This window comes from Leiobunum rupestre, chromosome 1 (genome assembly GCF_980474605.1).
Source record: "Leiobunum rupestre chromosome 1, qqLeiRupe1.1.hap1, whole genome shotgun sequence".
NCBI lineage: Eukaryota > Metazoa > Arthropoda > Arachnida > Opiliones > Sclerosomatidae > Leiobunum > Leiobunum rupestre.
The window spans coordinates 35,419,335-35,906,229 of NC_143384.1; the positions used below are offsets into that span (position 1 = coordinate 35,419,335).

General features: G+C 35.4%; 9 protein-coding genes and 1 long non-coding RNA gene across 16 annotated transcripts; 5 read left to right on the forward strand and 5 right to left on the reverse strand.

The window, feature by feature from the left end:
* Nucleotides 1-24,101: 24,101 nt before the first annotated feature.
* On the forward strand, nucleotides 24,102-25,241 carry LOC149962215 (uncharacterized). Its single transcript, XM_090164433.1, has 3 exons — nucleotides 24,102-24,165; nucleotides 24,215-24,546; nucleotides 24,678-25,241. The coding sequence occupies exons 1-3, from the start codon at nucleotides 24,102-24,104 to the stop codon at nucleotides 25,239-25,241; spliced, it is 960 nt and encodes a 319-aa protein (XP_090020559.1).
* A 43,179-nt stretch (nucleotides 25,242-68,420) lies between these two features.
* On the forward strand, nucleotides 68,421-114,767 carry LOC149962216 (ATP-binding cassette sub-family C member 3-like). The gene is made up of 8 exons (XM_090164434.1): nucleotides 68,421-68,517; nucleotides 81,592-81,768; nucleotides 91,270-91,383; nucleotides 91,932-92,069; nucleotides 106,977-107,117; nucleotides 108,832-108,893; nucleotides 109,371-109,511; nucleotides 114,410-114,767. Exons 1-8 carry the CDS (start codon nucleotides 68,470-68,472, stop codon nucleotides 114,765-114,767), a joined length of 1,179 nt encoding a protein of 392 aa, XP_090020560.1. The 5' UTR covers nucleotides 68,421-68,469.
* Nucleotides 114,768-145,429: 30,662 nt separating this feature from the next.
* Nucleotides 145,430-194,748, forward strand: LOC149962217 (ATP-binding cassette sub-family C member 3-like). 3 transcript variants are annotated; one of them, XM_090179091.1, is made up of 21 exons: nucleotides 145,468-145,533; nucleotides 145,599-145,823; nucleotides 145,872-145,911; nucleotides 145,988-146,124; nucleotides 147,042-147,296; nucleotides 147,592-147,795; nucleotides 149,775-149,921; nucleotides 149,986-150,082; nucleotides 150,313-150,500; nucleotides 151,604-151,780; nucleotides 161,009-161,176; nucleotides 161,615-161,841; nucleotides 168,546-168,624; nucleotides 170,966-171,499; nucleotides 175,284-175,483; nucleotides 176,186-176,312; nucleotides 180,321-180,422; nucleotides 181,340-181,486; nucleotides 181,833-182,158; nucleotides 192,390-192,584; nucleotides 194,121-194,748. In XM_090179091.1, exons 4-21 carry the CDS (start codon nucleotides 146,002-146,004, stop codon nucleotides 194,263-194,265), a joined length of 3,441 nt encoding a protein of 1,146 aa, XP_090035217.1. In that variant the 5' UTR covers nucleotides 145,468-145,533; nucleotides 145,599-145,823; nucleotides 145,872-145,911; nucleotides 145,988-146,001; the 3' UTR covers nucleotides 194,266-194,748. The 3 variants fall into 3 exon arrangements, with proteins under 3 accessions (XP_090035211.1, XP_090035217.1, XP_090035212.1); XM_090179086.1 differs by lacking the exon at nucleotides 145,468-145,533 and having other exon boundaries at nucleotides 145,539-145,823; nucleotides 145,887-145,911; XM_090179085.1 differs by lacking the exons at nucleotides 145,599-145,823; nucleotides 145,872-145,911; nucleotides 145,988-146,124 and having other exon boundaries at nucleotides 145,430-145,598.
* Nucleotides 194,749-200,595: 5,847 nt separating this feature from the next.
* Nucleotides 200,596-201,351, forward strand: LOC149962218 (uncharacterized). Its single transcript, XM_090164435.1, has one exon. The coding sequence runs from the start codon at nucleotides 200,596-200,598 to the stop codon at nucleotides 201,349-201,351; it is 756 nt and encodes a 251-aa protein (XP_090020561.1).
* A 28,130-nt stretch (nucleotides 201,352-229,481) lies between these two features.
* On the reverse strand, nucleotides 229,482-230,066 carry LOC149962219 (uncharacterized). Its single transcript, XM_090164437.1, has one exon. The coding sequence runs from the start codon at nucleotides 230,064-230,066 to the stop codon at nucleotides 229,482-229,484; it is 585 nt and encodes a 194-aa protein (XP_090020563.1).
* Nucleotides 230,067-242,166: 12,100 nt separating this feature from the next.
* On the reverse strand, nucleotides 242,167-486,312 carry LOC149962220 (multidrug resistance-associated protein 1-like). Of its 5 annotated transcripts, none has more exons than XM_090179128.1 (28): nucleotides 486,229-486,312; nucleotides 486,033-486,117; nucleotides 485,666-485,775; nucleotides 470,881-471,057; nucleotides 468,474-468,587; nucleotides 467,832-467,969; nucleotides 463,488-463,628; nucleotides 462,826-462,887; nucleotides 462,220-462,360; nucleotides 458,005-458,154; nucleotides 453,825-453,999; nucleotides 451,696-451,950; nucleotides 451,184-451,387; nucleotides 414,012-414,158; nucleotides 413,852-413,948; nucleotides 412,423-412,610; nucleotides 393,694-393,870; nucleotides 392,332-392,499; nucleotides 391,626-391,852; nucleotides 379,068-379,146; nucleotides 376,996-377,529; nucleotides 373,115-373,314; nucleotides 372,259-372,385; nucleotides 371,420-371,521; nucleotides 360,397-360,543; nucleotides 249,417-249,742; nucleotides 244,201-244,395; nucleotides 242,167-242,690 (listed from the first exon to the last, which is right to left on the reverse strand). In XM_090179128.1, the coding sequence occupies exons 3-28, from the start codon at nucleotides 485,711-485,713 to the stop codon at nucleotides 242,570-242,572; spliced, it is 4,440 nt and encodes a 1,479-aa protein (XP_090035254.1). In that variant the 5' UTR covers nucleotides 485,714-485,775; nucleotides 486,033-486,117; nucleotides 486,229-486,312; the 3' UTR covers nucleotides 242,167-242,569. The 5 variants fall into 5 exon arrangements, with proteins under 5 accessions (XP_090035254.1, XP_090035267.1, XP_090035258.1 ...); XM_090179135.1 differs by lacking the exons at nucleotides 242,167-242,690; nucleotides 244,201-244,395; nucleotides 249,417-249,742 and adding exons at nucleotides 354,033-354,237; nucleotides 357,497-357,691; nucleotides 358,788-359,113; XM_090179141.1 differs by lacking the exon at nucleotides 463,488-463,628.
* On the reverse strand, nucleotides 259,136-283,190 carry LOC149962221 (ATP-binding cassette sub-family C member 1-like). The gene is made up of 11 exons (XM_090179154.1): nucleotides 282,936-283,190; nucleotides 278,438-278,641; nucleotides 272,692-272,838; nucleotides 272,529-272,625; nucleotides 270,331-270,518; nucleotides 269,533-269,709; nucleotides 265,110-265,277; nucleotides 264,422-264,648; nucleotides 264,040-264,139; nucleotides 260,775-260,853; nucleotides 259,136-259,220 (listed from the first exon to the last, which is right to left on the reverse strand). Exons 1-10 carry the CDS (start codon nucleotides 283,128-283,130, stop codon nucleotides 260,827-260,829), a joined length of 1,530 nt encoding a protein of 509 aa, XP_090035280.1. The 5' UTR covers nucleotides 283,131-283,190; the 3' UTR covers nucleotides 259,136-259,220; nucleotides 260,775-260,826.
* Nucleotides 273,488-275,765, reverse strand: LOC149962222 (uncharacterized). The gene is made up of 3 exons (XR_016481363.1): nucleotides 275,712-275,765; nucleotides 275,408-275,640; nucleotides 273,488-274,184 (listed from the first exon to the last, which is right to left on the reverse strand). It is a non-coding gene; the product is annotated as an uncharacterized LOC149962222 (long non-coding RNA).
* Nucleotides 289,893-321,776, reverse strand: LOC149962223 (ATP-binding cassette sub-family C member 3-like). The gene is made up of 10 exons (XM_090155766.1): nucleotides 321,671-321,776; nucleotides 317,807-317,983; nucleotides 315,489-315,602; nucleotides 315,041-315,178; nucleotides 304,117-304,257; nucleotides 300,336-300,397; nucleotides 299,713-299,853; nucleotides 296,682-296,831; nucleotides 292,259-292,433; nucleotides 289,893-290,291 (listed from the first exon to the last, which is right to left on the reverse strand). The coding sequence occupies exons 1-10, from the start codon at nucleotides 321,716-321,718 to the stop codon at nucleotides 289,893-289,895; spliced, it is 1,545 nt and encodes a 514-aa protein (XP_090011892.1). The 5' UTR covers nucleotides 321,719-321,776.
* LOC149962224 (uncharacterized) lies at nucleotides 439,715-442,073 on the forward strand. Its single transcript, XM_090155777.1, has 8 exons — nucleotides 439,715-439,723; nucleotides 439,771-439,990; nucleotides 440,719-440,778; nucleotides 441,232-441,308; nucleotides 441,382-441,510; nucleotides 441,591-441,757; nucleotides 441,823-441,970; nucleotides 442,014-442,073. The coding sequence occupies exons 1-8, from the start codon at nucleotides 439,715-439,717 to the stop codon at nucleotides 442,071-442,073; spliced, it is 870 nt and encodes a 289-aa protein (XP_090011903.1).
* Nucleotides 486,313-486,895: the final 583 nt, after the last annotated feature.

Here is a 486,895-nt window from a genome sequence, read left to right on the forward strand (position 1 = left end):
AACAATTAAAAGTTACCAATTCTAAAATTTCGGAACAAACTATTTTATGGTTTAAAATTCTATTTAAAATTTCAATATTATATTGAATTATAGCTCTTTTCACTAAATTTAAGTTATATTGACATAAGAATTCTTCATAATTTATTTTTAAATTAGGGCTTGACAAACACTGAAATAAATGAAAATATTTTCTCTGTTGCTTTCCTAATTTAGATAAGTTAGTTTCGCAAGAATTACTAAATTGAGCACATCCGTACAGCAAAGAAGATTTAACTCATGACACAAAAAACGCTCGAAGGCATCTGGCAGACTTGAACTGCTGTGAAATTTTGTACGCGCAACCAAGAATTTTGTTACATTTCGCTAGGGTTTGATTAATATGAGAACCATAGTTGAGTATACTATCAAAGTAAACTCCTAGGTAATGACAAAATGGTAAAAAAGACCGTATAAAAATAATTTAATTAACAAATCACTGTACTTCGGCAAATATGCCTTCTTGGCGGTACGAGATTTACAACAAAAATACGCGCGAACGGATGAGCTAAAAACGCGAGCAAAGGCAAAGAGCTAGAAAGGAGTAATTCAAATGCAAAAACGGAGAAAAAGGGGGGGTTTAACAAAATAACAACAAAAATAACAAAGAGTTTTTCGTTTAGGCCAGCGGGAGATAAAGTTCCAAAATTGTGAATAAGCCTGTTTTCTTCGGCCACGCGGTGAACCCGATCGCCATTAAAGACATTTAAAACGTTAATCGAAATATATATATATATATATATATATATGTATATATATTTAATAATAATAATAATAATAATAATCAGCTAGGCTACTACCCAAGGCACCACCCTAGGCCTAAGTCATCAAGCGACTTTTGAAGCCTTTTTAATTCAGGTGGCCGGGTTACACTGCGTAGGAGGGTGGTGGCAAGCCCTGCATGCCACGTGATCGAGCCAACAGCTCCCTACACTAACTATTACCGTTAACCTCAACAAGTTTTTATGGAAGGGGAAACCGAAGAGCTCGGGGGGAAACCCCTTAAACCAGTGGGGAGAGAACTTGCAAACTCAACGCGGAAGGAGTTGTTCCGAGTTTTCACCCAGTGCCACAAACTGGGATCGAACCCGGCTCCTCTTGCTGCGAGGCGAAAGTGCTATTCTATTCTATTCTATTATATTCTATATGTAGATATATATATATATATATATAATATATATACACACACATATATTGGCTAAGGTTATTAATGTTTGGTCTGATTGTTTACAGTTACAGAATGACCTTTTGAATTTAAACAATTGGTGCACTGAAAATAACATACCTATTGAAAACGAAAAAACCGTTATTCTCACTTGTACATGTCAAACAAATCCTCTTCATTTTAGATATAACTTAAACGGTACTATTTTAAATAGGGAAAACTGTATTAAAGATCTTGGGGTTTACTTCGATAGTAAACTTATTTTCAAAGATCATATTCAGAGTATTAAAGTTAAGGCTAATAAGATAATGGGCGCCTCCTATCGCATCTTTAGACAAATAAAATCTCCCTTATTATGCTTTTAACTCTTTTCAAATGTCGAGTAATACCCTCAATTTTGTATGGTTCATTATTGTTTTTCAGTGCTAGTAAAACTAATTTACAATCCCTTGAGAATTTGCAAAAGAAATTTTTATATTTATATAAAAGCTTGAATATTACATTTTTTAACTATGATTACGAGTACGCTTTAAAAATCCTTAAACTGGACACTATTTACAACTGTTTAGTAAAAACAGATATTAAATTTCTTAGTCGAGTTATAAATAAGAAAATAGATAGCTCTGATAATATTGAACTATTGAACTTTCACGGTAGTGGTTAAATCTTTTAGGAAGCCTAATTTATTTTATCCTTCTACACAAAGTAGTGCAATTTTTACTAGAATAATGAATAATTTTAATCATTACGGTACAAACGTAAATTCCCGTACAAAAATATGTCTAAAGAAAACCCACGTTTTATCTCCAAAGCTTTTCCTTGGTTTTTCAATGGGTTTTCTTTAGAAATTTGGGTCAATTTTCTGTAAAAAAAACCCTTTTAAAGTTTTCTCTATAGAATTATCTGATTGGTTTTTGAGGAAACAAACACTTTTGCACTGGAAAATATAGTTAAATTTCTATAGAATTTACCGAATGTTTTTTGTTTGAAAATAGAAAATTTTCAATTTTAAATAGTGGCATTTCTATAGAAGGGTCTGATTTGTGTTTTAGAAAACACCAATTTTTTACTGTTCATTATAGTAGAAAATCTATAGAATTTACCGAATGTTATTTCAGAAAACATTATAACCCATCGAAAGATGTTCTTAACAATATCTTAGAACAGTAAAGGTTTTTATTGGTTGTTTTTATAGAAAAACTGTATAGAATATCTATAGTATAACTTTCGAATTTTATTAGAGTTCTTATAGATTTATTTATAGAATTAAATTGGATAATTGGAGTGTGTTAGAGAAATCTTTGTATATTATAATATCCTTTTACGAAAACTCTTAACAGCTTGCAGAGGAGCTCAGATTGACTTGGGGTAGATGCCACAACAAATAACATCCAAGTGAACCTCATTAAGAGTATTTAGAACACTGATACTACACTTTGGTGCTAACGTTGAGTTCGAGATATAAATATTCATAACAAATGATTCAATTTATGCAAACGGTAAAATGCAAATGAAATCAAAAATTACGACAGATGTGGCGAACCGTAGCATCCACATTTCATACGAAATGCTAGGCCTGAACAATCTCCTTCGCCGGCTTGATTTTTAAGAAGATCCAAAGTCTATTAGTAATCGAAACGGTTTCAAATATTAAATTAAATTTCACTTAGAAAAACAATTATTGAAAAACCGGAAACCAAGACTTTCAGTTAAGACGAAAGACCGGAGACTTGTTACCAAAACAAAGTGGAAATTATATATCAGAAACCGTCAGAAGATGATCTTCCTGGCGACCAGATTTTCCGGCAGAGACCTGCAGAACAGAAATTCCATCGGAGACCTGGAGACGAGACCTACCGACGTAGACCTAGTGGCCAGACCTTCCGACGGAGATCTGAATACCCGGAGATAAGATCTTTCGGCAAAGACCTGGAGAGTAGTTCTTCCGCCGGCGATTTGGAGACCCAAGTGACCCAATCTTCCGGCGGAGACCTTGAGACCATATATTCCGAATGAGACCTTGAGACTTGTATATCATATCTTTCGGTAGAGACCGAAAACTTGTATTCAAAGACTATTTATACGCTATGACCGGTAACACTGTGCATAGTCAATTAACTGCACCTTATTTCTGATACACGACAAGCTGCTTAATTACGTAAAGTTGAGGGTATTTTCTTAAAAAGCATCACACTGTCTGCAACATAATAAGTCCCAGGTCTTTGCTATTAATTATCGTTTCTTCCGTTTGTTTTGATACATGTAAATAGGCGAATAATGTGTTTAAAGGATGATGCTCATACAGTTTATGCGATGTATATTTCAACAAGCCAAATCTGTAACCCGCTACCCGGTTACTTATGCTGTTTTCTAAAAAAAACAATTGGTAAATCGTGTAGAAATTCCACTAAATTTACAAATGAATAATTGCTGTTTAAAAAAACAGCCAATTCTACGGAAATTCCACTATATACCAGTGAAAAACTGGTGTTTTAACAACAAAAAACACAATAAATTCTATAGTAATTGACTAAAATTACCAGTGAAGTTTTTTCAAAACATTTGGTAAATCTATATAAATAACTTTAATAAAAGGTTCAGAAATTAACTCAAGTATCGAAATAAAATCTACTAAAAAGCCAAAGATAAAACATTAAAATAACCTAGGAAAAGTATTAAAAACCAAGGAAAACTATAGAGATAAAACTCGGGTTTTCAATAGACATATTTTTGTAAGGGCTTGATGGAATAGCTCGAAAACCTATAGAGTACTTTGGGAATATCTATAGACATTTGAAGTTTTTAAAACCATAAACATTTCCCAAAAAAAAGTTAGTGGTATTTTCTTCGAAAATTGTATTGAAAAAGATATTCCTATGGTGTCCCATAGCCTTTCTAAAAACTTCTATATATTTCTATAGATATTCTATACACGATTTTTGAACTGGTTTGTTTGACAACAAAACTACTTACAAGTAAAAATATTATTTTAAAAGACTTATTTGTATTTTAAATAATTAAGATTATTACCTTTGTATATTTAGCATTTTTGTTTTGTTTTGTTTTCTTTTTCTTATACTACCTTCTAATTGGAAGTTGTTTTTCTTAGTTTACAATTCACGTTATTACAATAGTGTAGTCTTACTTTTAATTTAATTCTGTTTTTTGTCCAAGGAAACAATTGCTAAATCGCCATTTGTTTCATTAAAATGATGAATTGTGTCCTTTATAATGTTTAAATTGTCATCGAGTCTTCTATTTGTTATTGAACATGTTTTATCTTCCTGAATAATCTTCATAGTTAACCCCTTAAATCTAAAAACAAAGGCTTTCGCAACCATTTTTTGATCGCAGTTTAAAAGTGAGATTCCACGCCAGTTATTTAAGTTCGTATGATCGCCTTTTTTTAAAAAAATTAGAGTAATGATTGCTTCGCCAAATGATTTCGGAAGTTGGTTTACAATATTTGAAGCATCGAACACATTGAAGAGGGTTTTACCCAGAACAGACCAAAAGCTCTTGTAAAATTCAAAGGTGAGGCCGTCTCTACCTAGTGATTTGTTGTTTAAAGACTGATATAATTTAAGTAGAGTTATCGGTGAATTAAATTTTTCGCTGTCTTCGATATTAAGTTGAGGTAAAATTGATACATAGTCCGCTTGATATTGTTCTTTAAATACCAAAGGCTTAAAAAGATCTTCGAAATAGAGTCTTGATTCCTTTAGAATTTCTAAAGGGTCAGTGGTAAGTAGACCATTACTTTTTTTTTAAATATTAAGATTGTTAATGCCTTTTTTATTTTCAGGGTTCATCAGACTGTGACTTGGCATACTAGAGTCAACATTCCATTCTTGCTTGGCCCCTTTTTGTTGAAGTAGATCGAGTTCGGTAAGTATTTTGATGCGTGTTACTTCAGGTATAAATTATCTTTTTTAAAAGGTCTTCTATATATATCATTAATTCTTTTGTTTTCATTAGTTTTGGATTTAAAGGTAAATTCTTTTACTAACTGCTTAATCTTTAGTGTTATTTTATACCACCAGGATAGAAGCAAATCTGGGCACTCAGGTTTGAATATAATTCAAGTTATAGGACATCATTTTTACAAACTTCTTATCATGTAGTAAACTATTATTGAAACACCACATGTCCGAGACACTTGGTAGTCTGGTGTCTAAATTTATCTCTAAGTATAGCACGATTGGTAAGTGATCGGAGGATGAACTAGAACAGTAAGTTTGAACTCCTGACACCATTGGAGCAAGCGAAGAGGAAACGTAAAATCTATCTAATCTGGCTTTTTGGTTTTTATTAGCCGCATTACTCCAAGTCATATTGCTCCCAACACTAGTGACAAGATCTAAAGGATCATGCATATTAAATTTAATAATAATCGATGTTAATTTTCTTTTAAGGCGTCCTCTATGTTCGATGCAATTTACTCGGTCTTTATCTGGGTTCAGGGTGCAATTAAAATCACCCATTATGATTATATTTTTTGTTGATGAGATTTTAAAAGATCTTCGTTCAAAATGTTTAACAAATCTATCGCTTCTTGGTCTGTTGTAGGCGGTAATTTTAAAATCTGGCAAATTAAAATTAATATAAAATTTTTGTAAAAAACCCGGTATTAGGGTATTAAAAGTGACGTTGACGTTGTATCTAAAAAATTTCACAGCTTTGTATCCAACAGATACGCCAGCCCGAGGATTTGATAAAAAAGAGTAATCTATGACGTATGGGTTTGGGATTGTGCGTGGTAAAGGTGATCTGTTAATAAAAGTCTCTTGCAATCCAAAAAATGAAATATTTATGTTTGTGAGTAAGGTTAGTTCCTTTAAAAATTCCATTTAAGCCTCTAGTGTTATGAGACAAAAATGAGACTTTCATAGAAAAGTATTAAAAAATAAAAGCGATTAACGTTTGTTGCTTCTTAAATTTTTTGCGAGTAATTTAAAGCGGCTTCTATCTTGTTGATTTTTTGTGTTATCAGCTAGTTCGGTAACTTGTTGTATAAGAGCATCAAGGTTTGTTTTACCAATAGTTCTTACTTTTCTATGATGTTTTACAGCAATTAAAAAACGTTCCAAATTAGCAGGATTGAGAGTACCATTACATTTCACAATGTCTTTAGGTAGGGCATCTTTAATTGATTGCGTACTTTCGTCGGAATCATAATGTAAATCTGGTTCTTCTTGAGATATGTTTTTAGACGGTACAATAGGAGTTGCAAAAGCATTCTCAGATTTATCTGATTGACTAAATAATTTTTTTTTATAAATTATGGGTTGTTGTCGAGTTATTAAAAAATGGTACTGCCTCCGAAAGCTTGAGCCTCTTGTTTGCATGAGTTTCTTGAGGGGGTGGTGACAAAGCTTTGTTTTTTTGGAGGGCTTGTTTAAGGCCTGGTGGCATATCAGAAAAAGGCGGGATTCTATCGGTTATCTCTTGTATATTGTTAATACTAGTTGAAGGAAGTAAGGGGAAATTGAATGCGTCAACTTTTCCTGGTGATCGTTCATTCTGATTTTTTGGGGTAGTATAATTTAAAAGCGAATCTTTATCTGATCTATTCTGATCGTTCACTGCCTCGGATGTTTCTACATCAGCTCTCTTTTTGTAACATCGGTCTTCTACATGTCCCCTCTTTTGACAATATTCGCAAAATGTAACGCCTTTTTCTAGGTACACGATGTGATTTCGCTTTCCATGTTTGATTAAAAACGAATTACGCATATCTTCTTCAAATAACACATAGACTTGTCTTTTAAACGAAAACATCGCTCCTAATAACGGGTCGTTATCTGTGTTTAATTCTATATATTAAATATTTGACGTAATTTTTCCGAACTTTGTTATCTCGTTAATAAGGACATCATTTTCAATATCCGGTGGACAATTTGTAATTACTAATCGTTCAGAAGCTCTAATTAATTTAGTGCAATCTACATGAATTCCGTCTATGTCGAACCCATCCATGGCTAAAGAATCAGCCATGTCTGCAGTTGCGACGTACGCGCAGATACGTCCTTTGGATATTCGAGAAATGTAGAACGTTTTACCTGCACCGATGACAGTGTTGATAGCTCTGGCGTAGTCTAAAGTTGGGGTTAGTGGCATCGCTGTGAAAATAATAGCTTGTTCAGCGGTAACATCTGGTGGTGGGTTTCATTTCTTAGGCAGATCTTTACCGGACTTAATACCGTTAGTAGTATCTAACATAGCGGCAACGACTCCGTTACAAAAAAAAGTGATCGAACTAAAATACAACAAAGGCTTAAAAACTGACAAACACGGAGCTAAAAAAAGTGCGACCTTTCACATCGAGCGCTAAACCTCATATATATATATATATATATATATATATATATATATATATGTATATTGAATTGAATTGAATTTATTGTGTCATAAAACAGTACATACTATACCAGCAAGTTATAACACAGGGTTGTCAGAAAACAAAGAAAAACATAGCATTATTCATAAAAAGAATAAAATAAATAAAAAAATAGAAACATAGTAGATGATAACAGCGTTGGTCATTGTAAGTTATATTAAATGTAGTTACAAGAGGAATTCATACACTAGATATGTTATACAAATTTAAAACTTAAAAATTTAAAAATTTGAAATCTAAAAAAAAGAATGATTGAATAATGAGTCTAATCCAGTTACTTTAATTTAATATTTTTGCTGGTCAAGAGAACTCCATTAAAAATATCGTTAAGTGATCCATGATTATTATAATTATTAGTTATGCGGCTTGTAGAGAGACTGCAATTTCTTGAGGTATAAAAAGTAATGCTGTTTCTGGTTGTACGTTTCGGACAGTTTAAGGAAAATGATTCTAGAATTTCGGGACAGTTTATCTTATTAATGAAAATTATATTTAAGAGTTTTATGTCATTTTTGTGTAGACTTTCGGATATATAGTCCAGTTTGAATTCGCTCAGAAATTTGTCATATTTAATATGTTTTTCTGAAATCGAATTATAAAGGTAATAGAATTTATTTGAAGAATATCTAGTTTCTTCAAACTACTCTCGCAAACATTTCCATAGACAATATATCCATACAACAATGATGATTTTACTAAGGACTTATACAGCGTTAGTAAACATTTTGCTGAGTTTAGTAAACAGGAGATTTTGTAGGAACAACCTAATATTTTGTGACATTTTACAAGCGTCTGTTCAATGTGATGAGTAAATAATAGTTTTTCATCAAAGTAGAAACCCAAATCCTTCATTTTACTCTCGCGTTTTATTTTAATATTATTTAATTCGTAAGTATTTAAATCGGGCTTGTCTGTCCGAGTGAAGGTCACCACCACTGTTTTTTGTTAGTTTATTGGGATGTTATTTTTAATGCACCAAACATACAGATTCTACAAGTCAGCTTGCAGGCTGACACAATCGGTTGAAGTTAAGATATTTTTAGATATTTTATGGTCGTCTGCGAATTGGTAAAGTTTCGAATTGTCTATTACACTAGGAATATCGTAAGTATAAATATGGAATAGGAGCGGTCCCAACGATGAACCCTGCGGGACTCCACATGAAACCTTATAATGTACATTGCCAATTTCTCTATTGCATTTAATATAATTTGTGCGGTTTGACAGGTAACTCTTGCACCAATTAAGTAGATTACCTGAGAGGTCATATAGTTCTAGTTTCTTGATTAAACGAGTACGGGAGACCCGATCAAAGGCCTTTGAGAGGTCCACATGAATCGTATCTACTTGACCTCGAGACGAAACTATAGGTTCAATATAGTTTGTGAAGGCTAGGAGGTTTGTATCAACAGACCTTCCTCTGACAAATCCGTGCTGGCACTCCGGAATAGATAACTTAAACCAGTTATAAAAGTAGGTGTGGGCGGTAAAGTTAAAGACCATACTAACAAGGAGACGACCCGAGGTGTTACACACCGATTTAGTTGAAATCGGGGGATTGGTAGACCTTCATGTAACTTGAAAAATCCTAAAGGGAATTTATTCAATGGGCAACGGTTTTGCCATGGCAACGAAAAATGTTTTTGACAACATAAAATGGAAATTTTCCCATTAAAAATAACATGGGATTTGGACCAATTCCAAGGGTCCCCCCAGTAAAAGAATTTCAAAAATTGAAAAAATTTTAAAACACCAAAATTATAAAAAAAAATTGTTAAAAATAGACGAAAAAAATTAAAATTGATCACATTTTGATCAATTTGAACCAAATGGGTGAAAATGAACCGATATGGCTTAAACAGGAAAAATTTCCGTTTTATGTTTTCAAAAACATTTTTCGATGCCATGGCAAAACCGTTGCCCATTGAATAAATTTCCATTATGATTTTTCAAGTTAAATGAAGGCCTACCAATCCCCCGAGTTTGAACAAAATCGGTGTGTAACACCTCGGGTCGTCTCCTTGTAAGTGAGTTTAAAACCGTTATTGGTCTGAGTTTCCACTAAACCCTTTCTTTAGTATTGGAGAAATGAGTTTCGATTTCCAGTTATTAGGATAGGTACCAGTTTTGAAGAACAAATTAATCAAGATATCTCTACATCCTTTCAGTATGAAGTTCAGTATCCGATCCAGTCCGGAGGTAGTTGTTGGTTTTAATTTATTAATGGAGTCTTTGACATCGTCTTCTGTAATTGTTAATTTAAAAAATATTTGTAATCATATTTAGTTGGTTGCTAGCAGTCAGGATTGGCGCGGAGGTATCAATAGCGATACTTGAAAAGGTTTTTGCAAATTCGTTAGCTATTTCAGAATTATTAGTTATAAGGGAACCTTCTTTCATCAGAGTAATAGCGGTGATCGAACAGGATTTGGTCTTATTTACAAATCCTCAAAATTGTTTTGGATCTTTTATAACTGTTTCTCCAAAATTTTTTAAATAGACAGATTTGTCTCTCCTAAGTAGTCGTTTGGTCAGTGATCGTTGGAGGTTATATTCATCGAGAACTGATTGAGTATGGAGCCTTTTTATTTTCTTATGTAAGTATTTTTTTCGTTTCAGGGCCTTTTTCAATTCGGGAGTAAACCAATCCGGGAATTTCCCGAAAGATTTCATAGAGCGCGAGTAGAGAAAGTTGTTCTTCGTTTGTTTAGGAATATTTTTATCCATGGCAGCCTGTAAAGCGTTGTTTAAGTGATCGACAGCTATGTTAACGTCATTTGAATTAATTAATGGTGACCAGTACGTCATTGTACAGGTGTAGATAGTTACCTTTCTTAAAAAGGTAAGGGAAACTAGTTAATGATGAGTAATATTTCATTTTTAAACTTTTAAAAAGAGTTTCCCTAATAGATGGATGGTATGCATCTTCACGGACCATAAAATCTGATGGTTAGGGTGTTGTTTGTAAAACAAAGGTCCAAACAATTTCCATTAAAATTTTTGACAACGTTAATTTGACGAAGGTTTGAAAATTAAGCCAGTTCAAATATTATTTCAGCTTTAGCCTTGACATAAAAAGGACAGTCGGAATTGTCGTACATAGCCTAGTTGACTTTAGGCAGGTTAAAATCGCCGAAAAATTTAATTTATCCTTCATAAGTTGCCAAATGATGCTTTAAAAGACAGCTCAATTCTTCGTACTGTTCCACTGAGGCTCTTGGCGATAGGTAAATATTTCCCAGTAGAAGCTTGACTTTAGAATCAAACCCAATTTCAACCCTGACTGCGTCGAAATTTCCTTCCAAGTCAGGACGTCGTATGCTATAAATTTCTTTGTTTACGGCAACTAAAGCGCTGCTACCAGCATTTGCGCGGACATGACTATATGTGACGAAATTATCGGGGAAGTAGTTTGAATTAAATCTGAGATAGTCAAGGTTTGTTTCTGTTATACAATATATTGGCCAATTTGTGGATAATATGTTTTCAAAATATACATATATATATATATATATACATACATACATATAAATATATATATACATACATACATATATATATATATATATATATGTGCGTGTGTGTTTATGTATATATACATACATATATATATATATATGTGTGTGTATATGTATGTATATATATATTTATATATATATATATATATATATATATTTATATGTGAAATCGTCTCCTCGACACAGCGAGCCTCTCTCTTAAAGCCCGGACGCGGAAAAGCAGTCACCCACTTCACTGGCCTGCCGCTAAAACTAGACGCTTGACGTCCACGTTATGGTAAACGCCTCGTCTGAAGTTGAATCTATCCGATAACCACATCGCGTTACATCCGAAACTACAGGATTCTCAGAAATGAAATATTTTGCTATTAATCAAGGTTTAATTCCGTATGTTTAAAATAAATTGTTCCTCACTCAACCTAATTTTCTAATTAAAAATTGAAAATAAGTGTCAAGGGGGTGAATTTATTTAGAAAATTAAAAGTTTGATGAACAATTTTAATATAGCTATATGTGTATTGCGACAAAATTCACGAGAATTGGAGAAGAATATCGAAAACGCTCCTCATTCGAAATTCGTAAAATGGTTTTCGTAATACCAGCACCCTTTACGGGTTGATTTGGGTACATTTGTTCGAATTTCATTCGTCCGAACGGTGGTACAAATGTCCGATTTATCACTTGTCCGAATGCCGGAAAACAGGATCGTATGTTCGAAAACAAATTTCATTTTCCCGAAAAATTTTACAGCACTTTTGTTGGTGATTTAGTCGTTCAATTTATGTTAACTTTACTGGCGAATTTCATTTGTTCGAGTAATCGTTGGTCCATTTTTTCAAACATTAGGAATTAGTTGTTTTTTTTTTAAATATTGTTAATATAAGAAAATAGTAACATTAACGTGAACCTAAAATATCCACAACATTCAACGCAATTCCCACTTACTATATCGGCCAAAGGAGCCAGATCGGGCGACCTTGCTGGCCAGTGTACGGGACCGATTCTCCCTATCCCTCGTTGTGGAAATTCGTTGTTTAGGTAATCTCTCACGACTCTGTGGTAATGAAGCGGGGCATCGTCTTGCTGAAACCACGGCAGTTCGTCAAGTTGTTGTTCTAGCTCATTGCTCAAGAAATCTACATAACTCTGGCCATTTAAATTTTGTGGTAAGAATACTGGACCAATTAACTGGTTTCCAACAGGACCAATCCAAACATTCAAGCGCCCAAATTGAAATTGGTGACGGTGTTAATATCCCCAGTGTGGATTTGTGTCTTCTAAAACATTATTATTTTGGTGATTCTAAGGGTCGTCTCTTGCAAACGAGGATTCATCCGAGAATAGCATGTTGTGGAGGAATTGTGGGTCGTCGTGCACGGAAATTAGCAGCCAGTTGCAAAAATCCAGCCGTTGTTGAGCGTCTCCATCTCGTAAACCGTGGTGAAGCGTTGCACTGTAAAGATGGTACTTATGCCTATGTAAAATTTCCCAAATGCGAGTTTTACTGCAAGCCAAATCCTTACTCGCCGCGACACAACTATTACGTGGGTATGCGGCAAAATAGGCTAAAACGTGGGTATGTCCAAATCCCGCTGACCAGGCCCACGAAATCGAGGTTGTACGTTACCATACTGGTGAAAGTCATTTACAGCTCGCCTTACAGTAGTAATGGATGGTCTCTTATCTAGATGTCGTTGCTCAAAGATCTCACTCACTCGTCGTAGATTTCTTACACCTTCCGCGTAGTAAATGACCACTAGTTCGGTACGATCAGCTCTGGAATATAGAGGCATGATTGATAAGATTGATAACGACAATAATGTTACACAGTATGTATTACAGTTATTTAGATGCTGGCCATTTAAATTTTGTGGTAAGAATACTGGACCAATTAACTGGTTTCCAACAGGACCAATCCAAACATTCAAGCGCCCAAATTGAAATTGGTGACGGTGTTAATATCCCCAGTGTGGATTTGTGTCTTCTAAAACATTATTATTTTGGTGATTCTAAGGGTCGTCTCTTGCAAACGAGGATTCATCCGAGAATAGCATGTTGTGGAGGAATTGTGGGTCGTCGTGCACGGAAATTAGCAGCCAGTTGCAAAAATCCAGCCGTTGTTGAGCGTCTCCATCTCGTAAACCGTGGTGAAGCGTTGCACTGTAAAGATGGTACTTATGCCTATGTAAAATTTCCCAAATGCGAGTTTTACTGCAAGCCAAATCCTTACTCGCCGCGACACAACTATTACGTGGGTATGCGGCAAAATAGGCTAAAACGTGGGTATGTCCAAATCCCGCTGACCAGGCCCACGAAATCGAGGTTGTACGTTACCATACTGGTGAAAGTCATTTACAGCTCGCCTTACAGTAGTAATGGATGGTCTCTTATCTAGATGTCGTTGCTCAAAGATCTCACTCACTCGTCGTAGATTTCTTACACCTTCCCCGTAGTAAATGACCACTAGTTCGGTACGATCAGCTCTGGAATATAGAGGCATGATTGATAAGATTGATAACGACAATAATGTTACACAGTATGTATTACAGTTATTTAGATGCTAAATAAATTTAAGGTTTTTACTGACCTTTAAACCTGTGGTCTTGTTATCTTCTCGCCTATCAGAGTTAAAATAGGTTTCGAATACGACTAGATGCAAACACAGGCCTATTAGATTAAAAAAAAATGAATAGGAAAAGTCAATAGCTAAATGAGCCAGATTGTGGTTTCAACAAGTTGGCAAGCCAAAATATACCTCTCCTCGGAAGAATGGTCCCTAGTGGTATTAATTTCTCGAGACGGCCCTCGAGGATATCTCCGCAATTCAGAGTTATTTACGAAAAACGTATTCTCGGTTCAATCCCTGCCCGGTATAAAATTTTTATTTTAATTTAAATAATTGAGACGAGTTTGATTTATTCAGAATATTATAAATTAAGTAGTTACAACAACGAGTTAGACTTACTAAAACAATGCACAATTGAATTTAACCCTTTTTACAGTACATGTTTATCAGTTGAATATAATACGAAGCAAATTTTAATGAAAGAAATATCTACAGATGGTATTTGTATTTTTGTCGCTTACGAAATATTTGCCGCATAGTTAACGCTCATTTTATTTCAACGTTCGCCCGATCAAGATACCGTAGATATCTGGTAGTGGACGACTCGTAGACTGTCGGAACCATCCTGTTGACGTTGGGACACATACCGCATGAAAAAGACCAAAACCGTCCAATTTCCAATATCATATAATGACTCGCACACCCAGGATATCAATGACTGCATTAGGAATCGTAGATATCCAAATATCCACACCACCAAAAAACTTATTAACATGAAGCGAAAAACTTACCATTCACCAAGCACAGAAAGCCACTTGACTAAACGTATATCAATAAATGACCGTAGAGGGAATAGTTAGGGTTCTTTATAAATAAACACAAACGAACCCAATTGATGAACTGCATTAAACATCTTAATCAGCCGAGAAAACGTTTAAAATAAATTACGACCGAGTTGAAAACCAGACCAATTCGATATGTTGTTAATAAATGAATTATTAAGCTTGAAAACCAATACGCTAAACCTAATAGATAAGAATATACGACTGAAAAAACTAAATAAATTACAAAAAACTAACGGGTTCTACCCTTTATCTTATCTGCTGACTGCGCTAAAACAAGATTTGACCATTAAATTTTTTGAAAATGCGACGTATACACTTTGAAGGTTCCGTCAAAAATTATCCTTTCCCAAACGTAAAGGTTCTCAAAACATTAATACACAAAAAATAAGTAAAAAGGTTCCTCCAAAAAATGAACCATTTTGCGGAAGAAGTAAATAATTTTAAAAGAATAAAAGATAAAACAAATATACAACCGCAAAAATAAAACGTCAAATAATAGAAGAAAACAATCTTTAACTCCATTCATTAAAAAAACCCTAAACAAAAGTACCAAATTGAAATAAAGCAACTTATTATATTAAACAAGATTAAGTCTTTATAATTTTTTCGTAAAAAAACCACATTAGGCCTTCACAATTTCATTCGTAAAAAAATTCAAGACTTTGTTAACTATTATGCTTACAATGAGTGTCTTATTTGCAGTATAGCTTGAAGTTATCGTTGGTTCTGTGGTAGAGCGCTCGACTGCCTAACTGAACGGCCCGGGTTCGAAACCTGGGTGACGCATTTGTTTTTAATCAAATGAGAAATCGCTAAATTAGAATTTCTTCGATGCAATAATTTAAATCTTTCACGAAATTTTGCTCTATTTCAATTAAACCAAAATTTCATGCTCTATTAAATAAGCTTTTGATAAAGCTGAAGGTCTAATTTTCAATGAAACGTAATAAGTGTCGGTGGTTCTGTGGTAGAACGTCCGCCTGTCAAACAGGCGGTCTCGGGTTCGAAACCCGCCCGATGCGATCGCAAATTGATACTAAGACGAATACCGTGAACAATTGGTAAAAAAGTAGCTATAATAGAAGTCGTTTCGGCTATTTTCAACAGTGTGTCAGAACTTAAAGCCTGGTGTACCTAGTAACAGAGACCATACCAGTGGTGGTCTATCATCATAGTGCCCTAAGCCAGCGTTCACCTAGGCTGGACAGGTCACAAATTCAGCATGAGTAGCAGTACCCTTCTACTGATGGTTGAACCTTTGACGCTAGCCCCTCAACCCAGCAGAAGGTGGGCTATTTTGAACAATAACCTCGCCACATTTTTTCCACTTTTTAGTTCCCCCTTACCAACGTAGGCATTAAGGCCCAGGGGAACCTAATGGTGCAAAAATTATTAGCCGGAAATAAAAATTTTAAAGATATACTAATTTTAAAGATGTACGAACCGAACGGCTCGGGGCGTAGAATTCACTACGCGGCGAAGAGAGCTCGCCGTCGCGCCGTTTTTGCCCTTCGAAAATCAGCCTTTCTTTATTTGTTCAGAGTGGTAATGGCGCCAGTAGTACCACAATATTCGCGAAAGTTGCTGCTGTAGTAGATGTGGGGTCTAAGGATTAAAATGACGGTGCCCGAAACAAAGCATTTGTTAAAGGATTAAAACATTTCACAAACAGAGTCCGTGAGGTGTCAAACCGAAGTTTAATTCGGAAAAATTCATTTTTTTTTCAAACCACCACCTCGATTTGCCGAAAATTCTTTTAATGGTGTACTTTTACGTAAAAATTTGTGCCGTAGTTAAATAATTTTTGCAGAGAAGTAGCTAACTATTCAGCACATTTCGCTAGATTTTGTTTAGTTTTTTAATGCGAAACATAATTTTTCGGGAATTAATACTTATGGAGATATAGTTAATGGGGTTTATATATGGGGAATGCGTCAGAGCGTATAATAACAGAAATTATAAAAAAAAATCCATCAGAAAAATAAAACTTGAATCCAGTTATTAGGTATAAAATCATTATGTATAAATTCATAAAAATAAATATACACAAAGTATAAACACAAATTCGCCAGTCAATCAAAAAATGTAAAAATTAACTAGCAAAATTAAGTAATGTATAAAAAATAATTTATATGGTATAAAATAAATTGAACTACATGGCGACCTTCATTTATTTAGATTGTAGTCATGGAAGTGATAGAAGGGGGCACGAATCAGATCTCATATTTTTGTTTTCGATAATTACGCCGCTTTACGCGTATCGCAAAAATTCTACTAGAACTGGGACCTTGTATTTAATTTGTAGACGTGGCGCTCAGCTCAGTGTGATGGACGGGGTATTTTAGTTATTGAAGTGTTTAGATTAACGAAACGGCATAACCATGATGATGACAAGGTAGAAATACTTAGAATAAAGTTTTTAGCTGATTGCAAAGGTAAGTCATCCGTAAATTTCGCAACGTATCAACGTCAAGTTTATAATCAAGTCGCTGATAGTTATTTAATTTAAAACGTATGAATTTCTGAAATATAGTTCATTTTTAATAATTTGCCTAGGAATCCAAGGGTTAGAGATATCGGGTTTGGTCAAACTTCGAGATATCGAAAACGACCAATTTGCAGATTTTGAACGCGTTTCAAATATAACCAGAATTTGACGAAAAAGGAAACCTGTCAGAAGGATCAGAGAGGCAACCGATAATATGGACAAAGGATATATCACAATTAAAGAATTCATGATGTTAACAAGTCACGGTGTTCCTAATTTCGACGAACCAGACCAGAGACACTTTGATATTAAGCGTTCTGACTATGCCGCTACATGTGCACCCATGATGATATAAAGAACGGGGCTGGGGGGGGGGGGGGCATCATGCGCCAATGTAAAGTCTTTGGGCAATTTTTATATAACTTTTTAAATAATGTTTGGCGGGGAATAATTCCTGCACTCCTTAAAAAGTACTTTAAGGGGGGTCGAGAAAGGGGAACAAAGGGAGTGGCGGGGCTTTTGTTCTAATTTACCGTCCTTTCCACACTTATGCAGAGGTGGGCATTTTCCGAAATGGTTCGTTTTGAAAAATTTTCGCTCACTGAATCTGAAGCGCATTATAACGTTCTACGGCAGTCGTTCGCGAGCGAGAACTGATTTACAACGGCGATTTCCGAACAATAGCACGAGCTTTGGAATAAAAGTTCGATAAGCGAACGTCTCTAGAACGAATTTTGGAAGAATAGTTTGATAAGTGAGCTTGTCTCTAGAATGAGTTCTGAGTAATAGTTCGGTAAGCGAACGTCTCTAGAACGAATTTTGGAAGAATAGCTCGAGAAGCGAACTTGTTTCTAGAATGAGTTTTGAGTAATAGTTCGGTAAGCGAACGTCCCTAGAACGAATTTTGGAAGAATAGCTCGAGAAGTGAACTTGTCTCTAGAATGAGTTCTGAGTAATAGTTCGATAAGCGAACGTCTCTAGAAATAATTTTGGAAGAATAGTTCGATAAGTGAACTTGTCTCTAGAATAAGTTCTGAGTAATAGTTCGATAAGCGAACGTCTCTAGAACGAATTTTGGAAGAATAGTTCGATAAGTGAGCTTGTCTTTAGAATGAGTTCTGAGTAATAGTTCGGTAAGCGAACGTCTCTAGAACGAATTTTGGAAGAATAGCTCGAGAAGCGAACTTGTTTCTAGAATGAGTTTTGAGTAATAGTTCGGTAAGCGAACGTCCCTAGAACGAATTTTGGAAGAATAGCTCGAGAAGCGAAATTGTTTCTAGAATGAGTTTTGAGTAATAGTTCGGTAAGCGAACGTCTCTAGAACGAATTTTGGAAGAATAGTTCGAGAAGCGAACTTGTCTCTAGAATGAGTTCTGAGTAATAGTTCGGTAAGCGAACGTCCCTAGAACGAATTTTGGAAGAATAGTTCGAGAAGTGAACTTGTCTCTAGAATGAGTTCTGAGTAATAGTTCGATAAGCGAACGTCTCTAGAACGAATTTTGGAAGAATAGCTCGAGAAGCGAACTTGTTTCTAGAATGAGTTTTGAGTAATATTTCGGTAAGCGAACGTCTCTAGAACGAATTTTGGAAGAATAGTTCGAGAAGTGAACTTGTCTCTAGAATGAGTTCTGAGTAATAGTTCGATAAGCGAACGTCTCTAGAACGAATTTTGGAAGAATAGCTCGAGAAGCGAACTTGTTTCTAGAATGAGTTTTGAGTAATAGTTCGGTAAGCGAACGTCTCTAGAACAAATTTTGGAAGAATAGTTCGAGAAGCGAACTTGTCTCTAGAAAGAGTTTTGAATAATATTTCGGTAAGCGAACGTCTCTAGAACGAATTTTGGAAGAATAGTTCGAGAAGTGAACTTGTCTCTAGAATGAGTTCTGAGTAATAGTTCGATAAGCGAACGTCTCTAGAACGAATTTTGGAAGAATAGCTCGAGAAGCGAACTTGTTTCTAGAATGAGTTTTGAGTAATATTTCGGTAAGCGAACGTCTCTAGAACGAATTTTGGAAGAATAGTTCGAGAAGTGAACTTGTCTCTAGAATGAGTTCTGAGTAATAGTTCGATAAGCGAACGTCTCTAGAACGAATTTTGGAAGAATAGTTCGATAAGTGAGCTTGTCTCTAAAATGAGTTCTGAGTAATAGTTCGATAAGCGAACGTCCCTAGAACGAATTTTGGAAAAATAATTCGATAACCGAAACAATCTTTTAGCCGTGAGATCTCATTCAATTCTAACCTAGAATTTTTGTACGAATAGAGCGAACACCCTCTAAAAATTTCGAGAGCCGGTTTTTCAGGAGTTGTTCGGAATCAACTTTTCTGTAGAATCGTTCGCTCTCATTTATCGTCAGAAAACGAAATTTTGAGCTAGTTTAAATTTCCTTAAATAAAATGCTATTCTTCAGACTTAAAAAGGTGGGCATTATTCGAAATGGTTCGTTTTGAAAAATCTCGCTAACTGAATCTAAAGCGCGTTCTAATGTTTTAGTTGCTTATTTATTTTAATTACTTATTTAGTTTCTTTTTTGTTTAAGACATTTTAACTAAAAAAGTCCATAATAATACTTGGTACGTCTTAAATAAATTAATTAACGTTAATTTGGGAGTTTTATTGGTTTATTTACCTCGGGTAAAAGGTAATTTGACTTAAAAACCTTGGTGGGCCTTTTTCTAATTGGAACCATTATCTTATTCCTAATGGTTCTCTTGGAAAGTATCAGTTTTAGAGAAAGTTGCCACAACCCCCAACTTTCTCGCCAAATATTGATAAGAATGAAAAATCATTATTTCTTCTAATGCTAAAATATAGGGAATTTTCAAGCTCATTGAGCTATCTCTAAATTTTGTTCAATTTAACCCAAATTTGTATACCCGAGAAGTGTGCATATCCCGATAATCCTAAGGTTATTAGCTTTATAGGCAGACTCCCTCTAGATTTTCAAAATATTTAAATATGTAAATTCATTTCACAGTGGGATTAATGTTTCCGTCAGGTGCCAATTTTTCATCATTTTATTTTAGACTAGCCGAAACGCTTTCAGCTAGGTGTTCATTAGACTAAAGGCAAAGTCCGAAAATCATGTCACACTTATATTTTACTTCTGAATATGCGCAAAATGACATAAAAACCCACGTAGGACTATGCAACTACAACTTATAACGCGTTCAAAGCTACCCCGGTCCGGGGAGCGAGAGAATTACGACAATTATCTTGGGCGTGCATAAAGAGCAACAAACAAAGAATTACCATACCACTGACCATGGAACCACAAACGTTTCGTGTCACACGTATTAGTTAATGCCGGTAATACGTGGCTTCGAAAAAGTGTCCCACTTATTAAGTTCCATATTATTAGTCGCTTATGATCATACGTTGTTTTATGAATATATATTATAAGGACCGCTTGGTACGTCGGTCGTCGTCGTCGTCGTACGTCCGAGCTTTCAGGAATGTTTGCTTAGTCTGTCACGAAACCAAAGGCGGGGCGGCGAGGAAAAAGCGACCCACGTTACTGAGGTGGTTCGACTATCTATTTTCTCAAAATCTGTCGCCCCTGAGAGTTGGGCCGTGTTTGTTCCAACACGCAATACACTCGAAATTTTCTCTTTCCGCCGCGAATTTCGGAGGGGAAGGGGATCGTATCGGGTAGTTTCGGAAATGGGGAGGTGGGAGGGGGGGGGTTTCGGGGTCGTTCCGATTTGAATGTCCCGTGGCGCTCTCGGCGTACGTTAGTCCCGTGGCCTTTATGCGTCAGCCATTGGGTACAGGGGGTTTAAAGGGGTACAGGGTTGAGTTATTTGTGCTGGAAAAAGGGTACCACGGAAATTCTCGCATTGGAAAGGAAGGGGAGTACTACGGAAATTCTCGCATGGGAAAAGCGGAGAGGGGATACCACGGTAATTATCACATGGGAAAAGGGGGAGGAAGGGCCTTACTGGGGTGGTTCTACTATGGGGAAAAGGGTGACACGGAAATTATCCCATGGGAAAAAAGGGGTTGGGGGGCGTACTGGGGTAGAGTGCCTCGAAACATACAACTAGCAGAGGGCCCGCCTGTAAGGCGGGCTTCTCGGCTAGTGTATTTATATACATTCATGGTTGTATCGATAAGTATAACACTTATTTGTTCATGTTGGTAATACGATATGTTCCGAGTACTGCTATATTATTTCGAGAGTTACCCTTATTAGTTAACTCTGGTCATACACGGCAAAATCGAACTAAAAGCAAAAAAACACTAAAGGGATAATAGTACCACTTCTCAGGCTTAGTTCGGGTCCTACGTTAATTATGGTTGTAACTAACTTAAATTTAATTTTTTTTCATACGCGACTGCAGCCGAGAATTAAACGAAACTAGGATTTAGTATAACACTTATTTGTTCATTTTGGGAATACGATGACACACTTTTAGTTACTTCTTGTCGTACATATGGTCTCGATAAGCGTCACAGTTTTTGTAACGTCTGGTCAAACATTGTTTCGATAAATGTGACGCTTATTAGTTACTTTTGATCATACATTGTTAGAGAGTTACACTTATTAGTTAACTTCTGGTCATACACGGCCAATCACTAGGGTTTACGGTGTCGCATATGTTGTGCTTAAAATACAGTCGCACTTCTCGGGCTCTACTTCTGGATATATGTTGTGCGTAAATTACAGTCCCACTTCTCAATCCCACTTCTCGGGCTCACTACTGGTCATACGTTATTGTTTTTTAATCCACCTATGACGCGAAAAGGCTATGTAACCCACTTAAACTTATTTTTTTTTGCTACGCGACTGCAGCCCAAGGTAGGATTCGCCGATAATTAAAGGAAATTATGATTTACGGTGTCACACTTATATTTTACTTCTGGATATATGTTGAGCGTAAAATGGGCTTAAAAATCCACGTAGGACAATTGACCGCGTTTACATGGTCGCACTTTACGCGACAAACAGAGCGATCGTTTTTTGGTTCGTCATGTAAACGCAAAAATTTGACAGAACGTATCGTTCCATTTTTGGTAGAAAGGTGCGACAGCATGAGGTATACTTTTTCAATTGGAGCGACCTGAAATCGCTATAAAGACGCTGTCGAACCCTTTCCTAGAGGTTTTTCCCTAAAAAAGCATCCGCAAAAGATTTTCCGATTCGGAAATTAAAGCTTTGATTAATGTTATTCATGAAAAAAAGCTGCTTAGTATTTTAGAAGGGAAAAGGCAGAATAATGCAGACGTTTTTAAAAATATCGAAAAAGAGTTGAAAAAATTAGGGTTTTAAAATAAGGATTGTCAACAAATTAGAAATAAATGGAAAAATTTAAAACGGAATTTATTAAAGAAAAATCTTTAGAAGTGATCGAAATCGGGATCAGGCTTCAAGTAATTCGAAGAAATGAACGAAATTTTAGGCTCAAGAACGATAGCCAAAGCGCAAGAAGATGGACTCGAAAGCGAACCTTAAGATATTTACAGTAAGTTCCATATTTGTTATAATCAGTTTCTAGCTATTGGTCCGTCGAGCCGGATCCTCGTTACATCAGTGAGCCGCTACAACTCAAACTGAGGGATCTGGTCTTCTAATCCTGGCGTGTGGGACAGTTCGGTTCGTAATAGTCATCTAATTCAACGAAGTATGGATAATCTGATCAACAAACGATGTGGCATCAAGGGACAGTTAACAAGACTTGAAGGCATCGTCACCAGTCACGCAACTTAACCACTCACGGACACCACAGTAAAACTATACCAAGGCATGAGTTGGAAATGCTTCAAACGTCTATTATATTAGCCAGTACTGCCATAGATTTCGACACAAATGAAACTGAGTTCAACGAACTGATCGGAAGGGCAGATACACTTAGCATATTATTTAACGATCCTTTGGCTCAGCGAACAGCCGCAACAGCACAACAAACCCAGCCAGTCTGAAGAGTCATCAATGAATTCTAATGGAGTCAATTGTTTGGTATCAAGAGAATCTTGGACATCATCAAAGGTTGTCTTAGCCACGGCAGTAATCGAGGTTGAACTCTCAGACGGGCAACTACGATCAATACGAGCATTGTTAGATTCAGGCTCACAAGCCAGTTTTATCTCTGAACAATGATGCAAAAAACAATCGATGACCAATTGTCTAGAATCTGGGAGCTAGAAGAGATATGTCCGAAAAGAACACTCACTGTCTACGAACTTCAATGCGAAGAAAGCTTCTCAAAATTCACCACCCGCAACAAGGACGGAAGATACGTAGTTCGTCTTTCATTAAAGGGTCATCAAGAACTTGGAGAATCCCGACACATGGCGGTACGAAGATTTACGAACCAAGAGAGATGACTACAAACAAATCCTGGTGTATACGAACAATATCGGACATTCGTGAAATAATATATCGACCTCAGACACATGTCCTTGCTCTATGAAGAAGAAAGAACTGCTCATAAGGGATTCTATTTACCACATCACGCCATTGTCAACGAGAGCAGTACTACTACAAAATTAAGAGTAATTTTCGATGCGTCAGCTAAATCTAGAAACGACCTCATGCTTGTCAGGTCCAAAATTCAAGACGACTTAATATTATTATGGATTCGTTTCAGGCTACACGCTGTCGTAATGACGGCAGACATTGAGAAAATGTACAGACAAATCTTAGTCCATTCACAGGACACGAATCTACAACGAATTGTCTGGCGCACAAGTTCATCAGAGCAATTACGGACTATAAGTTACTAACAGTCACGTATGGTACTGCGTCTGCTCCGTTCCTTGCGACACGAACGCTCAAGCAACTAGCGATAGACGTTAAACAACAATATCCTAAAGCAGCACTGGCTCCAACTGAAGACTTCTATGTCGATGATTTGATGACCAGAGCCTAGAGGTCGGCGTTTGGATGAAAATTACCCGTTTATTTGGATAATATCCATAAACAGAAATTATCCAAAAAATAATCAGTAATTTTTGGCTTTTTCCCATATTAAATTGTTTCTTTCCATGGATAAACGGTTAACCGCAATTTTTATGATTAATCAAAATTTTGCCAATTAATTTATCTGCTCCGCCGATCTCTACCAGAGCCGATAACACCGAATGCGTCAAAACACTCGGTCTTCTATGGACACCAGCAACAGATACATTCTAGTTCTCAGTCACGGTAAATACAGACAAACCAATTATAACTAAACGAGTCATTATTTCTGAAGTAGCTAAGATCTTGGATCCGATGGGACTCTTAGACCCGATAATCATCAAAACGAAACTCTTACTTCAAGGTTTATGGAAACTTAAGTTGGATTGGGACGATCATCTCCATGAAGGTGTTAACCAGAATTGGAAGGCGTTTCAGATAGACCTGAAGGAGATCAAACGATTAAACATTCAGCGTCACATCTCGCAACAGCGAGCTCAAGAATTCAGCCTCCAAGGTTTCTGCGATGCGTCCGAGAAGGCTTACGCTGCGTCAGTATACTTACGGACCAGAAATCAGGATGGTAAAGTACATGTACAAACGCATTTGATCGCAGCAAAAACCAAGGTAGAACCCCTGAAACAAGTGTCATTACCCGGCCACCTGAATTAATGGCTTCAAAAGTCGCTTGATGACTAAGGCCTAAGCTGGTGCCTTGGGTATTAGCCTAGCTGATTATAATTATTATTTTTATTAAGCTCGAACTTTGTGGCGCTGTGCTTCTCATTCGTCTAGTCAAGACAATCCATGACGCACTTAAGAAAATCACCTTAGAAACTTACTGTTGGACAGACTCGATGACGGTCTTTGGATGGCTTGCTTCACCACCACAACGTTGGAAGACGTTTATCGCTAACCGAGTATCAGAGATCCAAGGTTCGGTCACTGGAGTACAATGGCATCATGTCAAAGGTGAACACAACCCAGCTGATTGCGCCTCTAGGGCTATGTCCGCCGTTGAACTCCACAATTATTCATTATGGTGGAATGGGCCGTCTTGGCTCAATCAGGCTACGGAATCCCACCATCAAGTCATTTCAGACGAAACTGAAGAGTGCCTACTCGAAGCTCGACCTATTCATGCACTTTCTACGCTGGGTAAGGTAGATGCGTCCTTACTTGATAATTACTCATCATTGTCCGTGTTACTTCGAGTTACGGCGTACATCCATCGATTCCTTAAAAACACTCGAACGTCCAAACCTAACAGGACAACTGGTCCGTTATCTGCAACCGAAATCGACTCCGCACTCAAATATTGAGTAAAGACTGTTCAACCACAAAATTTCAGTGAAGAAATAAGATGTCTAAAGACATCTTCACCAATTCCGTCAAAAAGTAAATTACTGTCATTAAATGCATTTCTTGATCCCGATGAATTACTTCAAGTTGGAGATCGGATTCGAAAAGGCAAAAATGAATAATAATAATAATAATAATAATAATAATAATAATAATAATAATAATAATAATAATCAGCAAGGCTAATACCCAAGGCACCACCTTAGGCCTAAGTCATCAAGCGACTTTTGAAGCCTTTAATTCAGGTGGCCGGGTTACAATGCGTAGAAGGGTGGTGGCAAGCCCTGCATGCCACGCGTACGAGCCAACAGCTCCCTACACTAACTATTACCGTTAATCTCAACAAGTTTTTATGGAAGGGGAAACCGAAGATCTCGGGGGAAAACCCCTTAAACCAGTGGGGAGAGAACTTGCAAACTCTATGCAGAAGGAGTTGTTCCGAATTTTCACCCAGTGCCACAAGCTGGGATCGAACTCGGCTCCTCTTGCTGCGAGGTGAAAGTGCTAACCACTCCGCCACCCCACCTACCGATCGACTCCATCGAATGATCTTACCACGAAGAAACAAATTAACAGATCTGATACTTGTCCATGAATATTTAAGCCATTTACATGCCGGATCGCAGCTGCTTATATCAGTCATTTGACCAGTGGCGTAGCGAAGGGGGGTGGAGGGGCGGACCACCCGGGGCGCCACCATTAGGAGGGCGGCAAAATTTCCCCTTTTTACAAGGATGATTTTGGCGCGTTCATCCCTTCTACTTCGCCTCTCTTCCTATCCTACTTGGAATTATGATTCCGCCCCGGGCGACAATGGCCCACGCTACGCCACTGCATTCGACGACGCTTCTGGGTATTCGGCATTCGAGATGCGGTCAAATTCCATGTTCGACGTTGCGTGCCAACAGTCCGACAGAAAGCGACCACCCTCCAGCAAAAAATGGCAGATTTAACAGCAGCACGCGTTAACCCAGCTAGAGCGTTCTTACGATGCGGTGTGGACTACGCCGGACCATTTCCCCTCAAGGTCATGAAAAATCGTGGACAGAGGACTTTCAAGGTGTACGTAGCTCTCTTCGTTTGTTTTGTAACCCGAGCGATTCACTTTTAAATTGTCAGCGACATGACTGCAGATGCCTTCCTAGCTGCCTTGAGACGATTCACAGGTCGAAGAGGATAGAGCTCCGACATTTATAGCGTTTGTGGGTCCAACTTCCACGGTGAAAATCAAGAACTAAAGGTGTTTTTAAAGTTCACGACAACACGGAGTAGTCGCGGTGAAATTTCACGGTCGACATCGAATGAAGGTATTCGCTGGCATTTTAATCCACCCAGCGCGCCAACCTTTGGAGGTCTCATCTAAGGCGAATCGTGGGACTGACTGCTTTGACTGCTTACTATGCCAAGTCGAAGCGTGCCTGAATTATAGACCCTTGTCAGCATTATCAACTGATCCCGACAGCCTTGTGGCCTTCACACCCGGACATTTCCTGATTGGTGACGCCTTGACCGCAATTCCAGAACCTGACCTAACGACTACCTAAACAAACCATCTCATACGATGGCAGTTGGGACAACAACTCCTTCGGCCATTCTTATTTAAGGGGTCAGGGCGATTTCCTATGGCTAAAATTAATACAGCCAAGTCAATAGTCGGGTCGCTAAAAATTTTAAGACTTTATTTTAAGCGATTTTCATGCCCAAGATTCAGTATTGGGGATGCCTAGCGGGATTATTCTTACTGTCAACAATTATTGTCTGGAAGTACTACAATGAATATTAATGAATCAGCGTTGGTATACAGTACAGAGATATCCATACGGATTTGTTGCTACAGTCAACTTCAGCGAGAAACTTATTAGAATCCCGTCATTTAACGAAAGTTAGGTACAATTATAGTATAAGGTATCCGCCGTCATTTTGTTGTTTATTTAATTTTTTTTAAACAATCGCTGAACTAATACAATTTTATTTAAAATAAACCACCGCTTTTCGAGAAACATTGAGAATTTAAATTGTATTTTCAATTTCCAAAAATTACGTTATACTCTCCAATATAGGTAGTATATATAGTAGAGTACACGACGTTAGTTTTAATACTTTTGGACCTATCTACTATTTGAAATTTTTGTAATAATGCGATTAGGTGTATTTGGGTTGGGTAAGAAGTCCCATTATAATTATTTTCTTTAAAATAATATTCTTTTCGGCAACAGAGTAGATGCAAACCGAGTAGATGCGAAACAGAGTAGATATAAGCCGAATAAAAGCAAACAATTTTACTCGTTTGAGGCTCCTCAATGTGTAGGGAAGTTTTAGGCTTATTTCACGAAATATTAAGTTTATTTCGGGTTGTTTGTAGTTGGGTTAGGTTGGCTTAGTGTACCATTTTTGACATGGAAGGCCAACTGATCATCTCGTAGCCAGTTTTGCGGAAAAATGAAAAAATCTAATTTTGTCCGTCTTCGAGTTAACGTTGTTTTTCGCACTTTATTCAAGAAATAATAAACAATTTCTTATGGATATTTTATTTAAATATCATTATTTATACGTAATAAAGTATTTTTTAGGTAAAAATTATCACTATCATAATTAATTTCACTGCAGTTAATAATAATTAACATTTAACCGTTAAGCCTTTGCTTCGTAGGGAAAATTATCCCGTAGCCGTTCATATATTTTAGGTTAAAAATAATGTATTTAGTAGAACCAGAAATAATTTTGTGGAAAGTGAAATTTAGTTTAAAGTTAATTTTGTTTTATCTCTTCCATAAGTTTTTTTTTACCCAGCTTATTTTTTACAGAGTTAAAAAAATTAATCATTGAATTTTGATTTAGGTGTATCCATCTAGCATTGTGTAAATAATTTTGGGAATTTTAATTACAGTAATGAAGTATGGTAAATATTTGAATAATTTTTCATAACAATAAACGTTTTGGGCATTCAAACTTAATCCTCTATGTTAAGGCGTCTTAATTATTCAAAAGCTTAAAGAGTGAGTAGACTGAAATTATTGTTATTTGAGGATCAATAGTGTACGAGCCATAGCGTTGTAAGGTAGTACAGCCAGAACAGGACTGGAGACCCACCATTCAAGTACTGTTGATTAATTACACTAAGCGCGTTAGAATTTTTTTTAGTTTTTTATTAAAACATATATTCATATTAATTGCCTTTGTGGCTATTTTCATTTACAATGTATGTGTACTGTACGTACGTGAAAGTTTTACCAAAATTAGCATATTTCACTTGCTTACTAGAACCAGTTATACACCTATTATCTTGTTATCTAAGTCTTAATGGGAAATTAAAACTCAATTTGACATAACCAATTATCATCATTATTTCCAAATGTTAAGTAAAATATTGAAGATAATATTCAATATTTTAAATTACATTCAAAAATATAATAATGTCTGTTCAAAATATATTTAAAAATAAAACCTATTTATTTTCTAACTTATGGCTTTTATTTTCAATTATAAATTTTAGGCAAAATATGCCCTGTGAGTTAGAGCAAAGGGACAGCTATTAAATAAAAAATGCTTTTATCAAAGCCGTTGGAAGGTTGATTTAAGGGATAGTTCGGATCTATGAAGACGCAGATATTGGAAATGTTTTAGAATTAAAGAGTTATTTTTTGGAATAATTTTAAAAAGCAAAATATATTTCTAAAATAATTTCCATCAATTTTTGCTCACCTTTTATTTATTTTAAAACCCTTTCCTTAAAAACTTGTTGAGGTTAACGGTAATAGTTAGTGTAGGGAGCTGTTGGCTCGCGTGGCTTGCAGGGCTTGCCACCACCCTCCTACGCATTATAACCCGGCCACCTGAATTAAAAGGCTTTAAAAGTCGCTCGATGACTTAGGCCTAGGGTGGTGCCTTGGGTATTAGCCTAGCTGATTATTATTATTATTATTAACTGTAACAGTAAACTGAGAAAATTTTAAATTTTAAAGGAGTACGTGTAAAATTACAGCATTTAAATTTCTGAAACTCATTATAGAACCTAAACTAAAAAAAAGTCATCAATAAAAGATATTGGCAATCAATTTAATCAAGAGAGTTATTAAAGTTCACAGAAAATTTGGGTGCAGCTAGCCTCTATTTTCACACTGAACACTAAATTCCAAAAGTTCCCTGCCCCTTCTCGTTTAAAATCCCTTTCTATACAGCCCATCCATATTCGCCACAAAATTATTAATTTATGTCTACTCCACATATTTTTCTATAACGGCCTCGATAGTATCTTTAATGATTTATTTTTTCTTAAATGTGGGGTCCACGACGCCAGAAATACATGAACCGAAATTATCAGCGACCGCCTTTTTTAAGAGACTCTTTCCCTTAGCTCAACAGAGGGGTGTAGGGAAAGAGTTCCGAAATTTACACCCGCCCGCAGCCGATGAATAAATCTGAGTGTATGACGGGTAGAGTAGTCTGCCATCTAGTGAGCGAAATAATTAAAAAGTGTTTTCTGTCGAGCCAAAGGTAACCTATCGAACGTCGTCTACTTATAGTCTTCAAACCTAGGCTTACGATATGCGAGATTGTGAAGTTAAGAGCCCAGCGGTTGTAAACTAAATTAATTATTTAAATAATGGAAGGAAACGTAAGCTAACGCGATGAACTAGTTGGATATTTAAGTAATATAAAACTACCCATAAGACAATTCAGAAGAAAAGTGAAGTTCTAATGCTTTAATAACTTCTTCAAATAGAGGTGACCAGCTGTAAATTACAGTTTGTGTGCATGCGACTTTTATTTCAAGCTTGGGTGGGTCCACAGTATTTGTAAATTTATTAATGTTTTGCACTGAGTTGCCACACTTGAGTATTTTGACAAAGGCTTAACAACCATAGTTTGTGAAGCTGTTAATTCTTTTGAATTTCTATCACTTTTAATTAAATTACAACCCACAGATTTATCCTTCCGCTTAGGCCTATTCATTTTGATGCCTAAATTCGAACGAAATTGATAACCGAGCTAACTGTATTTGGAACTTGTTACACCGACCAAAAATTATACTTTCCTAGAATATATATTTAGTCCGTGGTTTTTTAACGCTTCTCACGGAAATCACCTAGGGAGACAGCATTCCGAGTAGGGAGGTGGTTTATACCGCGGTCAGGAGGTGCGAGGACTGGGAAAGCGTCTCTAGCGTTAGCGGGATAGCTCGCTGATAATTTCGGTTCATGTATTTCGACGACGCGTGGTAATCCCCTTAAATTAATTAAACCAAGAGCAAAAACTGCATTTAGACATAATTATTTTCCCATAGTGTAATTAATCATTGGAACTCTCTCCCAACGCAAATCGTTACTGAAAAACACTTCTAAATTTAACTCTAGTAGAAATTTTTTTAATTCGGATATTTAATCTTTATCTCCCTTATCTTATTTTACGTCTTGTTCTGATTTTGTAATTGTTACTGTCCTTGCCCCATTTTGTATTGAATTACATTGTGTTTTGTACCATTTCACCTGTAAAAGATTGGAAGCCTGCATATAAGCCTTGTACGGCTTTGTGGGCACAACTTGTGATGATAAATAAATAAATAAATAAAATTCTCTACCTATAGAGAGAGAGCCTGCAAGTGCAAAGAGAGCCATGTATCTTGTCCTTTAGCTTAGAAAAGATGAGTCATGAATTTTCTTTTATTAAAGAGACTTTCAAGAGACCCTCTAGTCAATTTAAAATACGTAATTCAGTTGCCGTACATTGTGAACCCAAAGTTACGACTGAATGACTTATATTCAACTAGGTCTTTCTTGAACGTCCCTTTAACAATTCAAACTGGCTACTGCAGTGTAACTGCACACATTTCATCAGGCCTTTCTAGAAAGAAATGTGGTCATTTTAATGTAACTCTAATGTCACTCTTTTTTACTACCAGCGGGTACTTGACTGGTGAGGATCTTCAGTTTTTTATGATGCTTGCCAAATTTAAATACTGAAGTATAATTCTACTTTAAACCAGAAGTTTAAAATAATAAGTGCAGACTTGAATAGATAGATTAAGAGAATTAGCTTAAATAGAAAGTTGCAAACTCCTTTGACCGTTTAATTTCATATGTATTTATACAAAATTTTAATTTAACATATAAAACAGCATATTAATTAAGGTTATAATATTTTGCGAGTAGTAGTTTGAAACAAAACACTGCAGAATCCAGTTACGACAGCATAGCAGACGTCTATACAGGGCTTCCACATTTGATATCTAACATTTTCCTCTTGCGAAAATTTAATTAAATGAAAAAAATTTGTTTTTCGCGTTTTTGACCTAGAAATTTCCATTTTGTATCCCTCGCTCTTAATACTAATTTATATAAATATTCAGATTAATTCTGAAAATGAATCCAAATTTAAAGTTTTATTTATTATAAAATTACTGACATTTGAATAATTTTGCATAAACATATCCTCAAAAGTTGCTTTAGATATTTAGATCGTGACTTTCATTACTTTTATAATGACCCTTTATTAAATTTTAATCGTTTTCCCCGTTTTCCCTCCTAAATTGCATTATTCCCTTTTAGCGTTTTTTAAGGTTGAAAAATTCCCCGCATATGGAAGCACGGCGTCTATAGCATTGAAAATGAATGCCAGAAATAAGCGTTTCAAAAATATGGTGAATTATCAAGCAACATAACTCAGCTCGTAGTATGTCTTTTTCTTTCGAATTTTTTATCCCACAGCCTTATTTTATATCCATGGCGGCCGATTTTAAAATTAATTTTAAATATTTCCATTAGAATATACATAATTCTGAACTAAACACGCGTACTCCTTTACAATTTAAAATTTTCTCAGTTTACTGTTACAGTTTCAAGGCTCAAATTTAAGGAAAGGGTTTTAAAATATATTAAAGGTGAGAAAAAATTTATGGAAATTATTTTAGAAATATATTTTGCTTTTTAAAATAATTCCAAAAAAATAACTCTTTAATTCTTAAACATTTCTCATATCTGTGCCTTCATAGATCCGAACTACCCCTTTAATCAACCTTCCAACTGCTATGATAAAAGCATTTTTTATTTAATATATATTTTGCTCATATACAGTTCTTTACCTTAAATTTTGATTGTTGCGAGGTCAGATTAAAGTTTTGAAGAGTGAAAGGGTTGAAGAAAATACCCGATGACCGAATAGTTGATTTTATGAAATGTCTTTACGCTTGCCCAACTTGTTGAAATGTTGCCCTTGAATAGCTCAGCCAATGCCTAAGAATGAGTTCATAAACTCTTTAGAGGGAGAGAAAACGGATCCACTGCTGAAGCGGGGAGGCAACATTTCAACAAGATGGCCAAAGTTATTTTATAAAAAGAACTATTCCAGATTTTAGGGAAAACCATTGGAAAAATGATATTTCCTATACGAAAAACCTAGCGATACGTCTTCGCTGAAGAATCCTTTCACCTTATCAATTTTTATATACTTGTCAATTAAATTATTCTGACAAGATTCCTTAACTAAACTCGATTGGTGAAACTGGCCACAAATGAAGCTATTTCCCAAATTCGGGTAAGATTTATTTATTTATCTAGCTTCTCGGGTAGCAAGCGAAATTAAGACGTTCCCCCAATTCAGTGGCGTAGCTAGCATTGGTGACACCCGTGGCGGATATCATGGTGTGCTACTTACTAGTCTCTAGTTTTTTAAAGTTTTTTTTTTTCACGGTCGGGTGTAACCCCCAAATCACGCCCAAATGCGTGGCAGCCGGGGCGGACCGCCCCCACCGCCCCCCTAGCTACGCCACTGCCCCAATTGTCGCTCTATTTTAAAATTCACAGAAGTTTCGTTCATTTATCGAACTTCTCGGAGAGCGATAGAAAATAACACGTTTTCCCAATTGTCGCTCTATTTTAAAATTCACAGATGATTCGTTCATTTATCGAACTTCTCGGAGAAAATAACACGTTTCCCAATTGTCGCTCTATTTTAAAATTTACAGAAGTTTCGTTCATTTATCGAACTTCTCGGAGAGCGATCGAAAATAACACGTTCCCCCAATTGTCGCTCTATTTAAAAATTCACGAAAGCTTCGTTCATTAATCGAACTTTTCGCAGAGTAACCGCAATTAAAACATTCACCCAATTTTCGCTCTCACCGAAGAACCTTAGTACCAAGGCTCGATTGAAAAAAACTTCTTTGCGGGAGAGATTTTTTCAAACTTAAGTGTCGCCGAATTCATGCTGAGAGTGATAAGGAGTACGTTTGGGTCTAATTTATTCATGCAGTGAACTTTGGGCGAACGAACTAAAAAAAGTTCGAGAGAGGTGAACTAAATGTCAGTTTTGCCCAGCTCTGCACTTATGTGTATCAAATTCCACCAAGGAAACCCCTGTGCTCCTTCAGGGAAAGTAACTTCACCGCTAGGGGTCGCACCCAAAAACTTTTGGTGCTGCGTCACTCTCCATTATTTCCTTATTACAAATATTATTTGTAACGTATCATTTTTCAATACTTTGCGTTCGCCTGAACAACTAGTAAACGTCAAAAAGACCAACTTCTTTTATTTGGAAATAATACTTTATTTAAGATTATACGAAAAATACCACTTAGCACTCATTAGGTGGTTAAGAAGTCTATTCATATCGCATTAAAAAATATTCAAAATTGAAAAGGAATCGATGAACGTTTTTCTTAAAACACTTCTGGGCATTCTCATAATTTTATATTTTTTTACTAAAATTTAGATTGCAAATGTTGCACTTTTAGTCGTTAATGTGCTGAAAATAGGCTACGACGTTCACCAGAAACAACCTTTCCTGATACATAGTCTTCCTTCATTAATCAAACTTTTGACAGAAGTAAGTTAATATTTTTTGTTCTGAATAAGCAGAATTTTAAGCAAGGTTCAATGCACTTATGATCAAATAAAAAACAATGGTTCATTGGAGCAAGATAAAAACTCGTCTAATAAATTTTTCAAAATTTCCCATTTATAAGTTCCTGGCATTTTACAAAACATAATCAAATATTTATTTGAAATTGTAATACAATGTGAAATATTTCAAAATTTGTTGTAGTCCATACAGTTACAATGCATGAATTTGTTGTATTCGATCCGAACAATAATTTTATCAAACTCGTAGTGTCATCATATTTGACAATATTATTATTATTGAAATAATATTAAATAATCGATAGATAGTCGGTTTTCATCATTGGAGGAAGATAATTTACCTTGGACCTTTCAAATTTTAAATAAAATTGTCTTTATGTAGTTGACTTGTTTCTATGTATGTTTTTTATCCTTAAGTTCTTACAGACGGGGTGTAAGATCAAAAAAATTCTTAAATCTGTTCAGCAATTTGCTTTCAGTTGAAATATATCTTTTAACGATCTTGAATTGTATGGCACTTATTCTTTTTTTCGGTTTAGCATTTTCTCTGATGTTATCGGGGCGTGCGCGTGGCATTCGACGCTCAGGACTTCTATTTGTATATTGGTGCCTCTCAACATTGACCGGGATAATTTCAATCAGATCAATCGTTTCCTCAACGTTAAATGAGGTTGGGCTATTTCTGATTATTGACAAAACGCAACATTTTCATAATTATCATAGCAACATGAGTATAGCTGTAGCACCGTTAGACCGTTAGACCGTTTTTGCAGAAAAACCAAAACCAATAGTATCTGGCTCACTTGAATTAATAAAATAAATTAATTTTTTGTAACCAGCTGTTCAATTACAAAAGCTAAAACAATTTAAGAGAAAAAGGAACTTTAATAATTCAATTTTTCCAACAATAGGTTTAAACGTTTGATAAATACAACGAATAATTGCAACGGAATTTCGAATAAACAAAAAACACAAGGAAATTAAAAACAGCGACAAAAATCCCAATTCCAAAACTAGTTCAGTAACTCGTGGAAAAATATCAACCAAACTTCGGAAAAAATGCCCTCGGGCGGAATTTTTGCATACTACTTTATTTAGTATCAAAATGCCCCATCATGGGCTGTATAGAATTTTTTTGGCGGGAAAATTATCTTCGTTACTATTAATTTTACAGCTTTATTGTCAATTACAAATATAAATATAATTATTAGATAACAATCATTCTTAAGGAATATATACCTGCGTCGCAGAAGCCTATGGGGCGCCCTTAAATTCACGCCTTGGCCATTCCAATTTCTAGCACATAAAATGCGGTTTCAAATGAAAAGCTTATTTCTGGGCTTCTGGCGTTGATTTTCAATCCGATAGACGTCTGTTACGTTGTTGTAACTAGCTCGTGCAGATTTATTTTGCAAATTAGTACTCGTAATGAGTTTTAACCTAATTAATTTACTTTTTATGTTGAATTAAAAATGTTGTATGAATATAAAAGAAATTAAACGGTTAAAGGAGTTGGCAACGTTTTATGTTATCTAGTTATCTTGATGAATTAAATTGATGTTATATATGTCATATACGTATTTCTATCTATCATAGTCTGCATTTTTCAACTTTTCGTTTAAAGTAGAATCATGAATAGAGTAATATCGGCGTGACGTATGTCGCCGTCACCCATGCTTTTTCCTATAGATAAAAACTGTCCTCAAAATGGCGGACATAGCCCAAAGCTACAGAGCGATACTACTCTATTAATTAACCTCATTAATCCATGGTAGAATTACACATAACAACACGGAGCTTTATACAGTTTTGGCATGCCTAATGAAAATCTGAAGCTCCACACAAGTCGAGTAAGCGCTGGTAGTAAAAAAAGAGACTTAAGAGTTACATTAAAACGCCATGTTTCTTTCAAGAAAGGCCTATTAGAATTTATTGTTATTGGAAGAAAAACAATGACTTATCTTTTCTAAGCCGCAGGGCAAGCCACACGGCTCTCTTTGCACTTGCAGGCTCTCTATAGGAAGAGAATGTCATCTGTTGATTGTGAAAATAGAAGCTATAGTTACATCTAAATTTTCTGTTAACTTGAACACCGTCTTGATTAAAATTATTGCAAATATCTTTTATTTATGACTTTTTCTAGTTCAGTTTCTGTTATATATGTATTTATACAGTGATTTCAGTGTCACGTGATACGATGTCACCCATGCTTTTTGAGTGAAACTACTCTATATGTGTATATAGAAGTTAAATGCTGTCATTTTACACGTAATCCTTTACAATTTAAAATTTTCTCAGATTACTGTTACAGTTTCAAGGCTCAAATTTAAGGGAAGGGTTTTAAAATATATAAAAGGTGAGGAAAATCGATGAAAATTATTTTAGAAATATATTTCGCTTTTGAAATTTCCAAAAACAAAACTCTTTAAACCTAAAACATTTTCAATATCTGCGCCTTCATAGATCTCAACTACTCCCCCTTAATTCAACCTTTCAACTGCTTTGATAAAAGCATTTTTTATTTAATATACATACGACTTCCACGAGATACCTCAGGGCTACTACAAAAAACCTCATTAACTTTTGGCTGTACTTAATGAAAGTATTAAAAGTTTTAACCTTGGTTTACCGGAAAGTGCTAATTCAGAGTTCGATAATGATTCATTAGGAAAATTTGAATATAGTTTAGAAAGTGGACACGTACAATACACTTCCTATAGTAAACATTATTGCAAACTCGAGTTAACGTCGGTGTTGAAGAAAATTTTAGGATTTAGAGATAATTTTACTAATATTTCACCCACGCTAGCAATCAGATCAGATACCCCTATGCAATTAAACTTATTCGTCCCCGATCTTATGTTCGTGTATTCCGATTTGGTTGGATATGAAATGGTGGGGGATACATTAGCCCCCCTTTTGCGAACAATTGTTGTAGACCAAAACGCGCCCCATGGATCAACCGTTTCAAAAACTTTCGATTATCCGCATTACCTTAAACTGAGTAGAAATTATTTTGACAGTATCGGCATTAATATAAGAATTAGTTTAGGTGAATTCGTGCCATTTCAGTTTGGTACAGTCACCTGTAAAGTACATTTACGACGAGCTCCGTAAAAAATCAGTACGCTGATAGAAATTGTCCATACATGCAATATTATTTAAATCAGGCGGGGGAAGGAGTAGATTTACCTTATTTCTCTGGGTTTGCGGGACAAAAAGGACACGGAATTGGTAGCTTTTTTTCAGGGCCGCGAATTACCCTTATCGGGCGTATATCGAAACCTTGCTCAACTTTGGAAACGATGCGAAAAACACTCACCTAGCGACATCTGGATGGTACAATGACACGGCCGGAAGTATGGACCTCCTGACGAACGCCGGATTCACCAAGCGTCAAACCATCGCCGCGGATTCGAAAGAAATTGAACTTTACGGGAACATTTTTTGTGACATTTTTAATTTCAACAAATATTTAATTAATGGCGTACAACTTAAGGTTTCACTAACTAGAAATAGCGATAATTTTACCCTTTTTAGCGACACTGTCGACGCGTATAAAGTCGAATTTATAGACGCAGCTCTAATTGTACGTAAAGTTAAAATTATGCCTAAAATTTTATTAGCCCATCAGCAAGGATTATTACGTAGCAATGCCAAATATCCCTTTACTCGTACCGAAATTAAAGCTTAAACATTGGCTAGTTCGATTCAGAACGATATTTTTGACAATATATTCTTAGGTCCAATGCCCAACAGAGTCATTATTGGTTTAGCCACCAACAAAGCGTATAAGGGTTCTGTTAAGTCTAATCCTTATAATTTAGAAAATTTCGACCTAAATTATTTGGCTCTATACGTCGATAACGAACAAGTCCCTTCGAAAGCGTTGACCCCTAATTTTAATAGTAAACAATTTACGCTAGCCTATCATTCGCTATTCTCGGGAACTGGGATACACTACAAAGACGAGGGAAACCACATCGCGTTGGCTCACTTTCCTCTAGGCTATCCTTATATGCTTTTGATTTAACCCCTGACAATTCGGGGAGTGACGTCACGTTTTGGAACCCCGTAAAGAGAGGGCAACTACGTTTAGATTTAGGATTTGGTACCCCTTTAAAAGATTCTACGGTCATTATCGTGTACGCCGAATTTCAATCTTGTTTACAGATAGATAAAAATAGGAACATTATTCGAGACTATTAAAATGACTACGACAAACGTTGACTTATCTCAGGCACTGTATAAAACACCGAACTTTTTATGCGTTTTTTCTTCCGATAATTTAAAACCCGTCGCGAAATATCCCCAATCGCTTATCATTAATTTTGATAAAAGGGGCGAAACAGGTTCTCATTGGATTTGCGTCTACGTCGATGGCCGAAAACGAGGATTCTACTTTGATTCAATGGGGCTTCCCCCGTTTTTACCCTCAATCAGAAAATATTTAAATTCAATGTGTAAGACGTGGACATTTAGTAAAAGACGATTGCAAGGACTAACTAGTAACGTTTGCGGCGAATATTGCGTAATGTATATTTTACATAGAGCTAAAGGACAGAGTACAAAAACGTACTACCAAAAGTTTTCAAAAAATTGGGAAAAAAACGACCACAAGATATTTTTATCTTTCGCAAATCATGCTAGAAAAATCAACACATCGAATTTGGCGATTCCATTAGCTAGAGAGAGAGGTATGGTGACTGACTGAAAAAAAAACCGGTTCCAGAGGATAACACAATATATTCCCACGCCATCTGGTATCTTTTAGAGATAAGACTCAACCCTCTCGAAAACATGCGCGCGCTACTACGAGCGCCAAAACCATTTACTTTCGAATAAAATAAACCAGCTAAAAACAAAAAAAATGCAAATAGAATCAGGAAGTATTGGTATAATAGTTAGGACAACGGGGTGGTTTACGCAATCTAGCATGAAAACAAAACATTGGTAGAAATATATTATTGCATTATTCTCGCACGTTCTATTTAAAGTACTTTCTAAAAGTCATTGAAATCTGTTACCGTCATGAACCATTGAAAGATGTTTTCTACCCGTCATTAATAAAATATCTTTAGTACGCGCAAAATAAGATTGGTGAAAAAAATATTGCCTTAGATAATTTAATTGAGATTTATTTAGCTTTGGGCCGTGTAATGATAAAAAAGATTGAAATTTGACTCGGCCATTTTATTTAATAATATAAACTTTTGTACGCGAAAAAACAATTGTAAACAATTTTTCCTATGTAACTTTTTTCACTCTTAATAAATACTTTAAAATGTAAAAAAAAGACTCTTTATTGAAAAAACATAACACTTACCCATTTTTTAGCAATCTTCTACGTCGCTCAATTTTCCAAGAGGATTATTTCCGTAAACATTTTCAAGTGAGAGCTCGATTTTGATATCGTCAACGTGGTATTTCCAAAACTCTCCTTCGAGTAGCAAAGGGTTTTTTTCCAAATACTCAAGTGGATTAATATGTGACGACAATCATTAAAGGCAGTTTAAACTCTCAGAGAGAGACAGCCAATACAATTTGAGGGTTATTTGAAGTTCAGATCACGTGATGAATTATTCTCAACAAGATAGGAACTGATTAATTTCCCACGCGTCTTTTCTCTTCGGAGCATTGACGAGTAAAGACCTGCTATCGGATTGCTCCGTCTTTTTCTACAGCTCGACAAAGGATTTCCAACCGTAAAAAAGTAACTATTTTTTTCTTTGTAATAGACTATATTTTTAGACATATTTAAAACAATTTGCATATTGAAAAAAGCGTTTTATATTGAGAATTTTAGCGTAGAAATTTAACCATATTGATAAAATTAGGTTTAGTGTGAAAATTACGCATGTAGGCTTAGAGAATGTATCATTTGAAACTATAGAACAAATTTTTGTCTAGATCAACTATGGACATCGAAGCGTATCGACTTGAAACGTTTCGTCACTGGAAAAATCCACATGTTTCCAAAGAAAAACTAGCGGAGGTCGGATTCTACTATATTCAACGCGGAGATGAAGTACGATGTTACAAGTGCCACGCAATCTTAGAACACTGGGAATCAGGAGACGTACCAGAATGGGAACATGCCAGATTATTTCCACACTGTCCGTCGAGGGATAATTCAGCATCGGAAAAAAAGTACATCTCGCAAGAATGGGAGATCCCGGCACCACCAAGGTCAGCGGCACTGGAGGAGGACGATTTCATCTCTATTTCGGTCAGACGTGGTGAGGTAGAACTTTTAATTAAATTATTTATACAAGCTGCACTTGCAGAAGGTAGTTCGTTTCAACCCTTTAAATGAAATTGTTAATATCCCTTACGAAGATCGAATTAATTACAATTATATAGATAAATTACGATTTAAACGGATTATATATAATATCGGATTAGTCATAGAACCAATTTTACGTAATCATGTAAACAAAAGTTCTAAAATAAAATAATTAAATTTAAATAACTTGTTATTATTGCTTATATCCTAGAGATTAGAAGCGTTTAAGAAATTATGGTTAACGAGGGGGGAGGGGAAGCAGAGAGAGAGAGAGTCTACTGATTGCGATACGGTTAACGAAGATAACAGCGCTGGGGAAAACGTTCTGGGGAGTATGGTTAACGGGGGAAAGGAGGGAGTGGCAGAGAGAGTCTACTGATTGCGGTAAGGTTAACGAAGATAACAGCGCTGGGAAAAACGTTCTGGGGATTATGGTTAACGGGGGAGCAGAGAGAGTCTACTGATTGCTATATGGTTAACGAAGATAACAGCGCTGGAAAAAACGTTCTGGGGATTATGGTTAACGGGGGAGCAGAGAGAGTCTACTGATTGCTATATGGTTAACGAAGATAACAGCGCTGGAAAAAACTTTCTGGGGATTATGGCTAACAGGGGGAGGAAAGGGGGAGGGTGGAGCAGAGAGAGACTACTGATGATGATATGGTTCATGAGATAAGATATCAGACTGATAATCTAATTAACCATGTCATCATCCTTCTCTCTATTGTTTGATTTAAATATAATTTCAGGGGTAAACTTTAAAAAACGCTTCAAAGTTAATATCTTGGCCCAATGAAGAGATTGAATCTCCTGATTTACCTTTTGTAAAAATAAGTTTTAAATGCTTAATTTCGAATGTTTTTCTATATTTTTATTCTTTTTGAACAGCTTTGTTTAGAAATAAATTAAGGCTAGAGGTCGGCGGAACGAATAAATTAACCGGCAAAATTTCGATTAACCATAAAAAGTTTGGTTAACTGTTTTTATGAACATTTTATACGAATTAACAACGATTTAACATGCAAATATAATCGGTTTTTTCGTATATTTTTGGATAATTATGAATAAAAAGAAATAATGGGATAATTTCTTATTCAAACGCCGATCTCTAATTAAGGCAAATCCAATAAAAAATGATGACAAATGAAGCATTCCATTAGGCTTAGTTGTCCATATTTACAATTGAAGGCACCAACGTTATTAATAAACTTCGCTACAATTTCAATTTAACCCAACTTATAATTAAAGATGATTTGTGATAGTTATTACGTAATTTCATTAATTCACGTTAAATAAACTCGTAAATTTAAATAATAATATTCTTAATAAAATTAATATTTTGTGGTTCATTAATCATTATCAGCTCAAATACAAATACAGGTGAAAATAATTAAAATTAATTGCTGATAAACGCACCTCTAGATAGCATTGATGGACGAAACATTTCGGACGAATAGAGGAGATCCATACGACGTCGATTGGGCTGAATATCGGATGTCGCGAAATTGGTCCTACGAGGACTAAAATGGGACGTTCGTTATTCGTCCCGTAGGACGAAATTTGAACGGGACCAAGCTGGGCTCTATGGACCATGCTGGGACGTCCCAGGGACGATTTGTGTTTGCTGGGATAGTTGTCCATATTTACAAAATTACAATTGAAGGCACCAACGGCCACGTTATTAATAAACTTCGCTACAATTTCAATTTAATCAACTTATGATTAAAGATTATTTGTGATAGTTCAAATCAAACTTGGTCGAAACCTCGGGCCTCGTCCTAAAGTCCCGATTTTTTTTTGGTTGTTTAGCCTGCCAGCAGCCAGCACCGAACTCGGATACGAGATTTAAAACTGAACTGAACTGAATTTTTCAGACTTTTTACCCCCACGCTATAACATTTCCCCCCGCATCTAGGGAATCGCGTGGTTAGACTGGAGCCCGTAGGAATCTCTCCGCATTTCCAATCTAGGGTACGTAGTCTAGATTATCTTTGATCTAACCAAGACCTGGGGATACGTATTAAGTACTATGTTGAGCATAGCCATCAGCATTGGGATGAGGGACTGCCATTATTTTTGATGTCTCAAAGATCAGCAAAAAATGCATCGACAAATTCTCACCAGCATGTTTGAACTTTGGCATAGAAATTTGTGAAGTAACCATAATGAATGTCGATAGTTCACAAATAAGCGATAGCTGCACCAAGGTGACTCCTTTTGCAAGGGCGGAAATTATTAGGAACGCCATTGAAAAGACAAACAAAGATCGAGAATTAGCTCAAACAGAACGCCAAACATTATAATCGGAAAAGGGTGGATTTTAGGATTAAGGAAGGTGATGTAGTCTTAAAGCGGACCTACTACCAGTCTAAAGCGGGCGAAAAATATTGCGCCAAGCTAGTTAAGACGTTTGAGGGGCTCTATCGAATTGATAAAGCTACACCCCATTCTTACAAGCTTTGCACAATGAAAAAGGGGGAACCTTTCAAGGGCACATATGGTGTAGGTCAGCTCAAGCCATATCATATGCGTGAAGAGACTGACGAAGAAGCGATTATGAGCCTAGTAGCCAAACGCGTAGGCGAAAGCCAAAAATCGTAAGGCCCCCACGTGGCGATGATTTCCAAATGTTGCTTCGGTCACAAAAAAATGTAGACCACCATTAGCTGTTTAGAATACCAGGAAATTGCAAGGAATTTAGTTTTCGTACGGAATACAGATCTAGGTTTTGGCCTGCCCTGTTCTAAGTTCAATCCTTCACATTTTCGGTGGTTCCTGTAGTAAACGTTTCTCGTAATAAAATTGTATTTAAGCTTGTATGTAAGCATATATTTTCCATGTCACTGTGCTCGAAGTATTTTTTTAGGTTTTTTTTACATATTTAGGGAAATTTAAGATGGTGATCTGCCTCTGGAGGACGATCGGCTCTAAGAGGGAGCAATTTGTGTATTGCTGGATGACTTCCTTGATAGGGCATTAGATATTCCAGAGCTGCTTTAACTTGAGGTGAAAAAAGAGCAATCGCCTGGCTTACGCTCGTCATCTCAATATTTGTTGGGTAAACAGCTATTCTAGTGAGGCATCGAACTGGTTTGATATTTTCGTTCGTACAGGTACAAGACGTATTTCCCAGAGACATCCGACGAACCTTCTGCACTCTCAGTTTCTAGAAACTTGTTTTTGATATTCTTCAATACATGACTAGCTTCGAAACTCAGATGCAAGACTCTCTTTTCATCATAAGGGTGTGGTATTACTGGCTTAAGTTTGGTACGGGAACCATCACCCATCAAACGCACCAGCGTGCAGTTAGTCTTGTGGTTGACAGTTACAACTCTGATGACAAAAAAAAATCCGCAATCTTTTACTTCCTTGATGACAAAAAGGGTTAATTTGTGGAGCTCTACACCTGTGAGTTGTTTTGAAAAAATATACGCCGCTGGTATATTAAAGAGATAACAACCCACATATTAAGAAACACAACAGTTGATTTGCAATCACGGGGTCATTGGTTTCTTTAGCTGGAGCTCATCGTATGTACAAACACCTGCAGAAGTTGTCCCTTCGCTGTGTTTTGTAGTATCTTTCAAGCCAAAGATTCGGTCTAATTTCCTGTCAAAAATTAGTTGGGTCTTTTTAGACATTTCATCAATAATCAAGGAGAAAAATCTTTGATGAGCATCAAGATGGCTGGCTTTTTATCTGGGTCGTTCATTGAAGGGTGACGAGACCTCTGTTTCCCCGTTGATACCCCCTACAAATATCCGCTATGTTTTCTTAAAATTCAAAAAAGGATTCAATTTCTTCGGGGATAGTTATACCCTTTTGGAGATGAATAGTTCCATAAAGCGCATTGTCTCGCAACAGCATCACTCTTCGAAGGGTGCTTTTTCCGGTAAATGAGTATTATGTTTAAGAAGAAAATAACCTCATTGTTTTCCTCATCCGCATCAGCCATTAATTCTTGGAACTTCTTTACCGGAGGTTTCTTAAGTCTATTTTGTCTTAGAGACCCTGCAGTTTGTAATTTTCACGGTACACTTTGTAGAAACATTTCTGGAGGTTGATTCTCTGAAAGATTATTCTCTATTGTTTCTTCAACTTCCTCGTCATTTTCTGCTACGGACTCATCGTGTACTAAATGATCTTCGTTGTTATAAGTATTGTGATTGTCTCTGGCTTCTCTTAAAGTTGAAGTCGATGCGCCTTTAAAGATCTTAGATAAGCGAGTTTCTAGATTTTGGTATCTGTTAGCGTTCCTGGTATATGATTGTTTTGGTTGCGTATATTAAGGATAACCAGTTAATTTGGTGGAAATCCCTCCCTTTTGAGCTTACGGATTTTGAGACCTTCGCAATAATCAGATTCTTGAAATTGTAAACTACAAACCAATACTTTGCTTGTTTTATAAGCTTCATTAGTGTCAAAGTCTTTCTAAGAAATGTTCTAAAGCCAAAATTTGCATAAATTCTCGTAAGATGGAAATTGATTCTTTTGATCAGTAACAGATTTGCTAGAATGGAACACAACAATTATCCCTCATTTTAACTGCCAATGATTTCCAAAGTTAATGAAATCCAAGAGTCTATATCTGAAAATTAAATAAGGGGATATTTAAAATCAAAAGGATTCAAAATAATTCGATAATATTGCAAACACTAACAAATACTCTAAGCCTTAAAAGTCAGTATACAACCTTAAAATATAGGCTAACAATAGATAAAACTTGTTGACTTATATTTTAAGCCTAGGCTTACGATTGAGATACTGATACTAAAAATATAAGCAATATTTCTGTAAAATAAATTTAACAAGTTGGCAAGCCAAAATATACCTCTCCTCGGAATAGTTGTCCCTAGTGGTATTAATTTCTCGAGATAACCCTTTAAGATATATCTCCGCAATTTTAGAGTTATTTGTTAAAAATGTTATCCCAGTGCTATCCCGCCCGGTATAAAATTTAATTATAATTAACATAATTGAGGCGAAACGACCAATTTTAATTTATTCAGAATATCACAAGTTAAGTAGATACAACAGTGAGTTAGATGTACTATAACACTGCACAATTGAATTTATCCCTTTTTTACAGTACACGTTTATAAGTTGAATACATATATAATACGAAGCAAATTTGAATGAAAGAAATATCTACAGAGGGTATTATAACGACCGTTCGCTTTTTGGTTTATAATTTTAACGGACTCGGGCCGATTTTAATTAAACGTTAGATTATCGAAATTTTGTTAAAAGAATATTCCCTAAGTCTGCGCGATAAATTTACGATAATAATTTCCCGTCGGCGTTATATCGCAAATTTAGTTGATTCGGGATTACCAGAACTTTAATGTTGTGGGCGAGTGATTAGAAAATAAAATGGCAACCAGAATTATGCAAAATTATAAATGTTTATTTTTATTCAGAACAGTCTATGTAACGTTCTAGATTTAACTTTCATCAATAACCCCACAATATAAGTAGATGGTAAGTCCCTTTAAACATGTAATCCAAGATGGCGGCCGAAAGCTTTGAACAGTGCTTATGTTCCCCCCTGGTTTTTTCCTTGTGGCCACACCCTTGTTTGGAATGTGGTTACACCATGATTGTTCGGAGAGACCTTGGTTAACCCCATTCACCAATGATGGCATCAATTTTTTTTGAAAAACCGGTTTTGACCTTGGGAAAAAACATATTTTAGTTTTAACCCTAAATTTGGCCTTGAAGATTACCTTTGACCTCGACGCTTGAACCTGTCCACAACCCCTAAGCCTCGGTCTATCACCCCAACAAGTTTGGACACGATCGAACAAGCTCGGACCGAGATATCGGCGGTAATGGTTGACCCCCAAATTACTTTCGTTCATTCACTTCTGGTTATACTTTTTCCATTTTTTAGCAATTTAAAATGCTAATTAGTTAATTACGAGATAGGGAAACAAATTCGCAACCTTCGCTTTATAGCCTTGACAACTTTGTCTGTCACGTGCTATCTAACTTACCCCTGTTGAAATAAAATACATATTTTAAAACACAACAAATTGCAATAGGCCTGATTCGTCAATATTCGCCCAGTAACTTATGTTTTACCCCTGTTGAAATGAAACTTCAAATTATTTACTTTTGGAGAAAAATAAATAATACAATAACGACATAATAAACAATCAATACATATTTTAAAAACCCAACAAATTACAATGGCGCTGATTGGTCCATATCCGCCTGAGATATAGCCACTTATGTTTTACCCCGGTCGAAATAAAATGTATTTACTTTTGGAGATACAATGTTTTAGCGATTCAAAAGTATAATTTTATCCACCTACAATAAAAACGTACTACTTTATCAATGTAAAATAACTCTTTCAGTTATTTATTTTTGAAGATACAATGTTGTTTTTATTGTTACTTTCACTAGTGTTCGGAATTGTTTATTCATTATCCACAAAATGGCTTAAATTATTATTTACTAATTAGACGACATGTTCTACAACCTGTATCATATAACCGTTTTATTTATGGATTTCAGTTTAAACAGCAGACCAGTTATCATATTCACAATCACAAAGACAATTCAACTGTTAAGTACATAGAACTCAAAATATAAATATTAATTGCAGAAGCATGTTCCTTAAAAAAACAGAGGATATTTAAATCGATTATTTTTTGAATTTTAAACCTTAATTAACGTGCCATTATTAATTCTGTTTAATTTAAAATGTGCGTCTGATTTGATTTGTTTGTATTTAAAATTTAAATATTCCGATTTTTATGTTTGCAAAGCAAATTTTGCCAAATAAAATTAAAAAAATACTGGTAGAGATAAAAATATTAAATTAAAACTGATAAAAAAGTAAATTAAATCTTATAAAGAATCTGGAGACTTTAGTTGATTGAAGAGTAGGTTGATTTCTTCGTATTACACCTCTGACAGGTGGCTCAAAATTTCTTCCTCTTATAGCAAAACGTATTCAATTAATATTTCACACATGCTTTTCAATATTAATATAAAATTACTCTTTCGTGTTAATAATTTCATTTCTTAAATTACACCACTTAACAATAAAGAACCGATATCATATTAGTGTTATCTTCGGAAATGTGGTACCGTAGAGCTCAGGATTAAACTTTTTAAAGGTTTAGACTACACTACAGTAAAGCCCAAATTTATTAATAGGGTGTGAATCACCAGATGTTATCTATCACACAGATAACACTTCTATTTTTTCGAGTTAAAAGTATAAGAAATGAAAGGTAATTGTCATGGTACATACATAAGTCTTATTTTATTTATTATTTATTTATTTATGTTCATTTACTGTTTATTGCTTTGAAAAGCAAGTTTTCTAAAACCACCTCAATTTGTCAACCATTGGATAAAATATTTATTTGAACCGTGTTGTATTTAATAACATTTTTACATAATTTCACCGCTAGGTTTAATTATGGATTCATATTGTACCCGATTAATGTTTTTATTGCATTTATCAGAATTACGTTAACATAACATGAAATATTTGACTTTATTCCATATTGTCTTCACGCGTACGGATATTTTTTTAGTATAACAAATTTGTATTTGTATTATTTTTGTTTAAAACATTTGCAGTGACACTTTCTGTTATAAAGTGAAGAATGCAAAGCGTTCGATTTCTTGAGATATTTATTTAAACAGAATGCTTGTGATGTTGGCTAAAGCACTACTTTGGTATAAAGACACTTAATGATATTAAAGGGAGTTTATAATTAATTTGATTCACTTTAACAAAACACTTGTGGCGTAGTAGAGAGCAGAAAACTAGAAAGCGTGTTTACAAAAGGTTCTTTTAAACGTAACTTAGTACATTAATTAAGTATTTTTAAATATTTGAATATCGGAATTGTATTTTGTTGCATTAAAAGTAGAGTTTAGCTGTTTTCTAGTATTTTTCTATGTATTTGGATATCTGAAATATATTTTTACCGATTTAAAGTAGAGTTAAGACGTTTTTGTAATATTTTCTATGTATTTGCGTATTGGAAAAGTATTTTAACGTATTAAACGCCAAATTTAAGTGTTTTTGTACTATTGTTCCACCTATATTTGCGCATTAAAATATATTCTAACGTAATGAACGTAGAGTATTTTCCGACCTTTATTTACACATTGGAAAGTTAAATTTATCGTATTAAAGTTGAATAAAGAGTTTTTATAGTATCTTTCTGACTATATTTGTGTATAAAAATTGAATTTTACCGTATTTAAAATATAGATAAGTGGTTTTTGTCTTATTTTTATACCTATATTTACATATTATATGTTTTTTTTTTATTTTAATTTTCCTATTTACAACACTGTCTTTAATATATAAGTTTATTCCTAAATTTATAAGCTTATTACAATTGACATATCATTTTCGACTAATCTTACAAAAATTCATTAAGAAATAATATTTGTAATAGGAAAATCGTGGATGTTAAATTACTTGAAATACCGTAAGCATATGAAGTATTTTTCTACCTATATTGGCATTTCGGAAATATATTTTAACGTATTGAATGTAGAGTATAGATGTTGTTGCAGTATTTTTCTTCCTGCGTGACTTCACCAGAAACGTCAATGTTATTCTCTTCAAATGTTTTACACTTTGTTCTACGACGTTTTAACATACACCATTTCAATACATTCTTAGCTTATTCCAAACGCTATTTAAAACACATGAGATAAAGATAACGAGGAAACAAGTTGAAGGATGTTGAAAGATTAAATTCATAATGGTTAAATTTTGTGGTATTTCTTTATCTATATATGTGTATCGGAAATGTATTTTAAAGAATCGAACGTAGAGTAAAGAGTTTTTTTGCATTTTCTGTCTATATTTGCGTATCGGAGTTGTGGTATGTCGTATTTAAAGTAGAAAAAGAAGGGATTTTTATATCATTATTCTACCTATTAACATATCTGAAATTTATTTTATCAAATTTAAAAGGGATTTTAGTAGTATTTTTCTATCTATATTTTCATATTTGAAATGTATTTTAAAGTATTAAAAGCAGAATAAAGTTGCATAAGAATTCATCTTTCTGACAAGAGTCTTACCAATCATACATACATCATCTAATCTGGAATTTATGTTTAACAAATGGATGAATTCGTGTTTACAAAAGGTTCTTTTAAACGTAACTTAGTGCATTAATTAAGTATTTTTTTAATTTGAATATGAGAGTTTTAAATTTTAAAGTGTGATACCTAGAAGGATGTAAGACAATTTTTCCGAAAAATAATAACAATTTTACAAGTATATTTAATTTAAGGTTCCGAGTTGAAAATTATCTTATAACATTGTATTATTCATTTTGAATTTTTGGTTAAAAACCAAATTTGGAAAAAAGTTTTCATATCAATTTTATTCAAATAAGCAGCACTCGTTAGTCTTAAACTAGATTAAGTGTTAAAAACTAAAACCCAAAATTTGATAGTAAACCATGATTTCCAAAATTTACATATTAACCTCACAGAATGCAAAGCTTATCAGACAGTAAAGTGAGTCATAAAATCGATTGATTTAAAATGTATTATAAATCAGACAAAATAAAGGTGTTTCGGGTAGTTAAATTGTTCTCTTGGTAATTTGTATGATTGCTTAAATGTATCGACTCCATTTTTTAAATTTCAATTAATTTAGTTTTCCATGATATTTATTATAAAGAAAAAAATATCCAAAATAATGCAATAAAAACTTTAAATTAATTTTACCTCCGCTAATCTCGTAATGAGATTTTATCAAACCGCAAAATCTTCGTCACCAAATTTTAAAAAATATATAAAATTTGAGACCACTAAACTAAGTAACAATTTCCATTTGAAGTTAAGTATTAAGAAATGAAACATCTACATTTTAAGCAAAAAAATAAAATATTGTATCTATCTTCGGGTTAAACGTTTCTAATATTACGCAAACATTTAAAATTTTTCTTGTGGTTTCGGGATACTATTTTTCATATTGTAACACATTTTTTCTTATACAGTACCTGTTTATTATTAAGACTTTAAATTTTATTAAAAATGGTGTCCTAGGTAAAAAAACACCCTTAGATAAATTTTATTTAATTTAAAAATATAAACTTTATTATAACAGATTTGACATATTATATATTACATAGAGTTGAAATCTTTGAAAGATGATATAATTATTTATAGTGTTTTTAATGAAAATTATAATAAAATATCGCATTAAGAAACATTTTCATAGAGTAGGTTTTTAATGGAATATGCAATTATCAATATAAAACTATTATTTGATATTATAGGTTATGTTGTTGCAAATGTGATTATTAAATTTTATTCCACGTGAAATCATTTTTTAGTTATTACAACTACTTTAACACTAACACAACTTTGTTTATTTTAAATAATGTTTGGAATATAGACTATTTTCTAAATCTTCCAGGTTTTACTGGTTTTATTAAAAAATCTATTGCTTTTGGTCCCAGTTTATTAATATTTTGGTAAAGAATATTTTTTCACATACAACGAGACAACCCGAGGTGGTTCTCACTGGTTTTGTTCAAAGTTGGGGAATAAAGTCCGAAATGTAACACGAAAACAATAAAGGGAAAATTACGCTTGGCTTCCGTTTTGTTATGGAAACCAAAAAATGCTTCTGACAACTTAAAAAGAAAAGTTCAACGTAAAATAACATGGGAATATAACAATGTTTAATTATCTGACCGAGTAAAAAAATCATATTTATTTTGAAAGAAATCTTGTTTCGTTTTGCAAATAAGCGCATATTAATGTATATCTTTGTGTGATAAATTCAATATTATCATTGTTATTAAAAATTATGTTAAATTCATATTAAACGAGTAAATTTGAATACATTTGGGCAAATTAAAATAATATTGGGTAACTTCTTATACTATTGAATTAACTTAAATAGTTTTTACTTGAATTCGTATTAAATTGGGAAATTTCGAATACATTTAGGTAAGTTCTTGTATCTTGGCTAAATATAAAAATATTTTGTATATTTGATTAATATTGAATAAATTCAAATAATACTAGGTCGATTCAAATATTCTAGTTAACATTTAAACAGTTTTGAGTAAATTCCAATAGTATTGTGTCAATTGATATAAAGATAAGTAAATAAAACGTTGATTATATTTATATTTTTATTAGATTCCAATTATATTGGGTTATTTGAATTCTTATTTGTATATTCGAATAATATTGTGTGAATTCCAATAATATTAGAACAATTCAAATATTGTTTTTTATATTTTGATTAAAATCACATAAAATTGTGTTAATCGATATAATGATAGGAAGCGTCTCCGATAAGACGTCATTTTCTAAAACTATAAACGTTCTTCAAACTACTGCCAAGGTTTAAATGTTTAGGATCCCACAATTTCGAGCCATTACAAAAAGTTGAAGACCTAAAAAGCAATTAAACGTTCTAAATTACCGCCTAACAAACAATGTGAACTAATTGTATCCTTAAACGTAACGATTCGGCTCGATTCGTGAGTTTTCTAATGCCCTTCTTTTTTTCTGAAATTATCCTCGCTTGATAGAGAAAACAATTTAAACTACAAAATATCATTAAGTTTTGAAAGACGTACAATTATATGCCGTATTCATTTAGGTAAAATATAGACACTCGGTGCAGTTCCTGTACACAATTTGATAATTTTCTGTATAAAACCCGGTTGCAAAGGTTTTGTCTTAAGCCCATTTTGGGTTTTAGAGCTGTTCAAACGTTGGTCAAAATATAACGCTAGTTAGGTATTTTTTGGTATTTTGTTGCTTTTTTAAACATCCTTCAACTTGTTTCCTCGTTATCTTTATCTCATCTGTTTTAAATAGCGTTTGGAATAAGCTAAGAATGTATTGAAATGGTGTATGTTAAAACGTCGTAGAACAAAGTGTAAAACATTTGAAGAGAATAACATTGACGTTTCTGGTGAAGTCACGCAGGAAGAAAAATACTGCAACAACATCTATACTCTACATTCAATACGTTAAAATATATTTCCGAAATGCCAATATAGGTAGAAAAATACTTCATATGCTTACGGTATTTCAAGTAATTTAACATCCACGATTTTCCTATTACAAATATTATTTCTTAATGAATTTTTGTAAGATTAGTCGAAAATGATATGTCAATTGTAATAAGCTTATAAATTTAGGAATAAACTTATATATTAAAGACAGTGTTGTAAATAGGAAAATTAAAATAAAAAAAACATATAATATGTAAATATAGGTATAAAAATAAGACAAAAACCACTTATCTATATTTTAAATACGGTAAAATTCAATTTTTATACACAAATATAGTCAGAAAGATACTATAAAAACTCTTTATTCAACTTTAATACGATAAATTTAACTTTCCAATGTGTAAATAAAGGTCGGAAAATACTCTACGTTCATTACGTTAGAATATATTTTAATGCGCAAATATAGGTGGAACAATAGTACAAAAACACTTAAATTTGGCGTTTAATACGTTAAAATACTTTTCCAATACGCAAATACATAGAAAATATTACAAAAACGTCTTAACTCTACTTTAAATCGGTAAAAATATATTTCAGATATCCAAATACATAGAAAAATACTAGAAAACAGCTAAACTCTACTTTTAATGCAACAAAATACAATTCCGATATTCAAATATTTAAAAATACTTAATTAATGTACTAAGTTACGTTTAAAAGAACCTTTTGTAAACACGCTTTCTAGTTTTCTGCTCTCTACTACGCCACAAGTGTTTTGTTAAAGTGAATCAAATTAATTATAAACTCCCTTTAATATCATTAAGTGTCTTTATACCAAAGTAGTGCTTTAGCCAACATCACAAGCATTCTGTTTAAATAAATATCTCAAGAAATCGAACGCTTTGCATTCTTCACTTTATAACAGAAAGTGTCACTGCAAATGTTTTAAACAAAAATAATACAAATACAAATTTGTTATACTAAAAAAATATCCGTACGCGTGAAGACAATATGGAATAAAGTCAAATATTTCATGTTATGTTAACGTAATTCTGATAAATGCAATAAAAACATTAATCGGGTACAATATGAATCCATAATTAAACCTAGCGGTGAAATTATGTAAAAATGTTATTAAATACAACACGGTTCAAATAAATATTTTATCCAATGGTTGACAAATTGAGGTGGTTTTAGAAAACTTGCTTTTCAAAGCAATAAACAGTAAATGAACATAAATAAATAAAATAAGACGTATGTATGTACCATGACAATTACCTTTCATTTCTTATACTTTTAACTCGAAAAAATAGAAGTGTTATCTGTGTGATAGATAACATCTGGTGATTCACACCCTATTAATAAATTTGGGCTTTACTGTAGTGTAGTCTAAACCTTTAAAAAGTTTAATCCTGAGCTCTACGGTACCACATTTCCGAAGATAACACTAATATGATATCGGTTCTTTATTGTTAAGTGGTGTAATTTAAGAAATGAAATTATTAACACGAAAGAGTAATTTTATATTAATATTGAAAAGCATGTGTGAAATATTAATTGAATACGTTTTGCTATAAGAGGAAGAAATTTTGAGCCACCTGTCAGAGGTGTAATACGAAGAAATCAACCTACTCTTCAATCAACTAAAGTCTCCAGATTCTTTATAAGATTTAATTTACTTTATCAATTTTAATTTAATATTTTTATCTCTACCAGTATTTTTTTAATTTTATTTGGCAAAATTTGCTTTGCAAACATAAAAATCGGAATATTTAAATTTTAAATACAAACAAATCAAATCAGACGCACATTTTAAATTAAACAGAATTAATAATGGCACGTTAATTAAGGTTTAAAATTCAAAAAATAATCGATTTAAATATCCTCTGTTTTTTTAAGGAACATGCTTCTGCAATTAATATTTCTATTTTGAGTTCTATGTACTTAACAGTTGAATTGTCTTTGTGATTGTGAATATGATAACTGGTCTGCTGTTTAAACTGAAATCCATAAATAAAACGGTTATATGATACAGGTTGTAGAACATGTCGTCTAATTAGTAAATAATAATTTAAGCTAAATTGTTCGAAATCTGATACCTTGGATTGAAAACAGAATATAATTTGTGTTAATTAATGTTTAGTTTTTATCTTTTATTAGAAAAACAAAATCTAAGACCGTTGCGCCCGTACGTTCGAAAAAGCACACAAGTTCAACAAGTGACGTTGCCTGAGAAAATTCACTTTATTCTAGTGAGACATTCCAAATCTGGCTATTTTTTAATAATGATTCTTATATATTTTATCTTAAATTATAATAAAAGCTTTTACAGATAATTTATTTATAGAAACTACGCTTACAATATAAAATACAAAAATGATACTGTTTTTATTTATTTTTACGAATTTAATAATTACATTTTAAAACATGTTTTTTTATATTCAAAAACCAAAGCCATTCCATTATTAGCAATGATGCTGTTGTTCAAATGTAATGTGTAGGGGGAATTCAGCATAAACAGCGCTCTTTTAACTACGTAAACACATTACAACAGCATAAAATCAAATAATTTGTTAGTTAATATTTATCATTTTATTCATTAAATTATACTAATTAACAATTACGAGTTTTAGCCCGAATTTCAAACCTGTTACCTAATTTCGTAGTAAAGAAATATCTTCTACGAATTAAGGTAAATATAACTATATTTAATTGTATCCTTATAATATTAATATTTTTTTAATGTTCTATTTTTACAACCTTTAATTTTTTCATTTTACTAATTATCTCTTAATTAAATAGGTTATTTTGTACATATTTTAAGATTGTCTTATTTTTAAAATGCTTATTAATTGTATTATTTAATTTGCAATTGTTTAAAAAATAATTTTATTGGTGTAAAAAATTTTTTTTTTTATTTATTACACTATCCTGTAGCCAATACATTTAGTATTTTGCGAAAGAAGTATTATTATTATTATTATTATTACTATTATTATTAATAGTTGTTAAGTATTATAAACGATTATTCTTCAAAAAGTAAATTGTTAATAAGCTTTGTTTTTAAAACAATTAATTTTTATTTACAATTTTTTTCAAATTAGAGGATTTATTAATTGATATTTTATTAATATCTAGCGTTTGTTTGTAAAAACCAGTTTTTTCTTCTCACTGACTCTGTGAAATGTCTCCTGGCGAAACGTGATCTGCGTTTATAATTTTATCGTTTTACCGCGGAGATGTGTTACAATGTAAGTGACAAGATAAGGGTAAAATCGATTTTTATAAACATTTTTGCGTTTGAAAGTGTGATATCGTTAGTAAATTGTTGAAAAATCCCAAGTAGTTTTACAAGGTTGTAATGAGTGGATAAACTCTACACGTGACAATAATTAAGGGGTGGTTATCAAATCAGTTTTACAAGGTTACAATGTTGAACTAGTACTATTCTAGAGGTAATTATAATTTATGAATTTAAAGATATAGCTCACAATCCGGCAGAATTTCATAGAGCGTGCTTCTGGTAACGCTGTTCAACAGAAAGTTAAAATTATAAATCAAATAAAATAAGTCATATTTAATTTAAAAATAATTAAAATTATAAAACTTAATTTTGTTTTAATTTAGCCACCAATAAACGGCCGTTCGTTTATTGTGTATAGTCAGAGAAAATTATATCTACGTGTATTCACAATATTGCTATTTTTAATTTAAAAGTTAATTATTTTTTATTTATTTTAAATAAATGGTTTTTGGAATTTTTATTGATTATGAAACTTAAAATGTTTTTCCAACTTTTGAATATAATATTTTACTATTGAAAATTAACCAGACATCCATTTGGGTAAAATTATAGGCTTTTGAGTTGCAAAAGTTAGTGCTCGGCCAGTCGATTAATTTTTATCCATAAATAAAATAAGCTCGGCTATTTTTAAATAATATTTTTTTAAATAACCAATAGTTAAATACAAATTGTTAAATGTTTAAATAATCGAAAGTGAATAAGCCTATTATTTAAATAAAACAAACAATTATTTAAATAAATACCACTTTTTTTAAATAAATACCATTTTAATTCAAATAAATGCTTGGTTGCGTAAAAAAACATAATTAAATAAGTTAAAATTATATCCTTTTTCCCAACGTTTTTAAAATAAATCGCCGTTTTGTGGATAATGAATAAACAATTCCGAACACTAGTGAAAGTAACAATAAAAACAACATTGTATCTTCAAAAATAAATAAATGAAAGAGTTATTTTACATTGATAAAGTAGTACGTTTTTATTGTAGGTGGATAAAATTATACTTTTGAATCGCTAAAACATTGTATCTCCAAAAGTAAATACATTTTATTTCGACCGGGGTAAAACATAAGTGGCTATATCTCAGGCGGATATGGACCAATCAGCGCCATTGTAATTTGTTGGGTTTTTAAAATATGTATTGATTGTTTATTATGTCGTTATTGTATTATTTATTTATCTCCAAAAGTAAATAATTTGAAGTTTCATTTCAACAGGGGTAAAACATAAGTTACTGGGCGAATATTGACGAATCAGGCCTATTGCAATTTGTTGTGTTTTAAAATATGTATTTTATTTCAACAGGGGTAAGTTAGATAGCACGTGACAGACAAACTTGTCAAGGCTATAAAGCGAAGGTTGCGAATTTGTTTCCCTATCTCGTAATTAACTAATTAGCATTTTAAATTGCTAAAAAATGGAAAAAGTATAACCAGAAGTGAATGAACGAAAGTAATTTGGGGGTCAACCATTACCGCCGATATCTCGGTCCGAGCTTGTCCGATCGTGTCCAAACTTGTTGGGGTGATAGACCGAGGCTTAGGGGTTGTGGACAGGTTCAAGCGTCGAGGTCAAAGGTAATCTTCAAGGCCAAATTTAGGGTGTTGTTTTTTCCCAAGGTCAAAACCGGTTTTTCAAAAAAAATTGATGTCATCATTGGTGAATGGGGTTAACCAAGGTCTCTCCGAACAATCATGGTGTAACCACATTCCAAACAAGGGTGTGGCCACAAGGAAAAAACCAGGGGGGAACATAAGCACTGTTCAAAGCTTTCGGCCGCCATCTTGGATTACATGTTTAAAGGGACTTACCATCTACTAATATATATCCCTCCTACGTTATTGTACAGAACTGGTACTCAAGTGTCCAAGACTAGATTTGTCTTAGTTCATCGTGATTGAAAAATAAACCAAAACACACTTACACTTACACTAAATATCATAAATTATACTGAGTAATTTTAACTAAATTCAAACTACCTTACTATAAACTCTTGTCTTAATTAACAGCTGAGAGCTGTTCGCTACAAATTACTTCCAATCTACTTAATTAGCCTCACAGGTTGAGTAGCTAATTTCAAGGGTATAATTAGGTTATTCCAATTCAAAAAATAAAAACAATCAATTTTATCTTACAGCTGACTTGAGTTAGTTCACAATTACTTTAACACATTCAGTCTTAAACACGCACTGTTCATACACTTAAGTCCACTCACTCACGTTCCAAACGCGAAACACAATTTAACTCTTTCCTTGACCGAAGACCGAACATACTAATTAAATCGCAAAGTTACCTCATAACTTTTGACCGACACCAGGACCCCGACCTGTAGTAGTTCGTCTGACAGCCAAGAACTAAGAAAGACTAAATCTTCCATATTGACGGCAACGGCTTTATATACGTTTATTTGGTGTTTTTTAGACCCGTTATGATTTGACTAAAGTTCGAAAAATTGAAGAGATTATATTTTTTACCCGGTTTGATTGAGAGTTCTCCACACGGTGGCGCTATATTATTACTTTTATATAGTTTTTGCAGGAGCTTTGAATAATTATCCTTTATCTAAGCGTTATTAAAAGGTAAAACACAACCTTATCATAATGGTTTCTTTACTTTTTATTTTTTCTAAAGGAAGTCAATGGCTCGGCGGTAAACAATCTGCATTGTAACGATGCGACCCGAGTTCAATTCCTGAACACGATCAAATAAATTAAATGAATCAGATATTTAAATAAATATAATATTAATATAATTTATAAATATTTAATTAAATAAAAGATTAATATAATTTATAAATATTTAATAAAATATAAGATTAATATAATTTATAAATATTTCATTAAATATAAGATTAATATAATTTATTAATATTTAATTAAATATAAGATTAATATAATTTATAAATATTTCATTAAATATAAGATTAATATAATTTCTAAATATTTAAAATGTAGAATAAATTATAGTACCTAACGTTATAACTTTGTAAATGACATTCGCCAAAGCTGTTTTTTAGAAAAACACCGTAACTTAACAAGCGTTAGTGGCTGAGTGGTTAGAGTAAATCTCTTGCACGAGGCAGACCCGGGTTCGATTCCCGGCCGGCGCCAATAAATCGCAAATTGATACTAAGACGAATACCGTGAACAATTGGTGGAAATCCTGCCATTGGACGTTGAGAGGTTGCCTAACACTCAAAATTCGGTCCGTCCTAAGGTCAATAAGTAGAAGCTGGAGAGGAAACGCCCGTAGAAACACAACATACTCAACATCTACAACCATTATAACACAGACACACCACAATCTCTACATCCACACGAACTCAACATGCACAATCATCAAAATACAAACACAACAAACTCAACACTCACAACCGTCGTAACACGAACTCAACATTCACAACCTACGCATAAACATTACAAAAACTGAATACACCAAACCGTCACGACGGTGAGCGAAAAAACACCATCCAAACCAAACCGCAAATGAATCCGTTAACGCTCACCGTCACACGGTAGTTTTGCCAACCTTTCGAGAAACTGCGTACGCAATGATTAACCTTTGCACGGAAAACGCGTTCGCAGGACAGACAGACACGGTGATTGTAATACCCCTCCAGGGTACAAAGTCCCCTCGGAGAGGCAAAATAAAAACTTACATATTCGTGGTGAAATCCTACGTTTTGTTTGTTAAACTTCATAAAATTATTAGAAAAAGAATTGAAAAACGTTTCGAATTGCCTCGCTGTACCGCCGTCTTTTTAGTTTAATAACATGTAAATTTTCCCGCCTTTACTCGCAGAAATGCCGGTGCGGCGAGCGCCTCTAGCGGCAGGAAGCGGTGGTCGGATAAATACTTGGGAGAGGAATTCTTTGTCCCGGCCGCTATGGGCGCGAGCAGCAGCGCGAGCGATCTCCAGGGGCCGTGGTTTGGCTAAGATAGTTTCTAAATAAAGCCATTTTGTATGGAGTCATGTCGGGCATCCTAACTTTATGCTTAGAAGCCACCGGCGCGAGATTTGAAATATGTATTTTGCGCGAGCGAAGTAAAATCTTTCAGAAGATGATAAGCCTAAAAATCCGAAAAACGACTCTTCAGAAAATTAACCGTCAAGATAAACGGTCCTAAAACCGAAAATATCGGTTTATTCGCGACTAGAGGTCTGCATTTTTCTATTCATAATCCAAAAATTGGGAGATTATATAAAAAATAATTATGCTTGTAGACAATTTATCCATTTTATATCTTGTGGGTAGCGCAATTCTCCACGAATTTGGCAATTATTTGAAAAGAAAAATTAATATTTTTGACTAATTTAAATCGGTTATTTTATTCAAAATTTATTCATTTTTCCCTTACGTATACTTTAATTAATCAAAAAAATGTTTAAAGAAAGTATGTGAGTTTTATCAATGGATAATTAGTATCCGAACGCTGACCTCTATTCGCTACAAACCTTATATCATAGATGGAACCTTCACGAATCGGATGTAAATTTAAATTAAGCCTGTACGGCACTTTAAACTCAATTGATTCTCAAACATACGGGAGCGATTTAAAGCCAAGATTCGGCCACGTCATACAATAATGACGGATCTTACATAAATTTACGATGCAATGGTCGAATAAGAATTCCGTTGTATGGTAGAACCCCAAAAAAGCCGTTTACGTTTACGGAGAGAAGGGTACTGAAATTTAAATAATTTAAAAATCATATTATATAAAAAAAAACTAATTTTCTCAAAAATCGTGTTTGAAAAAATACACAAACCAAAACAAGTATGGACTAGTCTAAAAACTTAACCCAATATAAACCCAACCCAAGCTAGAGGTCGGCGTTTGAATATTAATTATCCATTGATAAAACTCACATAATTTCATTAAATTTTTTTTGTTTAATTAAAGTATACGTAAGATATAAATGATATATTTTGAATAAAATAACTGATTTATCAAATAAAATAATTTTTTTTCAAATAATCGCTAAATTCCGTGGATAATTAATAGAAAAATGCCGAGCTCTAACCCAGCCCGATCTAAACTTAACTAAACTAACCTAACCTAACCCTTAACCTTAAGACTTAAACCTAAGCCCAAACTATACATAATCCTAATCTAACACAACGCTAACTTTTATGGATAAATTAAGACCCCTCTACATAATTCCAACCCAGTCTTTTGTCAACGGACCGAATCAAAATATTTTTTTAAACTCAAACCCAATATGTATTTGTAACATTATTATTATTATTATTATTATTATTCGGTTGAATGGGACCCAGCCAACTTGATGCTATTTTTATAAATATATTGACTATATATTAATTCGGTCGAATGATAATTCGGTTGCAAGGAAGAACACCGAAACAAGTTACTTTTATAACCGCAATTTGGTAGAATGGGTAAAAAAACGGTACTTGAATCTAGGGGTACGTTCAGTAACAGTCAACGAAAAAAAACCCGATGGATTTAAATTTTCCACCGATGAGCTTTTTCGTCATAATGACGTCGTAAGTTACTGAACGCTTTTATTCAGTCATCGGTGTTTTTCAAATGGCGTAGCATTTATGGTAGTTTTACATCAGTAATGACGTCAGTCATCGGAAAAACCGACTCTTCCAGCCGATGACTTCGGTGAGTAACCGATGACTATCGTGACGTCAAAACCGGAAACGCGAAAAAGCGTACAGTAGGAAACCGATGTCACCGATTACTAATCGGTGAGTCCGATGAGAGTTGTTGAACGTACCCAATATATCAATTAGAAAAAAACACGGTTAATTTAAATGTTTTATAATATTGTAAAGCACCGTAGAAGCGTAACAAACCTAAACGACCGAAATTTAATTTTGTCGATGCATTACTTTGAGAGCATAATTTCAATGATTCCATATCAATCACATTTTTAACTCTCCGAGGGGACAAAGCCCCCTAGGAGGGGTTATACAACCACCGTGTCTGTCTGTGGGTCTGTGGGTCTGTGGGTCTGTGGGTCTGTCAGGCCTGCGAACGCGTTCGCATTTTCGGTGCAAAGTGTAATCACTGCGTACGTAGTTTCTCAAAGGGTTGGCAAAACCACCGTGTGACGGTGAGCGTTAACGGATGCATTTGCGGTTTGGTTGACGTTTTTGTAATGTTTATGCGTAGGTTGTGAGTGTTGAATTTGTTGTGTTTGTGTTCTGATGGTTGTGCATGTTGAGTCTGTTGTGTTTATATGGCCGTTTTCCCTCCAACTTCTTCTTAATGACTTTGGGACGGACCGAGTGCTGAGTGTAATGCTACCTCTCAACGTCCAATGGTAGGGTTTCCACCAGTTGTACACGGTATTCGTCTTAGTACCAATTTGCGATCGCATCGGGCGGGATTTGAACCCGAGATCTCCTGATTGACAGGCGGACGTTCTACCACAGAACCACCGACACTTGTTACGCCTTATTGAAAATTAGACCTAGAGCTTTATCGGAAGCGTATTTAATAGAGTATGAAATTTTGGTTTAATTGAAATAGAATTGAAATTGAAATTATTGCATCGAAGAAATTCTAATTTAGCGTTTCTCTATTGATTAAAAACAAATGCGCTACCCAGGTTTCGAACCAAGACCATTCTGCTTGGCAGTCGAGCGCTCTACCACAGAACCACCGATAGCTGCTTAGGTTCACTGAAATTAAGACAGGCATCGTAAGCATAATAGGTAATAAAGTCTTTTTTTATTAATGAATTTATGAAGGCCTAATCTGTTTTTTTTAAAGGTTAAATCTTGTTTTAGCGCAGTCAGCCGAGATTAGAGGGTTAAAGGGTAGACCCTGTGGGTGGTCCACTTTGTTAGTTTTTTTTGTTATTTAACGACCTATATATAGTTGTGTTAATTCAAAGGAGATAATTTAACGTTAATTGCTTTAAGAGCTGGCGGTTAGTCAAGTGGCTCTCTGTGCTTTGTTGATGGTAAGGTTTTTGCTTCTTGTAAATATATTTGGTGTGGATATTTGGATATCTACGATTTCTAACGCAGTCAATGATTTCTTGGGTGTGCGAGTCATTATATGATATTGGAAATTGGACGGCATTGGTCTTTTTCATGCGGTATGTGTCACAACGTCAACTGGAAGTTGAAATAAAATGAGCGGTAAAGATGCGGCAAGTATTTCGTAAGCGAGAAAAATACAAATACCATCTGTAGATGTTTCTTTCATTAAAAATTGCTTAGTATTATATTCAACTGATAAACATGTACTGTAAAAAGGGTTAAATTCAATTGTGCATTGTTTTAGTGAATCTAACTCGCTGTTGTAACTACTTAATTTATAATATTCTGAATAAATTAAACTCGATTGTTTCGTCTCAATTATTTAAATTAAGATTAAAATTTTATACCGGGCTGGGTTTGAACCGAGAATACGTTTTTCGTAAATAACTCTGAATTGCGGAGATATCTTTGGGGGTCGTATCGAGAAATTAATACCACTAGGGACCATACTTCCGAGGAGAGGTATATTTTGGCTTGCCAACTTGTTTTATTTACCTTCCAAAAAATGGTCCATATTGAAACATGGACAAGTACATTTAATAATAATAATAATAATAATAATAATAATAATAATAATAATAATAAATAGCTTTATTAGGATATCCAACTCAGTTTTTTAACTGCTTTCCAGTTGGGTCCTCATGAACAACAATACATTTTAAAAATATACACAGATAATTTTAAATAAGAAAAACCAAAAAAATAATTAAACTATTGGAGTAAATTTACTATAGAAGTACGAAACTGATTTAAAGTAGCAGAGTTGTCAATAATCACACGAGAAAGATCATTCCACAGTTTAATACCGCGGCATCGCACGCTAGAATTTCGAAGCGTAGGGGCCATGAGAGGAACTTGGTAGCCATATTTGGATACTTTTGTATTGTATTGATGACGGTTAGATATCAGTTGAAAATGATCACGGAGATATTCAGGAACTAGATTATTTTGTATTTTATACATAAAAATGTACATGTGAAGTAGATACTCTTGTTTGAGGGTTAGCCAGTTAACTGAATGACGAGCTTCAAGTAACGAATGCACCATAGTCTCTGATTAACTTTGTTTGAAAGATAATCCACATGATTAGACCATGAAAGACCCCCATCCAGTTGAATGCCAAGGTCTTTCATTTGAGCAACACGGTCGACTTTAGATCGCGGAAGTGAGTGTATATTTTCAAATGGTCGAAGCTTGAGTTTAGAGCCAAATAACATGAAGGTCGATTTCTTAGGTTGAAGATAAAGTTTGATTTCATCGTACCCGGCAATAATATTACAAACATCATTGTCCATAGATGTTATTAGTGATAAAGGGTCATCAGCTATTGTGAGCGTTGCCATGTCGTCAGCAAATAGGTGAGCCAAGCTATTAGTAAGGCAATCTGGGATGTCGTTGATATGGGCTGAGAAGAGAAGGGGCCGAGGACACTGCCTTGAGGAACACCGATATTAATGGTACCCAAAGATGACCAAGCACCATCAACTACCACAGATTGAGTTCAATTTAAAAGATAGAATAATAATAATAATAATAATCAGCTAGGCTAATACCCGAGGCACCACCTTAGGACTAAATCATCATGCGACTTTTGAAGCCCTTAATTCAGGTGGCTGGGTTACAATGCGTAGGAGGGTGGTGGCAAGCCCTGCACGCCACGATATCTAGCCAACAGCTCCCTATACTAGATATTACCGTTAACCTAGACAAGGTTTTATGGAAGGGGAAACCGAAGAACTTGAGGGAAAACCCCTTAAACCAGTGGGGAAAGAACTTGCTAACTCAACGCAGAAGGAGTTGTTCCGAGTTTTAACCCAGTGCCACAAGCTGGGATAGAACCCAGCTCCTCTTGCTGCGAGGCGAAAGTGCTAACCACTCCGCCACCCCACTTAAGACTGATTCCAGTTTAACGCATCAGTAGAAAATGAAAGTCCACGGAGGGTAGAAAGGAGAGTGGTAAGATCAACCGAGTCAAAGGCTTTGGCGATATCCATGAATACCACTCCAACAAATTTTCCCCGTGAGATAGCATCTAGGATTTGCTCAACTGGATTAACAATACAGGTAATGGTGGAATGCTTTGGTCTAAATCCAGACTGCAGGTGGTACAGTAGGTCATAATCAAAAAGAAAAGTTAAGACTTGCTTATGTATTTTAGAGACGGATTGAAGAACAGCAAGTTGACGATAGTTGCTAGGGTCTGACTTGCATCCTTTACCTTTATTTAAAGGTAAAGAATGAATTTCAAATGCTTTAAAACTTTAGGGCCTTTGCGTACACAAATAACAAGGTCATGATCTGAAATTCCAACAGGAACTACAGAAGTCATCATTATCTTTGTCGGATGCGTCACATACACATGATCAATAACAGTACGAGAAGTGAGTGTGGTGCGAGTCGGCGTAGTGATTAATTGTTTCAGCCCTTCAGTTGCAGTGCGAAGGAGGCGGCCACGACGACCAAGTGGTTTAAGAGCATCGACATTAAAGTCTCCCAAAAGCACAACTTCACTAGATTCGTTTTCAAGAATTAAAGCGAGTGTTTGAGAGAGATCTTCAAAGTGAGAAGGATCCACATCAGGCGGAAAGTAGGTCACCCCAATGTAGATAGGAGTGGAAAATGGATGCTGTAAGCGGCAAAACAACAATTCAGTATCAGACTTAGGAATGGTCACTGTAGACAGTGGAAGATGATACTTATAAAAAATTAGTACTCCACCGCCACGCCGACCCTGCCTATCACGGCGTAATACTAAGTATCCACGTAACGATAAGATATAATCAGGAACAGTGTCATCAAGCCAAGTTTCCGAAAGGCATAAAATATCCAGGTCATAAAGAGTCAATAAATGATGAGTTGAAAGCAATTGAGCTCGTAAAGATCGAATATTAACATGCGCTATAGTTAGTCCGCGAGGAAGAGAGACAACAACAGGAGGCACCAATGGCAAAGGCGATAAAAGTGGCGAGGGTGACAGTGATAGCGAGGAAGAAGGTAATGTAGACAGTGACCGCGGGAGAATGGTTGACGGCGAGAAAGTAGATGACGGCGAGCGAATGGTTGACGGCGAGCGAATGGTTGACGGCGAATGAATGGTTGACGGCGAGCGAATGGTTGACGGCGAGCGAATGGTTGACGGCGAGCGAATGTTTGACGGCGAGCGAATGGTTGACGGCGAGTGAATTAAATGTCTCGCAGGTACAAAGAATGAGTTTATATACATATGATCAAAATAACAAAAATTTAAATTTATATATAAACAGCTATAGGAAAAAATATTTACAATATATACAAAAATGAAACAAATTTTTAATGGAAGCCCGGTGAATTTTGAGAACTATTTGAAAATACGTACGTTACCCCAATTAAGGAGTAAGTTTTTCGTGGGGTTAATTAGTTCATATTGCAGATCACTGTCGGGGTTTAAGGCATGAACTCTTCATCAGAAAAATCCAACTCTCTGGGAGCGTGCCATTGATTCAAATTTGGACATTTCACTATGATGTGGGCAATATCCGTGACAGAGTAGCCACACACGGGACACTCGGGGTTTTCTCCAAATACATCCACTCGACGACTGGCCGTTGGGAGTCAGCCTGTCCTCGCTAGGAAGAATAAGTAACTTCGACGGTCATTCTGATAAAAAGGTTCGAGCGATGGAAGAGGCTTCTTCGTGTACCACCCCAAACTTGGATGAGAGGCTACTTCGCCCTTCCAGAAGGAATCAGATCTTTCCCGAACCGCGTCGTCCACCACCCGTTGCCAATCTCAGGTTCGTGACACCCGTTCTTGTAACGGCTGACCCGAACAACCCGTCTAAATAGGTGGCGCGTGTACCCACTTTGCGCGAAGACCCGTCAAGCGAACATATTGATATACCCCGTCAGGAAGTTTCCACCTAACGCTAGTTTCCCGTCTGTATTTTTGGCATGGTCACACGTTTTCAGGATGTTGGGGGAGAAGTGGAGAACTTCATTGCCCTAGGCGAAGCTGGGGACGGCAATCGTTTTCTAAAGACTTTGCGTCACTGAATACGCGTTGTTGGAGTGGGCTCCTTTGTTTTTGACGGCTCCCACTAAAGTTGTCGCGCGTCTTCGTATTTTATCTTCGTGGCTCCCGAGGTATTGGTCTTCTCTTGATTTTGTTATTCCTAAGTAGTCTTTTCAACTACCGGTACGCTTTGACCTTGAATACTTATCACCAGCAACTGTGGTTCCTTTATTTCGTTAAATTCAATTATTCCACATTTTGTAGCGTTAAATTCAAGGCCGTTGTCAAGAGCGTACTGGAAACATATACGCAGTAGGTCTTGGAGTTCTTAAGAAGATTCCGACGCAGTAAATATATCGTCTGCGAAAAAGAGTGGCGGGATTGTGACGTCAATGTTATGGTACGTTGGATGTCGAAGGCGGAAGCCAAGGCCGGAAGAGCGAAGGTGGTTTTCCAGCAGCTGCAGATAGAAAGCGAATAAGACGGGGGACATCTGGCAACCTGGTTTAAGTCCTACTGCGCAATGGATAAATTCAGTGGTCGTATTCCCAAACCAATATCGATAAGACACTTTGTCGTATAGAAACTGAATGTGGCAAACGAATTTTTCCGGAATTCCAAATTCCAGCATTGTCTGCCACAATTTTGGGCGACATACCTAGTCGTAAGCTTTACTTAGATTTAGAAACGCCACGTAAAGCGATCTCTTTTCCAAGCGGGTAATTTCTATTATTTGTGTACATCAGGACACAGAGGTTATCGGTCACCCGTCTCTCTTGGCGAAAACCATTTCGCAGCTCTCCTAGAATCAAATGTTCACTGATGAAGCGTTGGAACTTGACGGCCAAGCTATTACAATTTATAACGTTGTTGAAAAGAGTGTAACCCTAAGATGAAAGGTCCAGCTTCTGTCACTACTTCTGCTGCCGGCATTTTTCTCACAACAATTCTTCTAGACACTTCGCTAATAATAACTGACTAAATAATATAATTTTGAAATTTTATTATCCACTCAATATTGCAAGCAATGAGCGATAAACAAATCCACATTGGTTACCTTTACATTATGTCTGCCTCGTACTAAAAGCGTCATAGCTTGATCTACTACATACTTCTGCCATTGGTCATAGTTTGATTGATGTCACAAGTGTTACCGAGCATGAAGCTCCATATGGCTTGAAAAATTGTAAACGACACTCTAGCCGTTATCTTCTACGCGTACAGCGTTCAGTGAAGCTTTAGAAGTTAAAAACACCTCTTTTTGGTTTTACCGTAAGTAAAAACAACTTGGTTTTAATGTTTCATTGGTTTCTTGAAATAAATATAGTAAACAAAATTATATTGTCTGTATGCCTGTAATTTATTTGTTCCTACATGCAAAGGTGACCTTCGTGATTAAATAATTCTGACCGTAATTTTATAAGAAATCAAATCCAATCTTTCTACCAAAACTTAAATATTCGCCATTTAAACTTGCTCTGTTCCTTTCATAAAATATTGAAGATATTGCGGCCTCTTCAGGGTTATTTAATTTCAGAGATAAGGATAAACATGTACATTGGGGTAGTAAATGTGAAAATATAAAAATCTCACTCTATCATCAAACAATTATCAACAAAGATAATACGAAAAGAGGTCATTTCTAGCTCTCTCTAATATCTATCTTTATATTGCAGTAACTGTCTCGTTAATATATAGTTTACAAATGTCTGGAAGGATTTGAACCTAGTTTCTTGCAATGGAGGAAGCTAATGGTTTTTATGGTTTGTGCGAAACAGTATTCTGGGTAAGTTCCGAAAGCTTGCCTAAGCCCATTTTATTCGTATTTCACTCATTTCAGTATAATTTACGATATTGTACGAAATGTTTCTGATCCTAGCCTCCCTAATTAGTTCCAATATATAAGAGATTATTTAACGATAAATGTACCAAGAGCTGAATTAGTTTAAGAGAACTGACAACAACTACCGTTGAAATATAAAAAAATCGAAGAGGTAAAAGATATCAAATATTTTTGAGACATTAATCTATATTAGGGAAAAGGTTAAGATATTTAAACGGTTCATTATATAATTGACCAATTGCTTCAATAAAATATCTACCTATCTCGACCTAGAAAGTAATATCTCCACCTTTAAAAATATCAATTTAAAAATTTTGCGAATATTTCTAAGTATAAGGTACTTTAGACATTAAACAATTGGGAATCTACACTTCGATAAATATATGTGGTTTTTGTAAGAAAAAAAAATAAAGTCGTTTTAACTATACACTGTGAAGGTCTGTAACTTTCATCAGTGGGACTGTACTTCTTACTTTTTCCTGTAAGATGATTTATACTGTTAATATCTGAGAAATGTGTTTCAGGCCAACTATAGTTTTTATAATACACTGCAATCATGACAGATCCCACCTCGGAAATCCATGACACGCTGTTATTCTGTAATATTGATATGGTTTATCTCAATTACTCTGGTATGGCACCACACCCAGTGGTATTCCTTGTTTTAAATGAAACTTCTAATTAATTAATTCCTGCGTAATAACAAAAATAAATTATCATTAATATTAACTAGAGGTGTGCAAATACCATTTTTTGGGGATCGAATCGAATATCAAATATTTTTTTCAAAGCACGGCAAATACCAAATCGAATATTTAAAACGTCAAATAATTTGGTCGAATATTTTAGGGCAAAAATTTAGACCAGTTAACTGATCAAATACCAAATAGCATTTCGAATATCAAATTATTTGACGTATTTGGTTTTCAAATAGCCAAATAGTTTGAATATTTGTCAAAAAAAGTAATTGAAATCACTGTTCGTTATACTTGAAAATAGTAAAATATTAAACCAAATACAGTATAGCCTAGAACAAAGTTCTCTGGGCAAACTTGGTAAATTAGTGGTATAATGACGGGCCCGTCCTAAAAGATGGCCTTTTAAATTTTTAATTTTACTATTTACTTAGCCTTCTTTAAGGCTCTTAATAAAAAAACACTGAAGGGGGTCCATTGTCTCAGGCTGCAGGCTGGCCCAGAATTTTATATTACGCCACTGTGGTAAACTCTAACTTACCATTCAAATAAATTCTAATTGTTTTTCAAAATTTCTTTATTTTCAACCTTCCTTCGAACAATTTTTTCGATTTGATCAAATTGAGTTAATCGTAACCTACAAAAATATACTGCATAATGCATATCAACTTATCAATTATCATACATATTTTAATTGGGTACCATGGCAAAATAATAATAATAATAATTAACTAGGCTAATACCCTATGTACCACTCCAGGACCAAGTCTTCTAGCGACATTTAACCTTTAGTAACTACTAACTACAATTAAAATCAAAGGACATGCTACATACTTCATAGTTTGCAAACACTTAATAAAAATTTCAAGTTTTTAAATATATGTAAAACGCGAGGGAGCAGATCTTTTGTTACAAATTAAAAAATTGCATTTATTTAATTTTAAATCAATAATTATTAAATTAATTAACTCAAAAATTCTAAACAGAAAAATCCATAAAGTTACTTACTTCAACTTTCCTCCCGGTTTTTAGTTTTGGTTTGGACTTGTATTGGTTTACGTTTTAGACTCAATTTTAGTTTTACTTTGCTATTCTAGAAAATTCCATAACAAAAGAGAACACGCGAGTAATCTAGCCAATAGGCGCTAGAATACACAGCTTCTGCCTTTCGCTAAGAAGTTTTAATACAAACTACTCTTTATAAGGTCCTTGGCGCTGCGGCCTAAAGAGAGGTGCCAGATATAAGGACTAGCTCGGAAATTTCACTACGCTCTCCTGGGATGGCCTTGAACTTCAACAAATTAGAAAAAGACCCGCGGTTATTCGACCAGTTTGCAAACTATTTGAAAATACCAAATACTTTTCCCTATCTTTTCGAATATTTGACTGTTTGATCAAAAATTCGATTATTCGCGAACTTTTCCAAGCGCTATTCGACTCGACGAATCGAATATTCGATTTGGTATTCGATCGAATTATTTGGTCTGACCAAATATTTTGCACACCCCTAATATTTACAGAATGTTTTTTGTAATTATATTGCAGTAATAATACGTATTATATTATATATATATTTCTATATACAGATTGTTAACTAAAAAACGATACCGAGCCAATTACTCAAAATGTGTTTTATGTAAGAATTTGAAATTTGTAGGTTACATAGAGGGTGCAGGGGGACAAATGAAAATGAAATTTCAATGACCTTGAACCAGGTCTTCAAGGTCAATAAAATTTTATCTCAAGAAACATTAGGATTAGAAGAATGGTTCCAACTAGAAATGGGTTATACTTTTGAGTTTAAGGCTAAACAGCTTTGACCAATGGGAAGCCGAGAAACGTTAGACCAAAAACCCTTAGGTCATGTGTGGTATTCTAATCATGACACGACATTAAAGTGCTTTTCAATCGAAAACTACCATATCTAATGGATCAAAATTTTCATGACACTCTAAACTGAGTGAAGGAGTTCGAAATTTGTAACTTCTGATGACATCGACACATTAGTTTAAGGTCATTCAAAATTTATCTCGAGAACTAATAGGATTAGAAGAATGGTTCCAATTAGCAAAATGCCAGCTTTTATGTTTGTTTGTTAAAGTAAATGAATGCACTTATGTTAAGAATAAAATATAGTTTAATTACTAAGGATCTAATACTAAGCTCTTTACATTGTGAGTCCTTCCTCTAGAATGCCTATTTCTCAAGGCCACCACATTTTACCCAGTCCGTGCTTCCCCCTAGCGGTGGTAATGTTAACTTATCATATTAAATACTTTTATACCCCTCCAATACAAATAGTATGTTGTTACATTTACAATCAGTTATTTAAGTATGTAATCATTAAAATTCTTGGGCAAATGTTTTTAATGTTTTGGACGGTTAAGCACTTCGTAGTCAGGATTTTTAGGAACATTTGGCAATTTCATTGGTCTTGCTGGGATTATGCTCGATGTTGTTGATATCAGATCCTGTGGCTTTGGAGTAAGGAAATCCAAGTGTATTTGAATAGTACGTTCCATATTTTTGTTGCTCATTTCAGGTATCTGGATTTTACTAGTTGATTGATTTGACCTTTGAGCTTCGTTTATATTTTCGTTGCTCATTTCAGGTACCTGGATTTGACTGGTTGATTGAGTTGATCTTTGAACTTCTTGATTGAGTTATTGCGATTGTGACTTATTCTGTCCCGTAGCTGCAATTATGGTTTTAGTAGCTGGTCTTGTAATAACTGGAGTCTGGATTGGATATGAATGTTGTTTTTGACTTGATAATTTATTTTGGTATAACTTGTTTCCTGGACGTATTTGATTAATATGCCTTTTTACTTTTCCATGAGACGTTTCCATTTCGAACATCATGTTTCCCAAAGGAACCTGGATTTTTCCACTGATCCACTTTGGGCCTTTACCAAAGTTGCGTAGCATTACTTCTTCTCCCATCTTATAACGATGTTGGTTTGTACTATCTTTATTCTCATCCTTTCTTGTGGACTGAAAATTCATTGGGTTGCATAGGTCGATTCGTGATAATATGTTTCTTCCTAACATGCATTCTGCCGGTGATTTTCCGGAAACATTAGGTGTACGTCGATAATTTATCAAGATGCATGCTATTCTTTCTTCCAATGTACCTTTTTGGAATTGCTTTAAGCCTTTATTTATAGCGTCAATTTCATCCGACTGGCCCCCTTGTACTTTTTTGAGTGTAGTTTTCACTGTTCTCACTGACAGTTCAGCCTGGCCATTTGATGCAGGATGGTATGGTGCCGTCTTAATGTGATTGATGCCATTGCGTTGTGTGAAATCACTGGATACCATGCTAGTAAAACACGTACCATTGTCTGAAACCAATGTGGGCATAATGCCCAATCTTGCAATGTGTTTGCGAAGGTTCAATATGACTTCAGCTGAGGTTGTGGATTTGGTGATGTCCACCTCCAACCATTTTGTATAAGAATCAACGGTGACTAAAAGATATTTATCTTCAACTGGTCCCGCAAAATCACAGTGTACTCTTTTCCAAGGTCCATCGGCAGTGGGCCAAGTCTGGTACTTTGCTGCAGGCATTGGTGCATTTTCTTGACAAATTTTGCAATTTCGTGCTGTGAAGAGAGGCTAAAATATCTCCTTCTCCGGAAGGCGCGAGACAGTTGTCACAGTACATTTTTTTATAGATATAAAATCTTAATTTCAATGTTTCCCATATATATTTTCCAATAAAAACTATAATAACCCCTCCCCCCCCCCCGGCGAGTCGCGAAAGGGCGAGTGGGTCCTGTTCCTGGAATTTCGTATGGGGTCGCGCGGCTCTGAGTGGTCGCCTTACCCCCCCCCCCTTGTTATTGAATGGCCCTCGGGATGCTTAAGATAGCTTGAGTCGGCTCCGCGCAAAGGATATCGTGCCAATGGATTCTTCTTTTCTAAGAAAGTTCGGGCTTGTCATGACTATTGTCACTATTTTTATTTATAACCTTGTTTTGAACATTTTGAAATTTTGGGGGAAAACGTTAAAAGTATTGGTAGGAGAGTTTGCATTTCTTCTTATATCGCCGCTGCCAATTACCGTAAAAGCCCAGATATGCCACCATAAAATGCCATAGTTCTAAGCCAACTGCCAGCCATGACGACTGAGCCATAAAGCCATTCGAAGTAACTTATAAAATAAGATCTTGACTTTCTACGCAACCCGGCTCACTTTTTGGATTGGCTAAATATAACTCCACCTCTGTGTGTGATTGGTATGACCCTTAACTATAACCCCACGTGACCAAAGGATCTAGAAGAACAAAACCAGAGAACATTGCTTTTTTCAGAGGTGTGGGACCAAAAGACTAACTAGAGTAGGGAGGCAGAGAGATCCTCTACTCGACAAAAAAAAATAGAAGGTCTGAACTTAACTCGGGAGTTGAAATATTGGCGTTCGTGAATATTGTACAATTTACCAGTTAGAAAATAATAATAAACAAAAAAAGCATAACCAAATCCGTTCGAGTCGGGAAGGTGTGAAAGGCTGATTCCGAGCCGACGTCTACCGCTAACTTCTGTCCGCTAATCTTAATCTGTGGCCATCTATTCTCATCTCTTCGTCTTTCGTTTTCCGGAGGTGTGCGTTGATACCGGCAGCTATACCAGTGATAAGTACTTTACGAGATATATGGCTTGGCATTAGTTGTAAATATTAATTGGCATAGAAATCTGGCAGCGGCAACGGTTAGGTTGTAAACTATTTGTTGATTGGAAGTGTCGGGGTATTATTTGTTGTCATTTAAAGTATTTGAGTGTGGTGTCGGGGTCTATATAACTTAGTGGGTGGGTATTCGATAAGGGATAAGGGATTGAGGTAGTCAGGTGACTAGAATTTTTGTAGTAAATGTTACGAAATAAACGACCATTGGCACGATATTCTGAGAGTACTGGTTTGAGGACCCTCCGACTTTTAGTTCTAAGCTAAAATATTTCAGGAGATCTGAGACCTTTCCTCTTCATTGTTATCGCTAGGGGGAAACTCAAGGTAAATAATACAACTCGAATAAATTAGCGTGACAAACTGGGGGTCCGTCCGGGATCACGACAAGGTCCATACGCTACTATAGAAACCTTGGTCAATAAAAAGGAGTTTCCCAAAGGAGAGGGTCTCGTGAAATAATATGATTAAAATTTGGGCATATATGAGTGACTCGGATAGTAGTGAACCCTTTCAACCCTCCTTGGACTCGCTCCAGTTCTGCTCCGATTGCGTACCCGGTCTTGGAAAATACCATAGTTGTGCTGAATGCCTTCGAGCTTTTCAAACATTAGAACGGGAAAATAGGCTAATTAAATTAAATCAAACACGCGAATTAGATTCCTTTAAGAAACCAATTACCCCGACCCCAAACCAGGCTCACGACATTACCACATTAACCCCCATAGTGGAAAATAAGCTACCCAATAGCTCCTTTTTAGTCCCCATCGATATGATTATTCATCAGGATCCCAATTATATAGAACCCAATATGGCCAATGTTAATGCAGACCTGATCAACGCCCTCGTCGCTCAATTGCAAGCTCTTACTGGAAACATGGCGGTTGCGCAAGCCACCCAACCCAGTGCGTGGGTGCCAAAGGTAGAAACCCCGACCTTCCATGGTCAAGCCGATGAAAAGATGTCTCTCAAAGAATTTTTAATTAAAGCAAAAGCTTTCAAGCAGAGTCGAGCGATTCCAGGCCATGTATTCTTAGATTCATGGATTCCCGTTATTTTGAAAGGCCCCGCGTTAGATTGGTGGGTTGAGAGTAGCTTTCATCTAACAACCTGGGATGAATTCGTCACCGCTATCAAAGACGAATTTGAAAGCGAAGACGAAGATGATCGCGTGCTAGAGAAACTCCATAGTAAAATTCAGGGTTTAGAATCTACCCTGGATTACATCAATAGTATGCAAGAACTCATGCGCCGCAAGGGTTAGGTTGTAAACTATTTGTTGATTGGAAGTGTCGGGGTATTATTTGTTGTCATTTAAAGTATTTGAGTGTGGTGTCGGGGTCTATATAACTTAGTGGGTGGGTATTCGATAAGGGATAAGGGATTGAGGTAGTCAGGTGACTAGAATTTTTGTAGTAAATGTTACAAAATAAACGACCATTGGCACGATATTCTGAGAGTACTGATTTGAGGACCCTCCGACTTTTAGTTCTAAGCTAAAATATTTCAGGAGATCTGAGAACTTTCCTCTTCATTGTTATCGCTAGGGGGAAACTCAAGGTAAATAATACAACTCGAATAAATTAGCGTGACACAGTTTAGTTCGCTCCCGCACAGAATTCTATCATGCGATTGATACGCCTTCCAAGCTGTTCTACGGGTTGGAAAAGACGGTTCGCGCTTCTTCCGTGGTTCACGGACTATACGATCCCTCGGGTGTCCTTATTTGTGACGCCGGTTATATGCGCGACATTGTCGTGGATTTTTACTCGACTTTATACACCCCACCCAATTCCTCACCCACTGCCGAGAGCTCGGAGACTGATCTTTTCCGCGATCTTCCCACTCTCGACGCCACTGACATCGCCCGTCTTAAATTTCAAATTACGGCCTCTGAAATCGCCGACCCAGCATCATCCCTGCCGCGGGGCAAGGCTGTTGGCATCGATGGCCTACCTGTAGAATTTTACAATCTATATCAAGACATTCTTGCACCGATATTACTGCACGTTTACAGTGACTTACAAGACAATCCGAATTTTGGCCCCGCCTTCGCGGAATCAGTTGTGTCGCTTCTCCCAAAAAAGGGCGACGTTTACAATCTCCTCAACTGGCGTCCCATTTCCATCTCGAACGCCGACTACAAGATTTATGCGAAAGTTTTAACTGTCCGTTTGAAGCCTGCCGCTACATCCGTCATTCACGATTCCCAAACCTACGCGCTACCCAAGCGTTCAATATACGACACGTTATCTGTTCTTCGAGATCTCATAACTCTCGCCAATAGCCTAGATGAGCCGCTCGCCATCGTCAACATTGACTTCGAGAAGGCTTTTGATCGGGTCGGCCACGAATATCTTTTTCGTATGCTCTCTCGTTTCGGCTTTACGGAGTCCTTCGTCGACTCATTACGCGTGATCTACACCAACGTGGTTTTCCGCGTTCGTTTTAATAACGCTCTTACAGATTTAATCCCTTTTCATCGAGGCATTCGCCATGGATGTCCGCTCTCGGGAGTGCTTTTCGCTCTTGCACTCGAACCACTCATGTGCCTCCTTCGTCAACGAATCGGGCAACGCATCGGACCCGCGCACCATCGAATCACTAACGGTACCTTCGCCGACGATTTCAACTCATTTCTGCGTAATAACTCTGAATTCGACATTCTCCAACGGTGCCTTAACCAATACAGTGACGCTTCGGGAGCCGTCATTAACCCCATGAAGTCTTTCACACTTTGGTCTGGCTCGTGGAAAGGCCGCGCCGACACGCCACTCGGCATCCCTTCTCGTTCGGACGGAGGTCTTTTTCTCGGCACTTTCTTGGGTAACTCCAAGACTTTCGACGCCCAGAACTGGCCCGACCTCCTTGTTCGTCTACGGAACGTCTTAGGACGCTGGATCAAACATCGCCACTTGTGTTCCCTCGAAGGGAGGACTCTAATCGCCAACTCTCTAGCTGCGAGCGTCTTGTGGCATAGACTCAAAGTGCTACAGCCACCCGCCGATTTCCTCAATGCTGCTCAAAGGTTGCTGGTCAATTTCCTTTGGGACGGCACTCACTGGGTCCCCAACACTACGCTCTATCTTGGTAAACGTGACGGTGGCCTCGGCCTCGTTGACGTTGCTGCAAAGATTAAGGCTTTCTGCGTCGTCGAGGCGTTCTCTCTCGCTAACGGTCCGAGTGCTACGATGCCGCGGGCGCTGATGGCCACGGCCGTTCTCCGCGAGTGCATTCCGGCCTTTGGGTCCCTCAATGATCAACTACTTCGAACGGTTTTTATAACTCGGTTTACCTCGGCTGGCACTCCTCCGCTGTACAGTACTCGCCATCTGAGGTCACTTGCGACACGCTCAAGTCCCTTCCGCTTTTCGACTCTCCATTCGTTAAATCGGTCCATAGCTTTTTTGTCCGTGCGGGTCGTGTTCGTCTCTCGGATTTTCTGCACCAACGCGATGGTTCTTGGGTTACGCCCCACACCGTGTTTCGTGACTCTTGGCCCTCTCGCGGAACGCTGTTAGCCTTTCGGGGCATCCACGCTGCCGCCACTCGTTCGTTTCCGGGTGTGTTCGACTCAACCGGCTTGACTCGTACTTTCCAGTTCGGTACATCCCCGACTCACAAATTCTTTCTTGAAAGCTCCTCGTGTCGGGGTATCTCTCGATTTTCCCTCGACGACGACGTCACTACAAGGACAATCTACCAAGGTCTGGTGTCGAAAACCTACTCAGTTTTACGTCCCGTCACTGTCGGCCCCTTATCTACTCCGGAAGTGAGGGCTTCGTGGCGTGTCTCAAAACTATCGCCTTTCACGACAAAATTAGAGAACGGTGTGCAGTGGCATGCGCTTCACGGTGCACTCGCCAACCCTTCACGCCTGTTTAATTTCGTCTTGGAAGTCCTCGAGCCGCACTGTCCTTTTTGCCCTGCAGTTTTATTCACATGTACTTTGATTGCCCCATTGTCTCTCTAGTCCTCGCAGGTCTCTTGGACTGGATTCAGTGTCATAACGGTCACACGCACACTCGCGTTGAAGCGTTTTATCTGGTAAGCACCCCTGGTAATCATTGCTTCTGTAACCTGGTTTTCGTCATCTTTAAATGTATACTCCAAGATCGCTACTATAATCTAGCCAAAATAAACTTCTCCGTCCTAAACTGTAATTTTTTCACACGTTGGTTGCAGAATCGAGTAAAAATCCGGGTGCTTGCCAGGTACCGTGCGTCTATGGCCTACGCCACTCAAACGGACACTGTCGACAATTTTAATTCCCTTTGGAGTGTCCCAAAGATGTCGGAAAAGGATATGTTTATTTTTGTAAAACAATTTTAAATACTGCTTTCTATTAACTAGACTGTAAAGTTCCTCTTTTATGTATTTGGACGCCAATAAAGGCCATTTTTGAAACAAAAACTCTCTCTCTTTCTTGGACACCAGTTTCAATCCGAAAGAAAAAAATAAAGGGAGCATTTTAAAATTCTTCCCAACTATTAATACTAAAATTGTTTTGAATGTATGTATAATTTGAATGTTACACCAATCAAAAACCCAGAAAGTGATTGGTCGGTCAGGAAGTCCAATAATTCGGTAAGGGCATTAATTATCCCCGTGAAACTCATTTTAACTGTCTGTCGGGGTCCGGGACAAAATCGTGATTCTTTCTGGCAAAAACAATGATATTGCGAAAAGGGGAGCAGGAAATTTAATGTAGTAATCTCGGACATGCAAACTTCCGCGTGAATAGGGGGTCCATCCAAAAAAGAAGAGCAAACAAAGAGAACACAACTGAGACCATGGAATTTCCTGTTAAATCTGAGAGTCCTGTCGCGGACGCCATATATAACCCTCGACGGTCGGCGCGTTTTGGTGATTAGATGGCAAGTAATCAAATGATGTTAATAGTCCGGTGTTATACGCTCCCACCGAAAATGATTAGAAAAGGGGAAAGGGTAAGGGGAGGTTGTGGAATCTCAGACCGAAAAACAGTATGATCTCAATAAAAATTCTTTTTATTAATCCTTTTTAACAAAAATGAACTCTTAAAAGTAATAGGGGGACATGAATCAACATTATAAAATAACATATAATAAGGCGAGGAGACTTAGGGTTTTAAACGGGACTTACTATCTCGTCTTTTCGGGTGTTTTCTAGTATGGTATTCTCTTCGGGACTCCACAGGAAAATGTGGGTTTTACTAGGGGGTCTACGCTATCTCCCGGTATTGGTTATTAGGAGGAAACTCTAGATTTGGGGCGAATTTTGTCAGTTTGAGGGTGGGTGACTTAACTTGACTCGTTCAAACGCACGCGGAAGGGTTGCATGTTCCCCGAACGGCAAGGGATGAATCCAGGCAGCAGATCGCAGCGGCTCCCAGAGCAATCTTTCTCTCCTGATTCACAATGCGTCGCTTGGCTTGAAGTTGCAATGGAAGGCTGGGGACTCTTTCTCTGGAATTTGACGACTGTGCTGTATTCTCTTCGGTTTTTGAGGTTCCGGGTTACGGGATTTCCGGATTACGCAAATTGGCTCCCAGCAGTCTTCGTCGGGATAACTCTTTCGGACCTGAACGGGACTCTCGAACTCTGGATTGGATTTACGTCTCTCGCTCTATTGGGATTTTGGATTAGCCTTCTTCCTGGATTCATTGATTTTAGTAGCTGGATACGTCTGGGGACTCACTGAAGGTCGTTATTTATGAATGTTAAATGATAGGGGACCGCATGATTTCATTTCGACTGCAAGTCTCTTGGAGTTCTCTTCTGGTTTCGAGGGTGCGGGATCTTTTTTATACTCTCGGTCACCCATATCTTAATGATGGTGCTCTTTTTGGGCATTGGCTCCCTAGGACTTAGGGGGAGACCTTACGCCTTTGATTATGCTTTTTGGGGGTCTACGTGACTTGACGAATTTGAGATCGTTGGGGAGTTAGGGGTCCTTTCATCCTATCGCGTCTTTGGTAACCTAAGCCTAGTTGCTGAGGGATCCAATGCAGGATTTATACTATGACTATTTTGACAAGTTTATCTCAAACTGACAATAAAACTCTCCTCCTCGTCTATTCTATTGAATTAATTATTTAATATTTGACTAAAATTTAATGGGGATCACACTTAAATTACATTTCTAATCTGGGGCCATCAGGTCATATAGTTCCTTAGGGACTTTATATTTTAGAAATTACTAAGGGGCCAACCGTTATTATATACATGACTTAAACTTAAAGACTATATAGTTATTCTTCATTTGACTTTTTACTATTTTATTTTTAAATCTCATAAAATAGTAAAAGGTCAAATTGGGGTATTTTAATAATTTTGTTAAATAATTATATCATTGATAAGTAAAGGGTCCATTCAAATTGCGCTGCCGCATGACAACACTGCTAAAGGTAGCCTTAAGTTAATTTCTAACTTAAAATAGTTAACGTTTGATAGATTTAGATATTTCAATATTATACCTGGTTTACTTTTAAAAATAGAATTATTGCATAGGAAAATAATTTATTATAGCGATATTATGTTAGTTACGTCAGCTTAACCTTAAACACATACTGACGAAAAGTTCGAGGGACATTCATAAAGACTTACTTCGCATACCGGATTTCAAAACAAGATGAGGAGTACGCAAAACCTAGAAACACTCGGGGACTTTACATAAAATATAAAATGGAATGAAAATCAAAAAATATTACATAGCAAGACAAGGGCGCACCACTGAGGCGGTTACATTGTGAAACGTTCTATAGGTATTTTTAGTGATATTTTTTTTTACAAAAGTGACTTTGGAATATTAAGCCTTGGAAAAATTAATGTATATTTAATCCATATTTGAGAAAATAAAATCAAAGTTGAATTATGGCTATTCCATTACTTAACTACGAATGAATCACTATCTTGAACAAATAGTCGACATTAGTCGACATAAATATTGTCTACGCCACTGCCTCACAGAACGAAGGGGAGAACGAGTCAGTGGCTCAATGAAGGGGAATGGATATCCAAAGCAAAGAGTGCGATCAAATGATGGTTTATAGAGAACAGGTCATTGAATAAGAGCCCTATTGAAAAGTAATGTCCTAATTTTATCTCATTCTTCAACCAAAGTGTCAAAAGAACATACCGTTTTAAATGCAAATACAAGTTTGTGCTGTAAATATTGTACTTCTGCAATGAACCTCAAGCCACATCATCTCAGCGATTTTAAGCATTTGATTTAAAATGGTACTCCTTTACACAGCGAATAACAGTTTAATTACGAAACATATTTTACATTCACAGTTATTAAAATATATTTTTTCCAATTTCTCTTTGAAAACAGTGTTCTTATTCAAATTATTATTTAATTTTTATTCAATAAATAAACAATGTTTTTTGGGCTGGAGGAGAGACTTTCCCTTTAAAGAAAATAATCGATATAGGTACGAGCATAAGTAACATTAAGAAATACGTATGATACTCCCTTTACAGCCGACGCAATTTTTTTAATGCCCGTGAACATTTAAATCAGCTCTCAGTAAGCTATTCAAGTCAATGCATGTTGAAAATTTAAACGCGCTTAGAGCTTCAAATAACGTTTATTCGGTAAATTATTGGATATGTAGTTATTTTCGAAAAGTAACGCCAATTCATTTTTGCAGGATTCAAATTTGACTTGGTATACTTCTAATCCGGACTTCACGCCATGTTTCCAACGAACCGTTCTGGTTTGGGTTCCTTGCGCATTTCTGTGGATTTTCCTTCTCCCGGAAATTCAATCGTTCAGGCGATCGGAAAGAATTCATATTCCATGGACATTTCTGAATATTACTAAAATAGTAAGTGGTGCGTTTTTCCTAAGTATGGTTGAACTGCTTTACAGATAATTCCTAATGTTAAAGGTAATGATTTGTGTTTTGAGTGTAAAATCTTAATATTAAATAGAATTTGTTGGTGGTGCAGAGGACTCGTTAAATACGCTTTTATTATTAAATCAAATCAGCATACGCTTGGGCGCTATAAACCCGGAAAAAGGCGATAATTATCTAGGGTACCACAATAAAATATTTTCGTTTTAAAGTTTCACGCTAATCTTAAATTGGGATTGGTAACGACTTTCAACCGATCAGCTTTTCCATGATAAAGATTGATACATTGTGTATAAAGGCGGGTTTATAAAGGAGCGAGAAAATCCAAAGAAGCTTGTGCATGAAGCCGAAAGCTGATCGACGCTATCGGAAAAAGCTTTCGGAATCTGCCTCTGCACCGTAAGCTACTGTTTACAAAAGCGCTTGTCGTGCTGAGCCCGTTGCTCAACTTGACGTGATCACGTGGTTTTTTTTAGTATAAATGGCGGCTACAAAAAAGTCGAAAAATTGTGGTGCTGAATGCAGTTTTTTATTATTGCTTCAAAAACGAAAATTGTGAATTTTTAAAAAGATAAATAAATAAAATTTAAAAAAAAACAATAATTCCACGAAGATCATAGAACGGGTTGCCTTATTATTGGTTAAATACGACCACGTGATTACAAGCGATAGCCGAGAACCTAGAAAAACACGCGAGAATATCAAACGGAGTTTGATGCCGCCAGCGTCGGAATTCGGCGTAAGCTGTCTGCTACAGCAAGTAGGAAATCGGCTCTCACTTCTTTGTAAACGCTTACGCGGGAGCCGACGTTGACGAAAAAGTTTCAGTTTCTACAAAAAGCTTCAGCTTTTCGCTTGCTTATAAACCCGCCTTAATGCTTCAAACTTAATTTAGCTTATTTCAATAAATAACATGTTTTTAAAGGGTTTCCTACATTTTCAGCAATCTACCTTATATTGTACTTTTAATGACGCCTGTAGCCATGAAAGCCAAATAGAAAGGCAAAGCGCAAATTGTTTGAAGGTGAATTCCAGTGGTGTCGTGCGGACCTTTTTGGGTGTGGCCATGGTTGGTATTTACCACCCCCTCATCAAACAAATTTACCAAGGTCAACTCAAAAATTAAAAGTAAACCCTTCAAAAATAAACAATTACAAATGGTTAAGGATAATAAGTTAATATAGACTTTCAAGTGTATACCAATATCTTTCCACAACTACCTTGCCAATCAGTGGTGATGATGTCTAGACATTCGTAAAAATAAATAAAACAATGGTGATGGGACCGTTCAATTTAATAAGAAAAAAAAACAGCTATAATAGAAATCGTTTCCACACTCATGCAGCTAAAGTCACAAAGATTTTGTCGCTCACTCGGACAAAAAGATAATCATAATATAAATTATGCGTCCCCATAGTTAAACTACAAAATGCATAACACAAACTTCCATCGGGGGTCCGAGATTACGCTTCCGTCATAAAATGTTGGCCCAAAACAGCCCCCCAAACATAGTACGGATTTCTGGAAAAAAAGCTCTTTGATTGCCAGCCTTTTCATTTACGCGACGAGGGCGTTCAAAGTCTAAATAGCCGTTTACGAGAAACACATTTAATGGGCTTAAGAATGCTTATGCTCACTAAACTGATAAAGCTAAACTTAAAAATGAGGTCTTTATGACCATTGACCACCATGTGCTAGAAAAGTGGAAATCAATGTGGAATTAGACCGTTGATAACATAACTAATCAGTTTTGGTATTCATCGGTTGCATATACAGATTATCTAAGAAAGTTAATTTGACTTACAGCTCATTTGATCATGTCTTCACATTCAATTTGTTCTTAACTGGTTCAGTATTATCTCGATTAACCATATTGGTTCGGATTTGGTCCATTGGATCGTTTTCTAAGTGATTGACAAGGGGCCCTTTTGATCGATATGCATTTTATCCGTAATGTGGTTTCATTTTATCTACACATTTATTAAGATGACCTCCACTAGTTGGCCTCCTTGTTTTCCGGAAAATTTATATTTAAAAATTAATAATAATTTTAATAATAATAATAATCAGCTAGGCAAATACCCAAGGCACCACCTTAAGCTCAAGTCATCAAGTGACTTTTAAAGCCATTAATTCAGGTGACCGGGTTACAATGCGTAGGAGGGTGGTGGTAAGCCCTTCATGCCACGCGAGCCAACAGCTCCCTTCACTCACTATTACCGTTAACCTCTACAAGTTTTTTATGGAAGGGGAAACCGAAGAGCTCGGGGAGAACCCTTTAATCTTATGCACTCACAATGCGACAAAATGCGACTTAACCATTAACTAGATAAAATTAAATTGAAAGGGAGCGCTGAGTTAACGACAGCCCAAATAATTTCGTTAAACAACAAGGACACATTATCCTAGACAATACACATCTATGCGAAGAAATGTGACACATTTAATTTTGAATGCGAAAAAATAGTTTTTGAGAAATTAAGTGGAAAAAGAATGGGGCTAACTTAACGTTAGACCCCACAAAATAGTTAATTTATTTTTAATCATCCTTACTTTAATGAGACGTCCATTTAATCGAATTATAATTGATTGGCAAGGGGTCCTTTTGAGCGACCACTGAAAATCAGTTTCCACTAGATCCAAATGTTTATAATGAAAGCCCAAATGATCGACAAATCACGGATTAAATTTTTTTCAGTCTTCAAGGTCATCCAATTTTACAATTTTGAAAAACTCCCACCATTAATGAGTTTTTCTAGCAAATTTCGATGTTACACGAATTGGTTTCGAGTTATGTACGTTTTCTTTCAATTTTCATTTTAACGACCTTTGTGATTTTGAAAAACAGTTCCTCGATTTCCTATTGGTCAAATTCGATAATATCAAAGCTAATTAGACTTTAAATGTGACATGGAACACTTTTCTAATTGAAACCAACTTTCTAACAATCGCGTTAGTTTTTGGATGACCTTGAAGACATGGTTCAACGTCATTGAAATTTTAAAACTAACGACCCTCAATTCTGATGAGGATGTGTAGCAAATTTCAGAACTCTAACACGAGTATCTTTAGGGTTATCAAGTCCCGAACCTCGCTTTCGACACGTTATCAACTTAACGAACTTCTTGTTTTTCATCAAGCATTTCTCGGCTTCCTATTGGTCAAATCCAAGCAGGTCAAAGCTATTGGTACTTAGAAAGTCACGTGGAACACTTTTCAAATTGGAACTAACTTTGTAACACTTTTGGTTCTCGAGTTAGTTTTTGGATAACCTTGAAGAAATGGTTCAAGGTCATCGACATTTTCGCATTAGGTTTCCCCCTACATCTTGTATACGACTTGAAAATTTCAAAATCATACCTAAAACAGATTTTGCGATATTCACCCTGGTTCATTTTTTTGTGGACACCCTGTATAATAATAACAAAATAAAACAACAAAGTAATTCAAATACTTAGAAATCCAGAAGATCACATTCCATATACCCACGGTAATGAAAATTGTAATAGAAAAAAACCCCAAAAACACCTTACCGTTAACAATTCCCGGCTTACAACGTACACAAAAACACCCTTAACTGAATAGTAAGGCTTAAAATAGCGCATATCTCAAAATGAATAAAACCAACGAAAACACATTAATGAAAATGTGTAACACATTTAAAGCCGATAAGAAAACACGTAAAATAAATTACGAAGTTACGAGTAAAGTAAGCAAAACGAAAAAAAGCGCGTTGTATACCACTAGAAATTGTATTCATAAATGACCCTTAAAGGTTCATAAGTACCGATAGACAAAAACCTATCTAACAAGGAGACTACCCGAGGTGTAACCTATCGATTTTGTTTAAATTCAGGGATTAAGTTGACCTTCATGTAACTTAATAACCCCAAAGGGAAAAAATGCGATGGGCTTTAGTTTTACCATGGCAACCGAAAACGTTTTTGACAACTTATATATTATATTTCTCTATGTAAATTAACATGGAAAAATCGAAGATTCTAATTTAAGTATTTACCTGAAATAAAATATTTACCAAAATTAAAATAATTATCCAAATCTAAATACCCAAAATTGGACATTATTCAAAATTTCAAAGATTTTTTTTAAACAAGGGTGGTTAAATTTGGGAAAATATCTAATTTTGGGAAAATATCTAACTCTGGGTAAATATCTCATTTTGGGTAAATGTTTAATTTTTGGTAAATGTCTATTTTTGGGTAAATGTCCAATTTTGGGTAAATGTCCAATTTTGGGTAAATGTCCAATTTTGGGTAAATGTCTAATTTGGTGTAAATGTCTATTTTTGGGTAAATGTCTATTTTTGGGTAAATGTCTATTTTTGGGTAAATGTCTATTTTTGGGTAAATATCTAAATTTGGGTATTTAAATTTGGATAATTATTTTAATTTTGGTAAATATTTTAATTCAGGTAAATACTTAAATTGAATTTAGGTAAGAATTTAAATTCAGGTAAGTATTTAAATTTGAGTATGTATTTAAAATTAGGTATTTAAATTTGGGTAAATATTTTAATAGGGGTAAATATCAGAATTCGGGTAAATATCAGAATTAGGGTAAATATCTAAACTTTGGTGTAAACTTCTAAATTTGGAGTCACTCCACGACAAATCGACCAAATGTTTTGGAATTTCCCACCCTACCTTTTTTAATTTGGACAAAGATTAGTCTTAGGGTTATTCTGGTCTATAAAGCTGAATAAATTTGGGTAAAAATCTAAATTAAAATGGGTAAATGGGGTAAATTCATATGAGATGTCTAAATTTGGGTAGATTGATAAGGTACTGTAAATTGGGTAAATTCATATCTAATGTCTAAATAAGATATTTACCCTAAATTAAAGCGTTTCGAATTAAATAACCTGATAAAATTTCATACAATTTACAGTACCTGATAAATCTACCCAGATTTAGATATTTGATATGAATTTACCCATTTTACCCAATTTACCCATTTGAATTTAGATTTTTACCCAAATTTATTCGGCTTTATCGCCCAGAATAACCCTAGCTTATGACTAATTTTTATCCAAGTCTAAAATGGTAGGGTGGAAAATTCCAAAACATTGGGTCAATTTGTCGTGGAATGACCCCAAATTTAGAATTTTTCCAAAATTTAGAATTTTACCAAAATTAAGAATTTTACCAAAATTAAGAATTTTACCAAAATTTAGAATTTTACTAAAATTTAGAATTTTACCAAAATTAAGATATTTACCCAAATTTAAATATTTACCCAAATTTAAATACTTGCCCAAATTTAAATATTTACCCAAATTTAAATACTTTCCCAAATTTAAATACTTACCTAAATTCAATTTAAATATTTACCTTAATTAAAATATTTACCCAAAATAGGACATTTACCCAAATTTAGACATTTACCAAAATTTAGACATTTACTCAAAATTAGACATTTACTCAAAAATTTAAATTTACCAAAAATTAGACATTCACTTAAAATTAGACATTTACAAAAAATTAGACATTTACCCAAAATTAGAAATTTACCCAAAAATGGACATTTACCCAAAATACGACATTTACCCAAAATACGACATTAACCCAAAATACGACATTTACCCAAAATACGACATTTACCCAAAATTGAACATTTACCCAAAATTAGACATTTATCCAAAATTGGACATTTACCCAAAATTGGACATTTACCCAAAATTAAACATTTACCCAAAATTAGAAATTTACCCAAAAATGGACATTTACCCAAAATACGACATTTACCCAAAATACGACATTAACCCAAAATACGACATTTACCCAAAATACGACATTTACCCAAAATTGAACATTTACCCAAAATTAGACATTTATCCAAAATTGGACATTTACCCAAAATTAAACATTTTCCCAAAATTAGATATTTTCCCAAAATTAGATATTTTCCCAAAATTAGATATTTTCCCAAAATTAGATATTTTCCCAAAATTAGATATTTTCCCAAAATTAGATATTTTCCCAAAATTATATATTTTCCCAAAATTATATATTTTCCCAAAATTATATATTTTCCCAAAATTATATATTTTCCCAAAATTATATATTTTCCCAAAATTAGATATTTTCCCAAAATTAGATATTTTCCCAAAATTAGATATTTTCCCAAAATTAGATATTTTCCCAAAATTAGATATTTTCCCAAAATTAGATATTTTCCCAAAATTATATATTTTCCCAAAATTATATATTTTCCCAAAATTATATATTTTCCCAAAATTATATATTTTCCCAAAATTATATATTTTCCCAAAATTAGATATTTTCCCAAAATTAGATATTTTCCCAAAATTAGATATTTTCCCAAAATTAGATATTTTCCCAAAATTAGATATTTACCTAAATTTAACCACCCTTGTTTAAAAAAATCTTTGAAATTTTGAATAATTTCATAAGGAGGACCCTTAGAATCTTCGATTTTTCCATGTTAATTTACATAGATAAATATAATATTTAAGTTTGCAAAAACGTCTTCGGTTGCCATGGTGGAACTAAAGCCAATCGCATTTTTTCCCTTTGGGGTTTTTTAAGTTACATGAAGGTCTACTTAATCCCTGAATTTAATCAAAATCGATGAGTTACACCTCGGGTAGTCTCCTTGTAAGTGGACCAAACACGGGTTCTACGCTGCTGACTGCGCTTAAACAAGATTTGACCTTAATAATTCCATACGTATAAAATTTAAGACTTTAAAAACTATTAATATACTCTTCCGCTTAAGTTGAGTTTATAATTTTCAGTCACACGTAATATGAATCGTTAGTTCTGTGGTCGAACACCCGTTTGTCATGCAGGAGGGCTCGGGTTCGAAACCCGCCCGATGCATTCGCAAAATGATAGTATGACGTATACCGTGAACATTTGGTGGGAACCCGGCCATTTCGACGTTGAGACGTTAACCGTGACCCCCAGCACTCTGTCCGTCCCAAATGTCAAAGATTCGTCACGTACAATCGCAATTCGCAAAAGAAAATTTTACTACACCCAATAACCAAATTTTACTTGTATTTTTCCAACACTATGTAAAGTCGCATTAATCACTCCAATGTTTAAGGCAGGTGTTTCAATGCTGCTATCCAATTACAGACCGATTTCGGTATTTAACTGTTTACCGAAAATTATCAAAAAATGCATTAAATTCCAACATATTTAAATTTAACTTATTTTCAAAAATCAATTTGGATTTCAAAAAAGGTTAAGTATTAACGAAGCCTTATTTTAATTTTTTTTGTAAACGCACTGAACAGTAATACTAAAGTCTTTACTATTTTCCTGTATATGGCGAAGGCTTTCGACAACGTGAGTCACCAGCGAATGTTCGAAAACCTAGAGCGACTCGGTTTAAATGGACATGCTTTACAGTGGTTTAAAAGTTACCTTAATAACAGAAATGCTAGAGTAAAATAAAATATAATTGGTCTTATATTGAAATATACCACTTTGGCCTCCCTCAAGCGACATAACTATATTATTAACGATTTACCTAAACGGTTTTTTTAGAAAGTGGCATATCTGATCATACCGTTGCGCTCTAATATGTTGGGGTGGTGCTTACAACTGTCCTTTAAAGTTATTGAAGTGATATAAAAACGGTGTGTTATACTATGCCTAAGTAACCAATCTTTTATATGAAAATCTAAATATATTACCTTTAAAACAACTAAAAAAACCGTAAGCGAAAGTCATCATTATGCAAATTTTATTCACGCCGAGTCGACAAGATTTAAGACTCAGCTAAAAAGAAAAGTTCCGCTATGTAAAAAACAAAAACCCAAAGAAATGCTGAATTTTTAGGACCAACACCCTATAATAACTTAAATATTAAACTAAGAAACTAAGATACTTTTGAAAAATTTCGTAGAGCTATAAACGAACTTTTGAAGTCTCCTCTATACGTGAACGTTATTGGAAATCTAATTGTATAAAGTGAAACTAATCAAAGGACTTCCGCATATGATGTAATTACCGATAACTATAACTAGATTTAAATGTATATTATATATTAACATTTGTTATAAAACCCCTCCTAAAAACAAACATTGTGCTTAGTTAAGAGGGGTCACACGCTAATTAATTTTTTATTGTATTTATTGAATAATGTTTAGTGAGATATATTAAAAAAATTCACGTCGATCAAAAGAACGCCTTGTCAATCATTTGTAAGTCAATCAAAAGTCGCATGATGACTTAGGCCTAAGGTGGTGCCTTGGGTATTAGCCTAGCTGATTATTATTTAATACACTCAATGCAACCTGAATTTTTAACGTTTGGCTATTGATGTACTTCACCGTGGATGACCAAGAGCTCCACATGAAGTGGTCTTCCTAAAAGCGCCATCGTTGGCCTGAACAACTAATTAACGTCAAAAAGACCAACTACTTTTGTTTGGAAAGAAAATTTTATTTGAAATTGTACACTCTGTTAAATAAGTCTTCGGCCGTTGGGGTTTTGGCACTTATTTGCGATTATCTCAAAAACTATGAATGATAGTAAGTTGAAAACAATTTTATTTTTAATATTTTACTAATATCTTTCATATTAACGTGTAGCATTTCCATATCCGCCGGAAACGCCAAATATCGTTTTTGACAACTTTTTTAATAATGATGTTACGCCCCTGAAACCGGCATTTTTGGATTCACAAGGGTCGATTCATATTTAGAAAGTGCCATTGTTATCCGGCTACGTCGAACGGCTGCTAAGATATGGCCTATCGAAAATTCGGGTCTCATTCGGAAAATTCTAAAATGCCTAATTAATCAATATTATTAATCCGGCATATAACCACAACGTTCCAACAACTCGTTAAATCAATATATATATGCTTATTGTGTTACCCGCAATGAAACGACGAAAGTTGTTTTTACCTCAACAATGAGATATTATTTCTCGGTCGCCTCGAGCATTTTAGAATTTTCCGAATGAGACCCGAATTTTCGATAGGCCATATCTTAGCAGCCGTTCGACGTAGCCAGATAACAATGGCACTTTCTAAATATGAATTGACCCTTGTGAATCCAAAAATGCAGATTTCAGGGGCGTAACATCATTATTAAAAAATTTGTCAAAAACGATATTTGGCGTTTCCGGCGGATATGGAAATGCTACACGTTAATCAAGACATAGATATGAAAGATATTAGTAAAATATTAAAAATAAAATTGTTTTCAACTTACTATCATTCATAGTTTTTGAGATAATCGCAAATAAGTGCCAAAACCCCAACGGCCGAAGACTTATTTAACAGAGTGTACGTGGTACCTTAGCTGAAATGCTTTTAGGTGAAAAAAAAACCACTTAGCACTCATTAGGTGGGCAAAAAGTTTATTCAGGACACATTAACAATAAATTTATAATTGACGAGGAATCGTTGAACGCTTTCCTTAAAAACCTTCTTGGCATTCTCGTAATTTTATCTTTTAATTAAATATAGATTGCAAATGTTGCACTTTTAGTCGTTAATGTGCTGAAAATAGCCTACCACGTTTACCAGAAGCAGCCTTTCCTGATATATTGTCTTCCTTCATTAATCAAACTTTTGACAGAAGTAAGTTATTAATTTTGGTTCGGAATAAGCAAAATTTCAATTCAATGCAATTATGATTAAATAAAAAGAAAACAGTGCTTCACTGGAGCAGGAGAAATAATTTTTAAGTTCCTGGCATTTTACAGAAAATAATTAATAGTTATTTGAGATTGGAATAAAAAGTCATATTTTCAAAATTGTGTTGTAGTTCATCCAATTGCAATGCATGAATTGGTTTTATTCGATGCAAACCAAATTTTGATCAAACTCGTGGTGTCGTGATTAAAACCGTTATTATTTGCAATATTTATTATTTTTGAAATAATATGAAAAAATCGCTTGATAGTCCGTTTTCATCATTGGAGAAAGAAATTTTAACTAAAATTTAAGTTAAACAGTCTTTCTGTAGTTGACTTGTTTTCATGTTTGTCTTTTACCCTTAAGTTCTCACAGACGGGGTTTGCGGTCAGAAAAATGCTTAAATCTGTTCAGAAATTTGCTTTTAGTTGAAATATATCTTTTATTTATATTGAATTGTATGACACTTATACTTTTTTTTTTCGTTTTAGGGTTTAGCATTGTCTCTCGTGTTATCGGGGCGTGTGCGTGGCATTCGACGCTCAGGGCTTCTATTTGTATATTGGGGTCTCTCAACATTGACCGGGATAATTTCAATCAGATCAATCATTTCCTCAACGTTAAATGAGGTAGGGCTATTTTCTGATTATTGACAAAACGCAACATTTTCATTATTATCATAGCAACATGAGTATAGCCATAGCAACTTTAGACCGTCTTTGCAGAACAGCTAATCAAATGTTTAAAAAGTTTAAATTTTTATCTGGCTCACTTGTACACAGATATAATTCGTGATTATTAATAAAACACATTCAAAATTTTGTTAAAAGCATTCATTTATTACAGCAGCAGAGGTTAACAAAATTTTAAGCGAAAATTAAACTTTAATCATTTACATTTTTCTTTTGATAAATACAACGAATGACAACAAGGGAATTTCGAATAAAACAAAAACTCAAGGAAATTAAAACCAGTGACAAAATTTAAATTGCAATACGTAGTCACTTATCATATAAGGGTTGACAAATTTTTTAAAGATAAGACACTGTTCAGGCAGAAGCTCACTTAGATGATTTAGCAACAGGCTTTGGGAGCTCATTTTTCTAAAAAAAATTATTAACGTAATTATCTTTCATGGCTAGGAAAATTAATCAAACGTATTGCCACATGACTTTGTTACGGGGACATTTGAAAAAATGTGGAAGTTAGATTTTAAAATAATGAAATTGAAATTTAGAGGAAACCCGTGTACACCGGTAAAATATGGCCAATTTAATGAACCCTAATCAAAAGAAAAAAGGGTCAAATTTCAAATATCACAGCCTGAAACTGGTCCTACTGATGGAACCTCGTTATTTTACTTCGAAAATTCTAAGCAAGTGTGTTTAACAGGGTTCGTTAAAAATTTCCACAATCAAATTTTCTTTGACCATTAATTTTGTAGAATAAATTAGTAGTTTGAGGTAAAATCTTGAAAAATATTTATGATGTATTTTAAATTTATCTTTAAAAAATTTATTTCCCTGATTTTATTAGGTCATTTTCAAATTCCCTTGATTTTCCCTAACCTTTTGGAATCAATTTCTAATTATCTGACTTTTCCCTGACCGTTTTTAATCCTTTTCAAATTCCCTTATATTTTGGGGTAATTTAAAAATTCCCGACTTTTCCAGATTTTCCAAGTCGTGTAAAAACCCTGTTAAAAGGTTCGATGCTGCGGTTAATATATTAGGTTTTACGTCGTTGGCTTCCTATATTGCGCGTGTTTTTCGCCTATCGGACACCCTATCGCTAAACGTGGGGTGGCGGAGTTGTAAGCACTCTCGCCTCGTAACAAGAGAAACCGAGTTCGATCCCATCTTGTGGCACTGGGTGATCACTCGTAACCACTCCTTCTGCATTGAGTTTGTAAGTTCTCTCCCTGCTGGTAAGATAGGTTTTCCACCGAGTTCTTTGGTTTCGTTCTTTCCATAAAAACTGTCTGATATTAATAATAAGTGTAGGGAGCTGTTGGCTCGCTTGGCATTATATCCCAGTTACCTCGGATAAAGGCGTTAAGAGTAGCTCCATTACTTGGGCCTAAGGTGTTTGTCTTGGTATTAAGCTAGCTAATTATAATTATTGTTATTGGCTTAAAGCGTATGTGGGCTTCGATTTTTTTTAAATGTTAGCTTTAACTTCTTTAAAACTGCTCATTTTAATTCGGTCAACTGCACTAAAGAATTTACACGGTAAAATACATTAGATAATGTAGTTACTCTTGAGGGCTTTCCACCACCCTCATACGCAATTTCATACGGCCACCGGGAACTGGCTTCACAAGTCATAGTTAATTGAGGTTCGTTCCAGAGACATTTTCAAAAGTTAGCAAGACGGGTTTCAGAGTAATTTTAACGAGCCTTTGTCAAATCCCTCTCTCGTTATTGATTTTCAGAGCGAAAGATGTTTAACATTTTAGATATAAAGCGAGTTTTTAATTATATGTTTTTATTCTTTTTATATTTTATATTAAAATTCATATTTTCCATTACATTACATATTTTTATATCAATTTTACATTTGAATTATTTACAATGTGAAAAATAAAAGTAAATCTGGGCAATAATGTGAGCAAAAGCAAAATAAATTCAGTGGTTGGGAAGTAGAAGCTCAGCAACTCTTGTAGCAGGACTAGAGGCCAGATTTGGGTTAGTTAACTGGGAAACGGGGAAAGGGGAAAATATGAGATCCCCTTTACGAAAGGAAAGCTTGGGACGAAATTGCGAAGGAAGTTTCGGCAGTCGGAATGGGTGTGATAAGAACAGGCCCTTAATTAAGAACCAAATGATCTGGTTTCAAAAGTGAAGTGAAGAAGACGGCACAAAACAATATTAGGTCAACAAAAGCGACTGGGAGTGATCCAGTTACTTAGGATGAGCTGGCACTACTTGCGGTTAGGATGGTGAAGCTGCTTGGTGAATCTGCGATTCTCGTTATAGCAGGTGTTGACAATCGCATTGATACAACAGCAATGAAGAAACCGTTACATCAAACTGTACTTCATTTACCTAAAATATAAAATTTGAATTTTAATTTTATATATACCAAACCGCTTACCTTCTACAAGCGCCAGCAGTTTTCACACACTACCAGCATCAACAAATGATGTTGTTATTGGTATGCCATGCTAAGTCTGGGGCGTTTTAACGTTACTCATATGAGTAAACCACTCTTAAATTGGCTAAAATGAGAAATTGATTATTATTTCTAGAAAGTAGAGGGTAAAATTATTTAATTGAAATGTAATTAAGCTTGCCATATTGATGACAACATATTGGCAAAAAAAAAACAGATTTACCACGCAAGATATTGTAAAATTAAATGATTATATTTAGAAAGACTCGGTTTAGATATACTACTTACTAGCAGATAAAGATCAGTTACATTTTTTAATCAGACCCAAGGGCTTAAAACCCACTTCCAGATCCGATTCGCCTGAGCCAAAGGTAGAAGAAAAATTCTAAAGCAGTATTGTTAACTTTGCTCTTTTCCTAGATTCCCTCAAAACCGATTCACATAAATTAACATATAAAAAATAATTTGGTGATAAAAGAAGCCATTAAAATATCATACATAACCTGTGACCTCCGAACATATTGCTACTATAGTCGGGGCCATAGTGTAGTAAAATATGAACAACGATTGTATGGGATTTAGGAAATTATTTCCTAACGAAATGGAAGCCCAAAGAGAACAAATTGCTCAATTTTTTCTTGCCTTTTCGAGTCATTATAACAAAACCAATAATATTCTGGTGGCTATACACAACTCTCCTGTTCGGGCTGAAAGGGCTATAGTGCTGGCGTTGTTGTCAAAAAAGGGCTCCGCTTTGATGCTCTGTAAAAAGCGATTTAACTCTAGACTATAATAGAAGGGTCATTAACAAAAAAATAAACCAATGTTACCACTTTGGGATGTCCGTTAAAGGGGGTAAAAATGGGGGATGAAATTTCACTTTTTGTAAAATTAATTTTTATTTCTTTTAAAGCAACTAATTAACAAAGCTTCTAACCGCCTCGTAACTTCCCGGGTTGTTATTATTTAGTTTCCATCCTGAGCTTTCTGGAAGTGATAAGCGCGGGTGATTGACTCGCGAACCTTTCCAAACGCAGCACAGTAATGCGCTTCTAATATATGAAGTTTCATTGCGCCCCTGGTAGGGGGAAGGTTTTCACCGTGAAAACTACGCGAAGAATAAAGCTGCCAAAGTAGCATTTCGTGGGTCTCAGCCTGCTTCTTCGGGCTGTACAGTGAGCATACATATTTCAAAAGATTGTCCTCGATTGCTTGGTTCGGTAGCGTTTCCGGCTCTCCCAAAGAAGAAAAGGCTTTCAAGATGGAATCATTGCTGTTCAGTAATACTTTGAAAGACTTCTCTTTGGAATATCCAAAATTTTTTTCCGTTATATTCGATCCTGTAAATGTATGGTAACCAAGTATTGCCCGTGCCCGATCTTCTCCTAGGGCGCTATACATGGAAGCGACATTTAGTTTGGTGTCACCCTTTTTTAAGAACAATGTGGTCTTAGGTAATAGCGGGGGGAAATATATAAGAAGAGGCAAAACATCGGTGTCCGGAGATTCGACAAAGATATTGGCTGTTTTCTTAACATAGATAGCGTGTAATACTAGTAGAGTGTCGGCTTCTTCGTGCGAGTGTTCTTCGATATGTGGGTCGACAGGGTCTTGGTAACAGAGCCATACGTAACAAAAAACATTGTTAATTTATTCGACGGACTGCCACTGTGTGCTAATATATAATATCCCAAGTATCTTGTTAGCTCTGCTTTCGTTTTAATTGAAGGCAACAACTCCTTGAGAGGAACGTGAGTGTCATTAGTCCTGCCGTTGATGTGATAATAGTTCGAGCTATTATTTGTGCGTTTATTTCTTGTTTGTGTTTTGAGGGACCCATCCTTGTAGGTATCAAAAACCATGAAATGGCCATCTTCTGTATTGTGAGAGTAAATAAGTTTCCTAAATCTTCGCAGGTTTTAATTTGTTATTTTTTTTTAAATTGACTGCACTAATTCGAGGGTGCGACCGTCAGTAGTAGGGTTCTGCTACCCATGCTGGTTTTGCAGACGCTGGCGTAGGGCATTATGATGACGGACCTCCGGTGGTGTGGTTTCAATCTTACCGGTACACCGGGCTATAAATCTGATGCATGCCATACCATCAATAAGCAGGACGTTAAGCGACCCTATCTCGGAATCGTTCATCTCAGAGTATCCGTATAGCTTCCTTTTTGCAAGTGAATTAATTTCCTCCGCAGTGGCAAAGCTTAGGGTTATTAAGTCATTTTCAAGCTTAAAATGGTTAGTTTTTCAATCTGGCTTTGTCAGTTGGTAAGATTAACAATCCATCTCCGGAGAAAAGCCCTCTTGAACCATCTTTTGAAATATGTATGATCACTGTACAGCCCGATGAAGTAGGCTGAGACGCACGAAATGCTACGTTTTCAGCTTTATTCTTCACGTAGTTTTCACGGTGAAAACCTTCCCCCTACCAGGGGCGCATTGAAACTTCATATATTAGAAGCGCATTACCTGTGCTGCGTTTGGAAAGGTTCGCGAGAAAATCACCCGCGCGTATCACTTCCAGAAAGCTCAGGATGGAAACTAAATAATAACAACCCGGGAAGTTACGAGGCGGTTAGAAGCTTCGAGTTACCGGCACCCGAAGCTATCTTAGAGCTTATAAAATGCGGGTGTAAAAGGGGCTGTAAAGGCAACTGTTCTTGTCGAAAAAATGACCTGCATTGCACAGACGCCTGCATTTGTGCTGATCATTGCCAAAATGTTCCAATATTGAATTTTGAGATATCTAACGACGAAGAAGAATAGATATTTTCTTGATGTTTCTCGACTTAAACAAATTTCCTTTTTTAAAGTGTTTTTCCCCCCCAAAATGATCACAATATATGTAAATAGTCAATCGCGTTACATACCTGATACAAATTAAAAATTACTTTATGTGATGTTAATTATTTTTTATTAATTTCTACATCTCGATTAGAATTGGTTATTTACTATATTTATTTGATACTGCATAATATAACTCAATAGTATTAAAAAAAGCTAAAACAAAATAAATTATTTATCATGAGTGGCGAAATTTATGATTTGAGGGGGTATCTTAAACAAATTCTAGAAACGTTATTAATAGGCCTAAAGAGTAATACCATATGTTTTTGAAAGCTTCAAAAACTATTTTAAGTAAATATTACAAGCATGTTTTTTTTTAAATATATATAATTGTCACCACCGGCCCTGAATGAGATTTAAGAAAAGGGGGGGGGTGAGAGGTATGACGCGCCCCTCCTAATCGACACCACTGAGCGATTTTAAAAAATTACCATGAATGCGCCACACGTTTAGTAAACAAATGCCATTTAGAACAAATTTCTTAGTTAATTAGTTGCTTTAAAAGAAATTGAAAACCATTTTCCTAAAAGTGAAATTTCATACCCCATTTTCACCCCCTTAAACGTACCTTTCAAAAAGGTAACATTGGTTTTATTTTTGTTAATAACCCTTTTATTATAATCTAGAGTTAAATCGCTTTTTACAGAGCATCAACGCGGAATTACAATTTCGCTTGTACTATTATTGAAATTTTATTTCCGTGATCTTCCCTTTATCAACTAATAAATAATAATAATAAAAATTATAAAATTTACCAGCAGTATGTCTACTCCTTTAAAATAAATTTAATGAGTAATACTTATTACCTTTTCACTAGCTTTCAGATGTAGAAACTTCCCACAACAGTGAAACTATTGCTTTAATAGCGTCAGCTGAACAAAGCTTTTGTTATTTCAAACCGGAGCTGTCTCAATCTTTATGCTTGTTTTTCTCTTAATATCAGTTTATTGGTAGTTTTTAATTTCATTTGAATATTTTTCAAAGGTGGTTATAGTCATTCTGTAATGTTTTACCTATAAAAGCAGTTTGGGGTTCACTAAACATTTCATTAAATATATAAGTTTTTTATAATTGGGTATCAAGTCAAAAAAATGTGTTCCCATTTTTCTTTAAATTATAACTTTAATAATAAATACATATTGAAATAATTTTTATTATAGTGGAGCACATGAAAAAAAACAAAGTGCAATAAAAAAATAATTTGACTCAACTTCTTTGTCGATAATCATTCGCCGTCTTTCCAAAACAAATACAGTATATGATATCGTTGATCTGCAATAAGATTACATTATAAATTAATTGCTCCAAAAGTGACATTGTAAATATATTAAAACGAAAAGGTCCTTTTTTCTTCGTTCTTCTTTTCGTTTTATTATTAGATAAAAGTAAGTCTAAAGGAATTCTTACCTGCGTAGCAGAATCTATGTGGCGTCCTTTCATTCGAGCCTTGGCCATTCTCATTTGTAGTTCATAAAACGCGGATTCTGGTTAATGTCAGATTGCTAGTGACAAAAAGCTTCTATAGTCAAATCATATTATTGGGTCACTCACAAGAAATGATTTTCAACAGCACATTTGTTTCGATATTGTTAACACCTTAATTTATCACGTTAGCTCGAAGAAACTCCTCCGCCATTTACCCAGAGCTCTCATCCAAAATACTAGCTTTTTGGCCAGTAGCGGCGACAGGATTTTTGGGGAGGCAGGCCAACCATTTGGAGGCCCCCCAAAATTATGTAGGCCCCCACCACAATTTTTTCAAATCCGTCGACGTGGATTATTTAATTTTTTTTAAGCAAGTGGTGCAATTATTGGGTAAAATGGGTACGCGACGACACAATTAGAACTAATAACTCTAAACAAATGAGTGTTTATTTACTTATTTTTACGACTGAATTCAAGTCTATCAACTTACATTCATTCCTTCGGTACTTCAAATGTACATCCCTTACATCAGATTTAACAACTTTACGAAAATGAATGTACCTAGGTACACTAAGTTAAGTAAGTTTAGGAACCATTTATTTGTAAAGATTAAATTAAAGATACAGTTTGGATATAGTAGCGCACTCGCCAAAAGTTAAATCTAAAAAATAAACTCCTGTCAAAAAAAAGTTACTCGTACCTTTGAAAGGAATAACAAGTTGGAAAGCCAAAATATACCTATCCTCGGAAGAATTGTCCCTAGTGGTATTAATTTCTCGAGACGTCCCTTAAAGATATCTCAACAGTTCAGAGTTATTTACTAAAAACGTAATCCCGGTTCAATCCCGCCCGGTATATAATTTTAATTTTAACTAAAATAATTGAGAAGAAACAACCGAGTTTAATTTATTCAGAATAATATAATTTAAGTAGCTACAACAGTGAATTAGACGTACTAAAACAATGCACAATTGAATTTAACCCTATTTACAGGACACGTTTATCAGTTAAATATACTACGAAGCAAATTTTAATGAAAGAGATATCTACAGAGGGTATTTGTATTTTTCTCGCTTACGACAAACTTGCCATATCTTTAACGCTCATTTTATTTCAACACTCGCCGATGATGAAGTTACCGTATAATAGCTATATTCGACATCTGGTAGTGGACGACTCGTAGACTAACTGTTGACGTTGTGACACATACCGCATGAAAAAGACCAATACCGTCCAATTTCCAAATCTCGCAAACCTAGGAAATCAATGACTGCATTAGGAATCGTAGATGTCCAAATATCCACACCAACAAAATGTATTAACAAGAAGCGAAAAACTTAACATTCACAAAGCACAGAAAGCCACTTGACTAAACGACAGCTCGTATATCAACAAATGACCGTAGACGGAATAGTTAGGGTTCTTTATAAATAAAAACAAACGAACCCAATTGATGAACTGCATTAAACATCTTAAAATTAATTACGAAGTAATGACGACCCAGTTAAACACCAGACTAACATAAGTGTAAGAGCACGATGTAAACAACACGAAATTTTCTTCATAAATAAACGATTACGCATGAAAACTAAATTACGCTAAACACACCATAGATAAAATTATACGACTGAAAAACTAAGTGAATTACAAGAACCTAACTAGGTGAACCACCCACGGGTTCTACCCTTTAACCATCTTATCTGCTGACTGCGCTAAAACAAGATTTGACCTTTAAATTTTCATACGTAAATAATTTACACTTTAAAAACTATTATTATTTTCTTCCGCTTAAGCTGAGCTTTTAATTGATCGTAACAGGTATAGGTGATAGAACACTCGCCTTGTTATGGAGAAGGGCTCGGGTTCGAATCCCTCCCGATGCGATCGCAAATTGAGACTTAGACGAATAACGTTAACAATTGGTGGAAACCCAGCCATCTGGACGTTGAGACGTTTATCGTAACCCTCAGCACTCGATCCGTCCCAAAAGTCAATAAGAAGAAGTTGGAGAGATAACACCCATACATTAAAACGCATACACAACAAACTCATCCACCATAACAATCTCAACATTCCCACACTACACATAAACATTACAATAAACAAACCTTCGAATAAAACTGTGTTGAAACCATCGCGACGGTGAGCGTTAACGAAAAAAAAACAACCGCACCCAACCCAACCGCAAATTTATCCGTCACATGGTGATTTTGCCTCCCTTTAAACTGCAATCACGGGTTATTGACTTTGCCTCGGTAACGCGTTTCGGACTTTGCCCCGGTAACTCGTTCGCAGCACACAGACACACAGACACGGTGATTGTAAAACCCCTCCGAGAGGACATGGTCCCCGCAGAAAGTTAAAACAGCAGTGTCGTTAAGCGAATCACTCGCATTAAATATTGAAAAATTAATTAAGAAATAAATTAATTTATTAAATAATTTGGGGACCCTTATATTAAATTTTGGGGGCCCCTTAAGACGACCTTTGGAGGCCCCTGGGCCATTTCACGTCAATTCACCCAATGATGTTACCATGGGTCAAGTGATTTTTGTAAAATTGTGCACACAGTTTGGTCGGTATTAGGAACGACTGATTCTGAGGTTTTAGCTAAATATTCTTAGTAGTTATTGAAATACGCCTTAACAACCATTAGCCCCGGTTTTTAATGTGGCATGTTTACGTAATTCGCCCCCCTGAATAAAAGTTGAATATCTTTATATCTAACCATTAGAAATCAATGCCAATTTAGTTACTAGGGTAAAATGCGGTACAGAACGCAGTAGTCGTGTTAATATTTTTGTAGATAGAAATGTTTATGAGTTAAAGGCGAAAAAGTTGAAAATATTGTTTTCTTCAGGGTAACGTACAAAACACTATAAGATGATGTGGAAATGTGATAAGTTAACATTTTAAAAAATACTTAGAGAGCTTACGATGGGAGCTTTCCAGTTATACCATAAAACATACACTTATTGGATTTTGACATAATTTTCCAAAAGAAATACCGATTTTTGATATATGGGTCATTCTATGTGAAATCAACACACAAAAAAAAACCTGGATATATAGATAGTGTCTAGGGATTTCAAAGTTTTATTGAATTATCTCAAACGGTTTTCAAAATACGGCTGTTTAAAATTTTCATCAAATGGCCCAAATGACATGACTGGTATATTTTCTAATCCCTATAGCGCCTGTTATAATTACGCTACAGAGTTGCTAATGGTGTCATTTTACTCACCTATGCATGCCTTTTCCAACAATATTTACCATAAACATTTTTTAAACATATTTTTCAAATTTCAAATTATTTTTTAATTTGATTTTTTAAAAAAGTGCCTCATCAAAATTAAAAAAAATTAGTGAATAGTTTGTATCTACGTTAAATTATTGACCAAATTTCAAAGTGGGAGGTTCATGGGTTCATAGTTTAACATTATTTAAAAAAAGGTTTTTAAAAATGATAGCCTTTAATATGTGTATATATATATATATATATATTCATATGTATATATATATATATATTCATATGTATATATATATATATATATATTCATATATATAAATATTATGTATACATATACGCATGTGTACCTATATAATATTTACGTATAATATGTTTACATATTTGCATATATATACGTAAATTATAATATATACATATATGATTATAATTTATACAGCATGTCCACTAATAATGACCCAGAGTAAATAATTTAAAAGCTATTTTTACGGGGTATTTGATAGCACGCGCAGGAACCATTAGATGAAACCAAACTGTCTGGAGAACCATAGGGCTAAGAGACTCAGTTCCAAATAGAAAGGTGTGCGCCCTCGTATTTTATGCCCAAGTGACTCTGAACCGATGTAAATTGCCCAAAAGGAACCCAAGAAAATAAACACCAAAAACAAGCAGGCCCGAAATAAAAATCTCTAAGAGATCACAATTAGGTGTTAATCATTTAGAAAATACTTGTGCTACGTTATCAACATTTTGAGGACAAATTAAATGCTATTAAAATTCGGTTTACCCTGAACCATGTCTTCAAGGTCATTCATAATGTATCTCGAAAACCATTAGGTTTGGAAGGTTGGTTCCGATTCGAAGTGTTCGCCATCACTTTTTAGGTCCAAATTTATTTTAACCGACCTAATCTAAGCTTAATTTAAATAAATTTTAATTGAACATTTGTATTCATGATCTTTTGGTTTTCGGTGTTAGTTTTCTTAGCTTCCTATTAACAAATTTACATGACCCCTCCGTGTACTATGCGATCTGAAAATATCAAATTCATCGGTTCAGAGTCACTTGGGCATAAAATACGAGGGCGCACACCTTTCTATTTGGAACTGAGTCTCTTAGCCCTATGGTTCTCCAGACAGTTTGGTTTCATCTAATGGTTCCTGCGCGTGCTATCAAATACCCCGTAAAAATAGCTTTTCAATTATTTACTCTGGGTCATTTTAGTGGACATGCTGTATAAATTATATATATTATATTATATGTATTTATTATACAGGGTGTCTCAATTTGCTCGATCAGGCCATTTTTCTCAAAATTTATTTATTCTAAGGTTCTGAAATTTTCAGGGTTTATTTGTTAGGTATGGAAGGCTTTGATTACTAAATTGCAGAACAATCGAACGATTTTGTGCCGTTTTGAAAAATTTATTTTTTCACCGGTAGGTGTCACGCAAAATGTTTCAATATAAAAGTTGTAGGGCATAGTCGAAAGTGTAAAAATAATTTTGGTTCGGTTGAAAAGGACCTATTTTTCACTGAGTTTGGAGGTCGGGGGGAAAAACAAGTTGTACTAGCCGGCAATAGCCTTTAACGTAAACAATCGTACATAATCACAACACACATGTACATTTATTTCAGGGAACTTATGCTTTCAGCTATGTAGTTAATAATCAGATCTGCAAAAAGTTATTGTTAAAGAAAATTATTACGTTCAACACCTAATTAGACAAAGTAGACAAAGACCGCGTCTTCCATTTCGACGTGGTTACGAGTAAGATCATCAAACAAAGATTTGTAGACCAAAAATTACGCTTATTTTTCTTTTGTTGTTTTTGAACGTGAAATATCAATTGTCCGAGTAGTATTTAAAGCGTTTACATTTCAAAGCTAAAACATTATCTCAGCTTGGCCGATTTTTGTCCAGTATGCCTCTTTACACTCGAGATCAGCGCGCTCATATGCTAGAATTATTTTACGGAGAAGGTCGTCGTAATGCTACTCTAGTAAGTCAGTTATTTAGACGAAGATTTCCCAATTGCAGACCAAGTCATACGACGGTTCTTAGAGTGGTCCGCGACTTCGACAACTGGGGTAATATCAATCCGAGGTTTCGTGGTCGTGGTCTCCAGGACATCGACATGGAAAACACCATACTTGCCTAGTTCGTCGCCTATCCTCGAGCGAGCGTCAGGACTGCCAGCTTTGACTTAGGGTTGGATCGAAACTACGTTTGGAGAACACTCAAAAGACACCATTTTCATCCTTATCGTGCGACACTTGACTAAGGACTGCATGACGGTGATAGACAGCGCCGACTCGACTTCTGCAATTGGTTTTGCCTCATGGCTGACGCACACCAGGATTTTCACGATCAACTACTGATGTCCGACGAATGTTCATTCGGAAGAGATGGGCCTTTCAACCGTCAAAACCAACATATGTGGGACTACGAGAATCCACACTGGGGATTTCCTCACAGCCACCAAGTGCAGTTTCGCTTAAATGTGTGGGCTGGTCTGTTAGGTGACCGAATTATTGGCCCATTCTTCCTGCCAAATCGTCTGAACGGTCAAAACTACTTGAAGTTCCTTCAAAATGAAATATCCAACTTGTTGGACGACATTCCTCTGGCCGAGTACAGACGCATCTGGTTCCAGCAAGATGGGGGGCCAGCTCACCAATATCGTGACGTGTTTGCATATATATCTAAACGACAAGTTTCGTGGAAGATGGATCGGAAGAACTGGTCCTGTTCGTTGGCCTGCTAGATCCCCTGATCTAACACCACTCGACTTTTTTCTTCAACGAGCGTTGAAGATTTACGACAAAGAATCATCGGAGCATGTCGTCGGGTGACTCCAGAAATGGTTCGGGGAGCATTTCGCAATATGCAACATCGTGCATATTTGTGCATTGCATCAGAAGGTGGCATTTTAGAAAACATTTTGTAGAAGTCATTAAAAAACATTTGTCACTTGGGATAATTATTATTTGTTTATTTTTCGAAATCTTATAACTGAAATGCATGTTACCTACAATTCGTTAAAGGCTATTGCCTGCTAGTACAACTTGTTTTTCCCCCGACCTCCAAACTCAGTGAAAAATAGGTCTTTTTCAACCGAACCCAAATTATTTTTACAATTTCGACTATGCCCTACAACTTTTCTATTGAAACATTTTGCGTGACACCTACCGGTGAAAAAATAAATTTTCCAAAACGGCCCAAAATCGTTTGATTTTTCTGAAATTTAGTAACCAAAGCCTTCCATACCTATCCAATAAACCCTGAAAATTTCAGAGCCCTAGCATAAATACATTTTGAGAAACATGGCCTGATCGAGCAAATTGAGACACCCTGTATATGAATATATGTATTTATTATAAATGAATATATGTATTTATTATAAATGAATATATGTATTTATTATAAATGAATATATGTATTTATTATATATGAATATATATATATTTTTACAAACCTTTTTTAAATAATGTTTGACTATGGACCCATGAACCTCCCCTCCCACTACGGCCAATCATTTAACGTAGATACAAACTATTCACTGTATTTTTTTAATTTTGATGACGCACTTTTAAAAAAAAATCAAATTCAAAAAATAATTTGAAATTTGAAATTTTTTTAAATGTATATGGTGTATATCGTTGGAAAGGGCATACATAGCTGAGTAAAATGACACCATTAGCAACTCTTTAGCTTAATTATAACAGCTGCTATGGGGATTATTAAATATACCAGTCATGTCATTTTTGCCATTTTATGAAATTTTGAACAGCCGTAATTTGAAAACCGTTTGATATTATTCAATATAGCCTGGCATTTTCCTTGATATCTCTAGACACTATCTATATCCAAAATTTCATTAAAATCCGAGATGGTCAGGTTTTTTTGTGTGTTGATTTCACATAGAATGACCCAAATATCAAAAATCGGTATTTATTTTGGAAAATTATGTCAAAATCCAATAAGTGTATGTTTTATGGTATAACTGGAAAGCTCCCCTCGTAAGCTCTCTAAGTATTTTTTAAAATGTTAACTTATCACATTTCCACATCATCTTATAGTGTTTTGTACGTTACCCCTGAAGAAAACAATATTTTCAACTTTTTCGCCTTAACTCATAAACATTTCTATCTACAAAAATATTAACACGACTACTGCATTCTGTACCCGAATTTACCCTAGAAACTAAATTCGCATTGATTTCTAATGGTTAGATAGAAAGATATTCAACTTTTATTCAAGGGGGGTGAATTACGTAAACGCGCCACATGAAAAACCGGGGCTAATGGTTGTAAGGGCGTATTTCAATAACTACTAAGAATTGTTAGCTTAAAACACAGACTTAGTCGTTCGTAATACTGACCAAACAGTGTTAAAAATTAAAAAAAAATCGCTTGACCCATGGCAACATCATTGGGTGAATTGACGTGGACAGGCCTACCCCGGCCTGTTGCTGGCGCCGCTACTGTTTTGGTCCCGTTAAAATGTCTTTGACACGCGTTTTGGAAAATTCTCGTTATTCTACGAGACAAGGCCTCTTTCTCGTTATTTGTCGATTCGTTTTCGTCTCTAAACTGTTGTGGTTCCGGAGGTGTTAGCTAAGCTGATTAGTATTACTGTTACTATTATAACCTCATTCAAACATTTTAATTTTTTGGGTACACTTCAATTCACTTTAAATATTGCTAAATCTGATAATATTTAATATAAATGTTTTAAATATATTTAAAGAAGTAACTAACATTAAAAGAGCAAAAAGAAACATTACTATAATTAAATTTCTTATAGAATTTTATTTCATTAAACGATATTTAATTTTGTTTATTATTACGTGTAAATTACACTCTAATCTAATTTTTATTTATTTATATTTTTAGGGGCATATAGAGAATGTTATAACATTTTTATTATTTATTGCTGAATTTTCTTCAGTAGCGTTGCTATTTTTTCTGTCTTCATTGTTAGATGCAAAACCTAAATACGAAAAAGCGCCAAACACAGACTTTCTTCCTGATAAGGTAGATATAATTATCTTCTTAATAGATTTATGTTGTGTTGTTTTCCATTTACCAATTCCGGCCATCGTTTTACTACAAATACGTTTTAAAATTGTGGCGTTTCTCTTATTAAAAATCTCTACGAGCTGTCTTTCGGACTTTGTGGGCTTAATTATGTAAGCGTTGACAGAAGCCCCATTGAACATTTAATGTTAAGTTCTGGTTATAAAATAAACATCTCTTGTCCCATTTATATGAATATAATATTATTTAATTTTTGTTATCAAGCTTAGTTCGTGTTAAAAATATAAAGGTATGTATTTATTTACGGTACGGGGGTATATAAATCTTAAGAGCGTGTCCCACCCAAGTGCGAATAGGTCCCTTTTTCCATTCCTGAGTAAGTTTTATTTTTGAGTTGAACATAATGTATAAAACAAGCCGTCCGATGTAGGCCAAGCCTCGAGAGTCCAAAATCGCAACATAGAATCCACTTAAGGCGGTCGCACACTATACTATTTTTCGTATCATTAACAGTTGCCGGTACCAAATCGGGCACTGCTATCTGCGTCTAAAATCGCTAACTATCAAGACAGAGAGTGAAGCCGACACCGGGGACCGACTTGGTTCTCGGTACCGACTTCAACTAACCGGAGCTGTTGGTCGCTGCTCTCGGCAACGGGCTCTGACGTCACAGCATTCTTCTTTTATCTAGCCAATAGGAGTTGAGTTTTTTCTAGTAAATACTACACCACGTGTGAAACCACGCCGATGATTACTAATATAAAATACAATATAATAAAACAAATTAAAGGAAAATTAAATAAAATTATAATTAAATAAATAAAGAATAATAAAATATAATAAAAATGTAATTAAATAAAGTAAAGGAGAATAAAATAAAATTATCTTATAATATAATATAATATAATATAGTATATTATATTATAAGATATTATATAATAATAAATATATAAAAAATTCAATAGAAGATAACAGTGGCGTAACGAAAATTTCGTTACGGGGTGGTGGGCATACTATGTATACAATTTAAAAAGGGGAATGAAGAAGAGGCTAATACTATACCACAGTCAACGTTAAACCCACGGAAACATGCTTGTCTACGCCACTGTTATTGATTTCATAACTTATAACCACGGGAAACCCAAAATTTGGAAATTGAATTAGCACCTAATAAAACGAAATGGATATAAACAATTCCGTTTGTTAACTTTACGGTTGAAAAATGAAGATAATAAAAAAAAACGAAAAATCAAAACAAACCGATGCGCACGGGATCTCATAGTTTCTTGTTTTGGTGTCAGTGCTTCTTCCCAATGCGTGACAAAGAATAATATCGCCGGGAGCGGTGCCAATTTGATTTTGACGCAGTTGTTGCAAACATTTAAAATCAAATTTAAAATTTGATGCCAGCGTCAACTTCCACTTTTAATTTTAATAGTGTGCGACTGACTTTAGAGTTTCTATCCATATAAAGGGCAAAGCAATTTGATAAATTTCGAATACGCATAAGTTTCCGTAAGGAACGCATTCTATTCAATTGGATAAACTGATGCTTCAAGCAAACCTTCGTGATTGAACTGTTTTAGGTTTGTGTGTGGTGTTTTGTTTCTATTTATTAATGATTTACATTAAGCATGGTCATAAAAATGTTGTATTGTTTCTGTTTATAAATTTAACACGGTCATAAAAATGATACGTTTATTTGAAACAGACTGAATCTCCCGAAGAGCACGCTTCATTCATTTCACAGTTGTCTTTTTCATGGATGAGCAAGTAGGTGTACCGTTTTTGATTTAGCAGAAACCTAGTAGGATTTTTTGTACCAACAGCTGTCTTAAAACTTCGGTTAGGAGCTTAAGATGAGCACTGGCAGTGGTAATTTAAATATAGCTCTATACATTCCGAATATCAAGAAAAGCCTGATAAAAGTTGTTTAACGCTTATACATCATGCTAAATTTTAAAATCATCGCTAGTGTTGGACTCCAAATTGCTCTATAAAATGGCTTATCTTTAGGTAGAAATTAAAATTAATAAACAAATTGGATGTCTTAACTTGGTAATGATTAAATTAAAGAAGCAAGTACCAAAAGTTTCCATGAAACCCTACCATAAAATAATCAATTTAATACAGCAAAGTTCATGAAAAACGTTTTTATCGCACATCAATAAAAAATTTCTATTTTGATATAAAAAAGAGGTATTGCCTTTTGGGAAACCCTTTATCAGTTAATTATTGTTTTCCATTTAGGTTAATAAATATCGGATATAGAAGAGAAATTAAAAGCTCCGATATACCCAAATTGCAACGAAATCTTAATGTTAAGAAGACAAATTTTCAACTGGAGAAATATATGTCCAATCATTCGCTAAGTTCCAAAGGAACAAAAAAGTAAGAGCAGCTAATGTCATTTTCTAATTTTTTTTGCAGAAAAGTATTTCTTGTTTATGCTATATATTTGTGCACATCTGAGATTAATACTTTTTGGACGATTACGACTGAACTATTCATCGCATTGGCGTAACGGTTTGCAATGATAATAGAAGTTTCAATAAGATTAACAAAAATCTAGTTTACGACATAATTAAATTAAATTTTTCATGTTTAATCATGAAGCAGAAGTTTACAATGTTACAATTCCTTGTGGATATAGAATCTAGACAATTTTAATCCAAAGATACTGCAGAGTGATCTTGTTTGTTACTAATGTTCCGACACAAAATCTAAATAACCCGCTGTTTTCCATTAATTTTATTTTATTTGAAAAATAATTAAATTATTTGAGACAGTTGTCCCTAAAAACGTCATGCGGTTGTTGTTATGGCCGCAAAAGGTTTTGAAATTTTAATAAACTGATGTGTTCGACAAATGTTTTGTTCGCATACTGTAATTACCCGCATTTTCTCTAGCAGATATTTTCTTAGAACTATCTACTACAGACTGAAAGTGAACAAAGGCGGTCTCGCGTGTTGCTTGCAATGAAATTTCTCTGTACCTGGCAGGTTAAGCGTTTACATCAAGCATTTTTACAAACGCACTTTTCTAGAATACGTTTGTCTCGCATAGAGGATACTGATACTTGTTTAAACTTGTTTGACGGAAGTTGTTGAAAAATTCAAAAAAAATTAGGAAATCAGCAATCATGCAATTTTAAGGTCGTACAATACATGAATTTATTTTATATTAAGCCTTGAAACTAAACAGTTATAACAGCATCTAAAAATAAACCTTAGATATACTTAACTTAGCTTAACACAGTTTTATACGATTAACTCATCCTTTTGAAATTACAAATAAAATGAAAATAAAAATTGAAATTAGTATAACATCCCCCATGCCTTTTTCTGGGTATATGTCTCGTCCGATCTTCTCGTTGTTGCAATGAGATTATTTTGTCACTCCAGAAGAAAATAGGGGAAGAGGAGCACTAGCGTCAAATAGCGAGGCGCCATTAAACGAATTTTTCGCGCCATTTTACTACCCCCGGGGGTTGGCAGACATTCGGGATTTGAACGCGCATTAATACACGATTGCCGTTTCGTCTGCTAGGAGGTTAAAGCACTGGCAGTGGCAGAAAAAAAGAGTAAGTAGTATCATTTTCCTTATTAGATTTATATCTTCTAATAATTAATTTGGTATTTGGGTCATTCCATGACAAAACGCCTGACGCTGAACACCCGACCCCTTTCGATTTCGCCCAAAATTTGCTTATATGGTTTATTGGGCTACAAAAACAATTTTTAAAGTTTTATAAAGATCGGTAGAGCCGTTTACGAGATACAGCATACGCGTTTTTTCAAAAGTACACCTTGACCCCCTAAATATTTTATCCTATATCTTATTAAGTAATTATCGCAAAATCACAAATAATATCTCATTTTGAAGAGAATGCGTACTCTAATATGAATATTTAATCAAGGTTGTTATGTGACGTAACGTTCATTAAAATCTGGGCCTTTACATAATTTCACCTTTGACCTCGCCCACACACCTCAATCGTAGATCAACGTTTTTAGCATTTTAAAAATCTGCGCTATCAAATACATATTAATCACTCAAAATCCCAAAGTAATATTTGTAGTTTTCGAGATATTAATTTTTGAAATTCACCCCACCACACACAAAATTAAATATCAAAACCATTTATGCTTACAGTTTACACACGAATCAATTTTAGCTCGATTTTTAGGTTACACGAAACAGCTGGCACTTCTTTATACTTTGAAAAGGCTTTGGTAATTTTATTTTTATTGTCTTATTTTAATTGATAACCTTTTGATAACCTCTGAAATACCTGACGGCGAAAAGGTTTATAATACTGCACCGAACGACTCCGGCTCAAAGTAATATTTCTAGTTTTCGTGATATTAATTATTGAAATTTAACCCTCCAATTAACGAAAATTCTATTTTTTATACTTGAAACTAGTTGACCTACGTAATAAATTAATATTATTATGATTCTAGTAATTTAGAGTTTAGAATATCAAAAACTCTACTTCTTACATTACGATTAGGTATTTATATATTTGTTTTGGTTTTTCATGTTATCTACAGATGATGCAACTAAATTGCTTGTCCAGGATAGTATAGTCTGGGCGTTCAATATTAAATTAGCATATATTACTTCAAGACATCAGACTTTGAAATAGTGATATTTTTAACGGGAGCCCGTAGATTCCCCGACTAACTTATTTTTTTTTATTGAGGACCACTGGCCCAGGAAGAGGGAAGGTAAAATAGGGGGAAAATTACTCAGTAACGCTAGATTTAGCTCTCGTCTAAGGTAGGAAACCACCGTTATTATTTTCCACAAATTTCCGTTAAATGTTTCAAAAAGATTTATTAAATAATTTTGGCAACCAAGGTTCGAATGATTTACTTTAAGGGCTCTAGAACTTCAGCTATTTCCAAGTCTACTACAAATCACAAGGAAACCCGACAGAGTAGCTAGGAACAAGAAAACTCGTAACCCTGGAATAAAAACGGGCATTCCCCCATTACGGCAACAGAATACCAGCCAGAATCGTGGACATAAGTGCTTAGCGACCCATTTTATCTAAATTTTTTTTAAAACTCGTCTGTTAATTTTCGAATATCAAGAGCTGACTGCGATTACATTTAATAATATAAATTTTTTGTGTGAAACGTCTGTTCGATTTCAACTCATTCCATTGCAGACTCCATTTCACGTAAATGTCCGACCACTCAAATGTTTGAACGGATACACGGTCTTTATTTACTACCGCTAATTGCGCCATCTACTCTGAAACATAACTTTCTAAAAAGCAACTTGAAAAATAAAAGACAATTATAATGATGTGTTAAATTAAAGAATGTGTATCACAACAAATGTAAGGATTTGTCACGTTATACGAAGAACCGATAGACGTACTAAAACACGCAATTATAGCTTTAGGCCGTCGCGTCGTGGAGCCTCCTAATCTATATTTCAAAATGAGCTCCGCCTTTTTCTTTGTCTCCTTTCGTAACTCCTTCCGCGCCATCTACTTTGCCAGAATATTAAAAGTTCTGGCAAAAATAAAAGGTCGCTTATTAAGGAACAAAGCATGAGCCTTCTTACAGAACTAACTTCGTAATCAGTTTTAATAGCAATACAATTAACAATAGTGGTAGAAGCTAGACTATAGCTTCGCCTCCTAAAAATTATAGATTAGGAGTCGATTTAGGAAAATCCCCATTCCTTTGTTCTTAGTATGTCTATGGGTTCTTCATTATACTGATTCAATTGATTTAGAATAATTTCACAATGTAAAATTTTTCGATTTCAAAGAGTAACTCCGTATCTTAATTAGTTAGTTTATTCTATATACACGAAATTGCCAGTCTCATTTAAAAACCAATATCTTTTAAAAAATGCGTTGGAGCCGGCTCCTGAAGCCGGTTTATACACCTTGGAGCCGAAGCCGTAGCTCCAAATACGTCTCCGAAATATCTTGGAGCTGGAACCGAATTGGGCAAAACCGGAGACGTGCGGCGCACTATTATAAACCTTTTGCCACCCCCCCCCCCTGGTATTTCTGACAAATACACATGGGCCAGAAGGATCGATAGCTGTTGGGTATCAAGTTAAAATGTTCTTTGTGCAATTGAAATTTTTGTTGGTTTACCAAATTCAAAAGGTTATCAATTAAAATAAGATAATAAAAATAAAAATACCAAAGCCTTTTCAAAGTATAAAGAAGTGCCAGCTGTTTCGTGTAACCTAAAAATCGAGCCAAAATTGATTCGTGTGTAAACTGTAAGCATAAATGGCTTTGGTATTTAATTTTGTGTGTGGTGGGGTGAATTTCAAAAATTAATATCTCGAAAACTACAAATATTACTTTGGGATTTTGAGTGATTAATATGTATTTGATAGAGCAGATTTTTAAAATGCTAAAAACGTTGATCAACGATTGAGGTCAAAGGTCCAATTATTTAAAGGCCCAGATTTTAATGAAAGTTACGTCACATAACAACCTTGATTAAATATTCATATTAGAGTACGCATTCTCTTCAAAATGATATATTAAATGTAATTTGGCGATAATTACTTAATAAGATATAGGAGAAAACATTTAGGGGGTCAAGGTGTACTTTTGAAAAAACGCGTATGCTGTGGCCGCGTTCAGTGACTGCAAACGGTTTAACGGTTGAATGTGCATTCGCTACTGAACGACTTTTTTCACTTCCGGGATTGACGTCACGTTTGCAATTGAATAGCAATCGAAATAAGCGGCTGGAAGAGCAGCTTATTTTGTTGATAAACCTAATCGTGACGTTGCAGGCATGGCGACTTCTAATCTGCCTAGTAGTTTTAAACAAATTGATTTGTCAGATAATGAAGGAAATATTTATGACGATTATGACAGAATACGAATTGGTAAGTGTTGTTTCATTATTTTTTCAGCTATTAAGTTACCAAATTTATTCAAAATACTGAAATTAGCATAAGCCTCGGTCAAAATAACTTATTTGAGCTTTTAAGATGTAGAAAAAAATAGCAGACGACTCAACCTAAAATTCATTCAATTTGCCTGGAGCCGTTCAGTAGAATAGTACGTCACGTTAGCAATCGCAACTCAACGGTTGATAAACTGTTTACTCTCCGATTTCGGTTACTGAACGCAGCCTGTATCTCGTAAACGGCTCTACCGATCTCTATGAAACTTTTAAAATCGTTTTCTTAGGCCCAAAACACTCTATACGCAAATTGTGGTCGAAATCGAAAGGGCTCAGGTGTTAAAAAAAAACTAGGCGTTTTGTCATGGAATGACCCATTTCTAGGTTAAAAATTGACTTGTCAGACGTTTTGAACCATGAAAGGGAAGAGTTGAAGGCAATACAGTTATATCCAACAAGGGGTGAATTGTTGCAAAGGCTTGAAGAAACTGGAAATATAAAATTTGTGTTTAAAAGCATGACTATGAAATTCAACTCATTAAAAGAAAGTGAAAAATCTAGTGAAACAGATAAGAAGGTAGGAGGCTATGGATGTTTTCTAAATACCTGGCAAAACTGGATTACAAGTATTGCAGCGAAAGCGATGGAAGTACAAATTGAAGTTGCAGGCTTTTTTGCAGCATCACCAGACGTAGATTTGATAGCTGCTATAATTAAAAAAATATTTAAATTCAAAGTCTGATGGTTTAATAGAGGATATCGTTGTCTTAGGACATTTCATATTAGATTGTCATAATAAGCGTGAAATAGAGTTGCCAAAAGCTTGTTATGAATCGCAACAGTACCCTGCGTATTGTTTAGGAGGTGGTTCATTAGGGGAAATTATTAATGTGAATCGGCGTAGATTTACGAATAAAAATTTATCCTTGACCCAAAGGAACGAATCCAACTCTCTTCTACAAATTAGTCTTTCACTGAGAGATACCGAAAAGAACGTGAAATCTATCCCAGAAGCTTTAAAAAACGTGATACAGCAGGCCATCACTTCCTTCATGAGAAGCTATTTCCCTACGTGAGGAATGTTTATGTTTGTGTTGGTCTATCTTACCAGAGATTCGAAAAAACAGATTAAGTTAATGTGATAAAAAAAATATGGCCCTTTTACTCCCAGATGAATATTTGAAGAAACAATTTTACACTGCATTGCAGATAATACCACAATTCTCAAGTCAGAATTTTGAAAAAGAGTTAGTTGAAAAATTCCGCTCTACGTATTTGAGAAAAATGGGGCATGCGTTCTCAAATGACCTACTTTTTGGGAAGAGCCAACAGAAAAATATGAAGTATAATTCACGGGGACAAGGTGGACCGCTTCTTCTGGATAAACTGTTTCAACTGGGTGGAGAAAGAAAAAGTAAAAAACTGAATAGCCCGGAGACAACAAACACTGTTGGTGGTGAGACCCGTAAAATTACCCCAATGAACTTAAAAGAAGCTTCAAAATTACCAAATGTCAAAATTCTGCAAGTAACACATGAAACTCTAAATTTAGCCAATCACATTTGTTCAGAATCTCTAACCAATGCAGTCAGCCAACCAATTTGTCCCCTAAAGCCAATACAAAAATAAAACCAAAAAGTTCCTTAAAACTAGGTCGAATTGAATTAAAAACTTCTAGTCAAGTTTGGTACCTGCGAAAGATGATAACAATGTGATACCCCCCCCCACACCAACGTCTTCTCGAGGAAGAGTGATAAAAAAACAATTATCGAAATGATTTTTATTATACATGACTACCAGAAGAACTATGCTAAAGTGTCAATTCTATGAATATAAGTATTAATAGAAAAGTACAAATTTTTATAAACCAAGTTTTATTTAGTGTAAATTGTATTTTTTCAATTACTAAAACATTAAGAAATAAAATCAAAGGAGATTTAATATTTATTTCCCAAATTTATTTTTCACCTGTTTTAACTTCAGTTTTCATTTCGGAATTAATAAGGAAAGATCTTCTAGTCGGTTTGAAATTAGAACCTGTTAATTTCCCTGCTGTAATGAAACGTAATCAGTCAGTCTTTTAGATAACGAATACTAAGCAAATAATTTGGGTTAAATGGTTAATAGAATAATTATTTAATTCGGACAGTGAGATTTTGAGAATGTGAAGCCTAGTGGATCTCAAATAGAAAACGTGTAGCTGAAAGTTTCAAGAGAGAACAGGAAACTTTAGAAAAGGTTCCCAAAATAGGTTCTTTTTTACGACAATTTCGACAAAGAAAGACGAATTTAAGGAAATATCTGATTTAAACGAAACAACGTCATTTTTGACCTTCCTAAACTTGAAAACCATGAAATAAAATCAGGTTCTAAAATAATAAGAGATTATTACCCCAAAGATATTGAACCTGAACTTTTTCACGAACTTCTTCAGTTTAAGGGATTACTTTCTGCATTAGAAATAAAAACTGAATATTTAAATGCGCAAGAACTATTAAAAATGTTAACTGACAAGAAATTAGATTGCGCATTTCCTAATATCGAGATAGTGTTACGGTTATATCTTTGCTTGCCGTGTTCTAACTGTTCTGGGGAGCGGTCTTTTTCCGCTCTTAAAAGAGTTAAAAACTACTTGCGTTCAACTATTTCGGAAGAGTTTTTAATTTTCAGTGAAGTGTAAGTGTATCCGTGGTTCTGCGGTAGAATGCTCACCTATCGTACAAGAGGGCTCGGGTTCGAATCCCGGCCGATTAAAAAATTATACTACACCCAATGACAAAAGAGGGCGCTTTTGGAAAAACCTTTTCCCTGATTCTAAGAAACTGGGTACGCAGTGATTACCCTTTGCCCCGAAAATGCGAACGCGTTCGCAGGCCTGACAGACAGACCCACAGACAGACAGACACGGTGTTTGTATAACCCCTCCTAGGGTACAAAGTCCCCTCGCAGAGGTAAAAATCTTTGATATTAAATTAGTCTATCAAACACAGGGGCGTACCGAAGAGGGTCGGTTGGGGGGGGAGCTGGGGGTTTTGCCAACCCTATTTGAAGGGTTTCTCAGATAAATTTCCAAGGAGGGGGGGAGTGCTGATGAAGGGTTCACGGAGATTATTTTCCAGGGGGGGGTTGCTGACAGAGGTCCTCGCTGTTTTGCCAAGGGGGCCTCGCTTTGCCAACTCTCCAAATTATTTGGGGGGGGGGGGAGCTCCCCCCTTGTCCCCCACAAGGGTACGCCTCAAACATGCTACTTCAATTGGTATCGAAGCGGTTTCACTCAGAACATAAACGAAATGCTAAGTTTTGCACCGTCACCCCTTCGCTCCTCGGGTTCCAGTGGGCGCCCACTCGGAAATTGCCCCCGGGCGAAAGTCGGCTTAATCCGGCCCTGCGCGCATACAAAAAGTCATAACAAGCTGTAACTTCTTGTCTATCCTTTGGTGGGTCACCTGAGAGTGGATGGGTGTAATTGTAGAGTTCACTAAGAAATGGTAATTCTTGGAGTATTTTAGCTGGCGTCGCGTTTAATTTCGTCCAAACATCTCTGACAATATATGAATCGCGTAACCACTTTACTTGTGACAATTCCTTACTCTCTCGCCTTTGTATCTCTCTGGCTTCAACTTCTTCTATTTGTTTCCAACCGAAACAGTGTCCATTTTTTAAAGTCCCTTGTTCCCCCTTCCTTGGAATGGCTCAAACCATTTATCAAATTCTTCATTTGGTGAGTAGGGCAGACCACGTAGTGAATCCATCTGTCAGGTAGTAAAGGGTAACGGAACTTTGGTGAAACAGAAATGTCAAAAGTGCCATCCTCTCTTTGCTTGAATTCGTATTGACCTGAAACACTGTTGACTATTTTTTATCATAGTGAGGTTGGAGCTGGCCCCATCGCAGACAATCGCAGACAGCATAAATCGAACAGATTGAAATGAGAATACGACCCTTGAGTTATGGCTGTGAGTAATTCGTGAGTGAAAGGCACATTACTTGGGAAATATGGGCCTACTACATCAAAGAGTTCTCGCGCACATCGCCAAATATACTGAAGAACATATTCAGCTTTAAGGCAATTGTCCACAGATTTTGTCTTTTAGAAATTAAATAAGGAAGGTAATTCATCTTGGTTCATCGCTAAGCCAATAAATTCGTTGTTGCTAGCGTTCCAGACCATTTTTCCTATTACTTTCACTTCGTCCATAACCAAAAAACCGTCTTGGGGTGGTGGGGTTTCCAAGGAACTAAAAGTTGCTTTGAATCTGGCACTTTCTTTTTTTAAATGATCAATGTCAATTCCCGGGTCACACTTGATGTTTTGTTATTTCCTTTTCACAGTGGCAACGCTTGGCAAATTGAATATTTTTAAACCTTGTAAGGTTCTGTATGATTCCGGTGATCTAGAATATAGGCTCAGCGCCAAGCGAAAAGTTAGCGGACCAAAGCGGTTTCCATTGCTAGTTACTGGGTTTTTATCTTGATCGTTTAAAAACTGCAAGTTTCGTGTTTTTAGAGTCTGTCTCCCAACTTGTTCGAAAAGCGTGAGCGAGCAACGGGTTTCTTTTCTTAAATTCCAAAATGATCTTGTTTACGTCGTCTTTATGGTTTTCATTCATTTCTTTTATAATTTGAAACATTTCATGGCTTTGTTCAGGGTTAGAGTAATGGAATTATCTTTCAGTTCTTTTTCCATTTTTGCGATTGTTTTCTTTTGTCGGTATCTGAGGTTACTAATGTTTTTAATACGTACACGCCTGCTTTTTGGTGTTAAATTTTCTATTGGAAAATTTGAGCTGGTATGTTGTCTTCTCAGCTTCGTCCTCGGTGTCCCTTCCATCTCTTTTTCTCTTCGTTTAAGATACCTTATAAGATACAAATAAACAGTTCTAATAATTTTATAACGGCTAAGAAATAACTCCGTAACTTGGAGGCAAGTTGATCATAATCTTAAATTAAACGATTTGTACTAATCGCTCATAAATATATCAGATAAACATACTTCGCTAACAATGAACAGCTGGGACAAAGTAAGGTCAGTTCCCCGAGTATTCCGATATTTACTCTTGGAGTACTTTCTACGCGTAGTACCGAACTTTCACTAGAAATTGTACTATGCGATTCATTATTACCAAGTGCAAGGCCCAAGCCCAGTTCGTCTGTTGCTGTGGATTTATTTTTAACTACGGTTTTATTTTCAACTATACCAGTTTAGTTTGAACAGATTTAACATATCCTTTGAACACAGCCTGAGTGTTCTTATTTCTAGTATCTTTGTAAGTGACAAAACACTGTGTAGATACATCCAATTTTGATTTGAACCCGCAAGCCGCAACAGCTAAATTGTTATGAAAACTAATCATCCAAATTGTAGCAGACGACCATCTGATGCTTCTATTGAAGTTCTATAAAACGCCACACAGTAGAGAATGGCGTTCGATTTTAAAAAGGTGGTTTGACTGGACATACTTTCACCCTCTCCCGATTGGTCAGATTCAAATTTTAGGGGTGGTGGGGGGATTATTCAGAGCTATGGGTCGACTTGTATGGCTCAAAGCTACAGTGCTCCTCTTCCTCTATTTTCTTCTGGTCACACCTAAATTGAAATAAATCAATAGTTCAACTTGTGGCTGCTATTTCTATGGAACTTGGAGTATCTTAATTTTGATAACACGTTTAATATTAAAGTAACTGGTCTCAGTCAAATGCTTATATACACTTAAACGTAATAATATATTTTAAAACCTGCTTGACTGAAAATGGTTTTTTCTATTAACAGTGAATATAAAAGAGAAGAATTAAAAAATAATACATCAACTTTCAATATAGAAAGCGCTCTTTTGAAAATGTTTGGACCATCGTTGATATATACTGCTTTGGTACAAATCGGTGCTAACATTCTTACTTTGATCTTACCATTAATTATCAAGTAGGTGTTTGTTTTATTAAATTGCATGATATTTTATTATATAAATGTATTAACATTTTACAGGGTGGAAAAGATGAGACTTAAAATTTATTTGACTAAAAATGTCAAAATTGTGACTCTCAAAACTGGCGACGAAATAAATAGGTATACGAAACTACAGACTTATGTAACATGGTTAAAAATTAGAAATAAGAAAGATGCCTTTGGATTTCACTAATTTATAGTTATTAAGTATCATCTAATTGGATAATGAGTAATTAGAGATAAGATGTAATTATCAATAAGAGGACAACGCTTTAATGTTACAAACTGTGTGTTTCTTGAAACTTGGCCTTATGAAAATAATCAACCTTCGGTTAGAGGAAACATCAGCGTAAATTTGTCTACCGTCTTCGTTTTGGCACTGTTCAAGACGACTTTCCATTTGTTGAAGTACAGTTTGAAGCCTACGAAAAGATATTCTGGGCACGGCGGTTCGAATTCTGTCCTTCAAGTCATCTAAATGTAAGAGATCCGTTTCGGAAACCTCGCCCTTCACATAGCCTCGTAGGAAAATTCGAGTGGGGTAAAATAGAGAGACCTTGGCAGCTACGGAATTTGTTGGCCTCTACCAATCTAGCGCTTAGGATATTGGTGGTTGAGCCATTCACGAACATTGACTACAAGCGGCAGCCCTTTATGCCGAATGGTTCCCATGCAGTAGGCATACAGTTCGAAGCACTAGCATAAAAGACAACCTTCGTGTTCTAGCACGTCTGACGCTAATCCTCACTTCAGCGGTAGATCGGTTGCTGAAGAGTTGGAAGTATGCCATCCGACTTTCTTTACCAAATTACATCAGAACCAATACCACCCCTACCACATCCACCTCCATCAAGCATTAAACGATGAAGATTTCCTCAGACTTCAAAACTTCGGTCGTAATATACGTCGTCTTATTAAAGAATATCCCTCCTTCAAATTAGATGAAAAATAAATATTTAACCACTGAAAATATTAATTATTCTATCGCGTCACTAAGGGCGTCACGCAGAAAGTCCAGGTTAATTGAAGAAAAAATGTACAATAATTCTGTTTCCAATAATTCCAACCTTAAAATTTGTCTTGCATGTTATTTGATGGTAATTATGTCTATACCAATGGGATTCGTGCTGGGACCAGTAATGTTAATATTGAGTGTTAACAGTACCATCCCTTTGAAATGTAGCCTCGTCAGAAAAAGTACCTGGCTTAAGAATAAGGGATTGTTTTCAATATGATGACATATGTTACGACAGAAGTCTTGCGGTGTCAGTAAATCTTCATCGTTTATTGCTTGATTGAGGTGGATATGGTAGGGGTGGTATTAACGCCGATGTAAATTGGTTACAATAGTCGAATGGCTTAAAAGTTCTTCGAACTCTTTAGTAACCGATCTACCGCTAGAGTAAGGATTGCTGTGAAAAAGTGCTAGAACAAGTAATTTTTCTTTTATTCAAATGGTTATTTAATAATAATAATAATCAGCTAGGCTAATACCCAAGGCACCACCTTAGGCCTAAGTCATCAAGCGACTTTTGAAGCCATTAATGCAGGTGGCAGGGTTACAATGCGTAGGAGGGTGGTGGCCAGCCCTGCATCCCACGAGATCGAGCCAACAGCTCCCTACACTAACTATTACCTTAAACCTCGACAAGTTTTTATGGAAGGGGTTCATCTTTGACAAGGAAAGAACCCAGAAAGTTTATTTCACTGAGTCTGGCCTAGGACGAGCAGTTACCAGTAGTGGCGACATAGTTCATGAAAACCATTTGCACAACCATCTACCACGAGCTGGAAGAGTAGGAGCAGCAAAGGTCGTAGGAAATACCGTGTGACGTCTGATACAATTCTGACAAAGGAACGCTATGGTGTAAATGACATATATCTATGCGGACTTGCCCAACGTTTCGATATTCAATAGCATAAAATGGACGATTTCTAATTATGTTTAATCAATAAATTTTGATTGCATTTATGTTTATTTATTTATATTTTGCTGTCGTTTCGATGAAATGGTCGTTGATGAAAATGCCTTGTCTTTGAAAGGGTTGTCAATGAAATGGTGGTCGATGAAATGGTTGCGTCGATGAAGATTCTGTCGATGGTCCTTCATGGAATCTCCTGATCTTACCGCAACTGATTTTTTCCCATGGGGCTATGTGGAGAGCATGGTTTACGAAACGAAACTGTTACATATAGATTTGAACCACCATGACCAGAATAGCTCCTCGAATGCTTCAAACTGTCCGCTAAGAAATCTAGTCAGCTTGAACCGTTCCGCCACGAAGATGGTAGACACATCGAGCACTAACGCTGATGTTTTCTCTAACCGAAGAATGTTATAAACAAAAGGCTTACGTTCCGAGCAGCACAAATTTTGTGACATTAAAGCGTTGACCCCTTATTGAAACTTGGGTCTTATCGCTAATAACTCATTATCCAATTAGATAATTCTTAATAACTATTAGTGAAATCAAAAAGCATCTTGCTTATTTCTAATTTTACATTGATGTACATAACACTGTAGTTTCGTATCAAAAGGGACGGTAGTCCCTATGCAAGGTCCGGTAGAGTAGAGCACCTACCCGGGCACTTGCTATATTATCTCGAGTCAGAATGAAGCCGATTGTACCCCCTCGTATCTCAAAACCTATAGGTCGTATCAACACAAGTGATGTATCGTTTGAAAGGTTACAGGCATGCAACAAAAATATACGAATTCCATCGAACAGGGTTGAGGCGACGTTTCGTAGTAATGGGGCAAAGTAAGGCTTAATGTTTCTTCTTCTTCTTCCATCTTCTCCTCGCAGACCGCTCTACAGCAAACATTACTGAACCGATTTAAATTAAATTTGGTATACAGTTTCAAATTAAGCTCCCATTGTGTCCTGCCAAAGGATAAGTTCATATCTAGTATAGTTCTTGAGCTATGGTGACAAATGTACAGTTCTGCGAGTCGGTAACGAAACCATGGAGTAATAAACACATAAGAAGTTCTAAACCGAAGTGACCAGCAATTTAAAACAAAATAATGCAAAAGGTTTGATGGTTGATTCTTGGTGAAAAAGTGGCGCTGTGTTCCAAAAAATAGTCTTAAAGGTTAAAATGCCCGTTATGACGGATATACTTGGAAACTATGTATGCAATATATTTATAGTAGTAGAGAATAACTAAATATGAACATGAGAATCCAAGATGGCCACCAAAACACCCCCAAAATATTTTCCAAAAACAAAAATTTTTGTCCTTGGAAAAAATCAACATAATATTTTAATTTAAATCTCAAATTTCACCTTGAAGATGATCTTTGACCCCGACGCCTGACACCTGTCCACAACCACTAAGCCTCGGTCTATACTCCCAACAAGTTTGGTCACGATCGGACAAGGTCGAACCGAGATATCGGCAGTAATATGTAACCCCACCAAATACTTTCACTTATTTACCTTTGGTGTTACTTTTTTCGTTTTTTCGTTTTTTCGCCGTTTAAAATGCTAATTAGTTATTTGCGAGATGGGGAAACGTATTCGCGACCTTCGCTTTATATCCTTGACAACTTTTGGCCCCACCCAAAATACTTTAATCAACTAAACTAATATAAATGAATTTTTCATTTTTTTCGCAAATATTTTATTATTTTAAAAACAATGCTAGTTTAAGTAATCAAAAAAACACAATTAGTTATTGTAATATTTAATAACTATGATATTTCAATATATTTTTTAAACACTTACCAACATATGAATCACTACAAATAAAACTAAAATCTAACAAATTAAATTAATAAATAATAAAGAATTATAGAAGGTTGTATAAATAATTTGAAGACTGAAAAATATAAAAACACAATGTTAAAAATATTTTAAGTGTATAATTAAAAATAATTATAATTACATCAATTCGTAGAAGGTATTTTTCCTCTTCGGTACAAAACGACATGTCGGGTTGGAAATTCGGGCTAGAATTTATAAATATAAATAAATTAACCTATTAAAAACGAATATATTTAAATAAATATTTACCACAAGAATTCTTTTTGTTGCTCTACCATCGCACGAATAAAACACTGGTTTTGGTCTTAATCACTTCGGAAGTATATAGTTCGAGACTGTCTGAATTAAAACAGATCGAACGGTATGTTGTACAATGCCAACATGATGAATTTGATCTAACACACGAAGTTCAGACTCAAAATGATTTAAATTCTTGTGATTCCACCACGAAATTTGACTACAAAGATTTTACATTCTTACTACTCGAAGAGAGAGAAATTTTAAAGATCGCGGCAAAGAAAGTACAGGCTTTAGATATAATTCGAGAGTACAGGTTTTAGATGTAATTCACCAGACATCTTGATTCTAGATTTCTCCTGGTAAAAATCCTTTACATTGAGATTTTATAGTTTAAGCCCGACCTTTATTTTAAAAATTTAAAAATATTGTCTTTGGGAATAATTATTAATTTTTTAATACAACTAAGGTTAACTAATTATCCCTATCCTTCTTAAACAAGTTTTTATAAATTAATAAAAACAATTATATTCAATTTTTAAAAACAACCTAGTACAAAATGTACTTATACAATTTTCAGTTAATATACTAATCAATTACCAAAAATAAATCATAAAACATTAAAGTTTAACCGATATTAGTATAAAAAAGTACATAGAGTACATGAAAAAAATTAAAAAGAATAATAAATAATCAATGGGTTCTTTGAAACGAGCGATAGATTGTATCCCAGATGAACTTTGTTTAAATCAGTTTTAAACAAGAAATTTTCAAGAAATTTTTTAAATAATCATTATAATAATAATAATAATAATAATAAATATAAAAAAATTAATATTAATAAAAAACAAAAAGACATTTATATCAGACAATTAATTTAACCAAAAAAATTTGATACCTGACAAAAAAGATAAGAATATCATTTCTTGAAAACTTATTGGATAAAAAAGATGAAAACAAAGAATGTTTGCTATAGAAAAGAAATGTTAATAATCTCAGGTAAACTTTTAAGGTTTCGGTTAGGCTCAAGTGTATATAGCGCAAGAGATTAAAAAAGCAAAGAGATTAATAATAATAATAATAATAGAAAAACATCAAATCTAGCACAAAGCGTACTAATCAAATTTCAGTTAATAAAATCTAATACTATAAATTAAATTAATAAAGCTAGTTAAAAAAAGAAAAAATAGAGTATGAACCATTAAAAAGAACCTCCACCGCCTGAATTAAATTAATAAAGCTAGTTGATTTGGAAAACATATTTAAAAAACACTTAAACTTTTTAAAATAAGAACATTTAAAATAAAAAATATAAAACATATCAAAAATTATCACTTTCACCAAATAAAAAAAACCAATAAAAAAATAAAAACACAAAAAAGTCTTTAAATAAAAAATGTCTAAGAACTATTCCTCAAAAAATTAAAACTTTATAAGGTTTGAGTCCTATTTCAAAAAATAAATAGTTTTAGTTTTTTAAAAAAATAAATAAAATATTGTAAATACCTTGAGTCGCAGTTGGAAAAGTTGCAGACGATCGTTTAAATTTTGAGCTGTTCGAGATAATTTGCAACTAAATAAAAATATTTATTTTAATTATTGTAATTATTTTTTAAAATTAAGTATTCCTTACTCTAAAGTTGTAACTATTTTAACTTCCTGTTTATCCAAATCATTAATAAAAAATAAAACTATCATTCCTATCTCCAAACGGATGGTATATCTCGTTAGGCGAAAGTCAGTTGTAATTGATAATTGTTTTTTTCGAAAAAAGGAAACTTGTTGTAATTGAAACAGTAACAAAAGGTCACGTTGAAGGCTCCTACGATTTTTGTGTTGGCGAAACCATGGGATCTTATTAAAATTTTGATAAATGCGCATATGTTTTCCAATTAAGCGTAAAATTTCGTAAGAAAACCAGCCTTCAAGAGTGGATTGAGTGTGGAACAATAAGCCGTCAAACTCAAAAGCCTCGTGGGGACAGACAAAATTAATAGAATGAACGTCAAATAGACAAGAATTGTTATTGATTCTTCTAGAAAAAACCGAAGCGAAAACAGCTGGCGATAATTTGAAAGAATTTTTTATAAAGGGACAGGCAAAAACAATTTTTTTAAAGGGTTCTATTAATGCTTTACACTCAAGAAAGACAGTTCTCATACAGTAATTTTCAACTCTAATTGAAATATCGTTAATTTTAAAAAGGTTATAATTCCTAACTTTACGTAAAGCTAAATATTTTAGTGAAAAAGGGTTAATAGCGAGAGGATGAGAAATCTTACCAGAAACAGTCAAAACTTCGCGAGAGCCCATGGTTTATAAAAGGAATACGTTGAAAAACACGCTTTTATAAGAAAAAATTTCAGAATATTTAATTTTTACATCCTGATTTTAACCTGTTTTAAAATCAAGTCAAAAGACAATTTTTTATCAAATACACCCTGCAGAAATATAATTTTATCCCTTCGTTTAAATTTTATACCTCGCAGAAATATATTTCTTCCCATAGAATTTTAAATCATCTAACCCTGTAATTACCAAAATTCTTACATCTATAATCGATTTTTAAAGCAAAAATATTAAAAATCTTAGGGCGTTGTCTTTTTGTCACGAAATTAAATATAAAGTCCTTCAAAAAAATAATTAATAATTTAAATTTTTATACATGTCTATATTTAAATTAACATTCACAAACAATTTTAAATACCATTTACCTACTGATAAATTATAACTAGTTTCTATCCTTGTAGTATTAATCACTTTAATATTCAAGGTTTTATATTTTTAAAAAAATTAATGAAAAAATAAATTACTTTTGGTATAAAAGGGCAAAATTTTACTACTGAAACATAACAGGCTAAAATGGCTTCCACAAGTAATAGTCAAATCTCCGCGAGTCAGGTAGTTTCAGTTTTTGATAGGCCCGAAGAGGAGATGTTATTAGAGTCGGACGAATCGGATGGGGACTATATTCAAGAGGTCCGTAGAATGTCAAACATCGAAGAAGTTGGAATCGAACAATCAGTGAAAGTCAAGAAAGCTGGAGTGTCTTACGAAACTAAAACTCCGAGAAAAAAAGCGAGCGACAAGGGGGGTGTATCTAGATATTCAGATATATTCATATAAAAACATCAAACATCTTCCCCAAGATGAGATATGGAAGGGTGATTATAAAAGGGTGAAATTCTTAGCTAACACCCTATCCATGGATGTTATTCGAATCATAAACTCAACAAACAGGCTGAAAAAATTAATTGAGCAGACGGAAGGAAAAATTGTTGTTCCACCCACGAAGGCAAGTTAAACTCATTAATTAATTATTCGTAATAGTAATTAGAATAATATTTTAGACCTGGAAACGAAATTAGAATATGGAAGACTCCAATGATTACTATTCGGACAGTGAATTAGACTTTTCATCGTTAAACAGTTTTAATTATAAAAAGTTTTATAAAATTAAAAAATTAAGCCCTAGAAATTCAAAAAAGTGGAAATGTAAACAATTGGATATTGATCTAGAACTAATAGACTTAAACGAAATCCCCACACATTTATTTTTTACAGTATTTGAAAAGATTCTGTCTAAAATTATCAAATACGTAAGACAACAAGCACCCGGTTTCGATTTCCTCAGATTTGCAATTCAATCGGAAAATTTAGAACATCCAATTAACATTAAATATATTAAAATTGATCAGTTAACTGTTTCTCGAATATTTAACCATATAGCTCGCGTTGCTCAATCGAAAAAAGATTTCTTACTAGATGGAGAAATTAAATTTAGTATAATTCTTTTGAAACCCCCACAGAAAATGGGGAAAAAAATTTTAGCTCTAAAAAACAGAGATATTATCGATCTTGATGCTTTTTTGAAAACTAAAACCAATTTTTACTATATCAACAACATCGATAATTTGTGCGTGGCGAGAGCTCTTGTGGTCGGAATAAAACTTTGTGAAATTGCCGAGTACAAAAAGAAAAAACTTCCATTAACAAGATTTCTTAAAGAATATAGAGCCTTAACATTCTTTCGTAGTAAATTACAAACTAAAACCGCTAAGAAATTACATGATGATGTAGGAATTGCTCAAGGAGCTGTAGAAATTGGTGATATAGCCAAATTTCAATCATATTTAGCACCAAAGTATCAGATAATAATATTTAACGCCACGGAAAATTTTCAAATTTATTTCAAGGGTTTTCCCCCTGCAGAGAACAAAATTCTACTTGTAAAAATTGGCACGCACGTTCATTTAGCTAAAAATCTACATTCCATTTGGGGCGGTGTAGCTTCGTGCTTGGATTGTGAAAAAAAATTTTATTCAACCACACATAGAAACAAACACCACTGTTTTGACACTAGAAATATTAAATGTAAAAGGTGTTTAGGTCGAGATTTTCACGAAATTTTAGAAATTCCTTTAATTCGTTGTAAACTTTGTAATAGATATTTAAAACAAGGGGAATGTTATAGTTTAAAAATGAAACTTGCAAGCTTTTCCACAGATGTGAAAAATGCTGTGTTCAATTTGAAACTTTGAAACCTCACAAATGTGAAACAGCTTGCGAGTCTTGTAAAATTGATCATCCTCCAAACCAGCATTATGTTAAACAGTCGACATTTAAAAAAGAACCAAGATCCTATGTATATTTCGATATTGAGACTATAATCGAGAATATTATACATAAACCTGTTCTGCTAGTGGCCCAAAGCGAAATTTTAAATCAGCCTGTGGAAACCACGGTTTTTGAAGGACAATATTGTGTAAATAACTTTCTCAATTTTTTGTTTCAACATGAAACTATTTTACTTACGGATGGGAAACGGAAGAGAAAAACAATTAGGCCGAAATTTACCAACCTCATCGTAATGGCCCATAATCTAAGATCTTTCGACGGAATGTTTATTATTTCTAAATTAATTAATCATGTCATTCCCGAGGTTATTTACGATGGAGCCAAGATACTTACTATTTATATTAAAGGGGTAGATATTAGATTTGTAGATTCTTTGAACTATGTTAGTGCTCCACTAAGACATTTTCCTAAAATGTTTTCTTTGCCTCAAGCTAAAGGATATTTTCCCTATATTTTTTGGACGAAAGACACTTTGAACTATTCAGGTAAAATTCCGGACGAAAAATACTTTGAACCCAATAAAATGAAAGAATTTGAAAACCGAGAATTTAAAAAATGGTATTCACACAAACAGCTCGAACCGGTCTATTGTATTAAATCAGAATCCAGAGCGTATTGTCTTTTAGATTGTAATTTATTACGCTTAGCTATGCAGAAATTTCGCATCTTATATAAAGAACTAATTGAAATTGATATCAGTAATTATGGGGGTATTTCTCTTTCCGGGGCACTTAATAATGTATTTATCGACAAGTTTTTAGAACCATATACACTATGTACTATACCGGCTATAGGTTTGGCAAGTAGACAGAATCAAAGCGAGATTGCATTAAAATATTTATCTTGGTATGAAAAGGAAAATAATTTAATTTTGCAAACTGTCAGAAGTTCAGGGGGAGAACAGTCTGTAGGTCCGTATTTTGTAGATGGTTACTGTGAAAATCCGCCCATAGTAATTGATGTAATGGTGATTTCTGGCACGGTTGTCCAAAACATTTTTCTGGCTCGAGCTTTAATTCAATTGTCGGAAAATCATTCAAAGAAATTAGAGAAAGAGAATTAGATCGAAAAGAATTAATTGAACAAAATTTACCAAACCACACATATATTAAAATTTTTGAATGTGAGATATTAGAACTGTTGAGAAAGAATGCCGAGGCGAACGCATTTTTTAATACAATTAAAATTATTCCTAAAATTAACCCTAGAGATTCGCTAGTGGGTGGCCGTGTAGAAACAATTAAGCTGTACCATGAAGTAGAGCCCTTACTTGGAGAACAAATCCGATATTTTGACTTTGGTAGTCTGTATGCGTATTGCTTACAAAAAATGGAATACGGTTGTAAAAATGTTAAAGTTATCACACAAAACTTTGATTATGCACAGGACGCCTATTTTGGAATAATTAGTTGTAGAATCCTCCCCCCCCAGAAACCTCTACTTACCCGTTCTTCCATACCGTTTTAATAAGAAACTTTATTATCCTTTATGCGGAAGTTGTGTAATAAAAAATGATGACAAATGTACACACAGTATTGACGAACGAGCTATAACGGTAATCTTACCCTCGGTGGAAATCTACTACTCAATAAAAGAATGTAACTACAAACTGTTAGAAATTTTCGAAGTGTACCATTACAATATTACAACAAATTTTTTCAAACCATATATGGACTTTTTTTTTAAAGCAAAAGTTAAAAATTCAGGATTTCCACCCAATATTAAAACATATCAAGAGCAAAAAGAGTATTTAGACGCGATATACGAAGCTGATGGAGTAAGGTTAGAGCCTGAGGAAATTGTTGATAACCCATCCTTAAGAACTTCCGCGAAATTGGCGCAAAATTAGTTATATGGCAGAATGGCGTTAAGAATGGATAAATCATCAACTAAAATTATACATAGATACTCCCAATTAACCGAGATTATAGCAGACACATCCAATAAATTAACAGACTTTCATTTAATCAACAACGATGTTGCCATGGTAAGCTATAAAAAAAGTGAGCTAGCCCCAACGTTTCCCAAAGGTAATGTTATTGTTGCTTCCTTTGTCACCAGTTACGGTCGTATTCATCTGCATAAGTTAATTAATAGGTTGGGAAAGCGTGTTATTTATTATGACACTGACGGAATAAAATTGACACATAAACCAAACGAGTGGCTACCCCCCCTCGGTGGTAATTTAGGTGAACTTACGTGCGAGACTCCGAATTCATATATCACAAAATTCGTATCAACTGGACCAAAAAACTACAGCTATAAACTTGAAAATAATCAGACAATTATAAAACTTAAAGGAATAACTCTTACCAGGGAGAATTCAGACATCATACATTTCGACGCTTTCAAACAAATGATTTTTGTGCCAAATACCGAGTTTAAGGTGAAAATTCCCTTTAACGTAATAAAAGATAAGTACAAAATGCTTTTACGTGTTGGCAACTTAAGTAAAACTTTCAAAAAGACTTTTTGTAAACGTGTTCTAAAAGATAATATTTCTAGTGTCCCCTATGGTTATTTAGAATGTGAAAATGATGAATTGTAAAATAAAGTTGTCTTTTAATTATAAATCTAAAAAACATGTAACAAAAAAACTTGCAAAACAGGTGTCATTTAACAACATAGTTATCGTAAATGAAATCTCTTCCGAAAATCGAGTAAATACTTTATTTTTAAATAACCTAAGATTTAAACTTTTAACTTCCAAAAAAAAACGGGAATTAATAATTTTTTTGGTGAAGGAATTGTTATGATTTATTTTTTATTCAAAAATGTTATTTTTGTATGTTATTATGAAGTTTATATAACTGGTGAAGGAATGTTTTTGATAAGAAACATTATTCTTTAATAAAATAATTTTTTAAATTTAAAAATGTGTTTGTTTATTTTTTCATATATTCTATAAAACAGTCAATTTACTAACAAAATACGTAGTATGTTGTCTTTGTTTAAACAGTAATGTCTTATATAAAATTTCTTTCACCATTTCGAATGATGGTGTCAGGCCCTACTATGTCGGGTAAGTCAGCATGGACGAACTCACTAATTAGATGGAAGAATGAATTAATTGATAAACCTCCTATTAAAATTATTTATTGTTATTCGGTTTGGCAATCAGGTTACCACGATTTATCTCAGTTTTTAACCGATATAGAGTTTATTCAAGGACTTCCTCCAATGGACAGCGAGTTCTGGGAATCAAATAGAAATTCTTTACTTATTATTGATGACTTAGCAGAAGAACTTTACAAAAATGATCAAATTGCGAAATTGATTACCGTAGACAGTCATCATTATGAAATTTCAGTCGTATTAATCTCACAAACCCTATTTCCTCGAGGCAAACAATCTCGTTTAATCTCTCTTAATATGTCATATCTAAATCTGTTTAAATCTCCTCGAGATCTAAGTCAAATTCAATATCTGGCCAATCAAATATCTCCAAATAATACAAAAATAATTAAAATAGCCTACGATATGGCTACTAGAGAACCTTACAATTCACTATTTATAGACACATCTGTCACTACTCCAGATAGCTTACGTCTAAGATCGTACACATTTAATCAAAACGGACCACAAATGGTAGTTTTTTCCAATAATAAATAATTTACTATATTATTTTCAAGTTCATTAAAGAAAATGGCACCAAAAACGACAGTACGTAAAAAAACGACTCCTATTGCAAATCCCTCTGACAGGTTTAAAACACACTATCCATATTTAAATTTATTGTATAAATCTAAAGGAGGGATACGTAAAAATTTATTAGCTAACAGTTCTCCAACGCAATTAAAAGCCTTACAGACCGTTTGCAAAAACTTGAAAGGGGTGGAATTATATTATCTAAAGCCAAAAAAACAACTTTCAAATATAAAAAAACAATACGGTTCTTAGCCAGTCCGAAAATTTCGCAAAAAAAGAAGCGTGCTCTAATAATTCAGAAAGGTACGGGATTCTTCATACCGGCTTTATTAGGCTCTATTGTTCCTTTAATTGCCAATTTATTCAATAAAAGATAAAATGAAAAAAATGATTTTAGTTCCCGCATCGAGTGTCGGACAAATATCTCAAGAAAATAAACAACTTGTTTCTCCCCAGGAAACGTATTATAACTTATTAGATAATAAGATGCAAAATATATTAACTTCTAATTTAAAAAGTCGCTCTAAATTACGAGAATTTCTAAAAATACTGAGCGAGGCCCTGGAAATGAGGAAAGCGATTCCGGTACCTAAGGTTGAAATTACAAACCTTCAAGCACCCGTACCTGTTGGCTCATTAAATTCCCCGTTCACCTCGCAAATTTATTCACCCTTCAAAACACCCGAGGGAGTTAACGCTGGCGACGCTGCGGAGCTGCGTTTAAATACTATGACACGCAAAATGAAAAACTATCTCAGCGAGAGAGAAAACGAGCAGAGTAGAAAATTCCCGAGTCTCTTAAAAAATGTAGAATCTTGGAAACGGAAAGCATCTACGCCGATTGTTAAGCAACAAAAGACAATTACCGATGATAGAATGCATAAACGATTAAATCGAGAAAATGAAATATTTGAAGAATACTTAGAAAATACCGATATTGGAAGTCAATTAAGCAAGGAAGATGATTGGGATCGAGGGCTATCTTTGGAGGGTGCTGTTGGTGGCGTTCCAATATCGCCGCAAAGAAAATTAAAATTACCATCCCCCAAAAAATCGCCAAGGCCCAAAAGACAGACCCGCCCTTCTTCTCGTTGGCAAGAATAATAAAAATGTGTAAAAATAATTATGTGTGAAATAAATAAACATTTTTTTATTTTAAACAAATTGATTTATTTCGTTTCCACTCTTTCATCAAATGAATACATATATTCAACAACGCTAAACTATCATTTCTTTTTAAATCGAAATTATACAATTCGATAATTATTTTACTGTAAGTAATCCCCACACATCTCGAGGTTATAAAATAAATTACATGTGGTCCGCAGTTTTGGCTTTTATTTGATTGAAATTTATGAGTATTGTGTCGAATACGCTTGCTATATCGTTCTAGCAAAAATCCATAGTCACGATGTGATCTTCCTAGAGAACAAAAAAAATCCAGAGTGTCGCCCGATTTGTAAACAGCCGTCCAATGAGACCCTGGAAGCGTATCAGGATCGGTGTTGATTAAGAAACAATATGATTTTTTTAATTGGAACTTTTGGTAATCTATTAGCGGGAAACACTCCGATAAATTTATCTCTCGAGCGGGGGTCACACTTAAGTATAGATTGGATTTGATTAGTGTTCATCTTTCACGTCACTGTCTCATATTGATCTTTTGTTAAGTTGATTCCCCTGATAGACGGCTTCAAACTTCCGTCTTCTTTTTTGAAATGTCGCACGTCGAAAGTCTCGTTACATTTTACGAGGTACGTGTCTCTTCCTAGATCGTAGGCTTTGTCACAAACTCCAATATCTAAGCTGTATTCGGGACTTCTTTTTTTAAATTTCATCGCGGATGTTACTATTGTTGCACTCACGCCAAATATTACAATCGCGAGACCAAGGAGAATGTGTACTTAACCCATGGTTAACAAAATGTTGAATAAAGACTTTAGCGCTCTACACTTGAATTTTAACTAATTCTTGATCGTAAAACGCACCTTTAATTATATTGCCGGTTAAATCTTTCACAATATACATACAGGGATCTCTCGTAATTACTCTATGAATTTCAAATATTTCGGCTGTAAACGTTCCCTTGTATGCTTTATCAAATGTTGCTTTTGCAACGGCTAATCGAACTTTATCCCCATTTTTTAAATTTGGCTTTCCAATCATACTAAGGTTGCCATAGTTTTTTCCCAAATTGCCGATTCATTGTTTTTATTGACATCTTTAGGGGCGATTCCCGTTGTTGAATGTTTTCGAGCGTTATAAGATTTTGCAATTAATGGTAGTTTATTAAGATAGTGTAAATCGCCGGTCTTGGTAATTATTTTAAAAATTTTAGATTTTACCGTGCGAACGAGTCTCTCAACCATAGAAGCCTTTTTCTCAGAGTACGTGAGGTAATGGTGGATGTTATAACGCTTTAAGAGAGCGCGAAATGGGGCGTTTCGAAATTCTGTCCCTGCGTCGGTACATAAATTAAGGGGTACCCGTTTTTTGAAAATCTCTCTAAAGGCCTTCACAATCTCGCTCGAGGTTTTATTTTTAATTGGCAGAATAAAAACGAATTTGCTTAATATATCCTGAACTAATAACGTATAGCGGTAATTTTTATTAAAAGTTTGTAAAATAGGGAGGTCAATAAATCGGCCATAAATGTCTCATCAATCGTCGTTACATATAATTTGGTACGTTTAAAATTTAACCTCCTAGCTCTGTGTTGTGTGTAGGTTGGTTGTTTACTGAGAAAATTTTTAATTTCTTTTTCCGAAATTTTGGGAAATTTTTTTCTTAAAGTAACACTGTCAGAATAACTGTATGGGCTTTCAACATCGTAATAAACTTTACTTAATTGTTTGTCTGTTTTTGACAACACCATCTTTAAATGTGTGAATATAAATAATAAAAACAAACTATAGTAAAAGTTTTTATTTTAATAAATTAAATCACATTTTAAGTTTGACACATTTTGAACAATATCAAAATATAATTGACTTTCTACTATTAAGGGATCAAGACCAAATTCCTTTTGGAATCTTACAACAATATGATCGTAGTTTAATTGGGGGATAGCTATTAATATCATATTTTCCACTCGGTCTTCAAAATTTGTGCTAAATCCTAGTTTACAAGAGACATCGTGAGCAATCGAAGATTTACAATGTGGATTCTCACAATTTTCGGTAATTTCAAACATTTTATCCGTGAGCTCATGTACAATTATGTCACGCATAATATTTTTTGCCGACAAAATTAAATTAATCTCCTGATCAATTGTATGTTTACAATGTTTTAATCTTTTCCACCCTGCTTGGTTGAGATTAAAACCATAATTTGTTGAATAAAAAAGATGATACAAATGGTTTTTTCCTCTGGCACAAGCGCGTACATCCACGAGTTTTTCCTTTTGTCCCTTGAAACAGTCGATTTTTATCTTTGAACCTTCAAGAGGCAGCCAGGTGTGAAAACTAGCAACTTGGTCTTCAAAAAAATCAGTTATTTCCTTTTCGAATGTGAATAGAGATTGCCAGGCTTCCAAATTCAGTTCAAATTCGGCGCAAGTGTCTAGTCGGTAAATTTTGATGGATGGATTTACTTAACCTAGCACCGTTACTTCTTGTTTAGGTGAGAGACTGTGAGTTCGAGACATCTTTACAACTACGATTTCACGAAGCAACTAAACAATCTTTGCCCTCGTTGATTCATTTTATTCCGTAATATACGTAACTTGACGCTCTTGGTTAATGACAAATCGGTTTTCGTATTCTCCAATAATAATTATGTTTTGAATATTAGTTAAGGGGGAAGAAAACTTCATTACCATCCGTAAACTACCATTTCGTTGAATTGAGAGATTGTTAGAGTTTGCCGAGGAATCGTAAGTTAAATCAAACGCGAATAATGTATTACCGTTTTTATAATTTTCGTAATCAATACAATTACCAGAGTTATTTCCGATTAAATCCATTGCCGAGAATAGTGAATAATATGACCTAGTGTAGAGATTTTTATTAAAATCTTGAGTTAGAGCAGTTTCTGGTATATTCTGGTCGTCTAATGAAAGTTGTAAGAACGAGAGATTATTATGGTTAAATTGAAAGGGATTTTCTCGACTAGATCCATTGTAAGCTGAATTGTTTACCATTCCGATTATTACACGATTTGGAATTTTACCTAAAAAAATATTTGACTTCACGAAATCGCTCGCGCCTGCTGAAATTGTCAGAGTTTTAACAACAGTTTGTGTTAGATCGTACAAAGCCCTCTGTTTGTGTAATATCGCATTATGTGCCAGCTGGAGATCTGGATTTACGAGAATATGTTTAGCAGTAAGAACCGCTTCTTCGATACATAATCTTTATTTGATATTAACATCTTCTTGTGAAATAATTATAAATTCATCGGAATTTTTCAAGAGTCGAATTCTTAAATTCACTTTGTTTAAAAGAAATTTGTATATTTTACAAGAGTCTACATGAAGTCTACCCATATATTCACAAAGTTTCGATCCAGCTATATCTTTACTTCTTTTTAAAATTCCATTGTTTTTTTATCTTTATGAACATCGTTAAACGCTAGCGTTGGGTCGCAAAACCCGTCTTCGTAATAACCCTCGGCGGTTTTGTAAGATTGTTTGGCGCCTTTATCAAAATTTAAAACTGTTGCTAAATATGCTAAATATGGGTAGCAGTTGTTGCTAGATTGTACTAAAGTCTCATTCATAAACACGTCTATTTGGCTAAAAATAGAATGCAATGGAAGATTACATAGTGATACTTTTTTTTCGGCTGCTGGAATATCTATTAAAACACCGTTTTGTTCTTTTTTAACCCGAATTCGAATTTTAAGCATCAAGTTTGACATGTCAATATAATAATCTCCCCCGGGGATAGAAAAATCAATCTGTGTAGCATTAGACAAGGGAGCTATAGGGAAATAGTCTACAAATTTATTCCCCTCAATATTGCCATTAATCAGGGGTTCGTTAAAAAGCTCCAACTCTGAACACATAGATTCAAATTGAGGCATAATGCTTTAGTCAAGAAAATCGGTTTTTGTTCTCTTGCTTTTTCTTTGCTTATTGCGTAATTTTGATTTGCGCTTCTTTACTCTCCGAGCTCCAGAGCCTTTCTGTGTATTTAATATGGTATCACCGAGACTATTTAAAAGATTTGTTCCAGCAATTTTACTATTTTTTTTAACGACTCCTTAAAATTTTGACCCGCAACGACATCGTCCATAATTCTCTTCCCCATAACCAACCCTTGAATACCGAGTGATTTAGCTACGGGTCGAAAAAGAGGTGTTACGAATCTTGCTAAACTTTTAAAAATTGAGCCAAATCCACGACCAGTCTGATATTGACTTCCTCGAAAGATGTTATATCCGCGTCCTGTTTGTACATAATGATGATAATATCTTTCCATGATGAGCTTGTTTTAAGTGTACTTTAGACTAAGCATCCAGTCTTTTAAATATTAGTTTAATAATAGTCTTGCCTGTTTTATATGGCAGGAGTTCACCGTAATCCGACCTTAAAGAAATTTCTATAGTCTGTATTTGATCGTAGAGAACTGGAAAATAGTCTAAAAAATGAAATCTTTCAACCTGTGCTCGATTTTTATTTTCGTTTAATTTGATAATTCTCAGCAGGGGTGTATTAGTGTGTCCTGTGATTATAGGTTGTATAATATTTGTATAGACATAAATTCCAGATATTCCGTGGTTGAGATCTGCGGGGTACATACCTATTTCGTTAAAAAGAGGTCTTTCAATTTGATTGTTTGAAAAACCTAACATTCGACCTAGTTTGGGGTTATCTATTGGAAAGGTTAAAAAACTGTTTCCACCCAAACCTTTAACTGAAACTGTCGAATCTGAATTAAAATTAAACTCGAATTTAGCCCGACTCTTATGTGGCAATGCTTGTTTCATCGCTAATAAAATATCATCAATAGTGTGGTACACACCAGTTGGAATTCGACAATGGAATTTGTCTACAACATTTAGTTTATTATTTTTACCATGTTCGTAATTGTGGAAATCAATATCACGTTTTTGTCGTCGACTATTCTCAACTCTGTTTAAATCGTTTCGAAAAATTATATAATTAGCCGTATTATCTAATTCTAATCTAATTTGAAGTGGGTCTAATGCTTTGCTTTTATAAACTGAGGATATATAATCTACTTTGTACTCAATTTGTAAGAGGTCTGCTAGAGGACCGAATATTTTAATTTCCAACCCACTCATTAACTCAATTTGAAAATAATAATTTCCATTTTCTTTGCAAATAAAAAATCCAGCCTTAAGTGAGATATGCGAATCAAAATATTTTTGAAGTTCATTTAAAATTTTGAAATGAAGAGATAACGGTATAAAATTCCCGCTTAAATCTTTATCAGACTCGTAATAGTTGCGTTCAAACGTATAACTGTCATTTTCCCAGTTAGGTGGTTCAATTGGAAAATTTTTATTGTACCTAAAATCTATAACAGATTCTTCATCTGACATAAATTTTTCCTCATACACTTTTAAAGGATTTTGACTGCTAATTACACCATTTTGAAATTCTGGCGCGTTTATATTAAAAATATTTGCTAATCTCCCCGTGAAGGCCATCTTTAGATCTTTAGGGAATGAAATTCTTAAGTAATGACCTCGATTTATTTCTTCTATTGCGTAACTAATTTCGTACCGATTCAAAGGGGGAAGTTAGTCGCCTGTTGAATCTCGTTTTTTAATTGTCTATGCAAAGATAATGGAATAATATTTCGAAAATCATCTCTCTGACGTTCAAATAAACAAGTTGGCAAGCCAAAATATACCTCTCCTCGGTAGAATTGTCCCTAGTGGTATTAATTTCTCGAGATAACCCTTAAAGATATATCTCCGCAATTTAGAGTTATTTGTTAAAAATATTAACCCATTTCTATCCCGCCCGGTATAAAATTTTAATTATAATTAAAATAATTGAGACGAAACGACCAATTTTAATTTATTCAGAATATCATAAGTTAAGTAGTTACAACAGTAAGTTAGACGTACTATAACAATGCACAATTGAATTAAACCCTTTTACAGAACAAGTTTATCAGTTAAATATAATACGACGCAAATTTTAATGAAAGAAATATCTACAGAGGCTTTTTGGAATTACTCGCTTACGAAATACTTGCCGCATCTTTAACGCTCATTTTATTTCAACACTCGCCCTTGATGAAGATACCGTAGATATCTGGTAGTGGACGACTCGTTCACTTCCTGTTGACGTTGTGACGCATACCACATGAAAAAGACCAATGCCGTCCAATTTCCAATATCATATAATGACTCGCACACCCAAGAAATCGTAGATATCCAAATATCCACACCAAATGTATTTACAAGAAGCAAAAACCTTACCATCAACAAAGCACAGAGAGCCACTTGACTAACCGCCAGCTTTTAAAGCAATTAACGTTAAATTATCTCCTTTGAATTAACAGAACTATATATAGGTCGTTAAGAAAGTGGACCACCCACAGGGTCTACCCTTTAACCCTCTAATCTCGGCTGACTGCGCTAAAACAAGATTTAACCTTTAAAAAATACCAGATTAGGCCTTCATAAATTCATTAATAAAAAAAGACTTTATTACCTATTATGCTTACGATGCCTGTCTTAATTTCAGTGAATCTAAGCAGCTATCGGTGGTTCTGTGGTAGAGCGCTCGACTGCCAAGCCGAATGGTCTGGGTTCGAAACCTGGGTGGCGCATTTGTTTTTAATCAATAGAGAAACGCTAAATTAGAATTTCTTCGATGCAATAATTTCAATTTCAATTCTATTTCAATTAAACCAAAATTTCGTACTCTATTAAATACGCTTCCGATAAAGCTGAAGGTCTAATTTTCAATAAGGCGTAACAAGTGTCGGTGGTTCTGTGGTAGAACGTCCGCCTGTCAATCAGGAGGTCTCGGGTTCAAATCCCGCCCGATGCGATCGCAAATTGATACTAAGACGAATACCGTGTACAACTGGTGGAAACCCTGCCATTGGACGTTGAGAGGTAGCATTACACTCAGCACTCGGTCCGTCCCAAAGTCATTAAGAAGACGTTGGAGAGAAAACGCCCATATAAACACAACAGACTCAACATGCACATCCATCAGAACACAAACACAACAAGTTCAACACTCACAACCTACGCACAAACATTACAAAAACGTAATACACCAAACCATCACGACGGTGAGCGAAAAAACACCATCCAAACCAAACCGCAAATGCATCCGTTAACGCTCACCGTCACACGGTGGTTTTGCCAACCCTTTGAGAAACTGCGTACGCAGTGATTACACTTTGCACCGAAAATGCGAACGCGTTCGCAGTCCTGACAGACAGACACACCCACAGACCCACCCACAGACCCACCCACAGACCCACCCACAGACCCACCCACAGACAGACACGGTCGTTGTATAACCCCTCCTAGGGGACTTTGTCCCCTCGGAGAGGTAAAAAGGCTGGATAATTGATACGGAATTGAAAGCACAATCTTCCTGCTCAAATTGCGGTATTTTTGTAGTTTCAATACGTATGTCGATAAAATTGTTGCGCGAATTAAAAGTAATATTATTTAAATTATTTAACGGGCCAAATTTTTGAATACCCGTAAAATAAGTGTCTGTTGGAATTTTAAAAAGATCTGCTAATGGATTTTGAAATTTAATTTCCATCCCTACCGGTATTTCTAAATTAAAATATAAATTATCTTCATCATCGGAAGATATTGCGGTTTTTAATCCATCAAACTGTCTTGGTTTACATCGTTCTAATAAATCGCGTATAATTAAGTGTAATGTGAACGGTTGAATTTCATTATTATATTGTCTTTCTCCCTCATATCTGTCCGCTTCAAAAACAATCGCGTAATTATTCCATTGTATTTGTTTAATAACAGGCTGAGATGGTGGATTAACTGGTATTGGGAGATAACTTGGTAAATTATTTTCTTCGGAAGGATTTAAAACTTTTGGTTGGTTGACGTCTTCATTAATATTTAGAATTAAAGGTTCTGTTGGTAAAATGTTGTTTAGATTTTCTTCTGGTTTCAAATTTGGCTTTTCTTCTAAATTTGTTTTTGGTTCAAGTTTTGGTTTTTCTTCTTGTTTCACTTCTAGTTTTAGTTTCGGTTTCTTGTTAATTTTCTGTTTTTTTTCTCCTGGATTGTGATTGTATTTCTTCCACGGGAATTTGTCGTGGTAAATATTTTTGTTGATATTTATTCACAACTAACGCTTTTTTAATTCGTACTTCTATAAAATTTGTTGCGTAAGTTAAAGAAATAGTTTTGGCGTGATTCGAGAGAGCTTAATTAGAAAGATAATCACTGTCGACAAAATCATTTTCTCGAAATTCCAGAACAGACGCTAGGGGCGATGCTTGAGGTATTAATACTTGCACATCTTTTTGTAACTTTATTTTTAATTTTGAACTGTCTTCGTTTTCATCTGCTTTTACCGTATTCATATGTATTTTTCCTTTAAGTGTTTGATTGGCCTCAATAGTTTTAGCAAACTCGTTGAGTATATTATTTTGAAGAGATTTTGGAATATTATTCTTATTTCTGTCTAGATCACCCTCGTAACGTTTGGGTGGAATTTCAATTTTAATATAATCCCATTGATTTTCTTCGGGTGAAATAACATCTGACACGTGCCCTACTTGGAAATGCGAATACTCATTTGATATATTCGAATAAGTTTCAGGAAGAATTATTTCTGCTAATGCACAAGACCATTTTTCATTGTTAAAATTTAAAGGTTTTGATAACTGTACTTTAAAGTTAGAAGGCGTATTTTCCGGGTAAATATCGGGTGATGCGTTCGAAGGTAGAAATACTACGAAACTTGACATCTTTATAATGACAGTTTCAGTTGGGCGACATCTCGTTTTATACTAATAAAAGATTTAGCGTGATAGCTCGAAAGGATTGGGATTTGAACTTGAGACTGTTTGAATAACATCCTGCAACGCTACCGATCTACCACGCTAAACCTTAACACGAAAGAGTTAAAATATCTATTTTACGTAGGAAAAAATAAGCACAATATATTAGAAAAACATATTTATTCACATATTTTCAATCATTTGACAAGTTTGTTCAAGATTTTCCAAAACCTCAATGGGTGTTTCAACTTGATTAAGAGTTAAAATTTGATTATTTTTACAATATTCTTGAAAAAAAATAATAGCTTCCATCTGCTCATCAGATGGCATGACAAAGTCCGGTGGAAATACAATATTTGATTTCATTGTTGAATTTAAAGTTTCTTCACTCTTAATACCAGTTGTCTTTTTTTTACGATGAATTTTCTTTGGAGTTCCAGTACCGTTAACAAACTTGTCGAGCCATTCTTGATTTTTTACGCTAAACTCGTTCAAATAATCAATAATTTGGTCGTCTAATATTTCTTCTTCGCTTGTGTATTTCGGTTGATTTGAATGAAGACAATCGCAAACATCAATATTAAGAAGTGTTTTATTAGAATAACTAGATGTCAAATGGTTCAGCAGATGCATCTTAAAAACTCTTCGTTCCAGAAATAAAGCTTGACAAATCCAGCATTTAACACTAAAGTTTAAATTATCAAAGAAATTAAAAGCGTGTTTGCGACATGCTTCCTCGTAATAACAAGGATTCTCGGTAGGAGATTTGCATATAACATCTGGTTTTCCCATAAATAACTTCGTTTTTTTAACCTTTAAAGAGCTCGATTTTTGAGACGTCTTACGCTTACACATATCCTTTGACTTTTAAATGTAAAAACAATTATTATTTATAGAAATAGTTATTATCGCAAGTTTAGACACGTTTATTAGCTGTTTAAAGTTTTTTGGGTGGGGCCAAAACCGCCAAGGATATAAAGCGAAGGTCGCGAATTCGTCTCCCCATCTCGCAAATAACTAATTAGCATTTTAAACGGCGAAAAAACGAAAAAACGAAAAAAATGACACCAAAAGTAAATAAGTGAAAGTATTTGGTGGGGTTACATATTACCGCCGATATCTCGGTTCGACCTTGTCCGATCGTGACCAAACTTGTTGGGAGTATAGACCGAGGCTTAGTGGTTGTGGACAGGTGTCAGGCGTCGGGGTCAAAGATTATCTTCAAGGTGAAATTTGAGATTTAAATTAAAATATTATGTTGATTTTTTCCAAGGACAAAAATTTTGGTTTTTGGAAAATATTTTGGGGGTGTTTTGGTGGCCATCTTGGATTTACATGTTCATATTTAGTTATTCTCTACTTATAGTCTTGCGAGTGTCAGGGCTTGTCGATAAATAAGTCCAGTTTATGACGTTTATGGGAATATAATTACAGATCTTGTCCTAGGGAAATAGATTAAACATTCGAATGCTACTGATTTATAGGTTGTTTCCAAGTGAAAGAGGTGCAGTGAGTTCGAAGTGTCTCGCCAGTGTCAGGGTGGGCAGTGTGCCACCAGAGGGCGGTAAACGATGCCAATGAGTAATAAACACAGTTCAAAACGTGTAAAGTTGAAAACAATCGTACAAGCTTATTTTTTAACATTAAAAAATGAATTAAAGAGCAAAATGACGTCACGTTTTCAAAAACTTTACGTAAACAATATCTAAACGTACACAATGTTGGCGAAAGAACTAGGCAGTTCTCAATATTCCAAATAGGTGAAAGTTCACTTTCCAATTATCTTTGAAATGTTTTATGGTTGTACAAAGGATTTTAACTCAGTAAAACACTTAGGACGCGCAAGGTCTAGCATATTACTTCAGAGCACATCACTTGTCGATAAATAAGTCCAGTTTATGACGTTTATGGGAATATAATTACAGATCTTGCCCATTATTTGATTTCACTACTTTTATGGCCTAAAGTAATATAGGACGTGACGTTTTTGTTTAAAAGGACCTTGCAATTTTTAACCGAATGGTTTTTGGGTGGTATCAAATTATTCCGCCAACAAGTTTTTAGATACACAATTTTGAAATTTAGTCAAATTAAGTGTTGGTCTGACCTTTTAGCATTTCAAATGTTCATTTATTTGCTTTAACGCTTAAATCAATACAATATTACAATTTATTTTAATTGGCAAGCCACTACCAAGTTTTGAAATTTCTTAAAAAAGTTACTTAAAATATGAGATTTATTGAAAAGGCTTTGTGAAAATGATGAGCTATTTTGAGAAACACTTACACAGCAATTTAAAGTACCAATTCAATACCCAAAATTTGTATTTTGACCTGAAATTGCGCTTCGAACTTATCACTCCTGATATGATCAGACGCTCGTTTCAAAACATGCTTCATCGTGCCCAATCGTGTATCGCAGCAAACGGAGGTATCATAGAACCTCACTTGTAAAATGCTTATGTTTATTCAAATAAAATCTTCAATTAAATCTTTCAGACATTTCTTTCATTTAAGTACCAAAATGCGAAGGCTATTGGCCCCTATGGAAATCTTATTTTTTTCATCAGCTTCGTGAAAAAGTATTCTTTTCCAATGAAACCAATTTCTTTGAAAATTTTCGACAGCATTCTACAACTTTCTCATTGAAACGTTTTTTCTAGCACCTACTGGTAAAAAAATATTTTTCACAAAAACCCGAAATTATTTCCGATTTCCCTGAAATTAAGGATTTAAAGCAATCTCACACTAGGAAAATTTTGAACTCGAACTCTTGCAGTTTCTGAAAATAAGAAAAGCCTAGTCTAAATAATTCAAAACACCCTGTATATGTTGTTATTATACCACAAAGCTGCATAATCCTACCCTCATCGTACATTACTGTGCTGAGCGATAAGGTTGACTTATAAATTATATCTATAAATAACCAATGATATTTTACGTTTATTATTTCTTCTGTCCGTTTGATTGCGGTATTCAATTGTTATTTAAAAACAATTTCGATAAACGTAAAGTAATGAAAAAATATTAAAACTTCAATTGCATATTAATATCGAGATTATGCAAATGTTTGAAATTGCCCGAACTAGGTGCAAAATAAATATTCTGAACACTATAAACCATGGTACAATTTTGCTTGATGTGGTATTTTTAAATGGGCGGCATTGACGTTTTGATGCCAAATATTTTAATATCAAATGTTAAGAAAGTGATAGGATTGTTTTACTTTCTAGGGTGCTCATTGAATTCGCCTCATCTGATTCGCCAATGTGGCATGGGATATTATTCGTCCTTCTTCTTACTTTTACATCTTTGATGAAAAATATAATATCCGAATATAGATGTAAACTTGCTCTTACATTATCATCCGCATTACGATCTTCTATTGTTAGTTCTTTATATAAAAAGGTAAGCAAAACCTACAACTTGCAGCCAAGAGCACCGATCCACGGGAGCAAATGGGGGAGGCAGAAAAGAAAGAGGCGCTTCCTCAGATACCCACCTTAATGGAGGATTGCAACTGTCTGGCTTTCTCAGGCCGGGTTTTGGAAAATTGCTGAAACCAAATATATCATTTCAGTTCTTAATAATGCTATTTTAGATGATACAAAAACTGCGCACAATGCCTGAAAGGTATTCAACAGCGTTGAATTTTTATTCGCTACTATAGCGTTGTGATAGATATGTTTACATAAGCTAGGTTTTCATGGGAGATTTTAAGGTGAAACGATTAGCTGAAACACAAACTCAAGTGGATTTTGAGAACGCTTCTTCCACACTTTTCCGCTTTATCTTAGGCTTTGCAATTTTCATGGAATATGTTTTGGACTGGCGCATTGGCGGTATTTCAAATACTGTAGGTGAAACGAAATCAAGCCGATTACAACAAGATGTCGTTAATTTACCACGACGAAAATGGATATCTACGAACCAAGTAACATAATGTTAAGCATTAAATGAAAGAACTGTTTATTTAATTGCAACTAAGAAAACCTAACAAATTAAAAAACAAAGACGGTTCTGCTTGTACTTACGCCAAAACGATGCTTAATATTTCTAAAAATGACGAAATTTTACGGCTCAGATTCGATCTTATTGGATATCCAATAGCAACCCAACCACAGAGAGTATAATTTTTTTAATATAGAAAACCATTCCATCCACCACTTAGGGCATTTCCTGGGGTAGATGTTATCACTTTCCCTAATTTATAATTTATCTCAACTTCCGCAAGTTCTTATGGAATAAAATCCAGAAGGAGACAAAATTTAAGTGTAATCAGTTCCGATTTCATTATCACCTATAGTTGGAATCTTCTTAGACTAACCAATGAAACTCAACAATTTGTTTATTTTTCTTATTTAAGTGTGAGGTAAGAAATTCAATAAATTTAAATTTAATAATCCACATCCGTCAACATAACAGGAAATGCTTCGGATATGATTAAGTTGCATAAGACCCCACAGAATAAAAAATCTTTGAAACCATTTTTGTCCAAAGCAATCGATATTTTTTTTTGTTAAGACAATGCAATGTTGTTTTAGCTCTAACGAGTCAGCAAACGATATTTATTTGTTTCATAAATGAATCTAATCAATTACACTAAGCAAACAAAAAACTTTGCAACGTGAAATTTTCATTTTTATGCGATGTTAGTCATCGTAAGTTTTGAGAAATCGGCAAACAGATTCACTTGACTTATAATGCCTGTACGCCTACAGCATATTTACGTTTATTTTTAACTAAAGTTATTACTAGATTTTTGGATAATTTCAAATACATTTGTATAACTCAATTCAATTCAAATAAACTGAATCGCTAATGAAAATTTATTATTATTTTTGTTTTCAGTGTCTGCGACTCTCTCATAAAAGTCGAAATGATTTTGCCAGTGGTACCATACTTAACTGCATGTCCGTCGATTTAGTACGATTTCAGATTCTGGCAGTTTCTTACCATCTAATAATCGGCTTTCCCGTTACAATTGTAATCGCAACCTATCTTCTGTGGACGTTATTGGGAGTATCAGCGTTAGTTGGGATCATTAGTGTCATTTTATCGGTTCCATTCCTTCAACTACTAGCGAATACTTCCAAAAAATACCAGGTAATTAAATGGGCTTTGAATATCACTACAATACTCAGATCAGCGATTGAAATTGCTGTTAATCTTCCTAAGTTTTCTCATTAATTTGTATTGTTGACCAAATTTATAAAATTATTTTATGTATGATGCACTGTGACACCTTCGTAAGACGAGTGTAATTTATTAAGTGATCTATTGTGAGAAATGTGAGAATTAATAAGCTGTTATTAAGGCGAAAAATAAGCAGATATAAATTAAGGAAGTTATAAGAGCAGATAAATACAGATACTTATAATCTTTGTTATTCTTTATTTAGCGCCATGTAATAAATTGCAAAGACAAACGAATAAAACTGATGAGCGAGATTTTGAACGGAGCTCGTGTTCTGAAGATGTACGCTTGGGAGAAGTCGTTTCAGGCGAAAGTTGATGAGCTAAGGGATCAGGAAGTTATATTTATGAAAAAAGCAGCGATTTTACAAGCTATAAGTCAACGCGTTATTCCTATAAGTCCCTACTTGGTAAGACGATTTTGACCTAACGATAAGAATAATCAACCAGGCTTATACCTGAAACACCATCTTGGGCTCAAGTCACCTAGCTACTTTTATGGCGATTAAATCCGGTGACAGGGTTACAATGCGTAGGAGGCTGGTGGCAAGCCATTAATTATACGCGATCCCATACATCTCTTACGTTACTAAAACCGTTTACAAGATTGGTTCATGTAACTAGCATATTACTTTCTAAGATGAGCCAGGATCAAAATAACACATTTTAGCCCCGAACAAAGTCTCATTGGTGCCCTCAAATCCTTCGTTGATGCAAACTTTGATAACATAAAAAATATGGATTTTTAATCACTTTTTCTGGCAGTCGATCAAATTCTATCATGGCGTTCTAGAGTTGATATTTTCTTACCTAAGGTTAAAAATAACGTTAAATTTTCAAGGAGATTAACATTAATACGACACAAGAACTTAATTATCCCGAAGCAACTTGTAACTTATCAACCACTCATAATAGCGAGACACGTGATAAAACACTGGAAAGCCCACACGCATACGACAAACATTTATTTAAACTATCACTCTGGGATTATTATGCTAATAATGGGAATTAGTCAAAGATAGACAAATTGTAAAAATATTAATCTTCTTCTTTTTACTACTTCTCCTTGCAGACCGCTCTAGAGCAAAAACGACTTATTCGATTTGCCTCAGGAACTAAACATAATTTTGTTAATGAAGAAACTCTTTTGCCCCACAACGTCAAGACACAAAAATGTGGTGTTTAAAAAATTATTATATCTATCTTTACACTTCGTTTTGACATTACAAATGAGTGGTGGCCAAATGCTGTTTTTCGAATTGACTTACCCCATTTCATTACGTCTCTTTTATCGAGTATTCAGATAATAGTTATGGAACTACAAAAAAATAATAATCTGACCAAAACCTTTCCAACGTGTATATTATAGTATCAACTTGACCAGCCAGAGCCTGAACTGCCGCGAGTATAGAATTCCATCTTGTTTCGTCTACTCTTTTAACTCTAATTGGGTCTTTTGTAGTCAATACATCCCATTAACGCGTAGACTTTGAAAACAATGTGTATAACCCTTCAGGAGTTTCTAAGAATGTTATTGAGTTAGCGCATGCACTAGCTGCATGTACGCCAGCTGAATTCAACGAATGATTGAGGTTTTTTTCTTGTGAAACCTGTTTGTTTATTACGTGGATTTTTTGTATTTAACCGTTATTTTTCATCCCATTTTATATTTAGTCTCAAATTCTGCATATTCTAGAGCAGCGCCCCCAAATATACTTAAAATAATGTCTGAATAAAGGTCGATTTGTAATTGCAATTCCCAAATACTTGAGATACATTGAAATTATTGGGTGGGGTGTGACAAAAGTTGTCAGATTCGCCGTTTGCCTCCCTTTTGTATATTAAGCCGATGTTTTAAAGAAAGCACATGCTTATTGGTCCCGTCAGTCTGTGACGTAATCAGTCTGATATGACGTACGCCCCCACTTTCTTCATCTGACTCGACACTTCCTTTTTATATGCATATAAGGCTAATAGATGACGCGTGTTATTATATAATAATCAGCTATGCTAATACCCAATGCACCACCTTAGGCCTAAGTCATCAAGCGACTTTTGAAGCCATTAATTCAGGTGACCGGGTTACAATGCGCCGGAGGGTGGTGGCCAGCCCTTCATGCGACGCGATCGAGCCAACAGCTCCCTACACTGTTTCAGCAGTGTACTTATGACATGCTTAATGGGTCTCCGGTTATTTATGATCACTATATGAAAACAGCATGCTTGAGAGATAAAATCCCGGATTGGCAATAGTTTAGTTTTAATCGAGAGTTGAAGCTAAAAATTCGTTAATAAATGTTTATTGGTGTACATAAGTAACTTTGAATAAAAACGATTAAACTATTTACAAAGTTAAATTTTTGTCTAATTGTAAACAACATATTTGCAGGGAGCGTTTCTTTCTTTCACGATGTTCGTTTTGTTGGATGATGAAAATGTCTTGTCACCTTCAATTGCGTTTACAACTTTGCAAATATTAGGGGCAGTCTCTGCAAATTCTTTCCATTTGCCAAGTTTTATAAATGATCTATTAATGGTAAACCTAATTCTAGAGTAATTTTATAATGTTTAAAATATTAATTTATTAGCTTCCTTTTAAGTTAAGGGTTTCATTGAAACGAATTAACGGAGTTCTGAACGGCAGTGAAATAAAATCATACGTTCAAACTGGCCATTCGAAACATAAAAAGAGCACGGGTAAGACAATTTTTATTTTACGTTAATAATTGCTTTTCTTTCAAGAGATTCTAGCATGGTTACAGAAAATAGTGAGATAATTTAAAACGGAAAAAATACTATTAAGTGAGCTGCCTATTATTTAAAAGCATTTTATCTATTAATATTTTCCTTTTCTTAAGGTGGAACTGGGTATATGGGTTTTCTTTAATATGAATTATTTATGCGCTATTTACTGATTTCTTTTGAAGCAATCGAATTTAGTGACGGATATTTCACTTGGGATTCTTCGTACGAGCCCGTTGTCCACGGTATAAGTGTGGAATTTGAAAGAGGAATTTTGGCTGCTGTTGTGGGAAAAGTCGGTTCTGGAAAATCATCTCTGCTGTCGTCTGTTCTTGGTGAGACGGAGAAATGCCGCGGAGAGATCACAGTGAACGTAAGATAAAAAATGCAATCCTTATTTACCTCATGGTCATTCCCTGACACAATACTGCACAGTGTCACCCCAATCTTATTAGATTTTATTGAGAATTGTTTAATTCTATGACTAGTCTTACTTTTTTATCTATTTTCCGACTATAGACTAGCTGCTTGAGTGTGCCTCAAAGTGGTATCATGCCAGTTAAAAGAAATATACATGATATGGGTTCGGCATGTAACTAATGCAACATGCCTACGGTTGTTTTTCCTTCGTAAGCTCGCAAAAGAGCTTCTTCAGTTGTGCGGCTACAAGGGAGTTAACCTTTAATGAAATTAAAGAGAGTCTACAAGTGGCATAAACGAGATATCAAAAAAAATATCTTTAAATTTTGGCACCACCACTCCGTCTAATTTTGTTGAAATAATATAAACTCTCTTCGGTAACGCCACACCTTCAATCAGTTTAAGAGTTGTGAATTGTCTGTTTCCGTCTAGAAAGACAAAATTTATTATGACAAATTCAAGCGTTGGTAAAAATGAGATTGGTGGGTAGCGTGAGGGTTTGGTAAAACCGGCCACTTATGTGGTTTTGGTTGTGATTCAATCTATCCCTAATGAAGTGAGTCTAGACGATAATTCCTTGGGTAAAACGCAAACTTTCAAATAACCAGTGGCAAATCCTTATGCATCGTAGTTAATACTATCATCGTTTTAATAACATATACTTTTAAATTAGTTAAGGTTTAATGCGCGTTTAGCCGTCTTTGCGTGCAAAGTAATGCCTGGTATCTTACTAACCATTTAAATATTTGCAATATATAATAGAGTGGAATTTCATTTAAATTAAATTAAGGTTCATATGCTTGTTATCCACGACGAAGGCTTGAGTTAAGCTATTTAAGTTAAACCACTTTGTGTGCAGCTCCCAAACGAAAAAAGTTAAATGGTTAATCCTTAGGACATTTTAATTCAGTCCGTTAACTTATCACTTAGAGTTCCCTAGTTTCACCCTTTTTATTTATATCATATTATTCAAATGAGTTGAAATAGTGAAAATTTGGGATTATTCTGGGTTTCACTTGCCATTGTATATTTACTGGTTGAATTTAATCATTGAAGGGAACTGTGGCTTATTGTCCCCAACAAGCTTGGATTCAGAATGCATCTTTGAAGAACAACATTTTGTTTCACCGCGAAATGGACCGAGAAAAGTACGAGAGGATTCTGGAGGCGTGCGCTTTAGAAGAAGACATTGACATTCTTCCAGCTTACGACGAAACGGAAATTGGCGAAAAAGTAATTGAATTCCATTTGGGTTCATTAACAATTCCTTTCAACATTGCATTGAGCGATTCAATTTAACCATAATAATAATAATAATAATAATAATAAAAATAATAATAATAATAATAATAATAATAATAATAATAATAATAATTCAAGGTGTTAACTAAATAAATGGACCAGGGCGAATATCTCAAAATGTGTTTTAGCTACGATTTAGAAATTTTAGGGTATTATAGAGCGCTCAGGGGGTCAACCGACTATGAAAAGTTAAATGACATTGATCCATGTCTTTAAGGTCATTCGAAAGTTATCTTGAGAACCGTAAGAGTTACGAAATGGTTCCAATTCGAAAAGTGTTCCCCCAGCACATTTTTTAGCTAACTAGATTTGACCCGATATGATTTGCGAAATAGGAAGTCAAGATCAAAGACAACTAGCCCTAAAGTTAATTGCGTCAAAGACCGGGTTGAACGGCTAATAACCTAAAAGATTTTGCGTTTGACATGCTTACGTACAATTTCCATTAAATAGAATTGGTCGGATGGCATTTCCACTTGCTTTTTCTCACGCTTGTTACGCTGTAGCACGGTCACCATGGCAGCCACTTCGAAATAAAATTTTAAATTCGCTTAGTCCTAACGGCATTAGGTTTTTATGTTGAATAGTTGTTAAAAACCAATTAGGTTAGGTATTCTCAATAGTCAGAAATGCATTCTTCCCAAGAAAAGGTGGAAATGGTTCGACTTTATTTCAAGAATGGTAATACGTCATCCACAATTTTGACCAAATCACGCAAAATTTTCAGAGTTGTTAAGCTATTTCTACTTACCGGAAATGTCAATGGAAACATCCAAGAACGTAACCAAGGTGGCCAAAATTACGATATCGGCATTTTGGCTTATTTTAACGCTTATCCTCGCAGCAGTATAAGAAGTGCTCAATTTGAATTGGGATATGCTTAACACGATTACCTCCAATAAGGATGAAAAGCAGGTGACGAGGACAAGCGACTAGATTATTCAAACTGGTTACTGACTCAAATAGACGTTGAATCAATTTCCACCGGAACATTCTCTTCACCCAAAACCCTCGTTTTACCATGTCGACCAACCATCAAGACCGATGTAGCTTTAACGTATGGGCAGGAATTTTAAATAACCGTATTATTGGTCCTGTTTTCATTCCGGACTGGTTAAATGGTGAGACGTACTTGCGTTTACTCCAAAATGAAGTCAACGATTTTTTAGAAAATCGTACAATCGCTTAGTACCGCAGAGTTTGGTTCCAACATGACGGTGCTGGGCCACTCAGAAATCGAGTTGTGAAAGACTATCTTGACGAACATTTTCACAACAAACGAATCGGAAACAACGAGCCAATATAATGGTCACCACGTTCTCCGGATTTAACTTCATAATTTTTATTTCTGTTGGGTTTTATTAAGGACAAAGTTTACTATAATCAGTTGCAGGCTAAGAGAGACCAAATATATAGTACAATCGGCGCAATGATGCCTCAGATCGTTTCCGGTCATTCCACCGCGCGAAATTCGAATTTTGCTATTTTCGTCTTCTAGCGCCATCTAGAAACCAAAATTGGAATCTTTTTTAAATTTCATAATTGTGGTGGCGAGCAAATTTAAAAGATAAGGCATTCCTATCATTCTTAAATTTAAAATAGTAGGTACAATTATTTAATTTTGTAAATTTATTTCTACGTATTACCAGTTAAATTGGCAGTTAATTTTAAAATAGTTACCACGGTTTCTTGGGGCTAACGTTGTCTTAATGAGCTATAAACGTTTAAAATTATGTTTTTCTCTTTACTTGTTAACAATAAACCTTTATCGTGCTTTTTATAGTAACGTCTTGGGCTATTTAAAATATTTGGAGCTTCCATTATCGAAATTAGCAAATTAATTCGGCTGTATTCACTATTCAGTAATTAAACTCACGACAACATGAAAATAAAAAATAGATTCCAATTTCGGTTCCTAGATGGCGCGAAAAGACGATGAAAATCACGAAATTTTAAATTGACCATAAAGTGGTCAAATTCAAGCTTCACACGGTCGACTGTACTATATATTTTGTCTTTCTTAGCCTGCAACTCACTATACAATCCAGTTCAGAACGTTGCGATTCTACGTGAAAGAAAAGAACGTGTACTTCGCGAGGTGACTGTAGAAAATTTGGAGAACACAATAAAGACGATAGTTACGAGAGCTCAAGTTTGCGTAGTGGCCGACGGTGGAGTTTTCGAACAGTTTTTAAAATGATCTTGAAGAACTTGTTTCATTTCAGATTATTTATTTCAATACGTTCGTTATGTATCTAACTTATTTTAAATTAAAATTGTTAAATAAAAATTTTATAACACTTTCTACGACCAATTTTATTTAAAGGAAATTGTACGTTACCTTCGCAAACGCAAAATCTTTTAGGTTATTAGCCTTTCAACCTGGTCTCTGACGCAATTCATTTTAGACCTATTTGTCTTTGATCTCGACTTCCTATTTCGCAAATCCGATCAGGTCAAAGCTTGTCAGCCATAAAATGTGACGGTTAACACTTTGCGAATTGGAACCAACTTAGTAACTCTAACAGTTCTCAAGATAATTTTAAAATTACCTTAAAGACATGGTTCAAGTAAATTAAAAATTACAAAATCCGTTGACCCCTGAGCGCTCTGAAACCCCCTAAAATTTCAAAATCGTAGCTAAAACACATTTTGAGATAATAGCCCTGGTCCATTTTAAAGTTAACACCCTGTATAGTAAAATAACAAAGAAAACCATTTGATAGCGTACATAAAATTGCGATTTAAAACAAAACTCCATTAATTATGCATTAGGACTTTAAAAATAGTAGAAAATGGTTTTTTAACATATTTTTTATCATTAAGGTTTAGATTTCAAAGGTTTTTCAAAATATTCTATCAATGCAACTGTTTTGATCATGTTATTTTTAGGGAGATTTTCTACGTTAATGGAGATTTTTTAGAAAGTACAAAAAGCTCTTAGTAAGTTTTTGAGGTTACTAAATTCTTTAAAAAAATCGAAATTTGAAAAAACGTTCAATCTTATCTGACGGCTTCTGTGTAAAACAATTTTGACCACGGCCTTTGAATGGAACCGTATCACATAAACAAGTTGTATATATTCTATATATATATACTCCATTCTATTAAACGGCGTTAGCTCGATAGTTGCATAGTGTTCCAAAAGCCCGATATTTTGGCTAATTTTCTAGAGAATGCGTATAATAAATATTTTAACATATTTTATTTATGCAGAATACATTGTTACTAATTGTATGTGCGGACTATCTTGTACAGGTGTTACTAAATTAAAACCATGGAGACCACTGTTGTACAATAAAAAAAATTCTTTTATTAAAAATTATTTTTAATAAAATAATTTTTTTTATTGTACAACAGTGGTCTCCGTGGTTTTAATTTAGTCAGAATACATTGATTTGTGAAATATAAACATATTTTTCATGCGACCCCTAGTGGCCAAGTTAGCTTCCCGTTGCTTTTTGGCCAATTGTGACTTCGGCATTGGAAAGATTAAGCTATTCATATCACTTAGTATTTTTTGGATGGTGATGTATTTTGTGCAAATAAAGATACGAAGCGAAAACTATCTCAAAATGCACAAATCAGCCATCTTTGGCTGGCTTTAACTCCAAACGATTCAAGCCAATTTCATAGATCTTCTTACTATGGGTAGACAAGAAGTAATATAATGTAATTACGGTTAAAAATCGTTGCGATCTCTGTTAGTTCGGCAACCATTGATGATAAAACAATGTCTTAAATATAGCCCAAATCTCGCCAAAATTTGGGCCGTTTTAGGGCTGGAAAAATTAAATGTTAAAAAACAATTTCAAAACTTTAATTTGCTCAAAAATAGTATTTCCCCCCCCTTTTCAAGAATAACAACCTATGTAAGATACATAAGGCTGAGTTCAGATTTTTCAACACTATTCGCCAAAATTTGAATCGTTATTTTTGGGAATTATATGATTTTATTACACAATTAACACTGTTTATTCATGGCACAAATTTACGATTTGCCATTCTGGAAATGATTGTTGATCCTCGAATTCCTCATCATCGCTCGGAAAGCTAAAAGAATGACTAATATTTGCTTCTTCCGGTTTTTGGAGTGAATCAATTGCTACTTTCGGAATGGGTAGACGATAACGCCTAGTTTGACACGTTTGGATCTAAGCTCGACCAAAAACATCAGTTAGATTGTCCTTTCGACTGGTGTCACGAGCGTGCATTTCCCTATCGCGACGATATACCTTGTTCCTGGATTCCCCAGCTTGCTTACTTAACATTCATACCAGAAATGCCGATGTTTTTATAATAGCCTCTCCATGAACGAGAATCTTGTGAAGAGTAACAGGCATATAGAACCATTTGTACACCTCAACAAATTGTTCTGCAAGACACCAAATTTGGTGGCATCTACGGGGAGAGCCGACGAAATGACGCGGATAATGACGTGAAAATTTTGAATGAACCATTTTTCTATTCCGAGTATACAGTCTTTTTCGCGCCTATATTTGAGCCCTCTTACTTGCCTCCCGCTCGTCGGCCATTGCCTCTGCCCTCAGTGGGGAGTCTAGCATCCAATCTGTGGGTTCTCGTAAAGGAGGATGAGGCTGAAAGGGAGAAAACCAAAGATGGACGCGCCCAGGAAAATACTGCGAACAAGAGTGTACATCCGAAAAAACTTCCTGGTTCTCTGTCGAAAAGGCTCTTCTATAGTGGTATTCCCATCGTTTCTTGTCCCAGCGCCACCTGGATTCGGATAATCAACTCTATGCGATAGTTTTTCCACATAAAAGTTTGGATTCTTTGTTTTCTTTGAATTAAGACTGGATTGTTTACACCGCCTTTAATTCGCCATGTTTTTAAACCTCCAACGTTATGATACCCCAAATGAAGGCAAAATTCAAAAAATCTAATCCAGTCGTGAAGTGGACTAATTCCGTAATTAAGTTGGCTATCGTCTTGTTTGGAGGTTTATTTGATTAAATTGTGTCGGGGTGGCACCGCATATCGACCTGGTTTGCATAGATTTTGCTCCGGAAATTAAACTTAACACTTTTCCATCAATTACCGTCAAATAAAGACTATATTTGATCGATACATTTAGATTGGTGGAAATTGTTGAATTAAGCTACTGAATATCTTAAATCTGTTGTTCAACCCAAACCTTTTTTTTTCATAACGGAGAATTTGCACTCTTTTAAAAATTGCATTCCCAGAGGCCTACAAAATCTATTAGACTGTGGAGAAGGATTATTCCAAATGGTATGTCCCGCGCTTGAACACATTCCTAAGGGAATCACTGTTGTCACAAATAAAGCCGCGTCTGAGAAATCTTCTGAACTGACAAAATTTTGCTTATATAGGGATTGAGCGGTGCTTCCGTCGAAACCCCACGACGCTATCATAGTATGAGCGAGGTTTTTAATGTGTTATGTTTCTGCGTAACTTTGTAAAACTTCACTTTGAAGCTTCAGAATTCGCAGAGTAGTGGGATCTTAAAGATCTTGTAATAAAACTGACGTGGTAGTTTCTGACACCTCAATCGGTTTTGGTCTACAAAGTGACTTGGCTTTGACGATTTTATAATAAGGAGGAAATAGATGAGATCCATGGGATGTGGCTGTTTGGCGTAGCATTTTATAAGTTGAAACCTATAAATTTCCATCCATAATCTGGGCTAAAGCTTCTTCAGCAGTACAAGTAGTTGGAGTCTGTTTCGAATTTTTAGTAAGCTGCTTGATTCTTTTAGGCCTATTTGGACTTTTTAATAATTCTTTCAAGATGTGAGACTGCTGGTTTTTGCCTTGATATTTTAAAGCAAGTTCCGTGGATTTTAAAATTTCTTCTGTTGAGTTCCCCGCTAACGCTGTCGCTAGATCATTGTGGCCTTTTCGTTCTAGACGACACCGAGTTAGTAGTCGTTCCGGGGCCTCCCAACATTTGAAGATTCTACATTCGAAAAGGATCCAGGTACATCAAGTATTGGTTTACTTCTTGGTGACTTCAGTATCTCTTTGGGAATAGTAAAGTCCGAATCCGGTCATAAAGCGTGAGCCATCTTAAAGTTTTTCATACTTCGGGAAGCGTCTTTCCACCACTTATCGAAACGTGACTTTTCCTTACGCAAAGATATTTTAAGTATTTGAAAGTCATCATTTGAACAATAACCTTTTAAGTTGTCTCCTAGCAAAGAAAGTGTTTTCTGGGCGCACACGTATCTATCTTTTTCGGATATAAATATAGTGACTAAATCTAACTTTTTCATGGAGATACTCGATTCCAACTGCACCTGTGTATTAACATTTTTATATTCAGGCGTACGTTTCCCAGTCTGAGTTGGCATAGTTGACCATCAACTACAATTTTTACGTCTTTAAAAACAATCGTCTTGCCTGCTTTCGGCGGTCTATGAAGACCTAAAGGATTGCATTATATAAAACCAAAAGTAAATATTTAGATAAAGTCTAATACCTTCGCCTCGACCTGCGACGTCGTATTTGAAGGGTAAAAAATTCTTGGATTTGGTGATGCCTTCCCCCTCGCCACTTTTCAGGAACATTAAGTGTATCGATGTACTCCTCCGCAGTAAAAATAGTTCTCTTTAAAATACGCGTATATTAAACTTTCGCTTGCGATAATTTGATAATTTCTTTTTCAAATTGAAGTATATAAAGTAGATACATGATTGAACCTAAAATACGACATTTTAAAAACAATTATACAACTTTTTAAAATAGATACACATGTAACTTAAATCAGTGCTTTTAGTAAGCCTAATATGACGTGATATCATATATATTATAAGAAAACAAATATTTAAACAGATTTAAAACTTAAAAAGGTTAGAGTTTTAAGTGACATTAAAATAGGCGAAACTATAATGAAAAAATGGGACTCACGTAACTAATTGTCGTCATTAACTCGTGGATGCCTTTTTAAAAACAGTGATTATATTAGTTTCATCAGTGCATATTTTTTCTTTCAGAGTGCTAGTGCGAACATGCACGAGCTTCTTTATGAAGTAGAGTAGCTATCTCACGTTGTTTTTCTTTCCATTTCAACAGGTTGGGCAAGACCAAAAGAACTGTATAGTTTAGCCTGTTAGACTTTTTTCATGGTTTTTATTTAGTTGACATTCAATTCTATAGCCAGAAAAGGAACATATTAATTGGTTTCATAAAAAAATGACTAGCCAAGGGTTAATTATTGAAGCATTATTGAAGAATTATGAAGATGATTTTTTTCAAACTGGATGTAACCTATAAAGCTATTTGCGAGCCATTGTTGATGAATGTAAGTCTTGACTTAATTAAAATCTTTAAAAGAGGTTTAAACAAAACCGAGTGCGAAATAAAATATTAGGCTAGCGTTTCTGAAACAGAAGCGCGGACAATTCGAGATGTCGAAAGCGTGGACCGAAACAATGTGTCCCAAAATTCCCGGAATGCACTACTTTTCGGGGGAAAATATGTTGAATAAAGTGCTTTTCTATTGGTGGAAAAAACCACGTGAGCGATAGCTCTTTAAAAAGGATGTCAAGCATGGTGGAAGGTCAAATCTGAAAGCACTATAAGACTTTATCTAAATATTTACTTTTGATAAAACCAGGCAAGGAAAAAGTGCGCACTTAATCGGAAACTTCTGTAATATAGATTTAAAATTAATGTACAACGATAGCTTTTTTTTGACTCCCACACATCGGTGTCTACCCAAGGCCTTAGACTCCAGCACACAATAACTGATTAATCAGGGTGAGATATGTGTAACGGCCACGCCAACGGGGGGATACGTGGGGACACCCGCGGCGGAAGTATCCCGTTTACCTGTTGGGGGATTGGCAGTCTGCCTCCTAGACGCTTGGGATTACAGGAGTCCGCCACGACTCCCGGCTGTACAACGTTAGCTTAAAAAGTTCAAGGTTGTGTCTTACATAGGTTGCTATTCCTAAAAAGGGCCAAAAATACAATTTTTGAGCGAATTTATGTTTCGAAATTGTTTTTTAACATTTAATTTTTCTAGCCCAAAAACCGGCCAAATTTTGGCGAGATTTGAACTATATTAAATAAATTGTTTTTTCAAAGATAAACGTCAATGGTTGCCGAACTAACAGAGATCACTACGATTTTTCACCGTAATTACATTTGACATCTTGTCTACCCATATTGAATAGATCTATGAAATTGACTAGCAACGTTTGGAGTTAAAACCAGTCAAAAATTGCTGATTTTGTGCATTTTGAGATGGTTTTCGTTTCATACCTTTATTTGAGACATCACCGTCCATAAAATATACCAAGTTATATGAATAGCTTAATCTATCAAATTCCAATGTCAAAATTGTCCAAAACCAAACAGGAGGCTAACTTGGTCGATAGGGGTTGCTCGAAAAAAATATTTAGATTTAACAAATCCATGTATTCTACATAAATGAAATATGTAATAATATTTATTATACGCATTCTCTGGAATTTTAGCCAAAATATCGAGCTTTTGGAACATTGTGAGTTAACAGTTTGTCAAATCAATAATAGACAAACAATATATGTCAAAAGACCACACATATTTGTGGAAATAAAATGTTATGCCTGCAATTTTTTTAATTTAACGTTAAAATATAAGGATAGATTTTTTCTCCAACAACGTAACCTTAAATGAGGTAGCCAATTATTTGTATACATGAAGTACATTTTGTTATATCAGTGCAGTTTTAAACTTTGAATATTTGCCACTGATATCAATAAATTAATCGCTAATATCGTAGATGAAATGTGCAAATTTGAATCTTTATAGGGTGTAAATTTTGAGTTGGTAGGTTCAAAATGAAATCGTTTATATGTATAATTATATATCTTTGTAACCAAAGGAATATATTAAGTTGAACATTAAAAGGAACAAAGTATAACCAGCGAGCGCCAAATCCTTGTAAATTAAGTGCAGAAAAACTTCAATGTAAATTTGGTATTGACTTTGGAAGTATTCTGTCAATTTAAATGAAAAACTTATCAATATCAATTTTTCAATTAACTGTACTTAAAATATCGGCAAAATATGTTTAATTTAAAGTATGTGCATTTTGGCAATATATTTCTAATAACATTGTTCAAAAACTAACAGGTTAACTCTACAGGGATCGCTTGAAATGATTGTTAATCTTTAAATATTTCTGCAGGGAATTAACCTTAGTGGGGGGCAAAAGCAACGAGTGAGCTTAGCCAGAGCCGTTTACTTGGATCGAGACATCTACTTGTTGGACGATCCTTTGGGTGCGGTAGACACTCACACCGCGGACCATTTATTCGGGAGGGTGATTGGACCTAATGGACTACTTCAAAATAAAGTAAGTAAAAAATTTGTCAGTTATTATGCTACGTTAAGACTCATATTGAAGACACCGTTTATGCATTCAATTAGTTTTAATCCCGCATACACCTGAGGGAAACAACTCTTTAACTAAGTCTGAAATTCCGCAAGGATTAAACTTTGTAAGCTCTAAAAATCTATTTTGTCAAGTGAAAAGCAACTCTACAATTAATATTTTCATCAAATTCGCAATAGCCCAGAAAATGACCTTAAGCTTAAATTAATGCCTGTAGTCGAATACCTCATAAGAGAGTGTTAATTTTAAAGTACCCACTTCCGAAACTCAGCATGAGTTAGAATTAAACTTTAGATGATTAGCACCTAAGTAAAACGACAATTTTTCGGGTAAAATTTCATTATGATAACAAGATTGTTTAAACTTCCATAATAAACTTAATTTTTAAACTTTTTTTAGACAAGAATAGTGGTAACCCACAATTTGTCACTTCTTCCGCATTTCGATGTTGTGTACGTAATGGAAAATGGTAAAATTGTAGGCAAAGGGACATACGAAGAAATGCTAGAGAAAGAGGGTCCATTCAAAGATCTCTTAAACGAGTTAAACAAAGAAGCAACTAAAAATACAGGGATGGTTCAGAAAGAAAAATCGAAGGCAGACCTAACGAAATATACTTCAAAAAGGTAATTCCAATGTTCTGTTCTGTTGTTAAAAGACTACGGCGATCTTCAACGTTTTCCAGCAACTTCCTTAAGAGTAGGCATACTGCTACACTTTTCAATGAATTATTTGCTTCTATGCTGTTAGAAACACCGAACAAAGCAAAGATGATCCAGAAACCAACCGACCATATATCAATGGGTTTAAAATTATATGCTATAGCAAAGAAAAACTCCATTTAAGTTTTTAACCTTGTTAAAGCGTCTAACCCTCGTTTAAGCGCTTGGATCATAATACAAAATTTAAGATAACTAGACGAAGTATTTAAACTTCTTCTAATTTTATTGGTAACTGATCAGTCCCATTAAAAAGTTAAATATTTTAATAATCTATAAATTAAACACGAATGAAATGTTAATGTTTAATTATGTTGACACTAAATTTAACTTGGATAAAGTATTCGGTTAGACCCTGAATCTAATTCTAGAATTCTAGTCATTTATTAACCCATATACTTCTTATTAAAAGTGAAAACATTTTAAAACATATACTGTTCATAAAGTAAAGGTTTAACATATAAACGATTTAAAATTCAGAGGTGGTACCTGATGATCGATTGGCATGGCTTTTAAAGGTTCAATGGGATTAAAGTCAGGTGATACCAGTGCTAGAACAGGGTAGCATCAAGACATTTTTTTGTAAACAGAAAATTTACCTAATACGGTACCTCTAATTCGGTCTCCTGTATATTGAAAAGCTAGAACAATGCTTTTTTTCTGAAATGATAACAAGTTGGCAAGCCAAAATAAACCTCTCATCGGAAGAATAGTCCCTAAAGTGGTATTCATTTCTCGAGATGACCCTGAAAGAGATTTCCGCAATTCAGAGTTATTTACTAAAAACGTAATCCCGGTTCAATCCCGCCCGGTATAAAATTTTAATTATAATTAAAATAATTGAGACGAAACAACCGAGTTTAATTTATTCAGAATAATATAAATTCAGTAGTTACAACAGTGAGTTAATTGAATTAACCCCATTATCAGTATAAGTTCATCAGTTAAATATAATACGAAGCCAATTTTAATGAAAGAAATATCTACAGAGAGTATTTGTATTTTCTCGCTTACAAAATACTTGCCGCATTTTTCACGCTCATTTTATTTCAACACTCGCCCTTTATGAAGATACCGTAGAATATCTGTATTGGACATCTGGTAGTGGACGACTAGTAGAGTTAATGTTGACGTTGTGACACATGCCGATGAAAAAGACCAATGTCGTCCAATTTCCAATACCATATAATGACTCGTACACCCAGGAAATCAATGACTGCATTAGGAATCGTAGGAATCCAAATATCAACACCAATAGAAAATGTGTTAACAAGAAGCGAAAACCTTACCATTAACAATGCACAAAAAGCCACTTGACCAAACGACCGCTCGTATATCAATAAACGTCAAACCAACGCTACGGCATTAATACAACTATATCTAAGTCGATAAGAAAACCCGTAAATAAATTACAAAAAACTAACTAAGTGGACCACCCACGGGTTCTACCCTTTAACCATCTTATCTCTGCTGACTGCGCTAAAACAAGATTTGACCTATAAAATTTCATACGTAAACAGGTTCACCAAAATAAAAAAACTAGCCTTATCATAATGGTTCTTTTACTTCAATATTTTGCCTGTGATGTCTTTTGTTTTCAGGGAAGTCAATGGCTCGGCGGTAGAACATCCGCTTAGTAACCCTACGACCCAAGTTCGATTCCTGAACAGGATCGTATTTTACGTTAAAATTATCAATTAATTATTATTATAAATTTAATTCATAAATATTTAAAATGTTATATAATAAATTGACGTCAGTAGCTCAATTAGTAGAGCGCCCGTCTGTCATTGCAGGCGACCCGGGTTCGAATCCTGCCCGGAGCAAATTTATTACGAGACGTATGCCGTGAACATTCGGTGGTAACCCGGCCATCTGAATGCCAAGACGTTTAACGTAACCCTTAGCGCTCGGTCCGTCACAAACACGTCACGCACAATTATAATACGAAGGAGATATTATACAACACCCAATGACGAAAAGAGGGGTTTTTGGAAAAACCTTTTCCCTAATTTCAAGCAACCGCGAACGCAGTGCTTTTGAGAATCTGCGTACGCAGCGATTACGCTTTGTTCCGAAAATGCGAACGCGTTCGCAGCCCGGACACACACACACTCACGTGCACCCACACACCCTCACCGACAGACACGGTGATTGTAATACCCCTCCTAGGGGGCTATATCCCCTAGGGAAGGTAACAATTACAAAAACTGATAATAGAAATTTTGTTATCGATTAAGCACATTTTTTAATTTAAAAAAAACTAAGAAAATGGTCGTTGACCTCGTCCCCTGCAGCAAATTAGAGCCAAGGGTGAATTATTCGTTCGACCGATCTTAAATGTACAATGCACCTTTGACCTGACTCTACATGTTGTTGGGCCGACTTTTAAGTCTCCACTTAATTGCCATTGTGAATTTCTGATAGCTTAACTTTTAAGTCGCCAGCATATGACAGTCTTTTAACTGATACCACATATAAATCTTCAACACGAACTAAATAGGCCGTTACTATTTGCCCCTGATTTTCGGTGCAAACTAGTCTCGATCGCGCGGCGCTTGTTAAATGCCACCGAAATTCCTGAGCCCCGACTTTCGGTGGCCAATAACATTGGCCGCACTGTGGCGCTATTCACCAACGATTTTCGGTGGTAAATAGATACAGGCTATTTACCACCGAAAATCTGGGGTAAATAGACATGGTGAACTAAATAGCCCTCAGAATTGTCATTTACTGTCGCTTCTTAACCAATGTAACTGCAAAACAAACTTAGGACTGAATATGTGAACTTTTTCATAACAGGATAATTTAAATAAGAAATTATTTACAAAAAATCAATATTTTCTTATATCAAATTTTTTGCCTTTAAAGGGCAAATGTAAGGTCAGGCGGCTGCTGTTTGGAATCAACGCAAAATACATAATATTCAAACCTAAAAAACCACCGACAAACGATTGCGAATATTTTTTCTGTTAATTTTTATTTTGTAAAGATAACGAAGACAAAGGCTGCCATTTCAACAATGACGCTGATTCAGGTGTTTCAACTCGAAAACTTTTATCCCTGATATTTCTCAACTATATAAATTTTACTACAATAATGGTATTAACAATAACTGGTCCAAAATATTTCCTTCACATACTCTTTGCCGAAGTTTACGTATCATTGGGCAACAGATCAGTTACTACAGGTCCTCAATAGAGCTCGGGGAAACGGATAAATTAACCGCCAAAATTTCGATTTATCATGAAAAATTCGATTACCTGTTTATTTGTTTATATTATTCACGACTATTTTACGATTTAATATGCAACAAATAAGTTATATTCGGATAATTTTCGGAAATGGATATAAAAGGAATGAACGCAAAATTTCTTATCCGAACGCCGATCCCTAGTTCTCAACAGCACCCTTACAATAACATGATTCAAACGCTCTTGACATATGGTGGACCAGCCAAGGAAAGATTCTTAACTACGTCTATAAAGGCAATGCTGGGAAATTTGACAAAAAGTTCGATTGACGCCAGAGTTTATGATATTCTACGCTTAATCTTAGGAGCTTGCCACAATTAAATATCCCATCACCCGTAAACGGAATGTAATTTTTCAAATTCACAAGGGAACAAAATATGTGTCAAAGACCACTTATATTAAACATTAAAAATTAAGAGACACGATACTGCATGACTCAATTTTTTTCCCTTTTATTAAATAATTTTTTTAAATATTTTGTCAAATAAATAATAAAATAAAATAAAAAAATTTAGTCTTGAAGTATCGTGACTTTTAAAACTGGAAATGTCAACTACCGAGTAATGCGGTTATCATTTTTGTTGGAGACTTCAAAATGTCTCCTCGTAACTTTAAAAATATTTTGCCAAGTCAAATTGCCCTATATCTAGACGGTAGTAGCGTTCCAGCAAAACCGTTCAACAATTATTTCAAATAGAAGCTATTTATGCGATCCTACGCTAACCCCTTTCGTCAAACCGGTCAATGGAATATCGCCGAAGGATATTATATTGACCGTGAAGAATTCGCCAATAGAAATGTCCTATTCGTATTCGATTTAACCCCCGACCTTAACGGAAGTTCGACTGATGTTTCAAACCTGAAAAGAACGGGAGTGTTCGTTTTGAATTAATATTCGGATAATCATTGCTGTCTACAATTAGCGTAATTTACTTTTCCGAATACCAATCTTTGATTGACTTCGAGAAAATGAGAGCAGTTTTATTCGATAAGTGCTCTTTATAGGCTAACATCAGCTTGTAAAAATACCAAATAACGACCCGTACACCAAATATCTGTTCAGAGGAGTTTTGTCTGCGGATAAACTTTCCAAGAATGTTAAAACGGATCCATCAGTTTACATCGTGAACACTGATACGTCGAAAGGAGAAGGAGTACATTGGTGTATGATAAATCTCTCAAGGTTTCTCAATTGTACATTCTTCGACAGTTTTCGGAACCACCCTGATTTCTTTAAATTTAACTATTTTATCGAGCGGAACAGCTTAACTGTGAGGTATAATGCTGTTCAATTGCAAGGATATTCAAGTAAGACTTGCGGTGGCTTTTGCGTATATTTTGCGTTTAAATTGTGTCGAAGGATAAAATGGTTTATTATACCGAAAAGATTTTCTGAAAACCCAAATGTAAATGATTGTATGAGTTCCGAATTGATGTATAAAAAATACTCAATAAATTTGTCATAATTTTTTTTATTTTGCTTTATTACGATAATGCTCAAGGGTGAGCGTCAAAAATATAACGTTTGTCCTCACAAGGTTTAAGGCACAATTTGTTCTGACGCACATTTGTCACTAGAAGTTTATTACTGACAATCCTTTTCATGTACTCGACTGTTAGTTTAATAGAGACAGTCGCTGTACTCTGCGTGCTGGACCCGCTTCCGCACGTCTTTCTATCACCTTCAAATGAACAAAGAATTTGAATATTCTAAACATTGCTTTTTATTCATTCTCCAATTGTGCATTTACAAGATGGATATTGTTATATAACCGCTCGGCATATAGCGGACGAATATTTTTAATTGAAATAGTTCGTTTTATGCGGGAACGAAAACAAGGGTCCGTCTTCATCTAGTTCAGCCGTTTAGGGGCATCCCACGCCATTTAAGTCAATAACTTCGCGTTTTAAAAGTTCCAATAAAAATATACTTTTCTCCTTCCTTTACAAAAAACTTTTAAGTAGCCTCGGGTAGCCTTTTTCACACATGCTTACAGTTTGTTGTCGAACGTAAATCCCTGACGCAGTGTTTTTGCACCACAGCACTAACATTCACGACCGTAATTTGCGTATTACAATGTTGTTTATTTCTCATTTCGTAATTAACACGATCTTCGTGTACAATATATTGTCAATCAGGATTTAAACTCTTCATTTCGGCTGGTGAGGAAAAAACTGACCTTCTATTTTTATGGAGAAAGGCTGCTGCCTTCGATAAGCCTTTAATTGAGCGGATAACCGTTTTTAACTTTTCACCACTAACTTTACACGTGCACCACTAGTGATGGTTTAGCTTTGCTAGTTCACCACTTAACGAAAAGCGGGGACTGTCAATCGGGATTATTCTACCGGTGGGAAAACATTAATACATAGAAAGGCAGCTGCCTTCTACAAGCCTATAAATTTACCACCAATGGCTATCTAGCTTTGTATGTTCACCAGCCAGAATGACCCGGTGGTGTAGCCTTGGTCATTTACTACTGGGTGGTGGCCTTCCACCGCGCTGGTTGAGACTGGCCACTCGTTCTTCACCCGGTGGTGTAGCCTTGGTAGTTTCCCAATGGGTATAGAACTCCACAGCGCTGGCTGGGACCGGCACGAAGACCACACTGACAAGTTTTGTTTTTACGTATTACATGTGTTAAGAAAAGTTTTCATTTTAGATTCATAATTTTTGTTGTCTCACAATCTTAATTTTGCAATTAATCTTGGAGATAATTGCATAGTTTTTCTAACAGCGTAATTTCGATGATTTTGTGCATATGGACTGGCTTATTAGTCGCCATTTTAACGAAGAAACAATAAAACTGGTAGGGCCAGGAGACATGACTAGGAGTTCACAGACGGGCGCTTTTTCCAAAGCGCGCGGGCAACGAATGACGCGTCTTTCCCTTCTCAAACTTTTACCCCCCAAACCGTGGTATCTCCAGTCTCGGAGACGGACCCGAGATGAAACATTTTAGTGACGCTCTCTAGCGAGGATTGTGGGAACTACCGCTGAAGAAAAAACCAGTTCTGACTGGGTTGTAGAGCCGCCTCAGCGTGAGCCTGCGAGAAGGGTTTTTTTTTCTCCCAGAGGGCGCAAAGTTGATAGTACAGTATCTCACGCGACGGCCGAGAAAAAATAGTACGCTAGAGAGAAAATTCGAGGGGTGGGTAGAAAGCGGGAATTATTCTGAAAAACGGGATTTGTGTTCACGACGCCGGGGCCCTTTCACCGCGGCAACCGCTGTCAACTCCTAGTCATGTCTCCTGGTAGGGTGACAAAGAGGATTTATCAAGGTTATTCATCCGATTGCTTTATATTTATTTTATACTAACCTGATTTTAAAAAATAAAAATTCTTGACAAATTCAGGGAAAAATCTTTTGGAACAAATGGTGAGGAAATCGTTGGAAAAAAGATAATTTCAGACGAAAAAAATATTCAAAGTAGCGTAAGTATTTAGTTAACATTATTTACCGACCATTTATTTCTTATACAATTTTGTTCACCGTCACTTCGGAAGTTCTCTGCCACATTTAAATTATCTTGAAACAAATTTGATCAGAATGCTTGTCTAATGAAGACTATCAATTTGGTTAGTTGGTAGACATTTTTGCTGAAAGCCAATCGTTAAGGCTTTTTTGAAACAATAAAATTTATAGCCTTCTTATTGTGCACATCAATTCGTCAATCTTTCAAATCTGAATAAGATAAAAGAACTGGCCCTCCAGATTCTAAAACAATTTTCTAACTCACGGTTTTGAAACAAAGCCAGTATCCACTTCCGGCATGATTCCTCGGAATTCCAGTCGGAAGTGGGTAAATGCTGTTGAATTCGAACAAGGCAGTTATTTCGAATTTACGGTAGGATGTCTATATATCCAGGGCCGTGCAGAGGGGGGGCAGGGGGGCAATATCCCCAGGGCCTGGGCGAAAAGAGCCCACGAGGAGGGCCCGTAGCTGTAGGGCCCATCGAAGAAGCTCAAGGGGGGGGGGGTGCAAATCAAGGTAACTTGGGAAAAGTTTTCAGCGCTCAAGGGGGGGGGGTGCAAATCGAAGGGGCTCGCGAGTAAGTTTGCCCCGGGCCCCAGGATACCTTTGCACGGCCCTGTATATCCTTTGATTTATAACACAACTTCGAAGCTTAGGAGTAGAATCTTATAATTGATGGAATTTTGTAAATACAGAAGGGAATATAATTTTATATTAGGCTGGATGAGTTTTTATTTACTATATCTCCTTTACTGATAACTCGGTAAAAATACTAGTATTCTGCTTCTATTGTCGAAGTTTCTATTTGCTCGTCGGCAAGTTTTAAACGAATATTTTCAGAATCCTCTTGGCAAACACGCTAAATTAGAAATTAACTGCTACACTTCTAGTTGGAAATAATATTTTTATGCTCTAAGTAGCAGCAAAGATGTGGACTTTTTTATTGCTATTAGCGAACGTGATAAGTGAGCTAAAGGAATACCTATAAACGTTTTTTGGCTTATGCATAAACTAAAAACACAGGATCAACAATGGACTTTAAATCAAAAGTATGTTTTGAATTATCAAGTACGGATATTAAATACATTCTGAAGGATGAGGTTCGTCGTTGTGCAAGAATAGATATTATTGATTTTGGTTTTATGAATAACGAGTTGAATCTATAGCGTATGTACATATTCAAAGGCATAGCGAGGGTAGGGCAGGCGGAGCATCTGCACCGGGCGCCGACGGTCAGAGGGGCGCCAATGAGGCACCCAAAGTATTAAAACGGATATTGTAGTATATATTACACTCATTATTGCTGAAAATTAAAAAGTTGAATTGGGAGTGTGGGATTTTCTGCCATTCGGTAGTCAGTTTTACGGGCGTTTGAAGAAACATAAAAATTTCGATTTTTTAGATATTAAACTACAATAATTGTTCCGGGTTTTCTAGGAAGCTTATTTTTGATTAACCAAATCAATTTAAAAGTTCTCGAACATGATTGAAGGCTTAAATTAGCGATATTTGTCAATTTTACGGGCAGTTTTGTTAGAGAATGTTAAAACTGATTTTATTTTGTTAAATATAATAACAATTATCTGTTTGTCATACTTCGTAATTTAAGTCTGACCGGGCGAAGTTGGGGGCAAGCCTGATAATGGGTATATAATGGGTAGCCGGAGGGGGCGGGGGCGCAAATTTGGGAGTTTTGTCCTTGGGCGCCAAATATACTCGCTGCGGAACTGCAAGTATTTTATAACGAAAACTATTGATGTTGGACGAAAAAAGCTGGTGGCTTTGGAAACCAACCTAAAGTAGTGAAATTGCGGAAAAACTCACTTTGTGTTCTGGTGGTCTCAACAGTCACAAATAATAATTGGATCTTTCAAAATTTCATTCATTTGATTTTGAATCTCTTACAGTTTAAAGTTAATTCGTAAGATATTTCATCATTTCCTGTACTCGCATTTTGTATAATTATTTACGTTCAACAACCATTTAAATATTTTTTTTTCAGAAAATGTAAAATATCCATAAATAGAATTTTGCTGAAGATTTTGCATGTACATAAAAAAAGAAACAAGTTACACCACCGTTGCAAAGTTAAATCGTTATTTACAAAGCTTTGAAAGTCTCAACTCAAACTCGTGATCTGTGAAAACTTAAGTAGCCTTGTTAATAAAGGTTTCAACTGTGCAACCGTGCTTTTTCTTTTCATCTTACAGATATCAAATGTGTCCTATGTTTAATACACAAAAATATTGACTTTATATCAACGTTTTCCGGTATAAACTATTTTTATTTTTATTTTTCAGGGACTTGTTTCAGTGGCATGGCAATATATCAACCTAATTGGTTTAATGAGCTGTTTGGCCATTTTCTTGGGCTTTTCTGGCGCTTATGCTTTATCTGTGTTTTCAAATTACTGGTTGGTGCTTTGGACTACAGATATTCAGTCTTCATATGCGGATCAGAGCAATAACACTATGTCCAAAATTAAGAGACTCTCAATATTTGGGGCAATTAATCTGGGGCATATTAGTATGACCTTAGTATCAGGAATATTTTTATTGATTTTTATGTTAAACGCCGCGGTTGAAATGAATCGGAAACTACTAGAGTCAGTTCTTCGATCACCGTTAGCCTTCTTCGATACCACTCCAGTTGGACGTATCCTCAATCGCTTTACATCTGACACCCACGAAGCCGATCAAGGAATGAACTATAATTTGCTGTTGAGTATCACATTTGCATTTCAGACAGTATCTGTATTAATATCTGTAACGGCTGAAATTCCATTCTTTGCGTTGGCGATTCTACTTTGCCTGGTGCCTTTCATGTTTATTAAAGTAAGAACAGATTTAAATCTAATAAATACAAAAATTTTACCCATAGCCTTCACCCTCTTAAGTTTAGTGTTTGGCAATGTAGATAACAAAAAAGTAGTTTTTAGGTAAAATAGTAAATTTTTTAAACCATATCTTTAGTTATAATTAGGTTGCGTTTACAAAAATAAAGGATTAATTTTAATAATAGTTGATGTCGGATGTAATAGGATGTCTACCTAATTTTGCTCATAGGAAATCGACCAACGTTGTTGCTCGATAGTGGCGGATTTCTACCAAACTTTTTTTCGTGGTTAATCTACCTAAATTATAAAGATTACTGGAGTTTGGCGGCGTAATTTCAAAAATTTGAAAAGTTATGAATTTTTGAAATTTACCGCTTTTAGGCTTAATTTTGCGGACTTATTTTAATTTTGTTTTAATATCGCAACCGGAAATGACTATTTACTTATGAAAAATAGCAATCCTAGCTAGAAACGTTTGCTGGTTCCGAATTTGGTATCTATATTTCTGTATCTGCTCAAGTTTTCAATGTAGACGCTCGATTGGGGGGTTGCACTCAACGTTATATTTACCAGGAGGTCCACCTTGAAATTTAATGAAACTTAAACCTTAACATATCCTTATAGATAGAACAATTTGCATTAAATTTGGTTTTGGAGAAACATTTATTTCTTTCAAAACTATTTTTTTTTGAAATTTTCGATTTTTCAACATTTGCATTGAACTCTTTTCCAGTAGCTCCTTAGGGGGTAGACGTTATCGTTCTATTTAAAAAAAGCGTAAACTCGGAATTTAATCATATTTTAAGCTATGCATCGACTGAGAGATAGAAAAGCCTCCCTTAAATTTCATGTTAGAGAAATTATTATTTCTATCGTAACGGAATTTTTAAAATTTTCCATTTTTTTCACTTTTTCATAAGACTTAATATTAAGAGTTCATTATTGAAATGGAAATAAAAATTTAATTTACAAAAAGGGTTGGTTACAAACTATTTTTAGTTTGAATTGTAAAAAATTTGGCAAAAAATAATATTAAAAACGTTAATGTATTTTATGTAATACGTTTAATCCTAATTTAGGAACAGTGCTTTGACTTTTTTATACATTCGTCAGAAAAGTAATAATGCCTCCCCTATGTGTTGTTGGACGTGTACCCTCGCAGAGTTTTTCACTTTCCGGAATCCAATGTTCATCTTTTCTATTTGGCCAGTTATAAGAACTTGAAATTCCGTGGGGATGAACGACACTGATAAGCCATTCCCTACATTCTTCATCTCATTCCACAATAACACCAAAATATAGTTTATTGTCCAAAGTGGCGGCGACATACTGCCCAGGCGTAAAATTGTGCCAGTCTACAGAAAATTGTCGATAACCAGATTCTCACACCTTTGGATTTGTTTAACTGTCATCACTCTATTATTCCAATTTGCAAAACCAAATTAAAAATATCTCGATCTCAGGTGACGAATCTTTTTTTTATAGTTAAGGTCTCTGATGATAACCTAGCATCGGGCATACAATTCTATTTTACGCCTGGGCAGTATGTCGCCGCCACTTTGGACAATACACTATATTTTGGTGTTATTGTGGAATCAGATGAAGAATGTAGGGAATGGCTTATCAGTTTCGTTCATCACCACGGAATTTCAAGTTCAAAGTTTAATCACTGTTCCTAAATTAGGATTAAACGTATTTAATATTATTTTTAATATTATTATTAAAACACAATTAAAATAAATCCGCAAAATTAAGCCTAAAAGCGGTAAATTTCAAAAATTCATAACTTTTAAAATTTTTGAAATTATGCCGCCAAACTCCACTAATCTTTATAATTTAGGTAGATAAACCACGAAAAAGAGTTTGGTAGAAATCCGCCACTATCGAGCAACAACATTGGTCGATTTCGTATGGAATGACCCCAACGTTTCTTGTGTAAAGAATCTACTTTCAATCAACATCATTGTTACTTTTTAGTACTTACAAGGACAGTTTCTTTTCCATTTGGAATTTGATTAGTTTTATTTCACGTTCCCTTTATGACGCATATGCCAATATTTAAAATCTCGTGCTTTTAAATTTATAAAAGTTGTCATGAAATAAAGGTTCGATAAAAGACCTCGGCTAGAAACGTCTCCAATTTCAAAAAAAATTATTTATCAGTTGTATTTCTATTGTGTGCAAAGTTTCGCAGAAATCAAAATAAATTAATTTCTTCTGTTTCACTGGAAAAAGAAAGTTCAATGAGTTAATCTATCTTACTCTTCATTTTTCCAAATAAGTTAAATTTACTCCACTCATTCGCTTTACCTCAGTTTTTTAAATTTAATCAGTTAATTAAATGCAGTGTATTATACGTTCAGGTCTACCCAATCCTTTAGTGGAATTCAAATCGGCGAGATATATGTGCACAATAAACTTGATTTTCTAAACCAGCTTGACGGACCTCCTCTGAAAAGATTTAAAGCGAGAAACGAGTCTATTTCGGTTTTGAACCACCTCCAAAGGTCATTCAACCTTTAGCTTCGAAACCAAAGAATCAATTTGATCAGTATAGCGTATAGCCAGAAATTCATCAAGGAACTGCAGACTACGTAAAATTTCAGAATAGTTCGAGGACAAAATAATAATTAAGTCCGAACCAAGGAAAGGTCTGATAAGAACTCGAGCTCACGCAGTCCCTGCTGATAAACGAAACTCAAATTTTTACTTAAGGTGTTTTTATACAATATGGGAGGTCATTTGACAAAGTTTTGTATACGTCACTTAGCTGTATCTCTTGAAGGTAGAGAGCACGCGCTGCAGTCACGAGACCCTTCGGAATCAAAAAACCGCGTGCAAAATTCACATTCAAGTTAAGCACTGATATAAGTGTCGATCGTGCCGCGAATCAGAACATTTTATATTTCTAATTTTTTATTATTGTATTTTATAGAAACACCTATTCCTTATCGTCGATGAACTTAACCCATATAAAATTTTCCGGTTATATGAGAAATATTGTTTTAAAATTTTAAGAGAGTATGGAATAAATTAGGCACTTGCGTTATAGAAAAATGATATCTTTCCGAATATCTGAGATAACAAACTAGTGTGTTCACCACTGATATCAAAATTCTTTGGAAAATTCAATTATATATTTAAAGCCACAGAAAAGTTCAAGTTACTTGATGTTGGTTTTCAGGCGGAAAATGAAATCAACCCCTTCTATGTTAAATTACGTGGAAAGGTAGACAAGTCCATAATATAAAGGGACAAAATGCTAAGCCCTAACAAAATTTAACTAATGATAAAATTTACGAAATACTCGGACCAATAGGTCCTTGAGAATAAAATTTTATTCAAGTTTAAGTAATGGAAATCTGATATAAAAATGGCTAGTTTGGTGCTATTCTAGATGATATTAATAATGTTTATCATAACCTATAAAGAATATAGTCCAACAAAATTATATTTGGGATAAAAGTTCTATTGTATTTACAGTTCAAAAAGCGAAATTATAAAAAAACGTTACACAAGGCTTAGCGGTGTTTCAACCACCAGGCCACTTGGCATAAAGGCATTTAATGTCGCTAGATGACTTGGGCCTTTAATGGTGCCCTGGGTATAAAACCAGCTTATGATTATTTTATTCTTGATACATCGTACAATCATTGATAATATAAATACGGATATTGTTAAGACAAATTATGTGTGTTTCATCTGAAACTTTTCAAAAGCATTCCTATTTTAAAATATATTTTATTGTAAAATTAAACTTCGATGAAACTTCATGCTTTTAGGTGTATTACTCGAAAGCTCATCGACAGTTGAAGAACCTTTACGTCAACTCAAATTCCCCTCTGTTCACTCATTTTGCTGATACTTTGGCCGGTGCCAGCGTCATTAGATCTCTGAAAGCTACAGACATATTCACCGAGAAAGCCTTTTCACTCATTGAGGATAACGAGGCGAAATATTATTCATGGTCAATGAGTGTGAGGTTAGAAACTTTCATTTATTTAAAATATACAAATTGTTATCACGTGTAGTGTACAATTGTTTTATTTATTTTACTTATATGTTTATATATATAAATTCAATTTCACTCTAAACCTTTTTACGTTATTTTTATTATAAATGTTCTTGGTGCGTTAAATAATTTTAATATCCTTTTTATGGCGTTAGAATTTGGACAACAGTTAACAATATTATTAAAATTTATTTCTTGTTTTGCGTAATGCCCAGCGAAGTCACTCATGCTAGTTTAAAGCTTTTGCGTTTCAATTTCTGTAAATACGTTTTTCCTCGCTATAATAATAATGCATCATTATTTTTTTTAATTCCTCAAAGAAATTTCGTATTGAAATGGAAATTACGTTAATGTTTCATGATTGCTAAAATCCGAACGATATTTCCAAGTACATTATTTTGATAAAAAGTAAATTTTTCTAATAAAGCTTAGTTTATCCTTATCTTTAGCCTTTATTTTGCAATATCGCTTTCATAAATAATTCATATTTGACACCAAACGTATTAATAAGGCCGGAATAACTTACACGAGAAGCCACCCCTTTTATATAGGAGAATAGATCGTACTCCATAAATCCTCGTCTACATTTCCACAAATATCACATACACGTTTTAGAGATAATGATTAATCTGTTTCATAGCGACTTCGAAACTAAAATAACTTTATTTCCAGATGGCTGTCCTTCCGGGTAAATTTGTTACTTAGTGTGCTGTTACTCATAGCTTATCTAGGGGCAATACTGTCAAAAGATTTCCTCTCACCTGGAATTGTTGGATACATTCTTAACAACTTGAACACGGTTTGTGTTATTTAATTATTACCTTAAGTAGTAAAACGAGTCCAGTTCATTTTTCTCCTGGTGCTTTAAGAAATTTTTTCAGTAATTAAATGGAAATTATTAAATTCATTTATGAATATGACCACGTTAAAAATGCCTAAGAACATAAAATTTCACTCGATATTACTTCAGTAAAATTATTTTTCATGGAATTACAATTGTGCACCAAAATTTTAGTTCAGATATACGAATAACGTTCAAAACGTGACAAATAAATATAGTAAATTAGGAAATATGAAAAAAATAATTTTAATCCAAGCAATATATTACAAAGTGATATTATTGCAAAATAGGATAGAATGTCTGAACTTAATGTAAATTTTTTCTGTCGAGGCCAAATTTTCCTGACATTTTCTGGAAATTAAACATTTTGTAAATTACCATACCTTTTTGGACCAGCCGTCCCCAAATAATATCTTTCAACAATTGTTTTTATTTAAGTAACAGCTAAGAAATATGGGGGTTGTAAGAACCTATGGCGCTTTTTGGGGTTTCTTAAGCAAATTTGTACTACGGGTTCAGTGGGTACTTGTGGTACTGCGGGAAGGACTGATACTTGATAAAAAGTTATTTATATACCCAAAGCACCACCAGTCATCTAATTTATATAGTTATCTGATTTCAAACAGCTTTGTTTCTATACAGGGTGGTATTTAGCTCGGAAAAGTGGTTTGGTCTAAATTCTATGTTCTATAGAATATAGAAAATTTAAGTGTACGTTATATTTATCGGGGGACACTCGTTAGCGAAATTTCACAGAAATCGTAAAATGTTTTCCCATTTTTTAAAAATTTTATTTTTACCGCTAGGTGTTACATTAAAAATGTCAACTCTAAACTTGTAGAACGTCATCGAAAACTTAGAAATATCGTTGGCACGAAAACAAAAAAGGAATTTTTCACCGAAATAACACCGACTCGAAAAAGTGAAAAGTTAAGCAAGCTAAAATGAATGTAAAGAAGAATTTTATAAAATTATGCAATACTCATGACGATTTGAGAAATTTATTAAACACTTGACAAAGAACCTCGTAAGGTTTGAAACTTTTAGCTTAAATTTTAAATTGTGAAAATTTGTTAGAGATTTTTTTAATTCATCATGAGTATTCCTTAATTTTATTAAATTATTCTATACATGTATCTTCACCATGACAAAAATTAGCTCCACTATAAGTTAATACGAATTTTCTCAATTTCCGTAAGTAAAGTAGGAAAACTTTATAAAAGTCAAAAGTTGGCAAACATTTCTTCAATTCAATAAACCCCACAATAAAAACGAGGAGACCATGATGAAAGAAGGCATTTATTTACATGTTTTAAATTACGTACATGTATTATGGAAAATATAAGAATTTTCATGAAAACGCCAATTGTTATTTATCTAATTACAAACAAAATTTATAACGTGGTTCGAAAACCCGACCATCGACTGCAATGCAGGCTTGGGCGCGAACATTCTTGTTGAAAGCACGTTGAACCATTTCCGGGGTTACTTCCCGGCATGCGTTAAGAATTCGTTGACGTTGTTCTTTGATTGTTTCAACAGAAGTGGCATATACTCTGTCTTAAATGAAGCCCCAAAGAAAAAGGTCCAACGGCGACAGATCTGGTAACCTTGCTGGCCAGTGAACCGGATCGTTTCTCCCTATCCAGCGTTGTGGCAATTCATTGTTTAGGAAAAGTGTCTGTAGTAATGAGGCGGGGCAACGTCTTGTTGAAACCACAATCTGGCTCGTTGACTAACGGCAGTTCGTCAAGTTGATCTTCCAGTTTGTTTCGCAAGAAATCCAAATAATTCTGGCCATTCGGATTTTAAGGGAAAAATACTGGGCTTATTAAATGGTTTCCTACGAGACCAATCCAAACGTTTAAGCGCCCGAATTGAAATTGGTGACGGTGATCAAAACCCCAGTGCGGGTTTTCGTCTTGCCAAAAGTAATTGTAAGGCCCGTCTCTAGAAAGGAAGATTCATCCGAGAATAACACGTTGCGGATAAATTGAGGGTCCTCAGCCACCGAATTCAGCAGCCAGTTGCCCAAATCCAGCCGTCTTTCAGCGTCACCATCTACTAAAACTTGGTGAAGTGTTGCTCTATAAGGATGGTACAGCTCGCCTCACTGTATTTATAGACGGTCTTCTATCCGGGTGTCGTTGTTTGAAGATCTCGCTCACTCGTCTAAGATTTCTTCCACCTTCTTTGTAGTAAATGGCAATAAGTTTCGTATGATCTGCTCTGGAATAAAATTGCAAAATTATTTTAATGATAAATTACCACAATGATGTGAAACACAGTGTACATTGCTTTTTTATACTAAATTAGTTTTAGTTTTTGTACGGACCTTTAAACCTAAGTTATATTAAACTACCAGCTGGGTAGCCCGTCCTTCGGCCTGGCCCCAGCTAGAACTAAAATCTCGTGAAGACTGAGTCATAAACAAAACCTTATCTCCCCCCCTCAGCCCAGCCGCTAAATTGACTGAGGCAGAAAATGTTGGTTGTATAGGTGTATGTAGGTTGCAGGATTCACGGCACCTTTCCAGGGGAAAAATACATAGATTTTGACTCGCTTTTTAACATTAATTAATTAATTAACTTAACCCATATTGGAAATCGATGAAAATAGCGCGATTCGCTGCCTTTGCGCCATAAGAATAGCTGTGAGAAATTTGGAGGTCCTAGGTTGAACGGCTCGGACGTCTATAAAGAAACAGACGCAAGACAGACAGAAGACACTTAGGAATATAGTATAGATATAGATAGAGATAGATAGATTGACATCTCCAGACGGTTTTGCATCTATACTAATTCTTATGCGGAACAATTTTAACCTTGAAAGGAAAGAAGAGAAAGACATTTTGAAAAGGTGAACCTCACCGTTGAAAACTTTCAAATTGCTCCAACAAAATGTATTCTTTGGAGAATAGCTTTCGCGCCAATGACGTGGGGTTAGCTTAGCAATGCTATATAGCATAAGACCTCGTTCATTTACGGGTGGTCGTCGACATGTCGTAGATTATCAGTGCAATGAAACTCGTGGCTAGTGCGCGAGCAGTTTGCGCAGTATTTTCATTCCTGACATAATTTAATATCACGATTATTTTTAAATATTACGATTATTTTCAAATATCATGATTATTTTTAAATATCACGAATATTTTTAAGTATTACGATAATTTTTAAATATCACGAATATTTTTAAGTATTACGATAATTTTTAAATATCACGAATATTTTTAAGTATTACGATAATTTTTAAATATCACGAATATTTTTAAGTATTACGATAATTTTTAAATATCACGATTATTTTTAAGTATTACGATAATTTTTAAATATCACGAATATTTTTAAGTATTACGATAATTTTTAAATATCACGAATATTTTTAAGTATTACGATAATTTTTAAATATCACGAATATTTTTAAGTATTACGATAATTTTTAAATATCACGAATATTTTTAAGTATTACGATAATTTTTAAATATCACGAATATTTTTAAGTATTACGATAATTTTTAAATATCACGATTATTTTTAAATCTCACAATTATTTTCAAATATCACGATTTTAATGAAATATCACGATTGAAAATAAATAATAAATTATTTTAAATATCACTTTTTATTTAAATATAACCATTATAATTAAATATAATGATTATAATGAATATAATGATTATAATGAATATAATGATTATAATGAATATAATGATGATAATGAAATATAATGATTATAATGAAATATAATGATGATAATGAAATATAATGATTATAATGAAATATAATGATTATAATGAAATATAATGATTATAATGACAATAATCTGTTTTTTTTTCTATGCCATTGATCGTTTTTCGCGAGTTTTACATCGATCATCCTGTAATTTCAGTTTCCAATGGCGATTAATGTAAAGCTCCCAATGTTATTTTTTGAAATCGTTCATCGTTCAATTTTCCAACTTTTGCAGGTTGCCCCTTTTGTTTGGCTCATATTATATAATGGAACACTTGTTGAGGCTTCTTTTGTGAGTCTGGAGAGGATATTTGAATACTTCAATCTTAATCCTGAAGTGAGCAAAGTTTATATCGACACATTTTTCATTTTTTGTGAAAATATAATTCAAGTTTATTAAATTAGTTTATGCTCGTTTACTTATTGGAATGTTATTTGAATCACTATGTGAGTGAATTATTTAAAGTTAATTGGATGCTTTGGTATTATTGTACGGTAAGATGTTACTCGGGCCCGCAACGGAATTAGATGTAATGGTGCTAGATAATTAATAGAACGGGTAACAATACCAAATGAAAACAAGGGTCTCTATCGATGGTAAATTCATTCTAGGGTTGGCAACGAAGGTAAAAGTGAAACTAAATTAGCCAACTGATTAAGAATAGCGATTGCGGTCTCTTGATCATTTATTTTCGTTTCATAAAATTAATACAGACTAGATAAGTTTTACTCGCTAAATATTACTCTATATTATTTCGATTTGTAAAAAGGTGGTCATCGTCTTCAAGAAATTAATCATATTTAATTCACATAAATGGAAATGCTCCCTTATTAATCCGCATAATTGGACTCTTAAATTAAAAAAGTACACAATTTTTTTATCTTTGGATAAGGTACCCAAACTCTTGAAATGTGGGCAAAATACTTAAGCAAGGAGCACTCCATTTCTTTTTGTATTCAATGCGAAAACAGTTAAGGGTATTCTATTTAAAATTTATTTATATTTATTTTATGTTTAGCTCTATTAAGAACAATTGAAAAGCCTGGGAAAAAAATCGTACTAGAAACTGAAACTAATTGTACATTTTAATGGTTCATCACTAATGTTGAAAATGCGCGTGATTTGAAAGGAAAAATTTTTATGTTAGAAAAGAAGAAGTTAAGTACAAAAAAAAATAAGTCATGTGCAAAGCCAAAGCGTCACAAAGTGTATTATTGCCTGTATCATTTCATCAACATTTTTCTCACAAACAGGCAGATTGGAACAAACCAGAAGCGCATCTACCGAAGCAATGGCCTGAGAAAGGTCAAATAATATTTCGGAATTATTCAACTCGCTACCGTGAAGGATTGGACCTAGTTTTAAAAAACATATCTTTCGTTGTAAATCCAATGGAAAAAGTAAGAAATTTGGTAGTTATATAAATATTATTTAAATTTAATATTCATGGTCTAATACAGAAGAACTGAAAGCCGGAAATGTTGGAATTAATTTTTATTAAAACTAAAACTTTACATTATCCGTCAAAATTCCAAAAATAACGGTCTTCGGTCCTTTTTTAAGAAGTTGCTTTTTTTAACCTAACAAAACTTCAAATATAAAATAAAAGTTAACCCAAAATAATATTGAAATATAAGTGGTTGATTTTGCTGTAAAAATTAATATTTGTTTTTCACTTTGTTGTGGCCTTTATTATAAAAATTACCAAGATGATAAGCATTTTAAATTAATATTTTAATTAAATAGGTTGGTGTGGTAGGAAGAACAGGCGCTGGAAAATCTTCTTTGGCATTGGCTCTGTTTCGGATGATTGAGCCAGCAAACGGACAAATCATTATCGACGGACAAGATATCAGCAAACTCGGTCTACACGATCTAAGATCCAGAATCACCATCATTCCGCAGGATCCTGTTCTCTACTCCGGAACCCTCAGATTCAACTTGGACCCTTTCCACTTAAACAGTGACGACGAGCTCTGGATAGCTCTAGAATTAGCTCATTTGAAACCTCTCGTGAAGACGTACACAAATGGGTTAAGTCACGAAATGATGGAAGGTGGACAGAATTTCAGGTCAGATTTTATCAGAATTTTTAACTGTGTGAATAAAAATTTTGAAACGGATCTGCAGTTTGGGAATACTTTTAAACAAGTCGGCCCAGGCCGTAATATTAGTTCCACATCATTGTATTCGAGTGGGCAAACCCATACACCCTTAGTAGACACAGGTAGACAAACTAATACAAAAACTGTTGAGGCTACGTGATTTCTTATCGTTTGATATATAAATTGCCATCCTAAGTTAAAGAGTGGGTGCCGCCCACCCTCAGGATACCCGGGTGGGCAAACCAAATTAAGCAATACAGTGGGTGGGCAAACCAATACAAAAGCTGTTGAGGCCATGTGTTTTCCTATCTTTTGATATATAATTTACCATCCTATGTTTCAGAGTGGCCACCGCCCACCCTCAGGATACGCGGGTGGGCAAACCTATTTAAAAGCTGTTGAGGCCATGTTATTTCCTATCGTTTGATATATCATTTACCATCCTATGTTAAAGAGTGGCCACCGCCCACCCTCAGGATACGCGGGTGGGCAAACCAATACAAAATCTGTTGAGGCCATGTGATTTCCTATCTTTTGATATATAATTTACCATCCTATGTTTAAGAGTGGCCACCGCCCATCCTCAGGATACCCGGGTGGGCAAACCAATACAAAAGCTGTTCAGGCCGTGTGATTTTATATTATCTCGGTGATTAAATTAGTATTTTCTTAGAGCAGATATTTAATATGGATTATTAACAACTGCATAAATCATATTATTGCAAGAATGTATTTATGTACTACAAATATGGCAAGACGGAGATTCTGTCCCCATGGTCGCATACTTTTCAGCTTAAAGGCCTATTGCCAAAGTGCTAGGCCAAAGAATTTAGACCCCAGGAATGGAAACTGCAGCTCTATCTAGTATAATTTGCTTGTCTCTAGCCTCCAAGGGCAAACTTAGGTTGACGGGCTTATTTCCGGTTCTATTGATTCGCCTAGCCGGAAGCTCACCCGTCAACTCGAGAGCCGAGACATTAACGGTTTTTCTTTCCATTCCTGGGGCCTAAATTCTTCGGCTAGGCAAAGTGCTAGCCCATTGAATTTAACATGGACTATGTTTTCATGGAGGTAGGAAATACGGATTTCCTAAATCCGTATTTCTAAATCCGTGCTACGCTGAATGAAAACGCTCGTATTTGAGAAAACACGTATTTTCTGAAATACGGGAAACGCACCTGTATTTCCTTGGTAAATCTGGATTTTCTTCGAATGAAAACGCACGAACACGTGTTTGATACACTGGGGGTTTATTTAGTTGGAAATGTAGTTACTAATAAGTAGTGCTCGGACTTTTTTTTATTCACGAATAAATACTTTTAGCCTTAATTTAAATAGTAATATTTCAAGATGAAATAGCTGAATAAAAGAAAGTGGATACACCTAAAACTTAATAATTATTTATTTGAATAAGTAGAATGAGTAGTAGATTAACGAAATCGTTGGTTACATAACAAGTTTATTTCTTCAATACGATGAGGAAAAAAAATATCGCAATTTATGATAATGAATAAATAATTCCGAGCACTACTAAAAAGTTGTGGTTTTACATGTTTTAACCTAGGTTTTACCGACACTTTTTAAATTAAAAAATAAATGTAAGCAGAAATATAAAGATATAAACAATACATTTAATTGTTGACGTGATTAAATTAGTAAATTTTGCGAATAGGTTTTTGTAATCGTACGCGAACATTTCAATGTTTAAATTTTTAATTTTTATTTAAAATAAGCCGCGGAAAAGGGGCGTTAACCTGGTAAATTCCCAGTGACGTAAACTACAGATAAGAACTCGAAAGGGCTCAGTTAACTTGCCCTCCCCCCCAAACGCTGTGTTCAAAAATTAACAAGTTGATTGAAAGGCACCCATTATACACCATTTTGCACCATCCGTAAACCATTACGCACCCCCCATGGTGTTCAGTAAGAAATTGCAATCTCAAAGGGGGGCCAACTTTATCCTAAAACTTGTTAACCAATCAAACGCACCCATAACGCACCATTATGCACCACAGTCGAATCATTACGCACCCTTATCCCTATAGCATTACATCAAATATTAATTGGGGGGGGGGCTAGGTTAACCCCAGCCCCCCCCCCTTTCACCGTCTGTTTTCTAAAATTTAGGATAGATCAAAATGTAAAAATTGAGTTATTTCCTTAACTAGTATGGTGCGTAACGATTCGACTGTGGTACATAATGGTGCGTAATGGGTGCGTTTGAATGGCACCATTTACGATGCCAATGGTGAATGGGGGGGGGGCTGGGGTTAACCTAGCCCCCACTTTTTAATCGACTGTGGTACATAATGGTGCGTAATGGGTGCGTTTGAATGGCACCATTTACGATGCCAATGGTGAATGGGGGGGGGGGCTGGGGTTAACCTAGCCCCCACTTTTTAATCGACTGTGGTGCATAATGGTGCGTTTGATTGGTTAACAAGTTTTAGGGAAAAATGGAAGTGGGGGGGGCTCGGATAAAGTTGCCTCCCCTTTGAAATTGAAATTTCTTACTGAACACCATGGGTGCGTAATGGTTTACTGATGGTGCAAAATGGGTGCCTTTCAATCAACTTGTTAATTTTTGAACACTTGAAAGTAGGATTGGGCTCATTTGAAGAAGTTAGTGCTTAGTGGAACCTAATTCTGAATATAGCTTATTTTAGTAATGGCCAACGAAAGAATGCTTCTCCTTCTTAGGATTGAGTTTTGTGTTCGTTGACGTATTAATTTTCCTAAGCTAATAAATTGGGAAATTAATAAAGCTAAAGCAGTTTTTAGCATTAAACTGGGATCGATTTGCTTGGAGTTTACAGTAATCACGCGCTACTGCAAAATTAAACGACCGGCCAGCTGCCCTTATCCGAAGGAAGTCGAGAGAGTAGTAAGAACTTTCCAAGTGTAGAGGTTTCTGGGGTGTGAAACCCGTTTGAAAGTAAAGAGTGGACTTCCATGAAAACGTCCAAATACGAGTTTCTTAAAAAGCTCCTCAAATCCGCATTTCCTACCTTCATGAAAACATAGTCATGTTTGATTCTAGCAAAGCAGACTTTTGCAACACGCCCTAAGTTCGACTGCTTTGGATTTTTTGGTCTCACTCTTTCAAGTAGACGCGAGCGTAGACCATTCCAATCTTTTACTTTTATTGTTTTATAGAAAATTTGGTTTTTTCGATCACTCTCCCTGTAAGGGGGTTGTTCGGAGGGGGCGGAAATTAACGGCACTGCGTGCGCGTCAAAGATTTCTATCGAATGAGACCAAATCTCTGAACCAACTATACAAATTATACAAGCTGGCTAAGAAGGCGATAATATTATTTTGTGCCACACATAAACGACTTCGATAAGAAAGTGCCACACTTATTTATTACTTCTGAATATACACGGTTTCGATAAGAAAGTGCCACACTTATTTATTACTTCTGACCATACACGGTTTCGATAAGAAAGTGCCACACTTATTTATTACTTCTGACCATACACGGTTTCGATAAGAAAGTGCCACACTTACTTATTACTTCTGACCATACACGGTTTCGATAAAAAGTGCCACACTTATTTGTTACTTCTGACAATACACGGTTTCGATAAGAAAGTGCCACACTTATTTGTTACTTCTGACCACACACCGTTTCGATAAGAAAGTGCCACACTTATTTATTATTTCTGAGCATACACGTTTTCGATAAGGGGTGTCTAAATCGTGCCCCCTGTTTACCTGGCAGACCTGAAATTGGCCATCGGGAAACGTTGTGTAGTCCCACACTGTAATACAAACTTCCCGCCACGCCCGCCGTGTCACCCTTCGTGGAAATCCACTGGGTGGGGGACGGGGGGAGGCGAAGTTTGAGGTTAACTTGACCCTAAAACGCCGTAAATATACGTAAAATAACCCGGAAAAAGGAACGGGAATTGCGACAACTTAACTTGACAAATCCCCCCGCTTTGCATAGAAAGACTAGAAATTCCGAGTAAGATTGTGCAGAGCATCGTGTCTCGGTTGGTTAATTCGTCGGTATTAAAGATTACGCGGATCGCGGCTATCTGGATTCGTGTCCCAGCGCCGGGCCAACGAAATAATTTATAAAATTTATTTTTCGCAGCTCCATCTACCGTGTCGTTGCTTTTCCTTGACAAACACTTAACGACAATCCATCCATAGCAATAGTCCCACTTCGATATATATATATATATATATATATATATATATATATATATATATATATATATATATCTCGATGTGGAACTAAAAAGGGATGTTACGGCGTTAGAACTCATTCAGTGAAATTTCACCAGTTCTAACCAGCAATCTTTTCAACCAGAATTATTTTGAATGAAAAATGGGCGTAGAGTAGTGGTTTTTCTTTCCCATTTCAACAGGCTGGGCAAGACTAAATAAACTTTATTGTTTCGCCTATATGACCAAATCTAATTTTTTGGATTCCATTTGTTAAAGTATATTTTTCTATATCATTCTTTTAAAATTTTCTTAAGACCTGGCAACCACAATGTGAAGGCTTTGCAAAGTTGGTGTTTGTGAACTTATTATTAATATTAATAACTATTAATTAACTATTTTATTTCAAATACAGAGCTTAATAATAATAATAATAATAATAATAATAATCAGCTAGGCTAATACCCAAGGCACCACCCTAGGCCTAAGTCATCGAGCGACTTTTAAAGCCTTTTTAATTCAGGTGGCTGGGTTACAATGCGTAGGAGGGTGGTGGCAAGCCCTGCAAGCCCAGCGAGCCAACAGCTCCCTACACTAACTATTACCGTTAACCTCAACAAGTTTTTATGGAAGGGGAAACCGAAGATCTCGGGGGGAAAACCCCTTAAACCAGTGGGGAGAGAACTTGCAAACTCAACGCAGAAGGAGTTGTTCCGAGTTTTCACCCAGTGCTTTTAACCAACGATCATTAATTTACATTATCCTCTCTTAAGAAAATAATAAAAATAGAATTGGGCTCTCGAGGCTAAGTTGGCATGGCTACGCCTAAAGTCGTCTATTGTCCATGATGATTCACAGTTGTTTTGAATTATCTTTATTATAAGTAGCACTTGGTACGTTGGTCGTTCGTTCCAGCTTAATTTGAGTCAGTAAGGACGCCGAAAACGGGGGGCGGTGAAGAGTAGCGGCCCTCAGAACAGAGGGAAACCGAAACTAGCTTTCGCTTCGTTACTGAGGTGGCTTAAGACAGCGTGGACAGCGGGACCGAGTTAAACATAGACTGCCTTTCGCTTCGTTACTGAGGTGGCTTGGCTTTAGACAGAATGCTCCGAGGGACCAAACGAAACCAATACTTCCTTTCGCAGAACGGAGGGAAAACGAGACTGACTTTCGCTTAGTTACTAAGGTGGTTCGTATTAACACAGCGTGTTCTGCAGGAATGAGGGGAAAATATACCTCCTTTCGCTTCGTAACTGAGGTGGCTCGGATTTGGACAGCGTGGCCCACGGAACCAAGGGAAACCTACATTCCCTTTCGATTCGTTACTGAGCTGGCTCGGCTGAAGACAGTGTGTTCTGCGGGACTGAAAGAAACCGATACTTCCTTTCGCTTCGTTACTGAGGTGGCTCGGGTTTGGACAGCGTGGCCCGCAGAACGAAGGAAAAACGAGATTACCTTTTGCTAAGTTAATGAGGTGGCTCGGCTTAAGACAGCGTGTTCTGTGGGAGCGAGGGAAACCGAAACTGCCTTTTACTTCGTTACTGAGGTGGCTCGGCTTTATACAGCGTGTTCCTCGTGACCGAGGGAAACCGAGTCTGCCTTTCGTTACTGATGTGGCTCGGCCTTAGACAGCGTGTTCCGTGGGATTGAGGGTAACCGATACTTCCTTTCGCTTCGCTACCGAGGTGGCTCGGGTTTGGACAGCTTGGCCCGCGGGACCAAGGGAACCCGAGACTCCCTTTCGCTTCTTTACGGAGGTGGCTTTGTTTTAGACATCGTGGTCCTCAGAACGCAGTGAAAACGAGACTGCCTTTTGCTTAGTTACTGAGGTATCTCGGCTTAAGACAGCGTGGCCCACAGAACGGAGGGAAACCGAGACTTCGTTGCTGAGCTGGCTCGGATGAACAAAGCATGTACCGCAGGACTGAGTTAAACCGAGGCAGCCTTTCACTTAGTTAATGCTGTGGCTCGGTTTAAGTTAGCGTGTTTTGCGGGACTGAGGGAAACCAAGACTTCCTTTCGCACCATTACGGATTTTGCTAGGGTTTGGGCAGCGTGGCCCGCAGAACGGAGCGAAATCGAGGTACCTTTTCGCTTCATTACTGAGGTGGCTCGTAATAAGGCAGCGTAAGTCACAGGGCCGAGTGAAACCAAGACTACCATTCGCTTCGCTACTGAGGTGGCCAGGCTTTAGACCGCGTGTTCCGCGGGACCAAGGGAAACCGAGACTACCTTTCGCTTCGTAACAGAGGTGGCTTGGTTTAAGACCGCGTGTTCCTAGGGACCGAGGGAAACCGAGACTACCTTTCGCTTCGTAACAGAGGTGGCTTGGTTTAAGACAGCGTGTTTTACTAGGGACCGAGGGAAACCGAGACTACCTTTCGCTTCGTAACAGAGGTGGCTTGGTTTAAGACCGCGTGTTCCTAGGGACCGAGGGAAACCGAGACTACCTTTCGCTTCGTAACAGAGGTGGCTTGGTTTAAGACCGCGTGTTCCTAGGGACCGAGGGAAACCGAGAGTGCCTTTGGCTTCGTTACTGAAGTAACTCGTCTTAACACAGTGTGGCCTACAAAACGGAGGGAAACTGAGACTGCTTTCTCTTCGTTTCTGAAGAGGCTTGGGTTAAGACGGCGTGCTCCACGGGACCAAGGGAAACCGAGACTGCCTTTCGCTTCATAAGTGAGGTGGCTTGTTTTAAGATAGCGTGTTCCGCAAGACCGAGAGAAAACGAGACTGCCTTGTGCTTCGTTACTGAGGTGGCTCGGATTAACACAGCGTGACCCGAAGGACCGAGTGAAACCCAGACTGCCTTTCGTTTCGTTACTAAGGTGGCTCGGCTTAAGAAAGCGTGATCCGCAGGACGGAGGAAAACTGAGACTGCCTTTCACTTCAATACTGAGGTCGCTCGGCTTATGACAGCGTGTTCTGCGGGACCAAGGGAACCCGAGACTTCATTTCGCTTCGTTACTGAGGTGCCTTAGTTTAAGACAGAGTGGCCCGCGGGACCGGAGGAAACCGAGTTTACCTTTCACTTAGTTACTGAGGTGGTTTGGTTTTAGACATCGAGGTCCGCAGAACGGGGGGAAACGAGACTTCCTTTTCGCTTCGTTACTGAGGTGGCTCGGATTAAGACAGCGTGACCCGCAGGACCGAGTGAAACCAAGACTGCCTTTCGCTTCGCTACTGAGTAGGCTAGTCTTTAGACAGCGTGTTCCGCGGGCCTAACGGAAACCGAGACTGCCTTTCGCTTCGATACTGAGGCGGCTTGGCTGAAGAAAGCGTTATCCGTGGGACCGAGAGAAACCGAGACTGCCTTGCGCTTCGTTACTGAGTAGGTTCGGCTTAAGATAGCGAGGCCCGCAGGACGGAGGGAAACCGAGGTTGCCTTTCGCTTCGATACTGAGGTGTCTCTAATCAGCGTGTTCTTTGGGACTGAGGGAACCCGAGACTTCCTTTCGCTTCGTTACTGAGGTGGCTCGGGCTTAGACAGCGTTATCCGCGGGACCTAGAGAAACCGAGACTTGCCTGCGCTTCGTAACTGAGTAGGTTCGGCTTAAGACAGCGTAACCCGCAGTACCGAGTGAAACCCAGACTGCCTTTCGCTTCGCTACTGAGGTGGCTGGGATTTAGACTGTGTGTTCCGCGGTTCCCACTGTCCCTATCTAGTGGTGTGATGGGGTCACTGGAGCCTGTGGGGGCTCCATACCCAGCTCTCAAGGTCATGTGATCAGGGCGCTGGGTCACTGGAACATCATGGGTGTTCCACACTTGTCATTCTGTGACCTACTAAGGAGGGTAGTTTGCAGTGGAAGAGGAAGTCACTCTACTCCTCAGCTGTGCGAGGGTGGGTCTCGGGTAGTCCATGGTGTCGCCTTTTGTTGGGCCATGATGAGGGCGTTTGTTTGCTATATGTGTGGCAGTCTCGATGGCTGTCTCACTGGCCGAACGTTGTTTCGCAAAGCGCACTTTTGTCCGGGGCTGGTTGTTTAAGTAGGCCGCTGTAGTGCTTAAGGCGGAGAAGCGGGGTACAAATACATATACTTATGTGTGTTCTGCGGAACCAAGGGAGCCCGAGCCTGCCTTTCGCTTCGTTTCTGAGGTAGCTTGGCTTAAGATAGCGTGGCCCGCAGGTCGTAGGGAAACTGAGACTGCCTTTCACTTCGATACTGAGGTGGCTCGGCTTAAGACCGCGTGTTCTGCGGAACCAAGGGAGCCCGAGCCTGCCTTTCGCTTCGTTTCTGAGGTAGCTTGGCTTAAGATAGCGTGGCCCGCAGGTCGTAGGGAAACTGAGACTGCCTTTCACTTCGATACTGAGGTGGCTCGGCTTAAGACCGCGTGTTCTGCGGAACCAAGGGAGCCCGAGCCTGCCTTTCGCTTCGTTTCTGAGGTAGCTTGGCTTAAGATAGCGTGGCCCGAAGGTCGTAGGGAAACTGAGACTGCCTTTCACTTCGATACTGAGGTGGCTCGGCTTAAGACCGCGTGTTCTGCGGAACCAAGGGAGCCCGAGCCTGCCTTTCGCTTCGTTTCTGAGGTAGCTTGGCTTAAGATAGCGTGGCCCGCAGGTCGTAGGGAAACTGAGACTGCCTTTCACTTCGATACTGAGGTGGCTCGGCTTAAGACCGCGTGTTCTGCGGAACCAAGGGAGCCCGAGCCTGCCTTTCGCTTCGTTTCTGAGGTAGCTTGGCTTAAGATAGCGTGGCCCGCAGGTCGTAGGGAAACTGAGACTGCCTTTCACTTCGATACTGAGGTGGCTCGGCTTAAGACCGCGTGTTCTGCGGAACCAAGGGAGCCCGAGCCTGCCTTTCGCTTCGTTTCTGAGGTAGCTTGGCTTAAGATAGCGTGGCCCGCAGGTCGTAGGGAAACTGAGACTGCCTTTCACTTCGATACTGAGGTGGCTCGGCTTAAGACCGCGTGTTCTGCGGAACCAAGGGAGCCCGAGCCTGCCTTTCGCTTCGTTTCTGAGGTAGCTTGGCTTAAGATAGCGTGGCCCGAAGGTCGTAGGGAAACTGAGACTGCCTTTCACTTCGATACTGAGGTGGCTCGGCTTAAGACCGCGTGTTCTGCGGAACCAAGGGAGCCCGAGCCTGCCTTTCGCTTCGTTTCTGAGGTAGCTTGGCTTAAGATAGCGTGGCCCGCAGGTCGTAGGGAAACTGAGACTGCCTTTCACTTCGATACTGAGGTGGCTCGGCTTAAGACCGCGTGTTCTGCGGAACCAAGGGAGCCCGAGCCTGCCTTTCGCTTCGTTTCTGAGGTAGCTTGGCTTAAGATAGCGTGGCCCGCAGGTCGTAGGGAAACTGAGACTGCCTTTCACTTCGATACTGTGGTGGCTCGGCTTAAGACCGCGTGTTCTGCGGAACCAAGGGAGCCCGAGCCTGCCTTTCGCTTCGTTTCTGAGGTAGCTTGGCTTAAGATAGCGTGGCCCGCAGGTCGTAGGGAAACTGAGACTGCCTTTCACTTCGATACTGAGGTGGCTCGGCTTAAGACCGCGTGTTCTGCGGAACCAAGGGAGCCCGAGCCTGCCTTTCGCTTCGTTTCTGAGGTGAATCGCCTATAGGGCAAAGGTCGCATTGGAATATGAGTATCGCTTCGTCTGTGTTACAATTGGCGGAATGCGCCCTTCTTTCTTTGCTATTGTGAAAGGGTGAAATGCGCGCTTCTTTGGAAAATAAAGCAGCTCAAAGTTTGTTTTGAAACAAAGAAGTTATTGGCGTTTTTAGTTCTCTAATATATGTACACGGTATCTTACAATAACGCTCTTTTTCAAATAAAGCATTTTTTTCCCTTCAATGAGTTTTGTCATTATGACTTCTTTTCATTTTAACATTAAGGTCCTTTTCTGAAATACAATAACTTTAAATTATATAATAAAATTATAAAAATCATGATAAACTCTTTTGTCTTTCATTTTATGAAATAGTTTTTCAGATGATGCATAACGTCATGAACTATTAATGACTTGTATTTATATTGGCAGCATCGAACTAGTAATTATTAATGAGGAAAGCTTTAATTATTTGTTTAGCGTTGGTCAGCGCCAACTGGTCTGTTTGGCAAGAGCGCTTATCAGGAAGACGAATATTTTGGTGATGGATGAAGCGACGGCTTCTGTGGACATGGAAACGGACGATCTCATTCAAGCCACAATTCGGGAACAATTTAAATCTTGCACAATAATCACCATTGCGCATAGAATAAACACTATCATGGACTACGACAGGTAAAAATACGCGCAATTGACTTATTTCTATGTTTTTCGAATATCCTAAAAACAAACACCGACACTTTATTTCAAGAAATGCTATCTGAAAGATTTCTAAGACATATTGGCCCACGGCACCTTGAATTAGCAAAAGATATTACACATAATCTCCTGAGAGTGAACGGGGATAAGTAGCGAGTCTCCACAATTAGCAAAATTATTGTTTCATAACGAGTTTCCTCTCCGCCTATACGAAAAAATTTAAATTGTCATATCACAAAACAAACTAACCTAACTAATAATAATCGTTATCATTAGTTCGGTAACTACTCGAGCCATAACTCTTGGCCAAAGTCACCTAGCCACATTTATTGCCTTTATCCCTGTTGGTCGGGTTAACTAAATGCTGATATTGGTTCGCGGAATGCACGCGGTGTACAAACGGCTCCAATCAAAGCACGGCCGTAGCCAATTTGTCTGGTGCTGGCCATACTGAAACCAGGGCGTTGATTCTCCGGCGATTCGAGGAACCCACTTCGTTATGAAATTTTGTATTTCCAAAACCGGCAGCTTAGCCGCATTTTGCGAGAAGGCAAAAGTCTTTCCTCGCGCTTTTACTATTTACACAATTTGCCAACTCAAATAAATATTCTGGGGTAACTTGGAGACATTCTTCAAAATGTAAAATACCACCTGGCTTAATGAAACTATTAGATAGGAGCTTTACTCCCAGTGCAAAAGACGATACAAGGGTTTGAACTGCGACTTTCCCAAGCAACCGAGAGCTATTCAATTTTGCGTCATCCGGCCAAATGCTAGCGACTTACTCCAAAAGGGCTAATTTCATTTTTGAGGTGGTTTTCATTTGTGATATTTCCAAGTTGAAGTATCTTTATAATCTATAAAATTAAAATTATAAGGTTTGAATTTATTAGAAATTATATGTTCGGTTACCGATCAGGCACGAAATGATTTAAAATATTATTTAAAGATTTTTGACTGTGGCTCCATTATCTAGAAAATAGCCCATTCAAACATATTAATCACAGGAACTGCAATAGACTTCGACAAGGTTTTGAAACCAAATATGTTTAAGCAATTTTCATTTTCACTAATTAAACGCCAAAATAAATAATAATAAAATACAAAATGTTTGTTTGTGCGGCTTTAGAGATGAAATGATTTTTCCAAGTGAAATATTTTTACCCACTTCCTCCATGAATCGTAGGTCAATATCCAATAAGGCTACAAAACCAAATTAGAAGGTAATAATGTTTTAATATCTGACTTTTTAACTGCTATTCATTTTACAGTTGAATCTTGCATTTTGACAGTTAAAATATTTGAGCTAACTTCCGCTTTTCTTTCTGAAAAAATTCAGTTTTTTCCTTCGGTTGGAGGTTGATTTGGGCAAGAAACATATGATTCCAAAACCACCATGTTCTCTGTTTAAAATGGTTAAGAAAAGACGGAAGGTTAAGACCAGTCAACTCGGATTTTAAAACATATTGTTGTACTCCATTTATTTTTAATTATATATGAATTTATTTTCAGGGTGTTGGTTCTCTCTCAAGGGAAAATCGCAGAATTCGGCGCTCCTCATGATCTTAAAAGAGATAGCAAGTCGTGGTTTTCTGAACTATCAAAACATGCGGAACTTCAAAGCAATAGCTATATGGAAAAGTCTATAAAACTGTAACATTCTGCCAAAAATATTTTCAATATAGCCAAATGGTTAATAATTGGGTGTTTTATATTATGTTATTATTCTTATTAAACCAATTATCGAAACCTCTATAAAATATTTCTTGAATTTAGAATATCAGTTGAGTCTTTTTCCATAAACATTCACCGAAGATATACCTTCTGAAGAAACCCTGCCGAACGGGGTTTACTGTTTTCTTTTAAGTTAATTGGGAGAGTCTAGGGCTCGGAATTTGTATAATATAAGCTATTTGCATAATTATATCTGTCACATGAATAAATAAGATTATCTATGAGTATATATAAAATATATAACTTTCTCATAAAATGTATTTATAAACAATTATCTATAACTATGCAAATGGGAGTATATATATATACAATTTACTGCCGTAAATAATTATGTTATAATATTTCTTATCAGTTAATCAATCGCGAATTAATACATTTTATATCACCAAAGAAAAAAATCAATTGCTTCTATAAATATTACTTTGCCGCGACCTTTTGTATATGGGTTTTTTGTGAATAAAATGAAGTAAGGGCTTTTTTTATATTCAAAAACACAACAAAGAAAAATTAATAGGTTTATTATCAATAGTTTTTTTTAAAGAATATAGAGTTTTGAATAATATTTGGAGTTATTTACAGTAAAGTTCATAAATTTTACGGAGTCATCGTGTAGCGCAATCTTTGGTCAAGTTACTACAAGCTAGCAACATCGCGACCATGGCAGAAGCTCATAATTTAACGCACCTTCCGCGTACTCATAGTGAGGTTTGGCACCATTTTAATATACCAAGTGAAATGTCAGATGGTAAAGCGAAACGGGTCGCGAAATTCAAATATTGTGACCAGTGAGTGTGTTTATAGATGCACAGTGTTCAAGCGTTGTCGTTCTCTGATCGTATCTTGTGGTACGCTTCAATTTGGGATTAATTGAACACCAAAATACGGACTTGCAACAAGAGGCTCTAATTTTAAGCCGGACGGACGTTTTCCAATACCAAGTTTGTATACTTATTTACCAATGAAACTCTACATGGTTTATTGATTTCAGTGTGAAGTAAGTAATTCAATTATTTTAAATTTAATAAACCACACCAATCAACATAACATAAAATGCTTCGGACAAGATTAAGTTGCATAAAACCCTACAAATTAAAAAAATCTTTGAAACCATTTTTGTCCCGAAGAAATTGAGACAATTTTGTGACATGCAAAATCAAATTAATTGTTTAGAGATTACTTTGTTGTTTTAGTTCTTACTAATCAGCAAACGATATTTATTTATTTCAAGAATAACTCTACGCAACTAAAAGCTTTGCAAAGTTAAAATTTCATTTACATGCGATATTAATCAACGTAAGTTTTGAGAAATTGGCTAACAGCTTCGGTTGAGGTATAAAGTTTGTACGATAAGTTAAGTTAGAAGAGACCACCTATGGACTGTGAGAAGGATGATAAAATACGCGAAAAAGTAGATTAGTCCATAATTAAAAGGGATAATATATCTAAATCCTAAACAAATTTGAAGAAATTAAAAAACTTACTAATAACTCGTACCGATAGGTCTTCGAGCGAATATCGGATCAAATAGATCTTCGAGTAATAAACTACATAAAAACTAAATAAAATAGCCAGAAATTCCAACGGTAGACCGGTTTCGTTCTATTTGGAACTCATCGAGTTATTAGTAAGTTTTTTAATTTCTTCAAATTTGTTTAGGATTTAGATATATTATATCCCTTTTAATTATGGACTAATCTACTTTTTCGCGTATTTTATAAAGTTTGTACTCCAACAGTGAATTTCCTTTTTTTATAAGGAAAATAATTACTTGATTTTGGGATTATTTTTATTATGATTGTATAATTCAATTCAATTTAAATAAAATGGAGTGCTATTGAAATTTTATTATTATTTTGTGGTTATTGCCAGTGGTACCATACTAAACTGCATGTCAGTCGACTCAGTACGATTTGGGATGGTGGCTGTTTCTTACCATCTAATTATCTGTTTTCCCGTGACAATTGTAATCGCAACCTATCTTCTGTGGACGTTATTGGGAGTCTCAGCGTTAGTTGGCATCATTGGTGTCATTTTATCTGTGCCATTCCTTCAACTACTAGCGAACACTTTCAAAGTACACCAGGTAATCAAATGTGCTTTGAGTTTCTCTACAATATGGTCATTCCACACAGAATCGGTCAACGAGTTTACCATCGATCAACAGATTTCAATGAAAATTGGCACAAATGATACTTTGCCAATAACAACACTACGAATAAAGTGATTTCTCAAAATATTTTATGGGTAATGTTTTATTTTGAATTTTCTTACACCCCAGAGAAATCGTACTCTTGAAAGCTCATTTTGGTACCCCTGGGACAATTGTCTAGTTAACAGCTTACTTTCTTTAATAATTCAACCAAAATAGCCTATAATACTCAATATGGGGTGGAAAAATCCCAAAAACGTTAAGCTTCTCAAAATTGCGGTCGCGATTTTTCATTCTGAGTTATAAACCATTCAGGGTCCAGCTCTCAAGCTTATAGCAAAAATCTCCTAACTTGAATTATTTGTTAAATTCCATTGCAAGGTAGTTCCTATACAGACCTTTCGAACTATTAATTTAGCTTTTTCCTTTTTGGATTCCTTAGCGTCGAAAATTGCTTAAACTCCAATTGACCCAAAAGGTGCGACGTAAAATTACCTCTCACGTTGATTGGCTCGTTTGTAAACTTAAATTATTGTATTTTTTAACAATATATTTTATATGGGATATATAATTTTGGTAAAGTGCACTAAGTAGAGTATAAGTTGTCTAAATATAATATTCTACAATGCTTTTCTGACCACGTAATCGTTAAGCTATTTGGAATTTTAGCTTCTTGTGTTATTTATAAATGGCACCACGCTCTCAACTTCAGTCGTTTTTTCGAAGAATTCCCTTTATTCATTGCTCGCTAGCTTATTGTTTATAAGTGGGTATTACATGTATGTTTCGTTCGGTTTTTACTAAACCAATGAATGAATGAATATTTAATTTAATTTGCGTACAGTACGCACCCTTTAGTAGGGGGATAAGTAATTTTTATCGAGTAAAGTCCAACGTAGTTAGTATTTTTTTAAACAAGCATCTAAAGGGATAAAACCTCAGTTTTTGCCAGTCGAGCCGAGCTATAAAAAGCTCGCTCAGCTCGTCTCGCGAACAGTCCTTGTCAGAGAAGCATTGTAGAATATTATATTTAGACAACTTATATTGTACTTAGTGTTGCCTTTAACATAATTATATATCCCATATAAAATATATTGTTAAAAAATACAATAATTTACATTGTCGTCAAGTTTACAAACGAGACAATCAACGTGAGGGGTACATTTATGTCCCACCTTTTGGGTCCAAATGTAGCTAAAGCATCTTGTTTTATGTCGAAATCTGTTGAACGAAAAGAGCTAGTACACGTTGAGCTGACACTTACTTTAAGATAAATGATGCTCGTTACCATGCAAAATAATTATTTTGCATGGTAACGAGCATCATTTATCTAAACACTAAATTTCAGTATTTAAAAAAGCCACTTAATATTAAGTGGCTTTTTTAAATACTGAAATTTAGTTTTTCTTTGAAAATGAAGTTTTGACGCTAAGGAATCAAAATCGGAAATAGCTAAATACATAGTTCTAAATGTCTGGTTAGCGGCTATTTTTCAATGGAATAATTCAAGTTGGGTGGTTTTTACTATTAGCTTGAGAGTGGTACCCCCCGACAGACGTTTTTCCAAACGTATGGTCTTTTTTTTTCAAGATGTAAAATCGTTACACCAAATTCGAGTAATTAAACGTTTTGGTCACCCTATATTGAGTATAAAGGGCCATTTTCGTTGAATATTTAAAGAAAATAAACATTGTAGTAGACAATTGTCCGAGGGGTACCAAAATGAGCAAACAAGGGTACGATTGTTATTGGGGTGTAAGAAAATTCCAATTAAAACATTAACCGTAAAATATTTTGAAAAATCACTCAATTTACAGCGTTTTTATTGTCATAGTATCATTTGTGAAAATTTTCATTGAAATCTGTTGATCCATGGTAAAATCGTTGATCGATTCTGTGTGGAATGACCTATACGCAGATCAGCGATTGAAATTGCTGTTAATCTTTCTAAGTTTTCAAATTAATTTGTTTTATGGTGCAAATGTATACAATTATTTTATGTTTAACAAACTGGGATACCTTGGTAACACTATTTAAAACAATATAGTGAGGTATTGTTAGAAAAGTGAGCACAAATAAGCAGATATGAAATAAAGAAATATTAGAACGGCTTAGAAAAGAACGTTATAAATAAAGGTAATTTTCATCTTTGTTTTTCTTAATTTAGCGCCATGTAATAAATTGCAAAGAAAAACGAATAAAACTGATTTTTGTACAGATTTTCCATAAATATATGAAAATAAAAAGGGTGTCCAATTTAAAAACGATCCATGGCGATAACATCAAAACGGTTTCCTGTACTAATTTCAAATTTTTGTGGCACTTAACACGTGTTGGGGAACAATTAAAAATGATAATATTGATGACCTTGAACCGTTTCTTCAAAGTCATTGGAAAATTATCTCGAGAACCGTTAGATTTAGAAACTTCGTTCCAATTAGAAACGTGTTCGTCACCATATTTAATGTCTGGAAAACACTAGCCCGAATTCATTTGATCAATTGAAAGCCGACAAATTGCACACTAAAACCAGTTTTTCATCAAGTAAATAATGCTAAACTGGCTGCAGGAAAGTTTATTATGAATCGGACATAACATACGTTCTGTTCACGAAAATTCGATTTATTCAAATTTATGTTGATAACCATAATGGATATTCAAAAAAATTCAATTAGAAAAGTGTACTTCGCCTTATTTTATGCTAAATGGGCTTTGATATGATTCAATTTGTAAAAAAGAAAGCCAAGTAATCGAAAATTTATTTTATTTACAGTTCATCGATTCAACTTTAAACTATGCTAAGTCACTATGATAAATTCTTTTACGTAATTTTTGGATTTATTAAATTTTTATGGTAAACAGTTTAGCATTGTTAACTTGATCAGCAACTTGTTTTCCGGCTTTCAATTGTTCAAATGAATTCGGGCTAAAGTTATTCAGACATTAAATATGATGAGGAACAAATTTCTAATTGAAACGAAGTTTCTAAATCTAACGATTCTTGAGATGATTTTTCAATGACGTTAAAGACATGGTTCAAGGTCATCGAAAAATTTGGAACTGTTTTTGAGATATTAATTTTGACCAGGTTTGGGCTCAGTTTGCCCCACTGTTCGACGGTGGACAAAAATCAAGATCTGAGTAAGGCAGAAAAGTTTATTTACTTAACGTCCTACTTAGAAGGTGACGCTTTAAGAGCGGTAGCCGGTTAAGAAGAAACGGACGGTTCGTACGACGAGGCCATTGAATTTTCTTATAAATTTATAGATTTGATAAACCCGACCTAGCTATGGACTCGCAGCAATCGCGTTTACTAGAAATTCAGCCCATAAATGATTCTAGGAATTTAAGAGAGTTACGTAAGATGTTAGACACTTGCAAAATTAGTTTATGAAGTCTCAAAGTATTTAAAGTAGAAACGAAGGAAAAATTATCTTATTTATGTCCTCACCTTTTAAAATGCTTACCCGTAGATATTAGAACGGAATTTTGTGTCCGTAGACAATCGACCAAAACAAGCCCAGGAGATTGGGATGCGGACAATTTCGTCAAATTCCTTAGAGAACAGGTAGGAAGTAGAGAGATGGCAGACTCGCTTAGTTACGCCTCAAATAGGAAGTTAAGTTATCACAACCACGATAAAGAACGTGAAAAAGATAGATTGAAGAGTCAATTCAGGTCCGAATCCTATAAAAAGAGCCCATCAGCCGCGGTTTTAAATACAAATGTTAGAAATGCAAATGACGTTTATTGTTTATTTGGTGATAAAATCACCCACAAAACCGTAAACTGCTCTGGTCACACGCTTGAAAAAAAAAGATTAATTGTAAAAAATTCCGGTAGATGCTTCAATTGCCTCCGTAGAGGTCACGAGGTTAGAGGTTGCGAGTCTAAATTTAAAACATGTTTAAAATGCCGAAAATGCCATCATTTCGCCGTCTGCGAAAATAACCCTGTCAATCAAAGTCAGATATGAAAGAAAATAAAATCGAAGAGGCAATTGTATCATCTACCGTAGCGTGCATTTAATGCAATGGCAATGTTGTTCTGTTAAAAACCGCGACCGCCTTGTTAAGAAATCCATCCCAACCACAAAGCCGAAAAATGATCAGGTGCATGCTCGATGGGGGGTCCCAGGTTAGTTTTGTCAAAGAGGAACTGTCTAGAAAATTGGGACTTCCGGTTGTGGGCGAAGAATATTTAGAAGTTTATAGTTTTGAGAACAAAAGTCCCTTGTACCAGTTACGTAAAAAAGTAAAGTTGAGATCAGAAAGTAATGAAAATCCCCACGAATTTGTAGAAATGATTGCGGTTGAAGTACCATTTTTGTGTTGCACTAATAATAGCGCCGAAATTGGCGAGATCGAAACCATTATGAAAACAAAGGGAATGCAATTAGCCGATGACTATAGGGGTCCCGAAGTGAACACGGATTTAGACATTTTAATAGGTGGTGATTATTTTTGGAATGTCACCACAGACAAAATAGAAAGGTTTACCTCGTCCTTAGTAGCCCAACACACCAAATTAGGGTGGACATTGCAGGGACCGATTAAATTCAAAGTGAGACACCACAAATCATTAAAAACCAAGTTAATTAATTTAGGCCAAAAGAAAGTAAATGTCACGCTAAAAACATTTTGGGATTTAGAGAGTTTGGGAATAAGCAGCAAGGAAATACCTGAAAGTTCCGATGACCCCACCCTAGAAACATTTTTCAATGAAATATCCTATCAAGAGGGAAGGTATTGCGTAAAGTTCCCTTGGAAGATTAGTAAAGAATGCCTACCTAATAATCATCCCGTAGCGGTGAAGATATTAAATGGGTTAATCAAAAAATTCCAAAATGATACTCAGTAATATTTAGAATACATAAAAGGTATTGATGAACAAATTGAACATGGTATCGTAGAAAAGGTCCCCTTATCAGAATTTCATTCCTCCCCCCAGGCCCCTACTATGTTCCACACCAGGGGTTGCTTCGGGCGAGCGCCGCAACTACGAAGCTTCGATGCCTCCGCGCACGCTACCCGGGCACCTTCCCTAAATGACTGCCTCTCACCTGGGCCCAGATTAAACCCCGACATTTTACCGCTTCTTATCCGATTCTGAAATAATTCCATCGCCATTGTCACGGATATAGAAAAGGCCTTTTTACAGGTCGCGTTAGATAAGCCCGACAAAGATTCAGTCAGGTTTTTATGGGTTGGAGATTTAATGACCCGGTCCCCTTTAAGGTCACAGCCTCACCTTTCCTATTAGCGGGGACAATAAAATACCACGTCCAAAATAGCCCAGAAATTAACCAAATTGTCAAAGAAAAATTATCCCAAGATATCTACGTGGACGATTTCTTATAGGGAATGCGGGGAAAGAAGGAGGCTTATGAACTTTCGGCTGAATGTATGCTAAAGGCCGGCATGCGATTTAGAAAGTGGGGGTGCAACTCCCAAGAGCTAAAAGACTTATGGGACCACCACTCTGAAAATTTAGAAGGGGAAAATATATTTGAAAATAATATTGAACAAAAGGAAACTGAAGTCTTAGGTATACAATGGAATCCCCGTAGTTACACCTTCTCCTTCGATCTTACAAATTTAATCAAAATCAAATCCGGATTAAAAAATACAAAAAGGGAACCCCTTAGTTTTGTTTCGCAAATATTTGATTCTTTGGGTATTTTGTCACCTTTCGTAATCCGGGCCAAACTACTCTTCCAAAATTTGTGGCGCGTAAAAGATTTAGACTGGGATAGCGATTTACCTCCGGAAATCGGAAGCAAGTTCAAAGACTGGATTTCCGAGCTTTCAATCATTAACGAGATTAGAGTTAATAGAAACAAGTTGGCCAGCCAAAATATACCTCTCCTCGGAAGAATAGTCACTAGTGGTATTAATTTCTCGAGATAACTCTTTAAGATATATCTCCGCAATTTAGAGTTATTTGTTAAAAAATATTATCCCAGTTCTATCCCGTCCGGTGTAAAATTTTAATTATAATTAAAATAATTGAGACGAAACGACCAATTTTAATTTATTCAGAATATCATAAGTTAGTTGTTACAACAATGAGTTAGACGTACCATAACACTGCACAATTGAATTTAACCTTTTTTTACAGTACACGTTTATAAGTTGAATACATGTATAATACGAAGCAAATTTTAATGAAAGAAATATCTACAGAGGGTATTATAACGACCGTTCGCTTTTTGGTTTATAATTTTAACGGAATCGGGCTGATTTTAATTAAACGATAGTTTATCGAAATTTTGTTCAAAGAATATTCGCTAAGGCCGCGCGATAAATTTACGAGAATAATTTCCCGTCGCCGTTATATCGAAAATTTATTTGATTTGGGATTGCCAGAACTGTAATGTTGTGGGCGAGTGATTAGAAAATGAAATGGCAACCAGAATTATATAAAATTATAAATGTTTATTTTTATTCAAAACAGTCTATGGAACGTTCTTGATTTAACTTTCATCAATAGCACAACAATATATATCCCTTCTACGTAATTGTACAGAACTGGTACTTAAGTGTCTAAGACTAGATTTGTCTTAGTTCATCGTGATTGAAACATAAACAAAAACACACTTACACTTAAGTAAATATTATAATTTATACTGAGTAATTTTAACTAAATTCAAACTACCTAACTATAAACTCCGTCTTAATTAACAGCTGAGAGCTGTTCGCTACTAATTACTTCCAATCTACTTAATTAGCCTCACAGGTTGAGTTGACAATTTAAAGGGTATAATTAGGTTATTCCGAGGGGCTAACTACACTGCGAAAATGTGTACACCAGATTTCGGACTTCAAATGACTTTGTTTTAAAAATTTCAGACTTCGCAAGATTTTTTTTATAAATGAGACTTTGCGAGACTTTCCGGGATTTCGTAAGATTTCATTATTAGTAAAAGACTTCGCAAGACTTCGCGAGATTTCTTTAAAAAAAATTAAGATTTCGCGAGATTTCGTTAATGAAGTTGAAGACTTCGCGAGATTTCATTTCAAAAATTTAAGACTTCGCGAGACTTCGTTTAAAAGATAGACTTTGCTAGATTTCGTTTGAAATGTTATTTTTAAACTTGAGGTGGACGCTAAATAAATGATTTAAATGATGATCAACACATTCAACAGAGCACTCGAAATAGAGTAACTCTTTTAGAGTGAAAATATTAAGAAACTTTTTTTTAATATTTCTAATTGAAAGGAACGCTTGTGGGGTGGCAATATTAAGAAACTTATTTTAATATTTATAATTGAAAAGAAAATGAGAAATATTAATATCAAACATTTTAATAATGAAATTAAAATAAAAGATTACACTTTTCCATTACAGTTATTTTCGTCTCGATTTTCGGTTTGGTCGAGTTCCTTTTTTTTCGGAGAGGTTTTTTAACAAGACTATGTTTTTAGCCGGAGCTTTTTTGGTTGAGGTTCTTTTAGTCTTAAAATTTTTAATTCCACCTAGTACAATGTCAGATAACATCAAAACGTTGTTTTTTATTACTGGCCTAGATATGGTATACATGTAATGTTTCAAATTATAAAAAAGATGAAAAGGCATATGTGTCGCGTACAATTTACCATCACTAGCGATGTCAAACCAGTTACAAAGTACTCCGATCCCTCTAGCATTTTTCGTTGGAGGTTTAACGGGGACAGTTTCTTTTGAAAATTCTTTGGCCTTTCCCTTGCCTGTAAGGTAAGAGAATCCGAGAACTAATCCTACAAGACACCCTTTTTCACCACTTTTACTAAAAACTACCCATTCACCAATTTGTATTTGTTTTTTCTTCACGAAAGGAATTTCGGGTTGGCCTTTTTCTTTTTGAATGCTTATTAAAGTCGTATCGTTTTGTTCAACGCGTTTCAATCGATCACTGCTTAATTTTAAACTTGATTCCTATAAAAGCCAACATAAAGAAGTTTTTCTTACTATAATTGTGCGTCCGCATTTTGTCGTGACAACTACAAATCGACTAGTCTTTGGGAGAGTTTCTTTGTTATATTCTTTAGAATGGTCTTTTAAATTTAACCCACCACAAGACTGAAGCAGGGTTAGCTCCTCCCTCGAAAACCCACCGATATCGTTGTTTTCTAAATACTCGTCATCAATCGCAATGGAATTTCCGATATTCACCTCGCTTTCTTCATCAAATGTTTCTTGGTAGTGATTCTCTTCAGAAGTAATTTTCACTGGAGGGAGTTTACATCTTCAGTTGTCTTCATTCCCAATTTAGCTGCATCTTTTATAGCAGTGTCTTTTGCTCGTAGGACAACTACATTGATTTCATTGCTATCAGGTAGAGAATAAACACTTCGTACACTATCACCCTTCGGTTGATTTCTCGGAAATTTGATTAAATATCGAGAATCGTTATTGCAGACATTGACAATATCACTTTGTAGTTGTATTCGTTTAAGTCTATTTAAAATATCCAACATGCTAAAGTTTACTACAGTGGAGAAAGTACTAGTCATTGACCTAGTGGCTCGGAAAAAGCTTTCACAAACTTGACTACTAAAAAACCATGGTAAAAACAGTTCTTCTTCGCTGGTTTCACGAAGTCTTTCTATGACGACAATTAAAGCATGTCCATTCAGTCCCAGACAAGTGTAACAGTTGTATGTTATAAAGTTTTCTTTGAGCGTGTACTCGTCGCTTTCTAATATCCACGATCTCCAAATTCGCAGGAAAAAGATTACATACCACAGGGAGAATATTCGTTCGGTTGGTGTTAGATCCTTGTCCAGAATTGCCTCCAAGGACCTTTGCATAAGCAATAAGTATTGCGCAGTAGCTTGACTTTCTGGCACACTGTTTAATAGAGATACGACTCTTGGATGACAAATTTTTATAACAGCATCGAAGTTCATCTTATCTTTTCCCTCCATGTCACTTTTGGAAAGTCCATGTCTGTCTTTTGAAAAACTTTCCATAACAACATTTAGGTGCGTTAATGATATTACCTTATTCCCACAGGGCATAATGGAAGAGCATTTGAGGAGACGTGTTCTTAATTTGGTTCCAATGTGAACGGTATCTTGAATACATACTATACTCTGATTAACATCTTCTTGAAACCAGTCTCTATCTGAAATAGCGTGAGGCAGTTTTGAAGTGATCCTCATACTCTTTAGTAAGCGACTGTCACCATCCGAAGACACGCCTAAAACTTCAATACCAACCTCTTTGGCTTCTTTCAAAATAGTACGCCATCTCAAAAGTACTTCATCGGCAGTGAACTTGTTATGTGTACCGTAGATAGCCAAACAGAACGAAGGAGCATTGAGACTGAGAAGTTGTGCCATAATAACATAGGCCAAAGACGGAACGTGATTGCTCGTGATGAAGTTTTCAATTTGGGATGCTGATTCGGCAGGATAAGAAAATGTATCTGGAAAACCAGTGAGACTGCTGGTAGTTTGCACCAAACCAACGATTTGATTCGTGCTAGCATCGTATTGTATGCGGGCTGTTATCCTTGTGGCATCCTCACTTATCCAAACTTTTAGTGGAAGATTTTTGTCAACTAGAAACGCCTTTAATTCTGACATTCTCAACTGCCCTTCTACTATTTTTGCACCTTTTTCTTTTAAACACCTCTGAATAGTGGAAACCGAAGGTATAGGAAGATTTGCACTTAGAGTTTCATACGTCAGACGACCTCCGATTAAAAAAAGGTACGTAGAAAACAATTTGATAGTGTCGTTGTAGCGTTTTCCGGAATCACCGTTTCTGTTTTGGTTTTCTGATGCAGATTTCATTAGACCTGATAGAAACGAGTCCAAATGTTTCTCCTTTTCCAAAGAAGATTCGTAAATTCTTGAATTTCTATTAAAGAAAAGCGAAATCCGTTGGTGAAGTTCTTTATTACTTTTTATCAGTAGTTGAACTTTGTTTAAAACCGGAAAAAACCGAGTTATTAAAGTTTGGTTAGAAATGTCTCTTTCAAATGCACGTTTCTTACGTTCACGTCTACTGTATTTACTCTCTTTCCATTTACTAGGTAGGACCACGTTTGATGGTAAATTTTTCGTGTGAATGGCATGTGGGGTCCTTACAACATGCCATTCTGTACTTCCCCCGAATTTTCGAGTCTTGATTCTTTAGTTTTCGGCTCTTCAGGTGTTTCACTGTCACCATCGTCTTGAATTTCGAAACAAGTTTTATCCTTGGTTGTAATAGAAAAACTACTTGGTGTGCCATCATTTTTTGGAAAATGGGAAAGTAGCGTGTTTATCCGCCTTTTGTGAACTGATTTATCGTTTCCATTCAGTGAGTGAGTTGTTGTAATGTGCGAGTCTTTTATGTGCCTGGTATAGTTTGAGGTGATCCACCGTCTAGTACCATTCTTGTTATTCGTTGTAGTTAGTTTTATGTTTTTATCACAAATGGAGCAAGTGACATTTGCACAGTCGATGGGTCGTCCGTTGTTGAAATTTGCTAGCGATATTGTAAAATTGGAAAATTTCCCGTATATTTCATGATCCGATCCACAACTGGTCTTAATAGCGCTTAATAGAACTGTGCGTAGTTTTTTTTTCTTCAAAATCAACTTGACCTTTTGACTCACTTACGTTACTACTTTCTTCAATAACTGTAGTCACGCTTTTGGAACTATGTATAGACGACTTCTTGGTACCTTTTCCAGGTGCAGAATTTTTGAGCTCAGCAAATTTAGCAAAATAACCAACCGACTTATCCTTCACGTAGTCTCTTAATCCTTCCAAAAGCTTTTTCTCGCCAATTTGTAGTTAAAACTTTTCCGGGTTGTTACAGTATATTCCATAAAATTCTTCTTTTCTGTCATTTGGTCCTAAAGCATCTTTCATTTCTTCTTTGACGAATTTTTCAAGTGCCAATATGTCATCTGAATTTAATGAGCGAAGTGATAATGGGTTATCCAGACAAACCATCTTTAAAATGTTTTTTAAATGCAAAGGAACGGTAACTCCTAAATCGGCTTTTATCACTTTCCAAAAACTCGAATCCTCAGAGTCAGCAAAAGTCGACGCAAAAGTTGAAAATCCATAACTCTACAATAAATAATTATTGTTATTTTGATTATATTGAAATTAGTACTTATATTGGGTTAATTTTAAGTGTATTTGATAAATTAATATTTTTAAGTAACTCATTAAAATTACACCCAGACAGATACCAAGCTTTGTGCCCACTCCCCCCTCGAATACGTCACTGAAGCAAACGGAAAATTTAAACTATGCACAGTGTTTATATAAGAGGTTTGACCGTTAAACAATTCTTTGCACCAGACTTGGAAATAGTGATTTTTTAACGGAGGCCCTTCGGGCTCCCGACCCCCTTAAATTTATTGTAATTGAGGGCCACTAGCCAGGGGGGCGGGGGGTAAATAGCGAGAAAGGTGAAAAATTGGGAGGGAAAATAGAAGAATAAAAATTTGTTACGTTACTTACGTAAACATTTATTGACTTTAAAACGCTCGCTCTCGAAAACAGCATTTCAGAAACAGCGAAAACAATATTTTGAAGAAATTTCCGTGAAATGTTAATAAATATTTTTATTTTGAAGGCCCCGGTCGGCCGCAACCCCCGTTCGAATGATTTATTTTAAGGGCCCCTTGATTTTTTAAGGGCCATAGGCCCCTGGACTACCGATATTTCCAAGTCTGCTTTGCACCGATCTTTGCACTTCTAAAAAGTTAATGAAATTTAATTTATCAAAAACGTTTCTATATTTTAATTCATTCTTAGATTTATTCGTAATCCGTTTGATTGTCGAAAAATTCGACAAATAATCCACAAACTAAACACGTCTAATAAACGGATGAAACCAAATAAGCGGTCCACATAATGTATAATAATTTTTACGTTTATTTTAAAAGGAGACGACTAGTTTCGCCATACCCGTTCGGGGGCTTCGTCAGGTCTAATTAAGGCGTACACAATAAGCATTGTAAGAAACCTCCGTTAGGGGGACCATAGATAAGAAAGTACAAATAAAAAACTTAAAATTTATAAACAAGTTGGGAATATAATGAACGTAAAAAATTAAAATTATAAACAGGTTGGCAACATAATGAACGTAAAAAGAGTGTCTATTTTATCTTTTATAGGTGTTAAACAATTTTTAATTTTATTAATTGGTTTATAGATCGGGGTGACGTCACAACTACTGAATGCATTATCAATAGCGTTCGAAATATTATTAATATATGGTAAAACTGTAAACATTTTTCTTTTGAAATCTCTTTTGATTAGAGTATTTTTTTCTATTAAATTTCTGTTGGTAATGCGGTCAATTCCATATTATACATTATGTGGACCACTTATTTTGTTTTATCCGTATTTATATGTATAAGTGCCGTCGCTATTTTTATTACGTCTAATATAATTACCCTTAAAATAAAAATATATAATAATAGGTGTACTTACATTGCTTTTACTTTGGTTCGAGATTTCCTTCGATGGTGTTTCCTCGAGTTTTTTATCAGAGGCTTTATCCACCTTCACTTCCATGTTTAACTCGATATGAGATTAATTCCAGTATTAAAAAAACGAATAAAATAACTTCGCACTAATTTATTTGTACGTAACTAGGCGAGGAATTTGTATATAGTCCCACTACACGCTCGGTACTACGACTCAGCAACTAAGCTCGTTCTCAAATCGGACCGTACGAAAGGGACTACTGTCCGAAAATTCCAGGAATCCTCTGCAAAACCCGAGGCAAAACCCAAAAATGAATTTCCCAGAAATTGCATACTTCTAACCACTATTGCGTGTTGAACGGGTATTGAAGTTTAACCCCTTGATTGAAAGAAAGAGTTGAGCGACAGGCGCAGCAGGACAGAGAGATAAGGATTTAAAAAAACGTTCGAAGATGAATATTTCTGAGAATTCGATATAAGAATATGCGAGATTAAATATTGTTAGTTTAAAATTTTGAGGACTTTCAGAGACTTTGCTGAGATTTTCCGAAGATTCTATAAGACTTTGCAATGACTTCGCTGGACTTTGCAATGACTTCGCTTGATTTTGCAATGACTTCGCTTGATTTTGCAATGACTTCGCTGGACTTTGCAATGACTTCGCTGGACTTTGCAATGACTTCGCTGGACTTTGCAATGACTTCGCTGGACTTCGCCATATTTCGGGGGATAGATAATGTTTTTAAACTTCGCTAAAACATTTAGATACTTCAAAAGACTTCGTAATTTTTTTAAAGACTTTGCTTGTAAAATTAAGATTTTTTTAACGACTTCGTAAAATGTGTACACCAGATTTCGCGAGTGACTAGCCCCTCGGGTTATTCCAATTCAAAAAATAATAACAATCAATTTTATCTTACAGCTGACTTGAGTTAGTTCACAATTACTTTAACACTTTCAGTCTTAAGCACGCACTTCTCATACACTTAAGTCCATTCACTCACGTTCCAAACGCGAAACACAATTTAACTCTTTTCTTGACCGAAGACCGAACATACTAATTAAAACCGCAAAGTTACCTCATAACTTTTGACCGGCACCAGGACCCCGTCCTGTAGTATTTCGTCTGACAGCCAAGAACTAAGAAAGACTAAATCTTCTAAATTGACGGCAACGGCCTTATATACCTTTATTTCGTGTTTTTTTGACCCCTCGAGATTTAACTAAAGTTCGAAAAATTGAAGAGATTATATTTTTCCCCCGGTTTGATTGATAGTTCTCCACACGGTGGCGCTATATAATTACTTTTATATAGTTTCAGAGGGAGTTTTTAATAATTATCCTTTTTCTAAGCGTTATTAAAAGGTAAAAAACCCGCCTTATCATAATGGTTTCTTTACTTCTTATATTCCAAAAGGAAGTCAATGGCTCGGCGGTAAACTATCTGCATTGTAACGATGCGACCCGAGTTCAATTCCTGAACACGATCAAATAAATTAAAATACTCCGATATTTAATTAAATATAATATAAATATCATTTATAAATATTTAATTAAATATAAGATTAATATAATTTATTAATATTTAATTAAATATAAGTTTAATGTAATTTATAAATATTTAATGAAATATAAGATTCATATAATTTATAAATATTTCATTAAATATAATATTAATATAATTTATAAATATTTAAAATGATGTAGAATAAATTATAGTACCTAACGTTATAACTTTGTAAATGACATTCGACAAAGCTGTTTTTTAGAAAAACACCGTAACTTAACAAGCGTTGATGGCTGAGTGGTTAGAGTAAATCTCTGGCACGAGGCAGACCCGGGTTCGATTCCCGGCCGGCGCCAATAAATCGCAAATTGATACGAAGAGGAATAGCGTGTACAATTGGTGGAAACCCTGCCATTGGACGTTGAGAGGTTGCATAACACTCAGCACTCGGTCCGTCCTAAAGTCATTAAGAAGAAGTTGGAGATAAAACGCCCGTACACTCAACCAACACAAATATAACTCAACCAACACTAACATAACACCCTCAACACCCACAGCCGTCATAACACAAACTAAACATACACACCCTACACATAAACATTAAAATAACGTTATATCAGAGAAAGGAGTGGTCATCCGGTGAATGAGAATTTCATTCTCATTCCCCGGAAGGACACAAAACTGTTGCGCTCCCCCTTTCATCCTTCTCGTTCACCAGCTGCTTTCCCCCGTTGCTACCCCATTCACTGGATACCTTATCTCTTGTTCAAAAGCTGCTATCCCCATTGCTATCCCCATTCACTGGATACTCTCTCTCGTTCACCAGCTGCTTTCCCCCATTGCTACCCCCATTCACTGGAAGGACATAAAGCTCTTTCCACCATTCACTGGTTCCGTCCCTCTTCCATTCACTGGCTCCTTTTCCCCCTTTCCACCCTCCCCCCAGCGTAATCGCTTAAGCGCTTCTAATCTCTAGACAATAATAACAAGTTATTTAAATTTAATTTTTTATTTTAGAACTTTTGTTTACATGGTTAAGTAAAATTGGTTCTATGACTAATCCGATATTATATATATATAATCCGTTTAAATCGTATTTTATCTATATAATTGTAATTAATTCGAAACGGATATAAACAATTTAATTTAAAGAGGTGAAACGATCTCCTGCAACTTAATTTAATTAAAAGTTCTAACTCACGTATTTGTAGTGTTTAGCAGCAGTATCGTCTGACATACGAGGGACAGTCACAAACCTCGTCTTCTTGAGGTGCAGGTGAGATGCATTTGTCAGCGACCGTAGTTACTTTTGGCGTAGGTGGAATGTCCCATTCTAGCGATATGTACTTTTTTTCCGATGGTTAATTATCCCTCGACGGACAGTTTGGAAAAAATCTAGCATGTTCCCATTCTGGTACGTCTCCTGATTCCCAGTGTTCTAAGATTCCAAGACACTTGTAACATCGTACTTCATCGCCCCGTTGAATATAGTAGAATCCGGCCTTTGCTAGTTTTTCTTTAGCAACATGTGGATTTTTCCAGTGGTGAAAAGTTTCAAGTCGATACGCTTCGATGTCCATACTGTAAACTGATAGTTTCTATAAGCTATTGCCGACATTCTTAAGCCTAATTGGTTAAGCCTAAATTTCAATAAATTATGTTTTTCTATTTATTTTGGTTAGACTCTAAGACTATTTGGCTAGAATCTAAGTATATTTACTTCAAATACGCTACATTTTAAATTAAAAAAAACCTAGTTTCCCAATACAGTAAAATAATAAAGTCACTTACTATTACGGAAATCCTTAAGCCTTTGCCTGTAAATAGAGTCGAGAGGTCGGCGTACGGAGCGCGAAAATCTACGTGTCTCTTCTCGAGGGGGTCCAGGAACTAAAAGAATGCTGTGTCGTATATCTAGAGATCAAATAACACTCGAAACTACAAGTAAATCCTGATTTCCCCTTGGTTGAAACAAATTGACGTCACGGGAGATTGTAATTAGATTAGCTCAAAATACATTGCGCTTACTTCGTCCAAATTTACTTCTGATACAACTTTGATAAAAATTAATCCTGTTTCGGGGCTCCCGCTAGATGAAATCTTAGAGACTATTAACTCGGCAGAATACACTATTTTAGCAATTGCAGATATATACTGAAATGATTATTGTTGGATATGAAATAAAAGAATCGTGCTACGTGTCTCTTCTCGAGGGGGTCCGGGAACTAAAAGAACGCATAAAATGAACTCAAATAAGAAAATTGTAATTATCATTTTTAACCCTAATTCAGATTCCTACCTGGTAATCCTAAATTTAATATACTAAGTATAATATGCCTTAAAGTTCAAATACTGTCTAATACAATAAACATTACTTTGTAAGTACAATGAACGCTCCAAATGTAACATGGAACAAGACAGAATTTCTACTCAAACCTTTCCGGATGTAGCGTCGAATAAAACAAAGATCTCACTAAGTCAAAGTTCAGTTATCTTATTAAACGTGAGCGCGCACAGAAAAATGAGCGAGTCACGTGAGAATTGGTACGTCACCGGAAATAGGGGAAGTGCCATCACTTGAGCCCTTTTATCAATATATTTAATTAATGATTATTTCAAAGTTTAGATGGTGCCATGGTACTAAATACAGTAACCCCAAACTAAAATATGGTAATAGTATGCAATAAAGAACGCAAAACGTATTTAAAGGCTTTATTATTTTCGATCGCGTTGGTTCTTTTCCTCTGATCTCCTAGTTTCTGCCTCTGTCTTTAGTATTTATAAATATTTTCCTATCCATAAACCTTTTCCTAACTGGTGGACTTTGATAAGACTAAACTTTTACTTACAATAATACGCTGAAATACATTTTCCAATACGTAAAAAAATTAAAGCTAGACCTAAAAACCCGTAAAGTGTAAATAGCTAAGACTAACCCATGAAAGTACATTTTCCATAAATTATATCCAAGAAAAAACCTGAGGACGGCTATAATATGAACATATACCTAAAAAAATCGGGAAATAAACAAAAACCACATTAAGTTTACTATTTTTATATTCACACGTCCTCAATTATGCAAATTTTATATTAACATTTCTACTATACATATTTCATAAATTAAATTTACATAAATAATTAGTTTTTATATAAAATGGTACAATTCTATCAGAACTTAAACCGGAAGATTCAGGCATATAATTTCCAAATACACAAATTACATTATATTATATTTCGTACTAACAATTTCACCATCTTTTAAATTTTCAAATACTGCCAAGTGTTCGTCGCATATTTTTGTACTTCTCAAGGTGTTAAAGAAAAAGTGGTTCGCACCAGAGCAAACTTTTTTCAATTGAAAAAGCATTTCACACCCCGAAACTGTCACTTGCTGCCAATGTGTAAAATTGGGCTTTCGGGATTTCAAGTAATTTAACATCCCCGATTTTCCTTCCTTTCCATCTTTTCCTATTACAAATATTCTTTTTCGGTCTGAGAGAATTAAATGTTCCAATAAACTTTTCTGCCATGGTCTAAGTTCTATATATTTGTTTATTCGTTTAGTGGTTTTCATTTGTTCCACCCAAGCACTTGTCAAATTTCCAAAGAGATGCGATGCGATGGTAGTCCAGATCGAGCAACGGCTTCTGCGCGGACTCGTTGTTTATCAATTTCCGCTTCTACTTTGCCTAAGTTTACTTTGTGAGGGTTTAGACTGCAACGTCTAATATGTCGACTCAGTTGTGATTTAAACGATTTATTGCACGTTGTACACGATGTACGTTTACATTTATGTTTTCTTAATCTATAGCTACGTATTCGTTTCTCGCAACTTGGACACTGTACAATTCCCTTATTCTTTACATCATCCCAAATTTAGTCTAATTCATTCACGGGCGTTGATCTTCTGAAATGGATATTCCAATAAAACCTTTTTCTTATATCATCGCTTCTGATTAATCTGAATGTTGTCAATATAAAAAACATCATATGTTATATTTAAATATAAAGGAAAAACACCGCTTAGGTTAAGGATAGATTGAAATGGAATATTTAAGTAAATAAGCATAAATTTCTGAGGGCCTTTTCCTCCAAAATATCTAAAAGGGCAAGTACATTCTCGATAAAAATACAAGTTCTTTGGAATAAGAGACGTTTTTATCAAAGAAAAGCCAAGTTTATACCTTATTGTCATTAGTACCATAACAAGAACCACGTTGTAACGTGATAATGGCTACCCCTATCGATAATTTTCGGCACTAAGAAATTCTACGTTTCTATGTACGGGTTTTGACAGATTGATATTTTAAATATCCGTGAAACGTAAACTTATCAGAATAAGAAATGGCATACAATGAGATTAGATAACTAGATAACGATCATTGATAATAAAATTCTAATCGTGTAAATCTAACATATAATTTTTTACTAATAATAAAAATATTTAAGAAACATGCTATTATTTTTAACATATATAAGACAATTTTTTTTTATTCACTATAAAATCCATTTTTCTTTCAAACTTAGAAGTTAGTTTGTATGAAATACTTACTAATACCTGAAAAATAGACTTTAGAGTGGATAATTAAGTATTTTTTCAATCCTTTTACCTATATTTACATATTGGAATTGTTACAAAAGGTTCTTTTAAACGTAACTTAGTACATTAATTTATTTTGGAAGTTCAAAACGTATTAAGAGCCCTTCAGAGTACTATAATAGGATTTAATTTACAAACTAAATTAATATTTTCTTCAAACTTTCAATTTGTTATAATTTGAATTTAAATGAAAACATCATGGATTATAGGTGCGTAATCTACTATTAGACCGAACGGATTAAAAATACTTAAAGTAAGTGGTTTTACTGATAAACTCTAAAGGAATTTTGGAATTTTCTAGAATAGCAAAGTAAAACTAAAACGTAAACCAAGATTAAAACGAAACTAATAACTGGGAGAAAGGTTGCAGTAAGTATTTTTTTTGATTTTTCGTTTTTTATTTTTTGAGTTCCCTATATTATTATAAACTAAATTAAATATAATTTTTGAAAATTTGTGATAAAAGATCTGCTCCTTCGTGTTTTACATATATTTAAAAACTCGAGATTTTAATGAATTGTTTTCAAAGCATGAAAAATATAGCAGATCCTTTGATTTTAATTGTAGTTAGTAGTTACTTAAAAAAAGTCGCTAGCTGACTTGGAGCTGGTGTAGTTAAATTTTAAAAATGTGTATTTTAAATTTTGTTTGTAAAAGTTTTTTTTTGAAAAAGTTTAGTATTATAGTTTAAATTTATTAAATAAAATAAAATGCAAATTATAAATTTGGTTTAGTATTTTACTATTGCAAGTAAAATTAACAGTAATTTCAATTACTTTTTTAGTTTTTTTTTGACAAATATGCAAACTATTTAGTTATTTCAAAAACAAATACGTCGAATTATTTGGTATTCGAAATACTATTGGTTAGTTTTTATATCTTTAATTTTATTTTTCAGAACAATTTCTCTTTGTCTAGCTTCTTCTAACTTTAATTTAGATGGCCTTAAAGCCAAGTATTTAACAAATTTTGTAACCAAGTAGATGGACCTTTAAACAATTTTTCAGTCATGTAGTCAAGGAAATGTTCAAATATACGTGTATTTGGTCATTTTGATGGTGAAATAGCCCAGTATGGAACTGCCAGATGATAGTCAGACGTTGAGACGCGGGTGGCGCCCGTGCCCCAGCGTCCGCGCCAGCCCCGTCGGTGCCCCATTTCAGACGTCGACGGGGGCTTGTATATTTATCGAGAATGTACTTGTCCTTTTAGATATTTTGGAGGAAAAGGCCCTCAGAAATTTATGCTTATTTACTTAAATATTCCATTTCAATCTATCCTTAACCTAAGCAGCGTTTATCCTTTATATTTAAATATAGCATATGATGTTTTTTATATTGACAACATTCAGATTAATCAGAAGCGATGATATAAGAAAAAGGTTTTATTGGAATATCCATTTCAGAAGATCAACAACCGTGAATGAATTAGACTAAATTTGGAATGATGTAAAGAATAAGGGAATTGTACATAGCATAAAACTGAATTGTAGGAAGATACAAGGTTATATCAAATTAATGTGAAAAAATGGATGGAAGGTGCGGAATAAGTAAACGTTATCTGAAACACTTAACTTGGAAGAAAATCAAAATAGGGCTGATATTATTTCTACCCTCAGAACACACATTTTAAACTTTATATACGGAGATCCCCCAAAAATCGAGAACAGTTTATGAATAGACTCGGTTCGAGTAAAAAGTACGTGTTTGTCTCCTTTGAATATATTCCAAATGGGTCGAAACAAATATATTCAGTGTCCAAGTTGCGAGAAACGAATACGAAGCTATAGATTAAGAACCTATAAATGTAAACGTACATCGTGTACAACGTGCAATAAATCGTTTAAATCACAACTGAGTCGACATATTAGACGTTGCAGTCTTAACCCTCACAAAGTAAACTTAGGCAAAGTAGAAGCGGAAATTGATAAACAACGAGCCCGCGCAGAAGCCGTTGCTCGATCTGGACTACCATCGCATCGCATCTCTTTGGAAATTTGACAAGTGCTTGGGTGGAACAAATGAAAACCACTAAACGAATAAACAAATATATAGAACTTAGACCATGGCAGAAAAGTTTATTGGAACATTTAATTCTCTCAGACCGAAAAAGAATATTTGTAATAGGAAAAGATGAAAATGAAGGAAAATCGTGGATGTTAAATTACTTGAAATCCCGTAAGCCCAATTTCACACATTGTCAGCAAGTGACAGTTTCGGGGAGTGAAATGCTTTTTCAATTGAAAAAGGTTTGCTCTGGTGCGAACCACTTTTTCTTTAACACCTTGAGAAGTACAAAAATATGCGACGGACACTTGGCAGTATTTGAATGTTTAAAAGATGGTGAAATTGTTAGTACGAAATATAATTGTGTGAGTATAAATATTAGTACTCCAAATGTAGTTTGTGTATTTGGAAATTATATGCCTGAATCTTCCAGTTTAAGTTCTGATAGAATTGTACGATTTTATAAAAAAAAATAATTATTTATGTAAATATAATTTATGAAATATGTATAGTAGAAATGTTAATATAAAATTTGCATAATTGAGGACGTGTGAATATAAAAATAGTAAGCTTAAGGTTGTTTTTGTTTAATTCCCGATTTTTTTAGGTATATGTTCATATTATAGCCGTCCTCGGGTTTTTTCTTGGATATAATTTATGGAAAATGTACTTTCGTGGGTTAGGCTTAGAAATTTAGTCTAAGCTATTTACACTTTACGGGTTTTTAGGTCTAGCTTTAATTTTTTACGTATTGGAAAATGTATTTCAGCGTATTATTATAAGTAAAAGTTTAGTCTTAACAAAGTCCACCAGTTAGGAAATGATTTATGGATAGGAAAATATTTATAAATACTAAAGACAGAGGCAGAAACTAGGAGATCAGAGGAAAAAGAACCAACGCGATCGAAAATAATAATAATAAAGCCTTTAAATACGTTTTGCGTTCTTTATTGCATACTATTACCATATTTTAGTTTGATGTTACTGTATTTAGTACCATGGCGCCATCTAAACTTTGAAATAATCCTTAATTAAATATATTGATAAAAGGGCTCAAGTGATGGCACTTCCCCTATTTCCGGTGACGTACCAATTCTCACGTGACTCGCTCATTTTTCTGTGCGCGCTCACGTTTAATAAGATAACTGAACTTTGACTTAGTGAGATCTTTGTTTTATTCGACGCTACATCCGGAAAGGTTTGAGTAGAAATTCTGTCTTGTTCCATGTTACATTTTCAGCCTTTTGGAGCGTTTATTGTACATAAAAAGTAAGTATTTTTCATTAATGTTTATTGTATTAGACAGTATTTGAACTTTAAGGCATATTATACTTAGTATATTAAATTTAGGCTTACCAGGTAGGAATCTGAATTAGGGTTAAGAATGATAATTACAATTTTCTTATTTGAGTTCATTTTATGCGTTCTTTTAGTTCCCGGACCCCCTCGAGAAGAGACACGTAGCACGATTCTTTTATTTCCTATCCAACAATAATCATTTCAGTATATATCTGCAATTGCTAAAATAGTGTATTCTGCCGATTTAATAGTCTCTAAGATTTCATCTAGCGGGAGCCCCGAAACAGGATTAATTTTTATCAAAGTTGTATCAGAAGTAAATTTGGGCGAAGTAAGCGCAATGTATTTTGAGCTATTCTAATTACAATCTCCCGTGACGTCAATTTGTTTCAACCAAGGGGAAATCAGGATTTACTTGTAGTTTCGAGTGTTATTTGATCTCTAGATATACGACACAGCGTTCTTTTAGTTCCTGGACCCCCTCGAGAAGAGACACGTAGATTTTCGCGCTCCGTACGCCGACCTCTCGACTCTATTTACAGGCAAAGGCTTAAGGATTTCAGTAAAAAGAAGTGATTAATTTACTGTAGAGGGTAATTAGCCTTTTTTTAAATTGAAAATGTAGCGTATTTGAAGTAAATAGACTTAGATTCTAGCCAAATACACTGCAAATTTCAATTTCACTTTGAGATCACATAAAATTCACTTATAGATCATAAAAATCTGTCCTTATTTTAGATCACTAGTACACAGTTGGATCACTATATGTGTATGTGCTGATAGCGATCTAAAGGTGTTATGGTGTGATCCAAAGGTAATTCCCAAGTGTGCTTTATGCGTTTTAAAGCGATCAAATATGAGTGATCTGTTAGCGTTTTTAAGTGCACTTAAAGATTACTTTTGTCTCAATTTTAGATCGCTTGTGCATATAAGAACGCAACAAGAACACTCCTAAGTAAACTAGGTAGAACGTATTCAGACCACTACAAGAAAACTATAGGTAAAAGATAATTTATGCAAAACAACCCAAAAAATTAACTTCAAAATACATAATTTCAGTTTCCAATTTTACAGCTTTGGTTCCCAGTTTGCAATAACTGTGCTTTAAAACAAACTTGCCCATAAGGCCCATAGCTTGAAGAAATTGCTTCGGGTAATCAATTTCTAAAGCATAATGGTATGCTACTAAAATGTGTAAAATGTTCGCTAGGTCTAAATTTTGTTCCATGAGTGGAACAATGTTGCCCAGACCAACAATGGTGGCCTCCTTCAGATTGTCATTTTGGAAACTAATAATGGCCATTATGTCACCCTGTTTGAAAACATCTATTTCGCCTTGAAATTTTTCTGGCTATATTAAAAATACATAACAGGAATATTACAAAAAATATTAATTTTTAAAGTAATTGTTAAACAAATTAGAAAGAAAAATTTTAAATTGTTAACTATAGGTATTTTATAAATACATAGTGTAAATTTTGACCTAAATGGTTTATAAAAATATGAATTTTACGAAAAGAAAAAGGGGATATTTTTTTCAACACATAGGTGAATATTTTTGTTCTTAATTTTGACCAGGATGGCTTGCCATAGTATTTTTCAATTCATTAAAAAAAATTACACCATACCAAAAAGACCGATATAAATAAGCAATTGATAAATTGGGAAACCTAAAAAATGCTTTATATTATGGAAAAAATGAAGTTAAGACTTACAGATACTTCTTTTATTATTGGTTCTGATTTCGTCCCTTTAGTGTTAGTTATGGCTACTTTTTTTTTCGAAAGCACTCCATGCTTCAAAAGGTTTTCTTTCGCACTAAAATGATTAGTAATAAATCCAAAATAAGACAGGCAAAATTATACACCTATATACAATTATATAAAATACCTTTGTTGTGATATCGGAATTTGTAACTTCAACAATAACTTTCACAAATTGTTCCACGTTTTTCAAAAAGCTATCGTAACGTGGTGCACCTAAGGTTAATCTGAGTTCAATCACAAACTGAAAATAATATATAAAAATAATTATTCATGATTAAAAAAGGTTAATAACTGCTTTTGTATGGTCGAAGCATGGGTAATATTTTAAAAATTTAATCATGTCCAGATTTTTCATGCTTTTCAGAAATATTGATCGATTCGGGAAAGTTTGACGAAGCAAAGCTCGAATGGAACCCCAATCAATTTTTGGTTTTTGATATTCCTTCTTCAATTTTAAAAGAGCTTCTTCAAATTTTTCTTCTGATAGAAGTTCTCCTTTAAAGTTGTCTCTTGAGTAACTAAATTTTATAAGTGAAATATTATCAACCCAAATTAAGACAGTTTATAAAGCATTAAAAATTTTGACACATTATATATACCAGTTAATAGCAGCTCTCTTTTTAAATGGCGGTTCAGTATTTGAAGCTGATTGCCCAGGTGAAGAGTTTCCGGAAACATTGGCTAATTTCAAAAAACCTTTTGGATCTTTAGAATTGTCATTTTTAAGTTTTCCTCGTTCCTTCCTGATTCTCAGACATAAAGCAGAAGAAAAATTAGTCTGAAATTTTTTTTTTCAAATTTAAGAGTTAAGGTAAAAGTAACTAAATTACTTGCCCAAGCTTTAGTTCCTGGTGCTTTAATACATGGATATTTGGCTGTCATCTCCATTCCAATTTCCCCATAGACAGTTTGAGTACGCACATTTGGAAAACTAACAAAATGTGCAGCGCATTCATGAATGAATGCATTCCAATAATCATGTGTAATACTCAGAATACCATTTTCCAATGCACTCAATATTAACGGAGAAAATTTGGGAAAGAAAACATCTATTTAAAAAAAAAAATTGTTTAACCAAAATATATCAGGTTTAAGAATTTAAAATAGATTTACCCTGCAATTATTTGTTTCAGTTAGCATTTGAATATCATTTCCTAAATTTGGACTTATTGAGAGTTCAGTGTTAATAACCTTATTTTGAGGCTCATTTTCCCTTTGTTGAGAAGTGTGTTCATCAGATGGCTTTTCCGTGTGAACTAGTTTATCTTTCTGTTTTTGTACATCATCACCCTCACATTTCTCCATATTTGTGACTTCTCCTGAACAATTCCCTTTAATTGGGGCGTTTCCCTTACATTTTTCATTTGGGGAAGTTGTGATATTGGAGGTCTTCCCATGTTCAGTGTTAACTGTTCATATAATTCAAAATTAAAACATTTAACGTAACAACTAATACCGTAATTTCAGTTAGAAAAACCACTCTACAAGTTTGCGCATTAATTACGCACTCATGATTGTTTCTTTTATTAAAAAAGTTAGTCAATAGAAACACCACTGTGGATGACAAGCCACGATACCATTCAACTTTGAATACTTTATGAACTGTGGCGTTTTAACCAGAAAATACGGTATTAAAAATATAAACACCTTTATGCTTGGTTGGTGGGCAGCCGCAATTAAAACAGTTTGAATTATCAGTCGATTTTGGCATTTCATAATCCAGACATTCTCCTACATATTATTTACACTCTCCACGATAACAGCCTCTGGTATCTAACATTTTTTAAACTGGTGCTTGTATAATGAAAATAGAATAAAGTTTTAAGATAGCAACAGTTTTGTAATTTCGAAAAAATTAATTTTTTTTTGTGTTCAAAAGTTAAAGAATTTTTATTTCTAATCAATCTTTATGTAAAAAAATGCACTTAATTTGACAAAAAACCCTTTAGATAAGCCGAATTGCACTAAAATTAAAACCATTTAATGAGTAATTTGCTCTTATAAAAAAATAACAATGAAGATGTAGAAAATGCAATGTGGTTTGAAACAATGGTGAAATTATGATAAAGTATTAAAGTATTAGAACTATATGTTGGGAATGTTTGATTTGAAACCAAGTTTCTAGGGAAAAATAACTATTAAGAGAGTGAAATTAGCTCAAATCATATTAGCAACAATATGAGGACAGCTAATTTAGTCTAAATTCCAAAGGTCAGACGCAAAAATTTAAATTTGATTGAACAAAAGGGAGAAATTCTGATAAAATATTAAAGCATCGCAAATGTACATCATAATGAGATTGAAATAAATTTAAAAGTAGCTGTGCAATATAAATTTTAAAGCAAATAGGTAAAAATCAATCGTTTACGCATTATCACAACCAAAGAAACCAATTTTCTAGGGAAAAATTACTATTAAGAGAGTGAATCCCTTACCAAAAAATAAGTGGTCTAAGAACTATTTAAGTTGGTTCTAAGTTTGTATTTGAGACAAATACCAACTAAATACCAACTAAAAACCAACTTAAAACCAACTAAAAACTTACTTAAAATGTTACTTAATAAAGACCACATAAAGCCAACTTAAAACTTACTTAAAATGTTACTTAATAAAGACCACTTATCACAATTGAAGAACCAACTTATAACCAACTTAAAAAATAATATGTAATTTTCTGACCACTAAAAACCAACTAAATACCAACTTAAAGAAAAAGGCATTTTCCCACCAACTTAAAACCCACTTATTACCAACTTAACTAGTTTACTGAAATATGCTGACCACTTAAAACCAACTTAATATCAACTTAAATGTGAATACCAACTAAATACCAACTAAAAACCAACTTATTTTTTGGTAAGGGAAATTTGCTCAAATCCTATTGGCAACAATATGAGGACAGCTAATTTAATCTAAATTCCAAAGGTCAGATGCAAAAATTAAAATTTTTGAAAAAAGGGAGAAATTCTGATAAAATATTAAAGCATCGCAAATGTACATCATAATGAGATTGAAATAAATTTAAAAGTAGCTGTGCAATATAAATTTTAAAGCAAATAGGTAAAAATCACTCGTTAACGCATTATCACAACCTAAGAAACCAATTTGCTAGGAAAAAATAACTATTAAGAGAGTGAAATTTGCTCAAATACTATTAGCAACAATATGAGGACAGCTAATTTAATCTAAATTCCAAAGGTCAGATGCAAAAATTTAAATATTTGAAAAAAGGGAGAAATTCTGACAAAATATTAAAGCATCGCAAATGTCCCTTACCAAAAAATAAGTTGGTTTTTAGTTGGTATTTAGTTGGTATTCACATTTAAGTTGATATTAAGTTGGTTTTAAGTGGTCAGCATATTTCAGTAAACTAGTTAAGTTGGTAATAAGTGGGTTTTAAGTTGGTGGGAAAATGCCTTTTTCTGTAAGTTGGTATTTAGTTGGTTTTTAGTGGTCAGAAAATTACATATTATTTTTTAAGTTGGTTATAAGTTGGTTCTTCAATTCTGATAAGTGGTCTTTATTAAGTAACATTTTAAGTAACATTTTAAGTACGTTTTTAGTTGGTTTTAAGTTGGTGTTAAGTTGTTTTTAAGTAGGTTTTTAGTTGGTATTTGTCTCAAATACCAACTTAAAACCAACTTAAATAGTTCTTAGACCACTTATTTTTTGGTAAGGGGTACATCATAATGAGATTGAAATAAATTTAAAAGTAGCTGTGCAATATAAATTTTAAAGGAAATAGGTAAAAATCACTCGTTAACGCATTATCACAACCTAAGAAACCAATTTGCTAGGAAAAAATAACTATTAAGAGAGTGAAATTTGCTCAAATCCTATTAGCAACAATGTGCCCTTACCAAAAAATAAGTGGTCTAAGAACTATATAAGTTGGTTTTAAGTTTGTATTTGAGACAAATACCAACTATAAACCTACTTAAAAACAACTTAACACCAACTTAAAACCAACTAAAAATTTACTTAAACTGTTACTTAAAATGTTACTTAATAAAGACCACTTAAAGCCAACTTAAAACTTACTTAAAATGTTACTTAATAAAGATCACTTATCAGAATTGAAGAACCAACTTATAACCAAATTAAAAAATAATATGTAATTTTCTGACCACTAAAAACCAACTAAATACCAACTTAAAGAAAAAGTCATTTTCCCACCAATTTAAAACCCACTTATTACCAACTTAACTAGTTTACTGAAATATGCTGACCACTTAAAACCAACTTAATATCAACTTAAATGTGAATACCAACTAAATACCAACTAAAAACCAACTTATTTTTTGGTAAGGGAAATTTGCTCAAATCCTATTAGCAACAATATGAGGACAGCTAATTTAATCTAAATTCCAAAGGTCAGATGCAAAAATTTAAATTTGATTGAAAAAAGGGAGAAATTCTAATAAAATATTAAAGCATCGCAAATGTACACCATAATGAGATTGAAATAAAATTTAACAGTAGCTGTGCAATATAAATTTTAAAGCAAATAGGTAAAAATCACTCGTTAACGCATTATCACAACCTAAGAAACCAATTTGCTAGGAAAAAATAACTATTAAGAGAGTGAAATTTGCTCAAATACTATTAGCAACAATATGAGGACAGCTAATTTAATCCAAATTCCAAAGGTCAGATGCAAAAATTTAAATATTTGAAAAAAGGGAGAAATTCTGATAAAATATTAAAGCATCGCAAATGTCCCTTACCAAAATATAAGTTGGTTTTTAGTTGGTATTTAGTTGGTATTCACATTTAAGTTGGTTTTAAGTGGTCAGCATATTTCAGTAAACTAGTTAAGTTGGTAATAAGTGGGTTTTAAGTTAGTTGGAAAATGCCTTTTTCTTTAAGTTGGTATTTAGTTGGTTTTTAGTGGTCAGAAAATTACATATTAATTTTTTAAGTTGGTTATAAGTTGGTTCTTCAATTCTGATAAGTGGTCTTTATTCAAGTTATTAGTAGCCGAATTATATTTATTTTTTACCATGCGTTGTAATCCACGAGAATTGAGTCCTTCTGTAAATTTAACCAATTACTCTTTTAAGTGAAGAGTAGTATAAAAGCAATTAAGAGTCAATTCGACGAAGGGAATTTTTTTTATTTTTTTGCCTATGGTAGTAAACGCTTTTTTGTAGTTGCTACTGATTTTTCCTTAAAATTCGGATCTAATTGAGAAAAACTTCAAAACTCTTACTTACTTTTTTTAATTGGTGATTTTTCAAGTAAGGATAGCGTAGCATTAACTTTGTCCTGTTGCACTTCTTTATCAATTAAAGCGCAAATGGGAGTCAAAGTAAGTTGTGGTGTAGAAGGTTCTACACTTATTTGAGAATTTGAAGGACAAGTGGGTTCATTCAAATTAAGTATTTCACGAAATTTACAAAAACATTGAACACAAAGTTTCTTGCCAGGTACAACTCCTTCAATAAATCCTTTGCTTCGTTTGTATTCTTCAAAATTAATTACAGATAGTCCCTTTTTACGAGGTTTCTTGTGATGATTAAAGATATTTGAACATTTAAATTGCTTATGCAAATATTTATTTAAATGCAATTCAGCATGATGCGAACATATAGTTTTAATAGATTTTCTGATAACACCCGTACGTAAGCTAAGGATAGTTTTTTCGGTTTGATTAGGCACTTTTAAATCGACATTCTTAGTAAAAGATTGTCGATGACAACTATCCGGAACTTGAAAAAAGGAACACACATCCATCGCGTGTCGTAGAATCCTAAATATGACCGACGTTGAAGCAGACAACTTTCGTAAAAATCAATATTGAAATATAGGGGCTGTACATAATTCTAAATATCTCGAGAACATATACGGGGGTAAAATGTAAAAATATATATCTCGATAACCAAAAATATGCATTTAGGGTTTGAATCTTTTTGGGTAAACCGCAGGCGGGGAATTAAAAAAAAATTGTTATTTTAAATTTAAAACCGTGGTTATAGCCAAAGGTCAAAGGTCAAATTGTTTAATCGCAATTTATAGTATTTAATATGATGAACTTTAAATCATATTCAGGTATTAATAAAGGTACAGCGCATTGTCTTTAAAATGACGTTCCAATAATTAAAATCGGTTAAGAATTGACGAAGATATGCATTGTAATCCGTTAACGCTCACCGTCAAACGGTGGTTTTGCCATCCGTTAGACTTCGCTCCCTAATTCCTAGCAACTGCGAACGCAAAGAGCCCTAGCAACTGCGAACGCGGTGATTTCAACACAAAGCGTACGCAGTGATTACACTTTGCCCCGAAAATGCGTACGCGTTCGCAGGACACACCCACCCACAGACACGGTGATTGTATAACCCCTCCAGGGTACAAAGTACCCTCGGAGAGGTAATTACTATCGCGAGGCCGACGACCAAATAGTTTCACGCGAATTACACTGACGTTATTACTACGTTTGTAAATTTCAATAGATTCAAAATTATGTTCATCAATAATTTTATGTTCTATAAAAATTTAAAGCATGCTCTGTATTTTTGACATGATCGGCAACGGCTGATTTTCCCATTCAGCTCTTCTAATATGGCCTTTGTGTTCATTAATACGAGTTTATAGTGATCTTTTGGTTTGGCCTATATCAGTTTTATTGCAATTGTTACAAGGAATCTCATTGATGCCTTCTTTTAAGAGTATATCTGTTTTAGCTTTGCCGTTATTAAGTTTGTTGATAATTAAATTACGAGGTTTAAAAGCAATATTGATTTTTTTAGTTTTTAGTTTTTAAAAAATTTCTTTTTTTTTCAGAGACTTTCCCATTGTAATTTAAAGGGACATATTTTTTTAATTAGTATCTCTTTCCGGGAGTAGGGTAGAACTAGTTACATTTTCTTTTTGTTTATCAATTTTATTGAAAATATTGTCAATGATATGGGGTTTGAAACGACGATTAATTGCTATTTTTTAAGGAAGGTAACTTCTTCGGTTATAGAGAGTTTTCATTAAATACGTTTTTAAAATTGAATGACGTCACGTTTTTTTATCTCGGTATGGTTCAAAGCGCCATCTCTCCTCATAAAAGTATTATAAAAAAAGGTAAAACAAGCGGCCATATTTGTTACTGGGTTTAAAAGTTCGGAATGGTTCCCCAACATGCTAAAAAGACGAGAAAGGTTTGATCTGGGGCTGAGTATTTTGAAACATTAAAGCCTGAAATTAAAAAACGTTATTTAGAGAAGATCAATAAGTATTGTGACAATCAAGATCCCTATCAAATGGCTGAAGATGACTTTTTGGTCGTCCACGACAAAAAAGGCTTAGGTGAAGGGTCGCAAATCATACCAGCAGTTTTGTTTCCGGATTTATATATGTATTTTATTCACATTAAGTCGGCTTACACTAATGATGAATTGAAAAACTACAAAAGCTTGCAAGCTTATGACCAATTTATCTGTGGTTTTGTCCGAGATGTTAAGGTTAAAAAAATGCCGGAATCATCCAACGTAATAATTAAATGCCTGGTAGGTTGATTATGAATACTAGTCACGTTAATTAAATAAATTTAATGAAATTATTTTCAATAGGTCATGCACTCACAGCGGTTAAATGAAAAGCCACTTCATACATGGACTGTCGTGTCTGAAAAGGGCACAATTCTTGCGAGTCATTGCGATTGTATGGCGGGCTTAGACGAATGCTGTACGCATGTTGGGGCATTATTGTTCTACATAGAATGTGGAGTTCGGTACCGCGAAAGTGTCACAGTTACTGGGGTGAAAGCTTACTGGGCTGCTCCCGTTACTAAAAAAGTTAGTTACGCACCAGTCCACAAATTAAATTTGACCTCTGCTAAAGCTCGGATGGCCCAGTTTGATGCTTTAATTGAAAATGGAACTCCACCGCCTGCCACAAAAACCACAGTTATGAAAAAAACCGATGTACCGCTGTCTAGTAATGGAGAGTGGTTTAGCTTTACTCAAAAACTATTCAATATTAATCCGGATGTAGGGCTTTTGAAAGTTCTTCCAGGTTTTCAGGACCACTTCAAAACCTAAAAAAATTAAGTACCCACCTATTTTAACTGATCTTTTTAGGAACCCAAATCTCCCATTCAATGAACTTTTGGAACATTGTGAAACCATAGAAATAGTTTTAACAAAAGAAGAAGGTAAGAATTTAGAAATAGATACGAAAGCCCAATCAAAAAGCAAGCAGCTGTGGCATAGATACAGAGCTGGAAGAATTACTGCTTCCAACATGAAAAAAGCGTGCCATTCGAATCCAGTTCAGCCGTCATTATCTTTGATATCACATATATGCTACCCTGCTAGCCATTTATTCGAAACTTGGGCTACAAAATGGGGTATTACCAAAGAAAGTACAATGGCAAAAATTTATTTCAATGAGTTGGGGAAAAACCACCAAAATTTCAAGTTTGAAAAGGCTGGTTTGTTTTTAAACCCATCTTTTCCTCATCTTGGCGCATCACCGGATGGACTTGTAGATTGCTCTTGTTGTGGAAAAGGAGTTGTCGAAATTAAATGTCCCTTCAATTTAAAAGATAAAACTTCAAGAACAATTTATTCGAAAAACTGCCTGGAAAACATTGGAAACTCTTTTCAATTAAAAATAGATCACGCATATTATCAAATCCAGGTTCAAATGTTCTTGACAGAAAGGAGTTATAGCGATTTTTGTGTTTGGACCCCGATTGACCATTTTATAGAAAGAATATACGCTGACCAAAAATTCTGGGATGAAGCATTAGAGAAGTCTAAAGTTTTTTTAAAATGGCAATTCTTTCGGAACTTTGTGGCAAATATTTCTCGACTTCAAACTCCCATAGCCCACAACTATCATCAAAGAGATCACCATCGTCACCTGCAAAGCAGCAACCTAAGAAGGTAGGACCAGAACCCAAGACATTACCCCAAATAACTCCAACATTGTCTTTCAAAATTCCATCAATGTTGGAGAGAGTACCATTATCACCTTTAAAGCAGCAACCCAATGAAACAGCAGACCCTCAAACATTGCCTTTCCACATTCCTTCAACATCAAAGAGACCAATAACACCACCTCTGAAACAAGGATCAAGAATACCTAACACGGGACCTCAAACAACTTTAACATTTTTGTCGCCAAATAAAACAATTAACAACCCAAAACTATGGTGCTATTGTAAACAGGAAGAAGGTGATGATCTTATGATAGGCTGTGATCGAGATGACTGTAAAATTCAATGGTTCCATGCATTGTGCTTAAAAATTGATGTGATAAAGCGTGGAAAATGGTGTTGTCCCGATTGTGCAAAACAAAACAAATTAGATAGATTCAAAAAAATGTCGCTTAAGAAATTAAAATTTTAAAAAAATTAGTCTTGCTTTTTTATTGACTCAATTTAAATTCAATCCATTGGGACGACAGAAGGGCAGAGATTTGTTAATGCACAAGCAACAATGGCTATTTTATCTATAGTAGAAACTTCTTCGTCGATGACGCTGTCCAATAATTCAATGGGTATTTTTGAGTGTAAAATTGCATACTTCTGCCTAAGGCAACCAATTACCCTCTCAACGTGAATCCTTACATTGGCTAATTTTCTAGTAGCTTCAATGGCGAAAGGATCTAACTGAGCTGCGTTCTTAGTAAAAGCTGGGATTTTAATGGATGCGCAATAGAAACCTACTTCTTCTCCGATATCAAAGCCTCTGTCAGCTAAAATTAAGTCACCGGGTACAAGTTTCTCTTGTATTCCTGAGTTTATCGTAAGCATTTGGTCGCTTGCACGTCCACCCCACCCCTTTGAAATAAAACTTACAGTCCCTTTTGGCGTAATTCCAATTAAAAATTTCACTGTGTTGTTATGTTTGTAATTTGGCCAAGTTTCCGCACGACTTAAGACACTTGATGGTTTCTCGGTGAATACTTCGAAGCAATCTATTATTACTGCAACTTGTTTTCCAAAATGTTCTCTAAAGCAACGAGGCATTGTGGCTTGCAAGTTTTCTCTTTCTGGCCAATGTATACACCGTGATAGACGTGTATACAGCGCATTTAGACAGTTATAAAATAATCTACTAATTGTACTTTCACATACGTCAAATAGATATGATAAGTGCCTATTTGATAGAGCGAGTCTGAGTTTCATTAAAGTCAAAATATACTGCTGAAACTCTGAGAGTTTCGATCGCTGAAATAAGTATGGCTTCACTTCTTCAAATATCACTTTTAGATAACCAAAACTTTCAATTCCACTGAAAAATTTAACCCGTTCATCGTCTCCTTCAAATGATTGATCACGATAAGATTTAATTTTTAGAGATTCTTCGACTTTCAGCAATTTATCTTTTTCCGATTGGAGTAGCTATTTTATTGATTCTATTTCTGCATTTGCCGATTTGATACGCAAACTTGATTTATATAGCTCTGTTTGAAGTTTTTGAATTTCAAACTCTCCAGCTTCTAACTCAAACTTATAGGAAACTCGGAACATAGTTTGTGTTTCTACAGTATTTTTGGCTACTACGTCTGTTTGTGTTTCACGTGTTATTAACCTGCTGGCGTTCTCAGTTTGAATTTCACGATCAACACCAGGCATCTTTGTTTGGATTGATCGATTGCGGAGATTCACCTCAGTTTGTATTTCTTGATTAATTCTATGGTTTTCGGTTAATGACTCTTGATTAGTTCCAATGTTTTCGATTTGTGTTTCTTGATCACTGGCCTTCTCCATTTCGACTTCCTGATCAATGGCCTTCTCCATTTCAACCTCATGATCAGTGGACCGCAAATTATCTTGGTTATGTATGCCTGTATCTTGCGATACTTCCATTAGTTGTTCACTCCCAGTAGTATCGTCTGTTTCCAGAGAATAAGTCGCAAAACTCAAGCTGGTACAATTGGACAAATCTGCATTAACATTTGCAGTAGGAGAAAAAAGCCTTGTTTGTTCTTCTTGAAATGTTTCACCTCTAATTCCTGTCTGTTTATGTTGCCGAATGGGAGTTGACGTCAAAATACAATTGGTTTCCAAAGCAATGTTTGGTATCCAATCTGGGTTTTTATCTTCGAATAATCGTGAAGGACTTCCTTAAAAGACAGTAAAGCTTATCAATTGGGAGAAAAATACTACATTGTATAAGATTAACTTACCAGATATAAAATGGCTTGAGCATACTCTTGGTTTTTTACAACGCTTGGACTAGGGCTTAAAATATTTAACCATTGTCTACGTTCAATGGACAAAAGTGTAGTTTTCTGGCATTGATACGTTATTTCCGCCGGTATATTGAAAAATCTAAGGTGAGGGTGGTTTTTGCTGCTCATACGACAATTTTTTACGCAACAAACTCTACCCATAGCTAACTATTTTAAGTAAACACGACTGGTAACAGTAATGGCGACAAATATGCGGTTTTTTACCTTTTTGGTTACTATCTTCGCTACGAGATGGCGCTGTAATATGAGCTAAAACAATTTAGTTCAAGACCAGATGAAAAGTGACGTAGAATCCATCGAGCTTAAAACACTCTATAGACTCAATTATTCAAAATTGAAGCTGTAATTAACACCAAGTAATCGTCCGCGCTTCACCAGGAGGCCTTCGGAAGTAAAAAAAATTTTGTAAAGGAATTAATCAGACCTTAATAATTTCGTATCAAAATATTATCTTGTCTAATAAACCACTGCATGAAGCTTTCAAAACCGAAGAAATGCGTCATGGTCAGCATTGCATATAGAAGAAGCAGATCAACAAATAATTCTACACGCGTTAATGGTGGCTAGGAAAAATAAACAGACCCGGCTTGATGTATACTCTCTGGATACCGATGTTCTTATTCTGTTGGTGGGTTTCTTTGAACAAATACCACCAAAGACGTCCATGATTAGATATAAAGATAACAATAAAATAAATGATATTTATTTTCGACTTGGACCACATTGATCAAAGGCCTTGATTGGCCGGTATGTCTTTAAAGGCTGTGATAGCACTGGGTGTTTCGCGACAAAAGTTAAATTTAAAAGCGTTTCTCGCAATTGACGAACATATTTTGGATGTTTTTTCACGCTTTGGGAGCACTTCACTGCCTGTTTCAGACGAAAGATACGTTTGCCAACTTTATAAAAATCGTGACGTTAAAAGAACTTCGTTGGGAAATGTTTTCAAAATTAGTTAAAGAAGGCAAACAGCTTCCACCAACAATCGCCACATTAGTTCCTCACACAAATCGTGCCTATTGCCATGTTTTTTCTTTTTAAAAAATCAAGTGAACAAATGCCTTGTTTACGAGACGCCACTGATTTTGGTTGGATTTATTTGGAAAATATCTACAAACCAAAAACAATGCCCATTGCCTCCCGTGCCTGAAGCTTTATTAGAACTCAGAAAATGTAATTGCACCAAGGGATGTAAAAGTAGAGCATGCGGGCAGCGGGTGTAACAAGCACAATCGTGAGCCGACCTTTGTGGCTGCAGATATTGAAATTTCCTCGGAAGATTATGTAATTTTAACTCTGATTGTTTATAAGTTTAATATTAACTATATGTAAATGTAGAATATTACGGCAACATATGTTTCGATAATTTAAATCGTTAAAACTAATGAAATCAGCCAAAGAATTTTTAAGACAAGGCCCATTATTTAGGTTAGGATGCATTTAAGCCATTTCAGTTGAAAAATTAAACTTGGCAAATTTTTCAAAGTAGAAAACATTACTCCCTGACTAACTGCTAAATACTTTTTTGTTAATTGTCCAAAAACAAAAACCCCGGCTACACGATTAAAAATATAACTTTGTCTTTCAACTTTGACAATTAACCAGATAAATAACTAATAATTGATTACACAATAAATAATTTTTTTTAAACATTGAAAACTGATGTCTATAAAAATACTACCAAACCTTTACATGTATACTTTCTCTTAAGTAATAAAACTTTAAATAGTAAATTTATGAAATGATTAAGGTTTTATCGTGATTAAAAGTGAAATAGTTATGGGGGAAGAGTACAGTTGCCTTTGCCTTATTTGGTTTTTCTTCAAGTTAAACTCTTAACGTGGTTTCGCATACTCTCTCCTCTAGTACTTAAAATAAATTTGGATATTTTTGACTGCTTTGTTTTTTAGTTTTTACATAATAAAGCGAAATAAGCTGGATTAGCATAAAACTAGGCTCACGACGTAATATTATATCTAATTAAAGAATCAACTTAAAGTCACCAACTATATTTCAAGTACTAGAGCAGGGTTGGCCAACCTTTTCGGCTTGAGGGCCAAATTCTAAAATTCGAAATATGTTTTGGGCCTGAAGTTTAAAATTTTTTATTGACATCAATGACATTAAGAACAAAGCTACCTTTTTATTAAAATTAAATATTCAAAATATCGGACCTATCTGAAATATAACTTTTAAATAGGAACATGTGTAGACAATGATAATGAGATATCTAGCACTAGTTACCAGATTTTAGAATTTAGGTTAGCGGGCCGTAATACATTGAACTACGATTTAGGCTCGAGGGCCGCAATTCCCTTTACTAGAGGAATGTTTGGTTTTTACATAGAAGAATAGCTAATTGTAGGGACAATTGTGAAATGAGAGTAGTTGAACGAAAAAGCCCATTTTACAGTACTCTTCCAAATTAACGTTAGTAGTTTACCGTAGTTTGACATCTTCATAATGAAGTAAGTATGCAATACCTGACACCACTCATCACAGGCACTTTCACTTAAGGGGGAAGACTACAGTGGGCATTGTTTACTTTCGCGCTATATCAAGCTGAACTCTTTTCATTTTGTTTTTTAACTTATAAAATTAAATTTTAAGTGTATAACAGCCTCTTGTTTAGTGCTTAAAATGATTTTGACAATTTTAAAACGTAATAACTTAATTATTTTAAAATTTAATTCATACCCCCGAAGCTAAAAAAGTTGGGCAAGCGTGCAAACTACCCTTTAGTTAGGAACTTATATCTCGTTAACTATTAATATTAGAATTATCAAAATTATTTTAAGCACTAGAGAAAAGTTCAGCCAGCCTAATAAGAAAAATATAATTCAATTATGTAATTGTTAAAAGAGAAACGTTCAACTTAACCGAAAAAGAGGCTTTTACTGTATTCTTCCCCTTTAAGCCCAGAAACTATACATGTATACACTTGGAATGCCTAAGGTTCCATTGCCACCATGATACGAATATGTGCCCAGGGAAATTGGCGCTGCTTTTATTGTTCATAACTTTTCAAATTCTAGCTTCTAGCTCTCGTCGAGTGTAGACGCTCGATTTTTGGCTCCGTGTTTTCCGGTTTTCTGTTTCGCGCAAGGCTTAACCGATGTCCGACTTGGAGTTCGACGACTTGGGGATATCTCACTCTGGAAAGGACCCTCCGGACCGTCCACCCAAAAAGGTTAGAACCCCTCCACCAACGGTGACAAGGGAACAAGCGATTGTTTTTGAGGCAGTCCCCCAAGTCTCTGCCAAAATGTATGCTAAGGCTATCAACAAGGTCATCGGCGCAGGTAATACTCAATATATATCAAGAATTCCTAGATCAAGAATTTGCGCGTACGTCGCAACAATAGACATGGTAGATGTTTTATGTACTGAGGGCTTTGAGTTTGAAGGCCAACAAATTTGCTGCGAGAGGCGTAAAAGGCCATCAGAGAAAATAACTATTTCAAACTGTCCACCCGAAATTCCAAATACCGAAATCCTGTCTAAAATGCAAAAATACGGAAAAATTACTTCTGATGTCATTTTTATTGATGTCAACAACGAAAATGACCCAGAGCTTCAAACCATTTATAATTTTAAACGGGTGATCTATATGTTGCCTAAAAGCGACATCCCTAAAAGCATAAATATGCGATACGAGGACGAAAGCGTCATATTATTTCTAGAAAGAGGCAACCAAGTTTGCGAAGGGTGTGGAAAACGCGGTCATACTCTTGATCGCTGCCACGCTAGGCCTAAAGGAATAGTAGCAGAAGGAGAAAAATCTGGCGAAAATAGCCAAAGTCGGAATGACGACACCGAAAAAGAAGTGGATAAAGATTTAAATACATCCAATTTGCATAAACGATCATACGCGGAAACCATGGATAACAGCGCTCATTTTTCTTCAGAGGATTTTCCAGACCTACAATCAGCAGAAAAAAACAATAAAAGGGCAAAAAATAGTCAACCAGAGAATTCCAATACCCCGAGTAAAAAAACTGCAAATCCTGTAAATATAACCGTTTTATCACCCGATAACACAGTTAAAAAAACTCCAGAAGTCAAAATAAACCAAGAGAAATCATCAAATAGCAAAAGTATTAGGAACCAAACCGAAATAAGTAGGCAAACCAGTGTTTCCTCAATAAACACGGACATAACCAGCTCTAGCGACAGCGAAAGCGAGTCGAATGATCTACCAAGTACTCAAACTCCAATAGTATCGTCTGCACCATTGGAGGCAGAACGGTTTCAACATTTCTTGGAATCGGTGCGAGCCAAAAAAAATCCTAAAAAGTTTGCGCAATTAAATTATACTACAGATATAAAAGCACTAATCGAACAACTAGACGCAGAAATAAACAAGGTCACAGATACATACGAAATTAGACGACTCGAAATCTTACTGAAAAATCTTAAGAAACCTAATAAATCGGCTAAGAGAGGAAGAAAGAAGGTTAAACATTAAAAATAAAAAAAATAATAATAAAAAAATAAAATCACCTGTACATTAATCTACAAACTTACAACCTTTTACCCATTTTATTTACTTATGGTTATATTCGTATCTCATAATATAAGAGGGCTAAATGCACCCATTGAAATTATAAAAGAAATCAACTTGTTAAAGGATAGTGGCGCCACCTTTTGTTTCTGGCAGGAAACTCTTCTTACCAAAACACCTATAATAGTAAATAACCCTTATATTATCAATTTTAGCAAGAGTGTTTCAAGTCATCAAGGTGGTGTTGCCACCGGTTTTAAACAATCGTACTATTTAAATAATAATATCTATTTCAAAGTCACCACGTTAGCCGAGTCCTTTCTGCAACGAACCGAAATCCTCTTCAAAAATACTAATCTTCGTATTGGAGTTTACAATTGTTATATTTCCCAGTCTAACATCAAGGCAATCGATTTACTTGAAACAATTAAACTAGATATACAAAGGTCCAATTTTTCAAATATAATAATAGTGGGTGACTTCAACTGTGCCCTCGACCCAAAACTCGACCGCTGTAATACTAAGGAGACTCGGTTTCCTGTCAGCGATAAACTCAAAGAATTGGTTAGTTTCTATAATTTATACGACGTCCATAGAACACTTTTCCCATATAAACGCGACTACACTTGGACTCAGAGTGCCGATCCTGGTAAAAAAGCGCGCCTCGACAGATTTTACGTTTCTCCCGCTATTATTCCGATGGTCAATAGAAGCTTTTACCATCCTGGTGGTTCTAGATCTGATCACGCGCCTATTTTTCTCGATCTAAATATTAAAACTGATAGCTGGAGTACCTACCGAAGCGAAACGTGGTGTTTCAACAATTCCTTGCTCTTGGATAAGACTTTCGAAGAGCTTTTTATATATCTTTGGAATACCAGAGTAAACGTTTTACCAGAGAACGACGAAAGTCTGTTGCCCTGGTGGCAAAAAACAAAATCAATTATAAAAGACCTTTGTAAAGACTACACCTATAGATCGACAACAAAAATGTCAAATGAGATTTCCCAAATCCATTCTAGGCTATCTGCTGTACCGTTTATTCCTGAAAAAGAAAAAGAAAAATTAGAAGAGAAACTAAAGGTCCTAGAAGAAAAGAAAGCTGAAGGTATACTTACCAGGGCGAAAGTTGATTTTGCGCTAGCGGCCAAACATCCATCCGAACGTCTTGTTCTAGAAGATAACTTCAGGGCTATAAATAGAATAAACTGCGTTACCAAGCAAGACGGAAACGAAACTAAATCAAATCGGGAAGTTATAAGGGAAGTAAGGGATTACTACCAAAATTTATTCAAGTACGAGCCTGTTGATCCAAATGATCCATACCATGAGATTTTACCAAAGAAGACAAATTAATGTGTGAAGCTGATCTTAAAAAAATGAATTCGATGCAGTAATAAAACAACTACCAACACGTAAATCGCCGGGCCGTGATGGCCTAACATATGAATTTTACCGACACTTTTGGCCTATTATCGGCACAATTTTATTCCGCGTCTTCTGCTCTATTATCAATCTAAACCATATTCCAAGTTCGTTTTCAATAGCTACTATAATATTGCTGTTCAAAAAGGGAGATCCAAAAATTCTTGGAAACTGGCGGCCAATCTCCCTTTTAAACACGGACTACAAAATTATAGCCAAAGTACTGAGCAATAGAATTCGGAAGGTCATTGGTACTATTATTACTGAAGATCAGACGGCTAGTATTCCTGACCGAACTATAGGATCCAATATTTCCATAGTGCGTGATCTAATTCACCACTACAACAAAACAAATGATCAAATGGCTATAATTTCACTCCACCAAAGGAAAGCTTTCGACCGAGTAAACCATACTTACCTGTTAAAAATATTGGAGCATGTAAATTTTGGATCTCGCATTATAAATTTTATAAGAGCAACTTACGCTTCCGCAGAATCTAGCATAAAATTCAACAAAGTTGTAACCGCCAAGTTCAAAATTCTAAAAGGTATAAGACAGGGTGACCCCCTTTCATCCTACCTATTTAACCTCTCGATCGAACCATTTCTATGCCACATGAGACAAAAAAAAAGCCAATTTTCGATTAATCTACCGTTCCTACCGAAGCCGCTCTCAGTTATGGCGTTCATGGATGACACTAGCAACTTCGTGACGTCAGACCAAGCCTTCCCAATCATTAAAAATGAATGTATCAAATATGGAAAGGCCAGTAACGCTAGTTTCAACCTAGAAAAAAGCAGCGGGCTATGGCTCGGACTTTGGAAAAATCGAAAAGACTCGCCAATGGGACTGACCTGGAGTAACAAATCAATAAACATTTTAGGCGTTTTATTCATAACCGATACAAACTGCTGCGAAAAGCACCTCGCAAATACGACAAAAGAAACTGTTTTATCACTGGAAAACTTTAAATCGATAGTTCCAAGATTATCGTATAAGAGTCGTGCACAAGTTTGAAATATAAGCTTATCGAAACTCTACTATATTCTGCCGTTAAGTTATCCCAACAAGTGCTAAGTAAATGCTTAGAAGTTATATGGTGGGGAGAGAATAAACACTGGTGTAATGAAAAAAATACTACGCTAGCAGTCCGCGATGGAGGTCTGGGCTTGCAAACGCTGCACACCCAGTGGAAGAAGTTCGCGTTTAATAGGTTAAAAAAATTAATTCAAGGTCAGGGTCATAGTGTTGAACTGAGCTTTGTAACCTACTATTTAACTTCAACTAACAATATGAACCTAGGAGCATTAATTTTATCGTACGAAAACGTAGATTTAATAGTTGACCACTTACCGCGTTATTATCAATTTCTGTTTAAGCTTTGGAAGTCACTAAAATTAACTTTGTCTAAACCAACAAACTTCAAAAGCTTATTGCTAATCCCAATTTGGAAGTGTCCCTTCCTGCAAATAACCCTTTATCACCCTAAATGGAAAGCGGAGGGTTTCCGCTTTTTCGGAGATATCTTCGACCAAGTTAGACAAGAGTTCGGTTTTAACCTTCGGGGAAAAACATTAAGTGCAGCCACAGAAAGGGCTATGGTATCCCAGACCCAAAAAATCAAAGACGAACTAAATCGAAACTTTCCAAAAGAGTTTTTCAGCAAAGAAAATATAGGGGTCGCTGAATGCTCTGAAAAGCTTTTACAGTTGAGAGTTAGCGAGAATAAGTCTACGCAAGTGGTAGATATTGAAAACTTTATGTTACAGACGTTTTTTAACCCTGCCCCCTGCGATTACAAAAACAAACCGATAAGAATAATCGAAGATGAAATAGACAGTGAAACAGAGTATGATATAGATTCTAGAGTAATTTGGAGAACATCATTTACTCCACACGAAAATAATATTTTATGGCGGTTGTTATACAGCACTGTGGTTACACCTAGTCTGGCTTCAAAAATTTTTGGGGTACGTTCTGAGTGCCCCTTTTGCAACAGTACTACCAGTGACACTAAACATATGTTTTTTAACTGTAATATAACACAAGCGTTTTTAAATAGTGTAAATAATTTTATCTGTAATTATAGCAAAAATTTTAAAATGGAAAAAACAAATTATTGGTTGTACGATGTTAAGTCAGACCACTCCGCAAACGTATCCAAAATTATAATTGCCATTAGTAAGCTGTCTATATATTTCACCTATAATAAAAAAATGAATAATTCTAATGATGATAGCTTGAAATTGCTTAAAGAATATTTTAATAATCGTTTGTTAAACATCGTGGTTATGGAGAGGGAGTGCCACAAAAAATATAAAATTTCGTGGTATCCCAATTTTTTGGCAACCGGTTTATTCATTGAAAAAAATGGAAAAATGTTTTTTATGTAAACCATGTAAAAACTTACGTTTCGATACCTATATATTTTTATTTGTTTGAAAAAAAAAAACATTGTTTTCTTTTATTGTAAATAGTATTTCTGTATTTTAACCACAAATAAACGTTTATCTGTTTTGCAGATAAACTTAAACACAAAAAAAAATCATAAATGGCAACTTTCAAAAGGTAGGTTTTTCGATAAATAGCACATGACCCAATGATATCATGCTCTTAACTTTTGCGCATCCATTAGAGCTCCAAGACGTTAAATTGCGCTCGGTGGTTCAGCTATATTTCTTTGCATTTTTTTGAAACTAAGATTATTCCTTCCTAAACACACCGTTGGAATATTCCATGACAACGGCCTTAAACAGGTAACGTGACTCAAGACCTTCGTATTTCTTGTTCTTCCAAACCTCCGCCTGGGTAGCGGCCCATTGAGGCGCTGAGGAAGTTGAAGCCAAGTAGGAGGGTGCGTCTTTTTCGTCTATTTTCTGGGCCGGCTAAATTTATTCCTGCCATTACGCGAACAAGTAAAAAGACAATAGATGTCGCTAAGGCGTTGCCATCACAAGATTGAAAATATCGTACAGTAGCTTCTGATGCTATAATGCTCTTCTATGTTTAAAAAATTGCGTACAACTGCGACTGACGTCACGATGGACATCAGTCAATTCGCAATCCGGATTTTGTCGACATCGATGTTTATCAGTTTAGAGTAACTGAACGTACTCTATGTATGCAACATATTTATAGGTGGATTGTAGGTAAAAAGGGGCGCTGAGTTCGAAAACAATAGTCTCGCGAGTGTTAGGGTGGGTGTTGTCCGCCATAGGGCGGTCAAGGTCTAAATCGCCGATACTAGGGAAATAGATTAAACATTCGAATGCTACTGATTTATAGGTGGTTTCTAACATTGTAAGTGAAACAACTAGGTGCAGTGGGTTCGAAGTGTCTCGCCTGTGTCAGGGTGGGCAGTGTGGTTCACTTCTATTATTATAACAAAAAGGCGTAAAATCCATACAAAAACCATTCGGTTAAAAATGGCAAGGTCCTTTAAATAAAAACGTCACGTCTTATATTACTCAAGGCCATAAAAGTCGTGAAATCAAATAACGGGCAAGATCTGTAATTATATTCCATAAACGTCATAAACTGGACATATTTGTCGACAAGTGATGTGCTCTGAAGTAATATGCTAGACCTTGCGTGTTCTAAGTGTTTTACTGAGTTAAAATACTTTGTACAACCATAAAGCATTTCAAAGAGAATGGCTTATATTATAATCGTATTGTATCAAATACACCGTTAAATAAATTGGTTTGAAAATTTTCAACGGTTCTTGGGATGTTCGCAAAGCATTCTGGGAAAGAAAGAAACACACTATTGGCTGAAAATGCTATCTCTCGCTCATGCGCTAGCACGTATTTTCGGCTCGATGGCCGAGACAAGTTTTCGTAGCTTCGCTGTAACGATTCTAATGACCCAAAATAAGTAAAATAATTCATCAAGAAAAAGCTCAATATAAGATAAAGCGTTTTCTTAAGAATGTATAAAGAGTGAAAAAAATCATAAAATTTACAATGTAGCGGACGAAAGGCAAACATAAATATCAAGAATAAGTTCCTTAAAACGATGTAGATGGCAGCATTACCTAATCACCTCGCGACTGTAAAGTTTTCTTTCGTTCTCGCAAAACGTGGCCCGGCTTGTTTATTTTATTTATAGATTTAGATCGAAATATATTATATACTCTGTTTAAATTTACTCGTTTACCTTAAAAGCATAGTAAGAGAGTTTCAATAAACAGAGTCAACATAACTTGGCAGTGACATTAACGTTGGCACGTGTTTAATTCTTGTCTCGCTCAAAGTATCACCTTGGCCAACCTAGACAAATTAAAAACACTCGATAAAATTACTGACGCTGTCCGTACTCGAACATTTCTGTACATTATCGATAGGTGGCGGTGCGACTATTGATACTGGCAAATTACTTAAAGCAGACAAGTTGTTGACTGCAGTGACGTAATAACTGAAGTCAACAACTTGTTTGCTTATTTAATTATGCTTTTAAGGTAAAAGAGTAAATTTAAACGGAGTAGATAATATGTTTCGATCTAAACAATATATTTGATACAATGCGATTCTAATATTAGCCATTCTCTACATGTATATTAACTCAGTAAAACACTTAGGACACACAAGGTCAAGCATATTACTTCAGAGCACATCACTTGTCGACAAATAAGTCTAGTTTATGACGTTTATGGGAATATAATTACAGATCTTGCCCGTTATTTGATTTCAAGACTTTTATGGCCTAGAGTAATATAGGACGTGACCTTTTTGTTTAAAGGACCTGCCATTTTTACCGAATGTTTTTTAGTGAATAAAATCTTCCTAAAGAATTTCGAATGCATTTCATAACCACAGTGGCCTTATGTTTCTCACGCAAAACGAGCTTATATTCAAAGGAATATATCGCTATATCTTTCATATTTTTGAAAAACAAATTATATAATATTAAGAATAAAATAAACCATACCAAGAACGTATATATGGATAAGAACGTTGAACGATCAAATTGGCACCTGGTGCCATGATGCAATCGGTTACAGAATAAATCCGCCCAACTTACCGCGTGCGGCGCGCGCTAAAGGTTAAAACCGTTTCTAGCTCAAGCGCGCTCTGCACGCGGATTTTAGGGCAGAGTTAATCTGAAACCGATTAAATCATGGCCCAAGCGATGCCTTTTGTATACATATATATACGTTCTTGACCATACAAATAATTTTAATTGGCTTTAAAATGCATACATAAGCATCCTACACGATTTTCGATAATTTGTTTAATCAGAAAAATAACATAATCTAAAACACCCAATTATTAACCATTTCGCTATACCTATTGAAATTGAAATTATTTTTGACAGAATGTTACAGTTTTATAGACTTTCCCATTTAGCTATAGCTTTGAAGTTCGGCATATTTAGATAGTGCAGAAAACCACGACTTGCTATCTCTTTTAAGATCATGAGGAGCGCCAAATTCTACGATTTTCCCTTGAGAGAGAACCAACACCCTGAAAATAAATGAATATTTTATTCAACTATAAAACGAATTTCTAAAAGTAAAATAATCAGATGTTATATCATAATTACCCTCTGATAAGGTTTTGTAATTTGAATTGATATTGGCCTACGATTCACGGAGTGCGCGTGTGAACTTCCCTCACTTTTTTTAAATTAAAGGAAAAGTCCAGGTTGGGTAAAACTTGGGTCTATTTGAAAGATCATGTTTAAATATACTCAAAAATATCAGTCGTAAAATTGTATCTTTTTTTAATGACGAGAAATTAATTTTTAAACGAGCGAAATTTACCCGCCAAGCGAGCTGTCATTTTCTTTCGCCTTCCCTCCGCAGACCGCACGCGGAGCAAGCTAGCGCAATTAACAGTCCTAAAACGTCACCGCGAAACAAAATGGCAGATCACTTGGCGGGTAAATTTGGCTCGTTTAAAAATTAATTTCTCGTCATTAAAAAAAGATACAATTTTACGACTGATATTTTTGATTTTATTTAAACATGTTCTTTCAAATAAATCCAAATCTTACCCAACCTGAACTTTTCCTTTAATAATTTTGAAAATTTCTTAAACGTGTTTAGTTTTAAAACCTGGTCGATGTCTTTTGCAGTTCATCTGATTAATTTGTGTCAATGGGTAATTTTCCAGGTAATGGAGCCCATGGTCTAAAAATCTAAAAATGATATTTTAAATAATTATTTCTCGAATCATGCCTGATCGTTTTTCAAATATATCACTTCTATCCAATTCAAACCTTATATTTTTAATTTCATCGATTATAAAATTACTTCAACTTGGAAAAGACATGTTAAAAAATTTTACTTTTTCTCTGAAAAATCACAAATTAAAATCAAAAATTTCGATAAACTTAATATCTGAAACACCTCAAAAATGAAATCAGCCCTTTCGGCGTAAATAGCACTTGGCCAGATGACGCATTGTGGTAATTAACTTTTTAACGAATGTCTCCAAGTTATTCCAGAAAATTATTTACGTTGGAAAATTTCAAAATTCGGCTGAACTGCAGGTTTTGGAAATACAGAATATTATTACAAAGTGGGTTCCTCAAACCGCCGGAGAACCTTCGCCCTGGTATCAGTATGGCCAGCACCAGAAACATTGGCTAGGGCCGTGCTTTGACCTGAGAAGCTTGACCACGGCGTGCCTTTCGCGAACCAATATCAGCATTTAGTTTACCCCACCATAAATGTTGCTCAGTGACTTTGGCCTAGTGTAGTGCCTAACGTAGTAACAAAGCTGATGAAATGAATCTTATTTGTTTGGAAGTTGGTTTGGCGATATGATAATTTTAATTTATTTTTATAGGCCAATAGGCAAGTCGTTGTTATGAAACGTTTGTTTTGCTAATTGTTGAGCCTCGCTCAAAGTGCCGCGCAGTAAGATGTCTAAGTGATGTTAGAGATTGTGTGTCTTGATATTTAGTGTCAGTCTTCGTTTTTATTATTTTTGAAGAACATAATAATTAGTCAATTGCGTGTATTTTTACCTGTCGTAATCCATTATAGTATTTATTCTATGCGCAATGGTGATTATTGTGCAAGATTTAAATTGTTCCCGAATTGTGGCTTGAATGAGATCGTCCGTTTCCATGTCCACAGAAGCCGTCGCTTCATCCATCACCAAAATCTTCGTCTTCCTGATAAGCGCTCTTGCCAAACAGACCAGTTGACGCTGGCCAACGCTAAACAATTAAATAAAGCTATCCTTATTAATAATTACTATTTCGTTGTTCCCAAAATAGCTAAAACAATCAATCAAACCAGTAAATATAATTTAATGACGTTATGACAAACGATTTAATTAAATGAGAGACAGAAGAGTTTATCATGATTTTTATAATAGAAAATTTAAAACAACTGTATATCATCAAGGACTATAGACGACTTTCGGCAAAGCCACACCAACTAAGCCTCTAGAGACAAATTATATTTTTATATTTTTCTTAAAAGTAAGATTAAATAAATTGATGAGTGTTGGGTTAAAACTTTGTATTATAAATAAAATTATAATTATAATAAAATTGAAATTGATAAAAATTGGAATATTAATATTAAGTTCGCAAAACCAACTTTGCGTAGCCTGTACATTGTGGTTGCTGGACGAAACTAAGCATTAAAATAATTAAATAGATAAGTATAATTATGTAAATAAAATGCAAAATAAATTTTGTGTAATATGTGAAACTATATAAAACTATTTTAATCTTTCCCAACCTGTCAAAATCGAAAAGAAAAACCACGTGAGCTTGCTAGTCTACGGGCATTTTTGCACTCGTTCCCTGAATGAACAAGGTATGAATAGTGTAGCGTTGTACACAGTGGCGTATCTACCGGGGGAGGGGCGAGGGCCCCGGGCGAATATTTTCAAGGGGGCGCAGATTATCATTATACTTATATCCCTTGTATTACAGAAAAATAAGGTTTACTATTATTTTCCATATTCAAATAAATGAAATAATATCTGTATTAGATCGAGATTTCTATTTGAATGACACCTTTCAGACTTCCATGTATACTCATGTCTAACAATAACAGAAGTTTATTTGGTCCCACTGTATCTCGATATGATGATTTATATTAGATAAAGCAGGGTACATGACGAATTGACAATTCTAAATCTGGTAGGTAAATAGCGTTTTGTTTTGTTTCCAGGCTGTGCCGTATAACTTCTTTAGTCCCTGCTAGGCTACTAGGCAAATTCATTTCCCTCAATTTCATACCACCATTGAAGATTAATTAAATCATTAAGTAACATTTGGAACGAAGCATAAACCTTTCATCGTATACAGCTGCGGTTCTTTAGACAGTTATACTTTGCTTTATATTGTTCAAGACAGTTCAACCATTTGTTCTTCACGGTTGTATAAATACCAAACAACGTAGCTCGCAACGTAGAAAGTGCTACTAGTTATTAAAAATATTTTTATTCAATAACATTGCCAACATGTCGAAAGAAAGTGGAGCACAAAGCAGAAAAAGGCGAGTAAAAGAAATTGAAAGCTTGCGAGCTATGGCGGGGAGTATGGCGAAATTTGTCCGAACTGTGACGAATTCCGAATCATTGAAGGTCGGTAAGCCTGGGGAAAGTTCCAGTGAAATTACAATAGCTACACAGGCTTCAGTAGACGAAGATATATCGGGGAGCAGTATTTTGGAAACTGAAAATTCCCAGGCTCAGGTATCAACCCTGGAACAGTTAGAAGATGAAATAAAACCGTGTCTCGTTAACGTTGATGATAATTTTTCTTTATCTCTTCCAAATTATTTCATTGATGTGGGTTATTGACCAGATGTAATTAAAGCCAGCTTAAGAAATCAACTAATTGAAAGAGGACCTTCGGCTGTTCGGAATAGCAATGGGCCATTCTTAAAAGATAGCCATAACAGATCATTTTCTAACGATTCGTTTTACAAAATATTCAAAAACAACGAAAAGGTTGAACGATCATGGCTAGTGTTTTCCCCCGTTAAAAACGCAGCATTTTGTTTTCCCTGCCGTATATTCCACAACGATAAAAGTGCTTTTGGGAAGGCAATGGGTTTCACTGACTGGCAAAAGCTAAACCCAAAAGTAGAACAACATGAAAATGGTCTCGGTCATGTAGTCTTTTATGGAATGGAAGGAATTAGATATGAGACTTCAAACGCAAACGACTATTGATTCTGCGTTACAAATCGAACGCCGTAAAGTATACGAACGGTGGTGAGATATCTTAAAGATAATTCTAGATTCTGTGCTCTTTTTGGCTCAACAAAATTTAGCTCTTCGGGGTCATAGAGAATCAATGGACCCTAAAGACACCAAGTCTGGAAATTTCCTACAATTGATGAAAATGCTTTCAAAGTATGATTCTGTGACGTCTTTTTATATGAATAGGCTTACAGAAACACACCCTGAAAGACAAAGAGTCTCATATCTCTCGCCAATAATTCAAAATGAGTTCATTGGTTTATTGGGGAATCAGGTGCGTTTTGCTCTACTGGAAAAAAATAAAAAAAGCGAAGTACTTTTCTATTATATTTGATAGCACCCCAGATTCATCACATATCGACCAGATATGTAGATATTGATGATGATAAAGTAGCTGTTTTAGAGTCGTTCATTGATTTCTTTCCATTAGATGGGAAAACTGCTGAAGAAATGACGAAACAGATTTGCACGAAACTGCTCGCAGATGGTCTCGATGTCCAGAATTGTTATGGTCAAGGGTATGACAATGCAGCAACAATGGAAGGACATATTAGTGGTGTACCAAAGCGTATAACACAAATAAATCCTAGAGCCTTTTTCATCCCATGCAACAATCATTCTCTGAATTTAGCTGGCGTACATGCCGCTAGTACATCGGCAAATTCTTCGGTACACTTGAAAGGATATACACGTTTTTTTCAAAATCAACTCATAGATGGGACGTACTTACCTCTCGTATTCCTGTTCGAGTCAAAAGAGTAGCAGAAACTCGGTGGAGCTCCAGACACGATGCAGTTCATGCGCTTTCTAATTACATTGACGATATTATCGACACATTAGAAGTTAATAGAGATGGTTCTAAGGAAACGACGGATACCAGAAACGACGCCGGGTGCATCATTGCAAGTTTTTTTAATAACTCTTTCTTTGCAAACTTGTACTTATGGAGCCCTATATTAAATGATATCAATGATGCTCAATTGTATTTGCAAAAGCCAGGCCTAGCCTTGGATATGTGTCATCAAAAAAATGGACAGTTTGGCGAATTTGATTGTCAGAAACCGTGACACTTTGACGAAAGACGCCTAGGAAATGGCTCAATCAAGTTGCCGTGTCAATAACATATCGTGGGAGAGACGAATTCGCCGAAGGAAACAAATGCCTGGGGAAAATGCGAGAGACACAGGTCTTACGTTGCTTGAAGAAATTTAGCGAGCATAACTGGAAGCAATTGACAAACTTCATTCCGACATCGAAAGACGGACACAACAGTTAAAAGAAAACAACAAACGATTTGGATTTTTGCGAGTTTCTGTTCTGCTTAGTATCAACGAAGATCAGTATATTCGCGATCAAATAGCCAATGTGTCCTCTATTTACCCAGAGCTCAACGCAACTGAAATGCTGGAAGAAATTAAACGATTACGAAGACCGCTTGGAACGTTTCCGAGGGCTAAACCAGAACTGGAAAATGAAATTAGAGGGTGGGGCGTTTTGGACCTTTTAAATTTCATTGTTAAGTGGCGCTTAGTTGAAAGTTTTACCATCATAGTTGTCGTCCTTAGAATATTTTTAACAGTTCTGTAGCCAGTTGCGAACGGAGTATTTCAAAGCTCAAACTAATTAAATCATATTTACGTTCTACAATGGGTCAAACTATATTATCAAACTTAGCCATACTATCGATAGAAAAAGAGGGTTCGTCAAAAATTGATTTTGATCAAGTTATTGACCGCTTTGCCGCTGAAAAATCTCGCAAACTTAAAATATTGTCGAAATAAATTTTTATTTTATTTGAAGGTCTTGATTCAAATGAATTTAATTCCTTGTGGGAGGGGGCGCAAATTCGATGTTCCGCCCCGGGCGAACATAAGTCTGGATGCGCCACTGGTTGTACATCAAGCAAAACGGGCCATTTAGTGAAATTGTCCTCGTAGGAAAATATTTATACTTAAGGCAAAAGCTGAAACTCACAACAGTTTTATATTATTTATTAAAATTATCTCATACTTAAGCCACTATCTTATGAAACCACAGGCATAGTTATGTTTTCGTTTATTCGAGCAGATTATGCATAAGTGGAGTCCACACGCCCAGTCTTTCCATAAACATTCAGTATACAACTGCAGAAGCGTGAAAATTGAGATCAGATATACACGTAAGCAGTTCTTGTAAAGTTAACTTCGTAAAATATCAAGAACCGTAAAAAGCAAGGTTTCGTTTCTATGTAGTTCTTCCTCAAATGCCGCCATCTTTTGAGCAAAATCGAAAGTAATAAAAAGGCAAACGTCTACAGTAAAACTATTAATAATGGGATTAATGATAAAATTAATAATAAAAGACGCCGTTGATACTTAAAATTAAAAAAACAATTTGCTAGCTTTCGGGTCCAAGACGATTTCATCCCGTGGTAAGATGGCGCTACAGTCAGCGTAAAAAAAATTATCTCCATCTCACCAAGGAGGATAATACTTGTATTATTGGGCAAATGACCAATTTCTTAGCACCCGATTAAAAAATAATTGGGTTTTCTAAGTCTAATCGACCGACGTATCGTTTGATTTTCTATTGCAAACGGTTCGATAGTAATCGTCTAATCGAACTAACGGCGGCGGCGGCGGACTACACTGTATATGAACATAATACACTACAATCCCTATGAACATTTAGAGATTGTGTGTAAAAAAATGAGTTTTTAAAGGCGAATCATCCAGTGAACTTCAGTTAGTATGTCTGCCGAGTACATTAGTTCATATAATCGCTTAATTGTACGTCGCTGTCTTGAAGAATTTTATAAGCGTCAAAAGATTACTATGAAATAGTATGCGGCTAAAGATGAAGATATTTAAGTCGTTTGCCACGCGGAATATCAAAAAGATTTCTGGTAAGAACTGGTGAAATTTCGCTGAATGAGTTCCAACGCTATAATATCCTTTTTTTTAAGGATTCCCAAACTGCAGACCCGTATTGAAATCGGTATTCACAAAATTTATAATTCTAATAAAATCTGACCTTAAATTCTGTCCACCTTCCATCATTTCGTGATTTAAGCCATTTTTGTACGTCTTCACGAGAGTTTTTAAATGAGCTAATTCTAGAGCTGTCCAGAGTTCGTCGTCACTGTTTAAGTGGAAAGGGTCCAAGTTGAATCTGAGGGTTCCGGAGTAGAGAACAGGATCCTGCGGAATGATGGTGATTCTGGATCTCAGATCGTGTAGACCCAGTTTGCTGATGTCTTGTCCGTCGATAATGATTTCTCCGTTTGCTGGCTCAATCATCCGAAACAGAGCCAAGGCCAAAGAAGATTTTCCAGCGCCTGTTCTTCCTACCACACCAACCTAATATATTATATAGAAATTACTTTGACTTTCTTGAAAATGGTTACTATCTTTGTAATTTATATAAAAAATGCCACAACAATGTAAACACAAATGCGAAATTATATAACAAAATAAACCATTTATATTTCAATATCATTTTGGGTTAACTATTATTGTATATTTATAGTTGTGTTTGGTTATTATAATGAACTACTTAAATAATGAACCAAAGACAATTATTTTTAATGGTTTTAGAAGGTTGACGGAAAATGTAAAGTTTTTGTTTCAAATAAAAATTAATTCCAACATTTCCGGCTTTTAATGTTTCTGTAGACCATGAATCTTAATTGTTAATCATATTTTGAAAACCACCTTATTACTTACTTTTTCCATTTTATTAACAACGAAAGATATGTTATTTAAAACCAGGTCCAATCCTTCCCGGTAGCGAGTTGAATAATTCCAAAATATAATTTGACCTTCCTCAGGCCACTGCTTCGGTAGATGCGCTTCTGGTTTATTCCAATCTGCCTGTTTGGGAGAAACACGTTCATGAAATGAAACAGGCATTTATACACTTCGTGACGCTTGTGCACAAGACTAATTCTTTGTTGAGTACTTAACTTCTTCTTTTCTAACATACAAATTTTTCAAGTGAAACCAATTCGAAATAGAATACCCTAAATAGTTTTCGCATTAATTATAAAAATAAATGTATTTTATTTTATTCAAGAGCTCGGTTACCTTAACCAAAGATGAAACACTTTGTACCTTTTTTTAATTAAGAGGCGAATAATGCGGATTAATTAAACAGCATTGCCCTTAATCTGGATAAAAGTCGATTAATTTATTGAAGACGATGACCTCCTTTTTATAATTCAAAACAATATAGAAGAAAATTTACGATTTAAAAAATTATCTAGTCTGTATTAATTTTATGGAATGAAAATAAATGATAAAGAGACAACAATTGTTATTTTCAATCAGTTGGTTACTTTTGTAAACTAACAATTTGCAAACCCTCGTCTGAATTTGGCATGATTACAGACCCTTGTCTTCATTCGGTGTAGTTAAAATTTCGATTCATTATCTAGCACCAATACGAATACTAGGCATCTTATTTAATCCCGGACTCTAGACATGGCATATAATTTTCTTAGGGTCCCTGAAAACAAATGAACCTAGGAAAGGGCCATTCAAAGTACATAGCATCGTTCCGGGCCCTAGACATCATCTTATTTGTTAGGAGCTAAAATATAATCAAATCCTCTAAAGTGTTCTAGACCAAATTAAACACCTAACGTCGCAGGTGTCTAAGCCATCGTGAAGTCTAATTTGTCAATCCTGTTCGTCACAAGTTGATCAAATATTTTAGGGCCCATCAAAATTGCGAATTGTTAAATTTTTTCTAAGTACGGGCACCAATAAAGTTTTGCCTTGAAGCAAATCTCTTTTTTGGAGAGTGAATTTTTCTTATAATTAAATTAAACAAAACCTCCGAGTTTTATATGTTAAACTTTTTTTTAAACATTAGTTGACATGGCCTACTTCATTAAATGATTGACTTCGGCTCTCTTCTTAACTAAACCATTTTTCACATTTGAAAAATATTTTAGCCGCATAGCTTAATTTACAGCGGATTTCAGAAACTACTTAATTTGCAGATATTTTTGCAGTGCCGGATTTTCATTATGAACTTTTTTGGAAGTTAAAATAATCGTGATAAATTTGTAAATTGAAATATGTAATAAATATGTAAACCGTACAATAAAAACATAGCATCAAGTTAATTGCAAATAATTCACTCACTTAGATATTCATATAGCATTCGTTTTAGTAAAGGTGCACAAAATAGCTTAATAACCTTGGATTATAATTTTACGAAAATGAAAATTGTGCCTATAAAAATTTTACTCACTTCAGGATTTAATTTGAAATATTCAAATATCCTCTCCAGACTCACCAAAGAAGCCTCAACATATGTTCCGTAAAGTAATATGCGCCACACCAAAGGTGCAATCTGCAAAAGTTAGAAAAATAAACGATGAAAGATTATAAAAAATAACTTTAATTACAATTGTGTTATTTAATTATAAACGGGTTATTTAATAATAATCGTGTTATTTAATAATAATCGTGTTATTGTATTATAACCATGTTATTTAATTTTAATCGTGATCTTAAATTATAATCGTGTTATTTAATTATAATATGATATAAAATTTTAATCGTGATCTTAAATTATAATCGTGTTATTTAATTATAATATGATATAAAATTATAATCAGGTACTTAATAATAATCGTTATATTATTTAAAATCGTGTTATTTAATTATAATCGTGTTATTTAATTATAATCGTGTTATTTAATTATAATCGTGTTATTTATTTTTAATCGTGTTATTTAATTATAATCATGTTATTTAATTATAATCGTGTTATTTAATTATAATCGTGTAATTTAATTAATAATCATGTAATTATATTTCAATCGTGTTATTAAATTAAAATATGTCATTTAATTATAATATGTCATTTAATTATAATATGTTATTTAATTATAATCTGTTATATAAATATAATTTGTTATTTAAATATAATCGTGTAAATTAAATTAAATCGTGTTATTTAATTATAATCTGTTATATAAATATAATTTGTTATTTAAATATAATCGTGTAAATTAAATTAAATCGTGTTATTTAATTATAATCTGTTATATAAATATAATTTGTTATTTAAATATAATCGTGTAAATTAAATTAAATCGGGTTATTTAATTATAATCTGTTATATAAATATAATTTGTTATTTAAATATAATCGTGTAAATTAAATTAAATCGTGTTATTTAATTATAATCTGTTATATAAATATAATTTGTTATTTAAATATAATCGTGTAAATTCAATTAAATCGTGTTATTTAATTATAATCTGTTATATAAATATAATTTGTTATTTAAATATAATCGTGTAAATTAAATTAAATCGTGTTATTTAATTATAATCTGTTATATAAATATAATTTGTTATTTAAATATAATCGTGTAAATTAAATTAAATCGGGTTATTTAATTATAATCGTGTAAATTAAATAAAATCGTGCTATTTAAATTAAACCGTGTAAATGAATTATAATCGTAAGATTTTATTGTGATCGTGTAATCTATTTCTAATCATGATATTTAATTGAAACAGTGAAAAAAAAATCAATTGTGATATTTAATTTTAAGTATGATATTTAATTTTGATTAGTATATTTAATTTTGATTAGTATATTTAATTTTGATTAGTATATTTAATTTTGATTAGTATATTTAATTTTGATTAGTATATTTAATTTTGATTAGAATATTTAATTTTGATTAGTATATTTAATTTTGATTAGAATATTTAATTTTGATTAGTATATTTAATTTTGATTAGTATATTTAATTTTGATTAGTATATTTAATTTTGATTAGAATATTTAATTTTGATTAGTATATTTAATTTTGATTAGTATATTTAATTTTGATTAGTATATTTAATTTTGATTAGTATATTTAATTTTGATTAGTATATTTAATTTTGATTAGTATATTTAATTTTGATTAGTATATTTAATTTTGATTAGTATATTTAATTTTGATTAGTATATTTAATTTTGATTAGTATATTTAATTTTGATTAGAATATTTAATTTTGATTAGTATATTTAATTTTGATTAGTATATTTAATTTTGATTAGTATATTTAATTTTGATTAGAATATTTAATTTTGATTAGTATATTTAATTTTGATTAGTATATTTAATTTTGATTAGTATATTTAATTTTGATTAGTATATTTAATTTTGATTAGTATATTTAATTTTGATTAGTATATTTAATTTTGATTAGTATATTTAATTTTGATTAGTATATTTAATTTTGATTAGTATATTTAATTTTGATTAGTATATTTAATTTTGATTAGAATATTTAATTTTGATTAGTATATTTAATTTTGATTAGTATATTTAATTTTGATTAGTATATTTAATTTTGATTTGTATATTTAATAAAAACGTAATATTTCATTATAATCGTCATATTATTATTTTTGCAAGTTTAAATCTATTTCGTACATCTTTTTCAGAACTGGCTACTGAAACATTTGTCAAACGGCTACAAACCATAGATCGGAGTTCCAGAGGGAACGCCTAAAAACTCCGCAACTCCAGAGAACTTCCAAAAGTTAGGAGAGCCTGAGAAATACCTCCAATTTTACAGAGTGACAAGGGATTTATTAGAGGAGTGAACGATTACTCCGGAGGGATGAAGGGAAAAACAATACCACTACGATTGGAGGGTGGAGGGACGGAGGGAAAAAGGCTGGAGTGATAGTCTTCAGGCGAAGGGAAAAAGAGTGCCACTATGACTGGAGGGAAGAGGGGTGGAGGGAGAAGTGCTGGAGGTTTTGCGATTCCCTCCAGAACTTAGTTATGTGGTTTCCAAGAAATCAATTTCCCAAATGTAAGGGACCCCGAGGGCCCTAATGAGTATCACCCATAAATGGACATATCGTTCATATTTGTCTTATCAAGGGCCCAAAATTAAGAACCCCAATGGCTATCGTGATGGCGTAGTTTTTAAATTTGAAATTTAAATAATGATAATCAACTAGGCTAATACCCAAGGCACCACCTTCAAGCGACTTTTGAAGCCATTAATTCAGGTGGCCAGGTTACAATGCGTATTATTTAAAATAAATTTAATATCATGTTAACCAAAGAAATAGTTTATTCTAGTGAATTATACACGGAAAATGTCAGAACAATTTAGACCAGTCAGATTTTTTTTTATAAAGTTCGGACATTCAGTCCTATTTAACATAAATATAACTTTGGAAAATATTACTTGGATTAATATTCATTTTTTTCTTATTTCTTAATTTACTATTTTTATTTCTCAAGTTTTGATAATATCTGTAATTGGTACGTCTGAACTAAAGATTTTCCTGCGTAGGTGTAATAGGTTCCATCGAAAAATAATTTTATTTTATTAAGCTCGAGTGAAGTTCCAAAATGTATTTCATATACTTAGGCATTTTCTATGTGGTCATGTTCATAAATGTGTTTAATACTTTTCCATCTAATTAGTTAAATAAATTTTCTAAAGGCGCCAAGTAAAAATAGAATTGGAATCATTTTACTGAGGTGATAAATAAAAAACACAAACCGTGTTCAAGTTGTTAAGAATATATCCAACTATTCCAGGTGAGAGGAAATCTTTGGACAGTATTGCCGATAGATAAGCAATGAGTAACAGCACAATTAGTAACAAATTTGCCCGGAAGGACATCCATCTGAAAATTAAGTTATTGTAGTTTCGGAGTTGTTATTAAACAGATTAATCATTATCTCTAAAAGAAAGATACATTATTTATAAAAGCGATTGTGCAAAATATAGGCCAAACGTAAGAATAAACTAAGCTTTTTTCGAGAAAGTAACTTGATATCCAATTAATTTAATTGTAAATATGGATATTCCGGATTTTGCAATCATTAAACATTAACGTATTTTAATAAGAAATATCTTTAAGGAAAAAAAACTACTAATACATTTTTATTATAGCCTTTAAAATAAGTAAATCAGTGTTCGAAAATGTACCGGATTTCAAAAAACATGACATCTAACTAATATCAACCTGGATATATTGTCTTGAAAAACTTTTCTTATTTGTGTTTACTGGTATAATATACTTTATTCTACTGTTTTCCGAATTCAAGCGCCAAAAAAGATATTAAAATTGTTCAACGAACCAAGAATATATATAATAAAAACACAGAACAGGCTTAAAGTTAAATATAATTTATATAAGTAAAATAAATAAAACATATTATAAACTACACGTTATAACACTTTGTTTAATTAAAAAATATGAAAATTTCTAACCTCACACTCATTGACCAGGAATAATATTTCGCTTCGTTATCCTCAATGAGTGAAAATGCTTTCTCGGTGAATATGTCTGTAGCTTTCAGAGATCTAATGACGCTGGCACCGGCCAAAGTATCAGCAAAATGAGTGAACAGAGGAGAGTTTGAGTTGACGTAAAGGTTCTTCAACTGTCGATGAGCTTTCGAGTAATACACCTAAAATAATTTAGTTTCCTCGAATTTAATTTAGTTTCCTATAATATATTTTAAAATAAGAATGCTTTTGACAGTTTTCAGATGAAAAAGAGATAATTTGTCTTAGCAATATTCGTATTCATACTCACTAGGCTTATACGTAAGGCACCACCCTAGGCCCAAGTCATCAAGCGACTTTTAATGCCTTTATACCCAAAAGGTCTAACGTACCGCTTAGCCTTGTGTGATTCTATTTATAATTATGCTTTTTGAAACGTATAGACGATAGAACCCTTATCCCAAATATAATTTTGTTGCAGTAAATTCTTCATACGTTATGATATCCATCATCAATATCATCTAGAATATCATCAAACTAGACATTTTTTATTGAGGCTTTCAATATTTAAACTTGAATAAAATTTTATTCTAAAAGACTTATTGGTTCGAGTATTCCTTAAGTCTTATCATTACTTTAAATCGGTTGGGGATAATCGTTCTACCTTTGCAACGCTAATTTCTGGATGACGTATAAACGTGGCTATTGGTTTCCCTAGCGTTAGCAAAGTAGAAGGAATCTCGTGAAAAACAACCTTAACGTTAAGTAACCGGGTTCAAGAATGTCTAGGGGTATGATATAGGTAAATATATAACGAGAGTACGGGTGTCCAAACGGTTTTATATATCATAAACCAAAATAATAATAACAATACAAATAACAATAAAATACTTAAACACTTAATAATAATAACAATAAGCATGCAAAAACACGAAATACGCGGGGGGGGGGATACGCGGGCTCTCTCTCTCTTTATAGCAATAGTTTGAAGCCTGTGGCTTTCGCTCACCGATTGATGAACCGGTCTGGAATCTTCTGGCTGGTGGTCCAACTTTCCAAAGACTGGCTATTCGGCGTGGCTAGCTAGCTCCTTTTCCTGGACTTCGTCCTCGATCGATATGTCGCTCGTTTTGGGTCTCCTTAACCCTTTGGCTCTGTCCGCTCTTAAACTCGGTCCACTCTTTGGCTCGATTCGAACTCTGGCTCGATTCGGTCTTTGGCTCGATTCGGTCACTGGCTCTGTCCGCTCTCTGGCTCTGTCCGCTCTCTGGCTCTGTCCGCTCTCTGGCTCTGTCCGGTCTCTGTCTCTTCCGTCACTCAGGATGAGTCAAGATGTGCGCGCTTTCCCAGCACCGAACGCTGGTTAGGGGAGAGCCACATGTAGAGGGGATACGATATTTTACACGGACAACAATAATACATTTTACAAGAAAAATACTAACGATACCCTTTTACGACTTGGACACCCGTAAGAAATTGAAAAATATAAAAGGGACTTAAAAACTAAATGTCATAATTTTTAAATAACACTAATCTAAATAGGAAATATTTTAAAAGCAATAATATTTAAATAACACTAATCTTTAAATAACACTTTTAAAAATGAGCGTTACACCTTCCTGCGAAATTTAACAGAGAAGTAGTTGATTTCATTTACCGCCTGAAAACAAAAATCAAGTTACTTGAATTTTTTGTGCCTTAAAAATATTATTAAATTAACGAAGAATAATGATATTTGGAAACACTAGTCTGTTATCACAAATATTCGGAAAGATATCAATTTTCTATCATGCAAGTGCCTAAACTATCCCAAACTCAGATCTTTTACAAATTTAAAACAATATTTCTCAATATAACCGCAAAATTGTTATATGGTTTTAGTTCATTGACGATATCGAAAAGGTGTTTATTTATTATAAAACAATTAAAAATTAGAATTATTAAATCTTCTTATTAGAGTCACGCCAGTAATTAAAGAGTTATACTTGCATGTGGGTTTATTTATTTATTTAGTAAGAATACACAGCTGCTAAGCTAGATGTAGCTTATATCGGGCCATTGTGAGGAGAGAAAAAAACATAATTGTTAACAATGAATTGGATATAATATAGTAGCTTAAACAAAAATTTAAAAAAGGTATATTTTAAACATTATAGTTTATAATAAATTTTTTAGAGGAGTGTAAAAATTAAGTTAAAGGAAAAGGGGAATGATTCAAAAATTAAATAATTCAGGGTAATTGAGGTTTAATGGGGAATTTTGAGACGGATGTGCTCTCGAACGTCAGAAGAAATAGTTTCTTTTTCGGCACGAGGTTTTCAGATTCCAATGAATTTCGTGACTGCAGCGCGTGCTCTCTACACTCAAAAGCTTAAGCTAAGTGACGTAGATAAAACATTGGCACATGACCTCCCGCATTGTTTAAAAACACCTTTTGTTCTAATCAGACCTTTCCTTGGTTTGGAATAAATTATTAATTTCAATTCGATCTCTTCTTAAATTTTCGGTATTCTGCAGTTCTTTGAACAATTTCTGGCTATACGCTATACTGATAAAATTGATTCTTTGGTCCGTTTCACTAGAAAACTATAGCCTATTTGAAAGCTATCATTTCGGCATTTTGAAATTATATGTCTACTGAATCTTGAGGTTTTCACAAATCGGTGACAAACACTTAGGCTTATCGTATTGTATGCGTTTGGCATTTAACATTTAATAAACGTTCACCGAAATTCAATCTTTGGTCAGGAGATGTCGTTTCGTTGTTCTAACTGACCTTTGTTAGTACTAAGAAGTAATATTGATGTTGATTTTACGTGGATTCTTTACACAAAATCAACTATTATTAAAATAAATCTTTCATTTTAGTAAACGCCACCTGATTAAAATCAAAGAACTGGTTTAAAAATTAACTATTATACCTCAAAACTACTTTTCTTGTAATCTTCATTGCCAAGAACTACTCTTTTAATGGGGTGAATGTTTCTGTTCAAATGTTGTGTACTAATTAGAATAAAATTGGTTCTTACTTTAATAATTATGAAAGGCACCAGGCAAACCACAATCGCTAACGCAAAGAATGGAATTTCAACCATTACAGCTATTAATAAAGATGCCGTCTGAAATACATATGCGATAAACATCAGCAAATTTAAGTTCATTCCTTGATCGGCTTCCTGGGTGTCCGATGTAAAGCGATTAAGGATACGTCCAACTGGAGTGGTGTCGAAGAAGGCTAACGGTGATCGAAGAACTGACTCTAGTAGTTTTCTATTCATTTTAACCGCGGCGTTTAACATTAAAATCAATAAAAATATTCCTGATAATAAGGCAATGCTAAAATGGGCCAGATTAATTGCACCAAATATTGAGAGTCTCTTAATTTTGGACATAGTGCTCTGATCCGCATATAAAGACTGAATATCTGCAGTCCAAAGCACCAACCAGTAATTGGAAAACACAGATAAAGCATAGGCGCCAGAAAAGCCCAAGAAAATGGCCAAACAGCTCTTGAAACCAATTAGGTTGATATATTGCCATGCCACCGAAAAAACTCCCTGAAAAACAAAAGGAAAAAATAGTTTATACATGAAAACGTTAAGAAAGCGTGATTATTTTCGGGTTATTAAACAAAAGACACATTTGATACCTGCAAGATGAAAAGAAAAACCACTGTCGCACAGTTGCAAAATTAATTAACAACGCTAGGTACGTTCTCACAGATGAGTTGAGATGTTCAAAGCCTTTCAAATAATGATTTAACTTTGCAACGGTTTACTTTCATTTTAATCATGTATATGCAAAAACGTAGGAAAAATTCTACTCATGGAAATATTAAATTATCTAATAATATAATATATTTTTAATGGTTGTTAAACATTCATTATAATAAAAAATGCGGGTATAGGAAAGGTTGAGATATCTTACGAAATCTCTTTTAACTATAAGAGATTCAATACAAAATGAATGAAATTTTTAAAAATCTACTTAGTTTTTGGGACCAGAACATATAGTGAGTTTTGCCGCAATTTCACCAGGCTAGGTTGGTTTCCAAAGCAACCAGCTCGGTTCGTCAAACATCAATAGTTTTCGTTATTAAAAATGTGCATGATACGCTAGTTTCAACGCGTTATTCACCACCCCAAATCAATCATTATTATCCTTGGGCAACATCGCCAAATCTTGTAAAGAATACGATACATTTCACTATGGAAATCGATGATCGTATCATTGAAAGTTTACTTAATATCCATTTTTGATCATTCAGAACATAATGTCTATAGAAATGGAGTGACATTTCTAAAAATCATCGATTTAGAGGTACCGCCAGAAAGCCGCTCACACCATTTGAAGTCCATTGTTGATACTGTGTTTCTAAATATTGCATAAGCCAAAAAACGTTTATAGGAATTCCGTGAGCTCCATTATCACGCTCGCTAGCAGCAATAAAAAACGTTCACAGCTTTTGCTGTTACTTACGAGGATTAAAATATTCTTTCCAGCCAGAATTGTAGCAATTAATTTCGAATTTAGCGTGAATGCAGAGAGGATTCTGAAAATTTTGGTGGAAATCCAATCGACAAAGAAAATAAAATATAAGTATTTTTACAGAATTATCTAATCGTAGATATAAAAAAAAATCTCTTTCAACCGAAATAAAAATTATATTTCCTACTGACGTTAGTCATAGTCTTAAGAAGACACAAATGCAAAACTTGATCAATTATTAGTTTCTACTCCTAAGTTCCGACGTTGTATCTTAAATCAAAGGTAATAAAAACATCGTCCATGCCGGAAGAAGATAATCACTTTGTTACAAAACCGTGAGTTAGAAAACTCTAATTTGGAAACTAGCGGACCAGTTCTTTAATCTTTGCAGAAGTGAAAGTTAACGAATTGATCTGCACAATATGAAGACTATCAAGTTTGTTGTTTCAAAAGAGGTTTAATGATTGTCTTCCACCAATAATGACTACCAACTAACCAAATTGATTCGTCTACATTAGTAAGGCATTCTGCTGAAAATATGTTTCAAGACAATTTAAATTTAGCAGAGAACTTCTGAAGTGACGGAAGTCAAAAATCTCTATGAAATAAATAAAATTACTTACCCTACTTTGAATATTGTTTTCCTCTGAAATTATCTTTTTTCCAACGATTTCATCACCTTTTTTTTCCAAATTTCCTTCCCTGAATTTGCAAATAATTTTATTTTTAAAAATCAGGTTAGTATAAAATAAATATATATAGCAATAAAATTTATATGTCAGAGTGGACATCAGCGTGTCGTGGTCTACGGATCAATGTGCTTGAACGAGTGGCTGGTTCTAGCCAGCGCAGTGGAAGGCCACAACCCGGTGGTGAACTACCAAGGCTACACCACCGGATGGTGAACTAGCAAAGCTAAGCCATCACTGGAAGTGCACTAGTAAACTTAGTGGTCAAACGATTCAGACTGCACTCCGCTAAATGAAAGGCTTATAGAAGGCAGCAGCCTACTCTGTATTATTGATAGAACGTCAGAACTGAAGAGTTACAATCCTGATTGCAGTCCCCGCTTGTTCACCAATTGTATGAAGCGCGGTCGTTTCTCTAAAACTATTGTACACGTTATACCGTACGAAGACCATGTTTTTTATGAATATAGAAATAAAAAACATTTTATTAAGCAAATTAGACTTAAATTGTAACCACTGATATCCTCGGATTGATTTAAGTGGGAAATGGGGTGGGCAATGTTGCAGCGGTTTGGCAAAAACCCTGCGTTTACCCACTTTGAACGTACACTCTGTTTAAAAGTCTTCGACAGTTGATATTTTTGCCCTATTTTTAGTTCTGCTAGAAAACTTTAATAGATAGATCGATGAAACCAATTGCAACTATTATTTATTTTCCAATATCTTTCGTTATTTATCGGTTTCATCCGCCAAAAATTAACAGTTTGGCGGGAACCGTCAAAACTCATTTTTGACAACTTTTTAAAAATTGGTTCTACGGCACTGACTCACGCGTTTTTGAATTAACAGTGGTTGGTTCATATTTAGAAAGTGGAAAACTTATCCCTTTACAACCAACGGTTGATAAGTTATCGCGTTTACAAACTTTCGTCGAAAATAGGAAACACCTAAAATGCATCAAGCGATTATTGTTATCGCAACTTCGACAGCGATCCAAAAACATTGAAAATATATTTAATTAAAGGCCGGTTTAAAAAAAAATCCTAGGACAACTTGGCAAGTGGTTTTAAGAATATCCTTTTTTATACGCTTAAAGCTTTGAAAAAGCTATTTGCGTTATAAATGGTTTATAATAATTGTTACCACAATTTTAAACCAGCCTTTAATTAAATATATGTGGTTGGATCGCTGTCGAAGTTGCGTTATTAATAATCCATTGATGTAATTTAGGTGTTTCCTAGTTTCGACGAAAGTGTGTTAACGCGATAACTTCTCAACCGTTGGTTGTAGAGGGATAATTTTTCCACTTTCTAAATATGAACCGACCACTGTTAATTCAAAAACGCGTGAGTCAGTGCCGTAGAACCAATATTTAAAAAGTTGTCAAAAATGAGTTTTGACGGTTCCCGCCAAACTATTAATTTTTGGCTGACGAAACCAATAAATAACGAAAGATATTGGAAAATAAATAATAGCTGCAATTGGTTTCATCGATCTATCTATTATAGTTTACTAGCAGAATTAAAAAGAGGGCAAAAATTTCACCTGTCGAAGACTTTTTAAACAGAGTGAACAATGCTATGGTGACGTAAAATATAATGACACAATAACTTGGTATATCAAGTCGAATTCGAAGAAGTTTCATGTCAAGAAGAATAACCGGACAAGAATAATGTATGTATAATCCCTTTTAGTATTTAAGTTATCTTCCTCTGGGGATAATGTGTTTATTTTACTTTTGATTTGCAGGTATTAGAAATAGATAGTCTATGATATTGAATTCTTTGACGGGCGGAACAAAGATTTATTCATGATCCTGAAAACTATGGAATATGAAAATCATTAGGTAAAAATAGTTCTGCTAAATATTTTAAATATTAGGCGTGGAATATCACTCTTTGCTTCGCGGAACTTATAGTTGGCCATATGAAAAAGAACTATCGCACCAAAAAAATATATTTCTAAATACCATTATTGTTGTAGAATTTGCATTGGTAAGAATTGTCAGGAATAAATGTTTTTGAGTTGAAACACCCCAATCAACGTCATTGTTGAAATGGCGGCCTTTGTCGGCTTCATCTTGTCATGATAACAATTAACAGAAAAAAATAAGTCGCAAACGATTGTCGATAGTTTTTGAGGTACAAAAATTGGATCAAAAGAAACTAATAATGATTTGTTTCAGATAAGTATTGATTTAAATTAAACTTTTACGGAAAAGTTCAAATATTCATTCCCAAGTTTGTTTTTTCTTTTACAAAAACCGCTCCAGTCGAGTAGGTATTATTTATGTAGTTACATTCGTTAAGGGCTATTAATAACCTGTACAAGTTTTATGCGTAGAACCAGTTCAAAGACTGTCATATGCTGGTGACTTTAGAGACAATCTATCAGAAATTTACGATGGCAAAATTTATATCTTTAGGTATGTCATTTTGAAAAAATGAAGTTAGATTTCGATCCTTTTAAATTTTGAAATTTAGTCGAGAATTTGAAACACAGCCAACAACATTAAAGAGTCAGGTCAAAGGTCCATTGGATATTTAAGATCGGTTGACCGGATAAATCACCCTTGGCCCTAATTTGCTGCAGGGGTCGAGGTCAACGACCATTTTTTTATAAATCAGAAAATGCCTTTAATGGATAACAAAGTTGGAACTATCAGTTTTTAAAGTTTTTATCATTTGCAAACCCAGTAAAAAAACATTATTCTAGCTTTTCTTTATGCAGAAAACATTTTTAAATTTATCGAGTTAGGTTAATCTGTTCTCCATAAAAGTAATGCATAAATGCTACCCTGTTTTAGCAAGGGTATCACCTGATTTCATTCCATTAAAACTTTATAAGGCATGCCAAACGCTCATCTTGTACCACCACTGATTTTTGAATGGTTTGTATGTTAAACCTTATCTTTATTAACAGTATATTTTTTATAATTTTAACTACAAGTATATCGGTTATTTAATTTCTAGGATTAGTTTCATGGTCCAACCGAATTATTTAAGCAAGTAAAATTTAGTGCCATCATATTTAAACATTAAAAGCATTAACATTTCATTTATTAGTGTGTATCTAATAAATATTAAAAATATTTCACTTTAAATGGGACTGATCGGCTACCAATCAAATTTTAACAAGTAAAAATTATAGTTATCTTATAATTTGTATAGCAAGTGGCGAGATCCGTTCCGTCGAGTACCTCAAGCAACGGATTGATATCGCAATCCAACGCGGAAACACGGCTTCGGTGCTGAACACGATCACTCCCGGGGCCTCCTCGAGCACTTGCTATCATCTTTCTAAATTTCATGAAATCACTTAACGATTGGTCGAATAAAATATTTTATGCTTTGTATAAAGTAAAAACCTTCTTATTCACTATCATTATAGCACTCAACTGCGGTTTTTATTGCCATACCGTTGTATTTCATACCCATTGATATCGGTTGTGAGTGTGTGTCTAAGCTTTGTTCAGTGTTTCTAACAGCACAGAAGCAAATAATGCCTTGAAAAATGTAGTTGCTCGAAATCGTTAGAGATCACCGTAGACATTTAAATACAGAAAAGAACATTAGAATTACCTTTTTGAAGTATATTTCTTTATGTCTGCTTTCAATTTTTCTTTCTGAACCATCCCTTTGTTGTTAATTCCTTCTTTGTTTAACTCGTTTAAAAGATCTTTGAACGGACCCTCTTTCTTCAGCAATTCTTCGTAGGTCCCTTTGCCTTCAATTTTACCATTATCCATCACATAAACAACATCGAAATGCGGAAGAAGGGTCAAATTGTGGGTAACCACTATTCTTGTCTATAATTAAATTTAAAATTAAGTTATTCCATGGAAGTTTAAACACTCTTGTTATCATTGATAAACTAATCACATCGAAATGTTTTCGCAATAATTGCCGTTTTACTTAGGTGCTGATTACCTTAAGATTAATTCAAAATAATGCTTAGTTTCGGAAGTGGGTACATTGAAAATACCCCTCTCGTATAATTTTTCGACCATGGGCATTTACACAGCTATAATTCATTTCCTTGGCTTGGACTAATTTGATGAAAATATCAATATAAATTGACAAATACAGTGAGAGTCGACACCGCTTAGCAAAATAATTTTTTGAGAGCTTACAAAGTTTAGTCTTTGCGGAATTTCAGTTTAAGTATTACATAATTTTCCCTCAGGTGTATCTGGGAACCAAATTATTTCAATGGTGTCTGCAATATAAGCCTAAACGTAGCATAAAAACTGAAAAATGCGTAACTTACTTTATTTTTAAGAAGTCCATTCGGTCCAATCACCCTCTCGAATAAATGGGTCGCGGTGTGAGTGTCTACCGCGCCCAAAGGGTCGTCCAACAAGTAGATGTCTCGATCCAAGTAAACGGCTCTGGCTAAGCTTACTCGTTGCTTTTGCCCCCCACTAAGGTTAATTCCCTGCAGAATAATTTAAAGATTAACAATTATTTCAAGCGACTTCTGTAGAGTTAAGCTGTAAGGTTTTGAACATTGTTATTATACAGATATTACCATAATGCACATACTTTATATTAAAGATATTCTGCCGATATTCTAAGTAAAGATATTTTTATAATTAATTTTGATAAGCTACAAATTTTGTATTTAAAATGACACAATATTTCAAAAGTCAATACGAAATTGTAACATAAAATAATGGACTTATTGCATTTAGCCGTTACATTAAAAAGTTCTTAGCTCTCGTTAGATATATTTCAAAAACCCTAATTATTATTCCGCGGAATTCAGTTTTTTTTTCTCCAGGGAGTGTTTCCGCATGTGGGGTAGTTTACGAAGCTCGCGCGGGACGCGAGTGGAGTAATTGACTCCATATTCGACCATTCCCTAAGATTCCCATTGTGTGTAGGGGAGTGATGACTCCGTAGGCCTAGTGGTCCCGCTTCCCCGCTTTCTTCGCACCGAAGTCGTTCACTATTGTCCGCTTAAAGCGATAGCAGCTGCTGTCTCCCCCCCCCGCCCCCTTGCGTAAAAAGTAATGCCATTGTTTTTTTAAAGTATTTCTACCGTAAAATGAAGGTCACACGTGGCCATCTCCTTATCTTTCCTTAACCCCGCGAATACTTGTTCTTTCTTTAACTTTTCTAAATATGGTTTGCCAGCGGATTTATAAATGTATCCCACATGTTGAAAAGTGTCGCGTATGTTTCCCAAATGTTGAAGGTGTACCGATGGTACTGGGTTCCCCATATGCCAAGAGATTTTCCACGTGTGTGTCCCAGGTGTAAGGGGTGTGACCCCTTCACCAATTGGGTAATAAAAGGTCAGCCCCTTGCCGACGATTTGGTATTGAAAACAATGACGCTCCGTTGATGGACAGGAGGCTCGAACAAAACTAAGCTGCAGAGCCGATAACCCTAAGTTTTTCCTGAGTCATGCTTGGAACTCGACTTTTACTCGGAGCTGAAAGCTTGCCTACTACGATCGCGCCAAATGACATAACTTTTGTCCTAATATCAGTTGTGCTCGGTTTACGGCTAAACTTAGCTGCGGACTCTCTCATAAAAACCTAACTCGCTGAGTCCGAGGATCCGACCGTGTGTCGGCCCAAGCTGTTGCGCGGGCAGGTAACGCTGGTGCGTGAGCGTGTGATCCAACTGTGTCCAACAAGATCTCCAATGAGTGCGCTGCCGCAGTGAACCAATGCAAAGGGACTGATAACTAGGTATAAAAACCGTTGACTTTTAATGTAAATATTGTGGGAATAGATGTATGGGAAATTGTTTATGTTGAGTTATTTATTTTATGTTTGAGTGTTTAATTACTGTTTGTTTCGCCCTATTAAACCCTGGTAAAACCATTTAAATCTAAATTTAATGATAGTTGTAAGCTTACCATTTTCTAGACCAGCAGCTACGCTATCTCCAATAGTTTCACCCGGGACGAACTTAATTGTAACGGCACAATAGGTAAGTTAGACATGGTGCGATCAACCCTTTATTGCGAATAGAAGGTTGCGTGTAAAAGTTACGTAAGTTACGTTACAAAATTTGAAATAATTTTTTCTGCAATTAATTATAAATGATTAAGTGGTCGCTGTGAGTTTGTTTAACTAAATAGATTTGTTTTCATTTCAATAATATATATTCGATACCAATTTTGAATCTACCACTTCCAAATTCACACCCTATAATGATTCAAATTCGCACAATTCATCTACGATATTTGCGAAATATTTATTGATATCCGTGGTGTTAACGTCGTATAATAAAATGGATCACACATATACAGTGTTTTTTTGCTCAAAAAAGTGATTTTGTTCAAAAACTATGTTTTCTAGAAAGTTGAAATTTGTACTGTACAATATCCATGCCTTGGGACACTTTCTACCGAAATTAAATCTAAATCGAAAAATATTTTCACGTTTTTTGAAAATTTTCAATGAGAAAATTGTAGAGCGTCACCGAAAACGTACAATTAGCCTGGGCGCGAAAACAATAGACGTCTTTTTCACTCAAAAACTACGACTTGAAAAAGTGACAAGTTGGGCGAGCTAAATTAACTTTTTTGAAATCCATTGGGTGGGTAGTGTAACTTTATGAAAGTAAGAAATTTTTTAATCTGGTGTTTAATGCAATAAACACTGCTAAAATCGAGGAGACAATGGCGAAGAAGGTATTACACGATTTAATTTCGTAGGATAAAAAATGCGAATGTTTTGAAAAAACAAAGAGACATTTTATTTATCTACTTACATAAGTATATGTATTTGTACCCCGCTGCTCCGCCTTAAGCACTACAGCGGCCACCTTAAACAACCAGCCCTGGACAAAAGTGCGCTTTGCGAAACAACGTTCGGCCAGTGAGACAGCCATTTTGACCGCCTCACATATAGCAAACAAACGCCCTCATCACGGCCCAACAAAAGGCGACACCATGGGCTGCCCGAGACCCACCCTCGCACAGCTGAGGACTAGAGTGGCTTCCTCTTCCACTGCAAACTACCCTCCTTAGTAGGTCACAGAATGACGAGTGTGGAACACCCATGAGGTTCCAGTGACCCAGCGCCCCGATCACATGACCTTGAGAGCCAGGTATGGAGCCCCCCACAGGCTCCAGTGACCCCATCACACCACTAGATAGGGACAGTGGGAAAGATAGGGACAGTGGGAATGATAGGGACTTACAAACAAAATTTATAAGTACGTTTCGAAAATACCACCTTCGGCTACGATGCATACAAGCTTGGGCGTGAACAATCATATTGTCGAAGGCCGCTTGAATCATTTCCGGGGTTACATCCCAGAAAGCGCTTACAATTCGTTAACGCAGCTCTTCAAGCGTCTTAACCGGAGTGACGTACACCTTGTCCTTGACGAAGACCCAAAAAAGAAATCAAACGGAGTCAGATCGGGAGATCTTGCTGGCCAGTGTACGGGACCGTTCCTCCCTATCCATCGTAGTGGAAATTCGTGGTTTAGGTTATCTCTCACGGCTCTGTGGTAATGAGGCGGGGCACCGTCTTGCTGAAACCACAGTCTTACTCGTTGCGCCAACGGCAGTTCGTCAAGTTGTTGGTCTAGCTCATTTATCAAGAAATCTAAGTAACTCTGGCCATTTAGATTTTGCAGTAAGAATACTGGACCAATTAACCGGTTTACAACAAGACCAATCCAAACATTCAAGCGTCCAAATTGAAATTGGTGACGGTGTTCATATCCCCAGTGTGGATTTGTATCTTCCCAAACATGATTATTTTGATGATTGTAAGGACTGTCTCTTGCAAACGAGGATTATTCCGAAAATAGCATGTTGCGGAGGAATTGTGGGTCGTCGTGCGCGGCAATTAGCAGCCAGTTACAAAAATCCAGCATTCAACACCAGATTAACAAATTTCTGACTTTCATAAAGTAACACTACTCTCCCAATGGAATTCAAAAAAAGGTATTTTAGCTTGCCCAACTTCTCACTTTTTCAAGTCGTATTTTTTCGCGCGAATGCTATTTGTACGTTTTCGGTGACGCTCTACAATTTTCTCATATACAATTATCTTTAAATTTTAAAATTTAAATTTTCAAAAAACGTGAAAATATTTTAAGATTTAGATGCAATTTTCGTAGAAGGGGTCCCCCGGTACGTATAATGCACAGTTCAAATTTAAACTTTCTAGAAAACATAGTTTTTGAAAAAAAAAACTTTTTCGAGCAAAAAAAAACACCCTGTATATAATATCACAAATTGTTTAAGTTATTCAAAGGCCGTGGTCAAAATCCTTTTACAGAGAAACTGTCAGATGTGATTGAACGTTATTTCAACTTACTCTAAATTTCAATTTCGAAAATTTGCCTTGTTCACATTAAAGAATTCAGTAACCTTTAAAACTAACTAAGAGCTTTTCGTATTTTCAAAATACCATCCATTAAGGTATAAAATTTGCTTTAATATAACATGATCGGAACACTTGCGATGATAGAAAATGTTCAATAATCTCTGAAATCTAAACCTTAATAATAAGAATTATATTTTAAGCAAAATTTTCCACACTATTTAAAGTCGTAATGCATAATTAATGAAGTTCTATTTTTTTATTCACAATATTATGTACGCTATCCAATTGTTTTCCTTATTATTTTAGTATATTTTTATTTTTGTTGTTATATTGCTAAATACAATGTTTGTAAAGATTTGTACATTAACCCAAATTGAATAAAATTACTTTTTCGCCAATTTCTGTTTCGTCGTAAGCTGGAAGAATGTCAATGTCTTCTTCTAAAGCGCACGCCTCCAGAATTGTCTCGTACTTTTCTCGCTCCATTTCGCTGTGAAACAAAATGTTGTTCTTCAAAGATGCATTCTGAATCCAAGCTTGTTGAGGACAATAAGCCACAGTTCCCTTCGGTGATTCAATTCAACCAGTAAATATACAATGGAAAGTGATACCCAGTGTACTATATAATTTTAACTATTCTAAAGCATATCTATAATATTAAGGAAAAAATATGGTGACAGGGAACTCTACGTTATGAGTTATAGGACTGAAATAAAAGGTCCTATGGATATGACATTTAACTGTTATAATAATTTTTGTCATTCCCAGTGGAAACACACGTAGTGTTGGGCCAAAATTGTAAGATTGTTTTTTATTTCTTATATCTCGTGTATGCCCCCTGTAGACTTCGTTAAATTCCATTAAAGGTAAATTGCCTTATGGGCAAAGAAGTTAAGAAGCTCTGTTGTGACCTTTCCAAGGAAAATTAAACCAAGAAATGTAGCATTAATTTTGTGCCGAAACCATAACATGTATATTTCGTTAAAATGACATAAAACTTCATTGGGGTACACTCAAGCAGCTAATTAAATTGTCGTGATCATATGGTTCCGTTGATAGAGGCCGGCAAAATGGGAAGGCAAGCCATAAATAATTCTGAATAAAATCTTATGAGTTTGTTTGCCACTGTGCGACATTCAGTTTGGGAATGACCATGAAACATAAGAATCGAATTTCTTATCTTACGTTTACTGTGATCTCTCCGCGGCATTTCTCCGTCTCACCAAGAACAGACGACAGCAGAGAGGATTTCCCAGATCCGACTTTTCCCACAACAGCAGCTAAAATTCCTCGTTCAAATTCCACACTTATACCGTGGACAACGGGCTCGTGCGAAGAATCCCAAGTGAAATATCCGTCAATAAATTCGATTGCTTCAAAAGAAAACAGTAAATAGCGTCAAAACATAAATATGATATGAAACCCATAAACCCAGTTGGACCGCATCAAAGGAATATTTGAATAGAAAAAACGCTTTTAAATAACAGGCAGTTCACTATATTTCCTCGAATTCAGGTAACACGAACAGGTTAACTGAAATTCACGATTCGGCAACCGATCAATTTCAAATAGAGACTTAATTAACATGTAAAAAAATATATTCGATGTATGGAACGAGATAAAAGTTAAAATTAATTGCGATATATTAAAACTAAATAAAGTGGGGGAGAAATGAAACCGCTGCCTCCCCCCACCTGACGCTACTGCATCCACGAAAAAAATTGCATCAAGTACCTTAATGCTCATAATTATAATTCCGCTAAGATTTCTTTTATTAAGTAAGTAGTTCATTAGATAAAAATTAAAATGTAAAAAGGGGGCGTGTCCACTTCCACCCCCTCCCCCGGCCGATTCTGGGGCGTCATTCTACTCTTATCGTTAGGAGTTAACGAAAGAAAATTTTCGTTGGCTCCATTGAAATGATATTAGCTAACGAATAATTATTTTCGTTAAGTAGCTAACGATAAGAGTAGAATCACGCCCCAGGCCTCTAAAATTCGGGCAACATTTTTTTTCTTACTCTCCGGGATCAATATTATGGGTTTGTAAAAAAAAATCGCTTTTTACAAGCAACGCAAGCGACAATTTATTTTTGGACAATTCAAACCCCACTATTGTCAATTTCTTTTAAATAATCTGATATAATTTTGTTAAAAGTTAACTTAGGGCTTAAGACTTATTTCCCTCCATTAGGAAAAATTTCAGCTCCTTTAAATGCAAGCGTATAAAAATGCGGAATATCACTTATTTCTTGTATAAACCGTGAAAAATAAAATCTTTGTGGGATAAACTGAGTAGCAAAGACGGTAATTTCATGGGAGTATTATTTTTAATTTTAGCATATTTAGATTCTTCAACCGAATCGCATCCTAAAACAGGCCTTGTTTTGGAAGAAGAAGTCGATACTTTGGACCTGGGGTTTCCTACCCTATTGTTAGGAAGTGACTCGTCAATTCAAACCAGGACCTCCCGATGTACATCCCTGACTTAAAAAAGAAAGTGTAGGCACACTTAAAGGCCCCCTTCTAATTATCAACAACAAGTACTTTTTGTAGTAAATGATGACAAACATTTGGAAAACGGCCAATTTCATACCCTTAAGATAAAATCTAACGCCTAGCAAGTAGACGATTTTAAACGAAATCGATAAACCTAACTTGCACAATATAAAAATGTATACATTTTGTAAATCCTGAACAATGAATTTATATTATAATTATAATTTTTGACCCGTATAATAGCCTTTCCCATACAATTTCGTATGTTTTTTTAAGAATAAATCTGTATTATTGCCGTGTAATTGGTTTCGCCGTTTATTTATTGTTTTTTTAACCAAAAGAATAAAATAACCACGTTGGGTAATAATAATAATAATAATCAGCTAGGCTAATACTCAAGGCACCACCTTAGGCCCAAGTCATATAGCGACTTATAATGCCTTTAAACAGGTGGCCGGGTTTCAATGCGTAGGAGGGTGGTAGCAAGCCCTTCATGCCACGCGAGCCAACAGCTCCCTTCACTAACTATTACCGTTAACCTACACAAGTTTTTACCAATATGATTTTTTTCCTTTGATAACCATTTTCTGATTACAAATTTTTGTATATTTTCAATAGAGCACACTCTTTGGTTTTTCAAATATCATTCGAATTTATTTACATTTACGACTTGAATAACTTTAATCAACAAATTTAATTATTTAAACAAACCTCACACTTCAAACTTTAATTTTTGGCGTTTCTATGGTTTTATCACTGGGTAGCTTTAGCCTGTACGTAGAAATAACATTTGTAACATAACATATTATCTTACTATTTTCTGTAACCATGCTAGAACCTCTTGATAGAAAAGCAATTATTAGTGGAAAAATAACAATTTTTTACCAGTGCTCTTTTTATGTTTCGAATGGCCCGTTTGAACGTATGATTTTATTTCACTGCCGTTCAGAATTCCATTAATCCGTTTGAATGAAACCCTTAACTAAAAAGGAAGCCAACAAATTTATATTTTAAACATACTAAAAACGTACTCTACAATTAGGTTTACCAATGATAGTTCATTTAAAAAACCTGGCAAAAGGAAAGAATTTGCAGTGACTGCTGCTAATATCTGCAAAGTTGTAAACGCAATTGAAGGTGACAAGACATTATCATCATTCAAGAAAACGAACATCGTGAAAGAAAGAAATGATCCCTGCAAAATATGTTGCTTACAGTTAGACAAAAAAACCTTGATAAATAGTTCAATCGTTTTTATTCAAAGATACTTAGGTACATCAATACTCATTAATTCACGAATTTTTAAATTAAACTCTCGATTAAAATTAAATTATAATACAATACAAAAGTCCATCTGGTGTTTTCTCTTACAAGCATGATGTTTTCCAATATCGATAAAAAAAACGAATATTAACTTAATAAAAAATTAACAAAGCTCACAGAATTAAATTATGTTGCTAATTGTTGGGGTTACACACTTATAAGCCGATAAATTAATATCTGATAATACGGATTCATTGTATATTAAAAATTAACTTTAAGTTTTATGTTTTCAAATATTGTGTTATCATCTTATCTTAACTTTGATAGATATCGTTTTTAATACCTTAAACATGTTTATATTTAAGGAGATATTCATTAATCTTATCGATAGTGTGTGTTCATTGAAGGTGGTTAAATTCCTTTTTGTTACTTTAAAGTTTTTTTGGGTCATGGTAGAAATTAATTTAACTATATAAGATTAAAACTCGGCTTGAGTAGGGGCTCAGGTTCGAAAGCTTGCCACGAATAATTATATGTAAATTTATTTAGATATAATTAAATATTTTAAACATGCCATGAAGTATCTTTTCTTTCTAGATTATAGTTTTATATAGTAAAAATAAATTCATACCTATTTCCTTGTATCCATAGTTAAATTTGTATTAAACTTTGGCGGTCTATTATTTCAGGAATGGTGGCTACACTCGAACACATATGAGTTATCTTACATCTGGTAAAAAACCTGAAGCCTAAAATTCGTAAGGTCCTCCGCATTGAAGAAAAATGTGTCGTCCGCTTTAATTTATCCACCAGTACACGTTGTCAAATTAGAAATATAAACAAGTTCTTTACGGGTCTGTCCATAAATGTCGTTAAACAATGCCCGCATTTCAGGCTACTGGGCATCAAATATGCTGGACCTTGTGCTGAATGTTTTATAAATGAGTTGTTTAAAGGGATAATGAAATCCCTATTAAACCTATATTTATTATTTTTCTAACTCGAAAATACATGTAAGTACGAAAATGGTACTTACAAAATTTTATTGATTTAATTCAATTTTTAATTAAATAAAAACTTCAGTGAAAACTGGCTGTAGCAGACGTCAGCCGATTTCCACTGTATTTTGCCGCCGTCAAGATTCATATAGGGTGACCAATCGCCGCTCTTTTCGCCCCTCGAGCCTAGCCGTCAATAAGAGATCTCAATTCCCAAAACCGGATTTTGGCATTCTTCACTCGCTTATTGTCCTAAGCCTACTTCAAGCAACTTCAGAATCTTCGCTTATAAACGTAATAAGTGCTTTTAAAAAGGTTATTAAATAGTAATTCGAGGCAAAGATGAAGATGGAAGGAAAATTTAGGTGCGCAGCCATATATGTTTGAGCCTAGAGCAGCCGAATATAGAAATAGAGATGTTGACGCTGATGAAGAGCCTGAGGTTGAGAATGAAGTTGGTGTGAACCAAAATAACGAACGAATTGGGAATACTAACTGGTTAGTAGTCTAATCTATTGTTATGCCTTAAGCCTATTTAATTCTTTGCTACCAGGAATTAACAAAAAAATAGGTGCAGATGTAACAACTGTGTTATAATGCCAACTGTGTCAGAATGTTTTTGCTGCCAGGAGGTAAGTCAAATCCGAGAAAAGGCTCTTGGTCATACATGTATACAGACCATTCGTAAATTTTTGGTTAATTGTACCGACATGGATGTCCTAGAAAACAATTACCTATATCATGATTTTTCGATGTACTCTCTTCAATTGGAAGTAGGCTGACTGCATAGCATATGTGACTTACAACCAACCTACTTCCAGTTCAAGACAGAGTAAACCGAAAATTAATGTAGGTGCCTTTTAAGCTACCATCAAATATTTTATTTATATTCCAAATCTATGCCCCCCTGATGATTTGGGGGCACTCTGAAGGCTTGTGCCTGTGCATTGTGGAGGAACTGCGGCTAGAGTATTAGGAGCAGTGATAATAGGCAATATATTTTGATATGTGATGAATTCTGCATATGAAATAATACTTAATTGGATTAAATTATATAAAAGGGGTTTTATGGGACATAAGGAGTAACAAGAATGGATTTATTTATACCTAGGGAGAATGTCAATGTTGAGCCGTTTTTTAAGGTTTCGCTCACCCGTTGCGCTCCTCCCCTTAAAATAAACCCGATCGTCCCATTAATTCATTTGCTCCGTAAAATTTACATCACCCGATGCGGTAGAATCAAAGACGGTGACGTTTTGTCTTTCACTCCCCAAGGCATACCCTCCATTCTCCCCTCCCAACTTGTATTTCGCTTGTAGCATTCATTATGAAAAGGTTCGAATCAGTGGAGTAGCCAGGATTTCGCTTCAGGAGGGGCACACAATGAAAATAAATAAAAAAGTAAAACATTTGTACCCCCTGTGCCCTCCCCTAGCTACGCCACTGGTTCGAATATCACACTTTGGTAATTATGCTACTTTTGGTATAACATATATTTCTTACCTCTGCTTAACCAATATCTCTCATCCTCAGTGGGTATCTCATCATGCAGACAATTTGGAAATTCTTTGGTGTGACCCTTATATATGGTTAATTAGGGAAATCCATTTACCAATCCGTCCATCCTTGGTTTCTGACGAGCGAGCTACCCAATACACGTAATTGATAATCGACTATATCCAAAACTCAAGGTCTTCACAACCCTTTATTTTCAATACTGCCCTTAGTTTCTTAGTCTAAAAAAGTATAAATTGTCAAAAATCACTTAATAATGGTTGAAAACTTGAAACTAATGAAAAATATCTACTTCTAGCCACATGCCAGTTGTCAAATTCATGGGTAATTTCTGGGTGTTTTTTCCTTATATATGCTGTAATTGCAATGTGTCGATCTGTTCCAATTTTAACACCTTTGTCACTGAAAAATGTTAAGCCTCTAATTAGGCCTTCAATTTCCATAGCGTTAGAGCTCTTGACTTCAGTTGATTGTACAAGCTCAATATGAATGATTTTTCTAGTTTCTCCAATCATAAAGTTTTACAACTCGTACTTAGCAGGGAAACCTAAATGTACAATTTAAACATTTATATTTTAAGGTTCATTTTATCAAAGAATTAAATTATTTAATAATTAACTACCTGGCGAATCTGCCCTTCCATCTGCGCAGACATTTAGAGGTGTTTCTTTGACTTTTTCTAACAGTTTCTCCTGTTCACTATGCCATAGCTATGCAATTTAAAAAGCAAAATTCATATAAAAATAAAATAAAATTAAATTAAATTTAAAAGAATAGATAGCTTATACTTTTTCTATTAAAGGATGAAAAATTCTCTGGTAATAGAAATACATTATCTAACTGAAGCACTGCAATTTAAATTGTTTCAAAAACATCAAAAATTTAGTGGGCAAAGCTACAGAATATAATATGCATGCAGCGAGTAAATAATTTCCCTAAGCTGTTTCACCAAATTTTGGTTGGCTTGACCATTTAAAATGTGACCATCCAAGAATTGTGTCTCAATGCTCAGAAAAGAACCAGAAATTCTTCGTTTGTTTAAAATTTGATACTGGACTTCTATGGCATACATGGCAAATTTTTAAAAGTGCGAAGATACATGATGAAAAGACAATAAACTTATCCTCAAGATGAGGATCAAGTTCAGATGGAAAGGTCTCTCCATATATAAAAAGAAATATAATACCTTAAAACATTCATTCAAATTTAATATCATTTCAAATAAATTACTCTGAAAATTCAATGTCCTCATCAGTCTCTTAGCTACCAGTTAAAGTCTCACTGTTCGCTTCGTAAGTAGGATCATTAAGGTGTGGCTAACGTTTAGTTGATAGAGTTCCTTGGGAAAAAGTAATAGGCTTTGGGAAAGGTTCTTCGGGAAAATCTTCTACTTTTTCGGACTCGTATTTATCAGGTTGATCCACAATTGGAGTAGAAAAACATAATGGGGTAGGGAAATGGTTCTATAAAACCTAAAATCTAAACAAACGAAGTTGTTATGAAGTGTACGTTCCAAGTTAACTTTATTTTACCAATTGTAAGGACCATGGTTCCTATGTCTCTTCTCTTTGGTTCTGAGGTTTGAACAGCCATCGATTTATTAGTTTTCTAAAATTAATTCCATTTATATCTTAAATAAATTTTACAATAGAGAAGAAAAAATTTCTTACCCTAGAGGCATAGGAATGAAACTCTAAAGCCTGCACTGAACTTTCACCATCGTGACAACTCAAGTCCAATCCGTGTGAAAGCAAAGGCAGTGGAACATATACTTTCTTCTACATTTAATGCTTTTGGATTTTCCATTGGTTCGGGGATTGGAGCCTCCACAAAGCTAGGTCCAGCATCAGGGTCTCAATCATTTAGACTGGTTAAGATCATTATTTACATGTGGTACTGATCTACGTTTAAGACGTTTTTTTCACCAGCAGCATTGAAGTTATAACAGTGATCAGGGAAGTGATTGGAACATACTGTTAAATTTACTGGAGGAACCCAATCGTCAGATCTCCCTAATATTATACTCCACTGACATTTAATAGTAGGATCATTGGGAAATCTATGGAACATTACATTATGTCCTTTTGTGTTCTGGCGAGAATTATTACAGTCAAAAACTGCACATCTATCTCTAGCAGACATCTGTATGTGTAGAAAGTTACTGTTAGACTGATTTGTTCGGCCACTTAAATAATGCTCAAAAAATTATTCTCTTACCGATGAAATTGAACTGAAACAGCTTTAATTACTATTCAATAAAAATTATAAGCTTTTAAAAGCACTTATTACGTTTATAAATTACAATTTGGCAAAAATTCTAAGTTCCTTGAAGTAGCCTTAGCAAAATAAGCGAGTGAAGAATGCCCAAATTATGGTTTTGGGAATTGATATCTCATAAAGAGAGGCGACTGCTTCCCCTATATGAAACTTGGCGGCGCGGCGGAAAAATACAGTGGAAATCGGCCGACGTCTGCTACCGCCAGTTTTTATTTAATTAAAAATTGAATTTAATCAATAAAATTTTGTAAGTACCATTTTCGTACTTATTTTCGAATTAGAAAAAGAATAAATATAGGTTTCATTGGGATTTCATTATCCGTTTAAGACCCATATATAACTTGACCACATTTATGAATGGACAACGTGTATTGGCGACCCATAATTTGATTGCAAAACAGTCATGGGCTGAAACATCAAGCGACACAATTTTTATTTATTTGTGGAGGACTTTACGTATTTAAACCCGAAGATTTTTGGCCAGATTATATATTTTTTGTAGTTCCATCACTTTTGGCTAAATACTCGATAAAATATACTTTAAAAATAAATATGCCAGTTTCATGAACCAATCTTGTTAACGGTATTAGTTAGGTTAGAGATCAAGTGGAATAAATGGCTTGCCACCCGCTCCCCACCTGATTTAAAAGCAATAACAGTCGCTAGGTGACTTGATGCCAAGATTGTGCTCTACCTATTAGCCCAGTTGCTTATTGTTATCGTAAGTCAATATCTACTTACCAAGTAGGGAGTAAAGGGAATAACGCGTAGACTGATAGCTTGTAAAATGGCTGCTTTTCTCATAAGTATCACTTCTTGATCCCTGAGCTCATCAACTCTCGCCTGAAACGACTTCTCCCAAGCGTACATCTTCAGAACACGAGCTCCGTTCAAAATCTCGCTCATCAGTTTTATTCGTTTGTCTTTGCAATTTATAACATGGCGCTAAATATATAATAACAAAGATTAAATATATCTTTATTTATAATGTTCTTTTCTTAGCCGTTCTAATAATTTCCTTACTTCATATCTGCTTATTTTCGCATTAATAACAGCTTATATGCGAGGGGCTAACCACTCAGCTAAAAAGTGTACACCAGATTTCAGACTTCACTGACAAGATTGTGAGATTCGAGAGACTTCACTACGCCTTGAGAGACTTCACGGCCTTAAGAGACTTCACTAGGCCTTTAGAGACTTCACTGAACTTTTGGGACTTCACTAAAACTTTAAAGACTTCACTTCGGACTACACTGTATTTTATCGTTTATCAAGACTTCACAATAATTTTGCATCGTTATAAATTTTTATTTTTTATCTATAGTATTTTCAACTTAAGCTCGCTTAGTTTTTTGTATACGTATGGGTATAGACGTTGGCTATGTATCCTAAATACACTCATCCAAGGCCGGATTGGGCAGATTTTACAAATTTTTGGGCGACCCCATATTTAAAAAAAAAACGCTGCGAAGTTCTTATTATAATTTCCCAAACAAAATCTTCTGATTTTTTGGGCGCCCTTATTTGTCGGCCAGTGGCCCTTCTGACGAATATCTTTTGTAAGACTGTATTTTAATGTAATTTAAATTTCTTTGGTTAAAATACAGAGTTCAAAGAATGTACTCGAATGTTATGCCCAAAGGTGACGTAAAGCTTTTAACTTTAAATTTAAGTACAGAACAATGGTAGAGCATTATGGCCAAGTTCAACTTATATTTGTTTCGTATTTGTTTACAGAAAACCCGATAATATCTAAGTATTAAATACATTCTAGGTATTAGTTTTCTTTTCAATATATAACAAATACTTTAAATGGAACCAATTCCTTTGACAATTAATTATTTTATTTATTAACTATTGGCTTGTCTAATTCTAAATATTAATACAATTTTTGGTTATGATTTAAAACATTTAATCTCGCTAGCTATAATTATAAATCTTTAAATGAGACTAAATAAAAATTATGATAATACTATTGTTTTAAATAAGAAGGCAAACAAAAGAACATACGAAAATTAAACTGAACTTAATTACTTTAATGCGTGGTTTAATTAACATTTTAAGGTGAAGTTCAGGCAAAATTTTACAATACATGTAGCTATATTACCTAGAACGATTCTATATATTCCTAGATTTGAACACGTTTTGGTTAAAGTAGGGGTGATGACGAAAGATATACAATTGAAATGCAAAACATTACTAACTTCGTACCAACTGAAATAATACGAACCTAATTTTTTCCGAAAAACCCGAATGTTTCCCTAAAATCTCAATTTAAAAAACGCCTAATCTCAAGACAACTCGCTGTATCCCAACAAAATGGAGATGAAAATTAAACATTATGTAAAAAAAGGGCCTTACGAGAACCAATAGACTCGCAAACTAAGTATTGGCGCCTTACAGCACATTCGCTGCGATCTCGTGCTGGGGGTGCGCGGTGACTACCAGACCCATTCTTATATTATATCGTTGGGACATCTGGAACCGTACCTAGTGATATCGTAATTAGTAAAATTGTGTCATACGCCGAAGACTAGGTAGATCAGTGTCATACTTAATTGTTACTTCTGGTCATACGTTGAAAGCGCGGCCCACTCTGAACGGCCTTGAAAAACGCAAGAGGGAAACGGGCGCGTAGACATCTATAAACACGCGGATTTACAATGTTGGAAATTGCGGGGGTCCGTATACGCTGCCCAAAAAACCTTACTTAGAATTAAATTTGAGGAACGTTTTTGCAATTCTAGCTTAAATGTAAACCACAGCTATTCGCAGCGAATGTGCCGTAAGGCGCCAATACTTAGTTTGCGAGTCTATTGGTTCTCGTAAGGCCCTTTTTTTACATAACTTTCATGAAAATCGGAGTTAAATTAAGGAACTGTATGTTGATTTTTAGGTGATAATATAAAAACACGAAAATTGGGGTCCCGTTAATTACCCTGAAAACTATACTTAAATTAATATTTACTGATATAACCGAAGTTGTAGGTCCACTGAATCCCAACCTATCCAATAAATGTTTTTTAAACGTTATCGGACTTAATTTTAATGAAAATATCTACCACATAAAGCGAAATCACCGAAAATAGTAAATTGGGCAAATGCCCAACTTCTTGGGCTCCGATTTGAAAACTGTATGAAAGGCTATCAATGGCAATGTATGTACATTCGAACGAGATAAAATTGACTCTTTTAGTTATAACCGTTGAAGAGGTATGCGCGACACGGCGGCATCGGCGGCAACGGCTACACTGTACGTGAGACTAATACACACAAATCCTTAGGATTGTGTGTAAAAACGGCTAAAAAGATTTGAGAAACGGCCAAAAGGGTTAAAAAAACGGCTGAAAGGGTTTAAGAAACGGCTAATGGACACGCATCTCAAACGGTCCATTTTTGCCCACTATGAACACACCCAACCCAAACTAACTATTTTTGACCGTCGTGACCACTACTGGTTCAAACTGGCCATTTTTGTACATTTCGGGTATTCCCATCGCAAACTATCCATTTTTGCCTATTGTGGACGCTCCCAACCCAAACTGACCATGTTTGACCATCTTGACCCCTCCCAGTTCAAACTGACTATTTTTATCCATTTAGGGTATTCCCATCTAAAACTGAACATTTTTGACTACTAGGAATGCTCCCAACCCAAACTGACCATTTTTGACCATCTTGACCACTATCGGTTCACACTGTCCGGTTTGGTCCATTTTAACCAATTTTATCTTCGAATGACCACTTTTAACCATGTATGGCATGGGCATGACATAAGCCCATGAAATTAGCATGTAGAATTCCATAGGAAATTTCAGGATCTACCAAGCTCAAAATTTCAAAAGGTCATAAAACATGACCTTTTGACTGTGCTCACAGCGAGGCTCAATAAACCGGCCGGCTGATACCTTCCTGGGGCATGGTCTAGATGTTCCCATACCGTTTTCTCGGATTCCAGACTTACAGTCGAAAGCCTTCCCTTGTCAGTAATTAAAAATAGTCTAAATAGAATTAATGGCACTTACATGGCTTTCCTCGAGGCTTTCGTCTCCAGACATTATTAAAAATTTATTTCACACTATGTATTAGATGCTACTCAAACTACTCCAAACTGATCAAGCTAGCGGGTCATTGTGGAAACTAGAAGCTCTTAGAAGACATAATTATTATTGCAATGACTAGCCCAAGTGAATTCAAGACGAAGGGACTATCGAGCGTCCTTCTTTTCCCGCCAAACTGTAAGCCTTTGTAAGGGAAACGCTTGTGACGTGCGTCTCAATTTTATCGCCTTTTGGGTTCGTACGCTGTATGGCACCGCCATCTGTCAACGTAATAATTGCTGAAGAGTGCACAACCTGGTCGCTACTGCGCAATAAGAAGGCATTTAATGTAGATGTGAGATTTATCGGACTACACTAAGGTTAGACGGGACTACGTGGGAATACGAGTAGATTTTTAAGACTTCACTCTATTTTTATACGAATTAGCAGAGACTTCGTCGGACTTCAGTTTAGTTTTACCAATTTTTTTAGGATTTCACGAGACTTCAGGTAGTTTTACAAGAAATTCACAGACTTCATTTGGGAATTCAAAATTTCTAAGACTTCATGAAATAAGTGAGATTTCAGAAGACTTCATAAGAGAGTTCAGACATTTTGTACACCAGATTTCACGAGTGGTTAGCCCCTCGCTTATATGTGCTCACTTTTATCCCAATAGCTCACTTATAGTTTTAACTCGTCTTACGAAGGTATCACACTTCGTAATCATTGAGTGGGGAATATTAATCTAGAGATCCAATCAAATCTGCTCCCCGCGAAACAAGTTTTTGAAAATTACGAATGTGCCGTCTCCTCTAAAATGACGATAAAACGTTATCATATGACCCGTGGCGCCATCCATTATTTTTGAAAATAAATCTTTTTGCCGGAAAACGTGTCTTATTTGAACGAACGATTGAGAGATAGACGGCGCCACGGGTAGAATGATAAAGTTTTCTCTTCATTTAGGAGCAGACGGCTGTATTCTTATTTTTTTAAAACTTGTTTTGCGAAATACTAAAATCCGACGTTTTGATTGGACCCCTAGATTAATATTCCCAACTCAATGTTCGTAATACATAAAATAATATTATACATTTTCCCCATAAAACAATTTTATTGGTAAACAAAGGAAGATTAAAAGTAATTTCAATCCCTGATCTGAGTATTGTTGTGAAATTCAAAGCACATTTGATTACCTGGTATTCTTTGGAAGTGTTCGCTAGCAGTTGAAGGAATGGCACAGATAAAATGGCACTTATGATGCCAACTAGCGCTGACACTCCCAGTAACGTCCACAGAAGATAGGTTGCGATTACAATTGTAACGGGAAAACAGATAAAAAGATGGTAAGAAACAGCCAGATTCCTAAATCGTCCTAAGTCAGCTGACATACAGTTTAGTATGGTACCACTGGCAAAATCAATTCGACTTTTATGAGACAGTCGCAGACACTATAAACAAAAAATTCATTAGCGCTCCATTTTATTTAAATTAATTGATTTATAACCAAGTGATCGAAATTATCCCAATTTCTAGTTATTACTGCCCCAAAAACCCCTATAGCATTAGGGTGTCGGTCAAGAGTCGGGTATGGGTCTAAAAGTCGTTTTCAGGTCGACGACCGTATGCCGACTCAAATTGTTCAATTTTTTCAAACCCCAAAAATTACAAATTTCCATTTTGAGACTTTATAAAGTCGGCAAGTCGACTTTAATGTACAGTCGATATGCCGACTTGATAAGGACCACACATGTTTTTTTTTCATATTTTTAAAATAATTGTATTTTATTGTATAATTATACTTGAAGTTAATTTTTACTAATTATGATTAATTAATTTTGAGAAATTAGTTTGCATAAGAAGTTACTTCCCCTGTAGCAAATTAGAGTCGGGCCGACGTCGGCAAAAGGTACTAAACACTAAAGTCGGCCGACCTTTGGATTGAGGGTCAAAATGTCGTAGGGGTAAAATGGTCGGCCGACTACAAAACGTCGACTCTTTACCGCCAATTAATAGACCTAAGAACCGACTCCGAAACGACGTCGGGCCGACTTTATGTTAATGCTTATTTCCGACCCAAAACTGATCTCATTATTAGATTTTCGAATACAAATAAGTTTGAAGAAAAATTAAAAGTGAATAAAAAATTCATCATCATCAAATAGTCAGAAAATAATTAAAATATCCCCTTTTCCTAAATAAATATGGTCGGTTTCATAAAGTTAATGTCGAATCCAATAATTAAATGTAAGGTCTATTTTAAGTTGGATAATGGTCGGCATACCAACCATAAATAGTCCCAAAAAAGGATTTACGGTTTTAGTGTCGAAAAACGTTTCGACGTTTTTAGGTCGGCATTTGGTCGTCGACTATAAACCATTGAATTGGGAATAATACTGCTAGAATTAAAATTACGATTTCAGTTGCCATGGTTACGCGGGACCTAGTCTGATAAGACTGTACGAAATTCATCTCTATAATTAGGCGGCCATCTATATTTTGTAAAGTTATATGGCTAAAATAAATTATTTTATTATATTAATTATAATAACTCATCGTAACTTGAGTTAAAAAGAAACGTGTTGACAGAATAAAATTATTTTTAAACAACTTCAAAGGTTTGTTTGTTACGAGAAATCATACATTCCAATTTCGCAACAGATTCGTGAAAAAATTCAATTGCAATAGTTGCCACCAATAGAGACAGATGCCCCCACGGTAGAACGATAAAGTTGATAAAGTCTCTTTATGGAACTAAATTGATCCCGCGCCAGCCAGGTTTAGTTGTACCTCTATTTATTCCCAACTCAATGCTATAAACCGACTTTTCGACGGTACCCCGACTCTAAACCAAAGACTATATATAAATAGACTGGCGTGTTCAATGGCTCAACTTGCATACGATAGCAGACGCTGGTCAAAATTTTCCCCGCGGTTCAGAGTGCTACTAGTGGCGCCTCTAACGGCTGGTTAAAGGCTTCTCCCGTGTTTCGAAAGTGTTAACAGGTTTTTTGTATAGAGACGCCTGTCTAGTAAGCGAAGTATATACAGTCTTTGCTCTAAACCGACTTCATGTGTTACAGGGGTTTGCGATTTACGATATTATTTCAAAATATAAATTCCTGATTTTTATTGATATTGATTAATTATACTCTAAATAGATTAAAAAATTTAAAATGTATTAATAAATAGGCCTATTGATACGAGCACAAACGTTTTTCAAACGCTTCATAGTTTAAAAAATTCAAAAGCAGGCGCCAGTTGATACTTTCGCAGCGCCATCTCCGGACTAGCAGCATGTTAGACGCTTATTGGCGAACTCGCTTGAGATGAGAGGTGTAATTGTTGACTTGTGCGCTTAATTTTCTATTAAAAATTAATGGAAAAATCATTGAAATCTTGAGAAATACATTAAATCGAAACTAACAAAGTAAGTTTTTCAATAATATATCAATATAAATAATATCTATATCAATTAATTATACCTTTGTGAATAATGTTTTGCATGAGTGGTTAGGCCTTGGCAATTACAAGGTCATGTGTTTTATAAATAACATATAAAATAGACTACAACATTAAAAGATAATGATATTTGTTAAAAGTATTTGAATTGTAATTGTTTTTACGTATTAAAATCTATAAGCTTAATTAAAATGTTTCTTTTCTATATCACTACTATATTAATTCTATGTACTTCGCCAAAAGATTTTCAGTCTTATATATTGTTTGGATTAGTTCTATTAATATAAATAGCTCATTTTTGTTTACAAAATAATTGAAAATTATTATCGATTCAATATCAGCTAAATTACTGTTAAGGCATCAAATTGGTATTAATTGGGAGTTCCGAAGTGCGATTTCATTTGACGTCGGCACAACGTCGTTTCCGAGTCGGAAATATGCCTTTGTGAAGTCGGCCCATAGTCATTTCTGAGTCGGCCTATAGTCATTTCTGAGTCGGCCCATAGTCATTTCTGAGTGGGCCCATAGTCATTTCTGAGTCGGCCCATAGTCATTTCTGAGTCGGTCCATAGTCATTTCTGAGTCGGTCCATAGTCCTTTCTGAGTCGAATTTTTTTGTCGATCGACGGTCGGCCGACTACTTTTTTACTAGGACATTTCGACCTTTCAGAGTGGGGTGGCCCGACAGTAGGCCGACCTTTCTGTTTTAAGACACTAGCCGACGTCGGCTCGACTCTAAAATGCTACAGGGGAAAATATATATATTTTCTGTAGGCGTACAGGCACCATGGAGAAAAGGGGGTGGAGAGGAAGCGACCGCGTTTTCTTAGTAAGAGGCTTGACCCCATCACCCCACAAGCAGGCGGAGCAAGGGGTCGAAAAAAAGGGGGACGCGGTTCTCTTTCTCAGCGCTATCGGTTGCCAGTTCCTGCCTCTAGTTCGAACCTTTCACTAACGCCATCTTCCGAAGAATTTAGTAGACTTATTTAAAAAAAAAAAAAAGTCGTTACAATTATGGCGGTCTTAATTGTAATGATTTAGTATTTTATAACAAAGGAGTATAATTAATTAGGAAAATGGTGAGATATTGCATGTACCGTAGCTGTAAGAGTCATAAAAACACTAAAATGAAAAAATGTGCTTCACAAACTTTGAACTCCGAAACAATTCGGTTTTTTTCCTGTCCCTAAACCAACCACGGAATACGATAGATGTGTAAGAGGGTTACATGCAGTTTATAGGCCTGAAATACAAACAACCAATATTAAAAAACATCATTATGTCTGCGCTAATCATTTTTTTGGCGGAATTGGACCAACAACTGACCATCCTGACCCTATATCTGACTATGAAATATGTTCGAAGCTTGACCATCAGGTGAGTTGAATCATTATATTTCAAAAAATTATTATTCTAATTGCCGACCCATTAATTTTACTTAGCCATTAGTTACTAACATCCCTTGCGAAGAAATAGCGACACTGACTGTAAATAATGGAGAATCTGAAGCAGATCCAAAAACCCTGGTTGAAGAAAATATAGTGAGTCACACATAAGTCCTCAATGCTCAAATATAAATAAAAATAATGTATTTTTAATATTAGGTCATCGAGGGTACTGATGAAAATTTTGTACTTCAAGAAATTCCGATTCCAGTTATTCGGGCTCTCGAAAACAGAGAAACACCATTTCAGCCTATTGAATCTCTTGAACACCTTGCCAAAGAATTTTTAAATTACCAATCAAAAAATGTGGAATCTATTAAACGGAGCATGGAATTAAAGCGTGGAACTATCCAAAATTCCAACAATATAACAAGCTTAGTTTTGACAAATGGGGATTTGACAAAAATCATTTTGAAGTCAACTATGATTGTTACACTAATATTTTGCGATAGGGAAATTACTGATTGCCATGCTGTTCTTAACAGCTCTTCATGTAATTTCCGAGGTAAAATGAAGTTGCTATGTGATTTAATGGAAATTATGCTTGAAGTAGAAAGTTGGAATTGTTGCCAAGGTATTCAGGGTGAATTGTTTGATTCTTTTAAAGACGGTTACCTTAAATCAATTTACGTTTGCTCATCAAGTAAATCTTTAAGAGCTGATAAATGTCAAAACCTTTTCCTGGATGAAAATGATCTGTGTAAGAACTGTCGTCTGTCAAAGAAGGTATTATAGAGAAGAAAACAACGAGAAAAAAACGTCTAATAACTCCAAACCATAACAGCAAATTTATAAACATAAGATTCCTAAATGCGAAACGCATTCGAGAAAAATATGACTCTTTATACACCGTAAGCTCTACACAAAAAAAGAAAAATCCAACATTTGGAAGAGAAGATTAAGAAAAGCTACCAGAAAAATTGAATTTTTATGTCTCAAGAAGAAAGCAACGAATTCGAAGAAATTTTAAATAAAAATAATTTTCATAGCAAAACGGTTTTCCAGAAGTTGTTATTACGGGAGCAAATGAAACTGAATGCCTCAAATAAATCAAGGCCCCGTAAATGGCATCCTGCCATTATACAGTGGTGCCTTTCAATAAAAGCCAAGTCGCCAACAACATATGAAGCTTTAAGGCAGGCTATTCAATTGCCTTCAAAAAGGACTTTGTTTAATTACATCGAAAAGTGGTTTTGACCAGGCTAATCTATTAGAAATGACTAAGAAAATTGATTTGGACTCTCTAGACGAACACCAAAAATATTTATCATTAATATTTGATGAAATACAAGTAAAACAAGACCTAGTATTCCGGAGTAATACTGGTGAACTCGTAGGTGCCACCAATTTGAATATGTTCAGAAACAAAGTAGCAGAAACTGAGAAGAAAATAAAAAACACGACTGAAGATGGGAATAGCCATGTAGATCTAGCCACTCACATATTACAACTTATGTTCAGAGGTATAACTACAAACTTCAAATATGCCTACGCATATTTTCCTTGCGATAAACTAACAGCCGAAGACTTATACTATATACTATGGGAAGCAATTGAGCATTTGCAAGGAGTGGGATTTAAAATTATTTCAGTTGTATGCGATAAGGCTGCAACTAATCAGAAACTAATAAAGTTTTGTACTGAGAAGGAAGAAACTTTGCAGAAAGATGAAGTAGGCTATCGCTGCAAAAATCCCTTCAACAATTTTGAACCACTATACTTTGCCACTGTGTTAAGACAGCCAAAAATGGCTTAGCCAACAGTGGTAAAATGAAAAAGCACAAAGACGGAGTTCTAAGACAAATCAGGCTACTGAGAAAAAATGGAAAGTATTTGCTATGGAAGCATGTTGTTAATACTTTTGAGCGAGATTCATCTACGTTATTAAGGCTGGCACCCAAACTCACATAAAATCATGTTTACCCCAATGCCTTCAGCTGTATGAAAGTTAAATTATGCGTCCAAGTAATGAGCATCACCACAGCTAATGCCATGGAACAAGTCGAACAACTTGTAGGAGATGAAGCCTACGAGACTATTAAATTTCTACGGATGTGTGATCAGTTTTTTGACATACTTAATGAATCTAATTTTTTTGATTCGAAAAGAAAACGAAAGCCAGCCTTAGCTCCCTTTAATTGTTTGGATGATGGGTGTTTTGAGGTAAAAAAAATTAAAATCTTAAAATGTTTAAGAAATTATTTATTTTTTATTTTTTTAATATTTAAGGGGTTGAGAAAAACCTTTCTTGGGTATCTGAATGAATGGGAGGAAGAAATTAATCAGATGGACGTAGATGATGACTCTACCCGCTCTAAAATGCTCCTCAGCCGAGAAACATTAGAGGGATTTCGTATCACTGGTAAGATTATTTAGCGACTATTTAATTTAAAGTAAATTATATAATAACTCTTCGTCGTGCAATTCTTTTTAGTTCATTCCACAATAGATGTTATTAGATATATGTTGGAGAAGGGGGCACCGTTCGTATTAACAGCGATATTCAATCAAGACCCTGTCGAACAATACTTCAGCAAGCAACGGGCGGCCTCGGGAGCTGGAGAAAATCCCACTGTCCGTCAATATGGACAAGGGGTAAAGAGGATAAAATTGATGAAATCCCTTATTCCAAAAACTAAAAATGAAAATTGTTCTAAAACTGTCCAAAAAAAAGAGCTTGAAGAAAAAAACCGCTCGTGAAGCCTTTCGTTTTTAAATTTTTATTGATATAAAACTGATCATTTACTGCTTATTTACATTAAAAGCAATTTTATTTTGGGTTATAACTTTTAATTCCTTCCGTATTCCGCTGCTATTCAAGGTATCTCGTTTCTGGTACTGAAAATATGTTTTGCTTTTTCTTGTTAGGCTTTTCAAATGGCAGTTAATTAGTATTTGAAAGTACCTAAGTTTGGCATTCTTCGAATTTTCTAAATCACTGCCCCATAATTTTTCCCACAATTCACTAATAATAGACTCCTTATCCAGCTCCCCTTTTATGTTAATATTTCTCGTTGTATTTAGCCGTAATGGATCTTTAAAGTCAACAAATATGCAAATATTATCACAGGCTTTCTTGAAAAAACTATAGGCATTCTCCGATAAATACAATAAACCCCCTCTATCTTGTTTCTGAGTCCACGCTTGATATTCTTGGTTGGCGTCCAATTTTTTGATTAGACAGTTCCTCCAAAATTCTTCACAATCATAAAAGCCAATAATTTTGTCTAACGTATATCCAGCCACTTAATGTAACGTATTTGCTTCTTTTGCCTTCAAATCTGAGGCACTGAGTTGGCACGCAAATACATTTAGATTTTTAACTGTTTTACTAGTTGCAGTTGTATTTTGACTATTTTCGATTTCATTATAGTGGTTAGAAAGTTCATCAAAAAAGCGAACTAGGAATATTGCAATAACAAGGTCTTGATCCTCGTTATTTAATTCTTTGAAATTTTTTAGTGGAACGAATGACACTTTTAGCTGGCCATAGAAGCTTCTTGAAGACATCAAATTATTTCGGTTAAAAGTAAACCTCTGTTTGTCTAGCATGCCATTAACAGGGTCAGCAAATGCGTCTAAAAAGTTTATCGCCTCTTCAGTTAACTCGCAAATATTTTCCTCTTGTATTTGTTTTAAGGCATTCTATTTTGAGGAATGTGAAAAAAGTCGGTAATTTATCGAAGATTTATTGAAATTAAAATATATCTAATCTTTTCGCTTTTTAATTTTACAATAATTATGGTCTATGACCAAGCCCCCGTCTCTTTTATCCATATCTTTCAGAATCTAGCACTCACTCCACGGTGACACACAAAGCATGGAGAAACGCGTTTTAAACCATGTTTTAGCCATTACAAAAATACCGCCCATGGTCCGCCTAAAAAATAGTTGTAGATGGCGCGATATACCACGAAAAAAAAACGCAAAAATTCGTTGCCATAGTAACCGATAGCGCTGAGCAAGAGAACCGCGTCCCCCTTATTTTCGACCCCTTGCTCCGCCTGCTTGTGGGGTGATGGGGTCAAGCCTCTTACTAAGAAAACGCGGTCACTTCCTCTCCACCCCCTTTTCTCCATGCAGGTACTATATGTCAAGGCAAACTGTTTGCCAATTTCTCAAAACTTGCGTTGATAAACATCGCATGAAAGTGAAATTTTAATTTTGCAAATTTTATTGTTGCTTAGTGTAAGCAAGAATGTATTTATTTATACTCAGGGAGAATGAATATGTCGAGACTATCGACGGACACGTTGAGGCCCTAACCTCGTCGCGCTAAGGGGGGGGAGGAAAAAAGAGGCGGTCTTATTTTTTGCGTCCTCGCAGCAGAGTTAATCGCGTCGAAAAACGTAATTTTTAAGAACCAATGAGATTGCAGTATTATTTGATTTTATTAAAGTGGAGGAGCATATACCGGTGGCCCCAACGGGTGGAATTGGAGAAACGCTAAAAATAATCTCGACATATTCATTTTCCCTGAGTATAAATAAATACATTCTTGGTGTAAGTGAATAGAATCATTGTTAAAACAAATAAATGGGGTTTGCTGACTAGAAAGAGCTAAAACCACATAGAATTGTCTTAACAATAAACTTGATGTTGCATGTTACAAAAATGTCTCGATTTCTTCGAAACATAAATGGTTTCAAAGATTTTTTGATATGTTGGGTTTTTGCAACTTAATCTTGTCCGAAGCATGTTTACTGACGTGGTTTATTAAATTTAAAATAATTAATTACTTTCTTCACTTTGCAATCAATAAATAACCAAATGTGGAGTTTCATTGGTTAGCAAAAGAAGATACAAACTGGGTGATAGCCGTTTAATTTTGTTACTATCTTGATTTTTTCAAAAAGAAATTGCGGAAGTTGAGATAAATTAGAAATTAGGGATAAAGATAACAAAAACTACAGTGATGGATGGAATGGTGTTCAATATTACAAAAATTGATATACTCGGGGCTTAGTTTGCTATTGGATATTCAAAAAGATCGAATCTAAGCCGTAAAATTTCATTATTTTTATTGATATAAAGGAGTAAAAACGCGAACAAGTAAAGAGACCAAGAAGTGGGGGAGAAAACTAAGCTTATCCTTATTGATATAAAGCTTTCTTTGTGCGTAAGTACAAGCAGCACCAACTTTGTTTTTTTTTAATTTTCGCTAGGTTTTCTTTACAGTTCTTTGATTAAATGCTTCCCATTAAGTCACTTGTGCCGTAGATATCCAATTTCGTCGTTGAATAAATGGTCTGCTAGAAATTCTCAACAAATTTACGTTGTGCTTAGCCCAATCAATTCCCCTGAAATCGAAGCTTAAAAAAAGAAAATATCACAACGACAGTTGGTTGGTAGTGACTTAAATTTTAATGCTGTTGGAAACCTTTCAAGCATTGTGTGCAATTTTTGGTATCATCTTATATAGCCTCATAAAGAACTGAGGAGAGAACTTGGGTTCGATGTTTTAGCGAATTTCCAAAACCAGGTCTGAGAAAACCAGACCGTGGCGATCCTCCATTTAGGCGCGTATCTGGGAAGTGCCTCTTTCTTTTCTGCCTCCCCCATTTGCTACCGTGGATCGTTGCTCTTGGCTGCAAGTTGTAGGTTTTGCTTACCTTTTTATATAAACAACTGACAGTTGATGATCGTAATGCTGATGCTAATGTAAGAGCAAGTTTACATCTATATTCGGAGATTATATTTCTAATGAAAGATGTAACAGTAAGAAGAATGACGAAGAGTATTCCATGCCACATTGGAGAATCAGATGAGGCGAATTCAATGAGCCACCTAGAACATAAAACAGTCCTTTCATTTTCTTAACATATGCTATTCAAATATTTTGCATCAAAACGTCGAAGCCGCCCATTAAAAAAAAACAACAAGCAAAATTGTACCATGGTAGTAAGTGTTCAGAATATTTATCTTGCATCTAGTTACGGCAAAGAAAAATATTTGAGGAATCTCGATATTCATAATCAATTGCAGTTTTAATATTATTTCATTACTTACGTTTTTGAAATAGCTTTTAAATAACAATAGAATACCGTAATCAGAGTGACCGATAAAATATAAAACGTAAATATCGGTTGTTTACTATAGTTATACAGGGTCTTTTTTTTTGCTCGGAAAAGTGTTTTTTTTCAAAAACTATTTATAGTACCGATTTCAAATTTGGAAGGTCAATTCTCTATACCGGGGGACATCAGTTTGAGAAATTTGAGCGTTTTCGGTAATGTTTTTCACCAATTTTGAAAAATTATTTTTCGACCACTAGGTGCGAGATAAAAAATTTCTATTATAAAGTTGTAGGCCGTCATCGAAAACCCTTAAAAATTGTTCACTCGACGAAAAACAATTTATTTATCAGTGAAAATTCGAGCTTGAAAAATTTACAAGTTGGTGAAGCCAAATTACGATTGTTTGAAACGATAATTGAAACCGAATTACCTAATCCAGTTGAAACTTTGGTTAAAAAAAACGACCGGATTTAAAAAACACGAGGCTATAGGTCAATCCTAAACATGCATTGGGTATTTAAAGGAAAACTTTGGGAGATTATTATCAGTGTTTGATAATATTTCGAACAATGCCTCGTTATTCAGTAGCTGAGCGTACCGAGATAGTTGCCATTTACTATGGAGAAGCAGCGCAAAACCTTAGAAGAGTGACTGAAATCTTCGCAGAAAGACATCCAAATGGAGCACCATCTGTAAATACAGTAAGACGAGCAATTCACGATTTCAATCAATTAGGTAACTTGCAACCTAGGTTTCGCGGATTGGGTCAACCGGATTTAGACTTCGAGAACAATGTACTCGCGTACTTTGTGGCATATCCTCGTCACAGTTGCGCTAACGCCGCTGCTGATTTGGGTTGTTCTGCAAATCGTGTGTGGAAAATTCTTCGTAAGAATCGCTATCACCCATACAGAGCTACGCTCCACCAAGGACTAATTGACGGAGACCATCAAAGACGTTATGAATTTAGCAACTGGTTACTAAATGCTGTCCAAGAAGATAGACAATTTTTGCGCCATGTTTTGTTCTCCGACGAAGCGTCATTTTCTAGAGATGGGCCCTTTAATCATCAAAACAGCCATCTTTGGTCTGACATCAACCCACATTGGGGTTTTGAATATCATCACCAGGTTCAATTTGAACGGGTCAATGTTTGGGTTGGACTTGTTGGAAACCGTTTGATTGGTCCCTTTTTCCTGCCGACGAACCTCAACGGCCAAAGGTATTTACATTTTCTACAGAACGAACTGAGTGACGCAATCGACGACCTTCCATTGGCTGAAAGACGTCAGTTGTGGTTTCAGCAAGATGGCGCCCCTCCGCATTTTTTCCCGGCAAGTAACTGAGCACCTCAACAACGAGTTTCCTGAAAGGTGGATAGGGAGAAATGGTCCAGTGCATTGGCCAGCAAGGTCACCTGACCTAACACCGCTGGATTATTTTCTCTGGGGATTCGTTAAAGCAACGGTATACGCCACGCCCATTGAAACTAGGGAGGAACTCATTAGACGAATAATCAGTGCTTGCCGAGACGTCACACCAGAAATGGTAGAGAAAGCGTTTGAGAACTTAATTGTCCGCGCACAAACCTGTGTTGCAGCCAATGGTGATATTATTGAAAATGTTTTGTTAAAATTTATGTGAATAAAATATCTGCATTTAAAAATCAAACGTGTACATTTTTTCAAGTGTGAAAACTCTACTACGTTTGTATTAGACTTGTTCCCTTTTCAATTATCGTTTCAAACAATCGTAATTTGGCTTCACCAACTTGTAAATTTTTCAAGCTCGAATTTTCACTGATAAATAAGTTGTTTTTCGTCGAGTGAACAATTTTTAAGGGTTTTCGATGACGGCCTACAACTTCATAATAGAAATTTTTTATCTCGCACCTAGTGGTCGAAAAATAATTTTTCAAAATTGGTGAAAAACATTACCGAAAACGCTCAAATTTCTCAAACTGATGTCCCCCGGTATAGAGAATTGACCTTCCAAATTTGAAATCGGTACTATAAATAGTTTTTGAAAAAAAAAACACTTTTCCGAGCAAAAAAAAGACCCTGTATAACATAAGACAACCTAATCGCTTAACAACTGGAATTGTCACAGTAATGCAGGGTAACGGTAGGGTTATGTAGCTTTGCGGTATAATAACGGTATATATAATCACAACTACTCTCCCAATAGTGAACAGTGATAACTTCGTTTATTAGTTTATTTTACTTTATCCAAAACTTTTTTAACTCTTGTAATGAACTCTCTTCTACGTAGCGAGTATTACAATAAATTACTTAGATTTTTAAATATAAGAGACGCCTGCGTTTGGTTAAACAACATAAATTACTATTTATTAGAACTCACTAGTTTACTCAACGATCCTTTCTTACGCTTAATTGTTCCGCCGCTTGTCTCATACCTTCCCTTCTCTAGTCTCGTCTTCATCTATATCTATTTCTCCTGCACCTCTGGTATTTAACCACTAGAGGTGTTGGAGTTTGCCCCCTCCTGGGGCGCCCTCTATGGCGCCCTCTATGGCGGTCCTTACACTCTAAAATGTTTAAATAAGAGTTTCTTAAATCGCTGCTTTTTCGCTTCGTATGCAGCTTCTTCAAACCTCTTCACGTTATTAAATTTCTACAATTTGGCTTAGAAATAAAAATTATCCCAAAAATGGCCGTTGGTTTATCAGACGTTTAGCTAATTGTTCGACGGCCTAATCGGTATTTGAGATTCGATGACGTCAAATATGATATCAAATATGACGTCAAATATAACGTAGGGTACGGATGACCAATATCTGTGAAACAAATCATTAGTGAAGAAATAGAGCTAGTGGTATACTTATGAATAATTACGTTACATATGCTATTATGTATGGGCTTTTGATTTTCGAATATATGCCCGCAATTTGAAGAAACGCCATAGCGTTAAAGCAATTAAAGTAGCAATATAAATTTCATTGAAATGCTGAAACATACAGAGTGGAAAAGATCCGATCAACACTAAATTGTACTTAAAATCTCAAAATTGTGTATCTTCAAACTGCTGACGAAATAAATCGGTATACGAAACTACAGACTTATGTAACTGGATGTAAAATTACAGAGAAGCAAGACGCTTTTAGATTTCACTTGTAGTTATTAAGTATCATCTAATTGGATTATGAGTAATTAGAAATAAGACGAAAGTGTCAAGAAGAAGACAACGCTGTAATGTAAAAGCAAATTGGTTAACTCGGAACATAGGCCGTACTTAAATGAACACCCTTGGGTTAGAGGAAACATCGGCGTAAATGCTCAATGTATCTACCATCTTCGTATCGGCACTGTTAAATACGATTTTTTTTATCTTTGCGTACAGTTTGAAGCATTCTAGGAGCTATAATCTTGAACTTTCTGCGTGACGCCTTTAGTGACGCGATAAAAATACCATTAGCAGTGATTAAATATTTCTTTCCCATCTAATTTGATGGGGGGATCGTTTTCAATAAGATGACGAATGTTATGACATAAGTCTTGCGGTCTAATTAAATTTTCATCGTTTTATGCTTGAAGGTGGTGGATGTGGTAAGGGTAGTATTGCTGCCGATGTAAATTTTTAAGAATAGTCGAATGGCTTACTTCCAACTCTTCACTAACCGATCTACCGCTAGAGTGAGGATTGGAGTTTAAACGTGCTAGAACCTCCTCTACTAAGGCTTCATCCCCGACGTTCCGAGCCGCACAAAGTTTGTAACATTACCGCGTGGTCGCTTTATTGAAACTTTCGTCTTATCTCTAATTACTCATTATCCAATTAGATGGTACTTTATATCTATTGGTGAAATACAAAGAAGTCTAGCTTATTTCTAATTTTATACCCAGTAACATACGTCTGTACTTTCGTATGCCGATTTATTCCGTCGTAAATTTTGAGATTTTAAGTCAAATTAAGTATTGGTCTGATCTTATCCACCCTGTATAATGTTAGTAAATTGATATAATAAAATATCATGTAATTTATTAAAATCGAAACCTACTTGATAATTAATGGTAAGATCAAGGAAATAATATCAGCACCCATTTGTACAAAAGCAGTAAATATCAAAGACGGCCCAAACGCCTTCAATAGAGCGCTTTCTATATTGAAAATTGATGTGTTATTTTTTAATTCTTCTCTTCCATCGGCACTGTTAATATAAAAAACATTATCAGTCAAGCGTTGCTATTCCATGTAAGCTTCAACTCTATTAAGCACGCCGAGATTTTGAAGCAGTTGTTGGTGTTAGGGAACTAGTGCTTAGCTGTGGCAGGGCTGGCCCCAAACCTTTCAATTCCACTGTCCAGTAGTGACAAAGACCGCCTTTGTGTTGCAATTGCAGCTTTTATAATATATTATTACGTTTCAATGTAAATATGCATTTGATCATGAATAGTAACCTTAATACTAAACGCGTTATCATAATTAAGAAATTCCAAGTTTCATAGATATACAGCCAGAATTTGTGCAATTGATTTATTTCCATTTAGGTGTGTCACAATAATATGATTGCAACAGCGATACGATCAGACGAGACATATACCTAGGAAAAGGCAGGGGATGAAATACTTCCTGGAATTTCAATTGTATGGGTAAATCGTATTAAACCGAGTTTAGCTAGGTAAAAAATACCCAAAGTTAATATTTTGACCTTAAAATTGCATGCAACACCTTATGTTTTTTTAAATTTTCCAACAACTTCCGCCGACAAATTAATACAAGTATCAGTATCCACTAAGCAAAACAATAAATGTACGTTTGTAAAAATACTTGATGTTAACGCTGAACCTCCCAGCCCCAAAGAGATTTCATTGCAAGCACCACGCGAGACACTTTTTTTAGCTTTTAGTCTGTTATAGATATAGTTCCAAGGAACGATGTGCTATGGAAAATGAGGAGAATTTTCGTAATTATTTTATTATTATTACAAACGTATCAGTTGTTTGAAAGTTCAAAATACTTGTGCGGCAATAGGTGTCATGTGACAATGTTTTGTCTTTGTCACTTACGAGGAGTGTACCCGAGGTGTTAATCACCAATTTTGATAAAACTCGGGGGGCATGTAGACCTTGGGGTAACCTGAATTTTCATTAAGGGAAAAGTTACGCTGGGCATCCGTTTTGCTATGGCAACCGAAAATGTTTTTGACAACTTTAAATGAAAAAAATCGACATTTAAAAAAGCATGGGATTTTCTCGGAATTTTTCGAAAAATCAAAAAAAAATAAAATTTTCAAATCTTAACTAAAATGCTAAATTTGAAATATATTGGGTGAAATTCATCAGGTTGGGGTAAACTTCATCCAAATTTGGGTGAAATTGAGAAAATTTCAATGAATTTGATAAATGAAGGACAGATTTATTTTAGTCAATTTCAATTGATTTAAGACGATTGTAGTCGAAACTTATTTATTTTAAGTAAATACTGCTCTCCAATTCCGTTTGTTTAATAACCAAATTTCATTCATTTTATTCAATTTTAATCATTTTTAGCCACGTTTATGGCTGTTTTACCCAAATTTTGTCTTTCTATAATTTTACCCAATTGTAGCGGATATTAGTTGTTTTAACACCATTTTACCCAATTTTTGTCATTTGGACGAATTTTGATTATTTTACCCAAATTTTATCGTTTTACTCCATTTTAGACGATATTAGTTGGCTTACCACGATTTATCCATTTTTAAACATTTTAGGTCATTTTACCCAATTTTGGTTAACTTTTCCAATTTTTGTCGATTCCAAAAAAAAATATTTGACAAAACCCTTTTAAGGTAAAATTTTGCAAATATTCCTTCATTTATCAAATTCATTGAAATTTTCTCAATTTTACCCAAATTTGAATGAAGTTTACCCAAACTTGATGAATTTCACCCAAAATAGTTCAAATTTAGCATTTTAGTTGAGATTTGATAATTTTATTTTTTATTTGATTTTTCGATAATTTTTCACAGTGAAACCGAGAAAATCCAATGCTTTTTTAAATGTAGATTTTTTCATTTAAAGTTGTAAAAAACATTTTCAGTTGCCATAGCAAAACGGAAGCTCAGCGTAACTTTTCCTTTGGTGAAAATTCATGTTACCCCAAGGTCTACATACCTCCCGAGTTTCATCAAAATCGGTGATTAACACCTCAGGTACACTCCTCGTTAGCTGTAGCTCTTGAAGGTAGAGAGCACGCGCGTACAAATAAAGTACTAAAAAGCTTAATACTAATAATCAGCTAGGCTAATACCCAAGGCACCACCTTAGGCCCAAGTCATCTAGCGACTAATAATGCCTTTAAACAGGTGGTCGGGTTACAATGCGTAGGAGGGTGGTGGCAAGCCCTTCATGCCACGCGAGCCAACCGCTCCCTACACTAACTATTACCGTTAACCTCGACAAGTTTTTATGGGAAGGGGAAACCGAAGAACTCTTTAAAAACCTCTTTAACCAGTTAGGAGAGAACTTGCAAACTGATCGCAGAAAGAGTAGTTCCGAGTTTTCACGAAGTGCCACAAGTTGGGATCGAATCCTGCTCCTCTTGCTGCAAGGCGAAAGCGCTAACCACTCCGCCACCCCTTGTAACGCAGATAAAAACATTTTAAACTTATATTTTTTTGTTGTTTTTTAAGGAAACACCTATTACAACGCCAGCATTACTATTTTTAGTGACACCTGTCTCAAATAATTTTATTCATTTTCGAATAAAATTAAAGTTTAAATGAATTTCGGTAAATGGAAAACAGTGGGTTATTTCGCTTTTGTGGCGGATCATTAAAAACAATCCAGGTCTTCTTGCTGTATCTTCGGATTAAAAATCGGAGGAATTGTAACAAGAAAAATGAAATTTTATTTCGTAAAAAAACTAGATTATTGTTAAACTTATAGAAATTTATATTATAATATAAAACGTTACGCCAATACGATGAATAGACCCAGTCGTAATCGTCCAAAAAGTATAAATCTCAGATTTGCATAAATATATTGCACAAACAAGGAACATTTATCCACATAAAAATTTAGAAAATGATATTTAGTTGCTCTCACTTTTTTGTTTCTTTGGAAATAAGCGAATGCTTCGACATATATTTCTCCAGTTGAAAACTTGTGTTCTTAACGTTTAGATTTCGTTGCAATTTGGGTATGTCGGAGCTTTTTATTTCTCTTTTATATCCGATATATATTAACCTAAATGGAAAATGATAATTTACTGATAAAAGATTTTCCAAAGGGCAATATCTCCATTTATTGAAAACTTCGATTGATGTGCTATAAAAACGTATTTCATGAATTTCGCAGAATTAATTCATTAATTATTTAATGGTAGGGTTTAATGGACACATTTGTGCTTGCTACTTAAATTTAATCATTACAGAGTTAAGAAATAAAATTTGTTATTGAAATCTTATTAAGAGTCAAGATTCTACCTAAAGATATGATATTTTAAATGACTATTTGGAGTTCAACATAAGCGATGAGTTTAAAATTTAACCTGACTTATCAGCTTTAAACATTTTAGTTTAAGGTTTTCTTGCTTTTCGGAAATCATAGATCTATATCTAAATGATCACTACTAATGGTCATCTCAAGCTCCTCGCAGAAGGTTGAAGCCGGCTGTTGGTACAAGAAAGCCTACTTGGTCTCTGCTAACTCAAAAACGGCACACGTACTTGTTTATCCATGAAAAAGAACACTGTGAAATGAATGAAGCGTGCTCTTCGGGAGATTCCGTCTGTTCCAAATAAATGAACCATTTATATAACCGCGCGTATTATAAATCATTAAAAATTGAAACAAAACACCACTAATTTATACCGAATAAAAGCCGTTAATAGTTCTATACACAGCAAAACGAAGCCGGAAAAATATATCTGGCCAGACCCCTTAAGGTTAAAATTCGCAAGGTCCTCTGCCCAACACTACGTCCTAATGTCTCAGCCCATGAACGTAGTGAAATAAAACCGTGGGCGAGGTCTTCAATTAGAAATATGGACTAATTCTATATGGGCCTGTTCATAACTCTTGGTAAAGGAAAGCCCGCATATCACGCTACTTGACATCTAATACGCTAGACCTTACTCGGCCTTTTTTCCATTATTTGTAAGATATATTTTAATCATGAAAAAAAAAGGCCGCGCAAGGTCTATCGTATTTGATTTCACTACGTTCATGGGCTGAGACATTAGGACGTAGTGTTGGGCAGAGGACCTTGCTAATTTTAACCTTAAGGTTTTTCGTCAGATTTCATATATTTTTGTAGTTCCAGAACTATTAACCACTCTGCCCCCCCCCCCCCAACTTAAGCACTATTCCACCCCCGTAGATTTATAGTTAAAATTATACTATAATTATTTGTGTCGGGAAATTTAGTTGAAAAAATCACAAATTCCCGTAAGAAACTACAAACAATCATCCCGACACTTTGGGAAATTGGGACTTAGACCTCTCTAATACTTAATTGGCACCTCTAGAAAAGAATAAGACAAAGTGAGAGAATTTTCTTACGGTTTGGAAATCTGATCCTAAAACTTCCTCATTTCAAATTAAATAATTTTGAGACAATAGAGAGTTTAAGCTAACCCCTCCCCCCTCCTAAACAAACTTGTAGGGGAAAATTGTATGATTTTAGATTCTAAAAGTACGCTAACCATTTTACAATTTCTTACCTGGCACGTCTTGTAGTACTTCAATAATAATATTGAATATTCAAATTATTAAGCTAAATAAATATAGTGGGAGTTATGACAAGCTTTTCTTATTATATGAGAATGTATATTAAATACAAAATCGTAAATACTATTTTAAATTGAAACGTGACGAAGCGTTCTATAGTTTAGGTCTAAATAGTTATGATACTACATTTGTAGATATAGCGGAGACACGAAACCACGGAAACAAACATTTTCTGTTTGGACGCAATTCAAAATTTTAAAAAAAAATTGTGGTGGGGCTAAAGTTTTTCCTCATCAACTCGACGACGGTTAGTCACTGAGACTTATCCTTCGGCACTTCACAACAGAAAAGCAGGTGGAAGGTGACCAAAAATTTTAAGCAAATCGGATAAGTAGTTTTTGCTCGAGAGCGGTCTGCAAGAAGAAGATGAAAGTTTTTTTTGACATTTTGGCTATCTTTGAACTACGTCGCATTATTAGCATAACAGCCCTAGATTTATAGTTTTATTGTATGTTTCTCGTATGCGCCTGGTCTTTCTAATGGTATATTTCTTGTCTCGCTACTCTGAGTGGTTGAGGAGATACAAGGGGCGGAAATCGGCCCTTAGTTGCTTCGGGATAATACTAGCTCGGTCTCGAAAAGCTAGTCACTTTCCCGGACCTTGCTGTGGAGACTACAGTCCCTTCTCATTTGGGAAGCCATAAAATTTTAGGAAAACTTTGCCCCTCATCATATATTATTTTAATTAAGTAATATAGTTTGAATAAATAACTTTTCTTATCACTACCTTTTTCTGCATTATAATATAGTAATATCATTTTAATTACCTGTTTCATACATTTAAAAAAAATCATCGCAAGCTCTATTTCGATAATTGTCAAACCGTTTGTCCCATATTTCAGAGAGAAATGTTTTACCTTTTAAAAAAAATTGTTCTTTTTTAAATTTTGCCCATTTTGCTGCAGCTTTTTTCTTTTAATAGTTCTTTCTTTGTTAATGGTTTGGTTGGTATAAGAAAACACGATCAACACAAACCGAGACAAAAACTGCGGAATTTAAAAAAAAAATACAACGCAAATAATATATTGTTTGTACTACGCGACGCAAAATCTTTCGATTTAGGTTGGTGAACTTTCATTGGCTGAAGCCTATCACGTTATAATTCACGTGAACAACGTATCGCTAAAATCGCCCAGTGAGACGCGAAAAGTCTACTCTGGTTAGAAGAGAGTTATTTTCGCAGAATCGCGCTCGCTCGGAGGTTTTTCTCTACCCGCTTCCAAATATCGCGATCATAAAAACACCAAGAAATGTTATCGCGCAAATTTTTAACATATCTCTCGCAAATCGCTTGTCTTTTTCTCGCAAATCGCTCTCATGGAAACGGGCCTTAAGAGGATTCTCGTGGAAACGGGCCTTAAGAGGATTCTCATGGAAACGGGCCTTAAGAGGATTCTCATGGAAACGGGCCTTAAGAGGATTCTCATGGAAACGGGCCTTAAGAGGATTCTCGTGGAAACGGGCCTTAAGAGGATTCTCGTGGAAACGGGCCTTAAGAGGATTCTCATGGAAACGGGCCTTAAGAGGATTCTCGTGGAAACGGGCCTTAAGAGGATTCTCGTGGAAACGGGCCTTAAGAGGATTCTCGTGGAAACGGGCCTTAAGAGGATTCTCATGGAAACGGGCCTTAAGAGGATTCTCATGGAAACGGGCCTTAAGAGGATTCTCATGGAAACGGGCCTTAAGAGGATTCTCATGGAAACGGGCCTTAAGAGGATTCTCATGGAAACGGGCCTTAAGAGGATTCTCATGGAAACGGGCCTTAAGAGGATTCTCATGGAAACGGGCCTTAAGAGGATTCTCATGGAAACGGGCCTTAAGAGGATTCTCATGGAAACGGGCCTTAAGAGGATTCTCATGGAAACGGGCCTTAAGAGGATTCTCATGGAAACGGGCCTTAAGAGGATTCTCATGGAAACGGGCCTTAAGAGGATTCTCATGGAAACGGGCCTTAAGAGGATTCTCATGGAAACGGGCCTTAAGAGGATTCTCATGGAAACGGGCCTTAAGAGGATTCTCATGGAAACGGGCCTTAAGAGGATTCGCTGTTACGATTTTGAACTCTGGAGGCATGGCCTGCATCTGATAGCTCGTTTTAAGTGTTCTGCTCAAATAAAAAATATAACTTGCTAAGGAATGGAAAACGGAATCTAGGTGCTCTTGAGTGGGAGCGAGAAATTGTGGTCCGAAAATAAAATCAACACTAGTGTGCTGTGAAGACGATAGGCAAACTATAGCTTCCATTTTTGGATTGTATTTGTTTTGGTACAAGGGGTTCGAATTCATTTCTTAACTTTGTTAAGAAATGAAACAGAAGCTAAGATCACAGCGAAAATTCAAATGTACGCATCTGTTCACATCTTAAATGAGAGGCAACTAGCATATGTTCTTTAAACCTATTTCAAAAAATAGTATTTGAATTTTTTCTACTAAAGATTTAACAAAACGTATATTTTTAACACGAACTAGGCTTTACTATAAAAATTAAATTCTATTGATATAAATGGAATAGGTGATGTGTATCTTATTACCATAAGTAAACATTTAATGTTCAATAAAGTTACTGTTAACGCTAACATAATTTAGAGACAGATCGTAGAGATTTTAAATACAAGGAACGCTACAATTTCAATACGTATTTTGAGTAAAATGATGGCAGGAATTGGTAAATACAAACCAACACAACTTAAATCTGTTAAATAGATTATTATAACGTACCTCATCAGGAAGAAAGTCGGTGTTTGGCGGTTTTTCGTATTGAGGTTTTGCATCTAACAATGAAGACAGAAAAAATAGCAACGCTACTGAAGAAAATTCGGCAATCAATAATGAAAATGTAATAACATTTTCGATATGCCCCTAAAAATGAACAGAACTCCATATTAGTTCAGAATGTAATTTAATTCAAAAATTACAATAACTTTTAATCAAATAAAATTCTATAAGAAATTTATTTACAGCAATGTTTCTTCTTGCTTTTTTAAAGTTTGTTACTTCTTTAAAAATACTTAAAACCCGTATTTTTTAGAAATATTATAAGATTTAGCAATATATAAAGTTTAATGAAGTGTACCCAAAAAATTAAAAAGTATAAAAGGGCTATTTTAATATTTCTATATAAGGTTAAAATAATAACAGTTATACTAATCAGCAAGCCATTCTTAAGAAACCACAACGGTTCACAGACGGAAAAGTATCGTTTAATAACGAAAATGGCGGGAAAGTTTCTTCGAGCTAATGTGATGAATCAATGTCCCGCTGAAAATAACAATACCATGAATTGACTAAAAAAATATTTTGGTAACACCAATCTAGCATTTACCCGAAACTGATATGTGCTACAAATGGGAATGGCCAAGGCCCGAATTGAAAAGTGTCCCATAGATACTGCTACGCAGGTTAAAATTACTTTAGAATTATTATTACCTATAATAAAACGAAGATAAGAACGAAGAAAAAACGATCTATTTGATTCTTTATCAGATCCTCATAATCATATACATATACTATATTTGTTATTGAAAAAAAATATACTTAATGAAATGTTTATTGAACCCCGAACTGCTCATAAGGGTAAAACATCATAGGAAGACTATAACCAGTTTTGAAAAATAACCAAATGAAAATAAAATCTACCGCCAAATTAATATTAACAAGCATGAAGATGTTGACATCTCCGTTAGAAAATAACAATGACTTTGGTCAGCTGACAATATTGAAGAAATAGTTTCACACTGAATAGCGTAAAAACTGAATAGCGTGAAAACTGAATAGCATGGAAACTGAATAACGCGCACCCTGATTTACGTGGAAAAGTAAGTGAAACCTGAATAACGTGGAAACTGAATAACGCGCATCCTGATTTACGTGGAAAAGTAATTAAAACCTGAATAGCGTGGAAACTGAATAGCGTGGAAACTGAATAACGTGGAATCTGAATATCGTGCAAACTGAATAACGTGGAAACTGAATAGCGTGGAAACTGAATAAAGGGGAAACTGAATAATGTGGAAACTTAATATTAACAAAACTTAGGAACGCGCATCCTGATTTACGTGGAAAAGTAAGTAAAACCTGAATAACGTGGAAACTGAATAGCGAGGAAACTGAATAACGTGGAATCTGAATAGCGCGGAAACTGAATAACGTGGAAACTGAATAGCGTGGAAACTGAATAACGTGGTAACTGAATAGCGTCAAAACTGAGTAACGCGCATCCTGATTTACGTGGAAAAGTAAGTAAAACCTGAATAACGTGGAAACTAGATAACGCGCATCCTAATTTACGTGGAAAAGTAAGTAAAACCTGAATAACGTGGAAACTGAATAACGTGGAAACTGAAAAGCGTGGAAACTGAATAGCGTGGAAACTTAATAGCAAGGAAACTAAATAGAGTAGAAACTGAGTAACGCGCATCCTGATTTACGTGGAAAGGTAAGTAAAACCTGAATAACGTGGAAACTGAATAGCGTGGAAACTGAAAAGCGTGGAAACTGAATAGCGTGGAAACTGAATAGCAAGGAAACTAAATAGAGTAGAAATTGAATAGCGTGGAAACTGAATAGCGTGGACACTGAATAGCGTAAAAACTGAATAGCGTGGAAACTGAATAGCGTAAAAACTGAATAGCGTGGAAACTGAATAGCGTTGAAACTGAGTAACGTGGAAACCGAATAACGTGGAAACTCAATATCGCGCATCCTGATTTACGTGGAAAAGTAAGTAAAACCCGAATAACGTGGAAACTGAATAGCGTGGAAACTGAATAAAGTGGAAACTGAATAACGTGGAAATTTAATAGCGTGGAAACTGAATACGGTAAAAACTGAATAGCGTGGACACTGAATAGCGTGGAAACTGAATAACGTGGAAACCGAATAACGTGGAAACTGAATAACGCGCATCCTGATTTACGTGGAAAAGTAAGTAAAACCTGAATAACGTGGAAACTGAATAGCGTGGAAACTGAATAGCGTGGAAATGGAATAGCGTTGAAACTGAATAGCGTGGAAATTGAATATCGTAAAAACTGAATAGCGTGGAAACTGAATACAGTGGAATCTGAATAACGTGGAACCTGAATAACGTCGAAACTGAATAACGCGCATCCTGATTTACACACAGAAAAATATTATTGTAAATTTTACTGTAATCTGCGGTCAGCATAGATGCCAGCAGAATGCTGTTAATTTCACAACCAACTCTGACTTTTTTTTCTATTGTCATGCTTCCTGTTAAATTTACTGGACACTCTGCTGTTTAAAAATACAGCAAAATAAAGTTATATTTACAGAGTATTGCTGTTTATTTAACCTTCATTCTAAACGTATTTAATACGGTAAATGCATGCAGTGTTTACAGTAAAATCCAATGTTTGTAAAATTCCAGTGTTAACCGTAGTTTTATTTAGCAAACGCATTTAGTACACAACTTATTCACAACCTTAAAATTTCATCATACATTTTACGGATCAAACCATTATCACGTTACCTTAGGCCTAATTAAAAAATTTCAAATATTTTATTAATCAATTCATGATAGAAATACATAAAATTTTTATTAATTACTATAACAAAAACTTTGACAAAATATTTTCATATTTCAATAGATAAACTTAATCGATAATATCAGAAATGACTACAACTCTAGTTAATCATATTTTGCTCGAGCCTTTGTAGTTTAGAGCTATAGGGAAACCAAAGGAAAGTAAACTATTAACTTGGTTTCAAATTATTAAGCACACGATGAACAAGGGTTGTAATTCATATAGCATTTTGCGTGGGGTGCTACTTATACAAAAGAGTATATAAACATATTTTTATCGGATATTATTATATTTAAAACTAAAAGGAATCTTGCGCGATTTTAAAAAATGTTTTGACAACTCAATAATAATTAGTTGTTTTATATACTAGCGCTTGCCGTTTATAACAGAAAAAACAGTAACGTGTGGTAAATTTTACGCATTTTTGAAGTAAAACGTCAACCACGGTTTCATATTGTTAATTTTAATATAACTGTCATTTTTAAAACAGTACGAATATACATTTTTACAGTCGCTACGGTTTTCTTCAAAATACAGCAGAAAGCTGTAAATTTTACGACAAACTGCTGTTAACCCACTTCAACTGCACCTTGCTGTAAATTATAAACCATATTTGCTGTTTTTTCAACAGTAAGTTTTGAGTGTGTACATGGAAAAGTAAATAAAACCTGAATAACGTGGAAACTGAATAACGCGCATCCTGATTTACGTGGAAAAGTAAGTAAAACCTGAATAACGTGGAAACTGAATAACGTGGAAACTGAATAGCGTGGAAACTGAACAACGTGGAAACTGAATAACGTGGAAAAGTTTCCCCTTGTTGTTGCTAAAAGTCGCCACTGACTGAATTTTAAAGCCTTCGTTTTCCATTTAAACAAGTTGGGCAAAATAGTACAAAGTTTCACTTGCTGATTTATTTAGTGAAACATTTATTATTGCTTCTTCTCTTTTCTCGAAATTATTTTTTGTTTGATAAATATAGGGACTCCTTATGCATCAGGTTAGAACGGGGATATAGCCCCAGGGCGGTAATCGCTTAATGGTGGCTGTTGTTTCAATATTGAACCGAAAAGAATTACGATTTTGTATAAATAAAAGGGGGGCAGATTTGTGGGCGGCAGAAGTATAAAGATGGCCCTGGCTATATTTTTAAATTAAAAATCAATAAATTATATAAAATATTCAGATGTTCTATTTCGAAATTTAAAAAAAGGTTAATTAACAAAGAAATATAAATTAAATATTATTCTTATATCAATTGTCTAAGAACGAGTGATACTTTCTTTAGAAAAGTAAATTTAAGACTAGAAATGAAGTTTATGAGTGAACGGGTGGAACACTTTTTACCAAAGGAAATTACGTTGTAGCAAATTAGGTTTCAATACTCACTATATGAGGTAACATTTATGTAGTCACAGATTTTTTTAATGAAATATAAAGAATTATAGTAAAGTTGCACTTGAAAAATAAACGACTTGAGTTTTGGTCTGCAAATGACCGGAAATCGTCTATGCATGTGTTTTGAAAATCATTTTGCATCTTCCCAAAGGTCAATCGCAAGATAACCTCACTGTTTTACCAAATAATTATGGTCTTTCTCTCGACAATATATAGTTCTTAAAAACTTTGTATAAATAGTTATTAATTGATTATTGCACCTCTTACCCAAATGATTACTTATGGCTATTATTTACAGTAATAAATTATACACAAAATATACCTTGTGAGACAGAGAAAAGAGACAGCTTTTATATAAAAAATGGTTCTATCAAAGCAGTTGAAAGGTTGAATTAAAGGGGAGTAGCTGAGTTCTATGAAGTCGCGGATATTTGAAATGTGTAAGAGATATTTTTTGAATTATTTTAAAAATCAATATACAGGGTGTCTAAATATGCTCGATCAGGCCATTTTTCTCAAAATGTATTTATGCTAGGGTTCTGGAATTTTCAGTGTTTATTTGTTACTCAATTTCAGAAAAATCGAACGATTTTGTGCCGTTTTGGAAAATTTATTTTTTCACCGGTAGGTGTCACGCAAAATGTTTCAATAGAAAAGTTGTAGGGCATAGTCGAAAGTGTAAAAATAATTTTGGTTCGGTTGAAAAAGACCTATTTTTCACTGAGTTTGGAGGTCGGGGGAAAAAACAAGTTGTACTAGCAGGCAAGAGCCTTTAACGTAAACAATCGTACATAATCACAACACACATGTACATTTATTTTAGGGAACTTATGCTTTCAGCTATGTAGTTAATAATCAGATCTGCAAAAAGTTATTGTTAAAGAAAATTATTACGTTCAACACCTAATTAGACAAAGTAGACAAGACCGCGTCTTCCATTTCGACGTGGTTACGAGTAAGATCATCAAACAAAGATTTGTAGACCAAAAATTACGCTTATTTTTCTTTTGTTGTTTTTTAACGCGAAATATCAATTGTCCGAATAGTATTTAAAGCGTTTACATTTCAAAGTTAAAACATTATCTCAGCTTGGCCGATTGTTGTCCAGTATGCCTCTTTTCACTCGAGATCAGCGCGCTCATATGCTAGAATTATTTTACGGAGAAGGTCGTCGTAATGCTACTCTAGTAAGTCAGTTATTTAGACGAAGATTTGCCAATTGCAGACCAAGTCATACGACGGTTCTTAGAGTGGTCCGCGACTTCGACAACTGGGGTAATATCAATCCGAGGTTTCGTGGTCGTGGTCTCCAGGACATCGACATGGAAAACACCATACTTGCCTACTTCGTCGCCTATCCTCGAGCGAGCGTCAGGACTGCCAGCTTTGACTTAGGGTTGGATCGAAACTACGTTTGGAGAACACTCAAAAGACACCATTTTCATCCTTATCGAGCGACACTTCACCAAGGACTGCATGACGGTGATAGACAGCGCCGACTCGACTTCTGCAATTGGTTTTGCCTCATGGCTGACGCACACCAGGATTTTCACGATCAACTGCTGATGTCCGACGAATGTTCATTCGGAAGAGATGGGCCTTTCAACCGTCAAAACCAACATATGTGGGACTACGAGAATCCACACTGGTGATTTCCTTACCGCCACCAAGTGCAGTTTCGCTTAAATGTGTGGGCTGGTCTGTTAGTTGACAGAATTATTGGCCCGTTCTTCCTGCCAAATCGTCTGAACGGTCAAAACTACTTGGAGTTCCTTCAAAATGAAATATCCAACCGGAAAATATTTTCAGAAAATAACAAAATGTATCCTACAGGTATTTCTTCCCTGGGTCGTAGACAGCTCCGTCACCATTGTGATGTGTGCAGATTAAGTCAAATAATCATTTTCATCCAAACTACAAATATATTTAATCATTGATTTTTAATCTATTTAAAGTCATGGCGTTATAATTACAAAATTTAAAATAATAAAGAGTCGTGTTTATTTTAATTGTAAATAAATTTTAAAACTTTAGTCATGAAGTATCTCGACTCTTTATTATTTTAAATTTTGTACAAAAATATTTATTAACAGATAGGTACAAGTTTTAAACCCGGTGTGTTCACTGCAGTTCGTTTGTTATAAAACAGGGCAGGAAATACGGGATAATATTTAGAGGCAGAACACTACAGAGAGAGGAATATTAGGAATTTTTTAAGTTAGTGTGGTATAAAGTGCACGTGTTTTAACCTATGGTTGAAATTATTTTCTTCAAATTAACAACAAAATTGAAGAAAGTAAATTAAGCTAACGGTAAGTCAATATTTTTTATCGCTGAAAAAAATTGTTTATAAAATACGTTATACTTTGTTTAGATTACAATTTTTGGAAACGAATCTGACATCTATCTAAGCCTTTGCTAGTTAGTTATTGTTAATTTAACTTAAGAAGTTGGAATTTTTAACCCAAAATGGCCCCTCGAGGACCTTAAGTGTCTACAAGACAACGTCTAATGATATTAGACTATTTAGAGCAACACCCTGAACATTCAAACTGCACTGGAAGAAAGAAATGTAATTGAACATGAAAAAGCTAGCTCTTTGGATAGAATAGCTTCAGCTTTTGAGTCTATAGCTGACAACTGTAACTTTCTTAAAGAATTAAGTGTAAACTACTTTCAAAACAAATAATTTTATTGAGCATTATGAATTAAAATTTGACTAGTGGAATTGATTGGCATTTATACAAAGTAAATAAAACATTATTTCAGCGAAAGCGCCTGACAAGGTGTTCTCTTTAAGCTTGACCACCACGTAGCCAATTTTCATTAGGTTGAGGTTGATAGTTTGGAACATCAACAACTCAGGCCCTGCGCTCCCAACGAGTTTGCCTCCTCTGCCTCCTTCTTGCATCTAAAACTTTATCATCGCTATCGCTAGATGTCTTTGTAAATTCATCATCCGAGTCTCTGTGGTTAGCATCTCTCCGCATATTATGTAGAGTGCAGCATGCCACAATTATTAGAGCTGCCGCAGTTGGATGATAGTGTAGGGTGCGGTGCAAAAGGAGACATCTAAACACCTGCTTTAATATTCCTATTGTGCATTCCACTAATTGCCTTGTTTTAGTTAGAGCTTCATCAAATCTTTCTTCCGGGCTTCCATTGGGGGTGTGCGTTATTGGCGTCATTAGCCAAGGTCTCAGAGGGTAGCCACTGTCCCCTTTAATAATTACACAATGGTAAACAGTAAAATCAACAAGTAAACTAAGTTCAAATATTAAATATCATCAAGAGTTATTTCGTCCATTTAAAGAAGCGTCATCCGAAATACATGAGAATCATGGGATGATCCAGGAAATTTGGCATTAATATTCAAAATTTTCTTAGTATAGTCACAAATCTATAAATAAAGTTAAAACATACATTTTCTAGAAATTTTAGAATATAACATATTTATATTATTGTAACCTTACAATTTGAACGTTCAAAGAGTGAAATCCTTTCCGGTTGACATACAAATATTCTCTAAAATGCTCATCATTGCTGGCTGGGGCTAAGATGAGTACCATCAATCGCTCCAATAACCCCAAGAAAGACAGCAACTTTACTTAAACTAGACAAATAAAAAATAATTAAAATTCATTTTAAAGATTTTTTTAAAATTAGACAAACCCAACTTTGTTTTCCAATTCCTCTTTGTCGGTAATAGGGAATTTTATTACTACTGGCGTAAAAATGTCAATGATTGCCTGACCTACGCTAGAAACACATCGACTCACAGTTGATTGGCTCACTGCAAGAAAAAGGTCTTGCCCAATTGCCATTTGATAACACCCTACTGCGTAAAACCTCAATGCTATTAAAACCTAGAATATTTTAATATACGAATGTTAAAATAAAGCAATACTATGGTAATAATTTGGGTTATAGCTTACCTTAATATTAGGCGGGTGCATTTTGAGAAGATAGACGTTCCTCCATTCTATCGCATAAAGTTAAAGCAAGCTCTTTCCTTATTCGAAAAAGTCTTTTGAAACGATAAGCATCTAATTCAAACGGCTGTGCTCTATCTCTAAATACTCGCTGTCGCCTTAAATCACGACGAGGAAGTGCATCTTCAGCAGCAGCTGAACGCAAAATTTCGAGTCGTAGTACATAGGCCGCCATTTTAGAAGTCATTTTTTGTTCGATAGCCATACTAACGACAGCTACAACCCTTTCGTTAGCGTAACGAACGTTTTTGGGAGTGTTTACCGATAAAATTTTCTGCCGAACGCCTCAGAATCGCGACTTTTGCTCTTAACGAAAATGTTTTTCCTTGCCGACAATTTTTGTTCGGTACGGGTCGTAACGATAACCTCAGAATAGGGCCCCTGAATAACAAAAGTGGGAATTTGTGTGTATGGCGGTTAGTCTTCACACCAAGCTGAAATGGTTCAGTATCGAATGGCACTAGTGGCAGAAATTACCTCTGCTTGCGTGAATTCCACTCAGAGTCGCTTAATATCAATTTTTTATTTGTACTACCAAAACCGATGTTCGCCGTTAGATGGCGTGCATCGTAGGACAATAATGAAGGTCACGTTTTGGAACGTGTAATATAGTCAAATAATTCATTCATACAAGGTTTAACGTTAGCCGATAGCGGACGATTCGACCCTGGTTTTCGAGAACCACCGAAAGGGGTATCGTAGCCAGAAATCTTTCAAGGGGGACGGGGGCTAAACTAAAAATCATGCGGGGGGAGGAAAGGGGGACGGAAATTTAGTACAGGGGAAGGAAAGGGGGACGGAAATTTAGTACAGGGGAAGGTAGGCTCAAGGGGGGTTTGAACCCTGAAACCCTCCTTGTCTACGCCCCAAAATCTAAATTTGACAAAAAAAGTGGTTTGATCCACCACACAATAGATAATCAGTCTTTCGATTTAAGAAATACATACAGAAAAAATTAAAATTTACTCTCAAATATTCTCTACTTTTTAAAATTTTTATATCATTTATAAAAATTCCTATAAATTTTTTACTATGTTTTTTGCTTTCAGTCAACGCTTATCACTTACGAGGAGTGTACCAGAGATGTTAATGACCGATTTTTGGGGGGGCATGTAGACCTTGGGGTAACATGAATTTTTACCAAGGGAAAAGTTAAGCTGGGCTTCCTCCGTTTTGCTATGGCGACCGAAAATGTTTTGGAAAACTTTAAATGAAAAAATCGACATTTAAAAAAGCATGGGATTTTCTCGTTTTCACAGGGTACTTACTGAGAAAAATTTTCATCAAGTTTTAATAAAATTTTCTCGATTTAACCCAAACAAGAAATTGCAGTTAATCTGTTGTGTGTAACAGATAACGAGTTCCGTTAGAAGCACTATTTAAACTGAGGGTTAAAATATCGACGCTCCCTGCAAAGTTTGAAATTATATGATAAACCATTTGTCCTTTCCCATTTCGGTTAAGTTCATTCTCATAGGTTGAAATTTCAAAATTCAAACTTGAAATTTTGCTTAAAATTTAAAATTTAAATATAATCCAATGATAATGAACTTATCAAAAAGTGGAAATGGTTCTTCATATAATTAAAATATAGCAGATATGGTCGATATTTTCACCCACCTTTGCATTCTGATAAAAGTTTGGGTAAAACAGAGTATTAAAGAAAAACTAATAATTTTTGACCAAACTAATGCAATGTTGCTGGAAAACTCAACTCAGAATGAATAGTTACGTTTTTTTACTCCGTGCAACAAGATAGGATCGAACCCGGCTTCTCTTGATGCGAGGCGAGAATGTTTACCATTTCACCACCCCCATTTTTAATGATAGGGTGGTTAATAGTCAAAAAACACGTCCGCAATGTATGAAGCAAACGACGTAAGGGCTAATAAATTAACCACCGCATTGAACCTTTAACACACTTGCTTTGAATTTGGGAAGTAAAATTAAGAAGTTATCTCAGTGGGACCACTAGAGTGCTATGCTATTTGAAAATTGGGTTTTTTTTTTATTTGGGTAAATTGTTTAATTTGACCATATTTTACCGGTGTAAACGGGTTTTCTAAAAAGTTCTACTTGATTATTTAAAAATGTTACTTCCACATTTTTTCAAATGTCCCCTAAACTACGTCCTGTGGCAATTAAGTTGATTCAATTTTCAGAGCAATCGAAGATTATTATGTTAATATAATATTTTAGTATCTGTTTTAGATAAATTGGCTACCAATGCCAGTTCCTAATTCGTCTAAGCCAGCTTCTGCTTTGTCAGTGTCTTATCTTTAAAACACTTGATAACTCTTATTTGATAAGTGACTACGTATTGGAATTTAGGTTTTGTCGCTATTTTAAAATTTACTTGTGAGTTTGTTTTTTTGAAATTACCTTGTTGTCATTCGTTGTATTTATCAAAAGTATAAATCTTTTCTTGGAAAAGAATGAATTATTAAAGTTCCTCTTTCGCTTAAAATTTTATTAACATCGAAAAAACTCTGGTGGTGAATAAATGAATGGTTTTAATATCTAAATATTAAATTTGTTGATTAATATCCACGAATTATAACTGTGTGAGCCAGATAAATATTTACATTTTTAAAATATTTTGCTTGTTTTTCTGCCAAAACGGTCTTATGGAGCTACGGCTATAAGCATGTTGCTTTGATAATAATGAAAATGCTGCGTTTGGTCAATAATAAAAAGTACCCATACCTCATTTAACGTGAATGAAATGATTGATCTGGTTGAAATTATCCCGGTCAATGTTGAGAGGCACCAGTATACAAATAGAAGTCCTGAGCGTCGAATGCCACGCTCACGCCCCGATAACATGAGAGAAAATGCTAAGCCCTAAAATGAAAAGAAAGTATTAGTGTCATGCAATTCAATATAAATAAAAGATATATTTCAAGTGAAGGAAAATTGTTGAACAGTCTTAAAACTTTTTCTGGACTCACACACCGTCTGTAAGAACTTCAGGAAAAAATATGGAAACAATTAAGTCAACTACAGAAAGAGTTAAACTTAATTGGGAATTTTGAAAAAATATTTAGACGAGTTTTTATCCTGCTACAATGAACCATTGTATTTTTTAATTTAAAAAATTGAATTGAATATTACTTAAAATTTTGCTTACTCGGAACAAAAAATAATAACTTACTTCTGTCAAAAGTTTGATTAACGAAGGAAGACTATGTATCAGGAAAGGTTGTTTCTGGTAAACGTCGTAGGCTATTTTCAGTGCATTGACGACTAAAAGTGCAACATTTGCAATCTACATATAATTAAAAAACATAAAATTAGGAGAATGCCATGAAGTTTTTTATAGAAAGACGTTCAACGATTCTTTGACAAATTTATATAAATGTATTGCTAATTTGTCATTAATAAAGTTCTTACCCACCTTACGAGTGCTAAGTGTTATTTTTCGCCTAAAAGCATTTCGGCTAAGCTACCACGTCTAATCTCAAATAAAATTTTCTTTCCAAACAAAAGAAGTTGGTCTTTAAAGGTTAACTAGTTGCTCGGGTCAACGGTTGCCCTTATAGTTACAATAGGAAGACCACTTCATATGGAGCTGAAAGTCATCTGCAGTGAATTTCATCAATAGCCAAACGTTAACATTTTGTGTTGCATTGAGTTTATTACTGCTGGACTAGCCATATTTTAAAGTAACGGACCAATGGCATAGTCCATTTGATTGACTTACAAATGATCGACAAGGGGTTCTTTTAGTCGACGTGCATTTGATCGACACTGTGCTTTCATATTATCTACACGTTTTTTAAAGAACACCATTTAATCGACAAAAGTAACAGTAGTTTTTTAAGGGGGAAAAGGTCATAAGTCTAAGGTTTTATGAGGTGAGTGTCTTGTAAATAAAAGTTTCAGAAAATTAATGTTTATTTTGAAATAGTCGCTGCTTGACATCGGTTTTTCAGCAATCTGATTATGTTAGTTTGGGTTATAAGATGTTAGGTTGGATTAGATGAGGTAAGTTGGGTTTATTTTACGACTTCACTGTGTTTTTTGAATATCAAAATATAACAAATACACTGAGAAAAAATTAAAACCGTTATTTGGTTGGTCATCATGGCTTTCAATATAAACATTTCGATTATGTGGAAACGGCTTTTCAGCTGTCGATCAAGACGCGCCCTTGTCAATCACATTGAATTCGATCAAATGGACAAAATCCGGACCAATATGTTTAATCGGTATAATACTGAACAGGTTTTAAACTACTTTATTGTGAATCAAATTAAGTATCTCAGATAATTTGCATATGCCACCGATAAATACCAGAATTGACCAGTTTTGTTCTCAACTGCCTAAGTCCGTATTTATTTCCCTTCTCTAACACTTGGTGGTCATAAAGACCTCATTTTGAAGTTCAGCATCACTTAAGTGCGCATAAGTGTGTATCTCTTAAACAGCTATTTAGACTTTTAACGCCCTTGTCGTCTTAATGATAAGGCAGGCAATCAAATAACTTTTTTTTCCAGAAATCAGTGCTACATTTGGGGGGCTGTTTTGGGCGAACATTTTTATGATGGATGCGTTATCTCGAACCACCGACTGCAGAAGATTGTGTTATGCATATTGTATTTTAACTACATAGGGATGCATAATTAGTATTATGATTTATCTTTATGTCCTTGTGACCGACAAACAGTTTTGTGACTTTAGCTGGATAAGTGTGAAAACAACTTCTTTTAGAGCTGCGTTTTCTTTATTTAAGTGAAAGGTCCTAGCACTCTTATTTTATTTATTATTACGAATGGCTAATCATAATTACCACTGATTGGCGAAGGTGTTGCGGAAAGATACGTGTATACACTTGCAAGTCTATATTAACTTATTATCCTACGCCATTTTATTAAAGAAAGTTTCAATTGGTTGTATTCTTTATTTTTGAAGAGCTACTTTTAATTTTCTGAGAGGATCTTGGTCAATTTGTTTGATGAGAGGGTGGTAAATTCGAACTATGGCCCCACCTTAAAAGGGCCTAATAACAACACTCGAATTAATCTTCAAACAATTTGCCATTAATTGCTTTCATGGCTTAAGGTGGATTGCTGAAAATGTGGGGCAACACTTTAGGAAAAAACACCTTCTCTATTGAAATAACCTAAATAGATTGACATATTTTGTTTATTGCTATAAGCTTTCAGTTTTATCATGGAAAAGCTGATCGGTTGAAATCGCTACCAATCCTTTTAAGGTACGCGCTTAACTTTAAAACGAGACTATTTAAACGCGGTACCCTAGATAATTATCGCACTTTCTCTGGATTATAGTGCAAAAGTTGATGCAGATCTGATTAATATTTTCAAGCGGTTTTAACGAGTCCTCTGCACCACTCTCAACTTAAATTTAATATTAAGATGGTAAACTCTAAACATAAATCATTATCTTTAACATCGGGAATTATCTGCAAAACAGTTCCACCACACTAAGGAAAAACACACCAATTACCATTTTAGAAATATTCAGAAATGTCCATGGAATTTGAGTTCTTTTCGATCGCCTGAACGTTTGAATTTCCGGGAGAAGGAAAATCCACAGAAATGCGCAAGGAACCCAAACCAGAACGGTGCGTTGGAAACATGGCGTGAAGTCCGGATTGGAAGTATACCAAGTCAAATTTGAATCCTGCAAAAATGAATTCGCGTTGCTTTTCCATCCAGTTCGAACTTGATAAAGCTGTATAATACCATAACTAACATAACAAACTGTGATGGTGATAAAGTCGAACAAAAAACGTTCAGAATTCATATTAAAAAAGAACTACTGATTCAATAATTAATCAGCATTTACCAAATAAACGTTATTTTAAGCTTTAAGCGCGTTTCAATTTTCAACAGGCATTGGCTTTAAGGAAACAGCTTACGGAGAACTGATTTAAATGGTCTGATGGTCATGGCCTTTACAAAAATTACATCGGCAGCAAAGGGAATATCTTAAATATTTCTTTATGTTACTTATGCTCGTACCTATATTGGTTATTTATTTAATAGTTATTAATTATTAATTTGAATAAGAAGATATTTCAACGTAAAATTGAAAATATATATATAAGCACGTTCAATGTGGAATCTTTGTCTAGAAAATGTGATGTCACAACTTGTCTCTTCGATTCCCGCAAAAATTAAAAAAAAATAAAAAAAAAACCCTTTAATTGAGCCCACGCCTCGTGCTCTCCTTTGTTGTGTCAGGCAGTGGCGTTGACAAAGAGGTTCCGGGTCCCAACCTTCTTCTTGTTCGTAGTTTTAACTGAATTAAAATTTCAATTTCTTCTACCACTCTGCACCTTTACATAGATTGTCCACCTTCTTAACGAAATTCTGACTTCATCAAGAGTGTAATTACTTGATAAATGGGTGTATATGCTTTAAGGCATCCCAAAAAAATCACTTTTACATATCTCAAGGTACATATATATTCGTTAATAACAATAAAATCTATAATACCATAATCATCTTAATTTAATCAGTGTAATGTTACCATAATGAATATGGTCTGAAGCAGTGAAACCCTAGTGAATCTCGTCTTTAACTGTGTAATACTACCGAATCTCGTCTGTAGCAGTGTAATCCTAGTTAAACTCGTCTGAAGCAGTGCGACCCTAATTAATGTCGTTTGTAGCAGTTTAGTCCTTGTAAAGCTATTCTGCAGCAGTGTCAGCCTCTAGAATCTCATCGGTAGCAGGGTTGGCTTAAGGTAAAAATTTCACCCGGCAAGTTAGGCTTTTGGTGCCCTCACGCCCTTACCAGGATCTGACTTACCATAAGGCACAGTGTCTAGGGCCTACGAAGGAATTTAAGGGCTTAAATACTACGAATATTTGTTGAAGAAATGACACTTTATTTTAAGAAATATGGGAATATAAATCTGAGACCGAAGATATAATACATACTCAATAACTTAGGAACAAAACATTACGGTTTTAATCAAGACACCAAGAGTTTGATCAACATTTTCTTTGGATAAAATAAAACAAATTCGTGCATTGTTATTGGATGGACTACAACACATTTTGGAAAATATAACTTTGTATTTCAATATCAAAAACTATTAATGTGTTGAGCTACAGCCGACTCCAGTTGGAGAAAAACACACCAATTGATCAAAATCAAATTGTTTCTAAAATAATTTGAAGTTACTTTTTGTGAGTGTATTTTGCTTTCAACCTGGAAAAAATCAATAACTATCAGACCTTAAAAACTGCAATATAATATTTTTAATACACTTTTTAATGAATTATCGCAATGGTGTTAGCTAGCCCTTTTATTTAACTAAGAACTTAAAAAATCTTCCTTTAATATAAACGATTATTTGGGCTATTTATTTTTAGTTTTCCTTGGTTTATTTTTCTAAAAAACCCAGATTAGCGTCCATATTAAAATAATATTACCAAGATGGAACAAAATTAATTTCAATAAAATATTTTTGTAAACAAATTAGATGCAAATTGCTTTGAATCAAAGTGAGATTTATTACACTGGAATCAGCCGTGTCTGTACTAAATAATACTTTTTCCAAATGGAATCGAAAGCGATTGAAGCGTTTATTTTTAATTGAAATCCATTTTTATTAAAAAATATAAAACAATAGGTTAAATAATAAGCTTTAAGGTTTATCCATTTACAATATACGATAGTCAAATTTATTTCGATTCGATCCCAATTATTCCAGAAATGAGAACAGTAGTAAAGTGGATACAGTTGTGAGGTACATGTAGATAAGGAAAGTTAAGTGAATATGGATTATTAAAACAAGCAGAACTATTTTTTCCGCTCTGCTTATCTAGCTTAGCACGCGCCTCGTGAAAACGAGAATTGTTTTCCTGGCTGGGTGGTGAAAAAGAGTAAGTTAATGGAACATTTAGGAGCTCAAAATTCAAAGCGTAACTCCACTTCGAAAATGAAGCAAAAATTATATAAAGCATCACACATTTTTGATTAATATTGCGCCAAATATTATCCACATTAATGAATTTTCCTCTCCTCCAAACGTGTTTGATGTTTTTTGTAAAAAGGAAGGGGATTCGTCTTACAGCGGTCGTAAAAACGTTCAATATCAGTTATGAACACGTACAATATCAACTTTTTACAATGTCTAATATTGAGATAGATATTTTCTCCACAGTATCACTGCAGGCACATTAAAGGTACTTTACAATTCCAATAGATCCCTATAACAGTTATTTTGTAGTACAGAGTTTCAAATAAAATAATGGTAATTGCACTTATTTCATGAACAACACTGGACTCGCGTTTCACTGAAGAAATATTACATATTTGTACAGAAGTGTATTCATGAGAGATAAAACAGTTTAAAAAAGACACATATTTCTGATTAAACTATATTTGATGAGACAATTTCCAAAACGAGCTCTCTAAAGATGTATTTACCCTCACAATCCGATAAATGACATTTAAAGATACCATTTATTGGCTGTTTATGCAGCTATAGTTTAGACGAATGCAGTTACAAATGAGCATTTAAAGAAAAGGAAAAAGGTTATATTGGGTTTTAATTTACTATAAAAACAACTAAGAGACAATTACCCAGAAGAGACTTCGAGAGACTTTAAGTGCCATAATTAAACGCTAGTGTACAGATTTAAAAAAATCACCGCCGACAGAGTTAAATATGGATCTTCGTTCCAAACCTAGAAAATTGTTCTATTTCGAAGATTTGTACGCAATTTTGTACTATGTTTGCACACTTTGTTTTGAGAGTGTAGAGGAATGTAATCGAATTCCGAAAAGGTCATTTAAATTTTTTCAAATTTCCTCTTCGACAAATAATATTTGTCAATTCTAAAAACGTTGATCCCTCGTGCCATCTAGTTTGTTTCTTTTGTGATCCTTTCATTTAAATTTGGAATTAAACCAGGTGACTTTGATTTTGTAACTTATGTTTGATTTAAATTTGAAGGTCAAGTTTGCCCTTTTTCGAGATCAATATAACTCAAGATCGCCCAGTTGGGCAACCCTATAATGAACCGTTTAATTATCCTAACCTATTTCATAATAAACTTTAGTGTTTTAGAAATATTTGACCTTTTTTACTTCGAATATTTTATATTTCAACGGTATTTGTTGTCAGTTCTCTGAAACTGATTCAGCTCTTGGTAAATTTATCTTTAAATAATCTCTTATATATTGGAACTTATAAAGACGGCTAAGATCTGAGACATTTCAAATTTCAAATAAAACCTAATGAGTACCACTCTTAAAGATTAAAATCGGTTGAAGGGACAAAGTAACTTACATTATACTGAAATGAGTCATATACGATTAAAATGGTCTAAGGGAAGCATTCGGAACTTACCCAAAATACCGTTTCGCACAGACCATAGAAACCATTATCTTCCTCCATTGCCAGAAACTGGGTTCAAATCCTTCCAGACATTTGTGAACTATATATTAACGAGACAGTTACTGCAATATAAAGATAGATATTAGAGAGAGCTAGAAATGACCTATTTTCGAATTATCTTTGTTGATAATTGTAAGATGATAGAGTGAGATTTTAACGTTTACACATTTACTAACACAATGTACATGTTTCTCCTTATCTTTGCAAATAAATTGAATTTAATGTTATAAATAACCCTGAAGATGCGGTTATACCTCTTATATTTTATGGAAGAAACAGAGAAAGTTTAAATGTCTAATATTTACGTTTTGGTAGACAGATATGATTGATTCTTTGATTTCGTATGAAATAACGCCTATGCTCCGGACCGTTTAATCTCGAAGGTCACCTTGGTACGAAGGAACAAATATATTACAGGCAGACATACGATTTAATTTGTGTTTTCTTTATTTCAAGAAACCAACGAAACATTAAAACCAAGTTTTTTTTACTTACGGTAAAACGTAGAAGAGGTGTTTTTACTTCGAAAGCTTCACTGAACGCTGTACGCGTAGAAGGGAATGGCTAGAGTGCCGTTTAATATTTACCAAGTCATATGGAGCTACATGATCGGTAACACTTGTGACATTAACAAAACTATGCCCAATGGCAGAAGTATGTAGTAGTAATACTTCAAGCTATGACGCGTTTAGTATAAGCCAGGCATTATGTAAAGGTAACCAATGTGGATTTGTTTTTCCAATGATTCACTCTCATCGCTCATTGCTGGCAATATTGAGTAGATAATAAAATTCAAAATATTATTTTATTTCGTCAGTTATTAGTCGTTGCGTGACTAACTAGAACGTAGTTAAGTGTTTAAAATTATTATAGCCGGCCGCAGAATTTTTTATTATGTTTTAGAGTAGTGTCAGAAGCTTGATATTTCATCTCAGGGCTGCACTCTTTCTTATAAAGTTATACATTGTTATAGCTTTGCCGTCGAGTTCTTAAATATAATGCGATAAATATTGCATTGCTTAAATTACGCTATCAAATTAATGTAATAGGTTCTAAAAACCGCCGGGAGACAATCTCTCAGTGGTGGCTGACCCCCTGATGACGTCATCAGAATTTTGTGTCTGTTTAAAGCAATTACCGTTAGTCCTATCGAAAATATGCATAGCGATGTTGTAGAGTATATTCAAGAAAATTGAATCGAAAACGAAAACGAAAAATCCAGGTCATCAATACCCGTAACTATAATGTACAAACATTTTGGGAATGAAATGGGTTCCAGATCTTGACCTTTTTACATTGGACATTCAAGCGCTTATCACCGACCTCAAAGGGCTGAAACCAACAAACCGAAGCATTCTCTCTTCCGCAGCGCGGATATTTGATTCACTCGGGATTATAACCCCCTCCACGATCTGAATTAAACTGATATTTCAACAGATCTGGGTGAAAACCCGCGAGAACAATTGGAACGATATTTTTCCCCTAGAATTAGTAAAACTTTGGCAAAAATGGTGCACCGAACCACCAGACGTAAGTCACGTAAGAGTCATTTCGACGCCGAGATATTGGTTTTCAGACGTGAGCGAGTCAAACGTCAAACATATCGAACTTCACGGTTTTTCGGACGCGAGTGAGATCTCTTACGGAGCGAATATCATCTTAAAAGGAACGAGCGCGTACGGTTAAGTCACAACATGAATGTTATTGTCGACAGCGCGGGTTTCCGCCAGCGAAGATAAAGAGTTTACCTCGCTGGAATTGATGGGAGCGCTTCTAGCGGCAAAGCTGACCACCAGAGTCAACGAAATTCTCAAGCTCCCCGGCGGCAAGATTAATCTATGGACTGATTCACGAATCACTCTTGATAGGATCATATTGGTTTCAAGAAAATTAAAGCTATTCGTAGCGAATCGTGTGCGGGACATTCACGATCTCAGCGAACCGTCTGCACTACGTCACGAGGCGGAGTCTAGTCAGCTGTAAACATTACTATATATTTTCCGTGTGTTTCTGTTGAGCTTCACAAGGCGCAAAGGCCTAATTTATTTAAATTTTTTTAAATAGTTTTAAGTTTAGCTTATGAATAATTATGTACAATGCTATATATATTATATTATACTTATTTGTTTGGTCATCTACTGTTTTTAAAATTTTAACGGATATTTTTCATGTGTAAGGCTTAGGTAGGTTAGGGCAAATTAAATTATTTAATATATATATATATATAACCATTATAATTAAAATCTAAATCAGCAATTTAATTTGCCCTAACCTACCTAAGCCTTACACATGAAAAAATATCCGTTAAAATTTTAAAAACAGTACGCAGTAGATGACCAAACAAATAAGTTGTACTAAAGAGCATTGAATACGGACATTCAGATCAATAACATAAGGTAGGATGCGCGTGAGGGTTGCGCAAACGAAACTTGATGCCGGGTAAACGTATGGGGGGAATGAACAAAAAGGGGAATTTCTAAAGCTTTTTGCGACAGGTTTTTTAACATGACGCCGCCGTTCCTTCTCTACTTCTTCCATGGTTTAACTAGCAGTATGAACTCTTGTGTCTTGTGCCAGGATAATTAACTGAAGATATATATTCCAAAGTAGTAGTAGCAGTAGTTTTCATCGTGCCTACTAACATCTGCCTCATTTGCCACTACTTGTTCAGTCAACAACTGAATAAAAACCTCTTCTCTTCGACGTTTTTCAGCCGCCGGTCTTTTGATTGTCTCTCGCTCGGATTGATTATAAACAAAAAGTGTGTGCGCATTTTTTGTTTTTAGGTTGAGAAGCCTGTTGCCAGTTAATCCAATGGATAACAATAATTGAGCGCTACTACTTGGTTCAAACATTCCTTTTCAAAATATAAATGGTATACTCGTGGAGACGCGGTTCGTTTAATATTAGCAGAAGAAAATAGGGGAAGTACGTATCTGTAGCTTTGAGCCATAGAAGTCGTCGTGTGACCCACGAAAATGCCTTTTTACGCATAATAAACCAAACTGAAAAAGTAGTTCCACTTTTGTTTTGATTCAACTCGGCTATAAACGACGAAAGCAAATACGCCTTAGCTCAATTAGCAGAGAATGAGAAGGACATTATGTTACAATTGTTCTATTTAAGAAAAATTGATTTTTTAAACGATGTATTCATCCGCGATTTCCCGCCAAACCGTTTTGGCGCGAAAATTCGTGAAAAGTGACGCCTTTCCAAAGCTGACTAGAAGCGTACTTCCCCCTATTTTCTTCTGATATTAGCAATCCATTTCTTTAATGACACTTGATTATCAAGGGGAAACCGAAAAACAAAACTATTTCCAGGCGGCGAGCTTAAAGATATTTCGGCATAGGAAGAACTATAATAAATTTCATTCAATATAAATTAATCTAACGACGATGCTGACACCCCTTGCGGATTCTAATGGCGGAATTGTGATTCTAAGGATGTTCATACCAAGTTTCCCCATTAAGAACTCCCGGAATTCGAAGGCGAAAAGTATAATGTTAATATTGACATTTAACAAGTTGGCAAGCCAAAATATACCTCTCCTCGGAAGAATGGTCCCTAGTGGTATTAATTTCTCGACATGAGCCCCAAAGATATCTCCGCAATTCAGAGTTATTTACGAAAAACGTATTCTCGGTTCAAACCCTGCCCGGTATAAAATTTTAATTTTAATTTAAATAATTGAGTCGAAACAATCGAGTTCAATTTATTCAGAATATTATAAATTAAGTAGTTACAACAGCGAGTTATACTTACTAAAACAATGCACAACTGAATTTAACCCTTTTTACAGTACATGTTTATCAGTTGAATATAATACTAAGCAAATTTTAATGAAAGAAATATCTACAGATGGTATTTGTATTTTTCTCGCTTACGAAATACTTGCCGCATCTTTAACGCTCATTTTATTTCAACACTCGTACATGTAGACTTCCAGTTGACGTTGTGACACATACCGCATGAAAAAGACCAATGCCGTCCAATTTCCAATATCATATAATGACTCGCACACCCAGGAAATCATTGACTGCGTTAGAAATCGTAGATATCCAAATATCCACACCAAATATATTTACAAGAAGCAAAAACCTTACCATCAACAAAGCACAGAGAGCCACTTGACTAACCGCCAGCTCTTAAAGCAATAAACTTTAAATTATCAACTTTGAATTAACACAACTATATATAGGTCGTTAATAATACCCGTAAATAAATAACAAAAAACTAACAAAGTGGACCACCCACAGGGTCTACCCTTTAACCCTCTAATCTCGGCTGACTGCGCTAAAACAAGATTTAACCTTTAAAATTTCATTCGTAAAAAAACCAGATTAGGCCTTCATAAATTCATTAATAAAAAAAGACTTTATTACCTATTATGCTTACGATGCGTGTCTTAATTTCAGTGAACCTAAGCAGCTATCGGTGGTTCTGTGGTAGAGCGCTCGACTGCCAAGCCAAGTGGCCTGGGTTCGAAACCTGGGTGGCGCATTTGTTTTTAATCAATAGAGAAACGCTAAATTAGAATTTCTTCGATGCAAAAATTTCAATTTCAATTCTATTTCAATTAAACCAAAATTTCGTAATATTAAATAAGCTTCCGATAAAGCTGAAGGTCTAATTTTCAATAATGCGTATCAAGTGTCGGTGGTTCTGTGGTAGAACGTCCGCCTGTCAAGCAGGAGGTCTCGGGTTCAAATCCCGCCCGATGCGATCGCAAATTGATACTAAGACAAATACCGTGTACAACTGGTGGAAACCCTGCCATTGGACGTTGAGAGGTAGAATTACACTCAGCACTCGGTCCGTCCCAAAGTCATTAAGAAGAAGTTGGAGAGAAAACGCCCATATAAACACAACAGACTCAACATGCACAACCATCAGAACACAAACTCAACACTCACAACCTACGCATAAACATTACAAAAACTTAACACACCAACCGTCACGACGGTGAGCGAAAAAACACCATCCAAACCAAACCGCAAATGAATCCGTTAACGCTCACCGTCACACGGTGGTTTTGCCAACCCTTCGAAAAACTGCGAACGAAGAGGTCTCGAGAAACTGCGTACGCAGTTATTACCCTTTGCCCCAAAAATGCGAACGCGTTCGCAGGCCTGACAGACCCACAGACAGACACGGTGATTGTATAACCCCTCCTAGGGGACTTTGTCCCCTCGGAGAGGTAAAAATAACACCGGTATTAGGGATCTCCAAACCGGACAAAATCGAACTTCGTTTGCGCGCTTTGATTTTCTCTTTCGCGGGTGTCGAGTCTTTTTCGCGCGCTTCGAGTCTATTTCGCGCGCTTCGAGTCTTTTTCGCGCGCTTCGAGACTATTTCGAGCGCTTCGAGTTACTTCATGTTTAATCCTTTCACATAGCGCTGCTGTCAATTTTCGCTAAAATATATGAAAAATGTTTCTATATACGTCTTAAAAACTTTTGTCTTAAATTTAAATCTAACCAACAGCATGGTTTTATGCCCAAAAAAAACACCGAAACTGCAGTTAATAGACTGTACAAAAAATACTAGATAGTGTTGATAAGGAAGTAGTTTTTCTAGACTTTAAAAAAGCCTTTGATCTCGTAAATCACAAAAAAACTAGTATATAAACTTGAGTATAATGGGATTCGTGGTGTAGCTCTCAATTGGATAAAATCTTACCTAGAAAATCGTAAAATATGTACAGGAATTGGTTAAATTTATTCAGATCCCTTTATTCTGAAAACTGGAATACCCCAAGATTCAATTTTATCCCCCATACTGTTCAATTTATTTGTAAACGACATCACGAAAGCGATAGTAGATCCTAGTGATCTAAACTTATATGCAGATGACACTAAGATATTTGAAACTAATAAGCATTTAAAATTAGTAGTTGAAAACATTAATATAAAACTTGTTAAAATAGGAACGTGGCTAGATACTAATGAAGTCTACTTAAACACCGCAAAAACTTAATAAATTATCTTCACTCATAGAAATCGAAATGTAGATTTAACCATGTACGTAATTTCCATTTATGATACGCCACTAAAACAAGTATCTAAATACAAATACTTGGGTAATTGGCTAGACACGAATTTGTGCTTTAATGAGCACGTCAACAAATTATGTAATAAAATAGCAAGATATTCTTACTTTCTTAACTACCATAAAAATTTATTTGATAAAAAAACTATGAGAACTATATATTTCGCTTTAATCTACTCGAATCTAATTTATTGTATAACAGTATGAGGGAATTCTTCTCAATCTAACTCCAATAGAATACTAATGCTGCAGAAACGCTTTGTTCGTATAATTAGTAAAAAACCTTATAGAGCGCCCTTTTTAACAACTGTAATACCTAAATTGGACAACCAAAATAAAATAATAATAAAAATAATAATGATAAGTAAAAAAAGGCCCCCAGTCTCCATTCTCTAAGCGACGATGACGAAGCCGCGAAATTCCGGGTCCCAGCTAGAAGTAAAATCCCGTGTAGACTGAGTTATAAACCAAACCTTATTTCCGTGCCCCTCGTCTCCATTCTCTTAGTGACGATGACGGAGCCGCGAAATTCCGGGTCCCAGCTAGAAGTAAAATCCCGTGTAGACTGAGTTATAAACAAAACCTTATTTCCGTTTCCCCCGTCTCCATTCTCTAAGCGACGATGACGCAGCCGCGAAATTCCGGGTCCCAGCTAGAAGTAAAATCCCGTGTAGACTGAGTTATAAACCAAACCTTATTTCCGTGCCCCTCGTCTCCATTCTCTTAGTGACGATGACGGAGCCGCGAAATTCCGGGTCCCAGCTAGAAGTAAAATCCCGTGTAGACTGAGTTATAAACCAAACCTTATTTCCGTGCCCCTCGTCTCCATTCTCTTAGTGACGATGACGGAGCCGCGAAATTCCGGGTCCCAGCTAGAAGTAAAATCCCTTGTAGACTGAGTTATAAACCAAACCTTATTTCCGTGCCCCTCGTCTCCATTCTCTTAGTGACGATGACGGAGCCGCGAAATTCCGGGTCCCAGCTAGAAGTAAAATCCCTTGTAGACTGAGTTATAAACCAAACCTTATTTCCGTGCCCCTCGTCTCCATTCTCTAAGCGACGATGACGCAGCCGCGAAATTCCGGGTCCCAGCTAGAAGTAAAATCCCTTGTAGACTGAGTTATAAACCAAACCTTATTTCCGTGCCCCTCGTCTCCATTCTCTTAGTGACGATGACGGAGCCGCGAAATTCCGGGTCCCAGCTAGAAGTAAAATCCCGTGTAGAATGAGTTATAAACAAAACCTTATTTCCGTTTCCCCCGTCTCCATTCTCTAAGCGACGATGACGCAGCCGCGAAATTCCGGGTCCCAGCTAGAAGTAAAATCCCGTGTAGACTGAGTTATAAACCAAACCTTATTTCCGTGCCCCTCGTCTCCATTCTCTTAGTGACGATGACGGAGCCGCGAAATTCCGGGTCCCAGCTAGAAGTAAAATCCCGTGTAGACTGAGTTATAAACAAAACCTTATTTCCGTTTCCCCCGTCTCCATTCTCTAAGCGACGATGACGCAGCCGCGAAATTCCGGGTCCCAGCTAGAAGTAAAATCCCGTGTAGACTGAGTTATAAACCAAACCTTATTTCCGTGCCCCTCGTCTCCATTCTCTAAGTGACGATGACGGAGCCGCGAAATTCCGGGTCCCAGCTAGAAGTAAAATCCCGTGTAGACTGAGTTATAAACCAAACCTTATTTCCGTGCCCCTCGTCTCCATTCTCTAAGTGACAATGACGGAGCCGCGAAATTCCGGGTCCCAGCTAGAAGTAAAATCCCGTGTAGACTGAGTTATAAACAAAACCTTATTTCCGTTTCCCCCGTCTCCATTCTCTAAGCGACGATGACGCAGCCGCGAAATTCCGGGTCCCAGCTAGAAGTAAAATCCCGTGTAGACTGAGTTATAAACCAAACCTTATTTCCGTGCCCCTCGTCTCCATTCTCTAAGTGACGATGACGGAGCCGCGAAATTCCGGGTCCCAGCGAGAAGTAAAATCCCGTGTACACTGAGTTATAAACAAAACCTTATTTCCGTTTCCCCCGTCTCCATTCTCTAAGCGACGATGACGCAGCCGCGAAATTCCGGGTCCCAGCTAGAAGTAAAATCCCGTGTAGACTGAGTTATAAACAAAACCTTATTTCCGTTTCCCCCGTCTCCATTCTCTAAGCGACGATGACGCAGCCGCGAAATTCCGGGTCCCAGCTAGAAGTAAAATCCCGTGTACACTGAGTTATAAACAAAACCTTATTTCCGTGCCCCCCGTCTCCATTCTCTAAGTGTCGATGACGGAGCCGCGAAATTCCGGGTCCCAGCTAGAAGTAAAATCCCGTGTAGACTGAGTTATAAACAAAACCTTATTTCCGTTTCCCCCGTCTCCATTCTCTAAGCGACGATGACGGAGCCGCGAAACTCCGGGTCCCAGCTAGAAGTAAAATCCCGTGTAGACTGAGTTATAAACAAAACCTTATTTCCGTGCCCCCCTTCTCCATTCTCTAAGCGACGATGACGCAGCCGCGAAATTCCGGGTCCCAGCTAGAAGTAAATTCCCGTGTAGACTGAGTTATAAACCAAACCTTATTTCCGTGCCCCTCGTCTCCATTCTCTAAGTGACGATGACGGAGCCGCGAAATTCCGGGTCCCAGCTAGAAGTAAAATCCCGTGTAGACTGAGTTATAAACAAAACCTTATTTCCGTGCCCCCCGTCTCCATTCTCTAAGCGACGATGACGGAGCCGCGAATTTCCGGGTCCCAGCTAGAAGTAAAATCCCGTGTACACTGAGTTATAAACAAAACCTTATTTCCGTGCCCCCCGTCTCCATTCTCTAAGCGACGATGACGCAGCCGCGAAATTCCGGGTCCCAGCTAGAAGTAAAATCCCGTGTACACTGAGTTATAAACAAAACCTTATTTCCGTTTCCCCCGTCTCCATTCTCTAAGCGACGATGACGCAGCCGCGAAATTCCGGGTCCCAGCTAGAAGTAAAATCCCGTGTACACTGAGTTATAAACAAAACCTTATTTCCGTGCCCCCCGTCTCCATTCTCTAAGCGACGATGACGGAGCCGCGAAATTCCGGGTCCCAGCTAGAAGTAAAATCCCGTGTACACTGAGTTATAAACAAAACCTTATTTCCGTGCCCCCCGTCTCCATTCTCTAAGCGACGATGACGGAGCCGCAAAATTCCGGGTCCCAGCTAGAAGTAAAATCCCGTGTAGACTGAGTTATAAACAAAACCTTAATTCCGTTTCCCCCGTCTCCATTCTCTAAGCGACGATGACGGAGCCGCGAAATTCCGGGTCCCAGCTAGAAGTAAAATCCCGTGTAGACTGAGTTATAAACAAAACCTTATTTCCGTTTCCCCCATCTCCATTCTCTAAGCGACGATGACGCAGCCGCGAAATTCCGGGTCCCAGCTAGAAGTAAAATCCCTTGTAGACTGAGTTATAAACAAAACCTTATTTCCGTTTCCCCCGTCTCCATTCTCTAAGCGACGATGACGGAGCCGCGAAATTCCGGGTCCCAGCTAGAAGTAAAATCCCGTGTAGACTGAGTTATAAACAAAACCTTATTTCCGTTTCCCCCGTCTCCATTCTCTAAGCGACGATGACGGAGCCGCGAAATTTCGGGTCCCAGCTAGAAGTAAAATCCCGTGTAGACTGAGTTATAAACAAAACCTTATTTCCGTTTCCCCCGTCTCCATTCTCTAAGCGACGATGACGCAGCCGCGAAATAACGGGTCCCAGCTAGAAGTAAAATCCCGTGTACACTGAGTTATAAACAAAACCTTATTTCCGTGCCCCCCGTCTCCATTCTCTAAGCGACGATGACGCAGCCGCGAAATTCCGGGTCCCAGCTAGAAGTAAAATCCCGTGTACACTGAGTTATAAACAAAACCTTATTTCCGTTTCCCCCGTCTCCATTCTCTAAGCGACGATGACGGAGCCGCGAAATTCCGGGTCCCAGCTAGAAGTAAAATCCCGTGTAGACTGAGTTATAAACAAAACCTTATTTCCGTTTCCCCCGTCTCCATTCTCTAAGCGACGATGACGGAGCCACGAAATTCCGGGTCCCAGCTAGAAGTAAAATCCCGTGTAGACTGAGTTATAAACAAAACCTTATTTCCGTTTCCCCCGTCTCCATTCTCTAAGCGACGATGACGCAGCCTTGAAATTCCGGGTCCCAGCTAGAAGTAAAATCCCCTGTAGACTGAGTTATAAACAAAACCTTATTTCCGTTTCCCCCGTCTCCATTCTCTAAGCGACGATGACGGAGCCGCGAAATTCCGGGTCCCAGCTAGAAGTAAAATCCCGTGTAGACTGAGTTATAAACAAAACCTTATTTCCGTTTCCCCCGTCTCCATTCTCTAAGCGACGATGACGGAGCCGCGAAATTCCGGGTCCCAGCTAGAAGTAAAATCCCGTGTAGACTGAGTTATAAACAAAACCTTATTTCCGTTTCCCCCGTCTCCATTCTCTAAGCGACGATGACGGAGCCGCAAAATTCCGGGTCCCAGCTAGAAGTAAAATCCCGTGTAGACTGAGTTATAAACAAAACCTTATTTCCGTTTCCCCCGTCTCCATTCTCTAAGCGACGATGACGCAGCCGCGAAATTCCGGGTCCCAGCTAGAAGTAAAATCCCTTGTAGACTGAGTTATAAACAAAACCTTATTTCCGTTTCCCCCGTCTCCATTCTCTAAGCGACGATGACGGAGCCGCGAAATTCCGGGTCCCAGCTAGAAGTAAAATCCCGTGTAGACTGAGTTATAAACAAAACCTTATTTCCGTTTCCCCCGTCTCCATTCTCTAAGCGACGATGACGGAGCCGCGAAATTCCGGGTCCCAGCTAGAAGTAAAATCCCGTGTAGACTGAGTTATAAACAAAACCTTATTTCCGTTTCCCCCGTCTCCATTCTCTAAGCGACGATGACGCAGCCGCGAAATAACGGGTCCCAGCTAGAAGTAAAATCCCGTGTACACTGAGTTATAAACAAAACCTTATTTCCGTGCCCCCCGTCTCCATTCTCTAAGCGACGATGACGCAGCCGCGAAATTCCGGGTCCCAGCTAGAAGAAAAATCCCGTGTACACTGAGTTATAAACAAAACCTTATTTCCGTTTCCCCCGTCTCCATTCTCTAAGCGACGATGACGCAGCCGCGAAATTCCGGGTCCCAGCTAGAAGTAAAATCCCGTGTAGACTGAGTTATAAACAAAACCTTATTTCCGTTTCTCCCGTCTCCATTCTCTAAGCGACGATGACGGAGCCGCGAAATTCCGGGTCCCAGCTAGAAGTAAAATCCCGTGTAGACTGAGTTATAAACAAAACCTTATTTCCGTTTCCCCCGTCTCCATTCTCTAAGCGACGATGACGCAGCCGCGAAATTCCGGGTCCCAGCTAGAAGTAAAATCCCGTGTAGACTGAGTTATAAACAAAACCTTATTTCCGTTTCCCCCGTCTCCATTCTCTAAGCGACGATGACGGAGCCGCGAAATTCCGGGTCCCAGCTAGAAGTAAAATCCCGTGTAGACTGAGTTATAAACAAAACCTTATTTTCGTTTCCCCCGTCTCCATTCTCTAAGCGACGATGACGCAGCCGCGAAATTCCGGGTCCCAGCTAGAAGTAAAATCCCTTGTAGACTGAGTTATAAACAAAACCTTATTTTCGTTTCCCCCGTCTCCATTCTCTAAGCGACGATGACGGAGCCGCGAAATTCCGGGTCCCAGCTAGAAGTAAAATCCCGTGTAGACTGAGTTATAAACAAAACCTTATTTCCGTTTCCCCCGTCTCCATTCTCTAAGCGACGATGACGGAGCCGCGAAATTCCGGGTCCCAGCTAGAAGTAAAATCCCGTGTAGACTGAGTTATAAACAAAACCTTATTTCCGTTTCCCCCGTCTCCATTCTCTAAGCGACGATGACGCAGCCGCGAAATTCCGGGTCCCAGCTAGAAGTAAAATCCCGTGTAGACTAAGTTATAAACAAAACCTTATTTCCGTGCGCCCCGTCTCCATTCTCTAAGCGACGATGACGCAGCCGCGAAATTCCGGGTCCCAGCTAGAAGTAAAATCCCGTGTAGACTAAGTTATAAACAAAACCTTATTTCCGTTTCCCCCGTCTCCATTCTCTAAGCGACGATGACGGAGCCGCGAAATTCCGGGTCCCAGCTAGAAGTAAAATCCCGTGTAGACTGAGTTTTAAACAAAACCTTATTTCCGTTTCCCCCGTCTCCATTCTCTAAGCGACGATGACGCAGCCGCGAAATTCCGGGTCCCAGCTAGAAGTAAAATCCCGTGTACACTGAGTTATAAACAAAACCTTATTTCCGTGCCCCCCGTCTCCATTCTCTAAGCGACGATGACGGAGCCGCGAAATTCCGGGTCCCAGCTAGAAGTAAAATCCCGTGTAGACTGAGTTATAAACAAAACCTTATTTCCGTTTCCCCCGTCTCCATTCTCTAAGCGACGATGACGCAGCCGCGAAATTCCGGGTCCCAGCTAGAAGTAAAATCCCGTGTACACTGAGTTATAAACAAAACCTTATTTCCGTGCCCCCCGTCTCCATTCTCTAAGCGACGATGACGGAGCCGCGAAATTCCGGGTCCCAGCTAGAAGTAAAATCCCGTGTAGACTGAGTTATAAACAAAACCTTATTTCCGTTTCCCCCGTCTCCATTCTCTAAGCGACGATGACGGAGCCGCGAAATTCCGGGTCCCAGCTAGAAGTAAAATCCCGTGTAGACTGAGTTATAAACCAAACCTTATTTCCGTTTCCCCCGTCTCCATTCTCTAAGCGACGATGACGGAGCCGCGAAATTCCGGGTCCCAGCTAGAAGTAAAATCCCGTGTAGACTGAGTTATAAACAAAACCTTATTTCCGTGCGCCCCGTCTCCATTCTCTAAGCGACGATGACGCAGCCGCGAAATTCCGGGTCCCAGCTAGAAGTAAAATCCCGTGTAGACTAAGTTATAAACAAAACCTTATTTCCGTTTCCCCCGTCTCCATTCTCTAAGCGACGATGACGGAGCCGCGAAATTCCGGGTCCCAGCTAGAAGTAAAATCCCGTGTAGACTGAGTTTTAAACAAAACCTTATTTCCGTTTCCCCCGTCTCCATTCTCTAAGCGACGATGACGGAGCCGCGAAATTCCGGGTCCCAGCTAGAAGTAAAATGCCGTGTAGACTGAGTTATAAACAAAACCTTATTTCCGTTTCCCCCGTCTCCATTCTCTAAGCGACGATGACGCAGCCGCGAAATTCCGGGTCCCAGCTAGAAGTAAAATCCCGTGTACACTGAGTTATAAACAAAACCTTATTTCCGTGCCCCCCGTCTCCATTCTCTAAGCGACGATGACGGAGCCGCGAAATTCCGGGTCCCAGCTAGAAGTAAAATCCCGTGTAGACTGAGTTATAAACAAAACCTTATTTCCGTTTCCCCCGTCTCCATTCTCTAAGCGACGATGACGGAGCCGCGAAATTCCGGGTCCCAGCTAGAAGTAAAATCCCGTGTAGACTGAGTTATAAACAAAACTTTATTTCCGTTTCCCCCGTCTCCATTCTCTAAGCGACGATGACGGAGCCGCGAAATTCCGGGTCCCAGCTAGAAGTAAAATCCCGTGTAGACTGAGTTATAAACAAAACCTTATTTCCGTTTCCCCCGTCTCCATTCTCTAAGCGACGATGACGCAGCCGCGAAATTCCGGGTCCCAGCTAGAAGTAAAATCCCGTGTAGACTGAGTTATAAACCAAACCTTATTTCCGTTTCCCCCGTCTCCATTCTCTAAGCGACGATGACGGAGCCGCGAAATTCCGGGTCCCAGCTAGAAGTAAAATCCCGTGTAGACTGAGTTATAAACAAAACCTTATTTCCGTGCGCCCCGCCTCCATTCTCTAAGCGACGATGACGCAGCCGCGAAATTCCGGGTCCCAGCTAGAAGTAAAATCCCGTGTAGACTAAGTTATAAACAAAACCTTATTTCCGTTTCCCCCGTCTCCATTCTCTAAGCGACGATGACGGAGCCGCGAAATTCCGGGTCCCAGCTAGAAGTAAAATCCCGTGTAGACTGAGTTTTAAACAAAACCTTATTTCCGTTTCCCCCGTCTCCATTCTCTAAGCGACGATGACGCAGCCGCGAAATTCCGGGTCCCAGCTAGAAGTAAAATCCCGTGTACACTGAGTTATAAACAAAACCTTATTTCCGTGCCCCCCGTCTCCATTCTCTAAGCGACGATGACGGAGCCGCGAAATTCCGGGTCCCAGCTAGAAGTAAAATCCCGTTTAGACTGAGTTATAAAAAAAACCTTATTTCCGTTTCCCCCGTCTCCATTCTCTAAGCGACGATGACGCAGCCGCGAAATTCCGGGTCCCAGCTAGAAGTAAAATCCCGTGTACACTGAGTTATAAACAAAACCTTATTTCCGTGCCCCCCGTCTCCATTCTCTAAGCGACGATGACGGAGCCGCGAAATTCCGGGTCCCAGCTAGAAGTAAAATCCCGTGTAGACTGAGTTATAAACAAAACCTTATTTCCGTTTCCCCCGTCTCCATTCTCTAAGCGACGATGACGGAGCCGCGAAATTCCGGGTCCCAGCTAGAAGTAAAATCCCGTGTAGACTGAGTTATAAACAAAACTTTATTTCCGTTTCCCCCGTCTCCATTCTCTAAGCGACGATGACGGAGCCGCGAAATTCCTGGTCCCAGCTAGAAGTAAAATCCCGTGTAGACTGAGTTATAAACAAAACCTTATTTCCGTTTCCCCCGTCTCCATTCTCTAAGCGACGATGACGCAGCAGCGAAATTCCGGGTCCCAGCTAGAAGTAAAATCCCGTGTAGACTGAGTTATAAACCAAACCTTATTTCCGTTTCCCCCGTCTCCATTCTCTAAGCGACGATGACGGAGCCGCGAAATTCCGGGTCCCAGCTAGAAGTAAAATCCCGTGTAGACTGAGTTATAAACAAAACCTTATTTCCGTGCCCCCTTTCTCCATTCTCTAAGCGACGATGACTTAGCCGCGAAATTCCGGGTCCCAGCTAGAAGTAACATCCCGTGTACACTGAGTTATAAACAAAACCTTATTTCCGTGCCCCCCGTCTCCATTCTCTAAGTGTCGAAGACGCAGCCACGAAATTCCATGCTTCTGCTAGAAGTAAAATCCAGTGAAGACTGAATTAAAATAAACCCTATTTCCGCGCCCCCCCCCCCCCCCAGTCTTTATTATCTAAGTGACGATGACGCAGCCGCGAAATTCCGGGTCCCAGCTAGAAGTAAAATCCCTTGTAGACTGAGTTATAAACAAAACCTTATTTCCGTTTCCCCCGTCTCCATTCTCTAAGTGACGATGACGCAGCCGCGAAATTCCGGGTCCCAGCTAGAAGTGAAATCCCGTGTAGACTGAGTTATAAACAAAACCTTATTTCCGTGCCCCCCTTCTCCATTCTCTAAGCGACGATGACGCAGCCAAGAAAATTCCGGGTCCCAGCTAGAAGTAAAATCCCTTGTAGACTGAGTTATAAACAAAACCTTATTTCCGTTTCCCCCGTCTCCATTCTCTAAGCGACGATGTCGGAGCTGCGAAATTCCGGGTCCCAGCTAGAAGTAAAATCCCGTGTAGACTGAGTTATAAACAAAACCTTATTTCCGTTTCCCCCGTCTCCATTCTCTAAGCGACGATGACGGATCCGCGAAATTCCGGGTCCCAGCTAGAAGTAAAATCCCGTGTAGACTGAGTTATAAACCAAACCTTATTTCCGTGCCCCTCGTCTCCATTCTCTAAGTGACGATGACGCAGCCGCGAAATTCCGGGTCCCAGCTAGAAGTTAAATCCCTTGTACACTGAGTTTTAAACAAAACCTTATTTCCGTGCCCCCCGTCTCCATTCTCTAAGTGTCGAAGACGCAGCCACGAAATTCCATGCTCCTTCTAGAAGTAAAATCCAGTGAAGACTGAATTAAAATAAACCCTATTTCCGCCTCCCCCCCCCAGTCTTTATTATCTAAGTGACGATGACGCAGCCGCGAAATTCCGGGTCCCAGCTAGAAGTAAAATCCCTTGTAGACTGAGTTATAAACAAAACCTTATTTCCGTTTCCCCCGTCTCCATTCTCTAAGTGACGATGACGCAGCCGCGAAATTCTGGGTCCCAGCTAGAAGTGAAATCCGTGTAGACTGAGTTATAAACAAAACCTTATTTCCGTGCCCCCCTTCTCCATTCTCTAAGCGACGATGACGCAGCCGCGAAATTCCGGGTCCCAGCTAGAAGTAAAATCCCGTGTAGACTGAGTTATAAACCAAACCTTATTTCCGTTTCCCCCGTCTCCATTCTCTAAGCGACGATGACGGAGCCGCGAAATTCCGGGTCCCAGCTAGAAGTAAAATCCCGTGTAGACTGAGTTATAAACAAAACCTTATTTCCGTTTCCCCCGTCTCCATTCTCTAAGCGACGATGACGCAGCCGCGAAATTCCGGGTCCCAGCTAGAAGTAAAATCCCGTGTAGACTGAGTTATAAACAAAACCTTATTTCCGTGCGCCCCGTCTCCATTCTCTAAGCGACGATGACGCAGCCGCGAAATTCCGGGTCCCAGCTAGAAGTAAAATCCCGTGTAGACTAAGTTATAAACAAAACCTTATTTCCGTTTCCCCCGTCTCCATTCTCTAAGCGACGATGACGGAGCCGCGAAATTCCGGGTCCCAGCTAGAAGTAAAATCCCGTGTAGACTGAGTTTTAAACAAAACCTTATTTCCGTTTCCCCCGTCTCCATTCTCTAAGCGACGATGACGCAGCCGCGAAATTCCGGGTCCCAGCTAGAAGTAAAATCCCGTGTACACTGAGTTATAAACAAAACCTTATTTCCGTGCCCCCCGTCTCCATTCTCTAAGCGACGATGACGGAGCCGCGAAATTCCGGGTCCCAGCTAGAAGTAAAATCCCGTGTAGACTGAGTTATAAACAAAACCTTATTTCCGTTTCCCCCGTCTCCATTCTCTAAGCGACGATGACGCAGCCGCGAAATTCCGGGTCCCAGCTAGAAGTAAAATCCCGTGTACACTGAGTTATAAACAAAACCTTATTTCCGTGCCCCCCGTCTCCATTCTCTAAGCGACGATGACGGAGCCGCGAAATTCCGGGTCCCAGCTAGAAGTAAAATCCCGTGTAGACTGAGTTATAAACAAAACCTTATTTCCGTTTCCCCCGTCTCCATTCTCTAAGCGACGATGACGGAGCCGCGAAATTCCGGGTCCCAGCTAGAAGTAAAATCCCGTGTAGACTGAGTTATAAACAAAACTTTATTTCCGTTTCCCCCGTCTCCATTCTCTAAGCGACGATGACGGAGCCGCGAAATTCCGGGTCCTAGCTAGAAGTAAAATCCCGTGTAGACTGAGTTATAAACAAAACCTTATTTCCGTTTCCCCCGTCTCCATTCTCTAAGCGACGATGACGCAGCCGCGAAATTCCGGGTCCCAGCTAGAAGTAAAATCCCGTGTAGACTGAGTTATAAACCAAACCTTATTTCCGTTTCCCCCGTCTCCATTCTCTAAGCGACGATGACGGAGCCGCGAAATTCCGGGTCCCAGCTAGAAGTAAAATCCCGTGTAGACTGAGTTATAAACAAAACCTTATTTCCGTGCCCCCTTTCTCCATTCTCTAAGCGACGATGACTTAGCCGCGAAATTCCGGGTCCCAGCTAGAAGTAACATCCCGTGTACACTGAGTTATAAACAAAACCTTATTTCCGTGCCCCCCGTCTCCATTCTCTAAGTGTCGAAGACGCAGCCACGAAATTCCATGCTTCTGCTAGAAGTAAAATCCAGTGAAGACTGAATTAAAATAAACCCTATTTCCGCACCCCCCCCCCCCCCAGTCTTTATTATCTAAGTGACGATGACGCAGCCGCGAAATTCCGGGTCCCAGCTAGAAGTAAAATCCCTTGTAGACTGAGTTATAAACAAAACCTTATTTCCGTGCCCCCCTTCTCCATTCTCTAAGCGACGATGACGCAGCCAAGAAAATTCCGGGTCCCAGCTAGAAGTAAAATCCCTTGTAGACTGAGTTATAAACAAAACCTTATTTCCGTTTCCCCCGTCTCCATTCTCTAAGCGACGATGTCGGAGCCGCGAAATTCCGGGTCCCAGCTAGAAGTAAAATCCCGTGTAGACTGAGTTATAAACAAAACCTTATTTCCGTTTCCCTCGTCTCCATTCTCTAAGTGACGATGACGCAGCCGCGAAATTCCGGGTCCCAGCTAGAAGTGAAATCCCGTGTAGACTGAGTTATAAACAAAACCTTATTTCCGTGCCCCCCTTCTCCATTCTCTAAGCGACGATGACGCAGCCAAGAAAATTCCGGGTCCCAGCTAGAAGTAAAATCCCGTGTAGACTGAGTTTTAAACAAAACCTTATTTCCGTGCCCCCCGTCTCCATTCTCTAAGTGTCGAAGACGCAGCCACGAAATTCCATGCTCCTGCTAGAAGTAAAATCCAGTGAAGACTGAATTAAAATAAACCCTATTTCCGCGCCCCCCCCCCAGTCTTTATTATCTAAGTGACGATGACGCAGCCGCGAAATTCCGGGTCCCAGCTAGAAGTAAAATCCCTTGTAGACTGAGTTATAAACAAAACCTTATTTCCGTTTCCCCCGTCTCCATTCTCTAAGTGACGATGACGCAGCCGCGAAATTCCGGGTCCCAGCTAGAAGTGAAATCCCGTGTAGACTGAGTTATAAACAAAACCTTATTTCCGTGCCCCCCTTCTCCATTCTCTAAGCGACGATGACGCAGCCAAGAAAATTCCGGGTCCCAGCTAGAAATAAAATCCCGTGTAGACTGAGTTATAAACCAAACCTTATTTCCGTGCCCCTCGTCTCCATTCTCTAAGTGACGATGACGCAGCCGCGAAATTCCGGGTTCCAGCTAGAAGTAAAATCCCGTGTAGACTGAGTTATAAACAAAACCTTATTTCCGTGCCCCCCGTCTCCATTCTCTAAGTGTTGAAGACGCAGCCACGAAATTCCATGCTCCTGCTAGAAGTAAAATCCAGTGAAGACTGAATTAAAATAAACCCTATTTCCGCGCCCCCCCCCAGTCTTTATTATCTAAGTGACGATGACGCAGCCGCGAAATTCCGGGTCCCAGCTAGAAGTAAAATCCCTTGTAGACTGAGTTATAAACAAAACCTTATTTCCGTTTCCCCCGTCTCCATTCTCTAAGTGACGATGACGCAGCCGCGAAATTCCGGGTCCCAGCTAGAAGTGAAATCCCGTGTAGACTGAGTTATAAACAAAACCTTATTTCCGTGCCCCCTTCTCCATTCTCTAAGCGACGATGACGCAGCCAAGAAAATTCCGGGTCCCAGCTAGAAGTAAAATCCCTTGTAGACTGAGTTATAAACAAAACCTTATTTCCGTTTCCCCCGTCTCCATTCTCTAAGCGACGATGACGGAGGCGCGAAATTCCGGGTCCCAGCTAGAAGTAAAATCCCGTGTAGACTGAGTTATAAACCAAACCTTATTTCCGTGCCCCTCGTCTCCATTCTCTAAGTGACGATGACGCAGCCGCGAAATTCCGGGTCCCAGCTAGAAGTTAAATCCCTTGTACACTGAGTTATAAACAAAACCTTATTTCCGTGCCCCCCGTCTCCATTCTCTAAGTGTCGAAGACGCAGCCACGAAATTCCATGCTCCTGCTAGAAGTAAAATCCAGTGAAGACTGAATTAAAATAAACCCTATTTCCGCGCCCCCCCCCCCCAGTCTTTATTATCTAAGTGACGATGACGCAGCCGCGAAATTCCGGGTCCCAGCTAGAAGTAAAATCCCTTGTAGACTGAGTTATAAACAAAACCTTATTTCCGTTTCCCCCGTCTCCATTCTCTAAGTGACGATGACGCAGCCGCGAAATTCCGGGTCCCAGCTAGAAGTGAAATCCCGTGTAGACTGAGTTATAAACAAAACCTTATTTCCGTGCCCCCCTTCTCCATTCTCTAAGCGACGATGACGCAGCCAAGAAAATTCCGGGTCCCAGCTAGAAGTAAAATCCCGTGTAGACTGAGTTATAAACCAAACCTTATTTCCGTGCCCCTCGTCTCCATTCTCTAAGTGACGATGACGCAGCCGCGAAATTCCGGGTCCCAGCTAGAAGTAAAATCCCGTGTAGACTGAGTTATAAACAAAACCTTATTTCCGTGCCCCCCGTCTCCATTCTCTAAGTGTCGAAGACGCAGCCACGAAATTTCATGCTCCTGCTAGAAGTAAAATCCAGTGAAGACTGAATTAAAATAAACCCTATTTCCGCGCCCCCCCCCCCAGTCTTTATTATCTAAGTGACGATGACGCAGCCGCGAAATTCCGGGTCCCAGCTAGAAGTAAAATCCCTTGTAGACTGAGTTATAAACAAAACCTTATTTCCGTTTCCCCCGTCTCCATTCTCTAAGTGACGGTGACGCAGCCGCGAAATTCCGGGTCCCAGCTAGAAGTGAAATCCCGTGTAGACTGAGTTATAAACAAAACCTTATTTCCGTGCCCCCCTTCTCCATTCTCTAAGCGACGATGACGCAGCCAAGAAAATTCCGGCCCCAGCTAGAAGTAAAATCCCTTGTAGACTGAGTTATAAACAAAACCTTATTTCCGTTTCCCCCGTCTCCATTCTCTAAGTGACGATGACGCAGCCGCGAAATTCCGGGTCCCAGCTAGAAGTGAAATCCCGTGTAGACTGAGTTATAAACAAAACCTTATTTCCGTTTCCCCCGTCTCCATTCTCTAAGTGACGATGACGCAGCCGCGAAATTCCGGGTCCCAGCTAGAAGTGAAATCCCGTGTAGACTGAGTTATAAACAAAACCTTATTTCCGTGCCCCCCTTCTCCATTCTCTAAGCGACGATGACGCAGCCAAGAAAATTCCGGGTCCCAGCTAGAAGTAAAATCCCGTGTAGACTGAGTTATAAACAAAACCTTATTTCCGTGCCCCCCGTCTCCATTCTCTAAGTGTCGAAGACGCAGCCACGAAATTCCATGCTCCTGCTAGAAGTAAAGTCCAGTGAAGACTGAATTAAAATAAACCCTATTTCCGCGCCCCCCCCCCCCCAGTCTTTATTATCTTAGTGACGATGACGCAGCCGCGAAATTCCGGGTCCCAGCTAGAAGTAAAATCCCTTGTAGACTGAGTTATAAACAAAACCTTATTTCCGTTTCCCCCGTCTCCATTCTCTAAGTGACGATGACGCAGCCGCGAAATTCCGGGTCCCAGCTAGAAGTGAAATCCCGTGTAGACTGAGTTATAAACAAAACCTTTTTTCAGTGCCCCCCTTCTCCATTCTCTAAGCGACGATGACGCAGCCGCGAAATTCCGGGTCCCAGCTAGAAGTGAAATCCCGTGTAGACTGAGTTATAAACCAAACCTTATTTCCGTGCCCCCCCTTCTCCATTCTCTAAGCGACGATGACGCAGCCGCGAAATTCCGGGTCCCAGCTAGAAGTAAAATCCCGTGTAGACTGAGTTATAAACAAAACCTTATTTCCGTGCCCCCCGTCTCCATTCTCTAAGTGTCGAAGACGCAGCCACGAAATTCCATGCTCCTGCTAGAAGTAAAATCCAGTGAAGACTGAATTAAAATAAACCCTATTTCCGCGCCCCCCCCCCCCCAGTCTTTATTATCTTAGTGACGATGACGCAGCCGCGAAATTCCGGGTCCCAGCTAGATCCCTTGTAGACTGAGTTATAAACAAAACCTTATTTTCGTTTCCCCCGTCTCCATTCTCTAAGTGACGATGACGCAGCCGCGAAATTCCGGGTCCCAGCTAGAAGTGAAATCCCGTGTAGACTGAGTTATAAACAAAACCTTTTTTCAGTGCCCCCCTTCTCCATTCTCTAAGCGACGATGACGCAGCCGCGAAATTCCGGGCTCCAGCTAGAAACATAATCCCGTGAAAACCAAGTTATAAACAAAATCCTATAGACCGGGAGCTACCAGTGTTTTAAAAAAAAATAGTGCAAAACGTTTGAGGGTTGTTTCTAGGTGAAAAAGTGGCGCTGAATTCGGAAAAAAATAGTCTTGCAAGTCACTGACTGGGCAGTTAGCCGCCAGAGGGCGTTCAAGGTCAAAATGACCGCTATGTCAGAAATACATGTAAACTTTGAATGCAACAGATTAATAGGGAGTTTATAGGTGAAAAAGTGGTGCGGAGTTCGAAAAAAATAATCTTGCGAGTCACAGACTGGGCAGTTAGACGCCAGAGGGCGTTCAAGGTCAAAATGACCGCGATGACAGAAATCAAAGATAATTTAAACTTCGTACCCTAGATTCGAATACTGAGAGCTTTCCCATTCACGGTTTTGTTACGAAGCGTTTACCCTCTTCCGGCACGTGACCTCAGAAAAATCGGCTCCATCGGTTGCGGTAAGGCGCCATATTTAGGCCTAGATTTGTTTTATTTAAAACAAGAGTATTTATAGAAACACGCTTAATTGTAAATCATATATTTCCAATAAAAACTTACTTTAACAAATGGTAATTCTGGTGCTTGTATATCTTCTTTCGGTAATGATGCCAATCTTGAAGAATTTCTAAAATTTCAGGCAAATATTCCTTAAGAATGTCGATGTTAAACACGAACCCTATTAAAATGGTAAATGAAATTGAATGAACTATTAAGTTTAGTCAAATTATGCTTGAATCGCTTGTAAGATTATATTACTCACCTTTAGTAAGTCTAGGTTTTTTCTTTCGATTTGAAACTTTTTTAGTGCTATAATTGTGGTCCATCATGTTTTAAAACTTCGAGTTGAACGCAAAACGCGTCAAATTACACACCGCAACTTCCAAAAAAAAATTAGTTTCTATCCCTAGATGGCAGTAGTGCGAATTTTTTCTGAGTTCCGGCGGGAAGTGGGTAAACGCTATCGGCAACGCGCGAGAGAGTGATTTCGAATCTAGGGTACGAAGTTTAAATTATCTTTGCAGAAATACATACAGCTTTTTAAGTGGTTTTTATTTGAAAATGTGGTACCGAGTTTAGTCTGCCATCTGGTGATCTTAACAGACTAACTAAATTAAATATTTCAGTAAAAATAATTATAAATACGAAACTTTTTCCGCTATATTGTGGTTTATGCTCAAATTTACCCTTAATGTAAATTTGAAAAGTATAATCTTTGTGCGAATCTGATAATTTTACGATAGATGGCGAAAGTAGATTAGATCTCTCTCCGATATTTTTGAAGGTCATAAATGATACGTGTTTTGACAGTTTGAACCCCATACATCATGTGGCGGGAAACTACAGAAAGTGCATCAATTAGTCGCGTAGGAATATTTAGCTTGTAATCTTATTGTTAAGAACACCTTTTGTCAAAGTTGATTTAATTTTAACTAATTATAAAATGAGCAGTAAGACATGCATCTTACATTTGAAGTCGAATGATGTAAAGGAGGAAATATCTTCATTCCCCGAAGTAACATGGATCAAATCGTGTATTGGAAACAGCCGAAGTAAGAAAGAACAAGTACCAAACATCCAAATATTCCGAAATTTTCCACTCGATTCCACAACATGGCGGTTTCTAAACAAAAATGTATTAATTTTTCAAAATTGACTTTGATCGAGAGACCCTTGCTTCGTTCTGAAGTTAACCACAGTCAAGCGAGTAGTTCCGGTATTTTGGAACCAGTATGTCTGTTTTGTTCAAAGGAAAGGAAAAATTCAACAAAAGGCTCAAAGGAACTTCTGGGGGCTTGTGAATTCCAAGTTGCCGAGGATAAAATCAAAGAAGCAGCCCGTGCTCTTAATGACCAAAACATGCTAAGCCGCATAAACGGTATTGACTTTGTCGCCAAAGAAGTACGATATCATCATTCGTGTAGAAAAAAATACTTATCAACAGCGGAACGAATCAAAACTGAGCACAATACTAACAATAAAAAAAGCTCTCTCGAAGTAGTTTTCAAAAAAATTGTTGATTATGTCGAAAATGAAAGCGGAACTTTTAAAATCTGTTTACGCCAGTTACAAATGTTTTCTCTCCGATGAAGGCATTCCTAGTTCATCGACAAAACACAGCCCTCAGTACCTAGTGGACAAGTTACTCGTACACTTTAATGGAAAATTGAAAACGGGGTATGTATCTAAAAAGCAAGGAAATATCTTATATTCACACACACTCGAAAAAGGCGAAGGATTGAAATTAGCTTTCGAAATGGCAATTTCACCGAGGGCGCGCTTAAAGGAATCTGCCTTGCATCTCCGTTCGGTACTTTTGGACTTAAAGAGAATTTCTCAAAAACTTCCTTTTCCATTATCAACAACCGATCTAGAAAAGGGCGAAGGAATAGTTCCTGAAGATCTACTAATGTTTTATCGCGTTTTATACACTGGATCAAGCGACGCTTACCATCAAACTGAACGCGTGGAAAGATACTTTAGTTCAGCTTCAAGTGACGCCATTTTTGCAGTTACACGTGGAGTTTTAAAGCCTGCAAAGCATCTGTGCCTTGGCCTTAGTTTAAAGAGCATGACTGGTAGCAAGAAAATATTGAATAATTTAAACAGATTGGGTCATTCGATATGCTACCACGTGGCAGAGGAACTAGAAACTGACCTGTCACTATCTATAACGGAACGAGGTCGTATCACACCATATTCACTAGAATGTCAGTTGGATTTGGCAACAGGTCTTGCTTGGGACAATTACGATGAGAATACAGAGACACTGTCAGGACTAGGTACAATTCACGACACTTTTGGAATTTGCGTTCAAAACATACCCGAAGAAACAACGTCTCGAGAAGTTACATCGCTGACTCCAAGGGTTTTAAAGCGGCGCTCGCTGAATGAAAGCAGTTATGTTGAACTTCCACCCTATCTCGTCAAACCGAAAATATCCACTTTCGATTTTCCAATCAAGCAATCAAATATTCCGGAAAATGTGTTTAAAATGAAGAAGAGGGATATAATTTGGATGATGTTGACAAACGAATTTAACGATACACCAATGTGGGTAGGCTGGAACAGTCTTTTTACAATAGACCATTTGCCAATACAAAAAGTTGCTTACATGCCAAACCTCAGACTACCACCTACAAGGCTAGACGTAGTGGCAGAAACGATGCGTATTTCTCAACAGGTTGCGAAAGAATGTGGCGAGAAATTCATACCAGTCACGTATGACCTTGCAGTTGCGAAATTAGCAAGGCAAATTCAACAGCAAGAAACGCCTTTGTATGACAACATTTTTGTATGCTTCGGGGCATTTCACACCGCTTTGGCATACTTTGCTGCATTGGGATACATTATTGACGGTTCCGGCGCAAATCACTTATTGTCTGAAACACAGGTTTTAGCTTCGGGTTCGCTAAATGGTTTCATAAGTGGAAAGTATTATAATCGATGCAAGAGAGTTCACGTACTTCTAGCCACAGAATTTGAAACTTTACACTTCAGAAGTTTCTTAGAGGAAAAAGGCGGCTTACCTGTAAACCTCAAAGTATTACTGTCTAGTGTTAAAGAAAATAGTTGTGCAAAAAAACTTAAAATTTTAGAAGAATCAGATGATTTAACGTTCTTTATTTTAGACTACGAAACGTTTACAAACGAAACGTTATCCGGGAAACACGGAAAAACGGCTTTGTTTTGGATCCAATACGTAGAGCTTGTAGAGCTTTATAGGATGTTCAGTAGGGCTACTAGAACCAGTGACCTTGACTTGTATATTTACTGTCTTGAGAAAATGTGTCCAATCTTTTTCGCAACAAGCAGAGTTAATTACGCGAGATGGATTACTCGTTATCATCTATGCTTGCTAAATATTGATGAAACTCATCCTGGTCTCAGAAAGGTGTTAAACCATGGAGGTCTCTCAGTCAAGCGATCCGAAAATGCATTTTCCCGTGTACCTGTTGACATGTCGTTAGAACAAACAGTTAATGCCGACGCTGCGTCTCGCTTAACCGGAATTACGGCCTTTGCTCAATCTTTCGGGGCAACTACACGATGGATGACCACAAGAACTGCCAGAAGTCAAATAGTTGGTCACCTTCTCAATATGACTGGAATAAAGAGTCACGAAACACCTAATCAAGAACTCAAGCCGTACAGAATTGCTCGTGATAATTCCGACCGTATAAAACTTATTGAAAGTATCCAGTCAAATTTGAATCCATTTTTGCGAGACTCTCAAGATGAACATCTTCGATGCCTTACCACTGGCAAAGCGCTAGCTTTCAAAGTTACCGGGGAACTAACAAAAGTACGAGAAATTGGTTTAACGTGGTATAATGACTTCAGGGGCAAATGTTTTAGCGATGGTAAACATTTCGAAAAGGCTATTCCTCGTAAAAAAATCTGTAATTTCACAGTTAACGAAATTAAGACCTCGATCCTTTCAAAGTTCAAAAAGTTACTAGAACTAAAAGGAACAAGAGATTTGTTTGGCCGACTATTATATTTAGTGTCCAAAAAAGGTATTGATCTGTTGACGGTGTTTCACTACCCTTTGACACCAGTTCCTTTGTCACTTTCGCAAGTCGACGGCACCATGACCAAAACAGTAAAATCAACGCAGACGAAGTCATTGGAACTGAGAATTGAAACTTATGCACCAATTAGAAAATATGTTGTTATTGTTGATGCCATGTTTCTTATACAGTCTTTGACAAATATTCCAGACACTTTCGGTAACCTCGCTAAAATGGTACTAGGCTGCTTGACAAAACTGGCCAACGAAGTTCACTTCGTTTGTGACATGTACAAACACCCGTCCATTAAAGACCTGGAAAGACAAAATCGAGCACAAACGAACTAAATTTAGTGGTATCTGGCCGTAATCAGAAGTGTCCCCGTGATTTTCACAAAAGCCTTCATTCTTCTATCTTCATTGTTCTAGCTATTCCTAACTACATGTATTTCTGTAAAATATGTATACTGATAAGCCCTTAGCAGGAAACTAAAACGTTTGGTCATTTACAACATATTTTATTTCGAGTTCAACGTTCGTAACGGCCATTTTGACCTTGAACGCCCTCTGGCGGCTAACTGCCCAGTCTGTCACTCGCACGACTATTTTATTCGAACTCAGCACTACTTTTTCACCTAGAAACCTCCTATTTATCTGTCGCATTCAAAGTTTCCATGTGTTTCTGTCATAGCGGTCATTTGGAACTTGAACGCGCTCTGGCGGCTTACTGCCCAGTCTGTGACTCGCAAGACTATTTTCTTTAAACTCAGCACTATTTTTTCACCTAGAAACCCCCTATTAATCTGTTGCATTCAAAGTTTCCATGAATTTCCGTCATTGCGGTCATTTTGACCTTGAACGCCCTCTGGCGGCTAACTGCCCAGTCTGTGACTTGCAAGACTATTTTTTTCGAACTCAGCGTCAATTTTTCAACTAGAATCAACCCTCAAACCTTTTGCACTCATTTTTTTTTTTAAATCGGTGGTAGCTCCCGGTCTATTACCACGGTGGCTCAGTGGTTATAATAAATCTCTTGCACGTAGCAGACCCGGGTTCGATTTTCGGCCGGCGAAAATTAATCGCAAAGTGACACTTAGACGAATACCGTGAACAATTGGTGGAAACCCTGCCATTGGACATTGAGAGGTTGCCATAACACTCAGCACTCGGTCCGTCCCAAAAGTCAATAAGAAGAAGTTTACGAGGAAACGCCCGCACAAACACAACAAACACAAACACAAACACAACAGACTCATCAAACACAAACACAAACAATACAGACTCAACACCCACAACCGTCATAACACAAACACAACAAACTCAACACCCACAACAATAACTAAATGTCCAATCAAACTTGAGTTAAAACTGTCGCGACGGGGAGCGTTAACAAAAAAAACCATTCAAACCAAATTCAACTTCAAATTAATCCGTTAACGCTCACCGTCACACGGTGGTTTGGCCAACCCTTTGAGAAACTGCGTACGCAATGATTATGCAAACGCGTATTGTCAGTTGCAGACTAAGAAAGACAAAATATATAGTACAATCGGCGCAAGGATGCCTCAGATCGTTTCCGGTCATTCCACCGCGCGAAATTCGAATTTTGCTCTTTTCGCCTTTTAGCGCCATCTATAAACCAAAATTGGAATCTTTATTTTTAAATTTCATAAATGTGGTGGTGAGCAAATTTAAAAGATAAGGCATTTCTTAAATTTAAAATAGTATTTATCATTATTTAATTTTGTAAATTTATTTCTACGTCTAACCAGTTAAATTGGCAGTTTCTTTTAAAATTGTTACCACGCTTTCTTTAACGTTGTCTTAATGAGCTATAAACGTTTAAAATTATGTTTTTCTCTTTACTTATTAACAATTAACCTTTATCGTGCTTTTTATAGTAACCTCTTGGGCTATTTAAAATATTTAGAGCTTCCATCATTATTAAACTCATGACAACATGAAATTAAAAAATAGATTCCAATTTCGGTTCCTAGATGGCGCGAAAAGACGATGAAAATCACGAAATTTTTAATTAACCGTAAAGTAATCAAATTCAAGCTTCGCGCGGTCGACTGGTTGGAAATGGTCTGAGGAATCCTTGCGCCGACTGTACTATATACTTTGTCTTTCTTAGCCTGCAACTGCCTATAGCAGGACAGACACACGGACAGTCAGACAGACACGGTGATTGTGTAGCCCCTCCTAGAGGACTTTGTTGTGTTTAAGTGATGATGGTTGTGGATGTGGAGTCTGTTGTGTTTGTACGGGCGTTTTCTCTCCAACTTATTCTTAATGATTTTGGGACGGACCGAGTGCTGAGTGTTATGCAACCTCTCAACGTCCAATGGCAGGGTTTCCACCAATTGTACACGGTATTCGTCTTGCTATAAATTTGCGATTTTTTTGGCGCCGGCCGAGAATCGAACCCGGGTCTGCCTCGTGCAAGAGATTTACTCTAACCACTCAGCCACAAACGCTTGTTAAATTACGGTGTTTTTTTCCAAAAAACAGCTTTGGCGAATGTCCTTTACAAAGTTATAACGTTAGGTACTATAATTTATTCTACATCATTTTAAATATTTGTAAGTTATATTAATCTTATATTTAATTAAATATTTATAAATTATATTAATCTTATATTTAATTAAATATTTTAGTATTTTAATGTAAAATTTGATCGTGATCAGGAATTGAACTGGGGTCGCATTGTAACAATGCGGATAGTTCACCGCTGAGCCATTGACTTCCTTAGGGAAAATATTAAAGTAAAGAAACCATTATGATAAGGCGGGTTTTTTTGACTAAACGGACTAATACAATTGCTGTATATATTGTTTATTGAACTTTGTTTGTTTATTTTTTGGTACGGTTTTTTGTTTTGTTTTAAATTTATGTTAAATTCTTAACAAAATTTCGTTAAAACACAAAACGTAGTTCATTGTGACCTTTTAATAACGCTTAGAAAAATGATAATTATTCAAAACTCCCGCGGAAACTATATCAAAGTAATAATATAGCGCCACCGTGTGGAGAACTATCAATCAAACCGGGTAAAAAATATAATCTTTTCAATTTTTCGAACTTAAGTCAAATCTCGACGGGTCAAGATATAGAAGATATAGTATTTCTTAGTTCTTGGCTGTTAAACGAACTACTACAGGACGGGGTCCTGGTGTCGGTCAAAAGTTATGAGGTAACTTTGCGGTTTTAATTAGTATGTTCGGTCTTCAGTCAAGAAAAGAGTTAAAATGTGTTTCGCGTTTGGAACGTGAGTGAATGGACTTAAGTGTATGAACAGTGCGTGTTTAAGACTGAAAGTGTTAAAGTAATTGTGAACTAACTCAAGTCAGCTGTAAGATAAAATTGATTGTTATTATTTTTTGAATTTGAATAACCTAATTATACCCTTCAAATTATCAACTCAACCTGTGACGCTAATTAAGTAGATTGGAAGTAATTAGTAGCGAACAGCTCTCAGCTGTTAATTAAGACAGTTTATAGTTAGGTAGTTTGAATTTAGTTAAAATTACTTAGTATTATTTATTATATTTACTTAAGTGTAAGTGTGTTTGGGTTTATTTTTCAATCACGATGAACTAAGACAAATCTAGTCTTAGACACTTGAGTACCAGTTCTGTACAATTACGTAGAAGGGATATATATTGTTGCGTTATTGATGAAAGTTAAATCTAGAACGTTCCATAGACTTTTCGGAATAAAAATAAACATTTATAATTTTGCATAATTCTGGTGGCCATTTTATTTTCTAATCACTCGCCCACAACATTACAGTTCTGGCAATCCCGAATCAAATAAATTTTCGATATAACGGAGACGGGAAATTATTCTCGTAAATTTATCGCGCGGCCTTATTGAATATTCTTTAAACAAAATTTCGATAAACTATCGTTTAATTAAAATCGGGCCGATTCCGTTAAAATTATAAACCAAAAAGCGAACGGTCGTTATAATACCCTCTGTAGATATTTCTTTCATTAAAATTTGCTTCGCATTATATTCAACTGATAAACTTGTACTGTAAAAAGAGTTTAATTCAATTGTGCATTGTTATAGTACGTCTAACTCACTGTTGTAACTACTTAACTTATGATATTCTGAATAAATTAAAATTGGTCGTTTCGTCTCAATTATTTTAATTATAATTAAAATTTTATACCGGTCGGGATAGAACTGGGATAACATTTTTAACAAATAACTCTAAATTGCGGAGATATCTTTAAGGGTTATCTCGAGAAATTAATACCACTAGGGACAATTCTTCCGAGGAAAGGTATATTTTGGCATGCCAACTTGTTTTACAATTGTTCTGTTTTAAATTTGTTATTATATAATTAACTATTATCTCCTATTAACACTTGGGGCACAAGTCGCTCGCGGACTTAGCCCTACCTATCAAGTAAGCTACCAAATGATAGAAATCGCGAAAAAATATTCGCCGACACGCCGGGGCTTAAAAAACTGACATTTTTCCACGATTTTTCTTAAAAAGTAAGTACAATCAAAGGATTAACATTATTATTTCGGTGAGAGTAGGGCAACCGCCCGAGGGAAACCTACTACGACCACGGGTTTTTTTTTAAAAAGAAGGGGTAGTGAATGGATATATCAAACCATATTGACTGTACTGTCTCGAGCGAATGCATGCGAAACTGGTGGTATTTCGTGAAATACGGAATTTTCCATGAATCCGGCAGGGAGCAGCGTTGCCAGACGTACCAGAATTATCGTACACGTACGCGAAATTCATTTCATATATAGTCAGTAAATAATTTTAAACCTTTGTGAGGTACAATTATAACGTTTAGATGTAAGAATTTTGAACCGTATATGGTACAATTTTGCACTATTTAAGGGAATGGTTCCAAACCTAAAGTAGGAACGATTTTGTACCTTTAAATGGTACGATTTTTAACCTCTTGAGGGTACAATTATCACCCCTCTTCGAAGGTTCAAAATTCAACTTTACATAATGGTACATTTTTGTTCTAAAAGAGGTACATAATGGGTTGTGAAACTTTGAACCTCAAAAGGTACAATTTACAATCTTTTTTATTAACAGTGTAGGGTAATAATCACGTATTACGGTGGGGAGTGTTAAAACTCTACATGTCTTATGAGATAAATGTAATTAAATTTCAATTAGTTTTCCAGTAAATGTGTAGCAGTTTAATTGTATTCTTCTAAATAGACATTTAGGCCAAAAAAGGCAAAAGTCGTAAAAATGGAATGTTAGCGGACGCGTGGATTGTCCTAAATGAACTCATTCACGTAAACTCGTGCCCCGAGCGAAGCCAAGCCCTAGTTATGGATCTTGGAAAATTTCGATACATTACTTCAAAAAATATCCATCAGTGGTGCAATGACATTCTTCAACCACCCTTGTTAACGCGCGTAAGGAGACACGTTATAAAAGCTTCGAGCACCTGTTGAAGACTAGAGTTGGACGAGGAAACATCCTCACTTTGTAACCCCGCATTCTTTATGTTCTTTTTAATAAATAGTTATTGTTTTCACCTAGTCTCTTAATTTAATTAAACAAGAATAACCCGTAAAGAGTAACCCAGAAACACGAATTGAGAAGGAATTGTTAGATTTCAGTCGCTAGCATTTCTAGACTAGGACTCTCCTTATTAACTCAATAGAAAAAAAGTTAACCCCGTTCGGCAGGGTTTCTTCCGAAGGTATCTTGGATGAATGTTAAAGGAAAAAGTATCAATTCATATTCTAAATTGATTCTTCAGATGACACATATTTCAAGAAATATTTTATAGATTTTTCGATAATTGGTTTTAATTAGAAAAATTACATTATCTAAACACACAATTATTAATCATTTGGTTAAAGCGCTTGAAATTGAAAATATTTTTTTGTTTTTTTAGAATGATGCAGTGTCATAGACTTTCCCATTTAACTATTGCTCTGGAGATCCGCATATTTAGATAAGTTAAAAAACCATGATTCGCTATCTCTTTTAAGATCATGAGGAGCGCCAAATTCTGCGATTTTCCCTTCAGAGAGAACCATGACCCTGAAAATGAATTTATATTTAATTTAAAGTTTAAAATATAAATGGAGTACATAAAAATGTCTTAAAAGCCGAGTTTACTGTCGACAAGAGTCAAATATAAAATGAATTTCTATCAGTTAAATAGTCAGATATTAAAACATAATAACCCTCTGATTTGGTTTTATATTTTTAAATGATACTGGCCTACGATTCACGGAGGAAGTGGGTGAAATTATATCACTTCGAAATATCACGCAACCTCTATAGCCACACTACTATAAATTTTTTATTTTATTATTATTTATTTTGGCTTTAATTAATGAAAATGAAAATTGCTTAAACGTGTTTGCTTTCAAAACCTCGTCGGTGTCTTTTCCAGTTCATGTGATTAATATGTTAGCATGGGTTATTTTCCAGAAAATGGAGCCGCGGTCTAAAATCTTAAAATAAAATGCTGATCGATTTACGATATATAACTTCTAACAAATTTAAAACTTATACTTTTAATTTCATAGATAATAAAGATACTTCAACTTTGAAAAGACATGTTAAAATACAGGGTCTTTTTTTTTGCTCGGAAAAGTGTTTTTTTTTCAAAAACTATTTATAGTACCGATTTCAAATTTGGAAGGTCAATTCTCTATACCGGGGGACATCAGTTTGAGAAATTTGAGCGTTTTCGGTAATGTTTTTCACCAATTTTGAAAAATTATTTTTCGACCACTAGGTGCGAGATAAAAAATTTCTATTATAAAGTTGTAGGCCGTCATCGAAAACCCTTAAAAATTGTTCACTCGACGAAAAACAATTTATTTATCAGTGAAAATTCGAGCTTGAAAAATTTACAAGTTGGTGAAGCCAAATTACGATTGTTTGAAACGATAATTGAAACCGAATTACCTAATCCAGTTGAAACTTTGGTTAAAAAAACGACCGGATTTAAAAAACACGAGGCTATAGGTCAATCCTAAACATGCATTGGGTATTTAAAGGAAAACTTTGGGAGATTATTATCAGTGTTTGATAATATTTCGAACAATGCCTCGTTATTCAGTAGCTGAGCGTACCGAGATAGTTGCCATTTACTATGGAGAAGCAGCGCAAAACCTTAGAAGAGTGACTGAAATCTTCGCAGAAAGACATCCAAATGGAGCACCATCTGTAAATACAGTAGGACGAGCAATTCACGATTTCAATCAATTTGGTAACTTGCAACCTAGGTTTCGCGGATTGGGTCAACCGGATTTAGACTTCGAGAACAATGTACTCGCGTACTTTGTGGCATATCCTCGTCACAGTTGCGCTAACGCCGCTGCTGATTTGGGTTGTTCTGCAAATCGTGTGTGGAAAATTCTTCGTAAGAATCGCTATCACCCATACAGAGCTACGCTCCACCAAGGACTAATTGACGGAGACCATCAAAGACGTTATGAATTTAGCAACTGGTTACTAAATGCTGTCCAAGAAGATAGACAATTTTTGCGCCATGTTTTGTTCTCCGACGAAGCGTCATTTTCTAGAGATGGGCCCTTTAATCATCAAAACAGCCATCTTTGGTCTGACATCAACCCACATTGGGGTTTTGAATATCATCACCAGGTTCAATTTGAACTGGTCAATGTTTGGGTTGGACTTGTTGGAAACCGTTTGATTGGTCCCTTTTTCCTGCCGACGAACCTCAACGGCCAAAGGTATTTACATTTTCTACAGAACGAACTGAGTGACGCAATCGACGACCTTCCATTGGCTGAAAGACGTCAGTTGTGGTTTCAGCAAGATGGCGCCCCTCCGCATTTTTCCCGGCAAGTAACTGAGCACCTCAACAACGAGTTTCCTGAAAGGTGGATAGGGAGAAATGGTCCAGTGCATTGGCCAGCAAGGTCACCTGACCTAACACCGCTGGATTATTTTCTCTGGGGATTCGTTAAAGCAAAGGTATACGCCACGCCCATTGAAACTAGGGAGGAACTCATTAGACGAATAATCAGTGCTTGCCGAGACGTCACACCAGAAATGGTAGAGAAAGCGTTTGAGAGCTTAATTGTCCGCGCACAAACCTGTGTTGCAGCCAATGGTGATATTATTGAAAATGTTTTGTAAAAATTTATGTGAATAAAATATCTGCATTTAAAAACCAAACGTGTACATTTTTTCAAGTGTGAAAACTCTACTACGTTTGTATTAGACTTGTTCCCTTTTCAATTATCGTTTCAAACAATCGTAATTTGGCTTCACCAACTTGTAAATTTTTCAAGCTCGAATTTTCACTGATAAATAAGTAGTTTTTCGTCGAGTGAACAATTTTTAAGGGTTTTCGATGACGGCCTACAACTTTATAATAGAAATTTTTTATCTCGCACCTAGTGGTCGAAAAATAATTTTTCCAAATTGGTGAAAAACATTACCGAAAACGCTAAAATTTCTCAAACTGATGTCCCCCGGTATAGAGAATTGACCTTCCAAATTTGAAATCGGTACTATAAATAGTTTTTGAAAAAAAAACACTTTTCCGAGCAAAAAAAAAGACCCTGTATATTACTTTTCCTCTTAAAAATCACAAATGAAAACCATGAAATTTCTTAATACTTCATCACTGAAACACCTCAAAAATGAAATCAGCCCTTTGGCCAGATGATTATCGCAGCTCAAACCATTATAGCGTCTTTTGCGATGAGAGGTAAGCTCATTCCTAATAGTTTCACTAAATAAGGTGGTCTCCACGCTTCTCCAGAAAATTGATTTGAGTAAATACTGATAGCGCGTTGCAAAATGCGGCTGAACTGCAGGTTTATTGAAATACAGAATATATTTACGAAGTGAGTTCCTCAAATTGCCGGAGAATCTTCGCCCTGGTTTCAGAATTGGCAGCCCCAGAAACATTGGCTAACGCCGTGCTTCAAGTAGAGCCGCGAACCAATATCAGCAAATAGTTGCTAGGTGACGTTGGCCTAGGGTGGTGACTTGGATAGTAACCAAGCTGATTATTTTTATTTTTATTAGTAAGGTAGTTTGTTTGGCTTTATGATAATTTAAATTTCTTTTTATAGGCGGAGAAGAAACTCAGTGTTTTTAAAACATTTATTTTGCTAATTGTGGAGCCTCGCTCCTTATCCCCGTTCATTCTCAAGAGATGCTGTGAAATCCCTTTTGCTGATTCAAGTTGCCGCGTGGCAATATGACTTAGAAATCTTTGAGTTTGTTTTTCATGAAATAAAGTGCTTGTCTTTCTTTTCAGAATATTAGAAGAACATTTTTATTAGTCAATTGCGTGTATTTTTACCGGTCGTAGTCCATGATAGTGTTTATTCTATGCGCAATGGTGATTATTGTGCAAGATTTAAATTGTTCCCGAATTGTGGCTTGGATAAGATCGTCCGTTTCCATGTCGACCGAAGCCGTCGCTTCATCCATCACCAAAATCTTCGTCTTCCTGATCAGCGCTCTTGCCAAACAGACCAATTGACGCTGGCCAACGCTAAACAAACGAATGAAGCTATTCTTATTAATTATTATTGTTAGGTTGTTTCTAATATAGCTAAAACAATCAATCACACAAGTAAGTTTTATTTAATGACGTTATACTTCATGTGTCAAACGATTTAATTAAATGAGAGGCAGAAAATTTCATCATGATTTTTATAACAGAAAGCTTAAAACAACGGACTATCGATGAATTTAGACATAGCCACACTAACTAAGGCTCTACAGCGAAATTCTTTGTTTATAATTTTCTTAAAAGTAAGATAAAATTATGTGATGAGTGTTGGGTAATAAGTCTGTGTTTGAAATAAGAAAGTTACTGTTGTAAATTAATATTAAAAGTAATATTAATATTGAGATCCCAAACACCAACTTTGCATAGCGTGTACATTGTGGTTGCCAGGACGAAACGAAGAATTAAAAGAATTAAAAAGATAAATATAATTAAACGAATGAAATCCAAAAATAAAAATAAATTTGGTCAAAAAGGCGAAACTATATAAAGTTATTTTAGTCTTGCCCAACCTGTTAAAATGGGAAAGAAAGAGCGCGTGAGATTGCTACTCTACGCGCATTTTTTCAATTGTTCCCAGAATGAAAAATGTACACCCGACGAAACTAACATAATCACCGTATTTTACAGAAATACCTATTCACGAGTTACCGACATCAAATAGTCCCGTGAGTATTTTTTTTTCATTCCTCGTCGACTTTTTTATTTCGCCTATTTATCCAGGTTCATATACTTTTAAAGAAAAATGAATTTTAAAAGGCAAAGCATTCAGTGAACTTCAATTAGTATGTCGGGTAGGTCTACCGGCTACTAAAGTTCATATAATCGCCTAGATCGAACGTCGCTGCCTTGAACAATTTTATGAGCGTTAAAAGATTACTATCAAAGAGTATGCGGCTATAAATGAAGAGTTTCAAGTCGTTGGCCACGCGGAATAAAATATTTTTGTTAAGAACTGGTGAAATTTCGCTGGATGAGTTCCAACTCCGTAATATCCTTTTTTTTTAAATTATTCAAAAACTGAAGTCCCATATCAAAATTGGTATTAACACAATTTATAATTCTTTTAAAATCTGACCTTAAATTCTGTCCACCTTCCATCATTTCGTGATTTAACCCATTTTTGTACGTCTTCACGAGAGTTTTTAAATGAGCTAATTCTAGAGCTGTCCAGAGTTCGTCGTCACTGTTTAAGTGGAAAGGGTCCAAGTTGAATCTGAGGGTTCCGGAGTAGAGAACAGGATCCTGCGGAATGATGGTGATTCTGGATCTCAGATCGTGTAGACCCAGTTTGCTGATGTCTTGTCCGTCGATTATGATTTCTCCGTTTGCTGGCTCAATCATCCGAAACAGAGCCAAGGCCAAAGAAGATTTTCCAGCGCCTGTTCTTCCTACCACACCAACCTATTTAATTAAATAGAAATTACTTTGACTTTCTTGAATATGGTTACAATCTTTGTAATTTATGTAACAAAGGTCACAACAAAGTTAAAATCAAATGTGAAATTATAAAGCAAAATCAACCATTTATATTTTAATATTATTTTGGGTAAGCTATTATTATATATTTATAGTTGTATTTGTTTATTATTAGCAACTACTTTAAAAAATGACCGAAGTCAATTATTTTTCAAGAGAAAAAACGCGAACAAGTAAAGAGACCAATAAGTGGGGGAGAAAACTAAGCTTTATTGGGGGAAAATATGCGGTACTTCAGCCGATAGGCCTTCAAGGCGAAAGACTTTAATAGGACTAACCGACAATTTGAAAATGTTTAAAAATATTAAAGAGACGATAACACGCGACAACAAAAGGAGAATACAAACACGCGACAAAAAAGGGGGGGGGACTAGAAAAACTAAAAAAGCTAAAAAGGACTGTCATAAAAGGGGGATGTTCGCAATAAGGTTGATGAACAATTAAAGGGGGGGAAACGACGAAATAAAAACGAGAGGCGAGGAAACCAAACATCAAATCCCTACCCCTACCCTACAACCAAAAAACCGTCCTCGTTCGAAAAAGACGACCACCGAGCAATGTCGAACGCGGGCGGGAAAAACACGAAGTCGGGATGACCGCAAGAAACACAACAATACCCACTAAAAAACGGACCACCCTAGCTAAAAACTAATTTTATATTTAACCCCGACGGAAACTCTGTGGCTAAATTCAAAATGAGGCGGTTTTCTTCAGTGCGGCGGCCTTTCGTGGGAAGATTAGTTGTTTTCATCACGCGGATTTAAACGTCATTGATGTTGTGAACGTGATTAAAATGTTGGGTGACGTGGTTCTTTGCTGGCGTCTTTCTAATGTCCTTGAGATGCTCCCTGAACCTGTCGGCGAGCCGCCTTTCAGTCTCACCGATGTAGAGCATCGAGCAGACTTTACAGCTAAGAGCGTTAACGAGATTGGACGTCGTGCGGGTGAAAGACCCTTTGATCTGGAAATCTCACTTTGGACCGCGCACCAGTAGATCACCAGACACAAAAGCGCAAGTGTTACACCGCGGACGATTGCACTTTTGGGTACCCTCGTAAAAACATTTTTCAATGTTTTTAGAAGGTTGTCGGAAAATGTAAAGTATTTGTTTCAACAAAAATTAATTCCAACATTTCAGGCTTTCAGTGGTTCTGTAGACGCTGAATTATAATGCTTATTAATATTTTGAAAACCACCTTATTACTTACTTTTTCCATTGGATTAACAACGAAAGATATGTTATTTAAAACAAGGTCCAATCCTTCCCGGTAGCGAGTTGAATAATTCCGAAATACAATTTGACCTTTATCAGGCCATTGCTTCGGTAGATGTGCTTCTGGTTTATTCCAATCTGCCTGTTTGGGACAAAACGTTCATTAGCACTAATTGTTTTGTTTTCTAACCTACATATTTTTCCTTCAGAATCACGCGCATTTTAAACATTTCTGATAAAAAATTAAAATGTGCAATTTATTTTATTTACAAACTTTTTCTTAGGCGTTTCAATAGCTCTTAATAAAGCTAAACATTGAAGTTTAGTTTATTCAAAATAGAAAAACCTTAATTGTTTTCGCACTAATTATAAATATAAATGGAGTGCTCATTGCTTAAATATTTTATCCGCTGTTCAAGAGCTCGGTTACCTTATCCAAAATATGGAAATTTTGTCCCTTTTTTATTGGAGAGACAAATTATGCGAATTATTTAGGCAGCATTGCAGTAAATTTCTGGATAAAAGTCGATTAAATTATTGAAGACGATGGCCACCTTTTTAAAATTAAGAATAATACTAAAATTCCCGTTTCAAATTTATCTAGTCTGTATTAATTTTATAGAATGAAAATTATTGATAAAGAGATCGCAATTGCTATTTTCAATCAGTAAAATAACAAAAACCTTCGTTAAAAACCCTAGACTGAATTTAGCATCATTACAGACCCTAGCCTTCATTATAATTAAAATGAGCCTAGCAAAGGGCCATTCAAATTAAATTACATCGTTCCGGGCCCTAGATATCATCTTATTCTGTTACGGAGGTATATTATAATCAAATCCTTCAATGTGCTCTAGTCAACATTTAACTCGGAACGTCGCGGGTGTCTAAGCTATTATTGAAGTCTAGTGTGTCATTCTTGTTCGTCACAATTTGATTAAAAGTTTGTAGCCTATGAAAAGTGCGAATCTGTCGATTTTTTCTCAGAACGGGCACCTATTAAGGTTTGCCGTTAAGCAAAGTCTTTTTCTAAAGAGTGAATAAATTTCAGTTAGTAGAGGGAAAGTAAGGGCGAGACGCCACTCCCGGGTTCGGGTTTGGGTTCGGGATCGAAATCCGGGGTTTAAGGGATGAAATGGGGGTAAAATCGTCAAAAAGTCAATGTATTTATGGTATTCCTCGCGACGATTTGTTTTCGTATATCAACATATTGTGTCCAGGCCAACTTGTTCATTTATCTACGCTTATCTCGAAAGATACTTGAACGTATATCTTATCAAGTTTTATCGTACGGAATAAGTTGAAATGATGTAAAAAGTGATAACCTAGACGACGCGTGCGCAGATTCCCCGGGGGACGCGGTTAATTTGAATTTAAGAGTGTTTTGACGTCATGGAATATTCGTTGTTAAAGTAGAATGGAAATTTTTTTAAACTTCATTTTAATATCATTGTAGTACGCTTGACACTTGAACCAATCTCACGAGTATTTCTTAAAACGTATATCTCGATCGCGTTTTATCGTACGAAATAAGTGGAAATTATGTAAGTTGTATGATTAATAACCTAGACAGGAAGATAGCGCGCGCGTGCGCGGATTACCTGGGAGGCGGGGATTGCCCGGGCGCGCGGTTAATTTGAATTTAAAACATGGATTCCCTCTCCGAAATAATTCATGTACCCAAAATTGGACCGCAAGTTTTTTTTCTTTTTAGGGGAATCTCTATGGGAGTTTAACATTACAATAAAGCTAATAGGTCCAGTTTGGGGTACTTTTGGTCCGAAATGGGGTACATAGGGCCGAAAATGGTGACTTTGGTCGTTTTAAGGGTACTTTTGGTCTAATTTGGTCCATTTTTGGGTACATCAGAAAAGCAGTTGGAAAAACGAAGAGCTTTTTTTTTCTTCCACCCATCCCCAAACTCCAAAAAATTTATTGCTTTAATTTATTTATCCCTTCCGTAGGTATAAAATAAGATAAAAACCACTTACCTATATTTTAATTACGGTAAATTAAAAATACTTAATTAGTGTACTAAGTTACGTTTAAAAGAATCTTTTGTAACAATTCCAATATGTAAATATAGGTAAGAGACAAGGCTACCATCTATAGAAGCGTTTTACAGTTCATTTAAAAATCTATTTTTTTTTAAACTATTGTCTATTTATGAAAATTGAGTTTTTTACGTATTTTGAATCGTTTCATTTTTATCCCTAAAATGGGTGATTTGTAGGAAATTTATATTATTTTTATTGGCTTTACGATATTTCAAGTTAATTTATAAAATTTATAAATGAGTTTAATTAAATTAATAATTAAGTTTCGTTCGTATATTGAATCGGTATTTATTTATAATAATTTTTTCACCTAGATTAATTTTTTATCCCCCACACTCTCGATCTAGCCCCCTACTATACGTGTCCATTTATAATATCAAAATTGAACCGTCATGAATAATCCATATAAACGTAAAAGACGCGGGCGTCTTGAAGTCCAAGTTTCGTTTCCACTGAAATAGAAACAACAAGAGGAAAGGGTCTTTCTGGTGACCTAACATTTAACATTGCTGGACGTTTTATATTTATTGTGTTCTGTTACTTATAGTCATATGGATTTCCATTCATTCGAGGAAGTTAGTGAAATAGTGGAAGAGTATAATAGGACGTGGTTAGATATGCAAGAAATAAAAGAACATTTGGACGAAATGGAAAAGCATTTAAAAAAGTGGGAATTGAAGTTAGAAGAAGCTTGTCAAAGGGAAATTGTACTGAGAAATAAAGTTAAAGATATAAAACCAAATACAATTGGATTGAAAATATTGCAAGATAGTTGGAAGGGAGCAGAGAAGTAAAGGGATAATATTGTATGTCATTGATTGGCTTAAGAACTGTTAAATAAAATATAAAATAAAATATGAAATAAAATAAAATAAAATATAAAATAAAATATGAAATAAAATAAAATATAAAATATGAAATAAAATAAAATATGAAATAAAATAAAATATGAAATAAAATAAAATGTAAGTAGGAATACTCGGTGATAATTCTTAACGAAAAATCAAAAAAATTACTTACTTCAACCTTTCTCCCAGTTATTAGTTTCGTTTTAAACTTGGTTTACGTTTTAGTTTTACTTTGCTATTCTAGAAAATTCCAAAATTCCTTTAGAGTTTATCAGTAAAACCACTTACTTTAAGTATTTTTTTTAATTAGTTCGGTCTAATAGTAGATTACGCACCTATAATCCATGATGTTTTCATTTAAATTCAAATTATAACGAATTGAAAGTTTGAAGAAAATATTAATTTAGTTTGTAAATGAAATCCTTTTATAGTACTCTGAAGGGCTCTTAATACGTTTTGAACTTCCAAAATAAATTAATGTACTAAGTTACGTTTAAAAGAACCTTTTGTAACAATTCCAATATATATATATATATATATATATATATATATATATATATATATATATATATATATATATATATATATATATAAAAACCGTGATAAATAGTAAAACCCACTTATTTTTCAATTAATACATTTCAGATACACAAATTAATTATATAAAAGTATTTAAATAAGAATTGCTTCACTAAATTATGTATTTGCACTTTAAATAATACCTGATTTTGAAATTATATTAGAATAATTATATTGTTAAACTTCTTTCATTTTAAAAAATGTAGTAGAAAATGAAAGATATTTTAATTAAAACATTTCTTAATTTCTTTATTACCTAAAAATATTTACAATATTTACAAATTTTTATATTGTTTAACTTCTTTCATTTTTAAAAATGTAATTGCTTGACTTAAATAAAGCGTGAAAATTATTAGTTTCAAATGATATTTACAAATCTTATCAACTCTAAAGTCCATTTTTCAGGTATTAGTAAGTATTTCATACAAACTAACTTCTAAAATATGGATTTAGTTCGTAAACAAAATTCTTTTAAATTACTTTGAAGGACTCTTTATACGTTTTGAACTTGAATAATATTAAAAACAATAATCTAAGATACCCTTTAAAGTTAAATTCCTTTAGTTTATCAGTAAAACCACTTACTTAAAGTATTTTTTAATCCGTTCGGTCTAATAGTAGATTACGCACCTATAATCCATGATGTTTTCATTTACCTTTTATAGTACTCTGAAGGGCTCTTAATACGTTTTGAACTTCCAAAATAAATTAATGTACTAAGTTACGTTTAAAAGAACCTTTTGTAACAATTCCAATATATATATATATATATATATATATATATATATATAAAACCGTGATAAATAGTAAAACCCACTTATTTTTCAATAAATACATTTCAGATACACAAATTAATTAAATAAATACTTAATTAGTGTACTAAGTTACGTTTAAAAGAACCTTTTGTAACAATTCCAATATGTAAATATAGGTATAAGGATTGAAAAAATACTTAAAGTGGTTTTACTGATAAACTCTAAAGGAAATTAACTTTAAAGGGTATCTTAGATTATTGTTTTTAATTTTATTCAAGTTGAAAAAAAAACGGTAAGTTATTTTGCAAAATTTTGTTTAACAGATAAATTATAATAGGATACTAATAGGTGTACCTGTTCGAACTGATTGCTATCGAGGACAAGATGCAACTCGAAGATTTCTAGTGTCTATTTTGGAATTAGAAAAGGTGTTGATGGAACTCATTGAGACAAATGTACCAATGATTATTACCCCGGTGGAGGAGGAACAGTTTCAAGCTGCTACGCATTGCTACATTTGTCAGAAGCAGCTTAACCAGGGAAATATGCCCGCGGTTCGCGATCATTGTCATTTCACTGGGAAATACAGGGGACCGGCGCATAACCTCTGTAATCTTCAAGAGAAAGTTCCAGAATTTATCCCTGTTTTCCTTCATAACCTTAGCAGGTAAATTTAGTAAAATAATTAACCAGGAAATAAACCTAATAATAATAAATCTGCATAGATACGATTTACATCTCATATGTCAGGAGATTGGTCATTTTAAGGAACAGACACTCGACTGTATTCCTTCCACTAGCGAAAATTATATTTCTCTGAAACTAGGTAAATATATTTTATTGTGAATTTAACTTTAACATTAATTTTATTGTTTTTTAGGGAGATTTCGGTTTTTAGACTCTTATCGATTTCTAAGTGATAGCCTCGATGCTCTAGTATCTAATCTCGTTTTGGAAAGAGCCAGTAAATTCCAGATTGTTAAGAAATATTTTGAAAGTGAGAAGCAATATGACGAACTGGCTGCGCTCTTTGTCCCTAACATATCACAATTTAAACACAAATATATGCGTGGTAATGTTTTAATACACCTGGTGGAATTCTTATACTCAAAATTCTTTTAGATTAACTAAATTAATATTTTCTTCAAACTTTCAATTCGTTATAATTTGAATTTAAATGTAAACATCATGGATTGTAGGTGCGTAATCTACTATTAGACCGAACGGATTTATCCATTTGAAAGAGTCCCTCTTTTGATACCTGCAAAGTATTGAACGATTCTATTTTATTGATTAAAATAGGTCTTAAAATCATATCTATTAGTACAATTACAACATTTGAGAAAGACGCTTTTCCCATTGTGAAAGTGGAATCCAAAATAAGAATCACTTCAATTTAAACGCACTTTAAATTTCAATATAGACTATTTTACCATTCTCGAGTATTTCTTTTTTTTTTCTTTAAAAGCTGAAGAAATATTAGAAACGACATCAGTGATCAAATAATTGTTTCCGAGTATGACAGACGATTTATGATATTAAAGAGTCATTTTTCAAAAGTAAGATTGTTTTCGGGTATTTTTAAAGCTAGCTTAGAAATTACATTATTTTTTATATTTAATTATTTAGTTGTAATGTTAAAGTTTGGTGATGTTGTTAATTCTTAATTAATGGTAGCCTTCACTAGAAACTATTATAAGAATTATATATGAATTTATAACCACGCGTGTATTTACCACTAGTGAATTCAATATCTGTCGAAGAATTGAAGAAAGACGGAATCACGTCATTATTAAGAACTGGTAGCTACTTCTGTATATATTATGACGGTTCAGTTTTTCATGTTCCAACTGACGGAGGGTTAGCATGGTACTGTGACGGATACTCAATCTGTTTGAAGTATCGTAAAGCTGTTTATTTCCAATCTAAAAGAATTTTGAGTATAAGAATTCCACCAGGTGTATTAAAAACATTACCACGCATATATTTGTGTTTAAATTGTGATATGTTAGGGACAAAGAGAGCAGCCAGTTCGTCATATTGCTTCTCACTTTCAAAATATTTCTTAACAATCTGGAATTTACTGGCTCCTTCCAAAACGAGATTAGATACTAGAGCATCGAGGCTATCACTTAGAAATCGATAAGAGTCTAAAAACCGAAATCTCCCTAAAAAACAATAAAATTAATGTTAAGGTTAAATTCACAATAAAATATATTTACCTAGTTTCAGAGAAATATAATTTTCGCTAGTGGAAGGAATACAGTCGAGTGTCTGTTCCTTAAAATGACCAATCTCCTGACATATGAGATGTAAATCGTATCTATGCAGATTTATTATTATTAGGTTTATTTCCTGGTTAATTATTTTACTAAATTTACCTGCTAAGGTTATGAAGGAAAACAGGGATAAATTCTGGAACTTTCTCTTGAAGATTACAGAGGTTATGCGCCGGTCCCCTGTATTTCCCAGTGAAATGACAATGATCGCGAACCGCGGGCATATTTCCCTGGTTAAGCTGCTTCTGACAAATGTAGCAATGCGTAGCAGCTTGAAACTGTTCCTCCTCCACCGGGGTAATAATCATTGGTACATTTGTCTCAATGAGTTCCATCAACACCTTTTCTAATTCCAAAATAGACACTAGAAATCTTCGAGTTGCATCTTGTCCTCGATAGCAATCAGTTCGAACAGGTACACCTATTAGTATCCTATTATAATTTATCTCTTAAACAAAATTTTGCAAAATAACTTACCGTTTTTTTTTCAACTTGAATAAAATTAAAAACAATAATCTAAGATACCCTTTAAAGTTAAATTCCTTTAGAGTTTATCAGTAAAACCACTTTAAGTATTTTTTCAATCCTTATACCTATATTTACATATTGGAATTGTTACAAAAGGTTCTTTTAAACGTAACTTAGTACACTAATTAAGTATTTATTTAATTAATTTGTGTATCTGAAATGTATTTATTGAAAAATAAGTGGGTTTTACTATTTATCACGGTTTTATATATATATATATATATATATATATATATATATATATATATATATATATATATATATATATATATATATATATATTGGAATTGTTACAAAAGGTTCTTTTAAACGTAACTTAGTACATTAATTTATTTTGGAAGTTCAAAACGTATTAAGAGCCCTTCAGAGTACTATAAAAGGTAAATGAAAACATCATGGATTATAGGTGCGTAATCTACTATTAGACCGAACGGATTAAAAAAATACTTTAAGTAAGTGGTTTTACTGATAAACTAAAGGAATTTAACTTTAAAGGGTATCTTAGATTATTGTTTTTAATATTATTCAAGTTCAAAACGTATAAAGAGTCCTTCAAAGTAATTTAAAAGAATTTTGTTTACGAACTAAATCCATATTTTAGAAGTTAGTTTGTATGAAATACTTACTAATACCTGAAAAATGGACTTTAGAGTTGATAAGATTTGTAAATATCATTTGAAACTAATAATTTTCACGCTTTATTTAAGTCAAGCAATTACATTTTTAAAAATGAAAGAAGTTAAACAATATAAAAATTTGTAAATATTGTAAATATTTTTAGGTAATAAAGAAATTAAGAAATGTTTTAATTAAAATATCTTTCATTTTCTACTACATTTTTAAAAATGAAAGAAGTTTAACAATATAATTATTCTAATATAATTTCAAAATCAGGTATTATTTAAAGTGCAAATACATAATTTAGTGAAGCAATTCTTATTTAAATACTTTTATTTAATTAATTTGTGTATCTGAAATGTATTAATTGAAAAATAAGTGGGTTTTACTATTTATCACGGTTTTTATATATATATATATATATATATATATATATATATATATATATATATATATATATATATATATATATATATATATATATATATATATATATATATATATATATATATATATATATATATATATTGGAATTGTTACAAAAGGTTCTTTTAAACGTAACTTAGTACATTAATTTATTTTGGAAGTTCAAAACGTATTAAGAGCCCTTCAGAGTACTATAAAAGGATTTCATTTACAAACTAAATTAATATTTTCTTCAAACTTTCAATTCGTTATAATTTGAATTTAAATGAAAACATCATGGATTATAGGTGCGTAATCTACTATTAGACCGAACTAATTAAAAAAAATACTTAAAGTAAGTGGTTTTACTGATAAACTCTAAAGGAATTTTGGAATTTTCTAGAATAGCAAAGTAAAACTAAAACGTAAACCAAGTTTAAAACGAAACTAATAACTGGGAGAAAGGTTGAAGTAAGTAATTTTTTTGATTTTTCGTTAAGAATTATCACCGAGTATTCCTACTTACATTTTATTTTATTTCATATTTTATTTTATTTCATATTTTATTTTATTTCATATTTTATATTTTATTTTATTTCATATTTTATTTTATATTTTATTTTATTTTATTTCATATTTTATTTTATATTTTATTTAACAGTTCTTAAGCCAATCAATGACATACAATATTATCCCTTTACTTCTCTGCTCCCTTCCAACTATCTTGCAATATTTTCAATCCAATTGTATTTGGTTTTATATCTTTAACTTTATTTCTCAGTACAATTTCCCTTTGACAAGCTTCTTCTAACTTCAATTCCCACTTTTTTAAATGCTTTTCCATTTCGTCCAAATGTTCTTTTATTTCTTGCATATCTAACCACGTCCTATTATACTCTTCCACTATTTCACTAACTTCCTCGAATGAATGGAAATCCATATGACTATAAGTAACAGAACACAATAAATATAAAACGTCCAGCAATGTTAAATGTTAGGTCACCAGAAAGACCCTTTCCTCTTGTTGTTTCTATTTCAGTGGAAACGAAACTTGGACTTCAAGACGCCCGCGTCTTTTACGTTTATATGGATTATTCATGACGGTTCAATTTTGATATTATAAATGGACACGTATAGTAGGGGGCTAGATCGAGAGTGTGGGGGATAAAAAATTAATCTAGGTGAAAAAATTATTATAAATAAATACCGATTCAATATACGAACGAAACTTAATTATTAATTTAATTAAACTCATTTATAAATTTTATAAATTAACTTGAAATATCGTAAAGCCAATAAAAATAATATAAATTTCCTACAAATCACCCATTTTAGGGATAAAAATGAAACGATTCAAAATACGTAAAAAACTCAATTTTCATAAATAGACAATAGTTTAAAAAAAAATAGATTTTTAAATGAACTGTAAAACGCTTCTATAGATGGTAGCCTTGTCTCTTACCTATATTTACATATTGGAATTGTTACAAAAGATTCTTTTAAACGTAACTTAGTACACTAATTAAGTATTTTTAATTTACCGTAATTAAAATATAGGTTAGTGGTTTTTATCTTATTTTATACCTACGGAAGGGATAAATAAATTAAAGCAATAAATTTTTAGGAGTTTGGGGATGGGTGGAAGAAGAAAAAAAGCTCTTCGTTTTTCCAACTGCTTTTCTGATGTACCCAAAAATGGACCAAATTAGACCAAAAGTACCGTTAAAACGACCAAAGTCACCATTTTCGGCCCTATGTACCCCATTTCGGACCAAAAGTACCCCAAACTGGACCTATTAGCTTTATTGTAATGTTAAACTCCCATAGAGATTCCCCTAAAAAGAAAAAAAATTTGCGGTCCAATTTTGGGTACATGAATTATTTCGGAGAGGGAATCCATGTTTTAAATTCAAATTAACCGCGCGCCCGGGCAATCCCCGCCTCCCAGGTAATCCGCGCACGCGCGCGCTATCTTCCTGTCTAGGTTATTAATCATACAACTTACATAATTTCCACTTATTTCGTACGATAAAACGCGATCGAGATATTCGTTTTAAGAAATAGTCGTGAGATTGGTTCAAGTGCCAAGCGTACTACAATGATATTAAAATGAAGTTTAAAAATATTTCCATTCTACTTTAACAACGAATATTCCATGACGTCAAAACACTCTTAAATTCAAATTAACCGCGTCCCCCGGGGAATCTGCGCACGCGTCGTCTAGGTTATCACTTTTTACATCATTTCAACTTATTCCGTACGATAAAACTTGATAAGATATACGTTCAAGTAACTTTCGAGATAAGCGTAGATAAATGAACAAGTTGGCCTGGACACAATATGTTAATATACGAAAACAAATCGTCGCGAGGAATACCATAAATACATTGACTTTTTGACGATTTTACCCCCATTTCATCCCTTAAACCCCGGATTTCGATCCCGAACCCAAACCCGAACCCGGGAGTGGCGTCTCGCCCTTACTTTCCCTTTACTTCAGTTAATAAGATTGAATGTTTTACTCAAACAAAACCTCCTAGATTTATAAATTATTTTTTTTTTCAAAACCATTAGCCAACATGGGCCAATTTATTTAATGATTAACTTCGGCTCTCTTAACCATTTTTCACTTTTGAAAAATATTTAAGCCGCAAAGCTTACTTAACAGCGGAATTTAGAAACTCCTTAATTTGGAGATATTTGTTCATGGTGCTGGATTTTCTAAGTAACTTTTTTGAATTATAAATAATTGAGATAAATTTGTAAATTGAAATATATACAAAATATGTTACTGTACTATAACAACATAGCATCAAATTTACTTTAAGTTATACACTCACATAGGGAATCTTATAGCATTCGTTCTTATAAAGAAACACAAAATAACTTAATATCCTTGAATTATAATTTTACAAAAATGAAAAATGTGTCGATATAAACGTAGCTCACTTCAGGATTTAGATTGAAGTATTCAAAAATCCTCTCCAGACTCACAAAAGAAGCTTCCAAAGCTGATCCGTTAAATAATATCATCCACACAAAAGGTGCCATCTGTTAAAATTGGAAAATTGAACCATGAACGATTACAAAAAATAACATTTTGAGAGCTTAACATAAATAGTCATTGGAAACTTAAATTACAGGATCATAGATATCAAACATGAGTTAAACGAACAATGGCGTAAATAAAAAGATTATATTCGTGATACTTAATTACATTCGTGATATTCAATTATAATCGTTATATTTTCTTAATCTTGTTAATTAATTATAATTGTGTTATTTAATTATAATCCTGTTAATTAACTATAATCGTGTTATTTATTTATTATAGTGTTTTTTAATTGTAACCGTGTAAATTAATTATAATCGTAAGATTTTGTTGTGATCGTGTAATCTAATTCTAATTATGATATTCAAATAAAACAGTGATATTATAATTGTTAAACTTATTTAAATTCGTCACATTTAATTATATTCGTGATATTTAATTATAATCATTATACTTAATTATAATCGCCATATTTAATTATAATCGTTATATTTAAATATATTCGCGATTTTGTTTAGTGCAAGTATAAATAGGTTCCACCGAAAAATCATTTTACTGTATTTAACTCGAGTGAAGTCTCAAAATGTATTTCATGTACTTAGGCATTTTCTTTGTGGTCATGTTCATAAATGTATTCAACACTTTTCAATTAAATCAGTGAAATAAAGTTTCTAAAGGTTCCAGGTGAAAATGAACTGGAGTCGTTTTACTGAGGTGATAAATAAATAACACAAACCGTGTTTAAGTTGTTAAGAATATATCCAACTATTCCAGGTGAGAGGAATTCTTTTGACAGTATTGCCCAGAGATAAGCAAAGAGTAACAGCACACTTATTAAGAAATTTACCCGGATGGACATCCATCTGGAAATAAAGTTATTGTAGTTTCGGAGTCGTTATTAAATAGATTAATCTTTATTTGGGACACTTGTGGAAATGTAGACGTAGATTTTTGGGGTAGGATCTACTCTCCTACAAAAGGGGTGGATTTTCATTCAAACTATTTCTCCTCTATTAATACGTTTAGTTTAACAGATGAATTAGTTGTAAAAGTGATATTGCAAAATATAGGCCCAGGATAAGGATACACTTTCCGGCCATATTTAAACGTTTGATTTAAGGGATGAAAAATTTATAAAAGCGATATTGCAAAGGTAAGAATAAACTAAGCTTCACGAGGGAAAGTAAATTTATATCCAATTAATTTCATTGGAAATATTGATAGTCTGAATTTTTTAGAAACTAAGAAAAAATTATTATTGTAGCGTATTATAGCGAGGAAAAAGTTATTTAAAAGATTACAAGAAGGCCCACGCCATACATGTATCGCATGGAAAAAAGTAAATCAGTGTTTAATTGATATGTACCGGATTTCAAAAACCATGACATCTAACTAATTTCAACCTGGATATATTGTCTCGAAAACCATTTCGTATTTGTGTTTCCTGGTTGAGTGAGTGTAGAGATGAATATCAATATTATCTTGTCCGTTACAACACAAATTGAAACACAAGAAATTAAAACGAGGAAGAGCGACTTTGCTGTGCATTTCGCAAAACATGAAATTAATTTTTAAATATTAAAGTTTCTAACCTCACACTCATTGTCCATGAATAATATTTCGCTTCGTTATCCTCAATAAGCGAAAATGCTCTCTCGGTGAAAATGTCTGTTGCTTTCAGAGATCTGATGACGCTGGCACCGGCCAAAGTATCAGAGAAATGAGTGAACAGAGGAGAGTTTGAGTTGACGAATAGGTTCTTCAACTGTCGATGAGCTTTCGAGTAATACACCTAAAAGCATTTATAGTTTCCTCGAAGTTTAGTCTTACCAAATAATCAATTTTAAAATAAGAATGCTTTTGACTATATTTTCGATGAAACACAGATAATTTGTCTAATCAATATTCATATTCATATTATTTATAGTTCTACAATGCATCAAAAATAAAATAATAATTAGCTAGACTTATACCCTAGGCACCATTCTAGCGTGTTTGATAATTTTGATTTTTGAAATGTTAAGATGATAGAACTGTTATTCGAAATATAAATTTGTTGAAGTATATTCTTAATACGTTATGATATCCAACATAAATATCATGGAAAATAGCACCAAACAAGCCATTTTTGAATCAGGCTTTCAATACTGAAACTTGAATAACATTTTATTCTTGAAGACCTATTGGTCCGAGTATTTCTTAAGTTTTTTCATTACTTTAAATTTGTTAAAGCTAAGCTTTTTATTTCCTTTAATTTATGGACGTTCCTACCTTTCAACAAAGATTTCATGTACCGCGTGAGAACCAAAATCAAGTAACTTGAACTTTTTTACGGCTTTAAACAAATAATTAACTTTTCAAAAGAATTCTTATATCAGTGTGGAAACACTAGTCTGTTATCACAAATATTCGGACATATATCAATTTTCTTTGCCACCACCCTCCTACGCATTGTAACCCGGCCACCTGAATTAAAAGCTTCAAAAGTCGCTTGATGACTTAGGCCTAAGGTGGTGCCTTGGGTATTAGCCTAGCTGATTACGTGCCTTAGCTATTCCAAAATCTTTTGAAAATTTAATGTAACCACAATAATGTTATATGGTTTTCGTAAATCGCCTATATCGAAAATGTATTTCTATAATAGATATCAAACAATAAAAAATGATACGAAAAAATTTTCTTTTTCGCGTCACGGGCGTCAGTTATTTAAGTGCTATACTTGCATGTGAGTTTTGCTTGAGGGTTTCAGATTCCAAAGGGTTTCGCGACCATTAAAAGCTACAGCTAAGAAACGTTGACAAAACACTGTCACGTGACCTCCCGTATTGTTAAAAAACACCTATTTTTTAAATTTGAGTTTCGTTTATCAGCAGAGGTTCCGGTACCTCTATTTCTTATCAGACCTTTCCTTAGTTTGGACTTAACTAAATTATCATTTTGTCCTCGATCCCTTCTGAAATTTAACGTAGTCTAAAATTTTTGTTTTGAAGCTGAAGGATAAATGACCTTTGGAGAGGGTCCAAGAACGAAATAGACTCTTTTCTCGCTTAAAATCTTTTCAGAGGAGGCTAATCAAGCTGTTTAAGAAAACCAAGTTTATTGTGCACATATATCTCATTAGACAAAGCTAGTTTTGTTAACTTTGATAGGCCTTGTTTACAAACTATAAAACTAAAATAATAAACCAAATAGCCTATATGAATGTATAGAAATAGGGTTAGAGACAAGAATGAAGATATAACAATTTACAGTTATTTTATCACTCCAACAATTTGAATAATTGTCACTATAATAACAATCGCCTTGAATTGTTCTTTTAAAATCCCACTATAAAACAATTTGAATTCCAAATCAAATATCAATAGCAAAATTATAGAAATATTTTTGATTGGTTTTCGCATTAACATTTTCTATTTTTATAGCTAATGATACCGTAGAAAGAGACCACTCGAGGTGTTTCTCACCGTTTTGATTTCAGCGTAAGGATTAAGTAGACCTTAACGAATAATCCACAGCATTCAAGTAACTGTGAATTAAGATTAAGATGGATGAATGAATTGAAGATTCTTTATCCAGTGAAACAGGCGAAATTCATTTGATTAAAAGTTTAAACCTTAATTTTGATTTCGTCGAGTCTATTGCAACCTTTTTAAGGAAATCGTCATACAATTGATGGACGGAAATATTCCTAGCCCTTGCTCAAAGATATGAATTCACCAAGGCGGGGGAAGATGGCCCGAATTAAATCCGAGAGAGGGGATTACATACGGGGGAAAGAAAAAAATAAAACAAAGAGGGGGAGATTCGAATTCAGAATGGAAACCCTTTGTCTCAAGTCAATCACAAAATCTTTATTTAACACTTATAAACAAAACACTACACACAATAATACAATTTGGGGGAAATCAGATATTATGGTTCTTTGATTAGTAGGATAGTTAGGCCATCACTATTACTAGTTATTACTTTTAGTGGGAGATAACATGCACAATAGATATGAAAATTGAAAAACTCTTGACTAACTGGTTAATTAAAAGTTTATCTTACGGTTCTCAATAGGATCAGTCCCAACTTATTTCGTTCTGATCAGCGGGGGAAAATAAAATAAACAATATACACTAAACTCTGATAACTACAATTAAAATGAAACACTACAATTATGGCAGACTAAATTTAATTCTAAAAAACTCCAAAACTTGATAAAGGCGAGGGGAAAAACACGAATGACCAAATCTATTCTTAACAGTACAACGATACAAAGTGGATATTAGCTCTCGAACTCGGGGGTCTATTTTGACCTTTGCTCGGACAATAGCGGGGGACTGCACCTTTCTTAGAAAACTTTTATCTACGTTTAAACAGTTATTTCTATTTACGAAACTTTATTTGATATTACCTTATTTATTTCTTAAACTCTTATTTGTCATACATTGTTCGTAATTCCACAAATTTCTACTAAATAACTTGTATCCATGCCACATTTTTATACATAAGGTATTTAAATCACATATATTCCATGTATTCATATTTACAGTAAAATTGGTTGTTTCGATTTTCCGAGCTCTGACCAATTAAATCAACTTCTTAGGTTCAATTTAGTCGCAGCGTTTTACTCACAATTATCTAAATTTATTTGAACTTACATAAAATTAATTTAGTAAAATTTACCTCAATGTATTTAATTTTATTTTAACTCATTAACTCGAACTTAATTTATTGTCATTTTCGCTGATTTTCTCGAATTTACCCATAATTAAGGGAATCCACCCAAACATAATGTAACCTAGATGATAAAATACTCGTAAAATTCGCGTATTTTATCATCCTTCTCCCAGTCCATAGGTGGTTTCTTCTAACTTAACATAACCAAGAAATATATATTTTTTTTAATTTAGTTTTTTCAATTTTTTCGTTAAACTCGCTGAATTCCCATGTTAAATCACATAGAGATAAGTTTGTGCATTTCCAAAATATTGTCCGTCTCACGGTGGGAATATAGCCCATTTGAAAGTTATCATTTGGGCATTTTGAAATTATATTTAGATCTACGGAATCCTTGAGTTTTTATCAAATCGGTAAAAACTCCTCCGCTCGTCATATTGTTTGCGTTTGGCATTTAACATTTAAGAAACGTTCACCAAAATTCAGTCTCTGGTCCGGAGTTGTCGTTTCATTCTAACTGTGCTTTGTTGTTACAAGGAAGTAACACCGATGTTGATTTTACGTAAATTCTTTTCACAGGAGCCGTTGAGCAAATTTAGGAAGACATCCGTTTACATCCAACATCAAATTTTATTAAAATTAATCCTTTGTTTTGGTAAACCCAATCTGATCATATGCCAAGAAGTGGTTTAAAATATTAAGGATAATGCTTCGAAACTACTTTTCGTGTAATATTCATTGCCATCAAATATTCTTTTAATGGGATGAAGGTCAAATGTTATGTACGCATAAGATTGAAAATGGTTCTTACTTTTATAAATATGAAAGGCACTAGGCAAATTACAATCGCCAACGCAAAGAATGGAATTTCAGCCATAACAGCTATTAATAAAGACACTGTCTGAAATGAATATGCGACACTCATCAGCAAACTAAAGTTCATTCGTTGATCGGCTTCCTGGATGTCAGATGTAAAGCGATTGAGGATACGTCCAACTGGAGTGGTGTCGAAGAAGGCTAACGGTGATCGAAGAACTGACTCTATTAGTTTTCGATTCATTTTAGCCGCGGCGTTTATCATAAAAAGCAGTAAAAAAATTCCTGATACTAAGGTCATACTAATATGCCCCAGATTAATTGCCCCAAATATTGAGAGTCTCTTAATTTTGGACAAAGTGGCATTTCTCTGTTCCGCATATGAAGAGTGAATATCTGCAGTCCAAAGCACCAACCAGTAATTGGAAAACACAGATGAAGCATAAACGCCAGAAAATCCAAAGAAAATAACCAAACAGCTCTTTAAACCAATGAGTTGGAAATATTGCCATCCCACCGAAAAAACTCCCTGAAAAATAAAAGGAAAAAATAGTTAATAACTGAAAACGTTGAGATAAATTCTATCTTTTGGTGTTTTGAAACATAAGACACATTTGTTATCTATAGGATGAAAAAAGGCACTGTCGCAAAGTTGAACACTTTTTAAACAACGCTACTTAAGTTTTCATAGATCCCGCGTTTGAGTTGAAACGTACAACGCCTTGAAAATAACGATTTAACTTTGCAACGGTGGTTTAACTTTCATCTTATTTCTGTATGGGCCAAATTTTCGGCATAATTCCACTTCTGGATATATAAAATTTTCTAATAAAAATAATTTATAATTTTAATGGTTGTTTAACATTTATAATAATATAAAATGCAAATATAGGAAAGGTTGAAATATATTTCGAAATAACTTTTTTCTATAAGAGATTCAAAAACAATGAATGAAATTTTGAAATATCCGTTATATTTTTTTTTGCCGCAATTTCACTTCGTTAGGCCGGTTTCCAAACCAACCACCTTGGTACCTCAAACACCAATAGTTCTCAATTTAAAAAAATTGCACACGCTAGTTTCAACGCGTTATCCACAACCCCAAAATCAATGATATATATTTTTGCGCAATGTCGAACCTTATGTATGCAAAGTTTTGTGTGGTATACGATACATTTTACTATGGAAATCGATGATCGTATCATTGTGAGTTTATTAAATATCAGTACTTGATAATTAAAACAGAATTTTTGATTGAAATGGAATTACATTTATATTATTCATAGACTTAGAGAGATCGCCAGCAAGCCGCAAACGCCATTTCAAGTCCATTGTTGATAATGTGTTTCTAATTTATGTATAAGCCAATAAACGTTTACAGGAATTCCTTTAGCTCCATTATCACGCTCGCTAATAGCGATCAAAAACGTCCACCTCTTTTGCTGCTACTTACGAGAATGAAAATATTATTTCCAACTAGAAGTTTAGCAATGAATTTCCTATTTAGCGTGTATGCCCAGAGGATTCTGAAAATATTCGTTTGAAACAAATCGACCAAAAATAACGACTGTTTTACCGAGTTATCAGTATAGTGTTTCTCTAAGTAAGGCAAAGTCTTAGGAGACACAAATACAAAACTCGATCCTCCTTAGCTCCGAAGTTGTGCCATAAATCAAAGGTAATATAGACATCGTAAGCGCTATTTTCAAAGCGCGCTACAGCAAACGATGGAGCTCGTTTTTTCGGAGGTTTCATACCGGAAGTTGATTTTCACTTTGTTAAAGAAACGTTAATAACAAAACTTTGTTTTTTAATCTTGCAGAAATTAAAGATTGACGAATAGATCTGCACAAAAAGAAACTATCAAGTTTGTTGTTTCAGTAGAGGCTTAACGATTGTCTTCCAGCAAAAATGTCTAGCAACTAAACAAATTAATTCAACCCTGTTAGTCACGCATTTTGCATTAATATGTTACACGATTATTATTTAAATATCTTCTGAAGTGACGGTTGTCAAAAATGTTTAAGAAATAATTTATGTGTGAATAGTGTTTACAAAAATACTTACCCTACTTTGAATATTTTTTTCCTCTGAAATTATTTTTTTTCCAATGATTTCATCACTATTTTTTTCAAAAGTTTCTTCCCTGGATTTGATAACAATTTTTATTTTTTTAAATCAGGTTAGTATAAAATATATGTATAAAGAAATTTAAATTATATGTCAGAGTGGACATCAGCATTTTGCGGTCTACGGATGAATGTCCTTAATAAATCTTCATCACCCTACTAGGTACCATATGCTTAAACTTCTCCGATGTTAGCTAAACCTCGGAGGGTATTACAATCACCGTGTGTGTCTAGCTGGTTTCGGTGAAAAAGTGAAATCACCGCTTTCGCAGTTTTTGGGATATGTTAAGCTTTTTTCTACAATGCCGTTTTTTCCAAAACCACGTATTTTTTGGCGGTTTGTGTACATAGTTATTCGGTTACTTGGTTTGGGAAATACGGAAGAGATTTTTCATTGCGTACGATATCCAATCGTGTTTATTGCGTGGTGTGTTTGTTCGTATCATGTTCTTGAATAATGTGTGTTTGTTTTTGGTATTTATATACTCTCCAACTTCTACTGGTTATTACCTTATATGACGGACCGAGTGCTGAGGGTTACGGTAACCGTTCCAACGTTCAAATGGCAGGGTTTCCACCAAATGTTCACGGAATACGTTTTTTTTTTCATTTTGCGATGGAATCGATTGGGAGTTGAACCCAAGTCTCCTGCATGAAAGGTGAGCATTCTACCACAGAAATGCAGTCTTACATTTTCGAACGTAGGAAATTATGAAGGTCAAATCTTGTTTTAGCGCAGTCTACATAGTAAGATTTTTGTGTATCGGTATTAACTTTTTAACTGTTATGGGTCATTTATGAACGCAATTTCAACGCAATCGTATGCCTTTTCGTTCTGTTTACCTTACTCGAAACGTCTTAATTTATATAACGTATTTTCTTATCGGCTTTAAATGTGTGAAACATTTTTATTAATGTGGTTACATTAGTTTTATTTACATAGAGATACGCGCTGTCGTTTAGCCTTCACTATTCAGTTAAGGTTTTCTGTGTGCGTTATAAGCCGGGAATTGTTGACGGAATTTTTTTTCTTTTCCAATTTTTATTACCGTGAGTATTTAGTTTGACTTTTTCTTGATTGCTAAGTACTTGATTACCTTTTTGTTTGATCGGATTTTAATTTTCTAATTCTTATTTCTGCTATTACAATTTTTATTATTGTGGGTAGTTGGATTGACTTGTGGCTTGGTTGGGTTGTCATTTTTTTTTTTTCTGGTTTTATCACCTATCCTGTATCGTTGCAGGCCGTGCCCAGTAGTTAATGCGCCGAAGGGTTAACTCTTCCGAAGTTCCGAGGAGAGTTACATTTGGGCTTGCCAACTTATTTTAGTATTTTCGTAACAATGGTGACTAATAAGCTAGTGCAAATGCACACAAATCATCGAAATTCCGCTACTAGAAAAACGGAGCATTTATCAACAAAATTAATTTCAAAGTAAAGATAAACCGACCCCAAAAATTATGAACCTCAAATGGCAATTTTTCTTTACAAAATCGTTTAATAACACAAGAGATTATCTAATAACAGTTGTGATAAGTACCAACATATGAACTGTTTTCAAATTTATGTAACAAGAAACAGGGACGGCCGATTCTTGGTGCCGGTCTTAGCCAGGACCGTGTAGGTCACTTCGAAGTGGTGAGCTACCAAGGCCTAGGCAACACACCAGGTGGTGCTGGGTGGTGAACTGTCAAAGCTACACCACCGGGTGTTGCATGAGTGGCCGGTTCCAGCCAGTGCAGTGGAAGGTTACCAACCGTTAGTGAACTACCAATGCTTCACCAATCTAGAGTAAGAAATACTTATATTAAAAAATAATTAAAATAATCAAACTAATTATTTTTACCTCTCCGAGGAGGGGTTATACAATCATCGTGTCTGTGTGTGGGTGTGGGTGTGGGTGTGTGTGTGTGAGTGTGTATGTGTGTGTGCCGCGACAGATGAGACTTAGTAGTCATTTTCGTTATGTTGTTATTGTAATGTTAATGTATATTGTGCATTTGTGACGTGTCGTGTTTTTGTGATGTTTGTGTTGCGATTGTAATGTTCATGTATATAGTGCATTTGTGAAATGTCGTGTAGTGATGTTGATGTATATTGTGCATTTGTGACGTGTTGTGTTTCTGTGATGTTTGTGTTTCGTATGCATTCTACTTTCCAACGTCTATGTATTGACTTTTCGAACGGACCGAATGCTGAGGGTTACGATAAACGTCTCAACGTCCATAAGACAGGGTTGCCACCTAATGTTCACGGTATACGTCCTATTATCAATTTGCGATTTATTGTCGCCGGCCAGGATCGAACCCAGGTCTGCTGCGCGAAGAGACTTACTCTAACACCTCAGCCACCGACGCTTGTTGAGCTTCGGTGTTTTTCAAAAACAGCTTTGGCGAATGTTTTTATGCTGTTATAAAGTTATTAGCGTCAATTTATTTTACAACATTTTATACATTGTTAAAATATATTAAACTTACGATTAATTAATTATTTTATCTTAATTTTAATCTAAATTATGAAGGCGTCAAGGAATCGAACCCGGGTCCTTCGGGTAGGAAACGGACATCCTACCGTTGAGCCATTGACTCTCAATTAACTATAATGAAAATACAACATGTCATAGGCAAACTTTTGAAGGAAAAATAGCGATTAAAAAAAGACCGGTAAAAGTTCAAATCTAAATTTGCTTTTTATATTTGGATGTGGATCTAATAAAATGTTAGGCCTGGGAAACGACTTATTTTACCTCTGTTGACCTTTGTTTAATGATCCAGATAACGATTTGTTTTATTTTCCATTTTTTGATATGATTTTTTTTTCAGCTATTCTATTAAATTGTAAAGCGAATTTATTATTTATTATTTTTTAAGCGTATTTATTTTTTCCGCGAAATAACTGATTTTTGCAGAAACATTCTATTTGGCTACTTCGTTATTTTTCCAGTTATCTAATCGACTTAAAATTTGTGATATAATTTTATTTTAGCGGCGAAGCGAATTATTAATGGTAAGATGTTTTTATTGAAGTTGGCTTGATTTTCAAGTATTTGAATTAATGTGCTGCTTCGTAATTTATTTTAAACGTTTTCTAGACTGATTAAGATGTTTAATTTCAAATAAAATGAGCGTTAAAGATGCGGCAAGTATTTCGTAAGCGAGAAAAATACAAATACCCTCAGTAGATATTTCTTTCATTAAAATTGGCTTCGTTGTAACTACTTAATTTATAATATTCTGAATAAATTATACTCGGTTGTTTCGTCTCAATTATTTTAATTATAATTAAAATTTTATACCGGGCGGGATTGAACCGGGATTACATTTTTAGTAAATAACTCGGAATTGCGGAGATATATCTTTAAGAGTCATCTCGAAAAATTAATTAATTAGGGACAAGGCTTCCGAGGAGAGGTATATTTTGGCTTGCCAACTTGTTATTTAGTCACAAATTAACACCAGATTCTTAACTGTGTGTACATAGAAAAGTCTTCAAAATACGTATCAAGGAATTTACAATATTTAATTTATTTAAAAAATAACTAAACGATTTATTTTTAAATAGGATACAAATTTTATACGTTTTAATTTTAGTTTTTGTGAATTAGTGTTTGTGAACATTTTATTATTTAAAACTTTGTTCGTGTTTTTTATTTGCATATAGTTTATAATTTTAAATGTTTCATATTTTTTATTTAAGGGATTTTCGTTCTGAAAATTCCAAATGAGTTTTAAGTATGCTTTATATAAAACTAGCTTTATTAATTTAATCCATAGTCTTGAGGGGCTTTTAAATGGTTCATAGTCTAAATTTATTTTTTAACTAGCTTTGTTAATTTAATTTACTACTTTTAAATGGTTTTAGATTGACGAACTGATCTCTTTGGCTTAGTAAATTCGAAATTTTACCATTTCTTCTCTATGCTCTTTTTTAATGTAAAATTGATTTTTATCATACATCCTTGTTTGATGCAGAGATTTTCCCTTTTTATTATTATTATTATTATTATTATTATTATTATTATTATTATTATTACTATTTGTTCAGATTTCCCAGAATTCTAAAAAATTTTCGATTGCTTTATTATTATTTTTTCATTTCTTCTTCATCAATTTTTTAAAATAATATATTCGCTTTATCTTTCTAGCTAGCTTTATCATTCTATTCTTATTATAGTTATTTTTACTAACTATTGATCTATATGATCTAAAAATTGTTTCATCTGTTCGTGATCAAACAGATTATATTTACACCTTTTATTAATTAAATTTCAATACTTGTTTATGAACGATAGGGATAATCGCTTAATCTTAATTGTATTACAGAATTAATAATTATCCCTGTATGGAATATTGTTAATTTAAAAAAACTAGGTCAAAAGTTTGGAGCTTAGGCTGTAAATTCTCAATGTAAAGTTTTTTACCAGGAGAAATCTAAAATCATGCTCACTGGTGATTTAATTTTAATCTTTTTAAAAAACCAAATAATTGTACAAGATAAGAAGAGAATTGTCTATATAACATCTTTCTCGAATCTAAAATTTTAATCGAACCATATGGTTCAATTGTGTTTAAATTCCTCTTCTTTAGACATACGTCTAGGTAATACTAGACCCCTCATTATTTATTGCACCCTTTCTACAAGAATTGAACAAACACAGAAAATTTGTTGTTTTTGTGTGCATGCTAAAACTTTTGAATGTGATCATCCAGGAATTGTGTACGATGGCCTATTGTTTCATAGTAAATCGATGTTATGTGGCTGGTTTAGCTACGAGATTCTACATATATGCAACAAATATATGAGGATTTTCCGTAATGCGAACCAAATTTCATGATGGGAACAAAAAACAATTTAAGAAAATTTCAGTGCCAACTTCACCTACTAGACCAAATTTAACATGTTGGCTCTGTCCAAAACAAAGTTCTTTCCGTTTGAATCAATTCAGATATGCTTGAAATGTATTCTTTACAGGCGATTAAAAGCAAAAATAGTGTTTTTGTCCGCGCAAATATGTAACAGCAAGAGAAAATCAGAGAATTGTTGTGGTAAATATTTTACATTATATTCATTTAAACAGATTAATTAATATTTATAAATTCTAGCCCAAATTTTAAATCCGATACATCGTTTTGCAGTTAAGCAGAAAACTATCTTCTACGGATTGATGTATATAATTATTTTTAATTATATCCTTATAATATTTTTAATATTGTATTTTTTATATTTTCAGCCTCGTTATCCTCTTTGTTAATTCTTTATTATTAGTTAAGTTAAATTGTTCGTTTATATTATATTTAGTTTCATTTCATGTATAATATATCTTGTATTGTTTATTATTTTTTTAAAAACAATTTATTATTTGTATAGAATATAATGATTGTTAAACAATATAATAACTAATTGTATTTTTACTTTTACTAAAAAGTTAAGCATTGCTTAAGAATAAAGGTTTGAAATCTATTTACTATTAAAATGCGACAAAATGAAAAAAAGTGCAACCAAGAGTAAATAACAGCTTATTTACTTTGGGTCGCACTTTTTATCTTCGTGGGTTCAGACATTAGCGTTGATATTTCGGTCCGATCTCGCCCAATCGTGTCGAAACTTGTTTGGCTGATAGACCGAGGCTTATGGGTTGTGGTCGGGTGTCAACCATCGAGGTCAAAAGTCATCTTCAAGGTCAAATTAGGGATTAAAACTAAAGAACGTTTTTCGACCTTTCCCAAGGCTGTGTGGGTGGGGTTATTGAAATTTATTCGAGGTCATTTTGGCGGTCATCTTGCCGCCATCTTGGATTTTACATGTAAGGATAAGATCACTATCTATTTCCATCGTCGATTACGTGAGAAAGGCATGTTCTAGGTACATAACTTAATGTATTACTTGAACTTCCGCGTGCCTGGTTCAGTTCAAAGAAGAGTTGCTTAAGGCTTTCAACGACAACCCGTCCACAAGCACACGTGCTGTAGGACATGAAATAGGAGCCAGTCATTCATCGGTTAAGCGGGTCACGCACGATAATCTTCAGAACCCTTTTCACAGATAGAGAGTACAAGCCTTACATCCGGGGGATTGGCCATTGCGAGTTGTCTTTGCACGGTGGTTCTTGGAGAGTTCAGAACAAGATGTATTGTTTCCTAAAAGCATCCTTTTCACTGACGAAGCTACTTTCGGAAGAGATGGCCCATTCAACATCCACAACCAGCACGAGTGGGCGCTTGCATTCCACGTTTACACGTGGTTTTTAGGAGTGATTCTCAGTTAATATGTGGCCTGGAATAGTTGGAGACGTCTTGGTTGGCCTTACATTTTGCCGCAACGACTCACTGGGGCGTCGTACCTGGTTTTCCTGGAAGATGTCTGGGCTTATTTTCTGGATGACGTGCCACTAGCGATGAATGTGGTTGCATTATGAAGGGGCTCCTGCTCACTATGCCTTGGTGGTCCGGGAAGAAGTGAACCAGCGATTTCCACGCATATCGACAGGGAAAGAATATCTTGTTTTATGGCCTTCGGCTGAACTTTTACTTGTGGGGGTGGATAAAGATCTGGTATCCGCCACGCCAGTAGATTCTGACATTGATTTTGAGCAAGGATCGAAGCCGCTACTGAACAGATTCGGAACGCACCGGGAGTAGTTCAAAATGGAAGCGGACATTTATTGTAACTTGTACAAAATACACATTTTCCTACTCTGTTGTTTTGTGTTTATTTAAACTCATTGCACATTTCTTATTTACTCATTGGTTTTTTGTTATTTATCTCAATTCCCACGCATTCGCAAATTCATAGCACCCCTGAAATCGCATTTCCATGCTGCTTGGTTTTGTGCTTGTTGCCACACTTTGAAGCTCTCTGGTGCTCATTTAACTCATCGTTATAAAATAGCAAAAAAAAAACAGATATACATCTCAACTGCACCCTTATTTATTTGCAGCGAAATTAAAGGGAGCACTACCACCCACACTAGGTGGAGTAGTCATATGCGTAATGTGAAAACACCCCGCACTTGAGGTAGTAATAAAAACATCACAGGTTCTGGCTGGTGGTGGATCCTTATAGAGACGAGTCGGGCCCCCGATTAAGTCGGGCAGAAATAAATTTTAATTTTTAAGGGTCGGGTCGGGTCGGGCAAATTTAATTTTTGAAAATTTCGGGTCGGGCCGGGTCGGGCCGGGTCGGGCCGGGTCGGGCTAATTTTCAATCGGGTCCGGGTCGGGCCGGGTTTTTTTATTTTAAAATTAAATGGACCCTTACCCGCGACTGGGTACTGCGTAGGGCGTGTGAAATGTTCGGCCCTTCGGGTGTTGTACGAAGAGAGATAGAGGAAGAGAGAGGGGATGGGAGAGAGATAGAATTCTGCGAGCAGCGCGACTTCGCCGACTAGCGTCTATGGACTATCATTTCAAGGTCGTCTCATGTCGTCCGATTCGCCTAAATTTCTCTTACGTTTAGTTTTGGTTTTACTTTCGATTTCACGGCGTTAAATTGCGAATTTGCAAGTCGCGTGTCTCGGCGTACTTTGAAAAAATATAGCTAAAATTATTCTAGGTATTCCCGCGTCACAAACGAGTGACGAACGTGTATTTTCCAGCACGGGACTGACTCTTGGTCCTCGAAGAACAAATTTAAAAGGTTATCTGTCGCAACTAACTGTTCTTCACAAAAATTGTTTAAATAAATAAATGCCTCTTGTTATATTTTGTATTGCATATCTACATCTACACTATATAATAAAATAAAAAAAAGCTTCATGCTATGGGATGGGTTGCGCCGGTACTTCGGGTCATATCGGGTTGGGTTTTCAGGAATTATCTAGTTTTCGGGTCTTATCGGGTTTCCGGGCCGGGCCAGGCAAAATTGATTTTTTAATTTATCGGGTCGGGTCGGGTCGGGCAAAATTTAATTTTAAAAATTTCGGTTCGGGTCGGGTCGGGTCCTGCAAAATTTTATTTTAATCATTTCGGGACGGGTCGGATCGGGCAAAATTAAATTTTAAAAATTTCGGGTCTTGTCGGGTTTCCGGGCCGGGCAAAATCGATTTTTTAATTTATCGGGTCGGGTCGGGCAAAATTTAATTTTAAAAATTTCGGGTCGGGTCGGGTCGGGTCGGGTCGGGTCGGGTCGGGTCGGGCAAAATTTTATTTTAATTATTTCGGGTCGGGTCGGGTCGGGTCGGATCGGGCAAAATTTATTTTTACGTTTTTCGGGTCGGGTCGGGTCGGGCCGGAAAAAAAGTGGGCCCGACTCGTCTCTAGATCCTTATGATATGTTGGGCCTTTTTCTTTGCTTTTTAGTCAGGCCACTGTGTTGTAATTAGTAGTTCAGTTCTTTTTGTCCCCATACTAACAGCTGACACTTGGTTTACAATCTCTTTCGACGCTATTTCTACGTGTTCGTTACTTCTGTGGGCTTTCACTCATAACTCTGTTGACCAAATCAATTTTAGCTTCAAGCTCAGCAACTATTGCTTCCTTTTCCCTTTCATTCCCCCTTGGTTAAACTTTTTTGCCTTTTGCTCTCTTTCTTTGCTTTCCCCATTATTAAAATAATTTCGCGTTTATTAATAATACATGTAAAGAATAAAAAAATGTAAATATATAACTAAAATTTAATATATATAATGAAATAACTGATAACTATAGCCGAGATTACGAAGCCGAAAATAGAAAATTGCGCCTGTTCCGAAGAAATAAATATCAGACAAACCTAAGGCTTAAATGAACGATTGAAGTGAACCGCTTTCCAACGATATTTTCCGTCGTTTCTATTTTCTCCGACGGGGGCAGAGTTTTTTTTTAAAATGTCAAAAATACGAGACAGAGAAATTCCGAATTCTTGAAGAGTTGTCTCTAGAACGCGTTTAAAATACGGTTTCGTAGATTTATTCTCGTTAATTTTTAACTTACGAGACTTTTGAAAATGTCTCTAGAACGTGCCCTGAGTCTATAACTTCGTAGTGTTTTTTGTTGTTTTGAGAGCAAACTTGTCGTGTCGGCCATGGACACTAAAATAATACACGTTTCTTATCTTATTCACAATAAACTCTTGGGAAGCCATTTCCACGCATGCTTTCAGCTTGTTGTATGACGTAAATTCATAGTTAAGTGCGGGAGGAAAGATCGACTCGGGAGTACGTTGGGGTTAAAACCCAGGCCGCGACCCGGGGTGAAACCTCGGCTGAACAGGCTGCCACTTCCTTGACTATTTTCTCTGGTCTCTCATCTTTGGTCCGCCCGTCAAAGAATTCAAAATCAACGACTATCGATTTCTTATACCCGTAATTAAAAAGTAAGATAAATACATTGTCCCCAGGGTTCTTCTTGTAGGGTTATTCTTATTGACTTGAAACTTCTTATAATTCGAATGGTTATCCATTGTAGGCGGTGAACTCAATATACTAAGTTATCGTGCCTTTGTATTTTACGTCACCACAGCATTTATCGTTCCAAGTAGGTAAGTGCAGCGTTTTTGCACCACCGCTGTAACCTTGACCGCCCCATTCACCACTTTAATAATACCGAGGAAATCAGTGGCTCAAAATTTAGTCTAATTTGCATATGAAAATAAAGTTTATTTCTTAATTCGATCATTAATACAGTGAAAGGCTGCTGTGTTTTATAAGCCTTTCCTTTAGCGGAGAACAGTCTGTATCTTTTCACCACTAACTTAACACGTTCAACACCAGTGAGGGTCTAGCTTAGCTAGCTCCCCACCCAACGAAAAACGGGGACTGTCAAACTAGATTATTCTGCCGGTGAGTAAAGGGTCAACCGTCATCCATTAATACTAGCTTTGAGTGTTCACCACCTAGCACCATCCAGTTGTGAAGCCTTGGTGGTTCACTACCAGGTGGTGACCATCCCTTGCGCTGTCTGGGACTGGCTACTCGTTCACCACCCGGTGATGGAACAAAGATAGTGCACCATAATTTTATTTGCTTTGTCTAGTTATCTTATAACTTGTAAGAATTAAAAAATTTCTTACTCACAAGCATTAAATCACATAAACGAGGTTTAACACTGTACTAGAGTTTTTCTTTGCTATAGCGTAATATTTCATACTCATTATAGATGATAGCCCAATGGGTCCCACCAGGCTGGTATCGAGTTCAACCCCAAAAGAAACAAGTTGGTCTAGTCCTAAATCGATATGAGTGGACTTCATATTTCGTCACAACAATTATTAATCGCGACACGTGATTAAATGGTGTGATAGAGGCCTTTAGAATGTTTAAGGTTATTTGTATCATATAAGATCGAAACGATCTTCTAATGGTTTCTGAAGAAAATTTCGTCACTTATCTAGAGAATTACAGTTCTATAGAATTTATATAGAAAACATTTTTCCCAGAAATAGAAGTGCTTCCGTCATAATAATTCCGTAAATAATAAATTGTATTAAAGGTCTATAGAAAGTTTATGCAAATACTTAAAATCTCAAATTTTTTATTTGGTTTCAATGACTATAGAAAATCAAACTGTACTACTATTGATATCAGGTCTGTGCGATTATTGTTCATCTTATCTTTGTTCTGTTTTTCTAACAGCAAAGAAGCAGACATCTCCTTAACAAATGTAGCAGAACGCCTACTTTTAATTGAGTTGCTGGAAAACGTTAAGTTTCACCGAAGTCCAGGCGCGGATCCAAGGGGGGGGGGGGCAGAGGCCCCCCCCCCCTTTGACCATAGACGTACTATATAAAGAGTAGTTAAAATATTTATTTTTAGGTTATATCAGTAGTGCAGTGCAACCGCGCGAAGGCTCAACTAGTGTTTTCTTATGTTAGCTCAAGTTAATTATTTGCTTGCTTCAAATATTCCTTTAAGTTTTCTTAGCCGATAGTACAGACGGCCAGCCCAAAATTTAATAAATATAGCAACAATAACCGTGAAACCATCGCATAAATATCCAAACAACGTGCATGGTGAAAGTAACATAGAGTAGGGAATCCTACTTTACTCGCTTTTGAAAAGTATCGAGACATGTGTTTTATAGCAGCTCGTTATTCGATTCACGCGGTAAAAACTAATGTTGTCTTTGATGTTAGTAGTTTTAAATTTCAAGTTTGTAAGGTAAGGTTAATTCTTTTGCATAATTTTGTTTCTGGCCTGGGTAGTTTTGGTTTATAAAACCTAAAATTTAAATTTTATCTTTCAATTACATTATTATTGAACGGAATAATAGAATGCAATTTGAAACAGAGAAAATGGATTTAAAACGATAGACTAAACTAAACCTTTAATTCTGCTGGAGTCATAGAAATATCGCTGGTATATTTTTCAAAGAAATGAGGACCGGAAGGGAAGGCAATGTCTTTCTAAAACTTGAAAGTTCATCACTTTCAACCCCTCATCTTTAAACGGTTCGTTACGAGAGAATAGTAGCAATAATTTTTAAATTTACAATGAGTCATCGATATCGTGATTCTGGTCGAACTTGGGAGTCTGAACTCCAGACTCTTGGTTTTAAATGCTCCATACCATTGAGTTGGGAATAAATAGAGGTACTAAACTAAATCTGGCTCGCCCGGGAACAATTTCGTTCCATAAGGAAACTAAATCAACTTTATCGTTCTACCGTCGCGGCATCTGTCTCTAGTGGTGGCAACTATATTGCAATTGAATTTTTTCTCGAATCTGATGCGAAATTGAAATGTATGATTTATCGTAACAAACAAACCTTTGAAGTTGTTTAAAAATAATTTTATTTTGTCAACACGATCCTTTTTAACTCAAGTTACGGTGAGTTAGCTAATATTAAAATTATTTATTTTTAGCCATAATTTTACAAAATATAGATGGCGCTATCGCCTAATTATAAAGATGAATTTCGTACAGTCTTATCAGAACAGGTCCCGCGTAACCATGGCAACCGAAATCGTAATTGTAATTCTAGCAGTATTTTTCCCAATTCAATGCTCCAGACGATGATTGGGGTCATTTAGCTGAATTCTTTGACTTAGGTTTGGCGAGGCGATTTAACATGTCGCCTCCCAGCACTGACATTGCATGCCTCGTATAAAGTCATTTTAAGCGTCTATTTAAATAGGATGGAGGTACGTGTTAACTAACCGTAGATGACGATACATGTTAGCTCAAATTGTAGACGGCGATACATGTTAGCTCTAACTGTAGATGGCGATACATGTTAGCTCTAACTGTAGATGGCGACACAAGTGAGCTCTAACCTTAGATGGCGATAAAATGAAAAACTTAATAGACCCGTAACAAAAGAGGGGCCGCAGACGAGGCTTAAGTGAGACCTCTGGACGGAACATCCTGTTTGTGACGTTTTGAACCACGTGACCGCTATTGAAATATACAGGCGGAAGTAAGGAAACGGATGTTCCGTCCAAGTGCTGAGTTGCCAGGTAAAAATGTTAATTTTCGGCCCCCCAACTTTCATCATCGGTCTAATGGGCCCCCCTCTTTATCAGATCCTAGATCCGCGCCTGCCGAAGTCTTATAACTACAGAACAGAACATTGGAATTACCTTTTTGAAGTATATTTCGTTATGTCTGCTTTCGATTTTTCTTTCTGAACTATCCCTTTGTTTTTCATTCCTACTTCGTTTAGTTCATTTAAGAGATCTTTGAACGGACCCTCTTTCTCGAGCAATTCTTCGTATGTCCCTTTGCCTTCAATTTTACCATTATCCATGACGTAAACAACATCGAAATGCGGAAGAAGGGACAAATTGTGGGTTACCACTAGTCTCGTCTGAAAAAAGTTTAAAAATTAGGTTATTTCATGGAAGTTTAAACACTCTTCTTATCATTGATAAATTTATCAGGGAGATTTTACACAAGAAATTTACATTTTACTTAGGAGCTGATTATCTTAAGCTTAAAACAAAATAATGCAGAGTTTCGGAAGTGGAAATACCCCTCTCGTATGAGGTCTTCGCCAACGGGCATTATTCTAAGCTATAAATAATTTCCTGGTGCCTGGGCTAATTTAACGAAAATATCAACTGTAAAAGAGACTTAATTTTCACTTGCCAAAAAACAGTGAGCTTCGACAACGCTATGAAAAATATTTTTTTAGAGCTTACAAAATTTAAACATTGTGGAAATTCGGATATTGTATTACATGTTTATCCTTCACGGGAATCCGGGATCAAAGGTAATTCAATGCGTGAGCGGTGTCTACATACTAAGCCTAAGCGTAACATAAAAACTGAAAAATGTGTAACCTACTTTATTTTGAAGAAGTCCATTAGGTCCAATCACCCTCTCGAATAAATGGTTCGCGGTGTGAGTGTCTACCGCACCCAAAGGATCGTCCAACAAGTAGATGTCTCGATCCAAGTAAACGGCTCTGGCTAAGCTCACTCGTTGCTTTTGCCCCCCACTAAGGTTAATTCCCTGCAGAAATATTTAAAGATTAACAATCATTTCAAGCGATCCCTGTAGAGTTAAACAATGTTATTATACAGATTTTTTTAAAATGCAAATACTTTAAATTAAAGATATTCCGCAAATATTCTTATTACAGATAATTAAATTTAAATTTTGCATGTAAATTGACAGAATATTTCAAAAGTCAATACAAAATGTACACTTAATTTTTCCTGCACTAAATTTTAAATGATTTGGTGGTTGCAGTGCATTAAATGGTTATAGATTGTTCCTTTTAATGTTCAACTTAATATATTATTTTTTGTTTCAAAGATATATATTTCTACATAATAACGAGACCATTTTGAACCTAACAACTTTAAATTCACACTCTATATAATGATTCAAATTCGCACATTTCATCTAAAATATTAGCGAATAATTGATTGATATCAGTGGCGTATATTCAAAGTTTAATTACGCTCTGATATAACAAAATGAACTTTATGTATGCAAATAATTGGCTGGCTCCTTAAACGTTATATTGTTGGACACAATATCTATAAGGAAATTATAACATTAAATTTGAAAATTTGTAGGCCTGCGTAACGTTGTTATATATGTACAAATATGTCTGGTAATTTGACAGATACATTTTATCTATTATTTATTTGAATAACCGCCAACTGTCGAGTTAACGCCGTGAAATAGAATGGAGCACACATAATAAACAAATTATTTATGTTATACGGTTCTATTCCGAGGCCGTGTTCAATATTGTTTACCACGGAAACTGTCAGATATTATTGAAAATTAATTAACTTTCTCCAACTTTTGGTTTCGATAATTTATTTCGTTCACTTTAAATAATTCTGTAATCTCAAAAACTTACATAGAGCTTTTTGTTTTTTCGAAATATTATATATTAATGAATAAAATTTGCTTAAATATAACATAACAAAAACCATTCCAATTATAGAATAATTTGAATAATCTCTGCTTTCTTATTCTCAATGATAAGAATTCTAACAATTTTTTCACTATTTTCCAAATCCTAATGCATAATTAATGGAGTTCAATTTTTATCCACAATTCTATGTACGCTATAAAATTGTTTTATTTGTTGTTAACTTTATTATTTTTTTATTACTATGGTTAAATTAAATTGATCAATGCAATGCTCAAAATAATTGTAAATGAACCCAAATGGAATGAGATTACTTTTTCGCCAATTTCCGTTTCGTCGTAAGCTGGAAGAATGTCAATGTCTTCTTCTAAAGCGCACGCCTCCAGAATCCTCTCGTACTTTTCTCGGTCCATTTCGCGGTGAAACAAGATGTTGTTCTTCAAAGATGCATTCTGAATCCAAGCTTGTTGAGGGCAATAAGCCACAGTTCCCTTTGGTGATTCAATTCAACCAGTAAATATACAATGTGAAAACTGGTAATTGTCGGCTTATTATTAAACCATGTACGAGAGTCAAACTGTGAAATATATATAATTATATTATAAATATATATAACCCGCAATTTATTATTGGTCCCTAAATTTTAAAATTTTGGAATTCGGATCGCAAAAACCTTTAAAAACCTCCATTAAAATAGAATAACGATTTGTGAAAATACATGAAAAAGTCTTGGACTTTTATACCCTATATAAATTATTTCCTGAGAAATTCACGATACTACATAAGACTTACATATTATTTAAAACGTCACAAAAAGAGGTCTCTTAATTTGTCCTTATATAACCAGTTACTAATATGTCGATGGATCCTATATGTTAGACAGGATAAGAAGAGGAATTAAAAAATCGCTAGAGAGACAGAGTCTGCGCATAGGCATTAGATGCTTTCCCACACAGCACAAGCCAGTCTAAAAGTGGTCGGAAAGTGGTCGTAATCGTATAAGAGTCATTATAGTACCGACCGTTTGTAACGATAGTTTTGGGTTAATTAAAATAAATAATTAACATCGCCATAATAATTTAAATATTATAATATAGGCCTAAAACATAATTTCCAAAACGTTAGGAAAGGGAGTGTTGGGAAAGATGGTCAATTTCCGCTCCTGGCCAGCTGGTTTTTACCCTAGAACGTCCCCTCTTTCTTAACAATAGAACGCAAGGGTTTACACCTTTTGTTATAGTTTTTTAAGTATGTATATAGTTACTTCCAAATGTTTCGGGAAGATTCCATACGGTTCAAAATATCGCGATTTGTGAAAATACCCGGACGGTAGTGACGTAGATGGGAAAGTTTAGAAAGTGTGTGTCGTGTGGTGAAATACTGGACGGGAAAGAAAAATAAGTGAGAAGCGCAAAACGGCAGAACGAACTTGGACGTTCGACTAACCACGTCTATCCGACTTCGACCAGAAGCTGAAACTCTACGCTCCACAGTCGTGAACAGTTTAAATTAGGGAAGTCGTCAAGTAGTTGCCGAAAATATAGTTTTCGTTCACCGATGGGACTCTTCGACCAGCCACCAACTACGCTCTGTCGACGGGATCGACCCCAGCAGCCATAGGACGCCGGAGCCGACGCTCTAATGAGCCCACGCAGAGATAAGTAACATTTGACTCGCTGGGTTACCCAGATTGCACGCGTAGGCCATTCGTTGGCATTATCAAGAACTTCGTGTTCGCCGTATTGAGGAGTTCGTCTCCACTTTCGATAATTAGTCGCGCATTAGGTAGTCAGTGGGGTACCCCGTTTTTGTTCGTCAAAAACCTAATTTAGAAATCTAAAACTATACTCGTCACTACCGAACCGAAAAATAACCAAGATTGCTGTTTATTATCTTCCACTTAATGTCAGTGCCGTTTTAATCATTTCATTTAATGTATAATCTAAAGAATTTGTAATGAGTGTAATATTTTAATAACATTTTAGTATAAGAATTTAGGATAGTGTTCAGCGTAGGGACTTTGGCCATTTAGCTTTTAGGTTTTTAGTAGTGTTTTAATTGTCTTGTAAGTATTTTATGTTAATATTAAACGTGTTTTTAATCTTTAAACCTTTGCGTTCTGAATCGCCCTTAATCATAAAACAGTTTTGATTAGATTTATTTGTAGCGTTATAGATTACGCTGGTCAGGATGGGTAATCTGCTATCTTAACCAGGAAACCGTTACACGTTGGGCCGACAATTGTAAAAACCTTTAATATTATGTTACTAAAAATTGGTCGGACCGGCAGTTGGCAAAGAGTGCATCGCCGACTTTTCCTTTTTGCTATCCACTGGAGAGTCGCGAATGTCACAGTCCCCCGACTGCCCAAAAAGACGTCGGCCTGGCGGCATTGAGTAAAGTTTGGGCCAACCTTCCAGAAATAAGTCGGCTGACGGCTGCGTGTTTCAGTTGGGCCTACCCACAAATTGCACGGTCCGGCAGTTTAGTGTAATTGTAAGGTATACTTAATCAATGATTGGCCCGGCGGCTTACTGTAAATGTTGGGGTAGCTTATTTAAAAAAAAGTCGACCCGACGATTTTACGTTCATGGGTTGACTTTTTTAACGCTGATTAATGTGTTCAACTGCACATATTAATGACCTTAGATGCGTATGACATGGTAAAGATAATTTAATTTTTCCATATCCTTTGCATTAACTCACTAATTATAAATTTCGGTCTATATGATAATAAAACAATCTTAATTTATTTAAGATCAGCTGGGGTAACCAGTAGTTCTCAGAGAGATGTGGATATTGGTATGTCTTAAGAATAAACACCGGTAACAAAATTCCGACACATTACTGACGAAAGTAGAACGCTGCAATAACTGTCTCCACGCATGGCACCGTACCCAATATAACCAACTGGTTAATGACAATACTAACTAATTATACGTTGATTACATATGAATTTGCCTTTTATTTAACGGCTTAGTGTCTATAGAAGAATTTCTTTTAAAAAATTGCAATAATTTAAGCTTTTTCTGAGTGTAGTGCCTAAAGAACTAAGAAATTCGGTCTTTTGTCTAAGATTAAAATGTAGTATCTTGTATATAGCGGATATACCTAATTATTAAATTAATTCAATTAAGTTGTTTTGCCGACCTTAACCATCGAAAACCAAGATACTACACTTTGATCTTAGCCAAAAGACCGAATTTCTCAGTGCTTTAGGCATACACACGAAAAAAGTTTAAATTATTGCAATTATAATTATAGAAATACCACTCACTAGTGCATTAGTATAGTTAAAAATAAATAAAAACAACGTATTTAAGTGCACTATAAAAACTTTAAGTTTTTATAGTGCACTTAAATACGTTGTTTTTATTCAATTTTAACTATACTAATACAATTATTTTAAAGAATCTTCTTCTATAGACACTAGGCCGTATAATAAAAGGCAAATTATTATGTAAACAACGTGTAATTGGTTAATATTGTCATAAACCAGTTGGTTGTATTGGGTACGGTGCCATGCGTGGAGACAGTTGTCAAAAACTATTCGCTGGTTTTGGAGTAAATGTAAATAAGTTTTATATTGTAATTAAAAGTGTTTTTATTCATGCAAAAAATGACGGTGTTCCTTTTCTTTTATACTATATTAGCATGAAGGTCTACAACTTAATTTATTTAGTAAATATTTTGAAATAGCAACCAACTTCAATATACAGTTTGGCTGTTATTGTATGGAAGAAATTGGTAGTTTTGGGGTAAAATGTGTACTCTTTTCGTCCCAAAGCGAGCGAATAGTTTAAGCCTATGTATTGCAGCGTTCTACTTTCGTCACCGGTCCTTTTTCCTTGGTTATACAAAAATCCGCATCTCTCTGGGAAATACAGGTTATCTCAGCTATTCTTAAATAAAATTATGATTTAATTGCAAAGGATATGGTAAAGTGAAATTATCTTCACCATGTCATGCGCAATTATAGACATTAATTTTTGCAGTTGAATAAATTAATCAGCGTTAAAAATTTCAACCCATTAATTACGGTAAATCGTCGGGCCTACTTTTTTTTGGAAAAAGTCGCCCCAACCATTGATTAGGTATACCTTACAATAACACCAAACTGCCGGACCGACCAACACACAGACGTCAGGCCAACTCATTTCTGGAAGGTTGGCCCAAACTTTACTCAATGCCGTCGGGCCGACGTCTTTTTGGGCAGTCGGGGGACTGTGACATTCGCGACTCTCCAGTGGATAGCAAAAAGGAAAAGTCGGCGATGCACTCTTCGCCAACTGTAGGTCCGACCAATTTTTGCTGTGTGGGTTCTAGATAGAATTCGTCAAGGCCGTTACTACCTTATTGCCAAAACCACGTAACTTTGCACACAAATGTTAAAGAGTTACGTGGATTGTCGTCGTCTGCTTACCTCTGCTAGTCAAAATTGTAAAGCGTGTCTCCTGTGTTTACCACTTCGAATCAAAAATATACAAAACTACAAAAAACCGGTTCTTTGTGATCATAAACACTTCAGGTATGGTAATGAAGCTTTACTGATTTGTTTAGATATCTAGTATTTATAATTTACTTGTAAGCCTATGCTTCAATTTAGTGTAACTGAAAAGGATTATCTGGATGGTGAAATTGAAAATTATGAAGGAATCGACCTTTGCGTAAATGTTCCAAAAGATGTTTAAACATTAGGAAATTTAAATAACTTGGATAAGAATCTCCCAATTCTTAATTTTCCACCTGATAATCAAGTTCAAGTAAACCTACGAAAGAAACAAGTAGAGCTGAAAATTCAACTTAGAGGTTGATACATGTACATACATTAAAAATATTCAATAATATTATAATTAAAAGTTGTTTAAGCATAGAACGGGTATGGCTTAAGGCATTTGTAATGTAACGTTCCAAATGGCAGTGAATTCAAAAATTATCTCTTACAAATAATATAAACATTTGTAAAATAAGGAAATAATGGAGAGTGACGCAGCACCAAAAGATTTTAGCTGCGACCGCTTGCGGTGTAGTTACTTTCCCTGAAGGAGAACAAAGTTGTCGTTGGTGTCATTCGCTAGATCTTAGTGAATTTAAAACGAGGAAAAACATTCACAGTCATTCGTTTTTTCAAACAATAGTTACAACATGTTTAAGGATTGGAAAAAGCCATTTGCGAGCATGTGAACACGCGATTTATTCCGAGAGACGCGTGCAGAAAACTATTATTTTTCCAAAGTTCATTAGTAAACGTTACAATTAGTCCATTTAATAATTTAATTAAGTTTCCCTTTGCAAACTTTGGAGAAAATCGGGTTTTGAAATTGAAAATTAATAACCTAATTCCTAGAAAATATTTGGCTATAAATAATTGTAGCAGAATGGTCCTAAATCTGCGCAAATTAGTGTTACCACTTGATAAAACTAATTTGCAAATATTAGAAACAATATTAACTTAATCTAATTTGTACCAGTAATAGCTTTTGTACATTAAAAAGATTTAATTCTCAGGTAAATACCGAGGGGCTTATAACTCCCCGCAATAGGTGTAAAAATTTGTAGGGGTTGACTGTGCTAAAGTTATTACGTAACTGATTATAGAATTAGCATTACCAAAGGCTGTATTCAGTTTCATATTCCGGTAACCAATAGACAGAATTTTAGTAAGTGGTTAGCCCCTTGATACATACTGATACCAGTTTAAAACCAGGTATAATAGCAACTGACGGCTCTAACATGGCCCCTGTATAATGAAAAGGGCACGATTATTAGAGATGGCGATGAATCTATCCGATTTGGTTTTAAAAAATGGGTTTTAATTGAGAGCGTGGTGCCATTTATTAACAGCAAAGCAAGGTAAAATTCAAAATAGCGAAATGATAACGTCGTCAGAGAGCCATTGTAGAGTATCATAGTTAGACTTTTTCTTTATTTAGAGGACTTTAACCTAAATTACGTATCCCGTGTAAAAACTTATGTATTTTGGTAACTGACCAATTTACAAACGATCCAATGAACGCGAGGGGTACCAAATAATTACAGCTATTTGATTTCGACGCTAGTGACATCCATTGAAAAAAGAGTTACTAAACGTCGATCAAACACTTGCTTTATTTAAACCTTGCGAATAAAAAGCAATATTTATCGATAAAGATGAATATAACATTTAAGATAATAAAATTAAATAAAATTATTCATTTCCGCTCTCTTTCACAAGAAAAGTGTTACAAGAAAAAGGTAATAAATGTTTAAAATTATTGAAACCTGTTTTCTTTCAAATAACTTTTTTAACTTTTAATTTCCAACTGTAAATTAGTTAAACCAAATTTATTAAACATTCCTTTCATTGCCGGCTTTTACAATTTATAGCCAAATATGGAGTTTTTAGCCTATATAGCTTTTCGATAATATTCTAAAAATTTTAACACTCAACTTTCTCCAAAGATTGCAAAGGGAAACTTAATTAAATTATTAAATGGACTAATTGTTACGTTTACTTATAATCGTTGGAAAAAGTATAGTTATCCACACGCGTCTTACGGAATAAATCGCGCGTTAACATGATCCAAAGTTGCTTTTTCTAACCCTTAAACTAATTGTAACTATTGTTTGAAATATCTTATGACTGTTAATTTTTTCCACGTTCTAAATTCGCTAAGATCTATCAAAAGACACCAACGACAACTTTGTGCTCCTTCAGGAAAAGTAACTTCACCGCTTGCGGTCGCAGCTAAAAACATTTTCTTTATTATAAAAATTTTTATATTATTTGTAACAGACAACTTTTTAATTTTGGCCAAAATTTGGGCTCTTTGAAACACTGAGGAAATTACGCTCCTTTCCGCAACCAAAATCTCACTATAGATTTGGGTGTTGTGACGACACCTTCCACAGATTCTCGGCTTAACTTCATCATATATTTTGAGTGGTTGTAAAATTCCCTGGTTTATTGGCTTCTTCTTCTTACCAGCGTAAAGAGTATTTCACGAAATCTTCTTTAAGCCACTACTAAATTAATGTTTTTGGTTAATTACAATATTAGTCATTTATTGATCGATTCAAATAAAAATTCAATAATATTCCGAACAAAACACAGAAAACCTATTATTAACACCATTTTTCAAGATATCACGAGATACACTTGGTCATTATAACATCTGCTTTTAAATTATGAATAATGTATTAAAATCAAAACATTTTAATGGCCCAAATAGAGACAACTCCGACGTGAAGAAACAATACATCTATGAGCAATATGTTCGGGACCAGACAATTTATAAATTTTGTTTCCGCAGTAAGCCTTTCAATACTAGTCACTCGCAACCATATCTAATCACCATAAAAAAATAATATATAGCTGTATAAAAATATACAAAAAATGTTTGTTATTAAATTATCTTCTGGGTTGCTTGCCAGATTTGACTTGTCATCGATTTCCGAAGAGGTAAGAAACTTCTAAATAACACAAATGGCCAACCCTTTCGCTGGCGACAATGGGACACCGGCCGAAATTGGGAGGTTTCGAGACGGTACCGAGAACGCCATAGAGAGCGCTGAAAAGATAAGCTGAAACGGGTGGCTTGTTCACGTATTAAACAGTAAAAAAGCGAGTCAGCGAGGGAATGTTAAACGCGGAGGGGAGGAGTTTTGATTGACAAGCGAGTCTAATCGCGGTCCGGCGAAGAAGGGGTTTCAGAGGGGAAAGGAAAAAAGCGGTGTGAAGATCCTACACTGCTCACGGGCCTTTAACTAGTCTATTACACCATATGTTGCTTCTAAAAATTAACGACTTTTTCACCGTCGACGAGAGTGACGCCGCGCGGCGGTCGAGTTGCCAGATGGGCGGTTTTCCGCAGAAATTGGGCTGCTTTGGACGGGAGGCGGTTTTAGAGGCGAAGTAACGGGGTACCGGTTTTCCCCCTTTCAACCCCATCCTTTATAACGGGAATCAACGTTCCTAGAAAATATAAGCTGGAACCAGCTTTGCAAAGTGTGATGTTTTCAATAAATTAGTATCTTTACTGAATAACGCGTCCAAAATTATTTTCAAATAGCGCGCCAATTCCCGTTCTATAGCAGAAATCGGTATTTTTCTTGGGCGGGAATTTGGGCTCTTTTGGGGTTAATCCAATTTTGGCTTTTGCGGTAATTTGGGCTGGTTTTAAAGTTGGTTTGTGCGAGATCTAAAATATTATTCTGGCAACCATTGAGTTGGGAATAAATAGAGGTTCACAACAACTAAATCTGGCTGGCGCGGGACCAATTTCGTGGAATAAGGAGACTTTATCAAGTACCGTGGCGGCATTTGTCTCTAGTGGTGGAAACTATATTGCAATTGAATTTTTTCGCGAATCTGATGCGAAATTGAAATTTATGATTACTCGTAACAAACAAACCTTTGAAGTTGTTTAAAAATAATTTTATTCTGTCAACACGATCCTTTTTAACTCAAGTTACGGTGAGTTAGCCAATAATCATTTATTTTTAGGCATATAACTTTACAAAATATAGATGGCGCTACCGCCTAATTATACAGATGAATTTCGTACAGTCTTATCAGAACAGGTCCCGCGTAACCATGGCAACTGAAATCGTAATTGTAATTCTAGCAGTATTATTCGTAATTCAATGCTGGCAACTCTGCCATCGTAGCTATTTTATTTTTATCTGCTAAGCGATAGAACAGGATAAATTCGGTTGGTGTATTAGTTTAATTAATAGCTTATTTAAAAGTATAAATCGTTGTATTTTATGATAAATCCTTTAAGCAAGAAATCACTAAAGGTAGGCAGACCTGGGCAAAATTGCGAGTGAATTTCAACTATCCACTATCACTCTAGAATGAGAGTGAAAAAATAAATATCTTCACTCTCACTCTAGAATGAGAGTGGAAAATATTAAAACAATTAACTCTCACTCTAGAATGAGAGTGAATAAAATTAAATATTTTCACTGTCACTAGAGAATGAGGTTGGAAAAAATTGTGATTCCCCGATTTCACTTTTACCGAACGCACTCCACTCCCAAGAGTGGAGATTTTGCCATTTCCCACTCGCCGAGTGTACTGGCGGCGAAAGAGTGAAATTCTTCAAGGTCATTTTTTTCACTCTAAATGACGGCGGGAGATTTGAATATAATACATTTACATTATTATTTTATGAAGTTTTACAGTGTTCTCAAGATTTATAAATCTCAGTTCAAATATCTTTAAGAGTTTTACAGTGTTCTCAAGATTTCTAAACCTCAGTTGAATTATCTTTAAGAGTTTTACAGTTTTCTCAAGATTTCTAAACCTCAGTTGAATTATTTTTAAGAAGTTTTACAGTGTCGAGGCGACTACTGTTTAACCGGTTATTTATTTTTTAATAAAACTTAAACACGAAGAGAGTGAACAAGTTTCTTTAATCGAACGTTTTTGGCTGGAATTCGGTTTATATGGCCCTTGAGCGAATTTGTATGGTAAATATAGAAATTAGGCTCCCTTTTTGAAATAACCATATTATTAATAAAACGAAATATCTCTTACAGGGCGGAATGTTAGTGGCTTTAGGGACTACAATCACTAAAGCCAATTTGGAGAAGGAAGCGCTGGAATTGGAAATTCCAGAGGCAAATGATTTGCACCTTTTCAAGGAACTGCTATCCTTTCAAAAACACTACAGACCTAATAATAGGGAAATGGATGATGGTTCATAAAATCCTCCTAGAAGTCCAAGTTCCAGTGTTTAAGAAGCTCCAAAAGGCACTGCTTCTGAGGCTTCGGACTCGATTTTTGGAAGAAATCGTGAATGACGACTACGTGGTAGCCGCCCTACTCGACCCGCGACAAAAATCCGTTGTTTTCGATCGCCTATCTAGTGGGTTTTTATTTTTTCTCAACATTTCAAAAGTTGCGCGCCTTAAATTTTTATTGTTATATTTTAGATTTCCGTGAGTTCCAAATCGCCAAAAGAGGAAGGCCATCGCGACCCTACGAAAGTACCTTTCTGTTGTTGTCGAGATTGATGGAAGCGAGCCTCCTGTAACCCGACAGACGGAACGGGACCCCGCGGAAAACCTATATGGTATGGCCATCGTAGATGAATTAGGGGAGGAGGAAGACTCGGGTCATCAGCTTCCAGCCAGCTCAAAAGCCAATGATGAACTCGACCGGTATTTGCGGGAAGAAAGGTTAAACATGGAACCTCTAGAGTACTGGGCGAAATACCAGAAGGACAACCCTCATCTAGCTGCATTGGCAAATAGAATTCTTTCATTTCCAGCTTGCACGGCGGATGTCGAACGAATGTTTTCCGTGGCTGGAGCCATAGTCCGCTACCGCAGAAGTAGCGTAACTTTAGGAAGAGTATGCAAGTTACTGACATACAAAGAGTACCGTTCTCTGCAAGTGAAAGAAAATGCTTGTAACAGTGTTATTATTAAATAAAAATATTCAGTATTTAATATTTCGTATTGATTAAATTCAAAACTCTTATATACATACAGTAGCTCCTATTCGTTTACTTAAAGAGATAGTGTCAGAATTTTCTACGTATATGAAGTTTTTTCATCAATTATTTAAAAATATAGTAAAGAAAATATAGCTATAAAACATTTGGTATAAATATAAATATTCACGATTAATTTCAAATTTTAAAATAGAAAGATAGCGTAACTTTTATTTATCACATACTGTCTACGTTATAGATAAGTTGATGTTTATTGGCTGCCACTAGAGCAAGCTGGAAATAGAATTTTTAGGGGATTACAGGAGGAAATTTAACTCCCATCGCTTTCTTTTGATCCGAGTTTCCCGCTTTCGCACGCTTTAAGACCCTCATTCGATGGAAAGTAATGGAAAGATAAGCCACTTTTGTTGTTATTATTACTGCAGGAAGGAACTGCACAATACACTGTGGCGCCCACGGTCTTCGCTGCTTTCGGTCGCATCTTTCCGTAGAATATAAATATTGTTATAATGACTACGTATAAGAAATAATGATATAATTTATAAACAATACCTTGTTATCGACTTTTACTTCAATTTCTACTTTGAAAATAATATTTTTATACGTAGCCGGCTCGTGAAGTCGTGATTCGAGAATCTCGAACCGCGTGGTCCGCGAGAAGAAAGTCAAAAAACGCGTTTACAAACCTCTACGCGATAGTAGAAAAAGACTACTGGAAATTCCCCGCCGCTCGAGCGCGCCGAAATCGACCAAACTCATGACGTCAACAATCTGTAAAGTTTTGCGCGGCTATTGAAATACCATTATTTTACATTAAAATATAAAACTAAATACTAATTGAAAGTGCTTATATGTATATATATTCTGATTCCGGACCTAAAAATCTATCATAACGTGTAAGCCAAAGAACAAAATTTTAAATTAATATGAGTTGGCACTATATGGTCGAAGGCGGCTTGAATCATTTCCGGGGTTACTTCCAGGCAAGCGCTTACAATTCGTTGACGTAGCTCTTCAAGGGTCTCAAACTGAGTGGCGTACACCTTGTCCTTGACGAAGCCCCAAAAAAGAAATCCAACGGAGTCAGATCGGGCGACCTTGCTGGCCAGTGTACGGGACCATTTCTCCCTATCCATCGTTGTGGAAATTCATTGTTTAGGTAATCTCTCACGGCTCTGTGGTAATGAGGCGGGGCACCGTCTTGCTGAAACCACAGTTTTGGTCGTTGCGCCAACGGCAGTTCGTCAAGTTGTTGTTCTAGCTCATTTCTCAAGAAATCTAAATAACTCTGGCTATTTAGATTTTGCGGTAAGAATACTGGACCAATTAACCGGTTTCCAACAAGACCAATCCAAACATTCGAACGCCCAAATTGAAATTGGTGACGGTGTTCATATCCCCAGTGTGGATTTGTGTCTTCCCAAACATTATTATTTTGGTGATTGTAAGGGCCGTCTCTTGCAAACGAGGATTCATACGAGAATAGCATGATGCGGAGGAATTGTGGGTCGTCGTGCACGGAATTTGGCAGCCAGTTGCAAAACTCCAGCCGTTGTTGAGCGTCTCCATCTCGTAAACCGTGGTGAAGCGTTGCTCTGCAAGGATAGTACTTATGCCTATGTAAAATTTCCCAAATGCGAGCGTTACTGCAAGCCAAATTGCATTAAACACCAGATTAACAAATTTCTGACTTTCATAAAGTTACACTACTCTCCCAATGGAATTCAAAAAAAGTTATTTTAGCTTGCCCAACTTGCAGGGGCGGCTCAAGGGCCGGGCAACCCGGGCAACTGCCCGGGGCGCCGGTTTGAGAGGGGCGCCGAAATTGAGTTGTGAGCCTTTTTGGTTTACCAAGAATCGGATTTGTTTATAAAAATTTTAATGAAAGCATAACAATTTGAAAAATCTTTAGCTAATTGGAAATACAAACTGTTTTACCAACCAAAATGTCCAACATCGTCGATGAACGTTTTTTGCGACTATTTTTTTACAATAGTAAATAAACCATAAAATTACGGTGCATAGTTTTGACGGATAAAGCATTTTCCTGGTATTTTCATTATAAACCAGGGTATATAATATGAAGAAGAAAAAGTGGTTGGGCGATAGTACAAGAATAGAAGGGTGTCAGAATTTTTAGCCCGGTGTACCTAGCAACAGGGGCCATACCACCGGAAGCCTATCATCATAGTGCCCTACGCCAGCGTCCCCAAGCCCGGACAGGTGACAAATCCAGCGAGGGGCTAGCCAGTAAGAATTTGCCTGTACACCAATTACGTAATCAATAATGAGTACAGATGAGTACACATGATTACGATGAGTACAGACCGATTACGATGAGTACAGAATGATTAGGATGAGAACATAATGATTACGATGAGTAAACAGGCAACCCAAATCTTTAAAATTGTTACAGATGATTAATTAAGTACGGGGTAATTCCAATGAATACGCGTGATTAGAGATGAGTACGAAAATTACAAATGATTACGGGATTACAAATGAGTTCAAAAGATTACCGAAGATTACAGTTAGGGTGAACACCGATTACGGGAAGTGGTTAGCCCCTCGGGTAGTAGTACCCTACTACTGATGGTTGCACCTTTGACGCAAACCACTCAACCCAGCAGAAGGTGCAGCAATGGGTGGACCAATCCTCACTTCGCACACAGCCGTGGGATTAAGAGTGGATGCTATAGCAACTCCAGCCGACACCCTACCTACGTAGGTAAAGAGTCATACCCTTTGGAGAGAGCTCCTAAAGGGGAACGACGGGAACACAGCGGTCCACATAAAACGGGCACAGCTGGCACCGGAGATCCCGGTGCGACTCCAAAAGGCCGAGAAACAGGAACAGAATTATCAAAATTATTTTAAGCACTAGAGGAAGGTTCAGCCTAATAATAAAAATATAATTCAATTATGTAATTGTTAAACGTTGAACGAAAAAGAGGCTTTTACTGTATTCTTCCCCCTTAATCTGTCGTGTGTCCGTGGTTGGCGTTAGTCACTTCTATTTTAAGCGCACGCGCAGAAAGCCATTTATTAGTTTCAGTTAAATAGTTTTAGTTAGATAGATATTAATTAGAGACACGTTGAATTGAATTAAGATTATAAAAAAAGGAAATTAAGAGAAGCCGTTGAAGCAGAAAAGAAAGCGACAGCTTAAAAAAAGTTCTTAAGTGTAGGCCTTAAAAAATCCCGCCAAATACTGTTTTAATTAAGTTGTTAAAGCAATAAAGCGTTCTATCAAATAGGCCCAAAACCGGCCAAACGTTTCATACAGACTATAGAGCTAGTTCATCAGGACTAACAAAGTTTGTTATTCTTTGGTTTAAGAGAATTTGGCTTATATCCTGTCTTTATATGAATATTTTAGAGACGTACCTTTAAGCATATGTAACATAATTGCTCAGTAGTATGCCACTGTACCTTTATTCCATTCAAAAATCTTCACTAACGGTTTGTTTCACCACGAACCAGTAAAAAGGTGGACTACGTTAGATTTTAACCTTTTTATTCATCCTAGTAATTTTGGGAATCACACTATTGGCTACTAACATATTTATTTAAGCCAATGGAAAACCTCTAAATTGAGAAGGAATTTTTTGCGTCGGAATTTTAGTCAGCCCAATGTAGCTTTATTGAAATTTATAAACTCGCTCGGTTTGTGCGGATGAAGTTAAATACTGAGTAGTTTAGAAAAATAAAAGGAAAATGACCAATACGGTTCGGTTCAGAGATCACTTTCCGAAAATGAAATAAGTAGTCGAAGTGGGATATTCCACCAGCGTTATTAAATCCCATACCAAGCCTAGAAGAGTTAGGCCTAGGCTCAAAAGAATCTGCAAAGACTCCAACCTTATAGATGCGCCAGAAAAGATCAACCTGAATTTCAACTATTTTTTCCAATAAACCTGCTTCTTTTATTTGACAATGCAAATTTATTTCAGAACGTGAGTCTCCGAGAACTTAATTAATTGGCAAAATAATTACATTAGCAGAACTTGACACTATATTTTAGCTCCCAAGCCTTGGTTGTTCAAACCGGTTTGTTTACTAAAATAATGGCCGTCGGTTTATCAGACGTAAAGCTATTTTACCGGGGGGGGGGGGGGGTAGTTTAATTTAGTCTCAAAATAAAAGAGGCGCCCAAAATCCCCCTTGCCCGGGTGTTTAAAATTTCTTGAGCCGGCCCTGCCAACTTGTCACTTTTTCAAGTCGTATTTTGTCAGTGAAAAGGACGTCTATTTTTTCGCGCCAACGCTATTTGTACATTTTCGGTGACGCTCTACAATTTTCTCTTTGACAATTTTCTCTTTGACAATTTTCTTATAGCACCTAGCGTTTAAAATTAAAATTTTCAAAAAACGTGAAAATATTTTTCGATTTAAATGCAATTTTGGTAGAAAGTGTCCCCCGGCACGTATAATGTATAGTACAAATTTCAACTTTCTAGAAAACTTAGTTTTTAGAACAAAATCACTTTTTCGAACACATAAAAACACCCTATAATATCAAATTTGAAGGCCAATAATAAATATTATTAAATATTGTTAAATACAAACGGCAGTGGGTCAACAACTGAGCCTTTGGGAGCATTAGAAAACTAATAAATGTTTAAAAATAATTGGAAATAAAAATATCAAATTCAAATTTCCCACTGAATTTTGGAGTGGAAAGAGTGACCTCAAAAAAATTCACTCTAGGAGGAGAGTGCTTTACGATAATAGTGAATTTTATCTCTCTCACTCTAGAGTGAGAGTGAAAATATTTTACTTCTTTCACTCTAGAGTGAGAGTGAAAATATTTTATTTCTTTCATTCTCACTCTCTTACGCCAGCTCTAATTCGGGGAGTGACGATAAAGCGGAAAATTCACTCTTAGGAGTGGAGTGAATTTTCAAAGAGTGGAGTAAAAAAATTGAAGGACGGCAGCACTCGCGAAATATCACTCGGAGTTTTGCCCAGGTCTGCCGACCGCATGGTAACATTCACTAAATAATACATAAAGGACATATTTCAAGGCACTAAGGTAAATAAATTTTCATGCTTTTTAATAATTGAAATAAGTCATTGATTGGTTGGATTAATTACTAAAGCAAAATTTCAACTTTTTTATTACTTATGTATATTTAAAAACCTTTTTATGGTTTGTTGATGGCGAAAAAGTCAGTTATGGTGGTGTAGTCTAGAGAGTGGTTATATTTTTGTTGCTTTTAAATAGAAATTAAGAGTTAATTTCAGTGTTTAATACTTTTAATGGGATAATCTCTTGCATGAAAACCCTAAAAAGGTTTGTTGATGGTAGCAAAGTCTGTTATGGTGGTGTAGTCTAGAGAGCAGTTATAATTTTGTTGATTAGAAATTGAAATTAAGAGTTAATTTCAGTATTTAATGCTTTTAATGGGATAATCTCTTGCATGAAAACCCTAAAAAGGTTTGTTGATGGTAGCAAAGTCTGTTATGGTGGTGTAGTCTAGAGAGCAGTTATAATTTTGTTGATTAGAAATTGAAATTAAGAGTTAATTTCAGTATTTAATGCTTTTAATGGGATAATCTCTTGCATGAAAACCCTAAAAAGGTTTGTTGATGGTAGCAAAGTCTGTTATGGTGGTGTAGTCTAGAGAGCAGTTATAATTTTGTTGATTAGAAATTGAAATTAAGAGTTAATTTCAGTATTTAATACTTTTAATGGGATAATCTCTTGCATGAAAACCCTAAAAAGGTTTGTTGATGGTAGCAAAGTCTGTTATGGTGGTGTAGTCTAGAGAGCAGTTATATTTTTGTTGCTTTTAAATATAAATTAAGAGTTAATTTCAGTGTTTAATACTTTTAATGGGATAATCTCTTGCATGAAAACCCTAAAAAGCTTTGTTGATGGTAGCAAAGTCTGTTATGGTGGTGTAGTCTAGAGAGCAGTTATATTTTTGTTGATTAGAAATTGAAATTAAGAGTTAATTTCAGTATTTAATACTTTTAATGGGATAATCTCTTGCATGAAAACCCTAAAAAGCTTTGTTGATGGTAGCAAAGTCTGTTATGGTGGTGTAGTCTAGAGAGCAGTTATATTTTTGTTGATTAGAAATTGAAATTAAGAGTTAATTTCAGTATTTAATACTTTTAATGGGATAATCTCTTGCATGAAAACCCTAAAAAGCTTTGTTGATGGTAGCAAAGTCTGTTATGGTGGTGTAGTCTAGAGAGCAGTTATAATTTTGTTGATTAGAAATTGAAATTAAGAGTTAATTTCAGTATTTAATACTTTTAATGGGAAAATCTAATGCGTGATGTCATTTAACATTTTATTGACCAAAGATTTAGTAATTAGTAAGAATACTTCTTTAATTTATTTTTATATTTGCTTACATTAATTAAATCATTATAATTGACCAAAATGTTTATATTTTAAAGGTGCTGTACGAGTAAACAATTTCCTATATAAAAGCTCAGGAAACGGATATAGAAGAGATCATTAAAGAATTAAAAGCTCGAGCAAGGGCAAAGGTAAAAAACAAAACCAAACCTTAAACGCTGAACAACAAGTAGAAAACAACAAGGAAAACAACATGAACAATGAGGATTGCGAAAAGTAATCATCTTGTTAAAATTTTTAATTTCATTTGACAAAATCACCTATAAAGTTTATTTGGCTAATTTTTATTCAAAGGAAAACTGATTCGTTAATAATTGTACCACTATCCCACTACAATAAATTTTTTAATATACGATTTTTCGTTATGAATTTGGTTGTTTGAACTTGTTTCTTAAACAGTAGAAAAATATTAATAAGGCCTAATTTTATCGTTTATTCTCGATGTCAAATTATCACCGCCAAATATTTGTCACCAACTATTAGACAAGTGTTTGATTGGTGTTGAGGAAGTGTAAGTAGGGTGTTGAGGAAGTGAAAGTAGGGTGTTGAGGAAGTGAAAGTGGGTTGGTGAGGAAGTGTATAATAAGTATTTGGGTGGTGTTAATTAAGTGTAAGGTTGGTGTTCGAAGGGTGTTATTCTAGTGTTAACAAGTGTAACATTGGTGGTTAAAAGGTGTTAAGATAGTGTAAAGTCAGTATTTGAAAGGTGTTGAATAGGTATTTTTACTCGTGATGTATGGTGTTGAGGAAGTGTAAGTAGGGTGTGAGGAAGTGTAAGTAGGGTGTTGATAAAGTGAAAGTAGGGTGTTGAGGAAGTGTAAGTGGGGCGTTGAGGAAGTGTAAGTGGGGTGTTGAGGAAGTGTATAATAAGTGTTTGGGTGGTGTTATTTAAGTGTATGGTTGGTGTTCGAATGGTGTTATTCTAGTGTTAACAAGTGTAACATTGGTGGTTAAAAGGTGTTAAGATAGTGTAAAGTCAGTATTTGAAAGGTGTTGAATAAGTGTTTTTACTCATTTAACTCACGTGGATAATAAATGCGTACACACGTGATTTAGGCGGACATGATCCATCGTTGACACACGTGGATGTAACACGTGAAATAAATTATTACAAAACTCGTGTAACGCACGTGGATAATAAATGCGTACACACGTGATTTAAGCGGACATGATCCATCGTTGACACACGTGGATGTAACACGTGAAATAAATCATTTCAAAACTCGTGTAACGCACGTGGATAATAAATGCGTACACACGTGATTTAGGCGGACATGATCCATCGTTGACACACGTGGATGTAACACGTGAAATAAATTATTACAAAACTCGTGTAACGCACGTGGATAATAATTGCGTACACACGTGATTTAGGCGGACATGATCCATCGTTGACACACGTGGATGTAACACGTGAAATAAATCATTTCAAAACTCGTGTAACGCACGTGGATAATAAATGCGTACACACGTGATTTAGGCGGACATGATCCATCGTTGACACACGTGGATGTAACACGTGAAATAAATTATTACAAAACTCGTGTAACGCACGTGGATAATAATTGCGTACACACGTGATTTAGGCGGACATGATCCATCGTGGACACACGTGGATGTTACACGTGAAATAAACTATTACAAAACTCGTGAAAAACACGTGATTTTGCTACCTGGGTAGGCTCACTATATTAGGAATGGAATAAATCGAAACCAAAACCACATAAATGAACAAAACCCTCACACTACCCACCAATCTTAATTTTAACAACGCTTTTCCGTTACCGTTTTGGCTTATATTTGCTTTAATACATTTTAACATTCTCGGCGGAAAATTTCAATTCAGAACTCTTAAGCCGATTGAAGAAACTAAATAACTGAAGAAGAGTTCATGTTATTTTAACAAAATTAGAAGTAGTGATGGTTCCAAAGGTTAAAGATTTTTTTAAAGATATCCCGTGTATGCCCCCTTATAGGCTTTCTTAAATTCCATTCCGTTTAACTGACATGAAAGCACTTTGGATCACATCCAAGCAGCTAGTCTATAGCTGAAAAATCGTTTATTGCGATCAAATTGGGCCGTTGATAAAGGCAGAAAAAAAGGAAAGACACGTCATCAAATAAAAAATGGTGAATAAAATCTAATGAGATTGGGCTGACTTTGTGCAACATTCTGTCTGGGAATGACCATGAAGTAAATAAGAATCGAATTTTTTATCTTACGTTTACTCTGATCTCTCCGCGGCATTTTTCCGTTTCACCAAGAACAGACGACAAAAGAGAGGATTTCCCAGATCCGACTTTTCCCACTATAGCAGCCAAAATTCCTTTTTCAAATTCCAGACTTATTCCTTGGACAACAGGCTCGTGCGAAGAATCCCAAGTGAAATACCCGTCAATAAATTCGATTGCTTCAAAAGAAAACCGTAAATAGCGCATAAACATTCATAATAAATGTAACCCATATACCCAGTTGCACCCTTAAAAAAGGCAAATTTGAACTAAAAAAACGCTTTTAAATAATAGGCAGTTCACTTTATTTCCTCGAATTAAGGTTAAACGAACAGGTTAACTGATATTCACGATTTGGAAATTGTTCCATTTCAAAAAAGAGCTAACAGCCAATTCCTTTTAAATAATCCGAAATAAATTTTGTTAGAAGATAACTTTTACAATTCAGCTCCTTTAAATGCAAACATATACAATTTCGGAATTTTACTTTTTTTGGTTAAACCGTGAAAAATTAAATCTCTATGGGATAAACTGAGACGGTAATTTTATCGGAGTATTATTTTTGGTTTGGAAATATTTTCGTAAAGGATCATATTATAATTTAGTTTCTTTTACCGAATCGCATTCTGAGACAGACCTCGTTCTGGATGAAGAGGTCGACAATTTGGACTTGGGGTTTCCTACTCTGTTGTTGGAAAGTCACTCGCATAGTCAAACCAGGACCTATACCGATATACAACCCCCATAATAAAAGAAAGTGTTGATACACTTACCGGCCCCCTTCTAATTATCAACATCCAAAACTTTTTGAAGTTAATTATGACAAATTTAGAAAATGATAAATTTCATACCCATCTGATTAAATCTAACGCTTAGCAAATTGACGAAATACGAAATCGAGAATTTTTACTTGCATAATATGCAAATTTCAACATTTTGTATATCCTGAACTATAAATATATATTATAATTAGAACGTTTATGCCGTTTAATAGCTTTTCTCTTAGAATTTTGTATGTGTTTAAAGAATAAATCTTTATTATTGACAGTGATTGGCTTCGCCGTTAAAAAATGTTTTTTTCCTTTTTGTAAAAAATAACAACGTTATAATTTTTTTCTTGTTAACCACTTTCTGATTTCAAATTATAGATTATTTTCAATAAAGCAATCTCTTTGATTTTTCGAATATTATTATATTTTTTTAAATATACGACTTGCATTACTTAAATCAATAAAATTTACTAATTTAGACACACCCCATATCTCAAACTTTAGTTTTTGGCGTTGGTAAGGTTTTGCCACTGGGCAGCTGTAGGTAGTAATAACGTTTGTAACATTACGTATTATCCCACTATTTTCAGTAACCATGCTAGAATCTCTAGAAAAACAAATTATTAGTAGAAAAATAACAATTCCATTACCAGTGCTCTTTTTATGATTCGAATGGCCAGTTAGGACGTATGATTTTATTTCACTGCCGTTTAGAATTCCGTTAATCCGTTTGAATGAAACCCTTAACTAAAAAGAAAAACAAATCAATATTTGAAATCTATTAAAAAGGTACTCTAGAAAAAGGTTAACCATTGATAGTTCATTTATAAAACTTGGCAAAAGGAAAGAGTTTGCAGTTATTGCCCCCAATATTTGCAAAGTTGTAAATGCAATTGAAGGTGAAAAGACATTCTCGTCATTCAAGAAAACGAACATCGTGAAAGAAAGGAATGATCCCTGCAAAATATGTTGCTTACAGTTAGTCTAAAATATAACTTTGTCAATTAAAAAATCGTTTTCATTCAAAGTTACTTAGGTACACCAATTAACATTTATTTACGAACTTTTAACCTAAACTCTCGATTAAAATTAAAATATAGAATAAAAAAGCCTATCCCGTGTTTTCTCTTACAAGCCTGTGGTTTTCAAATATTTTTTCTGAAATTACCAGCATTAACTTTACCAATAATTAACAAAGCTCGCAGAATTAAGTTGCGTTACTGATTGTTGGGGTTACGAAATTTCAAACTGATGAAAAAATTAATTTCTGATAAAACGGATCCATAGTTTATTAACAATTAAGTTTATGTTTTATGTTTTCAAATATTGTGTTATTATTTTATCTTGACATACTGAAAAGTATCAACCAGCAACTTCAATTCAGTTTTTTTATTTTGAGTCAAAGTGTTCTTGAAAGCGTGTAATTAGGTTATATAATCGTAGATGAAACAAGTCGGCCAAACCTGTTATATCATATCTCCTCGGAGGGGATTTAGTTTATTCGCGTCGTCTCACCACACTAACTAAGCTTGTTCATATTCAAAACTGTTGAGAATAACAGTTTGAGCTTTCTTTAAGTTTTATGACATTATAATCCTTCTTTAAATAGAAGCTTTTATTTTCAAGGCACTTTTTAATCGATTCATTTTTCTTAGAGAAAGGATTTTTTAGTTTTAATTGTTCTCGAGTTTTTTCTTCAATATTTCCTCTCTCAGCCTCGGAAAGTATAGGATAATTTTATCTTATATATAAGTAAACATTTTCCCTGAAAGTGGATGAATTCAACGATTCGGCATGATGATTGACACCAGCAATTATGACTAGATCTTTTCTTGGGCTATTCACAACTTTTGAAGGATTCAATATACCTCTAGAACTGTCAACAGAAAGTTTTTTTGGAGTAGAAGGAGCCTTGTTTGTACTAGGAACGTTGCTTTGACTATTTGGAGTAGGAACCTTGTTTTGACTATTTGGAGTAGGAACCTTGTTTTGACTATTTGGAGTAGGAACCTTGTTTTGACTATTTGGAGTAGGAACCTTGTTTTGACTATTTGGAGTAGGAACCTTGTTTTGACTATTTGGAGTAGGAACCTTGTTTTGACTATTTGGAGTAGGAACCTTGTTTTGACTATTTGGAGTAGGAACCTTGTTTTGACTATTTGGAGTAAGAACCTTGTTTTGACTATTTGGAGTAGGAACCTTGTTTTGACTATTTGGAGTAGGAAACTTGTTTTGAATATTTGTAAAAGGGGGCTGCAGGGTTTATCCATTTACAGAGCCCCCCAGTACAAGTTACGTCCTCAGGCAACTCCTTTAAGCCCATGTATAGTCTCTTAACGCATAGAAGGTGGCAGCCGCATGATGGCATTTGCCTGTAATGTTGTAATGATAAATTTTGATTAAAGTTAGTCTCACAAATTTAAGAAATGTTGCAATTGTCTTACCCCGCAGGACATTCGCAGTAGCTATGCAGCACTTGCCCTTCTGGCTTGGACAATCCGATTACAATATTGTAGTTACCCTTCTTCATTGACGGAAAACAATTTGGACGAATTGCACAAACCATATTACGCTCTTTAAGAGGCTGGTCATTGTACTAGAGTTTTTGAATATAGCCTTCTTCAAAGAACCTAAGCCCTTTAGCTTTTCTGTTTACATCGAATAATTTGGTAAAAGAATCTTCACAAGTTCCAGCAAAACGAGGAGGGAAACCGTTTAATCATTTAACCCACGATTTATTCTTTTTATAATTGAAACCTAAAGTCCTCCATTTATTTGTGTCTAATACACAATCTGTAAAACTGGTACTCGGCATAGAGAATAGGTTTAAACTAAACTTAAATTTCTTTCAATAACTAAGCCTTGGTCAAATTAAATTTTCTGAAGTCGACGTTTACTCCAGAGAAAAACATGCAAAAATGAGAGAAAACGTTTCAAGAAGAAAATTCCCGTCCTATAGCTTTACTTTATAGTCTATAGATGGCGCTCGTGTATTTTGCGCATGCGCAGAAGATAATACCGAATCGGTGTATTAATACAACTATATTTAAGTCGATAAGAAAACCCGTAAATTAGTACAAAAAACTAACAAAGTGGACCACTCACAGGTTTTACCTTTTAACCCTCTTATCTCTACTGACTGCGCCAAACCAAGATTTGTACTTTAAAATTACATACGTAAAAAATGTAGACTTTAAAAACCATTAATATACTCTTCCGCTAAGCTGAGTTTATAATTTCAAAGAAATGTAACATGTATCGGTGGTTCTGTGGTAAAACGTTCGTCTGTTATGCAGGGGAGCTCGGGTTCGAAAACTGGGCGGCGCAATCATTTTTAATCAACAGAGAAGACGCTACATTAGAATATCTTCGATGTAATAATTTAAATGGAAAACGAAATGTCGTGCTATTTTAATAAAAACCGAAATTTAATAATCTGTTAATTTGTAATTAGCGCTTCCGATAAAGCTGAAGGACTAATTTTCGATGAAGTGTAATCAGTGTCGGTGAGAGATAAGGGAGGCGACATACCGATAAGGGGGCACCTGCGGGCGGGGGAAACGGGGGTGAAACGGGCCCCTATAGGGGCCCCATTTTGCGTACATTTTCGGCGGGTCAAAAGGTTAGGTCAATAGGTTAGATGATTTACGATGTTATACCACCTCATAAAACCTAACCCCCCATTGTGGGTTAATAGGTTATCTGCCCCTATGCCGGTATGGACAACGATGTTATGCAAACAGCTATAAACCGTTAAATAGGGTGAAACGGGCCCCTGTAGGGGCCCCCATTTTGCGGCAATATTCGGCAGGTCAATAGGTTAGGTCAATAGGTTAGATGATTTACGATGTTACCCTGGGTCAATAGGTTATCTGCCCCTATGGCGGTGTGGACAACGATGTTATGCAAACAGCCGTTAAATGGGCCCGTCATAGTTAATATCTGGAGGCACACCATTTTAGGTCAAAAGGTTAGCTGATTTACGAGGTTAGATGATTTACGATGTTATAACCCATAAAACCCAGGTGTTAACCCATTTTAGGTCAATAGGTTATCTGCCCCTATTCGGCAGGCGGTGTGGACTGACACGATGTTATGCAAACAGCCATTAAATAGTTTCCGTCATAGTGAATGTCTGGCACCTGTCTTTCGAGTTGGTAATAAATAGTTCAATGGGTTTTCGCCGACAAACACTTTCAAACACTTTCGGGCCCCTAAGGGTTGTAAAAGGGTACCGTAAAATAGCGGGTGGTCATCGGTAAAAGTGTTTTGGAAAAAAAGAGCAGAGTGTATACAAATTATAAGGTTTTATTATTGCTCCCAATCGCTAGAAATTGGCTTTTTTTTCCCATTCACTATAAATCGCAGCAGTTTGCCAGAATTAGTTTTATCTCTCCGAAATAATTAATGTACCCAAAATTGGACCGCCCGTTTATTATTCTTTTTAGGGGGATCTCTATGGGCGTTTAACATTACAATAAAGCTAAAAGGTCCAGTTTGGGGTACATTTGGTCCGAAATGGGGTACATAGGGGCGAAAATGGTGACTTTGGTCGTTTTTAGGGTACATTTGGTCCATTTGGGTCCATTTTTGGGTACATCCGAATTGCAATTGGAAAAACGAAGAGCCGTAATTTGTTCCACCCATCCCTAAACTCCTTAAATTTATTGCTATAATTTATTTATCGCTGGCGAACCCTAGAATATAATTAATAAGGACAAGTTATTTAAATTTAATTTAGAACTTTTGTTTACATGATTACGACTAATCCGATATGATATATAATCCGTTTAAATCGTAATTTATCTATATAATTGTAATTAATTCGACATTTTAAAGGGTTGAAACGAACTACCTTCTGCAACTTGTATAAATAATTTAATTAAAAGTTCTAATTCACGTATTTGTAGTGTCTAGCCGCAGTATCGTCTGACATACGAGGGACAGCGACTTCCCACCCCACCACACCCCACAGTCGCATTCGAATCTTCTTTAACTAAGAACTCTCTGCATAATTAATTTTTATAAAGTAAAAAAATAACCTTATTAATAGTTAATTAATAAGATATATAAATAATTATGCTTTATATGCTTTACGTAATGTGTTTACTTCTATATTAAGCTATTTTAAATACCATTATTGGGCTCAAGTACATACCATAAATATAATATAGCAAATTTGAGGGTGTGTATTGACAATATAAATACCAAAACAGTAAAAAAAAATAACCTTGTTTAGCGTTTTTCGATTAGAAATTTATTATCAATGATCGTTATATAGTGATATACCATTTCTTATCTTGATAAGTTTACAGATAGAGGTAACCATTATTACGTTACAATGCGGTTTTTGTTATGGAACCAATGACAATAAGCTTTAAAATTTGCTTATCTTTGAAAAAAGTCTCTTATTTCCAAGAACTATCTTATCGTGTGTAGATGCTCTAGAATTTTTAAAGAGGAAATGGCTGTGCGATATAATATTATTTTGGCGTATTTCAATAGGTTTTTCTATAAAATGTTCAACGGCCGGTCTCCGTCACGCAACGCCAACTTCACTAATAAAAGTTGGCAGTACTTTTTTATTTCCTCTTGACCATCGAAATCTCATATGTATCTAGAATGCTGCCGCCTACGGCCGAGCTTGTCGCCAGTTCGTTTTGAACCTTCAGCCAATGAGAGGCCGTAGAGTGGTTCCACCAAGGAGGATAATAATTCTCCTTGGTAAATATAATAAAATAGAAACTTACTTTTTATTCTCTTTGACGGTACAAAGGGATACAATATTTCCATCAACGCGACTTCCCACCCCACCACACCCCACAGTCGAATTCGAATCTTCTTTAACTAAGAACTCTCTGCATAATTAATTTTTATAAAGTAAAAAAATAACCTTATTAATAGTTAATTAATAAGCTATATAAATAATTATGCTTTATATGCTTTACGTAATGTGTTTACTTCTATATTAAGCTATTTTAAATACCATTATTGTCTCAAGTACATACCATAAATATAATATAGCAAATTTGAGTGTGTGTATTGACAATATAAATACCAAAACAGTAAAAAAAAATAACCTTGTTTAGCGTTTTACGATTAGAAATTTATTATCAATGATCGTTATATAGTGATATACCATTTCTTATCTTGATAAGTTTACAGATAGATGTAACCATTATTACGTTACAATGCGGTTTTTATTATGAAACCAATGACAATAAGCTTTAAAATTTGCTTATCTTTGAAAAAAGTCTCTTATTTCCAAGAACTTGTATAATTATCTAGAATGTACTAGAGCTATTAGATATTTTGGATGAAAGGCGATCTAAAATTTATGCTTGTTTACTTAATTATTTCATTTAACCTCATTTTGGGTATGATCACTCTAGTACAAACATTGATCATAATCGATATCCTGAAACAATCATCAAATTGATAATATTATATTTTTAATGATTAATTAATCGCTTGTTTTATTTTTTATTACCTTAAGACATTTTCTCGTTATTTAATAAATTAATTGTACATTATTTATCGTTATTTAGTTTTTCGTTGAGCAAAGTTTTTTGTCTATGATTATTTGATAAAAAACGTCTCTTATTCACAAGAACTTGTATATTTATCGAGAATGTACTAGCGCTATTAGATATTTTGGAGGAAAGGCGATCTAAAATTTATGTCTATTTACTTAATTATTCCATTTCACTCTAGCCTTAACCCAACCAGTGTTTATTCTTTATATTTAAATAAAGCATATGATGTTTTTTATATTGACAACATTCCGATTAAACAGAAGCGAAGATATAAGAAAAGGTTTTTATTGGAATATCCATTTCAGAAGACCAACGTCAGTGAATGAATTGGGCTAAATTTGGAATGATGTAATGAATAAGGGAATTATACATAACATAAAACTGAACTGTTGGAAGATACAGGGTTATATCAAATGAAGGTGCTGAATAAGTAAACGTTATCTGAAACACTTAACTTGGAAGAAAATCAAAATAGGGCTGATATTATTTCTACCCTCAGAACCCACATTTTATACTTTATATACGGAGATCCCTCAAAAATCGAGAACAGTTTATGAATAGACTCGGTTCGAGTAAAACATATGTGTTTGTCTTCTTCGAATATAATCCAAATGGGTCGAAACAAATATATTCAGTGTCCAAGTTGCGAGAAACGAATACGTGGCTATAGATTAAGAACCCATAAATGTAAACGTACATCGTGTACAACATGCAATAAATCGTTTAAATCACAACTGAGTCGGCATATTAGACGGTGCAGTCTAAGCCCTCACAAAGTAAACTTGGGTAAAGTAGAAGCGGAAATTGATAAACAACGAGTCCGCGCAGAAGCCGTTGCTCGATCGGGACTACCATCGCATCTTTTTGGAAATTTGACAAGTGCTTGGGTGGAACAAATGAAAACCCCTAAACGAATAAACAAAGATATAGAACTTAGACCATGGCAGAAAAGTTTATTGGAACATTTAATTCTCTCAGACAGAAAAATAATATTTGTAATAGGAAAAGATGGAAATGAAGGAAAATCGTGGATGTTAAATTACTTGAAATCCCGTAAGCCCGACTTTGTACATTGTCAGCAAGTGACAGTTTCGGGGAGTGAAATGCTTTTTCAATTGAAAAAAGTTTGCTCTGGTGTGAACCACTTTTTCTTTAACACCTTGAGAAGCATAAAAATATGCGACGAACACTTGGCAGTATTTGAAAGTTTAAAAGATGGTGAAATTGTTAGTACGAAATATAATTGTGTGAGTATAAATATTAGTACTCCAAATGTAGTTTGTGTTTTTGGAAATTATATGCCTGAATCTTACGGTTTAAGTTCTGATAGAATTGTACGATTTTATATAAAAAATAATTATTTAAGTAAAAATTAATTATGAAATATGTATAGTAGAAATGTTAATATAAAATTTGCATAATTGAGGACGTGTGAATATAAAAATAGTAAACTTAAGGTTGTTTGTGTTTAATTCCCGATTTTTTTGGTATATGTTCATATTATAGCCGTCCTCAGGTTATCTATATAAAAACAAATGGTTGTACAAAAAAATGAAAAGAAAGAATAATAAAATTGTTGATTTAAACCAGAAAAGGTATGTCGGTCAAATGTTTGAGTTTTCTTAAATTTATTTCATATACATTTCTACATGTTTTTATTTCACTGTAATAAAGTCTCTAACACTTATGAATAGATAATTGTATAATTGATTTACAAGTTATTAGAGTTAGAAATTTAGTCTTAGCAATTGTTTTTTCACGCTTTATTTAAGTCAAGCAATAACATTTTTAAAAATGAAAGCTGTTAAACGAAATAAAATAAGCATTTCTGAACTTTTTATATTAATTATGTTTTATTATTTATAACGATATGGATTTCAATACATTTGAAGAAGCGAGTAAACTCAGCTTATCAGACTTGGGCAAAGTGGTTTTTAATTGATGGTGTTATATAATAAAATATACTTCAGCTTTTGAATAAGATTTTTTTCTATCCAACCGATATCCTTTATATAAAAGCTGAAGTAATTTATCCATTCAATTCAACAAGCATTAAAAAACCCGGTTCAAGTCAGAATAGCTGTGCAAAGTACTAATAACGTAGAAAATTTTTTTGGGGGTTCCATTGACCTGATGAAAAATTTTCATAAGATAAAGTTACTGGACTGATGGAAGCTTCAGTGTTTTCAGAGCGAAGTCTTAATTGCATATTCTAAGTTTTTTTAAAAACAAGTTTATTTCTAAAAATGAAAAGGACATGTTTTATCGGGGGCAAACTTTTTCCGTGTGAATGGAGAAATGATAATTAAAGAGTTAGCTATTTACGATACGGAAACGGAGAAGCATAACGTCTGAACCTTTAAACCACCATATTGTCACGCGTAACTAAGGATAGGTAGACGGACCGACCAAGCATCATCTATAAGACGTACACTTTGTAGTCCGTTATAACAAAGGGGCCGAAGGTCACCGGCCACTATAAAAGGCCGGGTCTCTCCGAAGTCAGGGCGAGGTTTCTCGGTGTAGGCCGAAGAGAAGAGACATAAGCCGAATAGGCTGAGCCTTCTCTGACGGGACGACTGGACCGCCTGCTGCAAAAGCTCGCCCCAGACGTCTAGGTAATAGCGAGAGGACTAACGCTGAACAAGCGCAGCCTCTCGTGAAAATCCTCCTACGGCGGGGAATCGAACTCCCTCGGCTGGCCCTTCGTCGGTCGGCCCGTCTACCAGTTCGCGTTTACACTATTTTTGTATATTTATAAATAAAGTATATTTCGTATTGAATAACTTGTTGTCGTCTCATCCTACCGTAACAACTGGTGGAGTGCGCCGAGTCTTTCCCATCCCTCCATCGCATGAGCACTTCGTCTGATACTGAGATTTACTCGGATACCGACCTTTTCACGGACGCCCTCGCCCACCACGTCGACTGGGCCTCCAATTTCCCCAACTCCAACGCTTCGGGACTCGCCGATCCTGTCGATCCGGCTTTCCATTCATTCGAACGTCCGCCTACCAGCGTTTTTTTCAACCGGCAATCACGTCGTATTCTCCGTCTTCAACCTGAATACGGCCCGCTGTTACCCGCTCACGCCATTTCGCGTAACTCTCATTTACCGCTATCCGACTGTCCCTCTGCGGCGAACGCAGACACCGTCCACATGGCCAACGCTGCGGAATTGCCAGCGCTCCTGGCCCAACTTATGGGCGCAGTCAACCTACGCCAACACCTTCCCAAATATGACCCCGATACTCAGGAAGCAACCGGTTGGCTCGCCTTATTCAATCAGAGTACCTTGGGGCGCACTGATGAGGAGAAGATCTCGTTCTTTACCACGGTACTCCAGGGCAAAGCCCTCGATTGGTATTCTCGGTTGCTGCGGGGCAATACAACTTCCCAATACTCATGGACTGATTGGGAGGCAGCTATCAAATCTGAATTTGGGCGCTCTTCGCGCTCCATTTTTAACGACCTTCTCTCTCGCCAACAAAAAACCAACGAAGACCCTATCAAATATTACCGCGACGTCTTGGCACTTTGCTCTTTGGCCAATCATTCTATGCCGGAAGCCGAAAAAGTCAACTTCTTACTCAAAGGGTTGAACCCGCAACTACGGGAGAAAATGGTTCTAATGAGCCCGTCCACGTCAGCCGAGTTTCTTGACAAATTACACCTACTCGCGACGCTTCAGCCCGCTCCCGCGGAGGACACCACTGCCAATAAGAAGATTCTTGAGCTCTTGACAACCGCTCTAGCCAGTAAATCTTCCACGGTTGAGGATCGACACACCTCTCCTCTGCTCTACCAGACACCGATACAAGACGAACTCCAATCCCTTCGTCGTCTGCTCGAAGGTCTGCAAAAAGACGTAAACGATCTCAAGCGCCGCCGAGAGTCTAGCCCTTCACATCACTGCAATATCTGTGGACGAGACGACCATCGCTCTTCCTATTGTCGAGACCAGAACGGGGCTCGGTCTCAAGACCGTTTCCGATCCCAGTCTAGAGATCGACGGTCCCAGTCCCCGTTTCGTGGTCGGAGCCCATCACCGTGGCGTGGACGCAATAACTCACCTCATCCTAACGGCCGGTTTATCGCCCATCCGGGAAACGGGGACCGACGGCGGTACTAGGAGGGACCCTGCCGTCTGCTACCCACGAACCTTTCCTCCTCAGTTCTCCCGATAAACTTATCTCTCTCCCTGGACTTTTAAATGACAACACCATTAACGTTATTCTTGACTCTGGAAGTACTAAAAACATCATTAACCTCACAATTTGCCGATCTACTGGTCTTCTCATCCGCCCAGCCGGCTCAATAATGCTACGAGTAGCCGATGGCAGCCTCATTACTCCAGTCGGTTCAACTAGCCTCACACTGGGGATCGGTGAATCTTCTTTTCAAATTGACGCCCTTGTCATCGACAACTTCCATCACGAACTGCTGTTGGGACTGGAATTCTGCTCTTGCAACAACGTCGAGATTAGCTTCCGAAATCGCACGGTTTCCCTGGGCAACGACACCTTTCCTTTGCCCGACCGTCTTTTCGATCACTATACCAACGTTCGATCCTTCTCCGACGTTACCATCCCGCCTCTCTCAGAGATGCCAATCGAAGTTTCCGTACCAAGGGCTTACGATACTCTACTTATTCAAACTGCACCTGAAACATTTGAGCGCCATGGCCTTCTAGTGTGCAAAACACTAGCTCGATTTCAGAAAGGCCGAGCGTTCATTCGGGCTGCCAATCCCTCCCATCACCCTATTGTTCTACCGCGTAATTGTCATATCGCCACCGCTCATGATGTCCTGGAACTACAACTTCTGGACCCAGTGGAACCCACTGTTGACACCCTCCTTCCGGAGCACTTAGATATCGGTGAGCAACTGTCTGAATCTGAAACGCAGTCCATCCGCCGTCTTCTCCAAAAACACGCATCCGTCTTCTCCAAACACGAGAATGATCTAGGACGTACTTCTTTGATAACCCACCAAATAAATACCGGGGACGCCGCGCCAGTACGTTGTCATCCGTACCGGAAATCGCTTAAGGAACGGGAGGTACTCCGAAATGAAGTTGAGAAACTACATCGGGCTAACATTATCCGAGAGTCTTGCAGCCCTTGGGGCGCACCGGTAATCCTCGTCAAAAAACGTGATGGCTCCTGGCGGTTTTGCGTGGATTGGAGGCGTCTGAATCAGATTACCAAAAAAGATGTACATCCCTTACCACGAATCGACGACGCACTCGATCGCCTCGCCGGGTCTACCCTTTTTACCACTCTCGACCTAGCCTCCGGCTACTTCCAGGTTGAAGTTTCCGAAAAAGACAGGGAAAAGACCTCTTTCGTCACTCCGGACGGCCAATACGAGTTCAACGTTCTTGGCATGGGGCTTTGTAACGCTCCGAGTACCTTTCAACGGCTCATGTATAGGACCCTTGGTGCTCTAATGTGGAAGGTGGTCGTTGCGTACCTCGATGATATCATCATATTTTCCAAAGACTTTACAAGCCATCTAGGTCATCTCGAACAGGTCTTATCATGCCTGCGTAGTGCGAATTTGAAAGTTAAACCCAGCAAATGCTCCTTCGCCAAAACGGAAATTAGATTCTTGGGCCACATCATCAACGGCGTCGGAATTTCCCCAGACCCGCGGAACCTGGAAGCTGTCAGGCAATTTCAACGTCCAACAACAAAACGTGCAATTCAGCAGTTCCTCGGCCTTGCCGGGTACTACCGGCGCTTTGTGAAGGGATTTTCTCAGGTAGCCAAGCCATTAATCAACCTAACGAAGAAGGACGCACCATTCACGTGGGAAGCAGGAGAGGAAGAAGCTTTCCAATTCCTCCGCGACGCCTTAATATCAAGCCCCATTATCCAACACCCTAGATGGGAGCTACCCTTCGAAATTCACACGGACGCCAGCGCATACGGAATAGGTTCGATTCTGAAGCAGCGCGTTGAAGGACGAGAGCACGTTATCGCCTACGCTAGCCGTCTCTTAAACGCGGCAGAACGAAATTATAGCCCTACCGAGAGGGAGTGCCTAGCTATCGTCTTTGGGGTTCAGAAATTTAGGCCTTATATTTATGGGAACCCCGTCACCATCGTTACTGACCATCACGGCCTCTGCTGGTTAACGACTGTCAAAAATCCAAACGGCCGGCTGGCCAGATGGTCGTTGACCCTCCAGGAGTTCAATCCCATTATTAAACATAAGGATGGGAGAAAACACCTTGATGCGGATGCTCTGTCTAGGGCACCACACGAGCCAGCCCCGGCGATTCAGGATTCGCTCCTCGCTACTCCATTACCAGTATCCGATGACGACCTCGGCAAATACGACATCCACCAACTTCAGTTACAAGACTCATTTATGGAACCCATCATTCGGCATTTAGAGAACGACCATCACTCGGTCAAACCTACCCGTAAGCTTCGCCGTGCTAGCGAATGTTTTACGCTTCGCGACGGCCTCCTTTGCCGACGGATACTGGCCTCGACCGGATTCCATTACGCCATAGTCGCTCCGAAAACCATGAGGTCCTCCATTCTCTATTACCTTCACGATGACGTTCAGGCTGGCCACCTCGGCCTTAGAAGAACTTGGGAACGAGTTCGTACTAGATTCTGGTGGCCTAAAATGCTGTCTCACGTGTCCAACTACGTTTCATCCTGTATGGCCTGCCAGAAACGTAAAACGTACCCGTTTAGGCCTGCGGGACTACTACAGCCTATTCCGCCTACAAGGAAACCCTTCCAGAGGGTGGGAATTGACAAATTGGGACCATTTCCCGTCTCAAACGACGGAAATATACATATCATTGTCTGCACCGACTACTGTACCAGAATGGTAATGGCCGCTGCAATCCCAAGAGGAACAGCGGACGAAGTTGCTCGCTTCCTGCTATACAAGGTGATACTTCAGTACGGAAGCCCCAAAGAACTCATCAGCGATCGGGGAACTGAATTTTTAAACAAAGTTGTGGCTGAAATAACCAAACTTTTCAGCGTTGAACACCGTCGCACAACAGCCTATCATCCTAGAACCAACGGTCTAGTCGAACGATTTAATAAAACCTTGCCTGATATGATATCGCAGTACGTGTCTGACAACCACAGGGATTGGGATCGTTTTCTTCCCCACCTAGTGTTTGCCTATAACACCTCCATACATGACACCACAGGCTACACACCGTTCTTTCTACTACACGGTTACGAAGCCGACTTGATGCTTGATGCCGCTCTGAACCTACCCGCTGCTACTATTGCAAGCCAGTTTGGATTCGAAAACATCGTGTACGCCGAGCGCGCTAGAGCTATAGCAGCCGACCGTCACGCCATCTCCCAAACAAAACATAAACATCGTTTCGATTCGAAACGTAGGGAGGCAGATTTTAACGAAGGCGACCTGGTATTATTGCGCACGCCACGCCGCATCCCAGGACGGTGCGAAAAACTTCTCCACCAATACGCTGGCCCTTACCGGGTAATTCGTCAAACTGCGCCAAACGATTTCGAGATATCGGACTCTTCGGGGAAAAAGACGGACGTAGTGTCAGTTGAGAGGCTAAAACCATATTTTCAGCGAGCTGATTGGGAAGATAACATCCCTTCTCCCCCTCTTCGTAAAGTTCAATTCCATTCTGAACCAGAAATTTGCGAATTTTCTCTTTCGGACGCTCCGGGCTCTTTAGCCACATGCCAACAAATTCCTCCCTCCCTACAAACAGATACCCGCCGATCTACACGCCTGCGCCAAAGCCCGGACCGGCTGACCTACGCGGCGTTTTAAACTCTTCCCCACCAAATGACTCCCCAGAGACCCACTGACGATTGCCACGACTTTTTCTCCTCTATCCTTCGATACCTGCCTACCATAAATAACATTTGTCATAAACAACCCCATCACGCGGCGAAACCATGGAAAATGGGAAAAGAAACGAAGATTCGCCATTTTGCTACAAGCTCTCACTACGTACACTTCTCTCGGACTCACAGTCGCCGTCATCTAATTTTTCACCTTTTAATTTTAGTTAACATTAACGGCATGCGGCCCTCTCGCGTTAAAAAGTTCCGTCAAATTGTACAATTATTAAGGAAAATTGACCCCCTCCATCCGAGTCTTGTCAATCATCTATCCCGACAAGAACGGCGACGGGAGCGACGGAAGCAGAATGTTCCTCGCAATCCGACCTCTCGTTTCGGATTTGCAATAACAACGACGGATTTATCACGCATTCGAGATCCGGAACTGGGCCCATTGCCGGAGAGCGTTGTTGAGATGTATCTCCATACGCTACTAGTCTCAAGCTCTCGTACGGCGTTCGTCTTCGCTGCCGCATTTGTTCGGAGTCTGGTTAACACCGATAGCACCTGTATCCAGGCTGAGTTGGAAACTGACCTATTCGCTTGCGACATTTTGTTAATGCCGCTATTTCACCATTCCCAATGGAGTCTCATCGTGATCGACATCAGTAGTGAAACCATCACCCATTTGTCACCCGTTGCGTCAACCGCTACCACTAGCCTCTCCAGGATCAGCGCGTATCTCTGTAAGGAAGTCCGACTACGGGGCATACTGGACATCACGCCATCTGACTTCACGACCGTCTCTGCCAACATCTCGCCTCAATTCACGGCCCCAGCCCATCCACACGATGATGGTATTCTCATCTGCGAATACGCTCGTCGTGTGCTCTATAGGTTACCCTTGCTGTTCACAGACCACTCCGATCTTCGACGTCGCATAATGCATGCCATAACATCGTAACTAATTGTATTTTATTGTTTTTTATTTTGTCATTTTACTTTGTTTTTTGTATATTTTTCCAAATCAAGTGCCGGGACGGCTCTTTCTTAGAGGGAGAGCTGTCACGCGTAACTAAGGATAGGTAGACGGACCGACCAAGCATCATCTATAAGACGTACACTTTGTAGTCCGTTATAACAAAGGGGCCGAAGGTCACCGGCCACTATAAAAGGCCGGGTCTCTCCGAAGTCAGGGCGAGGTTTCTCGGTGTAGGCCGAAGAGAAGAGACATAAGCCGAATAGGCTGAGCCTTCTCTGACGGGACGACTGGACCGCCTGCTGCAAAAGCTCGCCCCAGACGTCTAGGTAATAGCGAGAGGACTAACGCTGAACAAGCGCAGCCTCTCGTGAAAATCCTCCTACGGCGGGGAATCGAACTCCCTCGGCTGGCCCTTCGTCGGTCGGCCCGTCTACCAGTTCGCGTTTACACTATTTTTGTATATTTATAAATAAAGTATATTTCGTATTGAATAACTTGTTGTCGTCTCATCCTACCGTAACAACATCCATATTCCAGTCTTACGGAAGACGATAAATGGCATTGTAGATGGTTGTATTGGAACATTTGTGATCTCCGTTGGGACGACGGACAGGAAGACTACAACAGCCTAGGAGCCATCGCGAATTATATAAAAGAACAAGGGTTAAAGTTTTTTTTGGAAAGGTTTAGTAAAGGCCAAAGTTTTATCGGATTTCATAGGAGTTAACGTCAAGAACGTCGAGGATTTAGACTGTCCTACCATTCTTTGTATAAGTGCTCCTAAACATTGTCATTTTCACCGTGACCCTAATAATTTCGCCGTTGTGAAATCTCACAAAATCGCTGTGTGGTACCGAAAAATCGTGTGTAAGAAAATATAAGTCGTTTTAAGATTATTTTTGCTACTTTTTCATCACATTGGTTTTACGTTATGTCTGTTTTCTAAAATTACGTTTCTTAAATAGCGTAACGTATTAAAGTTGAATAAAGAGTTTTTCATTTTATTTTAATTTTAGTGTTTTTATAATATCTTTCTGACTACATGTGTATTGTTTAACTTCTTTCATTTTTAAAAATGAAATTGCTTGATTTAAAAAAAGCGTGAAAATTATTAGTTTCGAAATGATATTTACAAATCTTATCCAATCTAAAGTCCATCGTTCGGGTATTAGTAAGTATTTCATACAAACTAACTTAATTCAGTATTTTTAGAAGTGAAGAGAAAACACATTGTGAAAAACCAAATGAAAAGAGACTTTAAACGGTTTTAAAAATCTTAATATATATATTTAAAAAATCCAACGTTTCGGCAGTGTAGCATATGAAAGTATTAAGTTTCAAAAAGTGCATTTAAATTGAAGTGAGGCCTATTTTGGGATTCCCCTTGTTCCTCCTTCTTTCATCTCAGCATGTTTCCCCTTTTATCATGGTTTCTCTCCAAAAAATAGCCAAAAATCTGAAATCAGTAGGTCTCGATCCTATTTATCACCCACCGCCCAAATTGTCAGCTTTATTATGTAATAACAAAGAACCAACAAGGCCATCATTTATAAAATCTCCCGTGTTTGTGGTGATTATTACATGGGGGGGGGGCAATGCCGTAGCCCATTTCATCAAAGGCGTAAAGAGCCCCAAAATTATAAACAACCCGTACAATAATTCTCCCCCTTAGCGAACACCTTCGTGTTTTTGGTGCCATAATGCTAGATGGGACTCAATAGACATACTAGCTCAACCCAAAATTACATAAAACTCATTTCAATGTACGCAAATCCATCGAAATTTAAAAAAATAAATCTGCGCAATGTTTAAACCGTGACGATGGTTCCCTTTAACATAGCCACGTTTTCTCCACTTTTTAAAACGTGTTTATGGTCCTCACCCTCTCACACACACACACACACAACAAACCAATTCATCCTCTCGCAGAATCCACCATTCCGACATAAAAGCCTCGAGCGCGAACGAAGATATCGAGCCCATATAACACTTCGACGGGGGTCGACTCGCCTTTGAGAAAAAACGCTCGCGGCTAAAGAACAGTAGCCCCCACTATATGTATGCATAAATATTTTTTCGTCCCAAAGTTTTACCATCGTACTGTGAGACTTGTAAAAATCCCATGAAGAAGGAGGAACAGTTCCTCCGAAACGTTCGATTTTTTAAATAAATATATTGTGAATTTTAAAAACCGTTAAAGTCTCTTTTCACTAAGTATTTTTAAATATTTGAATATCGGAATTGTATTTCGTTGCGTTAAAAGTAGAGTTTAGATGTATAGTCGTTTTAAGAAATACTCGTGATATAGGTTCAAGTGCCAAGCATATTTAAGTACAACAATGATTTTAAAATAAAGTTTCAAAATATTTCCATTCTACGTTACTTTAACAACGAATATTCTATGACGTCAAAACACACAAATCCATGTTTCAAAGTCAAATTAACCGCGCAAAACACTTAAATCTATGTTTTCATTTGATTTTTAAATTAACCGCGACGCGCCCCCAGACCGCGCCCCCCGAGAAATCCGCGCCCCAGACCGCGTCCCCCCCCAGGGGAAATCAGCGCACGCGCGCAAGACGGCGAGGTGGGGAGGGCTTCGTATATCAACATATTGTGTTCAGGCCAACTTGTTCACTATGTTATATTGTTTTACTAGTCACTATATAATGTCTGAGTTTTACGCGCACTGTGATTTTCGCAACTTACCATTAATATATTAGCATCTCTCTATAATGTATATAAACAAGGTATTTCACAAGGCGTCGGTTAACGCCTTGCAGTTACATTAACATCGCTGCAAAATATCGCGCTAATCATTCAATCAATCAGCTAAACCACATATCGTGATGACTACATGTAAGTCGTTCCGGCTTCGTAGGTATGTCTCTTAAATAAATAACTAAATAAATAAATAAATCTAACCGTCATAAAAACATTTGTAACTACACATAGGGCACTTTCATTACTTGAAACTTCAGATTAGTTAGATTGTCTCGCTAATTAATCCACTGAATATTTTAGTATCCCGTTTTTGTGAATAATTCCAAGCCGAGTTAGTTTTTGTTTGAAGTTACGAGCAGACCTGTTTCAATAAAGTATTAAAACGGAATTTATTTTTCCTGTGTGACAGAGAAAAGATTCGTTCATACCAAAAAAGGTAACGTCGTCCATCGTAAGTTAATGCGAACTTGCCTTATTGTCGAAAACGTATACCGTTAAATTGTTAAAGCTTTTAAAAGTTGGTTTCCGCTAGGGCAAAAAGGACATACCGGCGACGTCGAAGCAAATACTTCCCGGAGCTCATCGGTTTTCCCCTTTCGATAATAACTCGTGGAGGTTTAAGATAATAATATGTAATGACTAAAGTAGCTAAACGCTAATAGTAAGTTTTGACTAACGTAGTTTAATGATAATAGTAAGTAATGACTAAACGCAATATTTAACCATGGTTAATTTAAACTAGTAAATAGTAATTAATATACTATAGAGACAGATACTTCATGGTTTAAAATAAACTTTTATTAAAAAGAATATTGGGGAAGCTTTTTCGAGCCCACTCGTTCCTTTTCAACCCAGATAGAAATGGCTAAAAAATCCAAATACAAACAGATAGAACGCGTAAAAAGTCATAACCTGGGCGGTGCGCGTAATCGGATAATACAGAAATATAAATTACTTGATCAAAACGTTTTACGAATAATTTTGAGAGCTTTATCTAGTGCATAAAAGTTAACCATCCCCGACCTCAAAGGTGGAATCGCGCTTAGCTAGAGGACCCGATATGTTCGCGAATTCCGACAACGACCATAATTTCAAACTATGTTTTTTACATTTTTTATTTATTTCTTTTATTTTGTTTAATTATATATATGTTTAAAATTGAAGCTGAAACAAATTTTAAAATGACTTTGGTTTCCCATAAGACATGCTACCCTCCCCACCTCGCCGTCTTGCGCGCGTGCGCTGATTTCCCCTGGGGGGGACGCGGTCTGGGGCGCGGATTTCTCGGGGGGCGCGGTCTGGGGGCGCGTCGCGGTTAATTTAAAAATCAAATGAAAACATAGATTTAAGTGTTTTGCGCGGTTAATTTGACTTTGAAACATGGATTTGTGTGTTTTGACGTCATAGAATATTCGTTGTTAAAGTAACGTAGAATGGAAATATTTTGAAACTTTATTTTAATATCATTGTAGTACTTAAATATGCTTGGCACTTGAACCTATATCACGAGTATTTCTTAAAACGACTATACATCTAAACTCTACTTTTAACGCAACGAAATACAATTCCGATATTCAAATATTTAAAAATACTTAGTGAAAAGAGACTTTAACCGTTTTTAAAATTCACAATATATTTATTTAAAAAATCGAACGTTTCGGAGGAACGGCTATAATATGAACATATACCAAAAAAATCGGGAATTAAACACAAACAACCTTAAGTTTACTATTTTTATATTCACACGTCCTCAATTATGCAAATTTTATATTAACATTTCTACTATACATATTTCATAATTAATTTTTACTTAAATAATTATTTTTTATATAAAATCGTACAATTCTATCAGAACTTAAACCGTAAGATTCAGGCATATAATTTCCAAAAACACAAACTACATTTGGAGTACTAATATTTATACTCACACAATTATATTTCGTACTAACAATTTCACCATCTTTTAAACTTTCAAATACTGCCAAGTGTTCGTCGCATATTTTTATGCTTCTCAAGGTGTTAAAGAAAAAGTGGTTCACACCAGAGCAAACTTTTTTCAATTGAAAAAGCATTTCACTCCCCGAAACTGTCACTTGCTGACAATGTACAAAGTCGGGCTTACGGGATTTCAAGTAATTTAACATCCACGATTTTCCTTCATTTCCATCTTTTCCTATTACAAATATTATTTTTCTGTCTGAGAGAATTAAATGTTCCAATAAACTTTTCTGCCATGGTCTAAGTTCTATATCTTTGTTTATTCGTTTAGGGGTTTTCATTTGTTCCACCCAAGCACTTGTCAAATTTCCAAAAAGATGCGATGGTAGTCCCGATCGAGCAACGGCTTCTGCGCGGACTCGTTGTTTATCAATTTCCGCTTCTACTTTACCCAAGTTTACTTTGTGAGGGCTTAGACTGCACCGTCTAATATGCCGACTCAGTTGTGATTTAAACGATTTATTGCATGTTGTACACGATGTACGTTTACATTTATGGGTTCTTAATCTATAGCCACGTATTCGTTTCTCGCAACTTGGACACTGAATATATTTGTTTCGACCCATTTGGATTATATTCGAAGAAGACAAACACATATGTTTTACTCGAACCGAGTCTATTCATAAACTGTTCTCGATTTTTGAGGGATCTCCGTATATAAAGTATAAAATGTGGGTTCTGAGGGTAGAAATAATATCAGCCCTATTTTGATTTTCTTCCAAGTTAAGTGTTTCAGATAACGTTTACTTATTCAGCACCTTCATTTGATATAACCCTGTATCTTCCAACAGTTCAGTTTTATGTTATGTATAATTCCCTTATTCATTACATCATTCCAAATTTAGCCCAATTCATTCACTGACGTTGGTCTTCTGAAATGGATATTCCAATAAAAACCTTTTCTTATATCTTCGCTTCTGTTTAATCGGAATGTTGTCAATATAAAAAACATCATATGCTTTATTTAAATATAAAGAATAAACACTGGTTGGGTTAAGGCTAGAGTGAAATGGAATAATTAAGTAAATAGACATAAATTTTAGATCGCCTTTCCTCCAAAATATCTAATAGCGCTAGTACATTCTCGATAAATATACAAGTTCTTGTGAATAAGAGACGTTTTTTATCAAATAATCATAGACAAAAAACTTTGCTCAACGAAAAACTAAATAACGATAAATAATGTACAATTAATTTATTAAATAACGAGAAAATGTCTTAAGGTAATAAAAAATAAAACAAGCGATTAATTAATCATTAAAAATATAATATTATCAATTTGATGATTGTTTCAGGATATCGATTATGATCAATGTTTGTACTAGAGTGATCATACCCAAAATGAGGTTAAATGAAATAATTAAGTAAACAAGCATAAATTTTAGATCGCCTTTCATCCAAAATATCTAATAGCTCTAGTACATTCTAGATAATTATACAAGTTCTTGGAAATAAGAGACTTTTTTCAAAGATAAGCAAATTTTAAAGCTTATTGTCATTGGTTTCATAATAAAAACCGCATTGTAACGTAATAATGGTTACATCTATCTGTAAACTTATCAAGATAAGAAATGGTATATCACTATATAACGATCATTGATAATAAATTTCTAATCGTAAAACGCTAAACAAGGTTATTTTTTTTTACTGTTTTGGTATTTATATTGTCAATACACACACTCAAATTTGCTATATTATATTTATGGTATGTACTTGAGACAATAATGGTATTTAAAATAGCTTAATATAGAAGTAAACACATTACGTAAAGCATATAAAGCATAATTATTTATATAGCTTATTAATTAACTATTAATAAGGTTATTTTTTTACTTTATAAAAATTAATTATGCAGAGAGTTCTTAGTTAAAGAAGATTCGAATTCGACTGTGGGGTGTGGTGGGGTGGGAAGTCGCGTTGATGGAAATATTGTATCCCTTTGTACCGTCAAAGAGAATAAAAAGTAAGTTTCTATTTTATTATATTTACCAAGGATAATTATTATCCTCCTTGGTGGAACCACTCTACGGCCTCTCATTGGCTGAAGGTTCAAAACGAACTGGCGACAAGCTCGGCCGTAGGCGGCAGCATTCTAGATACATATGAGATTTCGATGGTCAAGAGGAAATAAAAAAGTACTGCCAACTTTTATTAGTGAAGTTGGCGTTGCGTGACGGAGACCGGCCGTTGAACATTTTATAGAAAAACCTATTGAAATACGCCAAAATAATATTATATCTCACAGCCATTTCCTCTTTAAAAATTCTAGAGCATCTACACACGATAAGATAGTTCTTGGAAATAAGAGACTTTTTTCAAAGATAAGCAAATTTTAAAGCTTATTGTCATTGGTTCCATAACAAAAACCGCATTGTAACGTAATAATGGTTACCTCTATCTGTAAACTTATCAAGATAAGAAATGGTATATCACTATATAACGATCATTGATAATAAATTTCTAATCGAAAAACGCTAAACAAGGTTATTTTTTTTTACTGTTTTGGTATTTATATTGTCAATACACACCCTCAAATTTGCTATATTATATTTATGGTATGTACTTGAGCCCAATAATGGTATTTAAAATAGCTTAATATAGAAGTAAACACATTACGTAAAGCATATAAAGCATAATTATTTATATATCTTATTAATTAACTATTAATAAGGTTATTTTTTTACTTTATAAAAATTAATTATGCAGAGAGTTCTTAGTTAAAGAAGATTCGAATGCGACTGTGGGGTGTGGTGGGGTGGGAAGTCGCTGTCCCTCGTATGTCAGACGATACTGCGGCTAGACACTTCAAATACGTGAGTTAGAACTTTTAATTAAATTATTTATACAAGTTGCAGAAGGTAGTTCGTTTCAACCCTTTAAAATGTCGAATTAATTACAATTATATAGATAAATTACGATTTAAACGGATTATATATCATATCGGATTAGTCGTAATCAAGTAAACAAAAGTTCTAAATTAAATTTAAATAACTTGTCCTTATTAATTATATTCTAGGGTTCGCCAGCGATAAATAAATTATAGCAATAAATTTAAGGAGTTTAGGGATGGGTGGAACAAATTACGGCTCTTCGTTTTTCCAATTGCAATTCGGATGTACCCAAAAATGGACCCAAATGGACCAAATGTACCCTAAAAACGACCAAAGTCACCATTTTCGCCCCTATGTACCCCATTTCGGACCAAATGTACCCCAAACTGGACCTTTTAGCTTTATTGTAATGTTAAACGCCCATAGAGATCCCCCTAAAAAGAATAATAAACGGGCGGTCCAATTTTGGGTACATTAATTATTTCGGAGAGATAAAACTAATTCTGGCAAACTGCTGCGATTTATAGTGAATGGGAAAAAAAAGCCAATTTCTAGCGATTGGGAGCAATAATAAAACCTTATAATTTGTATACACTCTGCTCTTTTTTTCCAAAACACTTTTACCGATGACCACCCGCTATTTTACGGTACCCTTTTACAACCCTTAGGGGCCCGAAAGTGTTTGAAAGTGTTTGTCGGCGAAAACCCATTGAACTATTTATTACCAACTCGAAAGACAGGTGCCAGACATTCACTATGACGGAAACTATTTAATGGCTGTTTGCATAACATCGTGTCAGTCCACACCGCCTGCCGAATAGGGGCAGATAACCTATTGACCTAAAATGGGTTAACACCTGGGTTTTATGGGTTATAACATCGTAAATCATCTAACCTCGTAAATCAGCTAACCTTTTGACCTAAAATGGTGTGCCTCCAGATATTAACTATGACGGGCCCATTTAACGGCTGTTTGCATAACATCGTTGTCCACACCGCCATAGGGGCAGATAACCTATTGACCCAGGGTAACATCGTAAATCATCTAACCTATTGACCTAACCTATTGACCTGCCGAATATTGCCGCAAAATGGGGGCCCCTACAGGGGCCCGTTTCACCCTATTTAACGGTTTATAGCTGTTTGCATAACATCGTTGTCCATACCGGCATAGGGGCAGATAACCTATTAACCCACAATGGGGGGTTAGGTTTTATGAGGTGGTATAACATCGTAAATCATCTAACCTATTGACCTAACCTTTTGACCCGCCGAAAATGTACGCAAAATGGGGCCCCTATAGGGGCCCGTTTCACCCCCGTTTCCCCCGCCCGCAGGTGCCCCCTTATCGGTATGTCGCCTCCCTTATCTCTCTTCGGTGGTTCTTTGGTATAACGTCGACCTGTCATACAGACGGCCTCGGGTTCGAATCCCGCCCGATGCGATCGCAAATTGATACTAAGACGAAAACTTGGTTGAAACCCTGCTATTTGGACGTTGAGACGTTTATCGTAACCCTCCGCACTCGGTTCATCCCAAACGCCGATGATTCTTAACGTAAAACCACGATTCGCAAAGGAAGTTATAATACACCCAATGTCAAAAAGAGGGCGCTTTTAGAAAAACCATTACCCTAATTCCAAGAAACTGCGTACGCAGCGATTACACTTTGCTCCGAAAATGCGTTCGCATATCAGACAGACAGACATACACACCGACAGACACGGTGATTTTAATTAGAGATGAGCGGGCCGTCCGAAATCCATCAAAGCCCGCAGGTCTTATAAAGTCGGCCCGTTGCTTATGCAGGCGGATATTTAAAAAGCCTCACGTTTTGAAAAAACGGGCTGGCGGACTCCCTATCAGAAAAAATAAAAGCGGGTACGGGCAGGTTTACTTATTCATCGAAACAAGCATATGTTGGCGTACGTTGTTACGCCCGCGGGATATTTCAAGCGTGGGCTAGAACCCCACAAACCTCCACGGGCAGGTTATTGGGTACGGCGCGCGCACTTATTTCGGGTTGGATTATGATATAGCAACATATATTGGGCGCGAGCTTGTAACGTACAAATTTAACAGTCGCAAGACGGTATTACAACAACAGTGCAGAAACCTCCATTGTTAAGGTGGTAGGTGCCCGCGATATATATCAATTACACATTAATTCATAATATTGTTATACGTTATTTACTCGGACCAAATATACTCGTCTGGCTTGGCTGTACTAGTAACAGCGCAATTTTCGAAATATCCTATATTTGACAAAATACTTTAAAGTCGATGTTTCGTCATCTACAGTTAAGACAATTTTAGTAATTGGAAAAAAATACGCAGTGCGCTACCTTAGAGCAAGATTTAAGCGAATCTAAATACCTTTATTTGAGAGAAACGAGTTTGAAATCTATAATAATAACAATGATAATCGTATAATGGATGTGTACATTACAAAAAGATGATTTAAATTGATATTAAAAGTGACGTATTGAGTCATTTTAATGTAAACTCATTTGAGGATTCTTATTTCGAAATTCTTTCAAAAGTAACGTAATTCTCGACATGCTCGATTCTTGCTATCAGGTAGCGAGCGCCGCGTAGAAGGCAATCTCGACTTTTCCCAAGCATTAAGGGAGGAAGGGGATTTAAGGGTCTCATGAGGTGGTCCTACTTCCTTTGGTATCCCACCGATGGGCGAAGTCTTTATACATCTCTTGACCCTGATTAGTCTCTTGCGAACTTTTCTGTCCCATTGAACCCCGTGAGTTCAATTGTTAGAGTGAATGGTATGTTCATGTCATAACCGACTAAAAGTAATAGTAACGGTTACGACCATATTGTAGCGCGTATTGAACCCAGTTTGTGAATAGAAACAACTTGTAATCCGAGTTTGTTTGACATATAATACGCACCTTCCATTAACGTTGTTAATGACCGAAAGCTCTTCGAGCAAAAAAAATTGCAAAACTCCGACCTCATAGGCATTCGAGTCAAAAATACTGTTGGAATTTCTGGCTATTTAAAGTTTATTTTTTATTATTTTTGACTCCAAGGTCTATGTCGTCCGAGTGTCGCGCATTTCTTTTCAGCAGGAACACCTATTGGAGTGAGTATCTATTAGGGATGCAACGGATAACCGGAACCGGGACCGAGTTTTTTATAATTATACACGGTTTTTAAACGGTTCTTTAAATTTTTTACCACCATTTAGTGCGTGTTGAAATTAAGTAATTAAGCATACTATTTTACTATTTTTGTTTTTCATATAAGCCCATCTTTATCCACCGTAAAAAGGTGCAAGAAAACCGTAACTATTTGGTACCCTGTTAGGCCTATTTGCTTTTCTCAAATAGCTCTACGTGCGTTTCTACGTAACTTTTAACTTGCACCCCCTTACGTATTCTCTATTGAAAATGGACTCGTCCACAAAAAAATTTGCTTTAGCAAATGTCATAATCCGGCGATCCGCCATAGTTTTAGTTTTATTTTCTTGAGTCGACAACTCGGTACAAGTGGAAGGTGCTAAACCTTGTAAACCTAAAGATTCATTTATAATAGGCTTAAAATCCATGTAATTTTCACCACGAACTCGACGGTTTTTATCTCTACGAGGTAACTATTTAATACATTATATATGTTTATGGTAAAATTGGAAATTGTGATGAATTTTATGAGATTTTGATTTTACAGATGTCTAGAAAAAGTAGGAAGCTCACCAGTCCGATTTGGGATTATTTTGACGTAACTGATGATAACAAAGCCAAGTTCAATATTTGCAAAATTAAGCTCTCCAGAACAGGTGGTGCTAGTACCTCCAACTTAAAAAAACACTTAGAAAATAAGCATAGTGATAAAAAAGCCGAATTTCAACAAAAATGTAATAGACTGGAAGCCCAAAAGAAACTAGAAGGTTAGTTATTTTAACATACAAGGCAAAGTAATAAATAAATTGATAGTCCCTAGTTAGTAGTTACCCATAAGCTCGTTTATTAACTAAATAACTAGGGCGCTGATTAACTTACAATTGCTTATTTTTTATACGACTTACGATTTTTAATAAGCCTAATTGTTTAAGATAAGAAACGATATCGGCTTTTTCCGTTTCGTTTTTTTAACAGGTTAAAATGTTATATGTAAATAAGATATTCTTTTTTAATTATTGCTAATCTTGTTTACTATTTTTTAACCTAATATATATATATCCGCTCAACAGCGTTTACAGTCGCATTATATTCTGTCATTCCATCTTGTACAGTATTCACTCTTAATATGTTTTAATTAATAAACGTTTGTTATTTTAATTAATGTATTATGACTCGTTACTAGTTTCGTCAGTTAAGTGTAGTGTAGGCTTTGCTGTTAACATTGGTGTTTAGAAACTCCAATACTAACCCACCTTTTCACGGCGACTAGGTTTGGTAAAAATACACTAGAGTAGTAGCTAAGTATTTTGTTATTAGTAATTAGTCACTAATTGAACTAGAACTACTGTTTAGCAGGTAACAATTTCGAGAGCTCAGAGAGTTTTGATAATTAATGTGAATCTAGAGATGGCGTTCCCGTAACATGAATTTACGTTCTTAACCGGGAGCTGATTGAGTCTCGTTCATCATTGAACAATTTTAATCTTTTATGTAGGTGCGCTGGGGTACGTGGCCCAAATAGTCTTACACGAGGTTACTGTCTCGAGTTTGTTAGGTACACTAAGCAAATAAATTTTAGTTTTTTATCTGTACAAAACCCTATCCAGTGTTCAACAGCAGCGTTTGAAAAAGTAAATAAAATAAACTGCAGGGCTATAGCGGGAAATTCCCGTGTCCCCTCTGTATCTCACCAGTCTCCTCTTTAGGTCTCTTTGTCTATCCCCCCTTTTCGCGGTACAGGTCTAAATGTGATCGCACCGCCATAGCAGTCGTAGCGGTAATTCACGTGCCCCCTCGATATTTCTATTTTCTAAAGGTTGTTTCCTCGTCTGATTTCCTCGCGTGGCTGTTGACTGTTATTAGCAATCGCGTATGATTTCTACCGTGCCGTGTTTTTTTCGGTTAATTTATTTATTATTTTGGCAGACGAGCCCCTGAGTTCTATTATTTTTTTGATCAAGTGACCCTGCGCGCTGTTTTCTTTCTGAAATAATTTGGTTTTCCTCAGAATCAAATAAAACTACTCGCCATAAGGCCAAGAGAGACATGACAAAACAAATTACAATTGAATCTGCATTTGCTCCGGTAATTCACCCCAATTTGAACTTAAGTGCTTTAGTAAGTTAGTAACTTGGACTTTCATTAATTAAAAAATTAGAAACCAAAATGGAACCCAAGTGACCAGAAAGTTATTAAAATTGACAATAAAATAATTGAAATGATAGCGTTGGATGATTTGCCGTTTAGTCACGTGGAGGATCTTGGTTTTAAAAGACTTATGCAAGAAGTAAGCCACTGATACTTGGCTTATTGCTAAAATTGTTTCCTAAAATAAATTTATGTTCTCTCATTTTCTTTTCCGATTAGACAGTACCGTTATATAAATTAAAATTACATACGTTTTATAAAAACAAATTTTTTGAACGGTACAATACGGTAAAGGAAAAAGTAGAGCAATTACTTCAAGATTCAGTCAATAATGGAATATCCTTTACAACTGACATTTGGTCAAATCAGACGGAGTCCCTTAACAGGTTTTTTATTTTAAACTATAACTTTCTATTGAAACCAGCAGTTTTAAGGACTTTTAATTTTTTAGCTTGACTGCCCATTGTATTACGAATGATTTTCAACGGAACAAATATATTTTACATGCCCAGCCGCTTGGTACAGAGAGACATACTGCTGCTCATCTTGCCGAAATTTTTGAAAATATGCTTGATAACTGGAAAATTAAAAAAGAAACGGTAAACGTTTTCTACTAAAATTATATTGTAATTTATATTGAAGATTTGTATTGCAGGCAGGGCCATCTTTAACCTATTGGAGGCCCTGGGCACATTAGGATAATGGGGCCCCTATGACCTTGACAGAGCACTATTTTGTTAGAATAGATTTTTTCGAAATAAATATGTTTTTCGGTAATAAATATAGGTTATCGTTTGATGATCTGGCCGGAACTAGGGGGCCCCTATCAATCGTGGGACCCTGGGCACGTGCCCAGAGTGCCGAGTGGGAAAGAGGGGCCTGATTGCAGGTACATGTTGTATTGCGAGATAATGCAGCGAATATTTCAAAAGCTATGCGGGACGTGGAAGTTTCTAGTACCGGATGTGCCGCTCACACTTTAAATTTGATCGTAAAAAATGGTAATAAAGAACTTGGTCCCGTCTGGCGTAGGGTCGAGCAGCCAAACCGAGAAACGAATCTTATTTCTCACCAAACATTCCAAAAAATTTATTTCGATAATTTTATTTGTGAATAACTGAATACTGAAGTGTTAGCTAAATTTTTAGCTTCAATCTTTTAATTTCTATTTAATAAAGATTAGATATTCGTCGGTGCAAGTAGAAGGAAAGTTATGGCGAGACTCCGATCCCGGGATCGGGATCGTCGGGATCCGGGATTTAAGGGGTGAAATGGGGGTAAAATCGTCAAAAAGTCAATGTATTTATGATATTTCTAGCGACGATTTGTTTTTTCGTATATCAACATATTGTGTTCAGGCCAGCTTGTTCATTTATCTCTGCTTATCGCGAATGACACTTGAACGTATATCTTATCAACTTTTATCGTACGGAATAAGTTGAAATGATGTAAAAAGTGATAACCTAGGCGGCGCGCGCGCGGATTACCCGGGGGACGCGGTTAATTTGAATTTAAGAGTGTTTTGACGTCATGGAATATTCGTTGTTAAAGTAGAATGAAATTAATTTTAAACTCCATTTAATGTCATTAAGTGTCTTTTTTAATCAATAAGATAGAATCGTTAAGTACTTTGCGGGAGTGTTTTGACGTCATGGAATTTCCGTATAAAGGCGTTTTCCGCGTAGTTTTTCCGCGAATGAGCACGTTTTTCGACACCGGCGCGTTTTCATGTAGTTTTTCGCATTGGGGATCTTGTTTCTTGGTATGTTGATGAAAACTGAGAAAAATATGAGATATAATGATAAAATATTACTCTGATTGACGGGAATTCTCGTCACTGCTTATCGAATGTATAACACCTTTTAAGGAAAATAAATTTTTGAGACAAGGCTGCCATCTATAGAAGCGTTTTACAGTTCATTGAAAAATCAATATTTTTTTAATTCATCATCTCGTTCGTAATTGCCTTTCTATCTCTTCAATTTTAAAAGTATATCCTAATTAATTCTATATTTTTAACATTAACAAGTCTCCAAATTATACCAACTTTTAACCAATTTTCCACAATTGTACTAATTTTTAACAGAATTTCCTAAATTATTCTAATTTTTACCATAAGCCAACTTAATTTCAAAACTATTGTCTATTTATGAAAATTGAGTTTTGTACGTATTTGGAATCGTTTCATATTTATCCCTAAAATGGGTGATTTGTAGGAAATTTATATTATTTTTATTGGCTTTACGATATTTCAAGTTAATTTATAAAATTTATAAATGAGTTTAATTAAATTAATAATTAAGTTTCATTCGTATATTGAATCGGTATTTATTTATAATAATTTTTTCACCTAGATTGTTTTTATATCCCCCCACACTCTCGATCCAGCTCCCTACTATACGTGTCCATTTATAAAATCCAAATTGAACCGTCATGAATAATCCATATAAACGTAAAAGACGCGGGCGTCTTGAAGTCCAAGTTTCGTTTCCACTGAAATAGAAACAACAAGAGGAAAGGGTCTTTCTGGTGACCTAACTTTTAACATTGCTGGACGTTTTATATTTATTGTGTTCTGTTACTTATAGTCATATGGATTTCCATTCATTCGAGGAAGTTAGTTAAATAGTGGAAGAGTATAATAGGACGTGGTTAGATATGCAAGAAATAAAAGAGCATTTGGACGAAATGGAAAAGCATTGAAAAAAGTGGGAATTGAAGTTAGAAGAAGCTTGTCAAAGGGAAATTGTACTGAGAAATAAAGTTAAAGATATAAAACCAAATACAATTGGATTGAAAATATTGCAAGATAGATGGAAGGGAGCAGAGAAGTAAAGGGATAATATTGTATGTCATTGATTGGCTTAAGACCTGTTAAATAAAATATAAAATAAAATATGAAATAAAATATGAAATAAAATAAAATGTAAAATAAAATGAAATAAAATAAAAAATATAAAAAGATTAAAATATTAAAATTACTAATTTTTAACAGAATTTCCTAAATTATTCTAATTTTTGCCATAAGCCAACTTAATTTTAAAACTATTGTCTATTTACGAAAATTGAGTTTTGTAGATATTTAGAATCGTTTCATTTTTATCCCTGGTTAAAAGTTATTATAATTGGGGATATTTTGTTAAAAGTTAGTATAATTTGGGAGATTCTTTAAAAAAAGAAGTTTTGGTTATTTTCAAACAAAACTAGAAAATTAAAGCCTGCTTTTTGATTTTGGATACCTCAGAGCTTAATAACAACGCTAATCACTTGCATCTTGTAAAAAACAGTAACCTGAGATTAGAATTAAAATTTGCAAAACCGTTACCGGAGCCGATTTCCATTCTAATTTACGCTGAGTTTCTTTAAGTTTTTTTTCAATCCTTATACCTATATTTACATATTGGAATTATAACAAAAGGTTCTTTTAAACGTAACTTCGTACATTAATTTATTTTGGAAGTTTAAAACGTATTAAGAGCCCTTCAAAGTACTATAAAAGGATTTCATTTACAAACTAAATTAATATTTTCTTCAAACTTTCAATTCGTTATAATTTGAATTTAAATGAAAACATCATGGATTATAGGTGCGTAATCTACTATTAGACCGAACGGATTAAAAAATACTTAAAGTAAGTGGTTTTACTGATAAACTCTAAAGGAATTTAACTTTAAAAGGTATCTTAGATTATTGTTTTTAATTTTATTCAAGTTCAAAACGTATAAAGAGTCCTTCAAAGTACTTTAAAAGGATTTTATTTACGTACTAAATCCATATTTTATTTTCAAACTTAGAAGTTAGTTTGTATGAAATACTTACTAATACCTGATAAATGGACTTTAGAGTGGATAAAATTTGTAAATATCATTTGAAACTAATAATTTTCACGCTTTATTTAAGTCAAGCAATTACATTTTTAAAAATGAAAGAAGTTAAGGTATTACACTCAGGTAAAAAAAAATTAGTTGCATTATGTTTTTATATTTCTTTCTTAATTACAGTGATGCTTAAAAGCAAACCTCAAATCTAGAAAACAAAGTTTTATTTTAACAAGGGATAAATTTATTTAAATAGATACTTAATAATAACGCTTTCTATGCGTTAAGAAATATGTTTACTTTCTTCATATATTAAGCTATTTCAAATACCATAATGGGTTCAAGTACATACCATAAATATAATATAGCAATTAAAATTTTAATAACACACGATACTTTTAGTATTTTGTTTATTATTTTCCATTGCCGCCGTTAGATGTCACCAAAGTATCTATTTAAATAAATTTATCCCTTGTTAAAATAAAACTTTGTTTTCTAGATTTGAGGTTTGCTTTTAAGCATCACTGTAATTAAGAAAGAAATATAAAAACATAATGCAACTATTTTTTTTTACCTGAGTGTAATACCTTGATATATTGTTTAACTTCTTTCATTTTTAAAAATGTAATTGCTTGACTTAAATAAAGCGTGAAAATTATTAGTTTCAAATGATATTTACAAATTTTATCCACTCTAAAGTCCATTTATCAGGTATTAGTAAGTATTTCATACAAACTAACTTCTAAGTTTGAAAATAAAATATGGATTTAGTACGTAAATAAAATCCTTTTAAAGTACTTTGAAGGACTCTTTATACGTTTTGAACTTGAATAAAATTAAAAACAATAATCTAAGATACCCTTTAAAGTTAAATTCCTTTAGAGTTTATCAGTAAAACCACTTACTTTAAGTATTTTTTAATCCGTTCGGTCTAATAGTAGATTACGCACCTATAATCCATGATGTTTTCATTTAAATTCAAATTATAACGAATTGAAAGTTTGAAGAAAATATTAATTTAGTTTGTAAATGAAATCCTTTTATAGTACTTTGAAGGGCTCTTAATACGTTTTAAACTTCCAAAATAAATTAATGTACGAAGTTACGTTTAAAAGAACCTTTTGTTATAATTCCAATATGTAAATATAGGTATAAGGATTGAAAAAAAAACTTAAAGAAACTCAGCGTAAATTAGAATGGAAATCGGCTCCGGTAACGGTTTTGCAAATTTTAATTCTAATCTCAGGTTACTGTTTTTTACAAGATGCAAGTGATTAGCGTTGTTATTAAGCTCTGAGGTATCCAAAATCAAAAAGCAGGCTTTAATTTTCTAGTTTTGTTTGAAAATAACCAAAACTTCTTTTTTTAAAGAATCTCCCAAATTATACTAACTTTTAACAAAATATCCCCAATTATAATAACTTTTAACCAGGGATAAAAATGAAACGATTCTAAATATCTACAAAACTCAATTTTCGTAAATAGACAATAGTTTTAAAATTAAGTTGGCTTATGGCAAAAATTAGAATAATTTAGGAAATTCTGTTAAAAATTAGTAATTTTAATATTTTAATCTTTTTATATTTTTTATTTTATTTCATTTTATTTTAAATTTTATTTTATTTCATATTTTATTTCATATTTTATTTTATATTTTATTTAACAGGTCTTAAGCCAATCAATGACATACAATATTATCCCTTTACTTCTCTGCTCCCTTCCATCTATCTTGCAATATTTTCAATCCAATTGTATTTGGTTTTATATCTTTAACTTTATTTCTCAGTACAATTTCCCTTTGACAAGCTTCTTCTAACTTCAATTCCCACTTTTTTCAATGCTTTTCCATTTCGTCCAAATGCTCTTTTATTTCTTGCATATCTAACCACGTCCTATTATACTCTTCCACTATTTCACTAACTTCCTCGAATGAATGGAAATCCATATGACTATAAGTAACAGAACACAATAAATATAAAACGTCCAGCAATGTTAAAAGTTAGGTCACCAGAAAGACCCTTTCCTCTTGTTGTTTCTATTTCAGTGGAAACGAAACTTGGACTTCAAGACGCCCGCGTCTTTTACGTTTATATGGATTATTCATGACGGTTCAATTTTGATTTTATAAATCGAGAGTGTGGGGGGATAAAAAAAATAATCTAGGTGAAAAAATTATTATAAATAAATACCGATTCAATATACGAATGAAACTTAATTATTAATTTAATTAAACTCATTTATAAATTTTATAAATTAACTTCAAATATCGTAAAGCCAATAAAAATAATATAAATTTCCTACAAATCACCCATTTTAGGGATAAATATGAAACGATTCCAAATACGTACAAAACTCAATTTTCATAAATAGACCATAGTTTTGAAATTAAGTTGGCTTATGGTAAAAATTAGAATAATTTAGGAAATTCTGTTAAAAATTAGTACAATTGTGGAAAATTGGTTAAAAGTTGGTATAATTTGGAGACTTGTTAATGTTAAAAATATAGAATTAATTAGGATATACTTTTAAAATTGAAGAGATAGAAAGGCAATTACGAACGAGATGATGATTTAAAAAAAAAATAGATTTTTCAATGAACTGTAAAACGCTTCTATAGATGGCAGCCTTGTCTCAAAAATTTATTTTCCTTAAAAGGTGTTATACATTCGATAAGCAGTGACGAGAATTCCCGTCAATCAGAGTAATATTTTATCATTATATCTCATATTTTTCTCAGTTTTCATCAACATACCAAGAAAACAAGATCCCCAATGCGAAAAACTACATGAAAACGCGCCGGTTAAATACTAGAATTTATAATGTTGCTACCATATTGGATCCGAGATATAAAACGAAGCTATATGAACAAGCTTCTACAAAGGAAACGTCCATAGCGGCACTCGAGAAATTTATTGTAACCAGTGAAGGTTTGTTAGAGCTTCCCAGAAAAAAAAACAAGACTTGAAAGTGAACCAAGCACTAGTCGTGGAAGTGGCTTGCTGGATTTATTATCAGAAGTTAACTACCGATAGTGAGAATGAAGTGGAAATAGATCAAACACCGATTCGATTTCTAGTTGAAGCTCTATTTTACGGAAATTAATAAATAATTTTACTCTTTTCAGGAAATTATGCAATATATTAAGCAAAAACGATTGCCTCCTACGGAAAATGCACTGCATTGGTGGAAAAATAATTATCCTAATTTCCCAAATGTAGCAATGGCCGCTAAAAAATATTTGTCGCTCCTGCTACTAGTGTACCATCCGAGCAACTATTTAGTGGAGCAGGCATAATTGACGATCCCCTTCGGAACCGACTTAAAGGGGAAACTGCAGAAAAACTTTTATTTTTGAAATATAATTTACCAGAAACCAATTTTAATCTCTAAATAAATATATGTGGTGGATTTTATTTCTCTTTAATTTCATATGAATTACTACTGTGTTTAACTTTATTTACTTAATTCTAAAACACATTGGAACCGTTTAAGAACCGTTTAAGAACCGGCACCGATCGGTTCTAAATTTCGAGAACCGGAACCGTTAAAAATAAAATTTAAAAACCGGAACCGTAACCGTAACCGATAAAGTAAAAATTTAAGAACCGGAACCGGATCCGGAACCGAGATACTCCAAAAAAGTGGAACCGTTGCATCCCTAAGGGACAGGTAGACATATATATCCGATTATCTGTCTGATTAGCATGCAACTTGAAAACAAGGAAACATATTGCCCTTTTCAGATAGAAAATGGAAGCACTTCAACAACCAATCTTGTTAACGGTATAAGTTAGGTTAGGGATATTTGGGATCACGTGGATTGAAAGGCTTGCCAACTCAATCCTACACATTTGAACCATTCCACCTGATTTAAACGCGATAAAAGTCGCTAGGTGACTGCCCGTACAAAAATTTGGTGCTGTAATACTGCTTTTGAACAGCAAAATTCCAGAATATTTTCAAACTGCTTTTCTTCTTAAGAGAAGCTTCAAAATGTATGTAAACGCGCCAATTCCTGCATGTTTGCAGCGAGCTTACAAAAGTAATTGCAGCCAACCCTAACAAAAATTTAAAGGCGGCAAAGTGGATGCAAATCAGTTCGTTTTCAGTTTCCTTGCAGCAACGCTTTTGTTCATCTGCAGTCACATTCCAGCGTCACTGCAACAGTTGTTACAATAAATTTACAGCTGAATTGAAGCTTTTCTGCAGTTAGTCGCATGATAGCCATAGTGCAGTTATTTAACAATCAAATTACAGCACTTCTACAGTTACAGCCGCATTGTAGCCCAACTTAAGTTATTTTGCAGGTGAATTGCGGCTCTTTTACAGTTACAGGCACATTGTAGCCCAACTTACGTTTTTTTGCAGTCAAATTGCAGCTCTTTTACAGTTTCAGTCGCGTTGTATCCTACAGAGTGGTTTTGCAGTCGTATTGCAGGCACAAAGTAGCATCATTACAGTAAACTTAAGTTTCAGAGGATACTCATAACAGACCTATTACAGTGGTAATAGTAATCAGCTGGCACCACCTTAAACCTAAGTCATTTAGCTACTTAAAATGCCTTAAACAGATGGCCGGGTTTCAATGCGTAGGATGGTGGTAGGTAATAAGCCCTTCATGCCACAAGGGCACACATTTTCCTACACTTACTATTATCGTAAGATTTTATGGAAAGGGGAAACCGAAGACCATTTACAGTCCCATTACAGTAATTTTGTACTGTAGAACGCTATGTAGTAACGCTGTATAGTGTTTCCAATATCGGAATCACATTTTGATAATTTTTGACATTTCTCAGGGTAATGTGTGAAACTGTGAACCTTTAATCACCTTGTCGAGTAAATTGTATTTTTTTAAATTATCTCCAAACATACATTTAACCCTCGAAATTAAAGACTTTCAATTGGTTGATGGTTTTGATAGTATACTAGTGGCTGTTATCTTGGAGGCAGGTGTATTGTCAAGTGCTTATTTAACTAAAACTAAAATTTTTTGTTACCATGAGAAACTTAGCGTACAACGACTGTGTTTCCGACAGTTCGGCAAAATTTAACGAATGCTTGAAATAACCTAAATTATTTATATTAATATTTTATCTCTAAAAAATTTAATGCACTAATTAAATTTGAAAGAAATTTTATAATTTTATTATTATTGGAAAATAAATAGTAATTGTAACAGTATGGGTTGAAATAGTTGATTGCGGATTGCTATTAAACGAACAATTTCCAAACACCCATAACTAATTTTGTGAAATTAACTGGATAAGTCCATATAGTTGAATTTCTAACAATTAAAAACAGGACTGCTTTGCTAACCCATGAACAATTAAGCCCTTCTTCTAAATTTACATATGCGCTACTATTGTAAAGTAATCAAGTCGCAAATTTATCAAAATTCTAAAATTACTAATTTTGCATATTTTAATATATAAATGTCTCAATTAGAGACAAAGTATAGTTGCAGTTGAAAGTCTGCAATTGTAACTTCATTTCAGCTCAGTCATTTATAATCTTGAAATAATTTATAAAAGTACTTCTATTGCAGCAAACATTCAATCATATTACAGTTCGCATTAAGACTACAATTGCAGACTAAATGCAGTCACACTACATCTTTTAAAGTTATGTTTTTCCAGCTATAATGCAGTCATATTTCAGACTGCAGTCAATAATCTGCAATTGTAGTATTATTCCAGTCACCATAAAAAGGACTGGTAAAATAGCTGCTATTAAAGTCATTATGCATCATCTACGCAGTCTAAAAAATAAATGCAGTCAAATTACAGTCGTCATGTTTGACACTGAAATTCGACTGAAATTCATTGCAGCTCAGTGTAGCCAAATTGTAACTTAATTACAGACCAACAGTCCAAAAGCATCCCAACTGCAATCAAATTACAGCCTTTTATTTTTGTAAGGGTGGTGCCTAAGATGGTGCTTTAGGTATTAGCCAAGTTGATTATTGTTATAGTTAGATCAAAATCTACTTACCAAGTAGGGAGTTATAGGAAGAATGCGCAGACTTAAAGCTTCTAAAATGGCTGTTTTTTTCATAAGTATCACTTCTTGATTCCTGAGCTCATCAACTTTCGCTTGAAATGATTTCTCCCAAGCGTACATCTTCAGAACACGAGCTCCGTTCAAAATCTCGCTCATCAGTTTTATTCGTTTGTCTTTGCAATTTATAACATGACGCTTTATATATAACAACAAATATTTAATTATTAGTATATTTTTTTAGAACGTTATTTTCTAAGCCGTTCTAATAATTTCTTTATTTCATATCTGCTTATTTTCCCCCTATTAACAGCTAATTTGTTCTCACTTCTCTCTCAAAAGCTCACTTTTAACTCGCCTTACGGAGGTATCACAGTTCGTAATATATAAAATAATTGTATACTTTTGACCAATAAAACAAATTAATTTGTAAACTTAGGAAGATTAACAGCAATTTCAATCTCTGATCTGAGCATTGTAGTGAAATTCAAAGCACATTTGATTACCAGGTATCCTCTGGAAGTATTCGCTAGAAGTTGAAGGAATGGCACAGATAAAATGACACTTATGATCCCAACTAACGCTGAGACTCCCAATAACGTCCACAGAAGATAGGTACCGATTACGATTGTCACGGGGAAACAGATTATTAGATGGTAAGAAACAGCCACAGACCGAAATCGTCCTGAGTCGATTGCCATGCAGTTTAGTATGGTACCACTGGCAAAATCACTTCGACTTTTATGAGATAGTCGGAGACACTATAATCAAAAAATAAAATAAAATTTTAAAAGCACTCCATTTTATTTAACTTGAATTAAAATATACCAACGTTATTTAAATTATTCCAAATTCTGGTTATTACTTTCCTTATAAGATAACGTTAATTTGCTGTAGGCGTACAGGCATTGTAAGTCAAGTAAAACTGTTTGCCGATTTCTCAAAGCTTGCGTTGATTAACATCACATGCATATGAGATTTTAACTTAGCAAAGTATTTTCTTGCTTACCGTAAATGACTAGAGTAATTTTTGTAACAAATTTATATCATTTGCTGACTAGTACTTAGTAAGAGCTAAAACAACATAGTATGGTCTTAACAATAAATTTGATTTTACATCTCAAAAAAATGTCTCATTTTCTTCGGGACAAAAATGGTTTCAAGATTTTTTAATCTATGGGATTTAATGCAACTCAATCTTTACCGAAGCATTTCCTGTTATGTTGAATGATGTGGTTTATTTAATTTAAAATAACTGAATAACTTTCTTCACACTGAAATCAATAAATAAACAAATGTGGAGTTTCATTGGTTAGGAAAAGTAGATTCAAACCAGTGGCGTAGCCAGGGGGGGCACAGGGGGCACATGCCACCCCGTAAGGTATGGTCGTACGTACAAATATTTTAATTTTTTTTACTTTTTTTTCAATGGCGTGCTCTCCCGCCCCCCGAAACAAAATCCTGGCTACGCCACTGATTCAAACTAGGTTATAATGAAAACTGAACTGATAACAGTTTAATTTTGTTTTTTTTCTTGATTTTTTCAATAAGAAATTGAGTGGGTTGAGATAAATAAGAAATTAGGGATAAATATTACTGCTAATTCAGGACAAACACAAAAGTGGTGGATGGATGGTGTTCAAAATTACAAAAATTGATTTTATCTGGGCTTGTTTTGCTATTGGATATTCAATAAGTTCGAATCTAAACCGGAAAATTTGGCCATTTTTATTGATATGAAGCATCCATTATGCGTAAGTACCAGCAGAACCGACTTTGTTTTTTAATTTTGATAAGTTTTTTTAACAGTTCTTCAATTAATATGCTTCCCATTATGTCACTTATGCCGTAGATATTCAATTTCGTCGTTGTATAATCTGCTAAAACGCAAACGAACAAAGGACGGTATAGAATCGGTAATAAATTAAATATAGAACTGAAAATAAGTTATCAATTTAGGGCTTGTTATAATTTAAGTGCAATAAAAATGGTGGTGACTAAGAATTGTCGAAATGACTCTAGAAGTTTGGATACAAGTGTTGTGAAAGGTGCAAATTTTTACCCATTTCCTAAGAAAAAGACCAAAGTAGAAAAAAAAAGCCATAGAGCTATTGTAAGAGTTAATTTAACTATTATTGAACCCTTGAGGCTATTTTTAAGAATAGCACCTTTTTTGGTGTTTGTTTATTTTTTAGGTGTATTATTTGTCAGTAATGAAAAAAGTTTTAACCGCCATTTAGTAATAAGAAAGATATGATAAATATAAAATTGTTACTTGCCACCAATTTTTACCTAGTAAAATACAATATATTTCGAGATTTTTTGGATAAGGTAGGACTGATGACGAATTAGATTAGACTAGTGTTGCTATTGCAATTTTTATAGCAGCACCTTTTGTAGTAAACCCTTTTAATTTAAAACTCACTACCTATAGGCACGTGGCAGAACCATAGTTGTCTCTTTCACTGTGGGAAAATTTCAAATTCCGAAATATTATGACGTCACGCTGTCTCATGCGCAACGGCGATTCGCGTTAGTGTACGAGCTTCTCTCTTCCGTCGAGTTTACGTCGCCCCCTTTCTAAATATCTCTCCCCTTCCTTCTTTCTCTAGGGCAAGTTGTAGGTTGCGCTTACCTTTTTATATAAAGAACTGACAGTTGAAGATCTTAATGCGGATGATAAGGCAAGAGCCAGTTTCAATCTATAGTCAGATATTATATTTCTAATGTAAGATATAATAATAAGAAGAATGACGAACAGTATCCCATGCCACATTGGCGAATCAGATGAGGCAAATTCAATGAGCCACCTAGAACGTAGAACAGTCCAATCATTTTCTTAACATTAAAAATATTTTGCATCAAAACGTCGATGTCGCCCATTTAAAAAATACCACTACAAGCAAAACTGTACCATGGTTGTAAGTATTCATAATATTAATCTTGCCTTTAGTTACGGCAAAAAAACATTTGCATTACCTCGATATTTGTTATCATTTGTAGTTTTAATATTAATTCATTCAATTCCGTTTTTTCAAATTGTTTTGAAATAATAATTGAATACCAAAAATACTTAAAATACTAAAGATATATAAAATAATTCAATCTTATAGCTCAGAAATTGGAAATTATCACATTTATATAGCATGACGGTAGGATTATATAGCTTTGGGGTTTAATAAAAGCATTTATACTAACTACTCTTGTGGGAGAGCTTAAATACTTAATTTCGGTCGGAGGAATTAACAATTTAAGGAATGTTATAGGAACTACAAAAACTTCTGTAAAAGACAAAATATCTTACTATTAAAAAAAAAGACATCTAGGTCATGGAATTTGATAAAATATTGCAACCTGTGTTCAGGAGATTGGTTCCCCCTTCACACGATCTTTAAGGACGCGGGAATTGGCGTCAGGAATACGGTAGTCCCATACTGGACAAAGGGTTCCCCTTAAAAAAGGGGTGACTAGAGGAAAGGGCGTGAAGGGAGACCACTGAACACAGGTGCGGCTAAAGGAATAAATTTCTTCTAGGAATAACATAACAAATATAAGAAATGCCATCTACAAATATTTACAATATTTCACAACTCTCACTTACCAGTCTCACAATAGTGAACAGTAATGGTTGTGCACAAGTGTTTACTTCGTGAATTATTTTATTTTACTTTATCGAAAACTATTTTATCTGTAAAAGGTTTAAGTAAGAGTTTCTTAAATCGTGGCTCTTTCGCTCCGTGTGCAACCTCTTCGGTTTTCTTCTGACCTTATTTGATATCAGGTTAATAAATTTCTATAATTAGGTGTTGAGTTAGATAAATAAGATAATCTCAAAATATACAAAACCAAATTCGCTTTAGGCCCTAAAGCTAATGGCAAGCAGTGTCTAAAATAACTTTATAGCCGTATTTTTTTAAATGTCTTACGTCACTAAGGACTATCGAATGCAACAGAACAAATACCTCTAATTTTTGCTAACTATTAGTTAATTAAATAAAATTAAATAAATGACCGGTAAATTTGATCCCATTTTTTGGTTATTTCATAATGTCACCACTACCAATGTACGTACTACGTAATTATATATTTATTCATTTGAAAGTGAGATAATATTATAAATTTCATTCAAACTGCTTCAATGATGACGTTAGGTTATTGGATTATTCACAAAATATTTTCTATGGTCAAAATACAAGTTTTGGTAATGAAAAGGTATTTCTATAAGTGTTTCTCAAAAAAAGCTCTAGAATTTTCCCAAACCCTTTCAATTAATCTCAGATTTAAATTTACTTTTTTAATAAATGTTAAAACTTGATATAGACCTGCAAGTATAAAATAATTGTACTAACTTAATTTCAGTTCAATGAAATTGGTAATGAAATAGTTACATGTTGATTATCATGTAGGGGCTTTTGACTTAGGAATATACACCCGGATTTTGAAGAAACGCCATTGCTTAAAATCGATTAATGTTACATCAAAAAGTGCATTGAAATGTTGAAACATACACGGTTGAAAAGATCAGACCAATACTTAATTTGACTAAAAAACTTAAAACTGCCAACGTAATAAATCGCTAATCGAAGACCATTTTTGATTATTAAGAATTATTTAATTGGATAATGAGTAATAACTAAGAAAGCGCTTACATGTGACCAAGTTTGTGCGGCTCGGAACGTAGGTTTTTGTTCAATTAACAACCTTTGTTTAGAAAAAAACATCAGCGTAAATGCTCTGTGACTACAATCTTCCTTTCGACACTGTTCAAGACGACTTCTCATTTCTTACCGTACAGTTTTAAACATTCTAGCTATTCCGGCCACGGTGGTAAGATCAGGAGCACTTGGTGGCAACGAAATTGGTCGGCCACTACCGATCCAGCACTTAGGATCGCTTTATGCCGAACGGTTCTCAGACCAAAGCCATCCAGTTCGAAGCACTGGCATAAGAGACAGCCTATTTGGTGGGGGAAGTTTTGTTGCACAGGGCTGTGAACGAAGCCGAGGAATTGGATGTTCTAGCACGTTTTCACACCAATCCTCACTTTAGCGGTCTATTGGTTGCTGAATAGTTGGAAGTAAGCCATTAAACTATTCTTTCCAATTTATATCGGCGTTAATACCACCCCAACCACATCCATCTCTATCAAGCATTAAACGATGAAGATTAACTGAGACCGCAGACTTCTGTCTGAGATCTATTCGGCATAAAGCGCTACCAATTTTAGCCAATGTTCGTGAATGGCACAACCAGCAATATAGTAAGTGCTGGATTCGTTGCTGTCAAGATCTCCTGAACTTACCGCACTCGATGTTCTCCTACGGGGCTATGTGAAGGGCGAGGTTTACGAGATGGAACTCTTACATTTAGATGACTTGAAGGACAGAATTCAAACTACCGTGGCCATAACAGCTTCTAGAATGCTTCAAACTGTACGCCAGCAAATGGAAAATCCTCTTGAACAGTGCTGACATGAAGATGGTACATCGAGCATTAAAGCTGATGTTTCCCCTAACCAAAATTTGTTTATTTATCAAAAAAACTACGTTCCAAGCGGCACAAATTTCGTAACATTTAAGCGTTGTCCCCTTATTGAAACTTTCGTTCGTATCACTAATTACGCATTATCCAATTAGAATATACTTCATAAATATTTAGAAATCAAACAGGGTCTTGCTTATTTCAAATAATACACTAGTTTCGTATACCGAATAATTTCGTCACCAGTTTTGAGATACACAATTTAAAAAATTGTAAGATTGTTTTTTTGGAGGGGTCCAACACTCGTCTTCAATGCGGACGAAATTAGAAATCTTCAAATCGTTTCGTCCAGATTTGAAGATTTAACCGAAATTTCATAAATTTACAAAATATGTGATTTGCATATTTCAAAGAGGATTTGATACGGATTTGAAAATTTGGATGAGATTTGATAAGGATTTAGAAACTTTAATGAGATTTGAAAGCGATTTTAAAAATTTTACAAGATTTGATCGTGATCGTCATTTAAATATTTCAATAATTTGACGGTTTTTCGAAAATGTATAGCTTTTTCGAGCTCGGTTCACATTTCTCTCAACATGTCATGTCGATTCAAGGCGCTCCAAAGCGTTTTCGTGAGTCACGTTCACACTAGAGACTTTAAGAACCAATTTCTACCGTTTTGAGAAATCCAAATAAATTTTGAAAAGTATATTTTCCTTTTTCAACGATCACTCTATCGAAGTGGCTCAAACAAATTTCAAGTTGAACATTCCAAAACGGTCTAAAACGGTTCTCAAAGGCTACTTAGACCACGTTAATTATCTTCGAACCGTTTCAAAGGGCTTCAAAATCGTTTTCGTGACGTAAATCCGCGTTCACCCAGTCCTTCCAAACCGGTCCAAAACCGTTTTAAAATCGATTCCAACGTGTGACTTATTAGAATCGCAAATTTTGATTGTAATTAGGAAACATTACTGCAGTTCGATATTTAAATTTTCCGTAGAAATTTACGTATTTTAGGAAGATTTAAAAAATTTGCGGAAAACCATAAAATTTTATAAAATTTATTTAACTTGAGAAATTTGTCGAATTCGATTAAAAAAACTTTAACTTTGACAAAACATTTGAGAAATTTGGAAATATTTTGGCAAAAAAATTGAGAATTTTAATTTTTTTTAGATATTTTAAAAGTTTCAAAAGATTTTCCAAAATTTGATCAGAAATTTGAAATTCTAAAAGAGTGATGGACCCCTCGAATTTTTTCCACCCAGTATAATGTTACTAAACTTACAAAATAAAATATCACGCAATTTTATTAAACCAAAACCTACTTGATAATTAATGGTAAGATCAAAGTTAGAATATCAGCACCCATCTGTACCAAAGCAGTAAATATCAACGATGGCCCAAACGCCTTCAATAGAGCGCTTTCTATATTGACAATTGATGCGGTATTTTTTAATTCTTCCCTTTCATCTGCACTGTTAATATAAAAAAACATTTTCAATCAAGCGTTGCTATTCCATGTAAACTTCTACTCTATTAAGCACGCTGATAATTTGAAGCAGTTGTTGGTGTTGGGAAACTAGTGCTTAGCTGTGGCAGGGTTAGCCCCCACCTTCTACCCTGTTGCAATTCCCCTGTCCAGCTGTGCAAAGGGCCTCGTTCCTATTGCAATTGCAGGTTTTCAAATATATTATTAGTTTCATGGTATACAGGGCATCGTAGTTTGATCGGCCCAGGCTTTTTCTCAAAAACTATAGTTGCTAGAAATATGAAATTTTCAGGATATACTATCTCGGGGAGGACCCCTTTCTTTTGGAATTTTCAGAAAATTCGTGAAATTTTCAACGTTTTGAAATTTGAATTTTTTGAACGATAGGTGGTAGACGAAAATTTTCAATCAACAAGTTGTAGTCAGCGTACTCGAAAACCTATATTGAAATTAGTTTGGTCAAAAACGGATAATGTTTCATTGAAATAATACGTTATGAAAAAAAAAGTTGGTACTACCCAATAAGGTTTACGTCTCATGAAAAATAAAGTTAGAGAAACCTATCTAATTTGAAATGATCGTATGTTTGTAAAGATAAAAAAGGGACTGTTTTTTAAGCCAAATCATTTTAAATAATTTTTTAGAGAAAATACAAATTACATAGTAGAATTCCAGAATTAACGCGTCTTATTTGGGGCTAGAATGTAGCAAGAAGTCCACGAAACCGTCTAATTTATGCCCACTGAATTTCCACCGTGTTTTCTATTTTGCACTACTCTGTCGCTTAAAGTGTGGCTCCATTTTAGTATTTAAAGAGACAGCTTCGTTTTACAATTATTATCTGATCGTACTCCAGTAAAATAAAAAGATGCCTCGTTATACCTGTTTACAGCGGTCCAGGATGGTTGAATTTTACTACGGAGATGGTCAACGAAATGCACGTGAAGTGAGTCGATCATTTTAAATTTTGTATCCTGACAGTCGACCAAATCACCACACTGTTCTCCATGCTGTTCGTGACTTAGAAATCGAAGGCAACGTGAGTCGCAGACTCCGCGGACCTTGCCATGACAACATCAACATGGAAGATACAGTCATCGCCTACTTTGTCGCCTAACCTCTAGCAAGCGCAGTAGCGGCGCCAGCAACAGGCTGGGGTAGGCCTGGGCCTACTTGAACTTTTGGTAGGGGCCTCCACAAGTCGTCTCCAAAATTTAATATATGGGCCTCTAAATTATTTAATATAAAAAATTCTGTAATTTGTTTGCGAAATAATTTATTTATTTATTAATTTTCCAATATTCAACGCGAGTGATTCGCTTAACGACACTGCTGTTTTTATTCCTTTCAAAGGTACGAGTAACTTTTCTTTGACAGTAGTTTATTTTTTAGTTTTAATTTTTCGCGAGCGCTACTATATCCATATTGTATCTTTAATTGTATCTTTACAAATTAATGGTTCTTAAACTTACTTAAGTTAGTGTACCAACGTACACTCATTTTCGTAAAGTTGTAAGTTCTGATGTAAGGGATGTACATGCGAAGTACCGAAGGAATGAATGTAAATTGATAGACTGGAATTCAGTCGTGGAAATAAGTAAATAACCACTCATTTGTTAAGTGTTATCGGTACACAAAAAAGGTTGGACTTGTCAAAGTACTGCGTTTGGAGTGTCCTTGACCGTCATAACTATCACCCATTTCGTGCCTCGCTCCACCAAGCTCTTTACGATGGTGATCAGCGATTTCGGCTGGATTTCTGTAACTGGTATTGTACTCTGGCCGACGGAAACGAAGATTTCCTCCGTTTGATTCTTGTGTCCGATGAGTGCTCCTTGGGGAGAGACGGCCCGTTTAACAGCCAAAATAACCACATGTGGAGTTATGAAACTCCACACTTGGGATTTCCTCGCCACAATCAGCTACAATTCCGTTTAAACGTCTGCATGGGCTGGTCTTTTGGGATACCGCGTTATTGGGCCATTTAATCTTCCGCGTCGACTCAATGGGCAGAACTACCTGGCCTTTCTACAAAATGAAGTCACAGACGAGTTGGGAGATGTGCCATTAGTCGACGTCCCACGCCTTTGGTTCCAGCATGACGGTGCACCTGCCCACCAAGAAAGACACGACGTGCAGTACCTTAGCAACGAGTTCCCTGGGTGATGGATAGGCAAGAACGGTCCAGTACGATGGCATCCGAGGTCTCCAGATTGCGCACCGCCGGACTTTTTCCTGCGGGGATTCATCAAGGAGGAAGTATATAAAATGCCTGTCACTAACGAAGAAGATCTACGGCAGAGAACGATCGCCACGTTCCAACTCGTCACTCTCGAGATGGTCCATGCTTCGTTTCAAAATACGCTTCATCGCGCACGGATTTGTATTGCAGTGGACGGTGGAATTATTGAACCTCATTTGAAATAAGACGCGTTAATTCTGGAACCTAATTGTATTTTCTGTTAAAAATTATTTAAAATTATTTGGCTTAAAAAACAGTCCCTTTTTTTATCTAAACCAACATACGATCATTTCAAATGAGAGAGGTTGCTCTTTCTTTTTCATGAGACGTAAACCTTTTTGGGTAGTGACAACTTGTTTTTTTTCATAACGTATTATTTCAATGAAATATTGTCCGTTTATGACCAAACCAATTTCATTAAAGGTTTTCGAATACGCTCTACAACTTGTTGTTTTTTAAAATTTTCGTCTACTAGGTATCGTTCAAAAAATAAAAATTTCAAAACGGTGAGAAGTTTCTAGATTTTTCAGAAAATTCCAAAAGAAAGGGGTCCTCCCCCAGAGAGTAAATCCTTATAATTTAACATTTCTAGCAACTGTAGGTTTTGAGAAAAACGCCTGGGCCGATCAAATGAAGACACCCTGTATATGCATTTGACTGTGATCAGTTACCTAAATATTAAACACGTTATCAGAATTAAATTATTCAAAGCTCCCTAGAAATAGCAGCCAGAAGTTGTGCAATTGATTTGTGTCTATTTAGGTGTGTCACAATAATCTGATTGCCAAAGCGATTATTTCAGACGAGACCAATACCCAAGAAAAGGCATGGCGTCCATAAGATGAAATACTTATTTTCTATTTTTAACCTCTTTTTCACTTTGAATTTTAATTGGAAGGGTTAATCTTTTATTAATGGCTTTCCATTGTTCTAAATCGTATAAAACCGTGTTAAGCTAGGTTAAGTATACCAACGGTTGATTTTTAACCTGAAATTATAACTGTTTAGTTTCAAGTTTTAATTCTAACTTAATTCGTGAACGTATTTTATTATTTTAAAATTGCATGGAACTATTTTTTTTAATTTCTCAACAACTTCCGTCGAAGAAGTTTAAACAAGTATGAAAAACCTCTTTGCGGGACAAACGTTTTCAATAAAAGTGCGTTTGTAAAACTGTTTATTATCATCGCTGAACATCCGAGGCTCAAGGAGTTTTCTTTCTAAACAACACGCGAGAAAGTCGTTTTTCACTTTTAATCTTTAATAGATATAGTTCCAACAAAAGATGTGCTAGAGCAAATGAGAAGAATTATCGTAATTTTCCGCTAAAAATTATTTTACAAACGTATCATTTTTGACAATGTTTATTTAGACCTGTATCAAGAAATTTAATTCTTTTTTCAAATAAAATTCAAGTTTAGGATGAATTTCGTTAAATGGAAAAGAGTAGGCTATATTCGCTTTAGTGTAAAATCATTAGAAACAAACAAGATCATTTTGCTGTATTTTTGTTTTAAAAATCGGAAATTATTATTTTTTTTTCTATATCCACGAGGAATTGAAATATTGTAAGCTTCTGCTTCGTAATGAAACAAGAATTTTTTTAATTTTTATTACGTCACAAAACTAGATTTTTTTATTTTTTTTTAGAAATTTCTATTGTCAATGCAAACCGTTATGCCAATACGACGAATTGGCCAGTCGTTATCGTCCAAAAAGTCTTAATGTCAAACGTGCATACATATATAGCATAAACAAGGAATACTTTTCCTCAGAAAAAAAATGGAAAATGACATTAGTTGCTCTTACTTTTTTGTTTCTTTGGAAATTAGTGAATGATTTAACATATATTTCTCCAGTTGAAAACTTGTGTTCTTAACGTTTAGATTTCGTGGCAATTTGGGTATGTCGGAGCTTTTAATTTCTCTTCTATATCCGATGTATATTAACCTAAATGGAAAATGATAATTAGCTGAGAAAGGGTTTCTCAAAGGCAATATCTTCTTTTATTTCAAAATAGGAAACTTCGATCGATCTGCGATAAAAACAAATTTCACGAATTTCGCCGAATTAGTTATTTTATGGTAGGGTTAAATGGAAACTATTGGTGCTTGCTACTTGAATTTAATCATTACCGAGTTAAAAATACAATTTGTTAATAAACTTTCATTAATTATCAAGATTCTACCAAATGAAATGACATTTTATATAACAATTTTGAGTCCGACACTAGCGATAAATTTAGAATATGACCCTGCTTATAGTATCCGGTTTTCTTGCTTTTCGGAATATATAGCACTTTATCTAAATGATCACTACCAGTGGTCATCTCAAATTCCTAACAGAAGTTATAAGCCGGCTGTTGGTACAGGATATCCTACTTGGTCTCTGCAAACTCAAAAACGGTACATTTACTTGTTCATCCATGAAAAAGAACACTGTGAAATGAATGAAGCGTGCTCTTCGGGAGATTCCGTCTGTTCCAAATAAATGAACTATTTTAATGACCGTACTTAATACAAATCATTAAAAATAGAAACAAAACACCACTAATTTATACCGAATAAAAACCGGAAATAGTGCTATCATGAAGGTTTGCTTAAAGCAACTGATTATCCGATTGATCATAGCAGATGCGCATATTATATTATGTTATTTGTTTCAGAAATGAAATAGAGTCTAAGATCACAGAGAAAACTATAATGTGCGCATCTGTAAGCAACTTAAATAAGAGGCAACTACCAAGTGTTCTTTAAACTTATTTTAAAAAAAATAATATTTAATTTTTTTCTACCAATATTACTCTAATTATATATATAGGATAGGTAATGTGTATTTAATAATCATAAATTAACATTAAATGTTCAATGAAGTTACTCTTAACGCTTTCATAATTAAAACAAATGCCTTATAGGGCACCAATTAACATGCTGACTAGGGCCCACAAAGTCCAAAAGATAAATCGTAGAGATTTTCATTAAAAGAAACGCCGCAGTTTTAATACGTATTTTTAGTAAAACGATAGTAGGAATTTGTAAATGGAAACCACACAACTTGCGAAGACTATTATAAAGTACCTCATCAGGAAGAAAGTCGGTGTTTGGCGGTTTTTCGTAATGAGGTTTTGCATCTAACAATGAAGACAGAAAACATAGCAACGCTACGGAAGAAAATTCGGCAATAAAGAGTGAAAATGTAATAACATTTTCGATATGCCCCTAAAAATAAACGAAATTCAATATAAGTTAAAAGTGTAATTAACTTAAAAAATTAAATATCTTTTAATCAAATAAAATTAGATAAGAAATTTGATTACAGTAATGTTTCTTCTTGTTCTTTAAAATTAGATACTTCTTTCAAAATATTAAAACCTCTATTTTTGTTAAATATTATTAGATTTAGCAATATTCTTTAATGAAGTGTACCCAAACAATTAAAAATTATAAAATGGCTGTATCATTATATCTGAATAAGGTTAAAATAATAACAATATTAGTAATCAGCTAAACTAATACTTGAGGAACGACAAAAGTTTAGAGACGACCTGACGTGCAGGAGGGCTCGGGTTCGAATCCCGCCCGGTACTAACGCAACTTGAAAAATATTTATAATACACCCATTGACAACCAAAAACGGGCCCTTTTGGAAAAACCTTTTCCCTTATTCTAAGAAACTGCGTACGCAGAGATTACCCTTTGCCCCGAAAATGCGAACGCGTTCGCAGGCCTGACAGACAGACAGACAGACCCACAGACAGACACGGTGGTTGTATAACCCCTCCTAGGGTACAAAGTCCCCTCGGAGAGGTAAAAAGTTATTACTCTTAAAAAATATTAGATAACAGCGTACTATGGACGTGAAAAAACCTACCAACACCAATAATACCAAAAAAAGGTAAATAAAAAACACTCGTTATCTCAACCAGAAAATAAAGAGATTAAACAAATTAAAATAAATCAGAAACTAAAGAAATTTTTTAAAAAGACAAATATAGTTATTTTTACGCAGTAAATAAAACTAGGTGACCCGGGATCGATTTCTGCTACCGATCACATTTTACATAAAAATAATTAATAAATTTTAAATTCAATATAATTCACAAAAGCGTAAAATGTTGTTGAAAAAAAATTACAAAAGTGTAAAATGTTGTAGGAAAAAAATTGACGTCAATAACTTTATAGAGTAAATCTCTCCACGCAGCAGACCCGGGTTCGATTCCCGGCCGGCGCCAATAAATCGCAACTAGACACTAAGACGAATACCGTGAACAATTGGTGGAAACCCTGCCATTGGAAGTTGAGAGGTTGTTAAACACTCAGCATTCGGTCCGTCCCAAAAGTCAACAAGAAAAAGTTGGATAGAAAATGCACGTACACACAACCAACACTAACATAACACACTCAACACCCACAACCGTCATAATACAAACTAAACATTCACACCCTACACATAAACATTAAAATAACGTATTATCCAATCAAACTGCATCCACACTGTCGCGACGGTGAGCGTTAAACCATCAAAACCAAACCCAACCGCATTGGAATCCGTTCACGCTCACCGTCAAACGCTGGTTTTGCCATCCGTTAGACTTCGCTCCCTGCGAACGCGGTGATTTCAACACAAAGCGTACGCAGTGATTACACTTTGCCCCGAAAATGCGTATGCGTTCGCAGGACACACATACCCACCCACAGACACGGTGATTGTATAACCCCTCCAGGGTACAAAGTACCCTCGGAGAAGTAAAAAAGTATCGTTAAATAACTAGAAAATGGCGGGGGAGTTTCTTCGAGCTAATGTGTTGAATCAAGGTGTAAACAATATCGAAACCGATGTTCCGCTGAAAATAACAATACTATGAAATGACTTAAAAAAAGATTTTTGCGAGGGGTCGGACATTTGCCTGTTTTGTGTACGGGATTTTGGATTTTTTAAAAATCCAGGATTTTTTATTGGGGATTTGTCATACAAAGTCTATGGGAGCAAAATTCTTGGATTTTGGATTTGTGGATTTTTTTTCCAAATTTTTTACGGGATTTGGCCAAATGACCGACCCCTCGGATTTTTGGCACTTCTTATCTAACATTTACCCAAAACTGCGTACTTGGTGCTACAAATAGATTATGCTACGCAGGTAAGAATTCCTTTAACATTATTAATACCGAATAATAAATCGAAAAGAAGAACGAAAAAGAACGATCAATTCGATTTGTTATATTTAAAATGTCACTTTTGGAGCAATTGCTTCATAAAATAATCTAATTGCAGAACCTCATTATTATGTACGGTATTTGTTTCGGAAATACGGCGAGTTATTATCGACACTGAACTGTCAAGTTGAGTCAAATAATTTTTTAATTATTTAATTATTTATTTAATTTGTTTACATTTGCTCCTCTATAATAAAAATTATATCAATTTCTAAAATATAAATATTTATTTATAAATATAGCAATCATTTCAAGCAAAGGGGAACCCATTGTAGAAATAGGTTGATGGGGGGTCTTGGGCTTATCTCTAGTTCTAGCTGGGAGAGCTTCATTAACTAGATAGCACAAACTGAAACATGTTATCTAGGTTGTTGATTATAACACAAAATATCAACGATAACAAGAAAACTAATTTATTTGGATTAGTTATTAACAGGACTTGTAACTACAAATTTTAACCTTTCTTGGTTGCGGACGAGAAGAAGAGTGCCCGTTATATTTGGGTCTTACTTTTAAGAAAACGTCGGTCCGCGGGTGGTATAAACCCGTGGCCGAGTCTGCGAGGGCTGATTTGTTGGAAAACCGCGCCCGATGTGAACGTGGTATTTCCAACTCCGTCACGCTCGTTTCCTCAACTCGACCCGAGCAGGCAATACACTACAAAAACATTCCAAAAAATTCCCACCACGAGCACTTGAAAAAACCCTACAATATACAATAACTTCATACAACGAAAATTTCCTACAAGTAACATTTTGAAATACCTAAAATTTACAGATAATTATTATAAGGTACAAATTATTTGCATCGAAAAATGGTCATAGTTTTTACACCCATATATCTTTTGACCTAATGCCCAAATAATAAAAAACTACCAAATATACTTAATGAAATGTTTATTGAATCCCAAACTGCTTTTATGAGTAAAACATTACAGAAAGACTATAACCCCTTTTGAAAAATATCCAAATTAAATTAAAATCTACCGCCAAACTGATATTAAGAGAAAAAATAATATGAATATGTAGACAGCTCCGTTGGAAATTAACAAAAACTTTGGTTAGCTGACACTTTTAAAGTAATAGTTTCACTGTTCTGGGAAGTATAGATATCTCAAAGAGCATTAAAAAAGTTATTGGAAATATTAATTAAATTACTTTTAAAGGAGTAGACAAAATGCTAGTAAATGTTCCTATGTTTAAGGTTATTATTTTTTCGTTGATAAAGGGGAGATCACTCAAATTGAATTTTAATGATCTTTTAAGCCTAAACAAAAGAGTTGTGTATGGCCACAAGAATTTTATTGGTATAGTCCAAATGACTACAAGAGGCGAGAGACAATTGCGCATTTTGTTCTTTTTCGGCTAACAATTCGTATAGAATCATTTCCAATAGCCCATTCAATTATTCTTGATTATTTAAGAGACAGGGCAGCAGGGTGTAATGTTTCAATGCTGCTAGTAGCAATTGATTCAGATGACACAGGTTATATATGATGTTTTAATTGCTTATTTTATCAACAAATTAGCACTTTTATGTAATTTAATGTCCATATACTTCCCAGAAAATCTAGAAACAGAGCAACGTTAACAATACTCCTTTTAATTTTTCTTCTACCTTTGGTCTAGGCGGATCGGATCCGGAAGCGGGTTTTCAGCCCTTGGTTCTCATTAAAAAAAAATTCACTGGGTTTTATCGGCTAGTAAGTAGTATATCTAAACCAAGTGTTACTAAATTTACTCATTTCATGAACAATATCTTGCATTGTCAATCTTTGTTTTTTTTTTGCCATTGTGTTGTCATCAATATGGGAAGTTAAATTATTTAATCGTACCCTATTTTTTCCAGAAATAATTAAACATTTCTTTTTAGCCAAATTAGGGGAAGCACTACCACCCACCCTCGGGGGAGTACCAACATGAGTAACGTGAAAATGCCTCGCACTTGGCATGCCAATAAAAACACCACTTGTTCTTGCTGGTGGTGTGTTCATATTGTTTCAAAATGTAATGTATATTAAACAATTAAAATTTTATAAGTAAATGAAGCACAGTTTGATGTATCTTTTTCTAAATTGCTGTAGTATCAATGCATTTGTAAACACCTGCTTTACCTATAAACGCAGTTACACCTATTAGTTTCACTGATCATGTTGCTATGATAATAATGAAAATGTACGTTTTGTCATTAATAAAAAAGTATCCATACCTCAGTTAACGTTGAGGAAATGATTGATCTTATTGAAATTATTCCGGTCAATGTTGAGAGACACCAATAAACAATTAGAAGTCCTGAGCGTCGAATGCCACGCTCACGCCCCGATAAAATGAGAGAAAATGCTAAGCCCTTAAACGAAAAGTTAGTATTAGTGGCATACAATTCATGATGATTAAAAGATATATTTCAGCTGAAAGAAAATTTCTGAACAGATTATGGAATTTAGTCAACTAAAGAAATACTCTTTTACTTAAAATTCGAAGGTTTAAGGTAAAATATCGTTCTCCAATTATTTTTCTAATTTTTTCATATTATTCCAAATAATTATAAATATTGCCAAGTATGACGACACCACGAGTTTGGTAAAGAAAATGTGGATCGAATCAAACAAATACATGCATTGTAGTTGGACGAACTTAAACACATTAAAAAAAAATTCATTTTGTATTTCAATTTCAAATAACTATTTATTATTTAATGTAAAATGCCAGGAACTTAAAAATTAGAAATTTTGAAAAATTATTTCGACGAGTTTTTATCCTTCACCAATAAAACATTGTTTTTTAATTAAATCATAATAACATTGAATTTTTCTTAAAATTCTGCTTATTCAGAACAAAAATAAAAACTTACTTCTGTCAAAAGTTTGATTAACGAAGGAAGACTATGAATCAGGAAAGGTTGTTTCTGGTAAACGGCGTAGGCTATTTTCAGCACATTCATGACTAAAAGTGCAACATTTGCTATCTATATTTAATTGAAAAAACATGAAATTACGGGAATGCCAAGACGTTTTTAAAAAAAGACGTTCATCTATTCCTTGTCAAATATAAGTGTATTGTTAATTGGTCATGAATAAACTTCTTACCCACCTAATGAGTGCTGAAAGAAATTCAGCTAAGGAACCATGTATAATCTCAAATAAAGTTTTCTTTAAAAAAAGGGGTTGGTCTTCTTGAGGTTTACTAGTTGTTCAGGCGAACAGTGGCACTAATAGGAGCACCACTTCATATGGAGCTGTATGTTATCCCGCGTGAAGAACTTCAAAAGCCAAACGTTCACAATTCGTGTTGCATTGAATTGATTACTGCTGAGTTAGCCATTTATAAAAGTAAAGGACCATTGGTATGGTCCATTCCATGGACTTACAAATGATCGACACTGTGGTTTCATTTTATTTAAAAAATGACCATTTAATCAACAAAAGTGACAGATTTTTTTAAGGGGGAAATGGTCATAGCTTTGAGGTTTTAGGGTGTATAAAATTAAGAGTTTCAGCCAACTTTGGTTAATTTTGAAATACGGGCTGCTCGATATGTGTTTGTCGGCAATCTATTTATGTAAGGTTGGATTAGGTGAAGTAACGTGATGTTTGGTTGGGTTGGTTTGGGTTTATTTTACGACTTCAATCTGGTTTTATGTCAATTAGAATAAGAATTACACCAGAAAAAATTATAAATACACTTCCAATATAAAAATTTCGATCATGTGCTTAATGGTTGTCGATCAAAGGCACGTTGATCAAAAGGACCCTTTTTCAATCTTTAAGAATTCGATCAAATGAATTAAATCTGGGCCAATATGGTTAATCTGTATAATTTTTGAATATCAAAACTGACCAGTTTGGTTCTCAACAGCCTAAGTCTGCATTTATTTCCACCTCTCTAACACTTAATTGGTGGTCCTAAAGACCTCATTTTGAAGATAAGCATAACTTAAATGAGCATAAGTGTGTATCTCTTAAACAGCTATTTAGACTTTGAACGCCCTTGTCGTCTCAATGATAAGGCAGGCAATCAAATAACCTTTTTAAAGAAATCAGTGCTCCATTTTCGGGGCTGTTATGGGTCAACATTTTTATGATGGAGGCATTATCTCGGACCACCCATAGAAATTTGTGTTATGCATTTTGTAGTTTAACTATTGGGCTGCCATAATTTATATTTTGATTTATCTTTTTGTCCTAGTGAGCGACAAACAATTTGGTGACTTATCTAGATAAGTGTGGGAAGGACTTCTAATACCGCTGCGTTTTTTTATTAAAGTGAATGGTCCTTTCACTATTGTTCTATTTATTATAACGAATGGCTAATCATAATTACCACTGATTGGGGAAGGTGTTGCGGAAAGATAAGGGTAGAAGCTTGGAAGTCTTTATTAACTTAGTATCCTAAACCATTTTATTAAAGAAAGTAATAAAGTTTCAATTGGTTGTAGAGGTCGGGGATGGTTAACTTTTATTCAATAGATAAAGCTCTCAAAATTATTCGTAAAACGTTTTGATCAAGTAATTTATATTTCTGTATTATCCGATTAATTTTTTGTTATATTTGTAAAATTAATCGCGAAAACGACGTAAAAAGCTCCAATTTTACGAATAATACATGTTTTTAATCACTTTCCGAAATATTAACCGGTCAATTTCTTTGTTAACATTTTTTTCCCAAAAAAATCACTTTAAACAATCAATTTATCCGTCCCCGACCTCTAATTGGTTGTATTCTATATTTTTGAAAAGCTACTTTTAATTTGATGAGGGTATGACCCCGCCTTAAAATGGCCTAACAAAGCCACTAGAATTAATCTTCAATCAATTTGCGATTTGTATTTTAATTTGGTTTTCATGGCTTAAGATAACCTGCAGAAAATGTGGGGAAACCCTTTTAAAAAAACATCTTATCTCTAAAATAACCTAAATTGATTGAAAGCTTGAAGCATTATTCAAAATTTGTCAGTCTTTATCATGGAAAAGCTGATCGGTTGAAATCGCTACCAATCCTTTTAAGGTACGCGCTTAACTTTAAAACGAGACTATTTAAACGCGGTACCCTAGATAATTATCGCACTTTCTCTGGATTATAGCGCAAAAGCTAATGCAGATCTGATTCAAATATCCAAGCGGTTTTAACGAGTTCTCTGCACCACTCTCAAATTAAATTAAATATTAAGATGTTAAACTCTAAACATAAATCATAACCTTTAACATCTGGAATTCTCTGCAAAACAGTTCCACCACACTAAGGAAAAACGCACCACTTACCATTTTAGTAATATTCAGAATTGTCCATGGAATATGAGTTCTTTTCGATCGCCTGAACGTTTGAATTTCCGGGATCAGAAAAATCCACAAAAAAGCGCAAGGAACCCAAACCAGGACTGTGCGTTGGAAACATGGCGTGAAGTCCGGATTGGAAGTATACCAAGTCAAATTTGAATCCTGAAAATATTAAATCGCGTTACTTTTCCAGTTCGAACTAGATGAACCCGTATAATACCATAACTAACATAACAAACTTTTATCGTGATAAAGTCGAATAAAAAACGTTCAGAATTCATATTCAAAAAGAACTACTGATTCAATAATTAATCAGCATTTACCAAATAAACGTTATTTTAAGCTTTAAGCGTGTTTCAATTTTCAACAGGCATTGGCTTTAAGGAAACAGCTTACGGAGAACTGATTTAAATGGTCTGATGGGAATATCTTAAATATTTCTTTATGTTACTTATGCTCGTACCTATATTGGTTATTTATTTAATAGTTATTAATTATTAATTTGACTAAGAAGAAATTTCAACGTAAAATTGAAAATATATATATTAACATAATTTTATGATACGTCTTAATAGTCAAATAAGCACGTTCAAGGTGGAATCTTTGTCTAGAAAATAAGATGTCAAAACTTGTCTCTTCGATAAAAATTTTAAAAAAACCTCGGAGCGAGCGCTGCTGTGCGGTGGAAAATGAAACTATTTTGGGAGGGGCTAATTTTACAAGGCGGAGCTTAGTGGGGTGGAAGGGGAGAGAGGGCTCTTTACGATAAATTTAGTGTCGTCTGCTCGCTGGAGTAAGAACCGTCGTTTCTCTTCATCTAGTGGTCAAGAATGGAAAAAGGAAATTCTATTGAAAAGGAATTAGAAATCCAAAATTATGGATGGAATACCGCATTTAATTAATGAGAGATCATTTAAAGTTTTTCATTCAATATATCTTTATGGAAAGTTTACTTTCCAGTTATAAGCTTTGGCTCTAAAAACTTAAAGCTAGCGTTTGAGTTTGGTTTTTATTTTCAAATCAACTAAGGATTATTTTTATCAACGCTTTCCTTTCAATATTATACCTCTTTCAGCTGCAAGATTGCACTGAATTGGTTTTACCCACAAATTAGTCATATTTATAATTATAACTTGAGAGATTTATATTTCCAACAGATCCAATATAAACTTCGCTCTCATTCGCTCGTTTAACTTGTCGGCTATTTTCATTAGCCAATAACCATGACTTTTTAGTTGAGTCACATGAGAAAAATAAACCAATAGAAAAAACAGTTTGTTTTCCTATGCGGGAGGAACGAATTCTCCGAGGGAATATCGAAATTAACCTCTTTTGAGGCAGTTCAAGCTAGCCTTGCAGCAAACAGGATTAGAGAAATGTCGGCCTCGGCAGTTCCGGTTTATGTTAAGGCTTCGTTGACACACAGTGCGTAGAGTTTAGTTCTATTTGACTACTCAGAGGTATCAGAAACTTATGATATTATTTACTGTTTATGTGAAATATGTTTCGTAATTAAACTTTTTTTCGCAGTGTTGAGGAGCCACAATTTTAATCAAATGCTTACCATCGCTGAGATGGCAGTGGTGTGAGGTGTTTTTCAAAATGCCTTGGATCATGTTTTCGGTTCATTTCACTAGTACAATTTTTACAGCACATACATGTATTTGCAATAAAAACGTTTTATTCTTTTGACACTTGAGTTGGCTGAAGAATGAGATGATTAACTATTTGATATTTTCCCCAAAGTATATGTTATTCGAAAAATGTACTTAGGTTAACCAGAAATGTGTTGCAAGTACCCTATTCGCCGCGTAATTGCGAACAGATAAACGATGCCCTTCAGCCTTTTCTTGTGAAAATGTTTCGCGCTTTCGGCCAGATAATATTTTCAGGGAATTATTAAATCTGGGGATGTTGTTACAGTTAGTATTTTCTGTAACCTGAGTTAATTGTTGACTGTACTTCTTTAGGATTTTCCAAATTTATCGATAACCGTGACATATTTATAACTTACTAAAATGAATGCTGGAATTTTTAGGGCATTCCTATTCATTAGATAATTTTGCAATAACCTATTAACCATCATTCGACCGCACTCTTTGCGTTGGATATCCAATCTTCTTAATTGAGCCAATGTCTCGTTCTCCCCTTTGTTGTGCCAGGCAGTGGCGTTGACAAAGGAGTTACGGGTCCCAACCAGGTTCTTCTTGTTCGTATTTTTTTCTGAATTAAAATTTCAATTTCTTCTACCACTCTTTACATAGATTGTTTAGTCATCCGTCTGATGTCAGTGAAAATGATAAAAATTAACCTACACCGAATTTTTATATATATAAAAAATTGTTAATTTTTTTAACCGTTTTGTTTTAGGCTTAATGTCTTTGCCGCCGCTCTCGTAAAAACGTTGGCACGCCCCTGGTTCTCGGCCAAATGCGATATCTGGTTAAAAGTCATGTTTTCCAGACCCCAAAGGGTCTAAAGGCCCTCGTAACCATTCAAAAATATATTTACAAAAATCTGACATTGAAACAAACTATACATTGGGACGCTTTCGGCCTAGAGATCAGAAAAAAAATTCATTAAAAAAAAAGGAATATAAAAAAAGACTCGATGTCCAGAATTTTCGGCTGTGGTTAACCCTTGGATTAATTAATTAATTAATTATTAATTATTACCACACCCTGACAAACGTAATGCCTGTAATCGATTACAATGTCAGAGTATTTCAATTCTAGCAAAACAGACGCCATAAAAATATTTTTCGAAATTAAAAAGGGGAACGGAATTTTGGGACAAGGTGAAACTTAGATATTGTGCATTTAAGATTTTGCGTGGCCGCCATCTTGAAAAGCTACGGATTTCAGAGTGCATAATTGAAATTTGTCTTTTTCATGACATCATCTAAAAGTTTCGTTCGGTACCACCTAATGAGCCTGACAAGCCCCTTTTTGGTGCCCAGAATCTAACTTAGGGCCCGTTCCAGTGGCGCCGCCAGCAATAGGCACGAGTAGGCACGTACCTACGTGGAAAACTAGAGCGGGCCCCAAATTTATTAAAAAAGGGGGCCCTATTTTTTCATATTGCTAAATTTTCCGTAGCCGAATTAATAGAGAAATTTCTGAAAATTTTCAAACTTGTGACTATCAACTAATGCACATATTTTATTGGTTTATATTTACTCCATTTAAAAAGGATAATACCAATTGTATAATACCAGTCGGTAAGCGCGTAAGCAAAAACGCAACGGGTGCCTTACGCGGCCGTCACTTCTCCTCCCGCTGAGGGGGAGTTACGCGCGTGGCTAGAGGAAACACGAAATCGCACAGGTGCGACAGAGATAAAAATAAACAAACAACAAGCTATCTTGTGACTAGATTTAAGGCTTGTATATAGTTCTCTTCGCTAAATTTGGATGAATATTATGAAATGACCGTCAGTAGCAGAGATGTAGACATGTAGTATATTATTTCAAAGAAAAAAGGGTGACCCACTTTCTCTTTTTATTTCGTGCCTGCCCTATATGGGGGGCGGGGTAAGAAATATTGCGGTTACTCAATAGTTGTTCCATCTCCTGATATAATAATGCATAAATATTTTCGCACAAAGTAAGCGTTATTTACATTTTTGAAAGCATTTCAATTTTAATGGGCCTTGGCTGTATCACTCGGTGATTTCCGAAGACTAAGAGGAATTCGCCGATAAATATTAGTCTTTTGTCACATAATAATTTACGTTGTCAATGGCGAAACAGACTATTATAAAAAAATGCATTAGGTAAGTAGGTACCCCTGTAGCACAATGCCTCCGAAAACGAGTCGGTTAGGGGTCGAACAGTCGTTTTGGAGTCGCAGTCGGCATTTCGACTCTTAGCCGACGATATGATTTTTTTTGAAAAATGTAGTCGAGATTGCGACTATTAAAAGTACTTCGAAACAGAATACTGATTAGAGTCGGAAAATTAACGATTATTTAATTTTTAGAAAGATTCCGAAATTAAGTCGGCAAAACCGACTGTTTCAAATGGTTCAAGAAATGCAGTCGGCCTTGAGTCGGTTACGTAGTCCGTTTTTTTATATAGTACAACTTCCAATATACTAGTGATTCGACTATACATTTTTTAGCCGGCAAAAATACCCATTTAAATTTTCCCGGAAATCATGCAGAGTCATCTAAATAAAATATTTTGAACGATAGTCTTAAATGCATTTAACTTCATATGAAACTTAAAAAATGTGTTAAGTATTTATGATAATAATAATAATTTCTTTTTATTTAAACCGTTTAAATTTAAAAAAAAATTGCGACAACCATGCCACCTACAGTGACGCTAAGTCATGATTTTTATCGTAACCAAAAACAGAAGTGCATGTTCGGATCGGCGGATGGGATTCATTTTGGTTAGTGTTTGATAATTTATTGTGGTTTGTCGTATATAAAGTAGAATTCTTAAAGTTTCCGTGATTTTAGTTGTCATAAACCGCTACCTAGCCGGAAGGAAACTTGAAAGGAAGAAAAAGAAGGGTAATTTTTATTAAAATTATAAAATTTAAGTAGTTCTACGTTAGCTAAGGCTTAGTTATGGCGGGAAAGCGAAAGGCTTACAAGGCTATAGATGACATTTTCTCTAGACAAAAAAGAAGAATAACAAATGAGTTTATCAATAATGCTTTGCAGGATAATATTGCGGTTCGAACGAATGCTAATGAGTGTCAAGCTGGCCCTTGCCAGTTCCATGACAGTGATAGACAAAATGGACCGAGACGGATGAAGAGCGGAGAGACTTTAAAAAAACTGTTTAATATATTTGTTTGATACTCACTAGTCATACTGTTCAAAAAACCTTAAGATTTTTTCAATGTATATCTGATAAATTAATCAGAAATAATCTTTCAACATATTTTTATAACAAGTTGTAAACACAATCATACCTTGTGTAATTGTGATAATGTTTTAGTTAATTGTAAAAATGAGTATAAAAATGGGAAACAAGTTATAATTTATATTCGATTTGTCACCCAAAAATATTGACTTAGATATATCAATAATTTACCAAAGGTATATATTTCTACAATTTAAAATAAATCAAAGTGAATTATTTCTTCTCAGCTTACCCTATTTTAGGGCTTAAACCAGGTAGTCTGGAAAAAAACTGTCAACTTTGGAAAATTGCAGAAATGTTTGGTAACTGTTTCCAGACTTCACTACCTGAAGTTTCAGATAAATAAATACTTCAAATAGAGTATAATTAAATTTTTGTCAAAACATTTTATTACAAAAATAAACAACTTTTTAGTATAAAAATTCTGTATCATTCTTGAATTGGTATTGGAGAAGAGGGGGGAAAGTTATAATGACCGACTCTGAATAGGCCAACAAAAAGGTGTCGGTTAATAGGACTATTTTTAGGTAATTAACTAGACATAAGGATGTCGGTAGGCCACACTTTCGGCGGTCGGCAAAAAGCACACTATAAACAGTCGGCCGACTGCAATTCAGGTAGGACATTTCGACTCTTTTTCCAGGAGACTCCCGACCTTGAATCGGAGTTGACAGCTCGACACTTAACCGACTATGCGACTCTGCCTAGTCGACGTCGGCCCGACTGTTTTGTGCTACAGGGGTAGTGTCATACTTATGTTTATTATGTTACTTATGATTGAAGTATATATATATTAAAATTGGTGGGCAAGAGCGGGCTCCAAATTGTAGAGCCTACGTGGGAAAAAGTCCTGGCGGCGCCACTGGTAGCGAGGGTTGGTGGTGCCCTGGGCAAATATCTTAAATTCGTCCCTTAAGCAGCAACACCGCCTATCTAAATTTTTGGCCTAATTGAGCTAACAACAGTTCCTATTTTAAAATTTGGCGCCGGGTCTACTTGTGAAGTGAGATTCCCGGTTTTGCTGTCGCACAAATCGCAAAATTCCGAACAGTGCCCCAGTAGCACATAGGCGCCGAAATACAGTTGGTTAAGAGTCCATGTGTCGGGTAATAGTCCAAAGTTTGTAGACGGTAAAAATTACAATTGGCCGACTATTCAAATAACTGTCGGCGGTATACTTGTTTCGGGCCTGATTACCGACAGTCGGCTGACCATTGCATATAAGGTCTCTAATAACCTCAATTAGGTTTATACAGCCGACAGTCGGTCGACTTTGGTCAAGAACATCTAATTTTTAATTTAGTTAGCTAAAGGCTGGCCGAGAGATTTAGAAAGTGCCTCTCTCTATTCTTAAATGTCCACAATGTTTTTTTTTCTGCTTCCTAGTGCGTAGAGTAAATTTTACGAATTGTAGCCGTCTACTGACCGAAATATAAAATAATTAATTCATAACAATCACTATTGTAATGCTTAAGCATAGGCTATAGACCCTATAACTACAGCGTCGCTGCGCCACCTAGCAGCGTGGGAAATAAGGCGGTGGCAGTGGGCAAATAACCAGTTTAAATTTTGCTCGGGGAAGTTTATTGATTAAATCGGAGGGGGGTTAGTTAATTCGTTATAAGTTTGTACACTTTAATTTGAATTCACCCTATTGAAAACGGTTAAAAGTTAAAACACGATATTCTAATGTAGCAGACGGCGTTCACTGGTCCAAGGTTAGTAAATCTTATTAATAAAAGGTTGCCTCGATACGCTGTGGTTGCTAAGGGCCAAGTCTGTCTACTTCGTTGCTACCGAAAATCGTGACGTCAATGAGATGAGATCCTTTTGAAAGTCAATGGGATCTCATCTGAGTGACGTCAGCAACAGACGAATTTTTGAGGCAATTTAATAATTCTTTCAAACATTTTCTCGATCGAGACCCCGTTGGTCAAGGTCCAGTTTATTTATTATAAGCCATGGGGGTCACTGGTCACATGTCCACTTTAAAAAAATCCTAATTTCCCACCCTGCCACCTAGACTAGTTTCGGTTAACGAGGATAGGAAGGGAGGCGAAGTAGGTGGAATGAACACGCCAGCATCTTTTTAAGACGTGTAAATGGCAGTAAGATGACGGCCGCTACGCCAAGGGGGTCTCATGTACGAAAAAATGCATATTGGCCGAACCAGGTGACGTCACCTGTAACTTTGAGAAGGATAGCATTTTCCAAACCAGTGATGTAGAAGGCTGAGTAACAGACCTAGAATCAAAAGACGCGTAAACCAAAACCCCCTTTTCGAGACAACCTTTTCTAGTTTAAATTTTACCAACCTTGCGCTACGTGCTGCCTCCATTTTTCCGAATTCTTTCCGCCGAGCGCGCGCTAAACTTTTTACAAGGATACTGGCGCGTTCATGCCTCCTACTTCGTCTCCCTTTCCAAGTTTCTATCCTCCTTGGTTTTGGTATAGAATTGATTAGACGATTGTGTAAAGACTATTTCAGCGACGTAGTGACGGACCGAATATTCACCGTTCAGGTGTGGGAGAAATAGTCACATCGCAAGTAGACTATTTTTACTTGTTGTGGATATATTCCCAACTGTCCGTCTTATTGACTTATTAAAAACAGAATATATTTATGGTTTTTTTCAACCTGTTGCTAAAATAGCCACTTATAAGAATTTTTAAAAGTTTTCTAAACTTTTCTTCTTTTAGGTTTCATCCGGCATGCACGATTTTAGTAAGCCAGGCTCTAAGGAGTAAGATTTATAGCAATTTTCTGTACATTTTGTTTTAAAGTCATTTAATAAAGCTAAAACAAATTACCCTTTATCTAGAATTATATTAGTTGGGCGAGTTTCGAAATATAAAAATACTCTTGGCGTTTTTATTTTGTGTAATCTAACTAAAAAGGCCAAGTCTAATTGATTCATATTTTATATGAATCTTGGATTTGAAATAAATGTTTTCTATTTGAAAAGTGTATCTGTTTTATTTAACTTAAAATTCAAGTAAAAAAGAACACATAGAAATTAAAAGATTGTTAATGTTTTAAACTTCTAAAATGTTTAAAACAAAGTAGTGAATTTATGCTTTTCTTTGTTACTATTTAAGTGCTTTTACTGAAAGAGTTCAAATATTAATTTGAAAATTTTAAGTATAAGTTCCTATTGAAGTGAAAACTAGGAGAAATGCTGGAAATCTGAACAGTATTAAAAAAAATTCTAGTCCGATCTTAATGATCAATATATAGTTATGTAAATTTTATAAACTATTTATCAATAAATATTGCACTGTTTAAATTCGGGTTGTATTAATATAATACGTTTTCATAGGTTCATACCAGAATTATACGTCTAATATACATCTTAATATTCCAAAGAGTTCGTGTTGGGTATGAGACCGAAACGGGGTCGGGTATGAACCCGAAACGGGGTCGGGTATAAACCCGAAACGGGGTCGGGTATGATTCCGAAACGGGGTCGGGTATGAACCGGAAACGGAGTCGGGTATGAACCCGAAACGGGGTCGGATATGATTCCGAAACGGGGTCGGGTATGAACCCGAAACGGGGTCGGGTATGATTCCGAAACGGGGTCGGGTATGAACCGGAAACGGAGTCGGGTATGAACCCGAAACGGGGTCGGGTATGAACCCGAAACGGGGTCGGGTATGATTCCGAAACGGGGTCGGGTATGAACCGGAAACGGAGTCGGGTATGAACCGGAAACGGAGTCGGGTATGAACCCGAAACGGGGTCGGGTATGAACCCGAAACGGGGTCGGGTATGATTCCGAAATGGGGTCGGGTATGAACCGGAAACGGAGTCGGGTATGAACCCGAAACGGGGTCGGGTATGAACCCGAAACGGGGTCGGGTATGATTCCGAAACGGGGTCGGGTATGAACCGGAAACGGAGTCGGGTATGAACCGGAAACGGAGTCGGGTATGAACCCGAAACGGGGTCGGGTATGAACCCGAAACGGGGTCGGGTATGATTCCGAAATGGGGTCGGGTATGAACCGGAAACGGAGTCGGGTATGAACCCGAAACGGGGTCGGGTATGATTCCGAAACGGGGTCGGGTATGAACCGGAAACGGAGTCGGGTATGATTCCGAAACGGGGTCGGGTATGAACCGGAAACGGAGTCGGGTATGAACCGGAAACGGAGTCGGGTATGAACCCGAAACGGGGTCGGGTATGAACCGGAAACGGAGTCGGGTATGAACCGGAAACGGAGTCGGGTATGAACCCGAAACGGGGTCGGGTATGATTCCGAAACGGGTCGGGTATGAACCGGAAACGGAGTCGGGTATGAACCCGAAACGGTGTCGGGTATGAACCGGAAACGGAGTCGGGTATGAACCCGAAACGGAGTCGGGTATGAACCCGAAACGGAGTCGGGTATGAACCCGAAACGGAGTCGGGTATGATTCCGAAACGGGGTCGGGTATGAACCCGAATCGGGGTCGGGTATGAACCGGAAACGGAGTCGGGTATGATTCCGAAACGGAGTCGGGTATGAACCCGAAACGGGGTCGGGTATGAACCGGAAACGGAGTCGGGTATGAACCCGAAACGGAGTCGGGTATGAACCCGAAACGGAGTCGGGTATGAACCCGAAACGGAGTCGGTTATGAACCCGAAACGGGGCGGGTATGAACCCGAAACGGAGTCGGTTATGAACCCGAAACGGGGCGGGTATGAACCCGAAACGGAGTCGGGTATGAACCCGAAACGGGGTCGGGTATGAACCCGAAACGGAGTCGGGTATGAACCCGAAACGGAGTCGGGTATGAACCCGAAACGGAATGCGCCGTGACGTGCTCTTTTCTTCGCATCTAGAGCGCTTCTTTTTGCGAAGACGTGTTTACATATTTTTCAAACGCCGTTTTCATCGCGAATGCTTCTTTTTGCGAAGAAGAGCTTATTTTCTTTATAATTGTCTTCCTAAATTTAATTCATTATTTCGTTCGTTTTCGGAAGCGACCACTGTACTACTCGTGAGAAAGAAATAGCTTTTAGAGATGCAAATGCTGTAAACACGTGAAGATGCGATTATTCCCATCACTGATCCGAAACGGGGTCGGTTATGATTCCGAAACGGGGTCGGGTATGTATCCGAAACGGGGTCGGGTATGAATCCGAAACGGGGTCGGGGATGTATCTGAAACGGGGTCGGGCAAGTATCCAAAATACGGTCGGGCATGTATCCGAAACGGGGTCGGGTATGTATCCGAAATAGTGTCGGGTAAGGATCCTAATCGGAGTCGGATAAGGATCCTAATCAGAGTCGGGTATGAATCCGTTGTTTGGTCATTAATGAATCCTAATCGGGGTCGAGTATGGTTCCGAAATGGGGTCGGGTATTAATCCGTTGTGGTGTCGGGTGTGTATCCAAAACGGGGTCGGGTATGTATCCGAAACGGGGTCGGGTATCATTGCAATATTGAGTCGTAATACCTACCCATTGTTAGTCGGAAAAAAATTATTCGCGGTAAAAATAGTTTCCCCGACTGTAATTCGGGCGGACATAGTACCAGTCAAAAGAGTATTTTCCCAACTGTATTTTGGCCACGAAATAGTCACCGTCAGACAGTCGGCCCAAAAAAAATTCGGCGCCTTCGGGGTGGCTATCTAAATTGAGTAAATTCGTTTGCAAATACCAGCTATGTCCATAAATTCAGCTGCAAACCTAGGTTTGAACTTGGAGTGTGACGAGCTCCAGGGGTGGGGTGCAAATTGAAGGGCCCGCCAGTAATTTTGCCCCGGGCCTCAGGATACCTCTGCACGGCCCTGACGAGCTCCAGCCAGTAACCCCTAATCAACGTATGAGGACGAAGATTTTCCATACTAAATCGCATATTATTCATTTATGTAGTTTTTAATTATTTATGTAATAGGTCAAAAGTTTTAGTCAGCGACTTCAATTCCCCCCCCCCCCCCCCCCCGCTAGAGACCCTAATATGTTTTGAAAATATTATGGACTCGCCCCAACGACGGCGGAGAAAATAGTCCGAAAACAAATACATTTCATCGCTAGCCTGATTTGGCACATAACCTTTTAAAACAACAGTGCGAAATCCGAAATTTCAAAAATATACACCCAAGCTAGACGGATAATAAAATTAGCGAATAAGTAGATTAGCCCATTATGAAAAGGGATAATAAAAGCTAACCCCTAATCAAATTTGAAGAAATTTAAAAACTTACAAATAGCTCGTACCGATAGGTCTTCGAGCAATCAAAATGACGCGAAACTCGGACCAAATAGACAGAGAATGCCTTAGAACGACTGGTCTTGGAGTGAAAACTGAGACGAAACGCAACGGAGGACGGAGAAATTACCTTCGGCGATGTCACGTTAGACCGCCGGGGAAAATCCCCGACGAAAGGGTCTTAAGAGTTTTATTTTATAGATAATAAACAAAAACTTTTGAGATGGAACCGCGAACATTGCATGGAAATAGTAGGAAACCCCCTACTGAGTAGTTTAGTACCAAAGTGTCGGTTCCAGCGTACGCTATTTCCATCCTACGCCGTTGCGAGCGTTTCCATCCAATGCAGTTTCCATCCTACGCCGGATCCATCCAACGCGCTTTCCATCCTACGCCGCTTCCAGCATATGCCATTTCCAACATAGGACGTCTCCAGCAAACGTCGTTTCCATCCAATGCAGCTTCCATCCTACGACATTTCCATCCTATGAGTGTTCCAGCGTACGACATTTCCAACCTACGACTGGTCCAGCAAAAATACATTTCCCACCCAATGCAATGTCCATCCTAAAGATCGTCCAGCGTGTGCAACGTCCTAGTTCGATAATATGTTTTAAGGTTTATCCAATTACAATATACGATAGTCAAATTTATTTTGATTCGATCCCAATTATTCCAGAAATGAGAATAGTTTGATCTATAGTAGTAAAGTGGATACAGTTGTGGGGTAGATAAGGAAAGTTAAGTTAAGTGAATATGGGTTTATTAAAACAAGCAGAACAAGTGTTTTTCGCTCTACTTATCTAGCTTAGCACGCGCCTCGTGAAAACGAGAATTGTTTTCCGCATGGCTGGGTGGTGAAAAAGAATTACTTAATGAAACCTTTAGGAGCTCAAAACTCAAAGGGTAACTCCACTTCGAAAATGAAGCAAAAATGGTATAAAGGGTTGTCACTAAAGCATCATACATTTTTGATTAAAATAGCGCCAGATATTATCCACATTAATGAAGTCCGCCTTGTTCCAAAGGTGTTTGACGTTTTGTGTAAAAAGGAAGGGGATTCGTCTTACAGCGGTTATAAAAACGTTCAATATCAGTTATGATCAGGTACAATATCAACTTTTTACGATGTCTAATCAGGGACGTACCTTTGGGGGGGGGGACTGGGGGGAGGATCCCCCAAAGCTTTGTAGAGTTGGCAAATCGAGGTGGACTTTGCAAAATGAAAATTATGAAACATGTTTGTTAATTTAAAAACTACTAAATCGATTGTAAACGATGTTGCAACAAATCATTTAGAATTTCCCAGCAAATTACTTCCCTAAAGTCATTAACTATGTTTGAGATTTCTATGTAGTTGCTTCTCCTTATGTATAACCACGGCCGTCTCGAGATCTGCAAAGATTTCCTCTCCTATGTATTTCCGCGAACACTTTTTTAGCACTAGGAGCGCTGTCCGAGCCCCCCCTTAAATGTAAAAAATCAGCGAGATATTTAATAGTTTCTATGGCGGTAAATTCAACTAGTTAATCCTTTTTGCATTGTTTTTCAAAAACTTCTGGAAAGTTTGGGATATACAACTTATGATTTGATCTTTATCCAATAGGTTTTCATTAAAAACATTTATTTAATTAAAGTAATATGCTTATATTGAGTTTTATTTGTTAATTGCTAAGCCTAACCAGAGTTTCTTTTGATTTTCCAAAGTTTCAAGGTTTTAAGTTTTCAAACCAGTATTCACATTTATTTTATCAGAATTTTACATAAATAACCACAATATTATTCATATTATTATTATTATTATTATTATTATTATTATTATTATTATTATTATTATTATTATTATTATTATTATTATTATTATTATTATAAATAGCTTTATTATTCTTAAAATAAGGTCAGATCTCGAAAAAACATGTTGATTTTAAATATGGTGAATCTAATGATAACAATTGGTCAAATGTTTCTAGAGACATTCTTGTGTAATTTCTGAAGTAAAGGGGGTCTGTTTCCGTCATTGACTTTAACTGAAATTTTTTAAAAAGGAAATTATTTATATTGGGAAAAAATAACCCAACTTTACTTCCGATATACTTACAAGAGTTTCAAAATCTTCTTCAGTTTTTCTATTTAACCAAATTGGGTGAACCCACCATTTTTTCTTCTTATAATCGCGTTTCTTATTCTTTTTCTTACCTTTAATGACAATTAAAAGCTTTAATAACGCAATTTTTTCCTAATAAGTAAAGCCTTCATATCTTTAACCGCCATATTTATTTTCAAATTACGCGGCTCGCTAAAAATTTCTTGTCTTCATGAAAACGCGTAGCTTGTGCTTTTTGCGTTTAGCGCGGATATTCAAAATATAAAAATTGTTCAAGCGAAAACGAAATATTTCAATCGTTTTTTCGAAGCTACAAGCGTTCGTGAAAACGCGGCTTAATAATCCAATCTTAGACGACTTGACAAATTTTGTTTTTACGTGGCAAATTTCACTTACCCCCCCCCCCCAAACGTACTCTCTTCGGTACGCCACTGTGTCTAATATTGAGATTGATATTTTCTCCACAGTATCACTGCAGCCACATTAAAGTTACTTTACAATTCCAATAGATCCCTATAACAGCTATTTTGTAGTACAGAAATTCAAATAAAATAATGTTCGTCGCACTTATTTCATGAACAACACTGGACTCACGTTTCACTGAAGAAATATTACATATTTGTACAGAAGTGTATTCATGAGAGATATACCAGTTTAAAAAAGACACATATTGCGGCATTGCCGATAAAACTATATTTGATGAGACAATTTCCAAAACGAGCTCTCGTAAGATGTATTTACCCTCACAATCCAATAAATAACAGTTAAAGAAACCATTTATTGGCTGTTTATGCAGTTATAGTTTAGACGAAGGCTGTTGCAAATGAGCGTTTAAAGAAAAAGAAAAAAATTAAAATGAGTTTAAACTTACATAAAAACAACTAAGAGACAATTACCCAAAAGAGACTTAGAGAGACCAAACCTAGAAAATTGTTCTATTTCGGAGATTTGTGTGCAATTCTGTACCATGTTTGCACACTTTGTTTTGAGAGTGTAGAGGAATATAATCGAATTCCGAAAAGGTCATTTACCTTTTTTAAATTCCCTCTTCAAAAACTAGTATTTGTCAATTGTAAAAACGTTCATCCCTCATGCCATCTAGTCTGTTTCTTTTGTGACCCTTTCATTTAAGTTTGGAATTAAACCAGGTGACTTGGATTTTGAATCTTATTTTTGATTTAAATTTAAGGTCAAAAAAGATTCAAGATTGCCATTTTTGAGATCAATATTACTTAAGATAGCCCACTTGGGCAACCCTATAATGAACCGTTTAACTATCTTAACCTATCTCATAATAAACCTTAGTGTTTTAGAAATATTTGATCTTTTTTATTTCGAATATTTTATAATTCAACGGTATTTGTTGTCTGTTCTCTTAAACTGATTCAGCTCTTGGTAAATTTATCTTTAAATAATTTATTCTTTATTGGAACTAATTTATAAGGCTAGGATCTGAGACATTTCAAATTTAAAATAAAACCCAATGAGTACCACCTGAACTCTTAAAGATTAAAATTGGTTTAAGGGACAAAATAACATACATTATACTGAATGAGTGATATACGAGAGCTTTCGGAACTTACCCAGAATACAGTTTCGCACAGACCATAGAAACCATTTTCCTCCTCCATTGCCAGAAACTAGGTTCAAATCCTTCCAGACATTTGTGAACTATATATTAACGAAGCTGTTACTACAATATAAAAAGATATATTACAGAGAGAGAGCTTGAAATGACCTCTTTTCGAGTTATCTTTGTTGATAATTGTAAAATGATAGAGCGAGATTTTTTGTCTTCACATTTACTACTCTAATGTACATGTATCTCCTTATCTTTGCAAATAAATTAAGTCTCAAGCATTTTTAATATTATAAATAACCCTGAAGATGCAGTAATATCTTTTATATTTTATACAAGAAACAGAGAACGATAAAATGGCGAATATTTACGTTTTGGTTGAGAGATAGGATTCTGAGTCTTTGATTTCTTATGAAATAACGCCTATGCTCCGGACCGTTTAATCCCGAAGGTCACCTTGGCACGAAGAAACAAATAAATTACAAGCAGACATAAGATTTAATTTGTGTTTTCTATATTTATTTCAAGAAACCAACGAAACATTAAAACCAAGTTGTTTTTACTTACGGTAAAACGTAGAAGAGGTGTTTTTACTTCGAAAGCTTCACTGAACGCTGTACGCGTAGAAGGGAATGGCTAGAGTGCCGTTTAATATTTACCAAGACATATGGAGCTATATGATCGGTAACACTTGCGACATTAACAAAACTATGCCCAATGGCAGAAGTATGTAGTAGTAATACTTCAAGCTATGACGCGTTTAGTATAAGCCAGGCATCATGTAAAGGTAACCAATGTGGATTTGTTTTTCCAATGAAGCACTCTTATCGCTCATTGCTGGCAGCCTGGCAATGTTGAGTGGATGATAAAATTTCAAAATATTATACTATTTATTCAGTTATTAGCTGTAGCGAGTATAACTAGAACGTAGCGAAGTGTTTAAAATTATTATTGTGAGAAAATCGCCTGAAGCAGAATTTTCTACATTGTTTTAGAGTAGTGACATAAGCTGGACATGGGGTTCACTCTTTTTAATGAACTGATATATTGATATAGCTTTGCCGTCGAGTTCTTATATATTATGTGATAGATATTGTATTATTTAAATTATGCTATCAAAGTAATGCATTGACAAAATTGCCACGCAATAACGCATATTAAAAGTACTGGCTAAACTCGGGACGAGTGACAATGACATTTCCGCACGTGTATCAAACGAAGGTTTTTAAAATTT

What these genes read in the sequence shown, in the direction of transcription:
- LOC149962215 (XM_090164433.1), top strand. Translation starts at nt 24,102, where the DNA reads ATGCGTCAAAACACTCGGTCTTCTATGGACACCAGCAACAGATACATT. An exon ending in CATTCTAGTTCTCAGTCACG is followed by an intron (nt 24,166 to 24,214) that starts GTAAATACAGAC and finishes TTATTTCTGAAG; the next exon opens with TAGCTAAGATCTTGGATCCG. An exon ending in TGATCGCAGCAAAAACCAAG is followed by an intron (nt 24,547 to 24,677) that starts GTAGAACCCCTG and finishes ATTTTTATTAAG; the next exon opens with CTCGAACTTTGTGGCGCTGT.
- LOC149962216 (XM_090164434.1), top strand. Translation starts at nt 68,470, where the DNA reads ATGGAGGAAGCTAATGGTTTTTATGGTTTGTGCGAAACAGTATTCTGG. An exon ending in TTCTGAATATTACTAAAATA is followed by an intron (nt 81,769 to 91,269) that starts GTAAGTGGTGCG and finishes AATTAAATATAG; the next exon opens with ATTGCAAATGTTGCACTTTT. An exon ending in CAGACTTTCTTCCTGATAAG is followed by an intron (nt 107,118 to 108,831) that starts GTAGATATAATT and finishes TATTTGAAACAG; the next exon opens with ACTGAATCTCCCGAAGAGCA.
- LOC149962217 (XM_090179085.1), top strand. Translation starts at nt 145,458, where the DNA reads ATGTGGCATGGGATATTATTCGTCCTTCTTCTTACTTTTACATCTTTG. An exon ending in AAAAAAATATTCAAAGTAGC is followed by an intron (nt 168,625 to 170,965) that starts GTAAGTATTTAG and finishes TTTATTTTTCAG; the next exon opens with GGACTTGTTTCAGTGGCATG. An exon ending in ACTATCATGGACTACGACAG is followed by an intron (nt 192,585 to 194,120) that starts GTAAAAATACGC and finishes ATTTATTTTCAG; the next exon opens with GGTGTTGGTTCTCTCTCAAG.
- LOC149962218 (XM_090164435.1), top strand. Translation starts at nt 200,596, where the DNA reads ATGATCAGGTGCATGCTCGATGGGGGGTCCCAGGTTAGTTTTGTCAAA.
- LOC149962219 (XM_090164437.1), bottom strand. Translation starts at nt 230,066, where the DNA reads ATGCCTCGTTGCTTTAGAGAACATTTTGGAAAACAAGTTGCAGTAATA.
- LOC149962221 (XM_090179154.1), bottom strand. Translation starts at nt 283,130, where the DNA reads ATGTCAGCTGACTTAGGACGATTTAGGAATCTGGCTGTTTCTTACCAT. An exon ending in TTCCCTTTACTCCCTACTTG is followed by an intron (nt 272,839 to 278,437) that starts GTAAGTAGATAT and finishes CATATTTTGCAG; the next exon opens with GGATCATTTCTTTCTTTCAC. An exon ending in ATGGACTTCTTAAAAATAAA is followed by an intron (nt 264,649 to 265,109) that starts GTAAGTTACGCA and finishes ATTTAATTATAG; the next exon opens with ACAAGAATAGTGGTTACCCA.
- LOC149962223 (XM_090155766.1), bottom strand. Translation starts at nt 321,718, where the DNA reads ATGGAGGAAGATAATGGTTTCTATGGTCTGTGCGAAACGGTATTTTGG. An exon ending in TTTCATTCACGTTAAATGAG is followed by an intron (nt 304,258 to 315,040) that starts GTATGGGTACTT and finishes GTTCATTTTTAG; the next exon opens with GGGCATATCGAAAATGTTAT. An exon ending in ATTTCCAAAGAAACAAAAAA is followed by an intron (nt 296,832 to 299,712) that starts GTGAGAGCAACT and finishes TTATATTAACAG; the next exon opens with TGCCGATGGAAGAGAAGAAT.
- LOC149962224 (XM_090155777.1), top strand. An exon ending in TTGAATCTGCATTTGCTCCG is followed by an intron (nt 441,309 to 441,381) that starts GTAATTCACCCC and finishes TTAAAAAATTAG; the next exon opens with AAACCAAAATGGAACCCAAG. An exon ending in TTAAAAGACTTATGCAAGAA is followed by an intron (nt 441,511 to 441,590) that starts GTAAGCCACTGA and finishes TTTTCCGATTAG; the next exon opens with ACAGTACCGTTATATAAATT.
- LOC149962220 (XM_090179128.1), bottom strand. Translation starts at nt 485,713, where the DNA reads ATGGAGGAGGAAAATGGTTTCTATGGTCTGTGCGAAACTGTATTCTGG. An exon ending in ATACTTCCAGAGGATACCTG is followed by an intron (nt 451,388 to 451,695) that starts GTAATCAAATGT and finishes TTATATATAAAG; the next exon opens with CGTCATGTTATAAATTGCAA. An exon ending in AAAAAAATATTCAAAGTAGG is followed by an intron (nt 377,530 to 379,067) that starts GTAAGTATTTTT and finishes TTTATTTTTCAG; the next exon opens with GGAGTTTTTTCGGTGGGATG.